This window comes from Pseudorasbora parva, chromosome 11, assembly GCF_024679245.1.
Source record: "Pseudorasbora parva isolate DD20220531a chromosome 11, ASM2467924v1, whole genome shotgun sequence".
In the NCBI taxonomy this organism is placed as follows: Eukaryota; Metazoa; Chordata; class Actinopteri; order Cypriniformes; family Gobionidae; genus Pseudorasbora; species Pseudorasbora parva.
The window spans coordinates 29131198-29689251 of record NC_090182.1 but is presented as its reverse complement, the minus strand read 5'-3'; the positions used below and the strand labels follow the sequence as shown (position 1 = coordinate 29689251).

The 558054-nt window shown below is 39.2% G+C and overlaps 5 protein-coding genes and 2 long non-coding RNA genes across 10 annotated transcripts; 5 read left to right on the top strand and 2 right to left on the bottom strand.

The window, feature by feature from the left end:
• Window positions 1-30574: 30574 nt before the first annotated feature.
• Window positions 30575-40224, top strand: xiap (X-linked inhibitor of apoptosis). Its single transcript, XM_067457758.1, has 6 exons — window positions 30575-30750; window positions 33149-33939; window positions 36255-36354; window positions 38635-38713; window positions 38870-38906; window positions 39426-40224. The coding sequence occupies exons 2-6, from the start codon at window positions 33168-33170 to the stop codon at window positions 39614-39616; spliced, it is 1179 nt and encodes a 392-aa protein (XP_067313859.1). The 5' UTR covers window positions 30575-30750; window positions 33149-33167; the 3' UTR covers window positions 39617-40224.
• A 2135-nt stretch (window positions 40225-42359) lies between these two features.
• Window positions 42360-93427, top strand: stag2b (STAG2 cohesin complex component b). 3 transcript variants are annotated; one of them, XM_067457773.1, is made up of 34 exons: window positions 42360-42546; window positions 71700-71832; window positions 71936-72014; window positions 72434-72577; window positions 72770-72866; window positions 73154-73230; window positions 73695-73899; window positions 73987-74138; window positions 76058-76131; window positions 76264-76387; window positions 76506-76604; window positions 76746-76825; window positions 77572-77679; window positions 77834-77945; window positions 80604-80721; window positions 80803-80906; window positions 81013-81105; window positions 81195-81284; window positions 81391-81594; window positions 82545-82615; window positions 82913-83000; window positions 83401-83481; window positions 83573-83665; window positions 83744-83918; window positions 84293-84435; window positions 84526-84627; window positions 84711-84859; window positions 84948-85076; window positions 85187-85392; window positions 87117-87345; window positions 87497-87610; window positions 87712-87838; window positions 91021-91098; window positions 91373-93427. In XM_067457773.1, exons 2-34 carry the CDS (start codon window positions 71789-71791, stop codon window positions 91394-91396), a joined length of 3813 nt encoding a protein of 1270 aa, XP_067313874.1. In that variant the 5' UTR covers window positions 42360-42546; window positions 71700-71788; the 3' UTR covers window positions 91397-93427. The 3 variants fall into 3 exon arrangements, with proteins under 3 accessions (XP_067313874.1, XP_067313873.1, XP_067313872.1); XM_067457772.1 differs by having other exon boundaries at window positions 84296-84435; window positions 91021-93427; XM_067457771.1 differs by having other exon boundaries at window positions 91021-93427.
• Window positions 93428-94136: 709 nt separating this feature from the next.
• On the top strand, window positions 94137-118224 carry hmmr (hyaluronan-mediated motility receptor (RHAMM)). 2 transcript variants are annotated; one of them, XM_067457776.1, is made up of 20 exons: window positions 94137-94315; window positions 94805-94903; window positions 95022-95095; window positions 96124-96201; window positions 96325-96513; window positions 96616-96702; window positions 96791-96902; window positions 97798-97863; window positions 97951-98024; window positions 98159-98229; window positions 98316-98683; window positions 98812-98960; window positions 104051-104265; window positions 104345-104461; window positions 105496-105645; window positions 110915-111301; window positions 111398-111470; window positions 115115-115291; window positions 115375-115525; window positions 118068-118224. In XM_067457776.1, exons 1-20 carry the CDS (start codon window positions 94270-94272, stop codon window positions 118085-118087), a joined length of 2703 nt encoding a protein of 900 aa, XP_067313877.1. In that variant the 5' UTR covers window positions 94137-94269; the 3' UTR covers window positions 118088-118224. The 2 variants fall into 2 exon arrangements, with proteins under 2 accessions (XP_067313877.1, XP_067313876.1); XM_067457775.1 differs by having other exon boundaries at window positions 95019-95095.
• Window positions 118225-118849: 625 nt separating this feature from the next.
• On the bottom strand, window positions 118850-121515 carry insb (preproinsulin b). The gene is made up of 3 exons (XM_067456621.1): window positions 120765-121515; window positions 120452-120656; window positions 118850-119029 (listed from the first exon to the last, which is right to left on the bottom strand). Exons 2-3 carry the CDS (start codon window positions 120627-120629, stop codon window positions 118887-118889), a joined length of 321 nt encoding a protein of 106 aa, XP_067312722.1. The 5' UTR covers window positions 120630-120656; window positions 120765-121515; the 3' UTR covers window positions 118850-118886.
• Window positions 121516-215453: 93938 nt separating this feature from the next.
• LOC137092341 (uncharacterized) lies at window positions 215454-218301 on the top strand. The gene is made up of 2 exons (XM_067456620.1): window positions 215454-217993; window positions 218207-218301. Exon 1 carries the CDS (start codon window positions 215471-215473, stop codon window positions 217436-217438), a length of 1968 nt encoding a protein of 655 aa, XP_067312721.1. The 5' UTR covers window positions 215454-215470; the 3' UTR covers window positions 217439-217993; window positions 218207-218301.
• A 31715-nt stretch (window positions 218302-250016) lies between these two features.
• LOC137092516 (uncharacterized) lies at window positions 250017-555886 on the top strand. The gene is made up of 3 exons (XR_010908304.1): window positions 250017-250155; window positions 520607-520671; window positions 555837-555886. It is a non-coding gene; the product is annotated as an uncharacterized lncRNA (long non-coding RNA).
• On the bottom strand, window positions 360858-365231 carry LOC137092340 (uncharacterized). The gene is made up of 4 exons (XR_010908223.1): window positions 365198-365231; window positions 363911-364066; window positions 363703-363789; window positions 360858-361380 (listed from the first exon to the last, which is right to left on the bottom strand). It is a non-coding gene; the product is annotated as an uncharacterized lncRNA (long non-coding RNA).
• Window positions 555887-558054: the final 2168 nt, after the last annotated feature.

The window sequence follows — 558054 nt, the reverse complement described above, 5'->3', positions numbered from 1 at the left end:
GCATAATGGTAACCACAGAATTCAAAAACATTACAGATACTTCTCTAAATGTCCAACATAACTGAACATTAAACACTAACATTAACTAACAACATCTTTTCCTTTACAGAAAACCATAAAATAACACTTTAAACCCTAAAATTACTTTCATAATTTAGCCCTTGCAAAGCATGCTGGGAACTACAGATCCACTGCCCAGTTAGTTATATCAACACAAATATTTAATGTTGTTTTAACATAAATTAATTAGGTAAACTTCAGTTTTAAATATATTAGGTTGACTGAACACATTTAAATTAAAATGTATCAAAATTTGATTTGTTTAAGTAAAGTGAACATAATTTAAATTTGTCGTATCTACGAAGGGCCTGAACAATTTATCTTCCACATACACAAACCTTCCGTTTGGCACAATTGCCCATGACATTTAGCCTGACAAGCCAGACCCACATCAAGATGTTTGGTCTGGAAACTCACGATAGACAGGGCTCAATCCGAGGGGCGGGATAAACGGTTGTCTTTCAAACTCCCTCTGCACGCGATAGGATAGCGCTACAACCAACCAGAGCAACGAAGGTGAAGCAGAGCTCGCTGACTGATTAAACATTCGCCGTATCTGTTCGGCTAAACTCCGAACACATCTTCCCTTCTTAAGAATGACTTCAGTGCCACTCTTTGTTCTTTTCTCAGAGAAAAGCTTAACTCCAAGCCTTCCAGAGTCGCGGTCAGAGCTGATTCGAAAGACCGCCGTTCGCCAGTTTCTGTGTTTACTAGAAGCACGCAAACGCAACGCGGCCGTCGTCATTATGGCCCCGCCCGCCGACTCTATACACGATGTGATTGGGCCGTCCAGATTTTGAGGAATACAGCTCAGAATGGTATTGAGAGTTCCTAGACGACACTTGCGGGCAAATTAAATTTGCTGCCGCTAGGGTGCCTCTAGATTTCTAGGCTACATGACATCATCTTTTGACTGTGATTATTAAAAAATCCTTATCAATCCACTGCTGTTCTTACATTTTAGGGAATAGTACTGTATTTGGCATTATAATATGGTCATCCTGTCACAGGAATCTTATATTATATAAGGTCTTATATTAAATAGCAGATACAAATGATAATTTTATTGGTAAAATTATTATTATTATTATTATTATTTGGGGGTAATGGCTAATAGATCTGTTGGGAAAAATTACAGTAAAGTGCTTCTACATAGGCTGCATATTTTGTAAATTGTAGGTAGTCAAAAAGTTTGCATGCCTGACACTTTCCATTTGATTGAATTTGGTTAATAATTTTTTTTTTAGCTACATTAAGGTTTTATGTTATATCTAATGCTGTTTAAATCATGTTTATTGCATTGTTTTACCACGGTGGTGGCATCTGGGCATAATATTTACCTGTGGAAAGGCTTGTGATGAACTCCAATTCATTGTGTGTCTCTTTTACCACTTGTATTATGGTTATCAATAATATAAAGGTACTATTTTTTATTTATTGAATATTAACACTATATCAGTAAATTAAATATACAATTTTGTACTGTAAATTTAAGGTCAGTCCCATAAAACCTATAATGTTGCTTCTTTTTTATATAGTCTAGAATCTAACCACTTATAATCTTTACATTCCATCTGCATTCATTACTGAATACCCCATAGGTAGAGTCACATATAGGCCATACAGTAAATAAATGCAGATGGAATGTAAAGATTGAATGGTCTTTATATTCCATCAACCCTTAGTTTCGTCTGGCATCAATTTTCACTGGTATTAGTGAAAGACGAAACTAGGGGTAGATTCAACCCCTAGTTTCGTCTGACATCAATTTTCACTAAAAAGAAACGCAAGAATTTGACATTTGAACACATTTGGTTCCTGCTTGCTTCCACTCATGACTAGACCTGTCAGTTCTGAACCTCAGAAACATCTTTTAATCTGAAATCTAAATATTATACTTCCTATATGGTGCCTGTCCGTAACTGCGTAATGTACTGTGATTAAAGGGGGGGTGAAAAACTCAGTTTCAGTCAATCTCATGTCAATCTTGAGTACCTATACAGTAGTATTGCATCCTTCATATCTCTGAAAAGTCTTTAGTTTTATTATATTTGTAAAATAAATATAGGCTGTACCGAGTCTTTCCGGAAAAAAACGAGCGCCTGGAGGCATATCGTGTGGGCGGAGCTAAAGAATGACGAGCACACCCAAAGCGGTGACGTCCTCAAGCGTGGAGAAACCCATGTATGCTATCGACCCATGTATGCTATCGATCGGATTCAACTAATACGTGATCCAGAATCAGGCTGAAATAAATTGAACAGGAGAAACTGCAACAGCAGGACGTCCGTCTCTGTGGTATTTACTGTATTTAGTGGCCTGTCAACATTTGTGTGTCTTTACTCGCAGTTTATGAGGACATGATTCGGTTTATGGACTATTGTATGCGACTAAACCTTAGCAGTAGCAAGCAAAACGGTTTTGCACGTCAGACTGTAACGTTATACATAGAACAACAATGGAGTAACGTTAACCTTTAGCGCATTTGAATGACGAAGCACACGATCATGTTGTTTACTGATGTTTACTGACGTGACGGGCCAACAGCATAGACATTGGAAGCAGTTTTACTCACCGGCTGCTTCCAAAGCTGGCCCGAACCTTTATCGCTGGAACCGCTGCGTCAAAAACACACTTCTTTGGTATGATTTGGTGAAGTCCTGTGACAGCAGTGACCGTGGAAATCCGCGATGTTGTGAAGCTTCCGGTCATTTGATCTATTTGGTAACCATGTGTTAATTACTCCTAGGTTCATTTCCCACCGGAGTTGTCCTTTAACACCTCTCCACTGTGTAGAATCGGGTCGTCAGATCTCCAGCTTTGCCCAAGCAAGTGGATCCCAGCCGCTAATCGTTACTCCACCTGAGCCTGTTGATCTACTGGCTTCACCATGGCTCCTCCCTCCTTTGGCTCTCTACCAGATACCATTGTCCTCATGTTGTTCCTCAATCCTAATCGTTTGTCCTATGTCGTACAATGAGAGATGTTCAAAGACGGCCGTTGTCACAGTCTTGAGACCAAAGATAGCTTAAGATCATTTTCAGACAGTGTCAGAAATTCAGCATGATGATTGCACAGTGTTTTTGGTGCTATGGTCTGCGTCTACTGAACAGCCAATAAAATGTGACGTAATCAGCTCGGCTGTCACGTCACAGACAAGGGAAAATGGTGCGAGGACTCATGTGCAGGAGAATGATAATTTATTTACAAAATAAAACATAAACTCAAAACAACAACCCATGAGGGGGAAAAACACATAATAGAATAATAAAAATAGGCAAGGCAAGGCAAGGCAAGGCAAGTTTATTTATATAGCACATTTCATACACAATGGCAATTCAAAGTGCTTTACATAGAAAGGAATTAAAATAGGGATAAAAAAATGCATAAGAAAAAGAATACAATGTAAAAGTGAATTCAAAATATGATAACCAAAGAAAAGAACAGGTAAACTAAAACAGTTATAAAAATAATTTTAAAAATGATGCATAGATAGGGTGCAATCAGTCAGACATACAGTGCTCAGAGCTCATTCAGTAAATGCACAGCTAAACAGATGTGTTTTGAGTCTGGATTTGAATGTGGCTACTGTTGGAGCACATCTGATCTGTTCAGGAAGCTGGTTTCAACTACGGCTGGCATAATAGCTAAAAGCAGACTCTCCTTGCTTTGAGTGAACTCTTGGAATTTCTAACTGATTTGATCCTGCTGATCTGAGTGATCTGTTGGGTTTGTATTTAATCAGCATATCTGCGATGTATTGAGGTCCTAGGTCATTGAGTGATTTATAAACAAGTAGGAGTACTTTAAAATCGATCCTAGATGGAACTGGAAGCCAGTGTAAAGACCTGAGGACTGGTGTGATATGGTCATATTTTCTGGTTCTGCTCAGAATCCTGGCAGCAGCGTTCTGTATGAGCTGCAGCTGTCTAATGGTCTTTTTTGGAAGGCCGGTGAGAAGGCCATTACAATAGTCCACCCTACTGGTGATGAAAGCATGAACCAGTTTCTCTAAGTCTTGCCTGGAAACAAAGCATCTAATTCTTGCAATATTTTTCAGATGATAGTATGCTGATTTAGTTATTGCTTTGACATGACTGAAACTCAGGTCTGACTCCAAAATCACTCCAAGATTCCTGACTTGATTTTTTGTTATCAGACCTTTAGCCTTAAGATATGCATTCACCTTGAGAATTTCATCTTTGTTTCCAAATGTAGTGATTTCAGTTTTGTCTTTGTTTAACTGAAGATAGTTTTGGCACATCCAGTTAACTTCATCAATGCATTTGCACAGGGAGTCAATGGGGCTATAGTCATTAGGTGATAGTGCTAAGTAGAGCTGGGTGTCGTCAGCATAGCTGTGGTAAGCAATATTGTCATTTTTCATTATTTGGCTCAGTGGCAGCATATACAGGTTAAACAGGAGTGGTGCTAGAATTGACCCTTGTGGGACTCTGCATGTCATGGACGTCCACTCAGACTTATGGTCACCTATACTCACATAATAACCTCTCCCTTCTAAGCATGATCTGAACCATTTGAGGACCATCCCAGAAAGCCCGACCCAGTTTTCCAGCCTGTCTCGAAGTATGCTGTGGTCAACAGTGTCGAATGCAGCACTGAGGTCGAGTAGAACCAGAATTGATGTTTTGCCTGTATTAGGATTTAAGCGAATATAATTTATAATCTTTATGAGCGCTGTCTCTGTGCTGTGATGCGGACGGAAACCAGATTGAAAATTGTCAAAGAATCCGTTTGAGTTTAAGAATTTTTCAATGATTTTGCCTATGAAGGGGAGATTTGAGATTGGTCTGTAGTTGCTCAGTATGGAGTTATCCAGATTTCTCATTTTCAGAAGAGGCTTAACTATTGCAGTTTTAAGGGCGGTTGGAAAAGTCCCATAGAGAAGTGTAGAGTTCACCACTTCTAGGAGATCTGCTTCCAAACAGTTAAACACACTTTTGAAAAAAGAAGTGGGGAGTGCGTCAAGGGCGCAGGTTGATGTTTTAAGATACTGTACTGTGTCTTCTAAAATTTGACCGTCAATTGTTTCGAAATCAGACATAGTAATTTTCTAAAGTTTTGGTCGGATCTGTCTGAACCCAGAGCAACTCAAGGATGTGCTGATTCCCTTTCTGATATTTTTGATTTTCACTGAGAAGAAGGAAGCAAACTCGCTGCATTTGCTGTCTGAGAGCATTTCTCTGGGAATGTGACTCGGGGGGTTTGTTAGTCTGTCAACAGTAGCAAAAAGAGTGCGCGTGTTCTTTATGTGTTTGTTTATAATATTTGAGAAGAAGGTCTGTCTAGCTTTGCCTAGTTCAACATTGAAAGCATGAAGGCTGTCTTTATAGATGTTATAATGGACTACAAGTTTTGTCTTCCGCCACTTTCGCTCAGATTTTCTGCATTGTCTTTTCATTTTTTGAACTGCTGTTGAGTTTCTCCATGGTGCCTTTTTTGCCACTCTTTTTCCTGACTTTCAGAGGAGCAATATCATCAATGACACTTGCTTACATTGAAAGACATCTTTAAAAAGAGCAGCAACACCCCCACCTCTCCTAACTGCTCTGCAAACACTCATAAAAGTAAAGTTAGCAGGGGCTGCTTCATTTAGGACTGTTGCACTACAGTTTTCTTCTAACCACGTTTCATTTAGAAGCAAAAAATCAAGGTTGTTTGTGGTTATTAAGTTGCTGACTAGAAATGATTTGTTCTTAAGTGAACAGATGTTTAAAAGTGCTAACTTAACAGTATTAATTTTTTCGCCCACATTAGTCTTAGTTTGACAAGTTACAGGCAGCAGATTATATTGGTTTGTTAAACGGCCTGACAAGGCCTTAGACTTTCTTTCACGTAACAGGACAGAGATAGAGAAAGAGGCAGGCACACTGGGTTCCCACTTGTTTTGTAAACATTTGATAAAGTTACTGTTATCATAGCGGGGACCCGAAACACATCACTGAGAGCTGGAATCAGTTGTTTTTGGTTCACCTACAACAGATGGAGGAGGGTGTGGGCCCTGGCGTTGTGACCGAAGAAATCTCACAGGAGGAGGGGGAGCTGGGCCCATAGGCTTTGGAGGTTGTGGGGCTCGACGCTTTTTGGTTGATATCTGGGAGCTCGCAGCAATCGAGTGTGATAGTCTAGTTCCAACAAAAATCAGTTCCTCCATTTTCTCTGAGAAGCCCAGATGCGGGGATGCTGGAGAGAGGAATGACATGTCCGGTGAGAGGGGCTGTTGCTCTGGTGTTATCGGAAGCTGAAGTATGTTGTCCTGGCTTTGCTGTCCATTTTCAAGAAAGTCATCTTTGGGTGCTGAAACTTGGAGCAGTTTCAATCCGTCACAGTCAGTCTGTGGTGAGCTCTGTGGGCAGTGCTCAGCTGGGAGTGTGTCCATGAGCAATTTTTGTGGCTGCATGGTGTTATCATTGTCCTTTTGGGATATGTCAACCGAATGTTCATTCACGAGCTGAAATGAAGTCCTCTGGTCATCCATAATCTGTATCAGGTTGAGTGGGTTAAAACACACAGCTGAAGGATGATGAAGGGAAAAATAAATATTGTCCTTAAGCACTCTTGCACCAAGTTTGTTTGGGTGGTGGCCATTTGATGTAAACAGTTGTCTCTGACTCCAGAAGAGATTGAAGTTATCAATGAAGTTCACTCCATTCATGTTGCAGGTTTTTTGCAGCCATGTATTAAGCCCAAGCAACCTTGAGAACCTATTTGTTCCTCTTGCTGGCAGTGGTCCACTGATGAACGGCTGAACTTTCAGTTTTCTAAGTGTTTCAAAAAGTTCATTGAAGTCCGACTTCATGAGTTCTGACTGCTCTCTCTGATCGTTCTTTCCCACATGAATGATTAATTGATTTGCAGTCTTATTCAAACTTATTCAAAAAGTTTGATCAAAATGTTCTCAATTTCTCTGTTTACATTAGAAATGGTTGCTTGTGGAAGGCAGCATGTAGTTGTATCTCTGCTGCGAAAGTTTCTGACTGTAGAGTCACCCACTATCAGAGTCCTTGGCTCGGCTGCTCTCTGAGCAGAGCAACGCTGTCTGCTCGACCTTGAGCGCCTGTTAGCATTAGTGTTAGCTGCGGGCTGATGCAATCTGTGGTCGTTCATATTCATCACGTTTGGGGATTCCTCACCCGCATTCATTAATACTTCGAATCTGTTTTCGAGATGTATCGATGGTGGTTGGAAACTAGTGTTTGCAATCCTTGAGTCTGGGGTAGAGCATGCAACGGCAGCAATAAATGAAGCTCGTGACAATCTGATGTCTCGAGTGCGTTTGGGTCTTGCCCCCTGTTTATGCCATCGATTAGTGTGTTGATCAGTTTCTTGTTTCTCTATCTGTTGAGTAGCACTAAATTTATGGGACTCACCGGCTGTGTGCAGAGGGCGTTCGTGATGAAGCTCTGCTGTGTGATTCATCCGGTTTGGTGGTTCCGCAAATAACTTTGTTTCAAGAACTGCAATCCTTTGTAAAAGTCTGTGGCAGTTTGTGCAGCAAGAAGATTCCTTAGCTAGAGGAGGCATTTTCTTATCCTTTCGATAGTAGGCAGCTGTGTTTTCCCTTCCGGAATGTAAGCTCGGATGAAATATTCCACTTTTTTGTAGTAATCCAGTCAACAGAGTTTCTAGTTTTATCGTTGAAGTCAAGCTTTGTTGTTTGAGCACTGTGTTGATTTGCTGAAGTTAAAATCATGAGATAAAATATAGAAGCGATAGAGCAAAGCGCGGAGCAGTAAGCAAGAGCGTCCGAACAGTAGCGAAGCAGGAAGTGTTTTTCCAACAAGGCAGGGGTAAACAAGGGAGGGACAAGGAAATCAAAAAGTTCAGGAGGCCATGGTGGCCCACAAAGTTCAAGTTGCCGGGGCGGCCCGTAGCGTTCAGGCAGCCAGAGCGGCGCGGGTAGAGCAGGGCGCCAGGGAGGCGCGGGTAGAGCAGGGCGCCAGGGAGGCGCGGGCAGTGCAGGGCGCCTCAGCGGCGCAGGGAGAGCAGGACCCCTCAGCGGCGCACGGAGAGCAGGGCGCCTCAGCGGCGCACGGAGAGCAGGAGGCCTCAGCGGCACACGGAGAGCAGGACGCCTCAGCGGCGCACGGAGAGCAGGGCGCCTCAGCGGCGCACGGAGAGCAGGGCGCCTCAGCGGCGCAGGCAGAGCAGAACGTCTCAGTGGCGCGGGCCGAGCAGGACGCCTCAACGGCGCAGGCAGAGCAGGGTGCCTGGGAGGCGTGGTGAGAGCTGGACGCCTGGGAGGCGCGGTGAGAACAGGACACCAGGGAGGCGCGGTGAGAGCCGGACGCCTGGGAGGCGCGGGGAGAGCAGGGACCACCACAGGGACCACCAGAACACGATCCACCGGCACAGGGACCACCGGAAAACGATCCACCGGCACAGGGACCACCGGAACACGATCCACAGGGACCACCGGAACACGAACCACCGACACGGGGACCACTGGAACTGAAACCACCGGAATAGGCACGGAGGGAGACTTCCTTCTCCTCCTCCGTTTCAGGACCACTGGGACACGATCCGCCGGTACTGGGACCACCGGAATATGATCCGCCGGAATCGGGACCACTGGAACACGATCCGCCGGTACTGGGACCACCGGCATACGATCCGCCGGCACAGGGACCACTGGAACTGGGACCACAAGAACAGGCACGGAGGGAGCCTTCCTTTTCCTCCTCCTCTTAGAGACCACCGGAGCTTGGGCCACTGGAACTGGGGCCACTGAAACAGGAACCACCGGAGCTATCCAACCCCTGGTCCTAGAGGGACTGGAACCTCCATGTCCAGGCAGAGGTTAAACACCTCTGCCTTCTCCGTCTCATTGAGGTACAGGTGATGCACCTCAATAAGGAGTTGGCAGGCGAACTCTCTTGCACCCGCCCCCTGTTGGCGGATGTATTTAGAGTTCACCTGCAGCATCACCTGTAAGTGCCTGGTTAGCTCCATAGTCCAAAGAGCAAAAAAAAAAAAAAAAAAAAAAAAACAATCCTCTTGCTGAATCCTCTATGGTTGGATCCTTCTGTCATGTCACAGACAAGGGAAAATGGTGCGAGGACTCATGTGCAGGAGAATGATAATTTATTTACAAAATAAAACATAAACTCAAAACAACAACCCACGAGGGGGAAAAACACATAATAGAATAATAAAAATACAAACTTAAACAAACCAACAGAATCACGGGGAGGACGGAAGACGCAGACATTACACAAGGATCCAACACAGACTGACAAACACAAGGAGCTTATAAAGGGAACAAATCAAGAGGGAACAGGTGGGAGAAATCAAACACTAATCAGATAACAAGGGGGGAGGGATCAGACAATTACATGAGCACATGCTCAGAATGACAAAACCCACATGTGCACACAAGACAGGACAGGCATGTGACATCGGCATGGCGGTTAATCTTAAACCTGCTTACCTCTCGCTCTTTTCCCTTCCTCTTCCTCTTTTGAACATATCCTCTTTTTTTCAGCACACATACAAACTATAACTGCCAAAGTGGAATTCATTGTGGTCTTTTTGTTTACCACTAGCTCATAGTGATGATGTTCTATTGAATGAATGAATTAATGAGGCATTTATATAGCACTTTCATATGTAGGCCAACTCCTGTACACCCAAAGTGCTTCACACTTATTCTTCTATAGAAACATGCATCGTAGCCTACGAGTCAATAGATGTCATCAATGCATGTCATAGCCAAGTTTAATAGATCCATGTCACACATTGTGATTTGTAATGATCTTGATTGCTAAAATCTTGCAGTGTATACCAGGGTTAACACCTCCCTGTATAGAATTGTATAGAATCGGGTCTTCAGATATCCAGCTTTGCCCAAGCAAGTGGATCCCTTGGGTCCACCTCCAGCCGCTGATCCAGTTACTCCACCTGAGCCTGTTGATCTACTGGCTTCACCATGGCTCCTCCCTCCTTTGGCTCTCTACCAGATACCATTGTCCTCATGGCTTCACAGGGTCCCTCGTCCATCCAGCTTCGCCATTGGTCAGACATCACCTTGCTTGCGCCATGGACTTACAAGTCATCCGCTGCACTCAATCAATCTGTCCATTTCTTCAGCTCCACCAGGCTCCTACTAATATCGCCTCTGGAATCTGTTCCTTTGCCGGCCATTTGTCCTCCTCCAGAACTCCTCAGTTGGAGTTTATGGATGTGCCCTCCAGGAGAGGGGTAGTCATGTTCTGTTTTTGTGTAGTTTAAAGTTCATGGACTTTTAATGTGTTTCTCTTTAGTTACCTGCTCCGTTTGTTCCATTTTTCCTGTTCTTTTTTTACAATGATTATTGATAAATTTAGTTGTCACCTGATTATCATTGAGTTCCTTCACCATGTGTATTAAAGTCATTCAGTTAATTAATTTCTGTCTTGTAATGTTTGTGCCTAGTGCACTCTTTTGGTGCTGTTTTATGTTAATTTACTTGAGTTTGTTTTATTTAATAAATATTCACTTTAATTTTGAACCCTGGTCATCTTCATTATAGTGTTACAGATCAGACAGACTTCCTCTTGCTGTTAAACAGTATTGGTTACTAAAAGGAACTACTGACCACACATGGATTTTTATGAATGCATGTCATTTAGTGATAGTTCCTGCCACCAGCTTGTCAGTGAAAGCTTGAATGGGTAAATCAGGTAGTGGTACACTCAAAAAAAAAAAAAAAATGGACAAACTCAATTTAATTGAGGGCAGGTTTTCCACCCAATAAATGTGTAGCCCCAAATCATAAAAATCTAGTTCATGCAATGAAATGTAATTGAGTTGGTCAAACTCAATTTTATCAAATACAGTTTATATTATATTTTTATACTTATAACATGATTTTCTGAATGAGTTAAACTTGAATGGTCTTTACATTCCATCAACCCTTTGTTTCGTCTGGCATCAATTTTCACTGGTATTAGTGAAAGACGAAACTAGGGGTAGATTCAACCCCTAGTTTCGTCTGACATCAATTTTCACTAAAAAGAAACGCAAGAATTTGACATTTGAACACATTTGGTTCCTGCTTGTTTCCACTCATGACTAGATCTGTCAGTTCTGAACCTCAGAAACATCTTTTAATCTGAAATCTAAATATTATACTTCCTATACCTGTTTGAAGACCCTTCACAGACATAGCCTAGATTCTATTTGTGAATGTTTTTCTAGATATAAATACTAATACTTTTTGCTTCCTTGTTTTTAGTGTGTAAGATGCATGTCAATGTCTTTAAATGTTAAAGGCTCTTGAATACACTCACTGTAAAAAATAAAATGTTGGTTTAACTTAAAAAAGTAAGTAACCTGTGGGCGTATTACAGAAACTTTCTAGCTTAGGTCTTATCTTAAGATATGATAAGTTAATTCAGGATTTTTCACAATTTCTTATTACAGAAGCAAATCTTAACTTGATTTAGGATTCTTATTCTATCTAACAAAATCTTATCTGATCTGTAGTTAGAAAATCTTAAACCACCCAATCGAGTTGGGTTACTTCGGTAACTGTCAGGTCCCGTATTCATAAAGAATCTTAATGCAAAGAGTTACTCCTAGTGAAAAAATTCTAAGAAATTTAGAAATGTGGGCGTTTACTCTTAAAATTGACAAAAACATTCCTAGTAAAGAAAAAAGTACTTCAGAAAGCATTTTAACCCTTAAAAGAGGTCTTAAGGTCAAATTTGTTAGGGGCATGGACGAGGACTCTTAAGAGGCTTAAAGGTCCGGTCCGGTTCTTCGCGTGTTTTCGAAGCTTTGATTAAGTTTACAGTGTGCAATAGAACATGAGTTCAAAAAACAGTATTTTTCACACAATTTACTTATCTGTACAGCGCTGTTTTTCTTTGTCCTAAAAATGGCCTGATGATTTCCTTGTTCTATGAAGTCCCTCCTTCAGAAACACGTAACGAGTTCTGATTGGGCCAGCGCTTCCCGTGTTCTGATTGGACAGCAGCTTAGCACACTTTGCCCGGAAAGGTCACGCCTCTTACCATAACGGGGAGATGCAAGCGCTGAATGCGCAACAAGAACACACCCCCTATTTTGCGTGTACTTGGGGGCGGAGGGTTAGTCAACAAACCGTTCTAGAGACGTTATTACATCCCTGCACTTCCTGCTGCAGTCCAAACCGGCCGTTCGCTGTAGGCTTTAAAAGGGAACTTCTGTTAAATAAAATATCTCGCTTGGCATTGAACTTTGAGCTTTATCATTTTAACAGGTATTCCACAGGTATTTTACAGGTGGTCTATAATCCATATAATCCAATTTACAGGTGGTCTTGATCTATAATCATTTTATGAAGCGACGAGAATAGTTTTTGTGCGCAAAAAAATGAAATAATGATTTCTAGAGATCGATTTCAAAGCACAGCTTCCTGAAGCTTCAGAGCTTTATGAATGAGTGTATTAATGAACTCAATCGATACATTGAGTCATAGTGATTAGAAGCTTCAGGAAGCAGTGTTTTGAAATCGGCCATTACTATACAAGTTGTTATTTAGTTTTTTTGTGCACAAAAACTATTCTCGTGGCTTCATAAAATGATTGTAGAGCCAGAGCCATGTAGAGCCATGATTGTAGTGAGATGGGCTTTGTAATGACGTCTTCAGTGACTTTTGTGGGTCTTGAGAGAGGAAATGACATTGGTGTCAATGTAGGCCTTTCTGAGCCATCGGATTTCAACAAAAATATCTTCATCTGTGTCTGAAGATAAACGGAGGTCTTACGGGTGTCCAATGACATGAAGGTGAGGAATTAATGACAAAATATTTATTTTTGGGTGAACTAACCCTTTAAATATAACATATTTGTATGCAGTATAGCAAGCAGGTTCAGGACCTCTGATCCTTCAATGACAATTTTAATGTCTTTTGGTGGATGGAGAGGATCCTCTTTCCCAGTGATAAAGATCGCCATGGTTGTTTGCTCCAGTTCTTCAACCTTATTTTCTTGCATAAAAAGAAAGAGAAAATTAAGTGCATTACAGTTTCAGAAATCTCCCATTTTCAGCTCTAAACTGAACTTGAATAGGTGTGTGACGAGTGAGAGCAAAGCAAGGCCGGTGAGTAATTGGATGATCAGTGCAAACTGAACGTCACACTGGTCTCAGATCTCTCACGGAGGAGTGAAGGGAGAATAAAAGGAGGAGCGACGACAGTGAAGGAGGAGAGAGGACCAGGCCTGGATTTTACATTGCATATAGGTGTAAAGTCATTTGCAAATGGATTTGTTTGGACACACTTATTTTGACAGGGTTCCAGGGAAGACAAGGAAAAAAAAGATTGTTTTGGTACGTTTGGACATGGTCTTCAGCTCACAGTTCAAAATTCAGCATCAACATTAGTCAATGCAATGAACTCAGATTTCCAGCGTCAGATTTCCAGTGTTTTCCAAAATCTGTGACCTACCAAATTATGTGACCCTACTAGGTGCTGTATTGAGCAAATCCAACCTACTATTAAACCCGTCCCAAATCCTAACCTTACAACTATAGGGTCACATAATTTTCCACTACAACAGAATTAATCTATGAATTCTGGAATCTTTAGATATTATATATTGTATATCCTGTTTATTATTCTTCTCCATTTTCACCTATGCTCTAGTTCATCGGTTCCCAACAGGGGGGTCCCGGCCCACAAGGGGGCCTCAGCGAGTTCTGCGGGGGGTCGCATCATATTTTTTTAAACTGTTGGGTGGTGAGCATTAAGGAGAACGATCGATCACATTACATGAGCTAATTGTATCTATGATCCTGTGGCTGACCAAAAAATTGACAAATTTGTAATTCGTCCTCCACAAAAACGACCGAGTCCCTCTGATTCGCCTACAACAGCTGATGGTAATGACCCAGGTGAGGAAGCTCCCACCAATGCGGGTCGCAGCAGCAGTACTAGCAATACTGGAACCTCGAAATGCAGAAAATACCAAGATAGTTACCTGAACTATGGTTTTATTTTATTTTCTCATAGCAAAGAGTCCCTGCCCCAGCCACAGTGCATTATCTGCGCCAAAGTCCTTGCTAACGAATGCATGAGGCCGTCTAAACTAATAAGACATTTGCAGACAACTCATCCGCAATACCGCGACAAGCCCAGGGCATTTTTTGAGCGCAAGGCAAAAGAATTGACACACTCCCAAAATGAGATGAGGGAAGTCACAGCTACTGACAAGAAACTTTTAAAAATATCGTATAAAGTTGCTGAAAAAATTGCCAAAGCAAAGAAAGGACACACAATTGCAGAAACTTTGATTTTGCCATGCGCAACAGAGATTGTCAAGGAATTATTTGGAGAGGAAAAGTCAAAACAGTTGGCCAAGATACCACTATCAAATAATACGTCGCATCGCAACAATGTCAGAAGACGTGAGGGGTCAGCTTTCTGTGCGACTTCGTGATAATTACTTTGCACTTCAAATAGACGAGTCAAAAATGGCACAACTCATTGCATACGTTCATTATGAATGGGAAAAAGAGATGAAAGAAGATTTTTTGTTTTGTAAAGAGCTCCGTACTACAACGACGGCAAACGACATTTTTGAAACTTTGGATAATTTCATAAAATCAAATGAGATTAACTGGAGCGACTGCATTGGGATCTTTACTGATGGAGCTGCCGCGATGACTGGCAGGCAGTCCGGGGTAGTTCAGCGCATTAAAACGGTTGCTCCCCTTGCAGTTTCAACGCACTGCTTTCTGCACAGAGGGGCGCTTGCGACAAAAGAAATGGAACCTAGTCTTCATGGAGTTTTAGATGTGGCCGTAAAATTCGTGAACTTTGTGAAAGCCAGAGCCACCAACTCCCGGTTATTCACTGCTCTCTGCGAAGAGGTAGGCGCTGATTACCATACCCTGCTGATGCACACTGACGTGAGGTGGCTGTCCAGAGGGCGGGTGCTGATACGCCTGTTCAGCCTGAGGGAGGTGTTGCGTGACTTTCTTGCGGACAAGAGACCAGACCTTGCAGTGTTTGTGGACGATGACAAATGGCTTGCTCAACTCAGCTACCTTTCAGACATATTCTGTGAAATTAACAAACTTAACAGAGAAATGCAAGGTGCAAACATAAAGACTGTGGTGCAGCATGAACGAGTAGAGCCTTTCAAAAGAAAACTACACATGTGGAAAACCCGTGTCTCCTCCGGAATCAGTGACATGTTTGAGCACACCCATGCATTTATTGCGGACAGACACTTGCATTTTAAAATCATTCAACGTCAAATAACAGTGCATCTATCAAAGGTCCTGGAGAAATTTGATAGTTATTTCCCAGCTCTAACTGAGGAGCAGGCAGCTGATTTTCTGTGGATCAGAAACCCCTTCACTGAGAACATTGAAGCCAAGCTTCCAGATACTCTGCCATCAAGACTTCTGGAAGAGCTTATAGAAATATCCTCTGATGCCAGCCTGAAAGCCCATTTCAGTGAGGTTCAATTGGAATCATTCTGGTCTGAAATTGCAGAAGAGCACCCAATCTGTCACACAGCTGCAATGAAGGTGCTGATTCCCTTTAGCACCACCTAACTCTGTGAAGCTGGGTTTTCAACCATGACAGCCCTTAAAACCAAATATAGGGCCAGACTGACCCTTGAGGATGATATGCGTCTTGCCCTGTCAAAGATCTCCCCACGCATTGACCAAATTATTAGTCACTGCCAGCAGCAATCCTCACACTGATTGATAAAGCCTCACAAATAACATGCAATGATTGAGGTGCCAGACAGCAGTCATTTTGTAAAATTCTTAGTATTTTTTTCTTACACGCTAGCGTGAACTGATATTTTTGTTGTTGCATTTCAAATAAGGCCAATTTATAGTCTATTCCTAGGCTTACATTTTTAAATTACAAATGGCCTACTGATGTTTTTTGCTATTGTATTTTCAATATTATATATAGGCTATTATTTGTGCATTTACATATCTGGTTATAGTAATAAACATACTCTTTGTTTGTAAACCATATTTTTGTCATCCTTGCTGCAAGCTTACAAGAGCTATGATATCAGTAAATATGAAGGGAGGATCTAAAATATTTTCTCAGACAAAAAAAGGTTGGGAACCACTGCTCTAGTTTATTTTTTTCTAATAATTAAATTTCTAATAAACCTGACATTGTTTATTGTTGTGTTATAAAGTTACCATTAGTATAAGAAGGCTTTGGCTGATTGTTTAAAAGACTAAATTTCAGTCTGGCGAAAATTTTAGTATTCTTTTAGTGGTTAAGGGGATTTCACATGACAGGCGTCAACATTACTATTGGAAGCGTTTCCAGGCAAAATAGAATACACTGCAAAAAATGCTTTTCTTACTTAGTAATTTTGTCTTGTTTCTAGTCTAAATATCTAAAAAAAATTAATAAAGATGTATTTACTAGATAAGTAAAACGACATAAGATATTTCTTCTTGTTTTGATAAAAAATAAAATTAAAATGAAGTAAGTTTTTGCTTAAAACAGGCAAAATATTTTAACAGTCTATGGGTTCCCCCCACACATCAGGATTTCTGATCGTGAATATTCAACATGTTGAATATTTACGATTCGTGATCGGGTGGCTCCGGAACACACTTCACACCTAAGAAAAATCTGATAAGATAATCTTTAGAACCATCAAGATAAATTGGGACAGAGCTAGGATTGTGAGAGCGTGCGCTGTGATTCGGTGACTTGGGAGCCTGGCGCGTCTGTGACATTACCCCTCCCTCCACAGCCCGCTCTTGAGGGCTGCGGACCCCGACGTCGTGGTGGTCGTCCTCTGCCTTGAGGTGCAGGTCTGTTGGGGTGAGAGGCATGGAAGGTTTCAAGGAGGTTAGGATCAAGGATGTCATTTCTAGGTACCCATGAGCGTTCTTCTGGACCGTAGTACTCCCAGCCCACAAGATATTCTAGGAGACCACCACGGTGCCATCCTCCACGATGAGTGGTAGGGGGGTCTCCTCAGCTATGTGTTACACTTTTCAAGAATGAGGCAGTGCTCTTCCTTTCTGCAACACATTTATTTTCTGTATGAAAACGACAGGTTAGATCAGCAGCACTCTCCATAGCGTGTACATTCAAACTCACTCATTACATACTGAGCGCTCTTTCACTCTACTAGCTTCAGTTTTCTTAACCAAGTATCAAAGATAATGTCTCAAAGTGCAAGCATTTATGCATATTCATGACACTGACTGGACACACTATCCACGATCCTTCAGAAGTGACCTTCTCTAAACCCATGAACACTGTAACACAATAAACCTAAACATGTTCAATACTCACTTTACACTATGCAGAGGTAAGTATTAGATAACAATAAAGTCTCACATGGCACTGTTAAAGAGGTACTTCAGCGCTGGGAAGATGAATCTGTATTTAAACTGGGTCATCAATGCAGTAGAAATGTGAAATTATTTTTGAATTTGGTGTCTTCTAGACTGAGAAAAGACAGAAAATGTATTTTTGTCCCATGGGGATGAAAGACTACAATTCCCAGAATGCTTCGCTGCCCTGTGAGGCCATTCCCAACGCCACCAACTTGATTACTGTGACTGAGTTAGAGAAGACACTTCAATTAAAAACTGTAGTCTGTTCAATATAATGAGTGAGTCACCGCGCGAGTATCACAGCACTGAGCACTAACTGCACGAGTGATGAGAGCTGAGGTAATCGCGACTAACGTTACACTCACGGCATACATTCACAACGCGAGTTCAGTCTGGCACGTTTCAGTTCATGCCTTTGCAAGCTTAACTTTCATAGAAATTAATTTGAGAAGTTAAAAGACATACATTGCTCACCATAGCTCCGTTTAAACGAGTGCCTGTAGCTGAGCTGTGAGTGTGATCTCCATCCCCCATGCGCGGATTCAAAACATGCGGAAATAGCTCCCTCTGCTGGCTGTAGTCTTTAGCCTTTGGGCAAACATTCCTCCTATGATGCAAAAATCGTCAATTTGCATCATAGGAGGAATTTTTCCAGAAATAAAATGCATAAATCTCTTGTTTCAGGGGGATATGAGGGGGGAAAGTTCAATCATTTGAATATACTCGAGGGTTTCTACTGATACAAAGCCATATGCTAATCGCTGAAGTAACCCTTTAACATAAATACAGGTGAGTAATGTACAAGCTCTATTCTCATAAACGGTAAAACTCACTATTCAGTACAAAGCTACATTACCCCAGCATTTACAATTGTATAACCATTTCTTATGGCCCTTTTTATGATTGTATGAATTAATTTAATCTGGTTTATTCTCTTTTATTAATTAAATCACGGTTTTAAGCCAATACCAGTTTCTATATTTTAACATTACATCATCAAATGGATAATAAAATCATTTTAACACAAAGTCTGATTTCTGAGTCTGATTTCTTAGTAATAGTGCACCATGAAATGTTCTTTTTACCGTTAATGGCTGACGGGATGACACTACATGAAATAAACACGTGAGCGGGGTGATTATAGGCCTGTTCACACGTGTGCGTTTTAGCTTCACTTCTTTTAACACTGCACATGACTATTTCAGGCTCTTAAACATCGATCCATTACATAATCTATCACTTGTCTCAGATTTTAGTGTGAATCATGGTATTTTTAAACTCTTACTACTCATTTTTACTCATGCTGAAAGTTACAAGCTTTTGTCAGAGTTGTAAATACGATCATCCCCCATTTTAGGTGCAAAAACTCATAACCACCAAAACGTTTTACATCTCAATATTTCTAACACGAACTACAGTTTTATAAGCACACAATACTGTTGTGTATTACTAGAAGGTTAATTTTCGGCAGCTTACCTGTATGAAAATATGAAAACGACAGGTTAGATCAGCAGCACTCACCGTAGCGTGTACACTCAAACTCACTCATTACATGTCCTGGCTGGAAGGTGGGGGTGTTGGAACGTCAAAGGTCCACTGCTATCTTGCGTCTGCGCAGGGCTCATTGGAGTTGGTGGTGTGCGGAGTCCCAGACCCTCTCGCTCTCCCGGAACCAGTAGTTGACCGCTGGGACATCCGATGGTTCCCCAGACCAGGGAACAATGGAGGTTGGTACCCGAGTATTCTCTGGAAGGGCGTGAGTCCAGTGGGAGCTTGGCAAAGGGAGGGCTGGTTGTACTTGGCCCAACCCAGGAAGAGCGTGAGAGAGCATCAGCTTTCACATTCTTGGAACTAGGACGATAGGAGATTGAGAAATTGACCCTTGTGAAGAAGAGCGCCCAACGGGCTTGGCGAGGGTTCAAACGCTTGGCATTTCTCAGGTACTCGAGGTATTATTCTTATGGTCTGTAAGAACCAGAAACGGATGTTGAGACCCCTCCAACCAATAACTTCCGAAAGAATAAGGCACATGGATGGAGTCGACTGTGCATCCCCTGCTGTTGGGACAACACTGCTCCCGCTCCTGTGGTGGACGCATCAACTTCCACAATGAAGGGCTTTGTGGGATCCGGGTGTACCAGGAGGGGAGCGGTGGTGAAGGCTTCCTTCAGGTCTTCAAATGCCTTTGTGGCCGCGGGGTTCCAGGACAGAGACTTGGGCTTACTGTGCAGGAGGTGGGTTAGTGGACTGGAGATGATAATGTAGCTGTGGATGAATCTTCGATAGAAATTGACGAAACCTAGGAATCTCTGGAGTTCTTTGATGGTCGAGGGAGTTGGCCAGGTCTTAATGGCTTCCACCTTCCCCACATCCATCCGGATGCCACTGTTGTCGTTGTTATAGCCAAGGAATTGCTCTGAGGGCTTGTGGAAGGAACATTTCTCGGCTTTGAGATAGAGATTGAATTCCCTCAAGCGTTGCAGGACCTCCGCAACGTGGTGGTGATGGTCGGCCAGACTCCGGGAGTAAATCAGGATGTAGTTGATGTACACCAATACAGACTTGTGGAGAAACTCCCGGAGCACCTCATGGATGAAGTCCTGGAATATGGAATATGGTTGGCCAGGCCATAGGGTATCACCAGATATTCGCAGTGGCCAGTGGGTGTCACGAAGGCGGTCTTCCACTCGTCCAACTTGGTGAAGAGAGTGGCACCACAGAGATGTTCCAGGGCTGTTGGGACGAGAGGAAGGGGATAACGGAACTTTACGGTTATATTGTTTAATGCCCGGTAATCAATGCAGGACCTCAAGCCTCTGTCCTTCTTGGCCACAAAGAAGAAGCTGGATGTAGCAGGGGAGGTGGACGGTCGGATGTAGCCCTGTTCGAGTGCCTCTTTAATTGTTTTCCTCCATGGCCTCCTCCTCTGGCAGAGAGAGGGGATAGATCTTCCCCTTGGGCACTTGGTCACCCGGAAGCAGATCAATGGCACAGTCCCATGGCCGGTGTGGAGGCTGCTTGGAAGTGTGGTGAGGGCAGAATACATCACTAAAGGGGCCGTAGTATGGTGGACTCTCTACTGACCGCTGCTCGATGGGGCTCTCAATGGACGTTGCACAGACAGGAATCTTTCTGGAACGAGACATGGCGGGGACAGGAAGAGCAGAGAAGCAGCTATCTCCCCACTTTAGGATCTCATTGTTCTTCCAAGAGATCACGGGGTTAGGCTGCTCCGGCCATCTGCGTCCTAGAATCACGTCAGCAGTGGATTCCTCCAGAATCAGTAGATGAATTTGTTCCACATGAAGTATGCCGACTTGTAGTTGAACGGGACTGGCAATGGAGCGAACCTGCTTCAGCTTAACAGTCTACCCGTTATGGATTCGACCTGGTAGACGGACAGAGTGTGAGTCGTCTTGAGCTTGAGCTGATGGCAGAGGGTTCCTGAGATTAAGTTCCCAGCAGAACCAGAGTAGAAGAGGGCAGAGACTGGCAAGGAGACATCGGCAGTAATGAGGTTCACAACAGTGGTTAGCGGGTGACTCTTGTAGTTAGATGGATAGGTCACACTCACCAGAGGACGAGGAGGACATATGGGACACTTGGCGATGTAGTGATCTGGAGATCCACATTACAAACATACACCCTGCCCTAGCCGTTTCTGCCGTTCCGCTGGTGTTAACCGGGTGTTCTCCCCTTGCATAGGCTCTGATACTGGTTCTGGAGGGCTGATGGATTCTTGTCGACGGAGGGACAGGAAACTCATTGTCTGGCCCTGGTGCTCTTCGAGGCACGACTGCATACGAGTGGCGAAGCGGATGGATAACTGGATGAAGCGATCAAGCCCAATGGTCTCCTCGAATGCAGCGAGATGCAACCACACACAGGGATCCAAACCTTGACGGTGGTGAGAAGTGACTGCTCGTTTCATCCGCTAGTGGCGGCCAGGGTCCGAAACTGCAGGGCATAATCATTTACAGACATAATATTTTGCTTTAAGTGATACAATTGCTCACCCACAGCAGGTTTTCTGAAGACATCCTTGAAGTGCACAATAAAACTGGACATGCCGACTGCACGATCGGGTTATTCTGTGCATACATAGTTTCTGCCCATCGTAATGCCTTGCTGTTCAGTTGAGACCATGAAGAAAGCCACCCGGGAGCGATTGTTGGGATACAGTTGCGGTTGCATCTCCAGGATCAGTGAGCACTGCAAAAGGAATCAATCCGTTGCAGTCCTCTGCCGAACCAGAAAAGGGCGCTGGCTTGGCCATGGGACTGGCATACACGGGTGACGTGGAAGAGGTGCTGGTGGATGCGGAAGTGATCGCCGGTGCTGGTGATGGTGGACTTGAGGGTAAAGCACGGCGAACGGCATCCACCAATTCTTGAAAGGGATCCTAGTGACTCATACTGGTGTTCGCGGTTGTGGTCCGGTCTTCTGTTATGGTAAAGAGGCTACGGAGACAAGATGGTATGTGAACAGGTTTACTGAGCGAACCAGTAGAGTGAACAGGTGTGCAGGTGAGTAACTTTGCTGACGTGCAGATTTGCCGGTGATGGTTTTCTGGGTTGATACTCTGGGTGTACTTGCAGATGGTTGTCGTGGAGATCAGGTGGTTGGCAATGAAGACATGGAACACACACACACGCTGGATAGAGGAAGACACTGAAGACTAGGAAGTAGATGCTAGAGATAGGTAAGTAACATTGAAGGAGTCCTTGAAGTAAGCAGAAGGGTTAGTATCTTTTACAAACGAGACCGGCAGTGACTGAGTGTGTGTGTGTGTCTTTTGTGCTGCTGGTGATTGGGGTGATGATGAGCTGCAGTTGTGCGTGGTTAATACTCAGGTGAGAGCGTGCCCTGTGATTCGATGATATGGGAGCCTGGCGTGTCCTTGACAACTGGTCCCCCTGTGGTCTGGAAAGTGAGCTTGTGTGTGTGCAGGGGGTATAAGGGCAGGTTATTGTTATCTCCCATAATGTCCCTGTAGGTTACAGATTGACGAAGGCTATGTATTTAGCCCGAATGGTATCGATAGTCTGATTGATATTTGGTGTGTATTTATTGATGTTATTTAATGGATTGATTATTTATACGACTTTGAGATTTGCTGTGTAAATTTGCTATGAAATCATGCATGTTTGGTGACCACATTAATTGAATTGGTGGGTTTCTATAACAACCGTTGAAACGCTTTCTGAATATGTTACCCTGCTTGTTGATGTTTTATTCTTTTCATAGTTAAAGGAACTGTATGTAAGAAATATATTTCAATTAATCATAAAATGGCACTGATATGGCGCTAGACAATAAGAAATCATGTTAATTTCAAATACTTATATCACTGACAACAGTAGTTCGGCCAGGATATTGTCATTTAAAAGTTGTTGTTGCAGCCCTCAACTGATGTTGATGTTGACATGTTGTGTTTTGGCCTGAAGCTCCGCCCTCCACCTATCTACCAATCACAAAGGCAGTATGTTTCTGCATCCGGGTTGCCAGCTCTGCTCCAGTTACCACAGCTGCAGCTACAAACGTTTCTGCTGGATGCTGCAGCCTATCTGGCAACCTTGAGTCAGGGGGGAAGGGTGATTGCAGTACCAGGTCTGGCCACAATCTTACATACACTTACTTTAACCTTGATGATTATTATTATTATTATCAATTACCAAATCTCCAGTTGAATTGTAGCCTACCTATCATGATCATATTAACCTGGCACCCCCTGAGTTTTAATACCATTGTCCTTAAATAAAAATTGTTTTTGACAAAACATTTGGTCTTGAGTGTTTTCTTGGTTATTGAGCCCACAGTAAATTCATGGTCCAGTAGAGAACCTGTAAATTAACCTTTTACAGTATTTTGGGTCAGTTACACTTTGGTTATAGTAATTATATGCAAATAATCAAGATACGTGTATAATAAAACTTCCGTTTTTGAAAATGGAAATGTAGCTATAGGTTGCTGAGTGCAAATTTCCAGTTACATAACTGAAACAAAACGAATTCCACCAAACGGGAAAGTGAATGGCATGACAAAAATTTGGACTCATGTTACGAAATGTAGCTATAGGTTGCTGAGTGCAAATTTCCAGTTACAGGCTAACTGAAACAAAACGAATTCCACCAAACGGGAAAGTGAATTGCATGACAAAAATTTGGACTCATGTTACGACATGTAGCCTGTTCGTACCGTGCATAAAGTACATAAAGATATGTAATGCATGGTCATTATTCACTACACCACCACTTCCATTGTTGCCTATAGCTTGGTAACTAATAAATATAGAAAGTAGTTTTTCCTGAATGAAAACGGGCAATCAATTGCGAATTGAGAGGATTTTTTTATTTTATTTTTCATTTTATTTTTAAGAATTGCAAGTTAGCCTATATCTCACAATTCAAAATTGATTTAGTTTATCTAATATCTAAACTAGATTTGGCCTACTAAAGAAACAAAGAATTTATAAACTCACAAATATAGGCTAAGTTTGCTAAATATAGCTAATTATTTATTTTATTATTTTATTATATTTACTAATTATGTCACTCTCCCCTTAGTCCAGTTGGGTAGTGCACATATTAAATAATACTGTAACCGAGGTGATAAAAGGACTAAATTTTACATGAAGCTTCTTAAGGACCTCCTGGATGATTTCAGCCAAGGAACCCAGCTGAAATATTGAAATTTAGTGTCAAATCACTTAAAAAAACAATATTCATGAAAAACGTTTTTTGTGTTTTTCCCCTCTCCAATAAAGCTTTCAGGGTCATGGGCTTTTAGGACTACTGAATTCCTTTTGAAAATTTGTGCTCAGGCCAGTAGATCTTCAAAATTATAAGTGTAAAATAGAATGTCAAGACACCATATAAAAAAAACTCACCAAAAAAAGCCTTGTATAACAGGTGGAAAAAAGGCAGCAAAAATGTTTACAGCTGCAGTCTGTAACTTTTTGAGTCTAGCGGTTAATAAACAGAACTGTATGCGTCTTGCGGAAGAACATTGCAGCCGGAGCAACTTCTCTCCGTTTATGTCTATGGCGAGTAATGCAGGAACTGTGCTCATCCGCAGCGGTTTCTACCAGACCGGTCTGAATTAGTCCCAATAGAAACACTTATTATAAGTGCACCATAATGATTCAGGGTAAGACAGAAACACTGTTTGGAAAATGGATTCATCTTGTACATTCTCATTATAATTTTTGTAAATCTTGAACACACACAAAAAAAAAAATGTACAGACAGCAGCTTTAAATGTTAAGAGATCTTGGTTTTGTCTTTTATTTTCCTATTCAACTATAGGTCATTCCAATAGCTATCTTCTTAGTTTATAGTTTGGTCATTCATTTTATGTTAAGCTGCATGATGCATCACATTAAATCTTATTTGTGTGTGACAGTACATAACTATGTAGGCCTACTTTCAGTTATTTTGGTTTCGTATGGTTGCAGATCAGAATGTTTTGATTCCTTCGTTCTTTTATGCTTACATAACATTAGTTTCTGAAACTTCAACATGGAGGTGAACTGGGTTCTATGTATTATTTGCCAGAAAGACACTTCTGAACCCCTGAGATGTCCCTCACAGACACCTGGGATAAGTGGTGATAAATCTGATGCCTATAATAATTTCTTGCTAATGTCGAGCAGGGCGATTGACAATCTCCCAACTAAACTATTTTGGGAATGATAAAACTGCTAGCAAATTTAATTCACATTCTGCTTCTTGGCACAAATCTTGCCACCTAAAGTTGAACAATTCAAAGTGTATGAAAGCATATCAAAGACGAACGTACGGAATGCTGTTGAATCTGGAGGGGCACAACTGGATGTTCGAAAGTTCTAACCTAGATCAAGGTGCTCTCCACGCCCACCCGTTGCGAGTTTTGTGTGTGCGATACATACTAATCTCTTTTAGTTAACCTAAAAACGGGATTTCTCTGTAAATTTAATTGAGAATATAGCTAATGCATATATTATATTAATAAATACTGTATTCTACACTTAACGTGTTAGTCTGTGAAAATAGCCTGCAGTGTCAGACAGGCTACACAAATATTGATCTTGAAATTGTTAGCATCTTGTCTTTTTTACGTACACTGTACATTTATATTTAATACCTTGTGTTGTGGGTTTCCTTCCAAATCTGTTCATAATTTACATTTGGTGCAAAATGCAGCTGCTTAAGTTATTAGGCTACTAAAACTTCTATTTCTGAACATATTCCTGGTTTAAAAAATGTAAATGGCTTCCAGTTAAATTTCACGTAAATTTCAAAATTGTACTTTTAAGTCATTAAGCACTTAATATCCTTCAGATCTTCTTGATTTTCTTCATTTATAAACAGCTTCCCACACTAAGATCAGCTTCTGCACTTACATTTGTTCTTCCACGCACTTGGATAACTTCCTTGTATTATGTGATTTAAATGTTGTTGTTGCCTGTTGCTGTATTGTCTTTATTATTTTTTGTGGATTTTGTAAGGTGTCCTTGAGTGTTATAGCCTGGATGCCAGCCGAACTCATCCCCGCCCACAACATTTGAGCTCGGCAGTTTGGTCTGAACTTGATCCATAGAGTAGTAATTATGCCCAAACAATGATTTTGAATTGACAATGAATTGTAGCCTACCTATCATGATCGTATTAACCTGGCACTCCCTGAGTTTTAATACCATTGTCCATAAATAAAAATTGTTTTTGACAAAACATTTTGTCTCGAGTGTTTTCTTGGTTATTGAGCCCACAGTAAATTCATGGTCCAGTAGAGAACCTGTAAATTAACCTTTTACAGTATTTGGGGTCAGTTACACTTTGGCTATAGTAATTATATGCAAATAATCAAGATACGTGTATAATACAATAATACAGTTTTTGAAAATGGAAATGTAGCTATAGGTTGCAGAGTGCAAATTTCCAGTTACATAGGCTAACTGAAACAAAACGAATTCCACCAAACAGGAAAGTGAATGACATGACAAAAATTTGGACTCATGTTACGAAATGTGTTCGCACCATGCATAAAGTACATAAAGATATGTAATGCATGGTCATTATTCACTACACCACCACTTCCATTGTTGCCTATAGCTTGGTAACTAATAAATATGGAATGTAGTTTTTCCTGAATGAAAACGGGCAATCAATTGAATTGAGAGGTTTTTTATTTATTTTATTTTTAAGAATTGCGAGTTAGCCTATATCTCACAATTCAGAATTGATTTAGTTTATCTAATATCTAAACTAGATTTGGCCTACTAAAAAAACAAAAAAAATTGAGATATAAACTCACAAATATGAGTTATAGGCTAAGTTTGCTAAATATAAACTCCCAATTGCGCGAGAAAAAAAAATATTGTGAGATTAAAACTTCTCTATTTTATCTTTTTCATTATAAATAAATCATTCAGTGGCAAAATTCAGAGGAAACGATCTGGGGAGAGTGGGGCTGGTTGGGTCAAGGGTTGGTTGGCACACAGTTAACTAAACTTCCAGTAAACTAAAGGGTGCTGCCACAAAAATATAACATTAAAATGACTGCCATCTTGACCTGAACACACCCATTTACTAAAAATCATCCAACTAAATGTCACTAACTATTGAGGTGAGGACAACTTCGCTATATTTTACAGTGTCAAACAAACAAAACAAAAAATGATATATAATTTATATATAATTATGTGCAACACATATTAATCAGTCTCTTGTTAACCTAAAAACGTTGCTGGGATTTCTCTGTAAATTTAATTGAGAATATAACTAATGCATATATTATATTAATAAATACTGTATATTCTATGTCAGACACTTGATGCAGCTGCTCGAGTTAGGCTACTAAAACTTCTATTTCTGAACATACTCCTGGTTTAAAAAATGTAAATGGCTTCCAGTTAAATTTCAAATAAATTTCAAAATTGTACTTTTAAGTCATAAAGCACTTAATATCCTTCAGATCTTCTTGATTTTCTTCATTTATAAACAGCTTCTCACACTAAGATCAGCTTCTGCACTTACATTTGTTCTTCCACGCACTTGGATAACTTCCTTGTATTATGTGATTTTAATGTTGTTGTTGTTGTCTGTTGCTGTATTGTCTTTATTTTTTTTTGTGGATTTTGTAAGCTGTCCTTATAATTTAGTGTTATAGCCTGGATGCCAGCCGAACTCATCCCCGCCCAAAAACATTTGAGCTCGGCTCAAATCCGATTTGCTCGTCTCAGTTTGGTTTGGACTTGATCCATAGAGTAGTAATTATGCCCGAACGGGCAATGAAATTGGTCCGAACGGGCTTTAGGCGATGGCAGACAGATGATAAACAGTAATGCAATCATCCACGTAATCAACGGCGCTTGCCTTGGATTGAATTTGTTCAAACGGAGAGCTTGTTGTATGCATTTACCTTCACTATTTCTCTCTGAAATAATGATCATGGAAAGTACTCTGTGTATCCTTAAATTTTTTTTTTTTTACAACACCGGCAAAGATCGTTTATTCCAGCGCGCGTGCACTTCCTGCTCTCTACTGCGCAACTTCTGTCCCGAAATCACTACTGCGCAGACTCCGGCCCCAAGATGTCAACGCCGTGCAAGCCGTCTGAAAGCTTCAACTCTGGCCAGCAGAAACGGATGAAGCCTCGTTTCTGGAAAAAAATGGCGTTTAAGGGGTAAAATGTGTGTTATGGTGGCAAGGTTGCCTGCTAAAATCCGCATTCCTGGGTCTATATATCACATAATTGAGGTTGCTTCAACCCGCGGACATGGAAAAAACCCGCGGAAAAAAACGCAGACTTGCAACACAGCGCAGACATTTGACAACTAACATTATGCATCGCTTCGTTACTCTGACTGGTTGTAGGTCTATCCATTTGAGGTCTTTCCTGGTTCGGTTGAACCGTCCCACAGCCCAATGGAGCAATATCAGACTCATATTCTGACTAGAATTGAGTATGACCACGTCAGGCTATGAGCGCCATGGGGCCTGCAAATTGGAGTAACTACTGCTGTGCTGAAGACCAGCTTTTATTTTTTCCCCCTTACAACCTATTGGAACGCGTGGATGAGTCATTAGTTGGGTTAGCAAAATAACGAAATTATAGTTTTTAAGTAGAAGGCCTATATCTCTTAACATAAATACTCTCAACGATATTATCGTCCATCGCGATGTTTTATATGGAGGACCAAATTACTCAAAATGAAATAATTGAATAAATAATGAATTCAATAAAACAACAATTAAATGTACCAGTTTATTCTGAAATAATGAAATAATTAATGAATTAATGAATTTAATAATGAAATAATTAATTTAATTAAACGTTAATTAAATAAATAAATGTATCTTTTTATTTTGTGAAATTACATGAAATCGTTTAATATATTTCACAGTTACCTCTTCCACACACACTATTTTTATGTTTACAGATACATTTTCTCATTATTTAAAGTAGCACTAGGTAACTCTTTAACCTTCATAATATATTTTCAAGACACTTGTGATGATAAATCGACTTACAATAGGTTGAATGACACGTCTGCCATAGCTTGATGGGGTCTGTATCGTTTTGAATCGTACTTTTAAACTTCGGGTTTCGGGTAGTAACCTGAGAACAAAAAGAACTACAAAATTCGACTGCTTTACGGCATATACGTCACTTCCACCAACACCCACACTTCCTTAAATTCGGACGTGCAAGCCCAACTTTGTTCGTTGGATAATATAGTCATGTCACAAGCAGCACAGACAAATAAGAAAGAAAAGGTTTTGTTGGAGGAAAGCAATAAGAGGAAACGAAAAATTGATGGGATTAAAGGCAGGACGAGGATCAACATGTGACCAGCGTTTGCTCGTTGGCGTGAGCTGAAGGAGGCGTGCCCGACCGATGCTGTCCTGCTTGTTACGGTGATTACCTACCACTCAAACATCGCATTGAAGTATCATTTAGATTCTGTAAAACGGTAACCAATAGACTACTATAATGACGCTGGCTTGTAAACGTAAGCATCGTGATTATTTGGCGTTTGAAAAAAATAAAACCCATGAAATTATATTCATATGACATGCTGAAACATATGCCACTGACTGACTGTACCTGGAATGAAGACATATCACACGCGACGCCAGAAGAACACCTGCATGTGAACTCCTGCAGTGTTCAGGGTAAATGTTAGTGCTGCACCAACCTGTGGGTCCCGCTTTTATGAAGTTATTTGGCCCGTCCCGCACCACTGTATATATTTTTACAACCCGCCCCGCACCCGCGACCATTAAATAGACATACGGGGTCCGCAGGTTACGGGGTCCGCGGGTTACTAGTAACCCCCACATTACTAGTTCAGGGCTATCAGGGTTGTCATGCCAACAAATGCACGCGCGATGGCATCCCCTGTTGTAGGATGACAGAGCTTACGACAGTAGTTGAGGACATTATTTTTTCCCAACTGTAGGGGGACCCCGAGAGCAAAAGTTGCCAAGTGCTGCTTTAATGTGCTTTTTCAAAAAGACGTTTTTCATAATATTATGCTGCATTTATGAATGACGCCTATTTGACGAATCATGCATTTCCAAAGCATGATTTTCCCAAAGATTTTTTTCAAAATAATAGAGGACATTTCACAAATGCCAATTAACAGCCAGTGTTAATTCCAATTCCAATCAATTCCCTTTTTCTTCTTGCCACTTGCCAGACCCAGACAGAAAAAAAGTAATCAAACTGAAAGGGTTATCCAACCAGCGCCAAGCACCGCCCACTGGCTGTTATGGCATTTGTGAAATACCCTCTATTATTATGAAAAAGATCTTTGGGAAAATCTTATTTTTCCAACGGTAACGGTATTTTCACTGTGCCACTACTAGACTACCTAGCCTGGGAAAACCCAGGCAACTTCCGGCAAATTTATAGTTACTGAGAATGGTCTGGTTTTAAACAGGCTAGCTCTCCCCTACACCTGATTTATATATTATTTAGGTGCAATGGCAAAGTGAAAATGTGGTTTATTTTCTCGTAACACGATAAAAAGTCCCTGGAAGTGGGTGCAGGCAGAAAGCGAAAACGATGTCAAATTTCCGACCACTGTCCATTTGCATGAGTTTAGCTCATGAATATTAACTTGATTTAGGGCTAGGCTACCACTTTACAGCCAACCAGTTACACGACGTCATATTACTGAATTAATATTCATGAGCAAGGTCTTCACCGTAGATAAATCAGTCTGGGTAGTCACCATTGAAATATTTCTACGGTCCACCCTCTACGTCGACTAGTAATCATTTAGCTACCTCGTACAAGGGCACAGCGGAGGGCAGCTTGCGTTTTGAAGTACCGAAGTTGATGTACCCTGAATAACGTGTTCCCCGACCGAAGGTAAGCGAGGTTTATGGCACAACAGAATGTTAGCTAATGCTAACGCTAACGTTGTAATACCAGCCTGGTTGTCAGTTTAAGGTCAACGACCGATTGTGCTATCTGATCCTCCTTTTTAATGTTTTGTTTGCCTTGATCGTGTAACTGTTGATCATAAATTGAGAAAATGGAAAAAGTTTTTCGAGACGAAAGTCACCGAAGATCGCTGTCAAACTGAAACCATGTAAACCTGCATATTGTTGTGCCACTGCCACGAGGTAACTTACAGATGCATTTTATTTGCTGTTATTAACTCTCGTTTTATAGGATGGTTTTGTTACGGTTTAAGACTTTTTTTGTGTGTTTTGGAAACAGTTGTAGCTGGTCATTAGCTGGTGCAAGTTGGTAGGCTATCCTACTATCTGGTCAGACCAGTTAATGGTGGTCTGGCTGGTCAACCTGTGAGTGACCATATCACGTTCATGTCGTTCTGCATTATGTATGTCTTCAATGTTGGACATGTAATGCATAACGCAACATGTATGTATGTATGTATGGGTGTAATGTTTGCATTATATTAATACAATATTATAATATTATTAGTAATTTCTAATATGGTCTCACATATGTGTATGTGTGTGTGTTATGTTATACAATATATATATATATATATATATATATATTACATTATGGAGATTGCATTTATTATATTTAGTTATGCACTGTTTTACACAATAACTTCTTATCTTCTTACATTAGATATATAGAATATGTTTTAATCCAGGGTGGAAAATGATTTCAGTGCCTTATAAGTGCAATTGTCTCGCAGTTCAAAAGCACAGCCATGCAATGACATTAGCTGAAAAAAAGTTCTGCAAATACGTAGGAGTCTTTGGGCAGGACACTAGGAGTGGTATGTTATGATGAATAGAAAGGTGTGAGAGTGTTGCTTATTGTCATGCACATGTCAAGAGGTGATGAGATTAGGCACGTGTTTAAAGAAATTGCATAAGGCATTTTAATCATGATGTTCAACTATATGATGTGATGATCAAGTTATGTCCATGTCAGTCAGTGTAGTCTGCCCTGAGCAATCAAATCACCTTTATTTATATAGCGCTTTTTACAAGTCCAATTGTTTCAAAGTAGCTTCACAGTGTTAAAATTCACAGTGAATTTGATTTGCCTGTACTGCTGCTCTGGTGAAAACGGTGAGGCTATCCAGCCAATTTCAATTATCATATAGTATCAATGCGGGCAGATCGGTAATATAGTTGAAATGTAGGTGTCCCGAACTGAGCAAGCCAAAAGCCAAAGGCGACAGTGAGATATGAGGAAGAAGTGAGAAGTGTTGTATTTAAAACCCTTCACAAGCTGTAGGCGGGGTGCACATGTGACCGACAACGCCTCTTTCTCTTAAAGTGACATCAACTCTGAATAACTCCCAGTGGTTATGTATTTTATTTAATAAAATAAAAAAGTCTTACTTTTTGCATTCCTAGTTCAAAGACTATTACTCCGAACGTATATCAGCTTTGGACATCTGTTCAGTATCTGTCAGTGAAGTACTGGTGGATATGAATCATGCACAAACAATGTAGATACAACGTGCAGGCATTTTCATAAAATCTACGGAATGTTCTGCTTGGCCCATGTTCCCACTGTCCGGGTGACTTAATTTGATATCAAACTGTTGTCATGGAAATGGACACATGACCTCCGTGGCTACAGATAAGTGTTCCTAAAACCCTATTGCTCAAACTCGCCTGATCTTATTGACCTGAGCAACCATCAATATCCAAGATACCAGCCTCAATGCTTAACCCTTCTGTTTTCTTTTGTACTTGCTTGTACTCATGATATGTACATAAATAATTAAATCGTTAATTTTTTTTGTACAAATATTGTTTCAATGTTGGTTTTTCCTCATCAAGGCGGCAATTATTTGAATAAATATAAAGTGAAAGCTGTAACTTTTTTTATTTTTATTATTTTTATTATTTTTTATTAATTAATTCCTTTGAGGACCAAGCTGTATTTTCAGTATTAATTCTGTCTTCACAATCTTAAGTGTCACATGATCCTTCAGAAATCATTGCAGAAATCATTAATATGCTGATTTGCTGCTCAAGAAATGTATTATTTTCATTGCTTAATATTTTTTGTGCAAACCATGCTACACTACAATTCAAAAATAGCACAAAAAATCCATTATTTAACAAAGACTTATTAAATTGATTAATTAAATCATTTATAATATTAAAAACATTCGAATTACATTTTATTCATCAATTAATATGTAACTTCATATTATTTATGGTTTTACTGTATTTTTGATCAAATTAATTCAGCCTTGGTAAGCAAAATAAATATTATTCCAAATGGTTGACTGTTACACATTTATATTTTTTTCTGACAGACATTTTGTTACTGCTGCGATGGCACACTCAAGTCAAGATGGCGCCTATGAAACTGATGATGCATTTGTATGGTCATCCATGAATGATCGTCTGACTTCCTTCCAGCACTTTCCTCGTTGTGAAGAAGTTTCAGCGGAGCGACTGGCTCGCGCAGGCTTTTATTTCACAGGCGAAGCGGACAAGGTGTGCTGTTTTAGCTGCCATGCGATGGTGGAGGACTGGAACAGAGGGGATACTCCACTGAAGAGACATCAGCAAGCATCTCCCAACTGCAAGTTCCTTAGCTGTGCTCACGGCTTGAGAACCCCTGACGTCATCCACAGCTCTGCTTACGACGAAGTGACCGAAGCCAGGGAGTTCCTCCTCCGCACGGGAATGGTAGTGGATCAGACCATTGATCCCATTGTGCCACATATGAAGAGCGAGGAAGCTCGGCTGAATACTTTCAGTGACTGGCCTGCAGATGCCCCAGTTCAGCCCGATGACCTTGCGGGAGCAGGGATGTTTTACTGTGGGACAGGCGACAATGTGCAGTGCTTCTCTTGTGGGGGGATTCTAGCAGGATGGGAGCAAGGTGACAGTGCCTGGGATGAACATGAAAGGCACTACCCAAACTGCTTCTTCATCTTGGGCCACGATGTGGGCAATGTCCCGCTTACAACACCTAGACCCAGGGTGAATGGTCGCGTAGCTTCTGTGGAGTCTTTTGAGGGGCGTCTTGATAGCTTCAGAGGCAGACAACACCCCATAGAACCTGAGATACTGGCCAGAGCTGGTTTCTACAGCACAGGTAACTACTGCTAAGCTTCTCCTTGTAAAAATGCTTATTTAGTTAATTTATAAATTACATCTAAAGTCTTTAGAAAAATTAGCATTGTTAAATATATTTGACGCAGTGTTGAAGTAGGACAACTCAAACTCTAGCGTCACTGTTTCCCTCGACAAAAACCCTGTAGGTCTTGCCCATTGGCTTTTGGATTTTTGCAGAAAATAATCTCTGTTAGTTAAAATATATAAAGTTTATGATGGTTGCACATTTTATTAATTGCATCAGCACAACACAATCAGCAGAAGTAAAAATCTAAATGCAGATGAAACAAATTTACACCACAGTCGCATGACATCAAGCTTTCTTTCTTTCTTTCTTTCTTTCTTTCTTTCTTTCTTTCTTTCTTTTTTTTAAACATTTTCCTGAAATTTTGAAATTAGAATAATTTGAAGGAATGCAGTTCTAAACACAAATTAAGATATTTTTAATGAAATCCAAGAGCTTTCTGACCCCACACTTTCTGAATGCAACACAACAACCCACTTTAAAGTCCCAGAAAGATGTTGTTCATGTGACATTAGTGGTTCAACCTTAATGTTATGAAGCGACAAATACTTTTTGTGCGCAAAAAGTCTGTGTCCCTCTACTACGTGATTCCCATATTCCCATGTATTCCCAGGTATTCAAATATTCCCAGCCGGTGTTTTGCCGTAGACCCCGGAAGCTCTGCACTGTGTGGATAGCCCATCACTGTGAATAGCTAAGAGAGTGACAGGGAAGAGCAGTCATTGATGAATAAATTGGTTATTTTTGTTTGTTTTTTTACGCGCACAAAGTATTCTCATCGCTTTCATAACATTAAGGTTGAACCACTGTAGTCACTATTTTAACCATCTCCTTTCTACCTTTCTAGGTATTGAAAGTGGTTGTTGTGTGGGGGGAAAGTGTTTTGTCTATGTGGGGTCAGAAAGCTCTCATATATCAAAAATATCTTCATTTGTGTTCCGAAGATGAACGTACAGGTTTGGAATGACATGAGTGAGCAATTAATGACAATTTTAATTTTTTGTGTGAACTAACCCTTTGATGTTTCCTGTGACAACCTCCCATTTAGCCATGTTTTAGCAACTGCCTTTACAAGACAAATAAAAGTTTTTTTACAAAAGTACATGGGAGTATTACTGATATATTTGATCTGACGTGACGTGATGACGTGACGTGGGGGAGAGGACGCTGGCGTCGTCTGTTCGCCGCTTCTCCACCCACAAATGATCATGTTAATGTACTATTAGATTTAGATTTTATTTTATTTCCTTATGTTTGTGACTAGTCTAACAGTCAGAGCTACAATTGGGCCTGTTGCTGATTGCTGGCAGCCACTGAGAGGTCGTTGTTCCTCGTTTCGCCGTTTTCCACCGCTTCTAATGTTTACGTTTGAATTGCTGCGGTTGGTTGGTTCTGGTTTGGAGGACATTTGATGTTTCTCGCCGCGACTGCTCACTGGTGGTCTCCCTTGGGCTTAAGCTGCATGGTGGCTGAAGTTTGCACCGGGCTAGCGTCATCTGGGCCATCGTAATCGGCGTCCGGCATGATGTTGGGATGTTCCGCTTCTCGGCTGCGCCGCTGTTCCGTTCTGCATTGCGGCCGTGGAGCGGCTTGGACTTCTGCGCCGACCCCGGTGTGTCCACAGAAGTGCCCGAAAAAATGTTCTGCCTCCTGCATGGTGCTGCGGCGATCCCCATCGTTTGAATCGTCATGAAGACCCATCATCTGGTCTTCAGCTGTCCTGCCTCGGCGATGTCATCGGTACACTGCCGCTGGGGGAAATCTGAAACATGGAGTGGACCACAGTGTGCTGCGGAGCTAACAGAGACTTCCACCATCAGCTGTTTTTTGTTCACCATCAGCTCTGTTTCTGTTCACCATCAGCTCTGTTTCTGTTCACCATCAGCTCTGTTTTCTGTTCTGATTTCTGTGTTGGTTGATTGTTTGTAGTATTCTATATTTTTACTTGTTATTCATTTTTTGTTGTTATCCCCCCCCCCCCCCCCCCTTGTTGCACTTTGAGATTCTTCGGAATGAAAAGTGCATTATAAATAAAATCTATTATTATTATTATTATTATTATATATTGTCATAAAATAAAACACATATGTTGAGCTTGTTTTAACCACATACATTATTTTTAAGTTTAACAAAATCCTATTCAATTAACACTTCTACTTGGGGACAATGGAACCGGAAATGTTCAAATGGTAACTAGTTATCAGGTTTCTGCCTACAAAAATACCTATTGCAACACAGAGAACAAACTGTTCTGGTGTTTTGTCATACAGGAGAACAAGACCGTGTGATCTGCTTTAAATGTGGAGGAGGAGTAAAGGACTGGATGTCTGATGAAGACCCTTGGGAGGAGCATGCCAGGCACTATCCAGGGTGAATTACTTTTTCAAATAATGAGGCATTGAGGTATATTCACTTCACCCCAAAATAACATTTCTGCCATCTACTTTTTCTTCGGTAGAATACTAATTTGTTATTTGAGTTATTTGACTTAATGTCCAGGCTGAAGAAAAGTAAGAATGCACCAAAATGAAAACTCTGTCTGAAAATTGTTTTATGGCAGAATAAATACTTATTTTATAGTAAATAAATATAGTAAAATAATTTAAGGTAAAACATTAAAAGATAAAGGCCTGGTTGTACTAGGTTTAGGCCTTATTTAAATTTGGATATTTAAGTATTTTTTACAAACTTGTCTTAAAAAAACATTACTGGTGTGCATCTTGAACATATTTTAAGATATGTCAGTGCAAATTGCTTTCAGTTAAAACCATAGACCGTAAAAAAATATGGACGACTCGACATCATCCGTTTCCGCTTGCCATATTTGAAGCTTTCAGGCAGCCTTGCACGGCGCGGACATCTTGGGACCGAGTCTGCGCAGTAGCGATTTCGGGACCGGAGTTGCGCAGTAGAGCGCAGGAAGTAGAGCAGGAAGTACAGTCGCGATATCAAAAGCCCGCCCACACTCTCGCAGATGCAGAACAATTAATTATGTTGGTGTGAAATAAACAGTTATGGAAATGTAGAAATTAAAGCTAAAGCTCTAATCTGCTCCCAAAAATTTCGAAAAAAGTCCGTTAGTGCCTCAGTGACAACTTCACTCAGAGAAGCCGTCAGTCTTAGCTGTCAATCATGACGTCACACCCCCCGTTTTTATAGCATCAAATAACTAACTCAAACTAAACTTATTTTTAAAACGAACACCTGAAATGAAATCATCGTGATGATAACTGCCTTCAGTGACATAAACTAACTTTAGGGAAAACATTTTTGAAGTGTAATTTTATTATTTAGTTTGCCTCGCGTCCATTAGAAATCACAGAGGGGCGGCTATACTGGGACCGGTCACCGGGGGGCGATCGAGGCGCGAAAGCTTCAGTAAATGAGAGGGAGACTGCAGGCTTGGTTAAAACAGTTTAAACATGCATTTTAGTCTGGAACTGGAATTAAGCCTGTGAAACGGGGATAGTTAATCATTTAGTGGGGAATTTAGTGTCACTCACAACATTATTAATGTACAGCATGAATTATCACCGTTGTTCCGATACAATAATATTTTTAGTTTCTAAGTTTTAGTTTCCTTCATTGTATAAACTCAAATTTTTAATTTCAATAAACTCAAAATTTTAAGGCAACCAGATTACTTACTTTAGGTTAAGCCAACAGTTTTTTTTTTTTTTTTTTTAACAGTGTGACAAAAAACATTAAATTACCATCTTTAATATCGTCTGATAACTGATATGGTATTGAGGTATTGTGTATCCCTAAAGAAAAGTAGTCCATATTTCAAATCGAAAATCGTGCCTTTCATTTTGATTTAACTTAATCACGTTACATATGTTTCCATTTTTTATTATTAGTTAGTCAACTACATTAGTTAACATGAACAATAACAAACACTTCTAAAGCATTTATTAATATTAGTTCATGTTAATGTCAGTATTTACTAATACATTATTATTAAAATCCAAAAAAAATGGACCTGAGCCTAAAATTAAGTTGTATTTTTATTAACCATAGCTATCAAAGATGAATAAATACTATATCTAAGATATTGCTCATTGTTAGTTAATGCATTAAAACTACACTGTGTAACTTTTTTAGTTTATTCTTAGCTAAAAACATTTAGTTCTTTCAAAAATATATGTGCTCATTAATGTATATTTACTTCTTTCAAGTAATAAAGTATTCTTGTAAGTTTATAATATGCCATTGAAAATACATTCGGGTGAGGGGTTCGAATGCTGGTCGCCATGTTGCCCCTCCATCTTGAAAGTACATTAGCCATAAATTCAAGCTTCGCCTTTCGCGTTTTAACACTCTGGCACCGTGTCGAATGTGAAGAGGGGGATTGCCATGTTAATCTTGGACTAAATCGGCCACTGTCGGAGTTAAAACGAAATCGGAATTGAGAGGAACAGAAACTATTCACTGCATGGTCATATACCTTTTCACCGCTAGATGGGAGAAAATATCACACAGTGTAGCTTTAACTAATGTTAAATAATGGAACCTTGTAGTAAATGCCACCATCTTTCTTTACATTTAAAATGCATAATGCATCTATATATTTTAGATCATGTGAGTTAAGAATGAACCATAATGAAAAATAAGATTTCTAATTGTGAAATATTAATAATTTACCCCCAGCTGCAGTTTCCTTCTGGCAGAGAAAGGAGAAGAATATGTCAACAATATACAACTTCGATATCCAAAAGGAGACCATTCAGTGAGTCATTACCTATAACAAACACTTGTACTTTAGTGAATATATTGAATTGGTGACATTCATAATGAGCGTCTTTTTACAATTCTCCTTTATTCTGCAATAAATGGTGTGCAGTGTGCACTGTATATCTTACATATTTGTTAATTGCACTTACAGAGGTCAAGTCAGAATGGTTTTTCTAGTACTGAGCAAGGTAAGGTATTTAAGTTTGATTAAAGTACAAATCTAATGTTTTTATAACTGCGTGGAAACATGCTTTCATCACGACATTTATTTGATTTGCACGTCTGGTTTGCCATCTTTCTGGGGACTTTCCATAGACATAATGGTTTTTATATTGTACAAACTATATATTCTATCCTCGCACACTAAACCTACCCATCATACAAAACTTTCTGCATTTTAACATTTTCAACAAAAAAAAAAACCTTATCCTTTATGACTTATCCTATGACTAAGTTTGAGGTCCCCATGAAGTCCCCTCTGGGATAGAAAACACATGCATGCGTACTCTTCAGGTTCTTCCACAAGTCTTTAACCTGTAAATGCAATGCAATTATTCAAACCTGTTAACAACTTTTGAAAATCATATAATAATATAAATAAGCAGAGATCCATTTGTTATTGTTGTTACTATTAATAATTATTATTTTTCATTCCTCCACTCTATTATTGTTGTTTTAACATTGTGTTTCTTACATCTTTTCTGCAGAGGACCCAATATTGAAGCTTGAGAAGCTCCAGAGGGAGAAACTCTGTAAAGTCTGCATGGACAGTGACATAGGCATGGTCTTTATTCCCTGTGGACACCTGGTCACTTGTGAAAAATGTTCAGTGTCCCTGAACAAGTGTCCAATCTGCTGTAGCACCATCACACAGAAGATAAAGACCTACAATTCCTAAAAGACAAAAAATCTAGCACTCCAAATGAAACCTTGGACGTGGAAGAATATAATCATTCCTAAAATTGGACATAGATGTGTCAAATTGATTTAAGCTCTGTGTGTGTATATATTTGTAGATGTACTGAATTCAGATAAAATTATATTTTTATTTTTTCATTAACACCTGAAAAACAACTACACTGTAAATGTTATGTTTAATTTTGATCTAGACATGGACAGCACTACATAATTTAACTTATAATATATTGCAGGGAAATACATCTTTATTATATAGCTCTCTTCATAACCCCCATATAGCTGCTTCCCTCCAAAACACACATTTGGATTGATAAAATTACCATAGTGCCTTTATGTAGACTGCTTTTTAATCAACATTTCTCCACTGTTTATTCATTTTGTTTATCATGTAATCTTTTATTACAATGTACCTAATATTTTATCTTATTTATTACAAAATAATAATTGCTTAAGACTTTAAATCATGTTCAGGGTTAATTAAACTTTACTAGTCAAAACTTGTTTTTCCGATAATTTCTGTGATCATAATTATTTTAATAATGATTTTATCATACTTGGGAGTGATAATAAAGTGGAATTTACAAAGAATCTTTTCTGTTTCATCTGTTACTTTTAAAATGGATAAACTGGAAAAGTGAGGCTAAAAGTGGTTATGCTTACAGCAGAACACAATTTACTTGACTAGATATCAAAACATATTCCATAGGGATCATCATTTCTGCCTGCTTGACAATGAATATAATTAATTTCATAAATGTAATTATATCGATATATATTATATAGGTTTAGTAAGTGCTTTGCAAACAGTACGGTAGTGGCCTGTAACCTGTTGCAGTCAGATAGTTATTTCTAATAAGTAAAACAGTCATGTGTTATGAGAGCATGTGAATTACAATACTTTTGTTATTTTTGTTATGTACAGCCCTGTGTGTTCCGGTATTTAAAAATAAAATGATGGTATATATATATATATATACACATACACTCACGTAAAGGATTATTAGGAACAACTGTTTAATTTCTCAATAATGCAAATATCTAATCAACCAATTACATGGAAGTTGTTTCAATGCATTTAGGGGTGTGGTCCTGGTCAAGACAATCTCCTGAACTCCAAACTGAATGTCAGAATGGGAAAGAAAGGTGATTTAAGCAATTGCAAGTGTGGCATGGTTGTTGGTGCCAGATGGGCTGGTCTGAGTATTTCACAATCTGCTCAGTTACTGGGATTTTCACACACAACCATTTCTAAGGTTTACAAAGAATGGTGTGAAAAGGGAAAAACATCCACTATGCAGCAGTCCTGTGGGCGAAAATGCCTTGTTTATATATATATATATATATATATATATATATATATATATATATATATATATATATATATATATATATATATATATATATATATGCACAGGTCCTTCTCAAAAAATTTGCATATTTTGATAAAGTTCATTATTTTCCATAATGTAATGATTAAAATTAAACTTTCATATATTTTAGATTTATTGCACACCAACTGAAATATTTCAGGTCTTTTTTTGTTTTAATACTGATGATTTTGGCATACGGCTCATGAAAACCCAAAATTCCTATCTCAAAAAATTAGCATATCATGAAAACCTTCTCTAAACGAGCTATTAACCTAATCATCTGAATCAACTAATTCACTCTAAACACCTGCAAAAGATTCCTGAGGCTTTTAAAAACTCCCAGCCTGGTTCATTACTCAAAACCGCAATCATGGGTAAGACTGCCGACCCGACCCTGTCCAGAAGGCCATCATTGACACCCTCAAGCAAGAAAGAAAGCTTTATGGAGATGAAGATTTCGTTTTTCTACACAACCTGGCACCTGCTCACAGTGCCAAAACCACTGGTAAATGGTTTACTGACCATGGCATTACTGTGCTCAATTGGCCTGCCAACTCTCCTGACCTGAACCCCATAGAGAATCTGTGGGATATTGTGAAGAGAAAGTTGAGAGACGCAAGACCCAACACTCTGGATGAGTTTAAGGCCGCTATCGAAGCATCCTGGGCCTCCATAACACCTCAGCAGTGCCACAGGCTGATCGCCTCCATGCCACGCCGCATTGAAGTGGTCATTTCTGCAAAAGGATACCCGACCAAGGATTGAGTGCATAACCGAACATAATTATTTGAAGGTTGACTTATTTCGTATTAAAAACACTTTTCTTTTATTGGTCGGATGAAATATGCTAATTTTTTTAGATAAGAATTTTGGGTTTTCATGAGCTGTATGGCAAAATCATCAATATTAAAACAATAAAAGATCTGAAATATTTTAGTGGCTGTGCAATGAATTTAAAATATATGAAAGTTTAATATTTATCATTACATTATGGAAGATAATGAACTTATCACAATATGCTAATTTTTTTTAGAAGGACCTGTGTATATATATATATATGAACCCACTAGAATTGATTTTTAGGGCACTTTTCTATTCATATATATATACATATATACACATTCATATGTATATTCATATACACATTCATATATATATATATATATGTGTGAATAGAAAGGTGCCCTAAAAATCAATTCTAGTGGGTAAATATTGTCCCATAACAATAAAATAAAGTTAATTTCTGACACTAGCGTTTATTGTACTAAGCATTTGCACCAAAGGGCCTCGAGTAATCTCAGTGTAATCTCTCCACTGAGCACCAGGTGGCAGCTCTACACCAGCAGTTTCTCTCTTGAGTGATCGGAACAACAAACCGAACGGAGCAAGCGGGGTAAGAGCGTGTCCAAAACCGCCTCTGACCGCCACTTTCAAACTACATCCATGAAATAGCCGCGAATGCGCACTTTAAAGCTACTGGAGTCCATCTAGCTCTTCAAGAAGTCCTTATAAGCAACCCGGAATCGACCCTGACGATCGGGTAAGTGGTAAAATGGCGGAGAGATTTATAGAAATTAGTGGCTTTAGGGTTATTTGGATGATGTGTTAGCCGCGCTAGCCTGATAAGCGAGGGACAGGATCCGAAACGAGCCGCCGTGCTTCCGCTGTCGTATTTAGTTAATAAAAACCAACTCGTATTGCTCATTTGGAATTTAAACAAGCGTACTAGGCTTCACGAACGAATATATTTTCTATATTGCGTGGCCTTTCATTGGTAAACAGTTAGCTAGCGGGCTAGCCTTACCCTGCACAGTCAGGAACACAAATTGAGAGGCAAGATGGAGGACGAGGACGCGATGTTTTCCCCCCTCTTTCCGAGATGGAAAAGCTGATGTCGCACCTATTATGCTAATATCATCACATTGTCAATATTAAACGCACTCGCTGGCCATTTTTACCCTTATTATGTGCGCGTGTGGTAGATACGCGTGCATAATGACTGGAAACGAGCGGAGCCAAAATGGAGAATCCCGAAAACAGCTGTGCTGGATCGACTTCAAGATGGAGATTTTTCCCCCTTCTGAACGTGTTTTTAGTCGTTCCGTCAAGTTACTGTTCGATTTCGCGACTGTAGTCTGCATTTGCGCTAAAAAGCTCGTCGTTTAACGTTGATAATTGTGGCGTTGTGCGTAACTCTGCGAGTAATGAAGTAATATCGTGGTAAGAAGTGCGTCGAGGAGGAGTTAGCGAGCGTCCGCCTGATTTCAGTAACTGTTAGTCAGCACTCAACTTCACTTACTAGCTCCATACATTATTAGCTCGTAATTTTTCTGACTTCTGTAAACCAGTGGGTTGTGACCTAAAATGGGTCTCTCTTATGTTTTTGACAGGGCGCCGAAACAATGTTTGATGAAACGGTGTAATAGTGCTTATGTACGACAGTAAAATTAATTTGCTGATCAACTTTTAAAAGGGGGACACTTCCCATATCTTTTGTTGTTGACGTCAGAGGCCGTGTGTCCAATCAAACTTTACGGCATTTTGGCGCAAATTCATCTGTCACTTGATAAAATGGCTAATACTAATACACTATTTACATTTAAGATGAATAGGAAAACTGACATCATCAAATGCGTTGTTTGTATATTGCAGGAGCTGTGCTGTTTGTTGTTGTATACATTGTTGTTTGGTTTTAAGGTTGTTTTGTTAAACTGGCTTGTCCAGTGTGAAAACGAGTTGTTTTAGATGATATGCTCGGTATATGATAATAAGGAAGGCCGAGCATATCTAGACTCGCTCAATTTGTGTACTACATTGAGCTCTGTTATGTATTTTGAAACAATATTTAATCCGTCCACATTATTGATAGCGGACCGAAAAAACATTGGATAAAATAATGGTGCAGTGTTAGTTCTGGGCTTAGCTGTCAGTGTCATCCGTGTGTGTCGCAAGCATCGACCGTAAAAAAAGGCACAATGACTGGATGTAAAACGTCGTTTGGCGCCACTTTTACTTCAAACGCATTGTTGGTGATGATGCTATCGCCTTTGAATTCCCGCCTTCTCGCCAATCATTCTGTGAAGAACATTGATCTTTTGATTGCGTCGGTTCACCGTCCGCGCACAAATGCTGCTTATAATCACTTGCTGGTTATTACATAACTGTTGTCCACGTTATCGGCACACGCTTTGCCCTGCGTTTAGTAGTCTTATTGTTCTGTGATAACGTACTCCGTTATTGTGCTATTTAAATCTTATTTGATTGGAGTACAGAGTCACCCCCTTTTTATTATGCACATATATGGACGAAACAGAGAGCATTAGTTGAACATAAGTTAAACAAACAAAATGATCCGTTTGAAATAATGGGCAGTGTCTGAATGCGTCATTTTTACAGCGGTGGCCGGGTTCATTCTCTCCCTGTTCATGTTTACGTCCACTAATGTTACTGGCGACCTCTGATTGGATGCAGTGAAAAGGAGGGCGGATGTACTATTTCCTTATATGGGCACAAAGGTAGACACGAAGCTCCAGCTCTCGGAGATGTTTCCTGGAAACGGTGGAATCTGGATAGCCAATCAGCAAGCAGCGTGATATGACAGACTCGACAGGCCGCGCCCACTTGTTTTCATTCTGAACCTGGGCACAGCTCAGAACAGTGTGTATTAGGGCTGTAACGATACACCAAACCCACGATTCGGTTCGTATCACGATTTTTTACACACGGTACGATACAAACCTCGATATGGGGGGCACAAAACAGTTTTATTCTGTACAGTATTCTGTAGCCTATTTTGCCGTCAATACCATATATCTGTATGGTCAATAGGCTACTGCCGACGTTTTCTTTGCGGTACCAATAGGCAATATATATTTAACATGAAGTATAGGGCCTCCTGTACATCAATACCAACAGAAGCGCCGCGTCAGACACGCTTCTGGTGTGCAAAGAAAGAGAAAACGCCACGCAGCCGCCCCGCGGATGACACGCAACAGAAACGCCACGCTCACACCACGTTGCCAGCCGGTTGGGGAAGCTTCTTGAAACACTTACGGCAAATTGTGTGGGTCTTGTCAACTACACGATTGCCATCCTTGTTCTCCACCGGGTAGCTGAAATGTTGCCATACTGCTGACTTAAAAGTTGGACCTGGACAGGAAGGATAATTCTGGGAGTTGGAAGGGGTGTGTCGCGATTCTGCCTTCTCACATCGCGATACAGGTTCGTGGACCTGCGTATTGCGATTTCGATTTCATATCGCATATCGTTCCAGCCCTAGTGTGTATCAACTGTAATTCTCCACACTTTTGCTATTGTTTTGGTGTACTCATTTTACCTCAAGTCATTTTTCATTCAGTGTCATTCCACATATTATTTCAACAGTTATCTGAAGAATTGAATGCCTCTATAGTGAAGGCCAAACCTGCTAAATCTTTTATGAAAATACTTTTGTTGTGACAATACAGATGCCATCTGCTCTTCACACAAATGATGCAGTAGACTACAGTACTCTACATCTCTAACTAAATACTTCTCAACTATTTTAGGATATCTGCTACCAGCAGTTAAAGAAGTTAAAGAAAATTAAATCATCCTTTTTGACAACTTAATTGTAAATATTATTTACATTTTCATAAAAACTAAACAGGATTTTTTATATTCAGAATATTTAGATGCAGCAAACAAACAAAAAAGTCATATTATAGAGTAAAACAGATAGGTTCCAGAAGAAAACAAATCCTCCATAGAAAAAATATTTATTAACAATAACTGTTAGACCTTTTAAACCTAAATTCAAAAACCTTTAAAGACAAAAATACTGTGAAGCTACAAGGTTGTTAATCAATGGTGTTTGCTTATGTTATGTTGAAGACTTCGGGCCGCATTATTTCAGCTTATTTTTAAAATATTCACATTTAACGTTAGGGGTGTGCGATTAAATCTCTGATTATATACCTGCGAGTAATATCACAGTTGTTGTTTTAAGGATGTGCGATCTGACATTGAGTATCTCTCAAACACCCAGTGCATCCATACACTACATGATAGTCTTGTAGACTAGATTGTGGGTGCACTTTTATAGTGCACACTTTCACTGCATAATTTAAGATATAACTTATCATTTAATATAGTTAATCAATTTCACATGAAGAATACAGTTTTTTTCCTAGCATCAGCATAACAAATGTAATATTGATTTTTATACAAGTTTACTAATTCAAGACAAAGCCAAAGCACTGTGTGCGTAGCAACGCATGTAGGTGTTTCCTACCTAGGGATGCTCATTTCGGTTAATTTTCCTGACCGACAACTGATGCTCATTAATCGATTATTAACCGTTAACTGGTAAGATTATAATATTGAATTGGCATTACATAATTAAAAATATATAAAATACAAGTGTCTGTGACCGTTAAAAATACTTTTCATGTGTTTATTTTATTGTGCAAACAGCAGAATACAGAACAGCTCAACAACAGAACCTACATTAACACTAGAGCCCTGCATTTATACCCGAGCCCGACAGGACCCGACTTTTTTACGCCCTATAGGACCGGACTTTGGGACGATTTTCACGTCATACCTAAATGCGGGCTGGGCTTCAGACGTTTTTTAGGCTTCTCCTTCGTTTTATATTTATTTTATTAATTAAAAGAAACAATGTGCTACACTGGTGGAAACAACGAGACCATAATAGCTTGCGCGACTGTCAAGACATGGAGTTAGAGCTATGGCTTTTTTACAACTGGTTCCATCATTCGTTTTCTCTGACCAGGTAGGCTATCTATCTAATTGTGAAATGACCAGAAGTTGGCCGGTCGCGATAGTCGATAAATCAATTAATCGCACGATAAAAAAAAATGAGCTTGATTATTTTTCTGGCAGCGATAATTGCCATTTGCATGCTTTTTTGTTTTCCTTGTCTCTCTTGTTGACTGCGCAGGTGTGGCGTGATGAGACGTCATTCTCGGCCAGCAGATTCGTCTGGAACTCATGGCTCTTCGGTTGCGGAGCCACACGCAAAGTTACGAAATTTGACGTGCACAACGGCAAGCGAAATGGGGTCTCGCGCACTCCGTGTCGACGTCATTTTTGCCGTGTGCACCCTTGCGCTCGAGCGGACGCGTCGTGTATAAACGAGGCTTAAAGCTACACTGAAGTTTGATAAACACAAGTTAATTCTTCAGTTCAATCTTTGTGTGCTAAAAAGGCACATAAGTTCCTGTAGAGATAGCAATACACATGGGCCCTCATTTATCAATCTTGCGTAGAAACGGGCGTATATGTTGGTGTAAGATTATGCTTACACTCATCTCACCGCCTGATTTATTAAAATGTGCGCACCTCTGCAATCCAGGTGTACGCAATACCTGCCCTTGATAAATGCCACGGCTGAAAACGATCATCATTAGAATACCAAACCCATATATATATTCAAGTCTCCACCTCCCCCACGCCCTCATTTTATGACATGGAAGACATGGAAGACGGCAAAGAAGCAAAACTTCTCCGACGTGGAGATCGGGCGCGGCTCAATTATCTCACTAGTCCACTATTCAGGGCACTGATTAGGATATAAGTCAATGGGCTGACTCCCTGATCAGTGCCCTGACTACTAAACTAGTGAGATGATTGAGACGTGCCCATCGAGACCATCACCAGAGAAGTGGAAAAAAGCTTGTTTTACGAGAGTTTAAAGAGGGAATAAAGGCACCCACAAAAACAAAATGTGGACCTAAATTAAAAGTACTGTTAATAGTGTGGAGGTTGTGAAGCGCAGCAGTTTAAATAGCTGTTTGGATGAGAAATTATCACAATGCATTATTTTACAGAACATGTTTTGAAACAATTAGCATTTAATTTCGTATCACGGCACATGTAGGCTATTGGGGTGTACGATATTATGATGATGTGATGTGAAGTACCATTCATTCACATTAATAATTGCATGACAATTTGTAAGATTCGTATTATTATTATGATTTTTATTATTAATTACGCTTATTGTTTTTTAGAAGAAGAATGTTGTTATTATTTATTTTATTATTATTTAAAAGAAGAATGTCATTTTTATTATTTTGTCAGTCTGAATTATTTTCAGTCCCAGTCCGTGCGCAGCTGCCGGGCCTTACCCTGAACCGTCAGGTAGTGCACAGGCTCGCAACTGGAGGAATACATGCCTACAAATCAAATGCTTTGGTATAGTCACACAAATTAAACATTTTAAGGAGTTAAAAGTTAAACAATTAAACAAGTCCATTGCACAAAAATAAACACTTAAATTTATAATTACTATGTTGTTGTTGTTTTTAGTTTTTTTTACAGTGGGTCATAATATAGCATATCTTTGTCAGTGCTTTTTGTGGTGTTAGGAATTGCTTTTTGGCGCATTTTCGCACTAACTCAAACGTGCGTACACCACCTCCTGAGCTGTCGTAGGATTTGAGCGTTTTTTTTTTCATTATGTATGATGTCTTGATGTGTTTCTTTTGTTCCCCGTTTTTACCCAGTTTGTATGGTTACTGATTAATTATTTTGGCAACAATCATTAAAAAATAGCATTACAAATGTAATAACAAATAGTCTCATTCTCTACAATATCTACAATTTAATAACATTATCAGCCAGCTATCAACAACTTGCGTTGCTCTGGTTTCACCTTATTCCAGTCTAAACAAATTTTTTTGTGGTAATTTACTACACATTATCAATATAAATACCCAAAATAAACACAGGAAAATACTGTGGATTATTAAGACTAATTCTTACTAACCCCTCTTGTTTAATGGGGTAAGCACACTTGTATTCTCATTTCAGAGTTGTTGTGAGTAAATGATTAAACACTGAGTTCAGAAGTCGTGAGTTCAGTATTGGACAGATCAGTTCAGTAAAATGAATAGGTTCAAATGAGTCATTAGTTGGTGAATCGAACAATAGCGGACGTGTATGTGTGAATCCAGACTTAAAACAACGCAAAAGATTTATCACAGAAAACACTTTATAAGGATATTTTTCGGTGTATTTGAAAGTATGGTTTTTGGCCGCTGTGTGTGCAAAACGTCTGTCAGAAGAGTTGTGTTTATTGAGCGCAATTCACACCCAACAGCAATTCAAGGGGAAAAAATTGCAAACGTGCTACGTGGAACATGGAGTCAGTCTTTCGACCTTTTACTTTTGTGTAAGTTCAGCTGATTTTGATTGATATGCACGAGTGAGAAAGAGCTCAGACGGTGATCGTTTTGAAGACAGAGAGTACGCACAGCTCTCTGCAGTCCTCTGTCACTCAGTTAACGTGCGCCCTGTCACGCGCATTAGTCATCCACATCAATATATAAATCACAATAACTCATCAAATAAGGCTTTGGCGGGACAAAAATTTTTTGGCGGCTGCCAAAAAAATTTAAATGTAGAAAAAACCCTGGATGGTCAAGTTCAGTTTGTGCATGATTAGGCTATGATATAATTTTTTTTTTTTAATACTGTATCCTAAATTGTGGTTAATTAATATATCATATGCTGAAGTACATCTCTGGATTAAAAAAAAAACAAAAAACAACAAGAACCGTACAGAACGGAAAACCGTGACCCTAAAACCGTGATGCGAACCGAACCGTGGGTTTTGTAAACCGTGCCTCCTTCCAAAAAAATGCTCCTCGACTTTGTGTGGAGTTGCAACTAGCACCCCATCGAAGAGGGTCTTTAGTGTGGGTGATGGTATTGTCACCTGTAACCAAGCCATAACTGTCAACCCTCCCGTTTTTCCGGGTTTCTCACATATTTTAGCTCTTTCCCCGCTTCCCTTTTTAGTATTTTCCCGTGGAATATCCTGTATTTTTGCGCTCTGATTGTGTTAACAGAACACTCTACTATCTATGTCTGTGAAGTGGCTTGCACTTGTTGCTAGACCAATGCATCTGGTGATAGTGTATGTGAATATTAAACAGCAAAAAGACTATTTAGGCTACGAATCCTGAGTGCCCTGCATGTGTGTGTGTGTTTATGAATTAATAGTGTGACCCGCAGTTTACCTCAAACACATAGGCCTACATAGAATTGCATGTCATATTCCATCTCATATGAGGACATACACGCATGTCCGTCATCTACAGAGCCGCCCTGAGAGTCACTGCATGAGCATTTTCCGTTTAATTTGAGAAAAACACTGTCATGTCCTATACACAAAGAAATTCAAAGGTATTCACGGCAACTTGTCAAAATAAAAGTTTGGTTTTATTTGAGAAATATATCACTGTTGTACAAATACTAATATACTAATGTTATAATTATTATTTTAGTTAGGATTTTTTGTTGTTTATTAGCTCAATCCAAATACAGTATATATAATTTGGATGTTTAACAATCTTTGTTGCACACTGAACAGTGACTTTTCAGTTGGATAAAGGGTTTGCCTTTGGAATTTTTTGTTGATGCACTTTAATTAAATACAATATTTAAAATATATGTACAGTTTGCAATTATTTAGTTTTAAATGGGGGGCAGGGAAAGAAAATCGTATCGAATCGTAAATCAAAAGTTTTTTATAAAAAAAAAAAATCGGAGATTTTTTTTAGGGGGGAAAATCGCCCAGCCCTAATTTAAATGCATTTTTTTAAACAGACTGAGAGTCCAAGCTTTTATTGTTTTTGGTTGTTTTGTTCATTTATTTTGGTTATTTAAAATGTTTTCCATTTTTAGTGTTAAATAGTCTTTAGAAATTAAAGTTTATTGATCTTTGAAAAGGTGTACCTGCATTTTTATGCCATTATCATTATTTTAGAGGAAAATGGTCTCAGAACGATTATTATCGTTTATCGCAATAATTTCTTGGCCAATTTATCGTCCAGGAAAATTTGTTATCGTGACAGGCCTAGAGCCAGGAGTAGGCATAAATGCCTTCTATATATATCTATTTTATTATAAGCAAGATAGGACAAGAGTTGATTTGAAAGGCTAAATGGATTAAACATTGCAGTTAACTCAGTCGGCTGCTGGTCTCTTGGTCATCACTTAAAAAAATTAAAACTTTAATTTAACAAACAAAAAAATGCTCTAAACATGTTTCTAAATATAACTACTTTGACATTAAAAACAAAACTGAACTATTTTAATGGCTGCAACAATGTAAGCCAAAAAACAAAACAAAAACATGGGCTTCAGCCGGACTCGGGCCGAGATTTGTGATAAGCTGTCAGACAAAACCATACTACGAAAAGAAAAGTATTAAACAAGGCTTCAGATGGCACCGATGCCCGGGGAATACAGAGACGCCTCGCTAGAGCGGCCAGCCTCGGGAAGCGACGTTCATTTGCTTTCCTCCACCAGTCAGGAGCTTGTAGCCTATACTGTTCTGTATTGTATAACCGCATAGCTTATTTTGCAGGTAACTTCGTCACCCTTTCTGTCGATATGGTCCCACACAGTATGCTTCTTTCCCATTGCTTCATTTTGCGAAATATGTCTGTGTCGGCACGTGTGGTTCCATTGCATGTGTCGACGTGCCCCGTGAGTAAAAAACAAACAAAAAAAAAACCCTTAAACCATTTAACTGATAATGTTAATCGGTCAAAAATCTTACTATCGGTTAACAGTTAAAAGGTCAATATGAGCATCCCTATTCCTAACTGAATGAATCAGCTTTTTGAACAAATCAATCGATTGAATAAATGATCCAATGAATAAGATAGATTAAAAGGATGGTTCACCCAACATTTTTTATTTGATGTTTATCTGCTTACCATGAGGACATCCAATATATATGAGCATTTTGAGTTAACTTGCATCATTTGCGTGTGACATTCAATTAATTTGCTTCATTCGAGTGTGACTCTTCACAACAGACACAAATTCTCATCATGGCAGGGGCTTCTGCCAAGCGGCTCGTCGAAATGCCATGGATTGTTTTAAAATACGGCGAATAAGCCCAATTTACCGGCTTTAACTAGCATGTAGTCTCAATAGGGTGAATTCAGGGTGAGTAGGACACTTTTTCCAAGTCATCTAAATGGCTTAATGTGTCCCAATCACACGGAAATCACCAGATGTATTAGTGCTGTACAATTAATCAAATTTCTAATCGTGATTACGTTTATGGATGCTACAATTATTTAATCGTTCAAAGCCATGATTACTTCTACTACTACTACTGCAAAAAAAACAAAAAAAAAACATTATTCTGCGTGCAGATAGCATGTTACGTTGTAACAGCATTACACTGACTGGTCGAAACAAATGCACGCAAAATAGCACAGAAGCCGTGCTCACAGCCTATATGTTGTTTCGTTTAGCTTCTAAACAAAATTGAAGATGTTTGTTATAAAACTGTGATTTTTTTTTTTTTTTTTGGTCCTCATTTAAGTCCATTCCCATCATAAATTATTGATGCTTAGGGCATCAAGATGGCCAGCAGTGGGACTGTCCACTCCTCTCAAACTTTGGATCAAAAGGATCCAATAAATGTCATAAAAGCATTGCAAAAATAACTAATCGAGTGTCTAATCCAAATCAAAGTCTTCTGAAGAGACACAATGGCTTTATCGGACGACCAGATTTACTACGACTCCCATACTGTAGTCAACAAGGACGTTCAAATGATTGCGAGACACGCGAAAACAACATTAGAGTGACTACATGCAGAATTAAGTTTTTTAGATGAGCTAAACATTTACAGTTTAGGAATAGTCATTTTGACATGCTTTCTTGTAATTAGAACTGTGACAGATTTCATTGATCATATGAAGCGCAAGCGCTGCTGGAATGACACTGAAAACACAATGAAAGCTTGAGTAAGGTGTGAAGAAAAAAAAACGTTTTCGGAGTGTACTATTTTAATAATAATAATAAAAAAAAGTTAATAAAAAAAGTAATAAAAAAAATGCATTTCTGTCAATTAAATAACATAAATTCCTCATAAAGGGACACACGGCAGTTGGCAGAGATTACAAAGACAGCGGGCGAGTGTCACATGCGCGCGTGTGTGTGTGTGTGTGTGTGTGTGTGTGTGTGCGCTCGCGCTGTCATTCACACAGAAGAGCAGAACATGCTGGGGTACTAAAATAGTATTTTGCAGTTTAATATTCACATACACTAGTATATAATCGGCTACAGTCTGGTGCCCTGCACTTAAATTAACACGGAAACGTAGCCGTGGGTACCGGATACACTCGGGAGTCACTGCTCTGAACTGATTACCACACAGAATATGAAGAATACTCAGTAAAATAGTTTAATTATCGTTATCAATAAAATCCTAGAAAATATAGAGTTCATTTTGTCAATATATCACACACTCCTATTTAACATTGGAATTTGTGGTGAAAAACTATGTTGATTTTACCCCTTTTTCACCAGAATGAACCGGGTGCTAGTTCAGAGCCAGTGCTAGTGTCAGTGCTAAGTTGGTTTGACTTGAGAGCCTTTAAGAACCGGTTTGGCTTTCCACAGGCTAGACAGCAACCACAGCTAGGTCTTACGTCACTGTATACGTCTCATCTTTCTCGCTAGCGTTTTAGCAATGCTAGCGAGGCAGCGGGAAGTACAAACACACCAGACTTGTTCGAGATGTGTCGGTGCTGGGCGGACCGATCCGCGTTTGAAATGAAAATACCGCGTGAGCGATTCAAAAGCATAAGAAGTCGTTTGCGCTCGCTGTACTTTGATGTCATACGCAATCTCGAACAAGCCTTCCCTCAATGGCTCATGGCTTTATGATCATACATCGGCATCAAAACACCACGAATCCAACGCGTTCGTACAGCTCCATGATTTGTTGAGATTACAATCGAGCAGCTGTTAACTGAGTAGCTGCTATTTAAAAAATGGCGGTCACAAGTTTGTGTTCGTCTTGTTGATCACGGTAACCCTGACCCCAGCCGCTGACACAAGCAGTTCTTACTTCTAGCCCAGCAATGTTTTGCCGCTACTTAAGAACCACTTTTCCTGGCTCTGAGCTGGTGCTTTGGCTGTGGAAAGACAAAGAACTGATTTGAAACTAGGCTCTGGTTCCGAACTAGCACCATGCTTGTTGGAAAAGGGGTATTTGGCTACCCAAGATGCTAAGAGAATTGAAATGAGAAAAAGGCCCCAAAAGATCTTGGGCTCTATCATGCACCCGGCTCAATGCGATACAAGTGTTGCTAGTTTCAGCCAGACACAGTTATCATTTTCAGGTCCTGCACCATGTAGCTTAAATAGCAAATGCACTCGCGCTCATCTGTTCACCCATACTTGAATGGGCGAACAGAATGGCTGCTCTAAAAACTAGGTGGGTTCAGGTGCAGTGTTGGGGCGTTGCTATTTTGAGGCATCTGAAATTATTTAAAGGGCGTGTTAGTAATATGCGCCTATAGGTGATTGCACAATGTGCGTAAGCTCTGCTTATTAGACACACAAGGATGTGCAGCAGCACACAAACAGTTTTAAATATATACAAATTAAAGGGTTCCTCTCTGTAGAAGCATTCAGTCTTTCCGCTTTCAAATTTCACCATGTAAATAACAAATCCGACATGGTGCAAGTGCAACTGGATTTTAAAGGGAATGAGAGATGAGACTCTGATTGGTTAATTGACGTTATGGCCAAAACTGACCCATGATGACTCATTAAGAGATTAGGTTCAAAACCTTTGGACCATGCACATGGCGCCAAGTGCTTTTTCTATTGTTAAATTAGCAAAAGTATATTTGGGCACGCCCTAAGTGCCTATGTGGTTCAGACCATGCACTCAGGTCGTTAAAATAGGGCCCCTAGTTAGTTCCCTCACTCTCATGAAGCACAACAAATGACTAGCATAACAAAAAATGTCCTCAAGCTAGGGACCCAAAATATTGTATTCGAATATTTGGGCTCCTAAAAATCGAATATTCGTTTATTTAAATTGGGTATTTTTAGAAAATGAGTTTTTTTTTATTTTTTATTTTTTATCAACATGTCATTAACATTTCTAAACAAGCTTATGATTAGGCAATGTACACAACACGCTTACATTATATCTTAAGGTATTAAAACATTAAACAGTATGTGTAAAAAAATATATTAAAGAACAAAAGCATTATAAGCTCAAGCAGCGCGAGTGGAAAAACACTATAAAATAAAGCAGTGCGCCAGTTATCGTGCAGAATGTACACACACACACACACGATCCGGTATATGGTTGTCGTGTTTGTATCATTTCACGTGGAGAGAAATATTAATATTATTGGATGATGATGATATTATTCTCGGTTGAGAATGCGCCCTGCTGACAGACGTTGCAGAGACGAAGTTAACGTTTGAGTGAAGCACTGTATGTTTTCTGTTCTTAAACCCTCGACGTATCTTAAAGGAAGCATTTGTCGTTATCTTGAAGTTATCTTGAAGTTGAAGTTATCTTGCTCTCACTCGGGGTACAGATAAGCTTACCTGCACTCGTGATGCAGTGATCTCTGTCTTTCCTCACTTGACTGGAGTTTGGATGTCATGTGATTCTCATTGTGCTGGTGATATTATGATAACTCAGTTTCATAATTGATTTTATCAAAAGTAACTTCATTTTGTAAGATCATTTTTAATTTTCATCTAAGTAATTCCAAACATCATCTGGCGAGTCAGATGATGACTCTACCGCATTAGATGATGTCTACCGCATTAGAAATGTCTACGCTGTCCTCTCCAGCAGCTGGAATGTGTTCACGGATGCCATAGCAACTCTTAACAGCCGCAAGGACTTATAATGGTTTTATACAAGCTATTTATTTGTTGTAAAGTGTAATAATCATCTCAGAAAAAATAAATTCTTCTGTCAGGCGCAGTTGAGTAAAAAGTCCCTTAGACAAATGCTGTCAAGATGAGAGGGTGTAGTTTTTTTTAGAAAAATGAATTTTCCTCTCTGGTCAATATTATAGCCTGCGTGGTGAACTCCGCGAGCGCTCTTCAGTGGAGCGCGCCCTGTATCACGTCATATAAGGGCGCGAGTAATCCGGTCAGGTTGTTTACATGGTGAAATTTGATTGAATCATGAAAAGGTTTATCCCACCCCTCTCAAACCGATTACAATTTCATTCAGTTTGGGCATTTTTATTCCGATTGAGGTGTTTATATAGAGCTATAGACTGTATCAAAATTCGCTATACATTGCACTTTAAAAGCTGGATAGTTTATTTAGAGTTTGATTACGGATAGTTCACGTCATGTTCAAATGCATATTCGAATAATGAATAAAAAGTGACAGCCGTAATGTCCGTTATGTGTTACTCGTGTGTTTGAATAATGACATTTGACATGCACTGAGCATCTCTTCTCACCATCAATAGTAGACACACCCCTTACCTGCTGAATGGCTACAAGTTTGTCATTGCACTCGGCCCATTTTGTAAAATGTTTTTGAAATAGCACTTACCCCACCTTTAACAAGACAGTAATTTAAACAAAGCCGTTGTAAAAATAAATGAATAAAGCAAAAAATTTAATTAGTGATCAACCGATACGGAATATTTGCATATTTATGTGCCGATAGTCGATATATAGAACCGATATTTATTTATTTATTTATTTATTGTTATTTCTGCTTTTAACAATTACAGCAAAAGCACTGAACTAAGCTTTTTAAACACTGTCATTTTTGCAGTTTCACTCTCTTACATACAAAATAAAAGATATGAAATATAATAAAAAAACATCAATAAATAGTCTGAAACAATTAGCATTTTTTAAAATATCGAGCAAAGTCTTTTTAACATTAATGCTGTTTCATCTTTTTATTTACAAATACAGCCATATTAACAACAGGCAAAATACATTTATAAAGTCTAATGTTTTCAAATGGAGAACATAAATAAATGAGAGTTGAGTACTTACGGCGTTTAACTTATTCCTAAACTAACGTCTCGCGAAGATAGGCCTAATAATTCATTTTCACAGTGCTGTAATTAATTAGATGCTTATTATATAAATGTTATATAGCAGACGTTAATATAATTTAACAAGTTTTAAACGAGTAACGATGCTGGAGTAACAACTCTGTGAGAGAACATTTATTGGGGAATCCGATATTACAAAACCGATCCCCGATTATGGGAAAATGCTTAAATCTCCAAGTAGAGGTAACTGCAGTCTGGAGCAATGGGCGGCACGAGGTCGGAAAGGAATGGGGCGTACCGTGAGGTATGAGGTCTTTTTACAGTCTATGACCAGGACGCGAAAAGCTTCCTGATCTGCATAAAAGCAAGCTTTAAACTGAATTACTATAATTATACAAGACAAAATACATTTCTTTTACTGTAAAAAAGCAATAATGATATTAAGAATACATTCAAAAGTATGTTACCTTTGAAACCTTCTGTATGGCGCAAGTTACGTGAAGTCCTCACCAACGCGACTTTTTTAGGATCAATCATTAAAAAAAAATTCATACTGTTTGTGATAAATGCACTTTTTTAACACATCACTTGAATAAATTAAACATTTATTTTTGTATTGCCCCTTTTCTATTTAATTTTGGACTGACTTTAAAATAAATATTTCTAAAATAGAAATTCCTAGTATTAGAATTTAGAACCTCATGAAATTTTACTTCCAAAACCCATATTTTTCTTGTTTTAGAAAAAACATAAGTTTTATATGCATGACACAAATAAAAGAACCCTTCCTATATTACCTTTTATAAGACTGATCTCACAGTATATTTTGAAACCTTTTCAAACATGAGATCACAAAACAAAAAGTTTTCTACCTTGATTCATAAACTTAGATTTTTGTATTTATTTGTATTGTTCATTTTATACTTGTTATTGTTATATTCTGATTTACACATTTTGTGCTGTATTTACAATGCTTTGTATTCATCGTTTTTTTTTATTGTATTATACTTGAAATGTCTGTACTTAATATTAAAATAAAAAATAATTAAAAAACAAATTATTTTTAAGATAAAAATGTCTCCTGACACTATTAAAGTCATACATATTGTGTACTTTCTTTTAAAGTTTTAAAGTAGGCTACGTACAAACTAAAAGTAATGTTATTTTTATAATAATGGTATAGCAAATGTTTTTGCTGTATAAAGGCATACATTAGCCTGACAAGCCAGACCCACATCAAGATGTTTGGTCAGGAAACTCACCATAGACAGGGCTCAATCCGAGGGGCGGGATAAACGGTTGTCTATCAAACTCCCTCTGCACGCGATAGGATAGCGCTACACCAACCAGAGCAACGAAGGTGAAACAGAGCTCGCTGGCAGATTAAACATTCGCCGTATCCGGTCGGCTAAACTCCGAACACATCTTCCCTTTTTAAGAATGACTTCAGTGCCGTTCTTTGTTCTTTTCTCAGAGAAAAGCTTAACTCCAAGTCTTCCAGAGTCGCGGTCAAAGCTGATTCGAAAGACCGCCGCCGTTCGCCAGTTTACTGTGTTTACTAAACGCAACTCGGCCGTCGTCATTATGGCCCCCGCCCGCTGACTCTATACACGATGTGATTGGCCCGTCCAGATTGTGAGGAATACAGCTCAGAAGGGTATTGAGAGTTCCTAGACGACACTTGCGGGCAAATTAAATTTGCTGCCGCTAGGGTGCGTCTAGATTTCTAGGCTAGGCATACATATACGTTTTTGATCAAACACTCACCATATAATATAAAATGAAGTAAAACCAGTTTAATAAACTACTTTTAAGTGACATTAATTAGGGCTGTGTATTGCCAAGACTCTGGCGATACAATACGTATCACGATACAGGGGTTACGATACGATATATTGCGATATTGTAAGAAAGGCAATATATTGCGGTATTTCTTTTTTGTGTGTTTTTGTTTTTTATAATTTAAAAGAATAAAGAACACAACCATAAGCCTAAAACACGAGACAAAGTATTTTATTTAATTAATACAGTATAATTTATATCTAATCATATGCAATGTGCAATCTAAGTTGAGGGAAATGCAGGATTCTTTGTGTAAATATTTTAAAGGTTCACAGTATAGCAGTGGCTATTTAACAACAGAAAGTGCAGTCCATTCCATGACTGAATGACTGTTTGTTTTATATTTAACACAGTAGCCCCGATCACACAGAACGCGTTTTTTGCAGCGAGAGGCGCCTTTTTTGAATAGAGTTCGTTTGGCAGAGAGCGTTATGGACGCTGCTTATGCGCCCTGGGCGCCTCGCGTTTAAACCGCTTGCTGCGCCTCGCGTTTTTGAAGGAGCAAGTAGCCCCGATCACACAGAACGCGTTGAAAAAAATATGAAGTTGAAAAAAAGGTTAACTCTGAGCAGAAAAGCGTGCAACATCATCGCGCTTATTTTCTGTTGTCCAATCGAATGAATGAAGCGGCAAGCCTTCCGTTGTGTTGACCGTTACATTGATTTGACTGACAGTAGTACAGGTGATTCGGGGGTTGCCTAGAAACATTAAAGCGCACTGCTCATTTTTGAATGAGAAAATGCCGACCAAAAAAGGGAGTGCAGTGCGCCTCGCGTTTTCGAACCTGAAAAACGCGTTCTGTGTGATCGGACCCTAAAGCTGTTTGCTATAAAGCAGTCTATTGTATAAAGTGCTATTTCAAGTAACGTTACTGAGCTGCAGAGCTGGTGCATCCATATCCACATCGCTATTATCTTTCGTTCTCCTGCCACCGCTGTCAGTTTTGGCATGTTTATTTTGTTACTGAGAGGAAAACGTACAGTACATTCTATCGAAAGTTTCAATGTGTTTCCCGAGTATTAGATTATAACTTGGCCTATTTTGCAAACAAAATGATTCTTGTCGATTTCCTTAGTGGCTTCTTTTTAGCTGAAGCCAACATGAGTCCACACTTCAGCTCTGTATACTGCAGGAGCGGAATAATGCTATCGTCTTGAAGAGCTGGGTTTGCTAATGTAAACACTATGCACGCACTTTTACCTTGCGCTTCTCCGGCTCCGCGTCAGATATACGTTCTGAGATAACACTGCCATCTAGCGGTTGGGTGTTTTACAGTCTGTGGTTTAAACCGAACACAAAGCCACGAATCTTGGATGTAAATAAATAAATATATAAATATCGATACAGCGTTTTTGAGAATCGATACAGTATCGCCAAACATAATATCGCGATATTCATGTGTATCGATATTTTCTTACACCCCTAACATTAATCAAGTAAGCAAAACAAACAACATTTTATCCAAAAAAACATTTATTCAATAGTCATTTTTACAATTAAGTTTTTTAAAACGTCAGTTGAATTTGTCATCAAAGGCTTGTTCTAAGTCAAACTATGGTTACTGCTGTTTATCCAGCGCAGTCACCAGGAGGAAGCTCCTTTGACCAATGAGGAACCTCTCACCACGCCCCTACCTCTTGCCACGTCCATTACTCCAAGCTGCAGCTACCCCTGTCTCTAAATATCGGGAATTCGATATATCCTGGGCGGCGTTATCCTAATGGGCAACATGGGCTGCAGCCCGAACACCAGGGGGCCCCCGAGACAATTCTCTTTTGCGTTATTCTTTTTTTTTTTTTTTTTTTTTTTGGATAGAGGTTATTATGCGTACGTTGAGCATCGTTGTCACACACCTGGATCGAGTCACAGCGGACACCCCAGTACATCGTCACCTCAACATGTCGAACGAAAATGTAAGAAAATATGACAGTGGCAGGGGCCGATCTACCCGGGTTTAAACTCCCATCCTAAAAGAAAGACAATTGCCACCCCAGCAGGCAGCTGGTGTATCCCAAATTCATAATGCATAAAATATAAATTGTTCCTCTACCGATTTACATTAGCGGCACTTCAAATGTGATGAGATAATGGCAATAAAACACGTCTTTCTATTATTGTGTTGTAGTCCAACAAGACTCTTATATAAGACTCTTTAAACGTAAATATTTTGATCACGAATAGGTCGCCTGTTATACGTCCCAATGTTAACGGATTTCAGCTTTCTCACTACACACGGATACGGTCCGGCAGTGCTTTCCAGGAGCGGTGCGTGAATTAAAGTCATAGAATGTTGTTCGCATTTAAATAAACATGCATTGAAGTGAAAATCTGGTTATTTTAACACAGAGTCATACAATTTAAAGTCTAATCTGTTTCAATTACTTTTTGCCTTTCAAAAACTTTTTGCCTCGGGTAAAGCAAGAAAACACACACATTTAGGTAAATAGGGAGACATAATTGTGACATAAATGGATTTCTTAAAAGATTTAAAAATTAAAGAAATTAAAGACTATATTTTTTGTCTATTGTAAGTTTTAATGTAAAACGTTTTTGATTTTAACATAGGCCTAGTTTAAATATTTAGCCACTTGCATGAGCAACGTAATATGACATAATTATAAAGTATATATAAAGTGATTAATTGAATAAAATGTTGTTTAAACGTGACATTTAAAGGGTGTATTGTAATGTTGACAATAATCTGTATTGTTTGTCATGCTTTGTAAATTAATGTTGATATGAACTTGTAATCACTTTAAGTTTCCAGTCCAATTATCAGGTTCGGGGGGAGTGGGCAAGGGCCCCGCAAAAGCTTAGTCCATGGCCCCGCAAAAGGCTTAACATGGCCCAGCTCAATCACTACATTAAATGTGCAAAAAAACAATAAAAACAACCTGTATTTTCCAAGTCATCTGCCAGCAGCACTAACGTTTAATTGACTAGTCCCACACATCCCTAGCTCAGTGTCACATATTGTAGATGAAAACAGAAACAGGCTCATAGCTGATAATGCGGAGAAGCCTCTTTTCTTCAAAAAGAACCTGCCTCTCACTTTTCTGAAAAAGGCTGTATGGCTATATATGATAATGTATAATTTTAGTTGTTCTGCTACTGTTGTTTGATTCTGAAATCCACTCAGTTACAGGTCTACTGAAGTGGGCAGCAGTGCCATGTTTGTTTAGTAAAACACCAAGGAGAATGTTAAAATGTCAGCAACCTCGTCAATTTGTATATTTAATATGTATGTTACAGTCAGAAAGTTAAAAACATCTGATGAAAATAAAACGTTGTTAGGAGAACTGTAATGGTATTATTAAGTACTAGGAATGCCACAATTCTCAATATAATATTGAACCGTTCGGTACGACATTCATGGTTCAATCCGCGCTTGTCAATTGCGTTTTTTCCCCCCAGTTTTGCATTGAACTAATTATTTCTCTTTCTCTCCATTTGAAATATTTATCTCAGTTTATTTCAGCTGTTTTAGTGTGCCTGTGAGTCTGCGCGCTAATATATGAGCAAATAACCAATTATATGCACTAAAGTTACGGGGTGTTTAGCTGTGTTTTAATGCCTTGACGGTTAAACATTTAATTTAATAGTGCAGGGATTAATTGTTTACCCTAAGACCTGTAATATGTGTTAACAAAGTAAATAAGACTTCATGACTTAAGTTTAAGTAAAGGTCATAATGAGTAAACAAAACCGAATCGAAAACCGCGGTTAAAAACTAAGGTATGTATTGAACCGTGGGCTAACTGAATTGTGGCATCCCTATTTAGTACTCATCTCAGTACTTGGTTTTGACAAATGTCAGTACTTGTACTTGGTCTGAAAAAAAGTGGTATCGGTGCATCCCTAATTTAAGTAATATTTCGATGACAATGCATCATACCCTTCACGTGGCACACCACAGCCACAATAGCACTGTTTGGCAGATGTATCACTTTTAGGGATGGGCAATAGTGGTCGAGTACTCGAACGTGACAGCGACGATCGATCATGAAAACGATGATCGTCCTGACTTAAAAAAATATATTTGTATATTACTCGGATTGGTTATTGCGGCATTTTGGACAGTAACTGAGGTCTGATTGGTTCGCATTAGACAGCACGCCTTCCAGACCGAGAAATAAAGTGAAACTGAACCACGCAGTGACGCCTGAAGCACTGTGAATGATCATGAAATACAGTGCAAGATGTGCGGCGCCAATCTGTCACATACACAGCATTACAATGAGGACACGATTGTCATATGTTGTATTCTCCGTGCTTTGGTTCCCCGTGTATGAGCGCACGCTGTTAAAGAAAATCCACAACGAGAGTCAGAGCGCAGTCAAGTTCATATGCACCAAGGTTATTATAGTTTTGCTTTTTTAAATTAGTTTTTATTTTATTATCGTTTTCAATTTTGCTACAAATTTCAGTTTAGTTTTAGTTAGTTTTACAAATGGTTTTGCTAGTTTTAGTTTAGTTTTTATTTTGCAAATACATTTCTATTTAGTTTTTATTTATTTAGTTTCAGTTTTAGTTTTAGTAATTATAGTTTAGCAGAGTTACCATAATGAAGTGTAGAGACCAAATCAAGGTTTTTAATTTCAGCAAAGTTTAATGTTTGCACAGATTAGAGTTTAATCTTACTAAACATCCTTAAGTGAAATAACTTGATAAACGAGCATTATTGTTTAAACCCAGGACGGTCTTACAAAACATGCAGTAAAGTTGGGTCTTCACCTTTGAGCAAAAAAGCTTGAGTCAAACTATGACCTATACAGGATCTATCTTAAAGAACAAAATAGATGCAACGTAAAATATAAAAGTAAAAATTATAAATTCCAGACAAACTCACTCATAACAGATGAAATATTGTTAAACAATTAAAAGCTTATTTTAATTTCTTCAGTAGTACAATGTAGGCTAGCAGTGTCTACACACTGTTTTGCTGTGTGTGTGTGTGTGTGTGTGTGTGTGTACATGTTTTTCTAGCCTGGTGAGGACTTCAAACTGAATGCACACAGACTCATGGGGACTCGTGTCACCGTGGGGACCTAAATTGAGGTCCCCATGGGTACAAAAGCTTATAAATCATGCAGAATGAGTTATTTTGAAAATGTAAAAATGTAGAAAGTTTCCTGTGATGGGTAGGTTTAGGGGCAGAGTAGGGGGATAGAATATATGGTTTGTATTGTATAAAAACCGTCTATATGGCAAGTCCCCACAAAGATAGCGCACCAGACGTGTGTGTGTGTGTGTGTGTTTGTTGTGCTATAATTGTAAAGGTGACCAATGTCCTCACTTATCTAGTAAAATATTATGATAACTGACTAGTAAGGACATTTGACTGGTCCTCACTAGTTAAAAAGGCTTATAAATCGGCCAAAACATGTTTTTATTTAAATCTATTGTTTTGCACGTTCTTGTGATGGGTAGGTTTAGGGATAGGAATTGAGTTAGGAGATATAAAATATCATTAACCTGATATAAAATCAATGGAAGTTCATGCAATGTCCTCACTTATATAGTGAAACAAACCTGTGTGTGTGTGTGTGTGTGTCCTGGCATTCCCTACTTTGTGGGGAAATGTCTCCACACAGATAATAATATTATTAGTAGTAAAAGATTATGATAACACCTTTGAGCCTGTCAATATTATGCAAACATGAAATCTCAAACGCACAGTAGGCTAGTAACGTTATTTGCTAATATAGTTGCTGACTTTTGCGCCTGCGTCTCTCGTCACGTAAGAAACGGCATTCTAAAACAGTGAGCTTAAAAGAAGTTCAACGTGCATCTCATTACCTTGTGTTATTTCCCATTTCACTGCCACGGACGCATTGATTCTTTGTGAACTCCCGTTTAGGACTGGCGATGTGTTGCCTGTCTGCACGCGTCTGTCACAGGACAGCGGTTAATCTCCTCAGCTCACTTCACGCGCAGTTGCGCAATAGACACTCCCTCAACCGCCACAGTCAGATTTTCCACCACATTAAAGAGAGCTTATTAACAACGAAAACGAATATTTATTTTTGCTAATTATTATTTTATTTCAGTTAGTTTTTTAGTAAGAGTAGTTAGTTTCGTTTAGTTTTAGTTTTTTATTTATTCAGATTTTTAAATTTTATTTCAGTTTACGAAAATGTTTTTTGACCAATAGTTTTAGTCTTAGTTTCAGTTTTCGTTTACGAAAATAACCTTGATATGCACATCCACGTCCTTTTCCACAGATGCAAGTTGTAAGATTACTTGTTTAATGATTATATGTTGTCTATATATCTGATTAATCTCATATAGGACAGCGTTTGGTTGAGTTTAATAACCAGCTAGCAAAGCGCTGCCGTTATGTCGGCTGGTGTTTATTCTCTTCAGCTCAAATGCGAACAGCCCGACATTATCGACTGGGTTATTTGAGACGGTCATATTATTTTTAGATAGGCTATTTCTTTTTCAAAATCATTGATGATATTAATAATGCAGCAGTGTTACTAATTTTTTAACAGTAGATCTGAGTTGTTTCTCATGGATTTGAAAACGCGCAGGGATGCTGTACTCACTTTGATCATGAAAAATAAAATTGTGCAGCGCCAATCTGTCATGTAGGCTACATAAAATTATAATAAGGACACGATTATAGTGTTGTAAATGATCTGTGGTTTCGTTGCCCATGTATTAGCGTTGTTGTTAAGGGAAGAGCGCATTCAAAAGAAGTTTCGTTCTCAAGCCTGTAAAACATATGGCCAAGTTCACGTGCGCATATGCGTCCTTTTGGACAGATGTAAATTGTAATAGGCATATATCTGATTAATCTCATATAGGATGCGTTTGATTGAGTTTATTAATTCTCTAGCAAAGCTCTGCAGGGTGGTGTATTCACAGTTTCAGCTCAAATACAATGCCCGATCAATATCATTGACTGGGTTATTTGAGATGGTTATTTCGTTTCTTTTTCAAAGACATTTATGCATCATAATCTAGCAGTTATTTTTTTATAGTCAGATGTTCATATTTGCATAGACATCTCATTTTTTTGTCAGCATACATTTTCGTAACTCCATGACGGAGACGCCCCGCTCCCCGTCCACGGTTAATCGATTACTCGTTTTCGAGACCTATCGATGATCGAAATGAAAAATTGACAAAAATGCCCATCCCTAATCACTTTTATTTAGTAATCACTTCTCGCAGGTCGAGAGTAGGAAGCGTTGTTTTTGTAGAGTGTGTTTGTCGCCATGCCATTGAAACGCTGTTATTTTCATCCCGGAGTCAAATCACCTTTGTTTGGCCTTTTTTATTTAAGTTGGTCCGTTTAACAGTGTAATGTAACTCATGACACAAAGTGCAACGCTGTTAGCTTTGTTAACTAACGTTAGATGGTAATTGAAACTAATCCGAAAAACTTAGCATATAAAAGTGTAGTAATTCATTCAGACACCATCTGTTGGTGTTTGTAATGATCAGTTTAAACTACTGAATAGACAGCTTACCATTCTGAAACATCCAGCAAAAGACTTTCCTGAGCAGGTTGTAATCGATCTTCTTCGATATTCTCTGGGTCTGATTCCGACTCGAATTGATAAGGCAATATAGACATTTTTGCAATAACATTGAGCGCGCGTATCTACACGTTATGATAAGAGGCGGGACCTTTCCGGGCAACGTGCTAAGCTGCTGTCCAATCACAGCGCGGGAAGCGCTGGCCTAATCAGAACTCATTACGTATTTCTGAAGGAGGGACTTCATAGAACAAGGAAATCATCAGGCCATTTTTAGGACCGGAAACACCGGTATACAGATAAGTAAATTGTGTGAAAAATACTGTGTTTTTTTACACGCGAAACATGAACTCATGTTATATTGCACACTGTAAACATAATCAAAGCTTCGAAAACACGCAAAGAACGGGACCTTTAATATTAAACTAAATATAACCACCAAAATCATTTCGGACTCACTCGCATCTTTGCGCTTATCATAATCAGATGAAATGTAAAAACAATATTATAATAGGCCTATTCAAACGTGCAAAAAACCAACAAAAAAAACAACAAAGTGAGCTACAGATAAATGTCTGAGCTGGATTTGATCATTTTACCGGTGAGTGGTTCATGAGTCCGCCTGTGGATTATTGAGCTAAGTCAAGTCAACTTTATTTATATAGCGCTTTTACAATGCCGATTGTTTCAAAGCAGCTTCACAGTGTTAAACAGGACAATATTGCAACAAAATTTGATTTGGCTGTACAGTCACTCTGGGAAAACAGCGATGTTTTCAGCTTATTTTATTAATGTTAGTTTTAACATGAGTCACACCGGTCCGCTTCGCACATTACAGGCTCGTTCTCATCAGAACGTCCAACTTAGTTTTTGAAATGGTCGGTTTTAATCGGGCTTGAGCTCATAATTACAGTTAATGTGTCTGGCCGGGCCAGGCTCGGACACAACGTGCACAGGCTCGGGTAGGGTCGGGCTTGTTTTTTTTGAGCCCGATCTAAGCTCTAATTGACATGTAAGTAAGGTGTCATTGCTGCCCGACCACATATCTGTCGTCTTTGAGAAGCGGCTGCAGAGCAGGGCTCAAATGAGGCCACTACTGCTGGGTGGTGTATGTGGATATGGCTGCGGAGATTAGTGGTCTGCACATCTTTAACCTTTACTATTATTGCACAGCCTGCAGATAGCCTCTGTTGGATCCGCTGGTTCATCATTGGCATTTGGTTTAAATCCATAATACTGCCAAATTACAGATGCACTACATCTGTTCTTGGATATTAAGCCGTTGTCCTCCATTTTATGCCTGGAAGCTTTTAACACATGACGAGCAATGGCGCGCGCAGGGGAGTGGGCGAGGTCAGTGCGAAGTAGATGATATTATCGGATATCGCTACCCTGAAAAGCCAGACCCACATCAAGATGTTTGGTCTGGAAACTCACCATTGACAGGGCTCAATCCGAGGGGCGGGAAAAACGGTTGTCTTTCAAACTCCCTCTGCACGCGATAGGATAGCGCTACACCAACCAGAGCAACGAGGGTGAAACAGAGCTTGTTGATAGATTAAACATTCACCGTATCTGGTCGGCAAAACTCCGAACACATCTTCCCTTTTTAAGAATGACTTCAGTGCCGTTCTTTGTTCTTTTCTCAGAGAAAAGCTTAACTCCAAGTCTTCCAGAGTCGTGGTCAAAGCTGATTCGAAAGACCGCCGCCGTTCGCCAGTTTGTTCTAGTAGTGTTTACTAGAAGCACGCAAACGCAACTCGATCGTCGTCATTATGGCCCCGCCCGCCGACTCTATACACGATGTGATTGGCCCGTCCAGATTGTGAGGAATACAGCTCAGAAGGGTATTGAGAGTTCCTAGACGACACTTGCGGGCAGATTAAATTTGCTGCCGCTAGGGTGCGTCTAGATTTCTAGGCTAGGATATCGCAATATTTTTGAAGGCAATTATCCCCCCCAAAAAATTCACATATCGCTCTGTCCCAGCATAAGAAGCACATGTATCTAAGCTCTATGTAGGTTTGATTGCCCTGGAAGGCTTTAAACATCTTAAACTACGGCGTGTGGTTAGGGCGTGACTGTTTGTTTAAGCAGTGGCGGATGAACAGGAGTGTACAGAAGGAAACGCGAACTCATTCTGTGCTGATGATTTTGTTCACTGAAATGATCTCCTGACCCTTTCTCTAATACTGTTCATCTTTGTCAAGAACAAGTTTTGCATTTCCTTGTCAGTGATGTAACCTGAAGGCTGTTGATTATTTACAAGGGTGGCATTCAGTATGTCCCAGCCCAACGTTCAGTAGGAAACAGTCATTTCAAGAAGTATTTTAGGGTAGTCATTAATTTAGTGAGCATTATATAAATTACTTATGGCTGATATTACAGTGTGTTGTTGTCTACATGAACAGGTGGTTTTGGCTTCAAGCATGTCTCACTACAGAGCGGTGATCCACTCATGAGCTGATTGTGTCACATTGCTCTGATGCTCTTTCTCCTCTCCTGTAGATGTTAAAGGGCTTGTTGTTTTTATGTGAAAACTTAATGTTAGTTCACCCAAAAATGAAATTGATGTCATTAAGGACTCACCCTAATGACGTTCCACACCCGTAAGACCTCCGTTTATCTTCGAAACACAGTTTAAGATTTTATATTTAGTCCGAGAGCGTATCCAAGTGTATGCACACTTTACTGTCCATGCAGTTTGACACGCCATCGGAATCATGAATCGATAAACTGATTCACTACCATTTCAATCTTTATTTGAGGTTTGAAAACAAACACGGAAGAGAAGACAATGCTGAATAATGTTATTTTTGGACCAAAATGTATTTCCGATGCTTCAAGAGATTCTAATTAACCATCTGATGTCACATGGACTAATTTGATGTTTTTATGCACTTTCTGGACATAAACAGTATAGTACTTCGATACGCTCTCGGACTAAATATAAAATATCCTAATCTTCCGAAGATGAACGGAGGTCTTACGGCTGTGGAACAACATTAGAGTCATTAATGACATCAACTTCATTTTTGGGTGAACTGACCCGTTAACATTTCCTTTGTGACTTTATTCTGTGGACTTAGACATTTTGAAGAATGTTGGCAACCAAACAATATTGGGGTCCATTGACTTCCATTGTGTGGACAAAAAACTTTTGAACATTTTGAAAAATATATTATTTTATTTTCCATAATATCATGGTCAGAAAGGTTTTCTGTATCATGTGCTGGTCTAAATCACTCTTTTGTCGGGTAAACTTAAGCATAAAATATGATCTTATAGCTTTGTTTTAGTGAAAGGGATAAAAAATAATAATGAAAGGGAAAATATCTGCTTTATGTACATTTCATTGTTATTATTTCAGTGGTGTTTTTTTTTCTATTATAGAGGCACAGTTGCCTGCTCTGCAGCTCTCACTCGGGTTGCTTGACACGGACTGAAAGAGTCTGTCTGAGTGATCAGCTCAGGAGTCACACATGGTGCCATATTGCCCCCTTGTGGATACAATATAACTGCATTTATTCTGCTTAGCTGTTGTGACAGACTGACTGAAGTTGTAGTCATTGTAAAAGGACCAAACTGTAGTTGTGATCAGTGTTTTTGGAGTCATTTTAATTTTAGTAGTCCACATATACTGCAGCACTGAAACGTTTATGATTATGTTAGTTACATGGAAAATCAGGATGACCATGAATACTCAAGTGATGGCATGGATTCACTGTTCATGAAAACACAATGCTCCTTATTCAGGAAAAACGTGCTGATTTTTTTTTTTGTAAAAATAGCGTAAAGCCACTCTGACGTAATTGGTCCAATTCATGAAAGTGAACGTAATTTGTTACGTTGGTACAAAATCAAATTTACTCACGCTATACTACACTATTTTACTACATTTAGTACACTCAATTACTACACTAGTCATTACCACGTGTATGGTGCGTAAACCCCCAACATTTTGCATTCTTTTAGGCAAACTGATGACTTCATTTTGATAATGCTTTGAGTTTGATTGCCCATATAGGTAATATTTTACTATTGAGGTAAAATGTATTTAGCTTTCTTTCCGCAGTGGAGGGGCTTGAGGAAGTGGCTTCATCTCAAGTTCTGAAGTGTTGAAAAATGTTCAACTTTGGGTAAAACACAGTGCCGGTTACTTAACTTTTTACCCAGCCATCCAATCACAGTAGAGGAGGGGTGGGACAAATACCATACCGACCAACCATCACATCCTCCTTGTACAACTAAACAACGGTGGAGATGTTAATCTTGTCAGTGTTGTTGCATTTATATATTCAGTAATTGCTGATGAAACAAACTTATCAAAATATCATAGCAACCAAAGAAACATTGCGCCTCCAAAGCGCCTCCAGCTGGGCATTTTCATAAAGAGCACCTGGCATTTTCATCTGGCTAAAAAAACTTTTGTGAAGACACTTTAATTGAATGTTTTGTTTGGCATATGGCAGATTAGTCTTTTTTGCGTTTATGCACTATACTGAGGCCAATCCAGAGAAGGAAGTCCAGAAAATTCCACATGGATGCTGTAGATAGGCTGCAGCTGACTTGTTGCCTTGCTTCCTTATCAGGCAAAGGACTTGTAAGGCAGCGTAACAGTTTAATGATCTACAGCAAAGTAGAGCAAGCTTTAGTGAGAACTAAACAAATATAGAATTACTACACTAGTCGTTTTTTTGCTAGAAATTATATCTGATATTTGTGAGATTTCTGTGTGGATTGAGTCCTATAAACATGACAGAGACATCGCACTTCTAGACTTGGTCAAAAACGTACATTTACACAAACTGACTAGCAACTGCAACTTTCGGACATCATCTTTCATTAACTAGATTTAATGTCACCAAATCGAATGCATAGTATTGTGGGATATCAAAGGCAGCGAAGGATGCATCTATGCTGCCTTCCAAAATCGATCAGTTGAAAGTATCTCAAGAGACAGGAAGTGAAGCTAACATTGAATTTGGACGTGCCTCGATGCCTTCCTACCTTGAAATGTGTCCTTCATAGGTAGCATTTTCCAGTTTTCAGACATTATTTATTTAGTTGTAACTCATGGGTGGGTTTCATGCAAATTGTAAATGAGCACACACACATGCCCTATTTAGAAAACATTGAAATTCATTAATACGTGGTTAACTATCAAATCTGGGGTTTGTGAAGAGTGAAAAGGATACTGCAAATTATCCAGAATGTTTACAAAAGTTTCATGAATGTGGCTCAATAATTACATGATCACTTTAGATGAGACCTTGCAAACTGATTTGTCAGATGGGAGTTTGTCAAAACATAAATAATTTGCAACTCCTATGGCTTGAGAACGTGCGAGAACTGAGACGTTACACATTTGGCCATTGATGATAAAAACATTTATTCAAAAATTGATGAGTTGTTTTATAATCTTGAATAAGAGTTCATAGATTATAGATGTAGGTGTGCTTGTTTTGAACCTTTACCCAAGGGCACAAGAACTTACTAATGTTTTTATCCCATTGTGTGTGTTTTAGGTTTATGAGACAGAAGTACCCACTGTTACCCTGTGTGCATAAAGACAAAGCCCTTGACAAGTTGAAGTGGACCAGAAGATGTTAAAGAAATGATAGCCGCACCGGAATTACAAACAGAGTTTCATTACGCTCAGTGAGTACACAAACTAACGTAATGTAATAAATGCACATTGTGTGTATGCATACGCTCACATATTCTCCCTCACTCTGATGACATTGACTGTTTGTGTGAACAGGGACACTGACACCCGATTCTCATCAGACACTGATTTCGATGATCCTGATGGGAGGAATATCATCATTGGGAAAGGCAAGGTGTGTGGACTCTGACATTGATTATCAAGAATCTTTACAAGATTTCACAAGGTTCCTTTAAATGGCCTTTTACCCCTTTTCCACTGAAAGCTAATGATTTGCTAGGGATTGTGAACTTTTCCTAATTTGAGATTCTGGCTTCAAAACTGAATGATGAATTAACCATGTATTCTATGTAATCTGCAATCTATAAACAAATGCCTTTATTAAGAATTGAATGTAACTTTAATAATTGAATTAAGAATCTTTATACAAACACCAGCTGTTTCTAATCCATCAGTGAAATCATTTGAATGTATAAAATCCATTGCAAACAACTCAGGAACTGTACTTGCTTTGGACGGCATCCCGCCCTCCAGCCGCTGTGAAGAGTTTGATCCAGTTCTTTAGTGTTGACCTGTAATGTCACTCTGCTTCAGGCGAAGAAAGGAAAGAAGGGCCCTGGAGAGAAGGGGAAAGGAGCGGGGAAGGGAGCTGGACGCATGAATGGTCACCACCAGGAAAACGGCATGGAAAATGTCATGCTTTTTGAAGTGGTCAGGCTGGGGAAGAGTGCCATGCAGGTCAGTGAGCATATTACCGGATTTTACACTGCCCTCTGTCACGCTCTGGCATTCACATCTTAAATTCCCTCATGTGGGTTTGTGGCGTCTGGAGGGATTCGAGTGTTGGCAGGAGAATATGCAGACAGATGTACCACTGTGTAGTCGAGCAGATTTTGACCTTTGTGAGATTTCTGCTCTCCTGTTTTGCAGTCGGTTGTCGATGACTGGATTGAGTCCTATAAACATGACAGAGACGTCGCACTTCTAGACTTGATCAATTTCTTCATCCAGTGCTCTGGCTGCAAAGGTTTGAATGTCATTTCTCATGTGATCTGGTCATTGACAGACATTTACTTAATTTTGTTCCAACCGGCACTTTTCACTGCTCTCTTTCATATAATGAAAGTGAATGGGCAAAGGGGCTATTAAGCTAAAAAGGACATAAACATCACAAAAGTAGTTGCAAGTAGTGCTATATTCCAAGCTGTCTTAAATTCTATGAGGGAAAGACCCGAGCAAAGTATACATTTAAGCTCATTTCAATTTTGTTTCATAATGTTATTGCTTTTTCAAGAATCCCAAACTGTTTTGCAGGTGTTGTCACTGGTGAGATGTTCCGCAACATGCAAAACTCTGAGATCATCAGGAAGATGACAGAAGAATTTGATGAGGTAAACTTCACTTTCCAAACCATGACTTTCCTCAAAAAAAACACGTTTCCTCACCTACACTGTAAACTATTTTTGTTGGTTTAACTTAAAAAAGTAAGTAGCCTGGTTGCCTTAAGTCAGTTTGAGTTTATTGAAATTAAAAATTTTAGTTGATATAATGAAGGAACTTGGTTTAATAAATAGAAAATCAAAATGTTATTGTATCTGAACCACATACAAAATGTGATAAATCACAAAAATAGCACAATCTGGCATCTTCACAAATCTTCACTGCGTCTTCACAAATAAAACACACAATTACCCAATATGCTTACAAAATCTATTAATAATATTTGAATAATGGTTGTCAATTCTCAAAAATGTTCATTGTATTAACTACATTTTTTTATTTCAATGAACAAAAAATTAAGGTAACTATATACTTTTGTGCCCACACTAACCAGTAAGAGTTGACGTTATTGCAGGACAGCGGCGATTACCCACTTACAATGGCCGGGCCGCAGTGGAAGAAGTTCAAGTCTAGTTTCTGCGAGTTTATCGGCGTGTTGGTGCGGCAGTGTCAGTATAGCATCATCTATGACGAATACATGATGGACACCGTCATCTCACTGCTCACCGGCCTCTCAGACTCTCAAGTTCGCGCTTTCAGACACACCAGCACACTGGCAGGTCAGTGTTTCTGCTACTCCATAAATCTGAACCTTTTGTTTCGATTGGTCCAAATAAGTAAAAAAAAATGCTATTTTTTTCCCATAGCTATGAAGCTAATGACGGCCCTCGTGAATGTAGCACTGAACCTCAGCATCAACATGGACAACACTCAGCGGCAATACGAAGCAGAGAGGAACAAGATAATTGGCAAGAGGGCCAATGACAGACTAGAGCTTCTGCTTCAGAAACGCAAGGAGGTGAGTGTCCTCCGAACCCAGGACTGTACGCATCGAAATAAATTCATCACATTGTCATTGTCTTAGAGCAGCCATGAAAGCTGAAAGTGAAAGGGGCAAAGTGAATAAATGAAGCCTTCAGAGGCACAGGAGATTTGATTTTCTCTTCCCCATGGAGACTCACTTCCCTTTGCGTGAGGCTGCCAGGTCACTGCAGTGTTAGCTGCTTTCCTTCCCAACACCTACGCCTCTGTTGGCCAACAGCCACAAAAACACATGATCAGCCAAACACTCGGCGCATTTCATCTGTACTCTTTCCCACTACTTTAAAGCTGAGTAAACATGGATAAAGTAATTAAAAAAGGATCCTATTCTAATGAGAGCTCTGTAATTTTGGGCTGTCAGGCTAACCACAGCGTTCTTGCTCTGTCAGCACCCGTGGGGTTAGAACTCGCCTGAATGGCCATGAGTATGAAAGCTGTGTTTAACTGGCGCTGTAAATTAACTGGGTTATGTAATAACAGACCCTGCTGTTATGCCATCTGCGTTTGTGAGTGTGAGGTTTTATTGATGTCTTGATAGTATTAAATGAAACCACGTGGGGACACACAAAACATGAGTTGTAATTTAGAGCAATATTACCGGGTCAGCTCTATTGATAGGATCTGTGTCCTGCTCTTATGTATGTATGTATGTATGTATGTATGTATTACACTTACAGGTGGTTGGAGAGCAAGCATACATCAATCACATCATAGATTGTTTGTTTTTACAAACTGAGATGCGATTCAGAATTGATTTCTGTAGTAACTAATAACAGATTGACCTTTTGACTTCCAAAACAATATTCAAAGACCCGTACCCAAGAAGGATAGTAGGTTTCCTCTGGTACATCAGCTATAATGACAAAATGAAAAAAATAGTTTTACTTTTTTTTTTAATTTACAGAAACTAGCTGTCCATCGGTTATAATTAGGACTGAAATGATTGATTATTATTAGTTAGTTAATCTAACAGTTTAATTTTTCAGAAGTTTTAATAGCTGATTTTGTATTTTTTGTACATAAAAAAAAAAAGTTTATTCCTTTTTAACCAATGACTAGGTGTATATGACATTCTTCTTTCAGTTGAATTTGTTGCGCTCGTCAGACTTAGAGTAAGCATTTTGGTTTGTGTTCGTCTCGAAGAATGTCATATACACCTAGGATGGGGCTTGAGGGTGAGTAAATCATGGGCTAATTTTAATTTTTGGGTGAACTAACTCTTTAAAGGGTGACAAATAAAAATTCTGTCATTAATTACTTACCCTCTGTTCATCTTGGGAACAAAAAATAAGATATTTTTGTTAAAATCTGATGGCTCAGGCAGGCCTTTCCTCTCTCAAGACCCATAAAAGGCACTAAAGACGTTACAAAGCCCATCTCACTACAGTGATTCTACAATAATTTTATGAAGCAACGAGAATAGTTTGTGTGCAAAAAACGAAAACAAAACTAAACGACTTGCATATTGATTATACCGATTTCAAAACAGTGTCGAACCGTTATGAATCAGCATATTGATTCATGATTCATGATTCCGAATCCTGAATCGATGGTCCTGATGGAGAAGCAGCTTGTTTCTTAAAATAACATCAAAGATGAATATCATTAAAATCACATATGGTCATATATAATAAAATCACATATTTGGGAGCCCTTAACCTTGAAAGAGTCTCTTTGTCAGAGTTATTTCAAATTGTAGAAACTGTGATAAAAAGAAAGAAAAGCAAGAGGGAGTAAAGAGAGGACGTTAAAGGTGTAATGTTAAAGAAGTTTGCATACAAGAAGCTTTTGATTTCACTCACATACACACAAACCTTTGACTACTAATATAGGTTACCGTCATGCCTTGCCTGCAACAATGATTGAATAATGAAACTTTTTTTTTTTTCTTTACAGTTACAAGAAAATCAAGATGAAATTGAAAACATGATGAATGCCATTTTCAAGGGTGTCTTTGTTCACCGATATCGGTATGCACCCATAAGTGTTGATTTTCTACCAGCACAAACTCATCATCAGTTGCCATTCAACTGATTACTCAGAAATGTTCTATGTTCCTGTGGGTGTTTATGGGCTTAAGTGCTTCTGTTATTCCTCCTCAGTGATGCAATAGCAGAGATCCGGGCAATCTGCATCGAGGAGATTGGCGTGTGGATGAAAATGTACAGTGATGCATTCCTTAACGACAGCTATCTTAAGTATGTGGGCTGGACCATGCACGACAAGGTGAGAATTCAATAATTTATCCCTTTTTCTTTAATCCCTAAATATAGTGTCAGATGGAGTTAGTCACGACACATTCCTGGAGTTGGAATTAAATTGTAACTCTCTTCCTCTCTCTCAGCAAGGTGAGGTGCGTCTGAAGTGTCTCACAGCTCTGCAGGGGCTGTACTATAACCGCGAGCTCAATGCCAAACTGGAGCTCTTCACCAGCCGCTTCAAGGTGAGAGAACCATCTGGGGAAGCTTCATCCAAAATAGAGCAAACACAGAAATTAGTCATCTAAAATACTCCTGTGAAATGTATAGTTTGTATGTATATATTATATATTGTTTACATGGGGTTATCTGTTTTTCTCCTTCAGGACCGTATCGTATCTATGACGCTGGACAAAGAGTATGATGTTGCTGTGCAAGCAATAAAGCTGCTCACTCTGGTGTTACAGTACGTGTAAAACTCTGAATACACTTTCTACTATAGCAGAGTTTCTTATAAGATGGTAATTTGAGGTTTGGGTTACAAAATATTGTGAAAACATCTTTGTTTTATGAAAGAAATGAATACTTAAACGTTGCATTACATTTAAAAGACATTATTATTTTACAAAATATTTATATTTTAAATAAATAATTTCAAAAATATTAAGCAGCACAAATTTTTTCAACATGTTTCAAAAGAAATGTTTCTTGAGCACCAAATCAGTATATTATAATTATTTCTGAAGGATCATGTAATCTGAAGAACAGTAGTGGCCACTGAAAATTCAGCTTTGCCATCACAGAAATGCATTACATTTTAAAATATTCTTATATATTACTTATATTACCTACTTAAAATAACGTTTTTATTGTGAAATATTTTTAAAAATATTAAAAGTATATTTTAATATTTCACTGTATTAACTTTTTTATTTATTTTATTTGATCAAATAAATGCAGCCTTGGTGAGCATATGAGAATATTAAAAATATCTAAATATTGTTTAATTGCAATTAACAAACAAATGACACTTGTGACCTAGTTATTTTAAACCCATGAGTTATCGGCTTGATTCAGCCAAATGTTTCATTGAATGATCTCACTGAATCTGTCAGAGTGGTTATTGAATCAACATTTGAAACACTGCAGGCAGAACTCTGTAAGAACCAGTATGACAGGGTGCTCATGTGCTTTTGTTGTTTGGTATTACAGTAGCAGTGATGAGGTTCTTACTGCAGAAGACTGTGAGAGTGTGTACCACCTAGTGTATTCAGCCCACCGCCCCGTCGCTGTGGCAGCAGGAGAGTTCCTCTTTAAAAAGTGAGTTTTGTTCATTGTTTTTTCACATCTGATAAAGTTGTACAAATGAAGCTTCTATAAACCTAGTCTTTGACCTCCTGAAAGATAAGAAAAAATATATCTAGAGACATGAACGAAGAGATGTGGTTGTTAACATCGCCATCTTTGTTTTTAGACTGTTCAGTCATCGAGACCCTGAAGATGACAGCATGCCCAAGAGAAGAGGCAGACAGAGCGCAAACGCCAACCTCATCAAAACCACTGTCTTTTTCTTCTTGGAGAGTGAGGTGAGGTAACATCAACAATATCCTTACACATGATGTGACTAGGCCTGTCACGATAACAAATTTTGCTGGACGATAAATTGGCCAAGAAATTATTGGGATAAACGATAATATTGTCGTTCTGAGACCATTTTCATTTAAAATAATGATAATGGCATAAAAATGCAGGTACACCTTTTCAAAGATCAATAAACTTTAATTTTCTAAAGACTATTTAACACTAAAAATGGAAAAAACCCAAAACAATAAATAAAATGGATGAAAATGCAACGGATGTTTGTGTTTTAGGTGCATATTAGGGCCGGCACGGTTCAGAAAACCCACGGTTCGGTTCGTATCACGGTTTTAGGGTCACGGTTTTCCGTTCTGTACGGTTCTTGTTGTTTTTTTATTTTAATCCAGAAATGTACTTCAGCATATGATAAATTAATTATCCACGATTTAGGATACAGTATTAAAAAAAATGTTATATCATAGCGTAATCATGCACAAACTGAACTTGACCATCTCTGAGGAAAGCTAGTCTCTTGATGACATGCTTTTCCTTTATTTGACAAAAAAAGGAGCATGTGTATTGCTATCTCTACAGGAACTTATGTGCCTTTTTAGCACACAAAGATTGAATTGAAGAATTAACTTGTGTTTATCAAACTTCATTGTAGCTTTAAGCCTCGTTTATACACGACGCGTCCGCTCGAGCGCAAGGGTCCGCACGGCAAAAATTACGTTGACACGGAGTGCGCGAGACCCCAATTTCGCTTGGTGTTGTGCACATCAAATTTCGTAACTTTGCGTGTGGCTCCGCAACTGAAGAGCCATGAGTTCCAGACAAATCTCCTGGCCGAGAATGACGTCTCATCACGCCGCACCCGGTCTGCGCGCCGAGTATAAACACCTCCCCAAACGGACGAGGCGTGCGCAGTCAACGAGAGAGACGAGGAAAACAAAAAAGCATGCAAATGGCAATTATCATGGCTGGAAAAATTATCGAGCTCATTTTTTTTATTGTGCGATTAATTGATTTATCTACTATCGTTACAGGCCTAGATGTGACATTAAAGGTGCCCTAGAATGATTTGAAACAATATGTTAAATTGTTCTCTGATATCTACATGGTCAAATATCACAGGTCAAAAATGGTCCAGATACGGGTTTACAGGTCCATTTACAACCCTAGAAATTGTTCCAAGAATTTAATGCTCTGTTTTTGCCTTATTTGGAAGGGTCATGAATATTAATGCAGAGTTCTGCTCTGATTGGCTGTTTCACTGCACTGCTGCTCAATGACAGCAAACACATCTATACCATCCGTCATGGCAATGATTTAACTTTGAATCACGAACTGAACTGGGTAGCGTGTGAATGTTATTAGTACAGTAACGTTACAGTTTGACAGTAGAGTACTGATTTAAAAGTCGATTTATTTAGCCAAAACACGTCATGTAGAAGCCACTCAAAATAGTCAAGTGTCATGTTTAATAATAATAATAATTTAATAATAATTTAAATTTATAAAGCGCTTTTTTAGGCACTCAAAACACTTTACATAGGAGGGGGACTCTCCTCAACCACCACAAATGTGCAGCATCCACCTGGATGATGCGACGGCAGCCATATTGCACCAGAACGCCCACCACACACCAGCTGATTGGTGGAGAGGAGACCGAATGATGAAGCCAATCAGAATATGGGGATTATTAGAAGGCCATGATGGACCAGTGGACCATATTAGAAGGGGCCAGTGGGCAAATTTGGCCAGGATGCCGGGGTTACACCCCTACTCTTTATCGAAGGACATCCTGGGATTTTTTAACCACCACAGAGAAACGGGACCTCGGTTTAACGTCTCATCCGAAGGACGATGCTCATTGACAGTATAGTGTCCCCATCACTATACTAGGGTGTTAGGACCCACACAGATTATTTAGATTTCAGTCCGTCAAAAGGGATCGACTTGCGTATCTACTGTTGTAATGAGCTAATCCTGCTTGATTTTGTCCCAGGTTAGAAAAACTGTCCGTGGTGAAATAGGCCAAGCAAAGAACAACTTTGAATTAAATTTTTGCGGTATCCAGTTGTAAATAAACATCAACCATGACTGTTGACATTTTTTTTTATCTGTGGGAAGGCTATGAAAAGTCCTCACGTCCCCTGCACAGCCTGGAACATGACATTTGTGTCCATGATCTGCTGTTTTCGCTATCCTCAATGAACATTGGCTGACATGCAAATGTTAGGGCCGTACATATTAAGGATCCCAAGGATTGCATTACATGTGGCCTAATGTTGAAAATAGCCTGTTTTTCCGTGGTGTTTTCACAAACAAGATTTACATATGAAGGAGGAGCCAATGATGTTTGAGACTTACTGTATGTGATGTCCATGTACTGAACTCTTTTTATTTAACTATGGCAAGCTTAATTCAATTTTTCGTTCTAGGGCACCTTTATATCAAGTCAGTTCTGTTTGCATGTTAAAGGATGCAATTTCCTCAAAGTCTTATGGATCATAGTTTCAGTTCTCTTCAATTCTCAGCATTTTAATTGAAATGCAATTCATTAATGAACCATGATATGAGTCATAATTTTTCAGCACTATATAATTATATTCTAATTATGCACATATACTGATATTTTATATCGTATACGTGTTGATCCTCAGCTTCACGAGCATGCAGCCTACCTAGTGGACAGTATGTGGGACTGTGCAGCAGAGATCCTGAAGGACTGGGAGTGCATGATCAGCCTGCTGCTGGATGAGCCACTGCCCGGAGAGGAAGGTCAGACTCAGAGACACACCAGCAGAACTTTTACTTGCTCCAAAGCGGTTGAGAGATTAATTACTTTTGTGTGTTTTCCAGCTCTGTCGGACAGACAGGAGACAGCTCTGATAGAGATCATGCTGTGCACCATCCGTCAGGCTGCAGAATGCCATCCTCCTGTGGGCAGAGGCACGGGCAAGAGGGTAAAACCTGATGCCACACGCATCGACTGGTCCTTGATGACAGATCCCTGCTTTCACACATTACCTGTTACACGCTGTTCTCAATTCTCACTTGATCTGGTTTCAGGTTCTGACAGCGAAGGAAAAGAAGACTCAGCTTGATGACCGGACGAGAATGACGGAGCTCTTCGCTATAGCACTGCCAGCTTTACTTGCAAAGGTTAAAGTCCATTAAAAGTAAAAAGCAACATGAAATGGTATTTAAAGAGCGCTGAAACTGATAAGATACACTTTTTTTCTTTCACACAGTACTCTGTAGATGCAGAGAAAGTGACAAATCTGCTGCAGCTGCCCCAGTTTTTTGATCTGGAGATCTACACCACAGGGCGTTTGGAAAAGGTCTGAACCACGTTGTTTAAACAGAATAAATGCACACTGATTCTCAACAAGACTTATTGTGTAGAATGTGAATGAAAGCCGCTTTCTTTTTTTCTTTTTCTCGCAGCACCTGGATTCTTTGTTAAGACAAATCAGAGAGATTGTGGAGAAGCACACGGACACAGATGTGCTAGAGGCTTGCTCCAAAACTTACCACTCCCTGTGCAACGAGGAGTTCACCATCTTTAACCGGGTGGATATTGCCCGTAGCCAGCTTTTGGATGAACAGGTGGACAAGTTCAACAAGCTTCTGGAGGACTTCCTGCAGGAGGTGAGGACAGCGGGTGGCTCAGGGTGGATTTTCAGGAGCACTTTGTTGTTCTATGTTTGCATAGGACAAATGTTTGGAAAGAGTATTTCTGCTCTGCTTCTAGTGCAACACTGTGTGGTCTGTTTTTCTGGAGGTCTCTTTGGGGATGGTCTGGCCTCCATTTCCAACATGACAAGTTAATTAGTGAGGTGCACTAGTTTATTTAGACTTTTTTCCCTAATTGTTCATATTTTTAGTAGTCGTGCTCTAAAAGGGTGTAGTATGTGCTGCATCTCAAAATGTATCAGTAATAATTAGTAAAGTCTATATCATGGGTCGGCAACCGATGTCACACACAAATGTTGGAGGGGTAATCTAGTAGTCTAGAAATTTAGATGAACCCTAGCGGCAGCAAATCTATTTTGTCGCGAATGTAGTCTAGCAATAGACTTCTGAGATGGAAAAAACAAACTCAGATTGGTCAGGCCAATCACATCGGTCAGTGGGCGGGCTTAACATAATGACGGCAGAGTTGTTTGGTACTTGTAAACAAAGAAGCTGGCGAACGGTGGTCTTTCGAACCGGCTTTGGCCACGACTCTGGACGACTTGGAGTTAATTTTTTCTTTGAGAAAAGAACAAAGAATGGCACTGAAATCAATCTTAAGAAGGGAAGATGTGTTCAGAGTTTTGCCGACCAGATACGGCAAAAGTTTAATCTGTCTACTAGCTGCTCACAAAATATGCAGTCTTTTGTGAGTAAAATGCATTTGACCTGAGTTTGGTGCACATAGCCTTCAGGGATTCTTTAAGACCAAGAATTGAGCTAGCTAGTTGTGGAAAGTTGGAAACACATCCTTTTTTTTTTTTTTTACACACATCCTTAGTACTCAGTCCAAAGAATTTTCATCTGATGCATTCAGATGCCCAGAAAGTTGCAGTTGTCTCATGAGTAGCTTGTTTCTTTCACAGGGTGAGGACCCAGATGAAGATGATGCTTACCAAGTTCTGTCCACACTGAAGAGGATCACAGCTTTCCACAAGTAAGGCTTTCCTGTACCATCATATAGTGTTTCTCTTTAACATATTATAACTTTGTCCTGGAGCATCCCCAGCACTGCACATTTGGATGTCTCCATTATCTAACACACCTGATTGAATTCTTAAGCTCAATAGTAGAGACTGAAAGAGGTGGGCATGTCAAATTAGGGAGAAATACAAAATGTACATTGTGCAGTGCTAATGGTGCTGCAGGACAGGTTTAAAAAGCTCAGCTTTATGGGCAAAGGCTGTCATTTATTTACTTTACTAAACCTCTTTCATCCCTATGTATGTTGTAGTGCTCATGATCTCTCGAAATGGGACCTCTTCACCAGCAACTACAAGTTACTGAACACTGGTATTGAAAATGGAGACATGCCTGAGCAGGTATTCATTTTAATTCAGCAAGTTGGGTGTATGAATTCTTGTAGTGCCCAACTGTGCCAGACTATAGTGTAGGATTGTGACTTTATTCTAATATTTTTCTCTTAATTGCAATTTTTATGACATAGGTGAGACTTTACCTTTCTCAAATGAGTTCTGTGTAATTGTGACTTTTTCTCACGATTTGAATTTTTTTTTTTTTTTTTTTACAGAATTGCGATTTATAATCTCAATTACATTTTAAATGATCTCACAATTACCTTTTTTTTATTTATTTATTTTTATAAATAAATAGTCTCCCTTAGAAATAACACCTTGAGTTCAGTTGAAACTTTTTGTTCTGTTGAAACTGCTTTTGCCTCATGATTGTCGGGTAACGTTACTGTCTCTCTGGACTTCCCAGATTGTCATTCATGCACTGCAGTGCACACATTACGTCATTCTTTGGAGCTTAGCCAAGGTCTCTGAGGGCACTTCTAAAAAGGTAGCTCCCATTCATATGGTTTACATTCATTCATTCTTCCCGCTTGTTACTGTGGTTTGTTGGATGTCAACAATGCGTTCGGTCTCTGTAGGAGGACATGTTGACTCTGAGGAAACAGATGAGGGCGTTTTGTCTAATGTGCCAGCGTTACCTAACCAGCGTCAACACCGCTGTCAAAGAGCAGGTCTGTATCAAAGGTCACAACAAGTCATTATCCCTCACGCCACGGACAGGCTTTACCTGACTGCATGTTCTCTCTTAGGCCTTCACCATCCTCTGTGACCTGCTGCTGATCTTCAGCCATCAGATCGTCTCAGGGGGGAGGGAAGCTCTTGAGCCCCTAGTATACACATCTGAGGCATCCCTGCAGTCCGAGCTTCTCAATTTCATCCTGGACCATGTCTTCATTGACCAGGATGAAGACAGCAACAGCACAGGTCTATCACTGCTAATAGCGTAACGATATTCAGTTAGAGCTAACAGGCTTTGCTGAATGGATTTAGCGCCCCTGGCTGTTTAATGTTGAATGCTAACACTAAGACATCACAAAGGAAATTGGCTTTAGAAGCGTTTAATTGATTTAGAGATTAGAGACTCTAGCAACACTTAATCCTGCTGTGCACTGAGCTTCACCTGAAGTAGACTGACTAGTTTAATTGAACAGTTGTTTGGACACATCAACTTCTGTTTCTTTATTTGCTGTCAGGGTTTAAGGTGACCAATAGAGGGCAGCAGTTTTCCTTGTAGTGCAAGCTGCTCATAGTCACATTCGTGAGCATTATTTGAAAGTCTGTCTCCCTTTATTTTCAAGCAGATGGGCAGCAGGATGATGAAGCTGGAAAAATCGAAGCTTTGCACAAGAGGAGGAATCTGCTGGCCGCATATTGCAAACTCATTATCTACAACGTAGTTGAGATGAACACTGGTGCGGATATTTTTAAGCAATACATGAGGGTGAGTCTTATCATTCTATAAACATGCATTTTCAGTTAATTTATTTCCTTTAATGCACACTAAAATGAACAAAAAATTTGTCCTGTCCAGTATTACAATGACTATGGTGACATCATCAAGGAAACTATGAGCAAGACGAGACAGATCGACAAAATCCAATGTGCAAAGACACTCATTCTGAGCTTGCAACAGGTCAGTGAAAACGTTTTGTATCTTCCGTCAAACCAGATTTCATTTGCCGGTTGATAACGTGTTATTCCTTCCGCTTTGTACAGCTCTTCAATGAGATGCTGTCAGACCTGGGACCCAGCTTTGACCGTTCATCCTCGGCTTTCTGCGGCATTAAAGAGCTCGCTCGGCGCTTCTCTCTGACTTTTGGTCTGGACCAGCTCAAGACCAGAGAGGCTATCGCCATGTTACACAAGTAAGATTCCATTGAGATCCTCTGGGTGGATAAAAACTTTGTGCGTGGAGTTAGATTGCATGTTTACACTACATGTTACTCTGTCTAGGGACGGTATTGAGTTTGCCTTCAAAGAGCCGAATCCTCAGGGTGAGGGACATCCTCCCGTCAACCTGGCTTTTCTGGATATTCTCAGCGAGTTCTCATCCAAACTCATGCGTCAGGACAAGCGGACTGTGTAAGCAACCATTTATTGACCTCAGCATATGCATAGGTGCGTAACTGGACTTTGTGGAGCATTCATTAGCTGTTGGATCTAATGTTGGTCCTCTTCTCTTTTTCCCAAAGGCACATGTATTTGGAGCGCTTCATGACATTTCAGATGGCCTTGCAGAGGGAAGACTGCTGGCTGCCGCTCATCTCTTACAGAAACTCATTGCAGGCGGGGGGTGACGACGACACTATGTCTGTGGTCAGTGGCATCAGTAGCCGAGGCTCCTCTGTCAGGAGTAAAAAAGCTAAGCCTGCCACCGGCAAGAGGAAATTACCGGAAGGTATAACTGTTTGAATACAAGAAATCAGACAAATAATGTATGTCACTTGATAACGTGCATTAATGGAATGTGCACTGTAACACCATTGGCCTTTTTAAGGATCTTTTTTAAAGGGATAGTTCACCCAAAAATTTAAATTTGATGTTTATCTGTTTACCCCCCTGGGCATCCAAGATGTAGGTGTTTGTTTCTTCAGTAGAACACAAATGAAGATTTTTAACTCCAACCGTTGCTTGTATAATGCATGTCAATGGGGTGTTTTCTATGACAGCCACTGTGAGAGTAAAAAAAACACAGACATACAAATCCATATTAAACCCTGTGGCTCGTGGCGACACATTGATGTTTTAAGACCCTAAAAGATCTGCGAGAAACCGAACAGTATTTATGGTATATTTTTAACCTCATATCAGACGTCATATCAAATGTTTTAACCTCAAATTTAACCTCAAATCAAAATAACGGCGCAATCATTGGATGGCCTTAATCTGACATCGTCAAACTCAATTCTAGTCAGAATATCTGATACTAGAATAGTCTGATATTGCTCCTTTGGGCTGTGATTATGGGGCGTGTTTCAACCGAACCAGGAAAGACCTCAATTGGATAGACCTTCAACCAATCAGAGCAATGGACCGACGCATAACGTTAGTGGTCAAATGTCAACAGAACTCAAATGCACTGTGTTGCCAAGTCTACAGTTTTCCCGCAGGTTGTTTTCCATGTCCGTGGGTTGAAGCGACGTCACTTAATATGACATTTAAACCCAAGATTGCAAATTTTAGCAGGCAACCTTGCCAAAATAACAGATTTTACTCCCAAAATGGCCTTTTTCAGAGAACACCCCCAAAAAGCTATTGGGCTTGTTTTGGGCTAGTAGTTGGGGGGGTTTTGTTGTAAATACTTGGCAACCCTGTCTGCATGCACGCTGGAATAAGTAATGTTAGAAGAAAAAGATGAGTGTAAACGATTTTTGCCGGTGTTGTAAAAAAAAAGAATTCAAGAATACACTGAGTACTTACCAACACGATCATCATTTCTGAGACAAATAGTAAAGATTAATGCATTTATGAACAAGTTCTCCGTTTACAATTATCAAATTCAACCTAAGCGCCTTTGATGATGTGGATGATTACATTACTGTTGGTCATCTGTCCATCATCGTCTAAAGCCCGCCCTGACAATTTAATTGGTCCGAACAGTTTATGTTCGGGCATAATCACTCCTCTATGGATCAAGTCCAGACTGAACTGCCCGAGCTCAAATGTTGTGGGCGTGGCTAAATTTGGCTGGATGCAGGTTAGGATGCCCTGGGGGCAAGCAGATTAATGTCAAATTTTAATTTTTGGGTGAACTATCCCCCCAAGTCATGCCAGTTTTTATTTATGATAATAAGCATGGAATAAAAACTCCCTCTATCTAATTTGTAAATGCACGCTATATAGATCTTATTGTCAAAATGTTAGAACTTCATGAACTTGTTAAAACATCAGACTTCTCTCTTGTTGACGCATGCTCTTCACCTATCATCACCCCTGCAAGCTTATGTTAATCTGCCTCCATTTTTGAGTGTACATGCAATCAGCAACCAATGAACAGAAACAACATTTTTTTTCTTTTTCTATAATTCATTACGCACTGCTATATGTAACCAAACGGAAGAAAAGACCTGTCGCTACTTGGGTTTCATCAGCTTTATTGCTTGTTCTGCTGTCTGTGTGCAGAGGAGAGCAGCAGCAGCAGCGAGGTGTGGATGAGCCGTGAGCAGAGCATGCAGACGCCCGTAATGATGCCGTCACCACACCTCACCTCCACCATCATGAGAGAACCCAAACGCCTGCGTCCCGAGGAGAGCTACATGGGGGTGTACACCATGACCCCCGATCAGCAACAGCAGCACACACACCCTCAGACCCCTCAGCCACAGCACCACCAAACACCCATGGACTACAAGTAAGAGCATTGACTTTTTCATGTCTGTGGATGTCATGACTCCTCATCAATACAGCTAATTATAGCCATACAATTGTCATGCATGCGTGACGTATAGCATCTAGTTTTGGACCGAAGAGATATAGTGAGGTGTGATGGTACTGTTTTACAGCACACAAGTCACATGGATGCTAGCACAGAGACAGCAACAAGAGGAAGTGGCCAGACAGCAGCAGGAGAGAGCAATGAACTACGCCAAATTAAGGAGCAACCTTCAGCATGCCATGTAAGAGAAATCACTCTCAAAATGTAACATTACACTGCATTTTGTCCAGCGGTCAGATGGCATTTAAATGCACACAAAAACATGGTGTCATTGGTTTGCAGTCGTCGAGGAACAGGCCTGATGGAGGATGATGAGGAACCCATTGTGGAAGATGTGATGATGTCATCAGAAGGCCGGATTGAGGATCTCAATGAAGGCATGGACTTCGACACCATGGATATTGATCTGGTAATAAGCTTTTGGTCTCTAGGTTTTTGTCTTAAATTATTACATAATATTTGGGGTCAATAATATTTGTTAAGGTTTCTGAAAGATATATCTTGCGCTTACAGAGGCTGCATTATTTGTAAAAAACTAGCCTGACAAGCCAGCCGCAAGATGTTGGGTCTGGGAACTCACAGTTGGCAGGGCTCAATCTGAGGGGCGAGATAAACTATTGTTTTTCAAACTCCGTCTGCACACAATTGGATAGAACTAAAACCAACCAGAGCAACGTGAAGCAGAGCTAGTTGATAGATTAAACTTTTGCTGTGTCCGGTTGTGAAAACTCTGAACACATCTTCCCTTCTTAAGAATGATTTCAGTGCCGTTCTTTTCTCAAAGAAAAGCTTAACTCAAGTCTCCCAGAGTCACGGCCAAAGCCGATTTGAAAGGCCGCCATTCGCCAGCTTCTTTGTTTACAAGTGGCACACGAAATCTCCATAACTCTGCGATCATTATGTTAAGCCCCGCCCACCGACTCTATACACAATGTGATTGGCCTGACCAGAGTTTGGTTTTTCCAGCTTGCAAGTCTATGGAGAGTTGCTAGATGACACTCGCTGTAAATTAGATTTGCTGCCGCTAGGGTGCGTCTAGATTTAAAGGCTAGGTCACAGCATTAATAATCTAAAATAGAATTACTATTTAAAATAACTGTTTTATATTTTAAACTGTAATGCATTTCTGTGATGTCAAAGCTTTTTCAGCCACAATTACTGCAGTCTTCAGTGTCACAAAATTCTTCAGTATCACATGATCCTTCAGAAATCACAGGGTTTTTGCAATTGAAAGCCTTAATAATGTCTTAAATCAGAGTAGAAAATCTTAAAATCATAGTGACATTAAGTGTTGAAAAATGATCTTCCTCAGTATTTATCCTTAGTATCCGTCTTTCGGATGAGACGTTAAACCAAGGTCCTGACTCTCTGTGGTCGTTAAAAATCCCAGGATGTCCTTCAATAAAGAGTAGGGGTGAACCCCGGCATTCTGGCCAAATTTGCCCACCGGCCTCTGTTCATCATGGCCTCCTAATAATCCCCATATAATGTTTGGCTTCATCACTCTGTCTCCTCTCCTCACCCAAAAATGAAATTTCTTTCATTAATGACTCACCTCAATGTCGTTCCACACCCGTAAGACCTCTGTTAATCCTCGTAACACAGTTTAAGATATTTTAGATTTAGTCCGAGGCCTTTCTGTCCTTTGAATGTAAGTGTATGCTCCTTGCTGTCCACGCCCAGAACGTAATGCAAACATCATCAAAGTAGTCCATATGTGACATGAGTTGGTTAGTTAGACTTTTTTGAAGCGTCGACAATACCAGGGGCGGAGCCAGACAATGTAAACATTCAGGGCTTAGCCGAAACCTAGGGGGGTCCGGGGGCATACTCCCCCGGAGAGATTTTTTTCCATTTACATCAGCTAAATGCACTATTTTTCAGGCTTTTTGAGATAATAGAATGCTTAAAAATCTATATACTATCTGGAAAAATTGTTACTCAGTAAAAAAATAAAATAATAATTCACCCAGTAGAGCCTACAACCTGTTTTGTATTTAACTGTTCTCCAGCTGTAGTGAATCCAAAACACCAAAAATGTTAAGGATGACTCATTTTCACCCCTGGCAAATAAAAAAGGCAACCATTTGACTATTTTTAAGTTAGCCTGCATAGGTAAAATTGGAATTATTATTATTAATTCATAAATCTTTAGAGTTTGGTTTACTTTGTGCTTAGCTGACAAATTTGCTACATCAGAATCCATGACCAATCAGATGTGGTTTTCGGCTGCAAACTTTCGCGGTAGGTTAGTTCTACAAAGGAAATGCCCATATTTGGAATTAGACAGCGCTGTGTGTGAGACTGAGAGCTTTACTGATACCAGGCATGACATGCTTCTGTGAATGGAGACGGCACGAGAGCTCGCGTTAGAATAACTTTGGATGATTTCAGGTAGAAATCTAAAGGCGCACGGTGACAAAATATAATGAAATAACCACCTTAAATGTGTAATGTTGCCTTTTTTATTTTGACAGGAAAGCTTACATGTTAAGGGAGTAAACCGGCACAAAATCTCAAAATTGACTATGTTTTCACCTGCCGTGTCTCGCCTTAATAAGTAAAACCTAACTTTAACTCTAGCTAGCCAGCAATACAGTCATGTAACTCAAGTGTTACAACAGTGGATTCACAAACCTGTAACACGTTCATCTGACGCAGAATTTCTCTCTGGCCCGTGAGGTTTAGTGTTCCTTTTAAAAAAATGTGTAATGTCCATGTTAACTATAGTCAACTACGGCGCCGGTGAAATACAAAAGCCCGCCAATCCCTAAAGACAACGACGAAGAAGATGATGTATATTTTAGGGCTTTCAAGGACTACTTTGATGATGTAAGGACTACTTTGATAAAAAAATATATATTTTTTTTTTTTTCAGAAAACAAGCTGTCTTATGTCATTTTGTTTCTCCAGTAAATGTATCTTGATTTAAGAATCTTTAGACTATTGGACTGGAAAAAAGACAAAAATGCTAAGGAAGAACATCCCTTTTTACAGTTTTCAATTTGTATATTCTAGTGGTTGGGAGCAGAGCTATTGAAGCCATAAGCATTTATAAAAAAATAAAAAATAAATGTAACGTAATTAAAATGTAATCGAGATCTGTTGGAAGTATTTGTACATGTTGAGTCATTGCTGATACAACTCATTGTTTCTCCCTAGATATTTACATTTAGAAAACATTGGCGTATTTTTCCATTCAGTTTATTCCTTATGTTTTTCCTTAAAACGGTCTTGAAAATAATTATTTTCATTTTAATATGCTGATTTGGTGCTCAAGCAAAAAACAACAACAAAAAAATAGCTGTATTTTTTCCTCACCATTTCTTAATAAAAAGTTCAAAGGATTAGTATTTATTTGAACTACAAATCATTTATAAATTTCTTGTGACAATTTAATGCATCCCGGCAGAAAAAAAATATTTTCTTTAAAAAAAATATATATTTTACAAGAAATATATCTTACTGCCCCCAGACTTTTGGTGTGTGTATAAGATTTTAATTCACATTAAATAATTATTAAAGCCATGTTTAATATCTAATTACCACTTGTTTTTGCACATCTCACCCTTGCTCTTTGGTATCTTGCAGCCCCCATCGAAGAATCGACGAGAGCGATCGGAACTGAAGCCCGACTTTTTCGACCCTGCCTCCATCATGGATGAGTCTGTAAGAAGCACTCATTTCCTGGGTTATGATGCTTTTCAGCGGTAATGGGGGACTCGTTCACTCCGACACTAAGGACGTGAAAGAGAGATCACCACTAGATGGCACTAGCAGGAGTGATTTCAGATAGTTTGAATTGCGCTTGTGCAAAAAGACAGAGAGGGGGAGAGCATCTCACTATTATAAGTAGTAATCAGACCTATCAGGACTGGTGATTGAATGAAACGTTTGTTTGGTAACTCTAAACACAACTGAATTTGAACATTTTCTCTTGTAGGTCCTGGGAGTGCCCATGTTTTAAGATTATAATTGGAGGAGTGTGAAGAGAAGAGACATTTTGTGTGAATTCACATTGATTCTCTAAAGAGAATTAAATTCAATGGAGTGATTGGCATCCAAATCAGCTTGTACCATTGACACTTACTAAAACACAGAACGGATAAAGGAGCAATTCAAAGTCTTTGCAATCATTGTGTGGGCTTTCCCTGATCATGCAAAACCGTGACAGTAGATACTGAGCGCCATGGAATCTCGGACTGTCCTTAGCCATAAATGAGTATATGAGATATAGACATTTATATATATAAATAAATATATATATATATATCTATAAAGAATATTTCACAGTTGAACGTCATCATGTTTAAAGAAACATATGTGAGATCTCTTAGAGTTGTGGTATTTCTTGAAACCAGGGGTGAATGCATCTTTTTTTAACTTAAAGACAACTTTGTTATGTATAGCCCTTTTGTAATAGTGAGTAATCTGGTGTAAAGTAGTAATTTATAAGCAGGTTTTTGCTCATCATAGTGAGTATTGATATATTTTATTCTTCTTATCTAATATGTGAAATGGAGACAAACCTCCAGGTCTTTATATCTAGAATTTAGTTTCCTTTTAATTCCACCCTCAGAAATCATGACATAATTACACGAAACCTAAATCAAAACACTCTGAGCTGATTTATTACTGCCTTTGGTGCATGTGTGAAATTTAGGGCAATTTCAGTGACACGATCACTGATTGGTGTATGTTAAATACCCCAACCATTCAGTGGCCCCGTCGCTCTCTTTGCACCAACAAAACTGTTTTGTGCCAACTGCTCTAGTAAATGTGGCACTTACAATCCCAGTCAGTCTGTGGAGATGCACAGAACGGACTATATTTCTTCCGCAGAGTCACAAGGCTTATCCAAAGATCAGATCTGCTCGTGTGTCCCTCTAAATCTAAAATCTAAGATCAAGCAAAGAAGAGGAAATCTCTCCAGTAGTGCCATTGTGTTGTCTCTAATAAAACAGAACTTAGTGTAGTATGTCTGGTGGAGATTTTCTTCTCCCTGATTAGAGCTATATAGACATCTACATTTAAATAAAGTTATATATAAATATATAAATTGGTGCTGATTTTATAATTGTGCTTTTTTTTCCTTATTTTTAAAACTCCAACTTAGAGTTAAAAGGTTTTGAAATATATAAGAACATGTCTAAACATGAAAGTGTGTAGCCATGCAGCAAGTAAAGTTTTGAGATTTTATTTGATGTTTTTTCCTCCTCCTTTTTTTGTTTTTTTTGTTTTTGGTGTGTATTGTTTGGATTGTTTTTGTCAGTCTTAAGAGGTTTTTTTAGGTTTCACATTTTCCTAATTGTAAATTAGTTTGGTTGCAATTCACGGACAGAACTATTTTATTCAGCTCCAAGTTTGTTTTTCCCAGTATGAAATAGTCAAAGTGTAACATAATGTCCTACGAGATCCTAAATGTTACAGCATTGCATTCGGCAGCTCTACAAAGCTTAACTAATACATTAATACATGAACGTATATTGCAGACATGTGCATTTTGTCTGGGGAATACTTTTTAATCATTCCATGCCTTGGCCTTAAAACGTCCTTGTTTTAAAAAGGAAAAGAAGGTGGTTGTCAAACATAAATCTTCCATGTTGAAACTTATGTGAGGTACATTGGATTCCTTTCGTATCAGAAAAGGATTAGTGCATTTCTGAAATGGCATGAGTGTAATTATTTAAAAGAAGGTGTGCAGACAGATTTTGAATTATGAAAGTAAATGCCCTTCGGCTTAAACTGTCTTCTGTTCCTCACCACTACATTCATTGAACTGCTGAATAGATTGTGTAAATAATACATGCATTTAAACGTAAAGCTTAATTTTCTAGTGCTTTTTTCTGTTAACATTTAAAACATATTATCACTTTTCCCTGTTCAGAGATATAAACTCATACATAACCGTTTCCCTGTCCTCTGTTATCCACTGTAATGTTTCTGATTTGTATCTGTCTGGAGACAGTAAGTTTTTGAATAAAAGTAAACAAATCTATCGTGTGTTTGTGTGGTTTTTACATGATTATTTTTTTTTTTGTCAAATGCTTTATCACTTGCTTACAAATTAGGAAAAGTCACAAGAAAATATCCAGTGTAAAACGATATATTTGTAACTCGTTCTATGTAGTTTTGAGATGAGGATATTTATGCATTAATAATAATTGATATAATTATAATAAGTGTACGTTTCTATGGCAACACTCAGCACGAACATAGAACACGAATCTACAGTGGTCCCGTGCTAAAAGTAGGAGCTCTGAAAAAAAAAGGTACGTGAACGCAGCCATATTTATTTTTATTTTTTTTTACAATTTTTTTTTTGTTGCATTATATTTCCCATAGTTACTACAGCTTTTAATATATATATATATATATATATATATATATATATATATATATATATATATATATATATATATATATTACAAAAAAACGTGTCATCAGGAGACACAATAAGCCTAGTAAACTTATTGTAGGCCACACGTCAGAGATAATTTAGCTGTATTCAAGTAGCTCTGACTGCTGCATGACTGACTGGCTGCATCATGCATGCCATGCAGTTTGAATTTCGGGAGATGCTGCTGCGCCTTCGTTACCAGATGTGACGTAAAGCACGATGGCGTTACTGATTGGTTTGCAGTGGTTCGTCACATATTCTTCGGTTTCATTGGCCAATGTCGTTTCTCTGGATCTATTGGGCGGAGTTACCATTTCAAAATTTCAGCGGGTGTAAACGATTTGTTGTTGACGCTCCATCGGTTTGAAGTTTTAAACAATTCAACAATTTAAGTACGTTTTTCAACAGTCTTTGGTTTCCGACCACTCGTATAGGTCACCATGTCTTTCTCAAGAGCTCCATTAAAGAGATTTAATGAGCATGTTGGTAAGTCTCTCAAGTCTGTTCGTTCTACGATGTGAATGAAGCTAACGTTAAATGCATGCAAGTTATCTGCTTTAAACAGTTTCATAATTAACACAAATAATTCAAGTGATCTAAATGAAAGTATTTGTTTAGCTTTTACTTTTCGTAAACCCACTTTCATGTGTAAGTTATGTGTTAAACGGCTGTTTTCTTGCAGCTGTGATCGTTATATTGTATAGGCCTATCAAAACAAAGTTTATTTATTAAATACATACCAGTACGTCATGATGACGCAGTAACTGTACTCCACGCATTGTCATTTCTTATCTAAAAAAATTGTAATCATAAAATAGACATGAAGATATGAAAACGATATTCAAGATATGAAATACTGATTAGCCTACGTCTGTTCAGCTGTGTGAAATGGATGTCGGCTTAGTTACTTTAGTGATTATGAGAAGTTCATATTCATAGTATTTGACTATTGATCTTTGGTATTTTTGTATTTAGGTTGTGCTCCTCCACCTGGTACATATGAGGTAAAGTCTGGTGAGCTGAAGGGAGCGGTTTCATTTCATAAAGCAGAGCGTTTCAGAATACCTCCCAAAAGTGAGAGCAGATTTTCTTTAAACGGTTAACATTTTTAAAAAATCAGAATCTTAAGAATAATAACCATTACATTTGATTAATATCTTTAACTATTTATTTTGAAAATGCTGATCAGTAGAGGCACCTTTGCTATCACCTTCAAAAGAAGTGGCCATGTCTCCAGTTCGAAGGACCATGTCTGTTGATGGTTTGGTAAGATATATACACACACATTATATACACATTATGCAATTATTTACTAGTGCCTAGTGGTCGACCATACCTTAAGTGTTAGTTAAGAAAAGATCTACACTTTCATGTTATTCCATGCTATTTCTTATACAAAAAAAAAAAAAGATATTCAAGCATATAATGACAATGTCTAGTTTGAAACAACATAAACACCCTTGACATTCAACGCATGGACAATAATCAGATATTATGCAAAATAGCATCTTATGTGTTCCACGAAACAAAGAAAGCCATACAGGTTGGAAACAAGTAAATGAAGACAATTTTAGAGAATTATCCTTCGTAAAACTGCTGTATTGTAATGCAGCTGTATTGTTTAGTACTAGTATTGGAAGATACTTTTTTTTTTGTCTTGGTGGAAACTTTTAGTATAATATAGAGGTAAAATTATGTATTATATTAATATATAATTATTACATGAGTAGTAAAACAACAAAAGATAAGAGATTGATTTAAAGGGAAAGTTCACCCAAAAAAAAGAACATTCTGCCATATACTCAGCCTCAAGTTTTTTGAAACTGGTAGAAATTTCTATCTTCTGCTGAGCACAAAAGATGAAAAGTCTCTGAAACCAAACCATTGATGGACCCCATAGTATATTTTTTTTCTTCTTCTCCATACAATGGAAGTCAATTGGGTCCATCGTGTTTTTGGTTACCAAGATTCTTCAAAATATCAAATTTTGTGTTCAGAGGAAATAAATTCAGACATATTTGGAACAACTTGAGGCTGAGTAAATGATTTTTAGGTGAACTATCCCTTTAATAGCCACATTATTTGAAGACTTTATTTTTTAAATCTTATTGTAAAACTTTGATTTGGGTGAGCTAATGGTGTCAATCCCCTTTTTAGAGTTGACCAAAGTATTTAAAAACAGACCATTTGTCACTATATTGAATATCTACCTGTTTATCAGTCAGTAGTATTTCTATTTACTATGCTTTTGTACTACTTGCTTTTCTTGTTTTTGTTTTTTTTTCCTCATCTAGGCTGATGCATTAAGTTCCAAAAAGGACAAAAATAGTTTCACACTTGAGATGAAACATCAGAGACTACTGGAGAAAGAGGTAGATGTCAAACTGTTTTGAGTGTTTCCTGGATGGCCATAAGTTGCTTTGAGGCCTGATAGGTTTCTTTGGCCTTTCCTCCTAACCCTGACTGTAACTGCTAATCCTAATCCTGGAGTATAGATCCGTTCTTTGGTGCAGCAGAGAGGAGAGCAGGACCGCAGGCTGCTGACCCTTGAGGAAGAGCTGAAGAAGTTGGAGTCTAAATTGCTTGTGGCTGTCAGAGAGAAGACTGGCCTAGCCGCCAATGTTGCTTCTCTCGAGAGACAGCTTGCAGAGTTAAAGAAAGTTAATGAGTTCCTGAAGACCAAGGTGACTAGTCTTTTTGTACCAGGGTGTTTTGCAATCTCTGTTTCTTAAGTGTTGACTGCTTTAAGTTTACTGAGGGATGTCTTGGCACTTTTATTTTCACAGGTCTCTGCTGATACCACCAAGAAGAAGATCAATGCTCTTTCAATGGAGCTCATTGAGGCTAAAAATAAACTTGATGCCAAAGACAAGGTAAGTTAGCAGTCGCTTTATGGAGAGGAGTTTGTGTAACGTCACAATTTGCTCAGGGTAATTTTGATCTTGTGCTTTCTTTGAACAGGAGCTGAGCTTCCTCCAGATAAGCTCAGAGGGCAAAGTAAAGGTCTTGGAAACCGATCTAGAGTGTGCCAGAACAACTTTTAAAGTACTCCAGGAAAGAAACAAGGATCTTGGTGAGGAGTAATACTATATATATTATATGTTTCACTTTGAAACAATTATATGTTTTACATTGTGAAACAATTACATTGTTTCACTTTAAATCTACTATCCAATGTGAAACAACATTTAAGTATGTTTCCAACAGTAGCTACGTTTATGGACACATGAATTAATTCCAATTGATGAATCTGAAAGTAGTGTCTTTATGAACACTTAATAAAGTGATCTGGTTGATGTGTGCATTTTATGTCATAAGCTTCTGATTGAGTTTAATCTTTTGACATGCACACACTGCACGAATAAACAGTTTCCTCCTGTTGTTGCATACTAACTAACCTCCTTTTCTTAGTTTTTTATAAAGCAGACTTAAAGGGTTAGTTTACCCAAAAATTAAATTTGTCATTAATGACTCACCCTAATGTCGTTCATCATCGGAACACAGTTTAAGATATTTTATATTTTAGTCCCAGGGCATATGCAGTCGATGCCAACTTTACTGTCCATGTCCAGAAAGGGAATAAAAATATCATCAAAGTAGTCCATATGTGACATCAGTTAGTTGAGTAGAATCTCTTGAAGCATCGAAAATACATTTTGGTCCAAAAATATCAAAAACTATGACTTTATTTAGCATTGTCTTCACTTCAGTGGTCCTCCAAAAAGATTCAAACGGCTCATGAATCAGTGAATCGATCAATGATTCGGGTCGCCGATTTCAGTAGTTCGGATCGCATCAAAAATGTGTCAAACTGTACAGGCATGCACCATAAGGTGGTATTTAGGAAGTTTTTGACTGAGTAAAATGGTTTAGAATTTATCTATGAATTGGTTCAAATGTAGTAGCATATCAGATGTCATTAGTGAATTCGAGCTAACATTTTTGCTTATTACTAAACAATTTTTTAGAGGATCTTCATCAGGAGACAAGAGCCCAGAATGAGCAGCTTGAAAATGAAATGGATAAACTGCACAGTAAGTTTGCATGCTGCTAAGAACTGTTTGTTTTATGTCATCTGGGTTGGCTACATCTGACTTTTTTTCTGTCTTCTTCAAATAAAGACATAATCCAGGAGCTGAGGGAGGAGATAAAAGCCCTGCAGAGTTACTTGGACTCGGCAAATGAAGAGATTCAGGTATTGGTTTTGGTCAACAGAATTTGACTCTCTTAAGCCCGTTGACATTTACTCACCGCTTAGGTTGAATCATCCGTCTTTGAAGTGCTGCTTGGTTTGAGATAAGCTGTCTGTCTCACTCTCCAATGTCAAAGGATTTGCGGATTAAGCTCCAGGACAAATCCACCATGGAACGCCGTGTCTCTGATGCTCAAGAGAACCTCAGGTTAGATCTCTGTGCATTTTCATATTGTTGCTGTTGTTACGGTATCAGCGTTCACATCCCCGTCCGTCTCTACCCGGCCTGTGCAGTGAAGTGGAACAGAAGCTGGAGAAGTGTACCAGTGAGCTGCAGGACTGTAAGGAGGTGCTGAAAATAAAAGAAGAAGAGCTGCGGATGTCTCAGCAAGATCTACTGGACTCCCAGAAGACTTTAGAAGAGAAGGAGAGGGAGCTGGAGCAGCACTTGGAGGATCTGCAGGCCTCGCAAACGTCGTTAAAAGAGCTGGAGGAGCAGATGCAGCAGGGAGCTCAGGATCTTGAGGAGTCCCGGAGCGTGATTCGGCAGCAGGAGCAGGAGCTGGCCCGCGTGAAGGAGATCTTGAGGAGGACCGAGGAAGAGCTGGATCAGCGTGTGGCGCTCATGGGCGAGAGATGCTTGGTGCTGGAAGATGAAAGAGGTGAATGAGATTTGGTTTTGAAATTCAGGATGAAACTAAGGTTGAGTATTTATGAGATGCACATTTGAAATGCATGCATTTTGGTTTTTATTTGGTCAACCCTCTTAGGATTGTTTGTTTGTGTGCAGCCAGGACACAGGAGGAGGGTCTGCGACGGGTTCAAGAGCTTAAGGCAGAGATCAACGCCTTGGAGGAGAGCAGGAAGACTGAGACGGAGGCATATGAAAAGCTGAAGGACGAGCACTCTACACTTACCAAACAACTAGAGGAGGAGAAGGTAAACAAGAGAATCTGTAGGTAGTGTTTACACTAGTCTTGCCTTTTGTTTTGGGTACCTTTCCTATTCGTTTCAATTTGTTTGATTGGCACAGAAAGTTTGATTTAAAAAAATCTTTGCTTTTGGAAACTTGGTTCTGGACTTTTTGAGCTCTAAATGTCATGTAATCATCATTGTAAAAATGAAAGCTTCCAAAAAAAATGTTCCTCATCTTTGTCATTCCAAACCCATAACACATCTTATTTGATGATGATCCATGCGTGAGTTCGTTCTCATGCTCTAGCACTGTGTGAATGAGCTTTTTGTTTGTGCACTGAGCAGTGTTTCAGTCATCATCCCCCTCGGCAGAGATCATGTTCAAGAGGGCACTGCAGTGTGATCGAAAATCCCTCCCTTGTACACACCACTGTACAGCACCGTATAGGACTATTGTAAATAGAAACAAGTCTACTGCCTTGGAATTTCAGACTTTGCTTTTCCGGTCGAGGGGCTAGTGGAGCGTTCGCGTGGGTCGTGAGTGACTGAGCAGAGAGCGCACACATGGAGTGGAACATTGAGCAGAGCAAACTGGGTTCTTACCTGCTCGGCCAGAGTCGCTTCGAAGTTTTGCATCTTTGAAAGCAGAGTTACAAAAAGTGCTGTTCAAGAATGAATACTGAGCACTGAACACTCAGGGGCGGGGCAGCATATATTTTTGGCAAAATCTAAAACACTGTGTTGTTTTGTAGTTGTGTAGACGTCTTGTTTGCATGAACTTTCATTGGACAAAATGATAGTGAATATTAAGGCGGCAGTGGCTCGGTGGTTCGATCCCCGGTTCTACCTGACCAAGGTGTCGAGTTGACCTGGGACAACGTCGATTCGTCAGACCCAAAACAAACAAGGCGGTGCCGGAGAGTAGTGGCAACACCAGTGGCTCCTCAGACTTTCAGAAGTGCAATGTGGATAGGGTTGGCGCGCATGGAGCAACTAGCGCTCTTAACCATAGGCCGTGAAAAAAAAAATATGGAAAACGCGACTTCATTGGCTTCTGCTGACGAAAGTTGAAGTCTCCGGAGGCCAGCACACGGCACTGACATCTTGCACAGATTTGGGACAGAGTGAGTAGAGAGCAGGAAGTAGAGGCGCGATATTAAAGGGGGGGTGAAACACTCAGTTTCAGTCAATCTCATGTCAATCTTGAGTACCTATAGAGTAGGGCTGGGACAACGCGTCGACGTCATCGATGACGTCAACGCAAAAAATACGTCGACGCAAAATATGCGCGTCGATTCGTCAGACTCAAAATAAAGATGACGGCGCCGGAGAGTAGTAGCAACCATAGATGTACATAATAAAGTATATTATGTAATTAAGTATATTATTTATTATGTATATCTATGGTAGCAACACGAGTGGCTCCTCAGACTTTCAGAAGTGCAAGGCTTGCGGGTTGGCCACAGTCTATGGGGTTGGCGCGCGGTGCGCACGGAGCATCACAGGCATGCGCGCACGCGTTTTGTTGTCACGGCTACATAAACAAATTTCTGCACACAGGAAGACAGATGTTTTGGTAATATTTGATGTATTTTAATCACAAAAACAAACGTTTGCATCAAGTGAAAGCATCGGACACATTGGCTACGTTACCTACATAATAAGCTGTTTTAAATTTAAAATGTTCAATGTCTAATCGCGCTCATGTGACCGAGGGTATCCATCCTCTAAGTGAGCAGTTTCATCCCAGGACTATTCCGGTTTTAAACGGAGTATTGGCGCCCGTAATGCACTCTACATGTAACTGTTTTCACTGTCATGCCGCGGATGCGCGTGGCGTTTCTGTTGCGGGTCAGCCACGGGGCTGCGTGGCGTTTTCTCTGCCTTTGCACACTAGAAGGGTGTCTGACGCGGCGCTGCTGCTGCTATTGATGCGGAGGGAAGCCCTATTCCTAATGTTAAACATAAATAGCCTACTGATACAGCAAAGAAAACGTCGGGAGTAGCCACATATCTATGATATTGACGGCAAAATAGGCTACAGAATATTTCGTTCTGTATTGACAGTTGCAATATTTCAAAATCGATAATTGATGTTTTTTATTATTACAATTAGGCCTATATATTTGCATTTATGTAAACCTACAGACTTTCAAACATGAAAATGTAATTTAATAATATGTATTCGTGTCAAAATGAAATATAAACATCTTTTCCTATTCTATTTTGCCTGGAGACGCTCCCAACACACGTGAAAAATAGGCGCTCTAGCATGCACGCGTTCTCCGCGCGTCACAGGCAGTGTGCAAACTCCAACCTGTTAACATGTGAGCCGAAACAAAAACGGACACGCCACGCAGCCGAGACGCTCACGCTTGCAGTGTGTCCCCGGATTTGATTAACCAACTTGTTGATATTTAATCGATGGGCAGCCTGTAGGCTGAGTTGCATACATAGAAAAATCGTATAATATGTTTCTTTGTTGTAGGTTAATACTTATTTATTTGTGTGTGTGTGTGTGTGTGTGTGTGTGTGTGTGTGTGTGTGTAGCCTACTTTATGTTTTCAAGGTTTTATTGAATGCATTGCTCTTGTATAGTCTTACTTTGGAATTTTAAGAGCAATAAACATATATTGCAATGTTAAGGAATTCATTTTTTCATTCAGATAATTAAATCAACATGTATAAATTGCTATTAGGCAATTAATGGGGAGATAATCGGTAATCGAATCGAATCGTAACCGAATCGGACAGGAAAAATTAATCGTTAGATTAATCGATGCATCGAAAAAATAATCGCTAGATTAATCGTTTAAAAAATAATCGTTTATCCCAGCCCTACTATAGAGTAGTATTGCATCCTTCATATCTCCGAAAAGTCTTTACTTTTATTATATTTATAAAAGAAATATGGGCTGTACCAAGTCTTTCCGGAAAAAAACGAGCACCTGGAGGCGTATCGTGTGGGTGGAGCTAAAGAATGACAAGCGCGCAAAGCGGTGACGTCCTCAAGCGTGGAGAAACCCATGGCTATCACAGATAATGATCCAGAATCATTCGGAGGCTGAAATAAATTGAACAGGAGAAACGGCAACAGCAGGACATCCGTCTCTGTGGTATGGACTGTATTTAGTGGTCTGTCAACATTTGTGTGTCTTTACTCGCAGTTTATGAGGACATGATCCGGTTAATGGACTATTGTATGTGATTAAACCTTAGCAGTAGTAAGCAAACGGTTTTGCACGTCAGACTAGTGTACATAGAACAACAATAGAGTCCATTAGTGCATTTGAATGACGAAGCACACGATCGTGTCGTTTACTGATGTTTACTGACACGACGAGCCAACAGCAGACATTTGAAGCAGTTTTACTCACCGGCTGCTTCCAAAGCAGGACCGAACCTTTATCGCTGGGACCGCTCCGTCAAAAACACACTTCTTTGGTATGATTTGGTGAAGTCCTGACAGCAGTGAACGGTGGAGATCCACTTTTGCGTCGCGACTGAAGCGACGTTGTGAAGCTTCCCGTCATTTCTGCGTTCAAATCGGGTCAAATGCAGCGCTGCCTTCCCGGAATGCTGTTTATTGCGGAATAAAGTGAAGCGCGGCGCCTGGATCGACTGGATCTGCAGATGTGTTTATGGCCGTGCATTTCCTCTCTTGCTCTAGTCACGCGCGCGCGCACCCTACCGGGAGAAGAGCCCGTACGGACCATACAAGGACCTTCTGATCTATTAACATCAAGTAGACCCGTACTCGAAAAAAACTCTCCGAAACTTGAGAAACCAGAAGGAGTATTTTTGACACAGAAATACTCCATCAAACGTCCAACATTAGTTTTTGAAACTTTGTCTATGTTTAGGATGGGAATCCAAGTCTTTAACAGTGTAAAAAGCTCAGTATGCATGAAACAGCATTTCACCCGCCCTTTAAAAGCCTGCCCACACACTCACAGATGCAGAGCGTAATACATTATGTTAGTGTGAAATAAACAGTTATGGAAATGTAGAAATTAAATCTAAAATTCCTATCTCCTCCCAAAAAAAATCCAGAAAAAAGTCATTCAGTGCCTCAGTGACAACTTCACTCAGAGGAGCTGTCAATCATGACGTCACACCTCCGTTTTTATAGCATCAAATAACAAGCTAAAACTAAACTTATTTTAAAAAAACGAACACTTGAAATGAAACCATCATGATAAAACATGTATAAATTGCTATTAGGGAATGAATGGTGAGATGATTGAAATCGGATCGGACTGGAAAAATTCATTGTTAAGATTAATAGATGCATCGAAAAAATAATCGCTAGATTAAAACGCCTGACCCCAGCTGCTCCCGATGAGCTAGATGGACCCTTGCATGGCTGACACCGCCGTTGGTGTATGAATGAATGGGTGAATGTGAGGCAAGATGTTAAGCGCTGGATGGCCATTTTTTTAAATGTATATAGTTGAAAGTGCTATATAAATGTAGTCAATTTACCATGAAATTATTCTTCAGATGTTTAATAGGTTTAGAACAATTTGAGATTGAGTAAATTCATGACAACTGATAAAAACACAGGATAGTCACTACTGAAAGGGTTAAGTACTGAGTTTAGAACAGACCAATTTCTCTTGTCTATTTAACCAGATTCACTTTATGCAGTCCAACCCCTGGAGTTGTGAAAGTGTTCTTGCATGCATTAAGTGAACACTTTATAATAAGCCTTAGGGGGACTATTTGGGCTTTATTTCCCTTCTTTCCCTCCCTCCAAATCATTTCTGTACATTTATTGTTTGGATCTTTACTGTAAAGGATTTAGACTTTTCTTTTCTCCTATTCATTGCAATAGCATGAGTATTATGTATCTTGGACTGTGACAAGGAAAACTGTTTACTAACATGCCATTTTGTGATTTATTGTGGTACTTCGAGAGGAAAAATCAGTAGTGAATATAATTGTAATGTGATTTATACCAGCATGAGTGGGACAATTAAGTAAAGAGTGCAACTTAATAGACTTTAACTGGGTTGTACTGTCGTCTCTCAATCAGGAAGTCAAAGTCTCCTTGATCGTCTTTGTGGATTAAGCTAATGTCTCTTAAGCTCCTCTAATGTGTGTTGCTGCAGGCTCACAGCGGCACCCTGGCTAGCACGCTTGAGCGCCTGAGAGATGATACTGAGGCGGAGAGGAGACAGCTCGGCGAGGAGCTGGAGGACGCGCTCTCGGAGCTGTCAGAGCTGGAGAAGCAGGAGCAATGCAGTGAGGAGGCCATCCAGCACCTCACACAGAAGAACCAGACGCTGGAGCAGGAGCTGAAGAACACTTGTGCTGCGTTAGAAAAGTGAGGAGAACTTGTAATGGAGTTGAGATTAATCGCATCTCTTTGGTAAAAACTGACCAGTGTTTGTCTCTGTTTGTAGGAAGTGTGCTGAAATGCAAGCTTTAGATGAGGCTCATGTGACTGCAATCAAAAAACTGGAAGAGGACCACAACATCTGTCTTGCCAAGCTGGGAGACGTTACTACTGACTTCGAGAGGTATTGCTTCAAACACCTTTTACATTTAATTAAGCTCACCACAAATGCAGAATGAATTATTTTTTTATTTTTTGGAATATTGCTTATTATAAATTATTTATTCGTTCTCTTTTTATCAGGGTCCTTGAAATCCTTAAGTTTTTAAATCAAAAAAAAAAAAAACTTCAAAGACCCTGGAAAGTTTTTGAAAATAAACATACATAGATAAAGGTCCTTGAAAGTTTTCTGGGAAAAAAAGACTCTCAGTCCTTATTAACCCTTTCCTCATGGTTTTTCAAAAGAATTCATAAAAGTATAGAATATAATATCATAGTTCTAATGGTACTCATTGTAACGCAGTGCTACAGCGCACCCCACCTGCACGACTGGGATTAAAACCGTGGCTCGCGTCTTCTATGGAGAAGAGTCTGCACAGACTCTTTAAAGATCAGCATTAAAGAACGGTCTCTACTGTTATAAGATTCAAATATCATTTTTTTTCTTATTTTTTAATAAACACAAAAAACAGATGAAAAATAAACGTAAGTAAGAAATTTACTTTTGGTATAGTAAAATAAATGTTCAGTGATATCTTCCAAAGATATTTAATTTTGGCACTTTTTTTCCTCTATATATTGTTGATATGGCAACTAGCAAATACACAAGTTTCATCATCCTTGCATGAGTGGAAAGTGTTAAACCATGCGTGTTACAACTTACCCTGCGTTAGGTTGTGCTCCACGCTCCCCCTATATGTAAATTAATGTAAAATCTTATTCAGGACAGGACTAAATAAAAAAATAAAATGCATTTTGTATGATATTATTTAGTTAAAATTATTCACATTTTCAGATGCTGCAAGTGGTTCACATACTTTTTCTTGCAACTGTATGTTTTACTGGTGTGAGGGCACTCACATGAGATCGGCCAACAGCAACATCTAATCAATTCCCAAAGACTAAATCAAGTCCTGTTCAACCATCAATTGTCATTTTTCTTTTTTTATTTAAAATATTATTATTTTGATTTACCATTTTCTTTTTAAATTTCATAAGCACAAAACGGTCTCTGGGAGAGCAGAAGGACCAGGCAGAGACTCAAGCCCATCAGCTGCAGGAAGAGATGAACCAACTGAAGCAACAGTTGCAGCAGAAACTCATAAGCTACCAGGAAATGCAGGATAAACAGCAAGAGGAGTATACTAGGTTAGTATCCCACCTCACAGAACTGCAGTCATTGATCTGCTCTGCTTCCCATATATGTATTGCTGCCACATAGTTGATGTGGTCCAAGAAATAACGTCATTATCACAAAATAAATAAACAGGCTGAACAGAACTCTTATGAAGGGGTTTAATCATCCTGATTGTGATTCTGAAGGGGTTTATTTTATGATAATGTCAGTCATTATTTAAAAGGCAGTGGCTAAATGGTACTAAATGCTATTTACACTTAGTCAAAATAAACATTTCTTAGTGATAGATGATATTTACATAGTGCAAATGTAGATGCTTTTTACTAAGTAAAATGGCGTACTGAGTGAAAATAGTGATAGTCTATTTATACCATGTAAAAGTAGCAGTTCTTTGCAATCTGTGTAAATGATAATTACATGCAATTTATACTTTTTGACAGATAAATACTATTTGCACCTCAGTATTATTGTACATTAACAGGATGCAATAATAATTTAGTGGAAAAGATTATATTTATTATTAAATGGATGGTGCCAATAAAAGCCCTCCCTTCACCTAACCCTACTCATAAATGTTTTTTTATTCTTAAACATTACGTTAGGGTGCGTTCACACTTGTAGTTCGGTTCGTTTGGTTAGTTTGGTCCGGACCAAAAAACAAAAACAAACATAATAGTCCTGGTCCGCTTAGCGTTCACACGGGCATTTTTAACAGCGAACCTAAAGTTACCGAACCAAAGGCACAGGGAGATGCTCACAACCTGATTGGTCGGCTTATATGACGTAGGAGCTCGTTTACCGAACATTCAAAACAATGCTGTGTGCGGATTACACGCGCGGGCATTTTATGCGTGTACATATGGCATTATTTTTTTACCAGAGAACTCATGAAGAGCTCATGAAATGTTCACAACATTCAAAACAACGCTGTGTGCTGGATTAAACGCGATCATTTTATGTGTGTAACACATATGGCATTATTTTTTTACCAGAGAACTCATGAAGAGCTCATGAAATGTTCAAAACAACGCTGTGTGCTGGATTAAACGCGATCATTTTATGCGTGTAACACATATGGTATTATTTTTTACCAGAGAACTCATGAAGAGCTCATGAAATGTTCACAACATTCAAAACAACGCTGTGTGCTGGATTAAACGCGATCATTTTATGCGTGTAACACATATGGTAGGCTTGGGCGGTATCCAAATTTTGATACCGTCAAACCTCCTCCCTATTTTACCTCGGTATACGGTATTACCGTGAATAATTAAAACATTATGATGTAAGGCTCAGACAGCGTCAACAAACTGTTGGCTTGGCTTATATATATATATATATATATATATATATATATATATATATATATATATATATATATATATATATAATATAGGCCTATATTTTTATTTTATTTTTTACATTTGAGCCCCTGCCCCTGAGAAACTCTCTGCACGTTTTATGCTTACCGTTATGAGACAATTGTCAGACAATTGACTTTTTTTTTTGTGAGTCCCATGTCCACTTGATTTTTGTGGAGTTCATGCTTATTGCTTACATTGCCAGCAGTGTGACAAAAGGCTTCGGCAATATTACAGCATAGTCCGAGGGTGCGCTCGGTTTTTCATCCACGCAGCAGTGAGGATGGTGGTTTCGGATATGCGTCCTTAGGTTCAAGGTATTTCCATCTCTCGCGGTCATCTTTTTGTTGCACAATTTGCAAATTGCCTCGTCTGTATTTACCGTCAAAACCCAAAATACTTCCAAACTGCAGAAGTTGTGTTCTTTTTCGATAATAACTCGCCGTCTTTTCCCCTCTCTCTCTTTCTCATCCGCGCTGTCACAACAACGCATACACATATTTAGGCATTTAATAAATAAATAGTATTTAATATGTAAATAGTTTAATTAGTTCAACGTATTAAATATTTAATAATTAATTGTTGATCAGCAATATGTAAGTTGATCTGTTTTTTGTTTTTTTTGACGGTTTGACGGTATTGAAACTGATACCGTTGCTATTTTTAGATCCCGCGGTATACCATTTTACCGTATTACCGCCCAAGCCTAACATATGGCATTATTTTTTACCAGAGAACTCATGAAGAGCTCATGAAATGTTCAAAACAAAGCCGTGTGCTGGATTAAACGCGATCATTTTATGCGTGTACATGTGGCATTATTTTTACCCGCTGAGAACTCATGAAGAGCTCATAAAATGTTCAAAACATTCAAAACAGCAGCAGGATTTCCTCCGTTGTGCAGAAAAGAGTCAGGCGTCTCTTATGCAAAAGAGACGGCCGTTCTGTCGTCTGTAACTTACCTGCTAATAATGGGCAACACAGGAACTTTGATGAGAAGAGCCAGGTATGCTTTTTGTGTGTTTTTTCTAGCATTTTCGAAACATGCTCGTCAGACCAAATATTGATGAGGCTCTTCCTCGTTGCTCCACGTTTGCCCTCTAACGTTAAAGTTACTCATTTTGGATAACGTACACCGATCTTTCCGCGTCGTCAAATCAGCTGCATTATGCGTGGCATCTTGTGACATTATACGTCCGGTTTTTGGTCCGTTTACATGTGTTTGGTCCGTGTTGCGTTCATATATCAATCGAACCGCACCAGATTTCGTTTGGAAGTGGACCGAGACCCATCTTTTTAGCGGTCTCGGTCCGCTTGTTTGGTGCGCACCAGAGTTCGGGTGGCAGCGTTCACATATGTTCAAATGAACCGCACTAACTGAGCAACCGCACCAGGGTTCGTTTTAATCGAACCAAACATGACAAGTGTGAACGCACCCTTAGACACTTCATTTCCTTTTTCAGAACTTTATTTATTTATTTAAGTAAATGCCTTTTTTGATGTGATGTTATCGAAAAAGGGAGAAGAACGAGCACGGCAAAAGGCAGATTGAACCCGGGTTGATTGCGTCAGCCTTCATCCTTAAGCCATACGCTTTACTGGCATACAACCAGGCATTGTTAGGAGAAGCTAGTGTGAATTGCACTTGCCAACAAGATGCGCTATTTGCACTTGGTGTGAATAGACACTGTATAAATAAATGGCTATTTTACAAATTAATTATTCAATACTATTTAAATTAAATATTGAAATGAACATGATAAAATAAACCGATAAATAAATAACTATTATTTTTTTTCCTTTTTTTTTACAGCCCAATGACAGCCATTTAAATAGTTCAATAGTAGAGCAAACTCACAGAGTAACGTCATTGTCAGCACACTTAAATGTATCTAATATGATAAACAGAGCTGCTCATACTCGTCCGGAAAAGCGGAAATGGCGCCGGCGACACCCGTCAAAATAAAAGTCCAGTTGCTGCGAGTTTGCGTTACAATCGCTCCAGCGGCCTTGCTCAGCTCCCTCAACAATCTGTCCTGCTCTGCGTCATACTACAGTAACGTTAAAGGGTTAGTTCACCCAAACAGCGCTGTTTTCTCTGTCCTAAAAACGGCCTGTGATTTCCTTGTTCTATGAAGTCCCTCCTTCAGAAATACGTAACGAGTTCTGATTGGGCCAGCGCTTCCCGTGTTGTGATTGGACACCAGCTTAGCGCACTCTGCCCGAAAAGGTCCCGCCTCTTACCATAACGGGGAGATGCTAGCGTTGAATGCGCGCTCTTCTCCACGTGGGAGAGCAACAAGACCACGCCCCCTTTTTTGCGTATTCTTGTGGGCGTAGGGTTAGTCAACAAACGGTTCTAGAGACGTCATTACATCCCTGCACTTCCTGCTGTAGTTCAAACCGGCCGTTCGCTGTAGGCTTTGAAAGGGAACTTCTGTTAAATAAAATATCTCGCTTGGCATTGAACTTTGAGCTTTATAATTTTACAGGTATTATTTATGCTCTAACAGAAACATTACACACTAACTAAAGTTTGAAAGATGGAATCGCGAAGAACGGGACCTTTAATGACTCACCCTAATGTTGTTCCACACTCGTAAGACCTCCGTTCATCTTCTGGTGCTAAACCTTGCGGGTACGGGCGGGGCGGGTCTCCAAAAATGGACCCCTGCAGGACTCTGATGCACACTATACTGTCAATGTCCAGAAAAGTAATAACATCATCAAAGTAGTTCATGAAGCATTGAAAAAACATTTTGGTCCAAAAATAACAAAAACTACAACTTTATTCAGCATTGTCTTCTCTTCCGTGTTTGTTTTCAATCCTCAAATAAAGATTCAAACAGTCATGAATCAGCGTATTGATTCATGATTCGGATCGCGTGTCAAACTGCTGAAATCACGTGACATTGGCGATCTAAATTAATACGCTGATTCATGACCGTTTGAATCTTTATTTGAGGTTTGAAGACAATGCTGAATAAGGTAAAATTGTAGTTTTTGATTTTTTTTGTTTGGACCAAAATGTATTTCCGATGCTTCAAGAGATTCTAATTAACCAACTGATGTCACATATGGACTATTTTTATGATGTTTTTATTCCCTTTCTGGACATGGAGAGTATACACTCTCTAGGACTAAATATAAAATATCTTAAACTGTGTTACGAATATGAGCAGAGGTCTTGCAGGTGTGGAACAACATTAGGGTGAGTCATCAATGACATACATTTCATTTTTGGGTGAACTAACCCTTTAATAAGCGCATCCATCAACATGATTTCTGCCCGAGTCCTATCCCTGTTTTTTTTAATTTTTAAAAAATCTTTTTTTTTTTTTTTTTTTTTTTTACCTGCTGTGAGGTGAAGACCACATGTCCCAAGATTCTGCACTCAAACTTGGCGTCATCAAACTACACCTTTGTTTTGAATAGGTGCCCTCTAGCGGACGGAAAACTGACACAGTGCAGCTTTAAACAAAACTGCATGCGTCATGCGGAAGAACATTGTAGCCAGCGCTACTTCTTTGTTTGTCAGAGTCACACATGTCCTGGGATCATCCTGCTCGGTCTAAAATAGTCTGAATATAAACACTTAATAAAGATGTACCATAGTGGTTCAGGATAAGACAAAAACACAATTTGGAAGATGTATTCATGATGTACTCACTCATTAAATCATATTTGCATTTTAAATGACTGCATTAGTTATTATATTAACAGTAATAGGCTAAATGGCACATATTAATCTATAACCTAACCTGTTATTTTTCTCATCACTAATAATGGCACCTGGTTTAGGCTGCAAACACTGTTTTAACACCATCAGAGTTCGGTAAATCATACTTTAGCTGTCAATCTTGTCAAAATACACTGTTTTGAAATTAAAAGTAAACGAAAACTACTGTGACACTTACAGGACACTTTTAGAAGTTCAGGCAAAGCTGGCTCAGAAAGAGGAAGAGTTGAAGCGAGCAGCTGAGAGTCGGAGTGAGGAGCTGAGGCGCTTTCAGGCGGAGGTGGAGCAGGAGAGAGGGGAGAGAGAGCGGGCTCAGACCCAGCTGGAGAGGGAGCAGAGGAGGAGGCAGTCAGTGGAGGGCCGTTCTGCAGAAGCCAGCAGACTGCGGGGGCTCGTGGAGGAGCTGGAACACAAGGTTTCTGAGCTGCGTGGACAGGTGCAGGAGGAAAGAGACTCTTCTCAACGTCACGCTGTGGAGTGGCAGCAGGAGAGGCGACAGCTATGTAGACAGATGGAGGAGGAAAGACAAGACTTTCACAAACAACTCGCTGAGGCTCAGCTGCAGAGGTGAGAAAGTGGGATGCACTCAACAGGTCTCAAATCCATCAGTGTCCTCACGTATTCATTCTCTGTGTGTGTTGCATTGTTTTTGTTTAATCCCAGCACGTGTGACGCCGAGACTGAGCACTGGAGAAACTTGTATGAAGAGCTCTATGCTAAAGTTAAACCATTTCAGGTAAGCAAGGAATGATTAAGTGTTTTGTTTTTGTTTTCTTATATTTTGTGTGTGTGGTGACCCCGAATGCGTTGATACGAGGAGCCTGATTCGACCTACCAAATCTGTCTAATCTTTGCAGAGGTGTTGAAATGAGGATCATACCATTTTGACTATATGGGGGTGCTCAATAGCACATGCACTCATGCAGTCATTACTAGTAAATTACTGGTTAATGATCGTGTGGACCTTTTTCAGAAAATCAGGGATGCAAACACATGTATGGTCAAAAAGAGAAAGGGAATCGAAGCCCTCGCCTCGCGGCAAATATCCAGATACTTACTTTGCCACCAACCCCTGCCATCCCTGGCCCACCTCTATAGGTATAGTAAAATGAAATTCTAGAAAATGTGTTGCAGTGGCAGATACCATAGACCAGTGGTCTTTGCTATTTTTTTCAGGAGAGCTACACTGATAGGACAAAATTAATAGGAGAGCCACTTTTGTTACATGTTAAAAAGTTACATCCAATAGCATATCTGCTTATCAATCTGTTGTCCCTGAACATAAAATATGCAATGCAATAAATACAAAAGGCAGATAAATGCATGTATAATACATTTTTAATAGTGCTGGGCAACGATTAAAATGTTTAATCACGATTAATCGCATGATTTTCTGTGATTAATCGTGATTAAACACAGTATGCGCAAAATTCAATAATGAATACAAAAGAGCTGCTAAATGAACAAAAGTGCAATAACATATGGTTTGCAAACACTTCAAACAAATAAGGTGCTTTTTACAGCAGTTAAAAGTTAGTAACCGTTACAATATTTCTTGTAAATATCAACTTAAACATTAATTTAATCAAATTAAATTAAATTGGTGGTATACATCTATTGATTCTGTAGTAATATTCTCATCAGTGTTTTGTCAGCTTTAACATAGGCCTACTTAAATCTGCATATTTGTGATATTCACCCCAGGGCGTTAAATAATTTTATATTAATTTATAAATTCTTACATTTGATTAATAAATTCAGTTATAATAGTAAAGACACTATAGGCTGTTACCAATCAAATTAAATTATTTAAACTGCAAAAAAATACAGCTGCAATAAATAATGTTATAAGATTGATGTTCTAAATAAAACATGCAATCATACTTTTAAACATAACCGCCAATAGGGGGCAGCAAGTGATCGTCTTCATGAGCGAGTCATTGAGTCGTTTATTCAAATGATTCATTCAAATTGCTGAATCATTTAGAAACAAAACAACGTGCTGAGTGTTGTTTTCTCTAGGAACTATTTTCGGTGAAATCATGGATGAAATGGAACAAAAAAAGGTTGTTTGGATCTAAAATGTAAGTAACTTAATATTAATTAGGCTACTTGTTTATTGAACTAGGGTACACCATTCATGCTACAAAATTCACGATTGCAAAGTCGACTTGTTATTAACAATATCATAAATCATAAATATCAACAACTACAAAAAACTCAGTTTTACTTTTAGTTTTCTGTGATTAATCACAATTGAAAAGCAAGTGTTTGTGTTTTAATATATTTTATGATGCAATCATTTTACAGTAAATAACCAAATTAATGTAGAAAGTCAAAGACGGTATATTTGAAATATTTGTGATGTGTGAATATGAATGAACCTGGTATCAATGAAACGTGTCTGTGAAATATTTTCCCACCAATTTTACATTTTGATTATAGCCATTCAACATTAAAGTGTAACTTAAAGCTTTTTTAAACATTTACTAGGCTTTAAACTTCCACTTAAAAGAATCCTCATACTCATACACCCATGTCATATTTACCAGTGTCCTTCCTGTCTCACAGGTAGGAAATAGGCTACAGAAATTGAAAGAAAAGAAATGTATGCAGTGCAGATGGTGTTTGATAACTATGAATTAAATATAAATTAATCCTTATTAAAGCTACAAAAGTTCTTTAGTCAAGAGCAGTGAGTGATTTACATTAATGACAGACAACATGGCTGCTGTCGCTTTAAGATCTGCAGCTGCAGAACTGACGCATTGCTTTACTAGCCCTTTTTTCCGCACAACTCTAAGTTCGTTTGAGATGTTATTTGATATGCGAATACTCAAGAAAAATATTTGCCATTTGGACATTTTGGCATAATTCTTTCTGTTAGTTTTTTCAAACGCGAAAGAGAACTGTATTCTGGCACGCTCTGATCTCATGATGCTGGCACGTTTTATTTTGAGGTTTTTCAATTTTACCTCGCTTGCAAATTGCCCCCAAGTGGCTAGAAATGTTGGTTGGTGTAAACCGAGTTCTGGATGTCTTTCTCTGCCTTTGAGAAAATGAGTTCAGACGAGCTGATCTTGAATTCTCCTGTTATGACGTCATACCAGGAAAGGTTTCCTTCCCATCCTCTGCCTTGCCTTGCCCAGAGAATTAGTAGAGAATGGATTCAGTTTATCAGTCAAGATGTCAGCACAGGCTTTACCATATGGATGCAACAGCATTAATGCCTGATCTGGGATCAATGAGTTCTGATGTGTAGCTAAACATGTCCCAGCGCATGTCCCGTCATAATAAAAGCCCCGCTGCTCACGAGCGTAACAATCGCTCCAGTGGCCTTGCTCAGCCCCCTCAGCATTCAGTCCTGCTCTGCTTCATACTACAGTAACGTTAATAATCGCATCCATGAACATGATTTCAACCTGAGTCTTTCACCGGCTGTGAGGTGAAGACCACATGTCCCAAGATTCTGACCTCAAACTTGACATCATCAAACTACACCTTTGTTTTTAATAGGCGCCCTCTAGCGGATGGAAAAGTTACATAGTGCAGATTTAAAGGAGTACTTCAGCGCTGGGAAGATGAATCTGTATTTAAACTGGGTCATTAATGTAGTAGAAATGTGAAAAATATTTTTTAATTTAGTGCTTTCTAGACTGAGAAGTCAGAAAATGTATTTTTGTTTCATGGGGATGAAAGACAACAATTCCCAGAATGCTTCGTTGCCCTACGAGGCCACTCGCAAAGACACCTACTAGATTACTGAATCACTGATCACTTTGCCACCGTGACCGCATTCATTTTCATAAAATCAGTTCAGTTAGAGAGAAGACACTACAATTAAAAACTAAACGTGCCTGTTCAATATGTGATTTAGCCGCTGAGGGAGTCCCACAGCCCAAAACGCTGCAGGAGTCATGTAACGTAATATAACCCTGATATATTGACAGTCATGGATGAGCTCGTGATGAGAGCTGAGGTGCGTCCGCGGCATAGATTCACAGCGCAAGTTCAGTCTGGCGCGTTTTCAGTTCATGCCTTTTAAGCTTAACTTTCATAGGAATTAGTTTGACAAGTTGAAAGACTTAGCTCTGCTGGCCGCACCGTTTAAACATGAATGCCTGCATCAATCATCCCAATCATTTGAATATCCTTCAGGGTTTCTACTGATACAAAGCCATATGCTAATCGCTGAAGTAACCCTTTAAGGTCACTAGAATGATTATGACTTCACCCACTTTCCAGACATTGTGAAGGATTTGCAGAGTGGCAGGTGCTACGCTGTTTGTTACAAAACGAGTAGAATCAACTCTTAGATAAATGAGCATTGGATGGAAAATGTGCTAGATATCTCATTTGTCCTCTTATTGTGGTCACCAGGAACAGCTGAACCGTTTTGCGGCGGAGAGAAACGCTCTGTTGAATGAGAAGGGAGCCACACAGGCCGAGTTGAACAAGTTAGCCGATGCCTATGCTAATCTGATGGGCCATCAAAACCAGCGGCAGAAGATCAAACACATGGTCAAACTCAAAGAGGAGAACTTGGAGCTCAAACAAGTAAGGCATTTGTCACAAGGCAGTTTTCTTTGTTTGATTTGATGGCTTTGCTGCGTAGCTGACCGTGTCCATGTGTTCTGTAGGAAGTGTCTAAGTTAAAGGCACAAGTGGGGAAACAGAAACAAGAGCTGGATCGACTCAAGTCCAGCCAGACGCCACGGAGGTTCGACCCCAGCAAGGCTTTCAAACACGAGCTCAAAGAAAACCAGCAGCCCACCTCCGCTCTTACACAAGGTGAATTATGAGACCTGGGTAGGGTTTTAAAAGTTATTTGTCATTTTTTCTTAAAGGGATCCCCTGGTGTTGAGACTTGTATGGCTTAATATAACCTAAATGATGTCTCTTACTGAAATATGTAGTAGAAAACCCATGAATGATCTACGTTATTTAAAAAATCGATTTTATATTTGGACCATGGGCGGCGCCATTTTGTTTGCGTTCTAGGTTGATGTAGAATGGTTGCACTCGGCAATCAGCTGGCTCTACCCGTAGCTATTTTTATCACAACGCAACTCGAAAATTGTTTCAGAGTTAAACAAAACCAAATAATTGCTTTGTAATTGTACTTAAAACACACTCAAACATACATGTGCACACAAACTCTCTCTCACAGACTCACACACAACCAACAGATCGGCGAGAACACACACATACGCACTGCGTGCACGCATACATCACCCTCATTCACTATTCCCTGTGTTGATATCACAGATAGACGGTTGATATGCAGTAGATTAAATGTAATGCCTAATGTGACCAGCGGAGGGAACTATCTAGGTAGGGATAGGGGGTATCTATACGATGGGATAGGGGAACGTGAGGAAGAGAGGCAGGATGTTTTGGTTATGATGTTGGTTCGTGCATTAAAGTTTGAGCACAAGTTCAGTAATTTAAAACCTCAATCTTTAAACTTTCATCTTTGAGACACGAATAACATTCCCTACTTTTGTTCACTAATACAACTTGAAGGAGTGAATGAAGACGAGTGCGTGAAGTCGGAGAGCTGTGTGTAAATCAGCTGTACACTCGTTATTGTGGCACAACGTGAGACTGAATGAGAGCACTCGAAAATGTCCACTATGGTGTCGGACAACACTACAAATGGGCGTCCCTTCAAATAATGCCCTATTTCAGTAGCCTGACAAGCCAGACCCACATCAAGATGTTTGGTCTGGAAACTCACCATAGACAGGGCTCAATCCGAGGGGCGGGATAAACGGTTGTCTTTTTAAACTCCCTCTGCACGCGATAGGATAGCGCTACACCAACCAGAGCAACGACGGTGAAGGGGAGCTCGCTGACTGATTAAACATTCGCCGTATCCGGTCGGCTAAACTCCGAACACATCTTCCCTTTTTAAGAATGACTTCAGTGCCGCTCTTTGTTCTTTTCTCAGAGGAAAGCTTAACTCCAAGTCTTCCGGAGGCGCGGGCAGAGCTGATTCGAAAGACCGCCGCCATTCGCCAGTTTCTGTGTTTACTAGAAGACTGTGTTACTAGAAGCACGCAAACGCAACTCGGCCGTCGTCATTATGGCCCCGCCCGCCGACTGTATAGCCTACACGATGTGATTGGGCCGTCCAGATTCTGAGGAATACAGCTCCGATAGGAATTGAGAGTTGCTAGACCACACTTGCGGGCAAATTAAATTTGCTGCCGCTAGGGTGCGTCTAGATTTCTAGGCTACTATTTCAGGGTATAGGAGGTCGATTTTCAGATTCAGCCCCTGTCGGGGAGACTGACAGCTGTCTCAATCGAGATGTTGGACTGCTCAGTGTGTGCGCGTCTGCCGATCTGTTTGTGACTTTGTAGGAGAGTTTGTGTGCACGTGTGTTTGAGTGTGTTTTAAGTATAATTACAAAGCAATTCATTGGTTTTGTTTAACTCTGAAACAATTTTCGAGTTGCGTTGTGGTAAAAATAGCTACGCGTAGCGCCAGCTGATTGCCGAGTGCAACCATTCTACGTCATCAACCTAGAACGCAAACAAAATGTCGCCGCCCATAGTCCAAATATAATGTGGGGTGTCACTTTTTTTTTTTTTTTTTTTTTGGTTGCACAATTTGTTAAGCCAGAACTTCACTAGTAGGTCGTAAGATCTCCGTAATGTAATGCACATTTACATAATAGGACGTTAACTCTCAATATTCCAGTAGTAACCTTCAATTATATGACCAGAAGTTGCAATGAATTTCGGTTTATACTTCATTCTAACTTTTGCTTTGCACAATGGTAAAAATAAGTTAAACTGAATACGATACTACTTAATCGTGATAATACGTCTTTTTATATGTAGCATAAATAACATTCAGCAACTGTATTTAAAATGAATAAGGGTCAATAAATAACTACTGAAATAAGGTTATTTTGGATATTTATTTATGGCTGATTTTATTTAACATGCACAACACAATGCACACAGTGCCGTATTGAGTCGCTAACAATCTATTTGTCTATCTGTAAATAGTAATCTATTATCTATCTGTATTGTGTGTAGATGTCAGCATTGTCTTGTCTAAATAATTGTAGTCTATCAAGCATAAGAGATTATGGATGCAGTTTGGTCTATTTTATTCCAAACATTACTCATGATTAGAGGCTAAATATTTAATTTTATCTGTAGAGTTATGGTTCAAGTGTAATCGTGCAACGCAAAAATGCTTAGTTGTGCATAAGTTGTAACTTCGTGCAACCAACCCCTGTAGAACAGCACAAGACACACTTTTGCTTTTTATTGTACATTTAAAATCTAATTCTGCTCTTTCCTTGTTTTTCTAGGCAACAACAAATTGTATTAAACTATCACTTATGGACTTAAGTGGAATTTCCCTGGCTTATGGATGACTGGTCAACATGAACACTGTGACAGCACACAAACATCCTGACTGTGCCTCTTCAGAATCGTATTTATGTATGTTATGTGTGTGTGTGTGAGAATTTACTCAGTATCTATGTATAATTGCAACCCCCCTTTTTTTTAGATGGAATAATTTGACTACAATGGTGAAAATATGCTTATGTGCTTGGATTCACTTAGGATTTTGTTATCTGATTTTGTTCAGCACCGGGTGTGCCATTATCTTAAACTCTCTTTAAAACGTTCAAAGTTAGCCCACTCTTTGTTTAGGTGTATGTCCAATGAGTTCAGTTTAATTGTTCTTTTTTTAATGATATTTTAGTTCTTGCAATATTTTATTTAAAAGTTTGCTTTTTCTGCTACCAAGCTTAATGTCAACTGTAAATGTCTTCATTTTAATGTTCTTATTTTAAGAGAAAATGTCAGTGAAAACTTTTTTTGAAATAAAACTCACTTTTCTTTCTCTTTGCCTTGTCATTGTAATTATGCCATCATTTTAAAATTAGAAGAACATTATGCATTTCTCATCAGTTAGAGAGCTTCAAATCATGGATGTTCCAGCAGAGGGCGCTAGAACACAAGGCAAAACCTGAACATGTTTCTATTATTTAATGCTGCTTTTAAATGAACATTTCTTCTACAAGCTTCCACTTAAAATGACAAGCAATTAAGCATGTTGTTCTTGCATATAATGATCCTTTTATTAATATGTTTGACCTTCACATAGCGTTTATGCTTGTTCAGCTACAGTAGTCTTCCAGGTGGTAGATGGTGCAGGGCCTGTGGCAGCACTGTTCCACGATTCCTCTCTTCATCTTCATCACCTTCTCTTTTAACGGATCAGCCTCTGCTGCCTCATAATCTGCTAAATGTGAGAGCAAGACTGGGAAAGGAAATGGATGATATTAATTCTTGAACTAAATCTTTCATTAAAGGACCTATTATGGTTTAGTGTGTAATGTTGCAATTTGAGCATGAATAGGTCTGAAACGCTGCAACGGGCCGGGAACGTACACGCCCCAGTGTTCCACATTAAAATAATTCCCACCTATAAGGCATACATGAAAGTGGCAAGGTATCTGAAATCGCATACTTCCCTACTATATAGTAGGTGGGAAAATAAACTGACAAACTAAATATGTCAATTCAGAGTGCTCATAAAAGAGTTAGCAGAAAGTACCCAGATGACCTACTTCTACTGGCGAGATTCTAAAATGTGTATATGATGGACACTTGACTATCCCATGAGGCCACAGAGGAGGCTTTATGAATGGCAGTGAAGCTATGTAACTGGTAGGTCACATGATAATGGCAATATGGTGACTGTAGTACATCTGGATTACATTTATATCCACACTTATACTATATAGAACTTATAAGAATCATCTCGAGAGAGTATGTGTTTTTGGATGCAGCCATAATGCCGCGTTTATGGAAAGGGGCGGGGCATTTCCAAAACAGGCTTAAAGACTGACCAATCACAACACATTGATCCTGCCAACCAATCAGAGCATATAAAGTGGTGCAGGTATGACATCACTTCGTAGGCCAAAACACAGATGCGAGTTAGCATTTTAGCACTTCCGGTTCCTGAAATCAATGTTTTTTTGAACGGGGTTTTGGTTAAATGGCTGAAATAGACAAGTTTTCTATACTTGTAGGCAAATAAGGTCTATCTATGGTGAACACCAGCTCAAGACACTTTCATGGTTTTATCTACGGCACATCTGTCTTGAAAAAGACGACCCCTAAAAAGTGGCTAAATGGGACTACAGAGGCTTTCGAGGACATGAAACATCACACCAAAAAATGCTAACAATTGTGCTCTTTTAAATGAGTCTAACTCAAATGTTCTGGAAAAATGTTTTGAGAAAAAAACCTAAAGATTTCTGATGGTGACATTGAAATCGCGGGGCCATGGTGTAGTTCGCATTAGAATTTAGACTTCAAAAATCATACAAGCTGTGTTCGTCTGTGATAATGATCTTGATGGACAAAATGTGCAAGTAGCATAAACTTTTGTCGATCACAGAGTTTGTTTTTAGCAATAATCCAAAACCTATGGAGAAATCCTATTGGATTTTTCACGAGGGAACCAATGAGATGCTAACTGCTGTTTTGCCAACATACCTGCACCACTATTACGCTTGAAGGAAGGAAGGGGTTCATAGTGACCAGGACTAACATGCAAGCACAAAAAAACCTATTCCATTAGACCCTAAAAACTAAATCATAATAGGTCCTCTTTAAAACTAGTTTCATAGTATACCGTAGCCTATATATGTATATTGCAGAGAGTGCTCACCCAGCAAGGTATCCAGGTCCCTCCTGCTTCTGTTAGAGTAAAAGAATCCTTTAGGCCCACACACAAGGTAAAGCGCATCCACCAGGTTGGAGCCACACAGATGCTGTGATGGAGTAGAGAGTGATCCAGGCAGGGAGGCCAACAGCAGGATTATTGCTGCGGCCTGTAGCAACACCATGATGGGCAGAAGCTGTGGACATGAACCCTTTTGACGAACACAAAGAAAAAATGTGTTCCGTATTTTTATTTTAACGGTTTACACCTAGAGACTATAAAATAATCCAGAAAATGAACACAAATGTTTGGCTCTTACCTTCCCTGAGAGAGCAGTCAATCAAGAGTGGTCAGGACTGGGAATGGAAATGTGCTGCTTATATAGCATCCCATTGCCAGGCCCTCGCTCTTGATGGCATCAGCGGAAAAACAAAAGTTCCCATGTAATGACATGACTCCTTATGCATGTCCTCTTGCTAAGAAGTATTAGACATCAGATAACTCTAAGGGGCTTTATTACGATCAGATTAAAATGTACAGGTCAGGTGTGTATTTCAGGTAGGTATGCTATCGTTTCTTAGTTTCTCTTGCTGATTTTTTTTTATTTAAAAATAAAAAAAATCCAACAGGATGCAGGATTGCGGGCAAATGAGAGCAGGAAGTAGTTCTCAAAAGTGTTGAGAGGAGATATGATGAAAGTGAGAATTTTAAAAGAGTCAGAGTCCAGAGGTGTCTGAAGCGGCACAAAAAAAACCTCCTGGGGAAAAGTGTGAAGTTGCAGTTGAAGGGAATCAGCATCTTCACCTTTTAAGTTTCTTCAAATGTTAACACCAAGGGACACACGGATGACCGATCTAATAGGACCCCCTGAGGTAATACAATGCCGTCTTTCACTCCCCCCTTCATCGGTGTGTTATGAGGCCGTTATCATGGGGCGGTGAATAGAGCTTTAATCAGACTTTTAATGAATTACCATATTAACTGCAGGAAAGCAGGTCACCTTGAAAAGGAATATTCTAGAAATCACTTTGTATTTCTGCAGATGAAACTCAATTGCTCCTATAATTATATATTATGCTATAGATATTATATAGTATAATAGTGAATAATACAAAATAAATATTTTTAAACCCCAAATAAAAGTCATCAACTGTTCTAAATAAACATTACTTTAAATTTAGAATCTAAAAATGTAATATTTAATATTAATATTATAAAATTAATAAATAAATGAAATAACATTAATGTTTAATATATATATATATATATAATACAAATATATTATTTTTATATACTATTACTTTATATATTTCATTTTACTATGTCTAATATTATAAATGAAAAGACGAAGACCATTCAAAACAAAATAAAATATTAAATAATAATTAAATAAACTAATAAATAAATAAAATGGTATTCCAATATTATAAAATTCCAGCATACATTTTTATGCTAGAAATGGAAGGTACTGACAGTTCCAAATAAGCATTTATTAATGTATTATTATAAATATTTTATTATATTAAAATATATTTTTTATGTTGTTGTGGATAACTCTCTCTCTATATATACACACACACACACACACCGCTCTATCTATCTATCTATCTATCTATCCATCCATCCATCCATCCATCCATCCATCCATCCATCCATCCATCCATCCATCCATCCATCCATCCATCCATCTATCTATCTATCTATCTATCTATCTATCTATCTATCTATCTATCTATCTATCTATCTATCCATCTATCCATCCATCCATCCATCTCCATTTTAATGAATGATTTCAAACTTAGCATGAAAAATATGTATACTGTTCAAATTTTTTGGAAAAAAACAACCTGAATCATGTCCCCGTCTCAGAGAGGAAGATGAAGCCGTCTAAATGCGCTGTCACCAAACCTTGGTATCTATAACAAGTGCAATTTATTTAAAGCTGTCTTGTGTTTGACAGGAGGAAAGCCAAAGTCCAGTTCTGTTTTATAGAAAGGACGTTTGGCCGTTCACTCTGACTGCAGCTTGTTCTTCGTCTGGACACCGAGTCTGTCAGCCTGAAGCAATGACAGGGTCCCCTGACGTCTGCGCTCCCTGTCCAAGCAGTGACAGTCCGTAATTCAGCACTAACCTCTGCCGTGACCTACCCCTCGCCCTGCCATTCCACTCCCACTCTAAAACATGCAAGACTGGCGTTTGCACTTTCACTGTCCTTTTTTGCAGATTTACGGTGGAATACTAAATGCAAGGAGGTGAGAGATCTACTGTGAAGCTGAAATCCGCACCAAAATAGCCCGTCAAACTGAGTGTTTTTTTTTCTTTCTCCCAAGCTGCACACACATACTGTCCTGCTGATATCAGAAGATGATGAATGTTGCTTTAGAATGATGGAGCTGAGTGAGAAGATGAGTTGACAGTTGAGAAAATGGCTAAATGTCTCAGATATGACAAATCCCCAAAGAATAAAACAACAAGCCCGGGGTACGTCTCTCTTTATCTCTTTGTAAAGAAAGAGGCATTTCTGAAGTGCTAGGTAATTGCCCTTTTAGTCCTCAGCTGCAAGGGAGAAAAATGGAATATGAACTGTTGGAATTGAGTTTTGTCTCATTTTCTTACTGCTGTGTCATCTTCAATGTGATCGATGCCGGTGTTAGTGGGCATATTTTCTCCCTGGAGATTGCTTTCAACATTCCTCCTATAAGCTATTCTTTTCTGGCATTAAGGAATATTTTAAGGAGCATTCTCTGCCAAACACACCCAGCAGTGAGCTTTATTCTGAGCATGATAACCCATTTGCAGTCTTTTCACCACTGGCCCCATATGAACCCTTACAAGGAGATATGTTTTGCGGTGTGAATGCCTATGCGGGTCAGAATTGAAAAGTTTTGTCAGTCCTCTGCAGAATGAAGATGTGCTGGAGTCTGCACGGTGAGATATGCAGTGTATCGATCAACCTGTGCTGGAAAGATGGGGTAATTTTCTGGGCTCAGTGTTGTGGAGTAGGGCAGAGAGCAGGATTTTGGTATTATCGCAGTGCAAATGGGGGGCAGAATGAGAGGGGTGTGTTGCGTTTGGCGATGCAGGGAAGCAGACTGTAAAATGACCGCAGAGGTTAATCGTCTCCTCTGCATCCACCAGGCGGGTTAATCGATACACGTGGATCAGCCTCCGGGGGTCTGCCGTACGCCACTCGAGCTCTCAGAGATTAAACCCGCTCAAAACCGCACATTAACAGTTTAACAGGCCAGCAAGTTTATATACACACACATGCTATAACAGCGTACAAAGGGCTGTCAATAACTAATTTACATCAAATATATTTATTGACCAACTTCATACATACTGGTATGTTGCATTCCGCCTTATGGTCTATGTCAGGGCTTTTCAATCATTTAGAAGCCATGGACCCCCAAATATAACCATCCTAGTGTGAGGGAAATTTAAAAGACATACATTTTAGTATATTAACACCCAATTAATATACTAAAAGTGAACCTATTAAATTACTTTATCTATATTTTCTACTCTATATAATTCTGTATTATTAATTGCATCATTTATTTGTATATTTAAATACATTTTTTATTAATTTATATTAATCATTAATTTAATAGACTAATATTTTTTATTCACTTATTTGAATCTTTTTTACATTTTATTATGGGAATTGAACATTTAATCACTTATTTATTTTCATATTTATTTATGTACTTCATTTAATGTTTTTTCTTTACATTTTTGAAGGTTTATTTAAGCCAATTAATTTAATGTGTTATTATTATTATTATTATTATTATTATTATTATTATTATTCAGTTTTACACTAGGCTTTTCCACATATTTATTTTAATCTAATTTATTTATTTACTTAATTTTATACTTTTCTCTAAACTTATAAGCAACTTTATAAATAATATTAATACATTAATTAAATGTATAAGTAATAAAGTTAAAAGTAATAAATTAAGAACATTTCTTTATTTACTTATTTTATTTTATTATTTATTTATTATTTAGTTTTATATGGTAATTTAACATTTAATTTCTTATTTTTATTCTTAATCTTTAATTACTTTTTAACTTTTAGCGGTCCCTGGACACCAGTTTGAAAACCCCTGATTTATGTAATAATATTTTGCACAGCTTGCTATTTTTTGCATATTGTATGTTATCTTTATAGTTGCCTAGTAAGAATTTAATTGTACTTTATACTGTTTCCTGTAAATGTAACAATAAAAAAAAAAAAAAAAAAAAAAAAACAACAACTTTGACTTCAATATTTTATTATTTTAGTTAATCATTCGTCATTTATTTTTGCAGACATCTGGATGGTCCTTTTTCCTACATGGAGTTTGACTTAATTGTAATGATAAAATGTAACTATAATGTTAATTATTTGTATTATTATTAAATTTAACATGCCTCACAGAACATTAAATACTATAATAAAATTGTTTTTATAGTAGTCAATTAATAATTTTTCAGAAACCTGATTTTTTTAAGGCTGATTCTTTTTTCCTTTTCCCTACATGCAGTTTGAATTGATGTGAATTAATGATCAGATTTTAACACTACACAAGAGTTCATTTTGGCAGAAACCCTGCCATCACAGCTTGGTTCACACCAGTGTAGAGGATCTAATTTAAAGGTGCACCGTGTAAATATTAGCGGCATCTAGCCCACCACTCACCCCTCCCTTTAGGGGCTGACACAGCCTACAGGGGCTGACACGGAGCAAAGATGTCATCGTCTGAGACAGCAGAGTAGCTAGTGCTCTGTAGAGCAGTTTGTCTGTTTAGAGCTACTGTAGAAACATGGTGGCACAAAATGCCGATTTTCACTGTAAAGGGACCCAGGGTGTATATAGATAGAAATGGCTAATTCTAAAGTAACAAAAACATAACAGTTTATTATATAAGGTTTATAAGACACTGAAAACATAATATAATATATATTAGATTGTATTTCTGTCAATAGATCCTACACACTGCACCTTTAAGGGTGGACAACTCTGGCCCTCCAGACCAAGGTGCATCTCAATCGACTCCCTATTTCAGTAGTCAGGGCACTGATCAAAGAGTCGGACATTTAAAGGGCTGTGTCATTCACAAAAAAACAGCATACTAAAAATGTTTGCTCCCTAAAAAGTCCCACAATGCACCTTGAAAACCAGGGAAGAGAATCTTTAATGCTGAAGGGTGTTGATTCTGAAACCCACTGCCGCTTCAATATACCTATCCTAATTAAATTTATAATCAAAGCATTAATCAATATTTATCCTATATATTATTATGATTTTAATGATTCTTTCCACTTAATGAATTAATAGAACCACTGATTGTTCGTTTATTCATATATGTTTTCTAAAGTTTGTTTGGTTTCTGATGAGTGACTGAGGGTCAGTAACAGTGCTTACTCACTTAGCCCTGCTTCCAGAGATAAAATATGGATTTGTCTTTCATTTAATATTATATTTTATTCATTTAATATTATTTCCTGTTACTGAAACACTAACAAATTATGGTGAATATTGTCTGTACCAAAAAGCACATGTTATCAGTATGTTTGGGGAAACTTTCTGGTCAGAACTGGAGCTCAATCAACTCCAATCTTGGAGAAACTATAACAGTATAGAGGGTGTACAACGGGCATCCTAGGGAGAGTGACAGGATGTTGTTCTGGAGAAGCTGGCGCCTGCTCCAGTCCTGGAAGGTTACTGTGTGCCTAATTCCGGGGAGAAAACGCCAACGAGCGATCTATGGAGACGTGCATCTGATTAAATGACAATGTGTGGAAATGACTATCTATTTTCTCTTAGCCAATCAGAATCATTCAACTTGCAGTAATGAAGTAGCGACCTTGAAAAGAGTATAAATGTTTAGAAATTGTGATCACAGCAAAAACATACATTGCTAGGCTAGTAATAAACAATCTAGCTAACATTTATATTAGATTTATGAAGTGTATTAAAGTATTTATCATTTGAAGTGATGGTGTCCTACTCATTCTGTCTTCATATGGCAGAGATTATGGTATTCTGAATTCAGCCAGAGAGTTGAAACATCCAAATGAATCTTTTACTGAAAATAATTGTTCAAAATACTGATATGATTTGTACATTAACAAAACTGTGCTATTGTAAACTGTTTGGACACATCTAGGTGTAGATTAGAAATTTGGGTGCGTACCTGCAGATTGGCGAGCTGTGAGCAAAGCATTATCAGTGTTTGGATTACATTTGAATCTGGGTGGTACAGTGACTCAGTGTGTAGCACTGTTTCCTCACAGCGGGAATGTCACCAGTTTAAGTCCCGGGTGAGCCAGAAGGTCTTTTTGTGTGGTGATGGCCACCATCAATCCAGGGTGTTTGTGGCTTGCCTGTGGCCTAAGATGCTGGGAATGGCTCCAGCATCCATACGGCCCTTTAGAAGATAAAGCCGTTTGGAAAATGGATCGATGGATGGACATTTCAAATTCACTGAAATCAGGATAGTCCATAAATCTTTTGGATCACCCCACAGGGCCCACACTTCATCATAATCAAAGAACTGCATATGTTTGTAAAGGTGTACATTATGTATATGTTAACATACTTAAGTTCAATAAAATTAATTGAGAAATACAAACAATATGGTGTAGTATTAGGGTTGTATTTGTATTTATTTTGTTGTTCATCTAAAGTAATTATTCAAAGCTATAAATATTACTTAATAGTTTTACCTCTTCCATTTTAAGGCATTCTTTTGGATTTCCGCATGAATTTGACATACCCAAGTTAAATTTTCACCCTTCACACATACAGTGAAAGAAATGTAAAATATTGATTTCATTTTACAGAAAACCCATCAAAACAACAAAACAAGACTATAATACCTCATAAATAACATTGTGTTTAAAATACTTTGATTCCACTTGGTCAGTGTTTCCCAACTGCTCACGGGTCGGTTTGTATAACGTTTTAGGTTCACGGTTTCAGTAGGGTTCGGTATTTGCTATGTTCAGAGAATAAAGGACTAATAAAAATACAGAAAACAAGAACAAATAACTAAAATACAAGCAGCAGCACAAATAAATCCTATTGAGCAAAGATACTGACAAAATGAACAATGCTTTTCATGTCATTCAGGTAGGTCTAACATTTATGTAGAAAAATTGAATAAATAATCAAATGTAAAATAACTTCATATTTAACTGTTTAAATTAAAGATTAATCCTTATTAAACTTACACAAGCTATACAAACAAAAACAGTGAGTGATGTCCTTATCTTTTCTTTGACATTAAAAAGAGTAAAGGTTGCTGCCCCTTTAAGACCAAATATAGGGATATGCGTCGTCTTTCTCGATTGTATAAAGTTCACTTAAGGCATATTCAGACTATGTCTGCTTGGATACTCATCAAGATGGACATGTTGACCTACTTTTTGTATGAGTTTGTACGTTCAAGCTTAAGACTTTAAAGAGAACTTAATAATTGCGGGCTGTGAGACGTGTGCACTCTCGAATGAGTGCAGAGACAGATCTTCACACAGCGCGCGCGCGCCCTCTCATTCGCGTCTTTTGCTGAATATACCCCGGGTGATGACGGCGAAATGACTGGTCATACGGCAGCACTTGCATAAATTGAACACAGTTTACAGAGAGAGACCATTTTGCCCATTTTTCTTTTATTCTCGCTGTTGTAGGCCTATCACTGAAGGGCCAGCACGTGTATCCATCGACAGAAACATACATAAAAGCATGTTTTTCAAGTTACAACCATATTAAAGATGTGTCATCATCAGATGTGAGATGAACCGCGGGGAAACGCTGCACTAGGTCATAGTTTGTACCAAAAAATATTTGTATCCATCATCTTCAAAACAGAAGTTATTGAAATGTAACAGAAGGGAGGCAAAACAATCTTTTAGGGTGTGCTTTGTATTGTTCTTCGCAAAAACAGGTTTTACAGGCTGCATTTCCCCCCAAAATCGTATTTTTACTATACGGAAGGGACGGCTGACGCGAAACTGAAGTTTCGAAGCTTTGTCGAGATCCAGAATAGGGCTGCACAATTTGGGGAAAATATATAATTGCGATTATTCTGGTTAAAATTGCGATTGCGATTTAAAATGCGATTATTATTATTTATTTATTTTTTACACAAATTAAGTGTGTGTATATAACATTGTGTTTATATAGGCCTATTAATATGACTAATAATAATAATTATGATTATTATTACTGCTAAAAATATTTAAAAAATAAGAAATTACCATTACAATAACATTTTCATAATTATATATTATATATTACTAAAAAAATTAAAAAATTAAAAAAAAGATAAGATGCTTAATATGACAACAGAACTTGCTATTCATTGTGTTATTTTTTTACTACAAATTCATGTGGCCAGCATATTCCTTAGGGTTGGGCATCGTTTTGATTTGAACAATTACTGATCAATTGATCAATTACTTTTAAAATTATCTCACAAATTTTTGCTAACTTTACAACGGGGTAATTGTGTTGCAATAGCTTACACACAGCAAAAGGAAGCTGGATTTCGAATGGTAAATTGAATTTAAAAAGACGAGTAAACGGTAATAAAATAAGAACTAATAAACAGATTACAAACAATAGCACATATAAATACAATAGAATAAAAGACACAAATTAAATATAGACTGCTTTATTTTTTCAGGTAGGTCTAACATTCAGATAAGAAACTGAATAAAAAAATGCATGGTAATTACATTTAAAACAAAATATTCTTTGTAAAAAATTCAATAGCCTACAGATGAAACTATTAAAGTTACACAAGTTGATCAGTCAAGAGCAGTGTGATCGTTTGTCTTTTTGTAGTTTGAATAACGAATGACTGCTGTCCCTTTAAGACTAACGGACGCATGGATCCTAAACACTGTTCCTGTTACTCGTTCTTCCTGAACTGTTTGCAACTGTGTTTACGTTAATACTCTTTCAGATGTGCACTGATAATTTTTTTAGTGTATTTGACCAATAATACGCTGGAAAAAGAAGCAAATGTTTGCACTTGTATCATGTCAGAGGCTGCTTTATTACGGCAGGCTATGTGTGTGCGCTTCAGATGTGAGCACGAAATCTCCGGGGATTAGTAGAATACATTTTTGTGCAATCCCGCGCGAAATTTAGACCGATCACACACTAAGACTAACACACTTTCATGAGGGAAAAAGTCCAGCAGAACGCGCGTTCGCCATGCTCAGAGGTTAACCGGGCTGAGTGAGAATATGCCGGTGTGTGTTAACTCGCTGACGGTCAGAGAAGGAGAGCGCAGCTGGTATCGATACTGTAAAAACTGAGAATCGTATCGTTTCAGATATTCCAGTATCGATACATATCGAAATATCGATATTTTTGACAACACTAATATATATATATATATATATAACTCACCATAGACAGAGCCCTGTCTATGGTGAGTTTCCAGACCAAACATCTTGATGTGGGTATGGCTTGTCAGGCTAGCGTTACTCCTGATCTCAGAGCCGCTCTTCGCTTACACACTGGGTATTTATTTATTTTATTAAAATCGCAGCCTTTAAGATTTCATAATTGCACATCATCCAAATCACAATTGCGGTTCGATTTCGATTAATCGTGCAGCCCTAATCCTGAGGCACAGATGTTTCGAAACACTGCTCCAAACTGTGATTCAAAACACCCATGTCACGTGATTACGGCTAAATAAAGCTTCAAGTGTTTCATCAAGTGGCCTGTCGAAACTGTGTTTGATTGAAAGGGGCGGGAACAAACCACACAGTCATTTTGTATGAACCCAATTCCTCACAAAGTTTAAAAGTTAAGTTAATGCATCTTCACCTCGTGGGTTTTTGTGAGAGGAGAGAGATTGTGATATAAGGGAGATTTATAGTGCGCTTTAGTTAGATTTAAATGAGATGTATTGACTGATAGGACAGTGAAAGAAAGTTAGGACATATAGAAGTTAGAGATATAGAATTACAATCACCTACAGGATTATTAGGAACACCTGTTGAGTTTCTCATTAATGCAATTATCTAATCAACCAATCACATGGCAGTTGCTTCAAATAATTTAGGGGTGTGGTCCTAGTCAAGACAATCTCCTGAACTCCAAACTGTATGTCAGAATGGGAAAGAAAGGTGATTTAAGCAATTTTGAGCGTGGCATGGTTGTTGGTGCCAGACGGGCCGATCTGAGCATTTCACTGGGATTTTCATTAAGTTACTGGGATTTTCACACACAACCATTCCTAGGGTTTACAAAGAATGGTGTGAAAAGGGAGAAACATCCAGTATGCAGCAGTCCTGTGGGCGAAAATGCCTTGTTGATGCTAGAGGTCAGCGGAGAATGGGCCGACTGATTCAAGCTGATAGAAGACCAACTTAGACTGAAATAACCACTCACTACAACCGAGGTATACAGCAAAGCATTTGTGAAGCCACAACATGCACAACCTTGAGGCGAATGGGCAACAACAGCAGAATACCCCACCGGGTACCACTCATCTCCACTACAAATAGGAAAAAGAGGCTAGAATTTGCACAAGCTCACCAAAATTGGACAGTTGAAGACTGAAAAAATGTTGCCTGGTCTGATGAGTCTCAATTTCTGTTGAGAGATTCAGATGGTAAAGTCAGAATTTGGCATAAACAGAATGAGAACATTAATAGAATAGATGAAGGCTTCACGTAAGAGATGCCATACATCTGTGGTGTGGGAGTATTTACATTTGGAAACACCAAATAAAGGGAGATGTGTGAAGGCTATGTATTGCATAGTGATAGGCAGTTAGATTTTACCTAGAACGCATATTGTGCAGTTTTCCCCCATTTTTATGTACCTTTTAAAACATATTTGTGCATGCCAGCAACAAGTCCCTTGTGAGAGGATTTTTTTCAAAGGCTGGAGAAATACAAATATAATAATAAAGTAAAAAAAGAATTTGGCTAGGTCCTTCAACAGCAGAGCAATTCATATTTTTGAATAAAAATGTTATGTAACAAATGTGACACATTGTGGCTTTATTTCTTTTACTAGTCTTCATTTTTCATGACCAAAAAAATCCTATAGTTATCCAGAAAGAGGAGACTACAAAACCAAGATCATGTAGTTGTCAGACAGATGTTAAAAACGTTATTTTATTTTTATTTTATTTACATGGACCTGAAGGTCATTTCAGATGCATGCAACTTGCAACACATGCAAGTGACCCTAGGTGTCGCTGTAGAGACGGTTGTCGGAGTGTTTCGAAGCTTCGAAACAATATGGCACATTTGCATGAGCCTTGGTCTTCCAATCAGTATTATATGGCATAGCACTTCTTCTTTATTATTATTTATTGATTTTCATCTTTGTCTCGGAGATGCAGAACAAGTAATATGCTAAATAGGACCCAGCATAATGTTTTCGTTTTTTACAAAATGTTTTATTCTTTTTTCAGGTGACACAAAACTACAGACTGGGTAAACCCAGCCTGATCTGCTGGCGATTTAATTTTGCCCTGCAACTCAGTCTGGAAACCTGTACATTAATTTCTACTGCTTCTGTTACACTTTTGCGAGAACCAATCACAGACTGGCTTATCCACCTGATGCACTATTGGCCGGATTAACGTGATGACGGACAGAGAAGCGATGCGTCATTGCCACTGATCTATATAGAGAACTAGATTGCTATATCTGGTGAATACTGAATATCATACAGGACAGCGTTCGGTTGAGTTTAACAACCAGCTAGCAAAGCGCTGACGCTATATCGGCTGGTGTTAATTTTCTTCAGCTTCAGCTCAAATGTAAACAGCTCAACATTATCAACTCTGGGTTATTCGAGACAGTCATATTCTATTTAGATAGGCTATTTCTTTTTCAAAATCATTTAAAGGGATCCCATGGTGTTGAGACTTGTATGGCTTAATATAAAATAAATGATGTCTCTTACTGAATTATGTAGTAGAAAACCCATGAAAGATCTACATTATTTAAAAAATCGATTTTATATTTGGACCATGGGCGGCGCCATTTTGTTTGCGTTCTAGGTTGATGACGTAGAGTGGTTGCACTCCGCAATCAACTGGCGTTACCCGTAGCTATTTTTACCACAACGCAACTCGAAAATTGTTCCAGAGTTAAACAAAACCAATGAATTGCTTTGTAATTGTACTTAAAACACACTCAAACATACATGTGCACACAAACTCACCTACACAAGTCACAAACAGATCGGCGGGCGGGCACACACACATGACAGACTGCTCTGTCTCAATCGAGATGTTGGGCTGATCAGTCTCCACGACAGGGGCTGAATCTGAAATCGACCCCCTATACCCTGAAATAGGGCATTATTTGAAGGGACGGCCATTTGTAGTGTTGTCCGACATCATAGTGGACATGTTCGAGTGCAGTCATTCAGTCTCACGTTGCACCGCAATAAGAGTGTACAGCCGATTTACAAACAGCTGTCCGACTTCACGCACCCAAACATACATGTGCACACAAACTCTCTCTCTCACACAGACTCACACACACCCCAACAGATCGGCGCGAACACACACACACACACACACACACCCCAACAGATCGGCGCGAACACACACACACCCCAACAGATCGGCGCGAACACACACACGCACACGCACTGCGTGCGCGCATACATAACCCTCAATCCCTGTGTTGATATCATAGATAGACTGTTGATATGCAGTAGATTAACTGTAATGCCTAATGTGACCAGCAGAGGGAAATATCTAGGTAGGACGATGGGATAGGGTAATGTGAGGAAGAGAGGCAGGATGTTTTGGTGATGATGCATGGGGTTTGTGCATTAAAGTTTGAGCACAAGCTCAGTGAATTAACCTCAATCTTTAAACTTTCACTTTTAAGACACATATAACATTTGCTACTTTTGTTCACTAATACAACTTGAAGGAGAGAATGAAGACGAGTGCGTGAAGTCGGACAGCTGTTTGTAAATCGACTGTACACTCGTTATTGCGGTGCAACGTGAGACTGAATGACTGCACTCGAACATGTCCACTATGATGTCGGACAACACTACAAATGGCCGTCCCTTAAAATTATGCCCTATTTCAGGGTATAGGGGGTCGATTTCAGATTCAGCCCCTGTCGTGGAGACTGATCAGCCCAACATCTCGATTGAGACAGAGCAGTCTCTCAAGTGTGTGTGCCCGCCCGCCGATCTGTTTGTGACTTGTGTAGGTGAGTTTGTGTGCACATGTATGTTTGAGTGTGTTTCAAGTACAATTACAAAGCAATTCATTGATTTTGTTTAACTCTGAAACAATTTTCGAGTTGCGTTGTGGTAAAAATAGCTACGGGTAACGCCAGCTGATTGAGGAGTGCAACCACTCTACGTCATCAACCTAGAACACAAACAAAATGGCGCCGCCCATGGTCCAAATATAAAATCGATTTTTTAAATAATGTAGATCTTTCATGGGTTTTCTACTACATATTTCAGTAAGAGACATTGTTTATGTTATATTAAGCCATACAAGTCTCAACACCAGGGGATCCCTTTAAGATATTAATAATGAAGCAGTGTTGTTGGTTCTCATTTTTTAAACAGTAGATCTATGTTTTAAAAGGGCTGTGCGATATTGAAGAAAAATGCAATGTGCAATATCTTTTTAAATAATGCGATATTCGATATGCGATACGATATTGCTATTAGTGTGTAAATCTATTCAAATTATATTAAAAAATGTGTTTAATAAAAAAAAATTGGGGGGGAGAAAGCATAGTAAATAAAATATGAATTACATTTTTCTGGAAAAAGAAAGCATCAGCAGCAGTTTTTTAGCAAACATTTATGTCACAAATCGTTCACATTTTCGGTGTGTGTGTGTGTGTGTGTGTGTGTGTGTGTGTGTGTGTGTGTGTGTGTGTGTGTGTGTGTCAGACAGTGCGATATGCATATTGAGAGATTTCGATAATTTTGATATATTGCACAGCCTTAGTTTTAAAGTCGTTTCTCATTATGGATTCGAAAACACACAGTGATGCCTGTAATCTCTTTGATCATGAATAAAAAAATTATGTACAGTGCCAATCTGTCCAGCATTATAATGAAAACATGACTGTAATAGTGTTGTAAATGATCTGTGGTTTCGTTGCCCGTGTATTAGAGTTGTTGTTTAGGGAAGAGCGCATTCAAAATGAGTTTCCCTTTCAAGCCTGTAAAATACTAGCATGGCCCAGTTCACGTGCGCATTTGCGTCCTTTTGGGCAGATGTATATTGTATATATCTGATTAATCTCACAGTTTATTAATCCACTAGTAAAGCTCTGCAGAGTAGTGTATTCACAGTTTCAGCTCAAATACAATGGCCAATATTATTGACTGGGTTATTTGAGACGGTTATTTAGTTATTTATTTACGCATCATAATCTAGCAGTTTTTTTATAGTCATATATGGTTATATTTGCATTGACATCTCATGTTTGTGTCAACATTAATTTTCTTCTTAAAATAGTTTCATATCTCCAAGAGGGAGACGCCCCGCCCCCTGCACAAGCCCCGCCCACGGTTAATTGAGTACTCTCTTTTGAGACCTATCGATGATCGAAATGACAAATTGACAAAAACTACCATCCATAATTATCATGCCTCTTTGTGCAGTAGAAAATAAATAGCAGACTTCCCCAAACCAATGTTCAATCTTAAATTGAACTTGGTCTGCATTAGCGCTGCACGATTAATCGAAAACGAACCGCAATCGCGATTTGGCTTGTGTGCGATTATGAAAGCTCAAATGCTGCGATTTTAAATTAAATAAATAAATACCCAATGTGTTAGTGAAGAGTGGCTCTGAGATCAGGAGTAAACGCTGCTCTGTCTGAAAGACTGCGAGTTTGAGTTGCTTATAACGTGCGTTTGAAAAAGCAACAGGAGTCAAACATCTTCACAAACTAGTGAAGCGTTCATAAACCTGTAAGACAACGTTTACTAACATGCTTTACCTCACTTCATATCGTCAGTCGAGTGTTTGTGGGCTGATGTGGCTTCACATCATAGAGTGAGGTAGCCTGGATGCCAGCCGAACCTAGCCCCACCCAAAACTTTTTTAGGTCGGGCAATTCGGTCTGGCATCGGTCCATAGAGGAGTAATTACCCCGAACAGAAACTGTTCGGACCAATGAAATCATCAGGGCGGGCTTTAGACGATGACAGATGATAAACAGGAACGTAATCATGCACGTCATCAGAGGAGCTTGGATTATATTTACTCGAATCCTAAATGGAGAGCTTGTTTGTATATGCATTCACCTTCACAATTTCTCTCAAAGATGATGATCATGTTGGGTAAGTACTCGTGTGTTTCAATAAAAAAAAAATTTTTTTTCAACACCGGCTAAGATCGTTTATTCCAGCGCGTGTGCAGACAGGGTTGCCAAGTTTTTACAACAAAATCAGATTAAGATTGCCTGCTAAAATTCGCACTCATGGGTCTATATATCACATAATAGTCGCTTCAACCCTTGGACATATAAAACAACCGCGGAAAAAAACGCGGACTTGGCAACACAATAAGTTAGTTGAGCTCTGTCTGTTGACATTCGACAGTGCATCGCTTCGTTGCTCTGATTGGTTGTAGCTCTATCCAATTGATGTCTTCCCTGGTTCGGTTGAAACACGTCTCATAATCACAGCCCAATGGAGCAGTTTCAGACTCATATTCTGACTAGAATTGAGTATGACAACGTCAGGCTAAGAGTGAGGCAGACAATGCATTATTTTATAGTATTCTATACAGTGATAAAGTCTATGTCAATCAGCACTGCATTAAAATACACTTTATTATTATGAAAATACCCTTGACGGCTTGAAGAACTCAAATACACCATATTTTGCTGCAGTCGTGTTTATTGTCGTCATGTTTAATCAAAGTGTTTCTATCTTCTGTTTACATAAGGGTTTTCCTGAAAATTAAGGTCATTACTTCTCTGAGGCAAATGTAGCTTTTCCGCTCAAGGGCGCCCTCTGGCCTTCAGAATGAATTAAAAACTTTACGTAATAAATAATAAGAAAATAATACTTAATACATTTTAAAACTTAATAAACTTTAAAAATTATACATTTATAGGACAATCCATGTTTTTCTTCAATGTACAAGAGTTTCATATTAAAGACATAGACTTTAAGAAATTATATCACAGATAAACAAACAAGAGGTTCATATTTCATATTAAAGACATAGACTTTAAGAAATTATATCACAGATAAACAAACAGATTTATTATAATATTTTTATAATATTTTTCTTACAATAACTCCTTAGGCTTAGACCTTTCTAATGTATTTTAGTCATAGGCTGTCTGCATATTAATAGGTAACCTAGAAGTTTTTTTTTTCCGTAAAAAAAGTTCTGTAAAATATTACAAAAAATAATAATAATAATTAATAATAATAATTGGTATTAGTATTATTATATTTTTATATTTATTCTGACATACTCTATTGAAATACTCAATGAAAATAAACAGCTTGGGCGCTGTCGCGCGTTGAGAATGTAAGACGTGTTTTCGATCGCTCCCGGAGAAGGTTTCAGATTTACTAATACTTAACAGCACAATCACTTTCTTTGTTGTTACGTGACTCAAAACTAGCTTCCTAAACGCTGATACCATTCCTAAATCGATTATAAGTGTAAATATGTCGTCGTCGTCTCGGTCAAAAGGCGACACGGGTAAAGGAGGCCGCAATAAAGCCCCGCTCTGTTCAGGAGACGCTAACGGGTCCACGGTGAGTGTGTGCCCCGCGGATGATTCACCTGGGACTATCACTTGTCTTCAGACAATGCTGGACTCTATCAAGAATGAGATTTGTCAGAAAATCGACTTACTATCTACTGACTTACGTTCCGAGATTGCTACAGTGCGTTCAGACGTTAAAGGCTGGTTGGAACCTTTGCAACAGAGGGTTGAAGCCAATACTAGCACCATAAAAGAACTGGAGCGATCTACGTCTGATCATAGCGATCGCCTATCGGAACTTGAGAATCTGATAACGTCGCTCAGTGATCGAGTGACTCATCTTGATGCTAAGTGCGAAGATTTGGAGGGGCGTTCTAGGAGAAACAATCTTCGTCTGGTGGGTCTTCCCGAAGGCTGCGAGGGCTCGCGCCCTTCTGAATATGTGGCCCAACTTTTGCAGGAGATTTTGCAGCTTCAGGATAAACCCTTGCTGGATCGCGCACACCGTACACTCCGTGAAAAACCGAAAAAAGGAGAACCTCCGCGCCCTCTTGTCATCAGAGTGCATTACTTTCATGTGCGCACTGAGATCCTTCAAAGGGCTGCAGATCTCTCCCCTCTCCATTACAATGGAAAGAGGCTATCTATTTTCGCGGACTATACTACTGCGGTGGCTAAGAAGCGGGCTTCATTCAGAGATGTTAAACGCGTTCTCCATTCATGTCCTGGAGTCAAGTTTGGCTTGCTCTTCCCTGCGGTGCTGAGGATCACGTTGCCTGACGGAGTTTCACACAAGTTTACGGAACCATCTGCTGCACTAAACTTCATTCGCGGAAACGTGAAGGATGCCTCAGGTAACGATACATAGTTTTCAGATGGGGCAAATATTGATCTGAGCAACATGGATGGACATTATTATGTTTATTTATAATTTTGGCTGGCCCTTCATTATTGAGAACTCATGTCTGCAAAGTGCACCGTTAAGAGTTAACGTACAGCCTAACGGAGCAATATGTCCCATCGACTATCCTATTGAACTATCCTATGCTGATGTATGGGACGAGATACAATTTCATAACTGCTGTTTTGTTTACTGATATTTTCTGTTTATATCTTAAATACTGTTACCTTTTCCGAAGCAACATTACGCGAGTTCAGTTAGTTGGCGCTATGTTGTCACAGAGTAGGATGGTTAATGTTAAAGGGTTGTATCTGTGTCTCGTTTGGGGAGATGCTTTCTCATTTTTTCTTTCTTTTCTTTTCTTTCTTTCTTTCTTCTTTTTTTGTTGTTGTGCCATCTACAGTGTTTTGCCAGATTTGTATTGTGTATATATACTATCAACATTGCTTGTATACTTGATCCAATACATTCACTTTAAACATGTCACAGTCTAAGAAAGAGTGCAGATTAGGAGGTAACAACTTAAGGTTTGTTAGTTGGAACTGCAAAGGGGTAAATGAACCAGTGAAACGTAGTAAGGTGCTACATCATCTTCATCATTTGGGGGCACAAATTGTTTATCTCCAAGAAACTCATCTCAGAACTAAAGACCATCAACTACTAAAAAGAAGATGGGTAGGCCAAGTTTATCATTCCACATTCCAGGGTAAAGCTAGAGGGACAGCAATCCTTATACATAAATCAGTTCCCTTCGTATGTTTAGATGTTAAAACAGATCCAAATGGCAGATTTGTCATCGTCTCAGGGAAAATTGGTAACACTGCACTTCTTTTAGTTAACATTTACGCCCCTAATTGGGATGATGACAAATTCTTTAGACGTTTATTTTCCTCATTGCCAGACACTTCTTCACATTATGTTATCTTGGGAGGGGACTTTAACTGTTGGCTTAACCCTGACCTTGATCGTTCTTCTCCCAGACGTAATTCACCCTCAAAATCTGCTCGAGTAATTCAGTTGTTTATGGAAGAGTTTGCCGTTTCTGACCCATGGCGTTTCTTTAGTCCACACAGTAAAGCATTTTCTTTCTTTTCCCATGTTCACCAAACATTCACACGCATTGATTATTTTTTAATAGATAATAGACTTATACAATCAGTGGAATCATGCAATTATAATGCTATTGTAATATCGGACCATGCACCAGTTACCATGAATATTTACGTAGAGGGGCTCAATGGTACACGCCCACCGTGGCGATTCAACACCCGCATGTTATCAGAACAAAGATTTGTGGAATTTGTCTCTAATCGAATAGATTTTTTCATATCCACAAATAGCAGTCCAGAGATATCTGCATCTCTTTTCTGGGAGGCTCTGAAGGCATTTCTTAGGGGGGAAATTATTTCATACACTTGCCATAAGGCAAGATTAAACAAAAAGAGGCGCTCTGAGATAACGCAGAAAATAACTAAATTAGATAATATATATGCTTTCACCCCATCTCCAGACATTTATAAAGAACGCCAATCTTTACAGGCAGAGTTCGATATACTCTCAACAAGTTATGTAGAGAATTTACTGCTCAGAACTAGGTCTAGGTATTATGAAGCAGGAGATAAAGCGGGTCGACTGTTGGGTCTCCAACTGCGGCAAGAATCAATCTCCCACCTTATTCCCCAGATTAAAACACCTTCAGGGACAACAACAGATCCCATATTAATTAACAATCATTTTAAAGATTATTACACTTCCCTTTATGCATCAGAGCAATCTGCTAACCTCTCTGACTTTGATAATTTTTTTAGTACCCTCAATATCCCTACAGTTGATTCTAATTTAGTTGATCAGCTGGAAGTACCCATCACTATAGATGAACTTGCCAAAGCTGCTTCTTCTATGCAGAGTGGCAAATGTCCTGGGCCGGATGGGTATCCAGTAGAATTTTATAAGAAGTTTTTGAACAAATTGGCCCCCATACTATTAAACATGTACAATGAATCATTTAATTTATCAAAACTTCCTCAAACCCTTAATCAGGCCTCAATCTCCCTGATTCTAAAAAGAGAAAAAGATCCTTTGGACTGCTCTTCATATCGTCCTATTAGTTTACTTAATGTTGATTTTAAACTTTTATCCAAACTATTGGCGATGCGTCTGGAAACTATATTGCCATCAATCATATCTTCAGACCAGACTGGCTTTATTAAGGGTAGACATTCCTTTTTTAATATTAGGCGATTATGTAATGTTGTTTATAGCTCCTCACCCCCTTCGATCCCTGAAGCTGTTCTATCATTAGATGCTGAGAAGGCATTTGACCGGGTAGAATGGGGGTATCTTTTCTACACATTAAAGAAATTTGGTTTTGGTGAGAATTTTATTTCATGGGTGAAGTTGCTATATTCTGCTCCCCAAGCATCAGTTAGAACTAACAATACTCACTCAGAATACTTTAATCTTTACCGTTCCACCCGTCAAGGATGCCCTTTAAGCCCACTTCTTTTTGCTATTGCCATTGAGCCTCTTTCCGTAGCTTTAAAATGTGACCCATTAATAAAAGGAATAACAAGATTAGGTATTGAGCAGAAGGTCTCATTGTACGCAGATGATCTCCTTCTCTATATCTCAGATTTTTCTGTGTCAGTATCGGCGGTTGTTAACAATTTAAAATTATTTGGGTTTATTTCCGGTTACAAGCTTAATTTAGGTAAAAGCGAATTTTTCCCATTGAATTCAGTGGCCAAAAAATACCCTTTGCATACTTTACCATTCAAAATTGCACAGTGCAATTTTAAATATCTCGGGGTCTGTATAACCAATAGATTTCAAGATCTTTTTAAACTTAATTTTGATAAACTATTGCTTCAAGTTCAAAAAGACTTTGAACGATGGTCAGTACTCCCTTTATCCTTACCTGGAAGAATTAATTCTGTAAAAATGAATACCCTCCCAAAATTCATGTATTTGTTTCAGTGCATTCCCATTTTTCTCCCTCTATCGTTTTTTCAGAGACTAGATAGGTTAGTCTCTGAGTTTATTTGGAATAAAAAAACTGCCAGAGTTAGCAAAACACTTCTTCAACGACCCAAATCTCTTGGGGGCATGGGCTTACCCAACTTTAGACACTATTACTGGGCTGCTAATTTCAGGGTTTTTCAATACTGGTTAAACCAGGCCCAATCTCAGAGCTCACCCATGTGGCTTGCCATGGAGGCAACTTCATGCATTCCTACTACATTAACTGCCCTGTTATATTCTCCTATTAACAGTTCATCTTCTCCCTATACAAAAAATGTAATTGTAAAAACTGCATTGCGAATCTGGAGACAGTTTAGGCTGTATTATGGACTACAAACATTTTCTATGTCTGCCCCTATAGCGTCAAACTTTGCTTTCTCACCATCAATGATGGACAAGACTTTTTCCCAGTGGGCAACATATGGTCTATCAATGTTCAAAGATTTATACATAGATGATGTTTTCGCATCCTTTCAACAGCTGGTGGATAAGTTTCTATTGCCCAGAAACAATTTTTTTCGATACTTGCAAGCTCGTAGTTTTATCCGTAATATGCACCCACAATTTCCCAGTCTTCCCACTTCTACTCCCATAGATTTATTCCTTGAACCGATATCCATTGGGAAAGGGATGATTTCTTTTTTTTATGACAAAATAGGTTCCCTACATAGAAGCTCATTGTCGTCTATAAAAACACAGTGGGAGGAAGACTTGTTAGAGGACATTTCAGATGAACTATGGGAGAGTATTTTATACAGGGTGCATTCCTCATCTGTGTGTGCCAAACATGGTTGGATCCAATGCAAAATACTTCACCGTACTCATTGGACTAAGGTCAAACTCTCTAAAATTTACTCTGACATTGATCCTATCTGTGACCGTTGTCGTCAGGCTCCTGCAACCCTAGCACATATGTTTTGGTTCTGCCCAACCCTATTTGGATATTGGACTAATATATTTGAGACAATGTCAGATGTAGTTGAGACAACTATTGAACCTGTGGCTATAACAGCACTGTTTGGTACACTCCCTCTCTCAGTTCACTGTTCAGGGTACAAGGCGGATTTTGTGGCCTTTGTGTCCCTCCTGGCCAAACGTCAGATTTTACTGCATTGGAAATCATCTGCTCCACCTACTCACTCCATGTGGATTAAAGACGTTTTTCACTTTATTAAATTGGAGAAAATCAGACTTTAATTGAGGGGCTCTTCAAAGAACTTTTATAAAATGTGGGGTTCTCTTATTGCATACATGGAAACATATACCTCTTGCATGCTGGAAAATGGTTAGTAATTGTACTCTGTAACAGGATGGCACCGTTCCTGTAACAACACTTATAATTGATTAATGTGTTTGAACTTTTACTTTGGTTGGCACGTGTTGTTTCTTTTCTTTTTCTTCTTATTTTTAATTTAATTTTTTATTTTAATTTATTATTATTATTATTATATTTGTTTTTTTTTTGTTTTTTTTGGGGGGGGGGGGGGGGTCATTTTTTATTGTTCATATTACAGTTATATTTGGTACTTTGTTGGGTATGGTCGTAGGCTATGTTCCTATTTGGGGTCAATAATTGTTCCCTTTATATTGAGTGTGCCCTGGCTCCCAACCCATCTTCTGATCTTACCCTTTTTTTTCTACACATGTTCAATTGTACAACTGTGGTCTGGAATATTCTGTAATATGTGGAAAAACCTATAAATAAAGTGGAAAATAAAAATAAAAATAAATAAACAGCTTACCCAAATGTGTCTTTATAATTTGTGTTTATTTATTAATTATTTATAACACAACAGATATTAGATTTTTTTGATGTCTGAACCGCTTCTATATGCTTACGCCATAAATAATGTAAACACATCTGGAAATTCTTATAGGATAGTCGTTTTTTTGTCTTGTGATTTGTATTTGTATTTGTTATCATTGTACGCTCCTGAGTGTGACCTAATGGCGGCGACTGCCCATAAGGCAACGCGCAATTACGTAGTTTCCCAGACTCTATTTAGTAGTGACGTAGGTGGCATCTCTGAATAATTCTGTCCATCACTATAATATTTTGTCCTTTGTGTTGAGCATCACCTGCCTCTGGCCTGCCTCTTGGAGGTCTATCTGTGGCAATCTGCTGGTGGTCCATAATCTCAGCATCTGAAACAATTCAGTTGTTAGTTAGTTGTTTGCATTATAATAATATATATTTCATACAATCAAAATACTCAAATGACAATTGTTTTTATTTGACTTAAATGACAATTGTACTGATAGGCTATCTGAATTAACGCAATTTTTAAATGTTTTGTCAAATGTCACAAATGAGAAAGCACAGCAACTAAGCCATATTGCTATAGTTTCTGTGAATTCCCATTTCAAAATAATTATTATATCATAAATACGTATTAGCATTGCAAATGGAGGAACGTACCAGTTAAGCGCAGGTCCTCCTCTCCCTCGAGAAAAGCAAGCTGTCGTTTTCACTGAATCATCACACGGCCTCGCTGGAGACGCCAAATCACTTTCCTTTCATGCTCGGTATTTCAAGATCGCTTCAGTCGTAGCCATTGGTGCTTTTCCCTCTCCATATGCCATTTTTGAACTCAAAACAGTACACAAACTATAAATCCACATGGAAATATGTTATCAAACACCTCCTCACTCATGTGGCGACACACCCACCACGTGTGGAACTGAAGTACTGAACTGCTTTCGTGAAACCTGTGCGTCGATGACGTGATCCCGCCTCCCTGCCTCACCATACTATTCGTCGAAAATCGCGGCATCTGAGTGGAATAGAAGCTTGATTGACACGTCACTTGAAAGCTAATTTCCTAATCTTTGAAAACCTACCTGTTTATGTATAATTTAATAATAAAAATAGTTGGTGCCAGTAAAATCAAAGCAGGCTCCTATCAATTTATAGTCAACACTCCCGTCAACACTTTTCTCATTTTCTCACAACTTTGAGTTCATTTTAAAGGTGCCCTAGAATGATTTGAAACAAAATGTTAAATTGTTCTCTGATATCTACATAGAGGATATGTGGCTTATTTAAGGGAAAAATTATCCAGATACAGTTTTACAGGTCCATTTACAACCCTATAAATTGTCTCTAGGATGTAATGCTCTGTTTTTGCCTTATTTAGAAGAGTCATGCATATTAATGTTGAGCTCTGCTCTGATTGGCTTATTTCAGCAGCTCACAGCAGTTCAGTGAAGCGGCTCATCAGTCCTGACCGTCCTGACACAACACAGACTGACTAAATGAAACTTTAAGCAAAACATCTCAAATGGAGATTGATAAAATGCAGCTTACTTGTTTATTTGGTGATAAAATGCAGCTTACTTGTTTATTTGGTGTTTTCAGATCATCCGTACGCGAGAAAGAGCTCGCGTTCGTGCGGTTGCCAGATTTCAGTAATTGAATCCCCCAAACAGAGCTTTTCTGTGAAAGAAACCCGTACACTTCGGTTTTTACCTAAACATGTCCAATCTGGCAACCATATGCAGGCGAGCTCTCTCTCTCTTGCGCACAGACGATCTGAAAACACCAATAAACTAGTAAGCTGCATTTTATCAATATCCATTTGAGATGTTCTGCTTAAAGTGTGTCATTCAGCCTACGTTTTAGACTTGTCTTTTTTCGTCAACGATATTGCATGTTTATATAACGTTAGTCACAATGTAGGTAGTTGCAGTGTGATGTAGCCTAATCTGAAGTACAAATGAAAACATCATAGGAAACACCATTCAGTTCTCAAAAATATAAATATATAATTTATATTTTTTTGTAATGCAAAATACGAAATACCCTTCGTCAGTAGACACACTAAACATTATTTAGTTTGGTATGGTATTTGGAGTTTCCTATTACTACTGTACCATCTTGCGTTATCTAGACAATGCTGTCTCTGTAAGAAACTTTATATAATCAGAAATTGTTTAAACAGTCAATGAGTGGATAAAATTACTACTTGCTTGTAGGAATATATTTGCCACTTTCTTCAGTTTAAGATGCTGAGCGAAGCTTGCTTGAAATGGGCCGAGCAAACGAACGATCTTGAATTAAATTGTTGTGGTATCGGATTATAAACATCAACCATGACTGTTGACATTTTTTATCTGTGAGAAAGTCCTCAGGTCTCCTGAACAGCCTGGAACATGAAGTGTGTCCATGCGAGCAGCTTGTTTTGATGATTCGCTCCATTTCCGCCTGACAATGAACATGTTTGGACAGACGCAAATGTTGGAGGCGTGCATATAAATGATCCCCAATGCTTGCGTCACGGTTGGTGTTATGTTGAGAAGCACTTATTTTCAGTGGAGTTTTGGATTGACGAGATTTACAAAAGAAGTAGAAGGCAATGATGTTTGAGACTCACAGTATGTGATGTCCATGTACTGAACTCTTATTATTTCACCATGGCAAGGTTAATTCAATTTTTCATTCTAGGGCACCTTTAAAGGAACATACGCGCTGGATTGGGCCACTGCTGTCTGGAGAGATGATAACTCAATATTTCCCTCATTTGCGGTGTTTCTACAACGATTCAGAGAGGTATTTTAACACCCTGCAGGGGGCCAAAGTCCAGGCGATCAGCTGCTCTCTCTCACTCAGGGCAAATCAACAGCGGCTGAATATGCTCTACAGTTTCGCACTTTGGCAGCACAAACTAACTGGGTGGAGGACACGTTGAAACTACTGTTTCGTCGAGGTTTAACCATGGAATTGCAAGCAGAACTCGCCTGCCGGGACGAAGGTAGTACTTTGAACTCATTCATCGAACTGTCCATTCACATTGACAATCTCATCCGTTCACGACGCTCCACCCGCGTTACCAGTTTCTCCAGCTCAAGTCCCGAACCCATGCAGCTGGGCTACATGCCTCTTCAGCCAGAGGAGAGAGAGAGAGGAGGCGTCAAATGCATCTGTGCCTATACTGTGGTCAGGCTGGTCACTTCAGAAATCAATGTCCTGTCCGTCCTACACCTACCGGCTCCAAAATGGTGAGTTCCTTCACTCACTCTGATCTCCTTCTCATTCTCCTGTCTCAAGATTCCCGTTCTAATCACTCTTCATAAACAAATGGTCACCACGCAGGCCCTTCTAGACTCTGGTGCGGCTGGGAATTTTATATCGGACACTTTTATTAAAGAACACAACAGTCCCCTAACTGACTGCCATTTTCCATTAACAGTGGAGGCGTTAGATGGAAAACCTTTTGGAGGAGGAAGAGTGGTCCACATCACCAAGGAACTCGGACTACAAATAGGAATTCTTCACCAAGAACGCATTCAATTCTATGTCATTCACTCTCCCAACAACCCCATCATCCTTGGTCTGCCATGGCTCCATACCCATAATCCACATATCACCAGGAAGAGGGGACAGATTCTACAGTGGGATGCCTCCTGTCATAAGAACTGCCTACAACAAGTAACTCCCCTGCCTATCCAAACAGTCAAGCTGGACCAGGTCAATCCAGAGAAACCTAATATCCCGGCCGAATATGCTGATTTAGTGGTGGCCATCAGCAAACAAAGGTCGGCTGAATTACCCCCTAATCGCCCAAGTGATTGTGCCATTGAACTACTTTAGGGCTGGGATAAACGATTATTTTTTAAACGATTAATCTAGCGATTATTTTTTCGATGCATCGATTAATCTAACGGTTAATTTTTCCTGACCGATTCGGTTACGATTCGATTCGATTACCGATTATCTACCCATTAATTGCCTAATAGCAATTTATACATGTTGATTTAATTATCTGAATGAAAAAACGAATTCCTTAACATTGCAATATATGTTTATTGCTCTTAAAATTCCAAAGTAAGACTATACAAGAGCAATGCATTCAATAAAACCTTGAAAACATAAAGTAGGCTACACACACACACACACACACACACACATAAATAAGTATTAACCTACAACAAAGAAACATATTATACGATTTTTCTATGTATGCAACTCAGCCTACAGGCTATGCCCATCGATTAAATATCAACAAGTTGGTTAATCAAATCCGGGGACACACTGCAAGCGTGAGCGTCTCGGCTGCGTGGCGTGTCCGTTTTTGTTTCGGCTCCCATGTTAACAGGTTGGAGTTTGCACACTGCCTGTGACGCGCGGAAAACGCGTGCATGCTAGAAATAGAAGAGCGCCTATTTTTCACGTGTTGGGAGCGTCTCCAGGCAAAATAGAATAGGAAAAGATGTTTATATATCATTTTGACACGAATACATATTATTAAATTACATTTTCATGTTTGAAAGTCTGTAGGTTTACATAAATGCAGATATAGGCCTAATTGTAATAATAAAAAACGTCAATTATCGATTTTGAAATATTGCAACTGTCAATACAGAACGAAATATTATGTAGCCTATTTTGCCGTCAATACCATAGATATGTGGCTACTCCCGACGTTTTCTTTGCTGTATCAGTAGGCTATTTCTGTTTAACATTAGGGATAGGGCTTCCCTCCGCATCAATAGCAGCAGCAGCGCCGCGTCAGACACCCTTCTAGTGTGCAAAGGCAGAGAAAACGCCACGCAGCCCCGTGGCTGACACGCAACAGAAACGCCACGCGCATCCGCGGCATGACAGTGAAAAAAGTTACATGTAGAGTGCATTATGGGCGCCAATATTCCGTTTAAAACCGGAATAGTCCTGGGATGAAACTGCTCACTTAGAGGATGGATACCCTCGGTCACATCAGGGCGATTAGACAGTGAACATTTTAAATTTAAAACAGCTTATTATGTAGGTAACGGAGCCAATGTGTCCGATGCTTTCACTTGATGCACACGTTTGTTTTTTGATTAAAATACATCAAATATTACCAAAACATCTGTCTTCCTGTGTGCAGAAATTTTATGTAGCCGTGACAACAAACGCGTGCGCGCATGCCTGTGATGCTCCGTGCGCACCGCGCGCCAACCCCATAGACTGTGGCCAACCCGCAAGCCTTGCACTTCTTAAAGTCTGAGGAGCCACTCGTGTTGCTACCATAGATATACATAATAAATAATATACTTAATTACATAATATACTTTATTATGTACATCTATGGTTGCTACTACTCTCCGGCGCCGCCATCTTTATTTTGAGTCTGACGAATCGACGCGCATATTTTGCGTCGACGTATTTTTTGCGTCGACGTCATCGATGACGTCGACGCGTTGTCCCAGCCCTAAACTACTTCCAGGTACCACACGCCCTAAGGGCAGAATTTCCCACTGTCACAGCCCGAATCCGCCACTATGAAGACTTATATTGAAGAGGAGTTAGCCAAGGGATTCATCTGACCATCCACATCACCCGCCGCATCAGGGTTTTTCTTTGTGAAAAAGAAGGATGGGGGACTACGACGCTGTATTGATTATCGGGGCTTGAACGACATTACCGTCAAGTTCCGATACCCTCTGCCTCTGGTACCCGCTGCTCTCGAACAGTTAAGACAGGCCGAATATTTCACCAAACTAGATCTCCGATGTGCATATAATCTCATACGCATAAGGGAAGGGGAACGAGTGGAAGACTGCGTTCTCCACCACCACTGGCCACTACAAGACCCTCGTCATGCCATTCGGGCTTTCCAACAGTCCATCAGTCTTCCAGTCCTCCATCAACAATGTGTTCAGAGATATGCTAAATCGCTGGGTCATAATCTATATCGACGATATTCTCATATATTCCAGGTTGTTGGAGGAACACATCCAGCATGTCCGGGCTGTTCTGCAGAGACTTATTCAGCATCAATTATATGCAAAAGCTGAGAAATGTGAGTTTCACCAAACCTCTACTTCTTTCCTGGGGTACGTTATCAGTCGAGAAGGGGTCGCTATGGATGACAACAAGGTTAAAGCAGTCCTTAACTGGCCCAGACCGCGCACGCTCAAGGAACTACAGAGGTTTTTGGGCTTTGCAAACTTCTACAGGCGATTTATACGCAACTTCAGCAGTGTGGCAGCTCCGCTAACTTCCATGACAAAATGCCAAACCTCTCGTCTACACTGGTCCCTAGAGGCGGAGGAGGCCTTCAAGGAGCTTAAGGAACGGTTCACCACAGCACCCATTCTCCATCACCCAGACCCTGAGAAACCCTTCATAGTGGAGGTAGACGCCTCTAGCACGGGCATTGGAGCCATTCTATCTCAACGCCAAGGTACCCCTGAGAAAATGTTTCCCTGTGCCTTCTATTTCAGGAAGTTATCTGCAGCAGAACGAAATTATGATGTGGGTGATCGAGAGTTATTGGTGATGAAGGCAGCGCTGGAGGAATGGCGTCATTGGCTGGAGAGAGCCCAACATCCATTCACCGTGCTCACTGATCACAAAAACTTGGAATACCTCCGCTCTACCAAACGCTTGAATCCTCGGCAGGCCCGATGGGCTATGTTCTTTACCCGTTTTCAGTTCAAAGTGACTTACAGACCTGGGTCTAAGAACATCAAGGCGGACGCATTATCCCGACAGACTGACCAGGTAGACCGATCGGACACAGAGGAACCCATAATCCCCAATTCACTCCTCCTAGCACCAGTTCAATGGGATGTGATGTCAGAGATTACGCAGGCCAACGAACAGTCCGCTCCACCAGTAGCATGCCCACCAAACCAAACGTTTGTACCAGCTCTTTTAAGGGATAAACTGTTGCATCACGTCCACGACTTACCCAGTTCCGGTCATCCAGGCATCACCGCCACTCATAACCTCCTACAGAACCGGTTTTGGTGGGACTCCATGTTCGCCGATGTAACCCAATTTATCCACAACTGCAATGCCTGCCAAACCAAGACTCCTCATCTGTCTCTGGTAGGTCTGCTACATCCATTACCCATTCTGCAACGTCCCTGGTCACACATCGCTATAGACTTTTTCTCAATACCCTCAATACTCTCAATACCCTTCTGAGCTGTAATCGCCTAACTCCTGCCGGGCCAATCACATCGTGTATAGAGTCGGTGGGCGGGGCCATAATGACGACGGCCGAGTTGCGTTTGCGTGCTTCTAGTAAACACAGAAGCTGGCGAACGGCGGTCTTTTCGAATCAGCTTTGACCGTGACTCTGGAAGACTTGGAGTTGAGCTTTTCTCTGAGAAAAGAACAAAGAACGGCACTGAAGTCATTCTTAAGAAGGGAAGATGTGTTCGGAGTTTTGCTGACCGGATACGGCGAATGTTTAATCTATCAACAAGCTCTGTTTCACCTTCGTTGCTCTGGTTGGTGGTAGCGCTATCCTATGAGGGAGTTTGAAAGACAACCGTTTATCCCGCCCCTCGGATTGAGCCCTGTCAATGGTGAGTTTCCAGACTAAACATCTTGATGTGGGTCTGGCTTGTCAGGCTAAGTGACAACAGTTTTTGGGGGAGAAATTAGCGGTCTAAAAAAATTATCATTTCAAGATGCAATTTTATATATTTTCTAAAATTTGTACTGTTTATTATGTACAGAAATGGACCATGGTGAACATGATTAGACATGTTCCGTAAAAAATATGGACGACGCGGCTTCATCCATTTCCACTGACCAGAGTTGCTTTCAGATGACCCGCACGGCGCTGACATCTTGGTACCGGAGTCTGCGCAGTAGTGATTCGGGGCCGGAGTTGCGCAGTAGAGAGCAGGAAGAAGAGCAGGAAGTACAGCCGCGATATCAAAAGCCCGCCTAGACTCTCACAGATGCAGAACAATTAATTATGTTGTGTGAAATAAAAAGTAATGGAAATGTAGAAATTAAAGCTAAAGCTCCGATCTGCTCCCAAAAATCCCGAAAAAAGTCAGTTAGTGCCTCGGTGACAACTTCACTCAGAAAATACATAGATCTCAGCTGTCAATCATAACGTCACACACCTGTTTTTATAGCATCAAATAACTAACTAAAACTAAACTTATTTAAAAAACTAACACTTGAAATGAAATAATCGTGATACCTGCCTATGACATAAACTAACTTTGAGGAAAAATATTTTAAGTGTAATTAGATTGTTTAGCTTGCCTCGCATACATTAGAAAACACAGAGGGTTGCTATACTGGGACCGGTCACCTGGGGGCGATCGAGGCGCGATGGCTTCAGTTTCTGAGAAGAGTGCTGCAGGCTTGTTTGTGAACCCTGCTTTGTTATTAGGCAGTTGCATCTAACTTTTTTTAAAAATCCACTACAAGCATCAATGCCGCTTGTTAACATCAGCCATCACTGTTGATTAACTAAACCTGATAAACTAAACTTGGCAGGACAGTGGCCCTCTGTGAGCAGGATTGAACACCCCTGCTGTAAAGTCACTATGAAATCAAAATGGACAATTCTTATTTTTTGTGAAATATTGTAGGTTTGTGCCAGTAGATGATATATTGTGTATTGATAATAGTAAGATCTGGCTGGTGCTTTTGACGATATCAAGAAGATAACTGTCTCGTTTTTCCATTAATGTTTTCAATTGTTATATATGAAACAGACTAAAAAAACTACATCCCACATCCCAGATGCATAATTCTTAATACAATTACAAATTAATAATAATAACAATAACAATAATAAAATAACAAAAAAATTATATAGGCCTATACTAGTGTTGCTTTGTGTACAGCATTCCATAAACGCCACCTACTGTCATAGAGGGAACTGCATTTTCATTCTATCCGTCTGGTGTTTTTGTCTTTGTGCAGGTATGTTTTATGTAGCATAATGTTAGAAAGCTAAAGTGAGACCTTGCAGTTTGAAATTATACAATACAAATAGTATAAATCAAAAACAACTGATCAGGCTACATGCGTGTTTATAGTATCTTTGGATCGTGCTTAAAAGGTTGCCTCTATAATGTGTTCGATTTATAGCGCTTTTCAAAGGCACTCAAAGCGCTTTACATTGAAGGGGGGAATCTCCTCAACCACCACCAATGTGCAGCACCCACCGATGATGCGACGGCAGCAGCCATATTGCGCCAGAACGCTCACCACACACCAGCTGATTGGTGGAGAGTAGACCTAGTGATAAAGCCAATCAGGATATGGGGATGAATAGGAGGCAATGATGGACAGAGGTCAGTGGGAAAATTTGGATTTTTAACGACCTCAGAGAGTCAGGACCTTAGTTTAACGTCTCATCCGAAAGACGGTGCTCATTGTAAGTATAGTGTCCCCATCACTATACTGCGGCGTTAAGACCCACACAGACCACAGGGTGAGCACCCCCTGCTGGTCTCACTAAGACCTCTACCAGCAGCTACCTGGTTTTCCCAGTTGTTCTCCCATCCAGGTACTGACCAGGCTCAGCCCTGCTTAGCTTCAGTGGGAAACCAGTCTTGGGCTACAGGGTGATATGGCTGCTGCCTCTAATTTCACATAGTTCGATTTTAAGAACAGTTTAGCCTGTAATAGAGCAAATAAACAACAAATAACTTTGCTTAAATAATTGGCAATCAGAATAAACCCTGAAAAGTCCTGAACAGTGAATCACTAATTTTCATACACTCCAAGCTAAATGTGGAGAGACAACTACAAGTAAGACATCCTTGCTTGAAAAGGATATTTAGATTTTTTTAAAAAGTATTACCAATTAATTTGGTGCTGATAATGGCGCACAAATTACATACATTACCTTAAAGGAAAATACCATGGTACATTCTTGTCTACAAAATGTATATATATTTTTTTAGGTTTTAAACTAGTTGTAATCACATTTGTTAAATAAATACTCAGACAGTCACATTAAAAAATATATACATACTGACTTCAGATATGTATTTTGTTTATACACAAGCAGTGTCATTTAAAAAAAAAAATCTAAACCATGCAAAAAAGAAAAGAAAAAAGAAAACACTTAAAAAAAACCTTGCTTTTGAGTTTCTATGGCTGATCCATGCAGAACAATACGCTTTGATGTTTCAGGAATGTGCTGTCTTGGCTCTTTGCCAAGTCAATTCTCTCACTATAGTCTCTAAAAAAAGAAAGAATGGCAGGTTAGCATTATTGAGTCTGAGTTCCTACACTGGTCAAATCGATTCCTCCACATATCTATTTTAATGACTGAGAAATAAATCGAGCCACAGCTTCTGCCTCCTAATGAGACTGGTAGCCGGTGCCAGAGCAGGATTCAACAACCTTATGTTCTTTGTTGTGAGCACAACAGTGCTACACACCTGACCCTCAGCTATAGTAAACAATGGGACACACCAGAGCAGAAGCAGGAAAAGAAGGTTCTTGAAGGAATCTTTTTCATTTTTTATCTGTTTGGTGCATGCCATCCTGATTTGCACTACTGTGGGCCAGTAAAAGAATTAAAAACACATTTGAAATCTAACAAAAAACTTATACAAACCATAGAATTCTACTCTTAAAGTAACCATGAAATCCAAACTAACAAGTATAGTTTGCTATTTTATGAAGTCGGAATACATAGCTTTTCAAAATATACTCCATTTGAGTATATGCAGATGGTTGACACATGCACTATAGAAAGTTTCTTCTTCGTCCAGTGTCTACACTATTTTTCTACAGAAGTTATGACTATAGGACGGTATGAAAATTTCACGATTATAGTGATTAGAATTATCACACTTATCAATATCATCACGGTTTTGGTAAAATGAGATGAATGTGTTTCAAAAGAACTGATGCACACTGAAAACAAGTTTTATATTTGAAAATCAACAAACAAATAAAATAATCAGCTCTATACAATTTTTTAAAACCAAGATTCTAATCTGTGGCATTTCCTTCCTTATAATGACCTTCGTAAATAGCACATTATAACGCAGTGCACACCCTTGCATCACAATGGACACGCTCTCTCGTTTAGTTCAAATGCAATTTGCCATCTTGCATCTACAATTTTGATTGTATTGGAAATTAAATCATAGGACTTTACTATTAATACTACTATAATATTAATTGTTGTGATCATCTTGTCTGGACATTTATGTAGGCTGTACAAAATGGATTTATAAACCAGTCAAATGTAAAACATTAATCTTAATTAGTATGTTCCCGTATTTATTTATGTGGTTAAAAAAATAAAATCTGTTATAAGTGTATGATGAATATGCTTTATTATCCTTTAAATGTAACCCTTAGTCCTGAACATGTTTATTCGTCTTTGACTCAAAATCACTTGCCGCAGACTTTTCTTTGCAGAAGCTTGACATAAATTTCAAGAGCATGAGATCAAATATTTCAACTCAAAACAACATCATGTGTCCAATTATTTTCCAGACATCGTTTTGTTATTGAGGTCAAAGTTGCCTTGCATTCGCTATACAACAGTGTGTGATGATGGTCATGAATACGACTTGGCAGATTTGAAGTGTTTTCCCCTATTGCAGCGACTTTCTTTTTGCATGTTCTGCAGACAGGGTGAACATCCTTTAAGTTTCCCTCAGGACCTTTGTAAAAGCCAAAATATGACCTCAGATTCTGTCCTTTCAGAAGGCGGGAAAATCTACCGGTGCTGTCACTGCCATCCGCCATTTCTTCTCGTTAAAAAAAACAACATTGCGTGCTGCAACCGCACCAGACTGAGGCTGGCTGGACAGGATTTACGAGTTTTACCAGTTGCGATAATCAAACACGGTTTTAATGATAATTAAATTTTAAACCATAATACAAATCGTCAGTACAAACCTGATTCCAAAAAAGTTGGGACACTGCCTTTCCATATGTGTAAGCTGCCTATACCCCACGCACTCATGCAACCCAGATAGCATCAATGTTAATGCATCAACTAAAATATCATTGAAACAATGTTGAGATTTAACATTGATTTTTCTTCAGGTTTGCACCCTGAAATAATGTTATTTCAACGATGAAAAATAGATCAAGATGGGCTTAAAATCAATATTTTTTCAACTAAAATTAAACCACTTATTTAAGTGAATCAATGTTGAATCAATGTTAATGCATCAATCAAAATATCATTGAATCAATATTGAAATATAACATTGATTTTTCATCAGGTTTGCACCGTGAAATAATGTTATTTCAACAATGAAAAATAGATCAATCTTGCTTTATGTACAGCAGGATTCTATGCCAGTTAATTTGACTCTTTATTTTACCAGAGACCATGTGTGGCTGCAATCGATATGATTTTGCATCAAAAAGTCACTCAAAGTAAGCAACATCCTTCAGTTTACATGCAAATGTATTTATTTATGCCCCCACAGTTACAACAGGAAATCTTACATTGACTTGAAACAATTACATCTGAATTTATGACACAAATGAGAAGAGCCTGGAAAAACATGAAAACGTGCATCTGCAAAATGGAAGTAAATACAAATGTAAACTTGCCAATAAATACAGAAATGACACAGTACTACTGAAAGAAAGAAGGTAGAAAAAAGAATAAAATACTCCAAACTCATGAGCAATGTCCCGAAGCCTTTCAGGTTGTAATGGAGCCAGTTTTGCACCGTCCCAGCAAAGATATACTCTGATGCCTCCTTTTTATCAGCATTCACGGCATCTAAAACAACAAGAAGTTAGTAAATATTTGGAAATGTGATTAATTATACATTACAAATATAGCCTACTACAAAAGGAAGTGAAACTTGAAATTTTATCAAAATCTTGATATCCCAGTTAAAACGGTAACATTAAATTCAGGACTATTTAATGCATTTTAGTATAGACTTTAAAGGGCCTGCGGACACACAATGAATGAATGAAAAAGCAAAGTGAATATATCTGGTGTTTTATCTAATAATATTATTGTATTTAATAGTAAATAAATAAAGTGTGAAAATGAAACAAGTAAATGAATGACCAAAAGCTAAATTAAGAAAATAAAAGAGGAGCTGTATAGGCTACATGGTGGTTTGGAAGAGATTTTTTTTTTTTTTCATTTACAACACGAACTGGAGGCACAACTGTTTACTAAATTTCTGTAGTTTGATATAGCTGCCTACAGAACTTAAAGATCTCACTCTTTTCTTTTTTCTTGCTGCATTAAAGATTAAACTGTAATGATGTCATTGTGATCTGCTCTCGTGATGATATCTCACAGCTGAAGCAGAGCTGAACTGATTGTATTTCCCCTCACAATTACTGACAAGCCAGACGAATATAGGATGATTCAAAATGATTCATCTGTGCGTGCAACGAGTAAGATACGTTTGTGGGTCCGCGCCGCGCAAGCATTCATTGACTTGTGAGTCGATCCTATATGGTCTCAAAATCCAAATGAATCAAATAGGATCGACTCACAAGTCAATGAATGCATGTGCAGCACCGTTTCCACAAATGCACAATTTACTCGTTGCACGTACAGATTAATCATTTTAATACTAAAATCATCTCATAAAATAGATGAACACCTCACAACAAACAACGCACGACAACAACAACAACAAAAAAGAGTTGCACAAGTCAGAATTCGGACGCAATTCACAATGTATATGCCAATCTTAAGATTTTTTTTTTTAATACAAATATGAAATGGTTTGGTGAAAAACAAACTGAAACTCAATGTATTAAGATTATCCTGGCCGTTGGTTGTGTAACTTACGAGAGCGTTCATGTGACTATTATTAACATCGCAGTTCACTCTGACTCGCTCAGGAGAAGCACACAAGTTGTAAAACATAAAGATGAATAAAAACACTAAATTAAAATTGAGATGAACTTTATAAATATATTTTTGTAGGCCACTTACCTCTAAAAAACACGGTCGTTGTCCTGTATCTTTTTCACGCTTGAAGTCTGTTCAGCTGCGCTTGCTTTGATCTGATTGGTGGTTTGTCTTGAAGGTGCATTACCGCCACCTGCTGTATTGGATTGTGGCGCATTCGGTATGTAGGGAGGGACACATATTCTAAATTCTTTATTAACTCTGTATTCTTTAAATAATGAAATGCATGTACATTCTACATGATTTAAAGAATAATAATAGCCTACATTTTTATTTATTTAAAACTGATAGACTAAATTTATGGTAGAAGTTCTTTGTTTTTGTTTTTTTATTGTTTTATTTTTAAACATTTTTTATAACAATAACATGAAACACAGAATGACAACATTAATAAATGTGCTCACATTCACACAAATGTACCCAATTGATTTGGACTTGCCTTAACATGTTGAATAATTTGACAGATAGATTGATTGTAAGCCTCAGCAGCGGAGAATTAAGCTGACCAAACATCAGCATTGATTCAATGTTTGTCTTTTCAACACTGAAAAGCATGGAATTATCAACATTGATCCAATATTATTTAGCAGTGAATTTTCAACATTGGTCCAGTATGGTTTTAGCATTGAATTTTCAACATTGATCCAATATTACTTAGCATTGAAATTTCAACCTCAACAAAAATGATGATTCTGATGGAATTTCAACATTGAATCAATGTTACAATGCTATCTGGGCCTGGGGTACCCCATACCATCAGAGATGCAGACTTTTGAACTCCCCAGGACAGCACACCAAATACGCATTATCTTTACTCTATTTAATTTGATGTTAGTGTGAACTTGTGAAATAAATTGCACATTGGTCCTCCAGCTGTTCCTTATATGTACATTTAACTTTTCCGGCCTCTTATTGCTACCTGCCCAACTTTTTTGGAATGTGTAGCTCTCATGAAATCCAAAATCATGACATGACATTTCAAAATTTCCCACTTTCAACATTTCAAATGTTGTATTCCTTTTTTGTTCACAATTTCGTTCCCAACTTTTTTTGTAATCGGGTTTGTACATTTTAACCGGGTTTGTAATCGGGTTTGTACGGGTTTGTGTGGTTTATTGTGAAACCGGTAATCGTCCCATCCCTAGTTATGATGACCAATAAAAATTCTTTATTATTTTAAACTAAAGTTGCAGCTATCTCATAACCCCCAACCCTTTTTCTTTTTGGTTTATTTTTTTACTGTGAAACAATGGCTTGTTCCAGTGTTGCCACCTTGTAGAACAACTAATTAGAGCAAAAGAAAAACAGTATGCATTTGTCCTGCACAAACAAAGTATGCATGGTTATAAAAAGTGGCCGGTGCTCAAACTATTCTTGTGATGAAATTTTGGGGGAAAGAAAATGCCATTGAATGCCAATTCCCTTCAAAGATAGATTGATATATAACGCCACCCCCAGTTTAATAGTGAGCTTGCTTCTTCAGCATGTCCCATTTCTGGTCTTATTTAACGGCTTGTTTACAGACTTTGTAATGTTTCCACTCAAACAACATTTTGAGAAATGATTTCAATCCAGTTTGTGTTCATATCCGGAACGAAGATCAACCAACATAAGACATGCAAACGGCTGGTTGCTGATTGTGTGTTTGGAGCAAAAAACAGACAAATGATTGATGGCTGGTTGACCGGTGCATCTCTAGTAAAAATTACACTTCCTCTTGAATTACTTTTAAATGAAATGTCAGCCACCAATAGATGATGGAAAGTTTATTCTCTGAGGCGCTATAGAGTGAAATAGTTTCTTTGGATTTGTCATCAGTAAGATCTGAGATTCATTTTAATTGCCAGATTTATATCAGAACATCCAGAGTTTTATGAACTATTGGCTTGAGGCTTTTCGGCACGGTTTCATGTGTCTGGCTGTCTAGCTGGGCCAGGGGTCATTAACTGGCAATCATTTGTTTGTGGCTGTGTAGTGTTGCAGAAGCTCAAGCTCACTTCAGTCGAATGCTAATGCATTAAGGAGTCTTTGATGTGCTGATGAGGGACGATCCTTGTGTGAAATAAGACTCGTTTTTTTTTTTGCAAAGGCACATCGTGGTGTCCTTCCATTTAAAAAACCCTCCACAGGAGGCCAAATAAATCGGTGAGCCAAATCCCATTGTAGGCGTAGTGCAAGACTGAATTATCCCTTCAAGCCTCACACCCTCTTTGTCTAACGTCTATGTTTTAAATTGGCAAGGGAGAGATTCAGTCTGCGATACCTGTGGGGCTCCTGAGTCCTGCTGTTTTGTAATTTCTCAAATTAAATCCTTTTGCAACTCATCTTGCGCCTGACTGAGGGAATGTCAAGGGTAAAGGAGGGCCGGAATGTCTTTTGATTTTAATGTTGTTTGCTTTTTTATGTTAATTATTTTAACAGGTTTAATCTGTCTCTCTCTCATCAGCAGTGACCACATGCCTCAAAGACATTACTAGTCCATGGTAAATTGTGACACATCACGAAATTGAGCCCCTGGTGTTAATCATATATGTAACATCAAAAGAACAGTTGCACTCATTAAGAGGGACCGTTTATCCTGACCTGAGAGGATGATCAAAGTCAGGATGTCTTTTCTTTACTCAACAGAGTTTTAATATTTGTTTTATCGGAATTAATACTTTTTTTTGTTATATGAAAAAAGGAATGCTGGAGACAATGCTCAATATGTGATATTTTGGGTTAAAATATCCAAAATCCACTAGAACAATGTTGTATATTTTGTTGACTTGTGTATTTGCATTATGCCAAATGTTTCCAATTATGTTAAAATCCAGAGACATCAGTGTCATTGAGACACCTGTCAATGACATACCGATATCTGCATTACCCTCAATTTCTGGTTTTGCTTCCGTAGAAACCATGGAAACACCAAAGACACCTTAATATGTATTATGTATTTATATCTAATAATGTGTTAGACAGTTGAGCAACTGTTTGGATTCCTTTGTCACCAAAAAAGTAATCATTGCTATATAGCGCAGTTACGTTTAGCCTTATTGTTTGAATCTTGTTTTCTTGATTAACTGTGAGTTACATGTTTATACCCCAAAAATATATCAGACAACAGTATTTAGCTAAGTGGCTAACATAGCATAATCAGAAAGCACTTTATTTGTAGTAACAGATTTTTGATTAATATGATATTTTAATATTGAATTAGCTTACGATAGTGGGCAGTGTCTCATAGCAGCCACCGAGCTAACACACAGTAACGTTACATAACTTTCAAATACATTTTTAGTATGACTGTTTTGATGAAGTAAAACAGTGTTGTGTTACCCAACAATTTTGGGTATTTAGCACTGTCATTGGAGTGATATTAAATGGTGTCATCAAGTTATGCCTTTGTTATTGTTTTGAATAAGCGACATCTAGCAGCGAAACTTACATACTATGTCTTTAAAAACAACAACAACAATGACCATTTAACTAGTAGTTTTATTTTTTCAGTGGTTAAAGGTTAATGTCATGTATAAACCCCTGCTTGTCACAGATCTGCCAGACTCTCTCACTTCCTGCACTCAACGGTCACAGTCACCCAAGTACTAATCAGTCACACCTGCATCTCGTCACCTCATCACAGCTCCCCATATAATTTTTATTTTTATTTTTTTTATTTAACCTTTATTTAACCAGGGAAATCCTTTGAGAACAAGTCTCTTTTGCGAAGGAGCCCTGGCCAAGAAAGCCACAATCAAAGTTCCACATAAAATACAAAATCTAATAAATACAATGAACATACAAGGAATAACAACCAAGAGAAAAAAAAAAAGAAAAAGAAAAAAAAAAGATCCCACTGTCACCATAGACTTTTCCTAATTTGTGAAGCAGGGACAGGTGCCCATCGTGCCTGCTTCCCGGCACTTTACTATCCTCTTAAATTGACCAAAGTCCCAATTGACCAAATATAATCCCAGCGCTCACCCTCAGTCAGCGGCTCACCTCAAATTAGGAAAGACTCACTTGCTAGTTCTCCAGCGATTACCTGCGTCCAGAGTTTCCTTGGTGTCTCAAGTCTCTCACCATCGTCTGAGTTCCTCCACCAGTGTCTCTGTGCATCCTGCCATTATCTCCACATATCTCCGTAAGACTGATCCATATTCATCTATCCATTCACGCTCCACTCCCTGCCCTGTGGTTCAATAAACGTCTTGTGTATTCACCCTAACCTTGTCCATCAGTGTGTGTATCCTGACACTGCTCCAATTTAATTTTTCTCTTCTTATATTTCAAGCATCTCAAACAGTGTCCCATCTCTGGCCTGTGGTTAAGATATAGTTAATGGAATATTTTCACACAAATGGCATTTCGGGAAATGATTGCAATACAGTTTGTGTGCAAGTCCAGAATAGAGATCAGCCAAAATTACAAAAACCATCTGCTTGTTTTGGACGACCAGCTGATATCTAGAAAAAAGGTTACATCGCAACAATTGTTTGCACTCCTATAAATGCTCCCAAATAAAAGTTTGCACAGCTTCAATTTCAGGACCATATGCAACCAAAATTTTCAAAATTTCAAGCCTTAATAACTACAACTATATGTAAAAAGTACAGTTTGATTGGATGCTTAGCCTTTGATAGCTTAGATCAATCATTATGGGAAATGTTTTCGTCTTCCTTTTAACTAGATAAAAGTCCTTTAAAGCTACACTATATGATATTTTCCCCCATTTAGCGGTGAAATTGTATATGACCATCCAGTGACTATTAGTTTCTGTTCCTCTCAATTCTGATTTCGTTTTAACTCCTACGTGGCCGATTTAGTCCAAGATTAACATGGCAGTTCCCCTCTTCACATTCGACATGGTTCTATCGAGTGTTAAAACGTGAAAGGTGAAGCTTGAATTTACGGGTATGTCCCTCTTTGGCTAATGTACTTTCAAGATGGAGGGGCAACAAGGCGACCGGCATTCGAACCCCTCACCCGTATGTATTTTCAATGGCATATTATAAGCTTACGAGAATACTTTATTACTTGAAAGATGTAAATATACATTAATGAACACATATTTTTGAAAGAACTAAGTGTTTTTAGCTAAGAATAAACTAAAAAAGTTACACAGTGTAGCTTTAACTGTATTTAAAGTTTAACTGCATGATTATGCACAGATCAGGCTTAACACTAACATGGACACTAAAATTATGATCTAAGTTATTCAACTTATTATACAAATAAAATGTATGAATTAGGTCTTATTTAATTCTATAAACTATAATACTGATCTGCCAACATTGTTGCTATATGATAAATTAAAATAAGCTGATAATGTCACTGTTTTCTCCAGTACGACTGTACAGCCAAATCTAATTTTGTTGCAATATTATCCTGTTTGACACTGTGAAGCTGCTTTGACACAATCGTGGTTGTAAAAGCGCAATATAAATAAAGTTGATTGATTGATTGATTAACATTATATTCCTAATATTGTGTTGGTCCACTTTTGCTGTCATAACAGCCCTGTTTGATCGGACCACAAGGGCCAGCCTTTGCTCCCCATGTGCATCAATGAGCCATGGCCACTCATGTCCCTGTCACCGGTTTATTCCTGTTCCTTCCTTGGACCACTTTTGATAGATACTGACCCCACAACAGCTGCAGTTTTGGAGATGCTCTGATCCAGTCGTCTAGCCATCACAATTTGGCCCATGTCAAACTTAATCCAATCCTAAACTCTTGTTAATACGTTCGCCTAGCTCCTCCCTCACCATTGTACTATTTTTTCAAATGACAGAGGGCGACTCAGAGTAATTGTTCTATAAACTATTAAGAATCAGCTGCGAGAAGCAAGTGGCAACCTCCCCAAGTTTCTGTTGAAGTTAATACGGAAGTAACTTGAACTGCAATTCAGCAGACTCTCATTGAGCCCAATGTTAAAATTGCAGCAAAAAAAAACCAAAACATAAATGTCATCTGAGGATTTTTTGGCCAGGGGCTAAAGACTAAAGCCAGTAGAAGGAGCTAGTTCCGCATATTTTCAACTCACCCAGCGCTTCGCTCATGTGATGAATGTTATCTGATAGGGCTGGGCGATATGGAGCCAAAAATATATCTCGATATACAATATATATCTCTATCTTTACAGGAAAAATAACCCCCTAAAAACTACAGCAAAAACAAATATGCCAAATACCACAAATTCTTTTTTTTATTTGAAGTGCAAAGAGGTAGTCAGTTCATGTAGGAACAAAGTGCTTTTGCGACATAAAAAAAAAAAAAAAAACTCCCTGATGTCATAATAATTTAACTGTAAAAGAAAATAAATAATACATATAGCCTTCTTTTCATTCATTTCATGCTTTCAAAAGATGAATCAAAGACTCCCATTTTTATAGTTAAAGTAAACAGTAAGCATTCTGCAGAAAGATGGGGGCATAATATTCTTTTCCAGTTACAGAACGAAATATGAATGTCAGAAGGTAGGCTATTTGATAGGCTTAGGCTACAGCACAACCAACCCGATCACACATAAATGCGTATAAATAGTGCGAGTGTGCAATGTCGTGGAATGTATACGCCAAAACTCATTTTGCCGTGCATATGATACGCTGTTTTTCGCGTGCATATGATACGCACTTTATGGCGTATATATGACACGCTCTTGGGTAGGTTTAGGGTTGTGGGGCGTATACATGACACGCTCTTGGGTAGGTTTAGGGTGGTGGGGCGTATATATGACACGCTCTTGGGTAGGTTTAGGGTGGTGGGGCGTATATATGACACGCTCTTGGGTAGGTTTAGGGTTGTGGGGCGTATATATGACACGCTCTTGGGTAGGTTTAGGGTTGTGGGGCGTATATATGACACGCTCTTGGGTAGGTTTAGGGTGGTGGGGCGTATATATGACACGCGCTTGGGTAGACTTAGGGTGGTGGGGTGGGGGGTTTGTATGTATAATACGCCATAAAATGCGTGTCATATGCACGCAAAAAACAGCGTGCCATAGACACGCCAAAATGAGTTTTGGCGTATACATTCCACGACATTGCACACTCGTACTATTTATACGCATTTTTGTGAGAATAGCCTGGCACACCCGGGATGTCTCGTATTTCCCTCTTGGTTAAAACATGAATAGACATGTTTAGAATAAATTGCAATAACTTTTAAATGTTTTCAAATGATATGCGATCAGTTTGACACAAATCATAAACTGACATGACTGTGACCGCGTCTCGCACCAATAGTGTCAATCACTGACTGTGGGTGAAACTCGCGATTTGAACTATGATTAACATCAATATTTCTTTATGAATTTTAGCAAGCAGTGGTGTTAGAAGGAATATCATGGTCTCTAAATTGTGTCTTGAACAACGCACTCACTTGTAAACATGATAACTAATCCTAACCTGGTTGCGAACGCCGCCGTGTTCAATGAGACAACACACGAGGGGAGGGGGAACAAAAGCAACGAGGCAGGAGGCGTGCGAGCGCAGCACAGAGAAGGCAAACAAGCGAAGTGGCAGAATCAGAATTAAATATAAACAACATATCGATATATACGATATGTCCAAATCCATATCGAGTTTAAAAAATATCTTTATATTTGAAATATCGAGATATCGCCCACCCCTATAATCTGACTCCTGTTGCGTTTGTGCTGTGACACTCGCTCGGCTCACTCACATTATATTGAACAGACACATTCAGTTTTTATTTGTAGTGTATGTTCTCTAACTGAACTAAATGGTTTTATTACTATGAAAATGAAAACTGGAGGGGTTAGGTGGGAAAGTGATCCAGTGGCCTCGTAGAGCAGCGAAGCAAGTGCATTCTGGGAGTTCTTGTTTTTCATTCATATGATACAAAAATTAATTTTCTGGCTTTTTTTTGTGTCTAGAAGGCATCAAATTAAAAAAAAATAATTTCACATTTCTACTACATAAATGCCCCAGTTTAAATACACATTCATCTTCCCTGCCCAATTTACAACGGGGTCGTTCTAATTAGACCCCATTGACATGCATTATACGAGCAACGGTTTTCCTCAAAGCCGTGCGTCTTCGGATGCAAAGCTGTGCGAAAGTTAAAAAATTTGGCATACACAAATGAAATGGGGACTTGCACTGTCAACGCGCACCACCGCCCACTCAAAAATGACGTCATTTTTGCTGCGCACATATTCGTGCTCCAGTGGACGCGTCGAATATTAAAGGGGTACTTCAGCGCTGGGAAGATGAATCTGTATTTAAACTGGGGCATCAATGTAGTAGAAATGTGAAATTATTTTTGAATTTGGTGCCTTCTAGACTGAGAAAAGACAGAAAATGTATTTTTTGTCTCATGGGGATGAAAGACTACAATTCCCAGAATGCTTCGCTGCCCTGTGAGGCCATTCCCAAAGCCAAAAACTTGATTACTGTGACTGAGTTGGAGAAGACATTACAATTAAAAACTGAACGTGTCTGTTCAATATAATGAGTGAGTCACCGCGCCAGTATCACAGCACTGAGCACTAACTGCAGGAGTGAGATAAATGAGCTGATGAGCTTTCGTGATGAGAGCTGAGGTAATCGCGACTACACTCGCGGCATACATTCACAACGCAAGTTCAGTCTGGTGCATTTTAGTTCATGCCTTTGCAAGCTTAACTTTCATAGAAATTAATTTGAGAAGTTAGAAGACTTACATTGCTCACCATAGCTCAGTTTAAACGAGTGCCTGTAGCTGCGAGCTGAGCTCTGAGTGTAATCTCCATCCCCCATGTGTGGGTTCAAAACATGAGGAAATGGCTCCATCTGCTGGCTGTAGTCTTTAGCCTTTGGCCAAACATTCCTCCTATGATGCAAATATCATCAATTTGCATCATTGGAGGAATTTTTCCAGAAATAAAATGCATAAATCTCTTGTCTCAGGGGGATATGATGGGAGAAAGCACAATCATTTGAATATACTTCAGGGTTTCTACTGATACAAAGCCATATGCTAATCGCTGAAGTAACTCTTTAAACAAGCTTTACGCTTGCCTATATTTCCTGCTTCTAACACATCAACTTTGAGGACAAAATGTTCACTTGCTGCCTAATATATCCCACCCACTAACAGGTGCCTTGATGAAGATATAATCTGTTTTATTCACTTTACCTGACATAATGTTATGCCCGATCAGTATATAGGCTGAATTCAGGGTGATTGGGACACTTTTTTCAAGTCATCTCAATTGCCAAAAGTGTCCTAATCACCCTGAATTCACCCTACTTCATTTGTTCATTTGCATTTCATTTGTTGTCTTTTGCATTGCATTGTTTTTGCACTGTTTCAGTCCATGACACTTTTAGAACATGCGACAAGCCAGCGGTTGAGAAGCTCCCCTCTGATCCACTGTCCCAGAGGGTTCTGTTAGCAGGTGGGTGGGTGAGGCGTGTGGCAGGTGCGCTCTGCCTCTCGTCTATCATGGCCGGGTAATGAGATCTCGAGCACTGCTCTTGATGCCGAAGTGGCTTTGATATTAAAATCAACACCAGCTAATGTGCCTGGAACTGGATGCAATACATATCGATTTAATTCCTCTGATCCCCTGTGAAATTTTAAAAAGTACACTCCTCTTTGAATATAGATATTAGAGTGGGTGGCTGTACAGTTTTGAATATGCATGGTTCTGTAATTGATTGCTGTAATTGATGTCTGTTTAATTTATGAGAGGCCGGTTGAGGTGGCTCAAATTTATTGGGTATGCTTTTGCTTATCTTGATATGCTGTTTCGTGGTGTGTATGGAGTGTAAAAGAAGTTAAGTATGGTATCTATTTTCTTATTTTTCTAGTGAATGAGGTCTGCAAGTTGTCAGTGTTAAAATAATTGTGGACATTGCTCAAATCCCATAGGACGTCCTGACCCCTGTTAAAATCCCTTCCCTTTGACCCGTCTCAGATCTGTTTGATAAGTGTCTTCTCTTGTGTTTTTCCCCCACTTAAGCTCCATTTAAATCTGTCACAAATTAAATAACTTGACTTTAATGGCTGTTAAATATTCTGTAAATATTTAAGATGTGTCTTAAAAACCAATTGCTCTACTGTCATTGAAAACATCAGCTTTACGAATGCACTGTTTGATGTTAGTTCGATTTCGTCTTTGCCCAGTTCTTTGGACCGTAGGACAAATTATGTGGAAGTGTCAAGCAGGCCCTGATCAAAGGGATTAGTCTTTCCAGTCTGCTGCTGATTTCAAAGGCCTTAGACCCAGGGCAGTGAACACCATAACTCCTGATCTCAGCATTTGCCAGGTTTGCAGATCATAAAGTGTATTTTAAAGCGCGCATATGTCAGGTTTCAGTTCTCTCGCGTTCTTATTAATTGGATCACATTATCATGCACACTGCAAGGCCACAAGGAGCTACAGTGACTGGAATGGAGACTTTAAGACACATCAACGTAATTCACCAGGTTAGGTTGAAATCATGTTTTATTAGGTTATAGTTTTTTATATTTTCTTACATGAGAATAGGAGTCAGACACTTTTTAGAATAATTGTGTACTTATTGTAACTGAATGACTAAATGTTTTGTAAACCTTTTTTTTTTTTCATTGTCAATTTATATCACACAAATACATTTTAAAAATGTAAGCTTAAGCCATTAGATTGCATGGTTTTTGATAATGCTGTCACTCAAGTGTCTCCAAACTTCCGACGGGTAGTGAGTGTGAACGTCTCCAAGACGTTAGGGTTGGGTATTGTTTTTTTACGAACCAAACCGATCATTTTTAAAACATTTAAAGAATGTTTTTTTTTTAATTGATTTTTTTTTTAAATTATTACATTGACCTTTTTTTTTTAAAGTTTAAAGTATACTTAAATATATAAATAGAAAATAACAAATTTACTTAACAAATTCATAATAAAACCTAATCCACCTAACCCAACAATAGGCCTAATTTAACACTAAATAACAGTTACAGTGCTAATAAAAGCAAAGTAGTCTTCTTGGTACGCTACGAAACAGCTTCAATTTTCAGCAGTTCTTTTGCAGAAATATGACCATATTCCCTGGCTAAATATTTTAGAACGCATTGCCTTATTTTTCCATGGCGTCATGTGATGCTTCTCACGTGTCACACAACAGCCACAATAGTGCTGTTTATATGACAGATGTATCGGTTTCATTGTTTTTTCTTTTCTGTTCAAAATAGTCACAAACTTGTTAACTATGTCATGAATCTGATATTCTGAAATCGCCTCTCGGATCTGTCGCATCTGTCGGATTTACATCACGTAAATTCACATAAAGTCTCACGAAATAAAAGTAAGTGATTGGTGAACTGGGAAAAGAAGAGTAAACTATATAGTTAAGTATATAATGTGTATCTGAATAAAACACAAGGTCAAATGATAACTAAAAGGATAGTAATTGCCATTTCTATAGACATCATTCAGTGGGTATTTTTTGCTAGTACTTTTAAATGGAATGGAATTTAGATGGTTATAGGTATGTTTCAGTACCCAACCCTAGTCCTCATAAAACATGATGGGATATTTTTTTGTGTGCCTATTTTTCAGTCACAAGTGAGAGGCTTTTATCACTCTTTGAATTAATTCCTTTCATTTTTTTAAACATCTAATATCTTCTAATAAAATTTGTGTGCGCAAACACACAAAAACCTTCTTAATGTTAAAATAAATAAAGTAACCAGTGGCCATCCAGTTATTTGCAGCCATTTCCTTGAAAAGTGCCCTCTGATTTATTAGAAGATCCTGTACAATAGGAGCTTTTTATGCGTTTTATTAATATGTTTTATTTTATGAAATTGGATGAAAGGGGTCATGGTAGTCATTAAGCAGATTAATAGTGTATGTTGGGTAAAGAAGATGCAATAAAGCTAAAAGTTAATGCTGTCATGGCTGCTGAAAGAGGCTGATGGGCAAAGCAAGCTGGGAAGCAACTAATAGACATAATTCAGAAAGGTAATGTCTGATAACCACAGACAAGATGGATATTGCTTGGCAATATTATGGAGTGTGTCGTAGGGTGCAGGCACATTTATGCACATTATTTATACCTAGTAATGAACACCATAATGAAAAGTGGACACAACTATAAATATGAAGCAGGAGTAGATCTTGCCTGATAGTCATTGGTGCAATTAATATGTCTCACCAAATTGCCAAATTGTCCCAGGAGTTTGCTTTTCACCCCACAGTGTAAATATCATGCAAAAACTTATGTTTTAATCGTAAATGTGTGTCTTTGTGTAAAATTGTCTTCGGACACAAAATACAGCCTTTTTATGAGATTTTCGAAAGTACTTTACGGACTGCTAATGAGCGAGGCTTGTCGAAAGGTCTTATTTTCAATAGCAAGCCATCCTGTTAGAAATGTATTTCTTTTAATGATAATGCCTGGTCCATGCACACTATTAAAATTACCTTCCTACATATACAGTAGCATTTAATCACCAGTACTGTGGATAGTCCCACACTTAGTTTTAAAATACTGCTGCAATTATGTGTTATAACTTCAATATGAAAATACTAAACATCAGACATAAAGATCTGTAGCAATTTTATTACCAACTATTATTGCCCTACATCTTTCGCAAGACTGTATTATGCTGTGTTGCACATTCAGGTGTAAGATATCTCGGCATGCTCCTGTAAGGTTGACTGCCTCGCAGTGTTTATTTGTCCATGCAGCTTGGGGTGTTGAAACATGGTTTTATTTAAAGATGCGTATGTGTGTGCAAGCTGCGGCCTCTCGATGAGTGATTTGTCATTTCTAGGGATCATGTCAGTCTGAGGTGATGGATCAGAGCCGGATCATGCCTCTGTACCCGGCATTGTCAATTCTGGATGTCTGTTTGCACAGGCTTATTTTATCTTTGTCCTCTCTTTGTGTGTGCTTCTCTAAAGGGCTATATGGGCTTTAACAACAGACAACTCAAATAAGGTTTGCACCACAGAAGTCATCTTGGTCTTCATAATAGGTAGCAAAATGCTCCTGCTCTAGATTAAATTTTTCTAGCTGAGTTTATGGACATGGCTTGTCTTGGTTATTTGTTACATTACTTAACATTGTTTACAAGCGTTTTTGTCTATGTCTTTCTGTGGTAAGAAAGCAATTACATTAGACATGACACAGATTTCTAGCCTGACAAGCCACATCAAGATGTTTGGTCTGGAAACACACCATAGACAGGGCTCAATCCGGCAGGATAAACGGTTGTCTTTCAAACTCCCTCTGCACGCGATAGGATAGCGCTACACCAACCAGAGCAACGAAGGTGAAACAGAGCTTGTTGATAGACTAAACATTCGCTGTATCCGGTCGGCAAAACTCCGAACACGTCTTCCCTTTTTAAGAATGACTTCAGTGCCGTTCTTTGTTCTTTTCTCAGAGAAAAGCTTAACTCCAAGTCTTCCAGTGTCGCAGTCAAAGCTGATTCGAAAGACCGCCGCCGTTCGCCAGTTTCTGTGTTTACTAGAAGCACGCAAACGCAACTCGGCCGTCATCATTATGGCCCCGCCCACCGACTCTATACACGATGTGATTGGCCCGGTAAGAGTTAGGGGACTACAGCTCAGAAGGGTATTGAGAGTTGCTAGACGACACTCGCGGGCAGATTAAATTTGCTGCCGCTAGGGTGCGTCTAGATTTCTAGGCTAACAGATTTCGATAAGTTGTAACTATCTTTCAACATACCTTCGGATATTTATTTCGTGCTGTAATAGTTATAAAGCGGAAGAGATGATCATTTCACGAGCGCTGCCTCTTCGATTCGTGACACATTAAAGAGCACAAACACTGTATTTGTTTGAATTTTATAATAAAATTGACAATTTGAAAGCCGAGACATTTTCATATTATCAGTAGTAACAAAGCTTGCGATTTGTTGGATGGCAGTACACTGTAAAGCTTTATTCATCCCTCGACTGAAAAGATACCAAAATACAAAAACATGCTGACTTTTTGGGACTTTAGCTTATTCACCGTATCTTCCATCTCCCGAGTTAGATAAGTCCATAGATGTAATTTTTATCACGTGCCATAACTCTGTCTGACGCACCCACCGCTAGCCTAGCTTAGCACAAAGACTGGAGGTAAATGGCTCCATCTAGCCTACTGCTCAATAAGTGACAGAATACCGCCAATATTTTCCAATTGACATTTTCCTGATGTATATAGTTACATTGTGGAAAATAAAAAGTTGCGATTTTCTAGACAGAAATGGCTAGGAACTATTCTCTAATTCCTGCGTAATAATCAGGAAACTTTGCTGCTGTACCATGGGTGCAGCGGCGCAATGATATTACGCAGCTCCTGAAAATAGTCCCCAGCATGCTGTCTGTGCAAGCAGGTTGTCATGTTGCTTATGTTGACGGAAGTTAGCCTATTTTCAGGCACTGCGTAATATCATTGCGCTGCTGCATTCATGGCACGGCAGCAAAGGGTTGATATCTGGTTTGCTGTTTCCCCCCATTTCTCAGTATGCCATTTCTTGCAGTAGCCTATCAGTCAAAAGTTTAGACATCCTTGACTAAAATTATTATTTTACAAGTAGTTCCTATTTCATGAAGTTGAGAAAAAGTATTAGTTTAATGATTTTACAATCCTTCAATCATTCAGAGATGTAACGAGTGAGATGGTTATGTCCACATTTTTGACTGCAAGTGTACATCGACCTTCTACTCTGTTCTCTGCTTCTGGTCACGTGGGGTCAGATATTTATTAGTCTGGAGGTTATAACTCCACCGGGGGAGATCCTGGGAGATATCAATCAGACCGTGGCATTTTTAGTGTCAAAACCTCTATAAGAAGAAGACAGCAATTTAGACAGCTCTGGAGATAATATAGCACCATGGCCTTGACATAAAATGATTTTATTTGAAAAACCATCAACATTGTCAATGTCTGGGCTATGAAAGCAATAGAGCAAATGAAACAAACTTGTCACTGGTAATAGAATTTCCCTTTACTGCAGCCAAAATGACTTTGGTGGTCAGGGGGATGGCGAGTGCTGAATCGATTTGCTATCCTTGATTCTCCTCTACCCCCGAGTTTAGGTGCGAGTCACCAGACGCACTGCTTTCAGGGTGCTCCTCTGTGTGTCACAGGCTGTTTAATGTGAATATGAATTCCCCGCGTCCCGCTTTGCGCCTCCAAGCGCCTATAAACACAGCCTAGCAGCCCACTGTCTGATTCATTATCTCTGAGAAAAGAGCAGGACCTACTGTCTCTGCTCCTAGAGTCAATCTCCGCTCCAAACCACTGTTTCCACCTGACCCGCCGGGAAAAGGCCCAATCACCACTTACACACAGACAGCATTCCCCTGCAGGAGAGAAACAGAGAATGGCAAATAAATGGGCAGTTTTAAATCGGTAATAATGTACCTTCCTATTTTTTTGCTGTAAGTGTTAGGTAAAAAAGCTGAATGAATATGAACAGAATGATGAAATGGCACTGTTTAATAGTTCTGTTTTCAGGACTCTCATTACTTAAGGCCTGATATTGGACCTAATGAGCAGTTTTTCAAAGGAAATGCATTACGATTAGCTTTAATATCCCCTCAAATGTCAATAGGCACACACTATATAAACTGCTTATGTGATAAAGAAAAGAAACACACGGATATCCATAATGATCTTTTAAAAAGCCTGTTGAATGAAGCCGAAAGATGATCACCCCAAAGTATCATTAAACAATTATATCTAATTGAATAGCTTAACCTCATTGGCACATCCTCCTTTTCATTTAATATCTTAACACTCTACCGTCACTTGGGAGGCAAAGCAACCAAGCTTTGATCTTGAGTGGTAATGATGCACGGTCAGTGTTTTGTGCAGTAGGTGGCAGTATGACACTGCAGCAGTACTCTGTGTCCAGACAGGTTGCTTAACCTACCCTGATGCATTTGTTTAAATGTTGAATGGACTTTAGTGTATTGGCTGCAGTCTGCCCAGCCTTGCAAACAGTCCCACACAAACAGATATATGGACCTGTGATGACTACTCCAATGAGATATAGCGAGAAGATCAATATTTATACTGCTGCATTGGTCTCTGAATTGAGATCGGGGTTTCTCTTTGTAGGATGGCTTTGGCTTTAGAGAGCCATCGCAGACAGTGCTGTCATTTTTGGAGAAAAAGTAACTTGGCTGCTTGTGTACACCATGATATGGATGCTGAATTAGAGTGGACGGATAAACAAACAGATGAATAGACCAATTTTTCAAATATTAAGAGTCTCTTGCCATTCTCAGCCCTTTTCAACCACTGAAGCCAGCTATAATTATTGTGGGCCGTTAAATAGATTAGTTTTTGAAAGAGAAATTATTCTTCACTCAATTAAATGTTGTAAGGTTAGTGAACTCTCAGCATTAGGGAGCTAGTCCAGCTTGATAATTGAATAGCTCCTGATTGTCTCTTTCAAAAGGACCCTGTTTATAGGCCAGCAATAGAATAGAAAATTATTGAACACCTTTGGGGAAACGATAAGAGGCAATGTCCCATTTTAATGAACCAATTGTGTTGGAGAAAGAAATTAATTATTCTCCTAAATATTGCATATTGCAATTGCCAGAAATATTAAGTGGCCTAGTCAGGAAGACAATAAGTTGTTTAAATGGTCATTTTAACAGATTTTCTTAGGGAAACTGCTTATTCTAGCACTGTGACATAACACAAGTTAATTGGCTTGAATTAGTGATGTGTCAAAATAGAGTTAAGGAAAGACGTTTGCTGCCTGACATGCTTTTGTTGAGCCTCCTCAGATCATAAGAACTAGCACATCATTTTAAACATTTATTCATTTTAGCATGTAGGTCATTTTAAAACTTTCTGCAAGATGTCATTTCACACACAGCGTGAGAGATTCAGCTGCGTCTTCCTTTTCTATCTCTAAATGCGCTTAACATCACCACATTGCATAAGTGTTAATCTACAGGTATTGATACTAGAGTCTTGCATATCGGAAATCAGGACAGTTGACGGAATTTTCTCTTGCAAAATGGGACCAGTGATGCATCGCCAGTAATGTCTTGGACATCTTTTTAAGTCTTACCAATTGAAAGTGATTTTAAAATATTCGGTACTCATGCGTTCTCTGAGAGATCGTTTTCTCTGTGCACATACAGTAAAGCCGCATCACAACCAGCTTGTGATTAACAAAATAAAGTTATTTTCATGGATGACATCGCTTGTAATAAATGTAATAAACAACATCATGATAAAATTCCCGGTCTTGGCGTGTATCTCCCATTTTCCAAACTTACATTCGTGTTGCCTTAATGACTTTTAAGTCCATCATAAAAGTCAGTTATTTTGTTATGGGTATGATTTTTATTATTTAAAACATTTCTATTGTAATATATTTTTAAATGTAATTTATTCCTGAATTTTCATCATCGTTACTCCAGTCGCATGATTCTTCAGAACGTTTTTGCTGTTGAAGAAACATTTCAGGATTCTTTCACATGAACAGCATTTATTTGAAATCTTCTGTAACATTAATTTAAACGTAAATGTCTTTATTTCTTTTGATCAATTTGAAGCATCCTTAATAGCAGAATGTGTTCATTCCATTAGAAAATCAATAATAAATAGCATTTTAACCACTCTTACACTAGAAAATAATATACAAGGTAAATATTTCTATAGTTCTGTTTGGTGCACTATCAAATCTGCCATGGTTTTTATCATTTCTGAGGATATTTTGTCAAAATTGTTATATGATGTATGAATATGCAAGTACAAAAGCAATATGCCACAATATTTTTATATTATAGTACTGTGTTGAATATAGAATGAAAATTGACATGATACAAGCTCAAAGATATCTGTCAAAACCATGTGACAGAAGTCATATAAAATGTGACAGTGAAAATTTACACTTACTCGTACATTTCTTATAAAAAAAAAAAATAGCCAGACAACATGAAGACATCAAAAGATAAAAGAGGCTTTATGAAGTTCCCAGAAATAATGACTGTGGATAACAACGGCTACACTCCTCCCACCCTCCCCAAAAAACAAAACAAAAAAAACAACAAAACATCATAATAATTGTGTGCTGTACAAAGATAAATGTCTGTAAAGTGAAGTCTTGCATCATTTTAATATTTTACTCATGACAAAACAGGAGAGATGAAATAAAGAAGAGAGAAGGCATGCTGAGCTATGCAGAGCAGACATTTGGCCATTCTTCTCTGTTTTTTATCTGCCATTCCATCCAACTGTCTCATCAGCAGTTCGTCCTGAACATTTAATGGGAATAGTTCTGCAATCATGTGGAGTGAATTAGTGAGCTTGTCACCAGTGGACCATTGAAGACACATTATACAGTAAAGCTCGTGCTGAGCCCTGGAACAGGACCAAACTCATTATGGAGAGGAGAGGACAGTCTTAGCTCCAGAATGAAGAAGGGAACAGTCTTGTCCTCAGAAGTTGTCCTCAATGAACAATTGGCTTGTAGTTCATTAAAGGGTAAGTTCACCCAAAATTGAAAATTCTATTGAAAATTCATTTATTCACCCTTGTGTTGTTCCAAACCTGTAAGACTTTCGTTCATCTTTGGGACACAAATTAATATATTTTTGATGAAATCTGAGAGATTTCCATCCCTCCATTGACAGCTACACAACTACCACTTAGACGCTTCAAAAAGTTAATAAAGAGCAAGCATGCTTGAGCATCCAATTGATATATGTATGTTGATGAATGTTTATAAGTAAAGCCTAAATTAAAGGTGCCCTATAATGGAAAACTATGTTTACCTTGGCATAGTTGAATAACAAGAGTTCTGTAGCTAACATACCATGAGCCTCGAAAACCATTGTTTCCTCTTTCATATGTAAATATTGTGCTTTAAAAAGACCAAGGTAAGGTGGGTTGGGGAAGAGAAGTGTTCGAGTGCTTGCGGTTGGCAGATTTCAGTCATTAAAACCTCCAATCAGAGCTCTTCTGTCAAAAGAACACGTATTCTATCTGGTGTTTTACTTAAGCATATGCAATCTGGCAAACAATCACTGTGCGAGAGAGACAGAGCTTGCATGCACGGTGATCTGAAAACACCAAAAAACAAGTAAGCTGCATTTCAGCATCTCCATTTGTTTTTCTGATAAAGTGTCATTCAGTTGGTCTGTGTTCTGTCACGACTCATGAGCCACTTGTGCTGTTTACAGTGTGTTAGCTGAATAACTGCATTTGTGTAAGCTACTGGAATGAGCCAATCAGAGCAGAGCTCAACATTATTATTCATGATCCTTCCAATAATAATTGGAAGGATCATGCAAAAAACAGACTATTTCATTATAGGGACAATTTCTAGAGTTGTAAATGGACCTGTAAAACTCTATCTGGACCATTTTTTCAATCAATCAGTCAAGTTTTATTTATATAGTGCCTTACAACAACCAAAAGGAGCACAAGGCGCTTTCCAGTAAAAACAGCAATGGACAACAGAAAGTATGTTTTGCCCTTAAATAAGCCAAAAACCCTCTATATAGATATCAGAGAAAAATTTAAAGGGGTGATGAATTGAGAAATTAACATTCCCTTGAGGTCATGGTAATATGAGAATATCCTCTAAGTTTCAGAGATGATAACTTCCTTGTTAGTCAAAGAAAAGCTTTTATAGACACCAGGCCCAGCAAACGCTCTTGTGCTTCATACTTACGTCATTGCGCAACGAAACACCGCCTCTACCGCGCGTCTAATCCAATAGCCTCGCCCACCAACTCATGGAGGGCTCGTGCTAGCTGGTCAACAACAGTAAACATGCCGAGGAAGATTAAGATATTGCGCTATTCCTGGTTGTGGAAGAACAGTCGCTGCAGAAGCTTCCTTCGGATCCTAATAGTATTGAGTGGCTGAACTTTATATTTTTAATGAAGTTCTGTCTCACATGGGGAAGACATATTCACTTCATTTCACGGCGGAATTGTTTGTAAGCAAATCTCCGGTTGATGCTGGATTTGGATCCGACAGGAATGGTGCAACACACCATGTGAGTAAAACATGCTTTTATATGTAATAGTACTGCATTGTTATAGATCGTTTTGCTTATGTGTAAGTGTCTAACAGAACATACAGAACATACCTCAGCACGCTGGACTCAACACGTATGGGCCAGGGCTCGTGAAGCCCGGCAGGCCGATGAATCTCATTATATTGCGTTCTTGTTCTGCTATTCTCTCTCTCGAGTTGACATCTGAAGGGCGGCGCATGGTTTGCACTTATATCGTCCGATCTTGCAGGCTATGTGTAATATAAAAAAAATTGTCCAATCAATCGCGGGTCGATGAGAAATAAATCATTGTGTTTGTTTGATAAAGACGTTTACGAGCCCTGTGGTCGAGAGAATCATTCTGGTGGCAGATTCTCCCTCAATCTCTCCTCTCCCTCATGAACTGACAGCGGAGCTGAAGCTCATTAAATATGCAGATCTTATCCAATCCTAGCCGTGGGGGTTTACTTCCAAGTCTCCAGTACGGCACACCCACCTAAACCAGTGTAGAAAATAGCCTACTTATTGGTTATGATGTTTTTGAATGTAAAAACCACACAAACATCATTAGCTGACCTCAGACAACAGTATAAAAAAAACATAAAAGCCAGTTCATGTATTTTTTGTATCTCTTCAAAAAATTGGTTTGACTAAACCACTCAATTCCTATGGAATTTACGATCTTTTGAAAGTCTTACAGGTTTGAAACCACATGATGGTGAGTAATTACTGATTAGTTACAGAATTTTCATTTTTGAACTAACCCTTTAATATCAACTTTTAGAGTATTTGTATGTGTTACACAAAGCTGTAGTACAAAAAAAGCAGCTGCTAATACCGTACCCGAATATAAGATTAGCTTTATGTTCTAAAAATAGGCTGAAAAATGTGGGGTTGTCTTATATTCGCGATATAGACAAAATCATGGGGGAAAGGGAGAAAGCAGGGGGAAACAGTAGAGGGCGCCAACATGATAGGCTACGTAATTAGTGACAGTTTTATTAATGAGTTTAGGGTGTACTCACACTGGGCGCTCATGCCCAAGGGGGTAATCTAGCACTCTGAAAGCGTTCCACCCATAGACTCCATTGCTAACCAAGCCATCACCTGCTGTTAGCATGCCATTGACTCCCATTCATTTTTGAGTCACTTTGACAGTGAATAACTTTACATCTGAGGCGTTTAAAGACTCCATGTGTCCATTGTTTATTTATAAAGAAACACGACAATGCATTAAAGGCTCCACTACCTTGTATCTTACTCTATCGCCCCGTAGAAGCTGTTTTTGTAAAAATAGGCTGACAATTGCGTCATAACCAACGCAACTCTGTCGCAGTTGAGAAATTACCGTTTAGACAGGAGGAGATGCTCAGAAGCAATCTTTTACTGTCTATGAGACAGTCGGGGGGACGTGGAGACATAAAGTCTGATAAAGTCAAGGGAGAAGAATGGGGAGAAGCCCATAGTGAGCCAAAAGCAACGGGAGAAAGCATTTAAACAACGTGATTCAGATTTTACTTTCCACAACTACTAGAAGACTTACAACTGTCAGACAGGTTGCTTACGTCACATCTACATCGTCAAGCTCAGTCTGAGCCTGCGCAGTTCGCTCAGCCATCAGGAAGTGAGTGCTTCTAACTGACCTCACTTTCCGCCTTTGAAGCCTATGGGAACGCTCTGTCCATTTCTTTTACTGTCTATGATCGTTCCCGAGTGCGTTTGACCCCCAAAGCCTGGTTCGTTTGACAAGAGTAAGTGCTCTGTTCCGTGCCCAGGCGCGGTTTGTTTGGCCGGCCCTGGTGCGGTTGGAGTTTGGTTTGGGCCAGAGTGCAATTCGCATGCAGTGTGAGTGCTAACCGCTGATTATTACGACAGCAAACACAAAATTATTAATACTTATCGATTAAATCAAGTATATTTAGCTTTATAATGGTCCTGGTTATCATGTTATTGATTAAAATAATTTGTAGTGTGCTAGTAAAGCTATAATTTTCTCCATCAAAGTCAAGTGCTTCCGTAATAATCTTCTGATATGTGCAGTGCAGTCAGTGTCATTATGCAGCATAAATTATATTAGGCAGTCTATTATCAAAAGCGCTTTTCTTTCGGTTTTCTTCAAAAGAAAAAGTTGCATCATGAATGACGCACGCGTGCTCCGGCCCGATACGTTAAGTGCAAGTGTGAGAATGCAGGCCAGCGGGAGAGTATGTCCCCCCTGACAATCGCGCTCGGGCACGGTACAAGGCAACCGTGCCTATAGTGTGAGTGCCCTAATGTGCAGCACAACGGCCCATTTGCACTGCTGTTTTTATTGCAACCCCACAGTTTGGTTTGTTTAAAGACTTTAATGTCAGATGTGTTTGATTAAAAGCAGATGGTTAAGTTCTATCCATTTTCACAGTACCACAATAACTTACATACATAGGCCTACATAATTATTGTATTTTTATGGAAAGTTAATTATTTTTATCACTCATTTATTAATTAATTTCTGAAATCATTGTCAGAGTGCACTTTATTTTGTGACAATTTTTTTTTTTTTTTTTTCAATGAATTATCAATAGAATTTTAAATAAAATTATTCTCTGTTGGAAACCAGTCGTCTTTTATTCAGGGTCGTCTTATATTCCGGGAAAATACAGTATGATTTAAATGGTTGCATGATAGACTTCTGTCAGTGATTGTGCAGTCTCATCTATCCCAACATAAATTTTATGTGCATGCTGTAGAGAGAGAGAGAGGGGGAGAGTGGATGGCATAATTTTGTGTGGAGGGTGTGTGCTGTCTTACAGCTGTTCCCGGTGTCCAAGGGCACTCAGTTTCTCGATGTCATCACCCCAGGACCCCTGCCAGCTGTTTACACTCTGGTTGTCATTCCAAATCATTCCAAATCATTAGGCAGCTCTTAGCCAATCCTGAAGGTCTCCAAGGAAGTCAAATATGCTGTGCTGTGTGCTCTCACCTCCTGTTCACTGAAACATCCCCAGAAGACAAAAAGGGGATGTTTGCTAATGTAGCCTATTTTTTAGTCAACTTTTAGTAACTCTCATTAAGTTATAAATAATTTATAGGGATGCAAACTTGCCACCTTTCGGCGAAATGCGCCATTTTGAATCCAAAATGGGTCATTTGCGTGATTTGTGTAGATTTTTAAAATGGTGGTGGTGGGGAGTGGGGTTCTGTGTGTGACTGCTTTCAAACGCTTCTGTATATTTGTGTATGTGACACAAAGGAAAGGGTTTCTATTTCCATTTCCGATTACGGGCATCTCTATTGAAACAGCCATGGCCAATCAGAGGTGTTTACTCCAGGTTAGTCACAATGAGTTTTTTGTTAAAATTCAAGTTCACTGACTACATGTTCTCTAATCCTCTCATTAGAACACAAACATGTAGACACTATGTCATTTAGAGATTCATTGTGCATTTATATTTATTGATTTTAACAGCAGTTTTCGCATGATTGAGCTCAGTCAGTCGTGCTATATAATAATGGAGCTCTTTGCTAGCTTTCTGTATATATAATCCATTCACAATTTAAAGAAAAGTTTTGTTTATGCTTCCGAGAGGACCAATGTCCACAGAAATGACAAATATTTAATTATCAGAGTGAAGCGGCTAAACGGTTCCACAAATCACTCCTGAAATTGCTATGACTGACAGTGATAACCGAAGACGGGACAAAACATCTGACAAGCTGAAGTCAAATTAAGTACTGATGTGTATCAAAGGTATCATGAACTGGCTTTTTTATTGTATTATACTGTTGCCTGAGGTCAACATATAACGTTCAATTGGTTTTTACATTCAAAAACATCATAATGAATGTAATAGGCTATTTTCTGCCATGGTTTTGAGCCCCTCTCAAGACACGCTTGGTTTTAATGGGCGTGCAGCACTGAAGTAAACGTCTAAGTTTTGATGAAATTTGCATATTTAATAAGCTCCCGTGAGTACGCGTGAGGGATTGTTTTGAAAGCAGCAACCGGAATGATTCGTCCCTCAGCGTCGCAAAATGTCTTTATCAAACAAGCACAATGGTTTATGTCTCATCCACCCACAATAAATATGAATGTTATTTGATATACATTAATTGGCCCACCCAATCGGTGGATATAAGCGTGAACCGTGCATCACAAACACGCGAGCGCCAAGTATGTTGCAGACAGCAAAAACTTTCCGTGATTGTATTTTTCCTTCAAATATCAAGTCAAGAGAGTGAACAACCCACTTCCCCGGGACGTTGGGCTTTGCGAGCCCTGTGACAGCAGGGTAAGTTATGTTTAGTTAGACATGTACACGATGTAACATTGTATTTTATCTGTAACAATGCAATAATATTACATATTAAAATTGTTTTTACTAACATTAGTGTGTTGCTTTATTCATTAATGTAATCTCATCCTGTCTGCAAATCTAGTCTCTTGTTTACAAACGAATCTGTGGTGAAATGAAGGAACAAACGTTAATGTCTTACGAACGTAAGCTGGATCTTCATTAAAAATAAAGTTAAACCACACATTTCCAATATTAGAATCCAAAGGAAGCTTATGCAGCGATTGTGTTCTTCCACAACCAGGCACAGCGCAATATATTTCTCTCTTCGGCATGTTTTTTGCTCTGTAGCACGATCCATTTAGCTCCACGAGTCGATGGGCGTGGCTATATCTGGTGTACTTCTGCTGAGGTGGCATTTCAGCATAAGATGATATCAGCCCAGCAAACATTGGTCCGACGGCAACGTCGTGTCCCTGGCCAAAAATAGTCGCGGTAGGACGGCATGAATCAGTAAAAATGTGTAATACAGAAACATTTCTTAAAAATGTATTCAGATACGTTTGTTCATGTCTACAGTTCTCTGGAGTTGTATGTATAATTATTACTTTGACTTTTAGCTCCGTGTAGTTCAATATACACCCTGTTGTGATTCGGTTGTGAGAGGACGTCACCTGGCGACGTCTTTTACACGTGCAATTATAGTCCATCCTGACCCGTTATGAAATCCTTGTGAAATATGCAAAAGCTGTGCTTACCTTACACATTGGTTAATACTGCAATAATTAATTTAAGTGCACCAAGTAGTTTTTAAGAGGTTGTGAATAAGACGTCCACTGACGTCAAGCGAGCTAGCAGGAAAAAAACAGAAATTATCTTTATGAAATACACAGTTTGCATGCAAAATAAATATATTTACTTTATCTCATTTAATTAATTATAATCACAAAGTGCCCATGTGGTTAAGTGATTGTAGCGCTGCATTTTAGTAATTTTTTTCCAATCAGTTTTAGGCTAACTTATTCGTTTTTATTTTTATGTAAAACAGATACATTTCCATTCACCATTTAGGTCTGAGTTGGATGAAGATAGCCAAAACTGTGCTGCCAAGATGTAGTAACAATATATAGTAATAATGCGTTATAAATAAAATCTATTATTATTAATACATCTTGCGATATTACAAAATCCCGCGATAGGATATTATCTCGCGAGATATGCTCTCCCGGAAGGCCGGACAGGACCGTTGAACAACCACGAGGAGAGGAATTGGGGAGTTGTATCGATATATTATTAAAAATCTACTGTTGGGTAAGTACATTTTGTGTTATTTGATTAACATGCTTGAGTTTTACTTTTTTTTACACGAATGAAATGGAAGAAATGATGCTACATTGAACGTATACAAAGAATACCGTTGTATAAGTATGTTAAATGATACAGTCAAAGTTATTACTGTAACTTATTAATGTATCCTTTATATGATGTACTTTATATGATGTACTTATATTGATGGGCGATATGCCAATCAAAAAAATATTTTTTTCCTTAATATAATTTTTATTGGTACCATTTATCTATTTAGGGGACATCTCAGCCCACCTGTCTTTCACTTTCTCACAGACACAAAACCTAGTTAAGGGTATTTCTCACAGACACACACCCAGTTAAGGGTATTTCTCACAGACACACACCTAGTTAAGGGTCCTTATCACAGACACACACCTAGTTAAGGGTCCGTCTCACAGACACACACCTAGTTAAGGGTCCTTCTCACAGACACACACCTAGTTAAGGGTCCTTCTCACAGACACACACCTAGTTAAGGGTCCTTCTCACAGACACACACCTAAGTTTTTTTTTTAGGGCAGCACAGTGGTATTGAAGAGGGAGCGGACAGATGCTGATCCCCCAACTGATGGACCCATCTAACACCCATTTAAAGCAGAACATCTTTTATACAATAAAATAAAATGTAATGCTTTTATGTGTTGATTGTTTTTATTATTATATAATTTTACTTATTTTTATTGATTTTTGTCATTTTCCCATGTAGCACTTTTGAGATTCTTCGGAATGAAGTGTGTTATAAATAAAATGTATTATTATTATTATTATTATTATTATTATTATTATTATTATTATTATTTTTATTATACATGTTGTTCCATTTTTTTTTTATTTTGCTGTACTCCATTAAGCTATTTTGAGAATAAATGCATGTAACTTACCTCACATTTTCCCTTTTATTCATTAAATATATATATATATATATATATATATTCTCTTCCCTCAGATGCTGTGAAGAGGTGGAACCCGAATGCTCCAGACTCTGAGATTGATGCAGCGATGGAGGAACACCTGAAGCCCTATACAGGAAGAGCTGGGGTGGTGCTTACAAAAATGAGCCAAAAAACTTTAATGTGTTTAAGCCAGGGATAGTTCACCCAAAAATGAAAATTCATTGTTATCCCTTTCAATGTTCTGCTGTACACAAATATATTTGGAAGCCAGTTTGTAACCAAGCAGATATAACCTCCCATTAACTAACATTATATTATTTGCCTACTTTAGTAGTTAATGTGTTGAGATCTGTTCGGTTACAAATGTTCTTCCAAATATATTTGTGTTCAGCAGAACATAGAAAGGTATACAGGTTTGAAACATGGGTGAACTATCCCTTTATATAGGCAGTATCACTTTACAATAAGGTTGTATCAGTTAACATTAGTTAATGCATTAGTTAACATGAAACGAGCAATGCATTTGTTACTGTGTATTTGTTAATCTTTGTTAACGTTAGTTAATAAAAATACAGCTGTTCATGTTAGTTCACAGTGCATTAACTAATGTTAACAAGATTTTAATAATGCATTAGTAAATGCTGAAATTAACATTAACAAAAATAAATAAATTCTTTATAAGTGCAGTTCATTATTAGTTAATGTTAACTTTGAACCTTATTGTAAAATGTTATCTTAAAGGCTAATAATTCAGTATTTTGAATTTGGTATTTTAGTTTGGTTAACAGATGTTAAACAATGATGCAAAATAAATAAAGAGGAAAAGTTGTGGCTGTTCAAAACAATAAAATGTTGTGGTAAATCAGAACATGCTGGGTTTTTTTTTTGCTTATGTCCTCAATGTGTTCTTGTTTGTGATGCACGTGATTAAAACGTTGTATGGAGGTTCAGGTCTGACTGGACCTTTTTTGAACCTTTGTCAAGATGTGTTAAACCTCACGCCATAATTGATGATTGATAAACACGATGTTACACAATGGGTGTGTAATTATTTTATATATGCAGGCTTATAAATACACGTAAATTATGTAGCAACACATTTAAACAGCCAGAAGACGTCGCATTTAGACGTCCAGGGACGCGCAGAAGAGACGTGCAGTTCACGGCCAGATGACGTCAAAGACGTCGGTTCAACTTTCATTTTGGAACTATTTTTCAACCGTGACGGGACGTGTAGGATTGACGTCTTTTCAACGGTCATTAAACGTCCAAATGTTTGCTGGGAGTGGTCAACATATTTTAAGATTGAGAATTTTCTGGGTCTGGTGTCAATAAAAGCTTTTCTTTGACTAACAAGAAAGTTTTCAGCTCTGAAACTTACAGGATATTCTTAAAGCACGATGAACATGTATATATCAAAGGTTCAACGGAAAGTTGATTTCTCAATTCACCACCCCTTTAAGTTTTGTAGTGCAAATGCAGACTAATAGACCAGCAACTGCAACATAGACATGAAAGAAAACAAAGTCTGTGTTGGCTGAATTGTTTAGCAGATTTAATTGTCTGGATATCACCAGACCTGCCAATAGCGCCAGGTGGATAAGCCAGTCTGTGATTGGTTCCCGCAGAAGTGTAACAGAAGCAGTAGAAATGAATCTACAGTTTTCCAGAGTGAGTTGCAGGGCGAAATCAAATCACCGGCAGATCAGGCTGGGTTTAAAGAGTCTAACACTTTAATAATAATAATAAAAAAAATGACTCTCTTTCATGTTTCCCTTTTAAGGCAATGTTTCAAAAATATTAGATTATTAGTTTTAATCTGAAAATGTATTTGATGCATTATTATTATTAATATTAATAATTAACTTGTTAAATTGTTATAATCATATTTTGTTATTTTAATTTTGTTAAGTAATTAACTAATTAAAAGTTATTTAATACCGTGCTAGGCTGTTGGGGTCTGGGCTTATTTGTAAAAAAAAAAGTGCCCTTCATCTAAATGGCATGAGACTTCATGACGTTTCCTACACATGCTATACTTAATCGTGATTTCATAATAAATCCAAAAGCAAAATTTCATGTCATTTTGATATTAAAAGCGTTTTTGTTTTCCACCACGGTGACAGAAATAGTTCACTAAATCATGGCAGGGGACCCTTTTCACCCCTGATGAATTTGCATCTCTGTATTTAATTGTTTAATAGACCGGCGAAATTTAGGGATGAGATTTCGTGATTTTTTTGTATGGAGATCACAATCTTTTAATGATTTATCGTGAAGCTTGAATGTGTGCTAAAATCATCATTACAAGCTAAGTGTTTCTTACGAAATGCCAACCCTTTTATAACATACCAATTTGAAACAGGACTGTGGTTCGCGAGGCGTTTTTTTAAGAAGTATCATTATTTTGGAGCAGTAAATGTTATGTCTCCAGAGTCATGGTAAAGCAGAGCTTGTTTGCTGATTCACATAGGGAATGGAGAGCATGCATGTGGCACAAAAGAATTTGACTTTGAGGAGAAGGTCAGAGCTGAATCAACGACAGCCACTCACTCAAGCAGCAGAAAAAAGGGTGTCATGGAAGACCAGCTATATCCGCTTAATATTAATGCGCTTCCTGCATGGAAATGCTTATTGCTATTCACTTTGAGAGTCTGAAAATGGTGATTAATTTTTATTGTCCAAATTAGAATTTTAATTTAAAATGTAAGATCAAAAGACTCAATTTCTATGGCCCGCCAGCAGAAGTAATCCTTCATGGCCTGGCAGTGTGGCACCAGGGACTTGCCCTTACTTTGAGCTCAATCCAGACGTGACTGTCCTCTTCACAACTCTTTCTTTCATTCGTCACTACTTTTGTTTCTCACACATCGTCTCACAGTTTTTCGTTCACAGCTTCTACATTTGAGCTTGTGGGACTATAACTTTAGTTTAAAGGATTAGTTCGCTTTAAAATGAAAATTACTCATGATTTACTCACCCATTTACTCAGCCATTCTAGGTTTATATGACTTTCCTCTTTCAGACGAACACAATCAGAGTTATATGAATAAATATATCCTGGTTCTTTCAAGCTTTAAAATGGTAGTTAACATGGGTCCAAAATTTTGAAGCTCAAAAAGCGCATCCATGTCAAAGTTATTGCTTTGTAATGTTTTATTTTGACCACTAGAGGTCCCCATAGAACTCGCATGACTAAACATGTGCCTTTTGTAATCTGTGTTATTGTTTTCACCTGTGTCTCTTTCTGTACTGTGTATTTAAGCTGGTCTGTTTTCTCTTGTCCCAATTAAGTCCTCTGTGGTGTTTTTTGATTGTTTCCACAGTTACTTTTTGCTGATATTGGAACCTTTTTCCTGAGTTTCTGTTTCTGAGGTTTTTGACTCTCCTTTTTGATTTTTATGTCATTTTTGGTCTGGACATTCTTCTGTTTTTGTGATTGCCTAGAAGAAAGGGCTTTTTGGGCACTTTTCCTTTTTCGTTGTTAATAAACTCTTTTTGATTCATGTAAGTGAGCATCTAACCTCTCTTGTGGCTCAGTGGTAACCTAGAAAACTAGACGCACCCTAGCGGCAGCAAATCTATTCTGCCGTGAGCCTCTCAATACACTTCTGAGCTGTAAAAACCAAACTCTGGTCAGGCCAATCACATCGTGTATAGTCGGAGGGCGGGGCTTAACATAATGAAAGCAGGGCTTGCGCTACTAGTAAACACAGAAGCTGGCGAACGGCGGTCTTTCGAATCAGCTTTGACTGAGACTCTGGAAGACTTTGAGTTAAGCTTTTCTCTGGGGAAAAAACAAAGAACGGCACCGAAGTCATTCTTAAAAAGGGAAGATGTGTTCTGAGTTTTTGGTCTGGCTTGTCAGGCTAGCTTAGTGGTAGAATCTATGGGCGTTTTCACACCTGAAAGTCTGCACCAAGGTCCGAACCAAAGTTCGTGTTTTGATACATTGTATCCATTTGGTTCGTTTTGGTTTGCTTTCACATTGCAGTTATGCGAGCACACTAAAGAACGTTACATGATGCACTTGCGTCCTGTCGTCATTATCTATGTGGGCTGCATGGATTGGTTTGTTAGCGGACGTGCGTCTGACATAAGTCAGTTGTCAGTTCAGTAGCGGGTAACTTTGACAAGAATGAATGAACAGACATCGTTGCCAATACTGTTAATATTATGGGATTTCTATCTGCAGAACCAACTATACTCGAGGCAAATTCACCAAATGAACGTCCTCGTTGTGCAAACATTTTATCGCTGCCGACAGGAAAGGAGGAGAAGACTAGGCTTTTAGCCAAACAATGTATTTTGTTTTATAGTTATGTTTAAATATTATAATGTTATTTTTACATTTCATCTAGGCTATATTAATTATGAAACGCGCACAGATGTGCAATATAGCCTATGTCAAAGACATCGGGTCAGAAATTATTTTGATCATTTCATTAAGTTTTGTAGAAAGTCATGTAAGTTTTTGTAGAAAGCTTTGTATCAATTGTATCTTAATTTTAATAAATGTTTCATCCTTTGCCTGAATTTAATAAATACGCTTTAATAAATAATATAGCAGGCAAACCGTGACGGAGCGATCATTTGTGTTGCACATGAACTGGAGCGGTCTCTTAAAAAGCTCAAAAATAAATAGTCAAGCAGAGCACGCTATTCACGCGAGCTGACTGAGCGGTTCTGTTTAAAATGCTGCACGCTCCATCACTGCGCTGTGAGTTTAATCTGTGTTTTTTCACTAATTCTACACCGGGAACTTCCTGTAAATGGTCTGAAAGTCTGAACTATACAGAAAATGCTTTCACACAAGAAACAAACCAAACCTTTGTTCACTTTTCGTCAGACCAAATTTCATCTGTTTGGTCCGGACCATGGTCCGAGGGAGGTTTCACACCTGTAATTTTGGTTCCTACCAAAATGAAAAGTTCAAAAATCCGGACCAAACAAGGTAGCTGTGAAAGCACCCTAAGACTTTCCTGCCAGAGACCCGAGTTCAATTCCCAGTTCTGACAATCCATCCATCATAAATGTACTCAACATACCTTCAGGGGGTTAACAAAGGCCTTCTGAAGCAAATTGATGTTTTTTTTTGAAAGAAAAATATCCATATTTAACACTTTATACAGTAAAAAAATCTAACTTCTGGTGGACCACCTCTCGCAGTTGAAAAAGCTTACACTATGTTTTTTGTAAGATGAATACAGAAGGTGGTCAGCCGGAAGCTAGATATTTAACTTTTTAACATGTTAAATATGGATATTTTTCTTATAAAAACCCATCAATTTGCTTCAGAAGGCCTTTATTAACCCGCCAGAGCAGCGTGGAGTATTTTTATAAATCATTTTCTTTTTAAAGTGAACTAATCTCTTAAAAGCTATGCTATGTAACTTTTCTGTCCTCTAGAGGGCGCCTATTCAAAAAAAAAGGGAGTTTGATGATGCCAGGTTTGAGCGCAGAATCTTGGGACGTGGTCTTCACCTCACAGCCAGTGGAAAATAATCGGGATAGGACTCTGGTAGAAATCATGTTCATGGATGTGATTATTAATATTACTGTAGTATAAAACAGAGCAGGACCAAGTGTTGATTGTTACGCAATCACACGCCTCGCGAGCAGCGGGACTTTCATTATGACAGAACACAATCGCCGGCGCCATTTCCACTTTTCCGGTCATAAGTATGAGGTAACACAGCTTTGTTTATCATATCAGATACATAAACGTGTGTTTAAAATGATATTATGACTATTTGTTCACACTGCTAAGACTGCTAAGAGTAAAGTGTTTCTGCCAAATAAAACGGAAACCGAGGGTAAGGCAGATATGGCGCAATTGACAGGCGACTCCCTCAGACGTCCCGGCTCCTTGGTTAAAATAGCAATTTTCTCACAATTTACAAATAGCTGGAAACAATTGGGATATTGTAAGAACTCAATTGAACAAAACATATAACACTGGCCTGGTGGTTTTTGGGTATTTTACTGCAAAAATACGTGCACATGGTAATGCATATCAATAGTAAGAGTGTGCAATCTTGTGGAATGTATACGCCAAAATGAGTTTTGGTGTGCATATGCTTACGCAGTTTTTCGTGTGCATATGATACGCACTTTAAGGCGTGTTTATGACACGCTCTTGGGTAGGATTAGGGTGGTGGGGTGGTTGGTTTGTGCGTATAATACGGCATAAAGTGCCAAAACTCATTTTGGCGTATTCATTCCACGAGAGACACTTTTTCATGCTGGAAAATACTTTCTCAAGCCAGCAAACTGATCAGTTTGTCTGACTATACACAACTTTTGGGAGTAAAAGCACACAGATTTGTATTAGTCTAAGTGTTTACAAAATACCAGTGCTTTTGTGAATAACTGATTTCCATTGATTGCAAATAACACTTTTACAGAAAATGCCACTTTTTTCCCTTTCTAGTCTACTTTGATGAACCTGCCCTTAACTACAGTGATCTTTGGTGTGTAGCTGTTTAAATAGGAGGGTCATGAGGCTATGTGAGACTAATGTAGCTGAAGTTATTAATCTGTTTGGATAAAATGGAGGGGTCATGTGAGTGGGGTCACGATGAATCAGGCCTGTAATCAAGCACATTACCTGCCTAATTACCCTCAAAGTCTACAAGACGAGAGACCACAGAGGTGCACGCTGACCTTCACACCTACATAAACACACACTCATGCTTATATTCATACAATTACATATTGGGCAATGTGTTGAATTGTACCTGCACAGAAAAGAAAAGACTTCTGGTACTCTGTAATAGAACAATGGAGCAATTTACTGAGGTTTTATGATATAATCTCCATTGTTTTGTTTGCTGTGCAGCTGTAATTGTGGAATGTTTCATCTGGTTAATTGGAGTGTGAGGAACACAAGCAGCCTGTGGATGGAGCATTGTAAGGGTACATCTGAGCTGGGCTCTGCAGTGCTGGATGTTGGGGATTGTGTGAACACCGCCTGTGGGAGTAGCAGCTGATTAGTGCAGGAAGTGCAGCCAGCAGCAGCCTGGGTTAATGAGAAGAGATAAATTAACAGGCCAGGCGTAAATCAGCTTTATTGAATAAACTCCCACCATTACAAAAGATTTGTTTTGCTATAACTTTGCCAAGATGAGTCAAATGAGCAATACTGGGATGGTGATTGAGTCCAAGCAAATGTTTTCGATTCCTTGTTAAGATGACTCTCTGATGGGGTTGGATCGAAATCAAAATGTAGTTTTCGGTATGATACAAGCCCTCTTGTACCTCAGCATCAGTTTGCAGAGTTGATGTCCATGCTACAAAAAAGCCCCTGCGGCTAAACCAAAAAAAAACATTTTGTTTTTATGGAAAGAAACCAAATTTGTATGGGTGATTGTTAATCAGCACATGGATTACATACAGTACCTTTCCCCTTGTTTTTGTAAACTTAATAGAAATGTGTAATTTTTGATGAAAATCTGATAGAGGAAAAAAAATCATAGGCTACTTGTTGGGCTTTGAAAGATAATTAATTTTTACCATAAAGTATGCAGGTGACTTGCCATTTGTTAAACATCCCATCTGGTTTTAAATGATAAATTACAGAACAGTGCTAATGTCAGTATTTATAACTCACATAACTTACACTTCACACTGCCTTCTGTGCTGTGGAATAGCAGCACATTTACTGTCAAGCACTAAAATAGGCAAAATCATAAATCATGATCGCGTTTATTTCAGTTTTCAAATTTTCTTACATATGAAAATGTCTCTTAGCCAACACTGCCAAGTTAGCTTATTATTGTTATATATTGTTGATTCAATAACCATCTTCAATAGATCCATCATGTTAACTCCATTTGCCATTTGGAATGAGTCATTAAAAGGACTAGCTTATATGAATCAGTTGTTCTTAAATAGAACTGCTCTCATTGTGCTGTACCATTTTCAGTCTGTATAAAAGGAAAGAACAACATTTAGCGGGACTGTGTTTTTTTTCTTCTATAGAATGAAAGCCATTTCCTCTCACATATGAATATACAGCATATATTCAGGTTATGTTCTCTATGCCTATTCATTACAAAGTAATATTTGACCTTGTGAGTACTCTCCCAAATCCATACTTTTCATCTGCATTGACTCAAACAGGGCCTTTTCTCTAATATTGATGAGTAAATATGTGTTATTGATTTAGAGCAGCACTGCTGACAACAAACAGGGCTTCGGTGTTCTGAACTGTGTCTTGTGCTATGTTTGTTAATGCGTATAGAGACTGGCTAATCAGGAATCAGGCATTCATACCATGCAGCGTTATTTGTGTTAATGACATCTGTAAACTGTCCCTTTTGCTATCTTGGAGCGTCAGCACTCTTGTCCGACATATATCTGTTCTCTCTCTGCAGCAAACAATGTATCGGGTAGCGCAAAACTAAATGGGGCTAAATTATGAGCTGTCTGTGAGGTAATGATGAAGCTATGTGGGGCATTTGACACAATTACAGTTGATTTAGAGAAATAGAGAGCCACTGTTGACTTATTGTTAGCAGATATCAGCAGACAACGATAACACCTTACACCCCCATGACCTCATTATGCTTCGGACCCATCTTGATTGAGATGGCATTTAGCAGTTTTGAAATAGATTGTTTTGGGATCGTTGGGGCTTTTTTTCCAATTTGTGACCATTTTATCTGGATAAATCATTAAATGATATAATGGTTACATTAAGAGTGCATGATATGCCAACAAATGTGATGTTTTTTTACAATAAAGTAGCCACCACACTAATTAAAAAATATACAAAATAACAAAGTGAAAATAAAGTGGCATTTTGGGGTTATGGAAACAACAGTTACCATGGTGAATACACAATACCAACATGAATTGTTAGGCTGTGTGTCCACTAAAGCGTTTTTCCACGCGGCTGACAGTCCTATCCAAATGTTTCCAATGGGAGCGATGCATTTTTAGAACGCCACAAGCGAGGCACTGAGCATCTATTTTGCGCTTAAGCACTCTACATTGAATAAAACTCGCTCATCACTGTCACTTTTACCCAGCCGACCATGCCCCGATGGAGTTTTGGTTCCTTGCCACTTTCGCCTTAGGGACTCTAGCTTGCTCAGTTGGGGACTCTAACATTTCGATCTAAGTTTACTTCGATTACTAAATTAACTGTATCAACTACTAATTAAGTAGATAATGATCTGCCCACATTGTCTCTATTTGATAAATTGAAATGAGCTGATAACATCTCTGTTTTCTCCAGTACAGCCGAATGTTGCATTATTTTTCTGTTTAACACTGTGAAGCTGCGTTGAAAAAAAATCGTCATTGTAAAAGCGCTATATAAATGAAGTTGACATGACTCAATCAATCGCATTGGAGTAAAGGCTTGTTTATACTTTCGCCTGTCTCCGCTGCGCGAGCCTTCGCTGACTGAGTGCGCTCCTCCCCAAACGGACGAGGCGTTTATTCTTGACGCGCTCGCCGTTGAGCTATTCTTTGTAACGACAGAGGGTGATTCGGAGTAATTGTTCTATAAACCAACAGGAAAAAGCGTCGAGAAGAAGTGGGCTAACGTAATGATATTTTATTTTAGTATATTTCACTAAAAACCACACCACAAAAGAATCGTGTAAAGCTCAGTAAACCTTGGCTTGATATTATTACTTGTGACATAAAAACAAAATATGCACTAAATTAATGATCTCTTAAATATGTCCTAATTTCACTAAACTTTGATGTTGTGATTTATTTATTTATTTGGTTAAACATGGATCTTTATTTAAAATGGCTTATTTCTGCTTGTGTAGGCTCATTTTGTAAATATAAGCACCTAATTTGTATGTGCAAACTGGTGCCGGTGTGATAAAACATCATGCTCGGCTAGATTCGCCGAGAACTCGTTTATCTTCAGATGCGGAGCTGCGCGCGGCGTAACAAAAAATCCACTGCACATCGCCAGGCGAAATGGGGTCATGCGGACCGAACGCGTACGACCGCCCCCTCCGCGTCATTTTTGCCGCGCACTCCAGTGCACATGCATACGCGTCGAGTATAAACAAGGCTTAAGCGCGGGACAAATAACACACCAACCAACCACTGCATCCTGCTTGTACAACCTCAACCCTTTTACTGTAACCCTTTTACAGATTTAAAACAAAATCTAACAAATTTTAATTATATTTTAATTATAGAATAGGCATTTTAATATAGAATAAATACTGAAACAAATGATCTGTGAAAGGAGATACTAGTAACACCTTTGCGGATATTTTGTTTCATAATGAGCAAAGAGTCTCGAATGAAAAAAAATGCTGGGCTGCCAAAATGCTCTCTAACAAGCTGGCTAAAAACGCTTTGGTGAACTTAAAGGCCTTAAAGGTCCCGTTCTTCGCGTGTTTTCGAAGCTTTGATTATGTTTACAGTGTGCAATATAACATGAGTTCATGTTTCGCGTGTAAAAAAACAGTATTTTTCACACAATTTACTTATCTGTACAGCGCAGTTTCCTCTGTCCTAAAAACGGCCTGATGATTTCCTTGTTCTATGAAGTCCCTCCTTCAGAAACCCGTAACGAGTTCTGATTGGGCCAGCGCTTCCCGTGTTGTGATTGGACAGCAGCTTAGCGCACTTTGCCGGGAAAGGTCCCGCCTCTTACCATAACGGGGAGATGCAAGCGCTGAATCCGCACTCTTCTCCACGTGGGAGAGCAACAAGACCACGCCCCCTATTTTGCGTGTACTTGTGGGCGGAGGGTTAGTCAACAAATGGTTCTAGTGACGTCATTACATCCCTGCACTTCCTGCTGTAGTCCAAACCGGCCGTTCGCTGTAGGCTTTGAAAGGGAACTTCTGTTAAATAAAATATCTCGCTTGGCATTGAACTTTGAGCTTTATAATTTTACAGGTATTATTTATGCTCTAACAGCAACATTACACACTAACTAAAGTTTGAAAGATGAAATCGCGAAGAACGGGACCTTTAAAGGGGTCATGAATTGAGAAATCAACTTTCCCTTTTGATATATAAAAGGTCTTGGTGATATAAGAATATCCTGTAAGTTTTATCCTGAAAAGCTTTTATTGACACCAGGCCCAGCAAACGATCCCCTGCCCGTTTCATACTCCGTCTGCAGTGCGTTTTCGGTGCATATTTTTTTCCGTACCCGTGTTAACGGATTACAGCTTTCACGCTGCACGTGGATGCGGTCCGGCAGCCCGTTCCAGGTGCAGACAGAGTATGTGTGAAACGGTCGTCAGAATATGCCACACTTTGTAGTCATCGTGTGGTGAAACCCCTCCTCTACAGAATAAGAACAACACCTGATTCTCTAGCCCGACACTCATGTCTGGCATGATATAGGCCTACATAGAGCTAAACCGGATCGAACTTCTAAGCAATAAATACACATGCTGCATAAGTTTAATTCTGATTCCAATATTTAGATGCATGAATGAACTTTATTTTTTAATGAATATTAAAACAGATTAGTTTGTAAACAAGAGACAGGATTTGCAGACATGATGAGATACATGATGAATGAACATTGCATTGTTACATATCGTTTGACATCTATTGATTAGGTTTACGTTTCTAACTGAACATATCTTATTTTATTGGTTCATTGCAATTCGGGATCAGACTCTGCAAAGCCCAACATCCAGGGCTGTGTGTGTGTGTGTGTGTGTGTGTGTGTATGTATGGTTTGCGCCACAGTTATATCCACCAATCGGGTTGGCCAAGTAATAAAAAAATAACATTCCAATTTACCGTAGGTGGATGAGTGATAAATCATTGTGTTTGTTTGATAAAGATATTTTGTGAGCCCTGTAGGTGATTTATTCCGGTTGCCAGTTGACAGGGGAGCTGAAGCTCATTAAATATGCAAATCTTATCCAATTATATCCATGGGCATTTACTTTCAAGTCTTCAGTGCGACACGTCCATAAAAACCGAGCTTTCCAGAAGAGCGCCTTAAAGGGTTACTTCAGCGATTAGCATATGGCTTTGTATCAGTAGAAACCCTGGAGTATATTCAAATGATTGTGCTTCCCCCCTCATATCCCCCTGAGACAAGAGATTTATGCACTTTATTTCTGGAAAAAATTCCTCTGATGACGCAAATATCGTCAATTTGCGTCATCTGAGGAATTTTTGGCCAAAGGCTAAAGACTACAGCCAGCAGAGGGAGTCATTTCCTCATGTTTTCAACCCGTGCATGGGGGATGGGAGATCACACTCACAGCTCAGCTTGCAGCTGCAGGCATTCATGTAAACAAAGCTATGCTGAGCAATGTACGTGTTTTAACTTCTCAAATTAATTTCTATGAAAGTTAAGCTTCCAAAGGCATGAACTTAAAACACGCCAGACTGAACACGCATTATGAATGTATGCCACGAGTGTGGTCGCGATTAGCCTACCTCAGCTCTCATTATGAGAGCTCATCAGCTCAGTCATGACATTAAATGTAATCTGACTCCTGCAGAGTTAGTGCTCAGTGCTGTGACACTCCAACCCGATCACACATAAATGCCTATAAATAGTACGAGTGTGCAATGTCGTGGAATGTATACGCCAAAACTCATTTTGGCGTGCATATGATACGCTTTTTTTCACGTGCATATGATACGCACTTTATGGCGTATATATGACACACGCTTGGGTAGGTTTAGGGTGGTGGGGCGTATATATGACACGCGCTTGGGTAGGTTTAGGGTGGTGGGGTGGGGGGTTCGTATGTATAATACGCCATAAAATGCGTATCATATGCACGCGAAAAACAGCGTATCATATGCACGCCAAAATGAGTTTTGGCGTATACATTCCACGACATTGCACACTCGTACTATTTATACGCATTTTTGTGAGAATGCCCTGGACACTCACACTGAGACTTGCTCATTATACTGAACAGACACAGGGTAGAATAGTTTTGAAAAGCCTATTACGTATTGATTATGATGTTTATAAATGTAAACCACGCAAACGTCATAACTCAGACAACAGTATAAAAAACAACAAAAATGCCAGTTCATGACACCTTTAATGAAACAGGAAAACTGCTCCAGGAAAACTACCATTATGTTACTAAAAAATACCACCTATTCTTTCCCATTCTGACTAGACATATAAAGTGTCATTCCAGTACGAGTCAGGCGAGACTTACACGGTCAGAAAAGGTGACAACATATCTGACCGCGGATACTGAAATAAGACAACACATTTTTCACAGGCCCACTTTTGGGTCGCAACCCACCAGTTGAGAAAAACTGTAATGGACTGCATATATTTATACTATACTAAATATTGTAATTTTACCAGCTGACTAATGGTTTTTCTGAGGTGTGTGACATTTGTTTACATTTGTTATGTGACATTTGTTTATATATCGCTCTCTGCAATCTTTCTTAAAATTTCATATCATGATCTTATAACAAACAATCACGATCCTCAATCTGAATGGCCATCTTCCCAATTTTGAGATGTAACCTACTATCTAGAATATCCACATAAACAACTAGTTGTCAAAATAGTCATGGGTTGTTTCATGTATGTAAAGTATGTTGTCTTACATACTCACAGCAATGTATGTGAATGTATGCAGTAGCAAGTCTCTGTACTCTATCAAGATCAAATACATTAACATTGCCATATTTATTACCATGGCAATCTCTCAGAGTTTTTGTAACTGTATTAAATTAATGATAAATTGTTATCTAATTCATAATCTATTCAAATTAAATGATAACATGTTTTGTTGAAATGTATTTGTTGAAATGTATTCTCTTTTAATGCAGCATTTATACATTCATTTTTCAGAACAAATGTATCAGTTTTTAGGGAGAGTGCAATAAATAGTGGGGGAAAGCTGGGGGAAATTCAGGAACAACAAATGGTTCAAGGTTTGATATTTAAGGATGTGTGATAAGGCCATGGGTCATGCAATTTTTAGTAATGAAGCACTTGATTTATTGTTCATCAGATCTCAGTGAACTAGAATACAGAGATACAGAGAAAATAGATCATGCAATTTTTCATATTCCCTGAAATAACAGCCTGCTTATGAGTGGGAGGGAGCAGAGAATTTTCCCAGTTCAATGCGAAGACATTAAACTCTTCTCTGTCATGTATTACAGGATATTAACATACTAGATCTGACTTTTATGATCAGGCTTAACAGGTGTGTGTCCCAGGTTAAATCTACGGAATGAAGGGAGATCTTCATTCCGTAGATATAGCTACTGCACTTGAAGTGTTGTAAAACCTTGCTGTACTGTAAAATAAAAAGGGGAATTCTCCCTATAGGTAATGGCTATTTTTTATTTTAATTTTTTTTACTTGTAAATCATTCCAAACCCTTTTTTTTTCTGTGAACAAAAATAATCATTGAAGAATATTAACATATATATTTTCAATACAATTACACTTTATAGTAACTATAATTTGTCAAGGTCCAATAATGTTTAAAATAACACCATGAAAGTATAATTACCAGGCTTATATCGACACTTTCCTTTCAAGACTTTGAAAACGTTATTCATGCCTTTAATACATCACTGCTGGACTATTGTAATTCTGCCTGGTCTTACTTATTCTTCATTGGCATGTTTACAGATGGTTCAAAATTCAACATCTAAGCTGTTAACTAGTGCAAAAAAAAACTTTATCATCTCACTCACCAACTTCACTAGCTTCCTGTCTTTTTTAGAATTAAATTCAAATGTGGCTGATTTTTTTTTTTAGACAAGATAAGCCCTATCTTACATCTCTGTTCTTATTAATTCGAACTCGGCTTCTAAATCCCTTAGAACTGCCAATAAATCTCTCTTATCTGTCCCATGGTCACGTCTTAAATTGTAAGGTGACAGATCCTTTGCATTTGCTGCTCTAAGATCAGATTCCACCTGACATTAAGAGTGCCCCTTCTACTTCTGTTTTTAAATCTAGAATTAAGACACATCTTTATTCTTTAGCCTTTCCTTATTGAATTATATATACACCCACCTAAAGGATTATTAGGAACACCATACTAATACTGTGTTTGACCCCCTTTCGCCTTCAGAACTGCCTTAATTCTATGTGGCATTGATTCAACAAAGTGCTGAAAGCATTCTTTAGAAATGTTGGCCTATTTTAAAAGGATAGCATCTTGCATTTGATGGAGATTTGTGGGATGCACATCCAGGGCACGATGCTCCCGTTCCATCACATCCCAAAGATGCTCTATTGGGTTTAGATCTGGTGACTGTGGGGGCCATTTTAGTACAGTGAACTCATAGCCATCAGAGGATTGGTACATGGTGATCATAAAGGGATGGACATGGTCAGAAACAATGCTCAGGTAGGCCGTGGCATTTAAACAATGCCCAATTGGCACTAAGGGGCCTAAAGAGTGCCAAGAAAACATCCCCCACACCATTACACCACCACCACCAGCCTGCACAGTGGTAACAAGGCATTATGGATCCATGTTCTCATTCTGTTGACGCCAAATTCTGACTCTACCATCTGAATGTCTCAACAGAAATCGAGACTCATCAGACCAGGCAATATTTCTTCAGTCTTCAACTGTCCAATTTTGGTGAGCTTGTGCAAATTGTAGCCTCTTTTTCCTATTTGTAGTGGAGATGATTGGTACCCAGCGGGGTCTTCTGCTGTTGTAGCCCATCCGCCTTAAGGTTGTGCGTGTTGTGGCTTCACAAATGCTTTGCTGTATACCTCGGTTGTAGTGAGTGTTTTTTTCAGTCAAAGTTGCTCTTCTATCAGCTTGAATCAGTCGGCCCATTCTCCTCTGGCCTCTAGCATCAACAAGGCATTTTTGCCCACAGGACTGCTGCATACTGGATGTTTTTCCCTTTTCACACCATTCTTTGTAAACCCTAGAAATGGTTGTGCATGAAAATCTCAGTAACTGAGCAGATTGTGAAAAACTCAGACCGGGCTGTCTAGCACCAACAACCATGTCACGTTCAAAATAGCTTAAATCACCTTTCTTTCCCATTCTGACATTCAGTTTGGAGTTCAGGAGATTGTCTTGACCAGGACCACACCCCTAAATGCATTGAAGCAACTGCCATGTGATTGGTTGATTAGATAATTGCATTAATGAGAAATTGATCAGGTGTTCTTACTAATCCTTTAGGTGAGTGTATATTAGTACTGTTATTCGTTTTTTTTTAATTTATTTTGTACTCCTATTATATTTGGTAATTTATTGTATTTTATGATTGTTTGGTCAGCACTTTGGTCAGTGTAAGCTGATTTTAAATGTGCTCTATAAATAAAATTGACTTAAAGGGATACCCCACCGCTTTTTCATATTAAAAAAGTCACGCCTAAAAAATCCCCCCCTATTGACAGAAATGAGAGGGTAAGGGGAAGATTTGAGAGAGGATTTTTCAGGCATGACTTTTTACTGTGCCGAGTTGAAATACTCTCAAAATAGCTATTCCGCTGTACATTATAGTTATAATTTTAAACCCGCTTAGAAAAGTGCCATGTTTTATTTTGTGTCACCATAATTGATCGTTCAACTCTTCATGTAACTGTATTTAAATAGGGAAAACGTGGAGGTGTTTGGTCACTTCTAACTTGATCTCTGTTTGGTACCATAGTGAATGAACATGGCTTAGTGGGCTAAGCTTAATGCTATCAAAATGTCACCATGCGTCAGAGTGATTAAGTCCATATTGAATAACATAGTTTAATATGAAAAAGCGGTGAAGTATCCCTTTAAGAACTTTTTTAAAGTCTTCTGAATTGGGATGCTAATTTTAGGGTTTATTTTCCCTTAACTGACATCCAAAGCTGACTGGTTAATTTGGAGCAAGAGCTTCTTTTAAAATGGTCACATGACCAAACATGGTCCCCTTCTGGGCACATCGCGAGACCAGAAGTGTGCGGCTTTCAACATAATAGGCTGTCATATTTATGTCTCAGCCATGTCTAGGTCTCCTCCATATCACATGTTGTCTGCCACATGAAGTCAGGTAGACTGCCACAACATTCCTGTTCCCAGGGATGTGCTACACTTTAAATCGAAGGGTTGTAGGTACAGACACTACTTGGTGACCCTTGCATTGTGGTCCTTGCTAGGACTGGTGGTCCTATTTCAAGTCAAATTCTCTTCTGACCAAAAAGTAACAGAAACTTTGTAGGGCCAACTTCAAAAGTCTTGTGAAAAATATTCTGATTGGTTTTTATGACCCTATTTCCGTGACTTTCAGTGACATTTTTTTTTCACACCATGCATAAACATAATTTTCTCGAAACTACAAACTTTTTCATACATGCTGCTCACATTATTTTAGCAGTTTTGTACTGAATAAAGTGTAATCAGACTTTAACCATGAACATGTTTTAAGTAACAGAAATAAGCACAAATGTCAGGGTATGGGGCTAAAGCCTCTGGGAATCGGGTGGCATTTACATTTACATTTAATCATTTAGCAGACGCTTTTATCCATAGCGACTTTCAAAAAAAGGGGAGAGCAATAGAAGCAATGAAACAAACAAGGCCAACAACATGTAAGAGCTGTAAGAAGTCTCAGTTAATTAAGCACAGTACACAAACAATTATTTTTATTTTTTTTGACAAACAAACTAAATTTAAATGGATAGTTAAGTACTATTCTTTATTGATCAGGTGAAATTGGAAAAGATGTGTCTTAAGATGTTTTTTAAAAAATGGCTACAGACTCAGCAGCATGAATTGAGATTGGCAGTTCATTCCACCAGGTGGGAACGGTCCAGGAAAATGTCCATAAGAGTGATTTCATGCCTCTTTGGGATGGAACCACAAGGCGTTGCTCACTCACAGAACGCAAGCTTCTGGAGGGTGTGTAAGTCTGAACAAGCGAGTTTAGGTATATTGGTGGAGAGCCAGTGGTTGCTTTGTAGGCGAGAACCAGTGCCTTGAATTTGATGCGAGCAGCCATTGGCAACCAGTGCAGTCTGATGAAGAGAGGCGTAACATGCTCTCTTCGGCTCATTAAAGACCACTCTCGCTGCTGCATTCTGGATCAGCTGCAAGGGTTTGATAGTGCATGCTGGAAGGCCAGCTAGAAGAGCATTACAATAGTCCAAGAGAACATGAGCTTGAACTAGAAGTTGTGCAGCCTGTTCTGATAGGAAGGGTCTAATCTTTCTAATGTTGTATAAAGCAAATCTGCAGGACTGGGCTGTTGCAGTAATGTGGTCAGTGAAATTTAAATGGTCATCAATCACAACTCCAAGGTTCCTGGCTGTCCTGGATGGAGTTATGGTTGATGAACCAAGCTGAATGGAGAAATTTTGAGGAAGTGCTGGGTTGGTTGAGACAACAAGTAATTCTGTCTTTGCAAGATTGAGTTGAAGGTGATGCTCCTTCATCCAGTCAGAAATGTCTGTCAGACAGGCAGCGATACAAACACTGACTGTAGGATCATCTGGTTGAAATGAGAAGTAGAGTTGTAGAGTGACATCAGGATAGCAGTGATAGGAAAAGCCTTGTTTCTAAATGACTGAGCCTAATGATGACATGTAGATGGAGAAGAGAAGTGGTCCAAGCACTGAGCCCTGGGGAACCCCAGTAGCTACATGATGAGACTTAGACACTTCACCTCTCTATGACACCCTGTAGGACCTACCAGAGAGGTAAGACCTGAACCACTGGAGAGCTGTTCCTGAGATACCCATCTTCTTAAGTGTTGACAGGAGGATCTGGTGGTTAACTGTGTCAGAAGCAGCAGACAGATCCAGCAGGATGAGCTCTGAGGATTTGGAAGCTGCTTTTGCCAGTCTCAGTGCCTCAGTTACCGAGAGCAAGGCAGTCTCAGTCGAATGGCCGCTTTTGAAGCCGGATTGGTTGTTGTCCAGGAGGTTTTTCTGTTCAAGAAACATAGAGAGTTGATTGAACACAACTCGCTCAAGTGTCTTTGCAATGAAAGGCAGAAGGGATACCGGTCTGTAGTTTTCTAAAAGTGCTGGATTCAGATACAGCATAGTCGCTGATCACCAAAATATACTGATTGCCTGTCTTGCTGTACTCAAGTGTCCCTAACATATTCATTGCATATCCTTTAGGATGGCTCTGTGATGATTGCCAATGATTGCAGAGGAGCACTGCTCTGGTGAACAACAATGTTTTCTGGCAAATCGTATGTGAAAACATCAGTATACATAGTATGCCAAAAAATAAAAAAATAAAAATTGTGTACAAATGTGGCTGTATGTTTTGTGGGGATCTGGGTGACCTGCCTATGTAACAGAATGACCAATTTCTAAAATTCTTTCCAGCTTTCTTAAACAAAGGACTTAAAACACGTCTTTGCATTGCAAACAATCTATGTCCTCTCGAAGCTTCCAGCTATGGTTTACGAGATCTTTAATATTGATCTAAGGGATTGGGTTCCCAGATATTTTGACATATGCCGCTCTCTGCGTGCTTTTCTGGGGCCTTTGTTGCACTGCAGCAAACAATCATCAAAGTCTGGTAGTGGCCTGTGTCGCAACATAACATGACAACAAAGTTTCTGTTTCTTGAAGTCCTTGCAAGGGATAGGCATAGGATTTTGCAACAGATAGCCCTGGTAAATCATTTCCCACAATAATAGCCGAAACTGGTTAGTAATTTCCCAGAATAATGTCGGCTGGTAGTTTGATAATACTGAGAGCAAGTATTTTTTGTTCTGAATTGTCCACAATTACTTCAGTACATTGGTGGCTTTTTACGTCGCTGTGTATACATTTAACTGCATTTGTGTAATTAGAACAAACATTAGTAACATGACATGCTTTAATCAGTGAAATTGTACTTCCAGTATCTAACATGGCATTCAGGTTACACCCATTAACAGGTCACAGTCACATTCAAGGCTTGTTTCGTCTTGAAGCAGCGTTGCACAAACCGATAGGTGTATGACATCAAAGTACCGCGAGAGCATTTGCTGAGCTGACATCATGCTTTTGAATCACTCTTGCTGTATTTTGATGTAATACAAAGATTGGTCTGTGCAGCGCTGTTTCAAGACGAAAGTCTCTGTGAGGAGTCACCTCGTACATTCACATCCCCTTCCTCTCTTGGTACATAACAAAGTCCCATCAACATAGATTTTCTATGTTGATGGGAGAACGGACAGAACGGAACACTTTATTGAGGCGATAAGTCTCCATGAGGGACTCCATGGCGGGTATAGTTGTCGCCTATATATATATATATATATATATATATATATATATTGTGACAAGTGTCCCGAGCGCTCATCAGCGTCGCCCTGGAAACAAGGCGGGAACACCTGCACCCGCTCATCACAGGCTGAGCCGTCACAGCTGCAACTCATCAGCGGGCGGCTTTATAAGCCTGCCCGCCGCCCAAAGAGGTGAGAGATGTCTCCAGAAGACTCGGCTAACTGTTGTCTCCATTCTCCCTCCAGAGAGCAGCGTGTGACGGCCAGCACTCACTCTGAGCACGGATCCAGATCACCGCGAGCACCGAGGACGCAAGAAGAGACCACACCGAGCACGGAGCACCGCACTCAACGCACTTTCTTTTTTACTTTGATCAATAAATCCACCCTTCGGGGAAATTCACCTGCCCTCCTGTGTCGTGTACTTCTTCACCCCGTCACACTGGTGGAGAATGCGGGCAAGAGTGTGAAGAAGTACCGACATCAGGTTCACGTGGAGTGGTTCCCGTTTCCCCGAGACTTTTTTCCTGGATTTATTTTTTCCCCACACTTATTGGTTTTTTCCCTCTGTTTCCCCAGGTGGCGCTCCTCCCTGCAACGATGGAGGAACTGTTGAAACACCTCACCGAGGTGAGCATCCGCCAGCAGCAAATTATGGAGCATATGGCCTCTCGACAAGACACTACCGAGCGGGAGCTGCTCACACTGCGGGCGGCCGCTGCCCAACGCGCTCCGCTGCCTGACCCTCGCGCCCAAGCAACCCAACTCATGCCACGGATGACCGAGCACGACGATGTCGCCATATACCTGGAGATGTTTGAGACCATCGCTACCCGCGAGGCGTGGCCAGAGGATGAGTGGGCTCGCATCGTCGCCCCGCTGTTGACCGGGGATGCGCAGCGGGCGTACTTCGCGCTTCCCCCTGCGCAAAGCACTTCGTATGCGGTGCTAAAGAAAGAGATCCTGGGCCGTGTCGGGCTATCCGCGATCAGCGCTGCACAACTCTTCCATGACTGGTCCTATGACCCACGGCGCCCACCCAGACTCCAAGCCGCGGATCTCTCCTGTCTGGCACAACACTGGTTGCTGGCCGAGGGTTCCACCGCCATCCAGGTAGCGGAGCGCGTCGTCATTGACCGCCTCCTGCGCGCGCTCCCGCGCCACCTCCGTCAAGCCGTGGGGATGCGGAAGCCCACCACCAAGGATGAGCTGGTCGAGGCTATTGAGCTGGCGGATGCCACCTTCCACCGGGAGGTCGGGGAGCGAGCGTCGCCTTTTCCCCGAAGGGTGGTCCAGGAGCGACGCACGCCGGAGGGTACCTCGCGACCAGTAGGCAGGCCGGCGGTTCCCGGGACTCCGGACGAGCCCATGCCCACCGAAGCCCCGCGATCCCCTGGACGAGCATGGCTGGCAGGCTGCGCCGTGCACACAGAGAACGCGCCGCGGGCGGAGGTGAAGATTAACGGCCGTCCCTTCCTGGCTCTCCTGGACTCCGGCAGCGCCATCAGCCTCGTACAGGCGGCAATCCTGCCGCCGTGAGGAGATTCGAAGACCTCCGTCCCCATTGTGTGTGTGCACGGCGATACCCGAGAAGTCCCCGCACGTCGCGTGTCCATCGAGGCCGCCCCGGGCACCTGGGCCATCGAAGTCGGGATCGTCAAGGATCTGCCGGTCCCCGTGTTGCTCGGAAGGGACTGGCCGGGGTTCGACCGTCTCCTCACCGCCGCCACTCAGCCTGTCAGCCAGCCCGGGAGCCGCCCAAAGCGCCGGACCGCGCGGAGACCCAGACGGCGTCCTGTGCTGCTGGCTTCGGACAGCCCCCGAGACGGTGAGTCCACCCCCCAAGCTGCTAACCTATTCTATGATCTCTTCCAGCAGGTCTCGGGGGCCGGGGCGTTCGTCCGCGAGCAGCACGAGGACGACCGTCTGAAGCACTGCTGGGCTCAGGTACGGGTCGCGGAGGGGAAGGACCTACAGCCCGCGCCGCACCCTACGCCCCACTTCAGAATTGAACAAGGCCTGCTCTACTGTGTCGCTCAGCGAAGGGGGGAGGAAAAAAACCTGCTCGTCGTGCCCCGCAGCAAGACCGAGGCAGTGATGGAGATCGCCCACGCACACCCCATGGCAGGCCACCTCGGGGCTCAGAACACCATCCAACGGATCCGAGATCGCTTCCACTGGCCCGGCCTGGAGGCCGAGGTGAAGCGCTTCTGCCAAGCCTGCCCCACCTGCCAGCGGACATCGCCACGAGTTCCTCCCCCCAGCCCGCTGATTCCGCTGCCCATCATAGAGGTGCCCTTCGAGCGAATCGGAATGGATCTGGTGGGACCGCTGCCGAAGTCCGCCCGGGGGTTCGAACACATCCTCGTCATCATGGACTATGCCACCCGCTACCCAGAGGCCATTCCCCTCCGGAAAGCCACCACCAAGGCCATCGCCCAGGAGCTCTTCCTTCTGTGTAGCCGGGTGGGCATCCCCGCCCAGATGCTGACTGACCAGGGCACCCCGTTCATGTCCCGGATGATGGCAGATCTCTGCAGGCTCCTGAAGGTCCAACAGCTCCGCACAACGGTGTACCACCCCCAGACCGACGGCCTCGTCGAGCGGTTCAACCAGACGCTCAAGCAGATGCTGCGGCGGGTGGCCGCCGAAGACCCGCGGGACTGGGACAAGATGCTGCCCTACGTCCTCTTTGGCATCCGGGAAGTCCCCCAAGCGTCCACCGGCTTCACCCCGTTTGAGCTCCTCTTCGGCCGGCAACCCTGCGGACTGCTCGACGTGGCCAAGGAGGCCTGGGAGCAACAACCGGGGGTACACCGTTCCACGATCGAACACGTGCGGCAGATGCGCGACAGGATCGACCGCGTGATGCCCATTGTCCGGGAGCACCTGGCCAAAGCCCAGCAGGCCCAACGGAGGCACTACGACCGGGCCGCCCAACCCAGAGAGTTCCAGCGCGGGGACCATGTCTTGGTCCTGGTCCCGACCGCCGCCTGTAAATTCTTGGCCACCTGGCAGGGTCCCTTCACGGTCGCCGAGAAGGTCGGGCCCGTCACCTACCGGGTCCGGCAGCCTGGGAAGAGGAGAGCCGACCAGCTGTACCACATCAACCTCCTGAAGCGCTGGGTCGGGACCGGGCCCCAGCTCTCCGCGTTCACGGACTCCCCACCCGTGATGGTAGACATGGACCCCCAACTGTCGGCGGCCCAAAAGTCGGAGCTGCAACACCTGGTCAGTCAGTTTTCTGCGGTGTTCTCCCCTCGCCCCGGGCGGACTCACGTCTTGGAGCACGACGTCCGGACGGCCCCAGGAGTCGTCGTTCGGCAGCGGCCCTACCGTGTTCCGGAGGCTCGGCGACACGCCATTGAGGCAGAGGTACAGGAGATGTTGAGGTTAGGGGTCATCGAACCATCACGCACCCCGTGGTCCAGCCCGATTGTGATGGTCCCAAAGCCCGATGGCACCTTCCGCTTCTGCAACGACTTCCGCCGGCTCAACGAGGTCTCGGAGTTTGACGGCTATCCCATGCCCCGCGTAGATGAGCTGCTGGACCGCCTGGGGAGGGCGCGGTACATCTCCACCCTCGACCTCACGAAAGGGTATTGGCAGGTACCCCTCTCCGCTCAGGCCAAGCCAAAGACAGCCTTCTCCACTCCGAGCGGCCACTGGCAATACCGCGTCCTCCCTTTCGGCCTGCACGGAGCACCCGCCACCTTCCAGCGGCTCATGGACATCCTGCTCCGACCCCACCAAGCCTACGCGGCGGCCTACTTGGATGACGTGGTGGTACACTCCGAGACCTGGGAGGACCACCTGGACCGGCTGCGGAAGGTGCTGTCGGAGTTACGTCGGGCTGGGCTGACCGCCAACCCCCGGAAATGCCACCTAGGACTCGCGGAGGCCAAGTACCTCGGCTACCAGGTGGGACGGGGCCTGATCCGACCCCAGGAGAAGAAGGTCTCGGCGATTCTCTCCGCTCCCCGTCCCGCCACGAAGACGCAGGTACGAGCCTTTTTGGGGTTGGCGGGTTACTATCGGTGCTTTATCCCTGACTTCTCCTCCTTAGCCTCTCCCCTGACAGACCTGACCAGGAAGGGGCAGCCAGAGAAGACCCAGTGGAGCACCGAGGCGGAGGCGGCGTTCCACCGCATCAAGTCGGCCCTCACCTCGGCACCGGTCCTACGAGCGCCCGACTTCAATAGCCCCTTCCTGCTGCAAACGGACGCCTCCGACACCGGGGTGGGAGCCGTCCTCTCCCAGGTCACCGACGGCGAGGAACACCCGGTGATCTACATTAGCCGAAAGCTGACCCCAGCAGAACAGCGCTACGCAACCGTGGAACGGGAGGCGTTGGCCGTCAAGTGGGCAGTCCTGGAGCTCCGGTATTACCTCCTGGGCCGCCACTTCACCCTGACCACTGACCACGCACCACTACAATGGATGGCCCGGGCCAAGGAGACGAATGCCAGGGTGACGCGGTGGTTCCTGGCGCTCCAGGACTTCAACTTCACTGTCCAACATCGTGCCGGGACGGCCAACGCCAATGCCGATGGTCTTTCCCGGATGTGGTCAGCTTTCGCAGGTCTGTCAGGCTCCACTCCCCAACCCCCCCCAGTTTCCCCGCTTCTCCGCAGGACCAGGACGTCGCTTGGGGGGGGGAGTGTGACAAGTGTCCCGAGCGCTCATCAGCGTCGCCCTGGAAACAAGGCGGGAACACCTGCACCCGCTCATCACAGGCTGAGCCGTCACAGCTGCAACTCATCAGCGGGCGGCTTTATAAGCCTGCCCGCCGCCCAAAGAGGTGAGAGATGTCTCCAGAAGACTCGGCTAACTGTTGTCTCCATTCTCCCTCCAGAGAGCAGCGTGTGACGGCCAGCACTCACTCTGAGCACGGATCCAGATCACCGCGAGCACCGAGGACGCAAGAAGAGACCACACCGAGCACGGAGCACCGCACTCAACGCACTTTCACTTTCACTTTGATCAATAAATCCACCCTTCGGGGAAATTCACCTGCCCTCCTGTGTCGTGTACTTCTTCACCCCGTCACAATATATATATATATATATATATATATATATATATATATATATATATATATATATATATATATATATATATATATATATATATATATATATATTACTTCATTTAAAGGTCCCGATCTTCGCGATTCCATCTTTCAAACTTTAGTTTGTGTGTAATGTTGCTGTTAGAGCATAAATAATACCTGTAAAATTATAAAGCTCAATGTTATAATAATAAAGTTCAATGCCAAGCGAGATATTTTATTTAACAGAAGTTCACTTTCAAAGCCTACAGCGAACGGTCGGTTTGGACTACAGCAGGAAGTGCAGGGATGTAATGACATCACTAGAAATGTTTGTTGACTAACCCCCCGCCCACAAGAACACGCAAAATAGGGGGCGTGGTCTTGTTGCTCTTCCACGTGGAGAGGAGCGCGGATTCAGCGCTTGCATCTCCCTGTTATGATAAGAGGCGGGACCTTTCCGGGCAAAGTGCGCTAAGCTGCTGTCCAATCACAACACGGGAAGCGCTGGCCCCATCAGAACTCGTTACGTGTTTCTGAAGGAGGGACTTCATAGAACAAGGAAATCATCAGGCCGTTTTTAGGACAGAGGAAACAGCGCTGTACAGATAAGTCAATTGTCTGAAAAATACTGTTTTACACGCGAAACATGAACTCATGTTATATTGCGCACTGTAAACATAATCAAAGCTTCGAAAACACGCGAAGAACAGGACCTAAAGTAGACCTTTCAAGCTGACATCTGTCAAGTCTGTGTGGCAAGTATTTGCTGAGTTACAGTTAATTTTTAGATGCATTTCAGAGTGGAATTCACTGAGAGACAGACGGAAGAACACACACCGTTTGTTTTCTGTATTTAGTGAAAAGCACAACATTTAATTTTTATTTTGAGTGTACATAAATAAAAGTACACACTTCAAGCTCTGTAAAAACATTTATTTCATGCCTGTGAGGGCAAAAATGACGGTGTATTTTAAGTTGTTTTAAGCTGTCATGAGAAAAAATCCAGCAGAATGGCTGGCACTCTCGCCGGGATTAATGTGCTGGATGAGTCTGTCTGCAATGGCCATCTTTGCTTTATATGAATCCTCTGATCTATTCAAAGGATTTCTGCGTAAGTTCTTATGCTTATATGTGGTTGAACATTGATCTGATTTTGTTTGCAGTATGTTCTGTCACAGAGCCCATGCTGCTCTTAAATTCGATTATCACACATCACTGTCAGAAGTAGGATAGAGAAGCCTGTGATGACTAGTAGGGTTCTGATTGGAATCACTTTGCTGGTGTAGATAAATGTTGTTTTCATAAATATCTTGCTAAGCCTTTTTTTTTTTTTTTTTTTTTTTTTTTGTTGCAATTTTCTCAAAAACAAAAATTGAACATTAAACTGAATAATTCATACTTGAGAGAACTGTCACTTAAATAATTGGATTGTAGGTTCAAGTGCTTGGCTTTAAATCAAAAAGTGCCTGGGGTGTGTTTGCCTTTGCCAGAATTCCATGCTCAGTAATCAACAGCAGCGCTGATGTCCGTTGAGCCCCGACTCTTCCCCCTAGTCAGCAAGGCCTCTGTTACACCTTAGGCACCAAGCAAGCTCTGGAAAACACTGGATAAGAAAATTGAATTGAATTAACCTTCCACCTCTATTGGTGGGTCCCGCTTAATGAATCTATGAGGGACTGGTTGCTTGCCTGTTATGCCCTTTTGCAAAGTTTTGTTTTTGGGGTGTTCTAAAATATGTTTTTTAATGCTTGATTGTTACACGCGCAATGCTTGATTGTTTTTCATATTTTACATTATTACAGCACTTGTTTCCCTAGTCTTGGTCAAATTTATGTGATCCCCCTTCTTCCGAAATGTGAAATTTGCTGTGATTGGTTAGCTGGCCCAGTGTTGTGATTGGCATCACTTAGCGCGTGTTTGGGAAATGTCACAATCCTTCCTATAATCATACCCCTTACCAAAGCTCTCTAGTAGGGGAGACCGAGTATAGAGAGTTGTAACACTACCAATTCCATGAATCACGGATAAGATAGGAGTCATATGACAGTTTCAGTTTCCTCTGACTTCCTTTATAATCCCACTTGGAGGTTTTCAAGTCTGTGGCTATCTCTCCTGAAGCTACATACAGAAAATCTAATTCTGAGGTAAGAAAGTAAAAAACAAAAAAAAAACAAAAAACAAATTAAGATTTTGAGATCAAGATTTCATATTTTGTTTAGTACTTCTACCATTGTAGATACCTTTTATATGATCTATATATCAGGTCAAACTGTAGTTTCTCTAGTAAAGAAGGGTGTATCCTGCTAATTTCAAAGCACCATGCAAATTCAGCTAGCTAATCAATGGGTGATAGTTGTAGATAACCCTCAGTTTATTTGAATTAGTATTGGAGCTTAATATAGTATTCTGATATTATTTCATATATTATATATCGTAATTCTATATTTTCTTAGTATTAGTTATGTTTTATTATATTTTGGGATGTTAGTTTGCACTCTTTTAGTTATTTCGCCTATAGAGACTTTTATTATGAAAGGCGTCTTGCCGGAAAAGTCAAACAGAGAGCTCGCGCAGACGTGCACAGAGAGAGCTCGCACACGGAAGATAACAACACTGACGGAGACACGGAGCCATGCGGTCACGGAGATAACACGCTTATTAAGGGCACTTTTAAGTGGATTTAAGCATTTAGATGCTGTTTGTTGTTTTCATTTTGTAGTATTTTTTGTTTGTTTTGTTTTGCACCTGGTTGAAAAGGAGTACAAGGTATTCATTTATATTTAAGCGCTTGTCTATACATATCATATCTTGTCTTAATGATTGTTTTATGTGTTTGTTTGATTTAAGAGTAATTTTATGTTTTTAGTATAAATGTTAGTATTAATTTCTGAATTTGTTGCTATAGTCAGTTGTTTTGTTTCATTTATATGGACGTGTATTATTTTCAGATTGCAACAATTGTTTATTTTTCTTTTCTAGCTCTTACGTTGTTGTGAAGTCAACAAGGGCAATAAAGGGACAGTACAACATCAGTGCATGAGCAAATTCTTTATTAAATTCAACCGGGCTGTAACAGTAAGAGCTTGCCATCCATTGATTCCATTTGCTGATGTAAATGATGACAGACCAAGGATCCAAGTCATGCACTCCCATGAAAGAAATGCTATCTTCTCAAGATGGAGATACAGACGATGAGATGGAAGATAATTCGGATGGTGTAAAGACAGCTGAGGTACGTCAATCTGTACGCAAAAGAATTCCAACTGAAAAGATGATTGCATATCAAAAAGAGGAGGCACAAAAGGCAGAGAGAAAGCTTATGCAGGCATATGAAAAATGGAAAGCTGAGGCTAGAAAGGCTAGAGGGCAGCTGAAAACAGACATTTCTGAGAGTCAACTAGCAACACTTACAGACACTTTGGAAAGTGAAAGAGACAGTGTGATGGAATCATATATGAAGGTTCGAAGTTATGTTGCTCCGTCTGCAGATACAAGGAGACGAATTGATGCATGCGATGCTGTGACAAAGGACATTGTAAAGATTGCTTATGAGAGGATTTCAGGTGTTGATGGAGACTTCGACAGTGAACAAGTAAAAGAACGTCTTGGTGAATTGCTAGATCGAGATTATGCTCGCTCTGTCTATGGTTCTACAGTCTCACGTGTCAACTCTAAGTCGAGTATACCCCTGAGTCAAACTTCACTGAACTCCATCTTGATGGCTAAACGAATAGAGGCAGCAGCAGAGCTTGCAGCAAAGGAAGCAGAGTACATAGCGATAATGGAGGAAAGGGAACAAAAAGAGAGACTGCAACTTCTAGAAGAGAAGAAAAGGAGAGAACTTGATGCTGAAGTGAGTGAGTTAGAAAGATTACAAGCAGTAAAGGAGGTTAGAGCAGCTAGAGCAAGACTTGAAGTTTATGACAAGGAAGAAACCATTTCCTCTGCTAACCAGAACAATAGGCTGCAGCAACATGTAAGCTTTCCTAAACAAGAACCCGTGTATTCACGCTCAATTAAGCCAACAATCCATGAGAAGTCATCGCCACCTCCTAATACTGACGTGTCTTACCTTGCGCAGGCTGTTCAAGACAGTATAACACTGAACAGACTTCCTATGCCAGAGCCAACAGTCTTCAGTGGTGACCCCATTCACTTTATTGAGTGGAAAGCTTCATTCCAATCACTCATCGACAGAAGACATGTCTCCTCAGCAGATAAGTTATACTACTTGAAGAAGTATGTCACTGGTTCTGCTCTGAAAACTCTAGAAGGCATCTTCTACAGAACTGATGAGGAAGCTTACAAGGATGCATGGAAAAGACTTCAGAATCGTTATGGTCAGCCGTTCATTATACAAAGAGCATTCAGAGAGAAACTCACAAGATGGCCTAGAATCCAGCCCAAGGACGCTGAAGGACTCAGAAATTTCTCAGATTTCCTGAATGCATGTTTAGACGCAATGCCTCATGTTAAGGGACTGGAAATTTTGAATGACTGCGAAGAGAATAGGAAACTCGTCATCAAACTCCCTGATTGGGCGGCTGCCCGCTGGAATCGTCAAGTTACAGAAACACTGAGTGAGACTCAAGATTTCCCAACCTTCCATGACTTCGCCAGCTTCATGTCAGTTGAGGCTGAGGTAGCCTGCAACCCAGTTACGTCCTTCTATGCTCTTCATGCCTCTGAAGATATTAAGGAGAAATATAACCTCAAGGTTGGTAAGAACAAAGCTAATGTCTTCCACACAAATATAGTCACACAGCATGAGAGTCCGAAGCCAACTAGTAAGGTCTTCAAACCATGTCTGTTCTGTCAAAGCAGCGAACATCAAATTCAAGATTGCTTTAAATTCTCTGCAAAGTCTCTTGAAGAGCGGAGACAGTTCATCAAGGACACAAAGCTGTGCTATGGATGTTTGAAGTCTGGACACAGTGCCAGAGACTGTCGTTCCAGACATACCTGCAATACCTGTAAAAGAAGACATCCTACCTGTTTGCACGATGATAGCTTCATAAGAAAGGTGAATTCCTCCTCTGTTCATAGCCCAGAGAATGCACACGAAAGGGTTGAGACAACGTCTTTAAGTGTAGAATCTGGATGCACTTCTGCTAACACTGCAATGATTGTGCCGGTGTGGTTGTCTTCACAAAACGACCCAGACTCTGAGAAACTTGTCTACGCTCTGTTAGACACACAAAGTGACACTGTCTTCATTGAATATGCAGTAAGACAAAGTCTAAAGGTTGATTCATGTCCAGTGACACTTAAACTCACTACTATGGTCGGAAGAGATTCTTTGATATCAAGTGAAAGAGTTTCTGGTCTTAGAGTTAGAGGCTTTAATTCCACAGTAGTTCTTGACCTTCCCCCCGCATACACTAAGGAATGTATCCCTGTGGACCGTGCACACATCCCTACCAGTGAGACTGCCAGGCGTTGGAAACATCTTGCTACTCTGACAGACAGAATTCTTCCGCTTCAAGACTGCGAAGTGGGTCTTCTCATAGGGTATAATTGTTCCAGAGCTTTAGCACCCAGAGAAGTGATTCTTGGAGCAGACAATGAGCCATATGCTGTTCGTACGGATCTCGGATGGAGCATCGTGGGCCCTTCCTTGATACATCATGAGTCACAAAGTGGTGTTAGCATGTGCCACAGAGTATCTATTAAGGAGATTCCTTCTTTAATCCCAGCTGATGTGATCAAAGTGCTGGAGTCAGATTTCAAGGATACTAAAGACAACACAAGAGTGGTGTCTCAAGAGGACATTATGTTCTTGAATAAACTGGAAGAAAGCATTAGAATGAATAAAGACAGCCACTTGGAAATGCCCCTTCCATTTAAAAAAAGACCCTATCTTCCAGATAACGAGTCTCTTGCTGTCATGAGACTTCAACATCTAAAGCGGAGATTAAAAAAGGACCTGGAGTACAGGGAACGTTATGTGAAGTTCATGGAAGAAGTAATAGAGCATGGTGAAGCGGAAGGAGTCATTGATGAAGGAAAGGAAGGAGAAAAATGGTACATCCCTCATCACGGGGTGTATCACGCGAAGAAGCCCGGGAAATTACGTGTAGTCTTCGACTGCTCTGCCAGATACAAGGGAACCAGCTTGAACGATCATCTTCTCACAGGCCCTGACCTGATGAACAGCCTGACTGGCATTCTTTTGCGGTTCCGACAGTATCCAGTGGCCTTGATGTGTGATATTGAGAAGATGTTTTACCAGTTCTATGTTGACGAAGCAGATCGGGATTATTTACGATTTCTCTGGTGGAGAAATGGAGATTTCGACTCAAAGCCTCAAACGTTCCGCATGAGAGTACATCTATTCGGTGCCTCATCGTCCCCTGGGTGCGCCAACTACGGACTAAAGCATCTTGCAAGAGAAGGTGAACATCTGTATCCCCTAGGTTCACAATTCATTATGCGAGACTTCTACATGGATGATGGAGTCACCAGCGTCGAAAGTGCAGAGAAGGCTATCCAGATGGCTCTAGAAGCTCGCCAGGTTTGCGCACTTGGAGGTTTAAGGTTGCATAAGTTTGTGTCCAATGACAAGACAGTTTTGGAGAACATACCATCCTCTGAATGTGCTGTTGACATTACATCTGTCAATCTTTCCCTCACTGACCAGCCTTTGGAAAGAGCCTTGGGCATTTACTGGCATCTGGAACACGATAACTTCAGATTTCGTGTAAACCTAAGGGACCAGCCAGCAACCCGTAGAAGCATACTGTCTACAGTGGCATCATTGTTTGACCCCCTAGGGTTTCTTGCGCCATTCTTACTCAGAGGAAAGGCTATTCTTCAAGAAATGTGCAGAAAAGGCATAGGCTGGGATGATCCTTTACCAGATGGTTTGCAGCCAAGGTGGGAGCATTGGAGGGCTGATCTTGCTAACTTGGAGAAGATCGAGGTGCCTCGTTGTATTGTGCCTGCTGAATTTGGGATAATCACAAGGAGAGAGATTCATCACTTCTCAGATGCCAGCACAAAAGGATATGGCCAGTGCTCATACCTTAGGCTCGAGAACAAACAAGGTGATGTCCATTGTGCTTTACTCATGGCGAAATCTCGAGTAGCCCCCCTTAAGGTCACAACTATCCCTCGGTTAGAGTTGACCGCTGCGGTTGTGTCAGTTGCAGTTAATGATCTGTTAAAGGAAGAAATTAACCTTGCAGATGCAGAGGCATATTTCTGGACGGACTCTCAAGTGGTGTTAGGCTACATAAACAACGAAGCTCGCCGCTTCCACACGTTCGTCGCAAATCGAGTTCAGAGAATTCATCACAGTACAACTCCTCAACAGTGGCGATACATCCCCTCGGAAGAGAATCCAGCCGACTATGCATCACGAGGTATGAGTGTCAATGATCTTGTCACTTCCAGCTGGTTCAGAGGACCAAATGTTTTGTGGAAAAGGCAAATACCTCCACCTGTGGATGTCAACACACAACTTCCAATTGGAGACCCAGAGGTCAAGAAAGCTCAGTCACTGAACACGCAAACAGTACAATATTCCTGCTTATCCAACTGTCTCACAAGGTTGTCCTCATGGTCCAAAGTCATCCAAGCTGTTGCACGTCTACTTCGTCGAGTTAGGAAGGACAAGTCAAGTGACCACAGTACAGTGGCAGAACGTGAGGATGCTAAGCGCATCATCATCAAGGACTTACAGAGTCAGGTGTATGCAGAAGAGATAGCCTTACTCCGTAAGGGCATGCAACCCCCACGCAACAACAGGCTATACCATCTAAATGCCTTTGTTGACCATGATGGATTGCTCAAGGTGGGAGGAAGGCTTTGCAATTCTTCTGTCCCTAACTCCATTAAACATCCAGTGATAATTCCAAAGGAACACCATCTTACAAAACTTCTGATCACTGATTGTCATGAAAAAACGGAACATCAAGGAAAAGGCTTGACTATAAATGAGATCAGATCAAGAGGAATTTGGATAACAGGAGTAAATAGGACTGTAGCCTCCTTTGTACGAGATTGTGTGAAATGTCGCAGACTTCGCAGACCCACCGAAGAGCAAAAAATGGCTAACCTGCCCGCAGAGCGTATAGATCCATCCCCTCCATTCACATACTGCGGAATGGATGTTTTTGGTCCATTCATCACCAGACAAGGTCGTAAATCATACAAGAGGTATGGACTTCTCTTTACCTGTTTCTGTTGCAGAGCCATTCATATTGAGATGCTGGATGACATGTCCACGGACGCCTTAATCAACGGCCTGCGTTGTTTCATCGCTATCAGAGGAGCAGTTCGTCAAATAAAGTGCGACCAAGGCAGTAATTTCATTGGAGCCAAGAATGAGTTTGCTAAGGCCATAAAAGAGATTGACACCAATCGTCTGGTAACGTTCTTGGCAGAAAAACAATGTGACTTTGTCTTCAACGCACCCCATTCAAGTCACACAGGAGGAGTTTGGGAGAGACAGATTAGAACTGTGCGAAATGTTCTTCATTCCACTCTGTCCTTATCTACTGGAAGGCTAGATGATTCTTCCCTTCGGACCTTCTTCTTCGAAGCTATGGCAATTGTAAATAGCCGACCGCTTACAGTAGATAATCTGAATGATCCTAAAAGTCCTGAACCCCTTACCCCAAATCACCTGCTCACTTTAAAAACTACCCAAGCTCTACCACCCCCTGGCAAGTTTATCAGAGAAGACATGTATGCTCGCAAGAGATGGCGCCATGTCCAATACTTAGCTGAGCAATTTTGGGGCCGATGGCAGAAGGAGTATGTGTCTAACATTGCAACAAGACAATGCTGGCTTACACCAAGAAGGAACATGCAAGTTGGAGATATAGTCTTAGAGAAGGCAGACGATCTTCCCAGAAATGAGTGGCGCTTGGCAGAAGTTATTAAGACTGTCGTTGACAAGGATGGTTTGGTAAGAAGAGTGAAGATACGTTTCGGAGACAGGAAACTGGGAAAAGATGGTAAACGTCTGAACAAACCATCAATGGTTGAGCGCCCAGTGCAGAAGCTGGTCCTTCTCCAGGAGGCAGCCTGAACTTCCAGACATATCCTTTGATCTATGCAGTCCATATATATGTTTCAGGTTTCTTTTCAACTAGCTTGATATAGGTAATTTATTTTAGAAATCATTTGTGATTTAAAGTTTGAGATTTGTAGTCACTCATGATTTGGTGGGAGTGTAGATAACCCTCAGTTTATTTGAATTAGTATTGGAGCTTAATATAGTATTCTGATATTATTTCATATATTATATATCGTAATTCTATATTTTCTTAGTATTAGTTATGTTTTATTATATTTTGGGATGTTAGTTTGCACTCTTTTAGTTATTTCGCCTATAGAGACTTTTATTATGAAAGGCGTCTTGCCGGAAAAGTCAAACAGAGAGCTCGCGCAGACGTGCACAGAGAGAGCTCGCACACGGAAGATAACAACACTGACGGAGACACGGAGCCATGCGGTCACGGAGATAACACGCTTATTAAGGGCACTTTTAAGTGGATTTAAGCATTTAGATGCTGTTTGTTGTTTTCATTTTGTAGTATTTTTTGTTTGTTTTGTTTTGCACCTGGTTGAAAAGGAGTACAAGGTATTCATTTATATTTAAGCGCTTGTCTATACATATCATATCTTGTCTTAATGATTGTTTTATGTGTTTGTTTGATTTAAGAGTAATTTTATGTTTTTAGTATAAATGTTAGTATTAATTTCTGAATTTGTTGCTATAGTCAGTTGTTTTGTTTCATTTATATGGACGTGTATTATTTTCAGATTGCAACAATTGTTTATTTTTCTTTTCTAGCTCTTACGTTGTTGTGAAGTCAACAAGGGCAATAAAGGGACAGTACAACATCAGTGCATGAGCAAATTCTTTATTAAATTCAACCGGGCTGTAACAGGCGGGGTAGGCTGTAACACAGGTTTTGAAACAATTATTCACTTACATGAGCATTTCTGTGATTTTAAAGGTGCCCTAATGATTTGAAACAATATGTTAAAAAGTTCTCTAATATCTAACTAGAGGGTATGTGGCTTATTTAAGGTCAATAATTGTCCAGATAGGGGTTTACAGGTCCTTTTACAACCCTAGAAATTGTACCTAAGATGTAATGCTCTGTTTTTGCCTTATTTGGAAGGGTCATGAATATTAATGCAGAGTTTTGCTCTGATTGGCTGTTTCACTGCACTGCTGCTCAGTGACAGCAAACACAATTATACCATCCATCATGGCAATGCTTTTACAATGAAAGCTTCTTAACTTTGAATCACGAACTGAACTCGGTAGCGTGTAAATATGTTGTTTACAGTAACATTACAGTTTGACAGTAGAGTACTGATATAAAAGTTGATTTATTTAGCCAAGCAAAGTAATGTAGAAGCCACTCAAAATAGTCAGTGTCATGTTTACTACTCACCCGCAGCAAAATAATCATCCTTCAGTTATCAAAAATGTATATTTATTTAACAAATTGACTAGAAGCCTTGTCAAATGACTATCGTTTCAACTTAGATGGTGAAGAAGGTGATGCTATAGCTACAAGGCTCGAGTGAGCAATCTGTAAGCAACTAAAAAGTAAATGTAGTTAGCTTTTGAGTTATGTGTTAATGAAGAAATATAGGCTAAATTAGATTTCAATCCATCAAAAGGGATAGACATATGTATTTACTGTTGTATTTTATGACAACACTGACACAAAATAATATTAACCTTTGTCCTCTGACAAACTATGATGTGAGTTGTTAGCTAGCAGGTGAGCAGAGGCACATTTTTTCCTTTTTTTTTTAATTGTAGCAACAACAATACTTATATCTGGAACCGTTAATAGAAAATGCAACCAGAAATAATAGGACATACTTACAAGTTGTGTTCCACAAACAACAGATCTGCTCTGTTTAAGGAGAAGCTTTTGTGTATAGCCTGTCCTCCTCGGTGTAAATTGGCTCGAAGTGCGGTGGAAATCGGGAAATCGCGTTCGCGGGGCACTGTACTGCAATCGAAAAGGGCACTTTCACTTTCAATGGGGCAGGGGCTCAAGCCAAATATTGTTTCAGCATCAACATCCCAATAAGCGTATCCACAATAGTCACAGTATAGTTGCAGAATATGCATCAAGTAAGTAAGGATTGCAGTCTGTGATTTGTACAAACCAGGCTCCATGGTTCAAATTGCATGTGATACACATATTATTTGCAACATTTAACCATTATACTAGAGTAAAGGTATATCATTTGCATGTATTTTTTATCCTGTTAGTGTAAACATTCAAGTGTGTTTAAAGCATTCAATAGCCAGAAGACGCGAAAGAGAGCTCTATTAGTTTTCTGTGTGCACTGAGTGCCAAATGCCTTCTCATTGATAAACCTGGAAAACACATTTGTTTGTAGAATGAAAACAATTTAAAGAAAGTAGATATATAATTATATTAGAACCATGCATTAGGTCTTAAAGTGACAACGGCCTACCATTCCTGCTGGAGTCTTTAATTTAATGTTAATCATAATACAAAGAGAATAGCTTTAATAGCTTTTAAAAAATATATTTAATTTAAGTTTTATTTTACATTTATTTTCTATGCTGATGCATTCCCCTACAAAATCACCCCAATCAGTCTAGAGTGATTAATTCCTCCCAAATATAGCTATTTGTCAATTAATGAAAAACCATCATGACAAAAAAACATGATAAAATTGTGATTTTTGCCATATAACCCACTTCTACTCTAAGCTGACAGTGTTAACGTGAATTAGAGAGGCCGTGGCAAATGAGCTCCTTGGCTGGACAGAAGGATGATATCGCTGTCCTCTTTGGCCCAGAGCGAGTGCATTACTGTTGGAGAGACAGATGTGCTTTCTGCTGAGCAGCTCATCAACATGAAGGAGCACAGTGCAGAGAACTTCCCGTCAGTGACCTCCGCAATCCATCGCTCTCACCCAGCCAGCGCCCTGCCCAGTTAAATGGACCATAGATCTGTGCTCGGGGTTACGGAGGAATCTCTCTGATTGCCTCCATACCCCAGAGAGGACTAATTGAGCCCTTGCTGCTGGACATTTAATATGCTTAACAAGCTGAGGTGAGGCTCTCTGATGAATGCGTGCAAGCGCGTTCGTTAACGACGCTTGTTCTGAAGTAATGAGCAGGGTTAGTTCTGACGTAACCCCTACGGGTAAGTTAGAGAGATGATTGCCGGATGGGTGTGTGCATGGCGCGTTTGTGCCCATCTGCAAGTGTGTATGTGTCTGCCTTGCGAGACACACACTGGCAGATCAAGAGAATGGGTGATCTGACAGATAAGTGGGGCTCCTTTGGACATGGTGCCGGGAATCGGTATTATCTATCTGAAGTGCATTTGCTGTGCACAGGCACATCATTTGTTCCATCTGGATTAGATCTCCCTTTTAAGAGCCTTTAAGAATATAAAATGGTGTCTGTTTAGCCTCTTTACACAAATGGTGTATTTTTTGAATGTCTGAGTTAAAACCCGCCTGTGTCTGGACAATTTGGACAAGAAAGATGGGGGGTATACTGTATTTATTTGTGTGAATTTTCTCATTATGTTTAGGGCCGTTAAACTACATTAGCTTTATATTTTTTAACGGGGTGGTAAAGAGAGTATTTACCCCATTTTAGGTTTAACATTTAGTGCTTATGTATTCATATGACTAATGACTATTATTATGATTACTATAATTGTTAAAATAAGACATATTACTGTTGCAATACAATTTTGTATTGTAAAATTCCGGGTCCCCCTACAGTTGGGAAAAAATAATGTCCTCAACTACTGTCGTAAGCTCTGTCATCCTACAACAGGGGATGCCATCGCGCGTGCATTTGTTGACATGCCAACCCTGATAGCCCTGAACTAGTGATGAGCGGGTCGTCTCATAACCCGCAGACCCCGTGTGTCCATTTAATGGTCGCGGGTGCGGGTCGGGTTGTAAAAATATATACAGTGGTGCGGGGCGGGCCAAATAACTTCATAAAAGCGTCCCCGTGCGTTGCTGCAGCACTAACAGTTGAACACTGCAGGAGGAGTTCACATGCAGCTGTTCTTCTGCCGTCGCATGTGAAATGTCTTTTTTCCAGGTACAGTCAGTGGCATATGTTTCAGCATGTCATATGAATATAATTTCATGGGTTTTATTTTTTTCAAACGCCAAATAATCACGATGCTCACGTTTACAAGCCAGCGTCATTATAGTAGTCTATTGGTTACCGTTTTACAGAATCTATATGATACTTCAATTCGATGTTTGAGTGGTAGGTAATCACCGTAACAAGCATGACAGCATCGGTTGGGCACGCCTCCTTCCGCTCACGCCGACGAGCAAACGCTGGTCCAGTGTTGATCCTCGTCCTGCCTTGAATCCGATCATTTTTTCGTTTCCTCTTATTGCTTTCCTCCAACAAAACCTTTTCTTTCTTATTTGTCTGTGCTGCTTCGGACATGTCTATATTATCCGATGAACAAAGTTGGGCTCGCACGTCCGAATTTAAGGAAGTGTTGGTGGAAGTGACGTATATGCCATAAAGCAGTCGAATTTTGTAGTTTTTTTTGTAGTTACCCGAAACCCGAAGTTTAAAAGTACGATTAAAAACGATACAGACCCCATCAAGCTATGACAGACGTGTCATTCAACCTATTGTAAGTCGATGTATCATCATAAGAGTCTTGAAAATATATTGTGAAGTTTGAAAAGTTACCTAGTGCTGCATTAAAAACTGTGAGGTTACCGGTTAACATGCAGACAACCAATGCCTATAAAACATTAGAAAGGTTAAACAAAGTGTTTAATATAAAATGTATAATTATTATTATTATTATTATTATTATTATTATTATTATTATTATTATTATTATTACAAATTATTTTTATTTTTTGTATGCAGAATGTATGCAAAATCAAAAATGAGTCTATGTCTGTAAATGGTTAGTTCACCCAAAAATGAAATTGATGTAATTAATGACTCACCCTAATGTCGTTCCACACCCGTAAGACCTCCGTTCATCTTCAAAACACAGTTTAAGATATTTTAGATTTAGTCCGACAGCGTATCCAAGTGTATGCACACTATACTGTCCATGTCCAGAAAGGGAATAAAAACATCATCAAAGTAGTCCATATGTGACATCAGTTAGTTAATTAGAATCTCTTGAAGCATCGAAAATACATTTTGGTCCAAAAATTACAAAATCTATGACTTATATATAAGTAAAATAATTCAGCATTGTCTTCTCTTCCGTGTTTGTGTTTAAACCTTAAATAAAGATTTAAACAGTTTTGAATCAGTGAATCGATCAAGGATTAGGATTACCAGTGTCACGTGATTTCAGTAGTTTGGCATGTGATCTGATTCACTGATTCACAACCATTTGAATCTTTATTTGAAATCCACCATACCACTCAAATGATAACACATTATTGCAAGCATACTATATGAAAGGGGCTAATTTTGCCCCTTTCATACAGTATGATACTTTCAAAAACTTTCTTCACTGTAAAAATATTCAGGTCTCCAATTTAACATTTTCTAGTTTTTTTTTTCAGTTGGCCAAATTGAATTTCTGTGAATTATTTCTGTGAAATATTATCAGTTCATAGAAATTAAATTTGGCCAAATGAAAATTTTTGATGTTATCAGTCACTAAAAAATGTTTAAATTGGAGAGGCCGGACATTTTTTGCAGTGTTGTTGTGCACTTGCTCAAATTGATTTTGGATCATTTGTAACCAAAAAAAGTTACGGACTGCAGCTTTAATTAAACATCTAGCAAAATCGCAGCCATTGCAATTTCATAATTGCACTAATCCAAATCGCAATTTCGTTTTAGTTTCAATTAATCATGCAGCCCTACCATCCTCCAAAATACAAAGCCTAATTGGATACTTCACACACACTTTCACCTCCTTGATAGTAATTGCCACCCAGCTCAGTTGGGCTCATGGTGGCTGAACATGCACAGAACAGATGGGCCCTTAAGCACGGCTCCTCAGCAACTCTCATATCGGGCATTTGGAAATTACCTATTCACCCGTCCAAAAGAGCCCTGGTTAAATGCGGGCTCTGGAGCTGCACTCCATTGGTGTACTAGGTTTTGTTTTCCCACAAGCCACAAGCTGGCCTGAATTCACTGGGCCAGTGCCTAGATTATATCAGAATGGCAATAGTCCATGAAAAGAGGCCCAAAATATGACAGGCTCAGACTGAATGATCCTCGATGCTCCTCATTTGCAGAACGGTGACGGATCAGAGAGAGAGGCACGTAGGAGTCGACGTTCAACAGCTGAGATTTATTATGACATGCCTCTCGCTCGCTATTCAGCTTTGCCATACAGATTTATTTTGTGAAAAGATGAGCGTAAAAGTTCAATCTGATTTCAATCACAGTTCCTTGCCGTTATTGGAAGCGAAAGTGATTGTTCTCTTCCGCCCTTGTAGAGTTTCATCGTATTGCTGTAAATTTAATGAATCTCTAATTGTTCAGTTGAACGACTTGGCATGCCAACCTTGTTCGTCTAGATGATGCATACTTACTGATTCTGACAGGTCATCAACATGAAGCTTCAGGCATTGTGACCCTATTATGTAGTGGGTGTATTCGTGTCAGGCCAAAAGAGAAAGAGAATGAAGGAGAGCATCTGTGTCAGCTGTATTAAATCTAGAAGCGACCCGGCTATTGAAGCCGTTAAACCGCACCGTACCGCAGCACCCAGTCAGCCTAAATCACGTTCTTTACGATCTATTTATTGCTGCCATGACACCAAATTGGATCGCTTTCTTTATAATTGCTGCAACTGAGGAAAACACAAGGAATTAAGCACCATTCTCGAGCTGTTGTTCAATTTACAATCGATAGGCTTATTTAAACTTGCCACAAGTTTATGACTCCTGTTGTTTCAGACGCTTTTGAATTGCTTTTATGTTGTGACAGGGTGACAGTCTCATCTCGCATTGACCCGTTGATGCTGGAAGTTTATGTCCGGTGTAAAAATATGCCCATAATGGGGCACAGATGGCCTCATGTGGACCGAAGTTACCTCGTGAGAGCTACGCTAAAGTTGAATGAGATCTTCAGAGGGAGGCAATCTAGATTCCCAGCTAAAGATGTCGGGTTTTGTTGTTGTTGTTTTTTGTTGTTGTTGTTGCTTATTTCTTTTGGCAGTGTTGGAGATGGGATGGATATAGAATACCAAATGACCGCTGCGCAGTGTGTAAGCTGGAAAAAACATCTGTGTATGATGGAACTCCTGGCGTGAGGGAAATGAAAGTTTGGGTAATGTAGTTATCTTCTGACAACATGCTTTGTCAGTCAGCGTTCACTGCCATGAGCAACAGAGGTGGTCCGAACTCATGGAGCAGGTGGGACGAGAGTTATACAACTAAAAAAAACGAGGAACAATGCCATACGTTAAGATTAGGTCCTCACATGTCTGTCAAATCTTTGTTTCTTGCTTTATTTCAACGGTCACGCATCAGGAGGTGGGTGGAGAATGATATCTTATTTGCTTCCTGACAATGGTGTGCTGAAAGAAAAATGAAAAGGATGACAATAATGTTTGTGTGCAAGACGACCCCCTCCTGTAGACCTGTCCACCTCACGCTGCTCCTTGAGCCATTCAGACCTGCCAATTTAGAGGTGAAAATTGCCGAAAGTGCTCAAAAATGAAGGGGTGTCCAAAAAAGAAAAAAAACCTAGTGCGTGGGGTGTGATTTGTGGAAGTATGGGTAGATGTAGGTCATTTTTAGGGGAGACTACTGTGGCAGCATGGCAGATAGCTTCATTTGTAAAGGTAAAGCACTCCATGAGGAGCTGATAAAATGTGGCAATATACAGGAGGGTGGGTAGAACAATGAAGAGATTATGGGATATTTGAGTGAAACAAATGCTGTCTGTGATATGTGATTGTATAACAGAACAGTGGGACTCATGTGCAGATAAAACTCTCTCCTGAGACTGTGCTTAAAAGGGAATGGATACAGTGATTGGTGTGTTTATCTTTGGTGCATTTGTTGTTCTTAAACCCCTATGAAAGTCCCCTGACATATGCCAGCCACAACGATATGAAACGAGGCCAAATTATTTAAAAAGTATTAAAAATAGTAAGACTATCAGCAAAGAAACATGACTTTCAGTGTCAACGGCTAACTTTTTTGACAATCCCTGAATACAAATTTCTGTAATACTCTCTAAGTCTATATATAAAAATTGACAACCATTTTTCTGGACTCTGTTTGGGTCAATAATTCAGATGTAAACTTGCCCTTCCAACATTTTATATAAAATGCTGAATGTTTTCATAAATACTAGCTTGTTAATTTGCTGTAAAATTAGTATGTTGTACCTCAATTACAAACGTTTGCTAGGAAACAATATACAATATGACTTAATATATCTAAATTGATTATATAACAATTCAAAGTTTCTGCATTGTAATGTACGCATCTAAGCCATTAGGGGTGGAACAGTTCAAATTACTCACAGTTTGGTTTGTAAAACTGTTTTAGTGTCTTGGTTTTGGTACAGTTCGGTATGTCCTATGTTCAGGGTAATTAGGACAGTTGTCAAATAAAACTCATGCGACAGCACAATCATTTTTGAATAAAGAAATCAAATATAAAATAGCCTACTCCCGCAAATTGGATAGCGCTACCAACCAGAGCAACGAAGGTGAAGCAGAGCTCGTTGACAGATTAAACTTTGACCGTATCCGGTCGGCAAAACTCTGAACACATCTTTCCTTCTTAAGAATGACTTGTTGAAGAATGTTTACAAGAAGCACGCAAATGCAACTCTGCCGGCATTATGTTAAGCCCCGCCCACCGACTCTATACACGATGTGATTGGCCTGACCAGAGTTTGGCGTTTACAGCTCAGAAGTGTATTGAGAGTTGCTAGACGACACTCGCGGCAAATTAGATTTGCTGCCGCTAGGTGCGTCTAGATTTCTAGGCTAGAAAAAGGCTTTTTTCCCTTTAAGAAATAATGCACATCGTTACATACTGTTACACACGAACAAATGTGTATATGAAATATTTGCGCATAATCAATGATGTGCCGTGTGCGAGGCTTCAGATGAGTACACACTGCACACACACAAATCTCCTCTCAGCGTCTTGCTCTTGAAAGTTTAAATTGGGCTTAAATGAGTTTAGTTTAAACACAATGTGTGCTGTTCATGTCTCACCTGTGCTCTCACGCGCTATCAACACCCGGGTGAGGATGACGTAAATTAAATGTTTGTCATTTTTGAGGCACTCACGTACAAAAGTGACTGTTTTGTCCATGCTTTTTGATCATCGCTGTAATTTCTTGGAAAACCAGAATGTGTATCCATCGACAGAAATATACATTAACCTAACTCTGTCTGTCTGTTTTACACTTTGTTATTTTCAAAAAACTATATTAAAGATGCGCCAGATTTGAGATGAACTCTGGTGCAAGTGTGTGCCGAGCCATGGGTCGAGAATCGTATGGTTCTATTTTTTTTTTTTTTTTTTTTTTTTTTTTCAGAGAACCGTTCCTCCTCTATAAGCTATAGAGTATATGGTACATATACCAAAAGATGGGAGGTAGAGTTGAAGTAGTCCATGAATTAAATAAAGTAAAAAAGTACAATGTATATACACCACTAAATGCACCGTGATAAAAAAGCACCATTATATCATAATCAAAATTACTCAATTTTTTATTTCTACCAATTAGTTTTGCTGTTGCTGTATAGCTAAATAATGTTCAAATCTGGTAAAGGAAATGTAGTGATGATTATCCAAAACGGAATTGAATAGTAAAATAAATATAAAATAACTAAGAAAATAAACATATTGAAGTGTCCAAAACAGATCTTATCCAAGAGCCAAGTGATAAGACAGATTATTTGAATTCAATGATCAGTAATTTTTTGGTAGAGGAAAAATATTGGACATCTGTAAAAAAAAATATTTTGGAAAATAATTTGCAAAGTGAAGGGAGTGGGGTAGAGAGAGCTGTATTAAACATTTACAGGGCCTTTTTTTATCACTGTGCCTTTTTGTTATTGGAGTAATTTAGTGTTTCATTGTTCTCTGTCTCCCCAGATGTTCAAAGAAAATAAGGGCATTAAAAGATGTTCCTATAAAAATGTTATGCTTTTAATTATAATCGTCATCACTTTTGGCGCCTGTGGACTTCAGCAACTATGGTCACCATGGAAAAAGATTTGAAATCCTATCCCTCACATGTATTTTGGTAATTTATTGTTGGATTTAGAGCTGTGCTGGGTTTAATTGCACCCCTATTAATCAGACAGACGGTGTGAAATTGATCTAAATAAAGCTAATGATGTCATCCTTTCACCATAAACAAGGGCAGGCGGGCTCATGTGTAATATCTTTCTGCAATTTGTCACACATAACCACAGAGGAAAAATACCCCTAAATAGGGGGTGGGGTGGGGGGCAATATTTTACATTGCAATATTTTGTTTTTCTACAATATATATTGTTATATACAGTTTCACCAGATGACTTGAATAGCTCTATTTGTAAAGAATAAATCATTAAATGATTGAGTTGATTTTGCAAGGGAGTGAATCTGCATAGAAAATAAGCTTTAGATAACAATAAAACAAATACACCAATGAAATGAATAGTTCTTTGTTTTTCAGGCTAGTCTAACAATAACCGAGTACAGAAATTGAATAATTAAATGTACAAACCTGATTCCAAAAAAAGCTGGAACACTGTACAAAGTGTGAATAAAAACAGAATGCAATGATGTGGATGTTTCAAATGTTATTTAGAATACAACATAGATGACATATCAAAGGTTTAAACCGAGAAAATGTATAATTTTAAAGGGTTACTTCACTGCTTTTTCATATTAAACTATATTATTCCCTTAACTAAACTGAGTTGATACATACCTCTCTCGTCTCAGTGCATGCTCTTAATCTCTCTAATGCACGGTGACATTCTGATAGCATTTAGCTTAGCCCACTAAACCCAGTTCATTCACCTCGACCAAACACCAGAGTCGAAGTACTCTAAAGTGCTATTCCGCTATACATTATAGTTCCTTTTTCCCTATAGTTCCTATAGCTCCTTTTTTTATCTGTTTAGAAAAGCAGCACATTTTATTTTGTGTCACCATACTTGATCGTTCAACTATTCGTGCAACTGTATTTAAAATAGGGGAAACGTGGAGGAGATTGGTCGCTTCTTACTTGATCTCTGTTTGGTACCATAGTGAATGAACTGGGCTTAGTGGGCTAAGCTAAATGCTATCAGATCATCACCGCGCGTCAGAGCGATTAAGTGCGCGCACTGAGACGAGAGAGGTATGTATCAACTCGTTTTTGTTAAGGGAATAACATAGTGTAATAAGAAAAAGCGGTGAAGTAACCCTTTAAGGGAAAAATAAGTTGATATACAATTTCATAGCATTTAAAAAAAGGAGGGACAAGGCCATGTTTACCACTGTGTGGCATCCCCTCTTATTTTTATAACAGCATGAAAATGTTTGGGGACTGAGGAGACAAGTTGCTCAAGTTTAGAAATAGGAATGTTGTCCCATTATTGTCCAATACAAGCTTATATTTGCTCAATTGTCTTAGGTCTTCTTTGTCACATCTTCCTCTTTATGATGTGCCAAATGTTTTCTATGAGTGGAAGATCTGGACTGCAGGCTGGCCATTTTAGTACCGGGATCCTCCTTCTACGCAGCCATGATATTGTAATTGATGCATTATGTGGTTTGGCATTGTCATGTTGGAAAATGCAAGGTCTTCCCTGAAAGAGATGACGTCTGGATGGGAGCACATGTTGTTCTAGAACTTGGATATACCTTTCAGCATTGATGGCACCACTCATGCAACCCCATACCATCAGTGATGCAGACTTCTGAACTGAGTGCTGATAACAGCTTGAGTTGTCCTTGTCCTATTTAGTCCGGATTACATGGCGTCCCAGTTTTCCAAAAAGAACTTCAAATTTTGATTCATCTGACCACAGAACAGATTTCCACTTTGCCACAGTCCATTTTAAATGAGCCTTGGCCCAGAGCAAACGCCTGCGCTTCTGGTTCATGTTTAGATATAGCTTCTTTTTTGACCTAAAGAGTTTTAGCCGGCAATGGCGAATGGCACGGTGGATTGTGTTCACCGACAATGTTTTCTGGAAGTATTCCTGAGCCCATGTTGTGATTTCCATTACAGTACAGTAGCTGTATGTGAAGCAGTGCCGTCTAAGGGCCCGAAGATCACAGGCATCCAGTATGGTTTTCCAACCTTGACCCTTACACAAAGAGATTAATACAGATTATCTGAATCTTTGGATGATATTATGCACCGTAGATGATTTTGACATTTTTTTCTCTGAGAAACTCCTTTCTGATATTTCTCCACTACTACTACTACTAATACGATCCCTATGATCGCACATACTGTGATGTGTCTATCATAGATGCGCACATTGCGATATTGATGCTAAAACTATTTAGGATGCAGTCCTACTTTAATTTTTTTTTTCTTTTGATGGCTTTTCTTCATGGTGTCAGTAAAAGCAGACAGCAGTCTGAAAATGCACTCCTATGCACTGGCGAGACTTGTGCTCAGATTAATTTTCCTTTTATATCTTTTGTTATACTGTTTGCAATAACGAATGAAGGGACATTTACCAGCGCAGTGCTAATGATCTCCAAGCTGTAATTGCTCTAATTGCTTTACTCATAAATAGAGTCCCTTGCCACTGGAAACTATCATTCAAATATATGGTTTTATGATTGAATCTTGTCAAGAGGAATTGTTAACTAGAAGAGGGGTTCAATTTCTGCTTTAAAATGTTCAAAGGCCTGACCTGAGCCATTCAAGGATATTAAAAAGAGATGACTTCCCTTTAGTCCCTATAAATCTCAAATTCACATTTACCACAGGTCCTTTAATTTCTGTGTCCCATCTCTCAGCCTGAATTTGCATTGCTTAAGATTATAATAGTGACCTTCCTGCAAATATATCACAACTAGCAGAAATGCACTCAGGAGAACAAATCTGCACACTTAGCATGTCCTGTCCCTCAAACCAGTGACTCAGCAAGAGACTCTCTGTTGTAAACTATTATTATGCCTAAACTATTTGCGCTCCACAACGCTGGTTCTACTGTGTATCTGCTTGTATGGATTTAATGAGCAGGTTCGGTGTGCGATTTTACATTTTCCACTTCGTGACATTGTGACATACGTTCAAGTAAACAAAAACGGTCTCTTGGTCTCCAGCATGAGTTTCTGGATGGTTATTACTGTGGAAAGAGGCCTTCGGAGAAATGTTATCGGAATTATTAGGCTGAGAACTTTTAGATGGCAAACAGGCCAAATAAACCAAAGCTAATTTTGGTGCTCAACAATCCCACATGACTTTTAAAGAAACCTCACAACATATTCATGGAACTTTGAATGAGATCTCAGGGTATGAATGTCATCCCTTTAGTCCTCTTCATTTTGAAAGATGTTATAACAGCAGATAACACTCCTCTTGAGGTAGACTTAAATTACCTATCCATTCCCATAATCCACTGGGATACTTCAAGACTTTAATTTAGGGCAGGAACAGTTGCTAGCCTGGCATATTCTTTGCACCTAGGTACATTTCAATTAATGTGAATGTATATGCCCTGAGTCCATTGCTAGGCAAAATATAACTTGTAAAAGCAATCCAGCCTCTCAGAGTTGCATAGCATATTTCCGCTCTACCGGGCACACTTATAAGTGCAGGCTGACTTTACTATATTTTCATATTTACATGGCATAAGAAAAGTGGGTTTGCGCTGTGGGAGCTGTGTTATATTGCGGCAAATAGAGATGAGACGAGACTGTGAGGAGAATTACAATCCAGTCTGTGGGCTGATTTAAAGCCTTTAAAATAGAGTAGGAAGTTTTAAGTGTGTCCATCTGAAAGTTGTGCAGACTCTGCGGACTGCAGCGACGATAACACTGGCTTTCTGCTGAGGGAGGCACTTCCTGAAGCTTGAGGTACAAGGGTCGCTGCCTGACAGATTGTCTTTGACTTCGGACACTGGCCATTTTTCTCACGTGGGCATGTGTATCTTCCACAGGAGCCATTACTCTTACACTATATTGAATTATGCTGGACCTACATGCTGCCAACACACTCCAGACTTGCTGGAATTTTAATTATTTCCTCTCAGATATATATATTTGTTTTTTTACTTGGTAACACTGGCGCTCCATTAAAAATGTAGGAGCACCACAACTAAAATGTTTATATATTATTATATAATGTTTAAGTGTGTGTGTGTGTGTGTGTGTGTGTGTGTGTGTGTGTGTGTGTGTGTGTGTGTGTGTGTGTGTGTGTGTGTGTGTGTGTGTGTGTGTGTGTGTGTGTGTGTGTGTGTGTGTGTGTGTGTGTGTGTGTGTGTGAAAAGGGGCGTAGCCATCTTTTCAGAAGTGAGGGGGACAGAAAAGTCATAATACCATTTTTTTTGACCGATATAATATCGCATCTCTTGCTATTAAATCGGTAATATATCAAATACACTGCTGAACAATAAACACTAATATCTATAATTTTCTCCTATATTTTATGCCAATTTTATGATTGGTTTATGTAGCCTTCTACAAACACTTATGCATTAAGTCTCCATAGATTTTATGCAATGTAAAAAAAAAAAAAGTTATAGTAAAAAGGTAATACAGTAAAATAATTTTCTGATGTAAATCAGCTGTTCTCTATGTGAATATATAGTAAAGTGCAAATTATTCCTGTGATCAAAGCTGAATTTATCATCATTACTCCAGTCTTCAGTGTCACATGATCCTTCACTAATCATTCTCATATGAGGAACTGATGATCAACACACTTATAATTATTATCAGTCTTGAAAACTGTTCTGCTGCTCATGGGGCTGCTTATTTTTTGTGGAAACCACCATACCATTCAAACATTTATTGTAAAATTAAAAAAAGAGAGAAATTAATGCTTTTATTGATCAGACATGCATTAAACTGATCACAAGTGATATTTTTAATATTACAAAAGATAATAATGTATTTAATAAGTGCAAATAAATGCTGTGCATTGGAAGGGTCCTGACAAATAAAATGTATCATTGTTTCCACAACATTTTTAAGCAGCACTGTTTTCAACACAGATAATAATCATAAATGTTTCTTCATTATAAAATCCTCATGATAATGATTAGTGAAGGATCATTGAAGACTGGAGTAATGATTATAAATTCAGCTTTTATACCAGGAATAAATTAAAAAAATGTTTTATTCATTTTTTAATACACATTTTTAATTTGTAATAATATTTCACAATTACTGTTTTAACTGTATTTTTGATTAAATAAATGCAGCCTTGGTGAGCAGAAGATACTTAACATTAAAAAGCTGTCAGTTAGCACTGCATTATTCATATGATATACTTTATTGTCAATAAATAGCCTACATTGAGATGGCTTGAAAAACACACATAAAGCATAGGCTATATTGACGCAATCGTCTGATTGTAGTCGTCACATTTCATCATCATAAAAATTGTTTTCCTTCAGCTGCAGCTCCAGCGTGACAGGGTATTACTTCTAAGTTCTACGAATCCACTTTTGGACTTTTTGTGCCCTCCTCATATTTAGATACGAATAAAATGACTGGTCATGAATGATACATTATTTTTTGTCCCTGAATTTGATGTATTCACATTGGTTTCTTTGTAAATACACTTGCCTGTGGGCCGTGAACTCATGAAGCGCGCTATCAACTAAGTTTAGAGAAAGCTGTCTTTAGCATCGCTGTTAACTTGCCCACTGCTGTGCAGGTAACGACGGTTCGAATCCCGTTTGGAGCAGGTCGACTAGGATCGGTGAGACCTAGTAAAAGTGCGGGGGACGAAAATACATTTTATTAAAAGTCTTGATACATGCAAGAAACCAAATTGAAATTATTTGAGCTTTGTGACATGGTGCATTATCCTGTTGGAAGTAGCCATCAGAGGATGGGTACATTGTGGTCATAAAGGGATGGACATGGTCAGAAACAATGCTCAGGTAGGCCGTGGCATTTAAACGATGCCAATTGGGCATAAGGGGCCCAAAGTATGCCAAGAAAACACCCCCCACACCATTACATCACCACCACCACCAGCCTGCACAGTGGTAACAAGGCATGGTGGATCCATGTTCTCATTCTGTTTATGCCAAATTCCGACTACCATCTGAATGTCTCAACAGAAATCGAGACTCATCAGACCAGGCAACATTTTTCCAGTCTTCAACTGTCCTATTTTGGTGAGCTTGTGCAAATTGTAGCCTCTTTTTCCTATTTGTAGTGGAGATGGTCGGTACCCGGTGCAGTCATCTGCTGTTGTAGGCCATCTGCCTCAATTTTGTGCGTGTTGTTGCTTCACAAATGCTTTGCTGTATACCTCGGTTGTAACAAGTTTTTTTTAAAAGTCAAAGTTGGTCCTCTATCAGCTTGAATCAGTCAGCCCATTCTCCTCTGACCTCTAGCATCAACAAGGCATTTTTGCCCACAGGATTGCCGCATACTGAATGTTTTTCCCCTTTTCACACCATTCTTTGTAAACCCTAGAAATGGTTGTGCATGAAAATCTCAGTAACTGAGCAGATTGTGAAAAACTGCAACAACCGAAATTGCTCAAAATTGCTTAAATCACCTTTCTTTTCCCATTCTGACATTCAGTTTGGAGTTCTAGAGATTGTCTTGACCAGGACCACACCCCCAAATGCATTGAAGCAACTGCCATGTGATTGGTTGATTAGATAAATGCATTAATGAAAAAATGAACAGGTGTTCCTAATAATCCTTTAGGTGAGTGTATTTAGTATTGCTGTGAGACATGTTGTGACTCTGCTGTGATCTTTGTTTAGAACTATTTTCGCTGCTGAAACAAACCAGTCAATATTGCATCTAATATGTGACTTGATTTTAACTGTTTATTGAACAGTTGCCAGTGTTACAATCAATGTTACATTTTCAATATTGATGGTATTCAGCGAAACAATACTCTTGGTCATGTGATGTTTAACTGTATCATATGTTTAAAATATGAAAACGTTAAGAATTTAAGTTATTTTAAAACTTTATTTTTAAAGAATTTTATTTTAAGAAGTTTTACTGCAGTTTATGTTAACTGAGTTCCCTATATCGAGGGAACTTCGCACTGCGTCGACACAACGAATTTGGGGATGCTCCTTAAGCATCAACGCATCTGAAGTATGAATGAAACTAGTCCAATCCTGATTAGTGCTACGTCATGACGTATATGTGATTGCATACCCGGAAGCTATAAAGGGGAGCCCGGCGCATTGTAGCGCCAGTTATCGCTCTTCAGCATAACGCTCTGTGTGTGTTTGAAAGACTGTCTGTCTATTTATTGTTGTTTGTCCCCATATATATTATATATAAGACTGATATAAAGAGAATGGCGACCGAATTCAAGAGATGTGTGCACCCGGGTCGCCGGGAGCGGACACTAGAGGATGGATACCCGACCCGAGCCCGACGGGTTCCGACGGTACCGACGGGTCGGGCCGGGTTCGGACAGATATTTAGAAATGACGTTCGGGTTCGGGTCGAGCTCGGTCACGTCAGCGCGAAAAGGCATTGAACCTTTTAAATTTAAAACTGCTTATTATGCAAGTAGCCAATGGGCCTGTTTAACTTGATGCAATGGTTTGTTTTTGTGATTAAAATACATGCATTATATAACCCTAACATCCGTCTTCCTGCATGCGGAAATTTGTTTATGTCGCCGTGACAACAACTCGCAACACGTGCGTGCATATTGTCCGCGGCATCCTTGTCATTCCAGTGAGTGCAACTTCAGCGCTGCTGGCAGCAGGACAGCCTTGAAGCCATCCGCAGTTGATGCAATCCTTTTTCTACATAAAACCTCGATTAGCCTAAACTTTGATGGATAGATTATGTAAATAGATCCCATGTTGCAGTTTAGGAACCACAGTTTGAGAAAATTGGTAAGATGACTTTCATTTCAATAAGCATTTAAATTGTGTTACGTTAATGTTTTGTTCTGTTAGCTTGGGCCATTTTTAGTAGACCTTTGTTCATTTAATTTCAGTTGGCTATTTGATTGGGCTCTGTGTAACGTTTGATGCCCCGTGTGCGCGCTGATGCGCTCGTCTGTAAACATTTCAGAATGCCTTCCTTACAGTTGCTTAATAAAAGCGGGATTTCCACACAAACAAACGTGCGTGTCATTAGTATATGAGGGGAAAAAATAGATTTTAACTGTCGGGCTCGGGTCGGGCTCGGACATAAATATTTGAATGCCTGTCGGGCTCGGGTCGGGTTCGGTTACTGCTCTGTCGGACGCGGGTCGGGCTCGGACAGAAAAATGCAGCCCGATCCGCACTCTAGCGGACACACACTCTCTTTGTGTTCAGTGCCTGGGCGTTCAGCATGCTCAGGCGGCTCTCGAGGGAAGTGTATTAAAATGTATTAAAATAAAAAAGTGGACAATCTAAGTATTCACCGCCTTTGCCATGACACTCAAAATTGAGCTCAGGTGCATCCTGTTTCCAATGATCCTTGAGATGTTTCTACAACTTGATTGGAGTTCACCTGAGGCAAATTTAGTTGATTGGACATGATTTGAAAAGGCACACCTGTCTATATAATGTCCCATTTAAAGGGTTTGTTCACCCAAAAATAAAACATTTGCCCATACTTTACTAACCCTCAAATCATCCTAGGTGTATATGACATTCTTCTTTCAGATGAATAAAATCTGAGTTATATTTTTATATATTATATATTTTTATAATTTACGCATTCTGAAGTGAAGTGGCGCGTTTGTTTAAAAAATATCCATATTTAAAACTTTAACTTTACTTACTTCCGGTGAACTGCCGTACGCATAAAATTAGAGAAAAGAGAAGAGGGGATTGAGTTTATTGTCCAGCCCTTTCCGTGAGAGATGTCAAATCTTGCAATGCTCCTATGCATTGTGTCAGAAGTTACAAAATGAAGGAAGGTTGGAATCACCAGGAGTATTCCTAGAGCTGACCCCCCATCCAAATTGAGTGATTGGAGGAGAGGGGCCTTAGTCAGAGAGGTGACCAAGAATCCGATGCTCACTATAACAGAGCGCCAGCATTTCTCTGTGGAAAGAAGAGATCAGGCCTGTATGGTAGAGTTAGAAGACGGAAGCCACTCCTCAGTAAAAGCCACATGACAGCCCCCTGAGGACTCTCAGACCATAATAATAATAATAATAATAATAATAATAATAATAATAATAATAATAATAATAATAATTCAATACATTTATATAGCGCTTTTCTAGACACCCAAAGCCAGTGGTGTAGTCTAGATTTTTGTAGTGAGTATACTGTGATTCTGCACCAGAACCACACCATACCTGGAGGAGGAATATAGCGCTGCCCCTTTAAGAGATGCGCGTCCCCCATTGAACTGCCGGTATTTTGTGTGTGTGTGCAGAACTGTGCCGCGATTCACACGAACAGTGTGAGAAACACGGACTTGGAGCGCTTTTGTTTAGAAATGTAAACTGAGTATTCGTTTTGGCCGATTGCAAATGTATTTAGTTCAATAAAACCTGTAATGTAAGCGGTAATGGTGTTAATGATTTACCTGATATGAGTGAATGATTTACAGATATGAGCGAGTGAGCTTCAGTGCATCGCGCTCAGACTGCAGAGATGTGCTTGTGTAAAAATCAGGACGCAGCGAACAATTGATCAAAGTGCAGAAAAGTTGCGGTGATTGGTCAAAATTGCGAGTCGCACTGGATTTTCTGTAACGCCCGTGTCATCTGCTACAGCTGAAGTGTCAAGCGAAGCTGCTGTAGCTTCAGGGGCAGGCTTCCGAAAACACTCAAAGAGTCAAAAACGTTAGTGATTCGCAATCGCAACCACAGTCTGTGTTCGCAACACAGACGTGGTGAATTTATGAATGAAAGTTCTGTCACAAAACGATATTGTTACGTATCCTCACGCTTTTTTTAGAGGGTATATGGAAATCCTTGTCCTTTCCTAGTGGGTATACGGCGTATACCTGCGTATCATGTAGACTACACCACTGCCCAAAGCGCTTTACATATAGAATGGGGGAATCTCCTCAGCCACCACCAATGTACAGCATCCACCTGGATGATGCGACGGCAGCCATTTTGCGCCAGAACGCCCACCGCACACCAGCTGATTGGTGGAGAGGAGAAGGAGTGATTAAGCCAATCAGGATATGGGGATTATTAGGAGGCCATGATGGACAGAGGCCAATGGGCAAATTTGGCCAGGATGCCGGGGTTACACCCCTACTCTTTATCGAAGGACATCCTAGTATTTTTAAGCACCACAGAGAGTCGGGACCTCGGTTTTACGTCTCATCCGAAGGACGGTGCTCTTTGACAGTACAGTGTCCCCATCACTATACTGGGGCATTAGGACCCACACAGACCACAGGGTGAGCACCCCCTGCTGGCCTCACTAATACCTCTACCAGCAGCAATCTGGTTTTCCCATTTGGTCTCCCATCCAGGTACTGACCAGGCTCAGCCCTGCTTAGCTTCATTGGGAAACCAGTCTTGGGTTACAGGGTGATATGGCTGCTGGCCATGATCAAAAAATTCTCTGGTCTGATGAAAGGTTGAACTATTTGGCCTGAATGGCAAGCCGAGATGAGATGGGCCACAGCAACATTGCCAGCACCTGCACTCCCACTAGACTCACCATCCACAGTAGTTGACACAAGCAAAACATTTAGCTCACGAAGCCCCTGTAATACTTTGCTCTTAATGTCACTCTTAAGACCCTGCTTACTAACAACAAATAATGACGTCACACCCGTTTCGGACGATGAACAGTTTCATGAACCAATCAGCCGTTCCGTGTATAAGGCTAGGCGTGACTAAGAAATTGACAGGGAAAGAGAGAGAGAGAAAAAGAGCACACACACAAGCACAAACAACTGGGGACGTAACAGTCATGTCTAGAGGAAACCAGGCACCCCTCATCTCCTGGCAAATACCATCGTTACAGTGACGCTTAGTGGTGGCAGCAGCATCATGCTGTGGGGATGTTTTTCAGTGGCAGGAACTGGGAGACTAGGATCGAGGGAAAAATGAGTGCAGCAATGTACAGAGACATCCTTAATGGAAACCTGCTCCTGAGTGCTCTAGACCTCAGACTGTGGGGAAGGTTTATCTTCCAGGAGGACAATGACCCTTAGCACACAGCCAAGATAACTAAGGAGTAGCTATGGGACAACTATGTGAATGCCCTTAAGTGGCACAGCCAGAGCCCAGACTTGAACCATCCCTCAAGGTATTATAGGTCCAGGGCCCATAGGTCCAGGAGCCAAAGGTCCAGACATTTCACCAGGCCCTTGAAATTCAGCTTTCTTTGAAAGCATACAGCCCCAGTCTGACCCAGATCTCTGCAGCAGAATGGATACAGCCTGATAGACTCTGTTTAGCAAGCCTCTGTTTTTCTTTCAATTTCATCTGCATTGCTTAAAAAAGTGTCCCCTTATGATCGCTGAAGTCTTTGGAGTAAAAGGGAATGCAATGAAATAGAGGAAAATTGCTGAATATTAGCATACCTACATGAGCAGTAACACCTGGGTACAACTGAAATTCCTCAGAGATGCGATGGAGGGGTAATGGAAGGCCGTTTTCACAGTAGGTGTACATATATAAGTAAAGATGTGAGAGGATAGAGGGATCTGCTCGTGAGGATGAGAGGAACTTAATCTGAACTACTTTCCCTCCTGGGGAGAGGAAGACAGAGTGATGGAATTATGGGGAATCAGGAGAGAAAGGTATTGAGAGAGGCTGGGAGAAGGGACAGGATGTGGCTGCCAATGAGTCTCAGCGGGGAAGCTGGGAAGGCATTACACCTATCACTATCTCTCTTTCTCACCCGTCTGTGTCTTAACTAGCGAGTTCTACTCTTCCAATTTTGTTTTCTGCTTCACACATCTCTAAAAGCAGATGCTGATTTTACCCAAAATGAAAACCTACTTATTTATTTACTAACCCTTGCTATGATTATGTGGTATCTATTACTCATTCACCTGCAGGTTGAAGTCATTCAGGAATGACGAAGAAGACTCCCTTGTGGTTGTTGTTAAGTCTTGGTTTGTGATCATAAGGAAACTCTTACAGGAGGCAGTTGTAACAATACAAATGCTTATTTTACTGGCTATTTTACAAACCAGTTAATGTAAAAAATAAAAAACTTAAAATCAGCTTATCTAATAATAAGCAATATTAGAGTTGCGGTTTTGTGTCCCTCAGGCTATTATGTGTCCTTCGTGCTTAATGCAGGCAGCATCTGAAAAGTGCTTCACCCCTCAGGCATTTTATACATGTTTTAGGGAATTTCCAGTTATGTTAATCAACTCTTCTATTTCCTGTAAAAGCTAGTCTTAATGTTGTAATAATTTGTGTCTGTAACTCATGTCATATATGCCGAATGTTCTTTTGCTGTCACCTTTCACTTTTGTCATCTACACACACTCTTCCCCTTTTTCAGTCTTTCATGTTTTTTCATGTAATCACAGACAGACTCTGTGCTGGTGAGATCAGATCTCTGTGTGAAGCATACCGGGTGTTGTCAGACTCCTTGTGCATACAAAAAAATGTAAGTTAACATTTTAAAGTCACTATGAATTAACACTAATGATTCCATTAGTTTATACTTTACATTATATTGAGACACCTAAATTCGTATGTAGAATTTAAAACATTTAACAACAAAATTTTAATATCAGTTTAAAATTGAAAAATGGTGGGTTGAGGGTTGGTTTGAGTGGTGGTTCAACTTACTAAATTTATTATGTTAATAAAAACTAGTTTGTGACCGCTATTATTACAAGTTGAGGCTGTAGAAGGTGCACAACACAGTAGATGAAGGTAAAACAAGTCTTTAATTCAAAAGGACGGAGAATGTTCATGACAGTCACGTATGTGTATAAACAATAACTGATGAGGGACTGAACAGAACAGGGAGTATGTAAATACACAGGGTGAAGGAGGGAACTAATAAGACACAGGGGGAGAGCAAACGAGCACAGGTGAAGACACAACTGAACATAATTGTAAAAGGCGCGTCATTGCGCCGTGAAGAAGAAAGTCAAACATGACGAAAAAGGGCAGAGGCTTCGGTGGAGGGTGTGAAGCTGGTGATGGGCAGAATCCTGAAGTAGGCGGAAGATGGGCAGAATCGCTGATGGTGGGAGGATCCAGGGCGGAGTCCTAACCACAGGGGCTGATGGAACCCTGGGACTGATCGTCGAAGGCGGAACCATGGTGAGGGGAGGAACCAGCGAAACAGAGAACCAGGGCGACATGATCTGCTGGCTCACAGGACTGAGGCGACAACGGGGTCTCGGATGTAGACGATGTGGCGAGTGAGGCTGACGGGGAGGCTGGAGGAGCACGCTGACGCCATAGGGGTGCAGGGTGAGGGCGCAGCCCAAATTCCGGAAGGTTGTGCACCGACCACCGGAGGCAGACCTGGAGTGACGAGGGAGCCGAGCTGAGTTTCTGGGCAGACTGGCTGCGGAAGCGATGAAGGAGCGGTGAGCCGAAGCGATGGTGACGGGCTGACGGGCCGAGGTGGAGATATGGGCCTAAAGGCCTGGGGTGTAGCTGGGGACTCGACCTCTATATGAGCTGGTGGCAGGGAAGCCCGAGGCGCGGATGAGCCTTACGGAATGAGTGGCGGGGGTAGAGCCGAGGAGCTGGAAGCACCAGTGTTGCAGAAGGATCCAGGAAACTGGCTGCGACATGCAATGGAGACGGCATCAGGAGAGGCATGGAAACGGGCTGGATATTTCCAGAAGGGACAGGCAAAGAAGATGACGAAGAGAGGGTGGGAAAAGGATACGTGGACCACAGATCGATTAGGCTACAGTCGTCTCCTAGCACTAAGATAGACGGACTCGCCTGTGTCAACGCCGGGGCCTCCAGCTCTTGACTAACCTCAGTGGGCACTTCAAGGTCGCTGGCTGTAGGAAAGAGGCCGCCACTCCAGATCATCCTGGCCAGGTGTTCCAGATACTGGAACTGGCTCTCTGGACGAGAAGGAGTTGCAACATGGGCGAGTCCATCTTCTTTCATACTAACTTTGAGGGTTGGTTACTTTGTTACAAGTTGAGTCTGTAGAAGTTGCACAATGCAGTAGATGAAGATACAACAGAGTCTTTAATTCAAAAGGACAGAGAATGTTCATGACAGACGTTCAATCTCGTATGTGTACAAACAATAACATAAGAGGGACTGAACAGAACAGGGAGTATAAATACACAGGGTGAAGGAGGGAAGTAATAAGACACAGGTGGGGATAGCCAACCAATAAGAGACAAATGAGCACAGGTGGAAACACAACCTAACTTAATTGAGAATGAGGACATACGTCATGGTAGCTTGCTGTCACGTGACAATTGGTTGGTGTTTGAGCCCGTCCACCATTTTGAGATCCGAAGCTATCGGTTGCCAGGGGCAACACTGTAAGAGCGATACAGAGATCGGAGCAAGAAAGACGGCTCGAGGAATTATCACGTCATTTAAACTGAGAAATTTTAAAATGGAAAATGAAAAGAAATGGAGGTTAACTACAGGGAGAAATTGCTACCAGTGCCAGGCAGAGGTATTTAGAGGAGCTGGATGATATAAAAAACGTCAATCCATACGAGCTACCTCTAGCAGAATGGAACAGAGACCTAACTTTAGACGCTTTAACTAACTACCGTGCACGTTCCTGAAATGCTTCTATATATTTTTTGTGCATTCTGAATAATAAATAAATATATCTTCCCACTATCCTGCAACAGTCTACAGCTCGTCCTCTCATTAACAGTGTTTTTCTCATACTGACCATTTATACCTGATGACAAGTTTACATTTCTAAATGTATTTAACTAATAAAAAGGAACGCTTGTGTGAGCTGGTGCTTTTAGTCTAGTCTTACGTAGACTAAATGCTCAGTACATACATGTAACGTCTGAAGAAAATGACAGTCACCTAGTTACTTTGAATATTATTTGAATATTAATGTAAATGTAAATTACATAGAATAAAATTATTGACAATGAAAAATGACAGAATAGTTTTCAAAATGTTTAATACAAATAAATAAAGGATCGTGTTCATCAGATGTCAACACACTCCAGCATCGCGGTCACTAGTAAGATGATGACTGACACCCTGTGGTGAAATAATGGCATATGTTTACCAGCAGCTGTTTTCTCAGATTGGCAGGGGTGGATTAAACCTTCATGTTCCATTGAGTTTGGAAAATTATGTACATGATAATCATCAGAATATCTCTTCTCCAGTCTCTGTCCGAATCCAATACCAGGCGGACCATCCTCCCAAAATGGCGGAAGGGGGCGGGGCGTGATGTCGTGACATCTCCTCATTCTCAATTGTAACAGGTATTTGAGACCGAGGTAAGATTTAATTGCCTTACCTTATACTGTTTAATCATCAGTATTAATCATGCTGTTACAATTTAGGCCATATATGTATGTTAAGTAAAGGTGAGATGATACTTGTGCATCAATTATATATATATATATATATATATATATATATATATATATATATATATATATATATATATATATATATATATATATATATAAATATATATATATATATAATATTATTGGTCATGGCTTAATGACCATAGGAAGATGTGGGTTCCATGGCCAAGCCAGTTGATAGATACTCCTATTGTTGTCCTTTTCCATAAATTACTGGATTGGTCATTTTAACTCTCCCCTATTGACTGAATTTTATGGTTTTCCATGTTTTCACTTTTACACAGTAGGGACGCTGTGACACATTCTTTTAAAGAAATGCAGAATCTCCGGGTCAAAAGACATGTGAAGAAGTAAAACAAGCAATAGCATATGCAGATATGTATGTAAAATAATGTGATCATCAACATTAAACTGCATATCAATCAAAACTGCCTAAGGTTACAGAATGCAATGTCGACCCAGGAAGAGGTATAGGACTGTGCATGCTTTAGGGGTGATGATGGACTCGATCTACTCCATATAGGTTTTGATCATCGTTTGGTCATCTCATCTTTCCACTAAAATGTTAGCCTGACAAGCCAGACCCACATCAAGATGTTTGGTCTGGAAACTCACCATAGACAGGGCTCAATCCGGCGGGATAAACGGTTGTCTTTCAAACTCCCTCTGCACGCGATAGGATAGCGCTACACCAACCAGAGCAACAAAGGTGAAACAAAGCTTGTTGATAGATTAAACATTCGCCGTATCCAGTCGACAAAACTCCGAACACATCTTCCCTTTTTAAGAAAGACTTCAGTGCCGTTCTCTGTTCTTTTCTCAGAGAAAAGCTTAACTCCAAGTCTTCCAGAGTCGTTGTCATTTTGGCCCCGCCCACCAACTCTATACACGATGTGATTGGTCCTGCAATAGTTAGGCGAATACAGCTCAGAAGGGTATTGAGAGTTGCTAGACGACACTAGCGGGCAGATTAAATTTGCTGCCGCTAGGGTGCGTCTAGATTTCTAGGCTAATAAAATGTTGCTTTTTTTTATGAAATGTACTACCATTCAAATGTTGCTTAAAAAAAAATTATGCGTTAACCCACTGGTGCTTTTAACATTTGTTAAAGATTACATTAAACTGCTTTCATTAAACTTTTTTCAGCACAAATATTACACTGTATTTAGAAAAAAAACTGCTAAAAGAATATGTGAGCTGCATCTATGTAAAAGTTTTAAGTTTATAAAAATGTCGTTAATGCGTGATTTATGAATAAAGTCACTGAAATAAGGCTATTGTGACGAAGAGACTGAGGCGTTCGGATCCATTTGCAGTAATTTATTAATACAGCACACAAGGGCAATCCAAGAAACGTAGGTCAAACAGGCATAAGTCAGAGGCAGGCGGCTTAGGTTCAAAATCGATATCAAAGTCCAAGTCACAAGTACAAGAGCAACACAAGAAATAAGCTAGAGACAGCGTGTAGGTAAATCATATAAAGGTGAGCTGAGGGTACACAGGTGAAAATGATACAGGGATAATGAGTAATGAGAGCATTCAGTCCTAATACGCAGGAGAGAGGGATCTGGTGAAACCAGGAGGAGGCGCAGTTGAGCGTTCTGTGACAGATCTCAGATGTCCCGCCTCTCCGCAGTACATGCAGAGATTATTACGCCGTCTCCTCTCTCGCTCCGCCATGGAGAGACGTGTGTAGCCAATCTGCATGGGCTCCGGCTCCGCGTTGGGGAAAGCACCCTCGACTGAGCTGGGTCTGAGAAGTGTGCGTCGGGAGCGAAGCAAGTTGTCGAGGCGGATGGCGAGCTCCATTAGTTGATTCAAGGATTTCCCGTCGTCGCGGCATGCCAGCTCTCCCTGGAGATTCGAGTTCAATCCCTTGCGGTACAACAGTTTGAGAGGTCCCTCCTCCCATCGAGTCTGGGCTGCCAGGGTCCGAAACGAGAGTGTGTAGTCCGCTGCAGTAGAGTTTCCCTGACGCAACGTGAGCAATAGTTCTCCTGGATCCCTTCCTCCCGCAGAATGTTCAAACACCTCTCTAAATTGAGTTAGAAAGACATCATAAGAGGGAAAGGAGAGCTGACCTCCATACCAGAGTGCAGTAGCCCACTCCAGAGCCCGGCCGGTGAGTAGGGAACATATGAAGGATACGCGGCTTGCATCCGTGGTGTAGGACTGTGTCTGCTGGTCAAAATACAAGCTGCACTGCAACAGAAATCCCTTAAAGGCGGAATGTGAGCCATCAAATTTTTCGGGAAGGGATAATTTAGGGTGGTTGGGATTGTTACTCACGGCCGGTGGCACGGAAGCCGGTGCAGTAGGATTCGGAGCTTGATCTTCGGCTGCGCTCGGCGAGGAGAGGGCTCGGACAGATCTCACAAGCTCCTCCGTGAGAGAGGTTAGTTTCACCAGCTGCTGTTGATGGGCAGTCAGTACCTTAGCTTGAGCGGAAACCTCAGAGGCCAGGCGAAGGAAATCTGCTGGATCCTGTTGTGGTGAAGTCTTCTGTGACGAAGAGACAGAGGCGTTCGGATCCATTTGCAGTAATTTATTAATACAGCACACAAGGGCAATCCAAGAAACATAGGTCAAACAGGCATAGGTCAGAGGCAGGCGGCTTAGGTTAAAAATCGATATCAAAGTCCAAGTCAAAAGTACAAGAGCAACACAAGAAATAAGCTAGAGACAGCGTGTAGGTAAATCAAGACTTCACCACTGAACAAAGAACATAGGAGTCCATATAAAGGTGAGCTGAGGGTACACAGGTGAAAATGATACAGGGATAATGAGTAATGAGAGCATGCAGTCCTAATACGCAGGAGAGAGGGATCTGGTGAAACCAGGAGGAGGCGCAGTTGAGCGTTCTGTGACAGCTATAAAACCCATGCTGAATATTTGTTCACAAGAAAACTGTATCTTGTAGCCTAGAATGGTTTCTTCAAAACAATATGAAAATCATCCTCCCTATTGATTCACAAAAAACAATATATTGATTTAAAATGTGTAAGACATGTTTTGTTTCATGAAGGCTGTATGCGGGTTGGCAAGAACCATCATGAATATTGATGTGTTTCACATCTGGGAAGACAAAGAGCCCTCCCTTAATCCCTATCAGGGGAATGGGGCTAGAAAAAAACAGTTTGAAGAGACTTGTGTGTGAAAGTTTGTGTCAACGGGACTCAGCAGGGGCATCTCGTCCCTGTAAAAAACAACAAAACAACTGTGAACATGCTGATATCAGGAGCAACTAGGGCTGCAATATTTGGGAAAAAATCTACCTGTAGTTTTTTCTGGTTAAAAACACAGCCTATAGTTCTGTGATTACAATATGCTTGTTGTATCAGATTATTGTCGCTTCCCCAACTGGACTAGTTTTAAAGGGTTGATGAATTGAGCCTTTGATATATAAAAGTTTATTGTAATATAAGACTATCTTGTAAGTTTCAAAGCTGAAAACTTCCTTGTTAGTAAAAAAAAAGTTTTTATTGACACCAGACCCAGAAAACAAAAGCTCTCAAATATATATTGATCAACGACCTAATAGAACGAGGAAACGCTAGCCTGATTAGCCAGACCCACATCAAGATGTTTGGTCTGGAAACTCACCATTGACAGGGCTCAATCTGAGCGGCGGATAAACGGTTGTCTTTCAAACTCCCTCTGCACGTGATAGGATAGCGCTACCATCAACCAGAGCAACGAAGGTGAAACAGAGCTTGTTGATAGATTAAACATTCGCCGTATCCGGTCAGCAAAACTCCGAACACATCTTCCCTTTTTAAGAAGGGCCGTTCTTTGTTCTTTTCTCAGAGAAAAACTACAAGTCTTACAGAGTCGCGGTCAAAGCTGATTCGAAAGACCGCCGTTGGCCAGTTTCTGTGTTTAATAGAAGTTCGCAAACGTAACTCGGCCGTCGTCCTTATGGCCCCGCCCACCGACTCTATACATGATGTGATTGGCCCGACAAGAGTTAGGGCGAATAAAACTCAGAAGGATATTGAGAGTTGCTAGATGACACTCGTGGGCAGATTAAATTTCCTGCCGCTCGGGTGCGTCTAGATTTCTAGGCTAGGGAAACGCCAGCTCAACAGATAAAAGTGTACACCTGCTTTTGTAGCCCCACCCACTGACTCATGGAGCTAAACGGATCAAAGCAAAACAAAGTTTTGTTATTGTGAATGTACACAAATAATAGTAGACAGCAGATGTAGCCTGGATGCCAGCCAAACTTAGCCCTGCCCACAAAAATTTTAGGTCGGGCAGTTCAGTCTGGCCTCGCTCCATAGAGGAGTAATTATCTCTGAACAGAAACTGTTCGGACCAATGAAATCATCAGGGCGGGCTTTAGACGATGACGGACAGATGATCAACAGTAACGTAATCATGCACGTCATCAAAGGCGCTTGGGGGATTATATTTGTTCAAATCTTAAATGGAGAGCTTGTTTGTATATGATTCACCTTCACAATTTAAAAAAAAAAAATATGATCATGTTGAGTAAGTGCTCTTTGTATCATTAAATAATTTTATTTTTTTACAACACCGGCAAAGATTGTTTATTCCAACGTGTGCGCACACAGGGTTGCCAAGTTTTTACAACAAAACCCGCCAACTTCTACACTGTAAAAGCCAATAGTAATTCTTAGACTTTTTAATTAACTTTACTTTATGTCCAATAACTTGTTGAATTTACTTAAAAAAAAATAAAATAATCTGAACTATTTGCATGCTAATGCATTTGTTACTCAGAAAACTTCTGCAGTCATAGTTCTTCTTAGTTGCATTCACTAATTTTCCAGTCATCTACAGTGTTATTGACTAAACAACTAAATACTTTGGGAGAGTGTCACATAAGCTGACTTCATAAATGTATGTTGATTTCCTAAAATTTCTTACCATTATGGTGATGAGTGTTCCCTTTGGTTGGGTACTTGGAACTTAATCGATATTACTGTAAATCTCTTCCTATTAATGCAGCAATGCAACATGAAATCAAAGTATATCTGATTTGAAAGGAAGGGAAGTAATAAGTATATATATATATATATATATATATATATATATATATATATATATATATATATATATATATATATATATATATATATATATATATATATATATATATACATATACACACACACACATATATATATAAAAATGTAATGCCAGTTAATGATCTATTAACATTTAATTGCTAACACTTATGAAAAACTTTTAATTGTGTTGATATAATGCCTCTATATTTTTGACAATATCTAACAATTGACATGCTTGAGTCACACACAGACTTTAACATTCAGCATGCAAAACACAACAATGGTAAAACATTTTTTTTTACACTTAATACGACCTTTAAAAGTGAATTTGCTGTCATTATTGGGGTTATACTGACAAAAGACAGCAAATAAGATGGTCAAATAAAGCCAAAAATAATAAAACAAAGTTATGATTGCCCTGTGATTAATTAATTTTTTCTGCAATGCATTCTGGGAGTACACTTCCTCAGCTCACAGATAGAATTATGTCGACACAACTTGAATGGTTTAAGTAAGCACAACTTGATGCAATTAAGCTTACTTAATTCTTAATTGAGTGTTAAGTGCATTCATGCTAGGTGAACTACTAAAAATACGTTCATTTTACTTGGAAAACCTGGAAACTGATTGTACATAGTTTTTTAAATTGCCATAGCTGAAAATGACAGATTAAAACTATGTTGACTATAATAGCATTTAAGATGTTTGCATGACATAATATAACACTTTAAGTTAAATGGAACAACTCAAGTATTATTACGAATAAATCTTAAGTAAGATAGAGTATGTTAACTAGAATTGGCATTAAACTGACTTGATATGTATTACTTAATTCACTTGGGAGGTGTAAGCTTTCTTTACTTTTATCTGAATATTAAATTAACTTCAGTTTTCCATTTAAGTTTGCTTTGCAAAAATAAGGCAATCGGTTTCCAAACTTTTTTAAAGTAAACTGAACTTGTTAGAACTTACAGCGTAGCCCTAAACAATAGCTTCTCGGGGGTTCTCCGGAAAAAAAGAGGTGTTTTTGGGGGGTAAAATGTGTTATTTTGGCAAAAATTTGCACTCATGGGTCTATATATCACATAATAGTCGCTTCAACCCGCAGACACAGAAAACAACCTGCGGGGGAAAAAAACGCTGACTTAGCAACACAGTGCAGTTGAGCTCTTATGACGTCGCTTCGTTGCTCTGATTGGTTGTTGGTCTATCCAATTGAGGTCTTTCCTGGTTCAGTTGAAACACACCCCATAATCACAGCCCAATGGAGCAGTTTCAGACTCATATTCTGACTAGAATTGAGTATGACCACGTCAGGCTACAGTAGATGTACTTTATGCCGCTTTTCTATATGACCAAAATTGGTCGAATATTTTGAGACTCATTCGCACTGATAAGGGAAGAAAAAGGCAACCTCTGTGGTTTACTCTAGAATAAAAGGCAGAGGCACTCTTCCACTCTTAAAGGACATTTGTAAAGTATAATCTATGTTTTTATTGTGTGCACTTTTTATTTTTATTTTTAAACATTTTTTTCCGTGTTGTTGCATTTCTGTTATGCTGCATTCAAACTGCCCGTAAAATAATCTTAATAAATATTGAACTTGAACTAAATAAAGTATCTTACGTCAATGATCCCAAATTCTATTGGTTGCTAGTTTAGCACACATAACATTTTTATGTTTCTTCCGTGGACATTCATTCCTCATTCACAATAACTGTATGGAAGAGAGCAGCATAAACAATCTTCAAAACTTCTCTATTTTTGTTCCTTTGAGGGTGAGTAAAGGATGATAATTTTTTTTTTTTTTTGTGGTAATCTGTTTAACACAGAAAGATACCCAGCCAACCCCATAACCCTTCATGTTGACAAAATTGACTGACTGTGGCAGCAAAACAAGGTTGCGTAAAGTGAAACTACAGTATTGGTAATTGTGAGGTGTGGGCGGCTCTGCTCTGAAATCAGTGTTCAGACTCCCCCATAGTTTTGAGCCGAGCTGTCCCACGCTGAACTGAACAGATCTGAAGCCTTTTGCTCTGGGCTGGGCTAGACCGCCTGGTACGGCGCACTCAGAGACTGAGAGAGACGCGGATACAGAACAGACAAGCCACGTTTCACTCTGCCGAATGTCGCGGAGCTGACTGCACTGAAGCCCGCTACTACTGAACCGGTAGGATGCTGAGAGTTTGCAATTCCTGAGTCATACCACTAGTGTGCATTTGTGAGCACTGAGAGCAAACAACCCACTCGCTGTGCTGTCTCAAGTGATGGTTTGCAACTTCAGCTTTAAGTTTGTTTGCTGTTGTAGTGTTTCTGAGTGGGTGTCTATTATTGTCTGGCTTTAGGTTATTTGTCTTCCCATCTTAACACAGAAGCGTAATGAGATACAAGTGTGATAAATGTGATGGATGTCTCCGCTAGACTGTGATGTGTCGCCTGTGGCTACACTCTTATATCACTCAGTCGGGAGTCCACGGCCACCGCCTGTGGATCCATAATTCTCCTTCATTTGCTCTGTGACAGATTTCTGTTTGAACTTGCGTCCCCCTGTGGTGAGATACTAATCGCTCAAAAGTACATCCCACCCTCGGCTAGCGTCTTGTGCTGTTTGTCTGAGTTTCTTTGACTGTGTAGCTGCATGTGGGCATACATGTTGTTTATGAAATTAAAAAGTGGTGTTTGTTTTCACTAGAAGAGTTTGATTGAAACTATTGAGCAGCATATTTCAAGGATGAGTTGGTGGGCTCCTTCACATGCTGCGGTTGTCAGTTCTCCTTGTGGCTGTACTTTCCAGAGTTAGTACTGCCCATTTGCTTTCTCCCTGTTAGAAGAGAAAGGTCAGTCATTGACAGAATTCTAGGTATTAACAGCTCTTGCAAAGATATTTAGCTTTTGTGTATTCAGTGCATGTATACCTGTGTGGGGTATTATCATTTATTGTGATCTCAAACTTGTTTTTCTTCAATATTTACATGCTTTGTTATATTCAAATATTTATCCGGTCTACTAATCTTCGAATTCTTTGAGATGTAATTTTCTCATTCCCACACCTGCTGTGTTGACAGGAAACCAATTTTAGGTTTACATATCTGAACTTACCTTGAATTTAAAGTTTTGATGAAAAGACAAATCATGGATTATAGGTTATATTTTTCTTGTTCTCCAAAAACATTACCTTGCAAATGAATTTTTATATGCAGGTAAGGGTATGGAGACATGTCATTACCATAGACAACTGGGATGCAGAGAACCTTAAGAGAGATCAAATTAGTTTTCTAAAACTGTATATGACAACTTCCATTTTGAGAAGTGTGGTTACCTCTGAATACTGTGCTGTGGTTGTGCTGGCAGTCTCGGTTCATATATGGGTCTGTCAGTCCACCTGCAGACATAGTCTTCTGCTTTAAAGACTTCATCCGGCTGCCTCACATGGCTGCACATGAAAGACTCAAGAAAAAGTATCTACCAGTGGAGTCTTTTTATTTTTGACTCTACTTTTGACCTTGACCTCAATAAATTAACATTAAGCTGTCTTTTAAATGCTGTCTTTCACAGTGTGCCAGCCTATCATCTTTTGCCCTCAGCTTTAATGTGTAGTTTAACTGATATTTTACATGAAGTACCTCTTTCTAGGTTTAAATTCTGGTTTGTAATTATTTTCTTTCTTTTGTATGAGGTAATGTTTCTCTCCATTTGTAAACTTGACATATTGACAAAATAGCACCATAAACTTAAAGTGCTCATATAATAATAATAATAATAATAATAATAATAATAATAATAATAATAATAATAATAATAATAATAATAATAATAGATTGTATTTATAATGCACTTTTCAATCCGAAGAATCTGAAAGTGCAACAAAGGGAACAAATAAAAACAGAGCTGATGGTGAACAGAAACAGAGCTGATGGTGAACAGAAAAAAGAGATGATGCTGAACAGAAACAGAGCTGATGGAGAACAGAAAACAGAGCTGATGGTGAACAGAAAACAGAGCTGATGGTGAACAGAAACAGAGCTGATGGTGAACAGAAACAGAGCTGATGGTGAACAGAAACAGAGCTGATGGTGAACAAAAACAGAGCTGGTGGTGAACAGAAACAGAGCTGATGGTGAACAGAAACAGAGCTGATGGTGAACAGAAACAGAGCTGATGGTGAACAGAAAACAGAGCTGATGGTGAACAGAAAACAGAGCTGATGGTGAACAGAAAACAGAGCTGATGGTGAACAGAAAACAGAGCTGATGGTGAACACAAACAGAGCTGATGGAGAACAGAAAACAGAGCTGATGGTGAACAGAAAACAGAGCTGATGGTGAACAGAAAACAGAGCTGATGGTGAACAGAAACAGAGCTGATGGAGAACAGAAAACAGAGCTGATGGTGAACAGAACACAGAGCTGATGGTGAACAGAAACAGAGCTGATGGTGAACAGAAACAGAGCTGATGGTGAACAGAAGCAGAGCTGATGGTGAACAGAAAACAGAGCTGATGATGAACAGAAACAGAGCTGATGGTGAACAGAAAACAGAGCTGATGGTGAACAGAAACAGAGCTGATGGTGAACAGAAAACAGAGCTGATGGTGAACAGAAAACAGACCTGATGGTGAACAGGAAACAGAGCTGATGGTGAACAGAAACAGAGCTGATGGTGAACAGAAACAGCTGATGGTGAACAGAAAACAGAGCTGATGGAGAACAGAAACAGAGCTGATGGTGAACAGAAACAGAGCTGATGGAGAACAGAAAACAGAGCTGATGGTGAACAGAAAACAGAGCTGATGGTGAACAGAAACAGAGCTGATGGTGAACAGAAACAGAGCTGATGGTGAACAAAAACAGAGCTGGTGGTGAACAGAAACAGAGCTGATGGTGAACAGAAACAGAGCTGATGGTGAACAGAAACAGAGCTGATGGTGAACAGAAAACAGAGCTGATGGTGAACAGAAAACAGAGCTGATGGTGAACAGAAAACAGAGCTGATGGTGAACAGAAAACAGAGCTGATGGTGAACAGAAAACAGAGCTGATGGTGAACACAAACAGAGCTGATGGAGAACAGAAAACAGAGCTGATGGTGAACAGAAAACAGAGCTGATGGTGAACAGAAAACAGAGCTGATGGTGAACAGAAACAGAGCTGATGGAGAACAGAAAACAGAGCTGATGGTGAACAGAACACAGAGCTGATGGTGAACAGAAACAGAGCTGATGGTGAACAGAAACAGAGCTGATGGTGAACAGAAGCAGAGCTGATGGTGAACAGAAAACAGAGCTGATGGTGAACAGAAAACAGAGCTGATGGTGAACAGAAACAGAGCTGATGGTGAACAAAAAACAGACCTGATGGTGAACAGGAAACAGAGCTGATGGTGAACAGAAAAAGAGCTGATGGTGAACAGAAACAGAGCTGATGGTGAACAGAAAACAGAGCTGATGGTGAACAGAAAACAGAGCTGATGGTGAACAGAAACAGAGCTGATGGTGAACAGAAACAGAGCTGATGGTGAACAGAAACAGAGCTGATGGTGAACAGAAACAGAACTGATGGTGAACAGAAAACAGAGCTGATGGTGAACAGAAAACAGACCTGATGGTGAACAGGAAACAGAGCTGATGGTGAACAGAAACAGAGCTGATGGTGAACAGAAACAGAGCTGATGGTGAACAGAAAACAGAGCTGATGGTGAACAGAAACAGAGCTGATGGTGAACAGAAACAGAGCTGATGGTGAACAGAAACAGAGCTGATGGTGAACAGAAACAGAGCTGATGGTGAACAGAAACAGAGCTGATGGTGAACAGAAACAGAGCTGATGGTGAACAGAAACAGAAACATCCCAACATCATGCCGGATGCTGATGATCCGGTGCAAACTTCAGCCCCCATGCAGCTCAAACCCGAGGTAGACCACCGAGACCACCAGTGAGCAGCCGACACCCAGAAGAGAGAGCAGTCGCAGCGAGCAACATGAAATGTCCTTCAAACCAGAAACAACCACAGCAATTCAAACATAAACATCAGAGAAGCGGTGGAAAACGGCGAATGGCGAACAACGTCCTCTCAGTAGCTGCCAGCAATCAGCAACAGTCCCAATTGTAGCTCTGACTGTTAGACTAGTCACAAACATAATAAAATAAAATAAAACCTAAATATAACTGTACAGTTAACATGATTTGTGGGTGGAGAAGCGGTGAACAGACAACGCCAGCGTCCTCTCCCCCACATTAATCAAAATTATGCTGTTTTAATGGTTACTATTTATTTTAGGTCTCCTACAATAGGTTAACATGCATCCAATCTCATAAGTTTTATTGCATCTCAGAGTCCTCATTATTTTGAAGTGCATGACAAGTGGATTTACTCCTGCAGCGCAGAAAACATGTCGACATCACAAACCAATCTCTTACAGGCCTACTGCCAAAACTTCAGAGTTTGAGGGCAAGTCAAAGTAGACATTGTTTGCAGGCAGTCAATGAAGCCCCACATAGGCTGACATTATACAAATTTATTACAAATCAGGTTTGTGCAGAAAGTAAGGCTGGACTTACTGACAACTATTATTTTATTTTTTTTGGACAATAGAACTCAGATGAAGAGCAACACATGACATATCACACAGTCATTATTTATTTAGCAAAAATAAAGCTAAAATAGAAAAAACATTGGTGACAAAGTTAGGAAACCTTACTATTAACATAGAATTAAGAGAGTAATTAATGGTCAGGCACTGCTAATCAAATGCCTTTCATAACGGATCACCTCTATAATATTGCTGATCTGGAGCATCCATCTGTGTGTTAACACAATGCCAAGGAGGAAATACATCAGAAATTATCTTAGAGAAGAAATTGTTGTTGCCATCAATTTGCAACATGTTACAGGGCCATTTCCAAACAATTTTAAATCCATCTTTTACCAGTGTGCAAGACATTCAAAACAAACACCAATCTTCCCATGAGTGGATGTCCCAGCAAATTCACCCCAAGATCAGACTGTAATGCTCAGAAAAAAGGTAGACAAAGAACTTCACCTCACACTCAATACAGGCCTAAGTTAACATTTTAAATGTTAAATTTTGTGACAATTAGAAAAATATGGGTCAAGTATATGGCATGTTTGGAAGGGTTGCCAGGAGAAAGCTCCTCTCTCTCTCTCTCTCTCTCTCTCTCTCTCTCTCTCTCTCTCTCTCTCTCTCTCTCTCTCTCTCTCTCTCTCTCTCTCTCTCTCTCTCTCTCTCTCTCTCTCTCTCTCTCTCTCTCTCTCTCTCTCTCTCTCTCTCTCTCTCTCTCTCTCTCTCTCTCTCTCTCTCTACTGTGCAAAAACATGGTAGCACAGTATAAGTTTGCAAAGTTGCATCTGAAGAAACCCTAAGACTTCTAGAACAAAGTGGAGATGTTTAGCCATAACACACAGTGCTATGTTTGCTGAAAACCAAAGGAGCACAAACACTTTATACAAAAAGTCAAGCATAGTTGAGGGGTGATGATTTTGTGCTTGTTTTTTAGCCTGCAGGACCTAGGCACCTTGTAGTCATTGAGTTGACTATGAACTCCTGTGTACCAAAGTATTCTAGAGACAAATTTGAGACCATCTGTCCGACAGCTAATTCTTGGCTAAAATTGGGTCATGCAAACAGACAAGGATCTGAAGCTCAACAGCAAATCTACAACAGAATGGCTGAAAAAGAAAAGAATGAAGGTCTTGCAATGTCCAGACCTCATCCTGCAATGCTGTGGCGAGCTGTGCATAAACAAACCTCAACTAACTGAAGCAATGTTGTAAAGAGTGGACCAAAATTCCTCCAGAATAAGACTGATAAATCATACAGAAAATGATTTTCAAGTTTTGCTTCTAAGAGTGGATCTACAGGCAATTGAATGATAAGGTGTCCCAACTTTGTCACCCATGGTTTTTCTTTTTCTTTTCTTTTCTTTCATAAATCAGTCAATTCAATTCAAATTCCAATTCATGAATTGAATGGAGGCCAATTCTGAAATTCAGACTTTTGTACAAGCCTGGTATCTATGCTTGTAATTTGTTTATTATTTTCTATGCATATGCACTATGAAAATTATTGACTGTCTATATTGTGTATAGCAACTTTTATGATTGTCCCACTAGGCTCTTTTGTTTTGTTTCCTCAATATCTGCATTGGGTTTTCTATGGCAATGGCGTTGCATTGGTTGGTATTAGCCAGTATGAGATTTTGATGGTTTGCTAATCTTAAGGAAACACATCACAGTTTCACTGTATCATGTTATTGGTATTTACAGCACTGTGTTATTTTTGGCAAGTGCAAGTAACATTTTACTTACATTTTGACTTTAAACCCTGGCTAACTGTGCTGCGGATGGCGACGTAATCTTGTGAGCTCATGCAGTGTTTTTATAAGCAATCTGCACTAAGAGCAATCTCACCAGTGTTAGTTTGAACACTTGGTATGATTTTTAAGTTGTAAGGATTTGATCTTTGTGGGGATGTTTTGTGTGTGTGTTTGAAAGAGTCTTATGTTCACCAATGCTACATTTATTTGTTCAAAAAAAATAAATAAATAATAATAATAATACATATACAGTATATTCTGCAATAGTTTTTTTCAAAATATAGGCTCAAATTTTAATATTACATTTAATTTGCAAAACAACTAATATCCCCCACTGTTTTGTATTGCCTAACACCTCTTATATGTATAGGTTTTAATTCTGTATGGTGAAGAAGTCTCTCATGAATGAAGGTCTCTTCTGCCGTCGGCACATTTTTATGTTCTTTTACTCTTTCATTCTCAGTAATCATGAAAGCTCAAAACCTATTGTGCTCACTCATCTCTCAAGAGAGTTACAGAGCTTTTGACTTTGTAAAGGACAAAGTCATGAATGATGAGCTGAATTGAATGCACAAGGTTTCTTCAATTCATACTCCTGAGCCAAGCTCTGATTTAAATCTAAAAGAGAAATGGTTGTATTTGAAGTGTAAAATGTTCTAGTTATAGAGAAGAAAACTGGGGAAACTGAATGATCGATGTTGATCAGATTGTGTGCAGATTGTAGATAAGAGCTGTTTAACTGTGGCATCCTGAATATGAACTATATCTGTGCAAATCCAAACACCTGTTTCCATCTCTGATGAAATCTAACTGCACAAGTCCATTAAAGTAATGTCAATAAAAACACAGCACAGCAGAATTCTAAATACAGTATATACAGCCTGTGTTTTGTTGTGTACTTTGCTGATTTATTATTTCTCAGTAAAACAGCTGCTGAGTTTACAATGATGGTTATGTTTTATAAGCATTTCTGAAAAATAACTAAAATTTGCTTTGGCCAAATATCCAGCCGTTAGAATGAGACTCAAGGCATCATCATACCATAAATAAACAATACTCATAAATCTGGATTTTGCCTGGCTACAGTGCTTTTACAGTTTTTTATAACTTATTTGCAATGTGTCATAAACCTGGTATATGGCATACTTCAAAAGTTATATTCATAAAAGTTTTGTTAACTGTTTTCATAGACAGAACTGACATCCATATGTTAGATTTTATGCTTTCCTTATTACAGTTCCCTTTCAGTCGGTCACGTTCGACGTACGTCAGAACTGAACCGACGAATTGGGATCTGCCCTCAGAGACCTATCCACTTCGAGTGTGTAAAAACGAGCCAATCGGAGATTGGCATGTGATCCACACATTCCACGCTCCGCCCCGCAGCGCGGGTATAAATAGGAAGTGGAATGGTAGATCAAATGCTTTCAACTTCGGAGCCGAACAGTTCAATACTGTTTCCACGAAGAGTGTTAAAGACAAGCTGAGTCTTGGAGAAAAGGAGGAACTGCCAGTGCGGGTGTCATAGCGCTTCTCAGCGAGTGACCGTATATTGTTGCAATCACTTGCATCCAAAAGAGCTTCCAAACTGTTGGTTCGCTGGGCGTTTTCCTAAAAACATTTGAGTGTCACACGCAGGCTTGCACTGTGGACTGCGTGCTGACCGCGGTCATCTCCCTGAGTGCTTCAGCACAAACTAAAAGAGCAGTTTTTCCATTCTAAAAGAGCAACACGGTTTGACCCTGCGTCTTTTTCAAGATGTCATTCAAACCGTGCATTCCTGGAATGCAACTGTTTCCTGTCCTCATTGACGGCCACGATCGCATGTGAAATTGCGATCGTGGGTGATTCATGTTCTCGCAGAAGAACATGGTCACGTCGGCGCGTTGTTCGTCTCACCCTTTTTCATAAAAGGCTTGAGTGTTCAGCGCGCCGTGTGCCGTCGAGCGGCCGGCTGACAGCGGTGGTTGTCACAGCAACCGACGCGCGTCAGTCGGTGCTCTAGATGCGCGGCCGAGACTATGAAACCTCAGATGGGGTCGAGTCCCTTCGCCTATCCCCCGATCTAGTTCATATTCTGGTGTTACTGGAAAAAGGACTACTTTGGCTGATAAGCGCTGGTGGCCTAAGGATTACAGTGGGACTTCCCCGCCGGGTAAACCCCTTCGGGCCCCCACTCCTCTATCGCATCAAAAGCATGCTGAGACTCTGTTTGTGGGTGGTACGGATTCTCTCATGAGAACATGACCACGTCAGGGCATTGTTCGCCTTGCCTTCTTCATTGAGGCTTGAGCGTTCAGTGCGCTGTGTGCCGTTCTGACGGCCACGTTCACTGTCTCACATGCCTGCTTGTAGTGAGAGATGGAATCGCTGGTCCTGGAAGAGAAAAGGGCTTAGCGTTTCATTTTTTTGCTCTGGCAGAGGACAGATGTCAATTGCTGCATCGGAGAGAGGGAAATATGGAGGGTCAAAAGGGCCAAAAATGAGAGAAAAAAAAAAAAAAAAAAGTATCATTGTTTTCCCTCTCTCACTGCCCTCTGCCCTGCACGCATGAGGGTAGTCCCAGCCCAGGGGTTGTGCAGGAACTGCGTGCGGTATTGGCCCTCGCCCTAGGGGCGATGAAAATCACTGCACGCTCCCTGGGTCAGGCGATGTCCACACTAGTGGTCCAGGAACAGGGGGCTAACCCGGCAGATATGCGTAAGGAAGGCCTGTCTGTCGGGCTGGCCTCCTCGGCGACGCCATCGAGAACTTTGCCCAGCAGTTCTTGGTGGCCCAGAAGCAGACAGAGGCGTTGCATCAGGGTGCCGACGACGAGCTGCTCGGTCGTCGGTCGTGGCGCCTCTGCCGGCTTGTCGCCGAGGGCATCCCCGCCTGCGTCCGCTCCACCCTGCTAGAGCCGAGCAGCAGCCTCCACTGGAGGAGCAGGGTGCCGGGCGCGAGGGAGGCGCCCAACCCGTCCAGGGCCCCGCTAACCGGCAGGCAAGCGCAAGGGGACGCGGCCCTGAGACGGACAGGCTGGGGAGAACAGGAGCTGCTCGGGGGGAGGTGATATTCGTATCCCTCCCCCACCCCCCCGGAGGAGGACCGGGGGGCCCTGACTGGTTAACGTTCTGCCACTGGCTCTCCGGAGTCCAGCGGTACCCACATATTCAGAGCAGTTTCCTCTCTCTCTGGGCCTCAGAGGGCCAGGTTGGAAGTGTGCGACGCCCCCGGGCCTTGCTACTTCCTTCCTCCCCTCTCTCGCCAGGGGGCAGTAGTGTGGGCATCGAGACCGCCCCTGGGCCTTCTCACCCACTCTCTGCCCCTCCTGGGAAGACTCAGACAACACTCCGGGCCGCCCACGGGCCTCCCGAGTCGGGTCTGAGCATCCCACCTCTCTGCCTTCGGGCAGCGAGCAGTCGAGCGGGCTCCGAGGACGCCTCCGGGCCTTCTCACCCGCTCCCTGCCCGCACCAGGAGTGCTCGCGCGACACTCTGGGCCGCCTCCGGGCCTCCCGAGTCGAGCCAGAGCTCTCCGTTGCGCTGCCCCACCCCGGGCATGTCTGTGGTGCCGTTGGTCCCGCTGGTACGGTCCCTGGGAGCGTGGCTACAGCTCCCTCGACCGTCCCGTTGGCTCATCCGTACCATCAGACTCGGCTACGCGATTCAGTTCGCGCGCCGGCCACCCAAGTACAAGGGCATCCTCTTCACCTCAGTGCGAAGCAGCGATGCTCAAGTCTTGCGGTCAGAGATCGAGGTCCTACTGGCGAAGGACGCGATCGAGCCGGTTCCTCCAGCCGAGATGAAGTCAGGGTTCTACAGTCCCTACTTCATCGTGCCCAAGAAAGGGGGTGGGCTCCGGCCAATCCTGGACCTGCGCTTCCTGAATCGGGCCCTGCACAAGCTCCCGTTCCGGATGTTCCCGCAGAAACGCATTTTTCAATGCATCCGTCCCCAGGATTGGTTCGCAGCGATCGACCTGAAGGACGCGTACTTCCATGTGTCCATACTCCCTCGACACAGACCGTTCCTACGCTTGCGTTCGAGGGGAGGGCATACCAGTACAAAGTCCTGCCCTTCGGGCTGTCCCTGTCGCCTCGCGTCTTTACGAAGGTCGCGGAGGCAGCCATTGTTTCACTCCGAGAACGCGGCGTTCGCATTCTTAACTATCTCGACGACTGGCTCATTCTCGCCCAGTCTCGGGAGCAGTTGTGCGAACACAGGGACATGGTGCTCAGTCACCTCAGCCTGTTGGGCCTTCGGGTCAACCGAGAGAAGAGCAAGCTCTGTCCTACGCAGAGAATCTCTTACCTCGGTATGGAGCTGGATTCGGTCAGCCAGACTGCGCGCCTCACAGAGGAGCGAGTCAGGTCGGTGTTGAACTGCTTGAATATGTTCAAAGGCAGAACAGCGGTCCCACTGAAACTTTTTCAGAGGCTCCTGGGGCATATGGCATCCGTAGCCGCGGTCACGCCGCTCTGATTGCTTCATATGAGACCGCTCCAACACTGGCTTCATGGCCGAGTCCCGAGGTGGGCGTGGCAGAGCGGCCAGTACCGGGTCCCAGTGACTCCTTACTGCCGCCAAACCTTCAGCCCGTGGTCCAACGCTTCGTTTCTCCGGGCCGGGGTGCCCCTAGAACAAGTGTGCAGGCATGCTGTGCTGTTCACGGATGCCTCATCCACGGGTTGGGGGGCCACGTACAACGGGCATGCAGTTGCGGGTCTGTGGACGGAACCGCAATTGCATTGGCATATCAATTGCCTCGAGTTGCTAGCAGTACACTTGGCACTGCGCCGCCTCAAGGGGCCGCTACGTGGCAAGCATGTACTGGTCCGTACGGACAGCACGGTGGCCGTTGCGTACATCAACCGTCAGGGTGGTCTACGCTCCCGTCGCCTGTTCCAACTCGCCCGCCACCTGCTCCTGTGGAGTCAGAAGCATCTGAGGTCGCTTCGGGCCATGCATGTCCCTGGTGCGCTGAACCAGACAGCCGACGAGCTCTCTCGGCAGCCAGCACCTCCGGAAGAATGGCGACTCCACCCCCAGGCGGTCCAGCTGATATGGGACCAGTTCGGAGCCGCACAGGTAGACCTGTTTGCCTCTCCGGACTCGACCCATTGCCAGTGGTACTATTCCCTGACCGGGGGTACCCTCGGCACAGATGCACTGGCGCACAGCTGGCCCCGGGACCTACGCAAGTATGCGTTTCCCCCAGTGAGCCTTCTTGCACAGACCCTGTGCAAAGTCAGGGAGGACGAGGAGCAGGTCTTGTTAGTTGCGCCGTATTGGCCCAACCGGACCTGGTTCCCAGAACTTACTCTCCTCGCGACAGCCCCTCCTTGGCCCATTCCCCTGAGGAAGGACCTTCTTTCTCAGGGACGGGGCACTCTATGGCACCCGCGTCCAGACCTCTGGAATCTTCATGTCTGGTCCCTGGACGGGACGTGGAGGTTCTAGATGGACTACCACAAGCAGTCGTAGATACCATCTCTTCAGCTAGAGCCCCCTCTACGAGGCGCCTCTATGTACTGAAGTGGAACCTGTTCGTTGAGTGGTGTTCTTCCTGCCAGGAAGACCCCCGAAGGTGTTCGATTGGTGTTGTGCTTTCCTTCCTGCAAGACGGGTTGGAGCGAAGGCTGTCTCCCTCCACCCTCAAAGTGTACGTCGCCGCAATAGCGGCGTATCACGACGCAGTCGAAGGTAAGTCCGTCGGAAAGCACGACCTAATCGTCAGGTTCCTCAGAGGTGCGAGGAGACTAAATCCTCCTCGTCCATCCTCGATACCCTCTTGGGACTTGGCTCTAGTGCTCAGAGCACTTCAGAGCCCTCCCTTCGAGCCGTTGGAGTCCATTGAGATTAAAATCCTGTCAATGAAGACAGTGCTCTTGACTGCTTTGGCCTCGATCAAGAGGGTGGGGGACCTGCATGCACTTTCGGTCAGCGAATCGTGCCTAGAGTTCGGGCCTGGTAACTCTCACGTTGTCCTGAGACCCAGGCCCGGATACGTGCCCAAGGTTCCTACCACTCCCTTCCGGGACCAGGTGGTGAACCTGCAAGCGCTGCCTTCGGAGGAGGCAGACCCAGCCCTGGCTTTGTTGTGTCCGGTCCACGCTCTTCGCGCTTACATTGACCGGACCCAAAGCTTTCGGACCTCAGAGCAACTCTTCGTTTGTTACGGAGGCCAGCAGAAGGGAAAGGCTGTCTCCAAGCAGAGGTTAGCCCACTGGATAGTGGATGCTATAGTCTTGGCTTACCAGTCCCAAGACGTGCCTTGCCCGTTCGGTGTAAGAGCACACTCCACTCGGAGCGTTGCTTCTTCCTGGGCGCTGGCTCAAGGCGCCTCGCTGACAGACATCTGTAGAGCTGCGGGCTGGGCGACACCTAACACGTTTGCTAGGTTTTATAGCTTACGTGTAGAGCCGGTATCTTCCCGCATCCTCGCCCCTGGTGGCCAGGAGCGCTAAGTGCCCGTTCTAAGTGTCGGCTTGCAACGCCACTCCCGCCCTCTGGGCCGGATACGTGCGTTTATTTGTCTCCAGTTGTGTTCCCCGGGAAACCGGCTAACCCTGTCGAGCTCCTCCGTCACCCCATGCGGTGTCAGACGTTGCGGACCGTCTGACGCTAGGCCTGCACCCGTATGCTTGTGGAACGTGGTTGTAGGCTGGGTTCCATATGTAGCGGTTCCCTCACGGCAACCCCATATGTGTATTCGTCCACGGTATCAGCTACCCTTCGGGCTAGCTCCGTGTCTTTCCCTCGACAGAGCCAGCTCTGTCGTCTCTGGGCGTGTTCTTTCCCCCCTTCAATTAGGTTGGAACCACCCCAGAGACTGCCATATGTTGCACTACCCTGCCAGGTTAGTCCTTATGTGTATTCCGCCACCACTCCTTCCCTGAAGGACGTGGCCCCGCAGCGTACCTCTTCCGAGAGGGCACGCTTCCCAGCGGTCTATGGTCACTCTAAGTGGGTCTTGCAAAAACAGCAGTGACTGACCTCCCTGCTTGGAGCCCTGACTTCCGTACCATACTAGACGGTCCAGTGCGCTCAAGCAGGACGCTGGAAGGGCCAGCATCCTGGCGTTTTCCAAAGGGATCCCAATTCGTCGGTTCAGTTCTGACGTACGTCGAACGTGACCGACTGAAAGGGAACGTCTCGGTTACGTATGTAACCCTCGTTCCCTGAGGAGGGAACGGATACGTACGTCCCGTCGCCAGGAGCTGTGCTTCAGCTAGGAGCCCAGTCACGGATTCGGCTCCTCAGTTGAAAAAAGCATTTGATCTACCATTCCACTTCCTATTTATACCCGCGCTGCGGGGCGGAGCGTGGAATGTGTGGATCACATGCCAATCTCCGATTGGCTCGTTTTTACACACTCGAAGTGGATAGGTCTCTGAGGGCAGATCCCAATTCGTAGGTTCAGTTCTGACGTACGTCTCCGTTCCCTCCTTCAGGGAACGAGGGTTACATACGTAACCGAGACGTTTTTCTAAACTCTTAACATTTTTTTTTTACTTAACAGACAATTTTCTTCTCAAAAACACATTTTGTCAAATATATAATAACTCTTTGTTTCAAAATAGAACACAATTTTTTTCTCTGCACAAAACACTGGAAATCTGACTTAAAATTGTATTATCCTGTCAAAGAATAACACTTGTTTTCACTTCAAAAGGTACATGCAGTCATCAAAGTATACCAGGTTTCAAAATTCTGGCTATTGTTAACATTACAAAAACTGCATAGACTTTTATGTTTCAGTTTTACAGGTATTTCCATGCAAAGCATGCAATCCACCGATTTTGCAATGAATTTCTTGGTTGGGAACTGTATGTTCGCATTCAAAAGCATTCCATTAAAAAAGCAAATCTGTTTTTTTTTTGTTGCCTTTAGTGTTTACTACAGGAGGTACAGTTGAAACACGGTGTAATAGAAGAGAAAAAGTTTTACAGTATTGCTTACAGTGACCACATGAAGAGCATTCTGAAAAAAACAAAAAAACAGAACAAAAAAATAATGAATAAGTTTGAGCCTATTAAGTATTGAGCCTGACTCAATGAATCATTTAACTGGAACCATTGACTTCGATAGTTTTTTTTTTTTTTTTACTACTATGGAAGTCAGTGGTTCCAGTTAACTGTTTGGTTACTGACATTCTTCAAAATATCTCCTCTTGTGTTCAGCTGAAGAAATAAATTCATACAGGTTTGAAACAACTTGAGGGTGAGTAAAGGATGACAGCATTTTCATTTTAAAGTGAACTATCCCTTTAAGCATCAAATCAGCATATAAAATGATTTCTGAGGGGCCATATGACCCTAAAGCTTCAGTTTTGCCATTACAGAAATAAATTATATTTTAAATAAAAAATACAGCCTGGTTGAACATAAGAGACTTTCAAAAAAAAGACTTTCTTTCCTTAATCTTTTAAACAGTGGTCTAAGTCTCTTATACAAGTCATATTGTTTATTATATGTCCATATCTTTTAACAAATAGCCTACCATCCATAGAAAATTATTTTACAGTTGAGTGTGTCATAATTAGGTAGACACAACACGACTATGTCATTGCATCATACTGTCATCCTATTTCTTTTTCTCTCAACGTCTAAATTTTTAAGATAGCATGTTAAAAGTACTTAACACTAGACACCTAATGCTGTAGCTTGACGCTTCACTGCATAGCAGTTCACATAGCAGTTTCAGGATGGATGTCCTATTAACAACGTAACTGTGCTGAAAGGATACAAAAGAAAAAAATAAAATAAATTGCATGCATATAAAATGTTTTGATTAGGTTTGCTAGGAGTTAATTAGAAAAGGGAGCTGTGCTGTACTTCCTTATTTTCAAACTCAATTGCTGGATGGACATTAGATGTAGCCCCACCGTTCTCTCCTACTGTGCTGACAACGTTTTTGAGCTGTTTAATTAAGCCTATTGAGTTTGCATTGACAGACATGTATTATAGAACCGGTGGACAAACCCTGCATCATGCGCTCTGGTGGCTTGTTAATTGCTCGAGGTTTAACTGGACATTGCTCTGTAATTGCATCAGCGTCCAGAGCTTTCATTTTGACGCGCCACTTATTTATTACCTCACCCCGCCCCGTGTTCAGAGCCACACAGAATCCATCACACCCTTATTGACGGCCAGGCACAACATGAGAAACCAGACCAGGCCAGTGTTTACTCATCAGTGTCTGTGGGGCAGCACGAACACTTGCCAGCATTGTGCAATCTAGTGTGGCTCTGACCTTGTTATGGATATTATTGCTCTATTGACTCTGTCATTAATGGCAAGCCTCTCATGTTTCCTCCCTACGGCGAGGACTTTGGTCCTGAAGTGTCTGTTTTTTTCTCTCCCTGCACCCAGTGATATTGACTTCATTTTCCATTACTTTTACCTTAGGCTGGGTACAGAGCATCTCCTAATCAAATGTAATTGATTGGTACACTGCTGAACAGGTTTGCTTTATGGTAGCCTTTAGATCAAGGCACAAGGGAGGAGCAGAAATTACTGCCCTACTTATTTTTTAAAAACAACTGGAAATGGCATTTGTTTGATCCAACCTGCTGCTTTTTAGTTGAAAGCCAGTCGATTTAATATGAAAAATTGTGCAGTCTCTTTGAAGAGGTTTTTTTTTTCTTCTTTCTCCCTGGGTTGTTTGTGACACATAACACACAGAGTACTGTGTGTTGTGTACTTGTACTGTGCCTGTCTGCGTTGGTTTTAAGCAATACTGATTAATAACTTTTTCTCCCTTTCTTTTAGATCTGAGTGATATGGCCAGAAAAATGATCATGATACAAATGTGTACATGTCAAATATTTTGTTTATTTAATTTATAGGCAGATTTTTGCTCCTAAGTAAAAGTTGTAGAAACCAGACAGTTGATTTAAATTATTCTCTATTGTCAAAACATAACAAATGCCTTACAGGTTTGAGGTCTTTACGCTTTTCTTACGCTTTTCCTTAAAGGTGCCCTAGAATGATTTGAAACAATATGTTTAATTGTTCTCTGATATCTACATAGAGGGTATGTGGCTTATTTAAGGGCAAAATTTGTCCAGACACAGTTTTACAGGTCCATTTACAACCCTATAAATTGTCCCTAGGATGTAATGCTCTGTTTTTGCCTTATTTGGAAGGGTCATGAATATTAATGTTGAGCTCTGCTCTGATTGGCTTATTTCAGCAGCTCACAGCAGTTCAGTGAAGCGGCTCGTGAGTCCTGACCGTCCTGACAGAATACAGACCGACTAAATGACACTTTAAGCAAAACATCTCAATGGAGATTGATAAAATGCAGCCTTGCGTGTTTCCGGTTGCCAGATTTCAGTCTTTTAAATCCCCAAATTGGATTTATTCATGTTTATATAACGTTAGTCACAATGTAGTCTACGCAGTGACTGTGATATACTCTGAAAGCATGCAAAAGCATCATAGGCCCGTCGTTTTAACTTATATGGTGTTAAAGGTGACGTTGCTAGAAGGATCAAGTGAACGATCTGTGCGTTAAGCAACATATATCGTTGTATTTTGAAATACAAAATAATATTACCCTTTGTCATTAGACACACTCTTTAGTTTGGTATGGTTCTTGGAGTTTCCTATTGTTACTGTACTAGCATCTTGCGTTATCTAGTCTCTCTAAGAAACTTGAAATTTAATCAGAAATTGTTTAAACAGTCAATAAGTGGATAAAATCACTACTTACTGCTTGTGGGAATATAGTTGCCACTTTTTTCAGTTTAAGATGCTGAGCGAAGTTTGCTTGAAATGGGCCGAGCAAACGAACGATCTTGAATTAAATTGTTGTGGTATCGGATTATAAACATCAACCATGACTGTTGACATTTTTTGTCTGTGGGAAGGGTAGAAAAGTCTCCTGCACAGCCTGGAACATCACATGTGTCCATAAGAGAAGTTTGTTTATCTGCAGTTAATGAAGTCTCGATGATTCGGCTGCAGTTCCGCCTGACAATGAACACGTTTGGACAGATGCAAATGTTGGGGGCGTGCATATAAATGATCCCCAACGCTTGCGTCACGGTTGGGTTTATGTTGTGAAGCACTTTTTTTTCCTTGGTGTTTTTGATTTACGAGATTTACATAAGAAGTAGGAGGCAATGGTGTTTGAGAGTCACAGTATGTGATGTCCATGTACCGAACTCTTATTATATCACTAAGGCAAGGTTAATTCAATTTTTCATTTTAGGGCACCTTTAAAGGAACATGCCAACTTTTTGGGACTTTAGCTTATTCGCTGTATCCCCCAGAGTTAGATAAGCCCATACATACCATTTTTATACTTTGTGTTGGGTATTATCATTATACCATACTTTTATTATACATACTTGCTTCCATACCATGTGTGCAGTGGCACAATGATATTGCACAGTGCATGAAAACAGGCTAATTTCCATCAACATAACCAACGTGACAACCTGTTTGTACAGACAGCGTGGTGGGACTATTTTCAGGCTCTATGTAATATCATTGCACCTCAATGGCTCATTCACTCACTGATTCACTCACTGATTCACTCACTGATTCACTCAATGACTCACTCACTCTGACTCACTCACTCACTGACTCACTCACTGACTCACTCACTGACTCACTCACTGACTCACTCACTCACTCACTCACTCACTCACTCACTCACTCACTCACTCACTCACTGACTCACTCACTCACTCACTGACTCACTGACTCACTCACTCTCTGACTCACTCACTTACTCACTGACTCACTGACTCACTGACTCACTCACTCACTCACTCACTCACTCACTCACTCACTCACTCACTCACTCACTCACTCACTCACTCACTCACTCACTCACTCACTCACTCACTCACTCACTCACTCACACCTTTCTTCGCTACCTTTCTTGTGAAAATGTAAAAAAAATATTATGATTGTTAGATTTGTTGGAGCCTATACATGTACAGTATGCTTCATATTTCCTCCATGATCAGTTTCTCCCTAGCTCTAGCCTATGTTGCACAGAGCATGAATAGTAAATCTCTTTTTACTGCAGGGATTCTCACAAATAGAGCTCATTCAGCACATTGGACAGCTCCATGGCCACACCATTAACCCTACAGTCACATAAAGCACACCAGTCATCGTCATACACCAGAGTCACGGCCCATCTAAAACCCAGGCGCGCACACATAGCCAGCTGGGGTATTTGAAGGAGCCCAAGAGGCTGGAAGTGAGTTATAGGCAAGACTGTCACCCAGCGGAGGAAGATGGTGGGATCGATTCCCAGAAATCAGCAGAATCCTACTTGGCATATTGAGCACGCTCATCTGTCTCCTTGACATAATTGTTCCTTTCTTGTTACTTTATGTTCTAATCAATCAGCTATGAGTAAAATGCCAATTACAGTGTCGATTGATACAACCAATGGAGAAAGCAAGAATTATTGGATGTAACATTACTGCAAATTGCCATTTAGAGTTTCACTCTTTCTGGGAGGGGAATAATGGGTAATAATCAAGAAATAACGTCTGATGTATTGAGTTATATTTCACATTTAATTGCAAAACTGTGTGTAAGGGAGTAGGGCAGACTCATTAATGCATCCTTTCCCATCATGTCTTAAAGTGTTGGACTCGTTGCAAGAAACTTCATTGTGATATTTTAAACAACCCAGTGGAGTAATGGCCAGCGGGTTTGAATGAGCCATTATATTGGGTGATTCATTATTGTAATTACTGTATAAACATTGGCTATGGACTGATTATGAGGTACTTTTGTTGATGGCCAAATTTGTTTCATTAGGCAAAATATCCTATTCATAACTTGGTAAGTTTTAGGGACAGTGTGTTTCCTGGTTCCAAGAAACAGTTAGTAGATGCAGTTAATGATTTGACTCCCATTATTCCAAGGATAAGAATACAATATGATGGACATATCATGGACACATAGAAATAAGAGACTTTTTAAATAACGTGCGTGAGCAAGAAGACATGTCAGGAGGTTCTTAAGAGGTGTCAGTCAAGTGTCATTTAATGGAATTTTTATGGACTGTGTGTGTGCAAAACAGATGGTGCAGCTTCTAGACATAACCAATGAACTGTCTGTCTGGTGCTCATTAATTAGCTTAGCTCAATCAAATAATTTAGTTTGCCCATATGTTCTCCAGAGGTCTGGTATATTCAGCTGTTCTTCTGCTCTTCTGGAAGCCCACTGTGCACCATGAGTCTGGTTTCTGACATTTTGTATTAAGGCCTCAGGGTGTTAGAGGCTCAGAGACTATACAAGCTGAATAAATAGAATAGGGTTCGGAATCGAAAATCAAATCACATACTTTTTTTATAAATTAATTCCTTATTGATTCCTTTTTAGAGTATTTTTTTTTTTTTTTAAACTTCAAACTCAAATTCAAGTGCAAGAAGACCTGCACACTCTGTTTTCTGTGCTGCACACACACCCCACAAGTGCACACAGAAAGGCAATTATTATACTGTAGTGTGCGATTCTTAAATGTAAAAAATAATCAATGACTCTAGGATTGAATAATTGAATGAATAGATTGTATATTTTTGTATTATTTGTAGTTCAGCTTTACTTCGTTGTAAAGGCAACACAAAAGGTGTTCTCTGGACATAAGTCACACTTGATTATCACTGGCATCAAGTCAAAATTACATTTTTCAGAAAAAAAAAACACTTTTGTGCTAACATGCAGCCCTTCATTGAAGGTGCATTAAAGCCTCCATGCAAATCAATAAATGGGTTTTACATGAGCTCATTTGTAAATATTAAGATCTGAAATGAGCTCACTGACCAAGCTGACCAGTGTGACAGATTATTTTTTAATAGTAATAATTCTGTTTCCTAGTCATTCACATACCGAGCAGCACTAATAGCTGAACATTAATTCTAGATATTGCTCATTCCCTACCTACTGTCATATTCTCCTGAACGCTCCTCTCTCTGCGTTCCAGCTACTGTCTCCTGGCTGGACCGCAGCAGCCACTTCATCAAAATCAACTGCTGGAGAGTGCCAGAGATTACCCACAGGAAAATACCACTGAGCCTTAAATAGCAATCAATTTTTCTGACTTTTCTCTGACGTGAGCTGTGATAAGCGCTAGCTTGCACTAACATGAGGATGGCACTGAGAGAGATAGATGGAAAAAGCAATAAGACAAAGAATGTCTGTTCCTGAAGCATGAAAGTGTTTTTTTTTTTTTTTACAAAAAAATAAAAATAATAATTGAAAAAATAGATCATGGTTTCCACAAAAGTATTAAGCAGTAGGCTACAACTGTTTTCAATGTTAAGAAATGTTTCTTGAGCAGGTTAGTTCAGGGTTTGTTCACCCACAAGGGAAAATTCTATCATTATGTTCAAAACCCGTAAGACCTTCATTCATCCTCCGAACACAAATTAAGATACTTTTGGTGAAATCCGTGAGCTCTCTGACCCCTCCACATAGACAGCTATTTAATTAACACATTCAAGGGCCAGAAAAGTAGTAAAGACATTGTTAAAATTGTCCTTGTGAGTGCAGTGGTTCAATCTTCATTTTCTGAAGTGACGAGAATGACAGAGTTTTGTACCCTGACAGAGTGACCAGGACCCTGACGCAAAGTGGAGGTGTACATTATCCCTCTTATTACACGGCTATACTTGTCTCAAGTAAATTAGACACAAAATTTTGTCTTGAGTTTAAATATTTTATTAGGTCTTACACAAAGCTTCCCTGAATAAAAACAGTTCCAAACAGTTCCAAAATGCTTTAAGCCTTTATCTATTTCTGAAGATTTGTTTTGTTTTTTCCATATATGTTGACATTAATGCTGAAAGGGATAGTTCACTCATAAATGAAAATTAGCCCATGACTTACTCACCCTCAAGTCATCCCAGGTGTATATGACATTCTTTTTTTCAGATAAATAAAATCTGAGTTATATTTAAAAAATCCTGGCTAATCCAAGCTTTGGCCGTAGCTCTGATTTTGAAGACCATAAAAATACATCAGTTCGTCAAATAACACTCCACACGGCTCTGAGAGCTTCTGAAGCGAACCGCTGCGTTTGTGTAAGAAAAATGTCCATATTTAAAACTTAAAGCTCCAGCCGATCGTCTTCCATGGAAAAAGTGCATTCTTGGAATTCAAGATACATATGGCCTTTTGAACTGCAGATGCACTTAACACTTTTCCCATAAATTTAATACAGTATGCGATCGGACGAAATGCCATTATTAACCCGCCAGAGTCGTGTGGAGCACATTATTTGATGGACAGATGCCTTTTTTTTATGGACTTCAAAGACAGAGCTACATCTACTGCCATTAAAAAGCTTGGATTAGCCCGTTAAGCATATAAGTAGTACTGGTCAAGATAATTTGTAGTACCTGGATAAGCGGTGTATTATTCTACTTTGGCGGTTGTTGTCTGGGAATAACATACCGCTGAAATGTGCAATTGACCAATCAGAATCAAGTATTTCACAGAGCTGAGCAATAAACAAAAATAATGACTTTATTCAGCAATTTCTTCTGGTCTGTGTCAAGCTTTTGACGTAGTGTAAACAGTAGAACGCTTCCAGGTTCTACGTCAGAATTACCCATGTGCCTGCGTCGTGGTGCGCACGTGAACAGCGACGGCCAATGGCAAACTGGTGTTCTGGAAGCACTGCATTAACATACATCAGCAGCGTAAGAGTCTGATACAGAAGAAATTGAAATCGTTATTTTTGTTTGTTTTTTGCGCAAAAAAGTATTCTCATTGCTTAATAACTTTATTTAAAAAATGTATTTACTGGCCCTTGAAAGTGTTATATGAAATGGCTGTCTATGGAGAGGTCAGAGAGTTCTCTGATTTCATCAAAAAGATCTTAATTTGTGTTCTTAATTTGGGTTTAGCTGTCTTTGAAGAGTCCATGCCATGGCAAATCTGCTCTGTTTTCCATGTGGTGGACCAACAGCATTGGGTAAGTGCTTATTTATATTTCACATTTCATACAAAATAGTAATTCAGTGCTTCACACAAAAAATAATTAAAATGTAAATAGAAAATAAAAATATATAACCCTACTGAATCTAGAGTAGAAGAAAATGGAGAGTAAGGTTCGCAATTTAATTGTCAAATGGAAATATTCCCATCAACACTTTGTTGTCTGTCAGAACGGATTTGAATGGATCTCTCTTGCGCTGGAGGGTTTACTAGTTAAAGTAACTGTCCATTTTAACAGTACCCTTGCAGACAAATTTTCCTGGATTGACACCAGGGCTTAAAATATTTGTCAGGTAACTAGCAGCAAAGATGTAGGAATATAAGAAAGGAGCAGCAACGATGGAAAGAAGCCATTCTTTATTAAAACTGATATCATGTGAAGAAGCCTTTATATTTTGGGTTTTTGTTAACAGGATGTGTGCATATGCTGCCCCGTGGTTCTGATGAGAGCTGTAGGCACTGACATGTGCTGTATATCTGATTGCTCCCATCTCTGCTTGATTGGTGTTTAACCTGTGGGTCGAGCACAGAGGAACCTTCAATCAAATTAACTTCGCCCATGTGGCCTATGCTTTCACTGAAATTACTTTCTTGGATCTTTGTCTCCTATTTCCATACTGTCATCAGGTTTAGCAGTGTTTGAGTACAGGTGCCATTCATTTATTGATTGATTTATTGCATGAGAAATTAAACAAAGAGTGTTGGGACTTTCAAAGCCAAAGAGTGATGTTATGATGTTGGCTGTGGCTTTCTTCAGTGGTGCCAGTGTTCCAGCTATGGATTTATGCGGATTGTGGTGCTGTGGAATATATGATTTGTTTGTTTGGTTCAGGTTGTGAGTTCTAGGATGCTGTTAGTGCAGCAGAGAAAGAGTGGAGGCCGTTCTTTGAAACTTTCAAACCAACTTCTGTTTTCCCAAACTCCTCTTCCTCTCCTCTCTCGGGATCCATCCTCCCCCTCTTCAAAGACCATTGCTTCTTACGATCATTGTGTTACAGGGTGGAGGTTTTCTATCTCTTTTCCTTTGCTGGCTCGACCCCTGTTCTCTTGATATTCAGCGGCCAGAGAGGTAAGCTTGCTGTCGATTCTCTTTCTTAACTTACAAGATATCAGAAGTTGGTGTCAGATCTTCAAAGCAAGTTTACTGCCTAAGTTACCTGATGACGCATCAAGATTTATTTATTTTTGGGTGCTTTGAGCAGTCAAGCCCAGAAGGAACAGTCCATCTCCGCCCTCAGCTTTCAACATTTTCTTCTTTATATATATCAACTTAAATGGCATAAGTTTTACCCTGTGTGTCAAAAAGACACTCCGTGACCATATAAAGACAATGGGGCACGTTCCCTCATTTCACATATGCACACACATAGTATAGATTTATGTTGGCTTTTGGAATGCTGGAAAGAAAAGGGTTCGGTGGTTGCAATATATGTACTATTATTGTGTGTACAAATGTTGTGTAAATGTTATATTAGACTTCCCTATAACTTCACTTTAAAAAAAATTCTCTCCAGTCTCCAGTTGAACATTTTCTAGTGACTGATCACATCTACATTTTTGAGTTCACATAAATTCAATTTGGCCAATTGAAAAATGTAGACGTGAAAAGTTACTAGAAAAGGTTCAATTGGAGACCTGAATCTTTTTTAACAAACAGTGTTGGTATGTTCTGTAGGCGGGGCCACGATGATGAGATGGCCACCGTAACATACAGTTGTCAGGTGTGGGGAGAGTGGCGTGAGCGTGGTCAGAGTACCACCACTTTAGTCTGTGTGGTTCAACTGTTGTATAGTTTCCTGTATTGTATAGTTTTATTTTTTTCTTCGATTTATTTTAGTTTGTAGCACTATTTTTTCTGCACTGTGAGTGTCTATTCACACTAAGTTCAAATAAAGTGCCTTATTCGCAAGTGCTATTTGCACTAGCTCTGCCTAACAACGCCTGGCTGTGCAAAACAAGATGTGGCAAAAAAAAAATCGCCCATAACTCAACATCCTCAGTGGTGCAATCAGTAAATCGTATGGCTTATGTTGTTTTGTTGCGATCAACATGGCTTCGAATCTGCCTTTTGCAGAGCTTGCTCTTCTCTCTTTTCTCATCACAAATCACATCAGAAAAGGCATTTATTTTCAATAAAAATTAAGAAAATGTTCTAAATGTGGAAATAAAGTACCTAACAAAATGCTTAATTATAATAAAAGCATTTATTGGGTAGGTTTATGGATAGGTGTAGAGAGGGCTTTTAGAGTTCCTTTAAGGCGGCATCCATTTAATAATTTGATGAAATGAAAAAAATAATTCACACTCTGTTATTATTTCATCCTGTTAATGTACAACAATAATGAGATGCAAATTGTTTGTATCTGTCAAAATAAAGTAAAAATTACATGTAATTACTATTTATATTACAAAGAACTGCAACTTTATATGGTGTAAATAGCATATATCATTTTTTTCACTTAGTAGAATCTACAGCTATTTGCACTTAGTGTAAATATCATCTATCTCTAAGAAAATATGTGGATTTCACTGAGTGTTAATAAAATTCAGTGCCACTTTGTGTAGATAGCATCTATCGCTGTTTGCCCTTAGTGTAAATAGCAACTAGATTCTAAAAAGTAAAAATAATATGGAAGAAATGGAAGTATAGACATACATTTTCTTCCATTTTGAGACGTACAGCCGAGTGTAATAGGAAAACAAAAAACAAAAAAGTGCCCGAGCACTTGGTTCTGTCTATTGGTGTTTGTTTTGATTTTGAGATATAGGTGTTGGGCTGAAATGAATGCAAGCTTGCAGCTGATTTAGGAGAGGATGGGGTTTAAGAGAACTAAATGATTGGAGACATCAGGCATACATCACCAGAAAAGTCGTTTTAATCAGAAGATCAAGATTTAGATTTTAGCACTACGAGGTCAAAAAGTGTGGGGGAAATTAAACTTATGTGAAATGCCCACAATAAGATTTCTAACATTAATTTAGAAAATACATGGCAAAGGTAATCAATCAAATCTCTGCAAGACTATATAGTTGCAGGCATGTTAAAATAACTGTACTAGATGTTTCCTGTACTAGAATAACCAGCGAGCTTTCTCTGGTCAACCAGCCTTTTTAGACACACCATGCCTGTTGACTAGCTGTCAGAGCTATGCTGATTTTAGTTTCATTTTCACATCTGCTTTGCTCCCCCGTGTTCTCATTAGTCTCCTAGGTTACACATTTCAATCTTGTTTGTACTCATCAGTTCTGAGCTTGGAAATGCATACAGAACATATTTTTTAAGGGTTAACAAATACTCACATTCTGTTCACATTACATGGACACGTTTTCTTACAGTCGGAATTAAATAATTCAGATTGATGAATCAGAACAGTGTTTATATGAACACTAAATGATGGTGGTCAGTGTCCTTGAGCAAGGCACTTTACTCCTGGGGGATTGTCCCTGTAATAAGTGTACTGCAAGTCTCTTTGGATAAAAGTGTCCTCCAAATGCGTAGATGTAAACTAAATAATAACATTTTTTTGATGTGCACATTTGTCACAAGCTTCAAATTTAATTTGATCTTTTGACATCTCACTGCAGAGATTTACAGAGTTTCCCACTGTATACCATCTATCAACCTGCCATTGTTTCTTTTCTTTTCTTTTCTAAAAAAAAAAAAAAACACTTAATTTTTATCTATTTCGGGGTGTTGCTTTGGCGAGAACGACTACATAAAGCTTTGTGTCATGCTGCTTATACACTCAGCAAAAAAAGAAACATCCTCTCACTTTCAGCCTGGGGTCTGTTCTTTGTACCTCACTTAAAGGTGCCAAAGAATTGAAAACTGTATAAACCGTGGCATAGTTGAATAATAAGAGTTCAGTTCATGGAACTGACATACCAGACTCAAACAACATTGTTTCCTCCTTCATATGTAAATGTTGCGCTTTCAAAAGACCACTGAAAAATGGCTGGATCCTAACAACACCGGCTGTTCAAGGCCTGGCAATATTAACGTAGACCTATACAGCTGAATCATCACAAGTTTTGCAGTTATAAGTTATAAGTTGCAGTTATAGTTATAAGTCGGAGATTTGTGCTTTATACATTGTAAAAACGTTGGTTTAACTTCAAAAAGTAAGTAACCAGGTTGCCTTAAATTTTTGAGTTTGTTGAAATTGAAAATTTGAGTTGATACAATGAAGGAAATTTGTTTAATAAATAGAAACTTAAAATATTATTGTATCTGAACCACATAAATAAAAAAAGTGATAAATCAAGAAAATTTGGGATGTTTCACTGCATTATTACAAATATAACACAATTATGCAATATACTTACAAAATCTTTAAATACTATTTGAATAAAGGGTGATGTCAATTCTCAAAAATGTTCATTGTATTAACTACATTTTTTAATTTCAATGAACTCAAAATTTTAAGGCAACCAGGTAACTTATACACACACACACACACACACACACACACACACACACACACACACACACACACACACACACACACACACACACACACACACACACACACACACACACACACACACACACACACACACACACACACACACACACACACACACACACACACACACACACACACACACACACACACACACACACACACACACACACATATATATATATTCTTCTCTTCTCTAATACAGATGTGTTTATCTTGAAAAAACAAAACAAAAAAAAAACAATACTCGTTGATTGGTCAGTTAGATTTTATTGAAAGGTGTAACCACTGACATTTGATAAGAAATTAAAACAATGCGGTTCTCATCTGTTATCTGCCTCTATTCTGTACCCAAGATGTCAAAAGAGTGAGTCACAGTTAACACTCTCTATGTGACTCTCTGTCATAGTAAACAAACACAAGGACAAGACATAGAGGCTGAGCTACAGAAATGGAGGCGAGTGAGATAAGGGACTGTGAGAGGAGAAGAGTGATCGAAGGGAGAAAGAGAGAGAGGGTCCTAGAGAAAAGGTCAGCGTGCGTTGTGTCATGCAGGGTGGAGGATGCCTGAGCCGTTGGGTTTTACTCAGATTAATCTGTCGCGTGGTGACAGCGCTGGTTTAAAAAGGTCACTCATGGCAACAGGATGTGGGTGCAGGGTGCTGAAATGTATCGAATCTGACCGCTCACTGGCTGGGCTTCAGGTAGTTAGTGCACCATAAAGGTCACATTTGCTTCGCATCTCTCCAGGACTGACCGCTCCATGGGTTTTTTCGGAGATTGTTGGGCTCAGTAGACTGACAGAATCAGACAGAAGTTTTGTTTTAGCTATGAAAAGGCTTCCTAAGTGCCACTTGTTATGATGATGGAGATTTGACAAGTTTGTCAAAACATCTTGAACACAGTAGTAGGTCGGTTAGAGAGACAACAGCTTTATGTAACCTGTTCAAAGGCCATTTACTTCAGCTGTTGCTCCGTTGTATGAAGTTGTTCTAAGCACCACCAGCAGTCATTCATTTTCTGGATGGATTTTCTTAAAAGTTTTTTGATGGATGAATGGATCTGTGTATAGATGAATTGATGTATTAAGTGTATTTATGAATGGATGATAGATGGGTGGATTGAAAGTGGATAGATGGATATTTTCACAAATGTATTTGGATGTGTGTGTGTGTACACTTAAAAGTGTATTTATAGGTAGATGAGTGGATAGATAGCTAGACAGATGGATGGATGGATAAGTAGACAGGTATGTAGATAAATGGTTGGACAGAGGTGGGTAAATGGATGGATGGGTAGGTATAGGTGTGCAGATCATTAGATGGATGGATGGCTTGACAGTTGGATAAATGAATGGATGGGTGGACAGATGGATGGATGGGTTGACAGTTGGATGGGTGGATGGATTAATTAATTTTTGGATTGATATTTATATAGAGATATTTTTGATAGATGGATAAATGTTTTCACATGCAATTTTGAATGGACGGTTCATGGTATGCGGTAGATATACATTTGATAGACTGATGTAATGATAGGTGGATGGATGAAAGTAAGACACGCACTAACACTACATTTCTCTGCCAATGCTAATAGCCGGTTATTCAGAATGATATCTGTCGATACCAGTACCGAGTTAGATTTATTTTCTTAATGAAAAGAAATCTCTCCCACATAATGCTGCAAACTATACAGGAATACTCTCATTTGTTACACTATATTAGAGCTTACACTTAACAACAGAGGTTTTATATTCAACTGCTATTTATTTTCAGATATAACAAAAACACTCTGAAATATATGTATACAATACAGTCGCTCAGAAGGTAGTTTTCATAAGCACCTGTCTTCATGGCAAATGTATTCAAACATATAATTACCAGTAAATAAGCTCCTCTCTAGTGTTTTTATAGCTAACTAACAAACTGTGATATTTATATCCGCACTGCTACATGAACTGAGGCGCTACAGAGATCTGTCAAGTCACATTTAAAAGAACCAAAACACCATTTACTGTTTGAAATTTTGAAAGCTGATTCTTTATTTCTAGCATGCCACCCATCCAATAACCACAAAGAGCTTTGAAGCAATGCTTAGTGTAGGCTTGAGCTACTGGTGATTCATGGGGTCAGATTGAGCCTGCTTTTATGTAGTTTTTTTATTTTTTATTTTTTACTTTAATGGATTATTGTCACATTAACTTGCTTCTCAACACAAGAGATTTTCTTTACAAACAGTATGAGTCGCAGTCTGACGGATAGGCGGTGCTGGTGGCTCATAATTACAAGCATTCACTGTGTGCTGATATTCATCACGGACACCTGTGAACTGGAATCCAAACTCTTTTTGGCTTTGATATCAAACTCCTGCTTGTTGGAGATTGGTGCAAGCTCTGCACGATTAACTTCAAATAGGCGCCTGGCAAACCTCTGAGGAGATCTTTCACATATTCATAATTAAAAATCTCCCACTGGCCAACCCACTTTTCTGGGTCGTGGAAGCTTGGGCCAAACGGACCAACTTCAAACTCCCTTTGCCAGTCCCCCTCACCATTCAAGTCGTTCTGTTGACTGTCAAAATCCAAAAAACAACAACAACAACATCATTGTCTGCTCTTCAGCAATCATAAGGCCAAACAAAAGAAGGCTGACTTCTGGCTTTAAAGAGTGTTTTTCCATATGCATAAAGGGAAAAACTGAAAAAAACCCATAATGAATTTCATTCATTCAAAGTAACTCTGCTCTGGTTTAAATTTCCATCGTTAAAGGGATGCCACAACCCCTGTGGCAATTTTTTTAAAATGCTGGAAAAGTGTGCAGAGCCCAGCGGAGACAGAGGAGGCGACCCGAAGGTGGGGCCGAGCGGGGGCGTGCATCTTAGACCTGCAGTGCCGGATTGATTGACCTCTGTTGGAGAGTGACTGGAGTGAAGCCAGTTTTCAACAGAGCGGCCTTTTGAAGAAGAAGACTTTTCTCCCCCACCTTCACCTGAAGTGGAGGAGGGTGAATTGTCTGTGGCCAGACAGAGCCTTATCAATTCAAGTCGCTGGCTAAAACTGTTTACAATCAGAGTATTGTGAAACAAAGTAAAATGTGTCCTAATATTCAACATATATTTCTTGATTTGAAGGGACGGGCGCAAGCCACGTGTATGCGCAATACTGCTGATGACCCTATTTTATTATACGGACAACATATCCAATTAAAGAGCATTAGACAAAGCTTAAAATATTAATTTCTACTAAAGTCTGTTTTGGTGAGATTCAATTATAGGTTTGGGGAAAACGTATTATGTTTGTTTCATGGACTCACTTTGGTTAAGTAAAGAAATATTTCCTGTCAAATATTTCCTGTCAAACTCTATGCTAGTCAATCAATCATCTTTGACGATAGTGGCCCTGACAGAACTGAATTGATCATTGTAAACAAGTCCTCTGTGTTTGAGTGCAATGATTATACTATAGACAATAATGGGTGGAAATATAATGGAAAAATAAAGAAAATAATTTGAAAAATCTAATTAAAACAGCCAGATTATTCCTCTGGCAGTAACTTGAGCTGTGTGCTGCTCTTTAATCCTATGACTGGCAACATCGGCAGTGCTGAAAATTTGCTATTTCACATTAAAATGAAAGATGGCACACATGATATTATATACATGGTATTATGTAAGTCTAATAAACCATTTTAAATATTGACATATAAAAACAAGCGTAACAAGATGCTTTCTTAATCTTTACTCATCATATCTTTTAAAAGTACTGTTATACTGTGTTGAAATGGAGTCAGATAAAATCACTGAAAACTGCATTTATTTTTAAAATACAAGAGTAAGTCTTTGTAGTGTTCCAGTTATGATGTGGATCTAGAACTCCAGTATGTTTGATAACTTTGCACATAAAACGCTGCTGCAAAGTTGACACTTATATACAGCTGTGTGTTTCAGTGTTCTCAAATAGAGGGAAGAGTTATATTAAGACACTTTCTGATGTTGTTCTTGCTGTTTTGCCACCTCAATAATTTTCTGGTGCTTTGACAGCAGCTTCCTTTCAAGGAAAGTAAACAATGTTGACAAAGTCTGCTGGGTCAATGTGCACAATGTGATAAAGAAAGAATAAAGGATAGTGGAACATTTAATTTTCCAATATTCTGCTTGTTTATCTGCTGTGCATGACAGTTTGCCTTTCTGGACTGTGATACAAAGTTCAATATTTGTTAATTTATCTGGGACAAATTATTGAAAGGCTTTGTTAGGAAGAGTTAAGAAATTGCTGTTTCCCATACAATGAAAACATCTGTCAGACAGGACTAAAATGCCTTAAAAGTCACCCATACTATTTGTGCAACATATTATACATGTCTTTTGAAGCTGAGCATATATCCTAACTGAGTTATATTAGCATAGTTGCCTGGCTTATTTTTCCATGTTGTTTAATGTGTCCTATGTTACGGTGGCCCAGTAGTGCACAACACAATGAAATTTAAAAGGCAAACATAAGTTCACAAAACCCAAAGAAATCAAGCCACAACACAATGAAATCAAGCCACAACACAATGAAATCAAGACACAACACAACACAACACAACACAACGACAACACAACACAATGAAAATGCCAGAACACAACAAAATCAAGCTACAACACAACAAAATCAAGCCACAACACAACAAAATCAAGCCACAACACAACAAAATCAAGCCACAACACAACAAAATCAAGCCACAACACAACAAAAATGGCACAACACAATGAAATCAAGCTACAACACAATGAAATCAAGCTACAACACAATGAAATCAAGCTACAACACAACAAAATCAAGCCACAACACAACAAAATCAAGCCACAACACAACAAAAATGGCACAACACAATGAAATCAAGCTACAACACAATGAAATCAAGCTACAACACAACAAAATCAAGCCACAACACAACGGAAACAAGCCACAACACAACGGAAACAAGCCACAACACAACAGAAACAAGCCACAACACAACAGAAACAAGCCACAACACAACAGAAACAAGCCACAACACAATGAAATCAAGCTACAACACAATGAAATCAAGCTACAACACAACAAAATCAAGCCGCAACACAACGAAATCAAGCCACAACACAACGGAAACAAGCCACAACACAACGGAAACAAGCCACAACACAACAGAAACAAGCCACAACACAACAGAAACAAGCCACAACACAATGAAATCAAGACACAACACAACACAACACAACACAACGACAACACAACACAATGAAAATGCCAGAACACAACAAAATCAAGCTACAACACAACAAAATCAAGCCACAACACAACAAAATCAAGCCACAACACAACAAAAATGGCACAACACAATGAAATCAAGCTACAACACAATGAAATCAAGCTACAACACAACAAAATCAAGCCACAACACAACGAAATCAAGCCACAACACAACGGAAACAAGCCACAACACAACAGAAACAAGCCACAACACAACAGAAACAAGCCACAACACAACGAACATGCTCCTGACCACTATGGGACTTTCAGATACGGTAAAGTTAGTTTTCGTTGTGTTGTGGCATTTTCGTTGTATTGTGGCGTGTTCGTTGTGTTGTGGCATTTTCGTTGTATTGTGGCATGTTCATTGTGTTGTGGCATTTTCATTGTGTTATGGCTTGTTTCCGTTGTGTTGTGGCATTTTCGTTGTGTTCTGTGCTGTTTCTGTTGTGTTGTGGCGTTTTCGTTGTGTTGTGGCTTGTTTCCGTTGTATTGTGGGGTTTTCGTTGTGCTATGGCTTGATTTCGTTGTGTTGTGGATTGATTTATTTATGTAGTGAACTTATGTTTGCTTTTTTATATTTCACTGTATTGTGCACTACTTGGCCACCGTACTATGCATAGCTTAAAGCAGTATACATTTTAATAGTCTTATCGAATTTGTACATATTTAATTATAAAGTGAAAGAAGCCTATAAGTCAACCTCTTTCCCCTTTTTTATTTCAATGGGTGTTTTAATTAAAATGCGCTGGCTTAATTTAACATGTACTTTTTTCTTCAGAGACAACCCATTGTTAAAGCACAGCTAAAAGTAGTAATTGCCTGGAAGTCGAATAATTTCTCATATTTAGCCAGCTCAGTGCAAAAAAATGGTACTGAGTGATCAATGTGTTTCAAGTAAAAAGAAAATACTAGTGAAAATGAAAGAAAAAAGTTCAGCCATCAGCCTTTTGTTTAGCTTAAGTGATTTTCTGCATTCGCTCTCGTCTTCGGTTATTTGTTGAGTATACAGCACTTGAGTTGGAAAATAAGCAGAGAGGAGCAGCCCAAATGCAGGGTCACATGACTCTGAAGTGGTAGCAGAAGTATATTTAAGTGTTTAGAGGCCTGGCAGAACTGGAGATGGGCTATTAGGGGATAGTCCATTAGTGCCCCTGTTTTAACATGATAGATTGCATTCAAGCATACCTCTTTCATTTATATAATGTAACCTTCTACAAACACTTGAAGTATGTTTGGTTCATTCAAGCAATGTTTTCGCAAGATTGTTTACACTTTACCCATATCTTCATGTGCATTCTTCTAATGAGCTTTTGTGCATTTGCGCGATTTGAGTCGTGAGAGGTTTGATACTGGTATCTACATATTTAGCAATGGTTTGCAGAAGAAAAAAAAATACAATTATTAATTCTCCCTCATATTATTCAAACACTTCTGATGTTTTATGTAAAACTGGCTTTTTTTCTGGCAAGTCACGTTAGTCAAGCTCGCATCAGCTGGACTATCAGCTCATATATCTATATGTGATGTTTTTTCCATCAAAAGGGTGCATGCTTTTTTGGCCACTATAGCCCCTTGATGGGTTCAACTTTTTTGAAGTCATCTCAAAAGGCATCATAATCACATTGTGCATTAAAACCAGCCACACACGATTCTGCTGAGCTAATGAATGCAATGTCTATTACAGTTTTTTTCAACTGCTTACACACAAAATTGTTACTTGTCACACAATTTTTAAAACCTGACACTCAAACAGCAGAACCACACACTAAATCTGCAAAACCATACACTATTTTTTGGCCTTTTAGTCAGTTTTCAATTTCATTAAACACTTTTTGCAAAACACAACACACAATTTTCTAGGCAACTCACAAAATCTGACAGGAAGTTTCTTGATTTCCTTTTATAAACACAACCAATCAAAATGCCACACTAATTCATCAGTGCCTCACACTAACTCCTCAAATGTGCAAACACTTGTTGCTTTACTTAACAACAACCAATCATAACTTTAGTAGTGGCCTATAAATAGGCCAAAGGTCAAATAATAGCTTTTGGACAATGGAGGAGGAATGTGGAGACATTGATGCTGCCTCCATCCAAGGTTGGATACGCCATACAAGAAGGTTCTTTCCACGGTGTCTGGCAAGAGAGAATATAGCATGTGACGTGGATGAAGTATTGTGGCCGGACCCATCCCGGAGGAGAGATGGAGCCTAGATACACCCAACCATCTCCACATGCAAGCACACACATTATGTTTGGTTTTACACTACATGCTACAACACTACATATTTTTGATGTTTTTTTCTTTCTTTTCAAACTGTGTACACTAATACTACATTTACAACCACAAAGAGCAAAAAAAAAAGAAAAAAAAAAGAAAAAAGTGTGGTTTCAATTTTGCTTTTGTTTTTACTTTATATATTCAACAGCTCTCTCCCAATTACATTCATTCATGTACATGTGAGCTTTTAAAAGAAGAGCTTTAGGTTTTGAATAACAGTGTGTATATGACATAATCAAAAATATAACAATATGGTAAAGGTGTTTACAACGTAAGACAAATGGTTGCTTTTGAAATATGTTTGTGATAATTTGACTGTGTTGTTTCATTTTGAAAGAGATGTGAGGCATTTTGCATCTTGTGTGTGGAATTCTTGAATTTGTGTGTTAAGTTTTGAAAAAAAGAGGAAACCTTTGGAAAATGTGTGTAAGCAGTTGAAAAAAACTGTAATCAGAGGAGTTTAGATTTGTCATCGCTGAAACGCAGGAGTTTTATTCAGAGCGTGCTTTCACTCACTAAAATCTGCACTCTCATCATTAACAACGCAGCAGAGATGTGCATGTGATGTGTATGTAGGAGATTCATTAATCATACTGCGATTGATGTTTTTTGTTCTATTTTGGCAGCGAAAATAGTTTCAGACAAAGATCACAGCAGAACAGTAGCACAACTGGTGTGATTGGCATAAAGTTGAATTAACGTTGGATGATGTTCGATATTCCTGAATTTAGGAAACGTCTCTAAAGTTACATACAACATTGGTATACACTAAGTAGTGACTTCACTGACTCCACTATCACTATTGGTATGACTTACAACCATGAAACCAACTATAAAGTGTTCCTCTAGGTGTCAGGTATGATGCACATCTTTTAGATTTTTGATACATAAAATAAACTGTTAAATGACATGAAAATATGGATAAGCATTTCACCGTATGGGCTCATACACAAAATATGCTGGATTTAAATTTGTCATAGCTGACAAAATACTGATAAGAATATTGCTTGCGAATAAATTATATTTACACCAAAAATCTTATTTTATTCAAAGAACAACTAGTTACTGTTTCTCTATATATATTTATGGAGCTTTACACACAACCATATCAGAGCTAAATAGTCCTATTTGATGCCCTGTCATGTTATGCATTTAATGTAGACTTGATTTGTCTGCGTATGTGGTAATTTACATAGCCAAAATAAACACAAAAAAATCATACAAACATTATTTTGGCCAGTGAAAATGCTCAGTGGCTAGTAACATGTTATGCCTGATCAATGTGTGTGTGTGTTTGTGTGTATATATATTATGTAAGCATAAGGGCAGGCATGTTATTTGATTTGCATGGGAGCGTGACTGGCACGGAAAGGCAGAGGCTCTGGGATATACTCGGCCTCCTCTCCACCAATCAGCTGGTGTGTGGTGGGCGTTCTGGCGCAATATGGCTGCCGCCGCATCATCCAAGTGGATTCTGCTCATTGGTGGTGGTTGAGGAGATTCCATCTTCAATATGTAAAGCGTTTTGAGTGCCTAGAAAAGCGCTATATAAATGAACCTATTTATTATATATGGATATATCTGGTTAGTGTTTCTGTTAAACACCTCACAGCCTCACAGAGGAGGCAGTCAGATTTGACTGAAGCTAGACACCGGGTCCGGCTGGGTTTTAACCTCACCCGCATACTGAAAAGGAGACTGAGAAAACAAGAAAGCTTGAGAGAAAAACAAAAAGTATGGGATAGTGCAGAGGCTGATGTGAAAATGGTACAGAAGAAGAAACGTTTGCTGTTTTTCCTGAGGTGGCCTCTTGAGTCTTTTGACATTTCTGTACACTGTGCAGCCAATAGGTCGTTCTCTTCTGATGAAATCTTCAAAGCGGTGTTTTATCTTTATCGTTCTGATGTTCTGTATCATAGGCATTGTGTGCATTTGTTACCTTAATACTTAAGTGTAAACTAGTCATTTGTTACCTTAATACTTAAATGTACATAGAAAAAGCTCTTTCACAAAAATATTACTTTTTTCCGATAAGGAATAATTTGCCTAATAATGAAACTCTTGCTCAGGCCCTTGTCTTTTGTTTTCCATATAATGGAGGTCATTGTGGTCTAATATTGTTTAAACCCTAACCTTCTTCAAAATATTATATTTTATGTTCCATTGAATAACGTTCATGCAGGTTTGGAAAGATATGATGACAGTTTTCTTTTATGTGCAAACTACCCCTCATGTACCACAAAAAAATCCAGAAAAGTGGTAGGACATTTTGTAAAATGCAATAAAATCAAGAATATGTGATTTGTTCATTCTCTTTAACCCTCTAGGTGCCACGGTGCCAATAAATCGGCCGATTTTGTCAAATAGGGTGTCAAATTTCATTCAACCTCCCCTCCACTAGATGGTAGACATGTCGGACTTCATCCCCGACTCATAAAAACATCAGGATTCTAAACAAAATCTACGAGCAAGAGCACATTGAATCAGTGTAAACAAAAGTGGAGCTGACGTGCGAGTGAGCTGTTTTATCAGAGCATTGTCAACGTCAGCGAGTATTTGCAGTAGAATATTATTACTATTATTATTTTCTAATGGCATCAATAAAGCTTACCCGCAATGAAGTGTTGGGTCTTCTATTAGCGGACCCTGATTCTGAAGGGGAATTTGAGATGATTGTGATTCTGAAAGTGAAACTAAACCTAACGTTACACTAAGCACAAACGGTGGATCATTTGCCCAATGTAGATGGTCCGTTGCCCATTGTCAGTGGTGGGAACAATGTCTCCCAAGGTCGGGGTGCTCATCGCAAAGTTAGCAGGTGCGTTAGTGTTGGGAACGGCGGCCGCAGGAGATTTTTACCGCGCTTGCCATGAAGCGCGCGTCTTCTGACCGCACGCCTCTCTCCGATCGACAGTATTGTGGTAGAGACTTTATCTAATCCACTGGGTATATTAGACGAGGTCGTAGTATTCACAGGGCAGTTCGGGGTCAACGTGGAGGCAGGGTGGGGAGTCAAAATGACAATAACAGTGGTCATGACTGTGCACACCCGGCAGCCGCGCAAGGCAGATCTGGACGCACTGTTTGTAGCAGGAGCAGACGCATGTGACATGGGGCAGAGGGGCTATTATGCATAATATATAATATATATGTGCCCCATATATGGAATATGGAGTGCCTACTGTATTTAGTAAATGGAAAATCTCTACAGCAATAGGGGAACCGCTACATGCATTTGGTTTGTTTCTACCATTTATTAGTAAGGATTTACACAGTTTGTTTACTATTTACTATTTACCTGAACAGTCAGTATTGTGCAATATAGCACACAGAAAGTGAGGGACATTTTGGGGGAAGAAGTGCTGCATTTTATCATTTAAACATGTGGTTTTTCATGGCATGGGATTTGATCCCTATGTGGCTAAGCGGTTGCCAGCACTTTCAAAACCCGACCTAACTTAGAAAGTCATTTTGGAAAGAATGGAATTTTTTCAGTGTCGACTACGCCACCTAGGGACTTTCACCCCAGGAACTCCCTATAATATAAGCCAAAGGCTTAACCCAAAGCACCCAGGTTCGTCACCGACAAAGAAATGGTCTGAGACTTGAGTTCCCCATAAAAAGACTTTTATTAAATTTATAAAACTGCAAAAGGCGCCCCTTTTCAGTGGAGCAGATAACTTAATGTTTAATTCTGCACAGATCAGTCACAAGAAATAAACCCACGTTAAGAAGTTCAAGGCAAGTATCAATAAAACACACCATTTAACTACACAGGACAAATACACTACCATGCAGGGCTGAAGGACATCCACCCTGGGCACCCCGATGAAAGTGGCCTAAAGGAAAACACCAAATCACTTCATACTTACACCCCACCACTCAACACAACACAACACAAGTGAAACACAGCACTCAGGTGACTGGAGACCCACTACAGCACCAGGACACCCATGTGCTTGGCCCTCAGCTCCTGCATGGAAATACAACACACAAGAATTAATTAATTATTTAAATTAAGAATTGCCATACACAGATATCAAACGTTTCACAACAATCCGCAAAAAAAAGATCAATACCAAAAAAAACAATATGTAAGAATGGGAGAAACAACTCCCTCTGCCTCATACATACAATTTACATGAAAATACACACTGGGTCCAACACAGGAAAATTCTCCCTTAGTCGCACACACACACACACACACACACACACACACACTAGCCAACCCCACACAGGGCTTGGCCAAACAAGGGGAAGATAACAACCCCACAAGTTCAATGCAACAATTATCACAAATTAAATAGAAAATAAACAAAATAACTACAGAAAAGCAACCACAAAAAAATAATAAAGCGAAGCAACAGAGCCGCCCGGACTGCTACACACGTGGTTCACGCTGGTGCACAATATTCCAGCTTGTTTAGATATCCTGGCACGTCATGCTCGGCCTATCCAAAACAACAACAAGTTAATTAATATATCTAACATCAGGACATAAAGGGAGAAAATTCGGCATACATACCAATGATAAGAAGGTTTTCCCTGCATAAGTGAACTGCAACTGGTGCACCGACGCCGCTAAGCGGCCGAGACGTCCGATCGCTGCAACCATACACATTATAAACACGCGTGCACTCAGCATAAGTCCACCGATATAAATGCTACTCACCTGAATGAATAACCAGCCAACCCCAATCTATTCGTTTTAAGGTAGTCCAATAGTTCAACGTGTTACTGCCAGTCTATACTAGTAGAATAACAACAATCACTTATACTCCAACTGCATTTAATAAATAGAACAATCATTTGGACATACCTTTGCCCTGCAGCACGTCGAGCCCACGAAACGGCAACAAAACAATGGGGGCGGGTATTACAACCCAGCGCATTATGGGCCTTTCACACCGAACGCGGCAACGGCGCCGCTGCGCTAAGAAATCCATTCATTTCAATGGCTTGCGCCGCGCAAGGACGGTTTGTTGCTGCGCCGACCAAAGCGCACGCGCAGCGGAGCGCACCCTTGACGAGCTTGCGCTCATGCCGCGGTCAAAGTTCAAAATATTTTAACTTTTGCCGCTGCGCTCTGTGACGATTACCCGCGCGGCCAATAGAAACGGTACATCGAAAGAAACGAGCACGGAAATCAAAATGGATGAACATCTTGTACTGTGCGTGTCAGTACAATAATATTATTATAATATAATACACACATATAGGCCTACACACAAACAATGTGCAAACAAGGCATATACATAATAATGATAATGATATATTGATATATGTCTTATTTATATGCCTTGTTTTCACACTGTGTGTGTGTGTATATATACACCTCTTCTTCCTTGCTGCTCTCTCTCTTCTTCTTCTTACTAGAAGGGTTATTGCTATCGCTTAATCGCTCGCTTTTTAGCACGGGACAGATACATATTTGCTGCTGATTGAATGAATAGAAATAGACATCTCGCAAAAAGTTTTGAAAACTCCGCCTACTTTGCGCTGGCCAGTGAAGCGCATCTGAAGGGCTGCGCTGAACCCCGCGGCAAGCGCAGCGCATTCCGCGTTCGGTGTGAAAGGCCCATTACGCAATGCGTGTCATTCATTTAAATATCCTCCTCCTGATTTGCCATTACGCACGCAGCCAATGGATGTGCGTTACGTGCATTACGTCACTCCTCCCACTACACCTACATAAACTTAGGGTCATCCTTAATATTTCTCTAATTTACAGAAAGTTTCTATCTTTTATCACTTTTAAGATATGGCCTTTTGAAATTAAGATGTCAAAATCAAATGTTTTAGGAAAAAAACCCTGGCGCCTAAAGGGTTAACATTTATTTAACTGACAAAAGTACATTTTTGACCTATTTGTTTTTGATGGCTGCAGCACACTCCGAAAAAGAAATAAAAGTGCAAATACTATATAATATCCAAGCTAAACTATTTTGAAACAGTCCCCAATTAGCAGATGAATTGGAAATAGGTGAGGTTATCGTGTTTGGGTATAAAAGGAGCACCTACTAAAAGACTACTAAAAGGTCATAGTTCACCACTTTGTGCCACTTTTAGAATTGTCCAATAATTAAAAAAATAAAAATAAAAATATATTTATTTAATTATATATTGTTATAATTATATATAATATAAATTATTATTTAAGATTATATTTACTATTTAGGTCTTTCACTAGCTACATTATTGTTGTTCACATTTTAATCAAATCCCAATATTGTCTAGCTGTGAATATACAAATTATATCTATATATAATTGGCCTAATTGGTCTAAGTGGCCAGCGGTGATTTTATCCAGGTGTGCTGGGTGGAGCGTCATGTCAAAAATGCACCTGTTGCAGATATGTTGGATGTTAATAATAGTGATTATTATTATAGTTTATAATAAGTGAGATTCTTTAAACTGTTAGCTATTCAATTGCTTTTGATCATTTATTGAACATAGCCGGTTAAGCCATGCTTTCACAAGCAATGTGTGTTTGAGTTGAGACCAGGTGCGACACGCGAAAGGGGTGTTTGCAATAATACACTATTTTTGTATTTAGGTAGAACTAATGTTGCAGAAACAACATGCTTCACCTTCAAACGGTACGGCAAATCAGCTGACACACATCTAAATCAGAGATGACAATTAAGAAAGAACAATTAAGAAACACCATGGCAGGTATCAATTTAAATAAGTGAAAGTGACGAGATGTGTAGACAAGTATGGTGTCCCTCTGTTGATTCATTGATCCCACTAACATATCTGGTACTGCGACTCGAACCCAGATAGCAAAATGGCTTTGGGCCGGACCTGGCTAAATTTCGTCTGAGATTTTCGCCCACACACCGCATGGAATTACGGTCCAAGGTTGGCCCAAGAGCTTTTTGCCGAAAGTACACCTGAGCAATGCCGGAAGCAAACCGAGACTCACCCAGAGTTTTACAATGTACCCAGAAATTATCCAGAACTGGCCCATACCAACACCGTAATCCCCAAATGTCAGCCAGACAAGAACCAAACTGCCACCACCTTTACCCCAGCACTCAGCCACAACGTATCCAGAAGCTCCAGAAAACAGCCATAACTGAGCCAATATTATGCCAGAGTTCCCAAAACTGAACCAGAAATTATCCCTGTGTAATACTGATATATTGTGCCAGGAATAATAAAAGAATGAGACTACACGAATGTAAAGTACAGCATTTTATTGAGAGGGGAATGACAATAGTCAGAATTTTTAAAAAAAGAAAAAAAGAAAAAAAAACACCAGTAAATTATTTGAACATCATCAGTTTAACCACAGGTTTTTGTAGTAAACCTGTTTATACAAATGGTAATCAATTCACCAAAAAACTTTGATTACCATTTGGATAACACCAAATACTCATTCAGTCCCAAATAATCTTTCCAACAGAACAATCATGTCTTCTTTTCTTTTAAAACCTGCTTCCTTATGATTATTTTGTATTTCATTTTTAAATCACTTTTAGTAAAATTTGAATAAATATCTAGAAGTATTTTAACTAGGCCTATAACAAACATTTTATTTATATTAACACCACATCTTCACAGCTGTTTTACAGTAGAACACATGCCAGATATCTATTATTGATTGTTTGGCTAACCAAAACCCAACCAGATCTCAGCCAAATATTTTCTTATTTTGGCTGACCAAACTCAAGCCAGGACTCAGCCAAACAGATACAATTTGCTTTTTTTTGTCCTCTGGTTAGCCAAGCTCCAGCCAGAGCTCAGCCTAATGCTGTTTGACACAAGAGTGTGAAAAAAACAGTGCCAGAATTAAGCCAGAAGTGCCTAATGTAAGCCAGACTCGGCCTAGACTTTGTTGCTATCTGGGAACTGATTTTCTTTTTCCACTTTCTTTTTTTTTTATTAAGAATAAAAAATAATAAATAGCCTATTATAAATGAAATATTACCAACTATAATTAGAAGAAATGCAAGTATAATAAAAATGTAAGTATTATTTAAAAAATAAGATGAAATAGTGCAAATTGATGACTTAAACAAATGCATAGACTTTGATGAACAGCCTCGAATAGCTACAGTAGGTCTGTTTTTAACAGGTTTTCATTAAAAATAAATAGCTGAAATAGTATGAAAATAGTTTCTGTTATAACTTTTTATTTATTTATTTGATTTAGTCAATTTAGTTTTGCATCAAAAATTATTTCCATTGATCTGGTAGCGTTGGAGGATGGTTTCTTCAAGTGTCTTGGAGACTTTGCCAAAGTTCTTCTGGATTTAGTCTCTCCATCATGAGGGAAAAAATGTGTCAGTAAGTACGTACTGTTAGCTTTGTCTTGAAACAGTTAGAAAACCACATTCTAAGATAAATCCTGATTCATTCATTAATGAATCGCTCATAAAACGTTATCAGCTGCAATTGATTCATTACATTAAATGTAAACAGTGACTGATAATGGATGATATACTGATGGTAACAACATAAATAAAACTGCCATTCACCTCTTTTGTATTCAGTTGAGTCCAAACTGACCATGTCTACCCACCTCATACCGTCTCCAAATGAACTAGGCTCTTATCTACTATTGCAGGTCATCTCCTGCGTTTGCTTTACTTGTCATGTATGTCTAACAGTTTTAAAGTCTAGTGCCCAGATTTTCTCTGAAACCATTGACAAATTTGACAAGTGCGTAATATCTGCTTGTAATCTTAGCCATTGCTAGCAAGCACTGCAGTTGTATTATGGATTTGGCAAAATAAACTATAACAGTGAGACAAAAATAACTGTTAATGAACCATTAAAACCTTCGTTTTCATTTTCATTATGCTTATGTTGTCTGTCCCTTATTTTTTGATTTGTAAAGCAAACCTTGAGTATAAAGATGCTGATGCTTTTTTAATTTTTTCCTTATAAATTGTATAATTAGTAATGATAGTAATTATAAGGGTAAATATAGCTGCAAGCAGCAATTAGCAGGGCCAAGTGCAAAGAAGGCAATAAGACATGCCTACATGGCTGGGAGTGTTAGAACAACTTCAAAGGTGAGCAATTAAAGGCATTATAAGATGATTTTAGGCAAAATAGCTGAAAAATCATATATACAGTCACTAATAATTTGAGTTAATATTTTATAACCTTTATAGGTGACCAATAGGTGGTGCAGTCACAAAATTGATGTGGTGTGGTCAGAGTGAGGTGACAATGACACAGGGAAAGACTGGCGTCAATACAGTATGCCAAAGCATTGCAGATACAGCCTCGAGTCATTTTGGCATCTTGCCTCAACTTCGTCACTCCGGTATTTGAAATCGGTTTTGTCTGTTGACATGAAATTAATAAATTTTGCTGTTATTATCTGAAGATGTTACAATTTGATTTGGGTGAAAATCAGACAAATGGTCTGATGGAGTTCAAAATAGTAGGTTTGTAAAGGAAATCAAAATGGCAAACAGGGAGTTTGGCCAAATACGGTAACATTGGGATCTATGTTCTTGGCATGACAATAGTCAATTCATTACAACTTTTGTCCACAAGGCCCTGCAACTTTTTGAGTACTTTGGCATGGTGCCGAAGACACATACAGAGTTCCTTAATAAGTCAATGCGTTTGTAAAATATAGCACTTTTTGACAAAATTCAAAATGGCCGAAGCCTATAATTTTTGAAATGAGAAAATTGGGAATGGTATGGCTCGGCGTGATGCCCCGAATCTAAAGAGAGAGATCTAAAGAGATTTTTGTTGTTTTTGGCTAAAGCATTCTGAAGTTATCATCAAAAATATAACATTTTGCATCTTTGGACTTCTAGGTGGCACTGTGTCGAAATGCTGCAGGCAGCCTCAGGTCATGTTTGGCATAACACACACCAAGTTTGGCATTGCAGAGATATAGCCTCACTTTCATTTTTGTGGGCACTTTGTCGATTTCATCCGATTTTATCGAATATGAATCTAATATCTTTTTGTCAGCATAGTCAGAAGATGATCTGATTAAATTTTCGTGAAAATTAGAGCAACAGCCTAGAAGAAGTTTGAAAAAGTAGGTTTCTCAGAAAATTTAAAATGACAGGAAAGTTTTCATGATCGAAAATGCCATTGAATTGGCCAAGGAATCAGTTTTAAATAATAATAATATAAAATAATACAATATAAAATATAATAAAATTATAATCCAAATCATTGAGTTTCGAACCCTTAGGTTTACAAAAATAATTCGCATGAACGAGTAAAAGTTTGGACAGGTGCTGGCACTAAAGAAATTGAGTTAGATACTTCAAATTTGCTATGGTGACAGATCAGACTGTCCTCTGTGTGTGTACCAATTTTCATAACTTTTCCGCAAGCAGTGCTATGGGCTGCCATGTACTCCCAGACAGAATAATAATAATAGGAATGCTAACTATTTCAATAGGTGCCTTTGCACCCAAATTTGGATCAAATAAGGACATACCCAGCTGTTGGATTACATTTTTACATTTCCATTTTTAACCCAAAGGTTAGAGTGTATGGAAAACAAAAAACATGTTTTTTTTGTTGTTGTTTTGTTTGTGTTTTAAATATGTCAACCCTGAGATTGGACCCTCCTCATCTAATAAACCTTAATGGAGCACCACTTTTAGACAAGTGTTTAACAAATGAGAAAGAGTGATTCTCCCTCATCTATTTTCTTTCTTTCTGACCAACTCATCCTCAAGTGGTTTAACACCTGCTCTTTATCTTCTGTATATAACCACCGCCCCTCTTTCTAACTCTCTCTCTTTGCTAAGCAGGACACTTGTGTTATTGACTCATCCCCAAAGCCAGTGAGACTGGATCAATTTGCTGAACTTTATCCCATTATTAAAGCTGGCCTAAGGGTGAGAGACTGAAAGAGTGAGAATGAGAGAGGGGGTAAATGAGAAGGAGGGGTAGATGCTCTTTAAAAGACATTAAGCAAAAGAAACATAGTCTTATTATGACAGGCTTCAGTGGCTCCCTCATCGCCGAGATAAAGAGCCCCAATAGAGAATTTGCTTTTCCAATTGTGTTATTTAAATGTGAGATGACTGGGCTTTGGCGTCGTAAACAGGGCATCTTTAATAAGCTTGGACAGGACGTGCGATAGAGACAATTGCGCGAGGTATGAAAACCACTTCATCAATGCCACATTTGGGCAGAATTCAATTTCAGACGCTGTCTGTGCTCCTCCTTATCAGCTTCTCTCAGCAGCCGGCTGCATGTCCGATAGTGATAGCAATAATATTGTAAAAAAGAAAGGACGTCCGTGGAGGAAAACATGGGAGTTACATAGAGTGAAAAACAGAGGCAGGAAAGTCCAGGAGTGCTGTGGGATCTGACATCTGCTCTCACTGCTGTCATGAGATGATGGATCACATCTCTCGTCCACACGTGTCTACTCTCCAGTGCTGTTATCCGCACCTCTTCATATTTACAGTGATGGCTCTCGAGGGGATGCTGCATTAAGCAATGGCCCCTGTGAGGGGGAAAACAGGTCTTTGTGACCTTCCTATCAGGCTTGGAATGGTAGGATGCAGTTGTGGCCATCAATTCACCCTCTAATGTGAAGTCTGCTGCGTTTAACTCATTCTCTAAACCTCATTCTCATTCTCAAAAATATGTTTGAGTATGATGGTTGTATTGATCGGTGTGCATGTGTATGTGGTCAGCGAGCCTGGTTTTGGACTGCTGATGCAGTTTGGGTAATTAGGCTGGGGAAGTTGGAATGGATGGCATTCAGTTGGATTTACTATACAAAGTACTGTCAAGAGTGATGATTAGGGAAAACTAGAAACCATAGTCGTACATACGATCACACACACACGCACGCACGCACACACTGCCTCACTGCGGAGTCAGACAAATCAGCACGATAAACACTTCATCGATTGTATTTTTCCTTCAAATATCAAGTCAAGAGAGTGAACAATGCACATCAAGAAATAAATGTTTGTTACACTATTCACTGGCCTGTCGAAAGGCTTCCGTTTCTGTAGCCCATCTGGAAAACACATGAGTGATACAAATTGTGAATAAAAACAGAATGCAATGATGTGGAAGTTTCAAATTTAAATATTTTATTCAGAATACAACATAGATGACAAATCAGATGTTTAATCTGAGAAAATATAATTTTATAGGAAAAAACATGTGGATTTAAAATGTCATGCCTTCAACACATCTCAAACTGTCTTAGCTCTTCTTTGTTGCATCTTCCTCTTTATGATGTGCCACATGTTTTCTATGGGTGAAAGATCTGGACTGCAGGCTGGCCATTTCAGTACCCGATCCTCCTTCTACACATCCATGATGTTGTAATTGATTCAGTATGTGGTTTGGGTGATATTATGCACTGCAGATGATGATAATTTCAAACTCTTTGCAGTTTTTCTATGAGAAACTCCTTTCTGAAAATGCTCCACTATTTTTCGCCGCAGCATTGAGGGAATTGGTGATCCTCTGCCCATCTTGACTTCTAAGAGACATTGCCTCTCTGAGAGACACTGCTATTCTGAGAGGCTCTTTTTATACCCAATCATGTTGCCAATTGACCTAATAATTTGCTAATCGATCCTCCAGCTGTTCCTTAAATGTACATTTAACTTTTCCGACCTCTTATTGCTACCTGTCCCAACTTTTTTGGAATGTATAGCTTTCATGAAATCGAAAATGAGCCAATATTTGGCATGACATTTCAAAATGTCTCACTTTCAACAATTATATGTTATCTATATTCTATTGGGAATAAAATATACTTTTATGAGATTTGTAAATTATTGCAAACCTTTTTTATTCACAATTTGTACAGTGTCCCAACTTTTTTGGAATCAGGTTTATGAATGAGCCGCCTCAAAAGGATGTTATGGGGCAAAGATATATTGTTCCGCACGGACAACACTGCGACCATTACGTACATAAACTGACAATGTGGTCTGTACTTCAGTTCTCACAAGCCATCTCCTCCTCTGGAGTAAGAAGTGCCCAAGGTTGCTTCAGGCCATTCATGTACACGCTGTGCTCAACATGGGCAACAAACTATCACAAGCTACTCTCCCAGGAAACTGGTGACTTCACCCCCAGGTGGTCCAGCTGATTTGGAGCAGGTCGACCCTTTTGCTTCCCCAGAAACATCCCACTGCCAGTGGTTTTATTAGCGGACTGAGGACACACTCTGCGCACATATGCGTTTTCCCCAGTGAGCCTTCTTGCACAAATTCTGTGCAAAGACAGGGGGGACAAGGAGCAGGTCCTGTTGTTGGCACCATACTGGCCCAACCGGACTTGGTTCCCAGAGCTCATGCTCCTCGCTACAGCCCCTACCTGGCAGATTCCTCTAAAGAAGAACCTTCTTACTCAGAGATTGGGCACCTTGTGGCACCCACATCCAGACCTCTGGCAACCTCATGTCTGGTCCCTGGATGGAATGCAGAGTTTCTAGGTGACTTACCCCAAAAGGTAGTTAACACCTTCACTTCGGCACAAGCACCATCTACGAGACCTGCTTATACCTTAAAGTTGAACCTGTTCATTGAGTGGTGTTCTTCTAGATTATATTAGATTATACTAAATGTGTGAATTAATGGAGACGATCCATGCTTTCACAGCTCTTCACTGCACTCTTTACCACTTTTCACTGGGCTGCGCTTGCACTTTGTTCCTTGCTCTCATTGACACATTTTTGAATAGCCTACATGTTGATCTCTTGTCAGGATGGCCACTGCTAGCACAAGAGCAGATGACAGCTCTCTGTCGAGACAGGAATAGTTCTGAATCAAACCGCTCAAGTAATTGTTGTGGGCTACGGCTCAGTTTTGTACTCCACATAACGTGGGTTCCTACTAGGGTATGCTTTTCCAGTGTTATCCAATAAGTCACTGAGCAGGTCATGCGGAACAGCAGTGATGGACTTCTCTGTGTGAGCCCAGTCTCATCAGGTTAGAGAGGTTAGGAAGCTCACACAGGGTATTTGGTAGGGATTCCTATTTTTCGGTCCCCGACGTAGCATTGAGAGCGGTTAGTTAGGTAACCCTCATTCCCTCAAGGAGTAGGATCCAAATAGGTTTTTAAATTGATTATTTACCGAAATTAACGATTCTGGTTTTAAAAATAAATGTTTCAAGATAGATGAATATGCATTGTCAGGATTTTTAATCAATGCACCGAGAAAATGAATGAATCATTACAGCCCTACTTTAAGTACATTAGAAATAGACCATGGCATCAGTTTGCCATCAGTAATTTTCAATGTTGCACTGCTTCCAGTGTAGACAACATTACTGATTGTATTGGGTTATATTTACTTTTGTCGCATCATGTCACGCCATGTCTGGTATAGTGAAAGTGTTCGTTTTTGCTGTGGTATTGAAACAAATGAGAATTTGGAAACTGTAATGTCTTCTAGAATGTTGGTATAATAGCAATTTTCAGTACAAATAGCTATTGCAATTATTATTGTCAAATAAATCTACTTATAACAAAATAAGATTTGTCCTATTGCTCACCTGTAGTACATATGCTTCATATATATATATATATATATATATATATATATATATATATATATTAGGGCCGGGACTTTAACACGTTAATTAAGATTAATTAATTACGTGACTTTAACGCGTTAATTACGTGACTTTAACGCGTTAATTAATTACGCAAAAAAAAAAAAAAAATGTACCACACTTATTTTTGCACCGCGGAACGTTTTTCAATGAATGAGTTTCGACGGACCAATTATACTGGAACACCAACTAGCGCTCCGGAGTCACGACAACAACGAACCATGTGAACATGAACGAAGCTATGGAACGAAGAAGCTGATGAGACTGCTTTGCTTGGCCCCGTGGATGGGAAATTTTGTTTTAAAAAACGAAAGAATGGAAGCGTCGTCAAGAGCATGGTTGTGTGCAAGCTGTACAACAAGGAATTCGCGTATCACCGCAGCACATTGAGCCTCAAATATCACAAAAATGCTTTTGCTAAACTGGCAAACATGCACTGGTCTGCTGGACTGAAATAAATAAACAATATTTTGTTGATTAAGCTTATGTATTCAGTCATTATTCAATGGTATACTAAAAATACATGTGAAAAATTACTTCTCATTGTTCTCAGGTCAAATATTTATATGCGATTAATTAATTACAAAGCCTCTAATTAATTAGATTATTTTTTTTAATCGAGTCGCGGCCCTAATATATATATATATATATATATATATATATATATATATATATATATATATATATATATATATATATATATATATATGAAGACTTCAAGACTTCAGATGCAAAAGCCTCTAAATCCATCTGACGGTTTTCTTTAAAATAAGCATTTTTGTCAGGATTCCATGTATATGTTTATACCTAAGTGCCGGTACTTCTGAATGGGCGGAGGCTGGGATTTAGTGGGTTTGAAGTGAAAGTATTTTATGAACGGATGCTATATGCTGAGAACATTCACTTATCGTTATCTCATTTTTGACCAAAATGGCTTTTAGAGGCTGTTGCATCTCAACTCTTCATATATATATGTACACCATTTAGTTACATTTAATATACATCTTGTTTTTATTGGGAGTTCTACATTCTAGTGTAAGTGTTTTGTTTATTGTTGTGCTGGCAGAAGACAGCTAGGCAAATCATTAGGCTTTGGAAAATACCTGTTGTGATTGAATTTCACTTGTATAATATTAAAATTGTATAATGTTTTTGTTCTTTCATTTCACATGCACCCATGTGAAAATTTCAAGCCTCAAGTGGTGTTTTCACATTTCACATAAGCATAATATATAAATGCATAAATTTAACATGGTCCCATGTGCACATGAAAGAGTGCATGTGAAATTCATGTTTTCCTTTAATGAAAGTTATAGTTGTTACCTATTAAAGTATGGATTTATAAAGCAGAACAGAGGCATTAGAGAAGCTTTCTGTTTAACAGATGAAAGGAAAAAGGATTCTTTTGTCAACGATCCCCGTACCCCGAGCACGTCAGTGACAGTACGTCCTGTTCATTCTCATCTATCCCACACTGCCTCCCCTGTTTCTTTTCTTGGACAAAATGCCTTTAATGCTGATGGAAATGTTGCACATTAAGACGCACAAAGCAGCATTCTGTAGCAAAACAGCTTTAATGCTGACCTCATGAATAGAGATTGATTGAGGGAAGTTTGGTGTGTGCGTTTGGGAACGAGAAAGAGAAAGCTAGTTGTTGCTTGATGCACCTTCTCCGTGTTGCTTTGAGTCTGGGCTCGTACTCTTTCTAAATGGCCCGCAGGCTGAGTGCCATATTTGTGGAACGCCACTAAAACAGCAGCTTAAGCTGAGTGACAGCTGCATCTAAGAGACACTCTTATGAAAGCCGTTTCATTGTCAAAAAAGAAAGATTTTATCCTTGACTGGCCATCAGTCACCTTGATGAGGTGCTTTTTGAATTCACTAGATAGTTCTATTCTGTCCTCCTCAAAGTTGAGAGACACATTTATCGCTCCCTCTGTGAAATCCGCAATTGTACTGTATATTTGAGATGATATTAAGAGTTATAAGACTAAATCGTTAAAAGTACGATTTGCCAAATAATCTTAAACCATAAAGACCCCCCCCCCCCCGATATTAAAATAATACTTGCTTTTTTTCTCTTATAAATCACAGAACAGAAATGTCTACACCGCTGCACTGCTGCAACTTCAAATATTTTCTCAAGAATGAAACATCTTGTGCTCTTATTCAGCGACACATAAATGGAACCGGCTTATAATGTTCCTTTTCTTCCTGAAAGATTAGTCATTCCAGGTAGCCTTTTTGATTTGTTGCTGGGCTGCCTGGAAATACTTCTTAATTGGTTAAAAAGCAAAGACCTGTGGTCACAGATTTCAGATGCTCAGATGTTTCTGAATGCTCTTGTTATAGTATGGACTAGAAAAACAACAAAGTGCAAATGAAACAAATGAAATGAACCACCCCCTTTCTTTTTGAGAATATTTCTAATAACTACTTCATGCTGTTTATAACACATTTCTACAGTTTCGGTGTTAGCTACCACTTGCTTCTGTGAAAATATCTGTGATGGAGCCTCTTTTTACAGTTGCTAAATGTTACACATAGGTGTTATCACGCCACCTTTACATTCTCTAATGGATTTGAGCATCCCCTCCCCCAAGTCTCCTAATTCCAAATTATTCTCCAATGGGAGATGAAATAAGGCACCTGGGACTTTTAGCACATATCATTGATTTCCTTCCACATGTGTTAGGAGCTGGTTTGCAGTGCTCATTTCAGTAAAGTGACTGATTTTCAACTACAGCCGGTAAGCTATTATCACTGCTGAGCGGGAGAGAGGCAATCTATCTAAATTATTCCATCATGTATTAGAGACAGGGATTTTGGGCAGAGAAAGAAAATGAAAAGGAACAGAAAATAGGTGAATTAGAGAGTATAGGAGAAGGATAGAAGGAGATATGGACACATGTACTGAGTGTTGGCTTTCAAAAGTGATTTTAGCAGGTGCATTAAACGTTGAATAAAACATTTAAATATCTTTATACTTGAATGCTGCTGTACTGCCCAAGACGTTTATCAGACACTTCTGAATGCCGTATAATATTTGTATGTGTAAATATTGAGTCACATGTTTTAGATTTTGCATTAGATTTTTTATTTTACTTTATAATTCAGATTCATTTACTCACTCCAAGCTGATACAAAACATTTATTAATTTCTTTCTTTTGCAGAACACAAACTAAATTATTTTACAGAATGTCAGGAATTGACTTCCATATTGTTTTATATGGAAGTCACTGGGGCCCATCCACTGTATACGAAAGAAATTCATACAGTTTTGGAACAACTTGAGTGTGAGTAAATGATAACACAATTTTCATTTTTTGGTGAACTATCCCTTTAACATTAGATTTGGTTGTAGATTTGTTTGCTAATTTTTTTCCTCAGGCAATTATTTAATTATCTTATTAATGGTTGCTTATTTTCTTAATGTCATTGTTCTTTCCTTTGCATGCTTGTGAATTTACAATATTGTTTTAATGAAGAAAAATACAATAAAATTTTTTTTTTTTATATATATATATTATAAATATATATATATATATATATATATATATATATATATATATATATATATATATATATTTTTTTTTTTTTTTTTTTTCTTAAGGAATATGTTTTGATTTAGGAATATCTCCTAAACATTGCCATCTGCTGGATAGCGCTGCACAGTGCAGCTTTAGAGCTGAAGGAGCTATGTGCAGGGGTGCAATTTGTTCTGTGTTCACTGTGAAGTGCAGTTTGTTTGTGTGTGTCTCTGTGTGTGTTTGTGTGTGTGTGAGAGAGAGCGAGAGAGAGAGAGATGCACATTAGAATGTGTCCTCCTTTGTAGTCGTGTGCCGTTGAGTTCCCCAGTCTTCACACTTACCAGAATGCTTTGGTTATTTGGGTTTTTCTCCATCAAAATAATAAACAAGAGTAGCTTTTCGGGGCTATTGATTTCATGCTTTTATGGTATTACATCTTCAAAGCCATTCAGGTTGAGTGGAGGAAAACAAATCGGTTTTGGGAAATGAGTGTAAGCAATATCCACAGTGAGCCTGTTAGCTGGATTGGGTGAGGTGCCTAAGGGCCTGGTGTGACGGCAGTAGCCTCACCTCTCATTCAACAGCACTAACCCAGAAAGGAGAACAGCAGCTCCCAGAGGCTCTGAGGAGCCAACACATACCTGCAGCAATCAAACACAATCCTTTAAATATAATACCTTTAAATGTATTAGGTTTATCTTAGACTGATCTATATTCTTGGTTATATATATTTAGGACCATGTGGAATCTGCACCCACAAAATTGTCTATAAAGCTCAATAGATCTGGAACTGGTGTCAGTTGCAATTTGTGAATTCCTACTCTGAATGTTTATAAAATAATCAGAATAAATATATATTTATAACATTTTACTATATTAAAATGGGTGTGACGAGATTGCCATCTTGTGCCACGAGATCTCAAGAGATTAATATATGATGAGATTTCTTGTCTAGCCCTCATGTGGTGTTCGGGTCAATTTGACCCGGAGAAGATTTTCTTTTCCCCGAAAATACTAGTTAAAATCTCAATTTTTTGGGGGGAAATGTTCTTACTTTTTTGTGGGGGTTTTGTTACCTTGTTACACTTGTGGTGTTCCTGGTCAAAAATGACCGGCCCATAAAAAACAGCTTATAAATCACTCATTATACCATATTTTCACCCAATCTTGGATTCAATCTTTTTGTCAACATGTTCTCTTTCAATTAGGACTGGTTTTATATTTTGATTTGCATCCGAATAATCATAGGCCTCATTCATTTGAGAGTAGGCATTTCATTTTTTTGAGTAATTTTTATTTAAAATTTTGAATAATTTTGGAAATATTAAATAAAATCTGAAGAAAATTGGTATTGTTGATCACACTAGTCTACTCTAATGTTTCACGAGAAATTGTTTTGAAACTGTTGTTTTGTAAAAAATATGGCACAAATTATCCACTGGAATTAAATAGTTTTTATTTCTATAAAACGACAGAGGAGGCGTAATGTAAACGTTGTCTTTTACCGCATGTGATAATTCATACCCAGAAAGTAGAACTGAAATGACATTCATTACAAGTTAATAAGTTAAAACATTTCAAAATGCACATGCAGACTATTTTTCTAGTCATGTTATTCATCACTGAGGATTTCTTAAAAATACTATGTAAAAATCTTGTCTGGTCTCATTCTTGCTCTGCCAAATTAGCAAAATTGTAATGGCAAGATGACTAGGTTAGGACATCTCCAAAACTGCAGCTCTTGTGTGTTCCTGGTCTGCAGTGGTCAGTATCTATCAAAAGTGGTCCAAGGAAGGAACAGAGGTGAACCGTGACAGGGTCATGGGCGGCCAAGGCTCATTGATGCACCTTGGGAGCAAAGGCTGGCCCGTGTGGTCCAATCAAAAAGACGAGCTACTGTATATACTGGATACTGTGTATATGCTGTATATATATATATATATATATATATATATATATATATATATATATATATATATATATATATATATATATATATATATATATATATATATATATATATATATATATATATATATATAATTCACTTACAGTACAAATTTAAACTGCTTGATATTAGTTTAGTGTTCTATTTTTTAAAATTTAGACAATAGTGTATAATTTTAATATTATCCCGTACAATATTACACCAATTGAAGCACACAATAGCTGCTGATTAACTTATAAGCAAATTTACATTCACTTTCTAGCTTTCAACCTGCATTTTTTGATCACATCACAAAATCACAGTCATATCTGACGATGTAGCTCAATGTTGAATATGATGAAAGGCAAAATATGAGGTGCAAGGTGGAACTAATAGGTAAACAAACTCATTAATGGAGCTCTTCCCTCGGCTGCTCTTTGTGAATGAGGTCACACTGGTGACCAGTCAACGTTTCCCCATGGACCTCTTGTTTTTCGGGAACAGCTGGTCAATTAATTGGCTGAGAAATCTCAAATTTATGGATGTTATGTTTATTATTGGGTTTATGAGGGTTATAAGAACACCTGTCTGAATCGTTTTTTTTGGCTAACATTTTATTTTTTATTGTGATTATCAGAAGAAATCAGAATCTGAATATACCTGAATAAAACTGTAATAGTATAGCTTTACACATTTCCTCTGATATCAACAGTAATTGGACATACTAGTAAAACCTCCCCATCCTACAAAAAAAGAGAAACTTGTTAAAAAAAAAAAAATTCCTTTTTAAGGGTTCACTGTGATGATATAATTTGTTCCAAACTGTTGAATTAACTTAAGTCTCATTGGTACGAAAAGCCTCAGGTGACTTTTGGTGGGCAGTGTTACTTACTCATGTTAATTATCTCAGCGATATAAGAGACTATTCTCACCTGCTCACCTCACTGGGCATCTCACCTAACTAGCACCTTTTATAATAGTTTTCTAACTAGCAAATTTTTATAATTTTCACACACAACTTTCAGAGAAGTTTTTGAATGCCAAGAAGAACAGTAAAAATTTAGCTTGTTAGTGTCTCTTAAGACAGCTTTCTTATCTCGTCATCCTCTTCACTCAACTCTTTCAGCAATAATTTTAACTGACATGGTGATACAGGACACCTCTGAATTTGAACCACCTCTGAACCATTAACCAATTTACTTAACAGGCTGCATGGTGTTCATGTAATTTAGTGATGGGAGGGAGTTCCATTAGCAATATGGAAATTATGCTTTTACAGTGCAAATATCCCCAAAACACACACTTTTTTTTGTGGTTCTTTGAGACTGACATTTAGTTCCAGTTAACGCTTTTCCAGAAAGCTTTTAGGACCCTTTCTCTATTGTAATATTCACTGTTTTAGTCATGCCATATAAAAAAATAACTGAAAATCCTTCTTATGATGATTAAGCTATTTGTTGAAAACCAGTTGGTTTGCAATGATTCTAGAACTGAGTTTCTCTAAAGAAGATGCTTTCGTCTTGTCCATAGAAGCAATAATTCTCAAGGACAACATGCAAGGCAGTATGAGGAGGAAATGGTTGCTTGAAGAATGAATGAGAGAAATCACAATGCTGAAAATGGTGTATGAAGAAATGGAAGTCTCTTCTTCCAGTTTGCTATATTGTTTAAATATTTTTTTTCTAAGCCTAAGCTTTAAGACAAGACAAGAAAATATATGATGCAATTCAAATTTTCTTGTGATTTGGCAAATAGAATTTAGAGTAGTACAAGTTAGGGGTGGGCGATATCTCGATATTTAAAATATATCGAGATATTTTTTCAACTCGATATGGATTTGGACATATCGTATATATCGATATATTGTTTATATTTAATTCTGATTCCGCCACTTTGCTTGTTTGCCTTCCCTGTGCTGTGCTCGCCCCGCTCGCGCGCCTCCCGCCTCTTGCTTTTGTTCCCCCTCCCCTCGCGTGTTGTCTCATTGAACACGGCGGCGTCCGCAACCAGGTGAGGATTAGTTATCATGTTGACAAGCGCGCGCGTTGTTCAACACTCAGTTTAGAGACCATGTTTTCCTTCTAACACAACTGCTTGCTAAAATTCATAAAGAAATATTAATGTTCATCATAGTTCAAAGCGCAAGTTTCACCCACAGTCAGGTAATTGACACTATTGGTGCGAGACGCGGTCGCAATCATGCCAGTTTATGATTTGTGTCTAACTGATCGCATGGTTTTCGGTTAAAATGTCAAAATGATCGCATATCATTTGAAAACATTTATAAAGTATTGCAATATCATTACTATTATTATTTTGTCAGCTTTATCACGGGATTATGATGAATAGGTCTATTCATGTTTTAACCAAGAGGGAAAAACGCGACATCCCGGGTGTCCTGAGACACAGTGCTCTTCTGTAAATTGTACTGTAGCCTATCATATTATCATATAGCCTACCTTCTGACATTCATATTTCGTTCTGTAACTGGAAAATAAGTGAAATTCAGCTCATGTGTAGCCTGCATGATGAGTTTGAATTTTGTCAAACTCATGAAAAACATCACTGCTTATTTATATCTCAGTCATGCCCCCATCTTTCTGCAAAATGCTTACTGTTTACTTTAAGTGTAAAAAGGAGTCTTTGATTCATCTTTTGAAAGCATGAAATAAATGAAAAGAAGGAAATATTATTTATTTTCTTTTACAGTTAAATTATTATTATTTAATCAGGGAGTTTTTTTTTTTTTTTTAATGTTGCAAAAGCAATTTGTTCCTACATGAACTGACTACCTCTTTGCACTTCAATAATAAAAAAAAGAATTTGTGGTATTTGGCATATTTGTTTTTGCTGTAGTTTTTAGGGGGTTATTTTTCCTGTAAAGATATCGAGATATATATCGTATATCGAGATATAGCAAAATATATCGAGATATATTTTTTGCTCCATATCGCCCAGCCCTAGTACAAGTCCTGTTGAGAAACGTCTCGGGTTACTATTGTAACCCTTGTTCCCTGAGAGGGAACGAGACACTGCGTCGTCGAGTGACGACACTCTGGGAACGCCCCCAGCGTGACGGCTCTGAAGTATGAATGAAATCAGCCACCAATCCGATTGGTGCAACGTCGTGACGTAACCGGCGACGGCGTACACGGAAGCTATAAGAAGGCGCCGCCCCAAACAACAGACAGCCTTTGCGATGAAGCGAGCGCTCTACGTGTAGGTGTGGCGACGAGACGCAGTGTCTCGTTCCCTCTCAGGGAACAAGGGTTACAATAGTAACCCGAGATGTTCCCTATATCGAGGGAACTCAACACTGCGTCGTCGAGTGACGACACTCTGGGAACGTCAATACCCACTATGCCACACCGAGACACGCCCATCCTGGTGTGAAGCTGGAGCCCAGGCACACTCAGGACGCAAGCACTCTAGCACCCGGCGTAGCCGGGAGGTCCAGCTTATAAAATCTTATAAAGGTGTGTGGATTAGCCCAACCCGCCGCCTCACAAATCTCAATAAGTGAGGCTCCCGAAAGGAGGGCCACCGAGGAGGCCAAGCCCCTCGTAGAGTGAGCCCTCACGGCCATGGGTGAAGGCATATTGCGCACCCGATAAGCCGTGGCTATCGCCTGCACGATCCAGTTACTAATAGTCTGTCTCGCCGCAGGCAACCCTTTCTTAGGGGGGCCAAAGCACACCAGAAGCTGGTCCGATTTCCTCCATTGAGCCGACCTGTCTAGATAGATCCTCAATGCCCTAACCGGGCAGAGCAGGTGCAGCCTAGCTTCCTCTGCTGTCGCGTGAGGCGGAGGATGAAAAGCCTGAAGAAATACTGACCCCATCCCTGAAGATGGGACCTTGGGCACGTAGCCCGGTCTGGGATGCAAGATAGCTTTCACCCCGCCCGGGGCAAACTCCAAGCAAGTAGGCGTGACCGCCAATGCCTGGAGGTCCCCCACTCTCCTCAGAGAAGTGATGGCGAGGAGAAATGCTACCTTCAGGGTCAGATTTCTCGCCTCAGCCGACTCCAATGGTTCGAAGGGGGCCTCAGCCAACCCTTCCAGAACCACTGCCAGGTCCCAAGCCGGGACTCTGGGATGAGCCGCAGGCCTCAATCTCCTAGCCTCACGGAGAAAACGCACAACCAAGTGGTGTCTACCCAAAGGGCCCCCTTCCAAAGGCGAGTGGAAAGCCCCTATGGCTGCCACATACACCTTCAGAGTGGATGGGGTCAAACCAGCGGAGAAACGGTCTTGGAGGAACTCCAGTACTGAAGCGACTGCGCAGTCAACTGGGTCCACCCCCCTTTCTCTACACCAGCTAGTGAAGACATTCCACTTTAGGCTATACAGTTTCCTCGTAGAGGGAGCCCTAGAGCTGAGAATGGTCTCAACGACCTCTTGTGGCAGACCCTCCTCTAGGTACTGTGCCCCCTCAGAGGCCAGACCCAGAGGTTCCACAACTCTGGCCTGGGGTGGAAAATCACACCCCCTGCCTGAGACAGCAAATCCCTCCTCAGAGGGACCTGCCACGGGGTTCCGTCTAGAAGTGCCACAATGTCGGAGAACCAAGCTCGGGACGGCCACCGGGGTGCCACTAATAGGAGGCTGATGCCCTCCCGGCGGACTCGCTCTAGAACTCCCGGGAGCAGAATGATCGGGGGAAATGCGTACAGACGGTGCCTCGGCCACGTCTGTGTCATGGCATCCAGCCCCAACGGGGCCGGAGGCCTGATACTGAACCACAGTGGGCAGTGGGTCGTTTCTACGGAAGCAAACAGATCCACTTCCACTGGGCCGAACCTCTTGCACATGGCCTCCACCACCTCTGGGTGGAGCCGCCACTCCCCGGGCCTCAGCCCCTGCCTCGACAGGACATCCGCTCCCTGGTTCTGGTCCCCTGGGACATACATCGCTCTGAGAGACGACAGTTTCCCCTGGGACCACAGGAGGATCTGAAGCGCCAACCTGCATAGTGGGCGTGACCTCAGACCCCCCTGGTGATTGAGATACGATACCACCGACGTATTGTCGGATCGTATCAGGACATGGTGGCCGTGAAGGTCTGGGAGAAAGCTCCTCAAAGCTTTGTAAACCGCCAACATTTCCAAGCAATTTATGTGCCAGGAGGAATGTTGGGGTCCCCACGAACCCCTCATGAACCGGCCTTCCATGACCGCGCCCCAGCCCGTGAGGGAGGCGTCTGTTGAAAGGATCTTCCTGCAACATAACGCTCCTAACACAGGCCCTTGGGACAGGAACCTCGGATCCTTCCATATAACGAGGGAACGAAGGCATCTGCGCGTTACCCTGATCATACGGAAAGGTTTTCCCCTTGAGGAAAACCCCTTGGTTCCTAGCCACCACTGGAGGGGCCTCATGTATAGCAGACCCAACGGAATTACGTTGGATGCTGCTGCCATGAGTCCCAGCAGTCTCTGAAACTGCTTCACAGTGCGGCTGTGGCCTAGCTTCACCCCTGAGACCTCCGCCAGTATAGAACCCACCCATGCGGGAGACATGCTCGCTCGCATCGAGGTTGAGTCCCATACCACCCCGAGGAACGTGGTCCTCTGGGCGGGTATCAACACGCTCTTGGCCGTGTTCAGTCTCAGCCCCAAGCACCTGAGATGGGCTAAAACGACATCTCGATGCCGAATCGCCATCTCGCGCGACTTTGCCATAATGAGCCAGTCTTCGATGTAATTCAGCACACGGATGCCCTGCAGCCTCATAGGGGCCAGAGCTGCATCCATGCACTTCGTGAAGGTGCGAGGGGAAAGAGCTAGACCGAAAGGAAGCACCCGATATTGGTACGCTTCGCCCCCGAAAGCGAACCTCAGGAACTTCCTGTGGGCAGGAAGAATGGAGACATGAAAATATGCGTCCTTTAGATCTATCGTGACGAACCAGTCCTCGAACTGGATCAGATTCACGATCATATGAATTGTGAGCATCTTGAACCTGAATCTCCTCAGAGACCGATTCAAGTACCTCAGATCTAATATTGGACGTAAGCCTCCACCCTTTTTGGGAACAATGAAATAACGGCTGTAAAAGCCCGACTCCCTGTCTGGCGGAGGGATTTTTTTTATCGCCCCCTTGACCAGCAGAGACTGCACTTCTTGTTCCATAACCTGCCTCTGGGCCGGGGGGACCACAGTCCAGACCACCCCGCTGAACTTCGGTGGTGGAACTCTGAACTGCAATCTGTACCCCCTTCCCACTGTACTCAGGACCCAAGCAGAAATATTCGGGAGGCACATCCATGCGCCGATATATTCTACTAGGGGAACCAGCCTCTCGAGGCTGGTCTCTGGTACCCACCGAACCCCCTGCCCGACCCCCTGAAGCGGCCACCCCGCAGAGCTTAGTCGGGGAGGATTTTCGGTGTGCGCACGCATTCGCTGCCCCGCCGCAGGTCGATTTCGAGGCGGCTGGGACGGCGCACGTACGCGGGAAAACGATGAGGCCCGAAGCGTTGTTAACGGCGGGAACACAACATCGATTTCCCCAGAGCTGCGGGCTCGGAACGACCTCGGTCGTCCGCCCCCGGGAGGGCCAGCTCTGAGCGATCCTGCCGCAGCTAGGACCGCTTGCCAGAAGCCTTCTTCGCCTGAAGGACTTCCCTCAAGTCGCCCTTCGGCTTAGACGACTTCTGGCGAGAACGTCGCCTCCTTTGCCAGGCTCCCTCGGGAGGGGCGCGGGAAGCGACGCTCTCCTTTTGCGCCTGTCTGTGGGCGCTGGTGGAGGGCCGGGACTGGCCACCAGAGACCTCCCTGCTGGCTACAGGAGGCCCCTGGCGGCGAGGGAGATACTGCCGGAAAGCCGCCGACTGTTTCCTCACCTCCTGGAATCTCTCGACAACGCTATTGACTGCGTCGCCGAAGAGACCCACAGGAGCTATCGGGGAATCCAGAAGGAAGGATTTCTCCTTCTCCTTCATCCCCGACAGGTTTAACCAAAGGTGCCTCTCCACGCACACCATGCCAGCCATAGAGCGGCCGACAGCACGGGCCGTCTCTTTGGTGACGCGGAGAGACAAGTCGGTAGCTTTCCGCAGCTCTGTAATATCGTCCGGAGACGGACCCTCTCCCTCATCGAGCTCTTTGAGGAGCTCAGCTTGGTATGCCTGCAGTACCGCCATGGTGTGCAGGCAACTACCAGCTCTACCGGCCGCTCGATACACCCTGCCCACCAGGGACGACGTGTCCCTGCATGGCTTGGTGGGCAGGACAGGGGCTTTCAGGGACGCTGCTGCCTCGGGAGACAGATAGCTCGCTAACGCCTCCTCGACGCGAGGCAGCGTCCCATAACCAGCCTCAGCCGCGCCCACGACACACCCGAAGTCGAGAACTGGGGGTGTCGATAGGCGCGACGAGTATGGTTTTCCCCATGATTTGCACAACTCGTTATGCAAATCCGGGAAAAACGGCAAGCCCCTGCGTGGCGGCTGAGCACGCTTTTTGAAGAAGCGTCCATCCAACCTGCTCACAGGCTGGACTTCCACCTTTTCCTGTGGCCAGTCGATACTGAGTTTGGCCACAGCACGTGTCAGCACGTCCACCAGCTCTTCTTGAGCGGGAGAGTGAAGAGGTGAATTCACCTGCACTCCGCCCGCCTCCAGGCTGAACTGATCTGATCCCTCGGAATCAGACAGCATCAGCACTGGGTTATCGACCTCGTGGGAAGAAGCCGCAGCGCGGGCTTCCTCACGAGGCGGAAGAGCGTCTGAATCATCGGACGAGGATTGGGAAGATGCCTCAGCATGCCCGCCTCCCGTCGCGAGATCCAGTTGTGAGCCCCAGGATCTACGCCGCCGCGCTGCCTCAACAGACGCGGGACCAGACCCACGGGGCTCGCGAGCCTGACCGCCTTCGGTGAAGACGGCCATCCGTGAGCGCAGCACCCGGAGCGGCAGCCTCTCACACTCGCTGCAGGCGGCACCCTCAAGCGCCGCCTGAGCGTGCTGCGCTCCGAGACACTGCACACACAGCTGGTGTGTGTCCGAGCCCGTAATGAAGCGCGGGCAAGGATGAACACACCTTCTAAATTGCTCGCTTGCCATGCTTGTTCGAAAAAGGGACTGATATTCAGACAGACAACAGTAAATAGACAAACAATATTCACACAGAGCGCCTCGCTGAAGAGCAAAGACTGTCTGTTGTTTGGGGCGGCGCCTTCTTATAGCTTCCGTGTACGCCGTCGCCGGTTACGTCACGACGTTGCACCAATCGGATTGGTGGCTGATTTCATTCATACTTCAGAGCCGTCACGCTGGGGGCGTTCCCAGAGTGTCGTCACTCGACGACGCAGTGTTGAGTTCCCTCGATATAGGGAACTCTGCTTTAACACCTCAACATACTCAAACCACTGATTTTTTCTTTCTTTCTTTCTTTCTTTCTTTCTTTCTTTCTTTCTTTCTTTCTTTCTTTCTTTCTTTCTTTCTTTCTTTCTTTCTTTCTTTCTCCAAACACAGTTTTTACCAAAAAGTTATATTTTTGTTTCATTTGACCATATGACATTCTCCCAATCCTCTTCTGGATCATCCAGAAGCTCTCTAGCAAACTTCAGACTGGCCCGGACATGTACCGCCTTAAGCAGGGGAACACGTCTGGCACTGCAAGATTTGAGTCCCTGTCGACTTAGCGTGTTACTGATGGTAGCCTTTGTTAATTTGGTCCTAGCTCACTGCAGGTCATTCACTAGGTCCCCCTGTGTGGTTCTGGGATTTTTACTCACCATCCTTATAATAATTTTGACCCCACGGGGTAAGATTTTGCTTGGAGCCCCACATCGAGGGAGATAATCAGTGGCCTTGTATGTCTTACATTTTCTAATAATTGCTTCCACGTTTGATTTCTTCACACCAAGCTGCTTACCTATTGCAGATTTAGTCTTCCCAGCCTGATGCAGGTCTACAATTTGGTTTCTGGTGTCCTTTGACAGCTCTTTGGTCTTGGCCACAGTGGAGTTTGGAGTCTGATTGTTTGAGGTTGTGGACTGTAATACGGTTCGTAGATGGGAAGGAAGGAGGCGGGAACCGGCGAACGTTCAACAACATTTATTAATTCAAAATAAATAAACAAAATGAAAGTAAAACCGCGGGCAGTCCCTCACGGACGACTGCCCGCAAACATACAAAATAAAACGTTGGCAGCCCCTCACGGACGACTGCCCACTAACACAAACACACGTAAAATGAAACTAAACATAAACTCCAGGCCTGGTCCTATCTCGTCTTCCGCAGCCCTTGCTCCTCCTTTTATGCTCCCGTCATATGGCCGCGAGACGAGACCGGTGTGCCACGCAGCTGGCACTCTTCAACATTAATCACCGGCCCGCTCTCGCAGTCCCTCACCCCGCTGCCTGTCACACCACATGGACATGTGTCTTTTATACTGATAACGAGTTCAAACAGGTGTCAATAATACAGGTAACGAGTGGAGGATAGAAGACCCTCTTAAAGAAGAAGTTACAGAACTGTGAGAGCCAGAAATCATGCGTTTTTGTAGGTGACCAAATTCTTATTTTCCACCATAATTAGCAAATCAATTCTTTAAAAATCAGAAATTACATTTTCTGGATTTTTTTTCCTCATTTTGTTTCTCATAAGCCCTATTCGGACGGTAATTGTTTCTCGTGGGGCTGTGAGGTATTTACATCATTTACAGGGGCTAGTCTGTGGTTAAATTGCCATCCGAATCCAGAATGTCTGTGTTTTCCACTATTTACTGAATTATTTACTGTTTTAGACACACAATAAGGTTGTGTGGTGATTTAATTGAAACCACATCTCTGAGTTTTCAAAAGATTGGTTTACTGTTAATATTTGTATAAAAATGTACTGTTTATATCCCTTTTGACCACAGCAGAGCACTGTATTGTTGCGTTTCCCTGTAATTTGGATGCATTTTAAAGATCTAGCCTACAGTTTTATTACTGAAATGCTGGAAAGTAATTACAAGAATAATCTTTCATCACGACTCAAAAGAGAAAGAGAAGAACAACACGTAAACATTTGAAATGAGGCGTTATTACGGCAGTAATTAACGTTATATAGGTTAAATTTGCAGCATTATATTAACTTATTTCTGCTCATTTCCACATTTAAAAGCACTTCTTTCTATTTTAAAACAGGAGATTTAAATAATTAAATAAATAATAATTTCCTATTAGAAAAAATAAATATGATTGTATTCTTATTATTCCAAGCATATGACATTTTTACAGCAGACAAACATTGTGAGCAATCATTCGACTGACCATGTGAGCAGTTTCCCAGGTGCGCAGGATCACAAAACTCCTTCCCCATAAAGTGCGTATCATATGCACGCTAAAAACCGCGTACCATATGCATGCCAAAACTCATTTTGGCGTATACATTCCACGAGATTGCAAACTCGTACTATTTATACGCATTTTCGTGAGATCGGGCTCATAAATCACCATCTGAATGCACAAGTTTTATCACTTATGTGGCATGTAAATTTTATTTTATTTTTTCTTTTCCACAAAAATGTCTGATAGATCTGTTGTCTAAAATTTGTCTCGTAGTTGCATGGACAAAGTGAGTGCTTTTCTGTCACACCTCAAGATAACAGTGTATCAGTCTGGTACTTCTGGAGGAGTGTGCATAGTGGTGTTTATCCTAGTGCAATGTAGTTCTTCTTTCCATATTACAATATGTGTCAAAATGTAAAGTAGATTTTTGTTTTTGCAAACTTGGGGATGTCAAAACAATTCATGTGATAATTGATAAGTCACAGAGGCTGTTGATAGAAAACAACTTGTAAATATATATTTTCATAAATATTTGACTAAAACTTGCATTATATGCAATGGTGGGGCAAATTGAAGATCCTGCCAAGAGTCCCAAATGTTTTCAATTAATTTAATTTAATTTTGCAGTTGGAACTACCACATTCTCCCTTTCCAAAATGGAACAGAGCAAAAATATTCCCTTACATGAATTGCACACTGATTTGAATACTGCATTTGGCTTAATGCTGTTTTTCTTTTTTCTTTCTTTTTTAAAATATATTTTTTTATTTGAATAATTGCATCTGCTTGCCATCCCATGGGCTGATGGGATTGGATGGGGTCTTGTTTTAATTTCTTCACAGTAAAACAGCATTGGGGTGCCTAGGGTCTTCAGATATGCATACATTCACTCACTCACAGCACAGCTACTTTATTTTCACTGCCGTCTCACATGATGCCACGCTTTAGGCATGTACTTGTCAAGCCTAAAGTGCCTTAAAGGTCATTAATATTTTATGTATGATTTTTTTTATTGCATCCAGTTTTAATATCCCCAGAATTGCACCATTGGTTTACAAACCTACAGTATATAACTGCAAAGAAAGAGAAACTATACATTTTAAAACATTTTAAATCCGAGACTGAACTTACGATGTAAACACACTGTTTGGTAAAAGGGTGATATTCGAAACACACTGGAAGGTGAAGGGAGGGTTTTAGTATTGAGGTGATCATGATTTAGGAGTGATTCTATTGCCATTTCATTGGCGGGGATTATTAAAGGACGTTGAATCGGTTTGCTCCGGAGGAACTGGCGAGGACCCAACAGCAAATTCTCCAGCCGTGCTGAATCCATAAATCGCCCATTTACCATTAGTGACCCCAATATCTGTCACAGCAGTAGAATTATGGCCTTTCAAATGAAAATATCAAGTATTTTATTGAAATAAGAAAATGTCCCCAGGTCCTCCTACAGCAAATGAAATTATGCATGACCTCTTCATTATTGAGTTTAATAAGTGATCCTGCAGTCCAACACATTTTTGAAGAAAAGGACAGCAAATATGTGAGTTATATGCCAATATTACCCCATACCAAGATCATAAATTAACTAGGGTTCAGGGGGAAAAAAAGGTACCAAAAGTGACACATACCCCAAATATATTATATATATATTTGTGAACATTTTGAGCTATAGCAGTGTCTTTAGCAGTGTCAATCTGGTTTCTCTTTCACCTACCAGTTTACTCTTTTTCTCACAAATGCACACAATCACAAGGACAGTTACAATAGTGGAATGAGACCACACAGAAAAATGTCAGTAAAACATGTCTCTCATTGGTATTCATTGGGCCAGGGAATGCAAGATGGGCATCGTGGTTTTCATTTAATCAGGTTCTTATAGGGGGGTCAGGAGCAGACCCTATGTATGTTGGAGCAGAGGAGGTGCAGACTGTTAGAGGAGATTACGGGGGGATTGGCAAGGTGGTGAAGCCAAGAAGCAATAGAACCTGAAGCAGAGTTAAGTAATTGGATTCTTGTTGGGTAAATGAGTGGATGTGAAAGTGTGTGTGTGTGTGTGTGTGTGTGTGTGTGTGTGAGAGAGAGAGAGAGAGAGAGAGAGAGAGAGAGAGAGAGAGAGAGAGAGAGAGAGAGAGAGAGAGAGAGAGAGAGAGAGAGAGAGAGAGAGAGAGAGAGAGAGAGAGAGAGAGAGAGAGAGAGAGAGCTTTAAAATGCATGTGAATGTGTCGCCTTACATGCCATCACTTTTTTCCAAAAAAAAAACAAAACAAAAAAAACAGTTTTGCACACATCCCTGTCTTGGTTGCTAAATAACACATGACTCTATACACACACTTGTCACCTCTGGTGATAACCAAGTTGAATGCATTATCAGCACTCAGACCACCAATACTGGGCCTTAGATTGTTATGCACTAATAATGTGTTTCAGAGGACAACTATATTTGCACTTCCTAAAGAAAAAAGCAGTGCTTGCTTGGCAGCAAAAGATTTTTAGATGTTTTGCATTCAAAATTGCCCCCAAAGTCCCCCTCAAGAAACTTTGCATTTACTTGCATAAAATCTCTGTTTATGACTGTAACCCTTTCCCCTGAGAAGGTAATGAGAAACTGCGTAAATGGGGAACACTTCTCCCTGTGATGTCATGACCATAAAATCACACAAGCGCAGCTTTTACCTGATACATTACCTTTTGAGGGAACTTACACTGCAACAATGCATGACAAAAATTGTGAATGACAAAACCTGATCCTCAATGTTTAAAAGCGCCTTTCTTTATAAATACTCCACAGCTAAGACATGAGAACCTGCAAACCTGGGGCAGAACCCATGAAAACGAATGTGAGTGGAGAGGACCAGCCATAAAGAAAATTTGTCACCAATGGGTTTTTTACCCAAAGGAACATGGTAGTTAGCCATGGTCGTACACCTCCAACGTGGAAGGCAATAGGCATGCAGAAAAATTATCCTGCAGAAACTCCAGCATTGAACCAACTGGAACACTTCCCACATTAATGTTTCCTAGTGGAGGGGGCTCTGGAGTGAAGTATGGTCTCAACAACCTGAGTTTTGAGGTTATGACTTGGGTCCTTTCAGAAGCCAATCCCACCGTTTCCATGGCGCTGGATGGGGGTGATGGATGGTCAGAAGAGAGCAGTCGAGAAAGGGACATAAGATCTGAGAACTATATTCAGGCTGGCCAGAATGGCGCTACTAGAAGTAGGCTGACCCAATCTGAGCAGACTCTCTCTAGAACTCCTGGGAACAGTGTGACTGGGGGAAAACGTACAGACATAGCCATGGCCATGTCAGTACCATGACATCGAGCCAGGGGTACTGGGTTTGTGAGGGAAAACCAAACTGGTCAGTGTGTTAAATCTGAGATGCACAGATTCACTTCATCTTGCCCAAATACTCCCTTTATGACCTCCACCATCCCAGGGTGAAGTCTCTATTCCCTGGGCCTCAGCCCCTGCCTTGACAGGATGTCTGATCTTAAGTTCTTAAGTAAGAGAGAGTAGTTTCCCTAGGGACCACAGGATGATCTGGTGTGCCAATTTGCATTGTGGTCGCAAATGCAGACTTGATTTAAATAAGAGATCACCTTTGTGCTGTCTGTGCGAAAAAACTCATGATGACCTCTCAGGTCTGGCAGGAAATGCCACGAGAGATGATGAATCCTCCATAGACCTTGAGCTGAGAAGCCCTACATAACCGCTTCCCAGCCCATGAAGGATGCATCTGTTGTGAGCATAAGGCAATGACAATAAGCTCCTAAGATGGGACCGTGGGACAAGAACCAAGGACTCCTCCATATCACCAAAATGTGAAGACACTTGCAAGCAACCTTGATCATATGGAGTGGATTCCTCCTCAGGGAAATCTTTTTAGACATTTCAATGCCAAACCGCCACTTACTCAGATATAGATAGAAATAGCCAATTGTCTATAAAGTACAATACATGAACATCCTGAAATCTCAGAGGAGCCAGAGCTGCATTCACACATTTCATGAAAGTAAGGGTGATAACAGATCATTTTAGATCTGCTAGACCAAAAGGAAGAACCAGATACTGATATGCTTCACCTTCGAAAGCAAACCCCAGGAACTTCCTGTGTTGTGGACGAATATATGCATAGAAGTATGTGTGCTTTAGATCTGCTTTAAAGTCAACATCTTAAACTTGAGCTTCTTGACAGATGATGTAAATCTAGTATTGGAAACAATCCCCATCCAACTTTGGAACAATGAAGAACCTGTAGAACTCAAATTCTCTGTTGAGTGGAGGAGCTCCTTCTATGGCCACCTTGTCTAAGAGACCTGGAGAGAGAGAGGTAGGCAGAATTATAATATTTTGTGAACTTGCAATCTCTTTGTGGAGGTTGGGAAAGAAAGGAAGGCCCTGTGGTTGAGGTAATGTCTTTGGTGAAAGCCTTGCTACTTGATAGCCTTGCCAGTCAATGCTTAATTTAGACACATAATGAGTAATAACCTTCACCAGCTCCTCCTACGCAGGGGACAGAAGTGGTGAGTCTTCAAGATCCCCTGCCTAAATGCTAAGCACATCTACCTCCTCAAAGCTAGATAGTTTAAGCTCCAGGCTCTCTTCCTTGGCGGAAGAAGCCGTGGCCTGGGATTTCTGAACACCCTCCTCGAAGAGTGATGTGAGCCTGAACACACAATGTTTGTTTGCTTACATAATATGTCTCTTAATGTTTGTGACGGAATTGGAAAGACAACAATAAATAAGACAGACAATTTCACATGGAGCGCTTGCTAAGGCACGGAAGCTAATGCAGGTCACTCCAGATGCACTTTTATGCTTTCCTCATCATGATGCCATTCGCCTGTGATGACTTTCATACCATTGGACTGATTCACACACATGCTTCAGAGCAATCTTGCAGAGATGTTCCCAAAGCATAATTGAAACAGCACAAGTTCCCTTGAAAGGGAACCTTTGTGCAGGGTTGAGGAGTAACTGAATACATATAAAGGAATTACACAATCAGGCTCTCAATCCAGGATTCAGTTTAAAATTCTGCTCTTTTATTTTTAAAGCTCTTACCGATCAAGCCATTTCTTATCTTAAATATCTTCTAATCCCACATTCATCCAGCAGATCTTTAAAGGGATCCCCTGGTGTTGAGACTTGTATGGCTTAATATAACATAAATTATGTCTCTTACTGAAATCTGTAGTAAAAACCCCATGAAAAAACTACATTATTTAAAAAATCGATTTTATATTTGGACCATGGGCGGCACCATTTTGTTTGCGTTCTAGGTTGATGACGTAGAATCAACCTAGATTGCCGAGTCCTAGGTTGCACTCGGCAATCAGCTGGCGTTACCCGTAGCTATTTTTACCACAACGCAACTTGAAAATTGTTTCAGAGTTAAACAAAACCAAATAATTGCTTTGTAATTGTACTTAAAAAACACTCAAACATACATGTGCACACAAACTCACCTACACAAGTCACAAACAGATCGGCAGGCGCGCATACACTGACAGCTGTCTCAATCGAGATTTTGGGCTGCTCAGTCTCCATGACAGGGGCTGAATCTGAAATCGACCCCCTATACCCTGAAGTAGGGCATTATTTGAAGGGACGGCCATTTGTAGTGTTGTCCGACACCAGTGGACATGTTCGAGTGCAGTCATTCAGTCTCACGTTTTGCCGCAATAACGAGTGTACAGCCGATTTACACACAAAAGCTGTCCGACTTCACGCACTCTTCTTCATTCACTCCTTCAAGTTGTATTAGTGAACAAAAGTAGGGAATGTTATTTGTGTCTTAAAGATGAAAGTTTAAAGATTGAGGTTTTAAATTACTGAACTTGTGCTCAAACTTTAATGCACGAACCAATAACCAAAACATCCTGCCTCTCTTCCTCACGTTCCCCTATCCCATCGTCCTACCTAGATAGTTCCCCCTGCTGGTCACACTAGGCATTACATTTAATCTACTGCATATCAACCGTCTATCTATGATGTCAATGCAGGGTATAGTGAATGAAGGTGATGTATGCGCGCACGCAGTGCGTATGTGTGTGTTCGTGCCGATCTGTTGGTGTGTGTGTGTGAGTCTGTGAGAGAGAGTTTATGTGCACATGTGTGTGTTTTAAGTATAATTACAAAGCAATTCATTGGTTTTATTTAACTCTGAAACAATTTTTGAGTTGCGTTGTGGTAAAAATAGCAATGGGTAGAGACAGCTGATTGCCGAGTGCAACCATTCTATGTCATCAACCTAGAACGCAAACAAAATGGCGCTGCCCATGGTCCAAATATAAAATGTTTTTTTCTTTCATGGGTTTTCTACTACATATTTCAGTAAGATAAATCATTTATGTTATATTAAGCCATACAAGTCTCAACACCAGGGGATCCCTTTAAAAATATTCTGATAGGTATCTTTTGTATGTCCGTTGATCAGATTTAAAAACCAAGAGTAATAGAGCTTTTTCAGTCACTGCCCCTTGCTTATGGAATCAGTCGCCACTGGATATCCGCCTTGCACCTTCTATTATAATTTGTAAGAAGAGGCTAAAATATATATTTTCTCCCAGGGTTTTTTTTTTTTTTGGTATTGTTTTATTCAGTTTTCTATTTAATGTTTAATTTACTCTGTTCAGCTCTTTGGTCAGCTTTACTGTGTTTAACTGTGCCATATAAATAATATTTACTTAAACGCGGCTTGACTATTGTTCCTGGTTCTGTTGCCAGTCGTGACTCACGTGAGCTGGTGCAAAGATGGGAATACAATTTCTGTTTTTTGGTTCACCATTCTTTCATGAATTTTGTTGGATATTTGCACCACATTTAACCAATCAGGAGCTTGCTTTAGTTGTGACAACAATGAGTACAAAACTATATGGAGATCGCCGGAGCTGTATAATGAATCTTCTAAATTTATAGAAACCGTTATAAATAGATTAGATATATTTATAATGGAATACATATTTAAAGTAACCCTCCCAACCTTGCCTTCCAAGGATCAAATCACAATGTGGCACATCTTCTACAATGGCATTTAGAGAGAGGCCCTGCCGTTAGTCTCAATTAACCAAACCTTCAGACTGACAGTAGAAAGTCCATCGCAGCTTTCATTGGTCAAGGACTGCCCAAGAGGACTGACATTTAATGCAATCAATCGAAGTTTGTTTTGTTCCATATCATGTTTAGGGGTGTAAAAATGTAAAGTCAATGTCTCTGCAATAACAGACCAGCGTGCATCTATGAATGATTCATTCAAGTTTACTGCAACAATGGAGCCGTGAACTTCACATACTTTTGAAAATACAGCGTTTAGTTGATCCTGGTAAGTGCTCATTGTCACATTTGGAGTTGTAACCAACAGTTGTAAACATTTGGAGTTGTGCCATTTGTTTCCAGCCGGACTGTTAAAGAACCCAACACACATGTCTCGCGGACATCCTGTAGAATTCAACCAATCAGATGACGACTATGAAACTCATGTTTCCAGATAAGTGTACCATATGACTAGCCTGACAAACCAGACCCACATAAAGATGTTTGGTCTGGAAACTCACCATTGACAGGGGTCAATCCGAGGGACGGGTAAATGGTTGTCTTTCAAACTCCCTCTCCACGCAATTGAACCCATCCAGATCAACATGAAGTGGAGCTAGAAGACAGATTAATCTGTCGCCGTATCCGGTCGGCAAAACTCCGAACACATCTTCCCTTCTTAAGAATGACTTCAGTGCCGTTCTTTGTTCTTTTCTCAGCGAAAAGATTAAATCAAAGTCTTCCAGAGTCGCAGTCAAAGCTGATTCGAAAGACCGCTGTTTGCCAGCTTCTGTGTTTACTAGTAGCACGCAAGCGGAACTCTGCCGCCCCTATGTTAAGCCCCACCCACCGACTCTATACAAGATGTGATTGGCCTGACCAGAGTTTGGTCAGCTCAGAACTGTATTGAGAGTTGCTAGACGATACTCACGGCAGATTAGATTTGCTGCCACTAGGGTGCGTCTAGATTTCTAGGCTACCATATGATGTTTTTGTTGTATTTTGGATCAAGTAAATGCAGTTTTATTGAGCAGAAAAGACTTTTAAAACCAGTCAAAAAACCATACCGATCTAAACTTTTAAACAGTAATAGGGGAGATAAGGGAGTGTTATAACACAGGGTCAGTTGTAACACTGTCAGTTGACAAGTCATAAATGATCTGTGGTGATTATTTTTGGTCATTATCATACACTTCCATCAAATTTTGAGCTTACATGAGAAGGGACGCTTCTGTGAGCAACACTAGTTTTTATGACCCCAAAAATATTTTCAGGAAAAGAAAGTATTGTTTTTACCAAGATTATTATTTGCCTAGCAGTCATTGTATTGTAGATACAATTATTTGACCTACATAACCTAAATAATTTATTTGTCTAGTTTAATTTGATGTTTTGCATTTAATGCTAACATCAAACCCACATGCCAAAACAGTTGGCATAATTCTGATATTGTGTTCTAGTAATTCAGAACAGAAGCATATTGTGTGACAGTAAGCTGGCGTTGGTTTCAAAAGGGAGAGCGGAGGTAAGCAGAGATGGGCTGTGCTTGTACCGGTGAAGAATGCCATATTCAGTCACCATTACAGAAAACTCCAAAGACACTCCCGGCAGAAAGTCTCAAGGTAGCATCTCCGATTTAACCAGTCATGTGTGACAAGCAGATTGTCCTTCATTTACTGTCTACCCTGTCTTCCGTTTCCCCTTCTCATTCGCGCTCCAGCTCATATATAACCCCCTTATCCAGCGCACACACCTCTGCGCCCTGCATCAGCAGCCTTGAGGAGGTAAATGGTGTGAAGCTGACTGTTGGCTCCATCCATCTCCTGGGCTTATGCGCCTGCGTATGTGCTCGAGGGGGGGCGGGTCGGTAGGTTGGCAGCTCCACCAAGATGAATCACATCTACTCGCCCACAATGGATTCATCTGGTTTCTCCGATCCCCATCTCCAAAAGCACTGTGGGGAGACGTACTCTGTCGTCTATTAGTCAGTCATTGGGGGGAACAGATGTGATGTGTAAAGCCTGTTTTTCTTCTCTTTCCTCTCTTAATGAATTAGAGCAGTTGGTGTCTTAATCTCGAAAGAAAAAAAAAAAACACATCCACTTTGATTGGGATGCAGAAAAGCAGAACAAAAAGACCTGTTCTCAATTAGAACAACTGTCTTTTTATATTTAATCTCGTTGCGACTGTTTAGATGCAAATGACTGTACACCAAGGGCCCTGATTGGATGAAACTGGCTCTCCCTCCCCCTGCCTGAATCTTCCATTATATATATGAGCACCATTTTTCAAACTAAATTGAGCCCTTTTGGAAGCAGTCTGCCAATTCTCTTCTTTGTCTGAAAATTGTTCGACTATTCGGCGGAGTATTCCAGATGGCTGATTGCCTAACATTCTTGTCCCCCCCCCCCCCCATCTTGTTCACATCAGATGTTGCCAACTGGTGTGAAGGGGCCTGTCTCTCTTCTATAGTCAGCTATTAAAAACTAAATCTCTCATTGTACGGCTCTTTGTAACAGATGGTAACCCTTCCACCCCTTTGCCAAATTTGGCACAGCAAATAAGTGTTTGTGCGAGTGCAATGGAGGGAAGCGGAGGAAAAGTGAGATGGAGAAAGGCGGATTTTGTTCTCTGCTTGATAGCACTGATTTTGTCTGTTCTCATAAAGGCTATGTGCATACAATTCTTTGGCAAATTATTTTTTCGTAAGCAGCTGCCAAATCAATAAATGTCGCAAAACATATCAATGGACTGTCATTTTGCTCTGAAATTTTTTTCCCCACCTAAACTTTAGTTGAGCTAAAAATTACAATTCTGTCATTTATTCACTCTCATGTCATTCCAAACCAGGCTGATTTTCGGCTGTGCATTTTTATTTATTTTGTCTGTGCATTGTCAATGGGGTCTAATGTTGTTTTGGACCCCAATGACTTTCATTTTATAGACAAAAGCAATTGAAGCATTTTTTCTTGATGATGCAGTGTTTTTTGACCCATTTGTCTTCACAGTTGAAGGGCAAGTCACGGACATACCCTTTAACTTAGCTGACCGCTTGTCTGCCTCATTGCCTTTAATGTCACACAGCAGTAATATATGACATGCTTGTCCCAGCATCCATTGATGTGGGTCCTGTCAGGGCTGACAGATGTCTTTGGCCTCTGGTGCGAGGCTCGCAGCAGCTCCTGGCCCAGATGTTAACCAGTCAGAGGAGTAAGCATGAGATGTCACTGCCTTCAGGTCATCTAACAATCACTAATCTATCTTTGTGGCTGTCTGGACTTTTCCATCTCTTCTCTGATTAGGTCTATTACCTGTTGACATGCTGTCTTCTACATTCTATACACAGAAGTATCCTGGTTCTTCTTGATCTCAGTGCAGCATTTAAAACTGTGTGCCACTCCAAGCTTCTTTCAAGACTGTCTGCCATAGGCATCACTGGTGGTGCTCTTCAGTAGATATCTATCAGATAGACAGCAATTTGTTAGGATAGGTAAAGATCAATCTGGTACCGATCTGGTACCGCTCCGATCTCTCATGGTGTACCTCAAGCTTCTGTAACTTGGTCCACTTTTATTTCTCATTTATGTGTTGCCACTAGGTAAGATAATAAGACGGCATGGTCTTAACTTTTATAGTTACGCTGATGAGATTCAAATGTATTTCACGATTTAAACTCAACTCAGCTTGTCTACCATACTTGTGTTATCTCTTGCCTTCAGGAACTTAAAACCTGGATGACTGATAACTTCTTACAGCTTAATGCTGATAAAACTGAAATCTGTTTGGTTGGCCCTGAATCTCAGAGTTTACCACAACATAACAGGTTTATTGATATTGATGGTGTCCAGATTAGGCCTTCAAAAACTGCAAAATCTAGGAGTACTGCTTGACTCAACGTTATGCCTTGAATCACATATTGGTCAGATTGTTAAAAAATGCTTTTTCCACGTGCAAAATGTTGTTCGTATCCGGCACTTTCTTAATCAGAGATGCTGAAACTGTTATACACACTTTTATAACCTCCAGGTTTACCTACCAAAGCTATATATCATCTTCAAATGGTGCAAAACTCAGCTGCTCGAACCCTTACATTAAACATTTAACTCCCATCCTTTACCAACATCACTGGCTTCCTGTGGCCAGTCATATCCGGTTTAAACAGTTATTGTTAGGGTGTACTCACACTAGGCACGTTTGCCATGAACCGGGCCCGAGTACGATTGTCCCCCCTCCCCACTCCCCTCTGGCCTGCACTCACATAGGGTTTCAGCATTCGTGCCAGAGTACGCTTACGTCATTATGGTGCGACGGTTTTGGGTTTCAGCATTCGTGCCGGAGCACGCTTACGTCATTATGGTGCGACGGTTTCGGGTTTCAGCATTCGTGCCGGAGCACGGTTACGTCATTATGGTGCGACGGTTTCGGGATAAACAGGAAGAGCGGCGCTCTCTGAACACAATGGAGTCCATCGCTCTGTTTTCTTTGTGGATAATTTTGTGTCGTTTGGTCCACAGCCCTCTCACAGCCTGTTGTTAAACAGATGTGTCGCCTTAGTGGCGTGTAAATTTTCACGTAATCGTGCTGCTCGTATGAGGAGGTTTGCAAGGTACCAGCTGAAGTGCAGCAAGGACTTTGCAGCTTTGATTACGGACTCCAGCACGGTTAGCGCTCACACTGCATGCGAACCGCGCCCGAGTCCAACTGAACCGTGCTCTGGCCCACCTCTTCCAAGCAGGCCAGGGCCGGCTAATCGAGCCGCACCCGGGCACGGTTCGGAGCACTCACACTAGTCAAACGAACCGCGCTTTGGTGGTCAAACACACTCGGGCACGGTTCAAACTGACTAGTGTGAGTACACCCTTAGTTTATAAAGCAAGCCATGGCCCTTCACCCCAATACCTGGCTGAGTTAGTGCAACCATATGTTCGTCCCCTCGATAACTTGCTTGTTGTACCCAAGTATAATTATTATTTTTCTCTCAACTCGTCTGCCTTCAAATGATCTGACACTTTTTAATTTTATGTTATATGACAACTTTATTCCATAACATTAATTATCTGAAGTTGTTTGTTGTCTCCATCTGCTTGTTTATTTGTAATAATGAGAAGGCTGACCATTATTTAGATTGTCAATTGATTGTACTCTTGTACTACATTGTGAAGCGTTTTTTGTTTTGTTTTTGATAACCTTTACTCAGGAAAGAAGTTGAATAAGCCCTATTTCTAAAAAATGGTGTATTGTTCCTTTAAGGTGAGCTAGTTGTTAAGGTGTTCTTTCTTGGTTTTCTCTTCCTCAAACATTGTATTGTCTGTATACAATCTGATCGCTCATGCACAGTCAGAGTCTATTGTTGAGATTGAAGAGAATATATTCTCATCTCTCTCTCTCTCTCTCTCTCTCTCTCTCTCTCTCTCTCTCTCTCTCTCTCTCTCTCTCTCTCTCTCTCTCTCTCTCTCTCTCTCTCTCTCTCTCTCTCTCTCTCTCTCTTAAAATCACATCTCCTCCCCAAAGCAACTACTGTCAGCATAAGGACAGGTGGAGTGGCCTGTAGTCAAAGTAAAATTGTATTTCTGTGACATTCATGATTTAAAAAGATGAACTGTTTCGGTGGGTGCTGTGGATGAGGAGTGTAATTGAACAACGATGAAGAGTGACAGGCTTTGGCAGCACTCTAAATAACCCTCCGCAGTCCCATCTCTCCAATCAGACGGCCAATACCCACCATTGTCAGTTTTACAGTAACTATTGCTCTCCTTCACTCATTCCTCCAATCTCTCTCTCTCTCTCTCTCTCTCTCTCTCTCTCTCTCTCTCTCTCTCTCTCTCTCTCTCTCTCTCTCACACACACACACACACATACACACACACACACACACACACACACACACACACACACACACACACACACACACACACACACACACACACACACACACACACACACATTCACACACATGCATTCATTCACTGACACTCAAACCAACCATCTCATACTGTCATACTGCTTGCTACGACATTGTGACTTGGCTACTAGTTTTTTCTCTCTCTCCCTCTCTCGTTGTCATCTAGTTCTTAGGTAAAGATCTGGTTCCTTTTTTCTATTGAAATTTAAAGGAATTACAACATCCACCAATATATTAGACCATTTGGAAAAATCATTAAATGACTCACGTTAGCGCAATGATGTTCAAACACTTTTCAAGACATCTAATCTCAAGTAAAAAGGAAACGAGCTCGTGTCTCTATAAAAACCCTTTTGTGTGTATAATTACTTTCTTTTGCCATGGATTTAAAACTGCCATTGATAGTTAAACCAATGCGCAGAATACTCCATTACTAGTTTTAAAACGTTTAAGGCCCTGATATACGCACTGCAACATTCTTATTTGTTCTTCGCTAGCTTGAAATATATGACCAGGGGTATACTGTGTGTTAGCGAACATTCTGATGCCACCCACACTTCTGAGAGCAGCGTTATGTGCTTTTCTTTCAAGAGCAGAATTAACAAACAACAAAAATGATAGCAGTGAGAAAACATCTGATCATAGCAATGTGAATATGTTGTAAAGATCTGCAAGTCCGCACTCCAGTTCTCACATTTTATTTACATAACACTTTATACAATAGATTGTTTAAAAGCAAGAAGCTTTTCATTATTAGACATGAAAAGGTCTCTTTTCAATTAATTCGACTCTCTGGTGTGTTCATCATTTTATTTGCAGACATCTGGCCTCGATGGACCGATCAGAAGAAAGGACCCTCGAAAAGATTACCATGTCAAAGGCGCTGGAGACCCAGCAACAGCTACACATTACGTTAGTTTAATATTAGTTACGCATTAAAAATACAAAATTTGAGTAACTGTATTTCAGTACAGTTACATTTTAAATGGTAGTAATCAAATTACAGTTACATCCGAAAAGTATTTTAGATTAACAAAGTGATTACTTTGAATTTTAATGTAATTTATTTAATTTAAACATTAATGTAAACTGTAAGGGGCAATTAACCGCAATTGGTAACGTCACACTTCTGACTATATAACACTCAATTGCGAATTTAAATTTTGCAATTCTGAAGAAAAAAGGTCAGAATTGTAAGACTCAAACTTAAAATGATGAGAAAAATGTCAGAATTTTGAGATAAAAAAGTCACAATTACCTCTTTTATTTCAATATTTAGTGGCGAAAACAAGCTTCCATGAAGCACAATGCATTAAGGGCGTGATCTTTTTTTCTTATTTTGCTCTAGATCAACACATTTATGCAAAATAATCAGTATGCTATAGCTATTCAGATTTAATGTTACCCCGACGTTGCTTGCCTTGTAAGTTGATTTGCAAAGGTAAAATAATTTCCTTTTTTTTTAAACCTTGTCTTGTTCCTGAATGAGTCACTGAATGAATGGTCTACTTCTCACTCATCAATGCCCACCTTACCCCTACCATTAACACATATCAATGTCTTTTACATTTAAAATGTTATTCCTTATAGTTCCATCAGTGCAAAGAGATGGAAATTGTGTGGATCTATCAATGCAAAGAAAAACCACATGCTGTCACACTGCAGCTCATCTGAAACAACTTCTTAACTTGATTTTGTTTTTCATTTATTTTTCTTTCAGTGCTTAAAATTACTGCATTGTTTATTCTGCGTGGTAATCGAACTCTTTGAGCTTCTTAGGAGAGGCTTCATCTCTGTCTCTGGGCTGTAGTTCTGGAAAAAAAACAAATGGAAATGTAAATTGTGTGCTCTGAGTGGGAGCACTGACCTGCACACACTGTAATCATGCTGGCTAAAAGTGAGATACAGCTCATGCTTACATGCACACACAAACAATAGTGCTTGTGGCGCTAAATGTTTATGTATTTTACCATGCATTTGTGCATGCATGACAGTGTTAAGCACCTTCATCTGGTCAGTAGCTACTGAGAGATAAAGCGTTGGGTCATTAAACATCCCTCAGCTTGTCCTATAAGGAGTGCAGTGATGTTTTATATGGCTAGTGGAGCTGAACCTTGCAGCCACATCCATAAAGGACAAACATTTAGAGTAACACAAAGCAATTCCTTTCACAGGGGATGAGAACAGCCCTATAAAAACCTCCAGCTGAAATTGGGATTTGCACTTGTGCCCGATTGCTGCGTTGTCCTTGGTTTGGCCTTCTGCAAAGTTATAATGATGGATAAAAAAAAAATTGAATGAATGCTGGGGGACTCTCCCTGAAAATGCTTTAACCAACACATATCATTTACCAGCAAAATCCTCAATTAGAACCATTATTTCACACAACAACTGGAAAAAGCTCGAATACCTCAATGCCCCAGTGCCCCAGTGCTTGCATTCCTCTGTAATTTATGATGTAGCCTAGTGTTTACCAGCTTTGTTTTGTTTGTATATAAACAAACCTTTTTCTGACCAAAGTTTGGTGGAATAAATAATTGACTACAAATGTGATTGATTAAATATTGTTATATAGTTTGGCAAAACAGACAGGGTGCAAGTGAGTCGTATTAATTCATTATGGAACCCTAATCCTTTATAGGTGGTGTTCTGGTATTGGATTTTCTACATCCTGTGTGTATAGGTAATACAATTTCCTGTTGAATGGCTCAATGGCAAACTCCTTGTGTCACCATTCCATTCTGTTTAGTTTTGTTAACAGACTTTCAGTTTGTTTTCATGTCACATGTTTCTTTGTTCAGTTCCCGCCGCTTGTCTGTCTCCCTGGTTACCGTTATTATGAGTTCATTAATGCTGCATTCACATGCTCTCAGAATTATGGTAAATACGAGTTTGCTAGGTACAAAAATACACATGAATGCCCTCCCATGTCAAAATTTAAATGGGATGAGCTCATAATCACGACTTCAGAAGAAGGAATTATCAAATTTCCGATAGCACGTGACGGCGGCATTAGTTCAGCGGTGTCTGTTAGATCCAAGTGGCAACCTCCCCCATTTTCAGTTGAAGCCAATACGGAAATGAATTAAACTGCAATTCCTCGACTGACCACTAGGGACAGGCTCCAGAAGGGAACAGAATCTCATTGAGCCCCATGTTAAAATGCCTAACTTTACAGCAGAAAAAATAAATAAATAACATGTTTACAGCCTGGTACAAATTGTGGTTTTGGTCTATATGGCTAATTTTGCCCTTCATGAAAACTGTGAGGGGGTGATTTTTTTTGAACAACTCATTCGTTTACATTATATCAAGCCTTAAAGTTCTGCATAATTAAGGGCGTGGTCACTTTAATTGACAGGTGGACGGCCATTTATCCACTGTCTGTTAGTCATCGTGTCACCTCAGCTCCGCCCATGTCCCGCCTCTTTGCCCATTTTCTGTTATTCAGCGTGGTGCGCGATTACGTGTTGTCAAGATGGCAACGGCCAGCTCGTCTCTACCATAGATATCCATAATAAAGACTAGATATCTTACGGCGGAGTCACCATGGTATCACCGGCAGCCATCTTGTTACAGGCAAGCTTTCTGTCGGGCTCTGTGGAACCTGATGTAAGATGAGTTATCTGTATGAACATAAATACTTTTATCTCGCTGAAATCTTGACGGATTTACAAATGGTTTGGTTTCTTACAAACTTTATTAACATGGCTATAAATCTGGATGCTTTAACACGTTGAAATTGAAGCTTTTCGTTTCGATAAATGATTTAATCGTGCAGCTTGTGTAAAAAAAGCTATATTCTAGTTGCTATAACTCTGGGCCACTACTTCACACAATTTTCTGCTTGTTTCCTAAGAAACTACAGGGCCTGAGCTTTCTAAAGTGGTAAGGCATTTGATGGTATAGGCTAAATTAGGTGTGAAAAGTGATCTCTGAAGTAGGCAGTGAAATGTAGGGGGGGGGGGGGGGGATCCTAGTAAATTGTGTTTTTGAAGTTAAAATAAACTTAGTTTGCATGTTTTTTAAAAAAATACAAATTATTTTATTATAATAGTGATATTCTTATTATAAAGTGTGTGTGTGTATATATATATATATATATATATATATATATATATATATATATATATATATATATATATATATATATATATATATATATATATATATATATATATATATATATATATATATATATATATATATATATATATTGCACAGTTTTAGAAACCTATTGATTTGACATAAATACCATGTGTGTGTGTGTGTGTGTGTGTGTGTGTGTGTGTGTGTGTGTGTGTGTGTGTGTGTGTGTGTGTGTGTGTGTGTGTGTGTGTGTGTGTGTGTGTGTGTGTGTGTGTGTGTGTGTGTGTGTGTGTGTGTGTGTGTGTGTGTATTCATTGCACTTATCTGGGCTGCATTTCCCGAAACCTTCTTAACTCTACGTCATTCTTAAGTTATACCTTAAGGTATCCCTTAACGTTAATATGTGTTTCCCGAAACGAACTTAGTTAAGAATACCTTCTTTAAGTCATACTTTCGTAAGGTTGGTCTGGACCACTCTTAGCTATACCTTATCACTATTAAAAGTTCCTTCCACTAGTGGCCACCACTGTGAAAAAAGCTTCTTTATTATGTCAGTCTATCCGAATATAATTCCGAAGTTGTAATATACACCCAGTGTTCAATTAGGCTAGTTGAATATTTTTTTTTTGTTTTGTTTTTTGTTTTTTTATTTTTTATGCAAGGATTAAAATTGTCATAAGAAATTTCATTGTCATAAAATTTCATTACAAACACCAATGGTTGTTAGCTTTTTAATGATATTATCCAAAGGTACATCAGCTGGCAAACCATTAGACAGGAAAAGCTTAGGAGCCTATTTAAAGGCAATGATTGTGGAGGGGAGTTTAGTCAAACTTTGGCAGCGAGGCATCGAATAGAATTGTGCAAAATCAAAGACGGCGCCATCCGCGGAGCCATTTAGTGTATGTGCACTATTTCATACATGAAAACTTTAGTCCCTGGCTACCATGTCAGAAGGCTGCTATAAAAAAAAAAAAAAAATCGCCTACCACGACAGCAAATTAAGCAGCATTTAGATCTTGTTGGACCAGCTTTGCCGAGACAAACTGGACGGAGCTCAGCTACTAAAATCAGCTACTTCTTTTTTCTCCGCCATATAGTAGCAGCTGATTATATGTTTTGCGTGTTGCGTTTATATTGAGTAGGCCATCTAATAATGTAAATTAGTTATTTACACAATAATGTGATGCAGCTGCTGCATGGTCAATCATCTCTGGTTGTGGATTAAATCAAGACACTATGGAAAATATATTGTAATAATTTAAATGACGCGTGATGCTCATGGTGCGGTTGAGCATGAGATTGCTGGTTCGTGCACTCATTTCAGAATTATGTAAAATTTAGGTGCAATTTTGTATGATAAATGAAAGTTCAACTATTTCTGAAGTGTTTCTTTTATAAAGAACATAATTTGTTTCGCATAACGCAGTGAAACAGCCCCTGCATAGAGTAAATAATCGATTCTTGAGCCATCGATAGAAGCCAATTCAGCACCACCGCCACGAACAGCACCCTCTAACGTCGCACTTAAGAAGGTATACCTTAAGCGACCTACTAAGGTATAGTTCGGGGAACACACCTAGAAATGGTATACCTTCAGTTAAGTTATACCTTTAGAGTCTTCGTAGAGCGCTAAGAGACAACGTTATCGGGAAATGCAGCCCTGTTCTGTTCAATGTTACTTTCATATTGATGTCCATGGTTATAATTATTCATAAGTATGTAGTGGCATAACTATATCTCTGACGTTTATAACAAACGAAACAGTTTGAAAATCAGTTGAGTTATAGTTATTTAAAATTAGGGTAAAAAAAAACAAAAAAAAAACGTAACGTGTAATTCTACTCAGGCCAGCAGCAAGAACCAGCACTTATAGATGAAGAGGAGATGGAGGAGGAATATTAACATGAATATTAAAACAGAAAAAAATAAAAGAACAGTTGCTTTTATATTCAGCAAATAAAGATGAACAAATAAATTGTGACTAATTTGTGTTTATTTAACATTAGTGGTGTATAGCATATATTTCAGACTATACTTCCTTCTGGTATTCTTCGATTCCATATAGTAATCTTTCATTTTCAGAAAGGTGTGATGATGGGAATATGCATACCAATGCACCCACCTACTCCCAGAGGTTGCACCAAGATATCAAGTGAACATTCTTTTATTCTGATTTATACCACTGCCCTGCAGTCCTGTGAAACTCCTCTCTGAGGCTCTCATGGGTTTGTGCCCAGGATACAACACAAACATAATCAGAAAGGGCTCAGGTGAGAGTGAGGCAAACTTTCCTTACCTCTCTGCATACAGCGGTCTTACTAATATTCTCTGAATCCCTGCTATTATATAGAAAACTATCATTAAAAATGGTACTGTTCAAATAACTATATGTGGATATAGCAAGAAAATCCTCTCCTGACATGAATGTAAGTCCCAACAAATTATTGCAGCCTTCTCATCTACAAGATGCTATTTTTGTCACTTTGACTGTCCTCTTGATGAAAATTTTCACAGTGAATGGATGTACCTGTACTGCAGAAAAAACGGCTTTTCTTTTGTCTTGTAATTTCTAGTCAAAATATTTAAAGATTCTTAAATCAACTTGCGTTTTCTAGGCCTACATAAGAAGAATTACATAAGTATTTAAACTTGTTTCCAGGGGGACAAAATAATAATAAGAATTTAAGTGCATTTTTCTTATTTTGCTAATTATTTGACAATAGGGTAAGAAAAGCATTTGTGCAGCATCAATGAATTAGGTATTTAAACACCGCTGGTTGAGGGAGAAGAGCGAAATTAACAGACCAGAGGCCTGTCGCATGAGTTAAGCTGAACAAACTCTGAGTTTCAGAATAGATTTAGAGTTGACAAATCCAACCTGGTTTAGATCAAGTTCAACGGTCTCTCAAAGCTTGGTATAAACTTTATCTGTCAACTCAGGTTTAATCCAGAGTTAGTGATTAACTCTGAAGCGTGTGCAACTGAAAGTGTGACCAGGCGGCTAGCAGCCAATCAGTGTCCGTTTGATTCACTTCTCACAAGAGAGAGGGCACATTTCACTTCTCTTCTGAAGATTGAGAGATCGTTTTGAAAATTATCATGAAATGAAATGCGTTTACACAGCAGGAATAAACACTGCTGCTGCAGTGACAGTTTGAGAAGGCAGCTGAGAGAATATCTGACTATAAGTCAAGTCAATTTTATATACATAGCGCTTTTACTATGATGTTTCAAAGCAGCTTCACAGAAAAATATTGCAACAAAATTGGATTCATCTGTATAGTCGTTCTGGAGAAAACAGTGGGTGCGTTTAAATGCACGTTCTTAAGCTGATTATGCCTAATAAGCTGACAAAGAACATGGTCATGTAAATGTGGTAGCCATTTTCTTTTATCGGAGTAAGGTTATAAAAGGCTTAAGCATAAACCGGTCGGGACAGGTCGTTTTTTGAAATGACTCGCACTGCATGTAAACGCATTTTAACCTGCTTTCTGTCGGCTTATTGAAGTGTGCATGTGTGATAAGTGACGAAAACGCAAACTTTGAGAATTTTAAATGCATCCAGACAGAGCGAGCTAACGTATATAACGTAATAAGGACATATATCACAAACACAGACTCTTTTAAGACACAGCAAATTGTAAAGATGTGTTCTCATCTCATGCAGCAGAAGTAGAAGAGGTTCAGTTAAAACGCTGCATCTGTAACTGCATGAGGGATAATATGAGCTGTGAATCTCCCGCTGACACGGAGAATGCTTTATTTAACATCGCAACTGACATAACATTTGGAATACTTGCGTTGCCAGTTTACTGGTTTGCATGTAAACGGGAAAAACTGGGCCCGGTTTCCCGAAAACGCTCACTCTTAGCCCGCTAAGAAGACTCGGAAAGATATATCTTACCAAAGTTGTTTATGTTCCTAAGTATGTTCTCCCGAAGTGTCTCTTAGGAAGCTTCTTAACACGCTGCCTCTAAGAATGACTTAACAAAGGCGCTGTCCCAAGTGAAGGTGCTGAATCGATTGCTCAGAGATCGATTTTCCACTTCACGCGAAGGTGCATTACGGCTTTAAAGGGGTACTTCAGCGCTGGGAAGATGAATCTGTATTTAAACTGGGTCATCAATGCAGTAGAAATGTGAAATTATTTTTGAATTTGGTGTCTTCTAGACTGAGAAAAGACAGAAAATGTATTTTTGTCCCATGGGGATGAAAGACTACAATTCCCAGAATGCTTCGCTGCCCTGTGCCCAACGTCACCAACTTGATTACAGTGACTGAGTTAGAGAAGACACTAGAATTAAAAACTGAACGTGTGTGTTCAATATAATGAGTGAGTCACCGCGCGAGTGTCACAGCACTGAGCACTAACTGCACGAGTGATAAGAGCTGAGGTAATCGCGACTACACTCGCGGCATACATTCACAACGTGAGTTCAGTCTGGCGCGTTTCAGTTCATGCCTTTACAAGCTTAACTTTCATAGAAATTAATTTGAGAAGTTAAAAGACTTAGATTGCTCACCATAGCTCCGTTTAAATGAGTGCCTGCCAGCTGAGCTCTCCCTGCAAGCTGAGTGTTATCTCCCATCCCCCATGCGCAAATTCAAAACATGCGGAAATGGCTCCCTCTGCTGGCTGTAATCTTTAGCCTTTGGGCAAACATTCCTCCTATGATGCAAAAATCGTCAATTTGCATCATAGGAGGAATTTTTCCAGAAATAAAATGCATAAATCTCTTGTCTCAGGGAGATATGAGGGGGGAAAGCACAATCATTTGATTATACTCCAGGGTTTCTACTGATACAAAGCCATATGCGAATCGCTGAAGTAACCCTTTAAGGAAGACCACACATTGTATGCAAATGAAACATTCCTCAAATTATTACAGTAACATTTATTTCAACATAGTTTAAGTTATCCGTAAAATATAAAATATTAAAGCTATAAAATTGTCAGTAATATGTTCACACGATATGTTGTGAAGGGTAGACGGGTATCCCTTGCTAATCATCCACACTCCTTATCCCGTTGTTCTTGACATGGGTTTAAAGACTTCTACAAATTATGTAATACACTTTTATATTAATGGTACAGTCTAAAAAATGATGAGTTAATTTTAACACAATGTATTGTGTTAAACTACTTAACACATCATGTGTCATTTTAACACATTGTGTGTTATTTTGCATTGATTTTGAGTTCAAATAAATGAAATGGACAACACACTTGGGAGGCAATTTTTTTTTAATATAGCCATGTCAGGCAAAATGTCAAAAGGGCTTACGTTTTGTCAAATAAAGACATTGACATGGACTAAATGTCTCCGTGACTGGCGTCATCTTGGATTTAATAGAAGGATACGTTATATCACTGCCATAGTTGGTTGCTTACTGGACACCACCATGCTTACCCATTTATAAATCTTAGCCATTTAGAGCCAAATTGTTTGCCAGATGTTAATTATCTAAATTGATTGCCAATTTAAATGCTTTAATGACATTACAAAATAGCCTAATTACCACCCTATTAGCTCTGATACCAAATAAAGTCAACTTCATAAATAGGCCTGTATCCATTGCAATCATATTTTATTATTAGTCTTAAAATGTCCATAACATAAAATCCTTGTTTTTATTTTGTACTGTACTGCGCTGATTTCTAACGACTGCTGCACAGTGGCGGTGACTAGAGTCTAGAGCTTAAACAACGCTAAGAGAGCGCTACGAATGGTCCAGACCAAGTGTGACTTACATAAGATATAGTTAGCGTACGAACGTTTCGGGAATCGTGCCATAGGGCTAAGAGAGAGGTTAATAAATAGGTTAAGACCAACTTAGCGATAAGAACTTTTTGGGGAACCGGGCCCTGGTTATTTCAATAAGCTGATATTTGTAAGTAATTAGTTTACTGATGTGCATGTAAACGTGCTCAGTGATGTTATCAGCTCATTTCAATTTATCATATAGCGACAATGTGTGCAGATTACTAATATAGTTGATACAGTTAATTTAGTTATTAATTAACAATGCATGTGAATCAAATAAAAATACCTAATAATTATAGGTTCACAAAGAGCTCAAATGAATACACGTTGTTTTAAATAATAATGAATGCATGTTTTATATTTATATTAATATTTGTCTACTTGTCAGTTAATATAATAATGATATGAATATATTTTATCAATTAAAAATAGTTATAATTCGTATAATATAAATATAATAAATAATTAGCGCCAAAGGATGAGCAATTTTGTCTCTAGCGGTTTTTTCACAATAAATTTGGAATGAGAGATACAGAGGGTGTGGCTTTATTGCGTCTTTGCTTGCAGATGATTGGTCCAGTTTGCGATCTCTAATCCAGAATAAAACCTGCTCCAGAGCAGGCTAGCCATGTGGTGTAAATAACCATGGTGACGAACACCGCTAAAAACCAATCCACATTCTTGAACCCCCAAAAAAACAAAGTATGCTCAAGCTAATCTTGAACTTAATTGGGTAGCAACTGAAACCAGCTTTGTGCAACAGGCTAGAGGTTAGGTTCAAAGAGTAAGTTACCCTGGTAACTGAAGTTACCTAAAGCCTAGTTCAGACTGCACGATTTACAAACTCGTGGGGTCACTGCATGTCTTTTCACACTGCATGACTATCTTGGGGAATCATTCAGTCACTGCTGTGTTCACACTGCACAATGGTTTGGCGACAGAGGGGGGTTCAAACTGCATGACTGAACAAGAAGAAGAATCGCCAACAACTCTCTCTCTCTCCGGTGCGCAAACCACGTTTCCCAACTACACATGCGATGAGTCAGACCAGTTCTCGGGCGAGACTTGGAATTGTTATTAAAAATGATAAACTGCACAACATTCGCTTCAAATTGTATGTGCACTGATTTGTGGAGAAAAAGAAAAAAGATTATGGCGGAAGAAATTGTTGGAGAGATAGAGGGAGCCAGGATTGTGTTCTGCAAAGACAGTTTAAGGTAAATAAACAATTTTGTAATGTGCTGCTGCTGCGGCTGGATGTGCAAATGTTTGGCCTTTGTTTCTGTTTGATAGAATTGTAAATAAATCTATTAAAATACTGATATTCTGCTCTATAACTCCTCCCTGAACCTCCTGCTGCCCTGTATCTCACTCTTTCATTGGCTGTCGGTCATCGTCGATGTAACTTTCAGTCAGAACGCAGTTCACACAGCAGGAGTTCAAACGCCGACCGGTCGGCGATTTTTCTGACCACGTCTTTGATTATTCACACTGCGTGATTGTCACTCGCGTGCACGAGCACCAATTTGATCAATTTTGATCACCAATGATCTCGGGCATTTGTCTGCGATTATATAAAACCTGTCGCCGACTCAAAATCGGGGCAAAAATTGGGCAATGTGAACTAGGCTTAAGTTACCTCTGGCTTGACCCTGCTTTCTTGGGTTTAACATACTTCCCATTCTGAAACGGAAAACCCAGAGTTCCCCTCATTTCAGGGTTAACATGCTCAGAGTTTTCACTTAAAATCCTTTCTGAAACTTTCTTCCTGCCTGCATACACCTGTGACACCTTGTGGGTTAGTAAGGGATTATTATTATTATATATATATTTTTTACACTTTCCAACATAATGGTAATGAAGGGCTCTTATTATAACCATTCACCTTTCAAGCAGATTTAAGTACCAATTTTGCCTGTAAAGGGGGAACTCTTAAAAGTTGAAATGAAAACCATTGGTGGTGGCACTGGCTGTGAGGAAAAGGCTAATTGTAACGTGTATATCATGCAAGTGAGAAAATAAATCATTGATCTTATGTCTTAAATATTCAACAGTGCTGTGATGAGGAGTGTTGGAGGCTAATGAGGATAGCTTTGAAGTTTGCTGCCCTATTAAATCAGCTACAGGCTGATCGAGCAATCAAATCAAAGCTCCTCACTATGTAAATAAACAAAACTATACTGAAGATTGACTTTGCCTTTTTTTTTGTCTTTTCTTTTTTTTGTCTTTTTTTTTTTTTTTAAACCTTAACGTTGTGTTTGTCAACCAGAATGAGGAGTCAGTCATGATTATATGCAGGTGTGGCCTAACGTTTTGAGAGTAAATGCTCAGGAATGGCATCTGCATGCAAAATGTGGTGAAGACTTTTGGAAGATGGCCTGGTGTCAAGATGAGCAGCAAAGGAGCCACTTCTCTCCAGGAAAAAGATTAGGAACGGACTGATTTCTGATGAATCCCCGATTGTTTGGAGCATCCTGAAAAAAAAAAAAACTTGTCCAGAAAAGAAAAGGTGAGCGCTACCATTAGTGCTCTGTCATGCCAACAGTAAAGCATCCTGAGACCATCCATTTGTGGAGTCATTTCTCAGACAAGGGAATGTACTCACAATTTTGCCTAATAACACAACCATGAGTAAAGAATGGTACAATAACATCCTCTGAGAGCAACTTCTCCCAACCATCCAAGAAAAGTTTTGTGACTAACATTGTCTTTTTCAGCATGATGGAGCACCTTCCCATAAGTCAAAAGTGATAACTAAGTGGCTCAGGAAACAAAACATTGAAATTTTGGGCCCCTGGCCAGGAAACTCCCCAGACATTAATCCCATTAAGAACTTGTGGTCAATCCTCAAGAGGTGGGTGGAAAAACAAAAACCCACAAATTCTGAAATACTCCAAGCATGGATTATGCAAGAATGGGTCAGGATGTGGCCCAGAAGTTGATTGACAGCACGCCGGGGCAAATTGTAAAAGAAGGGTCAACACTGCTAATATTGACTCATAAACTTCATGTAATTGTCAATAAATTTTTTACTGATTGTTCAAATTGCTTAATTAAAACAAGTTAAAGCAAAACAATTGCTATATTTTTTTTTCCAAACTTAATTTGATTGTGTTTAATCCACTTAAATATAAGTAAAATTGAAGTCAAACCTAATCCGTTTGCGTTGTGTTACATGAATGGTGTTGCATTAACTGAAACTGGGCGGGGCTTGTTAGTTCCCGGCATGCTTTGCATATTGCAAAATCGAGAGCGAGAAAATGTTGTTATTTTATATGTAAAAGTGTTTTTTTTATATATATATTTTTGAGCAAAATTAGAAAGGTGGAGACTTGATTGTGTTTAATAAAGTTTAATATTTAATTATGTTGGAATTATTAGAACAATTTAAATTATTGTGGGTAACCATTGTGGAGAACACTGGAGCATTTGCCTAGGTTGTGGACTAAAAGAACTTATGTCATTATAGCTTGGCTGAAGGAGCTTTTAATGCTTAGCACTTTTTCCTTTTTTGAAATGTTTATAATTATACTTCAGTATAACATAGTAATAGCCTGACAAGCCAGACCCACATCAAAATGTTTGGTCTGGAAACTCACCATTGACATCGAAGGTAAAGCAGAGCTCGTTAACAGATTAAACTATCACCGTATCAGTTCGGCAAAACTCAGAACACATCTTCCCTTGAATGACTTCAGTGGCGTTCTTTGTTCTTTTCTCAGAGAAAAGCTTAACTCCAAGTCTTCCAGAGTCACGGTCAAAGCTGATTCGAAAGTCCGCCGTTCACCAGTTTCTGTGTTTAATAGAAGCACGCAGCCGTAACTCTGCCGTCATTATGTTAAGCCCCGCCCATCGACTCTATACAAGATGAGATTGGCCTGACCAGATTTGGCGTTTTACAGCTCAGAAGGGTATTGATAGTTGCTAGACGACACTCGCAGCAAATTAGATTGGCTGTCGCTAGAGTGCGTCTAGATTTCTAGACTACCATAGTAACATCTGACAAAAAGATCTAAAAACACTGAAGCATCAGACCTTCAGAAAATGTATATTTGTGTCATTCTCAAAACGTTTGGCCACGGCTGTAAAGACAATGTGATTAGAGCAGCCTGGATCTTTCTTTTCATGGACACTGGTCCAAAGGGACTTATTTGTGCTTGAGCACCTTTATTTTTGCTTGAGGTCATGATAATGGTAAAAGCACATCACCTTTACACACATTTGAAGTTCTGAGAATGTAATAAACGGATCAGCGGCTGTTTTGCACACTGTGACCAGCATGAGCTGAAAGTTGCTAGTTTGATGGTCCCCAGCATGAGATGCTGGTGTGCTGGATATGCTGTAAATAAAGAAAAAACGCATGTAGCTGGTTAATGTTAAATGTTACGTGTTAAACAAACATTACTCATGTTTTCATATGGTCCCAATCTATAAAAAGTAAAAGTAGATCGAGTGATGACCCCTGGATTACCCTAAAAACAGCATTACCATATGCACTTATTAAAAAATCAGTTTGGCTTTATTTATTTTCATATGGTGCATGTACAAAGGTTATTAAAGTCTGTTTGAAGTCACCATTATGGTGATTAGTGTTCCCTTTAGACTTTAGCTGAATTAATTATCTTTCAGCAAATCTTGAAATGCAAAATAACACTAGTTTCAACAATATGTCATGCTCCTGACATACATTTTACTATATGTGCACTTTTTGACTGTTCTGCTTTCAGCAGAGGGAGCTAAATAAATTACAAAATTACAAAAATATAATTCAATCATATGTTTTTACCTTAAATTGTACCAAATTAATATGTTGAATATAGATGAAAGCAAAACAATGCTTGTTCCCAAACACTGCTTGCATTCATAGAATCGTCCTACACACACTCAACCCTGCAAGACCATGCTGGTGAACCAGCTTCGGATTGCTTGAGAACAGCATGAATTATAGTATCATATTATAGTATTATAACAATATTATGCCAGCATAAACCAACTTGGATCAGCACTATACCAACACTAACCAGCATAAACTTACAGCGAAAATGCTTTTTTTAACAACATATTTGGTGCAAATTAAACCATATACAGTTGTAAAAATGAATGTAAAGTGGGTTATATTAATGTTAACATTTCCGATGGCAGGTGTTTATTAGTTGCCTCAACTAATGAAAAGCTTAGTGGACAGGCAGGTGTCCGTTGACTAAAGAATCAATGCCAAATCTAAATCAATCTTAATTTTTTCCCAGCATTCTAGTTGACAACATCTTATCCATTCATATCCAGGGCCCTCCATCCCCGTCAGCTCATTCCCCTGTGTTTTTCAATGTGATTGACATGCTCATACCAAAGGAACAAGCAGTTGTCTAGATTGATTAACGTGTTTATGCTCTAAGCCACACTTTATTTTGTGGGATTTTAACCCAAATCAATGGGTCACGACAAAGCTATTTAATTGGTGATAAGGAAGAAACAACAAGCATTTAATGTTCCATCGTAAATTACACTTGTTTGCCTCTACAGATCAGACTAGACAAGTTCCTTTGTCATCCCACTCCCCCCCCCTACTCTTGTTTCTGGTTGGAGGAGTCTGCTGGGCAGATTGAACAGTAAATTAAATTAATGTAGGCCATTCCTCAATCATTTCTCATTCCTTCAAAATGATTAAAGCTGATGTAAGAAGTTCATTAAAACAGAAAACATTAGACTCATTAAAAAGCCATTAAAACTATCGTGCCGCCATGATTTATTCCATCAGTAGGCTGGGATGTAGAGCGACATGGAACATGGGAGGAGAAATGGGAGGGCAAGCTGTTTCAAAGATGGTTGGAAGCTTGGTCCCGAGCTTCCTAATTTGGAGTTGTGTGTGACACTACCTTTTCTTGGCCTTGTGAAGAATCATTTAACTGTACTAACATGCTGATCCAAGATCAGCTATCTGTGTATGTTTGTTGTTGTGATCACACCGGGTCTAATTTGGCATGGATTGAGTGCCTATAATGTTAGAAGCGCATGATGAGGGGCTTTATTACCCATTATTATTGAATCAGCTGTGCTGCCCCCTTCCCTTCTATTAGAAATCCTTCTCTCCTCACCAGAAGCCACTGGCATTTACTGCTTTAAATGTCATAGGAGCTGATATGAAGGCTGGGAGGAGGAGATGGGCTTGCTTGGGTCATTAGTCACAGTGAGGTTTGGTGAACTCTGTTCTTTATCGGATCCAGCAGAACCTCTGGCTCTCAGAGCTTTAAGTCGATCCCATACGCTCCTGAAAGAGACATGTGCCAGAATGTATGCAATCATGTTTTTGTGCATTGGAAGCTAAGCGATTATCAACCATTCCGGTGCTTTGAGATATGGAATATTCCAACGTATCCTGGATTTTCTATTTGTTATTTCTACTGATGTTTTGCTTGTTTTTTTTTTTTTTTTTTGGGTACACTGTCTTTTTGTATTATCACATTCAATGACTCCAACTCCTATTGTAGCTAAAAGAAAACAAGTCCCATGGAGAAAGCTTGGAAAGGCATAAACCTGGATGAGGCAATATACGGGCTGCATGCGGTATCCATCTACACACAAACCAACCACACACAAATCTTACAAATAAATGGTCTGTTCACAGCCCTTAAATCACTGTGGTAAATATTTGCCATTTGAAAATAAGTGAATATGAGCTGCTTCATCTTGGGGCTGCGCACTTCAAAGAGGCCATTGAGCGGAAAAAACAAGCAGCAAACAAACCCATGGACTGTTGTAGCTCATTCAGCATCTCACCGGTTAAATGGAGTGGACCGAGGCATGTAGGATCTGCTTGAAATCATGCTACAGAAGTTTCTCTGCCACTGTGTCCCATCTTTTCTTTTAACCCATGAATTTGATTTCCTGTCAGATTCTTTGTCTGACTAATTCTTTAATTCCAAACCATCTGCTTCCTGCTCCATTTCTTCACATCCTTCCCCTTATTTCTTGAGAGTTGCATGGCAGTATCAGGAAAAGTTTGCAACAAAGGAGCCGGCTCTTATTCATTCAGATTCTTTATAAGTTAGCCTGTCAGTTCTATGCATATTTAAATATTCATTGCATCCTTTGAAAAGCAGACGGAAATGCGATGCCTTGCCACTATCGGATATTCACAATGTATGCAATGTATTTTCCTCACGCTTGTTATCTCAGACACATTCTTCACCTTTGTCTTTGAACACAAACTTAAACGCATACCAGACAAATGGAAATTCACACGCATCAAAAATATGTGATCATAAAAAGGAGATACCTTTATGCCCTTCTAACCAAAACTCCTTGCATCAGATCTCGGCTCATATTTCTCAAAGAGAATCAAGAACCGTGGGGAGAACGGCTTGTGATGTATATCTTTTATGCAAAATGGGCCTTGTGCAAAGTGGCGTAATTGCGTGTGATGTGGCCAAGTGGCCGGCCTGACAAAGAGAAGCAGTTGATGTATTGGTGGCTGGTTGAGCTTGTTAGCGATGACATGCCGAGCGTCGGAGGGGAAAAAGAGAGAGGGAATCAGGGACAATCAGAGGGAATAGATTATGAAGGCAGCAGTGTGGAGCTAAGTGTCTCTCCCTCTTGTTGCTGCCATGAAATGGGAAATGGAGGGTGGCGCTAACAGTATTTTATTAATTACATCTCAGTTTGTCTCTGTGATGACAGCACTTCCCTTTCCTCCAACTTTCATCCTGTGCCATTACAGCATTTTTCCTCACCGAGTTCTTTCATGTGTTTTTCTTATTCTTCTTGTTGTCGCACATACATTATGTTGGTTTGGTCCTTTGACAGTTCCCAAAGACCTATCATAACACTGGGTAAATCTGTCCATTTTCGCAAGTGTAACCACTGTAAAATACAGTACAGGAAACAATAGCATATTGTGATATTTCTACAGTACCTGCTAGAAGACTTTTAAATCTAAAAATCACCAACATTTACCATGGATTTACTTTAGTAACAGTGACTGTAACCATGGTATTGTGGTAGAAATCTGGTATATTTAATGTTATATTAATATGAATAGTTCTTTTCCAAAATGCGATAAACGCCAAATTTTAAAAAATGAGTTTGTCATGCCATTTTTCTGTGTACTGAACCTATTCAACTGCTCCATTAATCTTTGGTTCCAAATCGCTATATTTTCCTGTTTAAATGTACTGCAAGATCTTTCCAAACCCCTATAAGCACCAAACCTGTTTTTAGACTAGATGCGATATATCCTCTCGTCTCGTCTTGAGCCTGCCCCTTTGAAAGTGAACGTGCCTTTTCAAACGTGTTGCAGTGCCCCCGCGAACACGATCCTGGCCGGAACAGAATCCTGTACGGAATGTGATTCTTACCGGCAATCTACGATACCCCCACCCCCCACCGGGACGCGATTCTTACCGGCAACGTCACCCCACCCCTCCAAATCTATCTATACCTTTATTAGTTGCATACTGTCATATAGAAGAATATGTCTTCAACCATGCCTATGAAGACCCACTGTCCTGCAAAGTTTACTTCCAACCTCTTTGACACATCTGCGTGTGATTTTCAAGTGATCTTGAAGTTGTTTTTGAAATCGCCTCCTATATCCTCATTCACTATTCGCTACATTAGTCACCTAATATAGTCCATTTGAAGGAGTAAGCGAATTTGGACACTGAGTATGTCGGATGGGCTGCTGCATTTGCATAGTTTGTGTTTCCTTTTTAATAATCATTTGAAGCTTAACTGGTAGCTCCAGTCATGGAAACTATGTAAAATCATTCATTTAAACAATGTAATAATCAATTTAAAAAGGAATATTTACCTGTATAATATTACGCTTTACCCACATTGGACAAGTGGTTTAGAAAATGAATGGATGATTCAGCTGCAGACACCATCTTCTGCCAAGATGCAGGTATTCATTCAGCATGACCATTGCAGTGCATAATGGGTATGCACTAGCCATTGAGTCTAAGGCCCTGGCCCAAATGGCACACTTCATGAACACTTTTCGGTCTTGTACAAGACTTTAAGGTGTCCCAAGTGTGATAAAATGAAGAATTAAACGGTGCTTCTCATTACTTTGTTACAATGATAACCAGCTGTCGATGTTTTCACAGTTGGTTTGAAACCAAATGGAAAAGACAACTGTGGGAGTGATGAGAAGAGGAACTCTGGTTCAAACCTGAGTAGAGTGTCCCTCATACAAATTCAGAAATGTTTTCCTTTCTTCTGTGGCTTTGCATGTGTGTGTGATGATGTGTGTGTGATGATGTGTGTTTGTGTGAGCAGTTTTGTATTGTGCTGGGAAAGGGTTTCATGCAGCCAGGCGTAGCTGAGTGTGTCCGGTCTGTCAGGGTCCAGAGCAGGCAGTGGGATAAAAAGTGGTCAACACCAAGGGAGAACAGCTGCAGTCTCCCACTGCTCGGCTATGCCTGACTGGGCCAGACCATTGCTCGCGCTGCCCCCTTCTCTCCAGGGCCAGACGTAAGACCGGCACACTCCCAGAACCCCAATGAACCAGGCTGACAACCTGCCTCTAGCCCCACATGAATAAGTCAGGCCTGCCACTGCCAATCAATCCATCAGTCAGTTAGTCAGTCAAGCAGAGGAACACATGAATGCATTACACACACTTCTAGTACACAGAATAAGAACACAGCCCATTCTTATTCTCAACATACTGTATGTGCTGTATAAAATCCACTCATACCTTTGTTTCTGCTTGAGGATAATGCTAATGATTTCCAAACATGCTCAAAATATACTGTAACACCATCTCTAATTCTGTTTATTTGTAGCACAAAAAGAAAGTAAAAGCGCAAACACATAAAACATAAACAAAACACTATGTAAAGTCCAGACTGGGCCCTCTCTCGTCCTTCATTGTTGTCGCTTCTGAAGCTCCCGATCTGCGAGAAAACCGAGACTGGTGTGGCACGCATCATCAATCACGCCACCGAATAGTCCCTACGAGTTAGATAAATAGTATCTAATGTTATTTTGTGCATAGTGTAAGTAGTATTTTATTGCTGTTTGTACTTCCTCTGCCTTTATGTGTCTGATTCTCGAACCTTTGTGAGGGTGAAATTGTTTCCTCTTACTTCTTTTCAGTGCTGTTTAGTTTAATAATTAAGATCTTAAAAACAAAACCTAACAACCAAAAACATAATTTGACATTTTTTTTAATTAATATACACTATTTCATATTTTACTGTTTAATAAGATTGCCTTAATAAGTTTTTCATTTTTTTGCCTGACCCTTGATTGATAATTTCTGACAAATTGCATTAAAAGTTTACTCTAACACAAGTCATAACACAATTTGTACAGCCAAACACATCCAGCAACAGATGTTCCAAACACATGTCCAAACTATGCAAGAACATTCATTTACTTAAATATGACAAATGCACACATTTTTAAGAAAGTGTAAAGGTCCCGTGACATTGATTTTTTGTTTCCCGATTCAAGGGAAATGTCTGCTGTGAGACTTCAGTGAAAACACCCACTGCTGTGATTGGATGACAACTTTGCATTTGAAATGAGTATTTCAAAGTGTTTCATTGCCAGCCCAGAGAGAGACGGAGAGCTGGGGAAAGATTGCTGAGTGTTATTGTCCTGAGTTGTTGAGAGCGCTGTGAGCACAATAGAGTTTAGATTCTCTGCCCGAGCCTCGAGCCTGAACCTGACCCGAACTGACCCACGGGCCGGGTCGGGCTGAGATTTCCCGGCATTATCCTCGGGCCAGGTAGGGCCGGGCCCTTGATCAAGCATTTTTTTTTTTTTTTGTGTGTGTTTTTTTAATCATTAGCCTACTTTACTAGTCTAATTGGGTGGGCAGAAAGCTATGCTATAATCAGAAATTATATATATATTTTTTAGCAAAGTAAGAACTAATACAACAACTAAGAAACCAATGTGTAGGCTACAAAGTTGCACAAGTCAGGATTAGTGTAAAAATGCGCGTTAAACTCACAACTCGTGTAGAGATGGAGCGCACCATTCTAAATAGAAACACTCTGTGTCAAGAACTGCTCGCGTGAACACTGCACTTTGCTAAATTAAATATCTTTGAATCGTTTCATTTAAAAGTGGACATTTCAAGCTTTCCATTTCGATATTTCTCATGTCTGTGAGGCAAGTAGCCTGCTGAGTTTCGGTTTATTTATTGAGACGCACGCTCCAGTGCATGAGCAATGAAAGCGATCACTCCCACAAATTCATGTCACGATTATAGTCTGCTATTTGCTTTTTATTTATTAAATTCCAGGCAATTGGCCTAAGAAACCTTTTTTAAAATTAAGATACAATTTAAACAAAACGAAAGAAATGCTGTCTACAACATTAAACTAAACATATAACCACCAAAATCATTTCTGACCCACTCGCATCTTTTCAATTATCATAATCAGATGAAATGTAAAAATAATATTATAATACTTAAACATTAATATGAAGGAAAAACACATTGTTTAATGGCTACAACAAAGTAAGCTACAGATAAATGTCTGAGCTGGATTTGAGCAAACATCAGTTTACCGGTGAGCGGTTCATGAGCGTGCGCGCCTGCGGATTATTGAGTCAAGTCATCTTTATTTATATAGCGCTTTTACAATGACGATTGTTTCAAAGTGTTAAACAGGAAAATATTGCAACAAAATTTGATTCGGCTGTACAGTCGCTGTGGAGAAAACAACGATGTTATCAACTCATTTAAGTTTATCAATGTTAGTTTTAACATGAGTCTCACCAGTCCGTTTTGCTGCGCTTTGCTTATACAGGCTCGTTCTCGTCAAAACGTCCACGTTTTGAAAAATGGTCGGGCCTGGCTCGGACAAAACGTGCACAGGCTCGGGGAGGGTCGGGCTTGATTTTTTGAGCCTGATCTAACCTCTAGAGCACGAGTTTATTTTGTTTGTATCTGAGAGCTCTGAACAAACACCAGCTTCCCAGTCATGCCGACCCTTTTTATATGAACATTGCAAGTTATTTCTCTCACAAAATGCTTTCGCCAAAACTAAAAACAAACACGACATCGACATGAATACAGTAAGAGCTTCTGTTGAGCATAACAGCGTAATTCCTTATAACGGCAGTTTGGACAAGAGTACACTTCAGATATACGTGCATGTGATTGACAGATCTGAATATTATAGAGAGTGTTATTTTAGCACTCCCTGTAGTTTAATCATTTAAATAACAGATTTGTTTCATGCTGCTAACAGAAATTATGTGAAGTTGATGGTTTTAGTCACTGGCTTGATTCACTGATGCATCAAGACGGCCAGCGGCGGGACTGACAGTATTAAATGACTTAGAAAGAAAGTTTGTGTGAACTTGAATGTTTAGCTACACATCAGAAATCACTGATCCCAGATCAGGCATTAAAGGAACACTCCACCGTTTTTAGAAATAGGGTTTATTCAACTTCTTTCCTACATTTAGATATGTGGGCAAATTCATTTTTGTCTTAGTGCATTGTTTCAGTTTAGCAGGGTCGCCGCTAGCTTAGCTTAGCATAATGAATGGAATCCTACGTTGCCAGCTTGCATGTCCCGAGTAAAGGTGATCCAAAAAACAAAACAAAAAAACACATAACTACTTTTTGTGGCCTGCGTATTCACAACGAGTACAAATAGCGATGCAGATTAAGACTAGGCGATTTCCTAGATATTGACTATATTATGGGGAGGCACAGGTGAAGCACTGCTACTTGGGTACAGAGATATCACAGCTCTCTTCCTCATGTCCTTTGGCTTTTGAGCGATCGCATTGTGTTGCGTGATATCTCTGCGCCCAAGAAGTATAGTCCCAAGTCAATATGTGCCTTATTTCTAAAACCGCTGGAGGGTTTCCTTTAATGAACACTGTTACTTACTGTTTGTGGCGGTGCTGTTAAATCCATATGGTAAAGCCTGTGCTGACATCACGACTGATAAACTGAATCCATTCTCTACTAATTCTCTGGGCAAGGCAAGGCAGAGGATGGGAAGGAAACCTTTCCTGGTATGACATCATAACAGGAGAATTCAAGATCAGCTTGTCCGATCTCTCATTTTCTCAAAGGCAGAGAAAGACAGACAGAACTCGGTTTACACCGATCAAAATGTCTAGTCACTTGGGGACAATATTCAGGCTAGGGGAACGTTGAAAAACCTCATAAAATTAACATTTCATGCAATGGGACCTTTAACCAATGTTTCAAGCAGGTTGAAAATCGAGGTTGAAGTATAGTAGCATTCTGTTGAATTTTTAATTTTTTTAATCGATTCTTTAAATTATTTTTGTTCATTTATTTTAATGAATATGGGTGTATTGGATACCAAGCTCCATTCATGACTTTTGCAATTTTAGGTGCACGCACTGTGTTGTATTCTGGCAAAACCTTTTGTTCAGCAGCAACTATTCTGAACAGCTCGCTTTATTATTCTGGTGCTGTGCGTCTGTTGACACTAGAAACCAAATTAATTATATGTAAAATATAGTCTATTGAGCATCATTTTGTGTACACACCAGTTGTTCATTGATGATTGTATGGAAGAAATGTTGTACTCAGAACATTGACTAGCCAAAATCCCTAATACAACAAATGGTAATTTCATTTGTACAAGGTAACTTGGGAGATTATCTGCCTTGAGACACCTTATCTATGCAAATTCTCTCAGACCAGAAAAAAAAAAAAAAAAAAAAAAAAGATTAGAGATAATCATGTAACGATATTGGATATTGGATATTCCAGCCACCTGCTAAAATGATTACGACATGCTTTAGAATCCTGGGTTGAGTATTGAAAATAGAATGAAGAAAAAGTCTGTTTGGCCCCCCAATAAAACCCCAAAAACATGATATATTTATACATTTCACACCTTGCATTCCTGTCTAGTTTTGAGAGCATGAATAATTAATAAGGATGAATAGATTGATCATGCATTATTGATGTCAATGCTGCTTTCTCCTCTACATACAGCAGTGCCAGATGATCCTCTTATGTAAATTATCATTATGTGCCAACAGCCAATGAGCTCTTTGTTCATGCCCATAAATGTTTAAGAATACATTTTAATTAGCATCCCGCATGGAATTAGAAATGTTTATTCATGTGAGGGTTATCATATTACCAGTTATCAGGAATCATGATGACAAACTTAGATGTCAGAGGCCATTAGCACACATAATCCTTTCTATACGCAAAAAGAAAAAAATAAATCGTTCTTTCCATATTTAAGCAATACATGTTGAGCTGGTGCGTAAACACCTTCCTCTGTTTAGCGTACAGCCGCAGTGCTGTTCCCCAAGTCCCACCGTCCCTCCCTACAAGATGCAATGAAACATTAATCAGCAAATTGTGCATTACGTTTGTAATTAACATTCAAGAGAGTTTAACTTTGCAATGTTTCATTAGTTTATATGCAAATAATTTTGAGCGATTGCCTCATTTGGTTTCGGAGCGCAGTGATGTATTGGCCTGGCAGAAGGCATTGGAATGCGAGCGAGGGAGAGGTAAGTTCGAGCGCGTGTATAAGCGGATCGGTGAGTGTGGCTGTATGCCATGATGAATGTTCACCTCGTCTGTCCCAGGCCTCCATTTTAGTTGCGTTTTACACTGGCTCTTTAAATGCAGAGGAGGAATGTTAACCTTAGCCCCGTTCACAGCACAACCAATTCTCTTGTCACACTACATCAACCAACAATATACCTGGGTCTTGATCGCTCTTCAGGTGCTCGTGTGCATACGCTTGTGTGTTTGTCTCCGCTGTGCCCTTTAAATCTGTTTTTGTTTATGAACCTGTATTTATGAGAGGCAAATCACAGTCCTCTGCGCATCTCTGCGGCCAACTCCATCTGTGTGCTTGCATTGGTGTGTGATGAGCTTTTGCACTGTGAGTAATGTTTACTAACCTGAGTGGGCAGCAGATTGCAAAAATGCATCATTAGACTGTTATTACCGGGTGGTGACTGCATGTGGTGGCTCAGGCGCCCTGCGTACTCTGCTGATTACTCATTCATCATGGCCTTACAAATGCTTTTGCAAAATCGAGATCATTCTACCTCATCGTAATGTCGTTCCTCATGGTTTAAAAGTCATTTCGATTCCTTTCTGTTTTTGGCATGTATGTTGATTGTGTTTTACCTATTAAATTGGTCATTGCGCTAACCCGTTTCTAGTCTCGTTAAGCCTTTTTTGGGTAAGGAAAACACATCCATCTGGGTCAGACCGTGGAATGTCTTTTCATTCATTATTCAGCCTGTCACGGGCCAGTAATGTGATTGGATGTGATGCGTGTCAGGATTTGGTCGCCGCAATGACTCGCTTGCAAGCCTAACAAGAAACAACGGCTTGCTCTGCGGGACGGCTTTTTCAGCAGCTCTTAAAATGAGTTTTGCATGTTAAAAGGTGCACTTAGGGAACTTAGTCTGGTCAGCTGTGATGTTTGCTTCTTTTATTCAATAAGTGTGGTCACGCAGTTAAAATGCTGCTTTGTAAGTTGTAGTAGTATGTTTTTACACGCTATAGGTGTTCGAATGATTCTGTTAGCTTGTTTAGGATGTATAGCTTTTCACATGATAAGAATTATGATGTTCTAACTTATGACGTTCTAACTTAAATTATAACGTTCTAACTATTGTTGAATTGATTTGATTTGCTGTCTGTGATTGAGGAGACTCTATTCAAGCTCTAAAACTATTTCTTGGACATTTGGAAAAGTTGCCCATTCAGCCAGCCTCCAGTGACTTCTCTGAAGGTCAAGCTGCGCATTACTTCTGGGCACCTTGACTGTTGCACTTTGTATACTGGACAAAGTTTTTTATTTTTATTTATTTTATTTTTTTTGTCTTTGTGTGTGTGTTTTTGTGTATGTGTATGTGTTTAGTCCAAGCCAGTGTTTTTTGTTCTGTTTTAACTTAAAAAAATCCTTAAAAGAAAGTATTCAAAAGCTCTAAAACCATTACTGTTTCACAAACGGATCTTACTTCATCACATTAAAAGCCAGATGTACTTGTGACATGTATTATGATCTTATAACACAAAATGCATTGAAGTTCAAAAGTTTGGGGACGAAAGCATTTTTGAAGGAAGTCTCTTATGCTCGCCAATGCTCCATTTATTTGATCAACAATATAGTAAAAACAGTAATATTGTTTTTATTTTAATATATATATATATATATATATATATATATATATAAAGCTGCTATATAATATATTGGACAAGCAGCTTTAAATATATATTTAAAGCTCCTTGTTCAAACCTAAAAATGATCCCAAATTAATCTGATCAAGTTAACCAGAGTGTTCAAAACTATCTCCTTACCTTAGCCCAATTCACAACAGTAATCTTGTAATAATGGATTATAATTTGAGTTGTACTGGTGGATTTATGTGAAAAATTCGAGCATGTCTTTGCGCCACATCTGTATACATGAAGAAGCAGTCCTGGGTAGGCTATATTGCATGAGAGGATGCTCCAGGTGGCGGATCATTTATAGCCTTTTCTCACAGCTGGGATAAATAAACATATCATTTTGATGGCAGACTGTAATCCAGAAAGGTCCAAACAACAACCATCAGTTACAACTGGAGATTCATCTGTAGTAAAAAGCAAAAGATTGGACAGGTTTGAAATCTACAGGTAATGCAAATACACACTTAATACAAGTAGTCACGCCAATGTTGTTAAAGGGGTCATGAACTGCATTGTTTTATTGTTTCTATGATGTTTCCTGGGGTGTACTTATAATGTTAGAATGCTTTTTACATAATAAATAAATAAAAATTGTCAAAATTTATAAGTATAAAGCATTTTTCCTACCCTGATTTTAGCCTCTTATCTGAACGCTCTGTTTGAAGGGGCGTGTCTACTGTGAGAGTTCAGCATAAATGCCAACTGTTGTGATTGGCTAACATCTTTCCATTTCAAATAGTATTTTTACTATTACAGCTCTCATGTCTAACTAATCATGAAAAATGTTGCATTACATTTAGATCTATGGTCTTTTACTAAGATTGTGGCATGAATGTTTGCAGAGATGAACATTGTAGCGATCACACATGTTGAGCACATGAAAGCAGGATCTCGCCATTGCAACTCAGTTTCTGTACACTAATGAATGCTTTCATCTTCATTAACAGCGCAAACGTGATATAGTTAAGAGATTCATTGAATACAACGGGAGTCACAGAGAAATGCTCTCTGTTCCCAGCTTCAGTGTGCACAGCTCCAAAGATTGCAAATGGAACTTTATTTGGACGCTTTCTTTAGCGAACTGAATACAGTTAAATAACAGGGCTGCATTTCCCGATAACGTTGTCGCTTAGCGTGCTACAAAGACTATAAGGTATAACTTAACTGCAGCTATACCATTTCTAGGCGTGTTCCCCGAACTATACCATAGGAGGTTGCTTAAGGTAAACCTTCTTAAGTGCAACGTTAGCATGGGCTGTTCGTGACAGCGGTGCTGAATTGGCTTATATCGATGGCTCAAGAATTGATTATTTACTCTATGCAAGGGGATGTTTTACGGCGTTATGCGAAAAAAAGAAAAGAAAAAAGTCTTTATAACAGAAGCACTTCAGAAATAGTTGAACTTTCATTTATCATACAAAATTGCAACTAAATTTTACATTCTGAAATCAGTATTGAGTGCACGAACCAGCAATCTCATCCTCAGAAGTAAACCCACTACACTAACTGGGAGTTTGAAAGAGTCATTTATATTATTACAATATATATTCCATAGTGTCTTGATTTACTCCACAGCCAGGGATGATTGCCCAGCAGCTGCATCCTACTATTGTCTAAATAACTCATTTCTGTTATTGGATGGCCTACTCAATAAAAACGCAACACACAAAACATATAATCAGCTGCTACTATGGTGGAGAAAAAAGAAAGAAAGAGGAGATGGGGTAGCTCTGTCCAGTTTATCTCAACAAATTTGGTCCAACAAGTTCTTAAAACTGCTGAATTTGCTGTCGTGGCCGCTGAAATTTATTTTGAATAGCATCTTCTGACATGGTAGTCAGGGGAATAAAGTTTTGACATGTGAACTAGTGCCCATAAATGGCCACGCAGACGGCACCGTCTTTGATTTAGCACAATTCTATTCCCTGTCTCGCTGCCATATTTGACTAAACTCCCCTCCACAATCATTCCCTTTAAATAGGCTCCTAAGCTTTTCCTGTCTAATGGCTTGCCAGCTGATGTACCTTTGGATAATATCATTAAAAAGCTAACAAACATTTTTTATGACAATTTTAATCCTTGCATTAAAAAACAACAACTAGTCCAACTGAACACTGGGTGTATATTATGGATGTATATTAATACTGGGTGTATTTTACGGAATTATATTCATATAGATTGACATGTAACGTAAAGAAGCTTTTGCACAGTGGTGGCCACTAGTGGAATGAATTGTCAATACTGATAAGGTATAGCTAAGAGTTGTCCAGATGAACCTTACGAAAGTATGACTTACAGAAGGTATTCTTAACTAAGATTGTTTCGAGAAACACATATTAACGTTAAGGGATACCTTAAGGTAAAACTTAAGAATGACGTAGTGTTAAGAAGGTTTCGGGAAATCCAGCCCTGTACATTCATTTCTACTGCTTCTGTTACACTTCTATGGCAACCAATCACAGACTGGCTTATCCAACACAATGAGCCATGTCCCTGTCATGTTTAACACAATGACAGATAGAGAAATGATGGGTCGTTACCTGTTGATCATGCCTCTTGTGGTCTGATTGGTTGAAGGACTATCCAAATTGCGTACAGAGTTATTCAAATAATGCCTGTTGATCACGCCTCGTGTGCAGTAGAAAATACAGAGCAGAATGTTCAATTTTAAATTGAGCTTGGTCTGGTGCCAGAAAAGCACCGATGTACAACGCACGTAAAGAAGATAACTCCACAAATAACTGCGATTGCAGGTTCCAAACAGAGCCGACAAAGAGGCACAACTTACAGGCTGTAGCTTTGTATCCTTACTAGATAAAAATATTTAATAATAAAAAACTTAAAAAAATAAATAAAACGGTTGTCAACATTAAACATTAAACTTTTTTAAACATCAAAACATTTTTAGTTTAATGCATTTCCCCCCTCTCTTTTAATAAAATAATATAACAGTTATTTTTTATGTGCCTTTATATCACAAGAACTTCTTTGGCAAGAGCCATTTATTTTATGTCAAAATGATGGAAAGCATTTTGTATCATCCATCAATGTTTTTTATCATTTTTTAAATGGAGCATTTTATAAAACCTTTAAAGTAATAATGCTAGTGCCATTTTTATTTTGTGTGTGTACTTTAAATCAAATCTTTATATGCAATACAAAAATTATATCCAGATATTATCAGGATATGAAACATTACCAGGCTTAAAGGGAAACTAAGGGCTCCCTGTGAACTCTAATTAAAAAAAAAATAGTTCATAAATTAGTTGGATTAGTGGTTGAATGGTGGAGGAAGTGAAGAAGACTCTTATCCTTGTGATTAGATGAACAAGCTCCTCCAAAACGCTCTTCAGAACATTTAGAGCATATACTGCATTTGAGTGTAGCAGTGAACAAATGCAATATCTTAATTTATAAATGGTCAGTCACTTTTAGCCCATTACTTAATAGTATTAAAGACTTTTGAGGGGGTCCGTTTTCATATTAAGAAGCTTGATGGTGTCTGTGAGCACATTAAAGAGTAGCTCTCCATCACCTAATGCAGAGACTTCATAATGCTCCATGCTTGCACTTGCTTTTGATCTATCCCCTTAGGCCTGCCATAAGCGCATAAATGACAAGTGCCAATATGTTGACTCAACATGATCCATGTGAGATCGCTCAGGAAAAGTGCCTTTCCATCAGAGGCTTAGGAAATGATTTGCTGCTGGTCCATGACAGCTGTCCGATATGCAAAATATAAGCTTTTCTTTCTTTCTTTCTTTCTTTCTTTCTTTCTTTCTTTCTTTCTTTCTTTCTTTCTTTCTTTCTTTCTTTCTTTCTTTCTTTCTTTCTTTCTTTCTTTCTTTCTTTCTTATCCATTTTTAACCTTTTTTGTGACAATTTTCAACTTCAGGGTTTTGATTTGAGATGAACCGCCTCACATATTTGACTTTTAATACTAATAAGTGCTTTCGAGCATTTGAATCCAGTTCTCTCAGGTGAAAGTTTTGCTAATTGTGCAAAGAAGTCTCAGCTAGAGTTTTAATTAGTATAATGACTGCATATCTCTTGATTAGAGTGTGAGAAGGTCAGTGATAACTTTGCGGCGTAATGAGATTACAGTATAATGCTGATATTGCAGTAGTGATTACAGAGGATTTAGCCTCTCGCGCAACAGACGGTGGCCCGCAACTGTTTGGTAAGAGGTTGTCTCAGGACATCTCTTATTCAAATGAGAGAAAAACAGTGTGAACACTGTTGGGCACTTTCTGTTTTATCTTTCATAATGAAATTCTTATTAAGCAGCTGGCTTATTCAGGACCCTGCAAAGCTTGATTAGTTGTTTCATTTCATGTTTAAGATGGCCAGACAGTACTGTTTTAATTACACTGCAGATGTTAAGAGGCGTACAGGCATCTTCTCTCAACCAGTCTCTCTGGAATCGGGGGCAGACTTTGAAAGAGCTTGTTTTCTCTATCTTTCTTTATTTTGGATCTTTTTATTTGCATATGTCTGTTTTTGTAGAAGTTGCAAAAAGTGTTTTCTGTTGAAAGCAGGTGCAGCTGGCTGCGGCTTAGAAATACCCAACGGCAGATTAAAGCTTCTAACTTGGGATTAAACGAGGAAGAAAAAAAAAAAACTAGTTCATATTTCTTAATTAAGTAGATTTGTTTCTGTATCTCTAGAATGAATGAGTAGTTAAAATTAAATTAATTTTACATGGAAAATTAATATATCCGCAGAATATAGACTGCTAGTCATGAACATGATAAGAAGATGCACGTCGGAAATTGTGGAAAAACTAAAAGACAAATCACATGTTCCATACTTGTAAGTCAAAAGCTTTCTCCATTGTTTATTTTGAGAGGAGCGATTGCAAGTGCACACTTTGCTTTCCACTCGTTAATGGAAGCCCATGCTTGTGAAGCCAGTGTTGTGGACAAACAACTCGATCCAGGGTAATGTTCAATGGAGTTATGAATGAAAGAAGATCAGTCATCTTTACCACTTGCAACTCACCCTTAGAAGTTTCACAAATGGTGGACAACAAAGACGTCGGCAACGATGCTATTATGCGGTTTAAGTGCAACAGGGGTCCCGCTGACAAGGGTTTGGAAAACAAGCTTCAGGCATTGGACATGAAAGAAGCAGTTAAAGTTAAAGGCTGAAGGTGAAAAGTTGGAAGTAGAAATAGCTCTTGCAATATCTACTGCTAAAATGAAGTGTGTGAAGATTGTGAAGAACAACTGTATGCAGGTCAAAATGTGGCTATACAAACAGCTGTTGTAGATATTCCAAAGCAGGCACATTATAAATGATGAATAGCGTGTATCAAAGCATGGCAAAATGTCAATGCGTACTGAAGCAGTACAAACTCTGCAATGGAATGGTCAACACCATCCAATAAAGGATCTTACCGTAAAACAGATACATAAGAACTTGAAGAGTGATGCAGTGTCAGACATATATCATAGCAATGCTGGTGAAGTCTAGTGATCGACAAATATAGATTTTTTTATAACCAATACCGATACCGATTATTTGCCTGTTTTTTTACAATTACAGCAACAGCACTTAATTAAGATTTTTAAACACTGTATTTTTTTTCACTCCCTTACATACAGAACAAAATACATTTACTTTATATCCATAACTAGTCTGAAATAGTGCATTTTTTTAATACAGTGCAAATTCTTTTTAACATTAATGCTGCTTCACCTTTTTATAAATACAGCCATATTAACATGCAAAATGCATTTATAAAGTCTAATGTTTTCAAATGGAGAACATAAATAAATAAGAGTTGAGTCTTATAATTCATTTTCACGGAGCTGTAATTAATTAGATGTTTATTATATAAATGTTATATAGCAGACGTTAATATAATTAAAGGATTTTTAAACGAGTCTTGTTTAAGTACGGTGACTACCCTATATGCCGGAGCAACAACCCAATGAGTGAACGCCTGAACGCGACTGAGCATAAACAGAGAGATAAATAAGTTTAGCACTTTTATTTCCAACATGCTCTCATTCATGGCTGTTTTATTTCATTCATATGAAGTTACGTCTGTACACTGAAAAAATAAAACCCTTGGATCAACTTAAAAAAATTGAAGTAATCGATCACACGAAATATTTTACATTGACTCAAGTAAATAATTTAATTAAGTTTAATTTGAAAAGTTTAAATTTATGCAACAACTTTTTAAAGGTTGATCAAACTAATTATTTTAGATTGGAACAAACAAATTATTTTAAATTGGATCAAACTAACAAATCATTATTTTATGTTGGAATAAACTGATTATTTAAATTCAAACAAAGTAATATTTATAGGCCAGAGTAAATTAATTATTTTAGGTTGTCTCAAATTAAGATGTCATTATTTAAAATGTAAAATCAAAAAAATAGCTTGTAAAACATTTTGATCAATGACTATCATAACACTTTCCTTTAGAACACATTTATATTTATTGTTCAATAAACATGTTCACATGTATAAAGATTAGCAGTCTCCTTCACACCAAAAATACAAATTTGTTACAAATAATCAAATCACCACTTGATGACATCACATTAGTAGTAATATTAAATTAGGAATGTTTTTCTGACAACACATTTCACCATAAAACATCCTAAAATACAATTAAAATGTTAAGATACAAATATATCTCATGTTTATAAATGTATATGATTATGAACAGTCTCTTTCAGCTGAACACCAGAGACAAATCCCGGAACTGCTCCTCAGACAGTGAACAGTGAACACTGTATCACTTTCTGATACACTGTAAAAAATGTGGAGTAGGATTTACTTGAAAAAAGCTTGGAAACAATTTTCACTCAGAAAAGGCTAGTAAAATCTATACATATTTATTAGTAGCTTTAATAAGAAATTATTAAGTTAAGTTTACTTGTGAATTTCCAGTACATTTTAATGACTCTTTGTTTGTAAATTTTACTTAAGTAATGCTTATAAATATAATGTGATTTATAGAATTTTTTTTTACATAAGAATCCTAGTTATCTTTTTTAGCTATCCTGAGTAACCTTTACTTCAAATATTATTTAAATATTACTTAATATAATTAGTGATATATTACAACTGATATTTTCAATAATAAAAACACTGACAGACATTTTCCTTGAGTTTTATTTGAATTAAACTCTAGAAAAAAAACTGATTAAACAAAGGTAATCATAAAACAACTGGACAAAAATGAATGTACACATTCATTAAGATTGACAGCTGTTGGCCAAAATTGTTCAGCATCTTTATCTTATCACAGATTTTTCATTGTGTTTTTGTGTATTTAACAGAGCACAACAATTTAACGTGAGATGCCTAAATGTGATCTAGTGTACAAAAATCAAAGATGATAAAACAAATTAAACCTCTGCTTCTGTTTTCTTTAGCAGCACTGCATTACTTAGTTTCTGTTAAACAGTACAGTATAGAGCATTCTCACTTGCTGAACAAATGAGAACGTGTAAGTGACGAACAAAATGGCCAACTAGCAGACTTACATTAGTAGCTTTCTGTGCAAAGAGCCAACTTTGGAGAAAATTTTAAAGCATCCACTCCAAGGAAGATTTTCTGAAAGACTTCAAATGTGTTTCTCAGCTTTGGTGGATAGCTTAAGTTCAGGGAGTAAATGAAGCCCATGAGCAGAAGGCACGCATTTGTGAGATTCTTACATCCCAACAGCACCTCAGTCCCCTCAATGACAATGATGACGTCAGCTATGTTGGCATCTTCCTCTCCTGCAGTGCTGCCCAGTACAATGATCTTCATCACATGATTGGTGAAGCTATCTTTAATCATGTCTCTGCTGACATCCTGTCAAATACACAAATAAGTGCAAAGTGGTTACAATCATGTACATGTACGTTGTATGTTCTCTTTAATTTTATGTGACAAGAGTCCCACACAGAGATTTGGTCTCACCATCATTAAATCTGTTATTACATGAAGAAAGAGGGAAACAATTAAGACAGACTAAATCCAGAAGAACTGTCTGCAAGACACTTAAAGGGTTAGTTCACCAAAAAATGAAAATAATGTCATGTATTCCTCACCCTCATGTCGTTCCACACCCGTAAGACCTCCATTCATCTTCAGAACACAAATTAAGATATTTGTGTTGAAATCCAAAGGCTCAGTGAGGCCTGCATAGCCAGCAATGACATTTCCTCTCTCAAGATCCATTAATGTACTAAAAACATATTTAAATCAATTAATGTGTGCACAGTGGTTCAATATTAATATTATAAAGCGATGAGTATATTTTTGGTGTGCCAAAAAAACGAAATAACGACCATATAGTGATGGCTGATTTCAAAACACTGCCTCATGAAGATTCGAACCGTTATGAATCACGAGTCGAATCATGATTTGGATCGCGTGTCAGACTGCCAACCTGCTGAAATCCTGTGATTTTGACGCTACTAACCGCTGATTCGATATGCTCCGTAGCTTCATGAAGCAGTGTTTTGAAATCGGCCATCACTATATATGGTTTTTACATCGTTTGTTTGGCGCAAAAAAAAAATTCTCGTTGCTTTAAAATAATAATATTGAACCACTGTCCTCACTTGAACTGATTTACGTATGTTTTTAGTACATTAATGGATCTTGAGAGATGAAATGTCATTGCTGGCTACGCAGGACTTACTGAGCATTCAGATTTCAGCACAAATATCTCAATTGGTGTTCCGAAGATGAACGGAGGTCTTACAGGTGTGGAACGACATGAGGGTGAGGAATAAATTACATAATTTTCATTTTTGGGTGAACTAACCCTTTAAAACACTAACTGCAAAGCTACAGTACTGTAAAAAGTTTTAGGCACTTGTGAAAAAAATTCTGTAAAGTGGGTATGCCTTTAAAATGCTTTCATAAATTGATTTTTATTCACCCTCTATGGACTAAATCAATATTTGGTGTGATCACCCTTTGCACTTAAAGCAGTTTTTGGCCTAGGTACACTTGATATAGTTTTTCAGGTAGCTTCGCATGTAAGTTTTTTAAAGCATTTTGCAGACATTGCCACAGTTGTTATTGATTTAGGCTGTCTCAGTTGTATCTCTTTCTTCATGTTATATTAGACAGACTCAGTGATGGTGAGACCAGAACTTCTGTGGAGCACCAACTGTTGTCAGACTCCCTGTGCATACAAAAATCTCTCTGCATTAATACAAATGATGGCAAAATGTATATTTCATACACTATAGCACTACAAGTGATTATTGTCTCGTAATCATAAAGGAATCACTTTTGCTGCTATATAGCACCATATCTTAAAGGACAACTCCGGTGAAAAATGAACCTAGGGGTAATTAACACATGATTACCGAGTAGATCGTTCTCTGGGATGCTTTTTCATGAAAATCGAATGTAAAGAGAAAAAACAGATTAGCTTATAACGCGAGTAAATGGGGCACAGAGTAAGTCAAATGAAATCGCTAGTTAATACCACTAACAAGGCTCAAAATAGCCTCACACTAACACGGCAGCATAATGAGGGTCCCTACATGCAAACCGAAAGACAGTACATTACGCGTATACAGACAGGAGCCATCTTGGAAAACAGTCTGGACGAGTCGAGCCACGAACGCTGTGCTAAGCTGCGATAATTCCTATCAACCAGCTCACTTAGCACAGCGTTCGTGGCTCGACTCATCCAGACTGTTTTTCAAGATGGCTCCTGTCTGTATACGCGTAATGTACTGTCTTTATAAAGTATCTTCTTATTAAACTGTTTGTACTCTTACAAAGTTCTAAATGCTTCGGTTTGCATGTAGGGACCCTCATTATGCTACCGTGTTAATGTGAGGCTATTTTGAGCCTTGTTAGTGGTATTAACTAGCGATTTAATTTGACTTACTCTGTGACACATCATACTGTGTAGAACCCATAAGAGTTTTTGCATTTTATTTGATTTGGTGCTAAACAACACTTACAGTGGTTCCCCTATGATTATGAGCCAAATAACCACTTTTAGTACTATATAGCATATATTTTTTATTGGCAAACTACAGCATAAAGATATAAAAAGTTAAAAAAACTATTTGGGGGATGAAAATACTAATGTGCCTTAGACTTTTGCAGTACTGTACATATCCAAAGTTAAACGAAATTTGAATTTATATATTAATGTACCTGGAAGGCTTCAATTAGCTCATCAGTTGATTCTCCCAGGTAGGAAAGCAGGCAGCGAATCACAGCATCTCGTTTATCTTCAATTTGCTGTTAAAAACGAATGTAAATCGTAGTGAACATTAACAGTGTACACTCCCATCTACATTCAACTGCATATCTATAAAGTCATGAAGCAGCAAGATATCAGATGTGTAATATATACATTTACCTGGCAGAGTGAATCTAGCACACTTCTAATTTTTATGCCTGCATCCCCACCCTTTATTTTAAACAAATCCAGGAGCTTTGGAGTGTAGAGGTCCAGTTTTTGCAGAAAGGTTGGCTCCAGGGGAATTGTGGTTATCCTTCTGAACTCATTCTTTATCTAAGACAAAGAAGATAAAATGTAACACATTTAAGATTTAGTAGTCAAATAAACAATTTTTTTGTCAACCCCACACACACACACACACACACACACACACACACACACACACACACACACACACACACACACACACACACACACACACACACACACACACACACACACACACACACACACACACACACACACACACACACACACACACACACACACACACACACACTATTCTAATGAAATTAAAATATTTAATATTTTTTAATGAATGAAATATGAGTTCCAAAAGTTACCTACATATTACCATCAAGCCAGCAAAAGAAGAACTAAGGTTTACCTCAGATTCACAAAAAAGAGCTGGCCATCTCTCCATGAAATCTTTGACAGCAGGGCAGTGATTTGCAGAATTATTAGGCACGTTGATTTTCTAAATATATATTTTTCTCCAGGCACATTTCACCAATTCCAAGCCACATTAATCTTAATAACTACTATTAATTTTGTATTTAATCATTTATAAGTGATATATAATTCTCGATACGAAAAACACCTTATAGTATTAATGTCTAATACTAGACATTGCAGTTAAGGCATGACCATTGGACATGGTTTAAAAAATCCTGACCCAATGAGCATTTCACTGTCCGATGGTCATGCCTTAACTGCAATGTCTAGTATTGCATTAGTATTGTATCCTTCTCATGGGCATTTAATACTTTTTGACTTTTCAGTCTGAGGTAAATCTCTTTTTTGGCTGATTTTATCTGTAAAAGAAAACGTCTCTAATAATTCTGCACACCTGAATATAAGGCGATTTCATTTCCAGTCTTCACGAACAATTATATATCACTTATAAATTATTAAATACATAGTAGTTATTAAGATTAATGTGGTATGGAATTGGTAAAATGTGCCTGGAAAAAAATATGATCAGAAAATCAACATGCCTAATAATGTGTGTGAGTATGTGTATATTTATCAATGTTAAGTGGTCTCTTATTTTTTTCCAGAGCTGTATATATATATATATATATGTGACGTGTGTGTGGTTGTATATGTGTATATCTATTGAAATCTATGTCATACTGCAAGGTTAATCAGTGTTATAGGCTGAAAGAATGATTGACAACTTACCTTGCATGAGCTTGAATGGTGAGTGCAATCTGTGGGACATATGTTAGAAATGTTAATGTCAGAAAATATACTTTTTTAACAAATTTGAATAAATATACTTATCTTATTGATTTGAAATTTGACCAGTCAACAACTGCATTCAAGTAAATATCCACAATAAATGTCCTCAAGTATAGATGATAGAGTTAAGGCTGCCTGTACACTACAAAATGTATCACTAGCTATTGTATAGGTTCAAAAGGGTGTTTAATCTCTGTTTAACTTGATTAATATGCATCTTAATATGCATCATTTGATGTAAATTAATGGGGGATTGGCGGTTTTCTCCATCACGTTTAAAGTTAATGGCCTAACGTTAACGTTACCCATCTCAGGGCTACGTTAACTAACATGTCCATTTTTTAATTAGGAAACTTGTATTTATAACTGTTAATTCGGATAGCACGTGAGATCACAATTATTTATTCACACAGATGAATAAACGCGACGCTCGCGTCCGGCAAAGTTAATCTGAAAGTTCACTGTACATTAAACTTCAACTTCAACTTATTCGTAGATTACATGTAAAATACAAGACAATTGTTTTCGACACAGATGCTGTTAGCTAATAAAGGATGTTTAGGTTCTTTAGCAAACTCAACTCTGTCAACTAAGTTAACGTGAAGTTAGCCTAAGAAGTTATATATTAACAGTAACGCGTTAACTCTTTAACCACCATGATTGCAGACAGCTTAATAACTCTATACTTTTCTTCAAACGTAACTAAATTGACCAATAAACAAATATTTCATAACTTACCGTGTAAAAATCACATCAGTCTTCGAGAAAATTTTCTGTTGCTTTCCTCTGCGCGCCACTTCAGTTCGGACCCCAGTGAGCATGCGCTTAGATTGCCTGGCTTCATGGAGTAAGTTTTACTTGCGTTTGTCATTTTTTGCATTAGTTCGTTAGATGACAAAACACCAAGTAAATGTTACTTGGGCAGTTCCATTTGAATTTACTTATGTATTTAAGCACAATAAATAAACATGAAGCCTCCAGTAGTTTATTGAATTAAACATGACATTTTGAAGTAAAAAGACAAAATAGGATTTCCTTGTAAAATATACTTAACTTATGCTATCTTTATTTACAAGCTCAAAAAATCACTTTTTACAGTGTACAGAGCTGTAAGCTCTACATTTAAAGGGTTGGTTCACCCAAAAATGAAAATTCTGTCATTAATCACTTATCCTCATGTCGTTCAACACTCGTGAGAGATCTGTTCATCTTTGGAACACAATTAAAGATATTTTAGTTGAAATCCGATGGCTCAGAAAGGCCTTCTTTGACACCAATGTCATTTCCTCTCTCAAGACCCATAAAAGGCACTAAAGACGTCAAAGCCCATCTCACTACAGCGGCTCTTCAATCATTTTATAAAGTGACGAGAATAGTTTTTGTGCGTAAAAAAACAGAAATAATAACTTAGTGATGACCGATTATCCTGAAGCTTCAGAGCTTTATGAATCCGCGTATTGATGAACTGAATCGATACATTGAGTCACAGTGATTTGAAGCTTCATGTTTTGAAATCTGCCCATTATTAGATAAGTCCTTATTTAGTTTTTTTTGCGCACAAAAACTATTCTGGTGTCTTCATAAATGATTGAAGAGCCGCTGTAGTGAGATGGGCTTTGTAACGACGTCTTTAGTGTCTTTATGGGTCTTGAGAGAGGAAATGACATTGGTGTCAATGAAGGCCTTTCTGAGCCATCGGATTTCAACACTAATATCTTCATCTGTGTTCAGAGGATGAACGGAGGTCTTACGGGTGTCCAACGACATGAAGGTGAGGAATTAATGATAGAATATTTGTTTTTGGGCGAACTAACCCTTTAAATATAACCTATTTGTATGCAATATAGCAAGCAGATTCCGGACCTCTGATCCTTCAATGACAATTTTAATGTCTTTTGGTGGATGGAGAGGATCCTCTTTCCCAGTGATAAAGATCGCCATGGTTGTTTGCTCTAGTTCTTCAACCTCATTTTCCTGCATAAAAAAGAAAGAGAAAATAAGTACATTATAGTTTCAGAAATCTCCCATTTTCAGCTCTTACACACTCTAAACTGAACTTGAATAGGCGTGTGACGAGTGAGAGCAAAGCGAGGCCGGTGAGTAATTGGATGATCAGTGCCAACTGCACGTCACACTGGTCTCAGATCTCTCAAGGAGGAGCGAAGGGAGAATAAAAGGAGGAGCGACGACAGTGAAGGAAGAGAGAGGACCAGGCCTGGATTTTACATTGCATATAGGTGTTAAGTCATTTGCAAATGGATTCCTTTGGACACACTTATTTTGACAGTGTTACAGGGAAGACAAGGATAAAAAGATTGTTTTGGTACGTCTGGATATGGTCTAAGTGTTCACAGCTCAAAATTCAGCAACAAAGATTTCTTATAAATAGTGTTAAAATCTCATCTTGTGAGCTGAGTTTCTCGTCACACCCCTATTTATTAAAAGTGGCTAGGAAAACCTAGACTATGACCATGTTAGTCTGTAGGTGTTAAATGTGTGATCAAGTGAGAGAGATGCCCTTACCTGGTATTCTTTGAAAAGGTGCTCGAAAGGTTCGCCGAGGTAGATCAAAGATTTGAGGATGCATTCTCTTCTGATGGTGATGTCTACAGTCTGAGTAAGAACAATAACTATGAATTAAAATTAAACATAAAAAAAAAACACTATTCAGCCATGGATCCTACTAATAATCAAATTTATAGATACCTCATCTAAAACCTGGAAGGTTCTGTTGGTCCTGTTCTCTTTCACAACTCCTCTCTTGCTCCTGATGACCTCCGACAGTTTGGTGGAGTGCTTGTCCAACTGCGCCAAGAACTTTGTCTCCAAAGGAACTGTTGTAATTCACATGAACTCACCATGGATGTTAAAAGTAGAGCATACAGAAATAAGTTTAGAAGATGGTGAACACAAACAGAACCGTACTAAATTACAACAACAACAACAACAACAACTCATTAGCAAAACCGTACAGTTAGGTCTAAAAATGTGGAATGCCAGGGTATGGCAACTGCCATACGTAAACGCCGCCCGAGTAGTTGTGTGCCCAGCCTATTCTCTGCTATATACTGACCTAAAAATTCACTTTAATAAAATCATCATCAAAGTAATCCATATGTGACATCAGTTAGTTCAATAGAATCTCTTGAAGCATCGAAAATACATTTTGGTCCAAATATCACAAAAACTATGACTTTATTCAGCATTGTCTTCTCTTCCGTGTTCCTCAAAAAAGATTAAAAAGATTCATGATTCAGTGAATCAATCACTGATTCGGATCGCCAGTGTCATGTCATTTCCAAGGGGGTAATCTAGCGCTCGGAAAGCGTTCCACCCCTAGGGGCTGCCATTGCTAACCAAGCCATCACCTGCTGTTAGCATCCCATTGACTCCCATTCATTTTTGAGTCACTTTGACAGTGAATAACTTTACATCTGAGACGTTTAAAGACTCCATTTGTCCATTGTTTATTTCTAAAGAAACACGACAATGCATAAAAGGCTCCATTACCTTGTATCTTACACTATCGCCCCGCAGAAGCTGTTTTTGTAAAAATAGGCTAACGATTGCGTCATAACCAACGCGACTCTGTCGCACAGTTGAGAAATTACCGTATAGACCTGAGGAGACGCTCGCAGGCAATCTTTTACTGTCTATCAGACAGTCGGGGGGACGTGGAGACATAAAGTCTGATAAAGTCAAGGGGGAAGAATGAGGAGAAGCCCATAGTGAGCCAAAAGCAACGGGAGAAAATATTTAAACAACGGGATTCAGCTTTCACTTTCTACAACTACTAGAAGACTCACAGCTGTCAGACAGGAGGCTCACGTCACATCTACGTCTTCAAGCTCAGTCTGAGCCTGCGCAGTTCGCTCAGCCATCAGGAAGTGAGTGCCACTAGGTTGACTTCATTATTTAGCCGTTGACGTCAATGGGGTCGCTGTGTCCATTTCTTTTACTGTCTATGGTCATTTCAGCAGTTCGGATCGTGTGTCAAACTCCCAAACTGCTGAAATGACGTGACATTGGCGATTCGAATCATTGATCAATTCACTGATTCATGAACCGTTTGAATATTTTTTGAGGAACACGGAAGAGAAGACAATGCTGAATAAAGTCATAGTTTTTGATATTTTTGGACCAAAATGTATTTTCGATGCTTCAAAAGAATCTAATCAACCAACTGATGTCACACATTGACTACTTTGATTATGTTTTTATTAGCTTTCTGGACATGGACAGTAAAGTGGGCATTGACATATAAAATATCTTAAACTGTGTGTGAAGATGAATGGAGGTCTTACAGGTGAGGAACGACATTAGGTTGAGGAGTTAATGACATAAATTTCATTTTTGGGTGAACTAACCCTTTAAGGCATGTCTGTGGGATAAAGAACTTTCGAAAAGTATTTTTAATCACACTTATTTGCTACAGCTCAAACGTTTGGGATCCATACTTTAAGAGCTGGAATATAGTGTGGCCCCTTTAAGAGCTGCGTGTTTCATTGAACTGTTGGTATTTTGTGTGTGTGTGGAACTGTGCCGCGATTCACGCAAGCAGTGAGAGAAACACGGATTCGGGAGCGCTCTTGTTCAGAAAAATAACCTGCTTATTCGTTTTAGCCGATTGTAATGCATTTAGTTCAATACTGTAAGCGGTGATGGTGTTAATGATTTACCTCAGCTATGAGCGAGAGTGAGCTTCAGCGCGCTCGGACTGCGGAGACAGAATGTGCTCAGCGAAAAAACACTTTTCTTTTAAACTGGAGTCTAATAAAAGTTAAGCAGAAAATATTGTAGCTTATGTAGGCTAACTGCACTTGTTTCGAGTAACGTTAATGTTATTGTTAACTCTTTTCTTTCCCTTGACACGGTCAATGCCCCCACACAATGCATTTAACATTAGATATTTTGCATGCATTTACGTTATTACTCACCCACCCAATGGGGGGCTAAAATAACCGAACGTTATAGTTTGAATGAAGATTGCGAACATTTCCAGTGCTGTCTTAAAAGTTAATTTACACGCTATCAAGTATTAGCGCTGAAATTAAGTTACGGCCAGAATCAAGGCCCGTCAGATATACTTGAGGTAAAAACGTTAACGGTAGACAAAGTTTATCTTACCTTATCAATGTTACTCTTCCTCGTAGTTCTGTCTCGGTGCCTGCCTGGATGCGTCTGATGTCCGTTCCGTTGAAAAGTTCGCCGCTGGAGTTCGTGCTGTGTTCTTCTCAGACAGTTCTGACTTTTTTTTTTTTTTGAACCACAGAGAGCGGGATCTCCAACTCAACAATGCGCATGTGCAAATCCTGCTTAATCTAATAAAAGTGCTCTGATCAAATTAATAAATTCAGTTTAATGTCCCGATGCCCATTTATATTGTATCAATGTAAAAAAAATGGATTGAACCATAAATCTAAACTAAAATGTTTACTTGACATGAAAAGTTAACAATTTTAAGCTATTTCAATGAGAAAATACACATTAAACGAACAACACTAATGTTAGACTTTTTTCAGTGTATTGTGACATAACGGATTACCTGAATGACTCTGTGAGTTCGTCTCTACTTAGCGGCAAGTTTAAACTACATATTATCATCTCATAACATCTTATTTGTGCATATCTCAATTGCGTATTAAAGTTATGTTAAATAAAGTTTTTTAATTAAGGCAGTGTGTCCACCAAAGTGTTTTTAGCCAGCTAAAAACGCTAGACGCTCAGCTGAAGACGCCTCGCTGTGAGCGCTTGAGAGCGTTTTGGCAGGCAGCGTTTTTTTCTCCTCAGTTGAGACTTGCTTGTTGTTATGATACGGAAAATCCGTGGAGGTCTTTCTAATTTCACGGGTAGTTTGTTCCTGTATTGATTCTATATAAAATTGCAGATACAATGTAAAGTATTTGCTCTGGCATTTGTTTTAAATAATTTTGTTTCGTTATTATTGCTTGTTATCATCTGATGACAACACGCAGAATGTAGCGGTTGGTCTGTGTTGTGCTTGTCCTGCCCCTCCTCCACTGTGATTGGACGGCTGGGTAAAAAGTGACAGTGACGAACGCTGCGTTTTAATCAAAGTTGAACATTTTTCAACTCCCGGCGACCAGTAAAAAAACACTGAGCGCTCAGTGCGTGAGCGTGAAATACTCGCTCAGCGCCTCTGTGCACTCCAGGCGTTCTAAAAACGCAGCACTCTCATTGAAAACTATTGAAAACGCCAGCCAGCAGCGTGAAAAAACACTTTGGTGGACACACGGCCTAAGGGATGCAGGTTATTTTGCCTTTGAACACTGCCGTTGACTCATCTCCCCTCAGACGCAGTCATTTAATGGCGCGCTTGTATGCAATTCTGAAAACGTGATTCTCATAAAGACATTTATAGGTGAATATTACAAAATACGAAAATGCGAAAAATATCAGGAATCCGATATATCGGTCGATCACTAGTGAAGACCCAATGGATGTCTTGTCCTCAATGTGATGTTCCATTGTTTCATGGAAATCCACTTGAGTTAAAGTCTTTTATGAAAGAATTTGAACATGCTGTCGACTCCAGACCTGACAGTAGTACTGACAAGTTGTACTTGCTGTAAAGAGCTGTCAGAATATACCAGATGATCATGGTTGTGCAGAAGCAATGAGACAAATTTGGAAATGAGCTGAAAATTGTGACAGCCTTGATACAAAATGCATTCAAAATGGCAGTCAGAAGTAAGAAGATGGAAAGGCCTCTAGTGCATTTTACATTGTTCCTGGTCACTTGTCGCAACATAAGGGAGGACATTGAATATATGGATGAGATGGATAATCCTACCAAGATGAGGATTATTATCTCAAAACTGACCTAGTAATTGCACAAATAAAAATGATCCCATACTTACAAGAATGAGAACCTCAACAAGAGTAAAGCCAAGTTCATTCAGTTAATGTACTTTGATCGCCAAGCAAAGATAATATCAAATAAAATTTGGAAATCTGGATGCTTTTGCATGTGATAAAACATAACAACTCTCTCAAAGGAGCCAAGCTGAAAGGGCAAGGAAAAAGAGGTAGCCGTTTTGCAATTAATGTCAAATTGGTTGGTGAAACTCACGAAAAACAAAAATACATGAGTTACCAGTGCTTTTACCAAACATTGTGCATTCTGTGAGAAAGGCCATACCTTGGAGCAATGTTTCCAGTTTGTTGCTAATTGTATTATAACCACTTTCGATGTAGCACTTCAAAAATAGAAGTGGTCTAAATATTAAGTACATATATCTTCTGTGGAAGTCTCAGGACCAAAAAATGTTTGTCTAATCATATAATTCTGTCTCATACCTGCTTGTCAACATATGCATTTTCCATAACTCTGCAAACCCTGCTCACTCAAACATCACATGTCATCAGCATGGCGTAGAGATGTAAACAAACAGCAGTCATCTTTTACAGTTTCTGCTGAATCAAAACAACAAGCTTATTCTGCGTTAACGCCATGTTGTAACTTGGATTCATATGTTTGTATGTCAATACTATCAATGCGAAATGCATCTGCAGTAGTCAGGTGGTACACGTAAGAGCTAGTAAGTTGTTTCCATTCATTATTATTATAATGTTATGTGCTTTGAGATATAATGTAGTTTATTGCCAACTCTGGGCTCGTGACACTTTGCAGACTCTACTGTGTGCGTCCATGTGTTTTGAAGCAGGCCTGGCTTTGGAGTGCACTCTAAAGAGGTGGGATCTCATAGTTGTGCTCAAAGACACATCCTAGTATGAAACAATTGAAGTTATCACTTTAACACAGTGAGGCTTGAACAAGTGCCTGCACTGGGGCTGGAGAGAACTTTGTTCTTGCCATAGTGCCTGTCAAAATAAAGTCCAAAAGAATGATATGTTTATGCCTTTATGGAAACAGGCAGATTTACCTTTGGTACTGAGGCACTAGCAAGATGGTTGAATGTCCAGGGTAGAAATATTAGCATGACACTAAGTACCATGAACTCAATGAAACGAGTGGAAAGCTCACTGCCTTGGATGTGAGTGGATTGGAAGAGAGCAACTTTGTTGAACTTTCCAAAGTGATTACACAAAAGGACATTTATATTAATTGCAATGTTCCACAACACAATGTTGACAAATGGCTTTACCTCAGTGGAGTGAACCTGCCTAAGCTGAAGTAGAGATCATCAAAGGGTACAAGATGTACAAGCTTCTGGAACCATGGATTTTATTATTAATAAGTACAATGGGCCATGTGCAGAAAAGACTGCCCTTGGGTGAATTTTGATTGGACCACTTAGAGAACCTTTTGAAGTATTTATGGCAATGCACAAACCAGCATTATAATCTCCATTGAAAGTATGGAACAGATGCTGATACAACAGTACAACCATGATTTCCTGAAATAAATTGATGACAAAGCTGACTTGTTGCAGATGGATCACCAATTTTTGGAGTCTGTATCTAATTCAGTGCAGTTTTCCAATGGCCACAATGATATTGACCAAACCATCAATAAAATTCCAGAAAAATCGCTTCTTTCATAAAGAGCCCAAAAACTTAATGAATGACATGTTCGACAAAGGTTTGGTGCCTATATCACACTAAAGTCATCAAGATGGTCATATTTGGTATATACCTCACCGTGGGGTGAACAATCCTCAGAAGAAGAAACCAATAGTGGTATTTGACTGTTTCCAATGAATGTCTTTGAATAGTGAACAACTACAGGGTCCTGACATGACATATACATTTATTGAAGTGCTCACTCGCTTCAGACAAGAGTCCGTTGCCATGATGGATGATACTGAAGCTATGTATTACCTGGTGAGAGTTCATGAAATTGACTGTGAAATGATCCACTTTCGGTTGTGTCCAGATGGAGATCAGAAGTTGGATGAGTATTTGGACACCAAGATAACTGTCCATCTCTTTTGAGCAAAGTCATCTCTTTGAAGTCATCGTTCTTGAAGATTTGAGGATTCATTGTAAATATAACGCACCTAAGTCATTTTAACTTGTAAGATAGAGAATTCATTCCCACATACATGAATTGTAGAACTGTATAATTGACTTAATTTTTAAGTTCATGCTTGAATGAACATATTCAATGCAGAACAAACTCACTCTTATCTGTTGCATTCAGCACTTTCTTTTGTCAATGTGAGATATCCACTACACTCTGAAAAATCTGTGTTGTGGGCATTACATTCTAGGACGAACAATTGATCTGTGTAAGATCAGTAACAAGGTTTTTGCAGTAATTTAAAGCTCTGGAGTTAGCACAAAAGCAGGGTTAAAAGTGCCCATAAGAAGGCAGATAGAAGAGATGTCAACACAACAACACAAGGGATTGACTGCAAGCACGAGGGAGGAGGGACACTAGTGCAGTGTGCTAGTAAAGCTTGACCCCAAGCACTAAAAGAGGAGGAATAATCAGAGAGAAGGAGGAACTCAAAAGGGATACTGCAATTCACCAGACCCCAATTTACCATAATTCAACACTTCAGTGCATTCTCTAATTAAAAAAAAGAAACCAAAATGTATAATAAAGATCACGCAGAGGCCTTTCAGATGCTTAATCCATGATTAAGGAAATTAAAGTGTTTAATTTGATTAAGAGGGAACAAACACCTCCAATCTGTTAGTTTCTCTCCAGAGGTTCTGAGATACATCGGGGAGAAGGATGTGCCTTGAGGATAATGTCTGCAAGGACTATGCCGATTATAATGTCTCCCAGGAAAACGGAAGCTATTAAGCACAACTGAAATTAATTATTACATCTGCCCAATATATAAATATATGTCTGTATGCACTGTCAGAAAAAAAAGGGACATTACTGTCACTGGGGCGCTACCCTAAACCGAAAAAGGTACTAATGGGTACTTTAAGGTACTAATTCACACTCCTTAAGTATTGATATGTATATTTGTAATCTTCTATTATTATTATTATTATTATTATTATTATTATTATTATTATTATTATTATTATTATTATTATTATTAGGGGTTAGAGGTGTCCCCGACTAAGGATTTACACATTCAAATCAGAATTGTCGAATTTCTCTATGGTCGACTGATAGTCGAATCATCTATGTGTCTGTGTGAATGTTTTGGGAGGGACACAACACTAGTCAGCAGGAGGGTAAAACTATTTTTATTTTCCTTTACACACTGCATGCAACAACTTTTAGCGACCAAAACTGCCTGCCAACTGACAGACGAACTGACAATGGCTTTCTTATTTAGGTTTAAATAAAAGGTAATGTGGTGGATAAACATTCGTAAAACATTTTCTCATAACATTTTAAAGCCGCGATCAAAATACAATCACACAAATATATAAAATAAAATTTTGATAAATAAACCTAAAAAATACCTGCCTAGAGAGGAAAAGAACACTTTTACATGCACGTTCTTAAGCCGATTATGGTTTAAGGGGGTCTCACGCCGGACACGAAGCTCAATGACGTGTCTCAGGTATCTCACATCGGACATGCACATTATATACTCGCAAGCTCAATTTTGAATCGACTTCTGACAGAAGAGCTGCACGATAGGTGTGTCTTGTAGCACAGGGTGAAATCAGTAAGTACATTGATGATTTGAGGGAAATGCAAATTTAATATAAAACCTTGAAAGGGAGCTCTGTGGCGCAGCAAGATTTTAGACAACTTCCTTAGTCGCCACGGTTCCTTAGTGCTCAGGCAACGAATGCCGGTGCTGGTGTGTGTACACTCATTGAAAACAATCGAATTTTAATGATGCGGCGCCGCGCTGAGCTTCACATCCGGTGCAAAGCTTAGCACCCTTAATGGGGTCGCAAGCTCAACGCTGCACCACGTCTTTAAAATATTGAGCACCCCCAAGAAGTGGTAATTTACGTTTTTTTTTTGTTGGCCAAATTTAATTTCTGTGAATTAAATTGCATCAATTCAAGAAATTCAATTTGGCCAACTGAAACATTTTGATGTGATCAGTCACTAGAAAATATTAAATTGGAGATTTTTTTTTAGTGGACATACTCCTTACATTAATATACATACATACATACATACATACATACATACATACATACATACATACATACATACATACATACATACATACATACATACATCACGTTGGTTATGTTGATTGAAGTCAGTCTTTTTTCAGGTGCTGTGTAATTGTGCCATGGTATGAATCAAATGGAATGAGAAAAAGGAATAAAAGTATACATAATGGCCCCATATTGGCCTAGAAAATCGCAACTTTTCGTTTTCCGTCGGCTTAGTACACGATGTAACTACAGAAGAGTCATGTTTTAAATAGGTTTTTTTTTACGGGATGCTAACAGTCTATTCAGATCTATACTAGCTATGCTAAAAGTGCTACCACCAGACCCAGAGATCGGCTGAATTTGAAAACGGTAAAACTCAACTGTTTAACGATGAGTGGGAAAATTAGCATATTTTCAAAAATAGTGTCACATTTCTTCAATCCTTAAATGTATTTTACTTATATCACTAGTTTGTGTCATAATATATCTTTATTTTATTAAAACTATCTTTTATTTTATTATTTATCAAATGATCACGGTACACAGTACACAGTGTACACAGTAATGTGTACACACACAACAAATCAGGTCAATGCTAACTTGACCTTTCAGCCATACATCATTAAACATGTAAAAAATGTACACTGCTCAACTGAAATGTGAAGGATGCTGTTTTACCTGGATATTAAAAAAATGAGTAAAGTACAAAGCCATGTTTACATAATGAATAATAGTTTAAGCAAATAATATTAATATAATATATATTTATATTTATATAGTAAATATGGAAACATATTTGGATTCATACCGAATGAGAGAAGTAAGCCCAATGCGTTTTAGTTTGGTTTGAAATGAATTAATTTGGGCTTGATGTTTGTATGTTGTTTATAATGAGTGCCATTTTAGCCGTTTTATTTTTTAATATATAGTTTATAGCTATTTATTTTTTAATTCTTGTTCTGTTCTGAATACTATTACATTTAAAGAATTGGTTATGGAGTGAGGGGAAAATAGCCTAGACTATATACTATTTGTAAATGTTACCAGTATTCAGTATTTATTTTAGAGTAAGATCAATTTCTCTTTCATGAAATTACTTCCTCTTCTTGGCTGGGTTACATTTGTCCATGTCATGAATCCCAGGGCTTCTAAACCATGAATTTAGGGGCGTGATATTTAAGTTGAATTGTTTTCAGCCTCCACATATATTTACGCACAATCATTCATACAATGGGATTTACTATGGCGGCATACGAATGTTTTATGATTCAAGGGTGAACTCTGTCGTAAGATAATTTCTGTGCTGGTTTCTACATTAGATTGATGAATGAGGTCCATTAGCTAGGCCCATGCTAATAAAAAGTAATCAAAAGAATTTTGACCCATTTAGCAGATACAATCTGACATTTGTTAGATGTTGCTCATTATGGCTATTATGCCTATATCCTGTGTGCAAATTCCAAACGTTTGTACACATTGAGAACAATTCATTCTGACTTTATTCTAATCTTTCTCAAAATTATTCAGCTCCGAGGTCCACTGCCCTTAAACCTTGATGCCTATCAAGGTTTTCTATCAGCCATTTCAAGGGAAAGATGAAGAAGTCTGTGATATTTATTTTTTTACACATTGCTCTGCATCTAATTCGTACATTTTTACTATTCATTTCTGATAATTAGATAAAGACCATTCTGTTGCAAATAATTTGCCCTATTGTACAATTGTTTTCCAAAGTCTTGTTTGCATAATTCAGTCATGCCTGTCCTATGTAAAGAGGGCTGTTTCTGTTTGTTGATATTTGCATAACTACCATGTTTGAGTGCAATTATTTTTGCATAGAAAGCAGAGTAAATGACTAGTTTAGCCAGTGGAAAGTTTGTAGGTGAGATGACTGATGACAGACAGTAAATCGCTAACTCTAATGCACTCATTTCCCTAACTGCATCCACCATGACTTTCAATTATGAAAGTGTTGTGCCTTTAAAAGTACCGCGTTTGCTGTTTGCACACACAGGATGACGTTACATCTCGAGAGTTATCATTTCAAGCTGCATTTTCTCTTCTTTATCTTAACTTAACCATATGAGATTGATTTTATCAAAGACAGGCCTATCAATTATTCTTTGTTATCCCTTCAGATGAAAGACACTTTTTCAAATCAGTCAGTTTGCGGTTCAGCGGGGAGTGTAGTTCACTTTGTTGTAGCTTGTTTCTTCATGCATGAGAACCAACGGAGCTTTGAAGGTTCAGTCTGGTTCTTTCTAGTTTCATGTAGACCTTTAATGCAACATTTTGACTGAAATGATGGTGTGGTGATTAACACCGAAAACACTGTAAAGATAGCTGAAAATGTCTAAAGACTCTTGGTCCAAAATTATAAAGACTTTCACAAGTATAACTCATCAAACCAAATATACAGTTCTGCTCCGGTATAATTTTAGTATTATGTATATAAGGAACAATTATAAATAGTTTTACATGCTTTTGTCATTTTTGTATACACACAGGACATGGCCAATGTCCTCATATTTCACCCTCTCCTTGTACCATGTCATTATACACATTTGTGTCCTCATATGTCACAAAAACATGGCCACACACACACAAATTTTTTGTTGTGTATTTCCCTGAAATTAACTGCACACCTAGGGGCGTTCATCAACCAATCAGATTTAAGCATTCAACTGCCCTGTAAATGCAAATTTTGTCATTAATTACTCACCCTCTTCATGTCGTTCAACACCAAGTTATGATTCGGATCATGTATCAAACCGCCAAACTACTGATATCACATGACTTTGGTGATCCAAATCATGAATCGATACACCGATTCATAACGGTTCAAAGCTTTGTTTTGAAATTGGCCCATCACTATATATATATGTGTCTGTGTGTGTGTGTGTGTGTGTGTGTGTGTGTGTGTGTGTGTGTGTGTGTGTGTGTGTGTGTGTGTGTGTGTGTGTGTGTGTGTGTGTGTGTGTGTGTGTGTGTGTCATTATTTAGTTGTTGTTCTTTTGCGTACAAAAACTATCCTTGTCACTTCATAAAAGGATTGTGGGACCACTGTAGTGAGGTTGGCTTTAAACGACGTCTTTAGAACCTTTTATGGGTCTTGAGAGAGGAAATGAAATTAGTGTCAATGGAGGCCTTTATGAGCCATCGGATTTCAACACTAATATCTTCATTTTTGTTCCGAAGATGAACAAAGGTCTTACGGGTGTCGCACGACCTGAGGGTAAGTAATTAATGACAGAATTTTCTTTTTTGGGTGAACTAACCCTTTAACAATTTTTGATAAAGGCACTAACCTGTCTGTTAGGTTTTTTCAGATCAAGTGAGTGGCTTCCAGTGTTTGGTGCAATATGCCCTTTGAGGCTGAGACTAGAGGGGTCAGGAGTTGTGGACAGATGACCTTGTACCCTTTGGGGCATTAAGGAGAGATCGTTTGAAAGGAGTTTTAGAGGTTTTGTGATTGATAGAAATGTGTTTTTCATGTGACAGCTGTTCCCTGTATGTCTGTCCTGTGACATCCTCTTCTCTGCCTGATATGTGGCGCTAATAACACATTCCATCCAGGGTCACCTTCACTATCTCTCTCTCTCTCTCTCTCTCTCTCTCTCTCTCTCTCTCTCTCTCTCTCTCTCTCTCTCTCTCTCTCTCTCTCTCTCTCTCTCTCTCTCTCTCTCTCTCTCTCTCTCTCTCTCTCTCTCTCTGAGTAACTCCACAAAATGCTCTCAATTTGGACATAAGGACCTGAGACGCACCAATGGAAGTGTCAGAACAAATAGTCTGAAGCAAAGTCTTCATTCAAAGCGATTACTATTGTTTTGTCTCTGCGCTCATTTCATTTCCTCTGCTTTTCCGACTAACGGAATGGCTGTTTTGTCGCTGAGGGTAGATGGAGAGTAATCAGGGTGCAATTTAAGCAGCGAGGAGCTCAGGAGTAGCCGGCATGGCAGCTTTGTCTGAAGGGTTTGTGGGTAATGGTGGTTAACTGGTTGTAAGGTGATTTGCTCAGAGTGGCTGATTTGGGGGCTTGGTGCCGGCCGTTGTCTGGGCTGTCAGTGAGATGCTTAGTGGTGTCAGAGCTAATGTGAGGCCGTCCAAGCGGAGCGGGTAATGCCGATCTCCCTGAAGACCTGTGTCTGTCACAGCTAGGGAGTGTCCTGTCATCCCATCAAATCTGTCCCGGCATGATAAACGTAGCCCAACAGCTCAGCCACTTACGACCACCCGGCCTGCCTATCTGAAATGAATAGATGTTCTTGCTTATTTATTTATGCAGCGATATTGCCATATTTATTGAAAGAGTAAAATGAATACATCGTCTCCTGTTTGAGGTAACAAATCAATCACTTACACAGAAAAAAACAAAACAAAACAAAACAAAACATTCCTGGTCTTGAAATATTTACTATCTCTAGTCTCATTTCACTTCTGGAATATATATATTTTTTATATATAATTTTTTTTGCAGCATTTGTAATTAATGTATTTGTTTAAAGCTGTATTTACCAAAATATGGCAAGCACTTTTTACATTTTTTTTTAAAATGCAGAATAGATGTAATAAGAATGGTCGCTACACTTCTTTCTCACACACATTTATCGTTTAATATTGCAAAAATCCATTTAATTTTCTCAGACCTTGTGAAATGATGAATGAATATGTGAAAATGCATTTGAAGCTTTACCACAATTAAATGTTCTCTAAGGATTCTTCAAGTAACCCTCTGTGCTTTGATAAATGTTCCTGTTCATTTTCCATCTATGTATCTCCCAGAATGCCTTCCTATTTCCCTCTCCACGGAGGAATGAATTAATGTGGGACTGAACCATACTTGTACATGTGAAATGTTCATATGCATTATGTATGATTCCGGTGTTGCAGTTAATTTTTATTTCCCAGCAATTCATTGCCCCTTCAATATTGCTCAAGCTCTCATATTATACCTAATGTTTGCCTAATGAAATGTTCATGTTAATGGATGAGGTTGGGAATGCGCTGAAAATCGCATAAATAACAATAGATTTCCCTCCCAGACTGAGCATGCGCACACAGTTGTGCACATGACCCGCAGATGAAATTAATAATTTATAATTCTTGTTGCTATAATTTTAATATTTGGAAAAGATGAAGAACAAGAAACTTAAATTCTGTTATATGCATATGTGTTTTGGACAGAGGGGAACATGGTCGCATTTGCAGCAGACATGTGCTCCCCATCATAAATCAAAGCATGGGACAGAGGAGAACACCGGAAAAAGGTGACAGAAGGACAATATTTGTCTGTATTTGCAATACACAAGCTGTGGTTCAGTCACTCTTCATAGGCACCGCTTCTGTGCTGCCACTGCACTGCATGCGATTGCAGTATGAAACCAGCTTAAGAATTCTCCTAAATAGCAGAAAAAGTTGTTTGCAATTACAGAGGTCAAACATTTCATGTAGTTTTTCACCAGGTTTGCACACACTGCAGGAGGGATTTTGGCCCACTCCTCCACACAGATCTTCTCTAGATCAGTCAGGTTTCTGGCCTGTCACTGAGAAACACAGAGTTTGAGCTCCCTCCAAAGATTCTCTATTGGGTTTAGGTCTGGAGACTGCCTAGGCCATGCCAGAACCTTGATATGCTTCTTAAAGAGCCACTCCTTGGTTATCCTGGCTGTGTGCTTTGGGTCATTGTCATGTTGGAAGACCCAGCCTCGACCCATCGTCAATGCTCTAACTGAGGGAAGGAGGTTGTTCCCCAAAATCTCGCAATACATGGCCCCGGTCATCCACCCATTAATACAGTGCAGTCGCCCTGTCCCATGTGCAGAAAAACACCCCAAAGCATGATACTATATATATATATATATATATATATATATATATATATATATATATATATATATATATATATATATATATATATATATATATATATATATATATATATATATAGTAATGCCTTTCTATGATGCTTTAAGCTTGATGCCAATTAGTCGCTAATCATATTAGAGGGCTTAACAGGATAAGAAATCTTGGAAGTCCTCTTTTATCTTAGACAAATAAATGCATTCTGCAAGAGCGCTCTACAAGATATGTTTGATTATACCATCTGTATACTCAAAATTGATCGGGTAGATGCATGTTTTAAACAGCTTATTGTACACTTAACTTAATAGCCCTTCTGTTCTGCTGCATTGTATCACACACATACAGACAGCGCACACACAGAATCATTCAAAAACACATAAATATATTGTCAACACTGTTGACTGTTGAACACATAGATTTTTCAATAAAATACCTTAGAAACTGAAAAGTGATAGCATTTCTTAGTAGCTAATCCCTACAGCTTAAGTAAAGAGACACTTTTCGGTAGATTTAATTCACACGCAGTCGCTCTTTCACTAATACATTTAAATAAATGTAATCTGTACTGTGCTACTTCATCCTTATCTGATTTAGAAAGATCAGAAATCTGTGAAAAATAATGACCCAAAGACAACAGAACTGATAAAAAAAATAAACTGTTATGTAGGAGCAATTAGCCTTGTGGGCATCAATGTGTCATATGCCATAGCTGTGCACAAGGCAACCCGCGTTCGAGTCTCAGCTCGAGGGTCAGGATTATTTGTTTATAAATGATATCTTCAGCATCTAGTCGGCATCGACTTGACTTTCATCACATAAATGTCGACTTTATGTGAAAAAATCATTCAAAAATAGTTAACACCTAATATGTACACAGTCAACTTACCAATTTACCTTTTGGCTGAATTAACTTTTGTGCATTTTTATTATGATCGGGAAAGGAACTCGATCTCGGGTCACCCGAGCTGCCCACAAGGCTATCAGCGCAGATGATGGCACATTATTTTCATAGGATTATTGGAGTTTTATTCTCCATCATTCAATGCATATTGCCTGTACATAAATTAACCAGTCATTGCAGATTAAAATCTATAAATCAAAATATTTATTGCATTTATAAGGGGATAAGGCTCAGCACCCAAGGTTCTATCACCTGTTGCCTCAATGATGTACAGTGTCTTGCTGAGGCAGATTTATGGCAAAAGTCATTTAAGGATTGTTTGAGAGTTTTTGGGACCCTATTTTACCGATCTAAGAGCATGGTCTGAAGGCATGCCTCAGGTGCACTTAGGGCATGTCGGAATCCACTTTTGCTAGTGTAACGACGGAAAAAAATGTACAACAGGTACATGGTCCAAAAGGGTTCGAAAGTCTCTTAATGAGCCGTGGGTCTGTTTGGGGTGTAACATGCAATAAACCAATCAAAGTCTCATCTCCTATTCACTTGCACCATAGCGGATTTGCATGACAAAATATAGACACCCTCAACTTGACGTGTCGGTTTATTTGAGTGTGTATTGCCATGATTGGTTAAATAAGTTGCCAATCAGGGTCATTCGTCATTACTGCAAATAGGTAATTCTGATACATACAATGACTATCCATCATGAAATGTAGGCATTTTTATCTTTATGAACACAATAATAATCTTTTGCATTGTAATCCTTTTATTTTTATTTTTTGTATTAATATTACTAGCACAACCTTTAAATAACCCAAAGAACCTGTGCTGTTGACTTTAGACCAGATTTTTGCTGGTCAATGGTAGTTGTTTTTTAGTTGCCTCAATAGCAATGCGCCAACAATGTGGCTGAACACACCTTGTCAAACAGGAGCGAACAGATGGGCGCGAGTACATTTGCTATTTAAAGGGGGGGTGAAACACTCAGTTTCAGTCAGTGTCATGTCAATCTTGAGTACCTATAGAGTAGCATTGCATCCTGCATATCTCCGAAAAGTCTTTATTTTTTTAATAATTATATAAGAAAGATGCGCTGTTCCGAGTCTTTCCGAAAAAAGCCGAGCGGGTGGGGGCGTATCGTGTGAGCGGAGCTAAATAATGACGTGTGCGCGCTGCTGCTATTGTGTTGAGTCGAATGCGTCGTAAAGCTGTGTCATCCCTAACAGCGGGAAAAACTTTATTCAAAATAAAAATATGGCTTTTAATCAGATACAGCCATACATCTATGATCCGGAATCAGACCCAGAGGCTGCAGTTGAACAGGAGCAGCAGCAAAAACGACTAGAGCAGGACGTCTCTATGTGGTACAAGTTATACACTAACTATATAATATGCTTAGCGGCTTGTGTTATTTACATATTTATACTTGAATTATATCGTCGTATTTTTGTCTTTGAAGGTGTACATGTGGGAAGTGCAGTTGTGCACGTGTGTGTGTGTGTTTACGCGTGGTTTGTGTAGACAATTGTAACGTTATTAAGCTGACTGGTTTTGCACGGCAGGCTAAGTTAGTGTTTACATAGAAAGACACGGAATAGTAGCGCATTTGAATGAAGAAGCGCGCTTATTTAGTTCGACATATTTCCCCCCTCTTTGTGTATTGTTGTTTGGAGTGCTTTTACAATACACAAACATAAAGTTACACATATAGTGGCCAGCTAAACAAATGTACACGCACTACACATCGCATGCTCCATTGATCAATTTCTATATATAGTAATATATATAGTAACTATACGTGATCATGTTTGGGCTACTTGATGAGCATAGGCAAAAACACAGACATTTGAAGCAGTCTTACTCACAGCCTGCGGTTCTAACGTTGGGACCTTTATCGTTGGGACTGCTCCATCATTCAGCATTAGGCGATTGGAAAATCCGGCGTCAAGCTGGGCCTTGTTTATGAAACAGTCGGCACCGAAATGCAGCGAACAGATATAAACATTCGCGCAACTCAGTTGCTGATCCGGAAAAGCAAATTCCATCCACTGTTGCCTTACCGTGGGGTTTTTGGGGAATCTGTGCAGGACTGTCTTGGTCTGGCAACCAAAAATGCACTTTTTGATGTTATTGTTAATTGTGCACATCACCTGTGCAGCGCAGCCTACAAGCCAGCGCTTTGATGGGCGTAGGCTGTTGCTTTCGCTCTCTCCCTCTCTCTCTCTCACGCGCTTCCGGTAGAATTGTCCGTAAGGCCCATACAAGGAAATTCCGCCCCCATTAACGTCAAAGGGGACGCATGATCGCAAAAAACTTGCCGAAACTTATGACTAACTGGAAGTAGTATTTTTGACAAAGAAATACTCCCATCAAACGTCCACCTTAACTTTTGAAACTTTGTCCATGTTCAGTATGGGATTCCATGTCTTTAACAGTGTAAAAAGATCAGTATGCATGAAACAGCATTTCACCCCCCCTTTAAACAACCTAACTGCGTCGGGCTGAAACTAGCACAAAACACTTGCAACTCACTTGGCATTGCATTGTGCTGGGAGTATGATAGGACACAGTCCTAATTAGGACTCACACACCAATTATTTTTAAGTTTCTTCTTAATCTGCAAGTTAGGAGCTACATTTAGTCCTAAAATGTTTTATGAATATGGCTCCAGAATAATTATTTGAGCAGTAAATGATGTTACAATGTCTTATTGTTCTCTGCCAAACAGCATAGAACAAAGATTTATTTAACGACAACCCCATATTGCAATTAATAACCGATAAGCAGTCTGCTGTTTTGAATTTGGTTCCAAATGGCTCGACCTGTGTGCACTAGCTGTCTGTCACATCCCATAAAGAGAAACATGGCAGTGACTTTCTCCATCACTCCTGGAGCACAAGCAGTACCTCATAGCACTGAAATATGATCTCACTAAGTGTGTCAGATACTCAAGTGAGAAGGCTTTTGCTGTTTTGTGCAGTGACCTCACATTTATCATTGCCATAGCTGTGCTATTATGGCCCTGGATAACGCTGACCATGCCTCTTTTGTCTATTAGCTAAAGTGTTGTGGCTGCTGGGGCGCTGGAGGGGGTCTTAAAGTGTCTACTAAGTGCGGGACGCACTCATGCATCACTGAAGTGCTCCCCAACACAGGCTTGTTCATTCACTGGGCCTCTTTTTCCCACTGCAGACTCACATGGTGTGTTGGGATGCATCAAGGAACAGATGTGTAATTGGGTTCCTTTATCAGCTTTATTGGCCCAAAAAAGCATTTGGCCACTTTTTATATACAGTACAACAAAATATTAACCCAACGTGACATTTATTTTGAATAAGTAATGCACAAAACACATTTCTAAAACCTAGTGAAAAGTAAAGCTTTGGATTGAATGATAACATGACCTCATCACAGTGTGTGCGGTTGTGTGTACACTGTAAACCCAAATTAGTAAGCAGAACTCAAAAAATTTGATGTAACTCGTTGCCTCAATTTTTTTAAGTTAATGAACTTAAAAATTTAATTTTGAAAAAAATGAAATATCTATATTACATATTACATAAACCTTTTCATTTCAGTTAAATTAAAACATATGAAATCAACTGAAATAGTTTTAGTACATAAACTTTGCACAACTGATTCTGGCCGAACAAGTGCATCTGTAGTGGCCGTCCTACCGGCACGCAATTTGTGCCTGTCCAAATGAATTGCTTACATTTACACAATATGAGCCTGCACTAGCAAAAATAAGCTCTTTTCATGAAAGGAAGTTATAATAAAAATCTTTATGAAATGGACTCAAAAAGAGATGTTGCTCCGTTGTCCATATGTTTTGTTCTAATGTCACAAGTAATAATCTCAAGGTTTAGTGGGTGATTCTTTTGTGTTTTGTTTGCTGAAGTGTAATAAAAACAGGGATCGTTCTGTGTGTACCGTACTTCTCATTGGTGCTTCCTTATGGTTTAGACAAAAATTGCTCTCTCCAAATGTACTTCTTTCAGATGAATACAATCAGAGTTATAAAAAAAAATCCTGTCTCTTTCAAGCTTTGTAATGGCAGTAAAAGTTCATAAAAGTGCATATATCCATCATAAGAGTGTTCCACAGGGCTACGGGGAGTTAATAAAGGCCTGCTGAAGCAAAGTGATGCGTTCGTGTTTAATTATTTATTTATTTTATTTTTATTTTTAATGGCCTCGATTTATGGAGAAAGAGTAACCTCTGACCTGACATTTGACATACTGACAAATGCAGAAGTAAAGAGGATAGCAAAAGAAAACACTGGTCATGATTTAGAAATCTAAGATTAGAAAAGATTGTTCCTAAAGAGAAATGCCGGAGGATTTTCGATGTAAGAGAAGAGGGGCTTGAGTTTGTTGTCCAGCCCTATTTGTTTGAACTGCGAGAGGCATCAAAGCTTGTGATACTCCGACATCCTACGTCATACATTGCGTCAGGGGTTATTCTTTTGCTGCAAGTTGATTTGCATAGGGCGTCTGCCTTATTTTAGTGTTAAAGTTTTAAATATGGATAGTTTTCTTACACAATTGCATCGCTTCGCTTCAGAAGGTCATTATTAAAGCTACACTATGTAACTTTTCCGTCCTCTAGAAACCGCCTATTCAAAACAAAGGCATAGATTGATGACGCCATGTTTGAGCACAGAATTTTGGGACATGTGGTTTTCACCTCACAGCCAGTGGAAAAGAATCGGGATAGGAAATCATGTTCATGGATGCAATTATTAACGTTACTGTAGTATAAAACAGAGCAGGACTGAGTGTTGAGGTAGCTGAGCAACGCCGCTGGAGCGATTGTTTCCGAACACATACCTCGCGAGCAGCGCAAATTTTATTATGACGGGACACAGTTGCCGGCGCCTTTTCCGCTTTTCTGGTCACGCAGCTCTGTTTATCATATCAGATACATTAAAGTGTGTTTAAAATGATATTATAATGTTACTCTGTGCATTCTATCAGTAGCTGCTGTGACACGTGTTCACACTGCTAAGAGTAAAGCGCTTCTGGAGAATAAAACCAGAAACCGAGGTTTAAAGCAAATGTGACGCAGAAATGACAGGCAACTCCCTCAGACGTCCCGGCTCCTTGGTTAAACTAGCAAATTTCCTCACAATTTACAAATGGTTTGAAACATTTGGGATATTGTAAGAACTCAACTGAACAAAATATATAACACTGGCCGGGTGGTTTTTGGATATTTTACTGCAAAAACACTACATTGTGCAGTGTACACTACATCAGGTTAACCCCCCAGAGCCATTTTTTATGATGGATATATGCACTTTTATGGACTGCAAAACAGAAACTCCCATTATAAAGTTTGGAGACTCAGATTGTATTCGTCTGAAAGAACCATGTCATTTACACCTAGGATGGCTTGAGGAGTAAATCATGGTCTAAATTTCATTTTTTTTGGGTGAACTATCACTTTTTAGTGTCCATTTTTTTGTTTCTTTGTTTATTTATTTACTCCAATGTTAATATTAATTTCCTATTAATCACATTTATATTGTGAGCTTTGAATTTAGAGTATAATTTCTAAATATTTCTTCAAGGGTGAGCTGCTTTTTATCACACTTTTAATTACCTCAATTCATTATTTTTCACTGGACTTTGAAGAAAAATAAGTGAAAAGCTCCCTTTTCAGGTGACATTCCCGCTTTTCATATGTTTCGCATTTTCGCTCATTTAACGGAGGCTACAAGGACACAGAGGCCATTACCGTGTCTCACACTGAGTGCTCCCGAGCAAGGTGTTTTTCTTTGTGTGAAATTGCCTTAGATTTCCATAATCTTTAAGAGGTGAAGTGACTTGTAAAATGAGGATTGATGTGTCCATTTGTGGCAAAGCGGTCTGGATTGGAGGAGAGGTGCATCTGCCTCCCTCTCCTTTTATACAATGCAATACAGTGCTGCGGTGTGATTCAGCGAGAATTTAGAATGGCCTGAATCACGTTATACTCAAGGTGTAAAATCCAAACTTTCTTCATAAAGCCACATTTCTTCCGTAGCTGATAGCAAGGTTATGGCCCGAGGGCTTCCATTAGATTGTGATGAGGAGAAAATAAAATGTTCAGCATATAGTGTACAAAAATCAAGCTAAACAAGCAAAATGCAGTCCAGTGAGTGGATTATCACAAATGGTTTTTTCCAGACACTATTCGCCAATGCCAAGCTCCATTGTTTATTCAGATGTGCTGTGCCACAGAAGTTTTGTTGAATGAGTCACAAACATGGAAGCAGGGAGGGACAGAAAGAAATAGGTGTTGTAAAAAAAGAGCAGCCCAACATTATGAAAAGCTGTGGACCCCATCGTAAAGACTCTATTTATCTTCAGGTGTGACTGGAAGAAAAGACATTTGTTATCTAGAACACTAGAATTAAACATGAGCATGAAATGAAAGAGAAGTATAATTTTAGAAGGTATCTTTCAACCTGTAATTTTAGCCACCTTCAAAGGCCTCTCCATCTTCTTTCCCCAGAGTCTGGCTCTTCAGACAGTTTTAAAGCCCCATCTCCAGCACCGGCTTGATTTGGCAGCATTTGTAATCATTCATATTTGGAGGACTTGTTCATAATGCATTGTGCTGAAAAGGAGGCCACACATAACTGAACATAATTATTTGAAGGTTGACTTTTTTTGTATTAAAAACTGTAACAAAGTTCTTAGATGGGAAGGAAGGAGGCGGGAACCGGCGAACGTTCAAAAACTTTTTAATGTAAAAATAAATAAACAAAACGAAAGTAAACCGCGGGCAGCCCCTCACGGACGACTGCCCGCAAATACCCACATAATATAACGTGGGCAGCCCCTCAAGGACGACTACCCACACACACATAAGAAAACGTAAACAAAACTCAACATAAAATCCAGGCCTGGTCCTCTGTCGTCTTCCACTGCCTTTGCTCCTCCTTTTAGTCTCCCGTCACATGGCCGCGAGACGAGACCGGTGTGTCATGCAGCTGGTACTCATTACCACTCATTATACCATATATATATAATTTTATATTATGAAGAGTTCAGATGCAAAACCCACTAAGTCTATCTAACATGTTTTACGGGATAAACGGTTGTCTTTCAAAGTCCCTCTGCATGCAATAAGATAGGATAGCGCTACAACCAACCAGAGCAACGAAGAAGGTGATGCGGAGCCAGTTGATAGATTAAACTTTGATTGATAGGCAAAACTCAGAACACAACCTCCTTTTTTAAGAGTGATTTCAGTGCCGTTCTATGTTCTTTTCTTAAAGAAAAGCATCACTTTAAGTCACTTCAAACTAATTGGAGTAGAAATATGATCATGTAATTGTAAAGTTAATATTATAACTTTATTATTATAAAAATCATTGAGTGTAATTTAAATTGTTTGTATACGAATCAGTTCATTTTTTACCTTCAATATTATAGTAGGCTAACTTAGTACCAACTGACTCCTATAGTTTACAGGATCAATTAAGAGATTTGTTTTTCTTGAAAAAAAAAAAATGTCATGCATTGGACCTGATATATATATATATATAAATCTATACTGAATCGATCCGAATCAAATCAAAATCGAATCGAATTGCAAGCTTGTGAATTGAAATCGAAAAAGCAGAATTCAAAATGTAACAATGAAGAAACTGATCTGTGATGCAAGTGCATGCATGTCTGTTTCTGTCAGAGTTTTACAGAAGCACATGGGATACAGTTGTGTTTGTTTGCTATTTGCTACTTTTAAAATCCTCTCATTGCCATTATAATGATGGACAAAACAAACTTGCAGGGCAACATTTGAAAGACATCTCATACGCACACCGTTATTCTTTACCATTTAAAACAATGGTTTTCTATTTGAATATATTTTAAAATGCAATTTATTCTTGTGAGGCAAAGCAGAATTCAGCATCATTACTCCAATGTCACGTAAACCTATAGAAATGATTCTAATAACATCTCCTTTTTTACTCTTAAAAAAATTGAAAACATAATAAAATATAAAATAAACAAAATACATTTATTTTAATTTGTATTGTATATTATGAGACAATGTATTTAGTGTCAGGCTGAGCTATGTGAACAGCTGTTGGGTTACTTTGGACAGCATTTTGTGCCCGTCAAAGTGACAGCCGGGCTGATTGATGATTCAAATCGTCTTTTTTGGCGTTGCCTTTGGTCTTCACCTGTGACCTAGGTAGCTTGGGAAAAGGACAGTGTGACTGTAATTTATTATCTCATTATTATGCAGCTGTCAAGATTAAAAGAAGCATGTAGGAAAAATGTTGCGAGCCCCGGATCAGAAGGGGAATAGACAATCACTGGATCCCTGTGTGATGTTTATTTTATCGGCTCTGCACACATGGTCCGTCTCTCTGCTTCTGGTTAGGTCCTAAGAGCCGATAAGACTAGTAATAATGGCAGGTAGGAATAACACAGGCCACAGAGGGGAGTGAACATACATACGCATTGTTCCATCATAGTGTCCGTCTGCACAATTGTTTTAGATTGTGTTTACTTTCCACCCCTACAGCTTTTGTTTGTTTACAGGTCCGTTGTGGGATAGGAATATAGCAAATATCATGCATTACTTGCTGCTGCTTATTACACAAAGAAGAAAAGCAAATATGGCGATATCACAGGCTTTTAGAATGTAAATCAATTCTGCGATGGTGTTTTTAGAGGAATATCTTTTTACTTTTATGCACCGCCGAAAGCTGCGTCCTGCATAGAATGTAATTGAGCCGTTGTCTAAAGTCTGTTTTTAGTGATAAAGATGTGCGGTAAAAATGTGAATGCAGCTAAAATGAGACATTGAGATATCGAGTTGCATTGAAAGGTTAAACAGAGACAAGAGCAACACGGATTTGCACTCTCTGATTGTAGAAAACAGTTACACACTGTTTATGCCCGTGACCTGCAGCTTCACCGCAATCTATCATTGATAATAGTTTATATTGGCAAACGCATAAGATGCTGATGCAGAGGGAATACAATGCTTCAAAGCCGCTTGCCAAGCTAATTGCCATGCCTAATAAAACGCAAGTAAACGTAACACATACTGAACTTTGTAAGCCGTATCAAAAGAGCATCTTTCATCTTTTTATTGCACCATATATTAATTCGCATCCTCACTTATTTTGTCCTGACTGAAGTGATCAAGGTATTTAGCATATGGGTTCCTGCCAGGAAGAAGACCAACAGATGAGTTGTAGCCTTATTGTCTGTTTAAAACAGGCAATGTGTTGTAGCCTTATTGTCTGTTTAATGACAAGGAAGTTGAAGGCTTAGTTTTTCTTCTAGGTTAACTTCCTTTACTCTGCTTACTAGGCACCTTTGTCCATTGGATCATTGGTTAGACACCTTTTGGCATCTCATTTCCAACATGATGCTATTTTTTCAACCCAGGCTCATTGGAAAGACGTTACTGTGCCTACATTTTTGCAACACCCTAATTATGTACCTCCAGGTACGTTTACCTGTACTTTTTGGGTGAAACGTCCACCGGAGGCGCTAAGTGGTAATATTTTTTCTCCATTCCCAGACTGATGTCATGAAATGGCGTATATATAACATGCCAATTCGTATGCCATTTTGGCGTGATATCAAGACGCATAATCGCTTTTTAGCGTGTTTATTAACGCCGTTTCATTCTATCCCCCTACACTGCCCCTACCCCTAAACCTATCCATCACACACTCCCGCACACACACAGCCCCTAAACCTACCCATCACAAGAAACATTCTTCATTTTTACATTTTCAAAAAAACTATTTAGTATGTTTATGAATCCATTTACCTTGTGGACACACATATTCAGACACTATTTGAACGTGTTACTCAAACCCTTCCCTAAATCTACCTATTTGAGTATTATAAAAAACAGGATATAACAGGCATATATGACTGCATACATCATTTATTCAGAAATTACAAATATTCCAAGTGTTCCGAGGCCAAACGATTGATTTGTGTGAAGAAAATCCCCAAAAGCAACCAGTAACGTCAAATCCATCCGCCAAAGATTATAATAAATTTCAAATATTGCCGCCGGAAGAAACGTCACGTCAGCTTTGACAGCATTGGCTGTCGTGTGTCTCGTGACCAATTGCATCATTACGTCAGCTTCGATTGTAAAATGCCATTGGCTCTCGTGTGTCTCGTGACCGATCGCGTCATTCAACTTGTTGTGTATCATTTGAATCAGAAATATGAATGAACGGCTGCGTGTGTGTTCTGATCACGAAGGGGCGCGATCATCATTTCAACGACTAAAACATGAAGATCAACTCTGTTGGTAGGTTTAGGGTAGGAGTGGAGTTAGTTACTCCAAAATATAAAATTATGCTATAAATATTCATTCTGTGAGATCTCATGGTGTCATGTTGTGCATCTGGAATGGAGAAAAAAATATTACCACTTAGCCCCTCCGGTGAACGTTTTACCCCAAAAGTGCAAGTAAACGTGCCTGGAGGTAGATAATTAGGGTGTTGCAAAAATGTAGGCAGAGTCACGTATTTCCAATGAGCCTGGGTTGTATTTTTTTGCTAAAGCCTGCAAGTCATGCGAGAGTTCCGGCCTGCGATTTGGCTGTTGTTCTGGAGGGGTTGTCCATGACACCCTTTGAGCCTGTTGATGTTCCTGACACTAAAGCGCGCTTTTTTAATTTTATATTTTTTTTGCTTGTGTTTACTTCTCTAAAGAGGGTATGAGATCTGCAGGCCCTGTCTGTTTCCTCCTCTTGCCTAGAGTTTGCTAGCCTGACAAGCCAGACCCACATCAAGATGTTTGGTCTGGAAACTCACCATTGACAGGGCTCAATCCGAGGCGCGGGATAAACGGTTGTCTTTCAAACTCCCTCTGCACACGATTGGAAAGCGCTACAACCAACTACAGCAACAAAGGTGAAGCGGAGCTAGTTGGCATTAAACTTTCTCCGTATCCGGTCGGCAAAACTCCGAACATATCTTCCCTTTTTAAGAAGGACTTCAGTGCCGTTCTTTGTTCTTTTCTCAGAGAAAATCTTAACTCCAAGTCTTCCAGAGTCGTGGTCAAAGCTGATTCAAAAGAGCTCCGTTCGCCAGCATCTGTGTTTACTAGTAACACGCAATCGCAACTCTGCCGTCATTATGTTAAGCCATGCCCATCGACTCTATACACGATGTGATTGGCCTGACCAGAGTTTAGTTTTTACAGCTCAGAAGTGTATTGAGAGTTGCTAGACGACACTAACGACATTAGATTTTCTGCCACTAGAGTGTGTCTAGATTTCTAGCCTAAGAGTTTGGTCCCGGTAGGGTTCAATCATTTCTTTGGCATATGTGCCTAAGGTTCCACCTAGGCCTTTTCTCCTCATATAGATGTCGGACCAGGAGAACCTAAACTTGTTTTGCCCAGTTAGGGCACATGAGTGTTATTTCCACCCTTCTGCCCAGTTGCATAAAATAATGATCAATTGTTGTTGTGCTTTGGTTAATCCAGACAGGGTTCCAACCAAGCAAGGAATAAGGAAGAAGATTGTTGAGGCTGTTTCTTTGGCTTATGAGGTACATGGCCTTCCTCTGCCTAAAACCCTATTCAGCAAGTATATAGCTGCCTCTTAGGCTTTGTTTTCTGGAATTTCCCTCCAAGAAGTGTGTGATACGGCAGGCTAGACCTCTCAGCACACATTTATCAGATTCTACAGCCTGGATTTGGATTCCATGTGTTGTTGTTTTTTCTAAGCTTTTGCTCATCATGATTCACATAGGACAGGCATTTGTTCAGTATGACACAGTGGGTATTAACATTAAGTGTTTACAGTTTGCAACATTGAGTTCTCTCAAAAATAAATGTCTAAGTTATGACTGTTATGATGATGATGATGTTTGGTCAGGGTATCCTTCATAACTTCTGCAGTACGCCATCATGCAGTTATTCTGCTTGTGCTTCATGTGCTTCATGCAGGAACTTTCAGACGTTAAACATTCTTACTCTCTCTCTTGTTGCCTTTTCTGAGAACTAGGGTTAAAGTCGTAAACAGAGATATAGCAATCAAAACTCACCGTTCAGGAGTCATGATATCACATTTGGTCACGAGACATTCAAGAACCAATGACTGATATTGCCATTTTACCTTTGGGCAGTTTACAATGAAAAAAAAAAAAAAAAAAAAAAACCTTTGTAGTTTTCCCCATCTCGATTTTGCTGTGCGTTTGAAAATCTGCATGCCCCAAAATATTTTAACGCTGTCATGTTGTAATTTTAACCACACTGGAATTCTTTCTCTATTACAGTTTTTCTCTGTTTAAATTGCAGTAATCTGTAAATTCTGCGAATAAATGTGATTATTTTAACATATTCTTACTGTATTTATTTTTTTATTTTTTATTTTTATTTTTTGTACAGACAGTTACAAACAGTTTTGTTTGGTTCTGTAAACAGTATTTTTAGTATTTTCAAAACATTAGTAATATCAAAATGTAATGGTTTTTCTATTTACAAAATGTTGATATCATGATTTTTCCAGAATGTCAAATTTTGCTGCCATTTTTTTTACTGTGTATGACAGACTTTAGCTACACCAGCTGTAAAGAGTTTATTTATTATTTGAAATTGATTTAATATTAGACCCTTTATAGTGATGCAAAACAAGTAGAAATTTGTCACTCATAAAGACACCTACACATAAGATTAGCTGAACTAACCATCCTTTTGATTATTACATATATTACATACATAAAAAATGAATGCTAAATGTTGGGATGAAAGAATTATAAATATGAAAAAGGTTAAGGACACATTTAAATGCATCCTTCTGCACTATATGTATGAACTTTCTGGCTTATTTGCTACATATGTGAGGAGGGTCAGTGCTATACATCTTAACCTGAAGACAGAGAGATGTTGAATGGATTACTTCATACTAAATTACAGTGAGGACTTCAGTCTCATCATATTCTTTACCTGATTCAATTTTTTTAAATACATAACCTTTTATAATTCTCTATACACATACGCCCTTTCAGAGGAAGATATGATGATCAAGGTAGAATAATATTTCCATAAAGCCACGTTAGGCTGAGTACACACACACAGAGAGAGACAGATACACGCAGTAATTATCATGTCAATGGGAAAGCATTGTTTTAATAGCTACTGGTGAAATGGGTTGAATAAAAAGGGCAGCTTTCTTCCCTGAATCCCTCCCTAGATATTAATTATTGCTGAATTTCAATTAAGTTCCCACATTTAACGAATAGCAGCTCTTACTGAGGTGCTCAGCAATTTGTGTCCATTAGGATAGCTTTTCTGCGCTCATCCCATTCATTGGTTTCTCTGTTTATCGCTTTGATTTATCAGACCTCTGTGTCCCACTTGCTTTATGCTTCACTCTTTCTCCGCACCAAGATTACTCTATTTCCCTCGGACTATTTCCCCTCTATTTGTCTCCTATTCTCCTTTTTACCACTTCTCTCTCTTGCTTTCTCTGTCTCTAGTGGGATTTTCAGTTAAGTGTATTTGCATCTTAATAAGGTTCGAATGTTCAGTAGCTCCATTGTTTAAGTGGTTAAAATACAATGTTTGTAATTATTTCACCATTAACATTCATAGGACATGTTGCCCTTAGCTTCTTCCTTTAGTGTTTAGAGTCAAGCGTACCCATCCAAGACTCTCGAGTCTTCTCTTTTATGTTTGTCTATCATATTTTCTTCTATTTTCTCTTAGCCATAGCCTGTCTTTCATGTACACCTGGAGAGCTTTATTTGCTTTGTCTCATTTCTTTTTTATTCTTCTCCTTTTCCTTCCGCCTGCCAATTTGTGTCCATTTATGAATATAGTGTTTGTCAAGGATGTCTTAATAAGTTTGGGAGAACCTTTGTTCTTCATGCTGGTTTATCTGCTGCTTGGTTTTGTGTTTGTGAGTAAGAGATTGAAGTAAGTTAATAGGCTAGCATGCTGATGTTGAAAGCACACTGGTTATTGGACAAAAAACTTCTGCATGAGGTAACCTAGAATTCTGTCTAACAATCGATGGCTGCACTGTCAAGCCCTCGTCGTCACTTAGGATATATATAAATTACGGCACATGCTTTCAATGCAAAATGGTGAACAGTTAGTTCATGCGTTCATGAGCTCAAGGCTAGATTATTGTAATGCTCTACTGGGTGGTTGCCCTGCTCGCTTAATAAACAAACTCCAGCTAGTCCAAAACACAGCAGCTCAAGTTCTTACGAGAACCAGGAAGTACGACCATATTAGCTTAGTTCTGTCAACACTATACTGGGTACCTATTAAATATTGTATACATTTTTAAATCTTGCTAATTACTTACAAATCACTAAAAGTTTTAGCTCCCCAATACTTGAGCAAGCTTTTAACGCATTATACTCCATTATGTTTACTTTTAATATTCCTTTATTTAACCGGGATATCAAAAATAAATTTATAAATTTATACCTAGAATATCAAAATCAACTGCAGACAGTCAATCCTTTTCCTATTCAGTACCTAAACTGTGGAACAGTCTTCCTAGCATTGTTCAAGAGGCAGACATATTCGGTCAGTTTAAATCTAGACTAAAACCACATCTCTTTACTATGAACAAACACATAGAACATTACCAACTCATATTATTAAAATCAGTTAAATGATTGTTTTAGGCTGAATTAACTAGGCCAGTTGGAACCGGGAACACTTCCCATAACACCTGATGTACTCGTTACATCATAAAAAGAGTGGCATCTACGCTACTGTTAGTATCTCTGTTTAATCCCTAAATTAACCGTAGTCATCTGAATCTGGGCCATATCTAGATCAGATGGTGGACCTGTGCCTAGCTGCGACCGCCGCAGCCCTGAAGTGTCATCAGAGACCGTGTCAACTAGACTCTCCTCTGCAAAGGCTTCATCAACACAACCTCCAGTGGCACTGATCCTCAACAAACCCATGTCTTGCTTGATGACTTCAATCTTCAACCAGATGGAACTGGACAAATACTCTGAATGTTCCGATCTAATATGACTTCTGACTTGTAATGTTGCCTGAATCATAATCATACACTGTTTGTTCCTTGGCCACATGAGAACTGGCACCTGACTGCATGAGCCTGGTTTCTCCCAAGGATTTTTTTCCTCCATTCTGTCACCTGATGGAGTTTTGGTTCCTTGCCACTGTTGTCTCTGTTGCCTTTTGCTTTTGGCTTGCTCAGCTGGGGACACTAAATATTCAACTATATTACTGTTCTGCCCGCATTGATACTATATGATCATTTAACTCTGTTGCATTACTTTTGTGTTATTACTGTAAAGCTGCTTTGAACCAATAGCCATTGTAAAAAGTGCTATATAAATAAAGGTGACTAGACTGGTATAACACGTAATTGATGCATTTTACTTTCTATTTTAACAGAGTGAGTGTATAAGGAATAATTGAGTTTAGACTGTTGAATTATTGAAACTGAATGCACATTTTGATCTTCCGTACAAGCAGCTTGTATGATGTTTAACACATCTCAAGACATTTTCCAGCTTTTAAAAAAAAATCTAAATCATTAAAAAAAGCTTGTGTAAAACTACTTATGGTTCTTCCATAGCAACAGTCTAAATCTTGCTGGATCAAAAGTCATTTAAGCCTCCGTTGTTATTTGAAAGAATCATTTTAAGACAATTAATAGAGGCTTGGGTTATTTCTGTGCAGTTTATAGAGGGAGAAAAAAAAGAACAGGAACATGTATGATATAACATTGCCTGCATTTGTCAGTCAGGTGGTAAAATTGCTGTTATTGAAGTTAAGTAACTTTTCAATACCAGCTTTTACATTTTTTATATTACATTTTATATAATGTGTTGTTTTTGTTATTTTTAGGTAATTTTGCTGGTTTTATGTGATGGGTGAATCTCATTCTTTTAATGGCTGATGGGTTAAAACCACCCCTTATTCATCTATTGTCCTCTTTCAGGGATTTTCAGCTGCAACGTTTTAATTTGTTGTGCCAGAGTGCAGGGAATCAGCCCAGCAATTTTTATTTCCTTCAATTGTTGCCATAAGGTGAGCAAATAAATCACTGTTACGGAATTTTAAAACCCTGAGCTTTCCCCTCCTCCCCTAAGGCACCCCTTTTCTCTCCTCTGATGTGTAAGTCAACATGTTTCTCGCTTCCTTCATTTCCCGGTCTCTTCTCCTCGTTCAGGCAGCTTTTACAACCTCACACATACAATGAATGTATGAAAGACTTTTCATCAGCTTCAGAGAATCGATTCCAATTAAACATCAAATAGATATTCTATTTCCTATTGGTTTACCTTGCCCTCCTTCTATCTCAATTTCTCTCACTTCATGTGTTGTTTTTCACTCTTTATAACCACACACATTTCCTCCTTCTGCTTTAGATTTTAATTCTTTTTATTTATCAAGTATTGTTGCCCAAGGCACAGTGTAATTCATCTATTTAAAATAAGCACCTTGTTGTTGTCACAGACACGCCAGGCTCCCACGTCACCGAATCACAGCGCAGGCTCTCACCTGAGTATTAACCACGCACACCTGCAGCTCATCATCACCCCAATCACCAGGAGCAGGAAAGATACACACACACACACACTCAGTCACTGTCCCGTCTCGTTTGTTAAAGGTACTAACCCTTCTGTTTGCTTCAAGGACTCCTTCAATGTTACTTGCCTATCTCCAGCGTCTACTTCCTAGTCTTCAGTGTCTTCTTCCTAGTCTTAAGCATCTTCCTGTGTCTAGTGTGTGTGCCGTGTCTCCATCACCAACCGCCTGAGCTCCACAATATCCATCTGCAAGTATGTCCAGAGTATCAACTCAGAAAACCATCACCGGCAAATCTGGGCCTCAGGCCAAGTTACTCGCACACCCGTTCACTCTACTTGTTGCACAATAAACCTGTTCATTTACCATCTTGTCTCCTTAGCCTCTGTACCATAACAGCTGTACACATGCATGGCTGTTAAGAGCACATCATTTCATCTTCAGCATACTTCTCTATTTTTGTTTTAATACTTGGAGATGGAAAATTATAATTTGTTTATTATAGGTTCTCCAACACCAATCCAATCATGTTGAGGGCAGGGCTTAGTGAAGTGGCATGCAGTTGTTATAGGGAAGCATAGACAGCTATCACTATTAGACATAATTATAATATTTTTTGCTGTAATGGAAAAATTAGATTTTAATTAAAGGGCTAACCCTGAAATGAAAATAAAGCCATGTTTTACTCGCCCTGCTGTTGTTCCAATGCCCTAAGTCCTTCCATCTTTTTTGGACCTCAAAAGCAGAAATGTAAAAAATAGTCCTGCACGCACCCCTTCATATAATGGCAGTGTATAGCGACCAGGCTACAACATTACAAACATGATACAAAAGTATCATGCAATGACAGTGAGATGTGCGCCATATATGGAAAGTGTTCAGGAGGCATACTATAAGGTTTTGCAAGAAATAAACCATAATATTCAGTCTAATTACGTTATCTGGCCAGAACTATCCCTTGACGAGCCGGGCTTTTTTGTTCACTAGAAATGGTCCTTTTCCTTATTAACATTCCTTATCCTTATGTGACTTGGGGAGTGACCCAAAACAGGCCACAATCCGTGTGTCATTGTTTTATAGTAAAATTCAGCAAATCTGTAATGGGTTTATCATTGCGTTTGATAGTTCTAAATTTGTCTTTATGATAAGCTTTAGGTGCAACTGGGATTGCAATCAGCAAGCTACCCTCTTCCTCTTTCGCATAAGTAGGCTGACCTTTGAGACCCGGCTTCATGTAGAGCTGCACGATTTACATAGTCATAATATGTCCTTTTATGCCCCCCGTGGTTTATAGATGGCATTTCTAACAAAAATTCCTCAGGTATCTCAGTCCCAGATCTCTATATCTCCATAATCATAACGTAATGAATAATATATGTTTGGTGACATTAAAAATAACCACGTTCTATTAGTGATTTCCAATTACACCACAATATGCCTTGAATTTGCATACAGTGATTAATAATTAAATGTAATTAACTAACCAATAACTGGAATAATTGAGTAATTATCAAACCGTGTTCATAGGCCCTGATTTATTATCCCACTAAAATGTCTTTGCTCCAAGTTTTTGCTGTAAAGCTGAAGCTTTTTTTAATTTTATTTTGATATTGAGAATTTTTCTCCTGTTCTTATGTAATATGCAGAAACTGTACGCCATTGTAAGCTGATTTTCATTAATTTTTGATTTATTTTTTATATTTTATTTTATTTATTTTGTTGTGGTGAATCATGAATAAATTGCAGTCCTTAGCTTTAACGTACAGTATATTTAAATCAAGAAATAACCATGCTGTATTGAGCTCAGGAGAATTTCCCTGAAGCTTTTGTGCGTTCATTCAAGCGTAGGAATAGCATATTCATTAGTGTGAGCCTTATTGGCTAAACAGGCGGAAGGAGCCGTCTCCTCTGAATCAATGGTGAATGGGAGCTTTCAGTTAGATGCATCAAGTTCTCACCGACTGTGGCTTCAGCGAAGGCACATACTCTGCAAATTCTGAGGGTCTCATTTTCCTGCGTCTCAGTCTTTTAGCAGTGGGGATTACTTTGAAGCAGTGCTTAAATTGATCCATTAAGTGGGTTATTGATCAGGCCGTGAGACCCACGGGGCTGCTCCATTGGGCTCCCTCAAGTCTGAATAACTTTGCAGAGACACTGAATCATATGGAGGGAATCTAATTGAATGTGTGAGCGTATTCGCGCAAACGGTGGAAAATGACATTAGCTCGCGCAGACAGCCCTTCGCTATGTGCTGAATCAGAGATGAGTACATTTTCACCTGCCACCCTAGAGAGTGGGCCAGAAAGTATATTAAAATATGTATGTGTATTATATAGAGGTATATTCTGCTGTACTTAAAAGTGAAGTGTGTCATTTTTCAGTGTTAAAATGAAGACTATTGTAGGGTCATTGCCTTGAAAGTGTAAACACTGTGACGCTGTAGTGCTATCGAAACATTTCTCATTTAGTTTAAGCACCACAATCTTCCCGACACAAAAACATTGGCTGGGCCAGTGGAATGAGTTTGGAACTGGATTATATGATAATTATTGTTGTAGTACTCGAGACCGGTCTAAAGACCATTTTTTGAAGGTCTTGGTCTTGGGCTCTCGGTCTCGACCGCATTTGTACTCAGTCTTGTCTCGGTCTCGGACTTAGAGGACTTGGGATTTTTATCTCAGGACCAGTCATGACCACAACTGCTGGGATTGCAGGTGCCTTATCTGATTTAACATCATTAATGTGGTTTATTGTAAAACTTGCGGCTTAAAATGCAACAAATAACTTCTTTGTAATGCGATTTATTTTGTTACTGTGCTGCCGAGTTCAAAATCAATGCAGCATTGTATCAAAAATGACCAAAATTTATATAAATGGCCAAAAACTTCTGAGATTTTTAATGTATATATATATAACATAAAATACAAATAAGCAGTATCACAAGAGTAAGAGAGCTGTTTTCATGAATATGAGCATGATTGTTAATTATATGATTTATACAAACGTTCAATAAACAAAAAGTTAATATTAAATGACAAACTGTGCTAATTCTGCAACATTTCGTTTTATTAAATGAATCAGCTACTTTGAATAAATCGGTTGAATAAATGATTCCATGGATGTTAAATAATTTTAATGTTTTAATGTTAAATAAATCAGAACATTATTAAGGATGGTGTAATTGTATCAATTAAGAATTCATGAATTTTGTTGTTAGTGATTTGATTGGAAATAGCGCTATAGTGTCTTACTATTATAATTGCATTTATTCATTAAATATAAGCAATTTCTCAGACTGTGGATATGGATCTTTTAGATGAATTCAAGGAGTGCTGGTCTTGTCTTGGTCTTGACTCAGTCTCACCCTGTCTTGGTCTTGTCTTGGTCTTGGCACATGCTTGACTTGGTCTATGCACACACTTGACTTGGTCTCGGTTTAGGTGGTCTTGACTACAACACTAATGATTGTGTGTGTGAGTGCGTGCGTGCGTGCGTGCGTGCGTGTGTGTGTGTGTGTGTGTGTGTGTGTGTGTGTGTGTGTGTGTGTGTGTGTGTGTGTGTGTGTGTGTTTAGTTGCAGTAGTGTGCAGTAGTCGGCAAACATTATACATAATTTTAGCAGAATCACAAACAACTCTGTCTAGTCTGCAAACTACATTTCACAACCAAACAGTAATATACGAGAAATAACATAAGATCATGCGTGAGACAGGAGTTCTCATGCGAGACTGAATTTCTGAATTTGCTGACGTTCTGTTGCAGGTCTATGACTCCTCCCCCTGAACTTTCCCTTGCCCTGTATCTTGTGCTCTCATTGGCTGTCATCGTCGATGTATAATTTCCAGTCAAAACACATTACACGCTGCATGATTCTGAGTCTCAGATAGATCCAGATATTTAGCATGCTAAATATTTCATGGCCATTGGTGACGCAGTAATGCTTCTCTCATATTTTGTCGTAGATCATACACTCTGCAAGCTTGAAACTCTTGTGAACGAGCACTGCTTTGCCTCCAATTTAAGCATTTTTTGTTTCCTCAAAAATGTCAGTAAGTGAAAATCGGGGCTATACAATCGTACAGTGTGTACCTGGCATAAGGGTGCATGAATTAGTTTAATGCTTTGAAGACTGGGTCATCAGCAGAGCTAGCATCAAAGCTCTTAGGTCAGTGCAGATCACCCAGACCAGCCATGAATCATGACAGGTCCATTATATGCAGACGTCTGGGTTCTGATGGATGTCAAACATATGGCAAACTTTGTCAATACTGACACTTTCCCTGCATGTGAAAATAAATATGTCCAGTGCTTAGTGTGTAGGGGGATTGATGGAATGTGTTTGCCCTCACAGTGACACTAAGAGTGCCTCTGTGTTTGGATAAATAAAAATGTGAAATTTATTTATGGGCTTTATGCTAAATTATGAGCTTCTCTTATTCTCTGAATCTAAGCTACAGGACTTTTGTAGGGTAATAAACTCTTCCTAATCTCTAATTTTTTAAGTAAGGATATGCTTTCATCATGTTAGAAGAGTCTTAAAAAAACATATTTACAAGTTTACAAGTGCAGTAAAACAATATAATAATAATAATAACCATCAGCCATATCACCCTGTATCCCAAGACTGGTTTCCCATTGAAGCTAAGCAGGGCTGAGCCTTGACAGTATCTGGATGGGAGACCAAATGGGAAAACCAGGTAGCTGCTGGTAGAGGTGTTAGTGAGGCCAGCAGGGGGCGCTCACACTGTGGTCTGTGTGGGTTCTAACACCCCAGTATAGTGATGGGGACACTATACTGTCAAAGAGCACCGTCCTTCGGATGAGATGTTAAACCAAGGTCCTGACTCTCTGTGGTCATTAAAAATCCCAGGATGTCCTTCGGAAGAAGAGTAAGGGTGTAATCTCGGCATCCTGGCTAAATGTGCCCATTGGCCCCTGTCCATCATGGTCTCCTAATAATCCCCATATCCTGATTGGCTTTATCACTTGGTCTCCTCTTCACCAATCAGCTGGTGTGTGCTGAGCGTTCTGGCACAATATGGCTGCCGTCGCATTATCCAGGTGGATGCTGCACATTGGTGGTGGTTTGAGGAGATTCCCCCCTTCCATGTAAAGTGCCATATAATATGTTCGATTTGTATAGCCCTTTTCAAGGAATTCAAAGCGCTATATATAAAAATTTGACTTAAGCCCAATGTTTCAGTATTTCAACTCACATCTGCTTAGGAGGAAACGGCCTAATGTTTGTCATATAACAATATGCTTTGAAAATTGTACTTGACGTGAACTTGTGGGGTAAGTGTTGAAATTATGGTGTAATGTACCAGTTGCTTTGGGGTAAACTGTGTCTGTGACTTAACTAATATATGCAAGCTTTGCATCCAAATGCAGAGAAATACTTCATCATTGCCAAAAAATCCTTGTAGGAAAAATCCTTAAAGATTTTTTGAAAAGTGGGTTTCAGTGAATTTTTTCCATCTCTGATTCTTCAGCTCTACTTAATCAGCCTCATGGAACTGGGGGAGCAGTAATGAATCATATTTTCTTGTGACCTTAATTTTTGGATTGTGGGATGATAGTAGGTTACCTTGTTTTTTTTTTTAAAGTCAAATATTGGATGCTTTTTCTTATTAGTTGAGTACTTTTTCTTTCTTTCCTTTTACTTGAAAAAAGGTAACACTTTATTTTACAGTATCCTTGTTACATATTTTACACATATTTACCATAATAACAACAGAAAATGATGCAGAAAACAAACCCTCAACCAAACCCTAATCCTACCCTAACTCTGTAGTAAGTAGTTAATTAATATTAAACAGTACTTAAATATATAATTACACCTTAAAATAAAGTGTATTTTTTACATTTTGAAGTTTAAGTTGTTTAAGTTTATAAATAGTTTAAATAGTTAAAAGAATATATATATACAGCAAAATAATTCTTAAAGGTCCCGTTCTTCGCGATTCCATCTTTCAAACTTTAGTTAGTGTGAAATGTTGCTGTTAGAGCATAAATAATACCTGTAAAATTATAAAGCTCAAAGTTCAATGCCAAGCGAGATATTTTATTTAACAGAAGTTCCCTTTCAAAGCCTACAGCGAATGGCTGGTTTGGACTACACCCCTGCACTTCCTTCAGGAATGACATCACTAGAAGCGTTTGTTGATTAACCCTTCTCCCCGTTATGGTAAGAGGCGGGACCTTTTCGGGCAAAGTGCGCTAAGCTGCTGTCCAATCACAACACGCTGGCCCAATCAGAACTCGTTACATGTTTCTGAAGGAGGGACTTCATAGAACAAGGAAATCATCAGGCCGTGTTTAGGACAGAGGAAACAGCGCTGTACAGATAAGTAAATTGTGTGAAAAATACTATGTTTACACTGTATACACTGTATATGTATACACTGTAAACATAATCAAAGCTTTGAAAACACGCGAAGAATGGGACCTTTACATTTTATTTGAAAAATAAATGATTGTCTTGCTTAATGATTCAGCTTTCCCCTTGTAGAATAGCTTAGCTTACCCCAAACATGGGGCCATTTATGGCTATTTGTGGGCCCTGTAGATGCTTTCATTTGATTTTTGTCTCCTTTCATTTTGACAAGAGGACAAATTAAAAGGATTATTCATTCAAAAATATCATGTTAGCACCCTCATGTTGTTCCAAACAGCAACAAAATTGGATAAAACAACAGAAAAAAATCACAGCACAGACATTTTCTTTTAAATATATTCTGCAGAAGAAAGTTATGCAGTTTTGTATGCAGTTAATGACTATTTTGCCGTCATTACCATCAATGCCATATGGATCCATTTTGGTTATGGAGTGCTGCCATTTAAACAAATAATATTTGAGTTCACTGAAGAATCTCAGGCAGAATTTGGCAAAAATGTGAACTTGGCATAGGTTTTAGCAGGAAAAAAGCTCTGTGCTCAACCACATGGAGGTGTTAGCGGTTGCTGAAAGAGCCCTATCAGCATTGTGCCCTTGAGCGAGGCACTTAACCCCAGGCCATTCCAGAGGGACTCTCCCTACAATCAGTGTAATACAAGTCACTTCCAATAAAAATAGCTAATAATAAAACTCCAATTCCAGACAAACACATAGGAGCTACATCTTTCCAGTGTTAGCACCGCCGACTGTGGTTTCTCAGCAGTATAGCACATATTCTGAGTGCGGTTTTGAGCACTGATCTAATAGCCCACTAATAAGAGCACATTCCTCATCCAGACCATCTCATTAATAGTCTGTTGACATCCGAAAATAAATATAAATGCAAATATTGACTTCTTTTATAGATTTCATGAAGACTGTGGGAGGAGACGCTTATATTCTCAGAGAATTTGTGTCTTTATGTGCAAGAGCGGGAGAGATATCACCTCTCTCTGTGTACGTAATGACATAAAACAAAGCAGAAATCCCATCAGTCTGACCAAAAGTGTCAGCCCTGTAATTCAGTTGTATGTATGAGGTGACTGAACATGGAACATGGAAGTGAATGTGTGCATATCACACATTTGTGTTTGTATGTGTGAACACATTTCATATTTGTTTATCTGTGGTTTATTTGTGTGAGTGAGTGCGAGTGCATGCGTGTGCATAGGTGTGTGTGTGTGTGTGTGTGTGTGTGTGTGTGTGTGTGTGTGTGTGTGTGTGTGTGTGTGTGAGAGAAAGAGAGTGAGAGAGAGCCTGCTGAGACCGTAGCAAGAGACACACCTGTCGGCTAGGGGAACAATTAGAAGCGCAGTGAGAAGATGGCAGGATTACTCTGAGGCTGTTGCTTCACGCCTGCATAGTGCCACTAGAAAATTTTGTGTGTGTGTGTGTGTGTGTGTGGTTGAGAGAGAGAGAGAGAGAGAGAGAGAGAGAGAGAGAGAGAGAGAGAGAGAGAGAGAGAGAGAGAGAGAGAGAGAGAGAGAGAGAGAGAGAGAGAGAGAGAGAGAGTTTTCAGCAATTCTTTGTTGTCTGCATGTGTGATTTTCTATTTTTGCAAGAACAGCTCAGTTCCTCTCTTTCTGTGTCATTCAGGGGATTTGAGATGATTGAGATTTCAAAATTTGTGGTATTGGACAGTAACCTGTTTGACACAAAGTGCCATTTATTTTCTTGTTTATCACTGATACTTTAGGAATAAATATATACTATGTATAGTTTTGGTTCGGTACATTTTTTATCATATTGTATCACATTTTTATCAACTGTCATATTGTGATTTTTTTTACAAATTATATTAAAAGTTTTTAATTTAAGCCTTCAAAATAATGAATTGTAATTTATTGATGTGATGGTAAAGCTGATTTTTCACCATCATTACTCCAGTCTTTAGGGTCACATGATCCTTTAGAAATAGAAATAGGCATAGAAAACTAGACGCACCCTAGCGGCAATAAATCAGCCAGGGCGTCTAGCTACTCTCTGTTGGCTTTCGAGCTGGAAGAAACAAACTCTGGTCAGGTCAATCACATCGTGTATAGAGTCGGTGGGCAGGCTCAGAGTCCTGCACGGGTCCATTTTTGGAGACCCGCCCCCGCCCGTACCCGCAATGTACCCGCAATATATGACCTGTGAAAATATCAAAATTAAATCCACACCCGCCCAGACCCGTTAATATTTGACCTGTTACCTGACCCGTGCCTGTGATAAATCACACACGCTAAAATCATTCCGATTAAAATGCCTTATTTTTTTTTAATCTTGCACCTCTCTCGACATCACAACAGTGTCATGAATGGGCTAATGAAACAGGCTAAAGTGCCTTTAAAGACTCGTTGTTAACAATTTCATATACTCCACTCGCCAACTTTACTTTTACTTCATCCATTGCTACTCCTGCAACGCTCGCTCCATCTGGGCAACGAGAGGCATCAACAAAAGTTGCAATGTCGCAGTGGTGGAGACGTGATGGGTCAAATGGTATAACGTTGTTGTGTGTATGTGTAATGGTAATTTGGACATAGAAATTGTAATACAGAATGTTCGGGGGTGGGGTGTGTGTGTGTGTGTGTGTGTGGGGGGGGGGGGGCACGGGAACCGGCGAACATTTAAAAGACTTTAACCAAACAAAATGAAAGTAACGCAGGCAGCCCCTCATGGACAACTGCCACACACACACAAAACGTAAACACAACTCACGTCAAATTCAGGTCTGGTGATCTCTATAAAACATATAAGAAATATAACATTTTCCACACATTTGTTTTGGATGATATTGAGGCCAACATAACATGCAATTTTATCATCTTCAAAACATTTCCCTCTGTTTTAGGGCCCTAGCCTAACATAACCGTACCTGTAGTATTGCGAGAACTACTGATAGTTCACATAACATGATGGAGGGGGGAAATCATAATTCTCACCAGAACTTTGATATTTCCAGTGCCATGGGGGAGGGGAAATAAAAAAAGAACATTGATAGTTCACCAAACATTGGGGAGGAGCAAATATAAAAGCTTGCACAGAAGCCTTCTAAACCATTTCTATTTGTGCTTTGTGAGCTCTCTTTTTTTAGCACTCTCTTTCAACTGAACATTGAAATCTCTAAGCAAAGGATTTCTGTCAAAGAGATTTTGACAGTGACAGTGACACATAGGAGAATGTGTCTGAGACAGACGGTAATGTTGAGGAGGGCCCTGATTATGAGGCATCCTCGTTGAATGAAAATAAGACTCTTAGGCCCAATCCCAATTATTTTTTATACCCTTTTGCCTACCCGTTCCTGTTGCCCCTTGAAACAGAGTAGCAAGGCTTAGGGGTGAAAATATTCCTCTTAGAAATGGGACTCCAACACTTATTGTATTGGGACTCCAGCATTATATACATATATAACATGTCATTATAAACATCATCATATCCCATCATACCCTGTTTCTTTTATTAGTGTCCTGCCAATGCCGGGTCGTCAATGTCACCTGGTTTCAGCAGTTCGGATCGCGACAAACCGCCAAACTGCTGAAATCACCTGACATTTGCAACCCGAAGCATTGATCAATACACTGATTCATGAACCGTTTGAATCTTTTTGGAGAAACACGGAAGAGATGACAATGCTGAATAAATTCATAGTTTTTGATATTTTTGGACCAAAATGTATTTCCGATGCTTCAAGAGATTCTAATCAACCAACTGATGTCACATATGGACTACTTTGATGATGTTTTTATTACCTTTCTGGACATGGACAGTAAAGTGGGCATTGACTGCATATGCTCTGGGACTAAAATATAAAATATCTTAAACTGTGTTCCGATGATGAACGAAGGTCTTACTGGTGTGGAACGACATTAGGGTCAGTCATTAATGACATCAATTTCATTTTTGGGCGAACTAACCCTTTAACCCTTTGAGAATGTTATCGTCACGATCAAATTATTGGGTTATGGTTTTGCCACTATGAGATGTTGAAGTGTGATTCACAATTTAATCAGCCAGCATAATTGTATTTACATTTATTTACGCTATTTTGACTCGTTTGAACACGTATCCCAACCCCATCCCTAAAGATACCCCTTTGTGTATTATATGACATAAACACAGGATAAAACAGGCACATATGACTCCATCCAAAATGTATTCAAACAGTAGAAATATCACAAGTGTTCTGAAGCCAAACGATTGATTTGTGTGAAGAAAATCCACAAAAGCAATCAGCGTCTTCAATCCGCTGAAGATCATGCACATCAAATTTCAAAAATTGCTGCCCATTACGTCAGATTTCCTAGTGAAATGCCATTGGCTCTTGTGTGTCTCGTGACCAATCGTGTCATGCTAAAGAGTCGGGTGTGTATCATTTGAATGAGATATGAATGACTGCGTTCACGGAGTTGCAGGATCATCTATTCAGCGTTTAAAACATTAAGATCAACTCTATTCAAACGAAGACATCGTATGACTTCAGAAGAAATGGAATGCAACATGCGTGAATACTTTTATACAATTTTTGGTCAGTTTTTGCAATAAATACAATCATGTTTGCTTTCACAAATGCAAAAAATCTAATGTGTCTTGATCTGATGCAGTGGGCAAACAACTGAAATCAATTGAGTACCCTAGCATCGATAAAGCGATGCCTAGGGTCACCTTTAGCGTCGTACCCTAGCGTCGATATAGCGATGCCTAGGGTCACCTTTAGCGTCTTCATTGGGCCGCGGAAGGAACTTAAACATGCTTTGGATATTGATGCCTTGGGAGTGAGAATGGGTTGTAAACTTTTGTTTGTCCAATCTGGAGGCTTAAACTGGGAGGAAAAAATGCCATTTTCCCTTTGTGAATAGATTCATCACAGTCCATGACTTTCTTTTTTTCACACAGACTACATTATTCCTTTCAAGCAACCAAAAAGGGTGACTTTAGAAGATTCTGTTTTAACAAGACAATTAGTTGCATGCCTGTTCAAAATTAACACAACTATGTAAAATCATGTGTTAATGAGAACTACTGGCTGTATTTCAGCAGGAAAAGACTGGGAATAGACTACCAGTCTGAGTGATGATGGCAAGACTTCAGCCTTTTATCCCAGACACAGGGCACGGCGGTCCATTAGCATGGCTGGGCTGCTCTCATCATCTGTTATTGAGCTAAATGTGTTTGGAACTGATACCACTATGGGCTAAGTGAAGCAGAATAACCATGATCAATCTGGCAGTCCAATCAAAGCAACCCAGAATTAAAGCACTCATTAAACCAATGATTTGTGACCTTTGTGTTAAGCATACAGATCTATGCAACATTACTACTTGTCACATCACGTTGTGTCAATCAATGTAATGTACCCCTGTTATGGGCTGTTTTTAAACTGGACACTCATCAATGACATTACTAAGTCAAGCTCAGCAACACAAGATGTTTGAAAATGATCTCTTTGACGGTTGTTGCCTACCAAACACCATTGCATCAGTACGTCACAGACGAACTACTGCTGCCACATATCCGTCAACCTCAGATCCCATAATGCATTTTTTTAGGATAGAGTTCCTAATTGACGTGTTGAAGCGGCCTTGGAGATCTGTTTCCCCCGACTGATGTTCCAGACATGCTTTGACTGTCGTGCTATCTCTTTCATAGGCACATGCGGTTAAACGCGGATGTAGAGACATTCTGGATATCCGAGGACAGGATATTATGATGGTCACGGGAATTTGAGTGGAGAAAGAAATCATAAAAAAAAAAAAATCAACCATCAAAAGCTGCTTGCAAAGTGGTCAGGTCGGCAAAAGTTGGCCACCGCAGTGGCTTTCATCCTGTAAGATAATAGGCTCATGGACCTTTTTAAAAGACATTGTTTCACATAATGACAAGGTTGGGACGATCCACAAAGCTTTAAATCCCCTTGCTTTCTGAAACTTGACAGCTTCTCAAATGTTTTTATAAAAAATGGATGCTTAAAAGTCAATGCCAAAGGTGTTGTATATCCCAAGATGATGGTGATGGCATGTTACAAAGCATAATTTATTCAAGAGCATGTAGTTCATCTTCCTGTTATAGATCAACATACATTTTATCTGATGTTCTAAATACTTGGCTTAAGCGCCCCATATATTTATTTTTGTAGCATTTTCAGACATACTTAAGTTAAGGTCCCTCATACATTAAATTAAAGTCTCTCCAGTGATGAAAACTGACATGAACGATTCTGTACACGGTTACATGTGTGGTTTCCAATTACAGTCAAAGATGTACAGTATGCTGATGTTCGCTTTAGATGTCCTGTGATGACGTAATATCGACCCAGCAAGGGGGCAACAACCATGACACTCTAAACATTATTGGCTTTTGTTAAATTATTCACAAAATATCTGTCAAGCTATCAAATTAGAATTTTTTTTTTGTGAATAATTCAACTAAAGCTTTGATAGTTTCACAGTGCACAGTTAATAACACACACACGCACACGCACACACACACACACACACACACACACACACAGTTTTTTTTAAATATATATATATTTTTTAACATGGGGTGGGGGGCTCATCCATGTCTTTGTGGACCTTGTTTGTTGACTGGTCCGCAGTCATGTTGGAACAGAAAGGGACCATCGCTAAACTGTTCCCACAAGCATGGAGAATGAAACTGGTCCAAAAGGTTTTGCTATGCTGAAGCATTAAGAGTTCCTTTCAATGAAACTAAAGGGCCAAGCCAAACCCCTGAAAAACAACCCCACACCATAATCCCCTCTCCACCAAAATGTACACTTGGCACAATCCACTAAAGCAAGTACCATTCTCCCGACAATAGTCAAACCCAGACTCGTCCATAAGGTTGCCAGACAGAGAAGCTCGATTCCTTCACTCCAGGGAACACATCCAAGGTCCAAGTCCAGTGGTGGTGTGCTTTACACCACTGCATCCGAGGCTTTGCATTGCTGATGCATTGGTGATGTAAGGCTTGGATGCAGCTGACTGCGGGAAGTTGATGATTTTTATGCATTGTGCACCTCAGCATGAGCTGAGCCCTCTGTGTGATTTTACGTGGCCTACCACTTCATGGCTGCATGCCTATGGGTGCTTGGTTTTATACACCTGTGGCAATTGGAACACCTGAATTCAATGATTTGGAGGGGTGTCCCAATACTTTTGGCAATATAGTGTACGTCAAAATGCCTTTTCTTTGATATACTAAATCCTTCACGTCTGCATTAACAGTAACACCCCATATATTTGTTGAGCTTGGGTTTGTGCCTCCTAATTAGGACATGCTGAGAGTGAATGGCAGTTTTTAATTGGCAGAGTTGCTCGTTTGGAGTCCTATATGTATCGTTATACAACAGTCACCTCCATGCATGGCTAATTATTGACATGACAGTGTGTACAGTAACTTGGCAACAGGAACCTCACATGCTAACTGTTGATTGGATTAATGTAGTTTTGGTTTGAATCTATAGTGTGCTGACAGGTTTTCTTTAAAGGTTTATGTTTGTGTGAAGATGCATGTTAGAGTACAAGCCTCCTTTTATGCATGCTGGCAGTATATGGGTTTATCTCAAGCATGGGGAAGAGGTCCACTCCATAGAATCCTCTAGTAAAAAGCCAATTTAAAAAAGTTTCAAACCGTATCCAGTATTTCTCAAACAACTGTAAAACTCAAGTAAATGGGTACAACGGGGCTAAATGCGCCGTGGGAGAAAAGGTGCCTTTGATTTTATGGCACAAAATCTTGCTATAATTCGGTAAAAAAGAACGGTTCGGTTCAGTATATCTATCTATTATAAATATGATAAAACTCTTCAGAGATTGTTCAGTGGCTCCTCCTTCTTTGACATGGAACTCATCTCCGGTTAATTTTTTTTTACGTTCAGTGCATCAATGTCAGATGTCCACAAGTAAAATCATGAACACACTGGAGAGCAGCGTTATAGTAGAAACAGTTGTAATTCCTAAACTAAGGGTTTTTTTCCTTTCATGTTTAATACTGTAATACTGTTTAATCTTAGTTGTGCAAATTATCAATTACAGAGTTTTAAATACACACATTTCAAATCATCATTAAAACAATGTACCCTCCCACCACCCTTTCTAAATAAATATGCCCCCCCCCACCCCCGGCCGCCCGCCCACTCGCCCACTCAACCATCTCACAGACACAGACCACACACACACACACACACACACACACACACACACACACACACACACACACACACACACACACACACACACACACACACACACACACACACACACACACACACACACGCGCACACGCGCACACACGCACACACACAAATGTCTACAAATTTGCTGTGACAACATCCAATTTCTTGTGAGACATGAAAATGTTTTAAAATCCGTACAATTAATTAGCTCTGTTGGAAGTGAATTCCATTTCTTTATAGCAACAAAAGAAAAAGAGGATTTGGCAAATGAAGGGCTGCGTTTAGGAATACTGCATTCCCCTCCAGTAACTGATCGGGTAACTCTTATTTTTTTCTCTGAGTTAAGTTTAATCAATTTTTTCAAAGGAGGAGCAGTTGCATTATAAAGGATTTTAAACAATAATCATACATTTGTGTGCAATATTACATTTTCAAAATTCAAGAATCTATATTTGGTGAGTATCTGACAGTGATGAAACTGACGTGTTTTTTGTCATGAATTTTAAGAGCACTTTTATTTATTGATTCAAGTGGTTTTATGGCTGTTTTACATGCTTGAGACCAACTTGTCATGCAATAAAAAAGATGTGGGAGAATCATTGCATTTAAATATGTGATGCAGCAGAGTTTCTTATGTGTCTGTAGTTTCTGAGATTAAATTGCAGTGTGTTACTCAACTTTTTAACATGATTTTTAAAACTAAGAGCATTATCAAGGGTAACCCCTAAATATTTGAATTCATTCACATTTTAATTTTTTTGCCCATTTACTAAAATGTCAGGACAATCTTTAAGTTTGTTCCTGTTTGTAAAGAATATAGTTACAGTCTTTTCAACATTTAAAGTCAAACAAGAGTAAACTTAAGGGAACCTTAGGGGATCTCAATGAGTTGTATACAATAAAATGCATTGTAAATAAACATGATGTGACTTTCCTGGAGTGCTGAATTGCAGAGCTGATGCAAACATATCCACAACTCTATGATCAGATGGTTTAACTTCTGTTTTCTCACTGGTGTCATTTCTGTTGCATGTTTATTTTGTTGTTTAGAGGAAAGTACACATTTTTTTTGCAGATTTTTGTGAATAATTGAACAAAAGCATTGATCGTTTCTCAGTGGACAGCTGACCATTTTTTATCACAGAAACATTTATAAAACCATTACAATAATTATCTCAATAATTTACATTTAAACTTTTTTTCCTGCTTTTTAATTGGAGAGGATGTAAAATGTTGACTATGAATTTAGCATCTAACATTTTGTAAAAGAGTTGAACGCGCTTTGTTTTTAACATGTCAGTATCTTGTTGTAAAAGTTATATTCAGGATGCATAAAAAAAAAAATCACAATTCACTAACAAATCCCTTTTTCTGACTTAAGTTTACTTTGTTATATGTCTTTTGCTTGCTTAGAGTTCTGTATGAAAACAGTTGACATGTCTGTGTATGCGTCTAGCAAGAACTATTGATTATATTAATGCATAGTTACCCTTCACACACGTACCGCACACTGGAATCCTCTTTGAAGCAGCTCTCATACATACTTCTGCTCCAGTTCTACTTTTCAGCTTTGAAGTGTTTGCTTTGAAATATTTTTTTTTCTAAACATCACACACTCATCTTCCTACTTAATCAACTGCCTCTCAATTTCAGCTAATTATAGCAAACAAGTGTTTTCTAATGTGCATACCACTGAAAACGATCTAGAAACTGAACTTTACTGTTACCCAGATGCTTCATCTCTACACTTCCACTACAAAGAAGGCTTGTGGAAACTAAAACATTGTGATGGATAACAGCATTGAGGTCACGGTCCATGACAAATATTTTTTTACTATTTAATGATTTCAGATCTATGAAATACAGGACTGAAAAATAACAACGATAAACTAGATGCATTCAAAATGCATCTCTGTGTATGCTGACCAACTCAGCCATTCTTTGGAAATACACAAGACAAGAGGATGACATAGAGGCGGCAATTATTTTGCGTGCGGAGAGGGTTCATAACTCAATAAGAACATAGCTGTGAATGATTTATTCTGCTGTTCATGGGAGTACAGACATAAATCAGCCAACTCACCTGTCCTCGTTGCTTATTTATGGCCTATGTTATTTATAGTCTGTGCTGTGGGGTAATCAATATACTTTATTTTAATTACATTTTACTTCTCAACACTGTGTCCAGCAGCACATTTTTATGTTGAAAACATTCATTAACATCCACAGACATTCGCAAGTCCGGCCTTGCTCTGATAGAGATGGCTCAAAGAAGGACAAGAAAGGACACATGGGTCAATGGCGTTGATCTACAATAAAGTAAAGTAAAGGTTTAAATAATGTGCCAAGCACTTTGTATGCATGTTAGTTTCGTATCAGTTTGAAAAACTTTTCAAGTTTCTATAATGACTCAAAAATGTAATGCAACAATCCAGTAGAAAGAGGTAATGTCGCTTATGAGGTCAAATAAAGTTGAATTTTATGAGGTCAAGTAAAAACAGTAAGGGCACGCGGTCCATATAAACTGTGAATGCTCTGCATACCTAAGCGTGGACTTGCTTATCGTTTGAACTATGCCCTTCTTGTGCAATGGAAAATACAGAGCAGACTCCCCAGACCAATGGTCAGTCTTGAAAATATTGAGCATGGTCTGGTGATAGCCAGACAACATCCCTCTACTTTATCATCACACACACAGCTTGTGAAGACATGACTCAACAGGGCTTTCAATAAAAGCTCCGAAATATTCCAACATATTTTAGCTATGTTGCTATGTGTCATGAGAGTAAGCAACAGAGTAGACCGAATGTGAGCGTCTCACTTATTATAAACCTATTACAAATCCATCCAATGGATCTGCAAATCTGCATTTTTTAAATGCTCTGAACTGATCTTGCAATGATCTTTATTCTTTTTATGAATACATTGCTTTGTAATGTTTTTTGTTTTGCTTTTTTAACTATGATATAATACAAAAATATGCATCACGTCATCACCCACACATTGGGTTGAATGGAGCCTGACAAGCCAGACCCACATCAGGGCTCAATCTGAGGCGCGGGATAAACGGTTGTCTTTCAAACTCCCTCTGCACGCGATAGGATAGCGCTGCAACCAACCAAAACAACGTGAAGCGGAGCTAGTTGCTAGATTAAACTTTCTCCATAACCGGTCGGCAAAACTCCGAACACATCTTCACTTGTTAAGAATGATTTCAGTGCCATTCGTTGTTCTTTTCTCAAAGAAAAGCTTAACTCTAAGTCTTCCAGAGTAGCGGTCAAAGCTGATTCAAAAGAGCGCCGTTCGCCAGCTTCTTTGTTTACAAGTAGCACGCAACTCTGCCATCATTATGTTAAGCCCGCCTACCAACTGTAAACACGATGTGATTGGCCTGACCAGATTTTTTTTATTTTTTTTATTTCAGCTATTTCAGAGGTCTATTGATAGATGCTAGACTACACTCGCGGTAAAATAGATTTGCTGCCGCTAGAGTGCATCTAGATTTCTAGGCTAGGTTGAATGTGTTGTATTTTGATGGACATGGATTTGGTCCTGGAGCAATCAAGTTTCAAGTCCATTAGCTATCATTGTAGTAATTCAGTAATTTTAGTCTTAAAAACATTTTAAAACCAACTTTTTAATCTTTGGGGAGAACATGCAATATGTTTTTTCCCATGTGTAAAGATAAGGCACATTTGTGCCATGTCTTTTAGCCTTAACTCAGTATTTACCTCTTCAGTCCTTCATGTTCTGACACATGGGGATCTTATGATTTTATCCAGAAAACAAGATCAGCAAAGGGTAATCTGATCTCTTGCAGTACCACAGATTTGTTTCTATGTTGTCACCTTCATTTGGAACTCTGAAAACCTCCGTGTGCGGCTCTCATCCAGACCGATAGCAATCTAATCTTCTGTTATAACCATTGCTACTCCTGAGGGATGTCTCCCACCGTTTGAAGTCCTGAAAAACACCCTGTGAAGCAAATTCTGGATGAACAGCATTTACATTGGGTAGTTGTGTTTGCTAGGATTCCTGATATTTGCCCAAAAGCGATTATTCCAAACAGCAGGCAATGTCTTGTTTATTGTTTGGGTGGTAGAGGAGGGGGCGTCTAATTCCAAAGCCAGGAGAATTAACATGGAACTGTCCACCACGCCAGTCTAATCCAGGACTTTACACCAGGAAGATGAAGAGTGGCCTGCCAGAACGAGCCAGAGCCAAACACGCCATGGCAGGACTTCAACACCGGTACTTTTATTCTTTTTTGATGTGACTGCCATCTGCTTTTCCCCACCCTCACATTATTTCCCTTCAAAAATGCGTGGAGCTGTTTTCCAAGAAGGGAGGCAGAAATTGTTGCGACATGTTCCTTGTTGCTTTTTGGAAATCTTTTATACTTTGTTGACTCGTAGGTTGCTGTGGTTTGTCCGCCATGGGAAATGCATTTGTTCCAAATAATAACCAAGCATTATTTCAAGATTACTCCAACAAATGGACACAGCGACATTTCAAGTTGGAGTTCACAGAATTACATTTTTGCTCCAGACTTTGCCTGGCTAAGGGAAGTTACACATGTACAGAACTTGTTTCACAGACAATTAACTTGTAAGATACTATTAATTAAGAAAGTCTTTTTTTTTTTAAATATGTTTTTGAAAATGTTCACCATAGCTGTATTTATTTTATCAAAAATACAACAATAACAGTACTATTTTCAATATATTATTACAATTTAAACATTATGAAACATACTAGTGCTATATATTTTGTGTGGAAACTGTGATAATTCTTCAGGATCCTTTGGATGGAATGTTCAAAAGAACAGCATATATTAGAAATATGAAAACTTTTGAACGGTTGTGTATATTGAAATATTAAATATGCATGTATTTTGCATAATTTATTTATTTTACTGAGCTTTAAATAAATATACATTTGCTTTTTGTATAAGATAATTATTGCATAATGTATTTTTGATTTCTGGTAATAGATTTGCATATTAGTATTTATTTTTGTTTTTCATATTAAATGTAAGGTTAAACAATACTAGCATGTCTAACCTCATATTAAGGATAAGTCTAAATAGTATAAACTTGTAATTTATCATAAATTTCAGATTACCTGTAGTAACAGAGACATTTTTTTATTTTTATTTTTTTATGAGATATTGCACACTGGCCCAGCACAGCCATTGGCAGAGAGGCCCTGTCAAATACTCCCATAAAGCTATATCACCAAAAGAAAAAGTCATTCCTTATACTGGGAGGCTCTTTGGGGCGAGAGTGGATGGGCTATCGTTCACTATAGGTACATTATTATTATTGACCTGTCTTTTTTGGCATACTGTAGATGAGTTTGTTTGGACTGGAATATTGATGAAATGCCAGCAGACTTTGTCTAATTGAGGAGCTTCAGTAGTTCATGAACTATTGTGAAGCTTTATTATTTGTTTGTTTAATTTTGATTTTATAGATTGATTGAAGATATTAAATGATTTTATGACCTTGAAAATATAAGCCATTAAGGCTGACACACACACACACGTAAATGGACTGCATTTATATAGCGCTTTCAACAGACCCATGGCCATCCAAAGCGCTTTACATCTTGACTCACATTCACCCATTCATACACCGAAGGCGGTGTCAGCCATGTAAGGTGCAATCCAGCTCATCGGGAGCAGCTGGGGTTATATGTATTGCTCATGGACACCTCAACACTTGGTCAAGTGGAACCAGGGATCAAACCAGCAACCTTCCGGTTTGTAGATAATCTACATGAACCACTGTGCCACTGCCACCCCATGCCAGCCAATGCCACCCACATATACATGATGACTTTTATATTGTATAACTATATATTACATCCCAAACCCTACCCCTAACCTACTATTCACAAACAACTTCCAGCTTTTTTACATAAAAAAAATAAATAAAAATAATCCACAGCAAAAAATAAAAAATATTTTTTTATTCTGTCTTGCCAGTAAAGGTCATGAAGATCCTGACATTTCTATATGTATTCAAATTGTATATATACATCCTGACATCAGTTGAAAGTAGAAAGTGAGGATAGTGAAAAGCATGGTTGACAGGCGTATTTCTGCTGACTACTCCTTATTCATCAAAATAAGAATGAGAAGACCAGAAAAGAAAATGTCCAGTTTATAAATATTTTCTCATGCTGTTCAAATTTTTGTTGTTGTTGTTGTTGTTTTTTTTTTTTTTATGTAAATCAGTGTAGTCTTAATAGCCACCATTTTAATGAATTTTGTTGGGTATATTCTGATGATTGAGATTACACCTGAAGCAGTTCAGGCTGAACTTACAGCTCTATGAGTTGATAGAGGACAGTCTGCACTTCCCCATTTGAACAGGTGAGGCAGTATTGAATTAATAATATGAAACTCTCACCAGCTCTCTCAGTACTTAACAGCTGCTCAATATGCAAACAATCATCTCATGGATCAGAATGTAGTGCATATGTTTGTTGAAGATTTACAGTGCAGGGCCTTCCTCAAAGAGACAAGTATACTTTTGCCCCTTCTCAGATGTTAAGTCTATTTATCTGCAATTTATTTTTCATAAAATCTTACGCATTTATTTTTTCAGGTTTCCAGGTTTTTCACCTACAACATTCTAGGAAGTACACCTGAAAATTCAGGGCTTTGTTTTGCATTTCAGTAGTGATTCGTAATATATATATATATATATATATATATATATATATATATATATATATATATATATATATATATATATATATATATATATATATATATATATATTATTATTATTATTATTATTATTATTATTATTATTATTGGGTTTTTTTGTGATGGAGAGAGTGATTTTTAATAAGACTTCATGCTTTGAAGAGCTTGTGGGAATGTCCTCTGTAATGTGGAAACAACATGGCAATTGAAAATGCTGTTTGATCCCATTCAGCTTTGCCAAACAATGCAATAACTATGAGACAGAAATGAGTGAATAACAACCTTTTAAATACCAGCAAAATGAATTGACTGTTTTTCCATTTACACTGACAAGTTAAAAAGGATTTTGGAGCGCGGTATCTAGCACGCAATTATTACTCGGAGCATGTCGGCAGATTTCCATAGGGATTCTTACTTAACAGAGTCAAGTGTGTGAAGAGCTCAGAGCTAAAAAGGGCATTGTAGCTGCAAACACTTCAGACTAAAATGACACCTTTCAGTGAAAAACTGCAATGAAGCATCATGGGGATTGTCTTGTGAGTGTTAACTGTCACTGTTCCTTTATCCGTAACATTTTGTTTTGTGCTTATATTTTTTAGACCGGCTTGGATTCAGTCCTTTTGTTATGGTTGCAGGTACAGTCAAGGAACACATCAGATTCCTCCAGATGTGAACACACCTCCGTAGGCGTCCAATGAGCTGATCATCACTCATGACAAGACCTCGGACGCTCTGGTTATTAGACTCACTTGCTTTTCGCACATTCTCTTCATATGGAAAAGTCTGTTCCTTTTTCCTTTGCTGTGTTAAGTCTACTTGCAGTACCCATCTGCTCTTTCTCTAAGCAATCATTAGGATAACAACACATTCACTGTCATTCGATGGCAGACTTTTGGATTTTCCGGTTTATAGATGTGAACAATAAGCTTTTGGCGACTGAATTGATCTTAACAGAGTGCTATTTTTACCCAGAGGCAAAAAATAATCGCCACATCGTTGGTTTCAATAGGGCCACGTCCTTCTTTCACTGCTGCCTCTGGAGGACTGATGATGTCGACTTATTTGAGGCTGATATTTTTCTCGGGCTAACCGCTCTGCCCTCAGCTTCTTTGAGAGCAGCTATTTAATTTTGATGCTCTCTCTCTAGGCCCCGTTTAAATGTACCATATGATCTTTTGAGAGTGCCGGCCATGAGATCCTTTCTGCTGAAGCCACATTCATGTCACTGCATTCTTCTTCCTATGTCATTATTTCAGTCCGTCCACAAATCAAGAACCTTCCTCCTGTTTAATTGCATGAAGGTCATTGACAATGATGTGACAACTTATTAGGAACCGCATCTGATGCCGCTGATTTCATAGCAGTCTTTTCCTCTGCACTTGGTTTCCAGGCAATTACCAAGCGTGCTATTTATTAATTTCATGGTTCACAGAGCATCAGACACTATAAATAGGTGAGGATGGTTGTGAAATCCCTCACCATCTTAGTGGCTGCTATTGACTTTTATTTTTATTTTATTATTATTTTTTGATTTTTTGCAAAGATCAAGCCTCAAAATAATGAATTGTATCAATTGCCCTAGAGTGTCAGTCTGGAGTGTGTATGTGTTTTCCCATATGCAGTGGCCTCAAGAAATATTTTATTGTACACTTACTGTATGGCACACTTAAAAATATGAATACGAATAAATATAAATAAAATTCACTGTTAACAAATATAAGTAGCAAACAAATGAAACTAAAGCTTTTCTTAGAACCAAATTCAATGTAATGGTGACCTATTACGTCCCTTTTTGCAGGATGTCTAATGTGTCCACTAGCCATTCATGATGGATCTCATTATATATATATATATATATATATATATATATATATATATATATATATATATATATATATATATATATATAATCAAGATATCATGGCAGATTCTGTCATAGTCGTGGACGTGTTCTATTACATGGTAAAATCCCAATTTATAGAAAATGCATCTAACTGTTTAACTGTTTATGATTTATAGGGAATAAAAAAAAGGGTTTGCTAGATTTTTACCATTATAGGGTGGTTGTGTACACACACTGCTGACACAAATTTACGTGTAAAATTGAATTTTGCATAATAGGTCACATTAAACACTTCTCAGTGCTCATTTACTTTTGTCTTTTAGTCTGAATATGTTAGTCGTACTGTTATGTACAGGCCTTGACATTAACTTTTTTTGCTCACCAGCCACTGTTGCTAGTGGTTTTCCAAAGTTAGTAGCCACTTAGCATTTTCACCGGCCAAAATATTTTTGTTGGGAAATTTGTTGTTGACTATGTAAATGACCACGGTACACACCCAAATCAAGTCTACATGAAATGTATAGCATGGCAGGTCATCAAATAGCCTATTTAGCTCTGATACGGCTAAAATTGCAAATATTAAACGTTCAACATTTAGACAATTTTATGCTAGAGTCTCCTACATACATCACATGTACATCTCTGTTGTGTTGTTTATGACAAGAGTGCAGATTTCAGTGAGTGAAAGAACAAAACTCACACTCTGAACAAAACTCCTGCGTTTCAGCAAAGACTAATCTGAACACCTCTGATTATTAGACATTGCATTGGTTAGCTCAACAAAATTGCATGTGATTGGTTATAATGCACAGAATGATTATTACAGATGCCTTTTGAGAAGACTATAATAAAATTTAGGGTTGGCGGGTCTTAGCCCATGTGTCCATCAAAGCATTTTTATTTTAGGTGGCTGGTGTGTCCAATTGTTTTTAATGGGAGCAGCACATTTTTTGAAGGCCATGAGCGTAACGAGGCGCTGAGCGCTCAGTGTTTTTTACTGGTCGCCGAGAGTTGAAGAATGTTCGAGTTTGGATAAAACGCTGTGCTCATCTCTGTCCCTTTTTACCCAGCTGTCCAATCAGAGGAGAGGCGGGACAAATACAATACTGACCAACCACCACATCCTGCGTGTACGTCAAAAGATGACAGCAACAACAAGCATAATAATGGAACAAAACGCTACACTGCCAAAATGCTCTTTATCGTAAGAGCTCACTCACTCACTTCCTCACTCATTGACTGACTCATGCGCTCACTGTAAGAAATCTTTACATTGCCAAAGCATTCATAACACTATACGATAAAAATAAATAAATAATAATGCAAGTAAAATTAAAATTACATGAAAATAAACTTCCAATCTTCCAATCTCCAAAAATGTCCAATCTTCTAATATTTACACAGTTGGTAGCTCTGTCTTGCTGCAGGCTCTTTTGAACTTTGTGTATCTGGCAGCCAGGTTTGCGTTCACTGGGCTTTTCTCCTAGCAGGAGTGGGAGTTTGTCCATATTTGATTTTACTCTCACTCACTGACTCACTGACTCACTGACTCACTGACTCACTGACTCACTCACTCACTCACTCACTCACTCACTCACTCACTCACTCACTCACTCACTCACTCACTCACTCACTCACTCACTCACTCACTCACTCACTCACTCACTCTCTCACTCACTCACTCACTCACTCACTCACTCACTCTCTCACTCACTCACTCACTCACTCACTCACTCACTCACTCACTCACTCACTGACTCACTCACTCACTCACTCACTCACTCACTCACTCACTCACTCACTCACTCACTCACTCACTCACTCACTCACTCTCTCACTCTCTCACTCACTCACTCACTCACTCACTCACTCACTCACTCACTCACTCACTCACTCACTCACTCACTCACTCACTCACATACATTTTAAATGCATCTTAAGTGACTGAAAAAAGAGAGAATTACAATTAAAAGAGAAAATAGCTAACTCTTCAAAACACATGGCTCCGCACCTGGACCAGCAGGTGTTGCAGCCTTGTGTCCTATTATTGCTCTTTTATCTCTTGGAGAAATGTCATTGTAAAATCAAGTTCTCAACATTTCCTACACTCGCGCAGAGCTTTTTTTTTTTGTATTTGTGTTTTAGTTTTTCTGATGACATTCCAAAACGTAGATGGAGACGCCGCTTATTTGTGCCAAAACAAGAGGGTGTTGCTTGAAACCATTTGCATAGTAATTAATTACACCTTGTCAAAAAATGAGTCAGCCATGTTTGAAAACAATCCAAATGAATTAGACTAATAAAGACAAAACCATCATCCAAGAAAGAAGTTCTGGGCCTAATTCAGCGCCTGGAGACAATCTGCTACTTCTGCTTTAAATTCCAATTACAACCGACAATTTTATGAAGGTTACTGCATTATTTAGGAAAAAATAATTATTTTGAGATGATAGAAATTAAGATGCCAATTTGTTTTTCTTTTAATAGATTTATTGTTTTCTTCAACGATCTTTGAGAATGTGTTTTTGGTCGCCAGTTTTCTTGAAACAGGACTATCTCCCCTACACTTCTCCATGCATATTGTTCATATGGATCAGTGTATGTCTTGTATCAGGACACCAGAGGATGAATAACCCTGGACTCAATTTAAGTCAAGCCATTTTAGGTTCCACATTTAATAGGCCTCTGTGCATCGAGGCATATTTGTTATTGGAGATGGTATACTTGTTACTGTGGATACTGCGAGACTGAATAGTTGGCTGTGTTTATGGTCAGTGGACCCAATGAACTTTATGAGACCAGCTAGTCTTCTCTAGTCCCTGAAATATCATGTTTGTTTATCTCCAGAGAGAATTTATTTTGCTGAATCATTGCTTTACACCTCTGTGAGGGCTGAAAGGATTCGATTTTCTCCTTATTTATTTGCCTCATTTTTTTTTCTCTGTGAAGACGGGGCCGTGTGGAGCTTCTCCAAAGAGAAAAACATCTTCTCCAGCTGAGGTCTCCTTTAAAATGAGATTAGAAGAGAATTAGATTGTATAATCTAATAGTTATTTCCCTTAACCCAAGTTAATATGTTAGCCCCCCTATATCACTTAGAGGTCAATGTTTCAATATTATGATTCTTAAATCAACATAATGGAATTTCAAAACATGATCCACTCAAAAATGAAAATGATGAGGGCTGAAGCTTTCTTAAGGTTTGCAAAGGATGCAACAGCATCATAGAAGTGGTCCATGTGAATTATGAACTATAATCCAAGCCACAAGAAAGCATAAGAAACGAATCTATGAAGGTCAGGCCATAATTTAAGTTGTTTTTCCACTCATATTTTTAACTCCAGCAAAATAGTTGACATTGGAAACTGGATCAGTCCTGTTGCTGTCGAGCCAATTGTTTAAAGCCATTCTGTGAACTGAATTAACTGGCTTATTGAAAAGATCTGACTCAAAAGAATATGTTCATGAATCTGATTTCCTACTTCCACTGCAAACTCTCATGATGAATCCAGCAGAGATAGGAGGATGGATATCAAAATTGTCCCTCTGTTCCTCACCAAAAGCTATATTGTATGCCTTCAGGAATACCGTAAAAAGGTTGTCTAGAACACTTATTGTATAAAACTTTTATAGTGCTTTAGTCTTGATTCATTGTAAGTACATTAAAGAGAGCACCCAGCACATTCTTCGAAATTTCTGCTGCAAAAGAAAATTCATCCAGGTTGGAGTGACCTAACTGAGTCAAATATTACAATCTTAATGAACTAAGTTTAAAAGCTTTCTATTTTAGTGGTCACAACTGTTCCTTAGTCTTTTTTTAGATTTTAGTCCCCCACTCTCTTTACACTCAGATCTGTGGTGAGATGCTGTGCTGTGCATGAAAATTACAGTGCAGAGAAAACACTGCAGCTCATATGCTCTGGATGATCTATTTCTACTAATCATAAAAGTTTATGACTTGAGACTCAGTTGATTTGATATGACCTGAAGTTCATTAAAGCTGACATTGACTGCGCGTCTTTGTGTGTTGGTGTGTGTGTGTGTGAGCATAGGGATAACGCTTCCATTGGGCACGTCACAGTCTTTGCGCAGCCCTTTCTGACTGGCACTTAATGAAAGAAGGACTTACTGTAACTAATAAAGAATAAAGCAGACCAGATTCAGCAGTTATCATGCAAATAGAAATCCTCCTTTTCCCCAGGTAATCCTCTCAGGTCTATGGAGCTGAGCTTGGAGATTGCTTGAGCTTCGCACTAAAATAGTGCTGCTAGCCTAATATGCCTCTAGAAACTTGTGATGCTATTGCACAGGGATACCGGAATGCCCACTTCACACCTCTCTGCGGTTTTTTATGAATGTGATGTGCAATCAAGCTGACGGACGCCCTAGTGGTGTGACAGCTAATGGAGAGCCCTTTAAATCAAGAGAAAGAGGCTGTTGCTCACCGCCGAGAGTGTCCTTACATCAGCTTCACCTGGGGATTACATTTGGGTCACATGATTGCTGCTCCTATGCCTCGGATTTATTCTTTATTTTTGACAGGAAACATGAATACCAGGGATTTATTCAGAGAGGAAAAATGGCTTTCTGCAGAGCAAACATGTTTGCTTTGGTTGTTTGGTTTTGTTAGTATTACACTGTAGTATGTGGTTAACTACTAAATTTGGAATATTTACACAGTTTAGAGGTTCAATAAAAAAATTCCTTAACATTCTGGATGATACTGAAAATAACCAATACTTGTTTATTTTGTGACCAGCAGCCGGTAAATGGCTTATAAAAGTTTATATAATATATAATATATCTACTAGTTTTTACTACTTATTGAAAATAAAACAGAATAGTTTAACCAGGTTAAAATACTACAAGTAAATTTGGGCATCATGACATACATTGTTGTACCATGATAGGTTGCCACCTGTGCAATAAGTCCATTCGTGAAATTTCCTCACTTCTAAAAATTCCATGGTCAAATGTTAGTGGTATGATAACAACGTGGAAGCAATTGGGAACAACAGCAACTCAGCCAAAAAGTGGTAGGTCGCGTAAAACCACAGAGCGGGGTCAGTGCATGCTGAGGTGCACAGTAAACTTTGTGTGGCCTACAGATTATCTTAAAAACAGTGTGTAGAGAGCTTCATTGAATGAGTTTCCATGGCCGAGCAGCTGCATCCAAACCTTAAATCACCAAGTGTCATATGCAGTGGTGTAAAGCTCTGGACTCTAGAGCAGTGGAGATGTGTTCTCTGGAGTGACAAATCACGCTTCTCTCTCTAGCAATCAGGTGGATGAGTCTGGGTTTGGCGGTTGTCAGGAGAACGGTACTTGCCTGACTGCATTGTGCCAAGTGTAAAGTTTGGTGGAGAGGGGATTATGGTGTGGGGTTGTTTTCCAGGGGTTGGGCTTGGCCCCTTAGTTCCAGTGAAAGGATCTCTTTATGCTTCAGCATACACATTTTTTTTTGGACAATTTCATGCTACCAAAATTGTAGGAACAGTTTGGAGATGACCCCTTACTGTCCCAACATGACTTTGCACCAGTGCACAAAGCAAGGTCCATGGATGAGACTTTATGAGCAAGTTTGGTGTGGAGGAACTTGACTGGCCTGCATAGAGTCCTGACCTCAACCCGATAAAAGACCTTTGGGATGAATTAGAGCGGAAACTGCTAGCCAGGCCTTCACTTACAACATCCGTGCTGACCTCACAAATGTGCTTCTAAAAGAATGGTCAGAAATTCCAATAAACACACTCCTAAATCTTGTGGAAAGCCTTCCCAGAAGAGTTGAAGCTGTTATAGCTGGAAAGGAAGGGCCAACTCCATATTAAACCTTACGGCTTAAGAATGGGATGTCATTAAAGGTCATGTGCATTTAAAGGCAGGCGTCAACTTTTGCCAATATAGAGTATTTATGTACAGTAAAACAATATAATGTACAGTGTACATTTTTTGTCTTTTGTGTATTAAATTTGTATTAAATTTGTGTTTGTTTTTACCAGATTAACAAGTGTTGGTTGACGGCAAAGGTAACCCAATGAAATTAAATGCCTCCTTTTTTGTGTTTGGACATTGGTCATTGTGTAAAATAAGTAGTTAAAATGATACAGCCTATATATGGAGTACTTTTCACTCACTCATACATCACACTATATATATATATATATATATATATATATATATATATATATATATATATATATATATAGTATATATATATTTCCAAATCTGCTCAGTTACTGAGATTTTCACACACAACCATTTCTAGGGTTTACAAAGAACTGTGTCAAAAGGAAAAAAACATCCAGTAAGCAGCAGTCCTGTGGGCGAAAATGCCTTGTTGATTCTGGAGGTCAGAGGAGAATGGGCTGACTGATTCAAGCTGATAGAAGAGCAACTTTGACTGAAATAACCACTCATTACAACCGAGGTATACAGCAAAGCATTTGTGAAGCCACAACACGCACAACCTTGAGGCGGATGGGCTACAACAGCAGAATACCCCACCGGGTACCACTCATCCCCACTACAAATTGGAAAAAGAGGCTACAATTTGCACGAGCTCATCAAAATTGGACAGTTTAAGACTGGAAAAATGTTGCCTAGTCGGATGAGTCTCGATTTCTGTTGAGACATTCAGATGCTAAAGTCAGAATTTGGCATAAACAGAATAAGAACATGGATCCATCATGCCTTGTTACCACTGTGCAGGCTGCTGGTGGTGGTGTAATGGTTTGGGGATGTTTTCTTGGCACACTTTAGGCCCCTTAGTGCCAATTGGGCATTGTTTAAATGCCACGGCTTACCTGAGCATTGTTTCTGACCAGGTCCATCCCTTTATGAACCACCATGTACCCATCCTCTGATGGCTACTTCCTGCAGGATAATGCACCATGTCACAAAGCTCGAGTCATTTCAAATTGGTTTATTGAACATGACAATGAGTTCATTGTACTAAAATGGCCCCCACAGTCACCAGATCTCAACCCAATAGAACATCTTTGGGATGTGGTGGAATGGTAGCTTCGTGCCCTGGATGTTCATCCACAAATCTCCATCAACTGCAAGATGGTATTCTATCAATATGGGCCAACGTTTCTAAAGAATGCTTTCAGCACCTTGTTGAATCAATGCCACGTAGAATTAAGGCAATTCTGAAGGCGAAAGGTGGTCAAACACAGTATGGTGTTAATCCTTTAGGTGTATATATATATATATATATATATATATGTGTGTGTGTGTGTGTGTGTGTGTGTGTGTGTGTGTGTGTGTGTGTGTGTGTGTGTGTGTGTGTGTGTGTGCGTGTGCGTGTGCGTGTGCGTGTGCATGTGTGTGGGTGCATTGTGCGTTGTACAATTGAGACTTAAAAAAAAAAAAAAACATAAATACTGATTTATATTTAAAATCAGTTTTCCAGAGAGAAAATAGCAAAGCCTTCAAAACCTTTTCAAGACCTATTTTTTTTTTTTTTTTTTTTTTTATTATTTTCTTTTAATTTGTGAAATGGTACTGCTTTTCTCGCTTAGACATAACTCCCCTGACATGGCTTATATAACTATAGTTATATAAAAATTCAGTGACAGTGAAAGTCCTAGTGTTTTGTTACTGTATTTAATCTGACAAGATCAGGTCCTGCCTTTGATCTTGTTCCCTTTTGAAAAGTAAGTTATCTAACTTGGGTCACCTTGCATCATCTGCCATAAACCCAAAGGATAGCTATATTTTAATGTAACATGTAGACCCATTTTACACATCCTATTATGTGTTACTGCAGATTGCTAGAGAAATTTTAGGATATGATTCTCTCTTCCTGTTGTTTGTAATTTAGGTTTTTGTAGGCAAACATCGAAAGCTACAAGGAAAGAGTGAATGGCTTACTTTTCATTCCAAATAATCGCTTACCCCTTCCCCGACCTTCACCCAGAGAGAGCTCATGAGTTCAGTCTAGCCAAGATAGGATACTAAATACCCACAAACAAACTTTATAGGCTCTGCATGTCTCTGCGTAGGTTTGTATTCATGGCGTCTGGAGAAGAGAACTCCGGTTCATGTCCTTGAGGGCAATAGTCCAGCTGTCTTATGAGGCTCCATTCACTCAGCTCTGCCATTATACGTGACTAACTGCTTTTGCTTGGTAATTAGTCAGTGTGATTGAGAGGGAAGGAAGGGGCTCTTTCCCGCTACGTAAAAAATCTTAGCATCCCCTTTGGGTTGTTAACTGAGATGGTAGGATGCTCAATTTCTTCATTATTCCCTCCCACCACTGCTACATCCATTATTTTTTGCAGGTATATCACTCTATTATGTTATACAGATAGAGAGAGAAACATCTGCTTTTTACTTTTTGATGAAGGTTTCATATGTCTGTGTTAGGTCACGTTGATAAATGAATAATCGATGTAGGTCCAACAGAATTTGAGCACAGCTGTGGTCAAGTCAAGACACATTTATTAATATAGCCCTTTATGCGATACAGAATGTTTCAAAGCAGGTTCACAGTAATAAGCAGGCAAGTAAAGATCAATGAGGGAAAGTCATCAAATAAGAGACACATTCTGCTGTACAGCAATAGTTTCATTATTCAGTTCAATTCAGTTCAGGCTCAATTCAATAATGATAAAATGTTCAATTTAGCTATAAGAAGTGCTACAGAAGACAATAGTTTCATCATTCAGCTTGAAACAGTTCAGTGTAGATTCATGTCGGTTCAATAACTGTGTCAATGCTGCAAAATTTGTTGCATCGGATATGAAGAAGCTCAACAGAAGATAGGGCCCTTTGCAATGCACCCCCCCCCCCCATTTTTATGTTTCTACTAGTAATAAAAAGCATGTCTAATTAATTGAAATCATAAAACGTATACAACTGCTAAGAATTTTTTGGTAACACTTTATTGTAGGGTTTAGTTATTAACTATTAACTAGTTGCTTATTAGCATGCATATTACTAGGATATTGGCTGTTTATTAGTAACTATAAAGGACATATTAATGCCTTATTCTGCATGACCTTATTCAACATCCCTTAATCCTACTCAAAACCTAAACTTAAATTATACAAAAAATAACCTTACTAACTATTAATAAGCAGTAAATTAGGACTTTATTGAGGCAAAAGTTGTAGTTAATATTGTGTTCCCCATGCCAAACTTTGGTGACACTTTATAATAACTACACACTTTGAAGCATTAGTTAAGCATTAGTAAATAGTTAATTAATCATTTATAAAGCATTAATATACATTGATAGGCAGTTTATAAATACAGATATAAATGGTTTGTTCTTGGTTTATAATTATATCTATAATGTGTTTAATAACTGTATTTTCCTACTTTATAAATTATCAATTTATCATTCCTAAATTAAGTATAAAATTATTTACAGAGTAGTTATTTAGTTGTCGTCAGTGATTCATATGATCATTTCGAAAGTGTAAGTAAAGGGTTAATAAACTATTTAAATGTACATTTATACATCATAATATTTAGACATATAGTATTAGCTACTAAACTAGTAGTGTGTTAATAAATGCTTTATTAGCATGTATTCCTACTGTAGTTCATGATTAATTCAGGTAGTTATAAAACTTTTAGTAGTTGTTGCCTCGTAAGGCTTTTACAAAGGCTTAGTTTCCTTCTGAACAGAAAAGGGAAACAAACATAGAGGAATATGGCACATAGATATATTTTTTTTCAAAATGCAAAAATTAAGACTTTAGAACTAGTAACTTAATATCAAATTTAAAATAAACCTCTTTAATGTCATAGAAAATATTATTCCGGTAGACCACCAGAAACCATAACTGCAGTCAAATGAAACTAAGCCTCTGCAATCTGATATAAAAATACATTTATGTAAAGTGTAAACATTGCTGAATAAAAATGTACCAGTGGATTACACTGGATTACAGGAGTGGCAAATACAACAAATACAATTATTATAATAAAATATTAAAATATTTTGCAGTGTCAAAACAGTACTGACTTTACATTAGAGAAACATTAGAGAACAGCAGTGCAGAAGAAAACTGAGCCTTTGTAAAAGCCTTACGAGGCATAAATAGTCCTCACTTTAGATGAGCTCACAGAAATAGTTAACTGACAACTTCTAAATGTTTTAGAACTACCTGAATTAATCATGAACTACAGTAGAAATACATGTTAATAAAGCATTTATTAACACACAGAGTAACTATTACTGTTACTATTACTGTAACTATTACTCTTACTATGTCTAAATAGTAAGATGTATAAATGTACATTTAAATAGTTTATTAACCCTTTACTTAAACTTTCTAAATGATCATATGAACCACTGACGACATCTAAATAACGGGTTTGTAAATAATGTAATACTTAATTTAGAAATGAAATAAATTGAAAATATGAAAATACAATTAATAAACACATTATAGATATAATTATAAATCAAGAATAAAGCATTTATAGTTGTATTTATAAACTGCCTATTAATGTCTATTAATGCTTTATAAATGATGAACTAAATATTTACTAATGCTTAATTAATGCTTCATCGCGTGAGTTATTATAAAGTGTTACCCCAAAGGGTTACCAATTTTTTTTATTTTTGTTTTAAGATTTTTTTCATCCAGCTCCTTCGTATCCAGAAGATCGGGATACGGATGAATGAACTTTTCTGCATTTGACATTGACAGCATTTGTCGTAATTTAGAGAGATTTTTAAGATAGAAGGCAAGAAATTGGGTTTTCAAAAAACAGATATCCGATAGCACACGTAGGTTCCTAACAGTTGACAAATACTTGATAGCATCCATCAAAAGTTAGGAATTATTCTATGTTTATATGTGTGGAGGTTTATGGTCCAATAAAAAAATGGTTTTCTTTCTTTCTGAATTTTAGTATTATGAATGTATTATAGTAATCCCATTTTTAATGTCATTTATGCATTGCATCAGATTTGTGAATTGGTATGGTCCGTATGTCCTCAAAGAAATATAGTATTGAGTATTGCTGAGTATTGACAGCGGTTCCTCGTTTAAGATGGCAATTAAGTGTAATTTTGCTAAATTACAAAATCAGCTTTTTAAAATAAATTGTCTCTGTGATCAGGCAGAACTTTTCTTGTTTTGGATTTGATGAACAAATAGATATAGATAAACATTTAAATTGAAGCCCAGTGCTAATCCACATGAGGATCTGTTGGTTTCTGTATATGACTTCTCAACTATTTCAGCCAAGGATGACCACTTGACTGAGAATTTGCAATGCTTCTATTCAAATCAAACATCTTTTTGAGGCTAAATCTGTATCTTCATAAAAACTCCTGTTTGGGTTAAGTTTTTGCTATCTTTTCCTGTCGCATTTGTGCACATCTCTTTTTAGCTCATGAGCTGGCTAGGTTCATCTGCTGTGATTCGTTTCATAAAGTATGCTTTTCAAAATCGTAACGTTGGACAAATCACTTTGGGCAATATGTGGAACCATATAGTCCATTATCCCAGAAGTGAGCTATCTATTAAAAATTAAAAGAATTAATTGATTCAGTCTTTTTGTTTGTGCAAATATCCGAAATTAAAGTAATGTTCCGAGTTCAATAATTAGAATAATATTTTTACCTAAAGTGCATTCACATTTACCATTCAATTTCTTGTGTGTGAAATCAAGTCTTTTCAAAAGGAATCCACACAAATGAGAATTTCATGCAAGGAAGTTCAAATTTGTCTCATGGATTCAAAGTTACAAGGTGAACTTGTTAAAACAGGTGACATGGTCGCATGGTTTTAAAATGTATTCATTCATCACTACACGTTTGTCCATGGAATTTCATGGACATTTTCCCAATGCTGACTGCATATTAAATCTCAACAAAACTCATATTTGCAGTAAAAGCCTAGTTGCAATCCATTACCAGAAGTTTTCAAAGCAGAAATTTTGAATTTCAAGCTGCAGTCCGTAACTTTTTGCGCTCTAGCGGTTAATAAACAAAACTGCATGCGTCTCGCAGAAGAATATTGCAGCCGGAGCAACTTCTCTCAGTTTACATCTATGGTGAGTCACGCAGGGACTGTATTCCTCCGCAGCGGTTTCTACCAGACCGGTCTGAATTAGTCCCAATAGAAACACTTATTATAAGTGTACCATAATGATTCAGGGTAAGACAAAAACACAGTTTGAAAAATTGATTCATGTTGTACATTCTCATTCTCATTTTTGTAAATCTTGAACACACACACACACACACACACACACACACACACACACACACACACACACACACACACACACACACACACACACACACACACACACACACACACACACACACACACACACACACACACACACACACACACACACACACACACACACACACACACAAAAAGTACGGACAGCTGCTTTGAAGCACTTTTCTAGTATGAACTGTATTAAGTGTGTTAATTTCTTTAAGAACCATTGTCAAATGACATATTTGATAGAAGTAGGTCCAGTTGTGTTAAACTATTTTCAATATAACAAGTGTTTGTCTATTAGCGAATGATTCACAGAGAAAATGTCACAATGGGTTTGTCTTTCTATCTTCTGTAGTGCAGGGAATCCTGGAGCTTAATGTCCCCAATGTACATGTTCTCTAATACTAAGACATTTCTCCGAAATTAAAGACATTTGTGTCAATCCAGTGTCAGCGCTCAGAAATGAAAGTAGTTATCCTGAACCCACAGGCAGCCTTATGGTAAAATATGACTGTAGCTTCCAATCTGATAGCATGATGAACTAGATATGCTGTTCTAAGAGAAAGACAAATATTACAAGATATTAAAAAAGGGAGAAAAAAAATATTAGTCGAGCGGTGGTTATGGCAGGGAAGCATAGAGAGTGACTTTACTGGATTACGCGTTCAAAGAAATCATCTCTGCGTCGTGAAATGCCTATTAATAGAATCTTTGATCATGGAGTGAAGATCACTGCAATGCCTACAGTATATTACTTTATGACTGCCTATTTAATATTTTCTTCTGAGGAGCATAATTAAAGATTTACCTGCTCCATATGAACAATTATCTGCACAATTAAATGCATTCGTTTTATAGAAGGATTAGCCAGTCAAACTAGTTTTAAATATATCTGGAGGGCAAATTTTTCCGTATTTCATGGAAACATTTGTATTTTATTTTATGAATATCCCTGAGTCAAGGGCTTACGATTTTACCAGACTAGTTTATAATACTGTGGTGGAAAGGTGAATTATTTAAAATCTTGTAAATGGGCTGGCAGGTCATGCCCTTCCTTTGATCCCTCTGATCCAATTGAATTTGCCCCTATATAAAAAGAAGACCTTGCATTTTGAATGTGCTATTCGTTTTACACCCGCTGCCTTGTGATGCAGGATAGACACGGATGGGTGCATGCACAACCACCTCCCTCAACCTTGCAAAAAAAAAAAAAAGGATAATCCAATACAAATAGTTTTGATTTGAATAACAGTTCACCTGACATCTCGTCTTCTCGGGAACTTTGAATAACGCTATCAGATTTAATTGGTAGAGTTAAAGTTTTAAAATAATTATATTCAGATATGTGAATGTCCTTCACGATGAACAGAATGATAGAGCAATTGTGTGTGAAAGTGAATGTTTTATTGCTTACGTTTGACTTCAAACTTGTAATATATTACCATTTAAATTGGTCCTAAAATGCACTTGGAAATAAGGTCCTTGGGTTTTTCTGATGCACTGAATCTAGTTAGCAACCTTGTTACCTAGTTTTTAGCGATACATTTCAATGCTCTCTTGAACTGAAAATGGTTTCCACCATTTATTTATTCAAAGCAGCACAAGCTTGTTTATTCCAGACCAAAGAGTTTGCGTTTATGGTCTAGAGATCCCATAAATTCGGTGCCCTTGCAAGGTGAATGAAGTCCCTCTGGAGTTCTTTGACCTGTTAAGGCCTTTATTTTGCCCCCTGCTGTTGTCGCCAGCAAAAGCAATTGCATTTTAAGATGTGCTTTACATTACAAAGGTGGAATAATGTCCATAGCCTGAAGTATGCTGCTACCGCGAACACAGCGGTTATTACGTGCACTGCTGAGAGAGTGGACCATAGAGGCCTGTCCCATTTTGCTTTTAAACAGTCCACTGGATCTGTCCTAAAATCCAAGTGGCGGATGGTACTGACCAAAGTAGGGCATTGACTGTTTCAGTGTATTTTATAGAAACCACTTTTAACTGAACTAAACGTTAAAAAAAAGAAAAGAAAAAAAGATTCTAATTGTTGTGGCAATTACAGTGCAAATGTCCGTATCTGTAGAATTGTTTTTGGTCTCAATGTCTCAAATGTCTCAGAGTGGAGTATTCTGGTGAGCAGCTGGGAAGGTATTCTCCCTCAGGTCTGAGCAAATTTTATCAGTGCTGGTGATAAATGTGAGCCTCTGTCACAGGTTGGTGGCGAGAAGCCTGTTTACTTGAAAGGAAATTTCTGTCAGAGTAAAGGTCAAGTTCTCTCGCTTTTTCTTCAGGATCCTGGAAGGAAATTGCTTTTGCGTTTAGAGGTGCAACAAGGGAGACGAGAAGATGACACACACTGCATTCATAAAGACGTCTCCGGAGTCTTAAGCAGTATTTCAGGTCTCTCAACTGATGTTGGGATCTCAAATGTGTGATAACGGATAAAATTCACTTCATATCCTGTTAAAATCGAGAGATTTGCAGACATAGATTATTTGTAGATTCTCTCACCCTTGTATAATTATTATTTTTTTGACTGTTTATGGGGATTGCATCTGTCAAGATACCTACAGTATATATTAGTATGGTCAATCAATTAACTACTGTTAATCACAATTAACATATATTTTCTAACTGAATCTCAAATGAATGTAGAAAAAACAAATACTGTATATGTTATTTAATGGCATCGTTTTACCAATTAATATAAATAAAGGCCAGTATCATTTTTACCAGTACATAACTGATACTTATTTACTAATTATTAATTACTATTATTCAAAAAATTGTCAAGATCTTGTGCCTCAATATTAAAATGTGAAGAAATTTCTCTGTGAGGTGAAAAGCTGTCCTCACCCAGATATCGCAACCCGTTCTCACTCCTAATGTGTCAAATGTGTCAGAAGCATGGTCAAGTGCCTTCCACGTCACAATGAAGAAGCTAAAGGTAGCAGTCGTAGCCTAGTCGTCCTGTTTCGACAAGCAGGGTGCTCCATTGATTTCAATGAGAAAGCTTTGGCATCATGAAAAGACACATTGGGCATGGGAACGATATTTATGATGAATTTATATTGGGTTATGATTTTGCCATCATCATATGTTGGAGTGTAATTTTCAATTTAATCAGCCAGCATAATTTTATTTACGCTATTTAGACACGTTTTAACATGTATCCCAATCCCACCCATCCCTAAACCTACCCATTTGTGTATTATATTAGCCTGACGTGGTCATCCTCAATTCTAGTCAGAATATGAGTCTGAAACTGCTCCATTGGGCTGTGATTATGAGGCGTGTTTCAACCAAACCAGGAAAGACCTCAATTGGATAGAGCTACGACCAATCAGAGCAACGAAGCGACGCATTGTCAAATGTCAACAGAGTTCAACTGCACTGTGTTGCCAAGTACGCATTGTTTTCCCGCGGGTTGTTTTCTATGTCCGCGGGTTGAAGCGACTATTATGTGATATATAGACCCATGAGTGCGAATTTTTGCAGGAAACCTTGCCAAAATAACACGAGTAAGGTGTTACCCCCCCCCCCCCCCCCCGGAGAACCCCCCGAGAAGCTATTGTTTAGGGCTAGTAGTTGGCAGGTTTTTTTGTAAAAACATGGCAACCCTGTCTGCACGCGCGCTGAAATCAGGCTGGAATACACGATCTTTGCCGGTGTTGTAAAAAAATACAATAATTTAATGATACACAGAGTACTTACCCAACATGATCATCATTTCAGAGAGAAATTGTGAAGGTGAATGCATATACAAACAAGCTCTCCATTTAGGATTCGACAAAATATAATCCAAGCGCCTGTGATGACGTGCATAATTGCGTTACTGTTGATCATCTGTCCGTCATCGTCTAAAGCCCGCCCTGATGATTTCATTGGTCCAAACAGTTTCTGTTCGGGGATAATCACTACTCTACGGAGCAAGGCCAGACTGAACTGCCCGACCTAAAAATGTTGTGGGGGGGCTAAGTTCGGCTGGCATCCAGGCTAGTATTATATGATATACAGGTCCTTCTCAAAAAATTACCATATTGTGATAAATTTCATTATTTTCCATAACGTAATGATAAAAATTAAACTTTCATATATTTTAGATTCATTGCACGCCAACTGAAAGATTTCAGGTCTTTTATTGTTTTAATACTGATGATTTTGGCATACAGCTCATGAAAACCCAAAATTCCTCTCTCAAAAAATTAGCATTCCTTCTCCTTAGGGTCCGGTCACCTCTTCTCGTTTTTCAGCATTTTTTGCCACACTTTTTCCTTCCCACAGACTTCCCACTGAGGTGCCTTGATACAGCAGTCTGGGAACAGCCTATTCGTTCAGAAATTTCTTTCTGTGTCTTACCCTCTCGCTTGAGGGTGTCAATGATGGCCTTCTGGACAGGGTCGGGTCGGCAGTCTTACCCATGATTGCGGTTTTGAGTAATGAACCAGGCTGGGAGTTTTTAAAAGCCTCAGGAATCTTTTGCAGGTGTTTAGAGTTAATTAGTTGATTCAGATGATTAGGTTAATAGCTCGTTTAGAAAACCTTTTCATGATATGCAAATTTTTTGAAATTTTGAGGAAGTTTGGGTTTTCATGAGCTGTATGCCAAAATCATCAGTATTAAAACAATACAAGACCTGAAATATTTCAGTTGGTGTGCAATGAACCTAAAATATATGATAGTTTCATTTTTATCATTACATTATGGAAAATAATGAACTCTTATCACATATGCAAATTTTTTGAGAAGGACGTGTAAAATAGATGATATAACAGGCAGATGTGTCAGCATCCAAAATTTAATCAAAACGTACAAATATTCCAAGTTTTCTGAGGCCAAACAATTGATTGTGTGAAGAAAATACCCAAAAATGATCAGAGTCTTCATCCGCCGAAGATCATGCACACATAACAATGGTCAGATTTCATAGTGAAATTGCATTGGCTCTCATATGTCTCGTGACCAATTGTGTCATTACGTCAGCTTTGATTGTAAAATGCCATTGGCTCTTGTGTGTGTTGTGACCGATTGCGTCATGCTAAAGAGTCGGGTGTATCATTTGAATGAGCGTCAGGGTCATAATTTCAGTGATTAAAACAATAAGATCAACTTCTGAACTGAAATAAATTGAAAACCTGCGTGTCAAAAAAGTGAAGCCTAGGGATACCTTTAGCATCTTTATAACGGAGCATGAGGGTGAAATTAGCATAGAAATGCCTTTTTTATAGTAATAAAAAAACATTTAATTCAGTTAGAGATTGGTCACTTCGATTGTAAACTATTTTAAACGTCTACTCTGCAGAGTCTGCACAACGAGCACGAGCTAAGTGGCACAGTGCAGCAGGAATTACAGTTCATTGATCACATGATGAGAGAAAGGCGAGATGATCCACAAAACCACGGTAGAGGTATTGCGCAACATAGCCTAAGCGTCTGATAAATGTCTTATCTAGAATGTGCGCTCAGAACCGCCACTGCCTATACACAGAGCACATATGCAATAGCAAATTTAAATGCTACATACAATAGCCAGTCTCCCAGTATCAAAGGTATCTTAGACTGGGCTGTGTAGTTGTAACCACCTCTTAGCTCTGGGGCCGGTTGCATAAAACACTTAGACTAGTCTTAAAAGTAAGTCATCTAATTTTTTTTCTTTAAGACTAGTCCTAACTTTTTTTAAAAATCAGTTACATAAAATGGTAGATCGGTTCAATTTGAAATAGAAAAGTAAGACTGATTACATTTTGACTATTTGCTAGTTGGACAAATTAGTGCTTAAGACACAGTCTTAACATAGTGGCTAAATTCATGCAAGTAGCCCCAGGTCTCTGTTAGCACTTTGAATATTGAGAGAGTATTATGGTTGCACTTCTTGTTTGCACTTGAAACGAATGAACTGTGTGACTTATTTTTGTTGTTTATACTGTTTTTATTTTAGTTTTTTATTTATGCTGTTTTATGTTCAATATGTGAAAATGAGTTTAATTAGGAGGTCTCACACAGCCTCAGTCAGAAGTTCTGGAAGCTCATAATTAATATACAGTAGAGAGAACATGAGAGAAACCAGTCAGTTGAGTTCGTGGCTAAACCTTTTAAAGTGCTTGTACATTGTTGTCTTTCAATGCATATGCTAATACATACTCAGAAAGTACTGAAATGGAATTCATTACAAGACAAATAGTTAAAACATTTCAAAATGCACCTGCAAACTCTATTTTTCCTGTCATGAATTTTGTCATTGAGATTTAAAAAAAATATACTGTGCAAAAAGCTTGTCCGTGTGAACCATCTTGTGAGACAAGTGTCTGGTCACACCCCTATTTAATAGGGTTTACAAATGTATAACTTTTAATTTATTAGAACTCATTTGTTAAACAATATTCACAAAAATCCATAATAACCCCACTTTAGGGGCGGTAAACACAGAACACATTTTGTTTACAACCACTGTACTACATTTATATTGTTTTTCTATGTAAACGCTTTTGCTTGCATCTTTTATCTTTTGAATCATTCGCAGAGAGTGGCTTGAATGATAAAAGCACTTGAATGAATGAGAGCCTGGCCATATACTGTAATGCTATAGCAGAAAGATGTAAGGAAAAGAAATGAATGATGTGTTAATTGTGTTAAAAATAATATAATATGGTTCGATATTAATATTAATTTATAGATAATGTAAATAATAAATGAAAGTTGACGTTTACTGAGAATAAGCACTGGTGTTGCCCTCAGATTTTATACTTTATTCCTATTTTTCAAACAGTTCTGCTACAGTTCTCTAAAGCATCCCCCCCCCCCCCCCCCTCAGCTTTTTTTTCCTTTAAATGTTTCCTAGCATTTTAGAATTGGTTCATGGCCGAGGCTTTTAAACTGTGGCATGTGCTGTTAGTATAAAAACTCTTTGTGCGAGTATAATGCAGACAGATTGACAGGCTGAATGTAGTGTGAAGGGCCTGGGGAATGGGCTAATTGGAATGAATGAAAGATTTGAATTAAGGAAAGTCAGAGGTGCTGCTTCCTTCCCTAATCACTTTTCTCTCCAGGAAAGAGCCTGTTTCCTGTTGAGGGTAAATTAAGCTGTTTAGCGGGTCGCCATGTGTCATTGGCTCTTTGACCCCCCTTTTCTCTCAAGCTGAGCTACGTGTCTGGCACATCTGACTCCATGCTCTGATCTTTCAGTCTAAAAGAAAAACCGCAGAAACAATATAATGTTACCACATCTCCTATGTGCCTATTTTGAGCATGCTATTGGAAGAACGCCACACCGCTAATTAATAATCATCTAAACTGTGATTCTTTGGGCACCATTGATTTGCTGGGAAGTGAATTTAGCACCAGAAAGAAACCTGATGAACTCATCTTGATGGCTAAATTGATGTTCAATGCGGCTAACACCTGCAGGTTGCCAGGCACAGCATCTCATCTGGTCTTAGTGTGCTGAAACTCTGGCACAGGAGGTGCGAGACATGCACTGTTGCCTATTGGCTTGACCTTGCAGTGAAAATATTACAGACATGAAAGGAGAGTGAGACAGAAAGAGTAAAGGGTAGAAAAAAGAGGTCCATGGAGATGAGTGGATCTGTCCTAGAGAGCCATTGTGTCACCCATGGGACACAATAAAGAACTGGAGACACTCACTATTACCCTGGAAAAAAGAAGAAAGCTTGATCGAAGGGACACACTTTGTTGGAATAACAAGGATATGCTGTATTAAAATGTTTCCTGTAGTTAAATCCAATCCATTATCCTATTCCTGTTGCAAATATTTGCTGTAAGGTTATAGGTCACAGTCTCTTTTGATTCAAAAACTTGTTCATGTTAGTTATTCATGTAACCCGATGTTGATGACCTTGCTCATTGGCACATCATATCACATCATATGGCACTCCTATGTTCTCTTATAGGACTGAATGAGTCTTTCTTTGCTCGGTGATTGCATTGATGATGAAGTTTAGGATCAGTTTTCTGTGTGAATACACTGAAGGAATGGCACTTTCTTACTTTATTTCATTAATTCCTTTTTTAGTGGTTTTCGTGACCCTTTTTATACACGTTTGGTCTGAATTATAAAAATATATGAGTTTTGTAATTTGGTATGAAAAAATAAATAAATAAAAAATGATGTTCAATTACTGGCTCTTGTCATAATGGACCTTACATTTATCCTCATGCTTGTGGCAATCAAGGTTACACCTGAGCAGGTGTGTGCTCTCCTTCATTTAAAGGTGAGAAAACAACAGTGGCATTATTTCTATTTCAAAGTGGTGCTTAGCCAGAGGACAAGCTTGTCCCAATGGTTAGACAGCACACCTCCACTTAACCCCGCTAGGGACCACCCGCCTTCCTGGAAATGGGCTTCCGGTGGGGGGAGGCCACACAGATTCCACTCACCCTATGTGGGCTTCTGTTGTCCTCTCAGGGTGTTATTGCACTTCTTTTCCCACTGTGATGCACACATTGCATTCTCCAGCCCATATGATGGCACTAATAAATTATATACCTGCTAGACCTCCCCTAGTTTCCCTCCCCTTTGCTGCAGTTATCTTACACAATGCATTTGTGGTTTGATACTTTTTAAACCTTTAGCAAGTGTCAGATATTTGCATTTTCTTTTTTTTTCTAGAGAACAGGAAATGACCCAAGCCAGCCTCATTATCATATTGCCCACATAAGCACCAAGGCACACAAAAGCAGCATGTGAGCTAACCGCTACACAAACCTTTTCTCCCTTCCACTAACTCCGATATTTCATCTATATTTACAGATGAATGCACAGTTATACCTGTTCAGTGCAGCGTTTTAAAGGCAGACCTCTATCAAGGGGTCCTCTCCACATGGTCTCCAACAAAAAGGCCAAATCTGTGTGCGTTTAGCCCCAGATAGTGAGCTTTAACAGGGGAGGCTCTTTCTCAAGCTCATCCTGAAGATAAGGCCTTTAGCGCTCAAAGCTCAGGGACACGATCACCCTGACTGAAACAACTTGAAAGGCAATTTTCCATACCTTTGCTCTTCAGTACTTTCACTTCGTCTTCTTATCAATTGAGCGACTTGAGTTCAGCCCTCCCCTCTGTGAACTCTTCCAAGCTTAAATACCTCTCCAAGATGTTTGTATTCACTTAACGACATAATGATGAAATATGAGGCTCCATTAAAATCCCCAAAACCAGCCAGTGGGCTCATGTTGTTTGTTGCCCTGTGTGATGAATTGTTTTAGTGTGCTGTGACAGGCCTTGCTAGTGCTTTAATAAGATAATGCTTTGACTTTTTCTTATTAAAATACCTTGTGTTTTGATAGCTCTAGTTTCAGATATGCCTTTTATTAGATTATATTTTGTTACACTGTGCCCTTGGGCTTCTCTTACAAAGCTGTACCAGAGAAAGGTAATTGTTGATTTCACAGTTTTGGGAATAGCAATTGACCTATTTCACTGATTTACATTTATGCTGACTAGAAGCACATTAACCTGTGCTGATATTCTTACATGTCTGGTTTACAACTTTAATTTTTCTTTAATTTTATTTGTATGAACAGGAATCACATAAAGTGTTTGCTCTCACAAGCTCCATGAAATCCATATATATATTGTCTTCGACTTTCGACTTTTAAGTCGATTATATCGAGTTGTATTATATTTTTGCTACATGCCAGTCTGTTACTGATGTTACTGATGTTATTTGGGGGTGGGGCTTTCTTATTGTAGAGTGCATCTGATTGTAGAAAAATGTTGTCCGTTTTTTTGAAGAGAAGAAAAAAGAACAACACTTGCGTTTACTATATGTACGATGCATAAAGGCTTGCAAATGGACTCTTTTGTGGAAAAAGCTAATTGTGAGCCATTCATTTGCCATCCGGTTGCACTCAGTCTGCTTGAATACAAAGCATGTTCACTCTCACACATATTCAAGGTAAATCATTAAACTGTCACTCCTACATGTGTTTTGTTGAACTAATGACTTCGTCATCTACTAAAATGCATGCACAGGTCCTGAACAAGTTAATGCGAATCGAGTAACAGCTCTAGTGCAAACGAACCCACCTCATTCAGATAGCAGTGCGCTCCCGACGGCACATGACAGCTTTCACATAACCATTTTTTCATGAGAACCGCAACCTGTTTCAAACTAAACTTCCAGTGTGAAAACACCTATAAATACTAGTTGTGAATTTGGGCTTCACAACATTATAATGTAGTGTGAGAAATCAATGCTAATTTTGAAATGAGCTAAAGATTACATTTATTAGTGTTATTGTTTGTCTACAGATACATGGCATTTGCATAAGTGTACCCATGATACTATAATGCAGTAGATTGTATAATGACAAACATCAGTGGCCCTTTCCCTGCAAATGAAGTGAATGAAAGGAATAGACAGAATGAGATTTTCAGTGGGGTTTGGGCTCCTATATCTATAGCTATCCCCCAGAGTCGTGCTCCTTCCAGTGTGTGGCAGACGCACCAGGGGAGAGACAGATAGGGATAGATCTGTATGAATCACACACAGTGCACCCCTGTCAATGTCATCATTCCCCTGCGGACTTGAGCACTAACTAGGTTACCTTGGATCACTGATTCTGCGCTTTTATGTTTCTTTTCCCCACACGTCTTACATTTTCCATCAGGATGTCTGGGGACTAATCAAAGTCGACAACCTCCCACCTCCCCACGCCAAACCCAACACCCGGTGCAGCCGGTACTGGCGCGCACACAGACGTGCAGGGACCGCAAAGTTCGGATTAGTTTTTAAGTTCCATTGTGATTATTCTTATCTGCTATCAAATTAAAGCCGAGCAACAATTCACAATGGGCTTCCACCTATGAATATAGAGGAGTTTAGACAGCGAGAGGGTCCTTGGGGGTGTTTGCACAAATAGGATATGAAAGCCCTCGTTATCAGCGCGCCAATGTTTGCAGAGATAAGAGGCCAGACGGCTGCAAGCCTCCTGGAAGAAAAAAAACCTCTGCGAATGCGCCACGTACAACCTCACGTCACGAATCAGTATATGCTATTCATCAAGGCTCAGTGACACGGGGAAATAAGCAGGGCTGACATTACTGCATGGTGAGGCTGCCGTATATGTGTACGCATTGGGTTAGAGGGTCACGGGATTGGCTGCAGACAGATGTTGATGTCCCCCAGCTGTCGGAATCCGTCGTCATATTACTTTAGCATTGTGATCTTTCTCCCTCCCGTTCTGTCTCGTCTCGCTCTCTCTGACTCCTCTGTAATTGCCTTGTCGAGAATTTGTGGTTCTTCATAAACCGGCTGCTGTCGGATGGCCCTTCCCATGGCCAGCCCTGGAAACAGATGTCCGAGTCACCGGCCTCCATTAGTCCGGCCTCCGCACGGGGATAACTCATTCCTCCAGCCCGGCCTCCAGACATCAGGCTCACTCCTCGCATTCATCTGCACTCAGTGCCAGAGAACAAGTTTAAAAGAGAGATGGAGAGACAGACAGGGAGACGCTGGGTGTCTAATGACAGGGCACATTGCCATGCTGTTTCTTTAGCTCACGCTCGTTCCTGTAAACTCTACCGCCAGTGCGCCTGCTTGCAGGGTCACTCCACTTTTGATGCTCATTAAGGTTGTGTACATCTCTCTTCGTCACCGTGCGCAAGTCTGTGGTGGTTACCCGCAGAAGTTTTCCTACCATGAACACAATTTTGTGTTTGTTCTCAGGCCAATTATTCATTGCATGCTGACATCATTCTCGGGCTACATGTTTGGGGTACTTTTTCACCCTGCAGGCCTTAATAGGAAGTCTGTGATGATCAAAAGATGAAGGACAGAAACAGGTAAATGTTGGAGGTAATTTCTGAAGGAATTTAATCCACCCACGTTTTCATCATAAATCTCCAGACATAATTATTTCCAAGGACTGCGAGTTTCTGTTCAGCTTTATTAATCAATAAAAATACCCATATTAAACCTGTAAGTGGTCTTTGGCTGTGTTCCGAACCTTGTTTATTCAAAGATCGCTGTTGCATGCACTGCAGCTCCTGGAGACTTGGACACACGTGTCTTGAAATTTGGGACTGTTGAGTTGGTCACTGTAGGTTCCTTTTTTAGATTTTTACTTAATTTGATGGTGAAGAACAAGACCCATGGACATACCGCCATACCTAGGAGGAGTCTTCTGACCCCACCCCCACCCCCCCTCCCCAGGGCTGTGATTGGCTGAGGGGATCTCAGTTTGTTGAAGGGGCAGATTGCAGCAGATTGGTGCAGTGCTGCTGAGACTGGCATGCTGATACCAGGGACACTGTGACTGGCAGCATAATCTAGCCCACAAGAGGACGTAACTCTCTGAAACGCTAATGAGAGCACAGCACCTGTTAGCCATAGACAGGCCCCACGGGGTGCACAGAGAACGCAAATGAGGGAGAGAAAACCATTCAAATGCTCACCATTTGGAAAAGTAACAGCTCTAAGTTTGTTTTTGGAGTTATTTGGAGGGTATTGAAAAACAATAGACAAAGAGGTTACCTTCTCTCTTCTACTGAATGATAGCCATCCGTCCATCCATCCATCCATCCATCCATCCATCCATCCATCCATCCATCCATCCATCCATCCATCCATCCATCCATCCATCCATCCATCCATCTTTTTGCTGTAAGATTGTTTTGGTGTATTATTCATGATAATTAATTACGTGATGTACCTTCATTTAAAAAAAAAATAAAATAAAAAAATCTGTTTCCATCTCTGCAGACATGAGATAATGCGAAATCTGCAATAATCTCTTAAATGTCTTACCACAATAGAGTTATTCTGTGTGGCTTACAAGGACCATGGTGACTCAATCAGACTGACTAGGGTACATTTTGTCTTAAGTGCATCATTTAATGGTTGCAAGAGAAGTAAACAGAACTCTAATAAGTGCTTTCCCTAGTCCCTTTCTTCTAGACATAGTCTGTCCGCCTGCCTGTCTGTATGTCTGAACCGTCAAACATCACAGCATTTTATTTATCAAAACTTTCAGACATGAAACTCAGAACTCTCACATATTTAAAATGAATTCTACTTCTGCATTCATATTTGAATACAAATTATTCATTCTGTTTGCTACCTCAATTTAAAGGGTTAGTTCACCCAAAAATGAAAATTCTGTCATTAATGAGTTACCTTCATGTCGTTCGACACCTGTAAGACCTTTGTTCATCTTTGGAACACAAATGAAGATATTTTTGTTGATATCCGATTGCTCAGAAAGACCTTCATTGACACCAATGTCATTTCCTCTCAAGACCCATAAAAGGTTCTACAGACGTTGTTTAAAGTCCATCTCACTACAGTGGTTCTACAATAATTTTATGAAGAGATGAGAATCATTTTTGTGCGCAAAAAAACGAAATAACGACTTATATAGTGATGGGCCGATTTCAAAACAAAGCTTCAAACCGTTATGACTCAGCCTATCGATTCATGATTCGAATCAAACCCTTTAATATTAAATTAATTCCGAAATAAATTATGGACCCAACAACAGCAAGTTCATACATTTAGGTCTGATTGACAGGGGATACATGGCAAAATGTACACTGAAAAAAATGACTTTGTGGTATTGTAAAATCTATTACATTAATTCATGTAATTTATACATTGTAAAATCAAGATTAAGTTGGAACTATATGTCTTATGTAAAATTTACACAATTTATTAATGTAATAAATTAACTGAGAAGAAAGAGTACATTTTACCCTATATTTAAAAATAGTATTTAATGTTTTATAGTCACAGCACATTCACCTAAAAATACTAAGTAAATTTTAATCTGAAAAGCAAAGTGTGTTTGAATCTGCCCGCCCGTTTTTGTTGTTGCTCAAAAAGATCCCGGTTCAGTGGCAGAGACGGTCGGTTTGGGATGTCGCTTTTACATGGCTGACTTATTCTCGGTAAGTTCTGACTTTTCTATTTTAGATTTGTGATAACGATGTACTTCGTTTTGATGGTTTGATTATTGCATAGACGTTACGGTTTAAAATTGACTAAAAGTGAGTTTTAATCACAATAACGGTAGCTAAAGCTAAAGCATTATCCACTTCTATAAAGTTGAGACTGGTGTTTGGTCAAAGATAGAGGGGATTAAATGTAGTTAGCCACGTTCTTGTAGAAAAAGTCACCCTGTCTGGTTAACTTCAAAATAATTTAATGTTAGCTGGCCGTGATTAAGTGCTGGCTGCCTGTGTGTGTGTCCTCTAGCTAATGTTAGCATTTTTTAAAAGTGTCTAAGTTAGTTGTTTTTATATCCACTGAAAATTTCACAGCAATTATTATATCAAAGCATAAGTTAGTCTGCACTCTGCACTAAAGAAGGAAAGTTTGGATGGCAGGTGAACTCTGATACCAAATAAGCATTGATGTATAACGTTAGCAACAAGTGCATGAATGTCAGCAATTCTATTTTAGTGAGCTAACGCAGCCTGGTCTCATCCTTAATACGTAGGTATTAATACGTTACTTTCAAAGAGACTAAACGTACGTCTTAGTACGTTTGGAGAAGTGCTAAAATGTAAAATATAGACGTATTTGCAACATTTAAACGTAGTATTATTACATTTTTACAGCTATAAAACGTAAAATATTTACGAATCCATCATGAAATCTTTTTTTTTAAGAATACAAAACTTTATTCTGGTAAAAACATTTTTTTTTTTTTTATATCATAAAGATATCTATATAATTTCCCTTTGACCATTTTATTGATTAATCTACGATCCCTTAACACTACCCCAAACCTAAACCTACCAATTTAATACAGAATATAAAGAAAATAAAAGGTAAAACGTTGGAAAATGACGATTTTGGTAACAATATAGCATTAAAAAAAATATTTTGAACGGCTAATCCTACACTTACCCCTAAACCTACCCATTAGCATTTATTAAAACAACGTACTGTTATAAATCAAAGCATAACAGACAGACCAGTGTAATCACAATCATTTATTTATTGCAAAAATGTCAAAAGCGGTACCAAAAGTAGTTCAAATGAAGATGTGTTGCAGTCGCAGTCCTCTCTGGTGGTATATAACGTTAATAGTTTTGTATGAGGTACAGAGCAGAATGTTAGCTATTAATCAATGAAAATATTAATCCGGCTTCTCTCCGTGAAGTTGCGCGTTTCCCATTTCAAATACAAATCGACTGAAACACGACATGTCAAAATCTGTGACGAAGCAGGCGAGAGCCAATGAGCGTTCGATGCCACTGCCGTAAATCATGTCGTAACGCTTCATGAGGGCGCGTTTTTTAAATTTGAATTTACGAGCGCGAGATTTGATGTTTGCCGTCGCGCTACTGAGAGGAGATGAAGACTAATGGAGATGAAGATCACCGGGCTCAATTTTAGATTTGTTTCTCGCAAACATATGGATTCTAACGATTTGGATTACAGCAAACGAATAAAGTGTTGCGTTTTGTGAATTGATGTTGTGTTTTGGTGTATATTGTAATCGCCAGTTGCTGAATAGGAGAAAATGCCTTTTTATGTCTCACAGCAAACAACAAGCTAAATACTACAAAATGGTTGGCAAGAATGTTATTCATCTGACGGTTTTAAAATTCAGTCTTCTTTTAACATTATCTAGTCACCCGAAATGAGTTTGTAGTGATGTCACGAGAGCAAAATGTTATTTTATATTTCTGGTATTATATATTAGGTTGATTAACTTAGTAAAATGCATTTAATAAATGTGACTGAACACATGTATTGATGTGACTATTGGATATAAAATAAACAATATTAATGCCACGATTTATGGGAGCCGGTGGCTGCTTACACATTAACAGATACGTCGATAAATTACATTTTATTGCTGGTAATACGTCAATATTGTACATTTTAGTGCTGTTAATAAGTCAGTATTGTACGTTTTATTGTGTGAAAAAACGTTAGTAAATGTACGTGTAGTAGAATCACACTTTACGTAAAAATACTCACGTATTTTCATGAGATCACGTTGGCTAACGACATGAAGGTCCGGTCACCTTTTTAATGAAAATAAAATGTAATGTTATAAATGTAATTATATTTCTTAAATGGAATTGTGTTCTTTCTTTCTTACAAACTGTATGCAGGAGGACAGTCGCAGTGTTGCTGCTGAACATATCCTTAAGATGGTCGTCCATGGAGCTGATCGAGAGGATCCAGTCGATGAATGAGCATTAAGGAAAAGTGACCATTATGTTTCAGATGGACTATGCATGTGCTCGTCATTAAAGGGTTAAGTTAGTTCAGTTCAGTCAAAAATGAAATATCTGTCATTAACTCCTCTCCCTAATGTCGCTCCACACCCGTAAGACCTCCGTTCATCTTAACACACAGTTTAAGATATTTTATATTTAGTCCGAGAGCGTATGCAAGTGTATGCACACTATACAGTCCATGTCCAGAAAGGGAATAAAAACATCATCAATGTAGTCCATATGAGACATCAGTGGGTTAATTAGAGTCTCTTGAAGCATCCAAAATACATTTGGGTCTAAAAATAACAAAAACTACGACTTTATTCAGCATTGGCTCCTCTTCACCGTTTGAATCTTTATTTGAGGATTGAACACAAACACGGAAGAGAAGACCATGCTGAATAAAGTCATAGTTTTTGTTATTTTTGGACTCAAATGTGATACATTTCATATTTGGCTGAACTAACCCTTTAATGTTAGTTATGCCACTGTTGGCTGCTGATGTTTAGTTGAACCATACATGGTTAATTCTACAGTTATTGTAAATTATAATGAATGTACCTTAACTACTTAATCAGTTGATTCACATTACTGATTTAATGGTTAATTGTAAATTTTGACATAATAAACTGTTGAACTTCATTGTATTTATGTGTGATTTGTGATAAATGTATTTGATGCAGAGAACATTATTACATTTATTTGGCTTAAAATAGCAACATTTACATAATAATAGTGAGTAATATAAATTAATTCAACTAAGTAATTCAAAATGTCAAATGGACAAACATTATAAAATCTACTTAATTACTTCATAAGAGTAAATAATACAGATTTATAAAATTTTCACAATAGTTATGCTCCTTTTAAAATTAAATTTACTTGATTACTTTTAATAAATACAACATGCTAAGTTAAATATAATTAAGTAATATTTACTTAATGTCTTTGCAAATGTTACATTTATAGTTAAGTACATTTTACTTGATATTGGCAAGTAAGTTGTACTTGATATCGCAGCAGTTAATTTTACTTAGAAAAACTGAGTGCAAATTGTTACAAAGATTTTATCAAGTAAATCTTACAAGTTGTTTTTATCAGTGTACCTTTAATGCAGTGTAAGCTGCTTTTGATAAATCCAAATGAATAAATGTAATGTAAAATAAATGTGTTAATTTACCAGTTGTAGAATAATGTACAGTAAATGTTAGGTATGTTGCGCTGGAGCTCATGAAAACTTCATGTACTTTTCTGATGAATGTAGTCTATTATATGGCGTTGGATTCCACCACATAAATTATTTCCAAGTCATTGTTTCTTAGCAAAAAGTCATAAATAATAGAAACTTGCTCTTGCAGAATTTTATTTTGGTCTTATTACGAATATGAATTAGGCAATGCTATATATACTATGTCTCTTGTTATTTATCTCTCGATGGAGTGGTGTGAATCTCCACAGATAATCTCGACTGTCCGCTTGGTGTGAATTAAGCCCAGGCGCCCCCTCTTTGTACCCTCCATGTGCTTTCCCACAATCCAATCTTGACAGCCTGACTGATGTAGACGATAAGCTGGAAAACCAGGGTCTCAGCCATTCTCCCCTGGCCCCCTGCCCTGTTCAAACCAGCAGCAGAAATCATATCATCTGTAACCTGTGAGAAAAGGGCAGGACACTATGGGATCTTTTATTAGCCAGCTGACCCGTGTGTATGTTTGTGTGAAACACACACTCATGCTTTCAGGTCTGACCTGTCATCTCACGCAGCCTTGTAGACAAGTTTCTCTACAACAACCCATTGTTAAACTTTGTTTTTCGAGTAGCTTACTGACAAAGTTACATGATGGCGAGTCTAAATCAGCGGTTTCAGTACTGCACTGCCTCTCTGTTCTTAAAACACATTTTGTTTTTCTCTATCACTCTGTAGTACATCATGGAACAAATGAGCCAATTAACAGTACGGGTGGCTCACAAGGCTCTCCAGGGATTTGAACAAAAGTACTTTGAGGAAACTGGCAGACAGACAGGTGGTATTGCTGGAGATCATATCTTCCTCTATTAGCAGCCTTTGACATAGTGTGTACCAATGAAAGTCTGTGTAATATAAACCATGTTATTGCAATCAATAAGGGTCTGGGCAGATTTAAAGCTTGTTGTGTTAGATATTATTGGCCAAATGAGCATCTGGGCTAGTGATTGTTTGAAAAATGCAGAAAGGATGTTGACGGTCTCTGCTGCAGAATTATCTATCACACCAGAGTGACAGGTTGGTTCATCCTCCCACATAGTGATGCAGTGATGCAATCAAACAACTTTTGCTCCATTTTCATCATTCTCACCGACACACACACACATGCAGATCCATGCGCACGCCGGATGTATATGGGTTTCATCAACTGGATCTTTTTATACCTTTGTAAACTTTAAGAAAAGAAACACCCTCAAAATTATTTTCATTACTTGAAACATTTACATTAACAATGTGGTCATGCATCACAGCAGAATGTTATTTTTGGATTTTTCTTTCTTATTTTGAAAGTCATTAAAAATTCCCTCTAAATTGTGTGATGGAAATTACATTTTGAAGATATTTTGAATATAGCATGTGATGCTGTGTAATTTTGTCTTGCAAATACTTATTTTATAGATAGCACTGTTGAAAAAAAAAAAGAATAGACTAAATAAGCGTTTCACACTTTTTTGTTTAATTTGATAATTCATAGCTTGGAAATGAAGCACACAAAAAAGCATTTGTCCAGAAGTGATATTTACCTTGAATTCTCTTTTTTTAACATACCAAATATTATAACACGTCACATTTATAGTAAACTCTTTACTGACACTTGTTTCTACTTGGTTAAAAAGTACACAAAATTTGGATCAATTTTTTTTGGCTGAAAAAAATTGTGTCTGAGGGACAGTTAAAAAGTTAAATCAAGTAACCTTCAATTATAAAACACTTTTCACAATAAAGATCGTTTCAAAGCAGCTTTACATTGGTAATAGGGAATTCATGGAAGAGGGATTGTTATTATTATTGTCTAGCCAAAGTAAGTTTTTTTATTCATTCATTTCCTTTGTAAAAAAATCATTAGTTATTTATTTTGGGGCCACTAACACAACACTGCTTTCAACTAAAACAGAAAACATTGGCAACAGTTTTTAATGGCTTAAGAACACAAACTTTGACATAGGTTTAGAAATTCTTTTGAAATTATACCATTATCATTTTTGTGTATTTCCCAGGGTTTATTTTTCTCCATCATGCCCTGATGGAGTTTTGGTTCCTTGCCACTGTCGCCTTTGGCTTGGCTTGCTCAGTTGGGGACATTCAAATTTCGATCTAAGTTTTCAACTAAGTATCCAAATAAAATTAATTACTAAATTAACCGTATCAACTATATCACTGATCTGCCCACATTATCGCTATATGATAAATTTAAATTAGCTGGATAACTTTCTCTATGAGCGACTGTACAGCTAAATCAAATTTTGTTGCAGTATTTTCCTGTTTAAATCTGTGAAGCTCCTTTGAAACAATCGCCATTGTAAAAGAGCTATATAAATAAGCTGACTTGACTTAAACTGTGAGAATGGCATGCACACAAGTATATTACGTGTTTAGATTATATGCAAGTGCATTTGAATAGGCAAGGCAAGTTTATTTATATAGCACATTTCATACACAATGGCAATTCAAAAGCACTTTACATAGAAAAGTATAAAATAGTGATAAAATATGCATAAGAAATATGAAAACCATGTGCAATAATTAAAAATAGAAACAAGAATAATAAAAAATAAAATAGTGATAAATAGTAATGAATGGTGATAAATGGTGATAAATATCTGCCTGATTTTAAATTCAGGTACCCCCATCTGAGATGGAAGAGATGGAGCAGGTTTGCAATGTCTCCTGAACCTTACAAGTCAACCAAAGATGGGCTCCTGTAGGGGACATTACCTTTGCCCCGCAGGGTAGGAGTGTCTGCTACCACAAGCAGAATGAAGCGAAGCACACAGCTCTCCGTTTCCAATCTCTTCCAGCCCAAACCAGTAATAATTGTTTGGAATCCATGTGTGCAGGCGCTATTAATTTAAAATAGTGAACATCACCAACAGACTCCACACATCAGATGTGCATTAGTAATTAACCTGAATGACAAAAAATAAAATAAAATAAAATAAAATAAATAAAATCGTTATTTGCCAACTCTCTAAGACTACTTCACAATACAACAGCAGTACCACAGCTCTCTGCAATCACCTATGAGTTAAACTTCCAAAGACAAAGTAAATGCCAAAGTAAATGCCCGATTACAGAGTTCTAACATGTGTTTAATAATAAAGTGTTTACTGGTTAGGGATAGATGAACAGAATAATAGATCGTAAAAGTGAGTAGGTCCAATATCATAGTCTTAAATAGTGGGCAGGTCTCATCACATACAATGGTTCTGACGCCCATGACGACAAATAATGTTGCATGCAGCTATTTATTTGGCTTTACTTATTTGAAATAAGTACATGAAATAAGTACATGAGTACATTTTTAGTACAGACAGGCTTTATTATCATCAACTCTAAACAGACCACCAAACACTACAAATATAGCACAAGACCAGACAAGGACAGAGTGAACAAGAGGAACTTAAATAGACAAACTGATGACAGACTAAACTAGGGGGACAGGTGACACAGAAGATAACTAACTAAACACGGCTGAAACAAACTAAACTGATGACGGTAACCAAGGGAACAGACAAGTGGCGGGAAACTGAGAACAAAGGAACACGGGACAACTGAAACCAGGAAGTACAGGGGCCAAAACACAACAAACACAAACCATACATGTAACACACTGTACCTCTATTTTTTTCTGAAAGTGAAAAGGGCTGCCGATAAAGGTGTAGAAAGCCCCAAAGCCCAAAGCCCCAAACTGCTAGATATGTCTCAGCTTATACAATCTATACAAGTATATTATGCATACAATTGTCATGTTAATATTTGAAAAGTAGCATATTTAAATTATGAAAGCATTCTAAAATATTTTGGATTATTTTTGGTGTGATCTCCATTTCAACCTCAAAACCTTAAAACCTTAAAAAAGACACCCCAGGGATGTAAAAGTGCCTGAAGTTAAAGAAATTCCCATAAATGCACAGACATCCGTAGGTATACATTTGGATCACCTTCTGTTGATTATTTCCAAAGTAATGAATTCAGTTAGCATGTTACATGCAGTCCCATGATATTGGCTTGCATTAGCAGCTGTTGACAGTTGTCTGCAGGGATACAAGTAATAGAGAAATCCAAGTAATGGAGCATTTTTCATTACGGCCCTTCAGAAAGGCTTTCCATTCTTCCTCTGCCTAAGGTGAAGCATGCACTGGTATGGCGTTCCCCGGAGTGGCATTGACAATAACAACCCACACAACTGTTTACGTCTTTCGTAACTTTATTACTATTGATTTTTGACATGCGGAGACTAAGGGATGAGATCTATAGAGCGGTTTTCACATTGTCCTGCAGACTGTACATCGCAAGGCCGGAATTTATTAAATTACTCTGCGTATACTACGGGCGTTATCACGGTTAATGTATTTATTGCTGTTGTATATTATTCCTAGGAAATGTTTGTTGACAACAATGTCCTAATTCATCAACATAACATTGACCTTTACTTCCATTTTACTGCTATTCTGCTACTCAATTTTTACCATGGATCCACACAAGTGCAATATATCCAGCTTTAATCACAAATTTCATTACGCTGCTGATTACAAATGCTAAAAACCTCTTAATCTCGTAGGCGATTCTGAGCCAAACTTGTCCCCTTTGGTCAATTTGTCAGTATGCCAGTACAGGGAGGGCACCTTGGGGCTGACTGCTGGTCATTTCTCTGTGTCTGACAGGCCTCTCGCTAGACCAGGGAGAAACAAATGTGTTCCGCTCAGCAAGCACCTCTCCACAACCCTGTCATCGACGCTCATTAGTCAAACGCTGCTTCTCAGCAAATGTGACACCGATCGCTCCCTTCATGTCCACAAGCAGCCGCTCCCAAAGGCGTGCTGTTTTTAGAGATCTTCCAGTAGACACGAGGAAAAAAAATCCCTACAAAATATCTGATTTCACCTCAGCCGCAGACGTTTCATCAAAAATTTAAGCGAACACAGACGAACAGTGAGTCTGTTTGTGTTCTCTGATGTTTAAGCGCACTAACTGTGTATGCGTGGCGTACACGTGATCTCACATTAACAGTCTGCACAGCTGCACATGCTAATGCCCATGGAAGTGCAAGGCGTATTGATGCTTTATCATTTTTATTGATTCTAATTACATTTCGGTTACAAGACAAGCTATGATCTGGTAAATTATTTATAGATTTAGCAAAGCAAATTGCAATCATTCTTACAGTTTGTTATGCTTGGAGAAAACACGGTGTGTTTTGTAGGTTCCTATTCAGCGCAGTTATGAGTTTTGAGACCAGCAAATCATAAACATGTTGATCTTTCTTCCTTTAAATTCTTATAGGAAGCACATTATTATGCGGCTGGTTACAGGACTGTTTTCGTCGATGCTTTTATGAACTTACATCCATGATTAGGCCTCGTCTCATACAAGTTAAAAATATCAGTTGTACGTTGGCTGAATAATTAAAAGGCAATCGATGTGAAGTGCATTTGAACTAGTGGGCACTTCATGTTGGTGGTTTGAATAGTTGTTTGGAGAGAGTGTGAAGTAGGGTAGCAGAGTTTTTCTAAAACTCTCAATGTTTCTATCCTGAAAGGTAAGCGCTTCTTAGCGGCTATTATTGTGTGTATTCTTATGTGAGAGCTGAGAGTACTTGACGCTCAGGGACTTCAGGAAAGTTTTTGTATGGAGTGTATTTTGGTGAAGTTATGTAAAAATAGGGTTAAGAGACTCTTTCTATAACAAAGCTTTGGTGTTTATGAAACTAAAGACTGAAGTCAATATATATATAAAGGATTATTAGGAACACCATACTGTGTTTGACCCCCTTTCGCCTTCAGAACTGCCTTAATTCTACGTGGCATTGATTCAACAAGGTGCTGAAAGCATTTTTTAGAAATGTTGGCCCATATTGATAGGATAGCATCTTGCAGTTGATGGAGATTTGTGGGATGCACATCCAGGGCATGAAGCTCCAGTTCCACCACATCTCAAAGATACTCTTTTGGGTTGAGATCTGGTGACTGTGGGGGCCATTTTAGTACAGTCAACTCATTGTCATGTTCAAAAAACCAATTTGAAATGATTTGAGCTTTGTGACATGGTGCATTATCCTGCTGGAAGTAGCCATCAGAGGATGGGTACATGGTGGTCATAATGGGGCGGACATGGTCAGAAACAATGATCAGGTAGGCCGTGGCATTTAACCCTTTTGCACGTACGTTCTAAATATTCAGACTGGCAGCCTTGCGTAGGATTTTTTATTGCAACCATTATTATGCAATGACATGCGTTCTAATTTCCATGATAAAACACATCAACATTGACACGTGAGTTTTCACAGTGACACAATCACAATGGCGCTCATCGTGGATGACCGTGTGCAGGTGAGCACTCTATGAATGTTTTACTTTATTTTTTAATTCAAAACCTCACATTATTTGTTAGCGTGTACACACTATGGTTGACATCTTTATGTTGCTATTTTTTCCCTACATATATGGATGCTGTGCGTTGTTCACACAACTTCATGAATGAACTCTGTGACATTATTCTGAAGTTTTCTCTTCTCCAAATCACTAAACACTGTCAACACAACTCGCTGTGCAGTCTCTGCACCCTTGTCTTCATCCAGATGGCGAGAGTGTGACGACAGCATAGGCAAACCCGGCATTGCCATGTTCATCATGGTGCTGAATAATATCTTGTACGGCCATAAAAATGTATTTTGAATTTGATTCAAGCTGATTAAAACAATGGCCAGTAACATGCATAATGTATGCCTATCTGAGTGTGGTATAACTTATTAGCAAATAATATAAATTCCATAAAAAAAATTAAAAAAAATGTAAAAAAGAAGAAGCTATTTTGCCACTTTTGATACTTGCCTTGTTGTGAGGCAACTACATGACACAAGAAGGCAATGAGACATTTTAATTTACAGCCCACACATTCATACTTACTCTGTAACTACATGAAACAAGAGGCAAACAAGAACAACTTTAATTTATTTACAACCCAGTTTACCCTCTAACTTCACTGATAATGACCCCTTAATTAAAAAAAATACTTACAGTATATATAATTTGTTAATTTTCCTCTTTATTCCCCCAATATTGCATATTGTTCTCATATACCTACATGTACTTACTTTATAGTTACACTATAATTACCGAACATTATGCTGTAAATTCGCTTTAATTATGCAGTACCTTCCAGGCTGTAATCTAAAGCGTTACCCAATTTGGACACTGAAGGAAAGCAACGGATATAGTATTTTGTGTTTACCAACCGTAATAAATGGCGTTCATTACCTTTTAAAAAAGCTTTTAATTCAGTTAATTTATTTTGAACACATTTCTCACTGAACTTAAAATAGTAAGTATCATATACATGAAATCTGTCATTATTATAATATTAGCTATTTAGATTATAAAAAATAAGTAACTGTAAGCATATTTCTAAATAGTTTCATATCGACTGTTTTCTTTATTTAAATTGATAAATGTCCATGACAAAGATAGGCTATGTTTTTAAAAGCTTTAAGTGCTTGCTGTCTTATATTGAGAAAACTTATGATTGACTAAAAGGACCACAAAAGTAGATCTATTTGGACCCCAAAAATGTAACCCACTTGGTATTGTTGGTTTAACTTAAAACTTGCAGTTGTTACCTTAAGGAACCAATTCTACTTGATCCAACCCTTAAATATAGTTTTGTTGGTGCAAACCAGAGCCGATCCTTAACTCCCTGGGGACCTAAGCAAAATTCTGCTACGGGGCCCTCTTACCTGACCCGTAAGCTATTTAAACCATTTGCCATTCCCATGCAGTTACACCTGACACCTTAGTGCTCCCAATACAATCCTTCCTCCTTTGAACAAAACAGTCAAAGAATGAGGTTCAAACAAACAATATTTATTAAAGTGTATTTTCTAAATAATCTTAAGGTAGTACTTGGTGAAGAAGACGGCTTTACTGTTGGTGAATCAGGCTGTGCTGGGTCTGTGCTTGTATGGCTTAGGCAGGATGTGGATCATCTGGGTCTGTGCTTGTACTGGCAGATGATCCAGCATCTTCTCTACATACAAAATTAAGCATAGCACCTGCAAATTATAGATTTGTATAAGCAGCATCAGACCCATTCAAACTGGCTCCCCCAGATTTCCTTTTATACATTTTCAAATATAAAATACTATTTATACTTGGCTCTTGTAATGTTTAACAAACTAGTGATTCAGATATCAAGAATCTCTGTAAAAATTCTATACCTTATATCAAGAATTAAAAATGTAAACAGGTGAACATTTATTTATTGACATTAAAAATGCATAAATTGTGAATAAATAAAAGCTAAAATGGCTTGCGATAAGATGCTACTGTGTTTTATATTATGCATGTTAAAGCAATATTTGATTTATTGTTATTATTTGCTGAGGGATGTGCATCCATATTGACCATACCCAGCACTCATGTTCATGAGTGACGCAGATCTTTTCCGAGCTGCAGTAAACAAACACCGTTGCCGTTTATCAAAAAAAACAACAACAACAACAAAAAAACTTAAATAATTGTCATTTTCAGGCACAAAGACACAGAACACAGCCCTGAAAGTGGCTGGCATTAGCTAGCTAGACAGACCAAGAGATGCCTGTCCTGCCTGTCCAGCTTAGCAAGACAACAGAAGAGATGCCCATCAGCTTAACTTTAGGGTACTGTTATTTGCTGACATCAAACTTGGAGAGGAGAGAACACAAGTTTACCTGATTGCTGTTCCTGCAATTCACTCTCATGGTGTTTTTTTTTCCCCTCTTTTCATGGCCAGAAGGATAATTCCGCTTAATTTTATCATCAGTGTTTAACATTGATTGACGCGCTTTGACACGAGGGGGAGGCGGGGCCTTGAGTAAATTGCGAGGCCCTACGTAGCTTGCATAGTGAGCGTATAGGGCTGTTCGGCTTTGGTGCAAACTAATGTATTTAGATTGATTTGGTAATATTAAATGGTAATTTTTACTGTAGATTCACATATTCAGGCTTCCTTTTGTTTCTTCAGTGTAATAAGAAAGCTGAAAAGATTTTGTAAAAACTCAGAAATACACCCTTAAAAAAAAGGTGCCAGGAAGAACCAAAAATGGGTTTTCACAGTGATGCAATAACCCTTTTTGGTTCCCCAAAAGAACCGTTTCGTGAAAGATTCTTTAAAGAACCATTTTTTTCTAACCATTTTATAGTTAAAAGAAACCTTTTGTCACTACAAAGAACATTTTTTTTTTTTTTTTTGCAATGGAAAGGTTCTTTGGATATTAAAGGTTCTTTATGTAACCATACACCCTGCCAAAGAACCATTTAAGAACCTTTATTTATATATATATTTATATATATATTTTTTTTATTTTATTTTTTTTTTTACAGTATGTAAGCAACATAACCAAGCAATGTTCTGCTAATAGCCCAAATCAGCGAAGTAACACCCAGCATCTCGCTGATTATCAAGGCCAATCTTAATGCCAGGACAGCAGCTGCTGAGCTCAAACGCACAGACCTGCTGCGAAACTCAGACACCTTTCATGCCAACTGGGAAATGAAGCCTGTGGACTCCACGCCACTAGAACACCATACTGAGCATTTTTTGTCATATTTCTTACCAAGTTTGCCCATTATTTTGAAAGATAAAAAGCATCTCATTCATTTTGGCAAGAAGAGAATAAGACATAACAAGGAATGGCCGAAGAGAAAGTGAGCGTTTTAGTGTGTCGCCTCCCAAAGGAGAACCTGAGGAGGTTCTGTGGGTTCTGCTATTGATTTACCTCGGTCTCAGGTCCTGTTTTCCACCTCACTGTAATGAGAAGACTGGGGATCAAGACTACAGAGGGAAAAATAACTCTCACAGAAAATAGCATCTATAAAGACAGCCAATTTACACAATTTCTCTGAAAAGAAAGATTGGAGGCTACAGAAAGAAAGTTTTTAGTGGGCTAACTTTTGGACATGTTCTTGCGTGACAAACAGAGACCTATGTGGGACCGTATGTCTTTCTTTTAAGGTGGCCAAACAGGGTGACTGTAAATAGCATATGCCCATTAAAATGTGTTCGCTTTACCGACACGTCTGCCAGACGCTGTCCCTTTAAATGGATTTGATAATTATATAGCTTTTTACAAGTTTTATTTCTTGCAAAACGATTTTATCACACTCTGATATGGGAGCTTGTGATCCTGGCAGGTCTGCTGAATTTCGTACTCAACTCACATGTGCTGTGACTTTTGCAGAACGCACACATTCACACCAACACACTGCACCAGTACCTAGGGTGCACTTTTAATGCCAGGGAAACACATGGCCAAAAGTACATTATGCAGCCCAAAACTCTAATAGAGCAAGCTAATTGGAGTTGGCTTTGTGCTCTACTGATTTCCATCATTAAAATGCGGATCGCCTTTCTGAGATACACCCAGCCAATGTGGCATTGCACTGAGGAACAGTGGCCAAAGTTAGCATGGTAGCTAGTGCTAATAATTCCTCTAGATGACCCTTAGAGGAAGAGTTAACAATATGTGTACACACCACATATCTAAGCGTTATTAAAAATGCTTTAAACACACACACACACACACACACACACACACACACACACACACACACACACACACACACACACACACACACACACACACACACACACACACACACACACACACACACACACACACACACACACACACACACACACACACACACACACACACACACACACACGTTTGTTTTTGTGACATATGGGGACATTCCATAGGCGTAATGGTTTTTATACTGTACAAACCGTATTTTCTATCCCCCTACACTGCCCCTGCCCCTAAACCTACCCATTGCAGGAAACATTCTGCATTTTTACTTTCTCAAAAAACTCATCCTGTATGATTTATAAACATTTTGAAAAGTGAGGACATGGCCAGTGTCCTCATAAGTCACCCTCTCCTTGTAATACCTATATCATAACCATGTCATTATACACATTTGTGTCCTCATATGTCACAAAAACATGCCATTTAAATGAGTCTCTACTGTTTACCAATTCATATCTGATAGACATTAGTACAGCCTACTCTATGTCTGCTTATCTTATACTCGCACACTCCATTGTAAAAGTAAACGTTTTCAAATGTTTTCATTGCGCTATACAAAGGCTTTACCATCTTTTGTGGTGCTGAGTTAATTGTTGAATGAAAGCTCAGAGGGCTTGTCATTTGTTTGAATTGTGTTGACCTAAGCACACCATGCAGAACACTTATCAACACATGACCAGATCAAGGTTGTCATACATATTGTCAATTCTGATGTGTGGGAGCGGAGCGGCACAATGGAGCTTAAATTGAATCTTCTTGCAAGCGCGCTAGCGGAGGACCAGAAGGGAGCCAGGTGGAAAACTTTATAAACAAGGCTGCCTCAATGACACAATGCAACGCACCATATGTTGAAAGTCAGTGAATGGGAACAGCTTGAAATATTCTAAAGGAAAATTAAGAATAGCGACACGTACATATTGTGCCCTATAGGCATTTAGGGTGGACAGATGGCTGACAGAGACTTTGTCATACTGTCCTTGACTTTCTTACGTATTTAGTCATGGCAACATTTTGTGAATGCTTCACTAATGCTATTATTTATCCAGTTATATGCATCACATAACATATCATATTTTGACAGGACTATTTACACATTTAAATGATTCTGACAGTTTGAGTTTGTATGTATAGTAATGTATGCTCCGTGTGGTATTAAATACTGAAATGCGATTTCAAAGCAGATATTCTGGATGAATGTAGGTGAATGTTTAGTTGACATTTAGTCTAATTTTTTATGTAAACTTTGTGTTTGTCATGTCGTCACTGTGGGGGATTTAAACAAATATATATTATTTATTTTTTTGTCATTTATTCATTTTTAAATAAAATAAATATTTTATATCAAATACAAATAAAAGTATGCAGCTGCATTCAGATCCAATGCAGTTGGCTGCTTCATCTTTTAACACATTTATTTGAGAACTCTCATTACACTTATTCATTTACAAAACAGTCAAATGCTCTGAACAAACATAAAGACTCGGTCCTTGACACTATTTAAAATAATCCATCCACTTATTCTTGATGCTGGAAGTCATTATAGAGTCTGTATAGAGATGCATGCGAGTTGTTTTGACAGTACGCTTCAACACAAACTCTCATTTCATCTTCTGTTCATCATGTTGTTATCAGACTCAATCGGGCGCAGTACATCAGAAACTGAATGGGCATCTGTATACTGTATCTAGTGTAGATAGCATTAGTGATTTATAATTGGTTTTATTTGTAGACAGGTGTCAGCAGTTAAAAATAAACTTTTAATCTCGTTATTATATAGGACAGTGATCTGTTTTGTCAACAATTCAAAGAAAATTAGATATCTTGTGTTGTGACTCCTTTAAAGAATAAAGAATAAATTCACCTGATAGCGATGTTCTAGGTCTGTAGTTACCGGAGTGTTTCCATTTTTCCCTCTCTGCTGTATTTGTCTCAGAATAGTCTATAGTTAATGGTTTGGCACTGTGCACACTGATGTCATCAGCCAATTAGCATTGTCATGACGTGTTTTTCTGCAGCTCCAGAGTGACTAGTCACATGACATTTACAGTTAAAAAATGTGTGTCTCGTAGTACCTTTTCCTTGCTGCTTAAATTGTTGTGGTTCACACAGCGCGAAGTAATTCTATTGAGCAAGGTCGCTTTCCTATTCACGGATCTGTGGATAAAGTGTTCATATCTCCCACTGTGATTGTAATGTTTTTTTTTTTTTTTTTTTCACTCTATGTTCAGCCTTGAGCTGTCTTGTTTGATTATATGCAAATATACAGTACAGTGGTGTTTTGTGAGGTATCTGTTTTCTTTACTTACAAAAATGTGTCAAGTCAGCCACTACTAAATGGGCAACCAATCTGGAGTTTATTACAGGAAAAACACCTTTTTCGGAGTATTACATTATGTAGATGAGGTAATAATAAATACAATGTCAAGAAAATATTATCAAGATATGTATATACATAAAAAGATACAATTGAGAACTGAACAGTCAAGTATTTACTTTCATTTGTTGTAACTAGATGTTTGCACTTATCAGGTCACGATTGTCTATTTTATGGAGCTGTCAGTGTGTGAAACCTGTGCCCGCGGTATTGCCAAGTATCAGAGTCCTGCACGGATATATTTTTGGAGACCTGTGTCACATGCCTGTCCTGTCTTGTGTGCACATGTGGGTTTTGTCATTCTGAGCATGAGCTCATGTAATTGTCTGATCCCTCCCCCCTTGTTATCTGATTAGTGTTTGATTTCTCCCACCTGTTCCCTCTTGATTTCTTCCCTTTATAAGCTCCTTGTGTTTGTCAGTCTGAGTCGTATCCTTGTACTGTCTACGTCTTCCAGTCCCCTGTGACTTCTATGTGGTATGTGTTCAGTTTTAGTTTATGTATTTTCTAGTTTACGTTTTCCCCCTTGTGGGTTTTGTTTTGTATTTGTTTTATTTGTTGTAAATAAATTATAATTTTCCTGCACTTGAGTCCTCGCACCTTTTCCATTGTATGTGACGTGACAACCTGCCCCTTCCCGTACCCGCAAAGTTCATCACCAGATCCGACCTGTGACCTGTGAAATTTTAAAATTAAATCCGCACCCGCCCAGACCGGTTAATATTTGGCCCGTTACCGGATCCGTCCCCACGATAAGTCACATCTTATCATATTATCCTCTTATCTTGCACCTCTCTCAACATCACAACAGTGTCATGAATGGGCTAATGAAACAGGCTAAAGTGCCTATAGAGGGTTACTTCAGCAATTAGCATATGGCTTTGTATCAGTAGAAACCCTGGAGTAAAAATATGCCGCGAGCGCGGTCGCGATTACCTCAGCTCTCATCAGGACAGCTCATTCAACTCATTGATCACGATGAATCTATTCTGACTCTTGCTGTGTTTGTGCTGTGACACTCGTGCAGAGACTCACTCATTATATTGAACAGACACGTTCAGTTTTTAATTGTAGTGTCTGTTCTCTAACTGAACTAATTTTATGAAAATGATTGCTGTGGGAAAGTGATCCAGTCACAGTAATCCATTAGCTGGCTTTGGAAGTGGACTCACAGGGCAGCAAAGCATTCTGGGAATTGTTGTCTTTCATCCCCATGAGAGAAATATAATAATAATTATGTCTTTTCTCAGTCTATAAAGCACCAAATTAAAAAATAATTTCACATTAATGACCCTGTTTAAATACAGATTCACCTTCCCAGCACTATAGTAACCCCTTTAAAGACTGGTTGTCAACAATTTTTTATACTCCACTCACCAAATGTAATTTTACTTCATAGCTACTCCTGCAACGCTCGCTCCAACTGGGCTACGAGAAGCCTCAACAAAAGTCACACTGCCGCAGTGGTGGTGACGTGATGGGTCAAATGGCGTTGTTGCATAATGTGTAATGGTAATTTAGACATAGAAAAATTGCACATATTTTTCATCCCCACTACTACCGGCCCGCAAAGAGTTAATAATCCGTCGGCATCCCCGCCTCAGAATTTTAGGAATGTCACAATCCACCCATTTTAGCCACTTTTATGCGAGTACCCAACCCTTTGCAGGACTCTACCAGCTACTCCAGTTATACAATGTATTTGTGAGAAAAAGTGTAACAGTTCAAAACACTTGCGCTACGTCTACCATATGTCGCACCAGTTAAGCTTTTTCCATATGTTGACTATGGAAGGCGGTCTGGATACGCAGTGTTCTCTGGAGTGACGAAACACGCTTCTCTGTCTGGCAATATGATGGAGGTTTGATGGTTGAGAACGGTACTTGCCTGACTAGTGTATCTGGGTTGTTATTCAGGGGTTGGGCTTGACCCATTACTTCTAGATGAAAGGAACTCTTACGCCGGCTTCACACTGCACGCGTAAGCAGGGTGTAAGCAGCGCGTATTTTTTTCGGCGCCCATGTTAATCAATGAGTGCATTCACACCGGCAGCAGAGGCAGCGCAGCGGCGCGTAGCAGGAGCAGAGCAGAAGCGTCAGTGACGCGATCATTTCGGCGCCAGGTCTATTTTAGACGCGCTGCTCACGATGAATTAAAGCCACAGTACATTGTTCTGATCAAAATTAACCTGGTTAACATGAAAAATAACACATTTAACCATGAAATAATTTAGTGAAGTGTTCCGTGTGTTTCTCAGTCACCATATGCATCCGGCGCTGTGGAAGAAAAAAAAGTTCTACACAAAACCGAAGTCACTGCCATAAGTTTTTGCCTGAACTACAAAACTAATTTTAAATAATGTATGCCAGTTTAGCTTAAATTAAATATGAATTAAATTATGTATATATTATAACTATATGCTGGCATAACAGAAACGATAAACAAAAAGCAAGTGGTGTCACAGGCAGTGTTCTTCAGAGTGCACCTGTCCTGGAAAGACAGCAATGGATGACACTCTCATCGTGGAGGTTTAGAAGCACACAGTTCTCTGTGATCCACACAGTTTGCTTTATAAAGACTTGCAAGTGAAGGAAAAAGCATGGGAGGAAGTTGGTGAGCGTGAGCGGCTCTTGGTGCTGATGGTACGTCATTTTTAAGTGTTTTTGACAGTCTTTCGTTGCCTCACAAACGAACAACTAAATATGGATAGGTAAATAGAATATACACACATTAATATAGCACACAAACAGTATAGACATGTAGATAGACTATGATGTGCGTTATTTTGTCATTTTTTTAAAAACGTTGTTAGATAATTTGCTCATTTAGTTATTAATTATTCGATAAATCATTAAGAAGTTTCCTCTTAGTTATTACAGTCATTTATGAATTATCTTTAAGAGGTTTATGATGGGTAATGCATGTAAATTTGATGCCTATCCAATATTTCAAGACGATTTCCTGAAGTTTCTCTTTTTAGCAGTGTGCTTTTCATTGACATATAGTGCGATGGCCTTTCTTCTATCAAAAACTCGCACTAAACGAAATAAAAAAAAACATCAGAAACAAGTGAAACGATTTTTTAAAAATAATGATAAATGCTTCATGATAAATCTGAATCTTTGCTTTATTTCCATTTCAAATACATTAAAGAGAAATGCAAACTTATCCATTATAGAGTAGCCTACTCTGTACACAACTGCGCGTGACAACTGTGCGCGTCAAACGCTGCCTGTGTGAAAGCAAAAAGTGCGCGCGCTGCTACTGCTTTACACACACGCTGCTTCGGCGCTGCCTACGCCCTGCTTGCGCGTGCAGTGTGAAGCCGGCGTTATGTTTCAGCATACCAAGACATTTCGGTCAATTTCCTGCTCCCAACTTTATGGGAACAGTTTAGGGATGCCCCCTTCCTGTTCCAACATGCCTGCGCACAAGTGCATAAAGCAATGTCCATAAAGACATGGATGAGCGAGTTTGGTATGGAAGAACTTGACTGGCCTGCACTGACCTCAACCGAATCGAACACCTTTGAAATTAATTAGAGCAGAGACTGCAAACCAGGCATTCTTATCCAAAATCAGCACCTAACTCACAAATGTGCTTCTAGTTGAATGGTCAAAAATTCCCATAAACACACTAACATAAATTTTGTCTAAAGCTTTCCCCGAAGAGTTAAGCCTGTTATAGCTCCAAAGGGTGGGCCAAATAAGAATGGGATGTCATTAAAGTTCAATATGTAAAGGCAAAACTTTACATTCACAAGAAACTTTGAGAGCTCTTGGAGCATGTATACAGAAGCGGCCATATTTGAAGAGAGCGGCCAAGCTTGCACCCTCCAAGGATGAAATTATTAAAAGATACCTTTTCCATTCTAAGACCTCAACATTTCCATTACATATTCCCATGTTCATTAATTTGTGCAAAAAGATCTCACCGGTTGAAATACATTCTCCAGCCCTCCAGAGGAACACAAGCACACACACATCTAGACTCTCTTTTTCCACTTGCTCGTTCATTCTGAAGCTTGCTGATGATGGTGCCTTGGGTGACACCGTTTTCATATTTCATCAAGGCCCACCGACACATATGCAAATTTATCTCCCTTAGAACACACACTGGCTCTGGGAGGGTGTCACTTATTGATGCCAGTGCTTATTTAAAGAGACCATTTCTCACCCTGCACGTTCCATTAGATTTCACTTAAACCTGCACTATTTAGACTAGGCTTTTGCCTCCACTCAGACAGAAAGGTCTGAATTTGTCCCCTGACTGTATCATTTATTGTACTCTCATTCTCTGTAAGGCCTCTGAAAGCAATTTGGACAAAGCTCTTGGTTTGGGAATACAGCAGCGACTCATCGCCGAACCTGAACATATTTTAGTGTACAATCATCAAATGCAATTATTATTCAGTGTCCAAATGATAAATTATCCTGTGACTACTTATGCCAGCCCTTCCTGTATTGTCCAAATGCCCATTCTACTACTTCTTCTATTCATATCAGATGTGTGTGTGTGTGTGTGCGTGTGTGTGTGTGTGTATTTCTAGAGGCGTAAATTTCCCTAGTCAATTGCCATCTTGATATACTTTGATGACAGTCTTTTTGAAGGCTTGATCAAAGCTGGCTGCCTTTCATGGCAATGATGTTTTCTTTCATTGAGAAGACGAGAGGCAGCACTCGCTATTCTTAAACCCATAACTCCTTTGCCACTTTAGGGGTGTGGGACTGACATGACCCATGTGCATCAGTGAGTCACCTTTGGATCAGGAGGCACTTCATATTTATAACGATCCTACAGTGTCCTTCACATGATACAGCAAATGTTACAATTGGGCTTAAATTCAAGACATGAAAAGCTTGTTTGATTAGTAATGGAAACACATTGATGATTTTCAGTGTATTTGAACTACACTGCATGCGTCTTGTGTGTGTGAATGAGGGAAGTAACTGCAAGCTGAAGAGCCTGCAAGAGATTTGGCCTGATTTTTAATACCTTTCATTGATTCTTAATAAATGGACTTGTAGAAGTAGCATTCTTGATAAGCATTATATGTGTCTCCATGTGGTACAGTACTCATTTGCATCTTTGTGTGCTACCTGTATACAGTACAGCTTTGTATAACCTGCTAGCTCGGACTGGGTATCATTACAGATTCCTAGTTTTATTTGTATTCCTTTTTGAAAGCTATTGATTTGGCTAGCAATAGCAAACTAGCTATGAAAGCATAGAAAGGGAAAATATTCCACCCTTTCTTAGAGCTCTCTCTAAAACCATGCCTCCTCCAAAATGTCTACAGCGAGAGCAGAGTCTGCAAAGTGTCAGGAGATCCACCATTGGTTGCTTGTCCTCCTGATCCTACTGCTTTTAGATTTGAAGATGCATTATTGTTGCCAACATTTTGGGTTAGGACTATTCTAAGGGCCCCCAGAGATTGGTTTTATTAGCAGTATTAGTACCAGTAGTGATGTAATATGAATTATTTGTTCATTTTATGTGAGCCAGAAAAAAATTCTTTAGTTTTCAAAAGGCATTTTTTGTTGTTGTCATTTTTAATGTACACAAATTCTATAAATAACAGAGTATTGAGTTTTTTCCACTGCTGAGGGAAAAATCAGAGTGATCGTGTCAGCGCCTCACACGTGCAGAATATGTTAGTTCTAGCACGGCCAATTTGACATCGCAGCCTGTTCATTATCAAAATAAAATACAGTCAACTGAACAAATGCAAAGTTCTGCGGCTTTATGTTCCCAGCTGCTGAGCTCGAATTTCAGTGTGACGCTTCAGTTAACTGTCATGCAGTGCAAGATGAGATGTGTAGCTAAACTAATCAGCCTGTGTTGGGATAGAAGTTTTAAATGTGCGACAGAAACAATCAGATTGCAAAGACTGTATCAACCAATACTCAGATTTGGGAAGGGAAATGTGCAGGTCATATATGCAGGAAGGGGATGGTGATGGAGATGAGAAGCAGGTATTGTGCTTTTTAACACAGATATACATAATTATTACACAGCGCTGTGAAATACTTGATTCTGATTGGTCAATTGCACATTCCAGCGGTATGTTATTCCCAGATAAAAACCGCCAAAGTAGAATAACACACCACTCATCCGGGTACTGCAAATTATCTTGACCAGTTCTACTTATATGCTTAACGTGTCACTCCGCTGTCGTCGACTGTCTGGTGCCATCATGTGACTGAAACACTTAACCACCATGGGTTACAATGGAAGAAGTCTTCAAGGTGTTTTACTCATGACTTACTCACCCTCGAATCATCCAATCTAGGTTTATATGACATTCTTCTTTCAGACAAATAAAATCAGAGTTATATTTAAAAACGCTTAAAGTTTAAAAAAATCCATAAAAAAGTCCATAAAAAATGTATCTGTCCATCAAATAACGTGTTTCACACGGCTCAGAGGGGTTAATTAAAGGCATTTCGTCCGATCACATTCTGTATTCAATTTATGAGAAAAGTGCCTCTGCAGTTCAAAAGGCCGTGAATTGCGAAAAGGCACTTTCAGCAGTGTTTCCACGGAAGGCAATTGGCCGGAGCTTTAAGTTTCAAATATGGAATTTTTTTCTTACAAAAACGCAGTGATTCGCTTCAGAAGCTCTCAGAGCCGTGTGGAGTATGTTATTTGACGGACAGATGCATTTTTTATGGACTTCGATAACAGAGCTACAACTACTGCCAAAGCTTGGTTTAGCCAGGACTTTTTAAATATAACTAAATATAAATATAATAAAGAAGAATGTCATATAAACCTAGGGTGAGTGAATCATGGGCTTATTTTAATTTTTGGTTAATTATCCCGTTCAGCATTCATTTTAACATATATGGTTATATATATATATATATATATATATATATATATATATATATATATATATATATATATATATATATATATATATATATATATATATATATATTTTTTTTTTTTTTTTTTTTTTTTTTTTTTTTATTATTATTTTTATATTTTTTTATCAGAGCAGTTTGAAACTGTTTCTTTGTAGAAGCTTTGCCTAAAAGCTTATATTTAACCTCAAGACAATATTTTGAGTCTAATTTACTTGAGACAAGTAGCCGTGAATAAGAGGGATAAAGTACACCCAGCCGGTTGTTATCGCAGAATAAACCCAGACAGAGTGATCAGGACCCCGACGTGAAACTGAGGGGTCTTACTTCACTCTGAATGGGGTTTATTCTGTGATAAATCAGACTACACTGGTTATGCTTTGATGTTGATTCACTACAAAAATGGCTTATTCATGTCATTTTGTTTGTGAATCAGGTTATACATTTTTACATAGTATGTTTTTGATTGACTTAAATGAACTGGTTTATAGGAGTCATCATTCATGAATCAAAATCAAACTTCGTTTGTGATTCCCTAAAAGGAACAGTCTCAGAGAATAAGACACTGTATGTTTTATTAAAAATAACTTGTCCTAGGAGTCCTTTGTTTTCAAGATACACTCATTTTAACTTACTTTGTTTTTCATTTCCCGAAAAGAAAGTCTTATCTACAACAACTGCTATATCTGGGATCAAAAACAATATCGGGAAATATAGAGGAGAAACTGGAAAGAGTGTGTGAAAAGAGGCATCTGGGGAACAGTAATTGACTCTGGCTGATTGGCTGATGTACTTAAAGTTATCCTAATGGAGGCAGTGAAGCAGAAAAGGCAGCAGGTTAGAGGGAGGTCAGCACAAACAGGGCCGCAGGCAACTGAGTTTGGGCCGCCTGTCCAACAAGATCTCTCGGCTGTGACATGGGGAGATGGAAATGTAAAATATAGCATGTGCTCAGCAGCATAACGAGACCGCCACATTTTCAGTACCTCTCAGAGCAGTTTTGATTAGACGAAGATACCAGTTATGGTTTGTTTTACGGGAATAAAAACCTGGTTAGTTTGATTAGTTAAGAAATATGCTTCTTAAATAGGATCAGAGACATCCTCTGAGGTTCCTCTTAAAAGTACAGAACATCTAGAGAGGCTAAAATAATTTTCTTGAATACATAATTTATCTGGGTGATGCTAAAAAGTTGAAAAGTATTTTTTGATGAAAAGGAAAGCAAAATCATTTATTCTAGTTTCGGACGGATCTCTGATAACAAACCTCACATAAAAAGTGTTAATCAGATTAGCTGGTCTCTATACAATTTCTAGAAGCTGGTGCAAAGATTTTGAACAGGTCTGACAAGTCAGTGGTTGCTACATGCTCGGCATCCACAATGAGCGCTTCTGAGGAAGAACGAGTTGTTTGGAGGGTTTGACATTTGACAGTTTTACAAGTTTGTGAGGTTCGTGCCGTCAAATCTTCAAAGGTATTCTGAGATTTGTTTGAGGCACTTGAAGCAAGTAAACGCATTTTCCTGTGTTGTCTGAGCAACCTTTTTCTGAAGGCTGCAGCCCCATTATTTGGAAAATGCCCCGTCTCTAGCAGGCATGTCCAATCCTGCACCTGGAGGGCCAAATTCCCGCAGAGTTTAGAGCTTGCCCTGATTAAACACAACCAAACCAGCTAATTAGGGTCTTCATGATTGCTGGAAGCTTCCAGGCAGGTGTTGGAGCTAAACTCTACAGGTACAGTAGGTGGACCTCCAGGAGCAGGATTGGTCACTCCAGGTCTATGGTGTGTCCATCTGTTACTGTGCTCTAGTCTAAGAGACAGAGGATGAAAATAAACAACAACAACAAATATATATATATATATATATATATACCATAGAAAATTAATAATTTTTCTCTCTCTCTAATATATATATATATATATATATATATATATATATATATATATATATATATATATATATATATATATATATATATATATATATATATATATATAAATTTTAGCGCTGTCAAAATTAACATGTTAATAACGTGTTAATATTTATTTTAACGGCACTAATTTTATTAACAAAGCGCACATTTTCGGTTTGATCCATGGCCCGTAGTTGGAGAAATTGAGATCAGCCAAACATTCCTTCCTTTATTCTCTGCCACACACGTCATCACCAACTTGAAAAACCAGCAACACTCCAGTACAAAAAGTGCACATGCACAAACCTATACATACGGCAAGCCCAAAGGTGAAAATTATACATTGCACACACATTAACATAACGAGCGCCAGAACGTAGCCTACCAAATGAATACATCATGAAAGGATCAAATAAAGTCTGTTACACTATATTTTCTGCTTAACTTTTTTTAGACTCCACGTTGAAAGAAAAGTCAGGTGTTTTTTTTTTTTTTTTTTTCACTGAGCACATTCTCTGCATTCCGAGCGATGCACTGAAGCACACTTTTATATTATCAGCTTTCACATTACCAATTTTTCATACGAACTATCCCCTTTTCAGCCTCAGCATAATTTTATTTACATTTATTTTCTTTTTATTCAGATACATTTTGAATGTGTAACTCAAACCCTTCCCTAAACCTACTTATTTGTTGAAACAGGATATAACAGGCAGATATGACTACAAGCTACATTTATTTAGAAAGTACAAATATCCCAAGTGTTCAAATATCCCGAGGCCAAACGTTTGATATGTGTGAAAAAAATTCTCAAAGACGTTCAGTAACGTTGAATCCCTCCGCTGAAGATAAATATTGCCGCTGGAAGAAACGTCAGGTCAGCTTTTACAGCATTGGCTGTCCTGTGTCTTGTGACCAATTTCGTCATTCCATGAAACTAACACAGATTTTGAGTTAAGGGTCCATGTTAGGGCTGGGCATAAAACGATAACGATAATTATCACAATATTTATTTGCAAATTATGGTGGAAAATAATTTATTTGCAAATTATGGTGGAAAATAAGTATTTGGTTACCTACAAAAAAGCAAGATTTCTTGCTTTCACAGACCTGTGACTTCTTCTTAAGAGGCTCCTCTGTCCTCCATTCGTTACCTGTACTAATGGCACCAGTTTGAACTCATTATCAGTATAAAATACACATCTACAACCTCAAACAGCAGACTCCAAACTCCACTGTGGCCAAGACCAAAGAGCTGTCAAAGGACACCCGAAACAAAATTGTAGACCTGCACTAGGCTGGGAAGACTGAATTTGCAATAGGTAAGCAGCTTGGTGTGAAGAAATCAACCGTGGGAGCAATTATTAGAAAATGGAAAACATACAAGATACTAATAATCTCCCTCAATCTGGGGCACCATGCAAGATTTCACCCTGTGGGGTCAAAATAATCACAAGAACTGAGTTTTTCTGCAAAGGGACCAGGACGACTGATCCGTGTAAAGGAAAGAATGAAAAAGCTCCTTCAATCAGCAAGGTCATTGAAGATGACACATGGCTGGTTCTTTCAGCATGACAATGATCCCAAAAACACCGCCCAGACAACGAAAGAGTGGCTTCGTAAGAAGCATGTCAAGGTCCTGGATTGGCCCGGCCAGTCCCGATCTTAACACCCTTGAAAATCTTTGGAGGGAGTTGAAAATCTGTGTTGCCCAGTGACAGTTCTAAAACATCACTGCGTGTGTAAAATCCGATTAACAGAAAATGTTTGACCTCTGTCATAGCTGTCATTGCTAACAAAGGGTATATAATAAAGTACTGATATTAACTTTTGTTAGTGACCAAACACTTATTTTCCACCATAATTTGCAAATAAATTTGGTAACACTTTATGTTGATAGTCCACTTTAGACATTCTACTAACTATAAGCAACTTTGCAACTACATGTCAACTAACTGTAATTAGAGTATTTTTAGACTGTCTGATTAATATTTACTAAAACTTTATTTTGTTGGTCCCCCTAAAGACATTCTACTGACTATACGTAACTTGGTAACTACATTTCAACTTATTCTACTAACCCGAACCCTAACACCTAACCATAACCTACCAATCTACTAACAGTGTACTAATATTCCAAAGAGAGTTAGTTGACATGTACTAGTTGCAAAGTTACTTATAGTTTGTAGAAGGTTTAAAATGGACTGTCGAAATAAAGTGTAACCCCCCCAAAAAATACTTTTTTGCCCCACTGTTTCAGCCTTATTCCAAAATGGATTAAATTCACAATTGTTCTCAAAATTCTATGAACAATACCCCATAATGAAACCATGAAAGAAGTTTGTTTAATATCTTAGTAAATTTATAAAAAAATAAAATAAAAATGTATATACAAAATACAAAAAATCTAAATGTACATGAGTATTCACAGCCTTTGCTCAATGCTTTGTTAAAGGACCCTTGGCACCAATTACAGCCATTTTTTTTTTTTTTTTTTTTTTTTTGTACGATGCTACAAGCTTGGCACATCTTTTTTTGGGAAGTTTCTCCCATTCTTTTTTGCAGGACATCTCAAGTTCCATCAGGTTGGATAGGGAGCATTGGTGCACAACCCTTTTTAGATCTCTCCAGAGATGTTTAATAGTGTTCAAGTTTGGGCTCTGGCTGGGCCACTCAAGGACATTGACAGAGTAGTCCCGTATCCACTCCTTTGTTATCTAGGTTGTGTGTTTGGGGTCATCCTGTTGGAAGAGCACTCTGGAGCATGTTTTCATCAATGCTGTCTCTGCACATTGCTGCATTCATCTTTCCCTTGATCCTGACTAATCTCCCAGTTCCTGCTGCTGAAAAACATCCCCACAGCATGATGCTGCCACCATCATGCTTCACTGTAGGAATAGTATTGGCCAGGTGATGAGCGGTGCCTGGTTTCTTCCAGAAATGAATTTTGATTTTCATTGTCTGTGAGTCCTTCAGGTGCCATTTGGCAAACTCCAGGTGGGCTATCATGCACCGTCTGGCCATTCTACGATACAGGCCTGATTGATGGAGTGCTACAGAGATGGATGTTCTTCTGGAAGGTTCTCCTCTCTCCACAGAGATACGCTGGAGCTCAGGTTTCGAGAATCTGGTTTTTGGTCACCTCCCTGACTATGGCCCTTCTTCCCTGATTGCTCAATTTGGGCTGGCAGCCAACTCTAGGGAGAAACCTGGTGGTTCCAAACTTCTTCCATTTACGGATGATGGAGGTCATTGTGCTCGTTGAGACCAACGATGCTGCGTATTTTTTTTCTGTACCCTTCCCCCAGATCTGTGCCTTGATACAATCCTGTCTCAGATGTCTACATTTGTTAACAGTGTGACTTTATATAGACAGGTATGTGCCTTTCCAAATCATGTCCAATCAAATTAATTTACCACAGGTGGGCTCCAATGAAGTTGTAGAAACAAATCAAGGATGATCACTGGAAACAGGATACACCTGAGCTCAATTTTGAGTGTCATGGCAAAGGCTGTGAATTTTCATTTTCATTTTATATTTAATACATGTGCAAAGATTCCAACCAAACCTTTCGTGTTGTCCTTCACAGGTGCTTACAGATCTCTCCCACTCTCAACTCTTTAGAGGGGTTTTTACTCCAGATGAGGGGAGCTGTTATTCTCAGTCTTTTTTCTTTTCTTGTTTACCTCTCTTCTGGCTATACTCTAGAGTATTTGTCTTGTCAGCACATGGCTATCATTTGCAAACTAAGTGTTTCTTGTGTTCTCCAAGTGGTGCTTTTGACCTACCTGACCTACCTGGAATCATCGATTAAATACAGTAATAAAAAATGACTTCATTTCAGATCATGTTTTTTTTTTTTTTTTTTTTTTTTTTTTTTTTTTTTTTTTTTTTACTGTTGTTTGTGTATTTTGGACACCACAGGTGAATATTTTGGAATGAATGATTAAAATATTGTGTTCATCTCCTTTCAGACTCATAGACAGTGTTGTGGACATGGTTCTTAGAATCCTGCGCATTTACAGATGTAAATATTTCAGAAAATCCTGTACTTGTCTACAAGCATGTAGCCCCACTTTTACTCAGCAGCGCTTGAGCCCAGCACAGATAATGCATTCCTGCCCTCTAGGGACCTGCAGTGCTGATGTACCAAAGCTTCACTAGATCATTTCACAGAGGAAGATGGAAACGGCAGGCTGCTTTTATTTATTTATGAGTCCTCGCATTAGACACTCTCCACTCTTGAGGCAGTTTTATTTTTAAACAACATTCATCTGGTGTTATGCAATATGCCATGTACATCACCGTCAATGTCAGGATGTCAAACTAGATGGCTGCCAGTGTTAATTAGATTATCAAACAACACGTGCTATCACATTATGGTGTTTCTATCAACTTTGAGTCTATTAAGCCCAACAGGTTCAGTAGGTCTGAGTTTAAGTGTAAGCTGTTTTAATCATTTTAATTGCTAAACAGGTTGCCTTTTTCCAGGAGGGTGGGAATTAGGTGGAGATGAGAAGGACAGAAGGTTGTTTATCCCTTGTAGGTTAATTTTAGGTTAATGGTTTTGAAGTAAGTTAAATGCCTACATTTGATGCTTCGGATGATTTTGGAGATCTGTTTCTAATCTCTCAGACTGCAGTCTTTGCCGGATTGGCATCACATGACCACCGGCTCCCCATCGAGGCAGATCATGCTCCGAGAGTTAGCGTTTCCCACCCGGCTCCCCCTCCACCTGGACCCAGATAACACTCAATAATTCATATCACTGCTTGCTGAACAGACTGCCATCCTGCTGAGTGATAGCAGGCCGTCCAGCCCCCCTCACCAGGCCCCTGGTTGTGAGACTCCCACCCCAGCTGTGTGCCTCAGGCCTAGCCCCCCAAACCCTGAAAGACCCCAAGGCATCTCCAGTTTCACATGGATGACACTAGGGATGAGATGATTATAGTGACCAGAATTATCACGATTATCCATATCATCACGGTTTTGTTAAATTTTTACTTGTACTTTTACCAGTGTACTTTTACAATGTACATTTTTAGTGCTGTGTCGGTACTTGTATTGCTATTTTCCCTAAACCTTGCCTTTGCTACATTATGTTTATTTATTTTCCTGTCAATGTGATTGGCTAAGACTAATAATCAGTCCTGTGTGTCCATGCGTCACGCGTTACACCTGTCAAATCAACCATAGCGACGAGAGTGAGAGGCACGTGTGCATTATTAAAGGGGGTAAGTGCTGGCTACTGATGACTGCAATCGTCAAATTACCTTAAACAATTACTAAAAATTAGCCACAGAATATTACATTTTCTAATACACGCACACATGGTACGTGTTCTGTTAGCGCTGCAGAAGCTCGCGGTGCCATCTGCTGGAAACTCTACATTTAGCTTGATTGTTTGTCAGGCTTCAGTGCATTAGACATTAACTGATCTAAATGCATTAACCTGCTTTCTGTCAGCTTATTGAAGTGCATATTATAATGTAATGTATTCTCACGTGGCGATTTAAAATTGTAGTCCATGTATACAGCAAATAACTTTCATCAGATTTATATTTAAATCTAAATTTTATATTTATTTATTTTTTTAATTGCAAGCATTTAATTGTATTTTTTATTTTTTTTTACAGAGAAAACATTTATTGAAATTAAAGTAGTACAATGAATGGGGCTTGAAAAAAAAAAAAACTCTTCTTTTTTATGTAGAATTGCTAATGTACAGCCTTTTTAATTAACCACAAGAAAACCACTACAGAATGGTTGTCATAAATGTTACCAGATATATTATGTATGTATGTATATGTGCGTTATAAGATATATTGAAATCCTGTTGATCTCAGCCTTTTTTGTTCTTTTTGAGAATCACCCATAAAAGTGTAAGCTACATTTTTAATTACCAGGGTATAAAGAGGAATAAAATTCATATCATAACACTCACTACTCTTGAGTACTTTTAAAACGGCTACTTTTTACTCCTACTTTAGTATTTAGGACAGGTACTTTTACTCGACTTGATCTACATTTTTTGACAAGTAACAGTAACTCTTTCCATCACTGCCAGTGTATCACATGTATCAACCGACGTGCTCTATTGTTTCATTTAAATGCAACTTGCTTCTGTGTTTTTGATTGCATTGAAATTGAAATCAGAGCTATTTACTATTAATACTAATAAAAATATTATTATAATTACAATCCTCTTGCCTGGATGATTGTTTTGTACGCTGTTCAAAATGGATTTATAAACAAGTAAAATTTAAAAACATATTCATCTCAATTCATTGCATCCCTGTAATTATTTATGTGGTAAAGAAAATCTGTGTAATAACCTAAGTGTGTGTTACAATGAATATACATTATTATCTCTTAAATGTCACCCATAGTCTTATAGTCAAATCTTATAGTCTTGTTTGAACTTTTTAATTTGTCTTTGGCTCGAATCCACTTGCAGCAAACTTTTCTTCACAGAAACTTCACGTTAATTTCAAGAGAGTGAGATAAAATATTTAAACTCAACATTTTGTGTCAAGTTATTTCCCAGACGTAGTTTTGGTATTGAAGTCAACATCCACTTGCCTTGCGTTTGCTATAGAACAGTTATGGTCACAGAGATGAGTCGGCAGATTTGAAGTGCTTCCCCCTATTTTAGCGAGTTTCTTTTTGCATGTTCTGCAGACAGGATTAGCATCCTCGACTGAGTTTCCCTCAGGACTTTTGTAAAAGCCAAAATATGACCACATCAGCCTTGGTCCTCTCAGAAGACTTGGTCCTCTCCTGTTCGGCAGCTGTCACGGCCTTCTGCCATTTATTATCGCTCTCGTTCAAAAAAACAAAAAAAACAACGTTGCGTGATGCGCCTGTATCAAACTGAATCTGACTGGATAGGATTTACCACAAGTTTTCAAAATCGTGATAATCAAATACGGTTTAAAATAATAATTTAATTTAATACATTTACAGCTGCTGTCCGTAACTTTTTTGTGTTCAAGATTTACAAAAATTATATAATGAGAATGTACAACATGAATCTATTTTCCAAACCGTGTTTTTGTCTTACCCTGAATCATTATGGTATATTTATAATAAGTATTTATATTGGGACTATTTCAGGGCAGACTGGTAGGTACGGCTGTGGAGGAACACAGCACCTGTGTGACTTGCTGTAGACATAAACAGAGAGAAGAAGCTCCGGCTGTAATATTCTTCCACAAGATGTATGCAGTTCTGTTTATTAACCTCTAGAGTGCAAAAAGTTATGGACTGCAGCTTTAAATTAAATAATTAATTAATTTAATTTTAAACAATAATACTAACCGTCAGTACATTGTATTGTGAAACAAGTAATTGCCAGAATGTTACAAAATCTATCTTGAAAAGGATGAATATTAAATTATATAATTTAGTGTGTGTGTGTGTGTGTGTGTGTGTGTGTATGTGTGTGTGTGTGTGTGTGTGTGTGTGTGTGTGTGTGCGTGTGTGTGTGTGTGTGTGTGTGTGTGTGTGTGTGTGTGTGTGTGTGTGTGTGTGTGTGTGTGTGTTTATGTGTGTGTGTTTATGTGTGTGTGTGTGCTTGTGTTTGTGTGTTCATGTTTTTCTAGGTGTGGACTATAACATGAATGCACCATTATAAGGGACTTATAAGTCAGGGTCACAGTGGGAACCTAAATTGACGTCCCCATGAGTAATCAAGTAGGGGTAGGGTTAGTGTAAGGGGATAGAATATATGGTAACGCTTTATTTTAAGGTTCAGTTATTAACTATTAACTAGTTGCTTATTAGCATGCATATTACTAGGATATTGGCACTTGGCAGTTTATTAGTACTTATAAAGCACATATTAATGTCTGATTCGGCATCCCCTTATTCTACATCCCCTAAACTTAAACTACAAAAAATACCTTACTAACTATTAATAAGCAGTAAATTAATTTATTGAGGCAAATTCGTAGTTAATAGTGAATATGTGTTGCCCATACTAAAGTGTTACCGAATATACAGTTTGTAAAGTACAAAAACCATTACGTCTATGTAGAGTACCCACAAAGATAGTGAACCAGACGTGTATGTGTGTGTGTGTGTGCGTGCGCGCGCGTGCGTGTGTGTATGCTTGTTTTTGTGAAATATCAGGACGCAAATGTGTATAATGACATGGGTATGGCATGGGTATAACAAGGAGAGGGTGAAATATGAGAACATTACCCATGGCCGCATTTAAAAATAAAATAAAAAAATGCTTATAAATCATACAGAATGAGTTTTTTTCTTTTTTCGGGGGGGGGGGGGGGGGGGGGGGGGGTAAAAATGCAGAATGTTTCCTGTGATGGGTAGGTTTAGGGGCAGTGTAGGGGGACAGAAAATACTTTTTGTATAGTATAAACACCATTATGCCTCTGGAATGTCCCCACATTCCACAAAAACAAAAATAAAATAAAATAAAAATAAAATATATTTATATTTTATATTAAAATAATAACTAATTATTATAGAAGACCGGGGCTATTTATCACATTAGCATTTGAGAATTTATTAGAAAAGCCTAGTCTATAATTGCTCAGTAACCATAAAGTTATGAGCCAAAAGTAAAATGCTATAATCTGATTCATCTTTTTCTTACGTTTGGGAAAGGAATGAAAATAATTTGGTGTTGTCCTTCTGCCATCCCGCACAATTTATTTGTACTCAGGAAGCAGCCTTGAGCTTACGATTGCATTCATTGACTCAGACTGCAACTTATTTCAGATTCCACGGATTACATGTGCTGAAATTGAAAGAAAAGCTGAATTTCTGTCTTGATACAGTAGCTAATGTCCCATGTGGCTTGGCTTGCAAAATTTCACCCAGAACTGTGCTGTGGGTTTACCATCTTGCTTATGAGCTAAAACCGGCTATTTACAACCTCTTCAGTAGACACAGTGCTGAATTAACAGGCAATTTATTTTTTGGACATGGCAGAATTCTTAAGTTTAAGAATACTATCTTTTTTTAACCCATAACGAGCTTAACAGCTCAACAGCATGCTTTCCAGGTTTGTGTTTTAAAAATGAAGTGCATGTCTGCACCCAATGTTGTATTTTAGATGTGTGAAATGATTGACTAGTTTACATTCAGTTAGTGAAGCAATTATATGCTAGAAATAAGATCTGCAAGTGTCTCTCCACAAAATTGTCTGGGTGGTGGTGATGATACTGGCTGCCAGATGGTACAATGTGGGACAACATATGTGACACAAAATGGAGGGAAAGACATGCCTGTGCTCCAATCATCCCTCGTCTTGCACCATTTGATTGAATTCTCATTATGGTACACTCGCATAATTGTGTTTTTATCTGATATTTTAATGGCTCATGTTGCATATAATTATGTAGTAATTATCTGTCTCTCTGCACCAAGCAGAGATGCAGAACTGTACTGCAGGTGTCACTTACATTTTGGGTTGATTCCAATCACTTCTCGTCAGTCTGGTGTAAACTAAATATACAGTAGGATGCTGAGACCACAATAGTTTTATTTTCCCATTTAAAGCACGTCCCCCGGACATCGGGCTGTTAGCTGTTTATACTGCCTGATCAAAACGGCTGTCACTTCATGCTGTCGTAGCTGATCATCTACATAGTCATAAGTTCACATAATGTAGATAACTGCAACATGACAAGAAAACAAGGTATGTTGTCACACTAGGAAACTGCCAATATATCGACATAAGGTTTTAAATGTTGACCTGGATTTCAATTTTTTTGATTACTCCAGTCTTTATCGTCACATAATTCTTCAACAATCATTTTAATATGCTGATTTGCTGTTCAAGAAACATTTACAACCTCATTCAGTACACTTCAGTACATTCAGTCCAGTACATATCAATGTTTGTGGAAACTCTGATACTTTTTTTCAGGATTCTTTACTTAAAGGCGCAGTATGTAGTATTTTTGAGGATCTACTGACAGAAATGCAATATAATATCCATAATTAGTTTTCAGTGGTGTATAAAGACCTTAATTAATGTACTGTTATGTTTTTATTACAACCTCTCCTCCAAAAAAATACGACTCTATAGGTCGTTTTTCAAGCACCTTATTACGACCTATATTTACGTTTTAACGTCATGTGAGCTGGCGTAAAAATAATGACACGACACGTCATTATTTTTACACCAGCTCGCATGACGTCTGACGTAATGAAATGACGTATGACTGTTGTTACCAACCAAAATGCGTGTTCATTTTAACGCAATGTCTGGACTTTTTACCACCATTTGTCATATTTCCATTTAGCAAAAATATTTTTTTTAAATTTACAACTACACCCACCCCATCCCTACAGCCTGTACACCCTGATTGGACACCCTGTTGAGGTTTAAAACTATTGGATCTGCCCTGAGCCACTCTGGATCTGCCATAACCAATCACTAACATTTGGTCGTGACGTATGTTATGCGCCCTTCGCCTGTTTCACTCATGGAAATCCAAAAAAATAAAAGTGCACAAGTGCATGCCACCTCAGTAATTAAACTATAGGATATAACCTAAAACTCGTGCATTCGGATTGTGATTTATTCAAGCCACGGTGGAGAGGAAAGTTTTGTGATCGGGAACGCGGCGCTCACGTGGTCCGTAACATCATTGTATGCTGTAAATAAAATGTCATATGCTTGGTATGATAATAAATGCTGCTATAAATAACGGACCAATTCAAATGTTTAAGTGCTTTTATTTTAATTTGTTTGAGCGGTGATGAAATATATTGCTCTTCTAAATACTTGCCAGCATTTTAAGAAAATAAAAGTCTAGAAATGCATCCTAATAACAGCAAAGCAACCATATGGTGTTTTGCAGTGGTCAAAAATGATTACAAACAGTGAATTTTGAAGTGATATATTGTTGAAAACTCAGATTTGGACAGCTATTACATAAACACGACCTTGCGTTTGTCAAAAGCAGTAGGTAACTCGGCCGGGGATTTTTACGCGGGTGGTGAGAGATGGACGGCAATAAAATAACTGATCAGTCCCTGTAATTTAAATGATGGCAATACCTTCCGACCCCACGGGAAACAGTTACCGTCCGAATAACCTCAGCCAACTCCTTCATCACTAACGAAGCGATCTGGAAAATCAAACTTTTCCTGAATTTACCTTGTTGGAGGGCCACAACATCATGGCCACCAACAAACCCCAGCAAAGACTGTTATTGCTCCGGCTTAAACTTCTGGATATTCGGCAGCGGTGCCACAATGCAATGAATGGTTTAGTTTGCATCTTTCTCTTCCGCCATTACTGAACTACATCTCAAACTAGCGCTCGACATCAACGTCATCGTTCTCAGCCACTCCCTCTGTTCGCTGATTGGACCGGTAAAAATTTGTTCGGAGAAAACCTAAGACTACACAGCAGTCCCAGACGTAGTACTGAAGGAAAATGAAAATTGAGCGGAAGTATGTAGGAGGGCAGAGCCAGGCTACCCCATCCCTAAACCTACCCAGTGATTTATAGTGCATACACACTTTATGAGCATGTGTTCCCTGGGATCGAACTCAAGATCGCTGATGTTGTTGTTGTATAGTGCAATGCTTTACCAACGGAGCTATGCAAAACCTGCAATATTAAGCAGATAAAAGGGAAAAATGCTTTAAAATGAAAGTGTCCTGCTGTCAATAGGAGCACAACTTTAGAACATGATCCTGTGCGTCGTATTTAATTAATTAAAATATTGTTGATAGGGGCGCTCCTATAGGTCGTATTTCAAGGAAGTGACAAACGACCTATATAGGTGTATTGGTTGGAGGATATGTTTTATTACCTTAGAATGAGCCTTTTCTATCTCCATACACCGCAGGTCCCCTTACAGTGAAATCGCCATATTGCACCGTGATGTTTCTACAGTAGCCCTAAACAGACAAACTGCTCTATAGGGCGCTAGTCACTCTCTGCTCTCTCTCCAACAATGGCATTTTTGCCCTGTTTCAGCTCCTGTTGCTTCTCTACGTGCTTCAAAAGGAAGGGGCGAGTGGTGTGTTATTGCGATTCACAACCTTACCACTAGATGCCTCTAAAATTCACACACTGCCCCTTTAATAGCAAGTTTAAAAGAACAGCATTTATTAATATTTTCTTCTAAAAAACTTTTATTAATAAATAATTAGTTTTAGGTGCTACACCAATTAAAAAACTACTACACGGGCCCGATCACACAGAACACGTTTTTGCAGCGAGGCGCCTTTTTAAAATCGATTTCGTTTGACAGACAGCGCTATGGCTGTTATGCGCCCTGGGCATTTTTGAAGGAGCGCTCCAACTGCATGAAGCTGAAAAAAAAAATCAACTCTGATCGGATAAGCCCCTGACGTCATCACGTTTATTTTCTGTTGTCCAATCAAATGAATGGAGAGGCGGGCCTTCCGTTGTGTTGACCGTCATCCAAAAAAGGCAGCATAGTGCGTCTTGAATTTTCGAACACGAAAAACTTGTTCTGTGTGATCAGGGCCTAAAACTACTACATTTGGTACAATTAGGTAAATCCACCCCTATTTCCACCTTCCTTAACATTGTAGTCATTTTAGTTTGCCATGGGACCTTGGGTCCCATGGCAAACTAAACCAGAGTTTATTCCTCTGTTTTTCTCTGTTCCCTCCCTATTCTAGCTTATGCTACTCTGAGCAATGTCAAAAACATTGTATTTAAGGCACTTTTTGCGTTTATGCTCCTCTTCATGACAGATCGCGTCTTGTACACCTCAGTTCTAAGATGCTTTGGATAAAAGCATCTGCTAAATGCCTAAATGTAAATGTAATGCATAAATGTAAGAGTTTGAGTAGGGCTTGGAATTGTCATGAAACTTGCTAAGCTACACTTTTTTTGATGGCACTGCATTTGTGACCAGATGTTTGAGTTGATGAGTGGCATTTGCCCCGTGCCAGTGCCATGACCAGGGTCAGAGTCTTTCACCCCTCCATTGCAGATTAAATGTGATCAAAGGGCTCACTGTTCATAATTTAAAATACCCACAGCACAAGCTGACTTGAAGAGAAAGTATGTATGAAATTGCTTGATCTTCCTTTTAGTTCATAAGTGTCTTTTAAGGTGTGCATGTCATACATTTTTAAAAGCCTATGGCTGATGCATTGCAGTGACAACAACACCAAAGGACGATTTGCTTTCACAGCAACTTTGCACGCTTCGTATTAGGTTGTAGCTCACGTTAATACTCAGAAATGCATTGCTTTTACTAATAGGATTTCAACTGAATGCAGACCTGTGTCTTGTTGCCTTTACCTGACTTTCATCCTGTTCTATTTTAAATGTTTGCAGTAACAAAAAGACACATGAAAGTTTTCTTTCTGGCAGACATCTAATTTCTCAACTCAGTAAGTGTTCAAGTGAAATGTTCCTTGGTATTTCATAAGGAATCACGATTACTTTTGTACTGTTGCTCAAGCTGTATGATTTTCTTTTCTCTAACACAAAATAAGACATTGTGAAAAATGTCTGTTGGTTTGGACATACAGTGAAAGTCAATGGCAGTGTTGTTTTGAACCACAATACCTTTCATTGTGTGGACAAAAACAGTTTAAACTCTATTCAGTATATCTACTTTTTTGTTAGTTCCCCGATTATGTTTTCTTTTTAAATATTACCTTTCATGCAGTGTCACATAGCTGTTTGTGAAGGTAAAAGTTTTAAGGATCAAAGTTCATGTTATTATCTCTTAAAGAAATAATTGATTCTGAACTGCCAAAGCAAGTCGTCAGCAATTCCAAATCACCTTCATTTATATAGAGCTTTTTTCAAAGCTGATTGTTTCAAAGCAGCTTCACAGTGTTAATAGGAAAATAATGCAACAGAATGATCTGATCTGAGCCTGATCTGCCAGCGATTTGATTCCACCCGGCAACTCAGTCTGGAAAACTGTACAATCATTTCTACTGTTACACTTTTGTGGGAACCAATCACAGACTGGCTTATCCACCTGGCAGGTTTAACACGGTGACAGATAGAGAAGCGATGGGACGTTGATCACGCCTCTTGTGATCTGATGGGTTGAAGGACTATCAAATTGCGCAGAGTCATTTAACACAGAATAATGTTTGTTTATCACACCTCTTGTGTAGTAGAAAATACAGAGCAGACTCCCCAGACCAATGTTCAATCTTAAATTGAGCTTGGTCTAGTGATAGCCAGCCAAGGCAAATCAGTAATATAGTTAAACTTTAAAGGACAACTCCGGCAAATTTTTAAGTTTATCTTGATTTTTAAGTAACTTTGCAGATACTGTTTATGCTCAAACAGCAACATTACACACTAACTAAAGTTAAAAAAGTGAAATCGCATGCAACCACCCCTTTAAATACTTCGTCATAATAGAAGAACTTAAATAAAATAAAATAAAATGTGGGTGAGTATATTATGATAATGTTCATTATTTATCCCTGTCTCTAGATCAAAAATAAATAAATAAATAAAATGTACAAATGCACAACCCTAAACAAAATTGTGCAAGCAAATGGAACTGAATCATTTAAAAGACTTCAAATAGGGAATTTGACTTTACAGCTGTTTAATTATCACTTGATTAGTCCTAGCATATGTGCTGGTTTAGAGACTGAACCCCATTGCTCTCAGGTCCCCGTGTATTCCCTTCCAAAGGATGACACAGGAAGGCTGTGTACTGCTGTTTGTGTGTGTGAGTTACGCACCTGTAGGTCTTGCTGTTTGGGTGAGCTTTATTTTTAATGACCTAATCTGTGTTGACAAGCAGTAACACTGCCTGCTGGGGCCAATGAAATCATTATATCCCTGTCAGATAAGACAGTAAACACAAGCGCACTCACTGCAGTGGGAATGAGAATTGTGTGCAAGCGTGTGTGGGTGTTTTGTGCGCTCTAAGCACTTCATAAACACCGATTTAAAGCCTATACCCTGTCCACAACATGATTTGAGTTTGGATTGAGTGATGAAGCATCTTGCATTTTGCAGATAATCCTAAACCCAATTATAAAACAGAGCACTTCTATTGTGAGCCTTTACCTTACTGTCTGCTGTCTGACCCTCGAGCCGGCCTTGTATATGCTCAGCTGATCTGGCTTTGTAGTTTTAGCAGCGTGGCTCTTTTCCCAGCATCCTGTCTCTGTGTTGGTGCCAGGCTGGAGAGGGGCATTCTTTCGCCCCAGGCTTCTCAGCGGGCACAGCTGCGTCCGTGACAATGCCCCCAGGGGCACATGGCAAAATGTGGCATCCTCCTAATTACAACAGCATGGTGAAGTCTAGCAAGAGTAGCTGTCCTTCTCATTTTCATATGCCCTGCTGTCTCTAAATGCATCATTCACATGCTGACATTCAAAAAGAGGTGCCAAATTGGTGGTCCCCCCTTAATCTCCCTCATCCCATCACACATTACGGTCTAACACTTGATCACTAGTTAACGGCATGGGTAGTAGTTTGGCTGATTCATACAAAATCAATTTTATAATCTTGAGGCCTGTACTTCAGAAATTACACTGCTCTGATTCATGACCCAGTCTTTCATGTGTATCATTTAGTGTTTTTTCCCCCGTTATGTTCCTATTTTTCTATCCTATTATTTTTTTCCATTAGCATTCATGCTACTCAAATCTACCCTGGTCGTCACAGAGAGTTCAATTTGAGGTTGATAATTTGCCTGTTCCTACTGTGCGTGCATGCAGTAATGTACTGTGCATTAGCACGGTCCTGTAATCAGTCCGCACTTCCGCACAACATGCCTCCGGTATTCACTATAACACAGCACGTCCTTACCGAAGTTTCCAGAGTTCACTTGCAGCTCTTTCCTATTTATGGAGCCAAGCTCACCTGTTTCTGTGTGGTCTGAATAAAGAGCTTTTATGGTGTTGTATGGAATAAAAAAAAAAAAAAAAAAAAAAAAGATAAATTATCATTTAAAAAATAATAGTAAATTTCACAATTAAAAAGAAATGGCAAGTAACACTTTGAATCAAATGTGAAACATAAAAGTAAAAAAAAATAGAAAAACAATTTCAACATTTTTTTTTTTTTTGTTATTTACAACTTAGATTCCTAGTACTATGTTTTTGTGCATAATATTATTACTATGACTATTATTACTTAATCAATTAGTTAATAGTCATGTGCCCCAGCAAGTAAAGTCGTTACCTTTATATATCATTAGCTAATGATTAATTAAAGCAAGCAACTGGAAGTTGAAATACATGGCTTTGACCTGTTGCAGTAATTAACACATTCATTTACATTAATATATGTTATCAAGGAATTAACACATTATGACATATTTAACTAATAAAAATTGAATGATAACTTAAACCATGTAGAATCTTCATTAGTTGCCGATGCAGTAATCATTAACAAATGGGTTAGTTTACCGTTAGTAATACATTAACTCATGATTAACTGTGCATTAATCAAGCATTAATTAAAGGTCCCGCGGCATGGATTTCTGTATTATTTTATAATGTTTCCTGAGAGTGTACTTATATTGTTAGTATGGTTTTTACATAAAAAATGTCATAATTTAAAAATAAAAGGCATTTTTATCTACAGGTCCTTTTAAAAAAAATTAGCATATTGTGATAAAGTTAATTATTTTCCATAATGTAATGATAAAAAATGAACTTTCATATATTTTAGATTCATTGCACACCAAATGAAATATTTCAGGTCTTGTATTGTTTTAATACTGATGATTTTGGCATACAACCCAAAAATCCTATCTCAAAAAATTTGAATATTTCATCCGACCAAGTGTTTTTAATACAAAAAAAGTCAACCTTCAAATAATTATGTTCAGTTATGCACTCAATACTTGGTCGGGAATCCTTTTGCAGAAATGACCACTTCAATGCGGCGTGGCGTGGAGGCAATCAGCCTGTGGCACTGCTGAGGTGTTATGGAGGCCCAGGATGCTTCGATAGCGGCCTTAAGCTCATCCAGAGAGTGTTGGGTCTTGCGTCTCAACTTTCTCTTCACAATATCCCACAGATTCTCTATGGGGTTCAGGTCAGGAGAGTTGGCAGGCCAATTGAGCACAGTAATACCATGGTCAGTAAACCATTTACCAGTGGTTTTGGCACTGTGAGCAGGTGCCAGGTCGTGCTGAAAAACCAAATCTTCATCTCCATAAAGCTTTTCAGCAGATGGAAGCATGAAGTGCTCCAAAATCTCCTGATAGCTATCTGCATTGACCCTGCCCTTGATAAAACACAGTAGACCAACACCTGCAGCTGACATGGCACCCCAGACCATCACTGACTGTGGGTACTTGACACTGGACTTCAGGCATTTTGGCATTTCCTTCTCCCCAGTCAGTCTTCCTCCAGACTCTGGCACCTTGATTTCCGAATGACATGCAAAATTTGCTTTCATCCAAAAAAGTACTTTGGACCACTGAGCAACAGTCCAGTGCTGCTTCTCTGTAGCACAAAAGTGGCTTGACCTGAGGAATGCGATACCTGTAGTCCATTTCCTTCACACGCCTGTGCACGGTGGCTCTGGATGTTTCTACTCCAGACTCAGTCCACTTCTCCCGCAGGTCCCCCAAGGTCTGGAATCTGTCCTTCTCCACAATATTCCTCAGGGTCCGGTCACCTCTTCTTGTTGCGCAGCATTTTTTGCCACACTTTTTCCTTCCCACAGACTTCCCACTGAGGTGCCTTGATACAGCACTCTGGAAACAGCCTATTCGTTCAGAAATTTCTTTCTGTGTCTTACCCTCGCTTGAGGGTGTCAATGATGGCCTTCTGGACAGGGTCGGGTCGGCAGTCTTACCCATGATTGCGGTTTTGAGTAATGAACCAGGCTAGGAGTTTTTAAAAGCCTCAGGGATCTTTTGCAGGTGTTCAGAGTTAATTAGTTGATTCAGATGATTAGGTTAATAGCTCGTTTAGAGAACCTTTTCATGATATGCAATTTTTTTGAGATAGGAACTTTGGGTTTTCATGAGCTGTATGCCAAAATCATCAGTATTAAACCAATAAAAGACCTGAAACATTTCAGTTGGTGTGCAATGAATCAAAAATATATGAAAGTTAATTTTGTATCATTACATTATGGAAAATAATGAACTTTATCACAATATGCTAATTTTTTGAGAATGACCTGTATACTTATATAAGCCCACTGGCTTGAAGGGGCGTGTCTGCTGTGAGACTTCAGTGAAAATACACACTGTTGTGATTGGCTGACATCTGCATTTGAAATTAGATTACGTGTGGAAGGGGCATGGTTTAGCATGGTTTGATTTTCCACCAATAATCGATGAGTGACAACATTTGGATGCATATGATTAAATATCTCCAGCAAGCATGCATTTAGCGCAGTGATTTTAACTGAATCATGTTGCAAACGGACCTAAAGTGTAATGTTTAATAAAGACTGCAAACTGCTCCTCTGTGTTAAGAACAATGGAATTAAACCCCTGACCCCAAGAACATGAAAATAAACATGTGATGGACAAGAATAATGCTTCAGAATCAAGGCAGACCCAGTCCAAAAAGTTGAAGAATAATTTAAACAAGATTACCGGTTTATAAATGTTTAAATGACATTGACATGATGTAACTACTGATTACATTGATTAGTACATTGCGTTGTGTTTACTTGTGTCATAAAAGTAATAATCCACAAGGTGGGAAGTGGTGTATTGAATTACAGCAAAAGATCTGCGATGTGATATTCTGCTGTGTTGAGTGATGAGCGCCAGCGCGTTGAAAAGTTATTTTAAAATGATAGAATATGTAATGTTGCACCAGAAATAAGTTCAAATACAATGCTTAGCCTAAAGATTTTAAATGTGTTCGTTTGGGAATAACAACTAACACAATTTAATCCACATCTCAACATTATTTATTACTTTAATATATAGCCTAGAATAAGACAACAACTTTCTTGAGTCTTCTCTACATATATGTCACTTTTACACATGTTCCAGGTACATTTTTAATTCCATACGTTTGTTTTCCTTCTGTATAACGGAGTTTAAAATGACCAAAGACGCAGGACTTTTATTATACAATTCTTAAACAAAATGCAGATGACAACGGTTTCCGTGGTAGGATTGGCTAATGTTTAAGGTGTGGCTTAGCTAAGGCATATTTGCATGCATGTTTAAGATATCAATAGACCCCTTCACGGGTGACGTCACAGGAAAATTCACAGTTCGCAGTGTGCATGTCGGGGTCAGAAAGTTCATTCCAACCCATTGAATTGTATGTTAACCAGAGAATTTCTCGTCAAGAAAAAAAATGCCTCCTAGGATTGTGAACTGTGAAACAGTTGTGGGGTCAAGTTTTTCAGGATTTCCACAGGATCTCATCCGTTAGAGAACATCGACGACATATGTGGCCACAAGCTATAACAGGCTGGGGTGTGTTAATGATGTCACGCAGGTGGTGGAGTAATAACTGCTTTTAACTCTTTCCCCGCCAGCGTTTAAAAAAAAAGTTGCCAGCCACCGCCAGGGTTTTTGACAATTTTCACCAAAATTTAATAGCCCATAGAATATTTTGTTAAATGAATATCTGAGCAATGTATCAAAATAAAGAGCTGACCCTCTTCTTTTAAACAAAAAAAAAATGTTTTATTCTAGCTTCATGCATTCTTTTTTTTATCAACACTTGAATATGGGTAGGTTTAATAAAAAAAGCAACATTTTGAACAAAAAGCTGAGAAAATCTAATTTTTGTGAAAGACTGTTTCCAGATTAGATTCAGAGTGATGATCAAACACAGATGGAGTAGATCGAGTCCATCAACACCCCTAATGCTTACACAGTCCTGTAGCTCGTCCTCGGTCCACATTTCATTCAGTAACATTAGTTTTGACTGTTTAATGAGGATGATCACGTTATTTTTAATATGCATATGATTACATGCGATTGCTCGTTTCACTGCGTCTTCCTCACGTGTGCTTTGATCAGGAGATTTAGTACTCATTCAGAAGATGCGCAATAGCGCCCCCTAGCGCCCGACAGTGAAAACACAGAAACCCGGAAAATTCCGTTATTGGCCTGGAAGCGTTTTCTCACAAATAACGGAAATTTCCGTGTTTGGCGGGGAAAGAGTTAATGAATTATCTTGAGATAGAATTCATGCTAGATTTTTTTTGCTATAAATGATAGACATGGCATCTGAGGACTAATTCTCTCTTTTTTTCCGTTATTTTGCTCGTTAATGCTCGTTAATGTACGCACATGTGCTCTTCAAAAAAAGGTGCATTGACAAACTAAAAGACATAAATGACATTTGTATGTATTCAAAATAAAATATATGATCATACTGAATGTCAGCTTGCTTTATTTTGCTCAAGATAAGATTAAGTCCACGTCATGCAAACAAGACAAGCTACTGCACAGGTCGAGAGCTATTGTTGCAACCACACAAGTTTGCGATGATGTTTATGGATGTTCTTTCGAACGATGATTTTGGGAAACACAAACTCGAACTATGTTGATAACAATGAAACTAATAATGCTTTTGGCTAACGATGCTTTTGTATATTCATTTAGCCTAATCTTGCACAATATAAATTTGTGCTGTTTATAGTCATTGTCTGTGTTTTATATGTGTCTTATAAATACTTGCCCTTTGTAGTGAACCTAAGCTGGTCCATTACCTGACTTTAAAAAAAAAAGTATGTGGTAATTTAACGTTAGTTGGCCGTAGGCTAGCGCCAACATTGTGACAACGACGGTAGAGTTAAGCCCTGGTAAGTAAACAATTTTTTTTCCTGTAAACTGTAGACTGATTCAATAGCATGTGACCTGTGGCTTGCTGGAGACTGTCTTTACATTAGCGCTTTCACTATGACTACAATAGATCGTGTTGTTTTTCTGACCCCATGCTGCGCACGCACCTACAATGTTTACAAACATTGAAGGGGTCTATAAAGGAGTTTTGACTAGTCAGAATGTTAATTCCAGATATCTACATTTATATTCTTCCTAGTCACAAACAAAATGCAGATATTGCCAAATAAAGATCTTTCTAGTCAAAAATCAGACAGAGATATCTATAATTGAATTGCAGATATCTTTAAATGAGTTTTGACTAGAAAGAATTCCAATTCAAGATATCTCATATTAAGTTTTGCCTAGACAAAAATCCAATTCAAGATATCTTCAATTATAATTTGACTAGTAATACATTATTTGCAGATATCTAAATATGTATTTTAGATATCTTTAAAATTGATAAATTAAAGATATCTTAAATGTGATTATGACTAGTCAAAAAACAGTTAGAGATATCTTTAATTACAATTTCTACTAGTCAAAACTCATTTGAAGATATCTGGAAATATTTTCCAATGGAAGTCAATGGAAGAATATGACTAGTAAAAATATCATTATAAATATCTTGAATGTATATTATGACTAGTCACAATCACATTGTAGATATCTTAATTGCAATAACGACTAGTCAAAATTGCAGAGAAGATATCTGGAACTGGAATTATGACTAGTCAAAACTGATTTATGACTAGTATGGGAAGGTGTATTTAATACTAAAACGGCTTGCCATAGCAGGAGCACTCACTGCCAGTCGAGAGAGAGAGAGACGGAGCTGGGGAAAGATTGTTGAGGAAGTGTTAATGTACCGAGTTGTTGAGAATGCGAGTTTATTTTGTTTGTATCCGAGAGCTCTAAATAAACACGAGTGAACTTTGCAACGTTCACCACAGCTAACAGCAAACAGGACATCGACATGAATACAGTAAGAGCTTCTGTTGAGCATAATTACTAGAGCAGCGTCATTCAAACGGCATTTTGGACGAGTGTGCTCTGCAGATATACATGTGATTGACCGATCCGAACATTATAAAGAGTGTTCTTTGATTGCTCTCAGTAGTCTAATCATTTACTAAACAGATTTTTTTCATGCTGCTAACAGAAAATGACGTGAAGTTGATGGTTTTAGTCGCTGGTTTGATTTACTGATGCATCAAGACGTGAACTTGAATGATTATCTAAACATCAGAACTCACTGATCCCAGATCAGTCATTAATAAACACACTGTTTGTGGCAGTGCTGTCAAATCCTTATGGTAAAGCCTACGCTGACATCGCGACTGATAAACTGAATCCATTCTCTACTAATTCTCTGGGCGGGCAAAGCAGAGGAATGGGAGACAACCTTTTCTGGTATGACGTCATAACAGGAGAATTCAAGATCAGCTCGTCATGGCTCTCATTTTCTCAAACGCAAAGAAAAACAGACAGAACTTAGTTTACACCGATCAAACTGTCTCGCCACTTGGCGACAATATTCAGGCTAGGGGAACTCATATTAATGTTGAAAAACCTCATAAAATAAAATGTTCATGCCATAGGACCTTTAAGGCATATTAGTGCACCCGTATTGTAAAGTGTTACCGATACAACTAACAAGACTTCACAATGAATGACAGAGTAAACATGGTTTATAGGCTGAGGCAATGAGGTAAATGAGACACAGGTGTAAACAATGAGTGCTGATTAGTCTGGGCCAAGGATTATGGGTAATGTAGTGGCGTTATGTATATTAAGCATTGTTACATTAATACATAAGTAATGGGTGGAATCATGTGATGACGAGGTGCGCTCGAGAGAATGTATGTGTGCAACGTGAGCATTAAAGAGATGCAAGTTTTTTCCGTTCCTGATGTTTCTGACTCTTCTTTAGTGTCCGCTGTCTTTATAAAAAGGGAAAATACACAACATAGTCTTTGATGGAAAGTTCGGGGTGGAGTGCCCGCTGGTGGTAATAAGGGGCACTCTCACTGGTAAATCGTGACAGAAACGTAACAGAATGCAACTTCAAACAGTGTGCCAGCGCCACATTAAGATCTCTTTCATGCTTGACAAAACTGACAAAAACAAACAAACAAAAAATAATTCAGTAATAATTAAGTCAATTAAATTATTATTTTTAATCACAAGCCGTTTCGTTGTGATGTCAAGACGAAACATTACCTTATTGCCCATCCACTTACTACACACGCAAATACCGGGGAATTATTGAACCACCTCAAAGACTGCAGCTGATTCCTGTGGATAATGGATAGCATCATGTAGAGAAGACGCTGTGCTCTACAGTCTGTTTATTGTGTTTCATGTTGAGTAGGTCTCTGGCTAACTGGCTAACTTGCTTACTTACTGACTTACTGAAATACTACTGTAAATCAGCTGTGGGCTGCAGTGTTACCTAAAACTGTGTCTATTAAAGCAGCTTGTCTGTCATTCTTACAAATTTGGTATAAACTAACGGATGGTAATGAGCATTTGCTTCCGCGGTAGACCAATCACAATAGACTGGGCCATCTGACCAATCAGAGCAGAGTAGGCTCGTAAAGGAGGGATTTAGAGAGACTGATTCATCCGTCCAGCCGTTTGAGAATCATTGAACACTAATGTGCAACGTATAATATGAGAAAATTAAAGTGTGTTTGACCTTTTTTAATGCATGTTAACCTATTGTTGGAGATATGCAAAACTAAATGAGGAAACTTAAAAATAGAATAATAGAAGCACTTTAAACAAATATTTAATACTGTCTTTATTATTTTGGACATAATTAAAATATTTATAACATATAAAATGTAATGTGTGATTAATCACAATTAAACACAGAAAAATTGTGATTAATTTGTTTTTTAATATTTTAAAATATATGTAAATATTATATATATATATATATATATATATATATATATATATATATATATATATATATATATATATATATATATATATATATTTGTCATCATTTAAATATCACAAAAGATTAATAGATCCAATGGATGTTTTTTATTTTTGTACTGTATTGACCAAGAAGGTAAATCTGAGGTGTTTTATATCACTTGGAAGCATTCAAAAGAAAGCCAAAGAGATGATGCAGAGGTGTTTGTAATGACCTGAGAAAAGCAGCCTTCTTTCTCACATTTCTCCTCCGAAACATCTATGGGCATTTTTATTAAGCTCTTCCAGTCAGAGCTTTTCCAAATAAATCTATTTTCCCCTTTCTTTTCTTTCTTTGATTTCTTTCTTTCTTCACTCTTTAACCATGAGATAGTAGTTTTTTTTTTTTTATGCATATTATTATATGCATTATTAAAAATGTGTGAATTATGCATTATTTCTGTGCATCTCTGAAATATTTTTTGCTTTTATTTTGAAATACTTTGATACATTTCTAGATTTCTGTGATTTAGAAAAAGAAGCAAGAGATCTTATAAGTTACACGTGGAAGTGAACATTTTCAACCAATGAGTAGAGTTGTTCTTGTTGAAAACTTGTGACAGTTGACTTGTTGCTTTGCTGCCCTATCAGGCGATGACGTTGCAGACAGCTTTTGCACATACAGGTACCTCACAAACTTTGATTTTGGACACTCCCAAGGCAGTGTAACAGTATAATGGTCTATATTAAAATAAATCAAGCTTTGGTGATAAGCAAATTACTGTGGCCAGGAGATGACATGTTCAGTTCAATTAGTTTTGTCATGGCAACAATATATAAACCCGTGGGAACATGATAATATGTTGTGGCCATGAGATATTAACTTGGGGGAACGTGATAAGTCGTGGCCAAGAGATCATTTTGTCGAGGGAACGATATATTTTTCTCGTGGCCACAACTTCATATTTTAAGGGAACAACATCTATTTCTCATGGCCACAAGTTAAATGCGTAAACAACCTGTGTGACCATAGCAACCTACCAGAAATGAATAGGCCTCTAATAATATTTGATTTTAATTCAAGCTGATGTCCATAACATAACTGTGTGTGTGTGTGTGTGTGTGTGTGTGTGTGTGTGTGTGTGTGTGTGTGTGTGTGTGTGTGTGTGTGTGTGTGTGTGTGTGTGTGTGTGTGTGTGTGTGTGTGTGTGTGTGTGTGTGTGTGTCAATATTTACAAAAATGACATACTAAAATAATAATTTCTCGCAAGAAATTACATCAAAAGTGTGGAAAAAAAGTTGGCCAAAAATGTACATTTACACACAAACTGACCGCCGACCACAACTCTCAGCCATCATTATTTTTTGGGTTCAACCGTCACAGAATGGAAAGCACATAATCGTGGGATATCAAAGACAGTGAAGGATAAATCTATGCTGCTTTAAAAAATCGATCCGCTGAAGGCATCTCAGGAGATTGGAATTGAAACTAACATTGGATTCTGCATTCCTTCCTACCTTGGAATGCATCCTCCGAAGGCAGCATTTTTAGGCTTTCGAACACAACCAGTTACTGTACTGAGTGCGCAAACTGGCTGCTATCGATTATGTGAATGAGGTGTGATTAAACAGGCGAACCTTGTTCTCTCTGACCAGCAAAGCATAGTCTTTATCTTTTCATCTGTAGCTTGTTTTAATAGCCTCAGATGCGGGCAGGGGCAGGTGACGGGTCTGCTAAGAAAAGGAACCATGTGCTGCAAAACTCTGAGGCAACAAGATGTACTTTAAGCGAATGGGGGAGTGAACATCCATCAGAAGTCAGACTTCTTCAGCCTCTTGCTCAAGGCTGCTGTCTGAAAATAAATGGAAAAGAAGCAAAGGGAAGGAAACTTTCTTGTCCATTCTGACAGAAATCAAAGGGGGTGGGGTGGGGATGTAACACACTATTTTTGTTCAAACAAAGACTCTGAAATTGACTTTAGGTGAGTAGATGTCTGCAAATGCTACATTATTAGAGTTGCATATATGCTGTTTTGCATTTAAATACAATCTTAAGGAATCAAACACAGACATGTCCACATACGTTTGAAAAGAAAATATATATTGTGCTAGGATAACATCCTATGAACCTATACAGGAAACAACTGCACTTAGGCAAACAGTATGAAAAAGCCTTGACAAACACAACTTATTAGGTAGAAGTATATCTTATAGTGTTTCATCAGCAGCAGCAGCAGCAGATGGAACGTAACGTGGAAGCAGACACATAAGCCCTCTGTTTAGCCTTTTACAATGTTCTGGAGAATTTCATCCTGGTCTTCCCATGTGACTTTCCTGGTTTTATGAGTTATGAATGAGCAATGGCAGAAGTTGTGTTGATGTTTGAATCACTGTAGACATTTACACGCACTACAAACACACTTTGTTCATGTCACATCACTGCTTCATGAGATTGCTGTGTTTACAAAGCTGTTTCGCTCATCCTATTAGCAGTCTTTTCCCCCTGACTGCCGGCTTGTGTGGGCAGCCTTCAGTATTGGAACAGTGGATGCCATTTCCCTGTGGAATAGCAGGCGTAGATGCAATCAGCCTGGGGGGAAAACAGAGCGCTCAGATCAGCCCCGGATCCAGTGATGAGAGCCCCACTGGGATAGCTGCTTTTCTTTAGCGTATGATAGTGGCTAAGCGTTGCCTCGTACAGCGAGATCAGAATATAGTTGAGATTTGGTGTTTCTTCTGCTCTAACTTGCTTATTAAATAATGAGAACAAACATCTGGCTGTATGGGCAGCTGTCATCTGCATGCTACTCGCTGTGATTCTCAAACTCTTTTATTTATTTTTAAATCTTTAAATGGACTGGCACTTACTTATCTGCAACCCATTCTCACTCCAAAGGCGTCAAAATCTGAAGCATGGTCAATTACCTTCGCCGTCAAAATGAAGACGCTAAAGTACCCCTAGGCGTCACTATTGAATTTAATGAATTCTTTGCATTTGTAAAAGGAAACATGATTTTATGAATATATATAGGCTACTTTTGGAGCAAGTCCTACCCTAAAACTACCCACTTCTCGACAATATAAGACACATAACAGGCAAATAAAAGTACAGTCACAGGTATTTATTGCAATAACTGACAAAAAAATGTTTAAAATTATTATGTTGCATTCCAAGTCTGTCTTCTGAAGTCATATGATATCATGAACGTACACACACATCTCATTCAAATGATACACACGACTCGTTTGCATGAAACAATCGGTCACGAGACACACAAGAGCCAATGACATTTTACAATGAAAGCTGACGCAACGATCCAATTGGTCACGAGACATACAGGAGCCAATGCAATTTTAATATGAAATCTGACATTGTTGACAGTTTTTTTGTGCGGCAATTTTTTACATTCGCGGGTGACGATTTTCTTCACACAAATCAATCGTTTGGCCTCAGAACACTTGGAATATACTTTTTGGATAAATTGTGCACGCAGACGTATCTGCTTGTTATGTCCTGTGTTTTATATAACGTAATACACAAATGGATAGGTTTAGGGATGAGATGGGGTTGGGTTATATGTTCAAACATGTTTAAATAAATATTTAAATAAAATACATGTAAATAAGAGTATGCTGGCTGCTTAAATTGAGAATCACACTCCAACATGTCATAATGACAATATCAAAACCCAATATATAATTTCATCATGACGACAACATTCCCATGCCTAACACATTTGTATATGATGCTAAAGGTTTCTCATTGAAATCAATCGAGTACCCCTGTGGGCACCTTTAGCCTCTTCATTTTGAAGGTCCCGTTCTTCGCGTGTTTTCGAAGCTTTGATTATGTTAACAGTGTGCAATTTAACATGAGTTCATGTTTCGCGTGTAAAAAAACACAGTATTTTTCACACAATTTACTTATCTGTACAGCGCTGTTTCCTCTGTCCTAAAAACGGCCTGATGATTTCCTTGTTCTATGAAGTCCCTCCTTCAGAAATACATAACGAGTTCTGATTGGACCAGCGCTTCCCGTGTTGTGATTGGTAGGTCCCGCCTCTTACCATAACAGGGAGATGCAAGCGCTGAATGTGTGCTCTTCTCCACGTGGGAGAGCAACAAGACCACGCCCCCTATTTTGCATATTCTTGTGGGCAGAGAGATAGTCAACAAACGGTTCTAGTGACGTCATTCATGAAGGAAGAGCAGGGGTGTAGTCCAAACCGGCCGTTCGCTGTAGGCTCTGAAAGGGAACTTCTCTTAAATAAAATTTCTTGCTTGGCATTGAACTTTGGATGCCTTGGGGGTGAGAATGGGTTGCTATCTATCCTAGGCATTCTGTCTATGCACAATCCATCATGATCCTTCAGATCAGAGGTTGTCGGAATATAAATATCGTGATCTCTATTCAGACACCCACATTATCTTATTTTAAAATGTCAACTTTCCATCTGTCTATTAAACGCTGAAAAGTACGATCGCAGCTGAAAACTCTAATCTGCCTTCATGCTGCCACTGATCCAGAGAAAGCAGTTCAGAAATAGCTTCACAAACAGTCTTTCAACCACACATTATCAATTGATTTATCTTACAATAATTCATATCATAACAGAAGTACTGGAATAAAAGTTTATAGTTTTGAATCAGATGTGGCTGCCATTGCATCATCCAAGTGGATGCTGCTGGTGTGGTTGAAGAGATTCCCCTGTCATGAGTGTAAAGCGCTTTAGGTATGCAGTAGTACATATGACACCTCATTCATTCATTCATTCATTCATTCATTCATTCATTCATTCATTCATTCATTCATTCATTCATTCATTCATTCATTCATTCATTCATTCATTCATTCATTCATTCATTAATTTAGATATAAACACTGATATAGCAATCAAAATAGAATTAGTCAACTACTGCAACTTGACGCTTCATCTAAAGATTGTATAAAATGCATGCTACTCCAGTAGTTTGTGACATGTGACTGTAATAATAATTAAAAAAACATTGTTATTGAATCATTTATTAGAGATTTCTTCAAAAACAGTAATTCATCCAGAACCAAGTGAAGTATTGAGTGACTCAAACATTCAAGAGCCAATCGTTCAATAATTCAATAACATTTGTGTATTATTATTATTTATTTATTTATTTATTTATTTATTTATTTATTTATTTATTTATTTATTTATTTATTTATTTATTTATTTATTTATTTATTTATTATTAAATACACTTTTTTGTTTATTTGTCTATTCAGAATTTTGGGAAAACTCTACTCAATAGAAAACAAAATGTAATTCTCAATTTATCCAGAATTGTGCAGCTCGATTCCTAGGGCAAGACTAAACCTGAGAGGGGAGTTGGCTCACATTATGTCTAGTCACAATAGAACATTAAAAACAGTTAAAAACTGCACAGAGATCCATTTTGGCCTTCTTCAGAGTGTATAACTTTTCTTACCAATGTTAAAAACAATTGTGCTGCTTAAAAATTTAATATTATAAAGTAATGATGATAATATTTTCAAGGATTCTTTGATGAATTTATGAGCTTTGATGAATAACATTTATTTGCAGTGGGTTAAAAGTCACTTTTGATCAATTTATTGCATGCTTGCTTAATTAAATGATTAATTTCTTTCAAAATAATAATCTTACTGATTCCAAACTTTTGAACTGCAGTGAACTGAGGTGTTAAAATTCATGGAATAATTACCAAATAAAGAAAATTTTGAAGGTCAAGGAGATTTAGATACGTTTATTCTGCATGTAGTTTCATTTTATACATTAGGCTTAAATGTGGTGCAATCCACATCCACAAATCCAATCCTGAAGCACTGATATAAAGTAAATCCCACCTCTCTTAAGTCGGACCAATTATGTGTGTAGAGCCGCATCAGTGGCTCTTTTATTTTTCAGCAGCAGAAGTGTGAAAAGGAGTTGGACATACATAACTGATCCTGCGTGCCGCTTCTCTTGGTTATTGTAACGGCTCATGGGTGGATTACTCCAGAAATCAAAAGATCGGCTTACCAAGATCGAGCCTCGTTGTGAGTTTGTGCTGGCCATTGGATGATTAGAGCGCTTGCTTGCGTGTGTTTTTGTGTGTTGAGAAATATTCTTTAAATGGTAATGTTTATCCAAGCTGAACTGTTTAATCAAAGAACAGAAGGAGCAGCTTGTAAACTTTCAATGCAGCTGCACTCACCCCTAATCCAGCCACATTAATGCAGCTCAGCTGCTGCTGTGTGTTTATGCATACCATGTGTGATGCCTAGATCCAGTAACACCCTTCTGCTCATGTCCACTCAACTGTGACCCCCAAAGACTCTTCAAATCCAAACTGAAATCCATGCAAATCAGACAGGATGTGAATCATGTTAGTAAAAAAATAACATGAACAGGGTGAACGTTGCATGTTGTCTCTCAGAAAAAAAGGTACAGTGCTGTCACTGGGGCAGTACCCTAAGGTACAAAAGTGAAAAGGTACATCTTTGTACTACTGGGGGGCACGCCTCTAAATGGCATATATTAGTACCTTAAAAGGTAGGCTATATATCAGTTCTTTAAGAGTGCATATTAGTACCTTAAAGTTACATATCAGTACTTTAACAGTGTGTATTAGAACCTTAAAGGGTACATATTAATACCTTAAAGGCACATATTAGTACCTTTTCGGTTTTTTACCTTAGGGTACCCCAGTGACAGCAATGTGCAATTTTTTTTTTTCTCACAGTTTAGGTGCTTTTAGGCATCGTAATAAAGTGAAAATTGTACTCAGATAGAGGATGACACACGAGATGGGGATGAGGTTGAAACACTATTAGCAGAAGGGAGGGAGTGTTCAAGATATAACAAATACAATATTATGTGTACATTATGTATAATATAATATATTGTATTAATATAATTAATATATTTATTTATATTATTTATTATTCAACACATGAAACTGAAGAATGGGTCATGATTTTATGCTTTGGAAATAGATTGGCTAGAATGGCTATTTCGTTGATATTGCCTGTGTGACCTAGCCTAGAAATCTAGACGCACCATAGCGGCAGCAAATTTAATCTGCTCGTGAGTGTCATCTAGCAACTCTCAATACCCTTCTGAGCTGTAATCGCCTAACTCTTGCTGGGCCAATCACATCGTGTATAGAGTCGGTGGGCGGGGCCATAATGACAACGGCCGAGTTGCGTTTGCGTGCTTCTAGTAAACACAGAAACTGGTGAACGGCGGTCTTTCGAATCAGCTTTGACCGCGACTCTGAAAGACTTGGAGTTAAGCTTTTCTCTGAGAAAAGAACAAAGAACGGCACTGAAGTCATTCGGAGTTCGGAGTTTTGCCGACCGCACATGGCGAATGTTTAATCTATATTAACAAGTATGAATGTGCGGGTTTTTACTTTAAAGTGGCTCTTGTTCCCCTCTTGTTGCATGTAGTTACGGGGTAAGTATGAATGTGCGGGCTTTAATTTAAAGGGGGGTGAAACACTCAGTTTCAGTCAATCTAATGTCAATTTTGAGTACCTATAGAGTAGTATTGCATCCTTCATATCTCCGAAAAGTCTTTAGTTTTATTATATTTATAAAAGAAAGATAGGCTGTACCGAGTCTTTCCGGAAAAAAACTGAGCGGCTGGAGGCGTATTGTGTGGGCGGAGCTAAAGAATGACGAGCGCGTAGCTACAGCACGAGAGCTTCTGAAAGCTGACATCGTCATGCGTGGAAAAGAAAACACTACCCTAAATAAACCATGGCTATCAATCAGATTCAACTAATAAATATATGACCCAGAATCAGATCCGGAGGCTGAAATAAATTGAACAGGAGAAGCAACAACAGCAGGATGTCCGTCTCTGTGGTATGTACTGTAGTGGCCTGTCAACATTTGTGTCTGTTTACTCGTGGTTTATGAGGACATGATTCGGTTTATGGACTTTTGTATGAGACTAAACCTTAGCAGTAGCAAGCAAAACGGTTTTGCACATCAGATAGTGTATAAAAAAATAAAATAAAAAAAAATGGTGTAACGTTAGCACATTTGAATGAAGAAGAACGCTTTGTGAGAACCTCCCCTAGCTTAGCTTTATGTTTGGGTGGTTTTACAATAAACAAACTGACATATTGGTCAGCTAAACAAATGTATTTAAACACACACCATAGATCGCATGCTCCATCGATAAATTAACTATACAAGATCGTGTTGTTTACTGATGTTTACTTACGAGACGATAGCCAACAACAAACATTTGAAGCAGTTTTGCTCTCCGCCTGCTTCCAAAGCAGGACCGTGAACATTTCTTGCTGGGACCGCTCCATCAAAAACACACTTCTTGTTGATTTCGTGAAGTCCTGAGACAGCAGTGACCGTGGAGATCCACTTTTGCGACGCGACTGAAGCGTGATGTCGTGACTCGTCTCATCATTTCTGCGTTCAAATCGGTTCAAATGCAGCGCTGCCTTCCCGGAATGCTGTGCGGGCGCATTAAAGTCGTTTGACGTGGAGCGTGGTGCGACAGAAGTGTTGCACGGACAAGTGGATCTGCACCTGAGAGCAGTGTTTGTGGGCGTGCATTTGCTCACTCGCTCTAGTCACCCGCGCGCACCCTTCCGGGAGAAGAGCCTGTACGGCCCATACAAGGACCTTCCGCTCTGTCGACGTCAAGCCGACCCATACTTGAAAAAAAACTCTCAGAAACTTGTGAGAAACGTGTGAGAAAAAATTCTGTGAGCACTGTATTTTCAGTGTAACAGTTACAGAATACTAGCTAGACATGTGGGATCCTTCTTAAGATTCATCTGTGGCAAGGAAGAAAAAGAAGAGGAACAAGAGGAGGATGAAGCCAAGCAAGAGAAATGAATGTGCTCTAAATTTATTTTTCATTTTTTAAATAAAGGTTTCCGAGTGATATCAGATTGTATTTGTGTTTTTATTGTACTTACCCCATAACTACACGAAACAAGAGGAGAACAAGAGCCACTTTAATTTACAGCCCGCACATCCATACTTACCCCATAACTACACGAAACAAGAGGAGAACAAGGGCCACTTTAATTTACAGCCCGCACATCCATACTTACCCCATAACTACACGAAACAAGAGGAGAACAAGAGCCACTTTAATTTACAGCCCGCACATTCATACTTACCCCGTAACTACACGAAACAAGAGGAGAACAAGAGCCACTTTAATTTACAGCCCGCACATTCATACTTACCCCGTAACTACACGAAACAAGAGGAGAACAAGAGCCACTTTAATTTACAGCCCGCACATCCATACTTACCCCATAACTACACGAAACAAGAGGAGAACAAGGGCCACTTTAATTTACAGCCCGCACATTCATACTTACCCCATAACTACACGAAACAAGAGGAGAACAAGAGCCACTTTAATTTACAGCCCGCACATTCATACTTACCCCATAACTACACGAAACAAGAGGAGAACAAGGGCCACTCTAATTTACAGCCCGCACATCCATACTTACCCCGTAACTACACGGATAATTACCCCTTAATTAAAAAATACTTACAGTATAATTACCCCTTAATTAAAGAATACAGTATAATTACCCCTTAATTAAAAAAATACTTACAGTATTATTACCCCTTAATTAAAAAATACTTACAGTATAATTACCCCTTAATTAAAAAATACTTACAGTATAATTACCCCTTAATTAAAAAATACTTACAGTATAATTACCCCTTAATTAAAAAATACTTACAGTATAAATAATTTGTAAATTTTCCTGAGTTACCCCTTTATTCCCCCAATATTACATATTATTCCCATATACTTACGTTATAGTTACACTATAATTACAGAAAGTTATGCTGTAAATTCACTTTAATTAAACAGTACTTTCCGGGCCATAATCTAAAGCGTTACCAAAAATAATAATATATCGCATCCGACCAGCAGTTATCTGTGTGTGCATGCAAGGGTTGATTTCACGCTTGACGTAACTTGAAGCGTGACGTGCTGAAAAACTCTGCTCATGTGAATGTCTGATGCTGTCGTTTTTTTAATGCTCACAACAGTATACAAACAATAACATAATATATGATAATAGCAATTAGAAACAAACAAAAATAAAATACGAGAAATGTCCGTTAGATGAAACGTGCATGAGAACGTCAACCAAAGCACAAGAGATGTCCGTCAGATGAAACATGCCTGAGAACGTCATCGAAAGCTTGAAGTCTCATGCCCGCGCTGGTAACAGCTGATCGGATATGAAACGATTACTAAATTATGACAGCATTTCTGGGTGTACTACTTTTTCTTTAATAAATAATAATAAAAAATGTCAAAAGACATGGGATTCATCCTAACATCCATGATCCATCAATGGAAACAAAAAATGAAGAAGAGGACCAAGAAAAGAAAAGAAAAGAAAAGAAAAGAAAAGAAAAGAAAAGAAAAGAAAAGAAAAGAAAAGAAAAGAAAAGAAAAGAAAAGAAAAGAAAGAGAAAGGGGCAAAACGTATCTCTTTCTGTCAGGATGTTATCATTTGAAATGAAAAGTTTATTTAAATTAAAAAAATGAATACGTGTTATAAATCTGTTTTGAATTAAGTTGTTTTTCGAATAAATATTTATGAGTGATATCAGATTGTGTATGTGTTTTAATTGTACTTATGAAACAAGAGGAGAACAAGAGCCACTTTAATTTACAGCCCGCACATTCATACTTACCCTGTAACTACACGGATAATGACCCCTTAATTAAAAAATACTTACCCCTTAATTAAAAAATACTTACATTATAAATAATTTGTTATTTTTTCTGAAAGTACTTTATTCCCCCAATATTACATATTGTTCCCTTATACCTACATGTACTTACTTTATAGTTACACTATAATTACCGAAAGTTATGTAAAATAACTTTAATTATGCAGTACTTTCTGGGCTGTAATCTAAAGCGTAACCGTTTTTCGTTTTTTCCATATATGGAACTCAATGGTGCCCCACAACTGTTTGATTACAAACATTCTTCAAAATAAGAAAACCTAACAGGTTTAGAACAACTTAAGGGGGAGTAAATGATGACAGAATTGTCTTTTTTGGGTGAACTATCCCTTTAAATAAGGTCCACTGTGATGTTGACTATAAATGTTTGCATCGATCAAAGCATGCTGAGATTTACTGAGACATCTTCTGTCTACTGTTTAGAGATTGACCGATTGAATGGTTGTGCAGATTAATCAGCACCGATAACAGAGTGCTGGAACAATAGGTTATCAGCAAAAATCCATACAGATTATTTTACGGTTTAGTGTTGTCACTGTTGCTGGAATGGCTGAGGCTACACTCATTATACAGTATGAGAGCGGCCTCTAAAGACGAAATCATGGATGCCTCTGGAGTTTGTTTTGACATGTAAATCTGCACTTCAGATGCGGACTTAAAACAAACAACGCAACTGTATTTATTCATTACACGTTTTCATATCATTATAAAGTAATTAATTTGTTGACCTGATGTTGCATTAGTTGAGAACAGCAATATGTTTGCAGTTGAGGCTGACGCTAAAGCAGTACCTCATGCAGTCAAAACAATGTGACAAAAACACACACAAGTGCTTTCCAAATGTTTAATGTCACGATTGTTGCCATCTATTTGCATTTGTTTATATCCAGCTGGCCACTTTTCTGCATTCGTTATGCAGAGAAGTTGAATATTTAGAGCTAGTGACATGAGAAACCAAATTGATTCAGTTCAGTTCTTTTTTTAATCATCACTGTAATACATATTTTGTTGTTTTGATCAGATAAAAATGATCAGAATCATTAGTTAAGCATTAGTAAATAGTTAATTCATCATTTATAAAGCATTATTAGACATTTATAAGCAGTTTATAAATGCAGCAATATTGCTTTATTCTTAACTCTTTCCCCACTAGCATTTAAAAAAAATAATAATAATAAATTGTCAGCCAGCGGCAGACAAAATTTTCACAAAAATGTCCCACATAGTATTTTGTTGTATAAATATCTGAACATGCAATATATCAAAGTAAAGAAGAGAGCCTGTGCTTTTAAACAAAACAAAAAAATACTAATAATTTTCAGAAAAAAGTAACATTTTGAGCAAAAAGATGAGAAAATTAAATTAGTCAAAGACTATATACTGATCAGCACAACACGCCTAATACATGCACATTTCTTTAGCTCGCTCTGAGTCAACATTTCATTCAATAACATTGGATATAAATACGTATATATACGTATAGATTTATGTATATGCTGTTCACACATTTCATCTGGTAAATTGTTAAAAAATGAAAACGTGAGAGCATGTTATAGGCTATATGACATGTTGTAGTCAGATATGATGACGCTACTGCAACATGCATCACCACAAATGAGTAAAGCAAGCCAGCATACAAACGATCGCAATTGAAACTGAAAATAGGCTTAGTCTTAGATGCTCAAAAAACATGATAACCTTCATTAAAACTAATTAGACTAAATTAGATCTTATTTGTGCTTAGGTCACTCTTTCTATTATATTCTTTACACTTGAAATTAGCTGATGATCAATAAAATGCAGCTCACATCTTTTATTTATTTTTTGACATAAACTCTGTTAAATGTACATATAACACGGGAATTGAATATTGGATTTATATTCATTTTGTGGAGAGGTGTTAGGTAAGACAATCTGCATGATTTTTTTTTTTTTGTTGTTTAGATTGTGCGGTCTGTTTCGTTTGCGAGCGGCGTTGCGAGCTGTGATCAGCATCAGCCTAACTACATTACAAACTAACATTGTGATGCTTGAAGTATTTTATATCTATGGATTGTATTATAAGCAAGACAAGTCAAGTGTTGATTTGAGAGGCTAAATTGATCAAACATGGGGTTAACTCACTGTCAGCCGCTGGCCACTTGGTCGTCACTTTAAAAAAAACAAGAACTTTAATTTAACAAGCAAACACAAAAATCTCCAAATATTTTTCTAAATTAACTTACTAAAGAAACTAAATTAAATAACTACTTTGACATTAAAAACAAAATAATCAGGCAAACAAAACCAGGGACAGAGGCAAACAGGTAATCCGGGACGCAGGCTAAAATTCCCCCCCCAAAAAAACCAAAGACATGAAATCAGGGATAATGCTCAGAAATGCAATGTCAACAAAACATGTCTTCGCAATAAATGACTGAGTGAACAAGGTATATATAGGCAGAGGTAATGATGTGATGAGACACAGGTGTAAACAGTGAGTGCTAATGAGTCCTGGGCAAAGGATTATGGGCAATGTAGTCTGTGATGGAGTCAGTCCGGGGTGGAGTGCCCTCTGGTGGTGATCACAGGCACTTAAACTGGTGAATTGTGATACTAGAGCCTTAGCATCTCGGGCCAGGGCCGGGCTAGGGCCTAGATTTGAGGCCCGTGCAGGGCTCTATATAAAATTGCTTGTTTCTGCGTTTTCTTCGCCTGTGTTTTAATCAGGAGATTCTGAACTCGTTCCGAAGATGCGTAAAAGTGCCCCTAGCATCTAACAGTGAAAAATTACGTGTTTGACAGGGGAAGTGTTTTCTCACAAATAATGGAAAATTCCATGTTTGGTGGGAAAGAGTGTAAGTTGTCACAGTTCATGAGTGCCGTGATCACCTCCAGAGGGCACTCAAACCTCGGCTTTCATTCTCTCACAGACTACATTGCCCATGATCCTTTGCCTGGACTCATTAGCATTCAATGTTTACACCTGTGTTCATTACCTCATTAACTATTAGCCTATTTATACCATGTTCATTCTGTCATTCCGTGCAAAGTCTTGCTTTTGTAACAACTGCATTTCTGAGGTTTTCTATGGTTTCATGAATCTTGGTCTTGGATTTCTTGCCTTCTCCGTGGATTACCCTTTTGCCTGTTTTGTTTGCTTGATTGGACTGATTTCCTGTTATGACCCCTTGCCTGTTTTGGACAAAGATTGTGGATTACCCTTTCATTCATTAAAAGCTGCATTTGGATCACCCACCTTCTGTCTCAGAAAGGTTTGTTACACCAGTATTTTTTATAAGTGTATCTGTAATATGCTTAATTATTGTATTTTTATACCTTATTAATGATAATTTTTAAACTACCTAAATCAATAATGAATTACATTAGGTATATGTGTTAATAAAGCATTAACACACTGATTATCTTTTACTATATGCTAAATAATGAGATGTACACATGTACATTTAAATAGTTTAATTAATCATTTACTTACACTTCCTAAGTGATTTTATGACAATTAAATAGCTGGTTTGTAAATAATGTAATGCTCCATTTATAAATGATAAATTGATTAATTAAACATTATGCTTATACATCAAGAATAAAGCATTTATAGCTGCATTTATAAACTGCTTACTTATGTATATTGATACTTTATAAATGATTAATTAATTATTTACTAATGCTTAACTAATGTTTCATATCATACAATTGTTATAAAGTGTTACCAAAGTAAGTGTTCTAAATAAAGTAGTAAACCTTATAGTGTAGTTATAACAGCCTTTTTTAACAAGTAGGTTGACTATAGTTTAAATGCTTTGAACTACAGTTTCAAAGTAAATCCTTAACACTGGTCCTCTCTCTCTCTCTGCCGGGTCTAAATGCCTCCCAGGGGGACAGCGGAATTCAATCCACAGGCCGATGATGAATCGTTAATAGCTAAGGGCAGATTCAAACCACAGTTGTAATGCTTTTAATAGAGACTAACGTGACTAAACCATGAAAGTTTTGAAGAAAGTCTGGATGTTAATGTCAGTACTTGCATCATTTGTAGTTTGATCATTTTCCTTGCACATTCAAACACACACTGGGATTTCTTTCCTTTTTCCTCTTCCCTTCCCTGTCTAATTCTCAGATGGAAATGGTAATTACAGAAATCTGTTCTCAGGAAAGTTAGATTGAAATCCAAGGTTGAGTGCTGGCCAGGGACCCTCAAATTGTCAGGGCCAGGTGTTGATATTTATAATAATACACACTGCCCTGAATATAATTGCTTCTGCAGACACAATACATATTAATGTGTCAGTTAGCAATCAAAGCACCGGGGCTCGTCTCATCTGACCTGTTTCAGAGCTGTCAGGAACACTCAGTGTCAGAGGCTTCTGTCAGAAGACCCTCAGTCTGCCGTCTGCCGTCTGCCCACCGGCAGCCTGCTAATGCCTGCCCTGCCGGATAGGAGCCATGTAAGCACTTCTGAGAACTTCAGCAAGGTCCACAAAATCAGGGATTTATAGACCTACTTATATAAAGCCTTCCTACAAAGCCGCAGCTGGAGAGAGATACGCATATGGGGTCCATGCTAAACAGATAAAAAAACAAGATCTTCTCTCAACAAACACTTCATTTAGGTAATTTTATTTGGATCTGATATTTTGCATGTTGACTTAAATGGATAGCCCCCATGCCATTCCAAACATGAATGCATTTATTTTATTTTTTACTATTCACTCACTATTACGATGAATTAGAGCTGAAGCTTTCAATCTCCGAAAGAACATAAAAGCGACATAAAGAATCTACATTTTTCTTTGCCCGATTTTCCATGTCTACAGATGTTGTATAATAGCATGAGGAACAGATACACATTTCAGTAATTATTCACTGAAACTCTTGCCATTTGCACTAAGGTGTATTTTGGCATGTTTATAAGAACTGTGGGTGTGAAAAGTAGTGATCACTGATTTGTGAATGGATCTTTTAAATTAGCAATTTGATCCTGTTCACAAAACGGTCTATTATACTGTATTATAATGATTTGTTAGACAATATACTGGAGTACAATGTTTCTTGTGGGTTTTTTGTTTTTTTATATAATGCATGATATACAGTGTGCAGACTTCCTAGAAAGGCTATTGTATATTCTGATTTAAAAAAATACATAAAATATCCTGCTATTCCCCAAATATGAGCCTCAGGCTGTCTGTTGTCTAAATTCAGTGAGGGCTGACAGCTCTGCAGTCTCATATTCACCTTTTCCAGTAAGTACTGTCTGAAAGGAAAGCTGCATTCTCACTCCTGGCTGATGGAAGAGGATACTTCAAAGGGAAATCGAAACCGCAAGGTTATGTATGTGGCCGGCAATGGCACCTTGAGATGAATGTTGATGATTTTTCAAATTTCTTATGTCTTTGGCCATGTTTAAGTGCATTGGGGTCAGCCCACCATCATCCTCCAATCAGAATGCTCTTAGGGCAAGAAGCAACAGTAAGGATTGCTAGAAAGTGACCCACAACCCCTTTCCAGGTGTTCTGCGGTTGCTCTGATAAAATGAGGGAAAGGTTGTGTAGGTCTTGGAGGTGTAGCACAGCAGTCAGCCATATCTTCCAACCTCAGAGACAAAGGTTCATCCAGACCTGCAAACCACTGCAAGACTGAATAGTTGTTCAGATGTGACAGCAGCATCCTGTTAGATTACTCAGTCGATAGCTGGAAATGTACATATTATGAAACATAATATAGTATGTTTCATTTGGCCAAGTAGCATAACTTTTTATGCATACATTTTATCTTTATACAACGCAAGCCCCATAAACATAAAACCGGTCCAATCCAAGGGATTTCAAACACACCCAAATATCACACAATCCCTTTAAATTAAAATTAATTTACATTACTTTTCCATTACATAAAAAAATAAAATAAAATCGATTACTTTTTATTTTTTATTTTTGTTAGACTAGTCTTGATTTTATGGTGTTTTTGTTTCTCTTTTGGAGCTTGAAAAGTACATCACCTTTTATTGTAAAGATACTAGTTGCTTTTTCCTATTTATACTTCAAATCTCCATCCACTGAGGAAAGTAAGTAAAATAGGTTGAGTGTAAATACATTTATACAGATTTTTCATGGTTATCCTGATTCTTTTAAAGGTTTGGGTGAACATAGAGACAAATCATGGCCGGTCCTGACCAATTTGCTGCCCTAGCCAATATTTTACTTGGTGCCCCTTCTATCAAGGTTTAGCACTGCATTTTATTAGTCTAAGTTCTGGAAACTGGCATTGTTTTAATTTCATAATGCATTGATGCATTACAAAATTATTTCTTATTTATTTTGTATTATTATTTGCACCCTGAGTCCAGTATAGACCCTTTTCACATTTCTGGGTTTCTCAGAGCGGAAGTTGTCATAGTTGGGTTAACTTTTATAGCGATGAATGAGGGTATACATTAAATATATTGTTTTGTGCCCCCATCTGCTCAAATAGCAAAATAAAAAACTCCACAATAGTGATTAAGAGGGAAAAATAGAGTGAGATTAATAACAGCGATGAAACGAGAGAAATATGTTATTTTACCATCAGTCCCATAGTCGCTGTATTAGAAACACCATAACAGCAGAAGGTTTTTTTTTTTTTTTTTGTAATTTGATACAAAAGTAATGTAATACAAACTATTAGTGTTATTAATGTACATACATAAAAAAAAAAAAAAAAAAAAAAAAAAAAAACCTTGCAGGAATTACAATATTGATGACCGTCAAAACGCATCATCACAGTCTGTGAAAAGGGTCCATTCTACCCCATCATTATGATCATGAGATTATATATACACTCTCAGAAAAAAAAGGTAAACTCCTTTGCTCCTTCGGGAGCAAAATGTATAACTGTACCTTTAAAGGTACGCATTTGGTCCTTAGGGTAAAATTATACCATTGTTTTCCTCAGTTAGGTCCGAGTGAGCCGCTGTCCTGCAGAGTTTGGTTCCAACCCTGAACACATCTATAGAAGCTCTTATTGAGAATTAACAAGTTTAGCTTTTGATGTTTTCAAAAAGCCTTTGAAAACCTTTGAAAACCTAAACCTTACAAAAAGGTTGCCTATCCAGCTAGTCCAAAATGCAGCAGCTCGAGTTCTTACTAGAACCAGGAAGTATGATCATATTAGTCCAGTTCTGTCAACACTGCACTGGCTCCCTATTAAACATCGCATACATTTTAAAATCTTGCTTATTACTTACAAAGCACTAAATAGTTTAGCTCCCCGGTACTTAAGCGAGCTCTTAACGCATTATACCCCATCACGTCGATTGCGGTCTCAAAACTCTGGCCAGTTGATAATACCTAGAATATCTAAATCAACTGCAGGCGGTCGATCATTTTCCTATTTAGCTCCTAAATTGTGGAATAGTCTTCCTAGCATTGTTCGGGAAGCAGACACACTCTGTCAGTTTAAATCTAGACTAAAAACACATCTCTTTACTATGGCATACACATAGAACATTTTTAACTTTCATTATTCAATTCAATTGACTGATTGTTAGGCTGCATTAACTAGGTCAGCCGGAACCGGGAACACTTCCCATAACACCTGATGTACTCGTTACATCATAAAAAGAGTGACATCTACGCTAATGTTAGTCTCTCTGTTTATCCCGAGGTTTATCCCGGATCTGGGCCCTGTCCGGATCGGATGGTGGACCTGCCTGGACATGACCAACGCATCCTGGAGTGTCTGCTGAGCCGTGTCAAATGGTGTCTCCTCCGAATTTGCCTCACTGGCACGACATGCTCAAAACCCGTCTTCGGCGCAATAATTCCGATCTTTCATGTATTCATACTCTTGTGTAATTGACGCCCCATCCTAAATAAATCTGTCTCTTCCGTGATACCCTGAAAATTTTGAATAATCCGATCTAATATGATTTCCGACCTGTAAGGTTGCCAGAATAATAATCTTACACAGTGTGTTAATAGGCCAGAGGAGAACTGGCACCCCGACTGAGTCTGGTTTCTCCCAAGGTTTATTTTTCTCCATCATGCCCCGATGGAGTTTTGGTTCCTTGCCACTGTCGCCTTTGGCTTGGCTTGCTCAGTTGGGGACACTAAAAATATGATTAAAGTTAATCAACTTATTATACAAATAAAATATATGAATTAGGTCTTATTTAATTCTATAAACTATAATACTGATCTGCCAACATTGTCGCTATATGATAAATTAAAATAAGCTGATAACATCACTGTTTTCTCCAGTACGGCTGTACAGCCAAATCTAATTTTGTCGCAATATTACCCTGTTTGACACTGTGAAGCTGCTTTGACACAATCGTGATTGTAAAAGCGCTATATAAATAAAGTTGATTGATTGATTGATTGATTGATGTTTTATTGAAAAAGTTTGGTTACCATTATTTTGATCAGTGTTTCCTTTAGTTGGGCAGTTTAACTTGGATGTTTTATGTAGAAGGGAGGTTTAGATACAGATATCAAGAATCAGCACATAAATCTCAACAATGGTGACATACGTAATGCTGCAATGCATGCTGGGAGCCATGAGATTTATACTGTGGTGGCTGAGAAGGGTTAGAGCTAAACTCTGGAAAACATAATCTCTCTAGGACTGAACTTGCCTATCCCTGACTTACAAAAAGGTAGCCTTAAGGTACCACCCCAGTGATATACATATATATTTTTTAAAGATATTTAAACTATACAAAAATGCCACCCATACGCCACATTGCAGCCTCAACACAAATAGCGAGGTAAATGCATCTAACATTCATGGACAAACTAGTCATTGAGATCTAGACTTTTTGTTTTGTTTTCCATCATATCTTTATCCCTTATCCCTTTCTTCCCTGGCTACATCAGATGGCTTTGGTCTTTTTGACACTGTGTCATGTGATTTTGGCCATCCGTCATAAATAATCAAGCAAATTTCAGTGGTGTGAGCAGTCAAAAGCCCCTATAAAAACGAAAGCAATCCTGTTTACATTAGATGCGGTGCGAGGCGACACACAAATTCCCAACATTAAACTGATCGCGCGCTCTATTTCTGACGCACTTCAAGCACTCTCTTGAAAGATTGGGAAAGATTGATGCGGCGAAGGGAGGTTTTTTGTTTTGTTTGTTGTTGTTGTTGTTGCTTTATTCTGTAATATTTCTAATGAATATTAATATAATAGTATCAGAAAATAAAACGGGAAAAACAATCACTCATTTTGGCGGCTCTAGGGCTGAGTGGCGCCCCTAGCATTTGCCTATTCTGCCTATGAGGGCTGGCCCTGAGACATGACTAGAATCTCACTTTATTTCAGTTTATGCTCACGTGCAGTTCTCTATTTTGCCCTGAAAATCAACAGTAAGATCAGGCAATGATAAAATGGATGAAATGTCAAGATGATGTCCTCAAGTGCAATTTTACAGAAGCTAGCCGAGCACATCTGTCCACTTCTGTAGCAGCGCTTTTGATTGTCTATTCTGCCTCGTGCCGTCACAGAGTAAGACCACAGCTAGTGTACAGAGTACCTTATTATTTTCCAAAACAAAAAGAAAACCACACACAAGGGGATGATTTAGTCACTAGCTTTTGTTTCTGAGCAAAGATCATTTGTTTGCAGTGCGATCCCACTGAAGCCCTCAAACTAGTCAAGCGGTGCAATGGTACATGTTTGAGTGATTATTATCAGGCTGCTCAAGCGAAGACCCAAACACTGCTCTGGCGGATCACAATTCCAGAACCATGTTGTGACTTGGCAAGCAGGCAGCCATCCTGATGTTTTTTCACTCGGTCATATCAGTGAGACTGCAGCAGGAAGATATCAAAAGTGTTTTTTTACATCACTGAAGTCTTTGAAGTGGTTTAAGGATCTTTCAGGGACTCAGGCCAACCAAAGTGCCTGCCAGATATCTCCATGTTAATAAGCCTCCATTAAGAAATTATTGCTGATGTTTTTGTGCTTTGCCACCGCAAATTCGAACTGCCAATTATGCCATGGCAACGCTCAGCAATCCATTTGCCAGGATGTTGATAATTACGGTTTCTCTAAGCTCTTTTCTTCCTGCGCCTCATTTTACTTTGTGCCCTTCAAATCCGTGCAGTCCACGAAACACGTCAGTTCTTTACCACCTACCATTATCTGTCATTCCGCTCTGGTGTGATTCATGTTTCATTAGTATACCACCTAAAGGGTGCAGCTCGAGTTGGGGTTGTTAAAATGAGTTCAGCCAGTGCAGTAAGTGCCATGCAGACTTCAAATAACTCTTCACCTTTACTCATACTTATAACCCTAACTTCATTCATACTTTCTTCATGCAGCACCCGGTGCGACCAAACCAAGCTGAAGGCCACCAGCGTAGACGGTGAACCGGGCTGGCAGTCGAGTGACTGAGCGGTCTTTGGCAAAAATGAAGAACAGGAGGGTCCGTGTGTAGGTGGCCTTTATCTCTGGCACACCTGACATTGTCAAGGTCGTTTATTATCTCAGTCTGTTTGTGTGCCGCCAGAACACACTCGTCTCTCCTGGGTTGCGAGAAAAGCACTTTTTTTGAAATGCTATGGGGAAGGGCAATTGATTGTGCTGATACTTTTGGTGATTAGACACATCAGTCAGTGTCAAGATTATCTGTGTCATCAGATGATCTCAACAGCTGTAGGCTCGTCTTCTTTAAACGCTGTAGAAATCGGCCGCATCTCTGCTCTGTCTGCTCCTCCTTCAATTACTCATACTGATTGAATATATGCAAATCACCACCAAAATTAAAAGTCACCTGCAAGGAGACCCCAAAGGGATACTGTAACCTCCTAACAACCTCCAACTGCCCAACTGTTCTTAAAGACGCAGACATTTGAAAGACCGATATACCTAACATTTCCAGCCCATCGACAATGACACATGGATATGGGAACGGCAAGGTCCCCACAGACGGTGTTCTATCTGATCTTGATTCACCCTTATGCCGCTGCTCTTCTGTGAAGTGTCCCTCTTTGATCCTTATTCCTTTGCTCCGTTCACCCCTCCTCTAATCCTACTCATCCACCCATGCCTTCTCTTTTTCACCTCCCTTCCTTTAAACATCCCTTCCACTCCCACACCCGACTGGAGGACAAAGGACCGGCGACTCTGTCTGGTTCTCCACTGGGCCGTACAGAGGTGTAGGCTGGTTATTAAGAGCAGAGCGTGTGAAGATTGTTGATGCTTTGCGGCATGCCACTGTCTCCTGCGGGATGAAGAGATAGAAGGGGTACGTAAAGGTCAGCGGTCTGATTTGAGCACCTGTCTTCCTGCCTGTGAGATGAGCCAAGAAACCTCAGCTCTGTCCTTTGTATGTCTTTGCCTGCAGATTATCTTGTGGGATGTCCCGCTGTTGTTATGGCCCTTCAGTAATGACACAGTTTACTATGAAATATATGTTTATGGTGGTATAGGTCTCATTTGAGGCATTAATAACATCTTCAACTGCCGGATCTGAGTAAAGCAGCCCCGAGGCACTGTTAGCGTTGTGAAAGTAAAAGTAATCTAACGGTTTTGTGCACGAAGCTGGAAAAAGCTTCTTTCCTGCATCAGATAAAATGGATCATGCTATCCATATCTCTTGGGGACATTTAGATTCTGCTGTGCCATGTTTCAGTGCTTAAATCTTATCCTGCTTTTGTATTCCATAGATTGACAGAATTTATCTGTTAAAATAAGTGTTCATAAATTGAACTGAATCTGTGTGGGACACACAGGTTGATTGTTATCACCTGGATTCTCACCTCAGTCGTGTTTTTGGGATTGTTTGTGTCTTCTGGGAAAGTCATGAAAAGCTAAATATTGCCTTACATGTAATTATCGCCAATGAAAATCTTACTTTAAAACATATATAATGGTGCATAACTTAGTTAAGGTTTGCATCTGCATCATTTTGTGCAGGTCTACATTTAATTTACGTTGTCTATATATTTTGGTAGCAACCATTTTCATAAGTAATGCTGTTTGAATCATTTGACAGTAGTGAAATATGAATAATGAAATGAAATATGAGTAATCTGAAAGAAATTATCTCTCTTGTAAAGGAACATCTGATCTAGCCTTTTTTTTTTTTTTTTTCATCTTTTTTTTTGTAGAGTCTCGGTTTGTGAGGGGGATGAAGACATTTCAGGCCAGCTGGATGGGAGCCCAAATGTGTTAGGTGAGGATTCTGTGGTGTCCTAAAACCCATCACCCTTAAGACTCCATCCCAGCCATCTCTTCTGAGATTTTCATTGCCAGTAGATAAACGTTTACATGGTTGGCTGGCTCAGTAAATAAAATGGCACAATACAGCACAAATCTACAGTGACACAATAAGTGACAAGCAACCTTGTGTTGCTCAACTAGACTGAGAAGAAACACATTTAGCAAAAAAAAAGTGGTAGAAGGTAACAAGTGCCTGACTGTATGTTAAATTTAGCTATTTTAGTTAGAAAATTGTTGACAGAGGAATGTAAAGCAGCTAACAGTTTCCAGTTTCTTGGTCCCGAGACATCGGTGTGTTTGCATGTTTTTGCACATTTTTAAAGGTGTAACAAAACTCAAGGCATTTGAGAACTACCCATGAGGCTGTTTCAGGAAATGCTGTTTATCTCACAGATATATTTCTACACCTGCTTTTGTAGTTAATACATTATTTCATTATAAACAATTAATACATTTTTTCAACCCAATAATGATCATTTATGTACTTACCTTGTTGTTGTATACAATTAATCTCTCAATATTTTTTTATAGGTTTGTTTATATATATATATATATATATATATATATATATATATATATATATATATATATATATATATATATATATATATATATACCATTATAGATGTTACATATTTACTTTCTTTTTATTCTTAAAATTATCACATTTCTCAACCTCTATCTCCTCCGTATCACTGATAGTGAAACTCATTTTTCTTTATAATTAACTTCTTTCCAACCATCTGAAGCTGAATATTACAGTAGACACATTAATAGGGTACCTTTAACATGAATGACTTAACATGGATGATGGGATTAAATTAGCATCTGATTATGAGGTGGCATTAATCTAATGGTATTCGGATGACAGCAGCCCTCAATTCACACATTTAAAAAGTTATGGCATATCATGCTATAGCCAGACCTTCTTTTCCAGTGGGCAAAACCTTTTTGAGGGAATGTGAAAAATAGGTAATACTTTAAGGCCCCATTAGTTAATGTTAGTTAATTAATTAACTAAAAATTAGCAATACATTTGTTACAGTATTTATTCATCTTTATTAACATTAGTTCATACAAATATGTGCGTTAGTTCACGTTAGGAGTTCAGGTCCATTCAATATTGACACTTTTGATTTGAATTTATCATTAACCAAATTAATAATTAAACTTATTAATAATATTAAAATAATCAAAATAATTAACAATAATTAAAAATGAATATTATTAACAATGACTAATTCTTTGGACTATCTTTTCATTATGCTGATGACACGCAACTTTATATCAAAACTTCCCCGAGCCCCTCCAAAACTCTGTCACGACTCACCACGTCTTGAGATTAAGGCATGAATGGGAACTAACTTCCTCCAGCTGAACTCCAGTAAAACTGAGGCACTACTGGTTGGCACCCCTCATCAGATCCACTCCTCTCCCTTATCCCAGCTCCTCTTTGACGAAATATCCAGATGCTTTAATACATTAAGAACAGCACTGCCAGAGTCCTTATGAGAGTCCGTAAATATGATAACATAACTCCCATTCTACACGCACTGCACTGGCTCCCTGTTTCATCCCGGATCGACTACAAAATCCTCCTGCTCACACATAAATGCATGCACCTCCATATCTACAGGAACTCATCACTTTGAAATCCTCCACCTGCCCCCTCAGATCTTCCGGCCACCTGCTTGTTCAAGTTCCCACCACCAGGCTCCGTACCGTGGGAGATCGAGCTTTCTGCTCAGCTGCACCGCGGCTTTGGAACCACCTTCCCAGTGAGCTGAGAGCAGTACAGAGCCTGGTCCAGTTTAAAGCTGAACTGAAGACTTTTCTGTTCAGAAAGGTCTTTATGTGTTGATTGTTTGTATTATTCTTTATTTTTCCTTTTTATTCATTTTTGTTATTTTTCCCTTTTTATCCATTGTTGCACCTTGAGATTCTTCGGAATTAAAAGTGTTATAAATTATTATTATTATTATTATTATTATTATTATTATTATTATTATTATTATTATTATTATTATTATTATTATTATTATTATTATTATTATTATTATATAGCTAATCAGCAGCTATCGCGTTTCTTCAGAGCTCATTTACTGTCCTCACCCTCAGCTCCTCCTCTCGTCAGTCAGGATTTGGTTTCTAATTCCCCTTGAATCAGACTAATTTCCTGAATTATTTTGTACATGTAATATCAACATTAGTGATATCTGCAATACATTATGTTGGTTCTGTTCTGTTTACCCTAAGGGTGGTTATTGATCAGAGCCATACAGCCAATCCCATCCTTATGCTAACTGTCAATCATCTTTGATGATAGTGGTCCTGAAAGAAGTGACTGTCTTCGCAAAGACTTTTTGACTTTATTTTGTGTGTATTTGACTGTTTAAGCGCAATAAGGTGCACAAACATTTCATTTAGTACTGAAAGGTGGCTGAAAACCTGCAGGAATTGGTAAAAGTATGCGAAATACGTGTATTTCCACGCTGAAATGCAATCTGTAACACCAACAATATTCATCTGGAGCAAAGGAAACGAGTGAGTGAGGGGAGAAGGGTTTGTGTGTCAACTTGCTGTCAGAGAGATGAGAGAGTGAGAAAGCGCAGCTGGCATTCTGTATCTATTCTGAGGAAATAACTACTGAAAGCGTTTCAGATATTTCAGTATTTATATGAATTGAAAAATCTATATTTTTGACAACACTAAATTACCTACTAGATGCCTTTTTAAAATACTACAATTGAAAACATTTATATTATATATAAATACAGATGGTTGATGTCAAGCCCTGATAATAACATTTATCGGTTTTGCATAAGCGTATAACACTCTGTTGTTGTGTAATAAATGGCCAAAACACATAAAAAGTTTTACATTTTTAGTTGAAAATGGTGTTATTCTTGTTGCTGCTGGAGACACGATTTTGAGCATTGAAAACCCACATTAATGAGTGACTATGACATTGTCATTCTGTGTCCATATTGGGACAGACTGCCAGCAGCCATTTTTGGAATTCACTCCCTGTCACCCTCCATTTCTCAGGGCGTATGACTCTGATCTCGTACAATTAAGTATGCTCACGCAGTTATGTTCTTGTGTACCTGCTGCAACATTCAGATATGTTCAGCAGGATTACCAGTAGCATACCGAAATAAGTCGCTGGGATTTGAGCAAATTAAAACCCAGTTTTTTCACACATGTAGTTATCTGTCATGGTAGCCGTGCATTTTTGAAACATGTACCAGGAATCGTACAGACAGACTGATTGATTGAGGTGAAATACAGCTTCATTAGAGCAAAAGTTTCAGATGTGTGAGACAGGTTTCAGGACGACTATTCTCAGTTTCAAAACCCTTAGCCCTGTTCACTGACCACCTGATTCATATTACACACACACACACACACACACACACACACACACACACACACACACACACACACACACACACACACACACACACACACACACACACACACACACACACACGGTTCACTATCTTTGTGGGGACTCTCCATAGAAGTAATGGTTTTTATACCATACAAACCATATTTTCTATCCCCTTACACTGTCCTTGCCCCTAAACCTACCCATCACAGGAAACATTCTGCATTTTTACTTTCTCAAAAAAAACTCATCCTGTATGATTAATGATTAATGATTAAGCCTTTTGAAAAGTGGGGACCGCTGGCTGGTTCCCACAATGTAGGCAATCTTTCTGTTTCTATCCAATTATTTATTTATACTACTATTTTAATGCAGTCTTGCAGCCATAGCTGATCTGTTGAACTTTGTTCAAAGAATCCAGCCAAAATGTATCACTTTCAACCTAAATGTTAAGCACAACAACTGTTTCCAACATTGATGATAATAATAAGAAATGTTTCTTGACCATCAAATCAGCATTTTGGCATGTGATCTCCTCACAGCCAAACTGACCCAGCTCTCCATACCATCCTCAATCTGTCAATGGATCTCTAGCTTCCTGACAGACCAGCAGCAGCGAGTGAGACTGGGTAAACTCACATCCAGCACTCTTACAATCAGCACTGGTGCCCCCCAGGGGTGCGTTCTCTCCCCACTGCTCTTCTCCCTGTACACCAATGACTGCACTTCTAAAGACTCCTCTGTCAAGCTTCTGAAATTTGCAGATGACACCACTGTCATCGGCCTTATCCAGAACGGTGACGAGTCTGCTTACAGACTGGAGGTTGAACAGCTGGCTGTCTGGTGCAGTTATAACAACCTTGAGCTGAATGCGCTCAAAACGGTGGAGATGATAGTGGACTTCAGGAGGAACATCCCAGCACTCCCCCCACTCACCATCATGAACAGCACTGTGGACGCAGTGGAGTCATTCAGGTTCCTGGGAACTACCAGAGGTGGGTAGTAACGAATTACATTTACTTCGTTACATTTACTTGAGTACATTTTTTGGGTAACTTGTACTTTTAGAGTATATTTAAAAATGGGTACTTTTACTTTTACTCAAGTACATTTCTTGTGAAAAAACTGTACTTTTACTTAGTTACATTCGGTGGCGTTCCTCCGCTACTGTCAATGGTGATAATTAATTATATATTTTAAAATAAGTTATGACTTGTTGTTCGCAAGTCTCGCGAAACGTTGGAGAGGCTGCTTCGCGAGAGGTGGATACGCATCACCCGCATAAAATTAGCGCGCGTTTAGTCAGAAGATGATGGCCGAAGCAGAGGGAGATGTGTGTGAGCTACGGCAGATCATCCGTACGTAGCCTCATGTTCCGCCTGTTTTCAGTCCAAGATGTCAAAAAGAACAGTTTCATAATTTAATGCATGCTGTGTGCACCAGTATGAACTGACATCTCAGCATACAATAATTCCAGCTCCAACCTGAGAGAGCAGTGGTAAGTGTAACAATGATGCCTATATTTGAACACTGTTAATGGTAATTTGGTAACTATGGGCACTTTTCCTTTATTGTAATACTATTTCACACACTGTCCGAGTGTTTTCCTCATATGCGCTCTTGTGCAAGCATTGACAAATCGTTTGAATCCTCCGAACACACGTCCACAAACAAACGTTCACATCTGCACATTTACATATCTTTTTTTTCTCATAAAACGAGCAACCTCATTGGCAAAATGTACCTGTGACAATGTTTTTGCAAACCACAAAATACGTACCAATACACACTGCAGGAATTCCAACAGAAATGAACACTATAGGCAGAAAAACTGCATTTTGAATTTTGCGTCACAGCTCCATGTTCTGCTTTTCTGATTTACCAGACTTGCTCGATAGCTCAGCTGATACAGATTTGTATTTGCAATGCGAAAAGCTTGAGAACGAACCCCATGAAGAACGAGTCATGATAAGAGCTCAAAGACGAGGTTTAAACACAAGCTAAAAATACATGGACACAATTTTATTTTTGTCACATTTGCTTTTGTTAACACTTTCGGGTAGGTTTAGTGTGGGTGTAGGCTACGTTAAAAACACAACGTAACAAAACATGTCCAATTCACGCAAATCTGTTCTGGAAAAAAATAAGCTTTTAGCGCCACCCAGTGGACATTTCACTTTGAAACTGTCGCAATATGTACGTATTGGTACATATTCTGTGGTTTGCAAAAACGTTGCCACAGGTACTGATGAGATCAGGCTAAAAACGAAACAAATTGAATAGCCTAATGTGACATCTTGCATTTATACACATATCCGGACAGACAACAGTCTGCAGTGTATACGTTTAAAAATGGGACTGTATTTTTAAGAATGCATATACTTATAAAAATATAAGAACAAAGTATGTTTTAAAAAGAGCTGTGGTTAGCCCAGCACACCATTAATTTACACTGTTAAACCATTAAACACACACACACACACACACACACACACACACACACACACATATATATATATATATATATATTTGGAGGTGTGTGAAAGCTCTCTAAGTAGTCTGAAATTCAGGGTTTTTGGATCTTATCAATCAGATCGAAAGTAACTAGTAACTATAAGTACTTGAGTAGTTTTTTCATCTAATACTTTTTTACTCTTACTCAAGTAACTATTGCGATTGTTACTTTTACTTTTACTTGAGTAAATATTTCCGTAAGTACTTGTACTTTTACTTGAGTAAAGATTTTGGCTACTCTACCCACCTCTGGGAACTACCATCTCTCAGGACCTGAAGTGGGACAATCACATTGACTCCAATGTGAAAAAGGCTCAGCAGAGACTGTACTTCCTTCGTCAGCTGAGGAAGTTCAACCTGCCACAGGACCTGCTGATTCAGTTCTACTCAGCTGTCATTGAGTCTGTTATATGCACCTCCATCACTGTCTGGTTTGGTTCAACTACCAAATCAGACATCAGGAGACTGCAACGTACCATCCGGACTGCAGAGAGGATTATTGGTGCCAAACTGCCAACCCTCCAGGACCTGTACTCTTCCAGAGTGAGGAAGAGAGCGGGTAAAATCATCACAGACTCCACTCACCCCGGACATCTCTTGTTTGAACTGTTACCGTCTGGACGGCGACTCCGATCACTGGCCACTAGAACATCTAGGCATAGGAACAGTTTCTTCCCACAGGCCATTTCCCTCTTGAACAGTTAAATTCCTTGTGTGTGAAAGCACACTTGGCAATAAAGCTCTTTCTGATTCTTCTGATTCTGATTCATATTATGATTTCTGAAGACTCATGAGACTTGAAGTTTGACAACATAGGAATTAGTTCCATTTAAAAATAGAAGTTGCATTGTTCATACAGCACATCAACAGAACTCGCTCTCAAATTTCAGTCCATTTAAGAGAGTCACTTTGATTGTAACAAGAGTCAATATCTTTAATAACTCAATTGTTACATGAACAGAACCGCATTGGGTTCTTCGAAGAGGACTTGTAATAGTATTCTGTGGCAGTTTAAGCATAGTCATAGAGAACAAATATATCATTCCTGCACTCCTTCAAGAAAAATAAAAAAAGAAGCTTCACCACAACACCTAGTTCTGCTTCCTCTCACCATGTCTCCAAAGGTGCAGGTGTGTGGAATTATGGGGGATCATCATCATCAATACAGAAGATGCGAGTACCTCATCTGTCTTCATGCACACCCAGCAGAGAACACCTGCTGCATCTTTTACATCTATCTACATTTGCAATCCACACACACACTCACAATCAAAACACTAAAGAGTGTTCCTGCGGGGCCAATATTTTACACCGATGTACTGGAAGAAATAGTATGACAGGAGGTTTCAGATGTCCTTATTTGATCACAGCTCAACATCACAGAAGAAACTAGACCGCTAACAACAGACTGCAAGAGCAGAGGTCAGAAAATGTGTAATCCAATCGACACTATAGGAAGAAGCACTTCCAGCACACAGACATGCGTTTTATTTGACAGCATGCCAGCTGTTGGTTCTCCGTGGCAGTCCAGAAATCTATTGCACTTTGGGTTCAAATCTGTGCACATAAGCCGAAAGTGTGAAATACAATAACTACTGACTCATTTCAGGAGTGACTCTTTTTTTTTTTAAAGATCCTTAAGTATGTCTCATCTGTGTTGTGTCAAATCCAAAGGTTCATTGCAGTGCCGTATTTCTGGGGTCTGTTGGAGACTCATTTCACATGTACATAAATAAGTGCATGATTCATCTATTCCATTAAATGCATTAGTTACTTGCAGGTAAAACATAATTTGTTGGCAATTTGATTTATTGACTGATTAGTGTTATTTTTTGAATTTTATGAAGTAGTTCATAGCACATTGTTGGTGCTGTCTTCTTCAGCAATAACATGACCAATAATAATAACATACATAACAGGAACATAACAGAGCTGTTGCATCCTTCATATCTCTAAAGAGTCTTTAGTTTTATCATATTTATAAAAGACAGATAGTCTGTACCGATTCTTTCTGGAAAAAAATGCAGAGCTTGTGAGGGCGTGCAGTGGGAGGGGCTAAAGAGGCACGGACACACACTTACAATTCACTATACATTTGTGTTGTTTACATTGTATGCACTTATGCGGCGATTGCCAACAAAACTAAGGTTTTGACTCATGAACGGGAACAAACCAACACACTTGCAGAACGCTGTTGCTGCTCCGAAAAAAAAAAAAAAAAAAAAAGAAAAAAAAACTGCATCCACTGTGTCCTTAACGCTGGGTTATTTGGGAATCTGAACAAGGTTATCTTTCCCTCACAACCAGACAAACACTCCTTTAGTGACACTGTGTGTTTTTTTTTTTTTTTTTTTTTTTTTTTTTTGTGGTGCTGCCTATGGCTTTGGGTTTGGTAACCCAAACGAAGCTTGTTGATGCTCTCGCTCTGGTTGGTGTGCACATGCGCTCATCTAGGAGAAGAGTGCCCATAAAAGGAATTCTGCCCTTTATGACATCATACAGTATGGTCTTACCAGACTCTCGTACATTTCAGTTGTACAGAGAGTCGTGACAATCTCCATTGACAAGCATCAACTTCGTTGAAGGCGGGTACTTTATTGAAGTTTAAAACTATTGGATCTGCCCAGAGCCACTCTGGATCTGCCATAACCAACCTCTAAAGTTTGGTCGTGACGTATGCCATCTCAAACTAGCACACGACATCAATATCATAGTTTTGAACCACTCCCTCTGTTCTCTAATAGGACCGGTTAAAATGTGTCAACTAGAGAATATACCACAGTCCCAGACGGAGTACTGAAGGAAAATTAAAATTGAGTGGAAGTACGTAGGAGGGCAGAGCCAGGCTAGTCGAACAGGGCACTACTCAAAAAAAACTTTCCAAAACTTTCCATCCTGAAGCAGTGTATTTGGTACAGAAATACTCTGTCATATTTCATATTATTTTAACAGTGAATAAGTCAGAACAAGTAAGTCAGTAAATAGACCCCCCCCCCTTAAAATTCAAATGTATTTCATGTTATTTTCTTGTATTTTAATTCCATATGGTTTATATTGTTGTTTTTCATTGCTTGTGCCATGCTTTTCATCCAGGTTTATTATCTCTTTTATCAGTGTGTGTTTTGTCCTTGACAGCATGTTGTTCTGAGTCAGCAAACATTTTCAGAGTTGATTATCTTTACTCCCAAACCATAAAATATCAGGCATATGATGCACTAAATTGGCACAGAGCCTGATCACAATAACTTATCGTATTTGCCAGGTGCTCTTTTATTGGTTTAAACATAGGTGATTTTTTTTTTTTTTTTTTTTTTTTTTTTTTTGCAGGCTGCACAAAGCATTTAGGAGATGTTTTTGCACAAATCATTTTAAAAATGCAGCGCTGAGTGCATTATCCTTGAGTAAGCAGACGGTACAGAATGATCCTCCTTAAAGCTCAAAGACTTAGTGTTGCTTCATTTGTAATAATTAGTAAATGAGACTTTAAGGTCTACAAAACGATGAGTTAAAATGTTTGTTTGAGTTATTTATTCTCTTTAAAATAAATGGTGCAACTTTTCCTTCCCTGAATGACCCGTTTTGAGGAATTAGTATTAATGAAATTATTCAGCTCATTTATTTATTTTATAAAATGTATGTATGTATTTATTTATCAAATGAAAATTTGAAGCCTCGGACACAGAAGCTATGGTTTGTGTAGCTCTTATTTAATTATTCTCTTATTTTGGCTAGAGGAAAGTCTTGCACCTCATTAAAATTATTTAATCCACTGTCAATTGCTTGTTAGCCCAAATCACTAATGACTTTGCATTTACTGGAAGCAAGATAAAAGCTTTGCTATTTGTTTTTTTTTGTTTTGTTTTTTTGCTCCAGTCAGACTTAATTACTCAATTTGTAATGTTCACTTTCTTCTTACAAATGACTTGTCAGTGGAGGAAGTGCAATTGTAGAATTTCTGCAATCATATTGCAAATCTGAGCTGACTGGACTGGCTGTCGTTTAATGATTAGGGGGAGGATGTATATTGATCTGCTCGATTAGATTACATGCCACTAGAGGGAGGGGAAACTATTTCGGTTAGTCTGAGTTTAAGAATTGGACATTATTGATTGTGTTTTTGTTCACGGATTGAAAGATAAGTTCATTTCGCTCTGATTTCACAAACAGTGTGACAGAGCTGGAATTGTTTAATGTCTTACGCTCATGCTTTATTCTTATCGGCATCGCTAAGCAACACCTCTCAGACAATGTTTACACCTGTGTTTTGACGTTTAAACTCAGGATGTGGCATTCGAGCCAGCCTCTATAATTAAAGTGCGCCTGACTGCTGAGCTAATGTCTTGTGGAAGCCAGTAATGAGCAGAGAGTGGTGATGCGTTCCACTTGGTGGCGTCACCGTTCAATATGTTCCTCACACATTTTGCGACACCAGCCTGCAGTCAAGCATTACATATTCTCTCATGAAAGCTCTACATATTCAACCGAGCCGTGTGCCATGTTTTTTTATACATGCTCTGCCCTTGCAGGTGTTCATATTGCGCTGTGGTTTCGTTCTCAGAACGATGTACTTCACTCAGTAGCATTGAAGAAGTGCTGTCCATGTGGCATGGCCTTGGGTTAGGAGCATGACATGATGGAGCATGACAGGGATAGGATGAAAAGGTCACCTCTGGCATGCTGCCGTTTGAACCATGTGATGAGCAGCTTGGCATTTGTGGACGTCAGCTGGCTCATTGTGTTCCAATCAGAGCAGATCAGGCAATCAAGTACAAGCAGCATTCAATCTTGCACCACTGCATTTTCATTACACGTTTAATAAAATATATAGAGTTATGCTCAATTGTGATTTGTGCCATAATGTTGATTATCAATAAATAAATACAAATAAAAATACATTTTAATTCTGGGTTATAGTAAGACAGACCGAGGTGAATAAAGCAAATCTGTACAAGTTAAAATTCACAGTTTCAATAGTATAGCCGCAGTACACAATATGCATGTTCACAAAAAAATAAATTTAAAAGCACAATAACCTCCTTATTTAAGGGTAAGTTCCCCCAAAATTTAAATTCTGTTATTAATTACTTACCCTCATGTCGCCTGACACCCATAAGACCTTTGTTCATCTTCGGAACACTAATTAAGATATTTTGGTTGAAAACCGATGGCTCAAAAAGGCCTCCATTGAGCAGCAATGGCATTTCCTTTTTCAGGACCCATTAAAGGCACTAAAGACATCATTACAAAATCTATCTCACTACAGTGCTTCTACAATAATTTTATGAAGTGATGAGAATAGTTTTTGTGTGCAAAAACCCAACAACAGCTAAATAACGACTTATAGTGTTGGAAAATTTAAAAAAAAACTGCTTTGTTAAGCTTCTAACTGTTATGAAAGTCACGTGATTTCAGCCAACCCGATCACACATAAATGCGTATAAATAGTACGAGTGTGCAATGTCGTGGAATGTATACACCAAAACTCATTTTGGCGTGCATATGATACGCTGTTTTTCGCGTGCATATGATACGCACTTTATGGCGTATATATGACACGCGCTTGGGTAGGTTTAGGGTGGTGGGGCGTATATATGACACGCTCTTGGGTAGGTTTAGGGTAGTGGGGCGTATATATGACACGCTCTTGGGTAGGTTTAGGGTGGTGGGGCGTATATATGACACGCTCTTGGGTAGGTTTAGGGTGGTGGGGCGTATATATGACACGCTCTTGGGTAGGTTTAGGGTGGTGGGGCGTATATATGACACGCTCTTGGGTAGGTTTAGGGTGGTGGGGCGTATATATGACACGCTCTTGGGTAGGTTTAGGGTGGTGGGGCGTATATATGACACGCTCTTGGGTAGGTTTAGGGTGGTGGGGCGTATATATGACACGCTCTTGGGTAGGTTTAGGGTAGTGGGGCGTATATATGACACGCTCTTGGGTAGGTTTAGGGTGGTGGGGCGTATATATGACACGCTCTTGGGTAGGTTTAGGGTGGTGGGGCGTATATATGACACGCTCTTGGGTAGGTTTAGGGTGGTGGGGCGTATATATGACACGCTCTTGGGTAGGTTTAGGGTGGTGGGGCGTATATATGACACGCTCTTGGGTAGGTTTAGGGTGGTGGGGCGTATATATGACACGCTCTTGGGTAGGTTTAGGGTGGTGGGGCGTATATATGACACGCTCTTGGGTAGGTTTAGGGTGGTGGGGCGTATATATGACACGCTCTTGGGTAGGTTTAGGGTAGTGGGGCGTATATATGACACGCTCTTGGGTAGGTTTAGGGTAGTGGGGCGTATATATGACACGCTCTTGGGTAGGTTTAGGGTGGTGGGGCGTATATATGACACGCTCTTGGGTAGGTTTAGGGTGGTGGGGCGTATATATGACACGCTCTTGGGTAGGTTTAGGGTGGTGGGGCGTATATTTGACACGTTCTTGGGTAGGTTTAGGGTGGTGGGGGGTATATATGACACGCTCTTGGGTAGGTTTAGGGTAGTGGGGCGTATATATGACACGCTCTTGGGTAGGTTTAGGGTAGTGGGGCGTATATATGACACGCTCTTGGGTAGGTTTAGGGTGGTGGGGCGTATATATGACACGCTCTTGGGTAGGTTTAGGGTGGTGGGGCGTATATATGACACGCTCTTGGGTAGGTTTAGGGTGGTGGGGCGTATATATGACATGCTCTTGGGTAGGTTTAGGGTAGTGGGGCGTATATATGACACGCTCTTGGGTAGGTTTAGGGTGGTGGGGCGTATATATGACACGCTCTTGGGTAGGTTTAGGGTGGTGGGGCGTATATATGACACGCTCTTGGGTAGGTTTAGGGTAGTGGGGCGTATATATGACACGCTCTTGGGTAGGTTTAGGGTGGTGGGGCGTATATATGACACGCTCTTGGGTAGGTTTAGGGTAGTGGGGCGTATATATGACACGCTCTTGGGTAGGTTTAGGGTGGTGAGGCGTATATATGACACGCTCTTGGGTAGGTTTAGGGTAGTGGGGCGTATATATGACACGCTCTTGGGTAGGTTTAGGGTGGTGGGGCGTATATATGACACGCTCTTGGGTAGGTTTAGGGTAGTGGGGCGTATATATGACACGCGCTTGGGTAGGTTTAGGGTGGTGGGGCGTATATATGACACGCTCTTGGGTAGGTTTAGGGTAGTGGGGCGTATATATGACACGCTGTTGGGTAGGTTTAGGGTGGTGGGGTGGGGGGTTCGTATGTATATTACGCCATAAAATGCGTGTCATATGCACGCGAAAAACAGCGTGCCATAGACACGCCAAAAATGAGTTTTGGCGTATACATTCCACGACATTGCACACTCGTACTATTTATACGCATTTTTGTGAGAATAGCCTGTTTCAGCAGTTTGGAGGTTTGACACGCGAACCAAATCATGAATCGATACACTCCGAAGATTCAGGAAGCGGTGTTTTAAAACGTAAAACTATTCTCGTTGCTTTATAAAATTATTTTAGAACCACTGTAGTGAGATGCGCTTTGTAACATGTCTTTATACCTTTTATGGGTTTTAAAGGGTTAGTTCACCCAAAAAGGAAAATTAGAGAGCTGAAATTAGTAGTCTGAGAGCTTTCTGTCTCTCCATTGAAAACGTATGTATGGTATACTGTCCCTTTCCAGAAGGACCAAAGTAGACCAAATGTTACGTGTGAGTTAGTTAGAATCCATTGAAGCATCGAAAATACATTTTGGTCCCAAAATAACAAAAACTACATCTTTGTTTGTGTTTGTTTTCAATCCGCGTTTACGACTGAGCAGTGAAGCTGATGACGTGTTATCTGGTGCACGCAAGCTTCATTTATAGTCTGTGGAAGGCGGCGCATTCGTGATCGCAGATTGAAAACAAACCCGGAAGAGAAGACAATGCTGAATAAAGTCGTAGTTTTTTGTTATTTTGGGACTAAAATGTAGTTTAGATGCTTCAGGAGATTCTAACTAACACACAAATGTCACATATGAATTACTTTGATGATGTTTTTGTTACATTTCTGGTCCTTCTGGAAAGGGACAGTATAATGTGCATACGTTTTCAATGGAGAGACAGAAAGCTCTCTGACTACATATAAAATATCTTAATCTGTGTTCCGAAGATGAACAAAGGTCTTACGGGTGTGGAACGACATTAGGGTGAGTCATTAATGACTTAATTTTAATTTTTGGGAGAACTAACTCTTTAATAGAACGAATTGACATTGGTGTCAATGGAGCCCTTTCTGAGACATCAGATTTCAACAAAAATATCTTAATTCGTGTTCCGAAGATGCACGGAGGTCTTACAGGTGTCGAACGGCATGAGGGTGTAATTAATGACAGAATTTTTTATTTTAAGGTGAACCAACCCTTTAATATTTCCGGAGTTCTTCAAAGCAGAAATCATCATTGTTGGGTAAACTTATAAGTAGCAGTAAATAGGAGAAAACAGCAAATATACAGCTTGTATTTGCATTTGCTCTAATAGCAAAAGAAAAGATACATAAAAGCATTTCCATAAAAAAAACAGACAGAATTATGTTAAATCTGCAGTCACTTTCTCAGCTCTTGTATTGGAAACACCCATAGCTGCATCGGTAATTCATTTTTGTCCTTTACTGTAAAATAAAGCAAATTGTAGTTTTATAAATTGTATAAAAAAATAAGATAAAAATATAAAAAACGTTTGTAGAATTGCCATAACGGTAGAAACGTGTCATCATAAAAAGGGTCATTTTGACCCATTTAATTCCATTGTAAGTAACTCACCTTAAAGGCACAATATGTGAACCTATTTTTCTCCTGAAGAGGTCACATTCAAAACAGAGGGGAAACGTGATGCGGCCTTGATTTCATGGAATCATGGGAATTGTTGTCTTCCCCTCTACAGCTGGTGAAAAAGAATTGATGGGACTCAGGCAGAAATCAAATTAATGGATGACCTCATTTATTAAAGATTTATTAACAGTACTGTAGTATGAAACAGGGTTGGGCTGAAAGCCGCTGGAGTGATTGCTAATGAGAGACAAGTGCGACACACATCTATCAATACCATAGACACATACTTCCACTTCATCCGGTCATGTGTATGTGGGGTAATGCAGCGGTGATTAATCATAGATACATTTGAATATGTTGAAAGTCATGTTATAATCCTTCTCTGTGCGTTCGCTCGGTGCTACCATGAGACTATTGTTGCACACTGCAGTAAGCTAGATCGATATTAGGCATGATAAAACTGTGTTGAGCTATATAACAATAATTTATACTCTGTCGGTTAATGTTTTAAAGATTCTTTGGTGTGGTTTCTACAAAATAAAAACAGAATTCAAGGGCAACACAGGTATGACGGTCCATGTCTTGGTTAAAATGGATTATTTAACTGGATTTAAACATTCTTGGAAACATTTAGGATTGTGCAAGTACACAAGTCAACAAAATATATAACATTGTTCTAGTGGATTTTGGATATTTTAATCCAAAAATCTTACATATTGTGCCTTTAACCTTCATTTTTTTTATTTATGTATATATATATATATATATATATATATATATATATATATATATATATATATATATATATATATATATATATATATATATATACATATAAATAAAAAAATATATATTTATGAGGGGAGTGTCAACATGATTTTGTGATGATCAGAAAAATGCCACAAATGCATGTATTGAACTCAGAATATTACTTATTCATGCCTTTTATGACCTGCCTTTTACATTTTACTGGAGTGATAATGAATTTTTCTGCAGGAATTTAACGTCAACACTCGTCGTTTGATGTGATCGGAGGGCGCTTGTATAGGTGCTCATTACGAAATGGGTAAATTGCAGCTTGCAGTACCATGATAGTGGAAAAGACGAGTTTGAGGCACACACACAGACGCTATAATTACAGTAAACAAGGGTCAAATGAACATCATCCAGTGCGATGGGATCCTAGACATGCAGCATTCACCCTTTAGTCGGAACTGTATGTACCGATTAAGGCTAGTAATGATGATGAAGAGGAGGATGCTGGTTGTGGGTGTGGGTGCCCTGCTGCGATCGTGCGGATGCGCAGTGTCTGGTAGGAAGACTGAAACCCGGCTGCAGTCTAACTCTCACAGCAGGGCTACGGTGCTTGAGGAGAGCCCATTAAATAAGCAATTAAAAGCAGATAATGAAGGGGCCAGTCGCCAGCAGGGGCTCGGCCTGACTGACTGCCTCGCTGAGCCAGACAGACCTTCTGAAGGGATACGATGGCCTTCCCCCTCCTTGTCAGGTTTAAACACCAGTCAGTGTGTATCTGTTTGTGTTTGTATTCCACGGAGCTTATTATTCAGCAGAATCTGAGCTTGCTGAACGAGCCTTGGTGTGATAAATGAAACATCTGGTGGGAAAATGATTTAATAACTTTAATGAGTGTGAAACTGCTCTTTTTTGAACGTACCATCCTGCGTTGCGCTGCAGCTACCACTGATTTATTTTATAACTGCAAACTATGATTCTCAGGACTCATAATGAAGTCCTTCAAGTATCTATCCCCTGTAGATTATGCACTGCGTGAATGTTCTGCACGTGGGTTGTCGAATCAATATCTCGTATTACCTGTAATGACCAGTTTGTCGACGTATGTGCCGCTTTCCTTTGAGTTTCGATGTTTGCATATCCCCGAATGACTTCTACATTTTTTGGGCATCTTCAGCAGAGCACTGTACTTGTGTGAATTGGTGCCATGCCTCAGGAGACCAGGATCCTACTCAGCAGATAATAAACACCACATCAGTGCCATGCTAATGAAGACAGATAGAGCAGCCAGAGCGAAAGATTTATTTTCTACAGAGGGTCACAATGTAATTGTTACCTCAATTACAAACGATAAAGAATTAGACTGACAGAAGGAGTAGAGACACCTCAAGGGTGTGTGGTCTGTGCACTTAATGTTTTCGCTGGTGCTTTATTTATTGGACTTTCAAGGTGACCATAGCATTGGTATTCAATTCAGGGTGGGGAGCGCTTCTGAGAATAAATGGTGGGAGGTTGGCCGGGTCAATGCCGGTCGGAGATATCCGCAGTGTTTCTGTTAGAAGTTTGTGAGCATTAGTGTAGCTTTGCGTAGACCTTCAGACTGACAACAGGAGGTCTGGACTCCACAGCAGCTTTCATTGGCCAAGAACTGCCCAGAAGCCGTCTGACTGACATGTACAGCAACCAATCACTGTTGTGCGTCATGTTTTGGGGCGTGAAAATGTAATGAAAATGTCGATGAGGGAGAGAGGGGTAACTTTTAATCTCGCCATTCTTGACTCTTTGTTGTGACATTTCTATCTAAAGTGACAAATTAGTTTCTTGTACCCATTGCCATCTATACAGTGATATATCACACTGTCATCTGACAGAAGAGGGTGAGAAGTCAAACCTTACAGGTGTCCGGGATGGGGCAGGACAGGTCCCTGAACTCATTATCAGTGCGCCTCAAGTCTCTCACAGGGGCTTTCACTCTGTTTGAAAATGAGGACCTCCGGAATATTCAGGAACAAACATAATGCCGGCTGCTGTCTGACATTACCCCAACTGTTCCCCTCAGAGTCCGAGTGAGATGGGATTCATTCTGCCATGTGTCATACCCCTGATGACTCTGGTAGAAGTGTAATGTCAGACTCCTGATGATAAGCCACGTTCTTTCTAAGGAAAACCATCGCTATGAGACCTTAGGGGTTTACCTTAACTAATGCCATCTCTTGGCTCAACTAATGGCAAGAGAAATGCCAGGAACAATGCCAACTTGGCATGTCACTGAGGTTTTTCCCCTTCTTTTTTTGACAAGCCAAATATAGAAAGGTCTCGTTTTACTCTCAGAGACTCAGCGAGATGCGTTGAACTCCGCCAGCGTGGATTTCTCAAAAGCCAAACTTTCCACACAACCCGCAGGCAGAGAGGTGCTCGCAGAAAGGGTCTAATTAAAACTGCATAATGCAACTTTCTAACTAGAGACACTTTTGAGATGTGTGATGAGGAAACTCTACTCAAATCATCAATGTCTTGCCCTTCTCTTCTCCAGAGTCCAGACTCATGACAGCACATGACAAACACACCCCTGGAGGGAGAGCCCGATCTCACGAAAATGCGTCTAAATAGTACGAGTGTGAAATCTCGTGGAATGTATACGGCAAAATGAGTTTTGGCGTGCATATGGTACGCGATTTTTTGCGTGCATATGATACGCACTTTATGGCGTATTATAAATACGAACCCACCACCCCACCACTCTAAACCTACCCAAAAGCATGTCATATGCACGCCCTAAAGTGTGTATCATATGCACTCAAAAAACTGCGTAGCATTTGCACGGCAAAACTCATTTTGGCATATCCATTCCACAAGATTTCACACTCGTACTATTTATACGCATGACCATGAGATTTTGTTGGAGCGGAATATGTGAGGAGGCGCACCTGATTATGTCCATCCTTCATCACTCTTATCAGAATAATCAAGTATCATATCCTCATGCTATTTATCTTTCCTTGATATCCAATATTTTGCTACTGGTCAAGTTTAAAACTAGCCTGGATGCCAGCCGAACTCTTTAACTCTTAACTCTTTACAACATTTGAGCTTGGGCGGTTCGGTCTGGACTCGATCCTTCGAGGAGTAATTATGCCCGAACAGAAACTGTTTGGACCAATGAAATCATCAGGGCGGGCTTTAGAAGACGATGGACAGATGATCAACAGTAACCTAATAATGCACGTCATCAAAGGTGCTTGGATTATATTTGTTCAAATACTAAACGGAGAGCTTGTTCATATATGCATTCACCTGCACTATTTCTCTCTGAAATCTAAATATTGTGTTATTTTGGCAAGATTGCCTGCTAAAATTCGCATTCATGGTCCTATATAGCAGATAATGGTCGCTTCAACAAGCGGACATTGAAAACAACCCGCGAAAAAAAAAAAGTGGACTTGGCAACACAGTGCAGTTGAACTCATTTGACAACTAACGTTATGCGTCGCTTCGTTGCTCTGATTGGTTGTAGGTCTATCCAATTGAGGTCTTTCCTGGTTCGGTTGAAACACGCCCCATAATCACAGCCCAATGGAGCAGTATCAGACTCATATTCTGACTAGAATTGAGAATGACCACGTCAGGCTAGTTTAAAACCCTTGTTTTAACTCATTTGATTTTCATGTGATCAGTTTTGTCTTGGCCCATAGACTGTAAAAAAAAGATGGACGATGCACATTCACTCTCTTCCATTGTAAAAAAAAAAAAAAAAGCTGCTATTGTCCTAGTATGCCACTGACATCTTGAGTCTCAAGTCTGCACAGTAGTGAGCGCAAAATGAAACAGCGGTATCAAGGTCTCGCAAATACATAGATTTAATCTCCTCCCGAAAATCCTAAGTATTTTGACGCCTACTGTCAATCTCAGCTGTTAATCAAGATGCAACACCACCATTTTTATAGCATCAAATAACTAATTACAACCAAACTAATTTAAAGAACAAACACTTACATCAGCATGATGAAAACCAGAAACCATCTTTGTTAAAAAATAAAAATAAATGGTGTCATTTGATTGTTTAGTTTGTCTCACATCCCATTACATAATATGGAGAGGGCGGGGTTTGGCTTCACTTTTAAGGACTCATTGGGCACACTTGTCCTGGACACATTACAATGCATTTGTGCACGTATGTGATTTGAGTGGTCAGATCACAAAAACAAACACAAAAAATATTTTCCCCTATTATCTGTTATGAAGCAACATTGAGCTGTGGGAAAGTTGCAAACTTATCCAATGTGATCTCATGAGAATGCATTTGCATTTTTATGTAAAGAGTCGTTCAAACACTTTTTAATGCACACTGAAAGTACATTGTATATAAATGCCTCATTCAGTCATTCATAATTTTACATTTAGACATTTTACATCTTACATTTGACATATATAAACACACTGATATGCATAATATTGACAGAACCAAAGCGTAAAATATTTGTTTTGACAGCACTAAAACATAAATTATTTGTATATGAACAATTCTACCGGCATATACATTTGTAAATATTGCTATTTATGAATAATAAAAGCATGGCATTAATGTATTGACACTGATGTATTCAATTGTCATATAAATTATGTTTTCAGTCACATTTATTAAACACAGTTTACTTACAGTAACTAGAAATAATAACATTACGCTCTGTCACTGACTCGTTTCGGAGGATTACATAATGTAAAACAAGACTACGTTTTGAAACCTTAAGATTTTCTGTAGTCGTTTAACCATTTTGTAATATTTTGTTTGCTTGCCGCAAGACAAAATGTGTTATAATATATATATATACACCAAAATACAACATAAATTCACAAAATACATTTTTTATTCGCTCTGTGTAATCCACATCTTTAGAATCCATACGTTTGCAAGTAACAGATCCAAATTAAGCCCTTATCCAGCCATCCTCATCTCCAGTCTTAGCCGCGACGGACCCACTTTATATTAGGTGGCCTAATATAACTATGTACTAACATTTTAATTAATAATTTGATACAATGCACTTATTTAGTGTTTTCACATTTTACTTTTTTTTTTTTAAATACCTGCATGTAATTACATCTTTAATTCATTTTTGTAATTACATTTATAATGACACTGTCTTCCCTTACACCTCACAGTACCCTTAAACGTACCCATACACAACCACACCTATCCCTAACCTTACTCGTATCCCACCTTAATGTCCGCAAAAGTGTTTTGCAATACAACATGAACACAATAAGTACATTGTACTTATTTTTTGATGTAAGTACATAGTGGTTAAGGCCATCTAATATAAAGTGGGGCCGCAGTGACTGTAAACGTCAAATCCGACGCTCGTAATGATGAATTCAAACTCAAAAAATATCCCCTCAAGAAGCGTTACGACATGATTTACGGCAGTAATATCAAATGCTCATTGGCTCTAGCCTGCTTTGTCACAGATTGTGACATGCCGTGTTTCAGCCAATGTACATTTGAAAATGGGAAATGCACGCCTTCACAGAGTGAAGACGGATTAATGTTTTCATGGATTAATAACTTAAATTCAGCTCTGTACCTCATAAAACACTACTATATACCACCAAAGAGGGCTGTGACTGCAACTCATGGTTATTTGAGCGCGTTTATACAGCTTTTGACATTTTCGCAATAAGTTAATTATTGTGATTACACTTGCCTGTCTGTTTTTTTTTTTTTTTTTTTTTTCATAACTGTACATAGTTTAAAAAAATAGGGGTAAATTTAGAGGTAGGAGTGCGATTAGCAGCTCAAAATATATATTTAATGCTATATTGTTACTAAAATTGTCATTTTCCTAAACATATCTGTCAATTATGTTTTATTCTTTTTATATTCTGTATAAAATGTGTAGGTCTAGTTAGCTTTTGGAGTAGGGTTAATGGATTTTACATGTATCTTTAAAATGGTAACATTATTATGATATCTTTATGATATGAAAGATTTGTAAATATCTAACACCTTGCAGCTGTAAAATCATATCAATGTCAATATGTCCATTTTAGCATTTTAGCATCTATCCAAATGTACAAATGTACATTTTTTTGTCTTTGAAAATTATATATTAATGCCTATATATTAATAATGAGACCAGGCTGTGTTGTCAGGTCACCTGAGACCTGTAGTTATTCTTGTTAACGGGTCATATTATACATGTTCTAATGTACATGGACAAGCAATGTTACATATAACTTGATTAGGCACAAGCCATTAAAATGGTTGTAAATGTTTACAGTACATGGCACATATATAATGAACGTTTTATATCTAGTGGAAAGCCTGTTTCTCAGACATCATCCTCATTAGACCTGCATTCGTTATATTTCATATTTTCAAAAATATTTCAATTTTTTTTAATCTGGTATTTTATTTAGAGAGATGACTTATACTTCATTCCATTTCATCTCTCTTCAAAGGCCACATCTTAAGAAGCATCCCTGTGCTCAATTAGTCAAGAGTCCATTCCTTGAAGTAATTTTCTGTCTGGAACAAGAGAGCACTTTTTCCCATGGAGAGCCTTTTAACTTCTCTTGGTTGACAGCTACACCTTGTCGTATAAAATAAATAGAAATTAACAGCAGCATGCACATTGTAAGTAGGGTTGGGGACAAACAAAGCAGTACAATGTCTATTAAGTAAAACAAATGCACACATTTGATTAGCATGCACACCATTACAATTAAGGGCTGCAGAAAGTTTAGTGGAAATGTTGTCATGCTGCTCACACGTGTCAAATCTAATAGCTTCCCTGAGCCTTATTGGCTTGTGCTGCAGCTCTGAGAAACGAGTAATTGAGAGCAAAGCATCTTGGTCAACAGAACTACTGTTCTTATTAAGTGCATGTTTGCCTCTGGCTGAACACTGAGGTATCTGCTTCAGGGGTTTCCCAAGCTTATAAAAACTCTGGTTATGATTGGACTTTTTAAATAGTTTATGTTTTTATATATTTCTATTCCCTATATGTTTGTCCTGATTCCCTCATTCAGATATTCAACTGATTCGACAGAAAACACAGAGCAACTTGTGTGTTGTGTGGCAAAACCTTTTAAGCAAATGTGTGTGTGTGTGTGGTTTTCTTGTTTCCTAATTTATGATCTGTTTTTGCTCCCCATCAGCAGCCTGTTACTTGCTCTGGTTTTGATGAGCCATTCTGTCATCCCTCCTCTGCCCTCCGTGGCATAATTAGTGCCTGCCCGATGTCTCTAGCCCATTAGATAGATGGAGAGCAATGAGAAGGAAAGAATTAAAGCGAGGGAGAATTGAAGATGAGAATGACATCAAGTTGAAATAGAAACCATCTTTAAAGCGACCAACTTTAAAGCAAATTCATTGTGAGATCTCATTGCTATATGTATAATGTATTATAAGATGACTGCAATTCTCAAATGTTTCTGCATGCTTTTAATTATGTGATATTGCATAACATTGTATGGTACATTTATTCAAATGAAAATTCTTTCACCATTCAAACGATATACACTAAATTGCCAGAATGGGTCGTTCTCAGGAGCTCAGTGATTCAAGCGTTATACTGTGATTGGTTGCCACCAGTGCAATAAGCCCATTTGTTAAATTTCCTTACTACTAAATATTACACAGTAAACTGTTAATGGTATTATAACAAAGTGGAAGCAATTGGGTACAACAGCATCTCAGTCCCAAAGTGGTAGGTCTCATAAAATCACAGAGTGGGGTCAGTGCATGCTGAGACGTACATTGCACAGAAGTCTGCAACTTTCTGCAGAGTCAATAGCTAATGACCTCCAAACTTGAGGCCTTCAGGTTAGCTCAGGAACAGTGTGTAAAGAGCTTCATGGAATAGGTTTCCATAACCGAGCAGCTGGGTTACCAAATGCAATGCAAAGCGTTGTATGCAGTGGTGTAAATCACGCCAACACTTGACTTTAGAGCAGTGGAGACGTGTTCTCTGAAGTGACCAATCACACTTCTCTCTGACAATCCGATGGACGAGTAGCCAGGAGAACGGAACATGCCTGACTGCATTGTGTCAAGTGTAAAGTTGGGTTGAGGGGGGATTACGGTGTGGGGTTATTATACAGGGTCTGGGCTTGGCACCTTAGTTCCAGTGAAAGAAACTCTTAATTCTTCGGCATATCAAGACATTTTGGAAAAATGTCATGCTCCCAACTTTATGGGACACGTTTGAGGATCGCCCCTTTCTGTTCCAACCTGACTGCGCACCACAAAGCAAGGTACATAAATACATGGATAAGCGAGTTTGAAGTGGAGGAACTTCACTGGCCTGCACAGAGACCTGACCTCAACCCTTTGGGATGAATTAGTCTGCTAGCCAGACCTTTTCATCCAACATCAATGCCCTCACAAATGCACTTCTATAGGAGAATATTTAATAATTCCCATAAACACACCTCTTGTGGAAAGCTTCCCCAGAAGATTCAAAATTGTTCTAGCTGCAAAGGGTGGGCCAACTCCATTTTAAAGCCTATTGATTAATAATGGAATATCATTAAAGTTCATGTAAAGGCAGGTGTTCCAAAACATTTGGCAATATGGTGTATATCCTTTCTTAAACCATGTGGACAACCCCACCGAGAATATAAGCGATCTTAAGCTTTGACTGAGCTACAATAATACATGGAAAATACACAATGCTGTTAGCTTTAGACAAGATGGTATGCATTGTCCAGCAACCGGTATCCCTCAGAAATACAAGTAGAGGGGTCACTGTTATTCTCATGCTAATGCGTTTGGTTACAATGTTGGGGTACATGAGAAATGTAAGTCTTGACCTGCTAAATTACCACAAATTAATATTCACAGCCCTGGGCTTTGCTAGATGAGGCAGTGAATTAGACTAGAGAAATGAATGATTAACGCAGGGTTGATTTTCACATTTGGATGCCTTGGGAGAAATGGGAGAACAACTTTTTTTCCTTCTCTTAGTGCATGTAAATTACCCTTTCCAGTCTGTTCCCAGTAAAGCCGACTTACTCATGAGCCATCATGTGTCGATTTGCTTTAGTTCTCAGTGGTCATATGTCTTTTCAATTGATAGATTTAGGAATGTGTGGATGCACATGTTTTCTCTGGCAGATAGAGTGATACACTTATTTCATTTCTCTCACACTCACTCTCCACCCCTAATCTTATATTCTGAACATTTCCATATGGTAATTTGTCCCAAGGTCTGACTCAGCAATATGTTCTCATAAATCATGTCAAATCCAAGAATATGAATTGCAGTTTGTCGTGTGAATATTTTTTATTCCACTTCTTTTATCTTAATTTTATCTACTGATGCATTTTAACATGCATTACATTAGATAGCATAAGTGATAACTAGCTAGCAATTATAGGCTTACAGTGCTAACCACTAATATTAATAATATTCTGCAGTTATGAATTATGAACCCTTGGTAAATATGAGGAAAGGTTGCTCTGAAAAAATCTGCAATCTTTTGAACTATCATTCAAAAAAAAAAAAAAATCACTAAATTCAAAAACGAGTATATGTGATTCGTTGTCTGTTGCTAAGTGTCTAGATTGGCACTATTTTTATTGACTTTTGCACATATTTTAGTAATCATCATACATTAAGTATAATTCAAAAACGTACATTGGACATGGCGTTACCATGGAAACAGCACTATAAATTCTTCTAGTGGACTTCTCCCCCTAGTTGGCTGAGTCAGGTTTCATAATACAGAATTTATTTAAACTACTTTAAAATCAGAGTCTCAAGGTTCCATATTTGTTTTGGGATAAAAGTGAAATGTATTCATTTACTGCAGGAGGATGCATTAAAAAAGTAATTTTTGGTACAGTGGCTAAAAAAAATCGAACGTGAACTTAAATTTTTGTGGTATCAACTTCAAATTCGGAATACAACTTGATTAGATATATGTCTTTGATTTTATTGTAATTTTATAATAATAATAAAAACATTTTGTAAAATATATATTTAGAATAAAATATAAATATATTTAGAATACAAATATAATACAAAAAAATATAAATATATTTAGATTAGAATACATATTATTTACAGTACATTTAAACTTTTTAAATTTTTCTGCAGAGTGTCTTCTTTAAAACAAGACCAAGTTCTATATAATATATATAAGTTTTCTTGTAATACAGCCATTTAAGTTTGGATTTTCACGTCTATTCTCAAAAAGGTGGTGACATTTAGGGGTTAAAATACATTACAGTTTACAGTTGACATTACAGAGATGATATTTAAGTTGAGGATGAGGATTAGGTGCAAATCATTATGTATTTATGCATGGTTTGGACATGTCTGCTGTGCTTTTCACTCGTACTATATTTTATTTTATTTTATTTTATTTTATTTATTTTTTTGCTACCCTTGCAGGATTTCATGTATTTATTTTTCATAAGCTCAGTTAGAACCAATATCAATTCTTAAATCCCAATAGTTGCTCTTTCAATCTAGCTGTTTCCAGTTGATTCATGAACAAAGTTTGTAGCACTCCAATCTAGACATGTGCCGATTTTCGGTAATGCGATCATGATAATGAATATGCACGATATTGTTATCGTGGGCACTTCAAAATATCATAAATCATAATCTATTAACAAGTATTACATTTTTTATAATGCACTTAAGAATACTTTGCCCATCAACAGTATAAAATGCTCAACACCGTCAAAGGGACGTAAATGTAAATTTACGTAAATGCTCAGATGTAAATGAGAAGCACATGAGTGAAGGAGATGCGCTAATGATGAAGTGCCGCTCAATGACAGCAGAGGGCGCTGATGAACTGCAGAATGCCGTGATTACCCCGGAAACCCCGCAAACAAAAGCAACTGCTTGTGAAGTTTTTAAAACAGCCACTCGTTTTTTTTTTTGTTTTTTTTTGTGATCTTAATGTTGCTTATTAGCCTGACAAGCCAGACCCACATCAAGATGTTTGGTCTGGAAACTCACCATAGACAGGGCTCAATCCGAGGGGCGGGATAAACGGTTGTCTTTCAAACTCCCTCTGCACGCGATAGGATAGCGCTACACCAACCAGAGCAATGAAGGTGAAGCAGAGCTCGCTGATTGATTAAACATTCGCCGTATCCGGTTGGCTAAACTCCGAACACATCTTCCCTTTTTAAGAATGACTTCAGTGCCGCTCTTTGTTCTTTTCTCAGAGAAAAGCTTAACTCCAAGTCTTCCAGAGTCGCAGTCAAAGCTGATTCGAAAGACCGCCGCCGTTCGCCAGTTTCTGTGTTTACTAGAAGCACGCAAACGCAACTCGGCCGTCGTCATTATGGCCCCGCCCGCCGACTCTATACATGATGTGATTGGGCCGTCCAGATTTTGAGGAACACAGCTCAGAATGGTATTGAGAGTTTCTAGACGACACTTGCGGGCAAATTAAATTTGCTGCTGTAGGGTGCGTCTAGATTTCTAAGCTAGTTGCTTATCACAGCACCAAATACTTAATACTTAATTATTTAATAGGCTAATTATTTTCAAACATTTTTATGTTTTAATCTGGACTACAACATGCCCTAATGATTAGAACTTTTTGATTTATTGTTCAGTAAAACTTTGAGACATACGACTTCATTAGTTAACATGTTAATTCATTATTACCAAACTGACAATGAAAAATACTTATAAAGATTTAATTATTGTAAGGTATGTTCATTTCTTAGTTACTGTACAATAGCATTAAAATCAAAATCAAAATAACTTTTTTTTAATGGACCTAAGATAAAACTAACAACGATATCAGTATTTATCATATAACATTACCAAACACATTATAGTTTCTGTAACAAAGTTATTGCTCAATCTTAGTTAATGCATTAAATAATGAGACCTTATTGTGATTAGTTACCTGCAGTTCTTAATTAAAGCCTAATTCTTTTGCACTTTAATCTATTTGAAAATTATACTTCTACAGCTCTGGAAAAAAAATTAAAAGACATTGATTTCTCAATGTTAAGTGGTCTTTTAATTTTTTTCCAGAGCTGTATATTTTTTTGGTGCATTGTATTATTGTATTTAAACATTCAGTTGATTTTGTTATTACAAAAATAGTTCTTAAAGGGGGGGGGGGGGGGGGTGAAACACTCAGTTTCAGTCAATCTCATGTCAATCTTGAGTACCTCTAGAGTAGTATTGCATCCTTCATATCTCCAAAAAGTCTTTAGTTTTATTATATTTAAAAAAGAAAGATTAAAAAAAAAAAATGAGCGGCTGGAGGCATATCATGCGGCCGGAGCTAAATAATCACATGCATAAAATGGTTTATTGGTGTTCCCTTTCGGGGAACTCGAGCTGCGTCGAAACGCTGTGAGAACGCCTCTGCGTTAATGCGTCGTGAAGCGCCTGTAGAACCATTCCATCGGAAAAAAGATCGATCGTCGGCGTGATGACGTCATCGACCGGAAGCTATAAAACGTCCGTGAAAACAAACAGGAACTAGCTTCTGAGCCTTCAGCAAGCGATCTGTGTGAACCTGTCTGTCTATTTGGTGTTTTTGTCTGTCTATTATCAGAGATTTTCCACCCTTTTTGTTAAATATTCCATATATTAACAGAAAAAAGAGAAAATAAAATAGATAGAAATGGCGAGTGAGAGCAGCAATTTCAGAAAGTGTGTTCCTCCCTGCCCACGCTACATCACGGGCGGGGACACACATCTTCTCTGTGTTGCATGCTTGGGAGCGCAGCATGCCCAGGCAGCCCTCGAGGGGGCTGCTTGTGAGCACTGTGAGCGTTTACCATTAAGAACGCTGCGCTCCCGCCGGGCACTCTTCGAGGAGGGTGCCTCGGCTCGTGTTCCCCGCGGCTCTGGTCCCGCTTCCGCCGAGGCGGAGCGAAGGCTGCAGTCGTGGGGTTCACAATTGGATGTTGCAGAGGGGTTAGAGACGGGCGCTGCCTTATCTCTGCCCTCACCTGCTCCATCCAGCGGCTCTTCTCGGGGCATGGAAGCACGCATGGCGGTTTCTTCCCCCCCGAGAGAGTCGCCGGTACTTCATCTGTCCAGCTCTGAGGAGGTGGACGTTGAAAGTATCGACATTGAAGATTCGCCACTTCAGTCCCCTGCTAGTGAAGAGCTAGTTGAGGTTTTGACGCGAGCAGTGGCCAGATTAAACATCGACTGGCCCACTGAAAGATCTGAGGCAGGAAGAAAACGTCATAGCAAGCTAGACGAACGCTTCCTGCCATCTCGCGCCTCAGAACCTCAGCGACGGGGCCTGCCGTTCTTCCACGACTTGCACACCGAGGTGGCAAGATCGTGGAGGAGACCGGCATCATATCGTGTCTTCAGCCCGCAGACTTCGGTCTATAGCAACATCAGCGGGCTGAGACAGTACGGTTATGGGGCGATGCCAAAGGTTGAAGAGACGTTGCGAGCCATCTCTCACCCTCTTCGGCATCGTCCCTTAAGGCCCCGACTTTACCCACCAGACCATTGAAAACAACGTCGGCGTTGGTGGGTAAAGCGTACTCGGCAGCGGGTCAAGCGGCTGCATGCCTGCACACGATGGCTATCGTGCAGGCATACCAGGCTGACCTGCTGAGGGATCTGGACGGTAGTGATGCTGTGGGGGGAGATATTGTAGCTGAGTTAAGATCTTCAGCCGATCTAGCTCTCCGGGCCACCAAGGAGACGGCCAGATGTGTTGGCCGCTCCATGGCAGCATTGGTGGCTACGGAGAGGCACCTATGGTTGAACCCCACAGATATCAAGGAGAGGGAGAAAGCCTTTCTACTTGATGCGCCGCTTTCTCCTGGAGGCCTCTTCGGTGACGCAGTCCATACTGTCACCGAGAGGTTCCAGGAGTCGAAAAAGCAAGCTGCGGCGCTCAAGCAGTTCCTCCCTCTCCGAGTCCAGGTCCCTGGGGCTGCTGCTGATACCACCAAGCAGCCCAAACCGAGTACGAGCTCTTCACACAGGGCTTCACAGAAGCAGAGCGTCGCTGCCCGAGCTCCCCCTCAGCGTGGGGACGAGGGGCGGCGCTCTCAGACGAGGCCTTCGAGGGGCAGGGCTGATCTGCGGACAGTCCTGATCGCCAAGAAGGCCTCGTCGAAGCGTTCCTGACGCCAGAAGCGTCAGGACGCTGAGGGTGGTTCCCCCCGTAGGGAAACGGTGTTTACCCCTGCTAACCGTACCCGTTTCCCTACGGCACCCTCGGGGGGCCGCGCTGCCAACCCCGCCGCAATGCTGGGGCGCAGTCGGTCTCCGCGGGCCACCCGAGGGTGGTCCGCACCCCCTTCGGGGGGCCCCCGAGCAGTCAAGTCAGTCGTTCCCTGCCGGTCCGCCGCTTCAGGGCACTGTGCTTGTTGCTCAAAATACACCAGAGGCCAGCCTCGAGAGGCTGGTTCCCTTAGTAGATTTTCTAGACGAGTGGAAACGTCTATCAAACATATCTCGTTGGGTTCTGCAGATAATAGAAAGGGGGTACGCTATTCAATTCAGAAGTCGGCCACCTCCTTTCTGCGGTGTCCTACCTACAGAGGTGGGCCCGGAGCAGGCTCTGGTAATGGCACAGGAAGTAGAGACACTCCTGCAAAAAGGGGCTATAGAGAGGGTTCCCCCTCCCAGCAGGGAGTCTGGCTTTTACAGCCGTTACTTCATCGTGCCCAAGAAGGATGGGGGCTTACGCCCGATATTAGATCTGCGGCTATTGAAACGCTCGGTGGCCAAGCTAAAATTCAAGATGCTTACACTCAGACAGATTGTAGCGCAGGTCAAATCGGAGGATTGGTTTGTCACCATAGACCTCAAAGATGCGTATTTTCATGTCTCCATCCTTCCACATCACAGGAAGTTCCTGAGGTTTGCCTTCGGGGGAGAGGCATACCAATATCGTGTACTTCCCTTCGGTCTAGCACTGTCACCCCGCACGTTCACCAAGTGTGTGGATGCAGCTCTGGCGCCGCTGCGTCTACAGGGCATCCGCATACTGAACTATATCGACGACTGGCTGATTCTAGCGAATACAGAGCAGATGGCGGTTCAGCATCGAGATGCTGTTCTCGCCCACATGTCGAAGTTGGGGTTGAGGCTGAACGCCAAGAAGAGTGTGCTTTCTCCGGCTCAGAGAACCACTTTTCTAGGTGTGAACTGGGACTCGGTAATTATGCGGGCGCAATTATCGCCAACACGCATAGCATCGATCCTGGCAGCCGCCAAAGAACAGAAGCTAGGCCGAGCCGTCACTGTGAAACAGTTCCAGAAACTGTTAGGTCTCATGGCAGCAGCGTCCAACGTGATACCTTTTGGCCTTCTGTACATGAGGCCACTGCAGTGGTGGCTCAAAACAAAGGGGTTCTCCCCGAGGGGAAATCCGCTCCGCGCGATCAAAGTCACGCGGCGATGCCTACGTGCTCTGGTCATGTGGAAAAACCCGGGGTTTCTATCCCAGGGTCCCGTGTTGGGGGCTCATGTTCGTCGCGTAACGCTAACGACAGACGCCTCTCTCACGGGCTGGGGGGCGACCATGAGTGGTCGCTCGTCCCAGGGTCTATGGCAGGAACATCAGCGGCACTGGCACATAAATCGGCTAGAGATGCTCGCAGTGTTTCTTGCATTGAAACAGTTCCTGCCCGACCTCAGGGGCCACCATGTACTAGTCAGAACAGACAACACGTCCGTGGTGGCCTATATAAACCACCAGGGGGGTCTGAAGTCTCGTCCGTTGGACAAATTGGCACATCGGATCCTCCTGTGGGCCCAAGGGAAATTGCTGTCAATCAGGGCAGTGTATATCCCGGGGGCCCTGAATCAGGAAGCAGACAGCCTGTCGAGACAGGGGCCGAGGCCCGGGGAATGGAGACTCCACCCAGAGGTGGTGGAGCTCCTCTGGAAGGTTTATGGGAAAGCAGAGATAGACCTGTTCGCTTCGGCGGAGAATTCTCACTGCCCGCAGTGGTTTTCTCTGACCCATCCGGCCCCTCTGGGGCTGGATGCCATGGTACAGGAGTGGCCGAGGCTGCCTCTGTACGCCTTCCCCCCGATTGTCCTGCTTCCAGGAGTTCTGGAGAGGGTACGCCGGGACGGGGCCCAGGTACTTCTAGTGGCTCCGAACTGGCCGACCCGAGTATGGTTTTCGGACCTGATATCTCTCCTGGAAGGCTCTCCGATGGAGATTCCGACCAGGAGGGATCTACTCTCTCAGGCGGGCGGGAGATTCCTGCACCCACGCCCAGAGATGTGGAAACTGTGGGCCTGGCCTCTGAGGGGGCTAGGCTCATAGAGGAAGGTCTCTCGGCCGAGGTCGTAGAGACCATCCTACACTCCAGAGCTCCGTCCACAAGGAAGCTGTACGCTTTGAAATGGAGACTTTTCTCAGCATGGTGCAGAGAACGCCAGTGGGACCCAGTTAACTGCCCGGTTGGTACAGTGCTGGAGTTCCTGCAGGAGAGGTTCTCGGCAGGGTTGACCCCCTCCACACTTAAGGTGTACGTGGCGGCCTTGGGTGCCTTCCACGTCCCTTGCAGTGGAGTGTCTTTGGGAAGACACCCTCTAATTACACGCTTCCTTCGTGGCACATTAAGGTTGAGGCCAGTTATGCACTCGAGGGTCCCGGCATGGGACTTGGCCATTGTTCTGAGGGGCTTGTCCGGACCTCCGTTCGAACCTCTGGAGGAGGTTTCGGATAAGTTCCTCACCCTAAAAACCATCTTCCTTTTGGCTATTTCATCTCTTAAAAGGATAGGAGATATTCAGTCCCTGTCAGTAGGGCCCTCATGTCTAGAGTTTGCGCCAGGGATGGTGAAAGCATTTCTACATCCCAGGCCGGGTTATGTCCCCAAGGTTCCTACGAGCCCACGGGGCCCCATCACTCTACAAGCCTTCTGTCCTCCTCCATTTATGACGTCAGACCAGGAAAGGTTAAATCTGCTGTGTCCTGTGAGGGCACTGGATACTTATGTCCACAGAGCTGCCCTGTGGAGAAAAACCGAACAATTGTTTGTTTGCTTTGGACCCCCTAAGAAGGGGGCCCCACTATCCAAGCAGAGGATGAGCAAGTGGGTGGTCGAGGCCATCTCACTTGCTTATGAAGCTACCGGGCAGCCATCTCCACTGGCTGTCCGGGCGCATTCAACCAGGGGTATGGCTGCTTCTAAAGCACTTTTGTCGGGGGCTTCCCTCCATGATATTTGCAACGCGGCCGGTTGGTCGTCTCCTTCTACCTTCGTCAGGTTCTACGAACTAGACCTGGCATCTACAGTAGGGGCACAGGTACTCTCGTAACCGTGTGCGCTTCGGCTTCACACATACGAGACACTTGGTCCTATGGCGATGTGGGTATAAGCGTTCTCACAGCGTTTCGACGCAGCTCGAGTTCCCCGAAAGGGAACGTCTCAGGTTACGTATGTAACCCTAGTTCCCTGAGGGAACGAGACGCTGCGTCGCTCTGCCATACTCCCGGCGTGTCCGTGATCACTTACTTCAGGCTTTATCAGAAGTTAGTTCCTGTTTGTTTTCACGGACGTTTTATAGCTTCCGGTCGATGACGTCATCACGCCGACGATCGATCTTTTTTCCGATGGAATGGTTCTACAGGCGCTTCACGACGCATTAACGCAGAGGCGTTCTCACAGCGTTTCGACGCAGCGTCTCGTTCCCTCAGGGAACTAGGGTTACATACGTAACCTGAGACGTTTTTCAGGTCATCTGTGCTAGAGAGAGCTTGCGTGCAAATGGTTGCCAGATTGGACATGTTTAGGTAAAACACCGGATGCATACATTTGTTTTTTTTTTCACAGAAAAGCTCTGTTTGGGGGATTTAATTACTGAAATCTGGCAACTGCACGAACGCGAGCTCCTTCTCACGGACGGATGATCTGAAAACACCAAATAAACCAGTAAGCTGCATTTTATCAATCTCTATTTGAGATGTTTTGCTTAAAGTGTCATTTAGTCGGTCTGTGTTGTGTCAGGACGGTCAGGACTCATGAGCCGCTTTACTAAACTACTGAGCTGCTGAAATAAGCCAATCAGAGCAGAGCTCAACATTAATATTCATGCCCTTTCCAAATAAGGCAAAAACAGAGCATTACATCCTAGGGACAATTTATAGGGTAGTAAATGGACCTGTAAAATTGTATCTGGACATTTTTTTCCCTTAAATAAGCCACATACCCTCTATGTAGATATCAGAGAACAATTTATCACATTGTTTCACCTTTAATGTGGCACAACAGATCTCTGTAGCTCCTCAGTTCAAGCAAAGTGGTAGTCTGCATGAACTGATCATCTACTTCCACTTACTACTAGTTCCGGCATGAACTAAACATGAATGAACATCAGAAGGTACGTTGAAAGATAGCTACAACTTACCAACATATGTGTCATGCTTCATGTCACCGCTTAATAAGTGGTTCAACCAAGGAAGGACATCAATAAAACATCTTGTGAACAACGTACCCCAGAAAAGACATTGTCCAAAATTGTCATTGTATTTTTTACTTTACTTGTTCTTCAATATTTAGTGTATGTTTGAATAAATCTGCCATATTTTTATGACAGCCACTATTTAAATAAATATATCACTGATAGGTTGTTTGGTAATGGGCATGGTGGTCAGTATATGAGATATGTCAGCCTGATAGAGGTGTGTGTGTGTGTGTGTGTGTGTGTGTGTGTGTGTGTGTGTGTGTGTGTGTGTGTGTGTGTGTGTGTGTGTGTGTGTGTGTGTGTGTGTGTGTGTGTGTGTGTGTGTGTGTGTGTGTGTGTGTGTGTGTGTGTGTGTGTTTGTGTAGCCCCCTCGCACACACATACACAAAGTGGTCTAGCCACCAGTGGTTCATATGATTGATTACCCAATCTCCTTCTAGCCTCAGTTACACATTTAATAGCCCTCTGTTTATGAAGACATGGAGTTTGTGGCTGTGCCTTGCAGATGCACAAATCATTTGTGTCTTACTCCTGGTCTACCTTATAGACTTCTCTGTATGGATTATTACATTCATATACCAACCCTTGAATTTACTTCTCTGTTTCTAAATGTGCTTCCCAGTTCCATCAGCTGCCACCTTATAATGTTGACATATTTCTCTCATGCTCCTTATTTCTACTTCAACTCCAAATGAGCGATTTATAAAGACCTTTTCACATGGTGATTACTTTAAAGAGATGTAATATCTCAGATTAGATCCCAGCTAATCACACTTAAAGCATCAGCTTTTCATTTAATGTGAATGTTAGTATATATAAACAAATGTCTCGGTTTGTTCCAAGTGTTCTAAATGTTATTTAATAATGTGAAAAACTAGTTATCTTTGATATGTTTATGAGATGTGAACTAATTAATCAGTTAATACAATACAAATGAATGATTTAATCATTTTGGTTCAGCTGAATGACTCAATAATCCATGTGTTAAAAGAATGATTAACAATGAATAACATCTGTCTTTTGGCACAAATCTGTGATATGGCTTTAGAAGACTTGGAAAATAGCACACAAGTTGTTTTAGCTACTTTTATGGTACATTTCATGTTGCTTTTCCATCACTTTTGATGGAAAGTCCTCATTCAGAAAGAGATTGCGGTTCATAGGTTAATACTAAAGACTATTTGTGCTTTGCTAAATATGGCACTTTGCTGTTACTGACAGTCAATGCAGTGTATGAATGTTTTTTTTTTTTTTTTTTTTTTCTGAACAGCCTGTTCTGTTCCTAATCTTGCCAGGACCGACCAGACAAGGACAAAAAAGCCCCCTGACTTTCCCAAAAAAATCACAGCACTCCTGCCAGCACATGCGACCTGGAGTTTGAACTCAGAGTCATTAGTGATCTCACTGTCCAGTTTATTTCCATCCATACCTCCATCTCCTCTCTCTCTCTCTCTCTCTCTCTCTCTCTCTCTCTCTCTCTCTCTCTCTCTCTCTCTCTCTCTCTCTCTATCTCTCTCTCTCTCTCTCATAATGTTTAATGATGATAAAAGTTCAATTTTGAAATGCGCAGTCTGGGCCTTGGATTGCATTATCTCATTATTTAGAATCAGAGCTGTATTTATCACAGGCTGCTGTATCTCTCAGTAAATATCTGCAAAACAGCCAGTGTACAAGGTTGCCAATTCAGGCCCCGGAGGATTAGCAGCAGCTCTCTGTGAGACAGCAGGTGCACCCAGCACACGGCTCCAGAGACAATGCTTTGGCAGGACGGTCTACCTGCTGTCTCTCTCTCTCTCTCTCTCTCTCTCTCTCTCTCTCTCTCTCTCTCTCTCTCTCTCTCTCTCTCTCTCTCTCTCTCTCTCTCTCTCTCTCTCTCTCTCTCTCTCTCTCTCTCTCTCTCTCTCTCTCTCTCTCTCTCTCTCTCTCTCTCTCTCTCTCTCTCTCTCTCTCTGCGCTCCCTCCTGTTCCAGAACTGCCATTCAGCCAGGTGGCTTCAGTAGGGGACAGTGTGTCTCTGCCTGACTGCCTGAATATCTGCTAAAACATCTGGGTTGAAAACACTACAGCGGAACACAGTTTGTGCTATTTTTAAGATTTATCAAAAATTTTGTGTGGTTCAAATACAATAATATTTTTAGTTTGTATTTATTAAACAAATTTCCAAAATAAACACATTTTTTAATTTAATTTCAATAAACTCAACATTTTAAACCTTATAATGGGCTTATAAAGGCTTATAATACAACCAGGTTACTTACTTTTTTAAGGTAAACCAACACTTTTTTTCCCTTACAGACACGCACACTCTATGCACAGTTCACATTCTACTTCACATTCTACTTCAAATGACTGCAGTGTATAAATACATGTTGGTTTAACTTAAAAAAGTAAGTAACCTGGTTGCCTTAAAATGAATGTTGAGTTTATTGAAATTAAAAATTTGAGTTGATACAATGAAGGAAATTGGTTTAATAAATAGAAACTAAAAATATTATTGTATCTTAACCACACACAATTTTGTATCTGATAAATCTTGAAAATAGCACAATTTGGCATGTTTCACTGCGTCATCACAAATGAAACACACAATTACACAATATGCTTACAAAATCTTTTAATAATATTTGAATAAAGGTTGTCGGTTCTCAATTTTTTTTATGTTTAAGTTCAATGAATTAAAAATTGTACTTATTTTTTAAATATTTTTTTTAATGTTTAAATGTTTCTAAGTGACCGTTACGAGCTACAGGCACGCCACCGCCAAACAAAGACGCAAGCGTGAGCAGCGGGTGTATTACATTCTGCCTGCTGGCCCTTTGGCTATCTAGGAAATGTGTGAAGCATAAACCAATTCACTTTGCCTATACAAACGTTGGCGATTATATATATTCCCTGACGCACAATGCCAGATTTCACACATTGTCGGTAACATATATACTCACTGGCCAGTTTTGTGTGTGTATGCATGTTAGGGGTGGAGCAATAAAAGTAGGGTTTTGTTTTTTGGGGTTGATTTCAAATATCAAGAGTGTTTCACGGCAATCGCTTAATGCACCGTTAATACGCTCTACAAAACACACAGCAACGCTGATAACATTATCTGACATTTGTAAAGAAGGCCAATTGTGTATAGTTGTCCAGAATCAAACCACAAACTACTGGAAAGCCCCATGAGAAGAACGTGCATGTGTGTAAAACGCTTTTTGCGAATGATTTATCAGTGTTTACTGTATATGTGCATAGGTTGAGATGATTATGCTATTGCAGTTTCCATAACCACATGTATGATAATTTTGCTCACATGATGATAGTATGACCCAATGTTCGGAGTGTATGATCATTTGAGCATTACAAATGATCACATTCGTACAGTGTATGCGTCGCTGCTCTCTGCAGTGATAGCAGAGATTACCTCCAGTCTTATAATGTGATCTGAGCTCTGCAAGATCCAGCGATGATATTTCAATACCTTGAATGTGGACCATTCA

What these genes read in the sequence shown, in the direction of transcription:
- xiap (XM_067457758.1), top strand. Translation starts at nt 33,168, where the DNA reads ATGGCACACTCAAGTCAAGATGGCGCCTATGAAACTGATGATGCATTT. An exon ending in AGCTGGTTTCTACAGCACAG is followed by an intron (nt 33,940 to 36,254) that starts GTAACTACTGCT and finishes TTTGTCATACAG; the next exon opens with GAGAACAAGACCGTGTGATC. An exon ending in TTTTTCTAGTACTGAGCAAG is followed by an intron (nt 38,907 to 39,425) that starts GTAAGGTATTTA and finishes TCTTTTCTGCAG; the next exon opens with AGGACCCAATATTGAAGCTT.
- stag2b (XM_067457771.1), top strand. Translation starts at nt 71,789, where the DNA reads ATGATAGCCGCACCGGAATTACAAACAGAGTTTCATTACGCTCA. An exon ending in TGACAGAAGAATTTGATGAG is followed by an intron (nt 73,231 to 73,694) that starts GTAAACTTCACT and finishes ACGTTATTGCAG; the next exon opens with GACAGCGGCGATTACCCACT. An exon ending in ACACCATGGATATTGATCTG is followed by an intron (nt 87,839 to 91,020) that starts GTAATAAGCTTT and finishes GGTATCTTGCAG; the next exon opens with CCCCCATCGAAGAATCGACG.
- hmmr (XM_067457775.1), top strand. Translation starts at nt 94,270, where the DNA reads ATGTCTTTCTCAAGAGCTCCATTAAAGAGATTTAATGAGCATGTTG. An exon ending in GGAAAGAAACAAGGATCTTG is followed by an intron (nt 96,903 to 97,797) that starts GTGAGGAGTAAT and finishes ACAATTTTTTAG; the next exon opens with AGGATCTTCATCAGGAGACA. An exon ending in CTAAAGTTAAACCATTTCAG is followed by an intron (nt 111,471 to 115,114) that starts GTAAGCAAGGAA and finishes TGTGGTCACCAG; the next exon opens with GAACAGCTGAACCGTTTTGC.
- insb (XM_067456621.1), bottom strand. Translation starts at nt 120,629, where the DNA reads ATGGTGTTGCTACAGGCCGCAGCAATAATCCTGCTGTTGGCCTCCCTG. An exon ending in GGACCTGGATACCTTGCTGG is followed by an intron (nt 119,030 to 120,451) that starts GTGAGCACTCTC and finishes TTCCTTTCCCAG; the next exon opens with TCTTGCTCTCACATTTAGCA.
- LOC137092341 (XM_067456620.1), top strand. Translation starts at nt 215,471, where the DNA reads ATGGCGAAATCTCGAGTAGCCCCCCTTAAGGTCACAACTATCCCTCGG.